Source organism: Schistocerca piceifrons, chromosome 8, assembly GCF_021461385.2.
Source record: "Schistocerca piceifrons isolate TAMUIC-IGC-003096 chromosome 8, iqSchPice1.1, whole genome shotgun sequence".
Classification (NCBI taxonomy): domain Eukaryota; kingdom Metazoa; phylum Arthropoda; class Insecta; order Orthoptera; family Acrididae; genus Schistocerca; species Schistocerca piceifrons.
In genome coordinates this window covers 253,009,905-253,542,724 of record NC_060145.1, presented here as the reverse complement: position 1 = coordinate 253,542,724, position 532,820 = coordinate 253,009,905, and the positions used below count along the sequence as shown (strand labels likewise).

Below are 532,820 nucleotides of genomic sequence, written 5' to 3'. Positions count from 1 at the left end.
ACTTTTTCCTACAGTAGACAAATGTTTAAAGAATACCGTATTTACTCGAATCTAAGCCGCACCTGAAAAATGAGACTCGAAATCAAGGAAAAAAAATTTTCCCGATTCTAAGCCGCACCTGAAATTTGAGACTCGAAATTCCAGGGGAGAGAAAAGTTTTAGGTCGCACATCCAAATCGAAACAAAGTTGGTCCACTGTAATATGAGACACAATTTAGGTCGAATGAATGACTATACAGCTACAGTAGTTTGGTTTGAGTCTTAAGCTTAGCAGTTAAGCTTCACCATGTAGCCATTGCTATGTGTCAGGTGCTCTGTACCTATTTATACGGGTACCATTCCTTTTTCACGTGCTTCGTCTGGTTTGAATTGATTGCTTATTTTTCTTTGATCTGGTAAGTGTCGTTCTCTTTGTTATAGATGTTTACGTCACTCTAAGCTGAAAATGCATTACTGTACTGTGTCATGCATTGTTTGTCGCATTCTGATACTGAGTGTTTACGACCTGTCGCCGCTCGCGGCATGGCTTGCTTTTGTGCGCGCTACCACCGCTTACAATTTAAAAAAAAAAAAAAAAAAGAATCGTCATTAGCGAAACAATGGCAAGAGACTGCTTGCTATTTGCTGTTACTTACACTGCTGCTTTCTTTGATAATGATCAACAAGAACCAAATAATAGACTGTGTATGATAGAAGATGTTCTGAACGAGAGTTTAGCGAAAATTTTTCTCCGGTTGAAAATCTTTGCAGACGCCTCTGTAGTACTTACATTCTGCACAGAAATTAGTCATCTTAGATTTAAAAATCTTGTCAATTGTCGTGCTTCAATTCTGACTGTATCACTATTAGGCATAAGAACAATACGAATATAAACATGGCATGATATGTATATTCTTCCGCGTTTGCTGTAGTCTTACCCTAGTTTCGTAGTTTATTAGGCAGACAGGATTTAAATGAGATAGCAGCAAACACGAAAGAATGCATAGCAACATGTTTATATTCGTACGGTATTATTCTTATGATGAAAAGAATACTGCTTGCGATTCACAATTCATAAAAGTTCTTATTAGCAACGATCTCTTGTCACAGGTAGGAAAAAATTCAGAACGTAGATTTGGCCATATCGACAAACATCCCAAACAATCTTGCCAGTCGGAGTTTCGTAGTACGTTGAAATGCTGCTACATTCGAAGATGAACAATACGGAATTAGTATTTACTTTGTTGGATAATGTATGAAAATGCAGTGGTCGAAACTCGGGGCGGTTTTGTCGCCAGTACCTTTGGGCCTGCAAAGCATGCCTGTGTGGCGCTACATAATTCGACGGCAGAAGTTAGTTGTGGCGGCACCTACCAACATTTTTCAGATCTTCCGCTTACTTTGCACTAGATTCTAAGCCGCAGGCGGGTTTTTGGATTACAAAAACCGGAAAAAAAGTGCGGCTTAGATTCGAGTAAATACGGTATGCTCTTTAAATTTTTTCTGTTCCAATAAGTGTGACTTGTATGATTTTCTAAATGCACGGTCCACTCCCGTTAATGTGACCATCACCTATGTTTGACATCAGCATGCAAGAACCACTTGCAGATGTTAGGTGGCAGCACTAGCACTGGAGAGTGTATAAAGCATGTTAGGGAGACGCGGGAAACAGTTGCAGTCTCTGTCATAATGCAGAAAGGCAGCAATTTATCTTTCAAGCCAACATTGGAAGCATTGCCGAAATGACTAAGTCTGTAAACTGTTCGTGCATTGCTGTGGTTAACGTGTACTGTGCATGGCTAAATGACGCTATCCAAAACTGGCAGTGAGGTAAATGAAATGCATTATGGGTCATAGATGACGGGTGAATGAAAGCTGTTGGAATGTGTGTGGGTGAACAGGCATACACTGTTGAGCAACTGACCACAATGATGAACCAATGGGGCACCAACAGCGTTTCCTCAAAGACTGTTCACCGAGTGTTGCAGTGTATGGGCCTCCGCAGCAGGCACCTGGTTTGTGCACCCATGCTGACTACTGTTCAGCAGTGAAAAAGGCTAGAATTTGCAAGCCAGTACTGAAACTGATCATCCGCTGGGTGGTGGCAGGCAGCTTCTTCAATTTTATGCTCCATCGGGCAGATGGCTGTTGGCATGTACTGCCCTGCAAGAATTGTTGGAAGTTTCCAGTCTGGAAGAGGGAGCATTATGGTTTGGGGAATGTTTTTGTAAGATTCCATGGGTGACATCATTATTGTGGAAGGGACATTAGATTAACGCATGTGTGCATTTATCCTTGGGGACCATGTCCACCCTACATTCAGTTTGTTTTTCTTAGGCATTACGACATTACCAGCAGGATGATGCAATGTGACACACAGCTCACAGTGTACGTGCATGTTTCAAAGAGCAACAAGATGAGATGTTTGTGAACAAATTTGTAACAAATTGCTTGATTTTAAATTATTGAAATGTTTGCTGTGTGTTGCACAATCATATCAAGGCAATCGCAGCCCAGCAATGTGTGTGCCTAGCTTACAAGAGCTAGGGTGGTGATGGGAGGGGAGGGGATAGGTCATCGGTCATATTGTCTTGTTCGATTCTCTGGTGCCAACTTACACATGTTGTTAATTATCCAGTTTGCTTGTTTCTTCACATCCTCAGTATCAGTGCTATGGGGTCACAATAAGCTTGCATGAGTGTGACACTTCATCAGCTTCAAAACAACATGATGACATTCAGATGAAGTAAGAGAGAAAATTAATCCAGAATTAAACATCTAAAAAATGAAACAAATCATATTAAACTGATTGTAATTGTTATTGTGAGAATAAATAACATGACAAAGACCAGTTCTGGAGATAGTACCAACAGTTGTCACTAGATTGCGAAAGATCAAAAGTTTGAGAATGTGATTGTGATCTTTTATTTATATATTGGTTGGTGCTGTTGCATGTGATCTGCACCCTAGAAGACATTGCAGTCTGCATTTCAGTTGCTCAAGCAAAGAATTGTGCAAGTGTTGGAGGGGGGAACAGTGACGACAGCTCAGATCAGAAAGGGAAGGGAAATGGTGAGTGGGCTGCAAATTTAGTTGTGCTGCCAACCAAGGGAATCTATACTGCATACAGTTTGCCCAAATCCATTTGAACTGACTTGAAAATTAGACAAATATCTAAGAATAGTATACGTTTCTGCAGGATATGGTAAAAGTCTAGATGGGAGCCAGTAGCATACTTAATGTGTTTCCTGCAGCAGTGTTTCAACGTTCACTGTGAGGTATGATGGGAAAGAAAGAGGGTGTATCACCTGCTGGTTTTATGCAGCCAATGGGGGAAAGGGGGGGGGGGGGGGGGGCAGACAGGATGTTTGCATTCTCACTTCAGTACAGAAGCAAAATCCGATATGTATTAGAGAGAAAAAAAAAAAAAACAGCTGTGTACTCAGATCCACCTTAACCACAACCTCAGAAATCACAATATATTTGGAGGGAACAGTCAAATATTTGTGACAACAAAGATATAAATTTAACAGCTGTTTTGTTAGGATGATGGTGGTGAGTAAAAATAGTGATATCCCAGACGACAGGCTTAAAGGTAGTGAAGATAAAAATTACTGTAAACCATTTATTTTTGTTTATTTTATTTCCCCTTGTATTATCAAATTGTAGGTGATCAATAAGTGGCGTAAGTTCAGAATATGTGTATGAGGGGCATTTGAAAAGTCCGTGTAAAAATAAAAACTACTTACGTGTTTGGGGTAAACCTTTTTTATTTTTCAACATAGTCTCCTTTTAGACTTATACACTTCGTCCAACACTGTTATAATTTGTTGATCCCTTCCAAATAACAGGAATTGTCGAAGTCTGCAAAATAGCTATTAGTTGCTGGAATCACCTTCTCATTTGAATATAACCTTTGTCCTGCCAGCCATTTCTTCGAATTGGGGATCAAATAGTTATCAGAGGGAGCCAAGTCTGGAGAATAGGGGGGATGTGAAATGAGTCTGAATCCTATTTCCATTAATTTTGCGACCACAACTGCTGAGGTGTGTGCTGGTGCATTGTCATGATGGAAAAGGATGTTTTTGCTGTTCAATCGTCGGCGTTTTTCTTGCAGCTCGGTTTTCAAACGGTCCAATAACGATGAATAATATGCACCTGTAATAGTTTTTCCCATTTCCAGATAGTCGATGAGGATTATCCCCTTGCGAATCCCAAAAGACAGTCGCCATAACCGTTCTGGCTGAAGGAATGATCTTCGCCTTTTTTTGGTGCAGATTCTCCCTTGGTAAACCATTGTTTAGATTGTTGTTGGGTCTCAGGAGTATAGTTATGTATCCATGTTTCATCCACAGTGCTGAAGCGACACTTAAAGTCCTGTGGATTCTTCCTGAATAGCTGGAAACCATCATTGTAGCACTTCACATGATTCTGTTTTTGTTCAAGCAGGAGCAGTCGCTGAACCCATCTTGTGGATAGCTTTCTCATGTCCAAATGTTTATGCAAAATATTATGTAACCATTCATTTGAGATGCCCATAGCACTAGCAATCTCACGCACCTTAACTCTTCTGTCATCCATCACCATTCATGGATTTTATCAATGTTTTCAGGAGTTATAACCTCCACAGGGCATCCAGAATGTTCAGCATCACTTGTGCCCCTATGGCCACTCCGAAAATTTTGAAACCTCTTATAAACTGTTCTAATCGAAGGTGCAGAGTCACCGTAATGTTTATCAAGCTTCTCTTTAGTCTCCTGAGGCGTTTTGCTTTTCATAAAGTAATGTTTAATTACCACACGAAATTCTTTTTTGTCCATTTTTTGACAATCACTCAACTTCCTTGATTCACGTGAATGACAAACACAAAAAAATAGACCAATATGGCTGAAACTTGATGTGCATTCTTTCCAAAGATGCTACTAACTAAACATGATTTCGATACGCATCGGTGGTGCCATCTCTCGGACTTTTCACAGACTTTTCAAATGCCCCTCATAGTGCTGTCATTTCAAGCAGGTGCTTTATGGCAGTAAAAAGTTTGGGATTTTGATTAGTCAGAATGTGTTAAAAATAAACCTCTCTCAAGGAGCCTTTGAAAAAAAAAAAAAAAAAAAAAAAAAAAAAAAAAAAAAAAAAAAAAAAAAAAAGAAGAAGAAGAAGAAGAAGAAGAAGAAGAAGAAGAAAGTGGATCATCTTATATTCGGAGTCATCTTATACTTGGGGAAATATGGTATGTATGGTATGTGTTTCATCAAACTATTTTGAGAATACATCTGTTAAATTACACTTAAGTGCAATACAAAGAAGAAAAACTTGAATTATTGGCAAAGAATAAATGGAAACATTAAAATTGTGTTGTTCTCACCCGTTGGTCTATTCTGCACACTTTTTGCATTATTTGCACATAACTTTCTGTTTCACATTAGTGATCAAAATCTTCTACACTGTCTATTTCTTCAAGCAATCTGTTTGTCATTCCTCTTGGATGATCCATCCTGGAAGAAGGCTGTTTATCTTTGTTCAGTATTTATAAATTGTTGTTTTAATTTTCATCAAAATCCTTTTTTAAATTACAGTAACATTCTGTGATTGTTTTGTGGACCCTGGGATTACAGGTGCTATGAGTTTTTTGGAGTGATTACATGGGGCACTAAAAACTAACTTTATGTTTTATTTATGTATTTTTGTTTTATACTTCATATATTCGTAACTGTGTGTATTCTTAAATTGTAAGGTTGGAGCAATGTATCCAATCGCGGGAGATCCACAATTAACCCTTTAACTGGTTGCAGCATATAGATTTGTGCCCAGTGTGTCTCCAGTGCTAACAATTTATCCAGAATGAGATTTTCACTCTGAAGCGGAGTGTGCGCTGATATGAAACTTCCTGGCAGATTAAAACTGTGTGTCCGACCGAGACTCGAACTCGAGACCTTTGCCTTTCGCGGGCAAGTGCTCTACCAACTGAGCTACCGAAGCACGACTCACGCCCGGTACTCACAGCTTTACTTCTGCCAGTACCTCGTCTCCTACCTTCTGGAGAGCTTCTGTAAAGTTTGGAAGGTAGGAGACAAGGTATTGGCAGAAGTAAAGCTGTGAGTACCGGGCGTGAGTCGTGCTTCGGTAGCTCAGTTGGTAGAGCACTTGCCCGTGAAAGGCAAAGGTCCCGAGTTCGAGTCTCGGTCGGGCACACAGTTTTAATCTGCCAGGAAGTTTCGCTAACAATTTATGTTTGTGACAGGAGCCAAGTGTGCCAAGAGTGCTAATATCAGATATGTATATGTTTTGATGTTTTCTTAGTAAGAGCTAGCATCGTAGTAACACAACACCATTTATAGAGCTCCAAGCCGTTTGTAGGATTACCAGTGGTTCCTTGATGCAACTCAGATGGTAGAAGCAGCAGTTCGTCAACCTTGTGGCTTGTTTTGTATTGTTTTATTGTATTTCAAAATGTGTAAACTCATGCTGTCTGCTGAGGAAATAGAACGTATTCTCTTGGAAAATGTTAATGGGAGTTAATTTTCTCTTTCTTCATCTGAAACAGAGGGCACTGTGGCTCTTGATTCTTGTCCTTCAATACATCAGGGACTAGAAAGTCATTTTTCTCATTGCACATCTTCTGGAAGGAAGTACGACTGACAACAATAATTAAGATGAAAATGATGTGCCCCAGTGAAGAAAGACAATTTTGTGGATAAATGTTAGTGGTACAGGAAGGAACTGAATACCATGGTTCATTATTTTGTTACCGTGTATATTCAAGTGTGACTCTTATACTTTTGGAAAACTCTAGTGCACTACAAGTCTTTCAGACATTGTTCACAGAGTAATTAGTCTCGGTTATTGTAGACAAGACTAATAGTTACTAATAGTGTTCAGAGTACTACTCTTTGTGAGAAAAGCTGTTTGAAGGCTTGGAAAGATAGGTGTATAGTAGAAACACATTGTTTCCTGTAAGTCTGCAGGCTTTCATAGCCGTTGTCACTAAAGTTCAAATCTTCTGGGTTATTGGGCTGCGTCATATTTCTTCTAAAATGATTGACGTTTTGATCCCTCTGCTGGAATCTTCCACAGGATCTTCTGGTGTACACTACTGCTTTTGTTTCCTGGCAGTAACTCTTCTCATGGCAAGAGCTAAAATACCAAAGTATTCTGAATATTGTTCAGATGATCCTTTTCTCAAAACTACAACAATTGGTGATGTAATTCAAATGGTTCAAGTGGCTCTAAGCACTACGGGACTTAACATCAGTCCTCTAGACTTAGAACTGCTTAAACCTAACAAACCTAAGGACGTCACACACATCCATGCACGAGGCAGGATTAGAACCTGTGACCGCAACAGCAGCACGGTTCCAGACTGAAGTGCCTAGAACCGCTCAGTGATGTAATGTCATATGACATACACACTGTTCAACAAAAGCTTGGAATGATATTGTAAAATGTAGTCTATGATGCTAGAGGTCTCACTGACCCAGGTGCTTCATACATATTCATTTGGAGCCCATATACTTTCTAGTGTTCACTACTGGCATGCTTTGTGGCTGTTTCCCAGTCATATAAACATACCCTGCCACAACAGCACACTGTGAGCAGTCTAGTATCAACAACAACTTCATTCGGTACCACATGTGTTCAGCACTGCAGTAATGTGCCACACAGAGGCAGACAACACTTTGATAGAGTCAGGATAGTGGCTTTACTTTCAGCAGGATGTTGCCAATGGGTTACCAGTCACTCAGAAAGTGCCATGTTGAAGGTGTGGAGAAAAGTACAGAGAGATGGGAAGTGTGAATGACAGACATCACAGCGGTTTTCCTCATATGACAACACCAATGCAGGATTGTTTGCTCCAGCTGTCGGCTCGAGGGTGCCCATCATCAGCTGCCAGAAATATTGGAACTGACTTCTCCCGGGCAGCAGGGATTCGTATCTCAGACCAAACAGTGTGTAGAAGATTGTATCAGAAGCGGTCTTCATTCTAAAAGAGGAATGAGAAGTTTTGTACTGAACCAATAGAACCAAAACAAGAGAAGACTTGGACTCTTGCACATCACCATTGGATGATTGCAAGACAGAGTAATGTCATGTTTGTTGATGAGACCAGGATTGGTTTGCGACCAGACACTAGGTGTATTAACATTTGGAAAAGCATGAGGCAACACCAGGAATGTTGATACATTCAGAAAGTCCATTTGTTTGCAGGTGGCAATGTAATGTTCTGGGTGGCAATAATGATGCGATGGTGGGACCCTCTAATTCACATATATAGCAATTTGACTATTCCCTAATACCTCTCAAGAGGTCCTACAAATGATTGTTATGCCCTACGTACGTGATGTCGGTGACAACTTCATCCTAGTTGATGACAATACAAGACCGCACTGTACTCTAGCAGTGTCTCGGTATCTTCAAAGATGCAACATCAGCCAAATTCATTGGCCAGCACAGCCCCTAGACATGAATGCAATTGAATTGAGCATGGATGGGACCTGTTGATAACTGCATAGGCTTCTGGGACCAGAGTAAGTTGACACGAAAGTTATCTTATTATGGTACTGTTTCAAGATGTAAAAAAAATGTGGCATTTCTCTGGGTCTTTTGGTGTATTTTACCTGTGCAGAGTCACTTATATTTTGTCATTACTGCTCAGTGAGCATCAAATTATGTTACAGTTCTAAAATATCATTGTTATAATTGGCCTCTTAAGGTGGGAGGAGTGAGAATGTTACCGTAATAGCTTATAACGGTGGCGGTATAGGGGATCAGCTGTTGTCTACTGCTCCTTGCATTGTGCATGATTGGTGTTCATCAGCGAATGAGGTGCATTGTTAACATTGTAAGCATTGTTAGCTGCAACAGGCAAGAGACGCACTTTGTGGGCATTGCACATTGTAGCGATTTTGACCGAGATAAACACGTGCTGCAGTGTTCTTATTCGGTATGCTAGTGTAGATGTGCAAAGAGAATCAGCTGAGTGAAAAATCTGTTCTACACACACATTTGTATATAGAAACCAACTTCAGAATTTTCCTTTTCTGTGAGACCGCATGTACAAGATTCGTGTGTACCAATTTGAAGTTATAGATTCGCATATTTTTCTGTTCACATCACTTCTGCATAATTTGTTATTTATTATATTAATACACATTTTTATTGTGATCTATTGTGAAATTTAGAACATTTGCGAGAACTGTGATAAACTTGTGCTGTTACTGTCAATTATAGGCTTAAACTAGCTCTTTTAAAATTTTTGAGAACAGTACTCCTGACCTCGTTCAAAACAATTGTTTTGTAATGGGAAATGAAGGTGGTATATTTGTCACAGTAGACAAGGAACTCAAATCCACTGAGATAGAAATTGAAGCTGCATGTGAGATTGATTGGACAAAAGTAAATGATAATGGGATCCTTCTATCACCCACCAGACTCATCTTCTGATGTAACCAAAAATATCAGAGAAAACGTCAGTTCACTTGTATGTAAGTTCTCCAATGATTCTGTAATCATTGATGGAGACTTTAATCATCCAACAATTAGTTGGGAAACTTACTGTTTTGTTAGTGGTGGGTGGGATAAGACATTATGTGAAAGAGTACCAAATGCCTTCTCTGAAAACTACATAGAACATAGTTAGGAACCCTACTCATGATGGAAATATATGGAATCTAATGGCAATAAACAGACCTGTCCTCTTTGAGGATGTCCACATCGAAACAGGTATCAGTGACCATGACGCAGTTGTGGCAACAATGGTTATCAAAGTCCAAAGGACAATTAAAACAAGCAGAAAGGTATATATGTTTAGTAAACTAGTTGAAAAATCAGTGGTGTCATATCTTAGTGAGGAACTTAAAACTTTCAACACAGGGCAGGAGCATGTAATGAAACTATGGCTCAAGCTTAAAAGAATAGTTGATTACACATTGGATAGATATGTACCCAGCAGAACAGTCTATAATGGGAGGGAACATCCATGGTATATAGTCACTGTAAAGGAACTTCTAAAGAAGCAGAGATTACTGCATAATATGAGTAAAACAAACATAGGGAAATAGATAGAGAGATGTTGAGTGAAATGTGTTTGGCTGTCAAGAGATTTATGCATGATGCCTTCAATGACTACCTTAGCAGAACACTGTCAAATGGTCTTTCACAGAACCCAAATAAATTTTGGTCACATGTAAAGTGGCACCAAAGATAGTGTGCAGTCCCCAGCGAATAAGTACCTGAAATTTATGGTAACAAAGCAAAAGCTGAAATGCTGAAATTGGTTTTCAAACCCAGGAGAAAAATTTAATCCTCATGCCACTGAAAAGATGAATGAAGTAAATATTAGTGTCAGTGGTACTGAGAAACAACTGAAATCGTTAAAACTGAGCAAAGCTCCAGGGCCTGATGGAATCCTTGTCAGATTCTACACTGAATTTTTTGCTGTGTTCGCCCCTCCTGTTGCTGTAATCCATCACAGTGTCAGTTAGACCTCCAGTGAGAGAACAATGTGAGTTCCTGCTGCTAATAAGGCGAGTACACCGTTCGATTATTACATATTTGTATGAGCTTCGAGCAGGAGCTTATTTTCAGTTACCTGTGTAGTTACTAGTATTTTTTTGTAATTTCTCGAGTGTTTGAATGCTTACTGGGAACAACCTGTATTTATTTTAAAAACAGTGTAGTGTACAGTTCTGCCATTGCTATCGACCCTCATACCGTACAGGCTTTTGTTTGTCTTGCTTAGAACAGCTCATTGTCAGTTAGACCATCAGTGACAAAGCCGCTCAAGTTCCTGCTGCTAATAAGGTGAGTACACCGTTCATTTATTACATATTTTTACGAGTTTCAAACAGGAGCGACTTCAGTAATGGATAGGCACCGTGATTGCTGTGTACAGATGCGAGCTGAGTTGGTGACCCTTCGTTCACAGCTCCAGGCAGTGTTGGCTTTCATCACACAGTTAGAGGCTGCTGCCGAGGGGCATCACTGTGGGGCTTTGGACGCGGGGATGCGAGGAACGTCGAGCATGACCCACATGTCCCCAGATTGGTCCACTGCTCTGACTGCCCCGGGTACTGCCTGCACCGAGGTTGACCCCTCACCCATGGTAGAGTGGGAGATCATTCCAAGGTCTGGCAGGCAGCGAAAGACTTTCTGAGGGGCTGATCGTTGGGCCTCCCTGGTTCATTTGATGATCAGGTTTGGGGCATTATCTGTGGCTGATGAAGTCTCTGAGCCGGATGCAATCGTCCACCCTGTTCTGGAGGAAGCTTCTCAGCTTGCGAGGTCTGGGCATTCACAGAGGGTGGGTTTGCTGTTAGTTGGGAGCTCCAATGTTAGGCGAATAATGGGGCCCCTTAGGAACATGGCTGCCAAGGAGGGGAAGGAAGCCAGTGTACACTCCGTGTGCATACCAGGGGGAGTCATTCCAGATGTGGAAAGGGTGCTTCTGGATGCGATGAAGAGTACGAGGTGCAGCCAACTACAGGTGGTGGCCCATGTCGGTACCAATGACGTGTGTCGCTTTGGATCAGAGGAGATTCTCTCTGGTTTCGGGCAGCTAGCGCAAATGGTAAAGACTGGCTTGTGAGATTAAAGCGGAGCTCACCATCTGCAACATCAACAACAGAACCCACTGTGGTCCTTTGGTGGAGAGCCGAGTGGAGGGTCTGAATCAGAGGCTCAGGCAGTTCTGTGACCATGTAGGCTGCAGATTCCTTGACTTGCACCATCGGATGGTGGGTTTCCAGGTTCCGCTTAATAGGTCAGGAGTACGTTACACACAGGAAGCAGGTACATGGGTAGTGGGGGCTGTGTAGAAGGGACTGGGCAGTTTTTATGTTAGAGACTCTCAGGAAACCTTTTTTAGGGGGCAGGTGAGGTAGTTGTAGAAATGATCAGTATTGTAGTTGTAAATTGTCGTAACTGTGTTGCGAAAGAACCAGTTTTTCAAGCCCTAGTAGAAAGCACTGAAGTTCAAATAGTTATAGGTATGGAAAGTTCATCCAAAATTTTTTCTAAGGACCTAACAGTGTTCAGAAAGGTTGGTGGTGGAAAATTTATTGCTGTCAGATGTAGTTTACCTTGTGGTGAAATTGAATTACATAATTCCTGCGAAATAGTATGGGGAGAGGTTATACTTGACAATCAGACTAAACTATTAATTGAATTGTTTTACCGACCCCCGGCTCAGAAGATTAGTTGCTGAACAGTTCAAAGAAAACTTGAGTCTCATTTCAAATAGGTATCCCACTCATAGAATTGTAGTCAATAGCAACTTCAATCTACCCTCAATATGCTGGAAAAATTAAATGTTTAAAGCTGGTCCCAGGCTTAAAAAGTCATCCAAAATTGTACTGAATGCTTTCTCAGAAAATTATTTTGATCAAGTAGTTCATGAGCCCACTCGAAGCATAAATGGTTGCAAAAGCATACTTGACCTCTTAATAACAAAAAATCATGGGCAAATAGGGAGGATCATGATGAACATAGGGATTAGCGACCACAAGGCAGTTATTGCTAAGCCGAATACCATAACACCCACAACTATCAAAAAGAAACGCGAAGTACATGTATTTATAAAAGCTGATAAAAATGCTCTTCATACCTTTTTAAGAAACAGTCTCCACTCCTTCCGATCTGATAATGTAAGTGTATAACAGATGTGGAATGATTTTAAAGAGATAGTATCGATGGAGATTGAGAGATATATACCACATAAATTAATAAGTGATGGTACTGATCCACCATGGTACACAAAATGGGTCAGAACACTGTTGCAGAAGCAATGAAAAAAGCATGCCAAATTTAAAAGAACACAAAATTCCCAAGATTATAAAAGTTTTGCAGAAGTTCGAAATAATGCACGTATTTCAACGTGAGCTGCTTTTAATAATTTCCACAACGAAAATCTGTCTCAGAATCTGGCAGAAAACCCAAAGAGATTCTGATCAAACACAAAGCACACCAGTGGGAAGACGCAATCAATACCTTCACTGCGTGATAACAATGGTGAGTCACTGATGACAGTGCCACTAAGCAGAGTTATTAAACGTGGTTTTCCGAAACTCCTTCACCAAAGAAGATGAATTCCAATCAAGAACTCCTGCGAAGATGAGAAACATAGAAGTAGATATCCTCGGTGTAGCAAAGCAGCTTAAATCACTTAATAAAGGCAAGACCTCTGGTCCAGATTATATAACAGTCAGGTTCCTTTCAGAGTATGCTGATGTGATAGCTCCATATTTAGCAATTATATACAACTGCTTGCTCACAGAAAGTTCTGTACCTAAAGACTGGAAAATTTCTCAAGTCACACCAATACCTAAAAAGGGAAATAGGAGTAATCCACTGAATTACAGGCCCATATCACTAACGACAATTTGCTGTAGGGTTTTGGAACATATACTGTATTCGAACATTATGAATCACCTCGAAGAAAACCATTTATTGACACATAGTCAGCACGGATTCAGGCAAAGTTGTTCTTGTGAAACACAACTAGCTCTTTATACTCATGACGTAATGAGTGCTATCGACAGGGGATGTCAAATTGATTCCATATGTATAGATTTCCAGAAGGCTTTCGACACGTTCCTCACAAGCATCTTCTAACCAAACTGCGTGCCTATGGAATATTGTCTCAGTTGTGTGACTGGATTAGTTATTTCCTGTCAGGAAGGTCACAGTTCATAGTAATAGATGTAAAGTCATCGAACAAAACAGAAATAACATCTAATGTTCCCCAGGGAATTGTTATAGGCCACCGGCCGGTGTGATCGTGAGGTTCTAGGCGCTTCAGTCGGGAACCGCATGACCACTACGGTCGCAGGTTCGAATCCTGCCTTGGGCATGGATGTGTGTGATGTCCTTAGGTTAGTTAGGTTTAAGTAGTTCTAAGTTCTAGGGGGCTGATGACCACAGATGTTAAGTCCCATAGTGCTCAGAGCCATTTGAACATTTGTTATAGGCCGTCTGTTGTTCCTGATCTATTCTAACGACATAGGAGACAATCTGAGTAGCCCTCTTAGATTATTTGCAGATGATTTACCATCTTGTAAAGTCATCAGATGATCAAAACGAAATGAAAAATGATTTACATAAGATATCTATATGGTGTGAAAAGTGGCAATTGAGCTTGAAAAAAGAAAACTGTGAAGTTATTCACATGAGTGCTAAAAGAAACTATAAAATAAATAAAATTAATAAAAAATGTTATTTTAAATATGTTAATTATTCTATCTGTATGATGGTGATTGTGATTGCAATTGTATTTGCTTATCTGGAACGTGGACGTTTAATTATTCGGTATCAGACGCTTGACAATGGCTTTTTCGTAAAGGCAATGTTACTCGTAGTTGACCGTGAAATAAAACTGAATAATCGGACTTCGTAATTAAATTGTTTCCAAAGACTGCTGCGGTAGGTGCGGACTCATAATCTAAATCTCAACATTACAATAATTTGCCAGCCATGCCAATACGTCGTACAGAGGTGATTGTCTACTAAACATAAAAAAGTTACACAGTTAGTTAAATCAGATATATTCAATGAATAAGCCTACAGTTCGTAATCCTACTTACTTTTATGAATATAAATTCTTTACAGAATCGAGTGCCTAGTGTGGTTGCAACTCGCAGTATTCTTCTATAACATGAAATATGGCGGTGTGCCAGACAATAAAATAAAATACGTGCTTCTTGCACCACTTCAACCAGAGCTCTCCCTTTCTTAATCAAACATAAGAGTAACGTAATTGTGCTTTTGTTTTATCAGCGACACAGCGCTGCAGTTGTGTGCCATAGGCTTTATTTATTTGTCACTGATTATTTATTTAATTAATATTTCGCGTTTCCGAGGAAACTCACGCTCGGCATGCAAATGTGCCTTTATATTGCCCCCTGAATTGCGAGGCGAAAGGACACACCTGCAGGCGAGCAATTCACCTAAAGGCACAAGAAAATCTAAGTTATCTACAACTATTTACATGACTTACATTACACATTATACACATTATATACAAAATTTGAATGACGGGGGTGCGCCGTAAAAGTTCTAATGTTGGCAGATAGAGTGTGCGCATGCGCAGAAGCGTCTGTGTAACTGCGGCACTGCCGTTATATCGTACAGTTAGATCACGCGGCACAGTATTGCAGATCATATTGTTCGTGTGCGCGCGTTTTTCAGTCGTTGCACAAAGAAAATATTCAACCAAGATTACATATGAAGACTACATTCTATGACAGGTAACTTAGTTTTAAATTTACAATATTTGTTATAACACAATACAACTTAGATTGTTGAATGTTCTTAGTTACATAGTATTGTTTTGAAATACTTCAAAGAAAAATGTCCGTATTTTTCAGGTGCGTTGACCTATACACATCGTGTCGTTATTACAGTTCATATTCATCCGCTGCACAATAATTTTCTACAGGTTAGTATCGTCGTGGTAAAGTTTTTTGATCACAGTAACATCGTTGTATAACAATGTGATTAATACATAAGCGTGTCCATTTCTCATTTCTATTATAGTCGTAGTGATGCAGTTCGTTGTGACTAAAAGCATTGCTTATTACAGATCAGACGTGACCCGTCGAGTAATTGGTCCACGTGCAGTTCGTTTTTTACATTCCGTGGAAGCTTGGCTGCAGAACCTCGGACGGCACATAGCTGGCGTCGATCCTTGGACAGTCCAGGTAAGAGTGTCCGTCACATTTCGAGAACATTTCATTCCCTGAAGTTCCAACCAAAATTCTTCCACCCATCGTGTTGTTTTCTGGACAGGCACTTTGTGTCCATTTAATCCAGTTAACATCTTGAAGTTGGGTACTGTAGTAATGTCACTAGACGATGCACGAATTATGCACTTCACATTTTCAGTTTTTTGCTGAATATAGCTCACCTAAATGTTCGTAGTTATTAATCAAGGAAATCGTTCATCGCGTTTACATAGATACGCTGCATAATGAATGGCATTAACAGTTTCTTTCACATAGGTTTCCGCGTAGTTGCAGAGTTAGTAATGTTCGTTAATGTCCGTGAACAGTGGTTCACTATGCAATGTCTTTTTGGCACTCGTTTTGTTCAAATTTTTACATAGTAACAGTTACACTATACATCAGTTAAAAAAATAAGTAATTATACATACACACGTCACATATTTTCTTAGCATAAACATAATATAGTTGCACATAAACATGTTTACATCATCATTACATCGCTATAGGTTATTACATTGTGTCACATTTGATTACATGAATTGCAGATATTTACATCCTCTTTAGCGGTTTTGCTGGGATATTATCGATGTTTTTTGTGATGTCATCTGAAATTAAGATAGGTTAGGCACAACATTCATTACATCAGTAGGCAAGACCAGGCGTTTTCACTACTCAATAAATATTCAAAATAGTAAGAGAGAGAAAATGTTCGATTCCTCGCGTTTTGTGCGTGTGTGTAGAGTGTCTGTGTGGCCTTGACTACTGATAGATGCTTTTCGTGTTGAGAGATGTGCGTCTAATCTATTTCTCAAAGTAAAAGATCGCTTCACAGATGACGTCTGTCAGTTCGTCAGGTGTCACACCAAGTCAGTGGTACCTTCAGTAACAAATGTTCCGTGAAAAATTAATATGTCATCCACTGCTACGTAATCATAATTTTTACTTTAATATTCCGTCTTTCAGGTGGAGGCGCGCGCTGAAAGAAGAGTTCTTCTGTCTTCAACTGCGTCACTGGAACCGCTGAAATGAAAATTTCTATACTACTTATTATCTGTGTTGTAACAACAGAGTTTTTCGAGTAGCTTAGCAATATTTTGATGGGTATGACTTTGACATTATTCAGCATGAAATGCTCTAAGATCTCGGTGTGCGTATAGCCCAATAATTTTGTTAGTTCTAGGATGTTGTAACAGATACGCACCAGGATGTGGTATGTTAACAATTATATAAGGTCCTTCATATAGCAGACGCCACTTAGCGTTGCGTCGTTTGAGTGCTACAGATTTATGATGAGTACGAAGTAGTACAAGCATTCCTACCTCGAATTTTTGTTTTCTTTTTATTATGTTTCTGTGATGTTTGTTTCGTATTTGTGCGTGATGTGTCAATGTAGTCAATACTTCTTTTATTTTCTGTTCAGGTGTGATTTCCTTGTCTGACAACTTAGGTAATGGTTCTATCCACTGATCGTTCTGTTTGCAATTGAACATGATCTCGTTAGGTGTGTAATTCGTATCGTAAATATTTAAGTTATTGTGTACGTCTTCGAAAAGACTTAGGTAGGACACCCAATTAGTATGTTTTGATGAAATATAGGTCCCCATGAATCGATTTAATTCTCGGAAAAGTCTCTCAGTCGCGTTACATTGTGGACTAAACCTCGAAATAAATATACTTTTAATGTTATTGTCCTTCAAGAAATTTCTCCCTTTGTACCCAGAGTAGTATGCTGCATTATCTGATAGAATTGCTTTAGGTTTTCCCACGTGCGTCAGGTAATCACTTGAGAATCTTCGTATTATAGCATTTGCAGTGGCGGATTTTAAAGCATAAAGTTTTACATGTTTAGAAAATATATCGTAAAAAGCTAAGATATATTTGACGCCTCCAGAGCTTGCTGGATGCGGTCCACTGATGTCAGTACACAGAATTTCCAGGGGTTTACTAGGTAAAATAGAATGTAAATCTGTTTTTGTGGATAAATTCTGAGGTTTTGATTTTTGACATATGACACATGTTTTCAGTTCCCTGTAAATTTTTCTTCTCATATTGCTAAAATAACAGTATGTGCTGAGCTTTGCCAAACACTTTTTCGTCCCATAATGACCCCAAACTAAGTGTGTGTGCCAAATTAGATTACGTTCAGACTTTTTGGTAATGCATACACACCAGTTAGTAGCATTTGGATGTCGGCGGTAAAATAACACATCATTGTGTAACTTGTAATACTTAGTCAAAGGATGATTGTGTTTTTCTACCAGTAATGTTATTATCTTATACCAGTGAGGATCAGATTTTTGTAATTCAGCCATGTTTCTGCACATATCAATATAATATTGGTGATACTGCTTGTCTTGCATTAAGAGAATCCTGTAGTCATTTATATTTTCTAAGTCACTGTTGGTATCATTCATACCTTGTGGAAGTCTAGACAAAGTGTCTGCAATGGTGTTGTCCTTACCTCTTATGTACTTAATTTCAAAAGAGTAGTTCTGAAGTGTAACTGCCCATCGTGATAGTCTAGGATGTACAAGTTTACAAGTTAACAAAAATGTCAGGGCCTGGTGATCGGTGTAAATTACCGTATGTTTTCCAAATAAATAATAATTGAATTTCTTGAATGCCCATACTATGGAAAGTGTTTCTAACTCAGTAGTGGAGTATGTACGCTCACATTCAGTTAGAGTGCGACTCGCAAACCCAATAATTCTTATCTGTTCCTCCTCTTTATTCTTTACAACTTGAAATAAGCAACAGCCCAAGCCAGTACGTGAAGCGTCACAAGTCATACAAAAATCTAAATTGAAATCTGGATGGCTCAATATGTTAGCATTCACTAAAGCATGTTTAATTGTATTAAAGTCATTCTGGCACTGTTCCGACCAGATCCAAACTTGATTCTTTCTGAGTAGATTTAGCAGATGTTTACTGTTCAAAAGTGGTTGTGGCAAAAAACGTCTGAAAAATGAACATAGCCCAAGGAATGATTTTAACTGCTTTTTAGTTCGAGGGCTAGGAAAGTTTCTGATAGCATCTAATTTACTGGGATCCGGACGTATGCCCTGTGAATTAATGATATGTCCTAAATACTTTATCTCACTGCAACCAAATTTTGATTTTCTTAGGTTGGCTGTGACTCCAGCTTGTGCAAATTTTTCTAAAATTCTTTGAAGAGTGTCAACGTGTTCATTCCAAGATTGTGTAGCTATCAGTATATCATCTACATAGTGTGTGACTGTCTCAACTAAATCGTCGCCAAGCACGGTATCCAGGGCTGTAATGAATACCCCAGAGCTGACATTCAGTCCGAAGGGTAGAACACAAAACTGATAGGTTCGCCCCCCGAACATAAATGCAGTATATTTCCGAGAATCAGGAGTGATACCCACCTGCCAAAACGAATTAGCGAGATCTATTGTGGAAAAATATTTTGCATCTAGAAATTTCTGTAATTGCTCTTCTAAATTTTCAGGTTTTGTGTGAACCGGTAAAATTATTTCATTAATAGCTCGTGCGTCTAACACTAACCTAATGCTTCCATTTGATTTTTTGACAACAAGTAGAGGACTACAATAAGGTGAGGTGGATGGTTCAATGACCTTCCAGTCTAACATTTGTTTTAATTCTTGCCACACAGCAGGTCGTTGAGATAACGGTACGTTATATGTCTTATGGTAGAAGATCTTGTGAGGCTTAACTTCAATCTTGTACACATACGTGTTGATAACACCTAATCGTTTGGTAAAAACTTGTAAATATTTGGATAACACTTCCTGTAGTTTTATACGTTCATGTACACTGAGAGCTGTAGCTTCACTTATCTTATGATCAAGCAATGTTTTCAAGTCCATTAGCTCTGTGTCAGATGAGTGTGTTTGCATGTCTTGAATGTCATTGTCAAGTACTAACTGAACCTTGTACCCTGTACCGTGTTTGTCATGCTTTAGAGTTCTCCTGTCCAAATCAATAATAATTACACTGCCTTTATCATTTAAAATACATTTACCTTTGGAGAAGTAATGCAGTCCTTCTCGCTCATAATATCTATTCCTAATATGCAATTTGTCACAAGGTTTTGTACAACCAGGAATGGCCATTGTACGGTTCCATTACCTATTTTAACGTTTACAAAAACTTGCTTCGTAACCCTACATGACTTATTACCTAGTGCAGTAGTTAGTTTACAGTTTTGGGCAGGAAACTCAGGCACAGGTTCCAATTCACACATCTTTTTATAGAAATTAAAAGACAAAACGCTCACAGCTGCACCTGTATCTAGGATAATAGTAGTTGGAATCCCACCTACTACACCAGTAGTAGATGCTAAAACAATTTCATTTGTGTTTAAACGACATTGTGTACTGTCTTGTAAAAGTTCATCTGATGTATTGTTATTGTGGTTGTATCTTATAAATAAAACAGGTAGTTTTTGTTTAGAATTACTCGGCATATCATTATTCTGTTGTTCAAGTGTGGTGTCAAATAACTGATTAACATTGAAGTCGCCCCCCAAGAATTCTTCAGCCACGACCTGGGGCAAAGTAGTGACTGTTTCTAGTTTGTTGGATTATCATTTGTACTAGGTACTGACACAGATTGAGGTTGTGCATCAGGTGTCATTTCTATTATATTCACATTCGGATATTGCCTATTATGATCTCTAAACTTTTGCGGTTGTTGTTGCTGTTGCGCATTATAACTTACCTGTCGGTCGTAAGGTATGCTCCAATTTTGTCCTGGTGGCTGCTGTGGTAAAGCAGAGTTTGAATGAAAGTACTGATCGTTAAGAGTCCAACCTTGATGCTGTCTTGGCTCGTAGTTATTATTATTTCTATTTCTGTTTGTGTTTTTGTTATTACCTTTGTATCTGTTGTTACCGTTGTAGTTATTACCGCGGTGCCTTTTGTATGGATTGCCGCATGAAATGTTATTACTGTTGTAACTATTGTTTGTATTGGAATACGCGTGTTGATTTTGATTTCCGTACTGAGACGGCATGTGAGTTTGCTGTTTTTGTTGTACCGCGTATCCAACTGTGGGCGTGCCAGAATTGTGTTGGCAAGCCTGCATGTTTTGCATACCACTAGTGTAAACATTGTGGCTGCTGTTTTGCCGCGCGAAGCGCTGATCTTCAAGTAACATGTCAACCGAATCTAAAGCTGTTAAAAAATAATCTGAATTGTCATCCGGGATATGTAGAAGTTTTTCCTTAATGTTGAAAGGCAATTTGGCCTTCAACGCTCGGAGTATATCACGCGTTGCGACTGGTTCGTCTAAAAAATGTCCCATGTTCAAGTATTTTTCAAAATATCTGCGTAAGTTACCATTTTTACTGTTAAAAGTTTCAGGTTCTAAAATTTGTCTTCTGAGTCGCTCCCGGACGGATTGCGACCAGAATTTGTTCAGAAAAGCACGCTCAAACTCACTGTACGTGGTACATACGTCAGCTTGACTGTATGCCCAGACAGCTGCATCGCCTTGGATGTAACCGACAATATATGAAATCTTTTTCCGGTCACTCCAAGTGCGTGGAAATGCGTTACTAAAAGATTTAAGAAAAATCACCGGATGAATGGTTCGTTTTTCTGGGATAAAAATCTGAAATTGCCTGTGTTTCATTAAGCTTTCATCTTCCTTCGCATTGTGATATGGATTTATTCCACTGTAATTACTGGTATGTTCAGCTGGCGAGTAATTACGATAATGTTGCTGTGGTTTACCATGATAATAGCTTGTGTTTGTGTTTCCACATCGTGGTATGTGTTGTAGTCGTGGTGTGTTTTGTTCTTGTGTATTTGTCGTGTGCGGAATGTGTGTATCACACTCGAATGTATATTGGTTTCTGAACTGTACATTTTGACTGATATTTTCGTTACATTCAGACTGTAGTTGATCGGTGAATTGTCTCATGGGTGCAGTGACGGATTGTACTGCGTCACTGATCAGCTGTTTGTTATTAGTAATGTATTGCGCTACGGAGTCGTGCACAATTGTTGGTAAATTTTCACGTAAGCATCTATCAAAATGTTTGTCTTTGTTCTCAACCCAATCATGAAATTCTTTATTAATATTTTGAAAATGAGCTGTGGCATCTGATTGTAAGATGTCAGTCAGGTGTTGTTCAACATTGTCAAATTTATTCTGTACGTCAGTAATTCGTTTTTCAAGATTGTCATGTACTGAAGGATATGTTTGAATTTGTTCAGTAAGAACTTCACACGTGACATTAAGGTTTTTTACTTGTGTCTGTAAAAGTGCTACGTCAGTTGTAGTCTTTTCTTGTCTCGTATTGAGCTGGGAAAATTTAGTACTGAGTTCGGTCATCTGTTTGGTCAGTGTGGCGTCTATAAGTTCCACACGCTTACATAAAGTGTCATTACCTATCTTGATTGCTATGAGATCAGATTTGATTTCGTCATTTTGTGTTTTTAACTGTTCATTTTGTGTCTCTAATTGTGCCTTTAAGGTTGCCATGTTTTCGGCGTTTTGTTTCATTAGCATTTGTAACATGTCGGCAATGTTTACCGTTTGCAAGGTCTCTGCCCCCGCCGCGTCATTAGACGTGACGTCATGCATTAACATGGGCTCTGATTGAGATTTTGAAATTTTTGTAGTGGACGGCCTATCGTCAAAATTTTCGTCAACACTTGCGTCAATGTTTGATGAATCGTCACTACCGGTTGCTGTCGTAAAGTCATTTTCTAACACTTGTCTCACGTCCGAGTCGGATTGCGTCTGAATAGTACGTCCTTGCTGTTCCATTTTTGCATATTGTTTTCTAGTTATTACCATGCCACACGTGATATATGTTTCAAGAAAATTTTTGACACTGATTTTAAAATAAAATGTAGTTGAGCATGAATCGCTCGTAGCAACAATGGCTGTCTGTTAATTTAAAAATATAAACTGAATTTGAGATTATTGGTAATGGCTGCTGGCCATGTTACATGATATCGTACAGAAGTCGGCCATATTGTACACTCGTGTATTGGTATTGTTGCATACGTTATTGTTTAGGGAAAAGTACTGAGAATGAAATTTATCACTGAAACTGTTATGCAGAAAAGAAACACTACAGAATTTACTGAAAAGCTAATACACTGAATTATACGTCTGGTCAAGCCTACCAATGCAAAGATGCTGCGTCTTACCTTATTTTGCTGGAAGTTTCATTGCGTCTTCCCGCAAAATTTCAGAATTGGAAAATATCTTCAGATTTTGTTATCTCTCATACATTGACGTCCAGGTCCAGAAAGTTGATTTTTTACATGAAACAAAGAGAACAATGTAACAAATGACAAAATAACAAGTCCGACACGCAGTCGCCAATATAAAATAAATAAAAAAATATATTGTTATTTAAATATTAATTATTCTATCTGTATGATGGTGATTGTGATTGCAATTGTATTTGCTTATCTGGAACGTGGACGTTTAATTATTCGGTATCAGACGCTTGACAATGGCTTTTTCGTAAAGGCAATGTTACTCGTAGTTGACCGTGAAATAAAACTGAATAATCGGGACTTCGTAATTAAATCGTTTCCAAAGACTGCTGCGGTAGGTGCGGACTCATAATCTAAATCTCAACATTACAATAATTTGCCAGCCATGCCAATACGTCGTACAGAGGTGATTGTCTACTAAACATAAAAAAGTTACACAGTTAGTTAAATCAGATATATTCAATGAATAAGCCTACAGTTCATAATCCTACTTACTTTTATGAATATAAATTCTTTACAGAATCGAGTGCCTAGTGTGGTTGCAACTCGCAGTATTCTTCTATAACATGAAATATGGCGGTGTGCCAGACAATAAAATAAAATACGTGCTTCTCGCATCACTTCAACCAGAGCTCTCCCTTTCTTAATCAAACATAAGAGTAACGTAATTGTGCTTTTGTTTTATCAGCGACACAGCGCTGCAGTTGTGTGCCATAGGCTTTATTTATTTGTCACTGATTATTTATTTAATTAATATTTCGCGTTTCCAAGGAAACTCACGCTCGGCATGCAAATGTGCCTTTATAAAACCCACTAAATTTCGATTACACGATAAGTCACACAAATCTGAAGGCTGTAAATTCAACTAAATACTTAGAGTTAACAATTACAAGTAACCTAAATTGGACCGATCACACAGATAATGTTATGGGTAGAGCAGATCAAAGACTGTGATTCATTGGCAGACCACTTAGAAGGTGTAACAGATCTACTAAAGGGACTGCTTACATCACGCTTGTCTGCTCTATTCTGGAGTATTGCTGTGCGGTGTGGGATCCACGTCAGGTGGGACTGACAGATGACATTGAAAAAGTTCAAAGAAGAGCAGCTTGTTTTGTATTATCGCAAAATAGGGGAGATAGTGCCACAGACATGATACGTGCATTGGAGTGGCAATCATTAAAACAAAGGCGTTTTTCATTGCGATGGGATCTTCTCATGAAATTTCAATCACCAGTTTTCTCCCTTGATTGCAAAAACATTCGGTTGGCACTCATCTACACAGGGAGAAATGATCATCATGATAAAATAAGAGAAATCAGGGCTCGCACAGAAAAATTTAAGGGCTCATTTTCCCCGCGCACCGTTTGAGAGTGGAATGCTAGAAATGGCTTGAAGGTGGCTCATTGAACCCTCTGCCAGATACTTAATTCTGAATAGCAGAGAAATTACTTAACTGTAGTTGTAGGAGTAGATCCCTCGAACAAAAAGCCATGCACACTTCTTGGGGGGGGGGGGGGGGGAAGTACAGTCACACTTGTCTTCAGGAAAGGTAATAAAAGTGATCCACAAAACTACTACTATCCAATATCTTTGATGTCAGTTTGTTGTAGAATCTTACAACACATTCTGAGCTGAAACATAATGAGGTATCTTGAAGAGAATAACCTCCTCAATGCCAACCAGCATGGATTCCAAAAACATTGATCATGTGGAACCCAACTTGCACTTTTATCACATGACATACAGAATGCTTTGGATCAAGGGAATCAGGAAGATGCATTTTTTCTTGATTTCTGAAATGCATTTGAGTCAGTACCACACCTACACTTTTGTCAAATGTATGATTATATAGGTTATCAAGTGAAATTTGTGACTGGATTGAGGACTTTTTGGTACAGAGGACACAGCAAGTTATCTTGGATGGAGAGTCATCATGAGATGTAGAAGTAACTTATCTTGGATGGAGAGTCATCATGAGATGTAGAAATATCTTCAGGTGTACCCCACAGAAGTGTGTTGTGTGCCTTGCTATTTATGTTGTATATTAATGACCTTGCAAACAATATTAATAGTAACATTAGGCTCTTTGCAGATGATGCCGTTATCTGTAATGAACTTTTACATCAAAGAAGCTGCATAAACATTCAGTCAGATCCTCATAAGTTTTCAAATTGGTGCAAAGGTTGGAAACTTGTTTTAAATGTCCAGAAATGTAAAATTATGTGCTTGACAAGAGGAAAAAATGTAGTATCATGTAACAATGACACCAATGAATTACTGTCGGAATCGGCCAACTCATGCAAATACATGGGTGTAACACGTTGTAGGGACATGAAATGGAATGATCACATAGGTTCAGTCATGGGTAAAGCAGGTGGTAGAATACTGGAAAAGTGTAATCAGACCACAAAGAAGATTGCTTACAAATCACTTGTGTGACCAGTTCTACAATATTGAGAAGTGTGTAGGACCTGTCTAAATAGGACTAACAGCGGATATTGAACGTACATAAGAGAAGTGCAGCAAGAATGGTCACAGGTTGTTTAAACCATGGGAGAATGTTACAGAGATACTGAAGGAACTGAACTGGAAGACTCTTGAAGATAGATGTAAACTACCCTGAGGAAGTCTGTTAACAAAGTTTCAAGAACCAGCATTAAATGATGTGTGTAGGAATATACTAAAATCCCCTATAAACTGCTCACATAGGGATTGTGAGGATAAGATTAAGCAGAGGCATTCACTTAATCATTTTTCTGACATTCCATATGTGAATGGAACACAAAGAAACCCTAATAACTAGTATGTACCCTCTGCCATGCACCTCATTGTGGTTTGCCTAGATGTAGATGTAGGTGTGGTTCCTGTTTCACTTGCCAGTAGCACTCGTGTCTCACGTTGTCGAAGCGGCCTGTTGGATTTTGAGGGCTGGCAGTCAGATGGGGCAGGCCTGAGCCCATCCTCTCTATTCATGTTGTTAGTGTGTTTTCGTATTTCAGTGACTACTCTGATTCTGCATTTTACCAAATCTGGCTGCTTTACAAGTATGAAGGTTTCATTAATTTGTTTTCCTTGCTGCAGTCTTTCTGGTGTTTGGCCACTGCAGATTTGCTGTGTTTGCATATGCACACTGCTATTGGCCTCACCAGTTGTTCATATCAGTGCATACTTTTCCACACTGACATTTCATCTTGTACGCACCTGCAGTGTGTAAAGCATTTATTTTGTCCTTGGTGGAGCCTAGCACACCCTGAATCTTGTGGCTGGACACTAGCCCAATGAAGATGTGTGCCAATTCGGTCAGTGACATTGTTCACATAATACATATTCTGCTCACTACAGTTTGTCCATTTCTTGCCTGTCTCGCTTTCTTTCATTTGTTGACAAGGCTGTGTGGACCAGTTTATGATTGTTACCATTTGTAGTGGTAGGAGCAGGGAGGAACTGGTAAGGTGGTGGTCCAAAATTATATTACACATCTTGCTTAAAATAATGTGTTACACAGAAATTTGAACTTCAACATTAAAAATAAAAACAATCTTTGTTTTTACTTTCACAGGGTAAATAACATATTCTATCTACTTCATATTATAATTTATGATGACGTCGTGGTGCAAGAAATAACAGTTTAAAAGTGTGATGGTGGTCCACATGAAAGTAAGCTGAAACAAATTTTACATGTAACTATAGCTTAGGAAAAGAAGGGTTCAAAACGGACATCAGTTTCATACAGTTTAGGTGATAGCTGTACAAGTTAAAGTCTGAGTTAGAAATCTGAGCTCTGCCTTCATGTAATTCAGTTCCAGAAGAATGAATTTGCAATTACCAAATAAATTTGTAAAACATGTAAAAGGGGTAATAGTACAGTTGACTGCAGTGAACAGATTTTAAAAGGAGCAACAATTATTACATAACATGAGCCAGTGAACACTTTAAAATTTAAAGATTAAATACACAAATACCAAATAATGTAAATCTCAATCATGCAGACATTTCAAACAGTATCTGTCTATAGGAGCTGATGCATCTCATTAGAAATTGTGTTAGTTCCAAGAAAATAGCTATGATAGGTTAGAATTAAATTGCAATTTTCTGTAACTAACTTACAGCATGACAAGTTAAAACTATGACTCACTTACAATGTGACAAATTAAAACCCTGGTTTCTGAACTTAAGAGCCTTAATGACACACAGATACAAGCCCCAATGCCGAATGGCTGCTTCCTGACAAGCAACCAACATAAAACATAAAGGATGACACTTATACATTTGTTACATGCACAGCTATTTATTAGAATGTTAACAAAATACAACCAATGTGAGGTCACAGCACTGTTCAAACACTGACATGAAAATGAACGCAACGCTGCTTTCAGATGTAACTAGGGCATGTGAACGGTGTAAGTAGTACCAAAATTCTCACTGCTTTCTGGAGGACTCGGTAGAAGGAAACCACTGGCACATAGCTTAGCTCTCTAGAACAGCTAGAATTAACATGGTGATGACAGGACACCAGAAAGAAGAACTGAGAAGATTCACACAAAATTTTCTTGCAGAAATAATAAATACCTGATCAATTGCAGAATGGAAGATTTACTCATGTTTAAATCCCTTTACCAGGTTTTCAATGTTATAAAGCATCTTCTTCTGAAGGAAATATTGACAAATGGGTTGTATGTCGTGACAGAGGTACCTACATTAAAATATAACTGAAAGGAGTCATTCAAATATAAAATTTTTCACCTCCATTATAATTACAACAAGCGCAATGTAATTGTTGTCATTTGGTATCCATCAATGTAGAGCTGGATACCAAAATGACAACAACCATGTTGTGCATGTTGTACTTATAATGGAGGAAAAAATTTTATACATGACTGACGCCTTTCGGCTGTATTTTAAAGTACCTCTGCCATGACAGGTAACCCAAGCTGTTAATATATCCTTCCAAAGATGCTTTTATAAATGTTGAAAGCATGGTAAAGAGATTTAAAACCTCCCATTGTGCAACTGATCAGCTGTATATTATTTCTACAAGAAGATTCCATCCTGTAGTTTTTTATATATATATATATATATATATATATATATATATATATATATATATATAATAGAAGGAAACATTCCACGTGGGAAAAATTATATATAAAAACAAAGATGAGGTGACTTACCGAACGAAAGTGCTGGCAGGTCGATAGACACACAAACAAACACAAACATACACACAAAATTCAAGCTTTCGCAACAAACTGTTGCCTCATCAGGAAAGAGGGAAGGAGAGGGGAAGACGAAAGGAAGTGGGTTTTAAGGGAGAGGGTAAGGAGTCATTCCAATCCCGGGAGCGGAAAGACTTACCTTAGGGGGAAAAAAGGACAGGTATACGCTCGCACACATGCACATATCCCATTGCGAGTGTATACCTGTCCTTTTTTCCCCCTAAGGTAAGTCTTTCCGCTCCCGGGATTGGAATGACTCCTTACCCTCTCCCTTAAAACCCACTTCCTTCCGTCTTCCCCTCCCCTTCCCTCTTTCCTGATGAGGCAACAGTTTGTTGCGAAAGCTTGAATTTTGTGTGTATGTTTGTGTTTGTTTGTGTGTCTATCGACCTGCCAGCGCTTTTGTTCGGTAAGTCACCTCATCTTTGTTTTTATATATAATTTTTCCCACATGAAATGTTTCCTTCTATTATACTATATATATATAAAAGAGGGAAACATTCCACGTGGGAAAAATATATTTAAAAACAAAGATGATGTGACTTACCATACGAAAGCACTGGCAGGTCGATAGAAACACAAACAGACACATACATACACACAAAATTCAAGCTTTCGCAACAAACTGTTGCCTCATCAGGAAAGAGGGAAGGAGAGGGAAAGACGAAAGGATGTGGGTTTTAAGGGAGAGGGTAAGGAGTCATTCCAATCCCGGGAGCGGAAAGACTTACCTTAGGGGGAAAAAAGGACGGGTATACACTCGCACACACACACATATCCATCCACACATATACAGACACAAGCAGTCTATCGACCTGCCAGCGCTTTCGTTCGGTAAGTCACATCATCTTTGTTTTTATATATATATATATATATATATATATATATCACAATAATCTGCCACAGTGCCACCAGTTCATTACAGATTCCACAAGACTCCACTCCACAGAATCCCAAAATAGCATATAGTCTCATGATCTGCTGTTCAGGATGCTAATAGAGTCCTGCAGTAAACACATGCCTCTAGCAATGGCAAGCCAGATGAAGGTACTACACAAGTAACAGACACCATAGACAAACTAAAGCTGAGTGTCATGGCGCTTGTCTCGTGATCTGCTCTTCAGGATGCTAATAGAGTCCTGCAATAGATACATGCCTCTAGCAGTGGCAAGCCAGACGAAGTTACTACACAAGTAACAGACACCATAGACAAACTACAGCTGAGTGCCATGGTGCCTGTCGTCACAGTCTGCATCACCAGCGACGCTTCGTGAATGGTGACCCCAAAACCCATGGCACTGCTCCCAAAAGGAGCCCCATGGCAACATGCAAAAGCCCAAGTAGCCTCACGCTCACTGCACAAGAAACCCTCCAAAGGGAAACTTTCTTTAAAACAAGCAAATTACCCCAAAAGTTAGAAGGTGCAGCAAAACCACCAAAAAAGAACTTGATAAAGCAAACTTGATGGGTCAGTTATCCCCCTCGTAAAGTGAAGCTCTGCTCTGTCTTGGAATTAGGATTAGGCTTACCTCTGAGACACTCCTGATGCTGACTGACCAACCAACCAACTAACATCCTCATTTAAGGTAGGCCACATTAAGCTCCCTTTAATTTTCATAACAGTTTTAAAGGTACCTAGGTGCAAAGAGTCTCATGAAAATACATACATGTAGCTAGAATTAAATCACGTGGTACACAAATCTTAGGTTTCCTGTCATACCTGCTTTTGTAACACACAAATCCCTTGGTCAGCGGATATCCTGGAATCACCTCTCCCAGCTCCAGTTGACTCTTAGTAACACCCAATTGAGGGCCGTTATCTTGCTTAGCACCCAGATTATCAAACAGTTGGGGAATTTCACCAGGACAGCTCCACCACAAAATTAATTGACTACATCGGATGGCAGTTCCTCAGGTTCCTGCTCAGGATGAGACAGGCAGCTTAGGGCATCGGCAACTTGGTTATCACTTCCCTTGATGTGCCAAACCTCAAAATGGAAAGCACATATTCGAACCTCCCACCTTGCCAGTCTCCATGTCTTCCGAGGACATGCCAATGCCCAGGATAATGCTTGGTTATCAGTTTTTAACAAAAATTGCCCATATTCCAAATAAAACTTGAACCTTTCAAGGCCGAAAACTGCCAAAACCTACAAATCATGGAATGAACATTTTTTTCTGTCTCATATAATGCCTGAGAGATGTAAGCTATATGTTTCCTTTCATTTCCATTCTCCTGAAGCTGAACTGCTGCAATACTGGCATTTGATACCTCAGTCTGCAGTAGGAATTGGTTGTCCAAATTCAGAATCCCTAAAACAGGCACACTAGCCTGGGCAATGTGTGCATCAAATGAAGCCTGTTGCAACACTTCCCAAACCAAGAGGTTCACCTTACCATTGCAACTGATTAAGGAGAGTGCCTAATTGTACAGAATTTGGAACAAATTTCTGAAAAAAATTCACCATGCCTAAGACTCTTGCAATAGCCGTTTTGTTTGTAGGGTTCATTACTAACCAATGTGCAATCCCTCAGCAGAAAAAAAAGCATGATCCAGTAATGAAATTTCTGTGCACATTAAGTTAACATTGGGGCTTAATGGTAAGACCGTCTTCACATAGCTGCTCAAGCACCTGAGCGATATGCAACAAATGATCTTCACAGTTACTACTGTAAATAACAATGTCATTGAGGTAGTTGTGCACACACTGGTCTCCCAATACTCAATCCAACAAATGGGATAACAGAGTTACTTTTGTGGCAACAACAAAGGGGACTTGGTTGTATTCGAACAAGTTGCAATCTGTTGTAAATGCAGTTACAGGTTTAGATTCTCTGCTGAAGGTATTTAATGATATGCTTAGTTTAAATCAAGGATGGAAAAATACTTCACCCCAGAAAACCAAGCAAAACAGCTGTGCATATAAGGAAGCAGAAAATACTTGAGAACAAACTTTTGGTTGAGTGCCCTATAGGCCACCAGCAGCCAGTAGCCCTGCCCTTGGGATTTCACCACCAAAAACATTGGCGAGGCATAGGGGGATACGGATCGTCTAATTACTCCTTCCACAGGCATCTTATCTATAAGCTTCTTCAGTTCCCTCATCTTAGGTGGAAATAAACAATAGGGAGAGTGACAGATTGACATCTTATCTAACAATGGTCCATCAGTACTTCGGGAAATTGCCCGAACGTCTTTATTTAACAAAGCCTCCCTCTGTTCCGGACCCAAGTCCGAGGTGTCAAATTTGGAATTGCTGGTTTAGATGATACATGTGTGGGTAATGGAGAAAGAAACACATTGATTACCATGTATACTTGATAACAGCTTACAGTTATACAAACTTGAATGCATGCACAATGTAAAGCATGGAATATCAAACAGAAAAGTCAACCGAAGGACAACTGCATCAATACAGCTTGAAACTGTCACTGCATGGAACATATGTACGCCACTGTACATTTGCCAGGACAAAACTCCAGAACAGGTCACTACACGTACTCAGGTTGGAACTGATGTTAGCACCAAATATATTTAACACTAGCTTGAAATTTAAGCCAAATGGCAGTGTCAACATAATCTAATAGACAACCCGTTTTTGTAAGAAAATCACACTCAAGAATGACACACAAAACCAACCCCCATATAATGGTAAATTGAACAGGCCAACATAACCATTTAATTTTAACATAAAGAGCAACACTTTCTACCACTAAAATAATCTCACCATTAACACTTCGACAACGTACATCCGACATCTGAAACTGAGGACCTAAAGAAGATGTACAATGTGTTGGTACCACTGTTTGTGAATGAGTGAAAGGTTACTGCCATAGTGTAGTAAGAGACAAACAGCCTCCCCCGCAGTCTCAAAATCAGGGAAATGATTTTTTATAATAATAAATCATTTGAAAGCCCGTCTGAAAGCAATGAATTCAGCAAAGACCCTGGATTATAATTATCACTTATTGAGCAGCATCAAAGTTCACACAGTATCTTGACACATCTTTGATGACTTTACAGTATTTTACACATATGCTTTCTGAGGCAATTCAAGAATTTATTCACTTTCATGCTGACTTGAGAATCTCTCACAGTGCACACATATTGCCCATCAGAATACTAACTGAACTAGTGTAGTGAACTAGTGTACCATTTCATGCCTGCTTGTTCAGTGCACACTTATGATTGGTCAGTTCAGTCAGCCAATGGTTAATAATGTTAATAGAAATATTGAATTAATAAGTTTTTGGTGTGAATTTAGAGTTATTGTATTCATAACTAGAAAGCTGTCAGTGTAGCCAATCTCACCAGCAGAGTTGGAACTCTCCAGAAACATTTGAACAGTAAATATAAGCAATCAAAGCTATCTGCTTGGCGCCAAGTGAAGTAGGTGAGTCATTACTCTTTCTGTTCTTTCCAGTATGGTATTGCTTGTTCTCACAGTACCTTCAGCATGCTTCATGACCATATTAAATATGATAAAATGTGGGCTGAAATATGTCATAAATGATACAACATCTTCAGAAGTGGGCAATTTGCTTATAATAAATTAGTGATCGTAGGATATGGCCCTCTTCTGTGCTCTGAAAAAGTCACACCGGAAAAGAAGGCATGACTGAATAAATGTGAAAGTTACCAGGTGAATGGTGTCAAGTGAAATAGGTGAGTCATTACTCTTTCTGTTCTTTCCAGTATGGTATTGCTTGTTCTCACAGCACCTTCACCACACTTCATGACCATCCGCTGCTTTGTGGGGTGCATAGGTCTACCAATCCTGAGTGCTTGCTAACTTACAGCAGGCTGAACTTTCATATATTGTATGATTAAATACGATAAAATATGGGCTGAAATATGTCGTAAATGCTACAACATCTTCAGAAGTGGGCAATATGCTTATAAGAAATTAGTGACCATAGGATATGGCCCTCTTCTATGTTCTGAAAAAGTCTCACTGGAAAAGAAGGCATGACTGAATAAATGTGAAAATTATCAGGTGATCAGTAAACAAAGTCAGGCTTTATAACTGCCAACCTGAATAATATTAGGAGGAAATGGTAACAAAACTGCAATGTAAGGAGCAAAGACCAGTTTGCTTAAAGGAGAGGACATACCAGAGGAGCTGTACTGATGTAATGCTTGGTACAAGGGTGCCCATGTGGTAGTTTGTAGGGGGTGGGGACGGACTCAGGACCTGGGAGTAAGGAGTATTTTTAATATTTTGAAATATGAATAGCAACTTGTAAGTAGCCATAAAAATTTTACAGTTCTGACCCTGTTGAAAAACTGCATACCAACTTTTCAATCATTTTCTTGAAATAAAAACACCTGACTACACCATGTTTTTCCCTTTCCCTGAGAGCTGTGGGGCAGGCTGCAACCACCCACCCCCTCTCCAAGTTTGGACACTCTTGGCTTGGTAATGAGGTGTAGTCGTAAAGTTCTGATTATCAAGTCGGAAAAAAATCAAGCTGCGAGGAGGAGGGCACAGCAAGTTGACAGACTCAGTGAGACTATCGACATACAGTTTTTCAGAGAAGAGCATTCTGTTGTCCAGAGAACATACTGGTTCTGAGAGTGGAACAGACATGGCTCAGCTCCTCATTTCAAGAACACACTAGCTCTGGGGTGGGTTAAGGAAGACACTACAAAGGAAACTGGAGAAAAATTGTCTGTATTTGGCATTACAGACAATGGTGTTCATTAAGCAAGTACCAAAAATCAAGAACATTTTTCTCGCCATCAGCAAACAACCACTTCACAGAGTTTGTCTTCGTTTGTGGGAAATATCCTGAGTCTGGAAAGAGGAGCAAGTGAGAGGGTATCTGACGAGATGTTTTGTGAATAATTAGGGCTAGCATCCACTGCACCAAGAATCAGACACCTGTCATCGATCCACACACCAGGTGATGTTCATCTGTGTCCAGAACATCACAGGCAACATAAAATGGGGTGTCTGCAAGTTGAATCCCTTGAAAGTATAACCAGCATACTTGCTTCCTGTTGACTGTAAGGTACCATGCAGATTGGATGTCAGTGGCAAAATAAGTAGCACTCACTGAGCACCAGACGGCATGCCAGCTGATGTGGGGATGCTTCCCTTCAACCACACCTGGTGAGCCATGTCACTGAAGAAAGCTATAGATTGTCTTCATGGATATCAAACCCGCCGGCAGTATCACAGTATGGATATAGCCTATTTTGTGGAAAAACTGGCAGAAGTAAAAGAAGGATGGCAGGTCATCTGAAAGCGGTATAGGGGCAGAGAGAGAGAGCATGGTGCAAGGGCCTCAAGCAACAGGCTGGTAAAGCATGTGGAACAATGGCACCACAGCATCATTTGAGAGCTGATAAAGAGGGTTATCGCTCTGTCAGGGACATGATAGAGATCTAAACCACCCCTGCACTGTGGGAGGGTGAGTGTCTTGTACCTTATCTTGAACAGCAAGCCATGGTAAACAAATGAACTCAGTGCTGCTAGCATGCAGCGAGCCATGGATGGCAGAATAGGAAGTGTCTGTGCTGCATGGGGGATACGAGACATTTAAATATTGTGTCCATTGTAGAAGATCGAGTGCTTGTAGACAGTGATCTAGTTGGGACAGTAGGCACTGGCAGTTGAGGGCAATCATGGACCACAGATCACTTACAAAATTGAGCCCTAAACAATCGATCGTAGCAGCTACATGCAATAGAGCAGCGCTGTCTGCAGGAAGCTCTGCACCTATAGCCATGGTGCTTGACCTACAGACGTTAAGGCAGCTACCAGAAGCTTCACTGCAGGTGGTAATCCATGCCAGTGAGTCCCTGACCTCAGCACTGCTACGAAGAACGATGTTGAGATCACTGCATAAGCAGTGCAGCTGAATACATGACCACTGAGAGATGTACCAGACAGGCTTGATGGTCACAACGGTGATTGTAGTGTCAGGGAAGCCCACACTGCAGAGCACCCCTTCCAGGTAGTCTTGATCAACCTGATCAAAGGCCTATCTGAAGTCAAGAGCTGCCAAAACTCCAGGCACATGATGACTGTGAGCAAGAGGTAGCAAGTCCCAATAGTGACAGAGGGCAGTGCAGATGTTATTGGCACCACCCAAAGAAGTTTGACCAGGGGAAACTGCATACTGGGACGTCTGCTTAAGCCCTGCGGCCAACAGCTGGGTCAATATCTTTGTGTTGCTGTTGAGTAATGTCAAGGAGTGGTAATCACGTATCCATGATGTATGTACTTCAAGGCTTGTGAATGGGAATGGTGAGACCATCAAGGAAACTGTCTGGGATCTGCACAAGAGGCAACATAAGATACCGACGAATTTCGGTCCACAGCAGTTCTAATAGGCAATGAAATGTCTGGTAAAACTCTAATGGAAGGTCGTCAGAGCCAGATGACTTGTTTGTAGAACCTGCCTGGATAGCATCATGGACTTCGTCCTCTGTTATGTCGGCAAGCAGATCTATTGTTGCATCAGCAGGGATCAAGCCAAATGAAAGTTGGGAGACTGCTATGATGTTGACAGGGTGGTGATGTTGCACAGAGTACAGCAGAATATGACGTTCATGGAGGGCAGATCCAATATTGCCTTGGGTATCTAATCACTGCCCATCATCAGTTGTAAGAAGATAAATCAAAGTCCTCCAACTGTGGCGCAGTTCCATTATCACATGGTATGTAGATGGATGCTCCTGTGCTAACCCATCACGTGTGTGTGTCCTGACCATAGCTCCATCAAGGTGACATTGAGAGCTGTGCCTTGGCCTGATTCACCATCGGCTGTTGTTCTGGCAAATACGCCATCACAGTACATTTCCAGAAACTGGATCGAGCGAGGTGGTGCAGTGGTAGCACACTGGACTTGCATTCAGGAGGATGACGGTTCAATCCTGTGTCCAGCCATCCTGATTTAGGTTTTTCGTGATTTCCCTAAATCGCTTCAGGCAAATGCCAGGATGGTTCCTTTGACAGGGTTGGCCATCTTCCTTCTCCATCCTTTCCTAATCCGATGAGACCGATGATCTCACAGTTTGGTCTCTTCCCCCAAATCAACCTAACCCAACTCAGAAACTGGTGAAGTAGAAATCCTGGGTTCATTGCCACCAACCCGCAACCTCCCTTCCATAACCAATCGAGACCTTGTGGCGGTCAGGCTTTATGCAGAGGACCCACCATTACAGGGTAGACTGATGTGCATTACAGTGTTGATGACAAGCTGTCCACGTGGTCTCGATGAACTGCTGGCAGTTGGGTGAAGTAAGATGAATCGTGTTCAGTTTCCATGGTACCCGGCATGCCACATCCTTTGGCGGCAGAGATTGATGGCAAATATATACGTGTCATGGTCAGAGAATGCAATGGAGTAGACTTCAGCAGCTTTCAGACCACTGAAAGTATCACAGGAGTTATAAACACAGCCGAGACGACTGGAAGAATGGCTAGTGAAATGTGTAAACCTGAATGATCACCATAAGCATGCTCCCAAGAGTCCACAAGGTTGAGGTGCTGGAGAATTGCTACTAGCGCCTGATACCTCACAACTAGGGTTGGGATAACTTTAAAGAAAAAACACATGGAAGGTGGACCCACATATTTCGTCATTTGTTTTTTCATGGAATACACATATTGCTTAACAACAAAATTATAATTACAATTTAAAAAACCTTGTTAAAAGAATAACACAATCATTTTAAAGACTTGAATACGCTGAGTTCATTAATAACAAACTTTAACAACTTTTACCATTAAGCACAGGGCTTGAAACCAGGTGTACACAGTTTCTAAGACAAGAAAGAAGTCATAGCAACTAGGCGTGGCTGAAAGCAGGTCAAACAAACAATTTTATCAGTAAAATGAACTACAATGACAGCCACTAAATGTACTAACAATTTCCAGGCATAGATAACAAGTTACGCAAGTGGGCAGCGCCCATCCATAATACTGTAGGGCTAACAAGTCACACTAGTAATTTGTGCCTCTTGGAAAGCCCTTAACATCATATAAGTGTTAGTAAGAATCGCTTAAGCAATAAAGTACACAATCCCTCAAACTACAGACATAGCCGGGAAGGCATAAAATTTAAATGTGACTCCCACCTGTTACACACCAGCAGAAACATTGATGACGATCCTTAATATTATCGCTCACCAGAGCTTTAGGAGGGCCAGACCAGGAGAAGATGTTGATCACGTGACCGAAGTAATAGTTGCAGTAAAACCTCGGCTAGGGACGAGCCAATCAAGTCGCGAAAGCTCGTAAATGACCACAAGGATATAAGTGTTTCCTGTCTTAGTATGGGGAAGGGGTACCACAAAATCAATAAAGCTAGCTTTTATCCATAGGGGACTGTTGGCGCTCGGATTACAATAACGCCTTCGGCGGGGTTTTAGTGAGTTTCCCCTTCTACAAGAGTCGCACTCACCCTGTACAATGATGGCTGGGTACAGTATAAATGCCCATCCACTAGCGCACCGTGGAAGTAACGAAAGATGTAGGGGACCAACTCAAGAGGCAAGCAAATCCTGAATTGCCTGGATTTGCCCAATTGTTTACACAATATATCATTCTTCAAAGAAAACCTTGGCACCTCCCTCCTGGACTGCAATTGTCTCCTTATCGGTCCCCACAACAGATCCTGGTTCTGCTTAATTTTAAGGTCAGCAAATAATTGGAGTACTTCATTCAGAACAGTACAAGCAAAATCATTGGAGCTGTGGGCTCGAACTCCCTCAGTGGTATCTTTCTATTCAGACATGTGGCTGAGAGCATTAGCCTGCTGATTTTTGGAGCGTTTAACGTGGCACACCTTAAAATGAAATGTCGACATCCAGACCAACCACCTTCTGATTCTACCAGTTTTCCTGGGCCTGGGCAGGACCCAACTTAACGCCTATTTACTGGTCTCTAAATCAAATTCCCTATGTTCGAGATAGAATTGGAATTTTTCTAAGGTGAACAGAATGACCCTTGCCTCACACTCAAACATAGAATAATTCACAGCCTTCCTGATGCAAAAACTAAAGGGTGTCTTTGACGGTGATCTTCTTAGAGGAACTCTGCAGTAATCCCTGCATTGGAAGCGGGGGTCTATACAACAAATCTCTTACCAATGTTGGGCACAGCCAACACTGGATGTTTGTGATGGCGGTCTTAATAGCTTCAAAGGCGCACTGTTGGCTTTCGCCCCCTACAAAATTTTCTCATTTCCTTTGCAGATCATTAAGAGAGCAACAAGCTGAGCAAAACTGGGAGTGAACCTGTGGAAACAGTTGGCCATTCCAAAAAACCTAGCTAGCTCCTTCCTAGTTCTCGGTTGGGGAAACCCCTTTGTTCGCCCTTGGTCGCCATCTCCAGAAACGAGATGCCCCAAGAATGGAACCTGACATCTGCCAGGAGTAATCTTAGACAGCTTAACAGTTAACCCAGGATTGCGAAGCTTCAACAGCATCTGCCTAAGATGGGAAATGTGTTCCTCAAATGAACCCTATAAATGACCACATCATCCAGATACTTAAATACACAGAAGAATATCAAATTACCCAGGGTATGATCGAACAAACGAGAGAGAACAGCGGTTCTGGTGGCCAACCCAAATTCAACCCAACTGAACTCCTAGAGATTCCAGTCAGTGCAAAAGGCTGTGACGTGCTTAGATTTTTCCGTGAGAGGGCTTTGATAATAATAGGCTTGATTCAAGTCAAGGACAGTGACCACTTACCCTCCGAGAACCACGTAAAACAGTTGTGAATATCAGGAAAGGGGATTGGCTCTAAAACAACCTTTTTATTCAGCGACCTATAATCCACGACTGGCGTATAGTCCTGACTCTGAGACTTGGCGACAAGGAAAATCGACGAGTCAGAACGAGAAGTAGAAGGCCTGATCACCCCATACTGTAACGTATTAGCCGGCTTATGCCTCAAGATTTTCATTTCAGGGGGCGAAAGTTGATAAGAAGACTGCCGAACAGAAACATCACCAATCAGACATGTATCATACTGGATCACACTAATCACTCCTAGCTTATTAGACAAAACACCAGGAAACTCCCACAACAGACCCAGAAGCAAAGATTTGTGCGAAGTTATTGACAAACAGACCTGAGAGGAAGTTAATCTAGAAGAAGGTATCATCGACCATAATGTCGTTGTGGCTTCGTGTAAAAAAAAAAAAAAAAACCGTAGAGGTTTTCTTGTTTGGGAAAGCAAATAAAAGTGCCATTAATGAATATCTTCATAGCTCCAAGATTTCACCGCAGGACACAAAGATATTGAGCATCTTTGGTCGGAATTTAAAGGTATTGTCCACCATGTGCTAGAGAAGTATGTGCCCAGCTAGAGTATAGGGGAGGGAAAGGATCCACCTTGGTACAACAAACATATTAGGAAGCTGCTGAGAAAGCAGAGAATTTTGCACAGTCGTTTTAAACGTAGTCACTGCCCCGCTGACAAACAGAAATTATACGAAATGAAAGCAGCTGTCAGAAGGACAATGTGAGACTGTTTTAACGAATTTGAAAGCAATATTTTATCTGCAGATTCTAAAAATAACCCCAAAAAATTTTGGTAGTACGTAAATATGAACGCTACAAATAATTCAATACCTTCTCTTGCTGACAGTATGAGTTATGTAACTGATGATGATAAACAGAAGGCCGAAATTCTAAACCTAGCTTTCAATAACTCGTTTACGATAGAGGACTACAGCACCATTCCCCGTTTCAATTACCGAACAAACGAAAGGATGGCTGACATAGTGTTTGGTGTGTCTGGGATTGTAAAACAGTTGACATCCTTAGACGCCAGAAAGGCATCTGGCCCAGACGGTAGCCCGGTAAGATTTTATGTTGACTATGCTACAAATATCGCACCATTCTTATCCGTCATCTATCAGAGTTCATTGGAAAGGCGGAAGTTTCACGGGACTGGAAGGAGCCCCAGGTCATAACAATCTATAAAAAGGGTAGAAAATAGGATGCACGTAACACCGGCCAATTTCACTGACATCGATTTGTTGTAGAATCATGGAACATATTTTGTGTTCAGACATAATGACCTTTCTAGACTCTGAGAAGCTCATCTGCAGGAAACAGCGATCATGCGAGACACAGCCGGCCCTCTTTGTGCATTATATACAACAGGCTCTAGATACCAGCTCCCAGGTTGATACCATATTTCTCGACTTTCGAAAGGCGTTCGACTCAGTTCCGCACTGTCACTTGCTACAAAAAGTGCGCGCTTACGGTCTATCCAATGACATATGCGGTTGGATAGAAAGTTTTCTAACATACAGGGAGCAGTATGTCGTCCTGAACGGGGTAACTTCAACAGAAACAAGAGTAACTTCTGATGTGCCTCAGGGCAGCGTGATAGGTCCTCTGCTTTTTACGATTTACGTAAACGATCTGGTTGATGGTATTGACAGCGGCCTTAGACTGTTTGCCGATGATGCTGTAGTCTACAAGAAAGTAGTATCACGCGAAAGTTGTGAACAAATCAATGAGGATTTGCAGAAAATAAATGCGTGGTGTAATGACTGGCAGTTATCTCTCAATATTAGTAAGTGTAATCTACTGCGTATAACAAGGCGAAAATCCCCATTAATGTATGTGTACAGAATAAATTGTCAATCTTTGGAAGCGGTAACATCAGTCAAGTATCTGGGTGTGACTATTCGAAATGATCTCAAATGGAAAGATCAGATTACACAAGTAACGGATAAGGCGAACTCTAGATTGCGGTTTATTGGCAGAATCCTGGAGGAAATAGCTTACAATACGTTAGTTCGTCCAGTCTTAGAGTTTTGTTCGTCTGTATGGAACCCTTACCAGTTGGGTCTGAGAGGTCCAAAGAAGAGCGGCAAGATTCGTGACTGGTACATTTAGCCATCGCGAGAGCGTTACAAATGTCATAGAAAGTTTGAAATGGGACGCATTTGCAGATAGACGACGGGCTAAATAGAAGGGGCTGCTCACTAAATCCCGAAATCCAATCTTCGTCGAGGATGTAGAACATATGTTATTACCACCAGCTTTCAAATCGCGTAATGATCATCATTCAAAGATAAGGGAAATAAGAGCGTCGTACTGAGGCGTTCAGACAGTCGTTTTTCCCTCGCGCGATCCGCGAATGGAAGACAGGAGGGAATATGACTTTGGCGCGAATTGTGCCCTCCGCCATAGACCGCTTGGTGGCTAGCGGAGTATGTATGTAGATGTAGATGTAGAACAAATGAGTGGACTGATTCGATTGAAGATGAGCAACATCAGATTCCCCAGTTTCGCAACTTTTAACATTAATCACGCTCAGACATGCGTGGTGACAAGAACAGAGGGGTTATTTGAATAAAACTGCAGCTGTGCAAAAAATTAACCGCTAGGTCCTTTAAAACCAGGAGAGTCACGGGCCAGGAAAAATTGCAAATGAACAAGCTACCACGCACCTCCACAACCATGGGCAACTCTTGCCCATTGGCCACACGACATCTCTGAGAGCAGAGGCACACAGGAGATAATTTACACAAATTTCCGAACTCGAAATACCACTTATACTCAAGTAACGAGGCATAACTGCTATAGTCCAATAATGTGCACAGAGGTTCCTGTTTGGCACGCACACAAACGTAAGGGGGGGTCGATCTTGTCTCAGCATGAATACATGCAAACCAAGGGGCTGACCTTCTCTTACACATACGAACCCTTCCCGTCCCCCAAAGCGCCAGCTGTCAGGCTTAGGGGCCCTCAAAACTGGACACTCGTGTACGAGATGATTGTGTGTGCCAGGACGAAAATATCGCCTGCAAGCGAGTGAATCAAATTTTAAGGGGGGGGGGGGTTGTCACTCCTAAAAACTGAAGGCATTGTTGCTGAACCTACATCTACCCTGTGCTACTCATTAGCAAAAATGAGAGCCTCAATAGAATCTACTAGTTCTTGCAATCCATCAAAGTTTATGGGAAGGCGAGCAAACACCAAATGTGATTGACCCTTGGCGCACATATCCTCAAAGATGTTATAGATCCTATCAAACTGCGCAACGGTCATATCAAAGACTAGCACGGCCGTGTGCATTCGCTCCATATATTGGCTCAACATCTCTGAGGATGCCTTTACCTGTCAATAATATTTCCACTCAACCTAACTGGGCATACACACTGACAACTTTCTGCAGATAGTAAGAGCCCTGAACTGCCCTATAGAGCCATGACGTTTCAAGGTTTCTGAGACCAGGGTACCCAGTGTCCCTTTTAATAGAGGATAAAGTGAGGATAGAATCACGTCTTACGGTATGCGTAAAGCATCTGCATGAAACTCAAACCGCACAAGCAGCCACAAGATTTGCTCCATTTGATTTAAACTGACAACAGAGAATTCTGAAATACCCGTCAGGAGACACATAATCGGATTGGGTAACTGACCAAGTGATCAGAGGGCAAACTACTTAGACTTCAGGCCTCAGTGTGCTTATCGTCACTGAGTTGATAATGACTTGAAATTACCTGCCCTGAGCCTACATCCTCGCTTTCTAAACAAAGGGATGCTGCCATAGCCCACAAATCTCTTGCCTGATCATACAACTGCTTAACATTCAGTCTCTCATGATCGTTAAGCTCACAAGGCACAAGTCCAAAGAGCGATTCTCTAAATGCACCAGATGCGCTTGAATCCTACCGACCTGCATAGTTGTGGGTTGGCTATCCTCCAGAAAGGAAAGATTTCGCTGTACCTCATCCAATGCAGCTGAATTGATATGAAGAGAGGCATCTACCCCTGGAATGATATCCACCGAAAGACTCAGTGGCCTGTCCAACGCCGCACACAACCTGGTCGCCAATTCCGGGACGCTACCTTCAGTTGTATGTTTACGGACTTTCTTATCATATTGTAAGAATTCCTTTTTCATACGCGAAATTCTGGGACACCCTGGAATCCGTGATAAGTAACGGTCCCCTGAAAACAATGACAACATATAAGTACAATACCTTGAAAAGGAGAAATATATTACTGTAGAAATCACAAGAAACAATAAATGATATCAAAGGGTAAAGAACTCTAACCCTCCCTGCCACACAGGAAGTAAAGATGCTCTGTGGATGCCATTTGATACTTCATAACTAGGGTTAGCGTAACTTTAACGAAAAAATTCATGGAAGGTAAACCCACATATCTCGTCATTTGCTGTTTCATGGAATACACTTTATTGCTTAATAACAATATTATAATTACAATTTAAAAACACCTTGTTAAAAGAATAACAACACTCGCAATCATTTTAAAAACTTGAACAGGCTAGTTCATTAGTAACAAACATTGACAATTTTTGCTATTAAGAGCAGCACTTGAAACCAGGGCTACGTACACTACTGGTCGTTAAAATTGATACACCAAGAAGAAATGCAGATGATAAACGGGTATTCATTGGACAAATATATTATACTAGAACTGACATGAGATTACATTTTCACGCAATTTGGGTGCATAGATCATGAGAAATCAGTACCCAGAACAACCACCTCTGGCCGTAATAACGGCACTGATACGTCTGGCCATTGAGTCAAACAGAGCCTGGATGGCGTGTACAGGTACAGCTGCCCATGCAGCTTCAAAACGATACCACAGTTCATCAAGAGTAATGACTGGCGTATTGTGACGAGCCAGTTGCTCGGCCACCATTGACCAGTCGTTTTCAGTTGGTGAGAGATCTGGAGAATGTGCTGGCCGGTGCAGCAGTCGAACATTTTCTGTATCCAGAAAGGCCCGTACAGGACCTGCAACATGCGGTCGTGCATTACCCTGCTGAAATGTAGGGTTTCGCAGGGATCGAATGGAGAGTAGAGCCACGGGTCGTAACACATCTGAAATCTAACGTCCACTGTTCAAAGTGCCGTCAATGCGACAAGAGGTGACCGAGACGTGTAACCAATGGCACCCCATACCATCACGCCGGGTGATACGCCAGTATGGCGATGACGAATACACGCTTCCAACGTGCGTTCACCGCGATGTGCCAAAACGGATGCGACCATCATGATGCTGTAAACAGAACCTGGATTCATCCGAAAAAATGACGTTGTGCCATTTGTGCACCCAGGTTCGTCGGTGAGTACACCATCACAGGCGCTCCTGTCTGTGATGCAGCGTCAAGGGTAACGGCAGCCATGGTCTCCGAGCTGATAGTCCATGCTGCTGCAAACGTCGTCGAACTGTTCGTGCAGATGGTTGTTGTCTTGCAAACGTCCCCATCTATTGACTCAGGGACCGAGACGTAGCTGCACGATCCGTTACAGCCATGCGGATAAGATGGCTGTCATCTCGACTGCTAGTGATACGAGGCCGTTGGGATCCAGCACGGCGTTCCGTATTACCCTCCTGAACCCACCGATTCCATATTCTGCTAACAGTCATGGGATCTCGACCAACGCGAGCAGCAATGTCGCGATACGATAAACCGCCATCGCGATAGGCTACAACTCGACCTTTATCAAAGTCGGAAACATGATGGTACACATTTCTCCTCCTTACACGAGATATCACAACAACGTTTCACCAGGCAACGCCGGTCAACTGCTGTTTGTGTATGAGAAATCGGTTGGAAACTTTTCTCATGTCAGCACGTTGTAGGTGCCGCCACCGGCGCCAACCTTGTGTGAATGCTCTGAAAAGCTAATTATTTGCATATCACAGAATCTTCTTCCTGTCGGTTAAAATTCGCGTATGTAGCACGTCATCTTCGTGGTACAGCAATTTTAATGGCCAGTAGTGTAGTTCCCAAGTACAAAAAAGAAGTCACACCAACTAGGCGTGGCTGCAAGCGGGTTCGACAAACAATTTTGTCAGTAAAATGAATTACAATGGCAGCCACTAAATGTACTAACAATTTCCAGGCGTCGATAACATGTTACGCAAGAGGACAGCACCCTTCCAAAATACAGAAAGGCTAACAAGACACGCCACTGATTGTGCCTCTCGGAAAACCCTTAACAATGTATGAGCATTAAAAAAACTCGTTTAAGCAATAAAATACACAACTCCCAAACTACAGGGACGGCTGGGAAAGCACACAATTTAAATGTGATGCCAATTGGTACACACCAGCAGAAATGTTAACTATGACCTTTCATAAATATACAATTGCCCAAAATACAAGGTAAGATGAAAACTGCAGCAGACGGTTATCGCAGCCAACAAGAAATTAGCAGTCAAGTTTCACAATGAGTGGAGTTAGTTAATGACTGCAGATCAAAGAAAAGGTTCAACAGTTTACACTGAAAAGTAAAAGGCCTTAAAATTTAATGCACTCCACAAGTAGCAATTAAGATGCAAGGTTTAACAAGTATTTAAAGATCAGGTTCAGTGAGGAGGAACTTTGGGCTTGCAGAAAACGCTTTAAACTTCAGGAGCTTACTGAATTCACCATTCAGGACGGACTAGTGGTTCCCGGTTAAATAGCTACACTCCTCCATGGCAGGCATCAAACCATCAACTGTACTTAACTTGAGCAACTGTGCTATGGCCGGTAGAATCCAACCCAGACGTCCTGCGACGACAAAAGTGCCACCACAGCGGAAAGCAAACTCGTCTCTGCTCTCGGCCCAAAGAACAGGAATGCATCGTCCGCTGCCAAAGCCACCGTGCCAACACTCATCAGAAGGGAATAGTAATCTGTCCCTAATAAGCCTACAGACGAGAATACCTAAGACGTAGGAAATCTCAACGTATTGCGAAAGTGACTACACATACGACTTACAAGCCTAACACTCCTTAAAAGACGAAATATCGGCGCCTGCTGACGCAATGACTAAGATCATCTACGAAGGGTGCTTTGCCTCCGACACAGATTATGTTACAAATTTTATTTCGTTTATTCAGTTTATAACAGATAATACTTGTACATTCGTACCGAATATGGCATGAAACAAAAAATTACAATCAGTTCCGCTGACTGATGATGGTACAATCACTCCCACTGACTGATGATGGTACAATCACTCGGAGGCACGTTAAAATAACAGGTCCAATTCGACTTTAACACAGATGTGGCCTTGCAATATCGAGTACCCAAAAAATAAGGAAACAACACTTAACTCCCTCAGATGTGAAGGAGCCATGGTTTGAATGATTTCGGGCCGGGGTGTTATTGCCTCCAATCCCTACAGGTGATCTTCGAGGTGCCATAAAATTTAAGCTTGCAGAGTAGGTCTGACACTTGCCGACCGGGTTGCACGTGACGTCAGCTACTCTTCTCGCAACGCCACTACCAATCCCTAAGCGAGCCGGCAAGGCTTGTCTCGACCAATTTAACGACTTGCGGCTTCTTGAGGTCTGTACTTGACAGGTGGAGGCCCCTCCAAAAGCAACAACATGCTGGCCATGTGCCCTCCAGCCAAGTCCTATACCAGGCCCTGCCAAACCAACAATACACATCTCGACCAAAGATCCTCCCTGACGACATCCATACATTTTAAAATGTCCACGGATGGTTAAATAAAAAATAAAATAAATAAAATAAGTAAATAAACCTCGTGACATAGGATCAGATCGATATCGGCAACCCAAGTAGTTAGTGGCGCCAGCGGAGTTGTTGTTGTTGTTTTGGGGGAAGAGACCAGACAGCGAGGTCATCTGTCTCATCGGATTAGGGAAGGACGGGGAAGGAAGTCGGCCGTGCCCTTTCAAAGGAGCCATCCTGGCATTTGCCTGGAGTGATTTAGGGAAATCACGGAAAACCTAAATCAGGATGGCCGGACGCGGGATTGAACCGTCGTCCTCCCGAATGGCCAGCGGAGTGTCCTGCTGCCAAGATTACTGTGCGGTGCGTGGAGAGTGACGTGGCAGTTGGTCTTTGGGCACCGAAGTGGAGTTGACGTCGCCTCCCATGGCCAATACATACTGCTGGCCCAGGAAGAGCGGTGTAACGGCCTCGTAGAAGGAAGTGGAATGTTCATGGTGGCGACCAGAATCAGATGGCGCACAGTTGTTGATGATTCTAAAAAAATGGTTCAAATGGCTCTGAGCACTATGGGACTCAACATCTTAGGTCATAAGTCCCCTAGAACTTAGAACTACTTAAACCTAACTAACCTAAGAACATCACACACACCCATGCCCGAGGCAGGATTCGAACCTGCGACCGTAGCAGTCCCGCGGTTCCGGACTGCAGCGCCAGAACCGCTAGACCACCGCGGCCGGCGTTGATGATTCTGACACCAATAAACATGAGAGCCTTATCTATGGTGTCAGGGAGATAGGTAACTGCATAAGCATGGATACCATCATGGAGGAGATTGCCATTCGACTACCAGTAGCGACAGACACCTTGAGGATACGGTAGGTTTCGAACGTCTTCCACGTTTCAGCACCGTGACTGACGACATTGCCATAAGGTTTACAGGCGGCCACCACAACATTGGACGATACCTCAAATGGGAGTTCGAATAGACTCAACGTTCACAGGCCAATACCAGCGTGATCAACCATGACACTACCTATATGTTCGTCAGAGTATCGGAACTTGAGATCGTTAACATTGCACTGCACAACATCGGCGCACAGCTCTTCATTCTCAATCTTATGTACACATTAGTACTGAGGATCGAAAAATGAACTCCGAGAAGCATTTTGTTCCGTCTAAACTGTTCTGCTTCATACACCTTCGGTCGTGCATGATCTAAAGGAAAAGTAAATTTAATTGTGGTGTGGCGGAATGAAAAGGCCATGCTGGTCGGTGAAGTCAGACTTTAAGACAAGATGCCTCGCGGAAGTATACAAACGCGCGATCGTTCGCAAGCAACACAACAGGCGAGACACAAGCAAGACATGCTCGCTTCATTACTGCCGAAGGCAGATTGAAGAATGCAAACCACAAGACCACCAACAGCTGATAAGTGAATAGCTGCTGCCGGAGGAACATAAAGACGGGTAATAGTAATATTGGAACAGCTACCCACTGTCCCATAATTAAGGGTAAGTATCTATTATTATGACTATGCTAATACCAGACTACTCAGTTATGGCGCTATAATGCCAACTGCTTTCCAAGGATCCCTAATACTCTTGCACTGGTTTCTAGTAATCGCAGATTGAGTGCTCCAAAACATGTTTTCGTCCGTTTTATTTGCGTAATTTTAGTGCGATTTTAGGCTCGCTTTCGAAGAGAAATGGCTTAATTTTGGTACAATATTTACAGTGTGCTGTAGCACATTAATATGGCCGCCACTGTGTGCAGACCACATCAGTGGTGATTAGGTGGCTAAAAAACCCATCTGAATCGTCATGACTGATCTAGAACCTTTCTGCTGCTGCCTCAGTTAGGTGAGCTCTTTGAATACTTGCAAGCAGTTGCGGAACCCAGCAAGCGGCGAATTTTGTCGAATTCAAAACGCCGTGTTAGATGTTGAAAACTGAAGCATGACTGATTTTATTTCACTGTTGCCTCGATTGTGATACGTCGGCCTCCTCTTCAAGAGTCCCGATTCTTCACAGTGAGATGGTCCGTCACTTTGCTCTTCGTCATTCAGACTTATTGGACCACACCAAAAGCCTCTGCGAGGCTCAATCACTGTTATTATAAGATGGTGCATTACTGCCGTACACTCTCACCAACTCAGTATGGACTGTAGCAGCGTTTTTCCCTTCAAATACACAAAAATAATTACCACACGATATCACACTTTATCGATTGTCAGTGCCATCTTTTTTTGGCTCTCTAACGGCGTGCTTTGGTACTGCTGCGCATAAATTTCGACTGCAGATATGTACCTGCAAGCAAACAAAAAAATATTAGGCTACTGCCTAAGCTTGTAGCGTTTTTCCGCAAGTTTAATAAACGCAACAGACACACATAACAGGAGCTTTAGTCACGAATAATATATTTTCCTTCACTATTTATAACAGTCTGCCACCGCTGTGGTAACTTCTCAATCCCGCAACTAAAGAAATCACGTGGTTTTGAGCGAAGAACTCGTCGAGCCATGTTGGGAGCACATTTGCATGCAGAAGGCCCCTGAAGGCTGTTCGATAGAGAGCGGTGAAGGTGAAAATCTGAGAGCGCAAGATCAAGTCAATAAGGTGCATGCGGAATGACTTCTCAACCCAACTCGGGTATAGCGTTTCTTGTCAGTCTAGCAGAACGGGAGTGAGCTTTACCGTGGAGTAGCATTGTTTCAGGCAGTCTTCCTGGACGTACACTCTTTGACATAAAACTTGACCGGCGGCCGGCCGCTTCAGAGGCTAAGTCCGCGCCGATCGCGACGTGGGACAAAAAAACTGGCCAACTCGCTAATTCTCTAAGTCCGGTTATCTGCACAATCTGGCAACACTGTAGACTGCGGCACTTCCTGGAGGAAAACTTGTCCCATGATAGAGAAACTCTAGGCTGATTGCGCCTGTGGTCTAGCGGTAGCGTGCGTTGTTTTTGTTCATAATGTCAGTGGATCGAGAGCAGCTGGTATAAAATATTTTTATAGCCTCTTCTGTCTGAATGCTGAAGACGTGAATGTAATGGTAGCGCAGATTCAATCTATTTCGCTTTGTGACACACCGATATCAAAATTTTATCCAGTAACGATTTTGCGGCAGATTTCCTGCAGACTGTCCTCCTCTGGACGCCGTATGCGGCAAAGCTCCGGGATCCATTTGCTGGCTACTGGCAGCGGCCGTGGCGACAGCAGCGGCGCTGCACTCCCCCGTTCTTTATCGAAAGCGCCTGCTACCGCTCATCGCTTTTGATGATTTAAAACGCTTTATTATTAAATGTTGCTCCACAGAAAATTTCTACAATTTCCATTCACGCTCAAAAGCAACGGAGACAGACGCCCTGATTAGTAGGCGGGTATTATATTACATTAATCGGCAAGATCTGAGTATGGCCCGAAATTAATTTTATAGACTGGGACGAAATGAAACCACCTCACTACATTCGATGAATTTATAAATGCTTCATACCTCGTTTCTTTTCCTTTCAAACTCAATTATTTGTGCAACTTTTGGTCAATGTTTGGATGTTTTCGTCAAGCCAGAGTGAGCGTCTGTGGTGTAAAGTGTATTACAGTTCTTGTTTCATTCCTTATGGTAAGTCTATGCGATAAACTGTGTGAATACCTTGCAATGCATGCTCTGTAGCAGTGCAGGAACACTGCACATTTGGAGTTCATGAAGTATTTATTGTTGATCGGAAGTGATAGTTAAGGTCATCAGATTTAAACCAGAAAAATTTGTCGTTTTCAAGGTTTCAGAGAACGGAAAGGAATTGCTAACGCCGGTGTTAGAAAACGTCTACAGTTAAATGCTATTGCAAAAATTTAGAAGAAGGGAACTATATTAATGAACATGTGCACTTCATAAACAACCTTCTGACATGTTAGACCTATATGACGAACAATGCTCAAATTTATATCGTTGACAGTCGGTTTGAATCTTTTCAGGGTCTATTTTACAGTGAAGCACCTTGGAATTTGCAAAGCAGAAATCCATGATATTAACTTAATTTACTAAGTCGAAACCGGACGAAGATTGATGTTTAAAGGCATTCTTCAGATTTCGCATAAGAAATTTTTACTAGCAGTTTGCAACTCCATTAATTAAAATGGAAAATAAAAGGTTGTAGTCAGCGGCTTCTACCGTGATTCGAACTGCTATGTCTTATAGTACAAGCACTGCAACGCACAAGGGAACCTCTGAGCTAACGACACACTGGCTGCCAGAGGCGGAATATAGTCACTGCGATGTTGCCTGAGCCTCAAAACGCAGCCTTAAACACACGAACAGAGGAGGTGGAGATTACTGTTTTAACGTCCCGTCGACAACGATGTCATTAGAGACGGAGCACAAGCTCGGATTAGGGAAGGATGGGGAAGGAAATCGGCCGTGCCCTTCCTAAGGAACCATCCCGGCATTTGCCTGAAGCGATTTAGGGAAATCATTGAAAACCTAAATCAGGATGGCCGGGCGCGGGATCGCACCGTCGTCCTCCCGAATGCACACACGAACAGGTGTTACTTATGTGAAGAACGCCGTTCTTGGAGTCCAGAAATTAAATATGCTTTCTAATTGTGTCATCTTGCAGTGGATTATATCGTACGAGTCTTCGATGTGGAAAACGAATGTCAAGTGAATTTAGCGAGGTAACGCCGACCTACACCCGGAAGTAAATGCACTATCAGAGTGTTGACAAATACTTGCTACGACGCTGCCATTTCTAGGCTCTCTGACGAGGCAGCTCTTCAGCGAAATGCTTGCCGTGATTCTCCGATACGGTTCTTCAGAGTGGAGACGCGCGCGCACGTTTGGTTTTTATGCGGCGTTCCCCCTGATGGTTTCTGACGTCGCCTTGTGGGCTATGTATGCATATGAGACATTCAATTATCATTAATCCAGAATCATACAAGTTTCAGCTTCCGGCGTGGAAGAAGGCTGTTGACGGCGACATTATATCATTTCAACGTAGGGAAAGCAAAACGGATCATTCAATGTTTCTCATTCAACATAAAGCATGTGAGATAATTTTCCGTAACGTTCATAATCATCTAAAAATACAAACGAAGTAAAAATACACCGGAAGCTTATTCGAATTGAATATAACGCTTTGCACCTCGATGTCGAATTTGTCCACTTGCAATCTTTTGCAGCATACACATAGAATGTCATGATTACCACGAGAATGAAGAAATATGTTGGTAAGGATGGAAGCAAGAAGAGACGCAGTCAGCAAATATTCTATTCCTCATGGCATTCATTTCATTTGACACGTAAGAAGAGGTAAAGCGGGAATTTACTTTCGTTAACACGAAAGATATGGCGCACATATTGATAACGAGGAAGTCTGCGTCTTCATACGTTTCCTCCTTGAAATCTGTATGCTCTATTATATACTAAGTAGCCCGATCATTGTTTCAGTAATGTTACCCTCTTCTTTGACCCCGTAACGATGAACAGATTCCAAATGCATGTCTCCCTTCCTGGGTTGTTTTTTGTGTTTTATTGCTTGGAATTCCTGAAGCAGACCACTGTGCCTTCCCCCCTCGTGGGTTAGGTCTCAAAACTAAACCGCTTTGTATCCAATGGCATAATTTATTCAGACAGCATCAGCATAAGACTATCAAACAAAGCCTTCCATTTACAGTTGCAGCACTCTAACCAGCACTGACCAAAGTGTAATCCACGGTCATGGTCCTAAATTACCAGCTGTCTGCTACTGTGGCAAAGTCCGTACTACACTTTCGATTCCGCAGGACCATTTTATCTGGTAACACTGCGTAGTTGCACAGTTGTGCTACCATGTCTGTCCTCACACTGTCAACTTTATGTATCTCACTTCTCCTGTAGCGTAGATCACGAGGAGCCGAAGTAAATGAGTGTATTCTGCATGACGTAACATTCAGTATTCCCTTCTTTCATAGCCACTCTTCATGTGCATCGATACCAAATAGGAATGCGAAAACTCTTGCGAGTGAGAGAATGACAATAACAATCGTAACAAGAACAATCAAATAATGAATGATGTTTATTCCAACGCAGAACGAGAATGGCTTTAAATATAAAAATCTGTATCTATATCTATATCCATATCTATTGATCTTTGAGTTGGCACAATGCAAATATATTCTTAGCATTTAGTTACTGAATTTAGTTCTGGATGTTTGCAGAGAAAAGGAAAAGTCGGTACTTCTCGCTAGTGTAATATAATGTGAACCAGCAACTACCCTTTCCTTAGAACACGACTCAAGCAGGTCCTCAAGTAGGTAGCAAAGCACTGCTGCATTCTGTTCCCTGACATTGCTCTGATGACGGTTAATGCAGATAGTTCCGATTATGAAATACAAAACGTATTGCAGGTTAGTTCCTAGGATAATAACATTAAATTTGCGTTGTAGACGGCACATGAACGTGACGACTATCCATATTACTCATCAATATAAAAAGACAATATTTTGGGAATTTAGCAGGATTACTCAAAATGAATTCTGAAATTGGGTGACTGACTGCACAGGTGCTAAACGTCGTCAAGAGTATACGATGTCCTAATCGCATTAGGAATATGAAGATCGTCTTCGACAGCTCGCAACTTTCACATTGCTATCTCCACCCTACTCCAGACAGCCCTCGGTGGAGTTGCACTACGTTGCCGATGTTATGGAAGGCCTTCAAACCGACAACAGACCGCATATTGAAAAATACAAGCGAATTCTCTTGCAGCGTAAGCTTATTGTAACTAATCTAAAAATTATTGGAGAGGAACATTGTCCTATTCAAAAAAAGTAAAATGTTACACACTGTTGACGTCAAACGGACATTATCTATGTCCTGTCTTGTGTCCTACTCATCTATAATATCAAGTGTACTATGAAAATGATTATATATAATGGATGATAGGGTAATGCATTGATACCAGATGGTGGGGGCCGGCCGGTGTGGCCGTGCGGTTCTAGGCGCTTCAGTCTGGAACCGCGTGACCGCTACGGTCGCAGGTTCGAATCCTGCCTCGGGCATGGATGTGAGTGATGTCCTTAGTTTAGTTAGGTTTAAGTAGTTCTAAGTTCTAGGGGACTGATGACCTTAGAAGTTAAGTCCCATAGTGTTCAGAGCCATTTGAACCATTTGAACTATTTAACACAAAATGACATTAAAAATTAAAGTTATTCACGAGCAGCTAGTTGAGAATATGTACGAACATTAAATGACACGACGAACTGAAATAATATGACGAAGAGTTCAGCGCTCACTGGGAATAGAGCCCCACACATATCGTTGTTGACTACACACAAAGAGACGTCAGCTACCGAATTTTTCTCCACCAGCTGCTCAGAATAGCATCTTGAACTTACAGTCATCTCGCAAATAGTTCTGTGTCTCACTGGGAGTTAAAAACGTCAGATATCGTTAGTGTTGACAACGAATGAAAATACATTAAAAATCAAAATTATTATCCACCAGCAGATAGGTGTTCTCCTGATAGAGCTTGATAATACATAATTAAATCTTTAGTGCCGGGCCAGGATTCGATCCCATTCACGCGTAATATGTGAAGGTGTTGAGGAATCTGCAGTTTTGAACAAACAACAAATTGTAGCCGAGCTGTATTGCCACGAAGGGATCAAATTCCGCGTTAAGGGCGATCTGAGTTGCATTCCCAGTTTAGAACCAATTTTATCGACATACAGAAGCTCAAATAAAAGATGGAATAAGTGTCCTGTGACCATACATAGCGTTTGTGTCGTCACTTGAAATAAATAACTAGTATAAGAAAGGTTACTGGTGATAGAGTTTCTACGTGTCGCCACTCCAGACTTTATTGTGGTTCAACCTACCGTCTACGTGGTAAAGAAGGAATATCATCTTTAATGTGAATTTTCAGACCACGCAGCCATTATATCTCCTTCACTTGGTGTAGCCAGGAGAGAATGGAATCTGTCTCTCCCTATCTAAAATCATTGACGGAAGTGGGAATCGAACCCAGACCATAGGTATAACAACCTACCATCCGTCCAACAGACCACGAAATCCTCTACTCTGCGAGTCATTTTTCTATCGTAACGCAGTTGCGCCACACTGGATGAGAATTCTGACACACAGGCTCCCTGTAGTAATTTGCAGCTTGTTCAGTAAATTCATTTACTTGATTGACCGAATCACCATGAACAAGCTGTTTCGGCTACCCAGTGCATACATTCGACTATTTTGTAATCACAGAAATAAAATCACGTAACTGTCACCTACACACAACTGCCAACAGTGTAGGATGCAGAAGTTTAAATAGAAAGTGTTCCTTTCCACTTGAGCTATTCTATTGCGCTATCTGTTACTAGAAAACGTCCTTCAGACCAAAAGAAAAGCTGTAACTGTTTGTCTCTCAAAAGTCAAGACCTGGTCATATGCATAATCTCACAGTGCTGTGGAATCCAAAAGTTCTGGAGGAATAGTTGCCGAGCTCTGGAGCTTATGTAGCTACGTGTCAGCTTGTAGCATAGATAAGATGTCGCGAGTTCGAATACATTCAGTGCTACATTTTTTAAAACGCAATTCTGCTCTCTGCTGAAGGTATCAATCTAATGGAACTTTGAACATAATTCCCTTCACTTCTCAACCCAAAGTAGTCGCATGTGGAAAAAGGGCTAACTACTGTGACATTTTGTTCTATTCAGGTTTAATAGACAGCAGGCAGCAGATGCATCTCGAGGATGTGCAGGGAGAGCGCATCGTGCCATAATATGTCAGAAAAGTATTTTCTACATTAGCCGTCGTGTGGTAGTGATATTTTATTCTTCTTCAAACTTTGTTTGACAGCTTTAACTCAGAACAAGTTTTCTACATGCATGTAATCAATAAACTGCATGTGCATTGTCAGACTGTCATAGGTAACATCAGAGAATTCGCATATATCGTTGATGATTAATTTCTCTCTCATGTTTACTATTGTTTTAACAACACTAAAGGAAACCTTACGAAAATTGTGCACTGTATTATAAGAAATGAAATAAAACTAACCATGATAACCTTACGACGAAAGTATCTGTACACAAGCATGCCTCTATCGACACGAATTAGTAAAATACTACTCACTTAGATTTTGATTGGGTCTGTGTTTAATTGGTATGCTGTGTCATACTCAAGAGGTATGCAAATGTGGCAATTCATAAATATAGTTACGTATTCCTAGAAACCCAAAATTCGCTTGGCAGCAGCGGAAAGAGGCCTTACCTGTTGTGCAGCATTGTAAGTTTTTCAACATTGCACTATGAGCTGAAAGCATTTTCTTGCGATTTCCTTACTGATGTTTGATCTGACTGCTTGTAGCTCTTTCACAGAAGGGATAAAAACGTTACAGTCAGTGAGACTGGAACTGCGAACCGTAACAGACGCTTTTTCACAGGTCAGCACGTTACCACAGAGCTGGCGAGGAGGTATGTGTCTGAGCTTCATATTACGACAGCAATAGGAACTCGAACTCGTAAACCGCTATTTGAAGGTCGAGATTAGTTGCGGTTTCCACCTGCGACGACTTTCCTGGGCTGAAAACCGTAAATTTTCAATCTTTTGTTACCCTTCAAGCGATAATAACTCAGATTATTCAATGGAAATGACAGGTAAAATCAAGTGAACTTTGAGGCTTAATTCCGTGCACACCAGGAAGTAACTCGTCGATCACAGAGTTGCCAAACATACGTTGCCTTGTTGCCAAATCTCAGTTACAGTACCAGCAGGAAGAAGACGAACCGATGTGATCCTACAGCGGTCTGGGAAGTGACCATAGCTGGTGTCTCCAAGTCGCGGCTGCTACGGCCTGGAATACGTAATGCGTCTGATTCGCTTTCTGTAACTAGGTTTAGGGACTGGAGCGTAGTTACTAATAATACTCAGAACTGACTGCAAACTGAGCATCATAAATCAGTAACTCTCATTGTTGTTTTTATATTTCTTTCGTAAGTGTACTCAAAACTAAGAAAGTCATTCACAGGCGTTTTCGTGCCTCGCCGATAGTCAAGCACAACATACAAATAAAAAAAAAAAGAATGTGTGTATGTGTGTGTTTGTGTGTGTGAGAGAGAGAGAGAGAGATAAATAAAAAGCAATGAGAGAGAGTGTAAAAAATTGTTGTAATGAAATTTAATCATGGTATTTAAAGAAATCTTTCATTAAAATGACACGTTCCACATCATTACGAAATGTTGTATTCATGATCTATGGAACAAGAGTTAATCTAATGTAATCTAATCTAATCTAATCACATCATATTGATGATTAGCCATGAAGAGTCATGAATTACCGAAATTTTGGCCCATACCAATAACCAAATCTAAACTTGAAAATAAAAGACGACAATTTTTGTAATAAACCGTGACTCCTATGAAGACCCTTTCGTCCCTGTTATCTAACCACGAAAGATGTCTGATATACCTCCATTCTGAAGTAACAAAGTGTGCATGCATTTAAAGATGAAGTGCATGATGTGAAGTTCTGTGACGGAGATACGAACCCAACACGTAATCCGGTTGTTAACTAAGAAAAATCAAATGTTACGTATCGGTTTTTCTTACGAGCCGCTAGGTGTCTGAATCTAAAATAAGGATACAAACTTTTGTGCCTAAGCGACAATCGAACTGCACACCTACCGTGCATCCACGAATATAGCTTAAGTATCAGTTGCTTACTCATGAACAGTAAGATGTGCGCGTGTTTGACCAGAAATAACGACACGTGTTGCGATTGTTGGAAACACATGAACAGACATTGAAATTGCGCTTTAATTTTCACTAGCAGGTGGGTGTGCACTTGATAAAGCTAGAAATGAAATTATGAATATTTTTGTACTGGATCAGGTTTCAGACCCACATACGTACCTTTGGAGGAGACCTAGAGAAGATTGCAGTCTTGGGAAAAGGAACGAAATGACTGAACTATACTGTTCCGAGAGATTCAGATCCTCGAAAGAGGAGATACGAATTCGAATCACAGTCCAGCACCAAATTTTTAAACGTCTCTAGTTCAATCAAGTACAAGTGAAATAAGAGCCCTGTCCCTTTAAATGGCTATCGGTTTATCAAATAAAATAAAATTTTCTAATGTAAGTAAGCTTACTGGCGACTGTATTTCTGTTTACAATGACTTCCGCTGTGTCATTTCCCAACGTTAACCGGCTCTGCCCAGTTGGTAATGAAGGAACATAATGTTTAATGCGGATTCTGGATTATAACGTCTTTCTCTTGAGGTTACCACAGGTAAAATAAATCTGTTTGTGCCTCTTAAAAGTAAATGCCTGAATCCACGCATTGCACCTGTGATAGCTCGTTCCACCATACCATTGTGGCCACATTACCCAGCCCCAAGAGTGTGCTGTAACGGATGATGTGCTTAGCTTACAAAATTACTCACGGTGGAAAAAATGCGAGTCTATTAAATGGTCAAGTAGAAGATAGCTTCTGACGCAGAGATTATGCTATTCTCATGTCAGCAGGATGTAAAGACTCTTCTAGGCATCATAGGCTGGATGTGAAGCCATTTTGATTTTTCACAAATTCAGCAAATTTCTTAGTTCGAGAAAATCCACTGTGAAGTGTGAAGTTGCCGGATAATTCGATTATTACTGTTATTATTAATATCATTTTATTCATACCGCTGCTGTAACACAAGTGCTTGAACATCATTTAATGCCTTTTGGTCACTATAGATGTAGTTTCCCAAGAACAGGTTCTTTCCCTGTCTACGGAATCCTTTTCATGTTAATATCAAACACCAGAAATTACTCGTAGATTACTTTAAAACTAAAGTAATTGACGAAGACGTTACTTGGTAACAAAAACGCACTGCCTTTCTTCATTTACTTTCGCCTAGAAATGGCTATCGAGTACTGACAAACCAAAAGGCAAGAGATCTTACTGCCTTCCGATATACGTTGCTGTTAGTTCTTCCACAGGATTTGGTCGACATGACCTGTTTCAAGTTGTGTATGACAGACAGTGTTTTAGAAAATCTATTGTTTCCCTTTGAAATAAACAGAAGTATTTTCATTCTAAGCTGTCCAAGTACAAAATTTTCGCAATATTAGTTCAAATTTTATATTCGCTTCTATAATGTAGGAAAGTGTTTCACAGTCGCAAAACTCGCATCCGAAACGTTGACCTTACACTTAGTCGCTGCCCATAAATTCTAGCTCAGAGTGACACCAGTTTAAATAACCTAATGTAGCGAAGACTGTTTGCCAGTGCTCTTTCTCACCGGAAAATACGCAATTCACTCATTTGGCTCCATAAGTACACTGTAACAGTAATTTCTGTGTGAAATTTGTCAGTAAGCTTTTGCCTTCCAACCGGCAAAATACGGCAGAGTACGGCTGGTAAACAATTCACAAACCACGATTTAGTGCCAATAAGACGATTTCTTTAAACATTGTCGAAGCTCAGGGAATTTAGTTTCTGCTTAAAACGTCTTAAGCAGCAACGTTCACAGATATCTCAAATAGGAAAAAGCTGAATATCCAGGTACGAAGGTTGTAAAACAAACTTCCCACAGTTTGTGTCAGGTTGATCTTTTCGTCTGATAACACTGCTTAAGTATTTTGTCTAAGAGGTATCACAAGTAGTATCCCTGTAGCTGTGGGAATCATTGGTTGAAAACGAGTTTAACACCAATGGGTGCAGTGCTGCTAAATTTTCACAATCATTATCAACCTAACTCTGAGTTCATCCACAAACTGAGGCGTATTTATAATATTGGAGCTAGACTGTGTATCCTTGTCTTTCTTGAGTGGTCATTGGAAGGCGTATACACACACGTATACAATACTATGAATACTTCGAACGCTATGGTTAACGTTGCTCTCATAAACTACTTTTTTTTTAAATTCTTCTGGGTCTTCAGCGTGCAATATGTGTTGTAGATACAGTCTCAGACCAAAAAATTGACCGCCGAGTCGTTCACGTAAGGTGGACAACACAATCGTGCTCCTCTCAGAATTCTATGTCTGGCAATCTGCTCGATCTAGCAACATGTAGACTGCGGCACTTCCCAGAGGAAGTCTTGACTCCAGTCTTAGTACATTACTCTTGACTACGACCGTAGTCTTGAGGTAAAACGCGAGACCAGCTAATATGATATTGTAGATTCGCTTGAATTACACTCATAACTTCAGCACCGAGAGGAAAGGGGCGATAAAAATTTTGTCGATATGTGCTTTCGGTCGCCAGACGTCATATTAGCTGGTCTCGCGTTTTACCTGAAAACTACGGTCGTGTTCCAGCAGCGGTATGAATAAAATGATAGTAATAATAACAGTAATAATCGAATTATCCGGCAACTTCACACTTCACAGTGGATTTTCTCGAACTAAGAAATTTGCTGAATTTGTGAAAAATCAAAATGGCTTCACATCCAGCCTATGATGCCTAGAAGAGTCTTTACATCCTGCTGACATGAGAATAGCATAATCTCTGCGTCAGAAGCTATCTTCTACTTGACCATTTAATAGACTCGCATTTTTTCCACCGTGAGTAATTTTGTAAGCTAAGCACATCATCCGTTACAGCACACTCTTGGGGCTGGGTAATGTGGCCACAATGGTATGGTGGAACGAGCTATCACAGGTGCAATGCGTGGATTCAGGCATTTACTTTTAAGAGGCACAAACAGATTTATTTTACCTGTGGTAACCTCAAGAGAAAGACGTTATAATCCAGAATCCGCATTAAACATCATGTTCCTTCATTACCAACTGGGCAGAGCCGGTTAACGTTGGGAAATGACACAGCGGAAGTCATTGTAAACAGAAATACAGTCGCCAGTAAGCTTACTTACATTAGAAAATTTTATTTTATTTGATAAACCGATAGCCATTTAAAGGGACAGGGCTCTTATTTCACTTGTACTTGATTGAACTAGAGACGTTTAAAAATTTGGTGCTGGACTGTGATTCGAATTCGTATCTCCTCTTTCGAGGATCTGAATCTCTCGGAACAGTATAGTTCAGTCATTTCGTTCCTTTTCCCAAGACTGCAATCTTCTCTAGGTCTCCTCCAAAGGTACGTATGTGGGTCTGAAACCTGATCCAGTACAAAAATATTCATAATTTCATTTCTAGCTTTATCAAGTGCACACCCACCTGCTAGTGAAAATTAAAGCGCAATTTCAATGTCTGTTCATGTGTTTCCAACAATCGCAACACGTGTCGTTATTTCTGGTCAAACACGCGCACATCTTACTGTTCATGAGTAAGCAACTGATACTTAAGCTATATTCGTGGATGCACGGTAGGTGTGCAGTTCGATTGTCGCTTAGGCACAAAAGTTTGTATCCTTATTTTAGATTCAGACACCTAGCGGCTCGTAAGAAAAACCGATACGTAACATTTGATTTTTCTTAGTTAACAACCGGATTACGTGTTGGGTTCGTATCTCCGTCACAGAACTTCACATCATGCACTTCATCTTTAAATGCATGCACACTTTGTTACTTCAGAATGGAGGTATATCAGACATCTTTCGTGGTTAGATAACAGGGACGAAAGGGTCTTCATAGGAGTCACGGTTTATTACAAAAATTGTCGTCTTTTATTTTCAAGTTTAGATTTGGTTATTGGTATGGGCCAAAATTTCGGTAATTCATGACTCTTCATGGCTAATCATCAATATGATGTGATTAGATTAGATTAGATTACATTAGATTAACTCTTGTTCCATAGATCATGAATACAACATTTCGTAATGATGTGGAACGTGTCATTTTAATGAAAGATTTCTTTAAATACCATGATTAAATTTCATTACAACAATTTTTTACACTCTCTCTCATTGCTTTTTATTTATCTCTCTCTCTCTCTCACACACACACAAACACACACATACACACATTCTTTTTTATTTTTATTTGTATGTTGTGCTCGACTATCGGCGAGGCACGAAAACGCCTGTGAATGACTTTCTTAGTTTTGAGTACACTTACGAAAGAAATATAAAAACAACAATGAGAGTTACTGATTTATGATGCTCAGTTTGCAGTCAGTTCTGAGTATTATTAGTAACTACGCTCCAGTCCCTAAACCTAGTTACAGAAAGCGAATCAGACGCATTACGTATTCCAGGCCGTAGCAGCCGCGACTTGGAGACACCAGCTATGGTCACTTCCCAGACCGCTGTAGGATCACATCGGTTCGTCTTCTTCCTGCTGGTACTGTAACTGAGATTTGGCAACAAGGCAACGTATGTTTGGCAACTCTGTGATCGACGAGTTACTTCCTGGTGTGCACGGAATTAAGCCTCAAAGTTCACTTGATTTTACCTGTCATTTCCATTGAATAATCTGAGTTATTATCGCTTGAAGGGTAACAAAAGATTGAAAATTTACGGTTTTCAGCCCAGGAAAGTCGTCGCAGGTGGAAACCGCAACTAATCTCGACCTTCAAATAGCGGTTTACGAGTTCGAGTTCCTATTGCTGTCGTAATATGAAGCTCAGACACATACCTCCTCGCCAGCTCTGTGGTAACGTGCTGACCTGTGAAAAAGCGTCTGTTACGGTTCACAGTTCCAGTCTCACTGACTGTAACGTTTTTATCCCTTCTGTGAAAGAGCTACAAGCAGTCAGATCAAACATCAGTAAGGAAATCGCAAGAAAATGCTTTCAGCTCATAGTGCAATGTTGAAAAACTTACAATGCTGCACAACAGGTAAGGCCTCTTTCCGCTGCTGCCAAGCGAATTTTGGGTTTCTAGGAATACGTAACTATATTTATGAATTGCCACATTTGCATACCTCTTGAGTATGACACAGCATACCAATTAAACACAGACCCAATCAAAATCTAAGTGAGTAGTATTTTACTAATTCGTGTCGATAGAGGCATGCTTGTGTACAGATACTTTCGTCGTAAGGTTATCATGGTTAGTTTTATTTCATTTCTTATAATACAGTGCACAATTTTCGTAAGGTTTCCTTTAGTGTTGTTAAAACAATAGTAAACATGAGAGAGAAATTAATCATCAACGATATATGCGAATTCTCTGATGTTACCTATGACAGTCTGACAATGCACATGCAGTTTATTGATTACATGCATGTAGAAAACTTGTTCTGAGTTAAAGCTGTCAAACAAAGTTTGAAGAAGAATAAAATATCACTACCACACGACGGCTAATGTAGAAAATACTTTTCTGACATATTATGGCACGATGCGCTCTCCCTGCACATCTTCGAGATGCATCTGCTGCCTGCTGTCTATTAAACCTGAATAGAACAAAATGTCACAGTAGTTAGCCCTTTTTCCACATGCGACTACTTTGGGTTGAGAAGTGAAGGGAATTATGTTCAAAGTTCCATTAGATTGATACCTTCAGCAGAGAGCAGAATTGCGTTTTAAAAAATGTAGCACTGAATGTATTCGAACTCGCGACATCTTATCTATGCTACAAGCTGACACGTAGCTACATAAGCTCCAGAGCTCGGCAACTATTCCTCCAGAACTTTTGGATTCCACAGCACTGTGAGATTATGCATATGACCAGGTCTTGACTTTTGAGAGACAAACAGTTACAGCTTTTCTTTTGGTCTGAAGGACGTTTTCTAGTAACAGATAGCGCAATAGAATAGCTCAAGTGGAAAGGAACACTTTCTATTTAAACTTCTGCATCCTACACTGTTGGCAGTTGTGTGTAGGTGACAGTTACGTGATTTTATTTCTGTGATTACAAAATAGTCGAATGTATGCACTGGGTAGCCGAAACAGCTAGTTCATGGTGATTCGGTCAATCAAGTAAATGAATTTACTGAACAAGCTGCAAATTACTACAGGGAGCCTGTGTGTCAGAATTCTCATCCAGTGTGGCGCAACTGCGTTACGATAGAAAAATGACTCGCAGAGTAGAGGATTTCGTGGTCTGTTGGACGGATGGTAGGTTGTTATACCTATGGTCTGGGTTCGATTCCCACTTCCGTCAATGATTTTAGATAGGGAGAGACAGATTCCATTCTCTCCTGGCTACACCAAGTGAAGGAGATATAATGGCTGCGTGGTCTGAAAATTCACATTAAAGATGATATTCCTTCTTTACCACGTAGACGGTAGGTTGAACCACAATAAAGTCTGGAGTGGCGACACGTAGAAACTCTATCACCAGTAACCTTTCTTATACTAGTTATTTATTTCAAGTGACGACACAAACGCTATGTATGGTCACAGGACACTTATTCCATCTTTTATTTGAGCTTCTGTATGTCGATAAAATTGGTTCTAAACTGGGAATGCAACTCAGATCGCCCTTAACGCGGAATTTGATCCCTTCGTGGCAATACAGCTCGGCTACAATTTGTTGTTTGTTCAAAACTGCAGATTCCTCAACACCTTCACATATTACGCGTGAATGGGATCGAATCCTGGCCCGGCACTAAAGATTTAATTATGTATTATCAAGCTCTATCAGGAGAACACCTATCTGCTGGTGGATAATAATTTTGATTTTTAATGTATTTTCATTCGTTGTCAACACTAACGATATCTGACGTTTTTAACTCCCAGTGAGACACAGAACTATTTGCGAGATGACTGTAAGTTCAAGATGCTATTCTGAGCAGCTGGTGGAGAAAAATTCGGTAGCTGACGTCTCTTTGTGTGTAGTCAACAACGATATGTGTGGGGCTCTATTCCCAGTGAGCGCTGAACTCTTCGTCATATTATTTCAGTTCGTCGTGTCATTTAATGTTCGTACATATTCTCAACTAGCTGCTCGTGAATAACTTTAATTTTTAATGTCATTTTGTGTTAAATAGTTCAAATGGTTCAAATGGCTCTGAACACTATGGGACTTAACTTCTAAGGTCATCAGTCCCCTAGAACTTAGAACTACTTAAACCTAACTAAACTAAGGACATCACTCACATCCATGCCCGAGGCAGGATTCGAACCTGCGACCGTAGCGGTCACGCGGTTCCAGACTGAAGCGCCTAGAACCGCACGGCCACACCGGCCGGCCCCCACCATCTGGTATCAATGCATTACCCTATCATCCATTATATATAATCATTTTCATAGTACACTTGATATTATAGATGAGTAGGACACAAGACAGGACATAGATAATGTCCGTTTGACGTCAACAGTGTGTAACATTTTACTTTTTTTGAATAGGACAATGTTCCTCTCCAATAATTTTTAGATTAGTTACAATAAGCTTACGCTGCAAGAGAATTCGCTTGTATTTTTCAATATGCGGTCTGTTGTCGGTTTGAAGGCCTTCCATAACATCGGCAACGTAGTGCAACTCCACCGAGGGCTGTCTGGAGTAGGGTGGAGATAGCAATGTGAAAGTTGCGAGCTGTCGAAGACGATCTTCATATTCCTAATGCGATTAGGACATCGTATACTCTTGACGACGTTTAGCACCTGTGCAGTCAGTCACCCAATTTCAGAATTCATTTTGAGTAATCCTGCTAAATTCCCAAAATATTGTCTTTTTATATTGATGAGTAATATGGATAGTCGTCACGTTCATGTGCCGTCTACAACGCAAATTTAATGTTATTATCCTAGGAACTAACCTGCAATACGTTTTGTATTTCATAATCGGAACTATCTGCATTAACCGTCATCAGAGCAATGTCAGGGAACAGAATGCAGCAGTGCTTTGCTACCTACTTGAGGACCTGCTTGAGTCGTGTTCTAAGGAAAGGGTAGTTGCTGGTTCACATTATATTACACTAGCGAGAAGTACCGACTTTTCCTTTTCTCTGCAAACATCCAGAACTAAATTCAGTAACTAAATGCTAAGAATATATTTGCATTGTGCCAACTCAAAGATCAATAGATATGGATATAGATATAGATACAGATTTTTATATTTAAAGCCATTCTCGTTCTGCGTTGGAATAAACATCATTCATTATTTGATTGTTCTTGTTACGATTGTTATTGTCATTCTCTCACTCGCAAGAGTTTTCGCATTCCTATTTGGTATCGATGCACATGAAGAGTGGCTATGAAAGAAGGGAATACTGAATGTTACGTCATGCAGAATACACTCATTTACTTCGGCTCCTCGTGATCTACGCTACAGGAGAAGTGAGATACATAAAGTTGACAGTGTGAGGACAGACGTGGTAGCACAACTGTGCAACTACGCAGTGTTACCAGATAAAATGGTCCTGCGGAATCGAAAGTGTAGTACGGACTTTGCCACAGTAGCAGACAGCTGGTAATTTAGGACCATGACCGTGGATTACACTTTGGTCAGTGCTGGTTAGAGTGCTGCAACTGTAAATGGAAGGCTTTGTTTGATAGTCTTATGCTGATGCTGTCTGAATAAATTATGCCATTGGATACAAAGCGGTTTAGTTTTGAGACCTAACCCACGAGGGGGGAAGGCACAGTGGTCTGCTTCAGGAATTCCAAGCAATAAAACACAAAAAACAACCCAGGAAGGGAGACATGCATTTGGAATCTGTTCATCGTTACGGGGTCAAAGAAGAGGGTAACATTACTGAAACAATGATCGGGCTACTTAGTATATAATAGAGCATACAGATTTCAAGGAGGAAACGTATGAAGACGCAGACTTCCTCGTTATCAATATGTGCGCCATATCTTTCGTGTTAACGAAAGTAAATTCCCGCTTTACCTCTTCTTACGTGTCAAATGAAATGAATGCCATGAGGAATAGAATATTTGCTGACTGCGTCTCTTCTTGCTTCCATCCTTACCAACATATTTCTTCATTCTCGTGGTAATCATGACATTCTATGTGTATGCTGCAAAAGATTGCAAGTGGACAAATTCGACATCGAGGTGCAAAGCGTTATATTCAATTCGAATAAGCTTCCGGTGTATTTTTACTTCGTTTGTATTTTTAGATGATTATGAACGTTACGGAAAATTATCTCACATGCTTTATGTTGAATGAGAAACATTGAATGATCCGTTTTGCTTTCCCTACGTTGAAATGATATAATGTCGCCGTCAACAGCCTTCTTCCACGCCGGAAGCTGAAACTTGTATGATTCTGGATTAATGATAATTGAATGTCTCATATGCATACATAGCCCACAAGGCGACGTCAGAAACCATCAGGGGGAACGCCGCATAAAAACCAAACGTGCGCGCGCGTCTCCACTCTGAAGAACCGTATCGGAGAATCACGGCAAGCATTTCGCTGAAGAGCTGCCTCGTCAGAGAGCCTAGAAATGGCAGCGTCGTAGCAAGTATTTGTCAACACTCTGATAGTGCATTTACTTCCGGGTGTAGGTCGGCGTTACCTCGCTAAATTCACTTGACATTCGTTTTCCACATCGAAGACTCGTACGATATAATCCACTGCAAGATGACACAATTAGAAAGCATATTTAATTTCTGGACTCCAAGAACGGCGTTCTTCACATAAGTAACACCTGTTCGTGTGTGCATTCGGGAGGACGACGGTGCGATCCCGCGCCCGGCCATCCTGATTTAGGTTTTCAATGATTTCCCTAAATCGCTTCAGGCAAATGCCGGGATGGTTCCTTAGGAAGGGCACGGCCGATTTCCTTCCCCATCCTTCCCTAATCCGAGCTTGTGCTCCGTCTCTAATGACATCGTTGTCGACGGGACGTTAAAACAGTAATCTCCACCTCCTCTGTTCGTGTGTTTAAGGTTGCGTTTTGAGGCTCAGGCAACATCGCAGTGACTATATTCCGCCTCTGGCAGCCAGTGTGTCGTTAGCTCAGAGGTTCCCTTGTGCGTTGCAGTGCTTGTACTATAAGACATAGCAGTTCGAATCACGGTAGAAGCCGCTGACTACAACCTTTTATTTTCCATTTTAATTAATGGAGTTGCAAACTGCTAGTAAAAATTTCTTATGCGAGATCTGAAGAATGCCTTTAAACATCAATCTTCGTCCGGTTTCGACTTAGTAAATTAAGTTAATATCATGGATTTCTGCTTTGCAAATTCCAAGGTGCTTCACTGTAAAATAGACCCTGAAAAGATTCAAACCGACTGTCAACGATATAAATTTGAGCATTGTTCGTCATATAGGTCTAACATGTCAGAAGGTTGTTTATGAAGTGCACATGTTCATTAATATAGTTCCCTTCTTCTAAATTTTTGCAATAGCATTTAACTGTAGACGTTTTCTAACACCGGCGTTAGCAATTCCTTTCCGTTCTCTGAAACCTTGAAAACGACAAATTTTTCTGGTTTAAATCTGATGACCTTAACTATCACTTCCGATCAACAATAAATACTTCATGAACTCCAAATGTGCAGTGTTCCTGCACTGCTACAGAGCATGCATTGCAAGGTATTCACACAGTTTATCGCATAGACTTACCATAAGGAATGAAACAAGAACTGTAATACACTTTACACCACAGACGCTCACTCTGGCTTGACGAAAACATCCAAACATTGACCAAAAGTTGCACAAATAATTGAGTTTGAAAGGAAAAGAAACGAGGTATGAAGCATTTATAAATTCATCGAATGTAGTGAGGTGGTTTCATTTCGTCCCAGTCTATAAAATTAATTTCGGGCCATACTCAGATCTTGCCGATTAATGTAATATAATACCCGCCTACTAATCAGGGCGTCTGTCTCCGTTGCTTTTGAGCGTGAATGGAAATTGTAGAAATTTTCTGTGGAGCAACATTTAATAATAAAGCGTTTTAAATCATCAAAAGCGATGAGCGGTAGCAGGCGCTTTCGATAAAGAACGGGGGAGTGCAGCGCCGCTGCTGTCGCCACGGCCGCTGCCAGTAGCCAGCAAATGGATCCCGGAGCTTTGCCGCATACGGCGTCCAGAGGAGGACAGTCTGCAGGAAATCTGCCGCAAAATCGTTACTGGATAAAATTTTGATATCGGTGTGTCACAAAGCGAAATAGATTGAATCTGCGCTACCATTACATTCACGTCTTCAGCATTCAGACAGAAGAGGCTATAAAAATATTTTATACCAGCTGCTCTCGATCCACTGACATTATGAACAAAAACAACGCACGCTACCGCTAGACCACAGGCGCAATCAGCCTAGAGTTTCTCTATCATGGGACAAGTTTTCCTCCAGGAAGTGCCGCAGTCTACAGTGTTGCCAGATTGTGCAGATAACCGGACTTAGAGAATTAGCGAGTTGGCCAGTTTTTTTGTCCCACGTCACGATCGGCGCGGACTTAGCCTCTGAAGCGGCCGGCCGCCGGTCAAGTTTTATGTCAAAGGGTGTACTTCTTGGACTACGTCTGCAAGACGCCTCAGTTGTTGACAATAAATGTCCGCAACGATGGTTACACCTTAGGAAAGCAATTTGTAGTACACGACACCGTCGCTATTCCACCAGATGCATAACATTATCTTTTGTGGATGCACGCAGGTCTTTGTATGGTGAGTTACCGCTTTGTTTGGGCTCATCCAATCCTTCTTTCTCCTTATGTTAGCATAAAGACACCATTTATCGCCACCAGTAACGATACGGGATAGGAATGGTCAGTGTTGTTCACGAGCCAATTGACGGCGTGCAACTAGAGATACACAAACAGCCACCTGCTGATTTTTGTGATTTTGTCATAGAGCAGGCGGTACCCACACACCCTATTTTTGAACCTTCCCCATTGCAAGCAAATGTCGCACCACTGTAGAACGATCACAGTTCATCACATCTGCAAATTCTTGAGCACACTGATATGTATCAATGCGTTTAAACAGTCTGCATCAAACCGTGAAGGTCTTTCTGAATGTGGAGAGTGACTAATGTCAAAACGATCCTCCTTAAAACCAGAAAACCATTTTCTTGCCGTACTATGTGCAATGACATTATCTCGGTAAACGGTGCAAATGTTTCTGCCTCCGTTGCTGAACTGAACTGAACTCAAACAGAAGAATATGTAGGAAATATTCCGATTTATCCTCTTGGTATCTCATTTTCTAGCGTCCATAGCTCAACTCACTATCTACAAATAACCAGATGATAATATGTAAACTCAAACATCCATAGTGAACTACAGACATTAACTGACAAACGATAATTTTTATTTCATTAGCTTCCTTTATTAAACTGTCCCAGAAGCCGTTAGTGCGAGCCACGACTGAGGTATCGTCAAATTTTATGTGGTGACCGTTTTGTAACGCATGCTCAGCTAACGCAGATTTCTCTGGATGGCGTAGGCGATAATACCTCTCATGTTCTTTCCTGCGTTGTTCCACAGTGCGCACTGTTTGTCCGATGTGCTTCTGGCCACACTCGCAAGGTATTTCGTAGACTCCAGGTCAGGAAGCTATTGAAATAAAAATTACCGCAAACACCCTGAATAGAGACGGTGGCTTGCAGCTCAGCGCTGCATGGGATCCAGCGATCGCGCAGTTGAAGAGTGCACATCGAACGCCGACTCAAAACATGCCCATTTATGGCAATGTCACGGGCACCAGTGACGTCACAGCCGGCAGCTAGCGTATATAAGGGCGCACCAACAGCCCACTGGCAGTCATATCACTTGACAATGGCCTAGGAGTGCTTGGCCGAAAGCTCGTGTAGGTTTAAGCAATTGACGCGGTTGGAAACCCGAGAACATTTTGTTCACCCCATGTAATTAATTCCCAATCAGAAGTGGTCAAGCTAAGTCAAATCACGTCTGTAAAACCTAAGAATGATGATCTTTGGTGTGGACAGCCTTCAGCCAATGGAAAAGCAGACAGTAGCAGAACAGTACGGGAGTCAAGTGGAGACTCGGACTTTTTGAATTAAGAGCTCAAGGGGCGATTCGGTGCACTTTTACACGAGTTCTGGAAGGAGGCAGACCTGTCTCTAGTAAGGAGTGGTATTCAATTGTGGATGTGTTTGAGTCTGGGCGGTGAACAGCTGCTACTTTACTTTAAATTCTGAAGGGTCTCTATGTTTCGAGATATCTGAATGTGCCCAGGATAGGACTCTTAACATTTTCCGCATGTATTACGGAACTGAAGATACACTTGGTATGAGTTATTGTCTTTTGTGTCATGTGTGTTAATTTGTTAATCATCGTCTTGAACTCTGAACTGTTTTGAGCTGGTGAATATTTCGTGTATTGTGATTATGAAATGGAATTAGTTTTTGCGTATCTTTGGTTTTAATTTAGTTTCAGGATTTTGCTACCATTCTGACAATGCTCTCAACGTAACTTTACTGAATTTGATAAGGGTATTTCCTGTCTGTGTTTTAACTGAATATCGTGGGACAACTTCCCCTTTACCTGAGGTGTCCTCTCTTGAATAAACATTATTCAACATAATTCTCTGTCGTCTGCATCAATTATAGACATTAGAATAGAACCGATGTTATTAAATTATTAATTTAACTTTTATTTTGTATTTCTGTGTATTTTATTAACTAGCAGTTCTAGGCAATGCACAGACTATTTGACTGAAGGATCACAGCTACAGGTTATTATTTGCAGCAAATTAGCTGCAGGGCTTGTATACTTTTTAAACAGAGCTGTGCAGAGCCCAGGAACCTAAAGTACGAGTAATCACAGGTATAGACGCAACAGGTTTGCTCGTATGGGGTGCTGTTCGGAAGAGCCACTACCCTAGCAGAAAACTATTAGATACGGTCGCAACTTTACTCCTATTTTTCTCAGAATTTCGAACATCTTGCACCATTTTATATTGTCGAACGCTATTTCCAGACTGACAAATTCTATGAACGTGTTCTGATTTTTCTTCAGTCCTGCTTCCATTATCAACTGCAATGTCGGAACTGCCTCACTGATCGTCATCTAACAGATTCTCAGTTTTCTTTTCCATTCTCCTGTATATTATTGTTATGAGAAACTTGGATGTATGAACTGTTAAACTGATTGAGCGATAATTCTCGCACTTGTTCGCTCTTGCTATCTTCGGAGTTGTATGGATGATGTTTCTTCGAAAGTCTGACGGTATATCGGAAATCTCATACATTCTATACGCCAACGTGAATAGTCGTTTTGCTGCCACTTCTCCAAATGATTTTAGAAATTTCGATGAAATATCATCTATCCACTCAGCCTTATTTGATCTTAAGTTGTCTAAAGGACTTTTAAATTCTGATTCTAATATCAGATCTACTTTCTCTTCCCTCTCGACTCCCGTCTCTCCTTCTATCACATCAACAGACTAGTGTTGCTCCTCGCAGAGGCCTTCAATGTACTCTTGCTACCTATCTGTTCTTTCACTGCATTTAACAGTGGAATTCCCATTACACTCTTAATGTTGCCGCCCTTCCTTTTAATTCGAATTTTCTATAGGCTTAGTCAGTCCTTTCGACAAACATTTCTTTCTCGATTTCTTCACATTTTACATGCAGTCATTTTTCCTTAGCTTCCACGCGCTTCCTATATATTTCTTTCCTAAGTGATGTGTATTTCTGTATTCCTGAATTTCCCTCCACATTTTTGTACTTCCTTCTGTCGTCCAGCAACTGAAGTATTTATTCTCTTATCCATGGTTTCTTTGCAGTTACCTTCCATATATCCACAGCTTTCTTTCTTACTTCTGTTATTGTCCTTTTTAGAGGTGTCCATTCCTCTCCAAGTGAACTGCTTTCTGAGCTATTCATTAATGCAGTATCTATAGCCTCAGAGAACTTTAAACGTGTCTCTTCATTCCTTAATACTTCTGTATCCCTCTTCCTTATGCATTAATTCTTCTTGACTAATGTCTTAAACTTCAGCTTACTCCTGATCATTGTTAAATTGTGATCTGAGTCTATCTCTGCTCCTGGGTATGCCTTGCAAACCAGTATCTTATTTCGGAATGTCTGCCTGACCATGACGTAATCAAACTGAAATCTACACGTACCTCCCGGCCTTTTCCAAGTATTCCTTCTCCTCTTGTGATTCTTGAACAGAGTATTCGTTATTATTAATTGATCGTTAAAAGACGCAGACGCACTTGACCGAGGGCTGAACCCTCTGCTGGGGGCGAAGTACTAGCGCTTTGTGCGCTTCACCTTCTTAAATGACGTGGTGAAAATGTGGTATGGCATGGCGGGTGTTTTTGTTACTTGACTTTTGTGCTGGTGGAATTTTTTTTAATAATAAAAGAAAGATTAAAGGATAGTCAGAGGAACAGTAAGAGACGCTGAAAACGAACGGCCTAATTGGCTGGCCGGTAGGCTCTAATAACTCACGCCTAGTTGTTATGTTACTCTCTCCAGTCTTTGCTACGTAGGTTCCAGACATAGGAAGGTACCTGGCCCGTCACGTGTGTTTCTGCTATCCCTGCGAATAATTGCCATTCGTCTGGCGTAAAGATGGGGTATTTGTCAATTAGGGTTAACTCCTCCTTGGTCATGAAATTTAGCCACTTGAGCTCATACTTGCTAAAGCGGTGGGGGCGATGGGAGAGGGGGGGGGGCGGGCTAGCACCTGGTGTGGAGAGGGGGTACGTTTGCTCGAATGGGTATCACCCGTCCTGTATCGACGCCGCAATGTTCTTAAGGAACGGCTGCAGCTCGTGCGGATCTGGTATTTTCATTTTCCTTTTCCGTAGCTGTGACTTCTTGGCGGTAGACTTCTCGACATGGGAGGAGCCGGTCGCTGCCACAGCACCCTTGCTTGCAGCTGCCTTGGCGGAGTGTGACGACTGTGGCGTCACATCGTCGGTTTCCGTAGGGGCCGCGTCCTGCATTGCTGCAGGGAGCGGAGCGGCGGTTGTTTGCGAGGCCGCATCGACCCCTACCGGTCGACTCACGGTTGGGGCCTGCGGCGGGAGCTGGCGGCTTCTTCTCGATAACCCGCAGCTCATCGCGCAGCTGTTGGAGCTGGCGATGGACCGCTGCGAGCTCCTCCTTCAGTGCGGCCCTTTCGGCCGCAAAGGCGGCTTGGAAGCCGGCCAGAGCTTCATCGGTGGCGGCCTCACGTCGGCGCGGCTCGCACCCCTCGGCGGAGCGGGGGGGGGGGGGGGGGGAGGGGGGGGGGCGGGGCGGCCGTCGAGGCGCTTGGCGTCACCGCAGGGCGTGGTGCGGCGAACAGACGGCGTGACTCACGGAGGTAGCCGCAGCTACGCGAGTTGGCGGCGTGTGGTCCGCCGCAGTTCGCGCAGCTGCAGGCCACCCCACGAGGTTTCGTGCAGCTGCGGGTGTCGTGAGCCGCCGCGCACTTCAAGCACGCGACGGCGTTCTTACACCCGCGCGCGGTGTGCCCCAGCTGCTGACAGTTGTAGCACTGGAGCATCGTCCCGTTCCGCTGCGTTCGCTTGCGCCTTGGCTGCCGTTGGCGGCCGCCGGTGAAACCCATCGCGTTGATGAGGACTTTCAATGCGGCGGCAATCTGCTTCCCAGCCATGGCGTTGCGTGCGCGGAGACGATGTGAGTCGCAGCGGGTCGAGCAGCGGAATGGCTATATTTAAATGCTTGCGCTCTACCAAAACTACAGTTCGATAGTCTTGGTACAGTACATAAACGACGTAGTATAAAGTAAGATTACCGGCAATCGTTAAAAGTCAACGCCACTCAGAACATTTAGTGTCAACTGTTCTCTTATTTCAAGTTGCTGCCACCCTGTGATGCAAGAGTTGTGAGACTGTAATTGCCCGATGAGGTGTTGTTGTTTTGTGTACATGAGCGGATGATTGATTGATTAATAACAGTAATCATAGCTATATTTAAATGCTTGCGCTCTACCAAAACTACAGTTCGATAGTCTTGGTACAGTACATAAACGACGTAGTAAAAAGAAAGATTACCGGCACTCTTGGTAGGATTTGTAGGGAAAGAAACATAAATAAGTGTGTGAGAGAGAAACTGGACGCTGACTTTTTCTCTGTTTTTGTTTGTTTGGTTGTTTGTTTGTTCTGCACATAATTCAGGTTTCGTCCGTTGTGTATCTTTACAGACTACAAATTGCACTTTGTAAGCAATAAAAATCGTGTAACTTCTGCGCTTTTATGCAAGCAAAGCAATAACTTTTGATGCAAGTACAGTTTATATGCGCAAACATAAAAATATATATAATTAATATTGTTGCGTTCTACTGAATAGAACGTTCTTCATCATGATCAAAGGAAAGGATTTTCTACTATTATTGATAAATGCGAAAGTTGTTTATGAATTACAGAAACATGTTTTCCATACGTTTGAGGAAGTACTGAAGCGGTGTTTAATGTATTTTTGCTTTCCGGTTTTTCTTATTTTAGCTTTTTGTTGAGTAAGTTGCATTTTCTAGAGCTATGTGATAAATCTGTAATGTTTTCTTTATTTTTGCTACAGCATCCCTCTGTTTCACATTACCAAAAATTAAACATTTGCAAATTCACTTTTGCAATGAATACTCTTTATTTTTGAGTAACAGACATGAGGATAACCGTCCAGAACAAAAATGTTCTGTAGATTATACAGGCCTTTATACATCCTCATTCAGGTCACTGATCGCATACATAAAGAAAACTATCATTATGAGGTAACATCAGATAGGTATGCAACACACTTAATGTAAGGATAATGTGGGCCCACCCTTAACTGACGAAAGCTACTAGGTAACTACCATGGGCAACGTTTACTTGTGAGAGTTTTACAACTCTAAATGTGAGACATGATCTCAAATGTTTACAAAATGTTGTTGTACAACTTTTACAGCAAAGAAGCAATAAACAAAGTGAAAGAAGTTTTCAGAAGAGGAATCAAAGTGAAAGGAGAAGGTAGATGGTCTAGTCCTTCTGGCTCGATGTGAGACTTACGGTATGTTTATAAGGATGTGGTGTCTGTTCTTTCGGACATGTCCGAAAGAACAGACACCATATCCATATAAGTATATAGTTCTGGCAATACCAGCCATGACCTTCTTCTTCTGTGCGGATGCACACATATTCCCCGAACTCTTGCGGGACTTGGTAAGAATGTCTTCCACAAGTAATGGGTGTGTTGGGGTGGGGCACTACGGATGTAGTGTGTGGACATACAAGGTGAGAATGTGGGTCTGGCGGGAGGCGTTCGCGAGGTAGTCCCTGCAGTCACACTATCCTCTGTGCCCTCGGTGGCTCAGATGGATGGAGCGTCTGTCATGTAAGCAGGAGATCCCGGGTTCGAGTCCCGGTCGGGGCACACATATTCACCTGTCCCCGTTGATATATATCAACACCCGTCAGCAGCTGAAGGTATTAATATATGATTCTAATTGCGGTATGTTTATACCGCAGCTCGTTGCTGTCACCTCACTCCTCCGTGCGGGCACATTGCGCTTAGCTGCTCACCAGGAGCGTTATTACATTTGAGGCTTCCGTCTTGCTGCCAGCACATCGCACATCGCATCTCGCTGGTCATGGAAGGCATCTCGCTGCAGCTGTTCACATCGCCATTTGAATGGATTATGTGCAGTGCGTGAAGCTAAAAATATGTTCTGTGCATCGTCTGATGACGATAGTAGTGTTTCATCCGCACAAAGAAATGTGATTATTGATATCGAGAAAGAAGAAGAGGTATGGATGCATCCTTTGAATGTAGACTGCACACAGTTCAGTCACGTTCACCAGTTTTAACAACTATCACGACCACTTTTTGAGACAGTTATGAATATCACAACAAATTTTCCATTTCATTTTAAATGTTATCGAACCAGAATAGTTGAAAACATGAAGATTCGACGCAAAATTACACGCATCAATAAAAGTTTTACTTCACTTCGGTTCCGAGAGTTCCGGAACCTGTACAGAAAATTGGAAAACAGATCAACGTAAACATCATTTGCAGTCTTTTTATTGTTCATGAAAACCACACATTGCATGTTGTACCAACATACAGCGAGACCTTCACAGGTGGTGGTCCAGATTGCTGCACACACCGGCACCTGTAATACCCAGTAGCACGTCCTCTTGCATTGATGTATGCCTGTATTCGTCGTCGCATACTATCCCCAGTTTCATCAAGGCACTGTTGGTCCAGACTGTCCCACTTCTCAACAGCGATTTGGCATGGATTCCTCCGAGAGGTTGGTGGGTACGTCGTCAATAAACAGCTCTTTTTAATCTGTCCCAGGCCTGTTCGTTAGGGTTCATATCTGGAGAATATGCTGGCCACTCTAGTCGAGCAATGTCGTTAGCCTGAAGGAAGTCATTCAGAAGATGTTCACGATGGGGTCGCGGATTGTCGTCCATGAAGACGAATGCCTCGCCAATCTGCTGCCGATATGGTTTTACTATCGGTCGGAGGACGCACTCCTCTATCGTATAGCCGTTACGGCGCCTTCCATTACCAGTAACGGCGTACGTCGGCCACACATAATGCCACCTCAAAACAGCAGGGAACCTCCACCTTGCTGCATTCGCTGGTCAATGTGTGTAAGCCTGACCGGGTTGCCTCCAAACACGTCTGTGACGATTGTCTGGTGGAAGGCATATGAGACACTAATCGGTGAAGAGAACGTAATGCCAATCCTAAGCAGTCCATTCGGCGTGTTGTTGGGCCCATCTGTACCGTGCTGCATGGTGTCGTGGTTGCAAAGACGGACCTCGCCATGGACATCTGGAGTGAAGCGGTCTGAGCGAGGCATGTCATCGACAGTTCCTGTCGCTCTTTATCTCCTCCACGTCCGAACAACATCGCTTTGGCTCAATCCGAGACGTCTGGATACTTCTCTTGTTGACAGCCCTTCCTGGCACAAAGTAACAATGCGGACGCGATCGAAGCGCGGTATTGACCGACTAGGCATGGTTGAACTACAGACAACACGAGCCGTGTACCTCCTTCCTGGTAAATAAAATGCCGTGTGACTAGGATCTCCAGTCGTGTAGACCGTTCGCCGCTGCAAGTCTTTCGATTTGACGCCACTTTGGTGACTTGCGAGTCGATAGGGATGAAATGATGATGATTAGGGCAACACAACACCCAGTCCCTGGGCGGAGAAAATCTGCGACCCAGCCGGGAATCGATCTCGGGCCCTTAGGATTGACATTCTGTCACGCTGACCACTTTTTTTTTTTTTTACCCCCCCTTTTTTTTTTTTTTTTTTTTTAGAGGCTATAAAAACATTTTATGCCAGCTGCTCTCGATCCACTGACATTACAAACAGAAACAGCGCACGCTACCGCTTTTTTTTTTTTTTTGAAAATAAAAAAATAAAAATCCGTATTCCAAGCGGATGGTTTTATCTTTTTTTTTTTTTTTTTTGAGAGCAGGAAGGCAGGGTAAACAAACAATCTTTATTCGTACAATTGTACTATCTTAGGGATAAGAAAAGGATCGAGACAGCAAAAACAAAGCAAAAACAATTTGGAAACCAGAAAATCAACGTAAAGGCCGCCCTTTTTTGTTTGTGTAACATGAAGAAAGTAAATGACAATCCTAGTCACGGGCGGGAGTGAAAATGAAGTTATCATCTGCATCACAATCCCTGCAGCACGCGGTGTCGCATCATAAATCTGGCAGACAGCCATATAATCTTGACCATTTCTGCCTTTGTGGGCGGCATATATTCATGTATTTCTCCTGCGTCGACCATGTAGGGGCCCGTTGTCTTCTCAGTGTGCTGTATGCCAATATAACTGAACCGCGCAGTATTGTTTCTAGTCATTCTGCTGCAGGAGTCTTCTCAGTTCTGGGACACCCCAGCTGTCGGGCGGATTGTGAAAAACACTTCCTAAAAAATTGGAAAAGTAAGTCCTGTATTTCGTATGACTCCGTATGAGCTCGTGTTGTTCTTGTAAATACATCCAATAATCCATCACGGACTTAATATCGTACGAATACAAATATTTCGTCGCATGTCCAGCGATCCAATTGACCGCATACGTCTTTTGTTTGGGAAAAAAGGTCTTGTCCGGTAGAAAAAGTACATCCGATGTGATTTCTGTGTAGTTAGTGCGCCGAAGGAAGGCCAATATTCGACGCGTCAGCATCCAGACGTCCCTCGCTGCGCCACACACTAAACCATGTTCTTCCGTTGCTAACAGGCCGCAGTTTGTGCAAAGAGGAGAATCGACCATATGAATTGTATGTAATCGACTCCTGGTCACAAGTTTACGGTTTATAAGAATGTACCACATCGATCTCGCTGCTGTTGACAGTAATGGAGTATGCACTGCACACCAAATGTGGTTCCACGTTCTCGACGGGTATTTGAATTCCACTACGTTGCGGGCGTGGTGATCCATCAAGCACCTATAGATCTCCCGAGTCGTGGGTAATCTCGTCGAAGGTACTTTCAGACGAACATAACTGTAATCAACCAGAAATGAGGCAATGTGTGCAAGAGAAGGCGAAATATTGCCCACCGCAATAGGGGGTTCGTACGAAGGCGGAACAAGTACTTCTATCAGAGCTGACGTAATGGTGTGCTTTCGTTGTTGCCAATTTCGTATCATCGCTCGCATGTAAAGCGCCAGAGCTTTGTTTCGCACGTTTGTGAGGTTGAGGCCACCGTTCCGGAAGTGCAGCGTTAACGTGTCATACGTGATCTTCAACAACATCCCAGTACTAACATAGTAACCAAAGGCAGCCATGAGGCGGTCTGCAATACCCTTCGGTATTGGTAGGACCTGCGCTAAATGGGGCAGACGTGACGCTATGTGAACGTTAGTGTATGCCACACGCTGGATCATGTCAAAGGCTCTCAGTGAGTTGTTCCGTATCGCCAGCCGAACATTTTGCAGAAGCCGCCGAGAACTCGCCGCCGCTGACCGCCGTAGTGAGCGGGTAAATGTGATCCCCAGACATCTCAGCGATTCCACCGTCTGAAACGGTCCCGGTATGTCTTCCAGACCCCGTCCAATGTGCATAATTTTGGATTTCGTCATGTTAATGATACTGCCTGCTGCCGTCCCGTAAGAGTCTAGATATTCAACAGCCTGATGCACTTCATGACCTGATCTGACAAGAAGGATCAGGTCGTCCGCATATGCGCGACAAACGAAAGAGTTCTCATTAAGCGCTATCCCAGTAAGTGAGCGCCTCATAACACACATCAGCGGCTCAAGCGCTATCGCAAACAGCATCATGGAGAGTGGGCACCCTTGTCGGACGGAGCTGTTAATAGGAACCGAGCCCGCTTCCCGACCGTTTACAATCACCTTCGATGTAGCCCCTCGTATTAGCCTCATAATGATGGAGATGAAAACAGGTGGAATCTCCATTCGGCTCATGACTGACGCCAAGAAGTCATGGTTTATCCTGTCGAACGCACGGTCGAAGTCCACAGATATCATCGCTGCTCGCATTTTACAAGTTTCCGCAAGGGCGATAACGTCACGGTATTCACTTAACGCCGAGGAGATGTTGCTTCGCACCCCTAGGCAAGCCTGATCAGGGGATATTGTCCTGGATATCGCCAGCTTGAGACGAGACGCTAGTAGCCGTGCAAAAATTTTATAATCGGTGTTTAGCATAGTGAGAGGCCGATATTGAGTAACACTGCGACTCCTCTCCATCTTCGGGATGGGAAGAAGAAAGCCCGTCACAAAATCCGACGGTAGGCGCATGTTCGGACTCATCGCCTCATTGTACATCGACACCAACTGTGGCATCATCATGTCCTCGAATTCTCGATAAAACTCTAGCGTAATCCCATCTGGCCCCGGTGATTTATGGGCCGCTCCTTTTGTGAGTGCCACCTTTATATCGTCTTCTGTGAGTGGCTCCATAAGCGCTGCCTTATCCGTCTCTGTCAGTGTCGTTTGCAGATGTTGCAGTATCTCGTCCCCTACCTGACGGTCCGTCGGTGTACCGGCATAGAGATGGCGGAAATGCTCTAAAAATTCATTTGCAATGTCCTGTTGTGTTGTCAGTTGACGGCCATCTAAACCGTGGAGCACTGTTACCAATGCCCGGCGGTAACGCTTATGTTCCCGCGACACATGGTGCATCGAGGTACGTTCCCCAGTGATGGTGTCGAGACATCTTGCCCGTATTGGGATGCCACCCAGTCGTCGTCGCGTGATCGATAGGATTTGTGCCTTGACACGATGAACTTCCGCATGATGTTCTGCAGACGGCACCTGGAAGGACAGCTCACGAAGCATGGTGTAATAATAATCAAGAGTGTCTCTCTGCCATCTCGCCTTATCCCGACCATACTGTATTAGAGCTCTTCTTATTGCCGGCTTAGTGCACTCGAGCCACCATTGAAGCACGGAGGTATACGTTGGTAGACGGCGTTGACATGTGCTCCATACCTCCTCGACTCTCTGACGACATTCGGGGTCCGCCAAAAGGGACGAATTGAGCTTCCATGTCCCGCGGCTTCTCCACACACTTTGCCTAGGGAGTGACATGGTACAAATGTAAGCCAGATGATCAGTAAATGCCGCAGGCCATCGTTCCGCGTCGACCACCTTATCCTGTAGGCCAACCGAAACATATATTCGATCGAGTCTGCTCGCCGAGTGACTGGTAAAAAAAGTATATCCCTCACGGTTCCTATGAATCATGTCCCAGGTGTCGCTTAACTCCAGATCCCGGCATAGCACATGCAATTCACGACAAGTATTGTAATGTGGTGTCTGGTCTTTTTGGGCTAAAACACAATTGAAGTCACCACCTATAATGAAATGATCGAATCGGCCGGTAAATAAGGGCACAATCTCTTCCGAATAATATCTCGCACGTGCCCGTCTGTTGTCTGTGCCGGAAGGGGCATAAACATTGAGAATGCGAATTCCATTAACAGTTATCGCCAGTCCTCGTGCCGAAGGTAGATAAGCCAGGTCTCGGACCGGAATCCCGTCCCGGACCAATATCGCCGTTCCACTGTCGTTGTTCGAGTGCGGCGAGGTGTAGGAGATGTATCCATGTACGTCCTGGAACTCAGGAATGTAAATTTCCTGCACCATCAGTATATCCACATCCGACGCGTATATCATGTCCCTAAACAACTGCTGTTTCACGGGCGATCTAATGGTATTTACATTCACTGTCCCTATTCTGTATGCCTGGGGTCGAGTAGCTGTCATCTCCACATGATGTTAAAATGACAAAGTTTCAGCGTGTCGATAGTCCCGTTGCACATCCGCCGAGGGTCGCCCGAGGAACGTGTTCCTGCGGCATTAGGTTTCTTGAGATGCGGACGGATGCAAGGCCCCACCAATAGAATGGTCCGCATCGGTGATGTCGTCGTCCTGCTCATACCAGCTGATACTATTGGTGTGCTCCAAATTTTCCTGTGCGGCATTGTTGTGTGACATCTGTTGTTCTTTCGCAGCTGTAGACTCCACCGCCGAAGGGGTAGCAGGCCCCTGAGCGGATGCTATGTCCGAACGATATGACATCATTTCACTGTCCGAATTCATATGATCTGCGACATCCGAAGCTTGTGGTTCCATGTCAGACAGGTCCATAGTGTTAGACTCGTCTGGGCTCCCTAGAAGAGAAGGGAGCGTCTCCGCAGAGTTTAGTCGGCGCTTCTTGCGGCGCTTTGGCGAGCGTTGTTTGCGGGCCCTAACCTCGGCCTCTGGTGTCGGCGCATCTTGCATCTCCTGCGTTCCCGCCGCCGCCACAATCCCCTGGGGCCGTTCCACTTCAGCTTCCATGCCTATTGGGATGCTCTCATCCTCTTTCTGCGCCACCTGTAGTGTCTGAGATTGGAGGTTGGTCGGAGCCATTCTTTCTTCAGTGGCGTCCGATGGCGCCTCAACCAACTGCGGCGTCGGTTCGATGGTGCGCTCCGACCTCGGCGTCACCTCCCCGCGAAGTGCCGTCACGTAAGTCATCGGCAGTGACGTTGGTGTGGTCGGATTCTGGAAGTCTCCGCTGGGGAGTTGCACGAGTCTCCTCTGCATACACGCTGATCGAAGATGTCCTTCACCACCACACCCGGAGCATGTCCTGGGCTGTCCATCATAGATGACAATAGCTCTACAGCCGCCGATGTTTATGTACGATGGCACATGTTTTGTAAGGGCAATTCGCACCTGTCGGACACCATTGAGCACTGGATACGTGCTAAAACTTGCCCAGCGTTCGGCCGTATGACTAATAACTCTGCCATATGGCTGGAGTGATTCAGTGACCAATGATTCGGGTACCTCGAAAGGCAGCTCGAAGATTCGAATCGTACGCACGCCCAGGCCCGAATGAGCGACTAAAACTTCGCCAATATGACCATCGGAGTGTCGGAACTGGAATCCTCGTTTGGCGTCTTCAATGATCCTGTCACATGCTGCGTCGTCAATCATCTTCACGTAAAGAGTGCTGCTCACGATTGATAAATGAATTCCAATAATCTCCGTGTAATTAAGATGCACTTCGTCCCTCAAGAAACGTTCGATTTCGAAAGCCTTCGGTCTTGCATACTCGTTACAGAACGTGAACTGTATCGTGGTTTTTCGGAAATTGTGTGCCATTGCGTTCGATTTAAACAGTAACACACGCGAGTGACGACGGTGTAAACACCGCTTCTTCCGCGACCGTTCGCAGCCGAGACGTAAACAAGTCCGAGCTGCTCCGCGGTTAAAGGCGGACTGTGCCCACTCAGCTACCGGGGGCGGACTCCTTCTTGGTGGAATGACTGGAACTAATCGGCTGTCGGACCCCCTCCGTCTAACAGGCGCTACTCATACATGGTTGTTTACATCCTTAGGCGGGTTTAGTGAATTTGTGAAGAGTCAAAGGAATTGTGTCTGTGATACATTATCCACAGTTAACGTCTATCTTCAGGAGTTCTAGGAACCGGGGTGATGCAAAATGTTTTTTGATGTGTGTATTAACATAATTTCAGGTGAAGAGTGTTTTGTAAGCATACTCATTCTGAGGTAACATTTCGTGAACTTTTGTCGTCATGTAGTCCATGTACTGCATGTCCCACTTGTAGGTTTTTCTTAATGATATTTTTTTTTTAAAAAAAGGGTGGTGCATATTGTTTTATTTGACGCCACTTTAGCGACTTGTGCGTTGATTATGATGATATGATGACGAGGACAACACGCACACCCAGTCCCGAGCAGAGAAAGTCCCCAATGTAGTCGGGAATCGAACCTGGAGCCACGTGCTCGAAAGTTCTCAGTACTAATCAAAAGGCCATGAGCTGGCGAGGATAAATTAAGTGGAACAGGGGAACTAATATCCAAAATTTATTACACCTAATACTATCCCATCTTGAAGCATTTATGATCTGTATGCCTGCGCCCCAGATAGCTTTGTGTCCAAAAACATCTGAAAGAAGTACGTTTTTAAAATCATCACTTCTAGTTCTCAAAACATGAATGTCTGTGTATGGGGGTTTCATCCGTAGGATACTGGGAATTGGGAAAATGAAGTTAGTCAACACTCACGCGACCATCCTAGAATATCACTCAAGTATGTGGGATCCATACCAAATGAGACCATCAGCAGATATTTAAAGCATATGAAGAAGGATAGCATCAACGGTTACATATTTGTTTGATCCATAAGACTGCATAATGGAGATGCAGAGCAACAAGTAGGTGCAAACTATCTCTCCAAAGACTATTTACAAAATTTCAAGTACCAGTATTAAGTTAGAGATCTAGGAATACACGATGTCTCCCTATGTATCACTATTGCAGTGATCGTGAATATAAGACTGATCTAATTACAGCTTGGACAGAGGCATTTAAGATGCAATTTATCCCATGCTCCATATGTGAATGGAAAGGGATGAAATCTTAGAATGCGGTGCAATTGAAAGCGCACTGTGCATGCATGTAACTAGTTTACAGAGTATGAATGTGGATGGAAATGTAGAAGTAGATGTATGGCATGCGAGAAACTGTTCAAGGAGGAACAGTCAGACATGTCATTGCTACAGTAACCAAGAAGCAGCTAATCACAGCTCAAGTGAAAGGGCGGACAGCGATAGTAGTTGTGTAGCGGGTTGGGATTTTGTGACACTAGACACTGAGCTCAATGACAGAAAGGAGCAAAGGTCATTCTTTTGTCAGCGATGGCGGGAGAGAATGCGAAACTTTGTGGGCAGTGGAATGGGTTCCTCATGGGTTTCTTCCCTTAGATCAGTGGGTGAGGCGTGAGTGTAAAACTGGAGGTTCCACGATCAGTCATTTGTTGACATGTAAGACCCTTTAAACAAACAGAGCAATACATTATGTTTAACTCGGTTACTTCCTCGTGGCAGTGGTGCGGCGCAGAGTCATAACAGGTAGATTGCAGTGACCGCTGATACGGCGATGGCTCGTGTTGCAGCGGTTGTCTTCTCCTAGTGAATTGTGTTAGAAAGAAGCGGCTATGGCGTGGCGCCGAGTGCTTCGTCCCGTAATCGAACCAGCGACCCTCAGGTTGATCTATGCTTCTCACGTTGGATAGAAACGCGACCAATGTCGACACATGTGGCGGCTTTCCTTGTTTTACCTCTATGCTGGAGTGGTCGGGCATTGCCCTGTCGTCTTCCACCGCATCGCCAGCTTCATCACGCACGTTAATTCAGTATGCTGACAGTTCCTGGAGCATTGACAGCTGATGTGCGAAATACGCTGGTCGTTGTTCGCCTTGGAAGCATTGCCCATCTGCTCGGTAATTGATCTATGGAAGTGTTGAGTGCTGCTGCACAAACTCCGCTGGTCACTGGACTCCTTGTTCGACTGCTGCCACTTCCGAATATTGTGGCTTAACATGTCAAAGTCTCTAAAATGTTCACTTATTCTATAATAAGTCTTTACGTGACTTCTGAAGAAGTCTTTACGTATTTTTCTATTGGCCCTCTGCTTTAAACAACCAAAATAAGATATAATTATTATACACAACCATAAGTAACACATAATTATTATACATCCTACATTCCTCTGCCCTCCAGAAAAATTTTTCTTCTATTTTTTGTCTGTGTCCATCTATAAATGACAAACAAACAAGAAACAAAAACAAAGTGGAAGCCTTAGTCTGTCAGGAAAATTATATAATACATCGATTCCGTAATAGCTTGAAATACATCAGCATTAAGAAAACTTCTGGAAGTAATGTTAGAAATGTGGTAGAACGACGATTACTAACAATACAATTAAGTACCAAGCAACAATTATCTCTATGTACATTTTAGCAGTACACATGTATGCTCAGGAATTTTGTAGCTATTTACCTGTAATTTGATGTAGTGACGTTATTGTATGTCTTGGGTTTTCGTCTGATACATAGAAAAGCAATACAAAGTGTATTTATGAACGAAAAGGTTCCAGAAATACCAGTAACCAAAATCATAATTCGTGTTTTACGTTCCTCTTACAACCGTACAATATGCTGCATCAAAGCGTTAAAATCAATCTTGCCTTGTTGTGCAGTGATAAGAACAGCTAATGACTGCAGGATGGAGGAAACAAGGGAGTAGTTTAGGTAACACAAAGTTTGAGGAGGCAGTAGTTGCATACGTGTTTCTGGCCAGTAAATTAGTGGGTACAATGAGGTGACAATGGTCGAACAGGTTACGGTAGCGGATAAGTAAAATTTCATGCCTGAGAGAGAACAAAATGGACCATTAAATATCAGTACACTACCGTGGAGTTCAACATTTTCAATTGTAACAGCGGCACCGTGGTCGAAACAGAGTGCAAAGATATCGGTCGGTTCGGTAACTATACAGGGTGGTCCGTTGATAGTGACCGGACCAAATATCCCACGAAATAGGCATCAAACGAAAAAACTACAAAGAACGAAACTCGTCTAGCTTGAAGAGCGTAACCAGATGGCGCTATGGTTGGCCCGCTAGATGGCGCTGCCATAGGTCAAACGGATATCAACTGCGTTTTTTAAAATAGGAACCCCCATTTTTATTACATATTCGTGTAGTACGCAAAGAAATATGAATGTTTTAGATGGACCACTTTTTTCGCTTTGTGATAGACGGCGCTGTAATAGTCACAAACGTATAAGTACGTGGTATCACGTATCATTCCGCCAGTGCGGACGGTATTTACTTCGTGATACATTACCCGCGTTAAAATGGACAGTTTACCAATTGCGGAAAAGGTCGATATCGTATTAATGTATGGCTATTGTGATCAAAATGCCCAACGGGCGTGTGCTATGTGTACTGTTCGGTATCCTGGACGACATCATCCAAGTGTCCGGGCCGTTCACCGAATAGTTACGTTATTTAAGGAAAAAGTAAGTGCTCAGCCACATGTGAAACGTCAAACACGATCTGCAGCAAATGATGACGTCCAAGTAGGGATTTAGCTGCTGTCGCGGCTAATCCGCACATCAGTAGCAGATAAATTGCGCGAGAATCGGGAATCTCAAAAACGTCGTTGTTGAGAATGTTATATCAACATCGATTGCACCCGTACCATATTTATATGCAATAGGAATTGCATGGCGACGACTTTGAACGTCGTGTACAGTTCTGCCACTGGGCACAAGAGAAATTACGGGACGATGACAGATTTTTTGCACGCGTTCTATTTAGCGACGAAGCGTCATTCACCAACAGCGGTAAAGTAAACCGGCATAATATGCACTATTGGGCAACGGAAAATCCACGATGGCTGCGACAAGTGGAACATTAGCGATCTTGGCGGGTTAATGTGTGGTGCGGCATTATGGGAGGAAGGATAATTGGCTCCCATTTTATCGATGGTAATCTAAATGGTGCAATGTATGCTGATTTCCTACGTAATGTTCTACCGATGTTACTAAAAGATGTTTCACTGCATGACAGAATGGCGATGTACTTCCAACATGATGGGTGTCCGGCACATAGCTCGAGTGCGGTTGAAGCGGTATTGAATAGCATATTTCATGACAGGTGGATTGGTCGTCGAAGCACCATACCATGGCCCGCATGTTCACTGGATCTGACGTCCCCGGATTTCTTTCCGTGGGGAAAGTTGAAAGATATTTGCTATCGTGATCCACCGACAACGCCTGACAACATGCGTCAGCGCATTGTCAATGCATGTGTGAACAGCACGGAAGGCGAACTACTCGCTGTTGAGAGGAATGTCGTTACACGTATTGCCAAATGCATTGAGGTTGATGGACATCATTTTGAGCATTTATCCCATTAATGTGGTATTTACAGGTAATCACGCTGTAACAGCATGCGTTCTCAGAAATGATAAGTTCGCAAAGTTACATGTATCACATTGGAACAACCGAAATAAAATGTTCAAACGTACTTACGTTTTGTATTTTATTTTAAAAAACATACCTGTTACCAACTGTTCGTCTAAAATTGTGAGCCATATGTTTATGACTATTACAGCGCCATCTATCACAAAGCGAAAAAAGTGGTCCAACTAAAACATTCATATTTCTTTACGTACTACACGAATATGTAATAAAAAATGGGGGCTCCTATTTAAAAAAAAAAAAACGCTGTTGATATCCGTTTGACCTATGGCAGCGCCATCTAGCGGGCCGACCATAGCGCCATCTGGTTTCCCCCTTCAAGCTAGACGAGTTTCGTTCTTTGTAGTTTTTTCGTCTGATGCTTATTTCGTGAGATATTTGGCCCGGTCACCATCAATGGACCACCCTGTATAAAGCCAGTGTTCTCCTACTTGCTAGAAAAAGTATGGTATAGCAGGTAGAATGTCTCGCAGGACGTTTCAGGCTTTGTTTTGCTCAAAAAATAGCTGGGATTCTCAAATATCGGTGTTCACTTCAGTGACACATGTTGGGCATACGGTAAACAGCTCATGTATGCAATTACTTAATTGCGCAGCTGTCATTATTGCAGTAGCATTCGAAGTTTTGGAGATTGGGAATACTTGACTTGTTTGAAATTGTACAAATTTGTGAAGTTGGACCCATTTCACTGGGAAGGAATGCATTGTATAACAGTCATAGACATCTGTTTTGCCAGTCACCGGGAAGGAAATATGAATTGATAATCTTAAATCATCTGTGTCCATAAGTGCCTTAGGTAAGTAGTAGTACAGCGGCAAGTGTTGCTTATCCAGAGGGAAGTTTAACTGTAGTGACTCCGGTAACTGTTTATGGATCTAAGTCAGTACGAATATAAAGTTTGTCAGCGACAGTAAAATTGGCAACAAACATCCCTATGCTGCGTGGTGGATGGCTACCTTGAGATCCTCTCCTGTTAACCATGCATCCACTAACTGATCTGTGAGTAATCAAAGTAACATCGCTACTGAGATCTTATCCTTTATATCTAGTCTGGTTTGTATTATCTTTAAACTGGTATTCGATGCCGCGGTGGTAGCTTGGAGATACTTGTTCAATTCTTGTGTGATATTCCTAATGGCCTTAGTGTTATTGAGTACTGCTTGTTCTAAGTCATTCAAATTCGTGGTGTGCCAGGCAATAGTGGCCTTGTTGAGACCTGTTCTAACTGTAACATCCTGTAATGTATTATTTAACTGCTTTATATCGTCGTCGTCTGCCGTGCTGAAAAATGTTTTAAATGATTTACCACGTGCATTGGTCCACCCTCGTTTAATCGTTTGACTGTATCTGGCACTAATTTGACGCAATTGACCTCGTAACTGGCCATATGAGTACTGCAGAGTTTTATATTCCCTTGCTACCTCATCATTATTTCCAATTTTTTTGCTGCTGAGTTTAAGGTACTAAATTCTAGCTGTAAACTCTAAGTTCATTACATATCTGCCACAGATTATATTCCAATACAATTGTCTACTGACGATAAGTTAGTACTACCATGTCCTGTCTAACAATAATGACGCCACTCCTCAACTGGTGCTCCTGTAATCCACAGCTCATGTTATTCATACCTGCAAACGAGAAAAGCAATGCTGCAATGATGTAGGACCCCACTGTGATAGAAGGTGATACCTGTAATATGGAAATTAATATTGCTAAGCGCATATTACATAATTGTGATTTTATGGCAAAAGAAAAATTATTGAGCACTTTGTACGTAGGTTGGAACTTAAATAGTGGCAACACTGCTGTGGAGACACTATGCAATGGAATCTACTATTGTCTCTGATAGCACACGTTGTTGACTTACCTACCTTACCTCCGAGCAAATGGACTCGCCTGTCCCAAGTCACAGGCGTGCGCACAATCGAGGGAAACACAATCACTTGTGAGCGAGCGGTCTAACGTAACGGTGTCACTATGGTTTCGAAACAGGAACAACGGAGTTGAATCAAATTGAATGCGCCAGTGATCGTACCGCACGACAGTGTCATCAAGGTCTTCAAGAGGCGTCCGGGGAATCGGCATTGCCGTACAGAACAGTAGCACGTTGGGTAAAAGCCTTTAACGACGGTCGGCAAACTGTGGCAGACATGGATCGGGCAGGTCGTCCTAGCGTCTCTGAAGAAGAAGTTCAAATGGTTCAAATGGCTCTGAGCACTATGGGACTCAACACACACCCCCATGCCCGAGGAAGGATTCGAACCTGCGACCGTAGCGGTCGCACGGTTCCAGACTGAAGGGCTTAGAACCGCTTGGCCACACCGGCCGGCGAAGAGGAAGTGCATGCTGTTGCCGCGTTAGTGGACAGTGATCGACGCCATACGATTCGTGAGCTCGCCCACAAAACCAGATTAGCGCATACGACTGTGCTTCGTATCCTGAAAGAAAAATTGCATCACGATGGGTTCCGCATGACTTGACGGAAATGCAGTAATGGATGCATTACGACGCTGCTCATTCACACTTGGAGCGCTGTGAGGCTTTCTTAGCTGTATCGTAACACTGGATGAGACATGGGCCACATCGTACGACCCAAAACAGGAACGTCAATCCAACGAATGGCGTCATTATGGGTCGCCGCGAAAGTCGAAAGTGTGTCAGAGCCCCAGTATGGTGAAAGTTATGATGATTCTCTTGTACGACTGTGATGGTGTTATCCTAACGCATTACATTCCTCCACGGCAGACCGTCAATGCACACTATTACTGTTCAGTTTTGGAGCATCACCTGCGGCCAGCTTTGCGAAAGAAGCGGCGACACTTTCTGCGCAGCCCTTCCATCATTTTGCACGACAATGGGCGGGCACATACAGCGCAAGCTGTGGCTGCTCTGTTCGGGCGATGGGACTGGGAAGTACTGCACCATCCACCATACTCCCCGGACTTAAGTCCTTGTGACTTTGATTTGATTCCGAAGCTGAAGGAACCACTTCGTAGCATTCGCTTCAGAACTGTTCCAGAGATTCGACAGGCAGTAGACCGCTCGTTTCGCACCATCAACAGAACGGGCTGTGCTAACGGTATACTACGCCTTCCATATCGCTGGCAACGGGTTCTACACAACGCTGGTGACTACTTTGAAGGACAGTAACAGGTGCAAACATGTAACTCTTATGTATCGGTTGTGAATAAATAGTTGCCACTATTTAAGTTCCAACCCTCGTATGACCTAAATAACCTTATCAATATATTCCGCTGAACGACTTATATTTATTTTAGCACGCGGGGTCTAATAATATGTCGATACTTCCTATTACTTAAAACCCAGAATTCCCCTTTTTGTATTTTGCTAATTCCCTTTTCTGTACCTGATTACCCGTTAGTACATTATCGCTAGAATCTGTAGTATATAAAGCTTATTTGCATTTACGTTAGAATGGTAAATTTCGTATTGTGGATGCGTAATTGACTTCTCGTGGCCAAAGGTTATATGGGGCCGAGTACGTGTTCTGTGTTGGTGGATCAGCAGTCTTCCGTTTCCGCGGTCTCTTGATCAGGGAGACTTACCATGGTTAGACATCTTGAGAAATGAACTATAATCGTTAGTATGTACCTATTACCAAATAATGCTGTATCTAACTCATCATTTCCCTATAACGGTTCCACTATGCATAGTGTGTTTCGGGTAAAGCAGCATTAATGTCTACCCAAAGTAACTTTCCTGTACCGAATAATACACAGAAGATCCAAAGAAACTGGTACGCCTGCCTAATATCGTACAGGGCCCAAGTGAGCACACAGAAGTGCCACAATACGACGTGGCATGAACTCGACTAATGTCTGAAGTAATGCTGCATGGGATTGACACGATGAATCCTGCAAGGCTGTCCATAAATCCGAAAGAGTACAAGGGGTGGAGATCTCTTCTGAACAGCACGTTACAAGGCATTCCAGATATGCTCAATGGACATGAATGGATGCAGGTGATCAGATAGGATGCTTACGTACATGTCACCTGTCAGAGTTGCATCTAAACGTATCAGCAGTACTATTCCAACTGCACATGCCCCACGCTACTACAGAGCCTCCACCAGCCACCAGCTTGAACAGTCCCCTGCTGACATGCAAGGTCCATGCATTCATGAAGCTGTCTCCATACCCGCACACGTCCACCCACTCGATACATTCTGAAACGAGACTCGTCCGACCAAGCAACATTTTTCCAGTCATCAACAGTCCAATGTCGGTATTGATGGGCCCAGGCGAGGCGTAAAGCATTGAGTCGTGCAGTCGTCAAAGGTATACGAGTGGTCCTTCGGCTCCGAAAGCCCATATTGATGATATTTCGTTGAATGGTTCGCTCGCTGACACTTCTTGATAGCCCAGCATTGAACTCTGCTGCAATTTGCGGAGGGGTTGCACTTCTGCCACGTTGAACGATTCTCTTCAGTCGTCGTTGGTTCCGTTCTTGCAGGATCTTTTTCCGGCCGCAGCGATGTGGGAGATTTGATGTTTTACCGGATTGGTGATATTCATGGTACATTCGTGAAATGAAAATTTTGCAAATTTGTGGTAAGGACTATGGGACCAAACTGCTGAGGTCATCGGTCCCTAGGCTTACACACTACTTAATCTAACTTAAACTAACTTGCGTTAAGGACAACACATACACCCATGCCCGAGGCAGGATTCGAACCTCCAACGGGGGGTGCCGAGCGAACCGTGACGAGGCGAACTATACCGCACGGCTACCCCGCGCGGCTCGTGAAATGGTCGTACGGGAAAGTCCCCACTTCATCGCTACCTCGGAGATGCTGTGTCCCATCGCTCGTGCGTCGACTATAACACCATGTTCAAACTCACTTACATGTTAATAACCTGCGATTGTAGCAGCAGTAATCGATCTAACAACTGCGTCAAACACTTGTTGTGTTATATAGGTGTTACCGAGCGCAGCGCCGTGTTCTGTCTGTTTACCTGTCTCTGTATTTGAATACGCATGCCTGTACCAGTTTCTTTGGCGCTTCAGTGCATAAAATTAGGCATGTATTCTGAGTTTAAATCCCGTGATATTCCAGTATGAATGTGAGTATGCATCTCTATCTTGTATTTGAATCTGTATCTGTCGAACACGTTTCTGCTAGTGCCTCGTGCGATGCGCAGTGTGTGTGTGTTTGTGTGTGTGTGTGTGTGTGGGGGGGGGGGGGGATGTGGTGTTAGAGGAGGGCACTCCACAAGAACTGAACAATACGTTGCTCGGCCTAGTGACTGCGTGTAGTTTTTTGTGTACAGTCGTTCGTTTTCTTAATTATGAGTGATATAAGACTTTTCTGTGTAAAAAGCTCAAGATCAACATTGATAATGAAGGTACTTCCCCTATAACTTAGAACTACTTAAACCTAACTAACCTAAGGACATCACACACATCCATGCACGAGGCAGGATTCGAACCTGCGACCGTAGCGGTCGCGCGGTTCCAGACTGAAGCGCCTAGAAACGCTCGGCCACACCGGCCGGCGGTACTTCTCATATTACAGTACCAGTCCAAGTATGTTTGTATTTGTACCCAAACAAATTCCTGTGTGTTTTGTTGTTTCTACACGTCTTCTCTCCAAAAATTTATTAGTGAAATAGTTGGTAATGTGACGGGCGTCGTGTACGCGATGTATATCGCGCGTATTGACTGTTTGCCACTGTCATGTTTGGTTTCCTAGTATACTGGTTTTACTGTAAAAAGTGTGAACGGGCTATGGTGAGTCGTGACGCTTTGGCTTCTTCAAAAACATTTGAACAGGCCATGGACAAAAACGGACTGAGTGTTCACCAACGATTAAATACAGCATATCACAAGGACGTTGAAGAAAATCATGCGAAACTTCGGTCAGTCGTATCAACAATTTCATTCTACGCACAACATGATCTTCCACTTCGCGAGAAGGTCGATGACGGTTCTGTTTTCACAGATCTGCAACACTCTCGAGCTGATTCTGGCGACGAGATTTTGAATAATCATTCAGAGGTGGTGGTAAGAGCTCCTCGTACATACCTCATCAAACTCAAAATGAACTGATCGAAACTTGTAACGATGTTAGTGGTACACAACAGTTAGCGATTAGAGCGTGCTATATGCTTTGTCATCAAGGTAACAAAACGCTAATAATTTGTGAAGAAGTTTTCGGATATGAGCCGCTCCAAGGAATGAACGCGAAAGCTATTTTGAGGACTATTATTCAGTTCCTAGAAGATTGTAATTTGGATTTAAACGAACTTGATGAACAAGGATACGATGGCTGTGCTTCAGTAGTCGGTCATATGGGTGGTGTTCAAAACGTTATTAAAAATAAGTATCATACAGCCCTATTCTTCCACTGTGCAAGCCATACGTAAATGTTGCCATCAATGATTTTAACGATGTCAGTGAAGTGAGAAATGCTGCTGGTAGAACGAAGGCCATCTTTTTGTTTTTAGGTGTAGCACAATGGGGCAACATTAAGCCCCAAATATCTCTCTCTTCTGTGAAACACGTTGGACAGCAAAGTACAAGAGTATTAGAAAATTTTCTGAGTACTTTATTAATATTGTACGAGCTCTAGAAGAGATTTCGCATAATGCATCAAAACTCGAAAACGAAAATCAAAGCGTATCAGCCCTACACGACAGCAACAAGTCTAACATATATTGCATATATTGTGACGCTCTTAGTCACTGCTACCTGTTAAGCCAAACTCGAACCCGCGTGCAACCAGCAAAAACAAGTAAATATAAACACAAAAGCAGTTCACGACCACGTAAATAAATTAACGAATGTGCTTCAATCACACCGCGATAATGCCTTGTCTGTTTTCAGACACAGCTTCGAGACTGCAAAAAAAGAAGAAAGAAAACAAGAAAAAAGAAAAAAAATTACGAAGAACTGAATGTCGAATTTAAACGCCCGTGATTGGTGGAAAGGCACACTTACAGTCAAATCAATCATCTGAAAATGCAGAGGAATTGTTCAGAATTTCTGTCTTCATCCCATAATTACACTCTGTAATTTCCTCTTTGGGAGATCGATTTTCTTCTGCACACAGAAAAGTATTTTCGTTGAAGCAGTTCCACTCCGAAAATAGAACAAAATTTGACAAATATTCATTTTTTGTTCGTTGCGGAAGACACACAAAATTTTTATAAAGGCTTTTTACAGAATTTTATTCCCGAGACTACCACGTGCTAAGAAACGTTTAAGGCAAATAATGCGAGTGTTGTCTGTTTTGAGTACTCACTCTTCTGACTGGTTTGATGCGGCCCGCCACGAATTCCTCTCCTGTGCCAACCTCTTCATCTCGGAGTAGCACTTGCAACCTACGTCCTCAATTACTTGCTGGATGTATACCAATTTTTATCTTCCTCTACAGTTTTTAGCTTCTACAGATCCCTCTAATACCATGCGAGTGATGTGACCTTAAATAAATCCATGGTGTAGGCAGATTTGATCGACCAAGCTACTCCGTTTCACCCATCTGTGTGCGAGGCATTCGAGATCGGCCTCACTATTCCAGCGACAACATGTAGTACTGAACGTTCATTTAGTACGTTACGAAGTGTTAAGGTGTGGGATCGGTCTGCGATGAGAGAGGCAAGGCGCAGAGGCCCGGAGTGCTCAGTGTTCACAGGAAAACGGCGAAGGAGATGGAATTAATTGACAAAGTGATGAACAGTTTTGGACGACAGCCTTGGCGCCTGAAGTTTCTATTCGCACGATGACTGTCCCCAAAGCTTATACTGAAATAATTATTTCTTTGATTCACTCGTGTTCAGGAAAAACAGAACACCTTGGACGACTAGAGATAGGACGTTCACATTCAGAGAACGTGTACATGAGTATAATCTGCAGAAATGATCAGAATTTGAACTATATCGGCCCTCAAATTCAAGATCAACATCGATATCGCGGTGCAACACCATCTGCCGGTAAAATGTACCTCTGCCTCTCGTTGTTACTGTAAACCGAACGTAGTGGATCAGTGTGACTTGAGCAGACGTGCAGGATGCCTCGCAGACGTATGCGCGAACCGTACCGTCAGATCAGTGAGGCGAGTTTGAAAGAGGTCGTATTATTGGCTTGAGACAACATGAAGCTGTCATCCGGGAAATTGTCGCTCTTGTGGTACGAAGTGTTTCTGCACTGCAACGAGTGTGTGCGGAATGGTTCACGAAAGGCGGTAGAACACGACGAGACGAATCAGATCGCACCGCCCAGACAACCCCCGAGAAGCTCCATACCCCATTCGAATGGCATTGCTGTACAGATTTGCAACCTCCTTGGCTCTGGTGCAACGGTATAACACATCGTACATTATCAGGGGTGACAGTCCGTCGCTGTTTATTGCGGCATGGATTACGTGCTAGTCGTCCACTTCTTCGCCTACCTTTGACGAATGTACAGAAACATGCCATGCCAGTGTTTCCGTCAAATCTAGGTTCTGTTTGTTTGAAAATGATGCCCGCATTTTGGTTGGCCGCAGACACGGGGAGCAGCAGCACAGTGACTGCATTCGCGAAAGACATACAGTACCAACTCGAGGCCTTATGGTATGGGGTGCTATTGGGTACAGACACAAATCACAGTTAGCGCGTGTCCAGGGCACTTTGACAATTTTGACCTGCGTGAATGACACCCTGCAACCCGTAGCCATATCCTTTTTGCACAACACCCCAGACGCAATTTTTCAGCAAGACAATGCACTACCACATACTGATGCACGATCACGTGCCTTCTTCGGGTCACTGGATGTCAGCCTTCTGCCGTGGCCTACCAGATCACCAGACCTGTTGCCAATTGAAAATGTCCGGGATATGACGAAACGACAGGTGCAGCGCTGTTACCCAGTGCCAACCACCACAGATGAACTTTGGAACCGGTGAATGCAGCATGTATGGCTATGCCATAGGGTGCAATTCGCGCCTTATACGCGTCGATGCCATCACGCATGGAACAAGTTTCCAGAGCCCGTGACGGACCCTGTTTCTACCAGGCAACAGGACACAGTACATATTCTGTAAATATGAACGTTCTATATCTCGTCGTTCAATGTGTTCTGTTTTTTTTCTGAACACGACTGTCATATATATAATAAAAATTTTTATTTCCCCATTGTTTTATGTGTGTATTTTCTTCAAAGACTGGGCGCGATGCGGTACACCCCCCACCGGCACCCGCGCCCTGCACTCTCCCCCTTCAACAACAGACGATCGTTCCTAGGGCAAGTCCTAGTTTTAGTGACTGTGAAGTGCTTCTTTTTGAGATCAGTGTTCTACCTCGTGTTTTAAATATTTGAAATATGATCTTATTGTTTTAGTTTTACCTTTTATTCTGTTTCAAATTAAATAATGAAGATAGCTATTTTTCTGTATATAAAAATGTCAATTAATTTCACATTTAACTTTTTTTAAATTCACTTGCAAATATCTTACCCCACATGGGACGAGGAGGGATGAAATAGGAAGAAGAAGAAGATGGTGATGATTTTCATCCCCATGTACTGCAGAGACTTTGCATATAATTCGAAGAGGTGGGTGGGAATCATAAAATTGTCTACTTCCTGTGTTACAAGTATGGAAAAAATGATTTTTCTAAATTTTTGTCTATGTGTGCAAAAATTTTAATCTCGTAAATGTACGGGGAGGGAAAAGATAAAATTTTGTAGTTTCCGAAGTAATGGACGACAAGATTCTATTTGCTGTGTAATAAACATGTATCTAACAATTTCTTCTGGTAGCTTCAGTATTCGAGATACACTACTTGAAATTCCCCAGAAAGCTATATCGTTCCTAATGAGGGGTTCAAAATGGCTACGATTTTCTGTATTTCGTGTACTCATGCCTGCAATATTTGCTAGTAAGCCTGTTTGCACTGAAAACGCAATACTGTTTAATTTATTCGACTGGAAATCAATTTGAATATTTCAGCTCAATTTCTTGCCCGCATTTGATCCACGGAATTTTATCGTATCCGGTTCTTCCTTAAGTTCATTGTTATGTTATATTTTAATTTTCACATATTGCGAATGTTTGATTTTGAAATATACCACTTTAGTTTTTGTACCAACTCATTTAAACGGAACCGATTTTTTTGGTGCACTGAGTGCACTTACAGTAGAGCTCGGAATTTTTTCTACATTATCAGATGCAATTAAAACAGATGTCCCACCTGCGAACATAACTGACGGATAATTTATATTTTTGGGTAAGCCGTTTACAAAGAACATGAGAAGTATTTGCCCTAGAGTAGATCCTTTAGAAGTACCTTATTATTCTATACTCTATTTAGAATAATAATCCGCTGCATTTGAAGTGACAGTTATGCATTGTTTTGAGTTATGCAGAAATGATGTAAGCTATTTCAGAACATTGCTATTAATTTAATATTTTCTGATTTGTCGACAAGAAAGGCTTGGTTCACTGAATCAACGTATCCTACAATGTGGCAGAAGATATCTGCAACTTTTCTCTTATAGTATAATGCTTTGTTTTTCTTTTCAATAAATTTGTTCACTGTATCCAGCGTTTTTGCCTTGATGGAAAGCAAAACTGGTTATTTATAATAATCTAATTTTTTGAAAATAATATTTTGAATCTGGACGGCAGCTAGTTTTTCCAGAACTTTTGACAGGATTGGTAGAGTGGGAATGGGGCAATAGTTTTCCATATCCTCCCTCGACCTTCTCTTCAGCATGCAGGGTGATTCCTGATAATTTTGCAAACTTTCGGGGTTGAAAGAGATGGGCAAATATATCAAAGTGATATAAGGGACCCTGGTGCAGAAATGACCGGGTCGAAAGTTACGAGTGAAAATCGTTCTGACACCTCTGACAGGTGCCTTTGTTGCTAAGATTGTAGGGCAGGTAACTTTCAGAGATGGTAGTTTGGACAAAAACAAGAAAAATCTAGAAAAGTTTAGTATAGTCTAGTAAATATGGGCTCTAAAATGCATACGTTTACAGCTATGAACCCCTGTTTATCTTCGATACTGCGAAACACATCTCTTCTGCTGCAAAATCTTTGATTTCCATATTTTTGGAGAAGGTAGTACGTACCAAAACAAGTAAAAATGTCCAGTAAATATGGCCTCTAAAATGTATACTTTAAGACCTATGGACATTTGTCCAATAGAAGGAATGTGTTTCACCGTAGCGAAAGTGAATAATTGCTCGTACCTCCTAAGGTGTACATTTTAGAGCCCATAATTATTGGACATTGTTTTGTTGTTGTGGCCCATACTACCACCTCTGATGCAGGGGATAGGCAAAATAATGTGGACAGTGGTAGTAACGTGATGGTTGTGTCTGATGGTCAACAACGCAGGTAAGGCACGTGTCGTGCTGGACTGTGCATGTTCAGTACAGACTAGGCATCAGTGCAGATTGTTTTCGAGTAGTGCACATTCCGTATTTGGATTCAGAGCCCGAGGTAGACGTGCAATGAAAGACCTAACGGAGTTCCAGAGAGGGCAGACTGTGGGGCGCCCGATTAGCTGGAGTATCAGTAACCACGACAGTCAACTTATTGAATTTTTCAAGAGCAACTGTTTCAAAAGTCATGACAGCGTACACGAAAACATGGAAAGATATCGTCGTGTAAACGTAATACTGGGCAGAAATCAAAACTAAATGACAGAGATCATCGTAGGCTAACACGAACTGTGTCAAAACAACACAAAACTACGGCGGCTAAAGTGACTGCAGAGCTCAAGAGCCATCTTCGAGACCCCGTATCTGTCGACATTGCCGAGAACTTCATAAAGTGAATATTCATGGACGAGCTGCCATACCGAAACCACTAGTGACAACAACCAACGTAAAGAAGCGTAAAACATGTTGTCAGGAGAATAAATCCTGGACGGCTGATCAGTGGAAACACGTCATTTGGTCCGACGAGTCAACGTTTTCGTTGTTTCCAACATCGGGCAGGCTTTACGTCTGGAGAACGCCGAAAGAAGCCTAGACTCCTGATTGCTTGATTCCAACGGTTAAGCATGGAGGTTGAATTGTGATGGTATGAGCAGCCATATGGTATTCTGATGCTACCATCATTACTCTCAAAGGCCGTGCTACAGCCAAGGATTATGTGAACATTTTAAGTGATCGGGTGTACGCCATGATTAAAAAATTGTTCCAAACAATGATGCCATATTTCAGGAAGATAATGCACCCATTCACACGGCCAGGACAGCACAATCGTGATATGAGGACCACGCAACTGAATTGCGGCGCCTTCCCTGGCCAGCACAGTCCCAGGAATTGAACATTATCGATCCCTTGTGGGCGGTATTGGAGCGCAGACTCTGGAGCAGATTTTTATCTCCCTCGTCACTACAGTGATTAGAAGATATTCTGATAAAAGAGTAGCATAACATCCCACTGGAGACTATACAATGATTACATGCCAGTATTCCAAGAAGAATCGCAGCTGTATTACAGGCAAATGAGGATCCAACGCCTTATTAATAAACCATTCTCAAGTAAGTAGAGGTGTTCACATTATTTTGCGTATTCCCTGTAGTTGCCTATTCTACAATCTTGCAGTGACAGTACCAGTACATGTATACCACAGTCAGAGATATCTTGTCGTGTCCTGACATAGGTGGGGGAGGGAGAAAAGGGGTTACTGGTCAGTATGCGCTCCCGAGCGGTACAGAGCAGAATGCAGAAGGACAATTCACAGTGAAGGCATTTGATTGTTTTCTTCTATCTGAGCCAACACTTGTACAGGCATTTACTAGAAATGAAGGTGGTGAGACTTGGGGAACTCGTTGTGGAGACTCTTGGACAAACAGGGCTTTGAAATAGTTGTTTATTTCAGACAGGACTAACTAATACACTGGAGGCTAGTTCTAGGGTTAGAAAAAGATGAATAACACTGTTACAACAGAAGCCAGCGCAGAAGTTCCAGGAGTGGATGCTACCCACAGTAGCAAACACTAGCAGCATCTTAAGGCAACAACTTAGTTGCAAAACAAAACATACTGAATGTGACACTGTTCACTGAGTCACTCCAAGTGAGACAGCAGATTCACGAGGAGCTGGACCGAGGCTGGAGTCGACGGAAGCGGATTCGGCGCCCAGATCGTCTGACTGAGAACTCCACCAAAATGTGGAGTCTAGGGGTTTTAAAGAGTCGCGTGGGGGCACTGCTTTTCCCACTTAAAGCCACCCAGCCAATCCATCAGGTCTCTTGCAGGCGCCTGCCAATCACGGATTTGTTAGGTCCCCTCGAATGCTCCTAAGGCGGGGATGTTTTAATGCAGTTGCACTAAGTCCGTATTTGGTATCAACATTGTTCAGCTGAAAGTTAAACGTAACTGCTCTGCCAAATAAGGCTTGCAACATTATTGTTATACGTCATTTAGCCCCGCCCGTCGGGCTCCCCGGAGAAGGGACTGCTAGGTCAACAGTTTTTTCGAGTTTTCACTCTCTTCCTAAACCTTGTGAGCCTACTGACGTTGCTGTTCTCAGGGCTGGCATCAAGCTGGCTTTATATGCTAATACGTGCCTGTTGGTTACAAAGTTCTACGGTGGCAACCTACCACAGCGTCTAGACGGCATATGAAGTTATATGTCAATTCCTTGAAGAGTAATTAGCGCCCTGGGACCGCATCTGGGGGCGTCTGCATTTTCGCAAGGCTCTCCCCTTACGGTTTACTTGACGTAACAATATCTCTCCTAGTTTCGTCTGCTCTCAGCACCGTCTCTGCTTCCGCACCTTGGAGCGCCTGTCCTCCTTTCTCACAGCTTCAAGATAACACTACAGCAACAAGGAATAATCAATATATTACACCTCCCCTCGTGGAAGAAATTTGTTGACAATAACCTGTCAACAAATTTGTAAACTGGCTTCTGTTGTGCTTAAAACATCTTATCTCTAGAAATGATATTAATTATATTCACTTTTTTCTAAACACTTCAGTCTATGAACAGTCCTTTATTGTCTTGTCGCAACATAAAACACTTTTCACTGCTCACATAGATCTTCACTGTAAAATGGTTCTCTTTTGTCCAATATACTTTACATGAAAACATCATTGTCACATATTGTTTTACAAAATGTTCACTTTAAAAATACATCACATATACATACACATCCAAAATTTAATACATTTACTTACTTAATTGCTATTCTTGGTTAATTGTTTTTAGTCATTCCATAACATTTTTTTTCATCACAGATGCACAACAATACAGAAGTTGTATGTTACATTTAATATAAGCAATATCAAAAGAGTATACGTTTTTACATTATTCAGTTTATATAGAGTGACATGTATTAAAATATTGGTTTCTTGTGTACTAAGGGGGGTTTTCTGCAGTGTCGTGTTTTATCTTTGATCCCTACGCGGAACTGGCATCGGTAGCGGGATACTTTCCTCATTGCGTGCTGAAGTAGCAGAGTCCTCATTTCGCTCGTCACTACTTCGACTGCTGTTTCGGAGGGGTCGTCTACTCTGGATGCATGTCATTTCTGACCCTTCGCACATATGTACTATTGTTGTTCGCACACATATTCAACCACAAAAATCATCTCCAATGCCTTTCCACACGTATTTGAAACAATCTCGTAAACATTTGAAATATCGGTACAAACAACATATAAACAAAATAGTCAGTATTATAGCTCCTAGGTAAGACCAGAACGAGTAATGATACCAAGAGATTTCCGAGAAACTGTGCTGTTCTTGGAATGCTATCTCTTCCTCTATTTCGGCTATCTTATGACAATTGACCTTGAGGTCGTCTAGATGCTTTACTACATGCTCTAACGGCATGTCTGACTTCAGCTCCGATACGTTTCTTTGTTCTTTGTTAATTATACAACAATCAATCTTCATGTTTAGGGCGGGCACTATATACTCACTGGCCACGTTAGTTCTTATGATTTTTTCAGACTGTATGAACACTTATGTTCCGTATCCCTTGCACCTGCCATAAAAGGTCAGTTCTCCTGTACCTTTTACTAGTACATCTGTGGGCTTGTTATCGTTACACAAAACTGTCAACCCTTCCTCTTTCGGGGCAACGAACAACCATTATGGTTCAAATGGCTCTGAGGACTATGCGACTTATTTTCTGAGGTCATCAGTCGCCTAGAACTTAGAACTAATTATAACTAATTAACCTAAGGACATCACACACATCCATGCCCGAGGCAGGATTCGAACCTGCGATCGTAGCGGTCGCTCGGCTCCAGACTGTAGCGCCTAGAACCGCACGGCCACTCCGGCCGGCGAACAACCATTGATCCTGACTCAAGGAAGTCCAGATACTATCATTCAATTACACAAACTTTTTAATGCAGTTGCTAGGGATTTCCTTTATGGGTTGCAACATTCTAGCTTCACACGTTTCATGATCGTACGTGGACATTAAAACAAACTTTTGTTTACAAGTTTTTCGAACACGATCTATTTCCTTATACAATAGTTGTTCGCTACTCAGTTTGACATAGTGCCGCTTAGCTTCGTCAGTTGACAAATAATCTTTCTCGGGCTGTATGTATTTGAATAAATTCTGATTTCCATCAACTTTTGAAGGTAAAGGTAACGCTTTGCATAAATTGAACAACTCATTTTCCACTAATGGAACATTTAGCACATAACTTAGTATATTGCCTGACAAGAAAGCATCAACATCAATTGTGCGTAGCAGCTGGTTCCCACTCTGTTCTGTGAGCGCAGTTGGGAACTTCTTATCTTTAATGTCATCCCGAATTAATTGTAAGTATTTAACTATTTGAACTGGATTAATTATATGAGGTTCCAGTATTCCTTTTTATGCATTTACAATTGCAGCAATTAACAACTCGTATTCCCGTTCTGATTCCATAAATATTGATACCAACTGTATGAGTTGTTCATTAACGGTAGTAAGAACAACTAAGTGTTGTATTTTTTTGTCTGTGCTATTAGCATATTCATTCATGTGTCTATGAAGTTTCTCCACGTTCTTGACAATAATTTCTTCGTTACGTGCAAGGCTAGATACTATGTGATTGAAACTTGTCAAAGTGGCTTTGACTACGGTAACTTGCTCTTTTGTCAGCTTAAGAAGCTGCCTCTGTTCGCTTTCAGTTAAATCAATCTTAGATTTGAAAATCGAGGCATCCTGTTCGTCTAAGGTTCCAAACAGAATTTTACTGATTTCTTCCACAAAATTCAAGACACCTCTTTTTCTAAGTGTCTCATGCCTTGTTAACTGCCCAATTAGACCTTGTGCAATTCGTATCTTTCGAACATGCGATTGTAAAGCCTGTTCCACTGCTGTGCATTCCCGATCACCAATTCTCAGACTGGTCAATTTCCGTTTACAATAACTTATAGACAAATGTGCAAATCTCTCTGTTTCATCAGCTTTAGCTTGGAGTTCTCCTAAATGAATACAACTCACGAATTTCCACGTCACACTGTAGATCTGTACCTTGCCATTGCTGTCATAATACAAGGAATCTTTCCCACACTAAAATCGTTGTAGTGTAAGAGGGTGTACACGGCGGTCATACAGCTCACTAGCTACAACACTCCCGTCAGTTTCCTCACCTGTAATTTCAAGAAAATCCGGTTTTAGTAGAATTACTTTAATCTGTTGGCATATACTGTAAAAAATTTATTTCTTCTTAAACGGATAACTACATTCGGTCCTTTTGTCCAAACTACATCTACATCTACATCTACATCCATACTCCGCAAGCCACCTGACGGTGTGTGGCGGAGGGTACCCTGAGTACCTCTATCGGTTCTCCCTTCTATTCCAGTCTCGTATTGTTCGCGGAAAGAAGGATTGTCGGTATGCGTCTGTGTGGGCTCTAATCTCTCTGATTTTATCCTCATGGTCTCTTCGCGAGATATATGTAGGAGGGAGCAATATACTGCTTGACTCTTCGGTGAAGGTATGTTCTCGAAACTTTAACAAAAGCCCATACCGAGCTACTGAGCGTCTCTCCTGCAGAGTTTTCCACTGGAGTTTATCTATCATCTCCGTAACGCTTTCGCGATTACTAAATGATCCTGTAACGAAGCGCGCTGTTCTCCGTTGGATCTTCTCTATCTCTTCTATCAACCCTATCTGGTACGGATCCCACACTGCTGAGCAATATTCAAGCAGTTTGCGGACAAGCGTACTGTAACCTACTTCCTTTGTTTTCGGATTGCATTTCCATAGGATTCTTCCAATGAATCTGTCTGGCATCTTCTTTACCGGCGACCAACTTTATGTGATCAATCCATTTTAAACCACTCCTAATGCGTACTCCCAGATAATTTATGGAATTAACTGCTCCCAGTTGCTGACCTGCTATTTTGTAGCTAAATGATAAGGGATCTATCTTTCTATGTATTCGCAGCACATTACACTTGTCTACATTGAGATTGAATTGCCATTCCCTGCACCATGCGTCAATTCGTTGCAGATCCTCCTGCATTTCAGTACAATTTTCCATTGTTACAACCTCTCGATGCACCACAGCATCATCTGCAAAAAGCCTCAGTGAACTTCCGATGTCATCCACAAGGTCATTTATGTATATTGTGAATAGCAACGGTCCTATGACACTCCCCTGCGGCACACCTGAAATCACTCTTACTTCGGAAGACTTCTCTCCATTGAGAATAACATGTGTGTTCTGTTATCTAGGAACTCTTCAATCCAATCACACAATTGATCTGATAGCCCATATGCTCTTACTTTGTTCATTAAACGACTGTGGGGAACTGTATCGAACGCCTTGCGGAAGTCAAGAAACACGGCATCTACCTGGGAACCCGTGTCTATGGCCCTCTGAGTCTCTTGGACGAATAGCGCGAGCTGGGTTTCACACGACCGTCTTTTTCGAAACCCATGCTGATTCCTACAGAGTAGATTTCTAGTCATTATACCCGAACATAATATGTGTTCCAAAATTCTACAACTGATCGACGTTAGAGATATAGGCCTATAGTTCTGCACATCTGTTCGACGTCCCTTCTTGAAAACGGGGATGAACTGTGCCTTTTTCCAATCCTTTGGAACGGTACGCTCTTCTAGAGACCTACGGTACACCGCTGCAAGAAGGGGGGCAAGTTCCTTCGCGTACTCTGTGTAAAATCGAACTGGTGTCCCATCAGGTCCAGCGGCCTTTCCGCTTTTGAGCGATTTTAATTGTTTCTCTATCCCTCTGTCGTCTATTTCGATATCTACCATTTTGTCATCTGTACGACAATCTAGGGAAGGAACTACAGTGCAGTCTTCCTCTGTGAAACAGCTTTGAAAAAAGACATTTAGTATTTCGGCCTTTAGTCTGTCATCCTCTGTTTCAGTACCAATTTGGTCACAGAGTGTCTGGACATTTTGTTTTGATAGATGGCGGTGTAATAGCCACAAACGTATAAGTACGTGGTATCACGTAACATTCCGCCAGTGCGGACGGTATTTGCTTCGTGAATCATTACCCGTGTTAAAATGGACCGTTTACCAATCGCGAAAAGGTCGATACCGTGTTGATGTATGGCTATTGTGATCAAAATGCCCAACACCCGTGTGCTCTGGGTGCTGCTCGGTATCCTGGACGACATCATCCAAGTGCCCGGACTGTTCGCCGGATAGTTACCTTATTTAAGGAATCAGGAAGTGTTCAGCCACATGTAAAACGTCAACCACGACCTGCAACAAATGATGGTGTTTTAGATGCTGTCGCGGCTAATCCGCACATCAGTAGCAGACAAATTGCGCGAGAATCGGGAATCTCAAAAACGTCGATGTTGAGACTATTACATCAACATCGATTACACCCGTACCATATTTCTGTGCACCAGGAATTGCATGGCGACGACTTTGAATGTCGTGTACAGTTCTGCCACTGGGCAGAAGAGAAATTACGGGACGATGACAGATTTTTTGCACGCGTTCTATTTAGCTACGAAGCGTCATTCACCAAAAGCGGTAACGTAAACCGGCATAATATGCACTATTGGGCAACGGAAAATCCACGATGTCTGCGACAAGTGGAACATCAGCGACCTTGGTGGGTTAATGTATGGTGCGGCATTATGGGAGGAAGGATAATTGGCCCCCATTTTATGGATGGCAATCTAAATGGTGCAATGTATGCTGATTTCCTACGTAATGGTCTACCAATGTAACTACAAGATGTTTCACTGCATGACAGAATGGCGATGTACTTCCAACATGATGGGTGTCCGGCACAGAGCTCGCGTGCGGTTGAAGCGGTATTGAAAAAATGGTTCAAATGGCTCTGAGCACTATGGTACTTAACTTCTGAGGTCATCAGTCCCCTAGAACTTAGAACTAGTTAAACCTAACTAATCTAAGGACATCAGCGGTCGCACGGTTCCAGACTGTAGCGCCTAGAACCGCTCGGCCACCCCGGCCGGCGAAGTGGTATTGAATATCATATTTCATGACAGTGGATTGGTCGTCGAAGCACCATTCCATGGCCCGCACGTTCACCGCATCTGACGTTCCCGGATTTCTTTCTGTGTGGAAAGTTGAAGGATATTTGCTATCCTGATCCACCGACAACGCCTGACAACATGCATCAGCGCATTGTCAATGCATGTGCGAATATTACCGAAGGCCAACTACTCGCTGTTGAGAGGAATGTCGTTACACGTATTGCCAAATGCACTGAGGTTGACGGACATCATTTTGAGCATTTATTGCATTAATGTGGTATTTACAGTTAATCATGCAGTAGCAGCATGCCTTCTCAGAAATGATAAGTTCACAAAGGTACATGTTTCACATTGGAACAACCGAAATAAAATGTTCAAACGTACTTACGTTTTGTATTTTATTTTAAAAAACGTACCTGTTACCAACTGTTCGTCTAAAATTGTGAGCCATATGTTTATGACTATTACAGCGCCATCTATCACAAGGCGAAAAAAGTGGTCCAACTAAAACATTCATATTTCTTTACGTACTACACGAATATGTAATAAAAAATGGGGGCTCCTATTTAAAAAAAAGCAGTTGATATCCGTTTGACCTATGCACCATCTAGCGGGCCAACCATAGCCCATCTGATTTCCCCCTTCATGCTAGACAAGTTTCGTTCTTTGTAGTTTTTTCGTTTGACGCTTATTTCGTGAGATATTTGGCCCGGTCACGATCAATGGACCACCCTGTACACTCCCACCAGTACCATGCTGAGATTTTTATACCTTTGTGAAGAACATATTTACTCTTTTGTATCACGATCACCGTATATACAATTAATTTAATAAACGGTACGATTCTTGTTGAGAAGGCACATAAGTCAGAAAAATGTAGTGGCGTGTCATGGTCAGGATGCGCAGCTGACAAAATAAGGAGGATTGCACTGAAGTCACAATAGTCCTAAAACAGCGATAGGCATATGTCCAGATGGCGATATTATCGCGTATACAAGATATAAAACAGCAGTGCATTGGCGGAGTTGTCATTTTTACTCAAGTGGTTCATGTGAAAAGGTGGTCGACGTGTTTACGGCCGCATGATGGTAATTAATAGACTTTGAAAGCGGAAAGGTAGTTGCAGCTAGACGCATGGGACAGTCCATTTCGGAGTTCCTTAGGGAATTCAGTTATCCGAAATCCAGAGTGTCAAGAGTGTGCCGAGAACGCCAGATTTCAGGCTTTACCTCTCACTACGGACAATGCACTGGCCGTTGGCCTTCACTTAACCAACGCGAGCAACTGTGTTTGCGCGTAGTTGTCAGTGCTGACAGGCAAGCAACACTGCGTGAAATGACCGCAGAAATGAATGTGAGACGAATGACGATCTAATCCACAAGGACAGGGCGAAAGTTGACGTTAATGGGCTATGGCAGCAGACGACCGATGCGAGTGTCTCTGCTAACAGCACACATCGTCTGCGGCGTGTCTCCTGGCCTAGTGACCATGTCCCTGTACCCTAGATGACTGGAAAACCGTGGCCTGGTCAGATGAGCCCCAGTTTCAGTTGGTAAAAGCTCATAGTGGGGTTTGAGTACCCATAAGCCATGGACCCAAGTTATCAACGAGGCACTGTGCAAGCCTGTGGTGGCTCCATAATCGTATGGGCTGTATTTACTGGGTCCTCTGGTCAGACTGAACCGATCTTCAACTGTAAATGGTTATGTTGGGCTACCTCGGGCCCATCTGCAGCCATTCGTGGACTTCATGTTCCCAAACAACAATGGAATTTTTATGGATGTTTAGTTTAGTTTAGTTATGTCATGTTCCGTAGATCATTTTCACGATTATTTTATCGATATGATGTGGAACAAGTCAGATTACAAGATATATAGATACACACATGAATTTTGCTAATATTAATATTACTGAACTTTTTAGTTCTACACATGTAACTACGTTTAGAGGTACAATTTTTTTTCTCTTTTTTTTACCAGTTCTGAAACAGAAACTCGTCCATGGAATAGGAGGACTTGTCCAAAAGAAATTACTTTAAGCTAGATTTAAAACTTGATCTGCTACCTACCAAGCACTTTATGTTGTTGGGAAAATGATCAAAGATTTTTGTTGTTGAATAATCTACTAATTTTTGAGTAACTGGCAGCTTCAATAACGGATAGGAAAGGTCATTTTTCCCCTCAAGTGTTGTACGTATGGACATCACTGTTCTTTGCGAATTGAGATGGATTATTTATAACGAATTTCATTAGCGACTGTATGTACTCTGATGCTGTAGTTAAAATACCTAACTCCTTGAACAGGTGCTTACGTGACGTTCTTGGGTGAACACCACCAATTATTCTCACTGCTCTCTTTTGTGCAATCAATACTTTATGTCTAAGTGGTGAGTTACCCCAGAAAACTATTCTATAAGACATTATTGAGTGGAAATATGCAGAGTAAGTTAGGAGGCTGATCTGTTTATTACCAAGACTAGCGATTATACGAAGAGCGAAAGAAGGTGAACTTAACTGTTTGAGAAGCTCAGTAATATGCTTCTTACAATTCAAGTTGTCATCAATGTGAACACCCAAAAATTTGGAGAAATTTACCCTGTTAACTGAGCCCTGTTCATATGCTACATCAATTGTCAGTATGACTCCATTCGGTGTACAGAACTGGATATCCTGAGTTTTTTCTGAGAACCACTTAATAATTCTTTGAAAGACATCCTTAACAATATCTTCAGCTGCTTTTTCTGGAATGGGATTTATTATAACACTCGTGTCATCTGCAAAAAGTACTAGTTCTGCTTGCTGACCGTTAAGTGAGAGATCATTCACATGAATAAGGAACAGCAGAGGACCCAAAATTGAACCCTGTGGGACTCCCTTTGTGATAACTCCCCATTCACCAGAATTTACCACCCTCCCAACATTATTTGTGTTATTCAGCTCAACTTTTTGCTTTCTGTTCGTTAAGTATGATTCAAACTAGCTGTGTGTATAGCCTTCAATTCCATAAAACCTGAGTTTTTCTAAGAGTGTGACATGATCCACACAGTCAAATGCCTTGGAAAGATCACAAAAATACCAGCTGGCGATAATTTGTTGTCTAGGGATTGTACTATTTCATGGGTAAATGTGTAGATAACATTCTCAGTCGAGTAACCCTTCCAGAATCCGAACTGTGACATGCTGAGTAAATTATTTTCAGTTAAATGTGAGACTACTCTTGAATACATAACTTTTTCGAATATTTTAGAAAATGAAGTCAGCAATGAGATTGGTCTATAATTATTTAAGTCACTCTTGTCCCCTTTCTTATGAAGAGGTATGACAGTTCTGTATTTCAATCAGTCTGGAAAAAATTCTCTGTGCCAGCGACGCATATCACAATGTGGCATGTCACAGGGCACCTATTGTTCGCGATTCGTTTCAAGAATATTCTGGACAATTCGAGCGAATGATCTGACCATCCAGATGGTCCGAAATGATACAATATCGAGAGGTTAGTTCTTGCACAAAATTCTGTACCGGCAACACTTCTCAATTACAGACGGCTGTAGGGGCACCATGGCTAAATAACTCCGCAGAGGACTTCGAACGACTTCTGGAGACCATGCCACGTCGAATTGCTGCACTACGCCAGGCAAATCTTTTCCGACACAGTATTAGGAGATATCCCATGACTTTCTTCACCTCGGTGTAGAACCAGTACCTAGATATACGGCAATAAAAAAAATGGGTCCAAGCACTATGGGACTTAAGATCTGAGGTCATCAGTCCCCTAGAACTTAGTACTACTTAAACCTAACTAACCTAAGGACATCACACACATCCATGCCCGAGGCAGGATTCGAGCCTGCGACCGTAGTAGCAGCGCGGTTCCGGACTGACGCGCCTAGAACCATTCGACTACAGCGGCCGGCATATACGGCAATCGATGGTCCTTGGTTACATTTGCCAGTGGAATAGGAAAAGTAATGGCGAGCTGTGGTGCGAGGCACTCTCGACCGTGCAGTGTACAGTGGCTTGCGGAGTATACGTGTAGGAGCAGAACAGTAAAGTAGAACAAAGACTGGTACACGTGGAAGTGCTATTTCGTTTCGCTGTCGGTGTAAATCTTGTATTACGCGGATAGGAAGTATGTAATGGTCATTTTTACTCCACTCGCTGTATAAAATCCAGTTTGTAACAGTGTAATGGAGGTAACTCAAATATAGCCTCATAGCGCATCCATTAAAATGATCTTTATTACAACATATTCTTCTCAATCACGCCACCTATAAATTCTAGGTCTGTAATCCTTTAGTAGTTATAATTCAGACCCGCCGCTTAGCTTTCTCAGCAAACGTTCCATATAACCTCTGTGATTTACGTAAAACGTGGTTCACTTTCAATTACCTCTATCATTCCAGACCTTTATATACATTATACTGAAGACACTGAACGGTGGAATGTACCTCAGCAGAGGTGGCATTAATTTTACGACGTCAAATAAAACTGCGCATAGAGGCAGAATTTAATAAAACTCACAATTTCTGACTCTTATAATTTTGTACTTGGAAACGGGGCATTAGGATTTAAGGTCTAGTCTACATCGAGGTAACTAGAAACAGTTGGAAATATAGACACACCACGTTATGTCAGCAACTGAAAACCACATAAACTGCTTTTTGATTCAGAAGTGTGTACGTGTGACAAACGGTTTTTCGTTTTATTAGGTCAAGATTACGGCTTAAAGCGAAAATAGGTTTTTAGTGCACAAATACTAGTGAAACAATCACAGTTACCAGTAGTTTACGTCACGAATTATGAAATTATTCCATCACATAGCGACGAACGCTCCACTAACATTTTTTCGTTGATGTTAGTTCACTAAACCCCGCCGTGTGACCATTTTCTGCTCTGCATCTACAGCTACATATACACCGTGGAAGGTACTTCTCGTCCCAATCGCATATGGAGTCCGGGAAGAAAGCTTAAATACCTCTGAGCGTGCTGTAATTATGATAATCTTGTCGTCATGGAGCCCACGGGGGCCATATGTAAGGGGATGAAGAATATCTCTAAGTTCTTCACTTCACGCTCTTTCGTGAAACTTTGTAAGTATGTTTTCGCGGGCTAATTGTGCGACTATCTTCAAGTATCTGAAAATTCAAATTTTCAACATTCCTATCAGTCAAATAAATCTGCAACCATCAGCTTCGTCCTTCTTTGTCTACATGCGACATCCTCTGTAGGTCCTACCTGAGAAGCGTCCCATGAACTTGACCATTATTCAGAGATGGGAGCCAAATGATCTGTAAGCGGTCTACTTTGTAGCCCAATATAGTTTTCCAGTATCCTGCCAATGAACTGAAGTCTGGGAACAACCTTATCCGCTACTAAGCCTATATGATCGTTACTAGGACAGAAATAAGAATTCTGGACAATGGGGGGAGGAAAACAAGCATTCTAGATCAAATCTGACTTTCGAAAGTTGGATTGCCTACCTGCAGGGGTAGGTGTAAACGTTTGATGTCATCGTGCGCCATCCCTCTTAAACAACGTCGCCTTTCCTTAGCCACGCTCCTTTCTAGGAAACAGGCCAATCAGAGAGCTTCTAAGCCAGTTGAGTCGCACTAATTTAACTCAGTAATAGCTCATTATTTTACAACCACATCAGTTTACACAGTCACAATTTTCAACTCTTTCCTAAGTCATGCCCCCACTATTTTTGGGAAGAGGGTAGCCAGAGAGCTTCTTGTGCCATGGGTGGAAGCTTGAATATGATCGTTCTTGTGTAGCGGTTTTGACAATTGCATAATGTATGCACGTCTTCGGGTATATTCGCACGTTTGCCAATATTACTTCGTTTTTCATATCCATGGAGCCTAAACGGTGAAATATAATCCTGCGAAAATTTTGGGAGGGTGCAAGTGACTTATGTCGTTAGATTTTCTATTACGGGTACAGCAGTTATGAGCAGTATGTATCTAAACATATGTATATTGACTTTGTGGGCTTCACCATTGCCGAATTAGTTCGTTTTTCGTATCCAAGGAGGTCTAAAACGGTGAAAAATTATACTATGAGCGGTTTGAGAGGATATTATTGGCTCATTTTACTAGATTGTCTGTTTTAGATGTAATTATTTGAGCAATATGCGCCTAAACGTATGTGTTTTGACCACATAGGCGTCGCGTGCAGACGCTACCATAATCCTCGTGTTGGTTTTATTTCGTACTTTCACATGATTTGTCGATCTGGAAAAAGCATTCGACAATATCGAACGGTGCAATATCCTCGACACTGTGAAAAACACAGGCGTACGCCATATTGAAAGACGGGTAATATTTATATACAGGGTCGTACATTGATAGTGACCGGGCCAAATATCTCACGAAATAAGCATCAAACGAAATAACTACAAAGAACGAAACTCGTACAGCTTGAAGGGGGAAACGAGATGGCGCTATGGTTGGCCTGCTAGATGGCGCTGCCACAGCTCAAACGGATATCAACTGCGTTTCTTTAAAAACAGGAACCCCCATTTTTTATTACATATTCGTGTAGTACGTAAAGAAATATGAATGTTTTAGTTGGACCACTTTTTTCGCTTTGTGATAGATCGTACTGTAATAGTCACAAACGTATAAGTACGTGGTATCACGTAATATTCCGCCAGCGCGGACGGTATTTGCTTCGTGAATCATTACCCGTGTTAAAATGGACCGTTTACCGATTGCGGAAAAGGTCGATATCGTATTGATGTATGGCTATTGTCATCAAAATGCCCAACGGGCGTGTGCTATGTATGCTGCTCGGTATCCCGGACGACATCATCCAAGTGCCCGGACCGTTCGCCGGATTGTTACCTTATTTAAGGAATCAGGAAGTGTTCAGCCACATGTAAAACGTCAACTACGACCTACAACAAATGATGGTGTTTTAGATGCTGTCGCGGCTAATCCGCACATCAGTAGCAGACAAATTGCGCGAGAATCGGGAATCTCAAAAACGTCGGTGTTGAGACTGCTACATCAACATCGTTTGCACCTGTACCATATTTCTATGCACCAGGAATTGCATGACGACGACTTTGAATGTCGTGCACAGTTCTGCCACTAGGCAGAATAGAAATTACGGGACGATGACAGATTTTTTGCACGCGTTCTATTTAGCTACGACGCGTCATTCACCAAAAGCGGTAACGTAAACCGACATAATATGCGCTATTGGGCAACGGAAAATCCACGATGGCTGCGACAAGTGGAACATCAGCGACCTTGACGGATTAATGTATGGTGCGGCATTATGGATGGCAATCTAAATGGTGCAATGTATGCTGATTTCCTACGTAATGTTCTACCGATGTTACTACAAGATGTTTCACTGCATGACAGAATAGCGATGTACTTCCAACATGATGGATGTCCGGCACAAAGCTCGCGTGCGGTTGAAGCGGTATTGAACAGCATATTTCATATTTATTATCCAATTATCAGTCTGGAACCGCCTAGCGGTTCATCATCAGATGGTACATATTTATTGATTTTTTTGCTGCAGTGTGGGAGTCGTGTAGCTGTGTGAACGAAACTTGAAAACATTGAGTGTGGCGAGTATGCGTTAATCGCAGGCAATATGAAATGTAACTGATGGAAGGGGATAATATAAAAATTCAGTGAATAAAGCATCAGAAAAGTTTGACAATTATGACACTGTTTGTTCTAGTAATAATAGCAGAACTACGGGTCATACAGTAGGATTCACAAAAAAAGAAATTTCAGACACAACCGACAACACCACCCATATAACAAGAATATCTGGCGTCAAAACAGCTAGCAAAATCGTCAGAGACATGACCAGCAACATTTTAATGAAAACAGAAATCAGTACCGTAACATACTAGAACTCAGGTAGACAGAGAAAGTTATGTTGAAGAAAGAAGCAAAGCCAAATTGTAATTACAGCATCTAAGAAGGAATCTTGGGAGGACTTTGGAAACAGGTTGGAGACTTTGGGTCAAGCTGCTGGAAAACCATTCTGGAGTGTAATTAGCAGTCTTCGAAAGGGAAGCAAATGACAAGTATTTTGGACAGGTCAGGAAAACTGCTGGTGAATCCTGTTGATACCTTGGGCAGATGGAGGGAATATTTTGAAGAGTTGCTCAATGTAGGTGAAGAAACGATCAGTAATGTTTCAGATTTCGATGTACAATGGGATAGGAATGATGATGGAAATAGGATCACATTTGAGGAAGTGGAGAAAACGGTCAATAGATTACAGTGCAATAAAGCGGCTGGGGTGGATGAAATTAAGTCGGAACTCATCAAATACAGTGAAATGTCAGGTCTTAAATGGCTACACAGGATAATTGAAATGGCATGGGAGTCGGGACAGGTTCCATCAGACTGGACGAAAGCAGTAATCACACCAATCTTTAAACATGGAAACAGAAAAGATTGTAACAACTACAGAGGTATCTCTTTAATCAGCGTTGTGGGTAAAATCTTCTCAGGTATTGTTGAAAGGAAAGTGCGAGTATTAGTTGAGGACAAATTGGATGGAAATCAGTGTGGGTTTAGGCCTCTTAGAGGTTGTCAGGACTAGATCTTTAGCTTACTGCAAATAATGGAGAAGTGTTACGAGTGGAACAGGGAACTGTATCTATGCTTTATAGATCTAGAAAAGGCATATGACCGGGTTCCTAGGAGGAAGTTATTGTCTGTTCTACGAGATTATGGAATAGGAGGCAAACTTTTGCAAGCAATTAAAGGTCTTTACATAGATAGTCGGGCAGCAGTTAGAGTTGACGGTAAATTGAGTTCATGGTTCAGAGTAGTTTCAGGGGTAAGACAAGGCTGCAACCTGTCTCCACTGTTGTTCATATTATTTATGGATCATATGTTGAAAACACATAGACATATAGAAAACAATAGACTGGCTGGGTGAGATTAAGATATGTGAACACAAAATAAACAGTCTTGCATATGCGGATGACTTGGCAGATTCGATTGAAGGTTTGCAAAGAAATATTTCAGAGCTAGATCAGAAATGTAAGGACTATGGTATGAAGATTAGCATCTCCAAAACAAAAGTAATGTCAGTGGGAAAGAGATATAAACGGATTGAGTGCCAAATAGGAGGAACAAAGTTAGAACAGGTGGACGGGTTCAAGTACTTAGGATGCATATTCTCACAGGATGGCAACATAGTGAAAGAACTGGAAGCGAGGTGTAGCAAAGCTAATGCAGTGAGCGCTCAGCTACGATCTACTCTCTTCTGAAAGAAGGAAGTCAGTACCTAGATTAAGTTATCTGTGCACCGTTCAATCTTTCGACCAACTTTGTTGTATGGAAGTGAAAGCTGGGTGGATTCAGGTTACCTTCTCAATAAGGTTGAGGTTACGGATACGAAAGTAGCTAGGATGATTGCAGGTACTAGTAGATGGGAACAATGGCAGGAGGGTGTCCACAATGAGGAAATCAAAGAAAAACTAGGAATGAATTCTATAGATGTAGCAGTCAGGGCGAAAAGGCTTAGGTGGTGGGGTCATGCTACACGCATGGGAGAAGCAAGGTTACCCAAGAGACTCATGGCTTCAGCAGTAGAGGGTGGGAGGAGTCGGGGTTGATAAAGGAGAAGGTACCTGGATTCTGTTAAGAATGATTTTGAAGTAATAGGCTTAAAATCAGAAGAGGCACCAATGTTAGCACTGAATAGGGGATCATGGAGGAATTTTATAAGGGGGACTATGCTCCAGACTGAACGCTGAAAGGCATAATCAGTCTTAAATGATGATGATGATGAACGCTAATAAGTATAATGATAAACAATAAAACGTTAACAGACATGTATGCAATAGGCAATGTAATGATTCAAACAAAGGTAACTCCTGGCACAGCCAAAATCGTTCAAACTTTAATCAGAGATCAGGTCAATAGAACCAACACAATCAGCAACAGTTGCAAAATTCAGGACAGTTCAACCGCGAGAGACAAGTAGAGATCGTTCAAGTACGTAATTCCAGGCCAAACGACAACCAGAGCAACAAGAGAGGTTAACAGTGACTTGTAACTCCTGCAGCTGGCGAAAACAGTTATTCAAAAGAACTGTCCACTGCCATAACAATAAATTGCAGGAACTTTGAGGAAATTAGGGACATTATATTAGAAGAAAAGGAAACACACTAAACCACTTGCTCTTCCTGTTATTACAATCAAAATTGCCAATCAAAATGTTACTGCTTTGTTTGATTCCAGTAAAGACATCTGTTATCAGCGAGGCTGCGGGGAACAAGTTTGCTAAAAATATTATCTATCGCACATTACCGCTGAGAAAGAGTAAAATTCTAGATACATTCTCAGCAAAGTCTGTCGATGTTAAAAAAGAGACATACATTGAGTTTAGTTGTCAAGGTCATTGTTTTTCCACCAACTATTTAATTGTGCCACTTATTAATACGAAACTGATCCCTTAGCGTTAGTTTCCTTAATCAGCACAACGCTATTATGAATTTAAAAAATGCTTATCTTCTGGTAAACCTTGCGGGATGTAAGGTCGTGGTCCATGAAACTCTTCAGCTCCTAACGTTTCGTCCAGTGCTTCGCTGGACATCTTCAGAGGGGTGTTTCTCCTCCGGTGAGTCTTGCCGACTTAAAAAATGCTAATATTAATCGCACAGTCTCAGGTGAAAAAGTTAAGTTAAATTTTTAAGACTGGCTTGGTAGTCAAGATGAGGACTTTAATCGACTTTGTTTTTTGCATGATGACACTTCCAGAAATTTTAAAATGCAAGCACTTATCCTGATGATTCTTCTATCAATGTCTCACTCTATTATGTAGTATAAAAGAGATTGAGTGACGTTGAGCCTGGTGAATCATGTGTGAAAGAACAGTTAGATAACATCTTACGTACTTATTCTTCGGTATTCACCCATAAACTAGGTACTATTAGAGGTTTCCAGTATAAGTTCCAAGTCAAAGAGCATACAGAATTTTGTGTCAGACCATATGTTAGTCTTGCATATTATAGAGAAAAGGTAAAGAAAGAAACACAAACAACGCTAGAAAACAGTGTGATTGAGCCTACAATCAGTTCATACAACAGCACTTTGCAGGTAGTAGAAACACAAGATAAATGTATTAGATTAGTGCTTGATTCAAGACATGTTAGCGCTATGTCCGAAACAGACAGACCACAGACTTTAGATGAGCTTTTAGAAAACTTTTTCGGCATACAAGTTCTATCCTCTATTGATCTGAGATAAGCTTTTGGCAGATAGAGTTGCATCCTCACTATCAACAATACACTACTTTCCTCTGCTTCAGCACATGTTATCAGTTTAGAAAGTTGCCGTTTCGTCTCAGTATCTCTTCAGCTGTCTTCATTCGTGGGCCTAATAGCATACTCCCTGAGAATTTGAGGAACCGCATAACTACCAGTGTGCGATTTGCTGGGGGGGGGGGGGGGGGGGGGGATTCCCCCCCCCCCCTCTACATCAGACCATCGCCTCCTCTGGTTTTAGTTTACTATTAATGCTATTAATATGTTTGCTTATTAAATTTGAAAAAGTGTTATATAGTAGTTAAGCGTTTCAAAACATTTAGAACTAAATGACAAGACGACGCACGCCACATTTCCGTAGCATGCCACAATGTTGCGAGACGTTGCCCCAGCGTAAATGAGGCTTTAGAGCCAGGTCTGTATTGTATGGTGGATGTGATGTGTTGCGTACGAAACTAAAACCTGCACTCAGATCCAAAGGTCGTGGAGAACTGTGAAGAGGAGTCATCCTGCAGCAAGATAACGCTCGCCCACATTCTGCCAAACGGACAGCCGACGCAATAAAGGAGTTGAGATTCGAGGTGTTGGAACATCCACCATACAGTCCAGACCTGGCTCCAAGCGATTTTCACATGTTTGGACCCTTAACGGAAGCACTACAGGGAAGAAGATTTGAAAGTGATGAAGACGTCATTGCTGCGCTGCAAAATTGCTTACAGATGCAACCGATAAACGTATTTTCTGATGAAATAAAAAAACTCGTAAAACGTCGGGAAAACTGCATTGAAGTCCAGGGAGATTACGTAGAAAAATAGCGCATGTTTCAGTTTTCTATCATAAGAATAAGTACAGCTTTTCACAAATGTGCTTTTACTTTTTGAATTCCCCTCGTATGCCTGTGTGTAGATGATTTTGTAAATAAGATTTACCTATAATGTACTTTTAAAGATATGACAAGGGATGGCTTTTCTGATAGTGCATACGCGTGAATAGTGAGTTTCGGCATTAACATCTATTTGTAAGTAACTGTTTAACCATGGGTAACGCCACGGTCCAAGCTAGTAACATATATAATTCTACTAACCCCCTAAGACATCCCCCCCCCCACACTGGTTATAGCACAAATCGCACACTGATAACTACACATGTTGACGACATACTTACAGCAGAATCCGACTGCTCTTCACACAGTTAAGTTCTGGCAGATCTTTTGAACATCTCCCAAGAATACAGTCTCACCATTAACTTAGAGAAATCACATTTTGGTCAAAAGAATATCAAATTCCTGGGACACATCGTTTCGCCTGACGGTATACCTCCAGACTATGACGAGATAGAATCAATTAAAGAAATCCTTCCTCCTGCTACAAAAAAGCAAGTAAGAAGTTTTCTAGGAGTCGTAAATTTCTACCGCCGTTTTTTGAAATTAAAATAATTGGCAACACCTAATCTTTGTACTCTCACCAGTAATATACACCCTGGGTTTGGTCTGAGCAGGCAGAATTGGAATTTTAAAATTTAAAGGAAGCGCTTCTCTCTGCACCCATCTTAGCACACACTGACCTAACCAAAGACTTTTGCCTGTCGACAGACTCATCTAAAATTGGTCTCGGTGGTCACCTCTTCCAGGAAGTTGAAGAAAGCGGTACAACAGTGCAGAAATGTATTGCTTTTGCATCCTCAGCAAGACTGAACAATATTATTCTATCAGAGGACTAGAGGCTCTCGCTGTTGTAAGGGCATTTCATAAATTCCGTTTTTACCTTCTTGGCAAACATACAAAGGTTTTTCACATCACAAGGTATTACAGTTCTAAACTGAACTTAGCACAGAAACAAATGAAAGACAGTATTTCGAGCGGCATCATCGAAAAATGGCACAATAAGGAAAATGTTGCAATTCGTCAATACTATTTAGTCGAAAATGGCATTCTCTTTAACTGTAGCGCTGTAAATGGCACAAACTGGATTATCCATGCAGATTTTACCAACAAGTTGATCTGGTACACCCACCTCAGCCATGCCCATTTTGCGCCATGAAAATGATTTAACAAATTAAAGATGCCGTGCTATTTCAACAATATGGAGCGAATACACAAAGGTTTAGCAGCCTATAATCTAAGTCAAAAAGCCAAACCTGCCACCATATCTTACACCGCACCTTTATTCCCAGTTATATCGTCCAAGCTTAAAGATTTTGCAGCAATTGACCTCCTTGGGCCCCTGCTCAGCTCAACGGATGGATACACATACATCTTTGTAGCAGTGGAGCCTGCAGGCTTCAAAACTTTAATACCTTTACGCAAAGCCGAAGTGAGGACATGGCCACAAACTTTCACAAAGATTTTCTTGAAGCAGATAGGTCACATCAGTAAAGTCATCTCAGATAATGGAATACAGTTACGTTCCAAAATTCGGTTAAACACGTTAAAGGCTCACAGAATACAACCAATATTTATATCTGTATATTCGTCTCACTCAAACCCATCTGAAAGGATTATGAAAGAGATTAATAAGCTTTGTCGATTATACTGCCATAAACAACATAAGATCTGAAACAAATACATTTCCTCCTTTCAAACCATATTAAATGATTTACCTCATGACTCTAAATCGTTACCATCCATTCTAGTCTTAAAAAACAAGGAACCCTCTGACAAAATAAGAGAATTAGTATAGTTTCCTCATGTGAGAAAATTGAGATGCAAGGATGTTATTGGAATGGCTACCACTTACATTAAGGATGCAGCAGACAACTGTACAATGCTAAAACTAAATTAAGCAAGTTTGAAGTAGGACAAAAGGTACTCATTACAGCACATCACATCTCCACCAACGGTAAGTCATTAAGCAAAAAATTGTTCCTGTTGTACAAAGGACCATATTGGATTAAACGAATGCCACATGAAAATGCAATAGAAGTAGAAACTTTTCACACTAAAAAAATCGAGAGGTTTGCATCACATCTCAAATGTTAAGTGTATTTTTGATTTTTTTTTTACTTGTCATGACACATATTACACTTTTCTGATTATATTCCACTGGGAAAGTGAAACATGACACATACACCTTTCTGTTTCTGGGTTAACTTTAGTGACGTTTTGGTACATTTGTGAGACACGATAAATATTGCTGCAATTCAATCTCCACAGTGAAACATTCAATGACCTGTATTGAAAATATATTAAGGTAGCGTGGAATACAGAGTGAAACAATGATATTCTGTGGAACAGTTAGTTTTGTAGAGTCTGGTTAAAGGATACGCAGTCAATGAACAGCTATGATATTGCTAGTGATGTCTTGATATTGTCTACCTGTGTGTGAAACAGAACAGAGAAACTATAATTTATTGAGTGAGATGAGATGAAGTGTCGATATTTACAGGGTATATGTTATGGAGTTTAGGTGTTTAGTAGTAGCCTGTCGTGCTTTAAGAGTTTTATGAAACTATATGAGGTTATAATTCCACTTACGCTGTTAATGAGGAAAGGAGAAGTGGCACTCTGCTTGTGGCTTACATAAAAATGGGACAACATTACATTAGTCTATGTTTAATGAGATAATAGGAAACCAGTTTGTGAATGACGATTTCATTCGTTCGTTAGAGAGAGAACATGTTTTACTGTGCACACATTCCCACTTATGATCCTTAGAAATATTGCAAATACTGTTTATGATCCAACTGTGACTCTGTAGTATAATGTGGCGCATGCTATTAATCACCATTTCTCATCCTGCAGACCTTAAGACAGTTTTCTATGATAACAGCGTTTTATAACAGCGTTTTATGGAATAAAAAAAAGGGAGTAAAGAAAATACAGCATAATGATGATCACTAGAGCCATAGAGCACACAATAAAGAAATAAAAAGTAGTTTTATATGAAAATATGTACAGTTTTGGAAGGACAACATAGTCACCCAATTTTCTTACTTTTTTTCAACTTTTTCAGATTTCTTTGCTTGACAATGTGTGTTCTTGTTCATTACTATCTGTATGGTAAATACTTGTGCACAAGTTCTCTGGATATTTTATGTTTTATATGTAGTGGGAATACATCTTTGTGTGAGTCTTACAAACAGTACTTTGAGTTTTCTCTGCTTTATTTACTGGAGAGTCTGGCTTCAAGTAGAATTTATTTTCTTTTGTTGGTACGAATGAATGAGAGAATGTAGTTACCCCACCGACTAAATTAAGCATTAATTTTAATGTTTATCATAGAACAGCAACATAAATCTTAGCCTCAAGTGAGTGAGAAAGAGAATGTCAGAAATAAAGGTATACCTTGGTATGAAACGATGATAAAGTAAGAAAGTATAAAGGTATATGAGCTGGCAGATACTGCAGTATATTTTTTGGTATAGGAAGGGAAATGAATTTTGGTACAGGTAGAAGAAGTGAAGCTATGTCAAGAGAGAAAGGAAATGAGTATGTTATATTTTTGTGAAGAGGCTGAAGATGAGTTTTTCTAGGCAGATGAAAAGCAAACTTGGTAGTATGACAAACAGGTTTATGAACAGTAGGTGATGAAACAGAGATTTATGATTTATATATGAAGACACAGATATTTATGTATTATACATGATGAAAAAGTGGTCTATGAGTCTATAAAACAGGTATTTGAAAGTATGATGAAATTTTGTTTAATATATGAGTCCACAGACAATACATTTGGAGTAATGTTCATTGGAGAGCACATAAACAGAAATGTGAAGCTTCAAAGATTTACATACTTGCCACAAAATATTTCGACTTTTGCTGATGGATGACTGACATGCAATTTTTCCTTCCCCATTCACACATGTCTTATCACTAACAATTAAACTGTTAAGTTACCTTTTTTCTCTTGGATTTAACACTGAGTACTTGTATACACCTTTTATAATTAAATTTTGTAGTACTTAAAAGCACACTCTACTATTTGTATACACCTTGTGTTTTACTGTGAAAAATGTGCACTTACAATTCAACATACTAAGAAGATGATAATTTAGAACATTCTCATTTAAATGTTTGCTCATGTTTTGCCAGTAGATATGTACAGTTGTCTAGGTTAACAATTTCATGTTTCTATGATTTATGATGTATGGAAATTTTTGCACACATGTACTGGACTCCATTGTTTTGTTTCCTTTGCATTTATATGCAAATATTGATGTACAAATGTACTTGATTCCATTGGTTTTCTTCTTCATGTATGTGTAAATATTAGTGCAGTATGTATACATATGCAATTTTTATTCTGTTTATGGTCATTAGTTTGCACACCACTAACAATTTACCAAGATATGCTGATTATTGGACTATACGAAAGATCCGTACCTAAAGACTGGAAAATTGCTCAAGCCACATCAATACCCAAAAAGGGAAATAGGTGTAATCCGCTGAATTACAGGCCCATATCACTAACGTCGATTTGCAGTAGGGTTTTGGAACATATACTGTATTCCAACATTATGAATTACCTCGAAGAAAACGATTTATTGACACATTGCTAGCACGGATTCAGAAAATATCGTCCTTGTGAAACACAGCTAGCTCTTTACACTCATGAAGTAATGAGTGCTGTCAACAGGGGATGTCAAATTGATTCCGTATTTCTAGATTCCAGAAGGTTGCGGCACCGTTCCTCACAAACGTCTTGTAACCAAACTGCGTGCCTATGGAATATCGCCTCAGTTGTGCGACTGGATTCGTGATGTCCTGTCAGAAAGGTCACAGTTCGTAGTAATAGACGGAAAGTCATCGAGCAAAACAAAATTAATATCCGACGTTGCACAAGGAAGTGTTATAGGCCCTCTATTGTTCCTGATGTATATTAATGATATAGGAACAATCTGAATCGTCCTCTTAGATTGTTTGCAGATGGTGCTCTCATTTACCATCTTGTAAAGTTAGCAGATGACCAAAACAAATTGCAAAATGATTTAGATAAGATATCTGTATGGTGCGAAAAGTGGCAATTGACCCTGAATAAAGGGAAATGTGAAGTTATTCACATGAATACTAAAAGAAATCCGCTTAATTTCAGTTAAGCGATATGTCACAGAAATCTGAAGGTTGTAAATTCGTCTAAATACTTAGACATTAAAATTACAAATAACCTAAATTGGAACGAACACATAGAAAATGTTGTGGGTGAAGCAAACCAAAGACTGCGATTCGTTGGCAGAGCAAAGGTGCTACAGGTCTACTAAAGAGACTGCATACTCCACGCTTGTCCGCCCTATTCTGGAGTATTGCTGCTCGGTGTATGATCCACATCAGGTGGTACTGACGAATGACATCAAAAAAGTTCAAAGAATGGCAGCTCGTTTTGTATTATCGCGAAATTGGGGAGATAGTGCCACAGACATGATACGTGAAGTGGCATTCATTAAAACAAAAGCGTTTTTCGTTGGAACGGGATCTTCTCATGAAATTTCAATCAACGGTTTTCTCCTCCAATTGCGAAAACATTCTGTTGTCACCCACCTACATAGGGAAAAATGGTCATCACGATGAAATAAGAGAAACCAGAGCTCGTTTTTCCCGGGCGCCTTCCGAGAGTGGAACGGCAGAGACAGATTGAAGGTGTTTCATTGAACCTTCTGCCAGGCACTTTATTGCGAATAGCAGAGTACTCACGTAGATGTAGATGTTGTTACAAACTCTGCGTTACTGTGTGCTACCAACGGCACTGAATTTGACAATCGGTTGAGCAGACTTCTACAATTTGCTCTTTGTGATGAGTCTAGGAATGAGAACTATATTTTGCAATTTAGTAGCTGTCACGTAAAACTTGTGCCATAAACAGTGTACTGTGAAAGTGACTATGATCTAGGACACTGTGCTATTTCGAGTGCCTAGTTATGCCTTTGGTCAGTGAGGAGACTTATCCAGCCACATCACGCAGTACTCCATCTTCTGCACCTGTGGTATGCCTGCAGCTGCCTATATCAATAGATATAAAAGAGCTGGCACATCTTTGGTGCAAGTATGGTGGAATATCTAGCTGTGCTTATGGGTCTATAAGATGCAGATGCTTTCAGTAGATACTGCTTTACTGCCAATACTCAAATTATTCTACAGCTGGCATACTGCTGCATGTTCCTGTACGATGGATTGGAGTACTGTCTGCAGTGAAACTTTTTGCAGTGGCTTATTTTTTACATTGTAGATGATGCGTGTGGACTTCCTAGAAGAAGGTACTTGCAGTACACAATTATTCTTCAGACAATTTACTGGATTTAGATGATGTATGAAATAATGGACATGTTATGTTGTGAACATTGAGCAAGTAGGACTTTAGCGAAGTTTGGCCCATTGTTAATGGAATGTGTGATATAAACATTAATAAGGATCTGTGTTGAGAAATGATTTGTCAATATTGGACTGCTTACTAGTCAAGCTGTGAATTCTCAAATATTTTTCACAATGTGGCTGTGCATCCATACATAGAAATGTAGTATCCTGAGCACATAGTTATAGCAAATTTTATTTTTAAGAATTTCATTATCGCTTTCAAAAAAATTTTCTATTTTCCTACTTCCATGGCAAGTTATTAAAATACAAAATTTTTTCTTCACTCGGTGAGGGGTGTTATAAGATGGCTATTTTTTGATGATGTTATTGGATGTGTTAATATTTTTAAAGGAAAATGAAATACTTGCAGAATTGTGGTCAGAGAAACATTGGTTAGGCAACAGTATCTGTATATCCGATGGCAGCACCGTGGAGTCGTAGAATCTTTGACAAGCAGTAGTGGACAGCTGCGAAGTGCAGCAGCTGGATTTTTTCGTTGAACTTACAGTGTAATGCATGGACACAGTTTTGGAACTACGTGAGTTGCAGATTGATTATGAGGAGGAATGATGACTCAGGACAATGGTTAGATAGCATGCGGACATAAAAAAGGGCTTGAAATGAAGAACAAGGCATTATTTGATGAGGTAAAAAGTTTATTTTTGTTTTTGTAGACTTTTATTGTTGGTCGACTTCACCCTAGTCACAGTCGAGGTTTTGATAATTATTCTATTGAATGATCTTCTGGGTTAATTTACTGTACCATGGCAGTTATTAAATGAAATGAATTTTCATAATAAAGTGTATAATGGTTTTTTTAGAAGTTCCTTCCAAACTGAAATTTCATTACTTAAGGGTTGAGTCATGTTTCATTGGCATTCTGAGTCAAGATTATGAACTCAATTTCCCTGGTTCAACTGTAGTTAGTTTTCAGCAGTATTTTTTTTAGGTGTTGCGACGGTCTGCTGTGTTGCTGTTTCTGCCAGTTTTTCAGTTGCGAGATTCACAATACATGATTATTTAGTTTCCTTTGTGCAATATAAGTTCTGTCAGTTTCTTAATTTTACTAGGGCAATAAGTCAGTGCAGAAATTTTCGTGTGTTTCACGTTACATTCCTATACAGGTCGAAATTACAGTTTGGTCTTTCTTTTGTAAATACAGTTACGTTCTTCAAACAGTTCGCACTGACCAAGTCTACTGAGCGTGAAATTATTGGTTTGCTTCTTTATTTGCTTGTGAATGAGATTAGTTTTCACACATACAGGATTCTTTTCAATTTCATGTACGTAAGTTATGTGGCTTTGAGCTCAGTAGCAGATTTAGTTTGTCAGGTCACATTCCCAGGTTTGCATTTAAGATAACACACACTCAAGTAAAGGCTACTCACTTACACAGGGTTGTAGTCTAGCTCCGATGTTCTTTAATCTGTACATTGAGAAAGCAGGAAAGGAAATCAGAGAAAAACTTGGTAAACCAATTCAGTTTCAGGAGAAGAAATAAAAACCTTGAGGCTTGTCGATGACATTGTAATTATGTCAGATGCACAAAAGGACTTATAAGAGCGGCTGAACGGAATGTAAGAATCTTGAAAAGAGGATACAACATGAACATCAACAAAAGGAAAACAAGGATAATGGGATGTAGTCGAATTAAATCAGGAGATGCTGAGGGAAATAATTTAAGAAACGAACTACCTAAAGTAGCAGACGATTTGTGCTGTTTGGGCAGTAAAATAATTGATGATGACCGAAATAGAGAGGATATAAAATGTAGACTAGCAATGGCAAGAAAAGAGTTTCTGTAGATATGTATTTAAGTAAAGTATTATTCTTTTATTTTGGACACGATCACTCTTTACAATAGTCAGAATCAGTTTCGGTCTTCAACATATGAAGTCTATAACGTCTAAAGATGGTCTTTGAAGGTCGAAACCGGTTATAATTGTACCATAAAAAAGTGATTGTGTTCAGAAAATAACTTATAAATAAGTCAATAATTCCCTGCAAACGGAATGTCGTTTTTACCAAAACAGATTTAAGTGTTAGGAAGTCTTTGGTGAAGGTATTTGTCTGGAGTGCAGCCATGTAAGGAAGTGAAACATGGACAATAAACAGTTTAAACTAGAAGGTAATGGAGTCTTTTGAAATGTGGTGCTACAGAATGGTGCTGAAACTTAGATGCGTAGATTACGTTAGTAATGAGGAGTTAGTGACTGGAATTGAGGAGAAAGAGATTTGTGATATAACTTGACTAAAATAAGGGATCGGTTGATAGGACATATTCGGAGAAATCATGGGATCATCATTTCGGTATCTGAAGGAAGTATGGTGGCAGGAGGGGAGGGGGGAGGAATCGTAGAGGGAGACCAAGAGATGAATACAGTAAGCAGATTCAGAAGGGTGTAGGCTACAGCAGTTCTTAAGAGAAAAAGAGTTTTGCACAGAACAGAATAGTATGGAGATCTCTATCAAACCAGTCCTCGGACTGAAGACTACAACAGCAACTAGAACAACATGCTGCCACAGTTCTTAAGGAGAGGGAAGCGAGTGAGGGTGCTTAGTTTTAAGTCCAGAAGCCGAAGTAGCCTTTGAGTGTGTAGAACTTTCGGTCGGGAAAGAGATTATTGCAATGAAAACAAAAGAGGTATCACAAAGAAAAATGTTGCAAATGTGCTGTAAAGGATTGTCAACAACTGTATCTATGTAGAAAACATTATTCTCAATATAGAGACCGTAGATTAATTTAAAAGTGTTAACATAGACGAAGGGATACAATCCTGGCAATGGGAAGTCTTTCCTTTGGCTGACACGCAGTTCGCCAGTGAACATGCACCAGAGGAAAAAGAATGCAGGGAGACATTAGTGGAGACATTATGGAGAGGACAGAAGAAAAAAGGAAGCAAAGTCTCATACGTTCAGGCAAATTACAATTACTAAATGCTCTACCAAAGACATTAAAAGTGCAATTAACTACCTAAAATCAAAAATTCTCCAGGAGTACCTGTCAGTATCACAGAGGATATTCACAGAGAGACTGAAACAAATTATTGTCAGTGTGTGTGTGTGTTTGTTTGTGTGTGTGTGTGTGTGTGTGTGTGTGTGTGCGTGTGTGTGTGTGAGAGAGAGAGAGAGAGAGAGAGAGAGAGAGAGAGAGAGAGAGAGATAGTGTGTGTGAGAGTGTGTGTGTGTGAGAGCGTGTGTGAGAGTGTGTGAGAGTGTGTGGGAGTGCGTGAGAGTGTGTGTGAGTGTGTGTGTGAGTGTGAACACACTCAGAAGTATAATCTAATGTAATCCAAATCAGCAGTGGTGCATTTTTATCGAGCGTTCGTGAAAGTACTTTCTTAGTAATGAAAAATTTTATATCTGACGTACATCGAAGTGTGCATGATTGAGGATGTATACCGGTTTACTACGATGAATATTTGCTGCTGATATGCCCAGTAAAAACCCATGAAGTTTGAAAAGAACTTAGCCTTAGAGACGAAATATTTACCCTTCACGTGAAGTTTTGGAACTTTCTCGTTTTGTGGTAGGCTTGTATCGATAAGATTAAGCCTCATTACCCTAGATGATTTTCTTCAGGAGAGAACTGTCCACAGTTTGAGTTTCAGTCAAGTCGTGGCGGGTGGTCACACGTCGTTACTTTTATTGATGGATCAGAATGTGCGGGACTTTTCTCTTCTCAAAATTTTCTGGGGAATGGTGAACACTAGATTTAGAGATGTTGCTCCACTGTGACTTGTGACACAAAAACAATGACTCGCTACGGCCGCACGTTCAGTACTTAAACTGCCTGCTCATAACTGACTGGTCGAATACACAACTGTTGTTTACGTTTATTAGTTGAAGCTGCCACCGTAGTTACTACGCTGAAGTCGCTGACAAGCTGGGGATCAACTTAGTCTCGCAACTTTTTGGACAGACAGTGTATATGACAGCTCCTTGTTTTCCATATTTTTGTAGTTGGACACTTCATCAATGTTATAAATGTTAATCCAGTAATGAATGGCCTCTCTGATCCTGATGCACAACTAGCCATACTAAACAACTTGTATGATTACAATGTAGTGGTATCATGGAAAATAGAGTAATTACTGAACAAACAACAGGAAAGTCAAGGCGCTCTAACAGGAAGATCTCTGGAGATATGCGTATGATGTGTCAAATTTAATGTATTTTCAGGTGGGTCTCGATCTATCTTTAACATCTGATTTCTCAAGAAAACGATAAAGAATGACACAAGTAAGACATAAAAGACGTGGATTACAGAAGGAAGCAAAATAGCATGTGCAAGGAAAAATAAATTATTTGAAAATAGTTAAGACAAAGAGGAAAGTAGGACTGATTACACATTACAAGAAATATTATACAGTGTTAAATAAAGGGACTTTAAAAATCAAAAAATTCCATATAATGTCCAAAATGAATAATTAAGATAACAAAACTAAATCTATATGAGAAATAATTAAAAGACAAACTGAGAAATCACTTAAGGAATGCGAGGATTATGTTCTAGAAGAAAAGAGCCAAATAACAAACGACAGCTGTCAGATAGCCTTTGTATTTTGTAATCACTTCCTTGAAGTACCTCAGGCACACATGGACAGTTGAAGGGATACAACAATAAAATATGTGCAGGAAGCAAAGTCTCATACGTTCAGGCAAATTACAATTATTAAATGCTCTGTCAAAGACATTAAAAGTGCAATTAACTACCTAAAACCAAAAATTCTCCAGGAGTACCTGTCAATATCACAGAGGATACTCACTTTACGAGGAAGACAGTGAGGCAATTATAAATACCGATCTCACTAATACCTTCTTCTTGAAGGTAACAGAAAAATAACGTATGTAAGGACCGTAACACAACTCTCTCGAAACAAAATACTTAGTTTTAATTTGGATATCAGTCCGCAGAAAATGGCATCTTTCAATTCACAAACCGGAACATGCAGGATTTAAATGACAAAATATTCCAACTGTAATTTTCTGTGACTTGTCAAAAGCATTTAATTGTGCAGTTAATAGTATTTTGCTAGGTAAGCACAAACATAGTGTTGTTAGATATTCTGTTGGCAACTGATTTTCATCCTAAGTAAAGAATGCAAAACGTTGCGTTACGAAACTCAGGGACTTACACAATGAAACACCATCTTCAGAATGGCGATAATCGTCACAAGATTCGATAATGGATCCACTGTCGTTCTTGTTATGTATAAATGATCTTCCATCATATACCTAAGAACCAGAAAGGGTAAAGGAGAAGTAAAAGACTGAGTATCACTAAAGCCATGAAAATTTACATTCGTAATAAAAACACCAGATTTGTGACAGAAATAAAAACACGAAACTCTTCAACAAACTTAAACTAGTACTAATGCAACAGATTCAAGATCTCCTGGTATGAAACAAATGACTACCACACTGTCAAGATTACGAATATCGCTGGAAAGAAGCCATATTCGATACTGATCGACACGCTGCAAGACCGCCATATTGTATTTAAGGTATACTGTTTACATCTATGGAGAAACGTCTGTGCAGTGAAAGTACGCCAGATACAGTGTTTGATCAAGTGCAATAGTGTAATCTTCAACAACAGCTCCGCCAGTATACTAACGATGCAGATGAAGCTTTTGGACGTCAAAATTGCCATGATATCAATCAAAACAATGAGGCAGATTTCCACACAAGCCTAGGACAAAACTGAACATCAATTTTTTTCCACCCACTGCCCGCCCCACCTCCCAAATATCCCAAAAGACACTGCAGCATCGAAACAACTCTAGGTTAATTTAGAGTGAGAGAATTTACCTTTGGGGTGAAGTAACACATGTACACATAAACGCCTGATGATGAACAAAAGAAGCTAGAAACGCATTGCAGTGCGCTGAAATTAATATAAAATAAATAAATAAATAAATATGACTGATACCAAAGAGATGCAAATTATCAGAAATTGTTCTGCTTTGCTCTGAGGTGACAAAGTCATGGGATAGCGATACACCGTATACGGATGGTGCCCTAGTATCATGTACACAAGGTATAAAATGTCAGTACATAGGCGGAACTGTCATTTGTACTCATGTGATAATGTTCCCGATGTGTTTATCGCCGCACGACGGGAAGTAAAGCGAAATGGTAGCTGTACTAGACGCATTCCACTTTGGAAATCGTTAGGGAATTCAGAATCTCGAGATCCACAGTGTCAAGAATGTGCGGGGAAAACCAAATTTCAAGCATTACCTCTCACCACGGACAACGCAGAGGGCGTCAGCCTTCACTTAACGACCGCGAGCAGCCGAGGTTGCGTATAGTTGTCGGTGCTAACAGACAAGCAACAGAGCTTGAAATAACCACGGAAATCAATGTGATACGTACGAGGAATGTATTCGTCGAGACAGTACTGCGAAAGTTGGCGTTAATAGGCTATGGAAGCATACGACCGACGCGAGTGCCTTTGCTAACAGCACGACATCGCCTTCAGCGCCTCTCATGGGCTCCTGACCATATCGGTTGGTGCCTAGACGACTGAGAGGAACGACTGAGAGGACCATAGCCTGATCAGATGAGTCCCGATTTGAGTTGGTAAGAGCTCATGGTAGGGTTTGAGTGTGGCGCAGACACCCCCTCCCCCCCAACCCTCCCCTCCCCTCCCTCCCCCCCCCCCCCCCGCCCCGATGCCACTCACACTGGTTGCCAACAGGGAGGCTCCGTAATGGTGTGGGCTGTGTTAACATGGATCGGACTGGGTTTCTGGCCCGACTGAATCGATCATTGGCTGGAAATGGTTATGGTCGGCTACTTACAGACCATTTGCAGCCGTTCATGGACTTCATGTTCCCAAACAATGATAGAATTTTTATGGATGACAAAGCACCGTGTCACTGGCCTGCAGTTGTTCGCGATTGGTTTGAAGAACATTCTGAGCAATTCGAGCGAATGATTTGGCCATCCAGATAGACATGAATGCCTTCAATCATTTGTAGGACATAATAAAGAGGTCAATTCGTTTACGATATCCTTCATTGGCGACACTTTCTCACTTACAGACGGCTGTAGAGGCAGCATGGCTTAGTATTTCTGCAAAGGGCATACAAAGATTTATTGAGTCCATGCCACGTTGAGTTACCGCTCTATGCCGGACAAAAGGATATTCGACACGATATTAGGAGGTATCTCATGACTTTCATCACATCAGTGTATAATTAATTCTAATGGATTAATCTAAGTATTTGAAAGTGTAAATAATAGTTTCTTGCAAAATAGTAACTAGTCCACTGGGAGTAGACCGTCACTAAATTTAGATAAAACACAAGACTTGCAATTCAGTAGAGCACAAGGGCAGACTACGCCATTAGAAACATTGCTTGAGGGCAAACGTTTAAATGAAACGATCAATTCGAAATTATTAGCTGTTTATATTGATCAGAACTGGAACAGGAAGGCACACGTTACAGAGAGGCGGGACATATATTCAGAGTCCGTAGCTGCTTCGAATGCTCAAGTAGGCCCAGAATTTTAAACTCAGTGAAGCTGTATAGAGGCCACTACCATTAGTGTTGAATTGCGGAATGTTAGGTGAATTCTTGATGAAGGTCGACGTCACCGGGCAGGTATACACACATTAAAAAAGTTTAGCATCACCCCGGTTCCCAGAACTCCTGAAGATAGGCGTTGACTGTGGAAATTGTATCACTGACACTGACGGTTCAGAGATGTCACTAAACACACCCATAGGTGTAAACAACCATGTGTGAGCAGCGCCTATTAGCCGATCACTTCCAGTCATTCCACCAGGAAGGAGGTACACGGCTCGTGTCGTCTGTAGTTCAACCATGCCTAGACGGTCAATACCACGGTTCGATCGCGTCCGCATTGTGCAAGGAAGGCCAGTGAACCAAAGCGATGTTGTTCGGACATGGAGGAGATACAGAGAGACAGGAACTGTCGATGAAATTCCTCGCTCAGGCCGCCCAAGGGCTGCTACTGCAGTGGATGACCGCTACCTACGGATTATGGCTCGGAGGAACCCTGACAGCAACGCCACCATGTTGAATAATGCTTTTCGCGCAACCACAGGCTGCATGATGCGTAACTTCACTCCCGACGTCCATGGCGAGGTCCAGGTTTGCAACCACGATACCACGCAGCGCGGTACAGATGGGCCCAGCAACATGCCGAGTGGACCGCTCAGGATTGGCATCATGTTCTCTTCACCAATGAGTGTCGCATATGCCTTCAATCAGATAATCGTCGGAGACGTGTTTGGAGGCAACCCAGTCAGGCTGAACGCCTTAGACAAACTGTGCAGCGAGTGTAGCAAGGTGGAGGTTTCTCTGCTGTTTTGGAGTGGCATTATGTAGGTCCGACGTACGCCGCTGGTGGTCATGGAAGGCGCCGTAACGGCTGTACGATACGTGAATGTCATCCTCCGACCGATAGTGCAACCATTTCGGCAGCATATTGTCGAGGCATTCGTCTTCATGGATGACAATTCGCGCCCCCATCGTGCACATCTTTTGAATGACTTCCTTCAGGATAACGACATCGCTCGACTAGAGTGGCCAGCATGTTCTTCAGACATGAACCCTATCGTACATGCCTGGGATACATTGAAAAGGGCTGTTTATGGACGATGTGACCCACCAACCACTCTGAGGGATCTATGCCGGATCGCCGTTGAGGAGTGGGACAATTTGGACCCACAGTGCCTTGATGAACTTGTGGATGGTATGCCACGATGAATACAGTCATGCATCAATGCAAGAGGACGTGCTACTGGGTATTAGAGGTCCCGTTGTGTACAGCTGGACCACCACCTCTGAAGGTCTCGCTGTTTTGTGGTACAACATGCAATGTGTGGTTTTCTTGAGCAATAAAAAAGGGCAGAAATGATGTTTGTGTTGATCTATATTCCAATATTCTCTCTCGGAACCGAGGTGATGCAAAACTTTTGTTGTGTGTGATGTAAGCATAAATTCTCCCACAGAAATGGACGAAACGTCAGGGAATAGTTTAATGCTTCGGCCAAGGGCTCTCGGCCCGGAAGTTGTAGCTGAAGTAAACACCAGCCGTGAAAGTCTGTATTATAGCTTGTTAATGTAACTAGACACTTATCAACCTGTGTTGATATCTTGAGGGTGAAGTGTTACCAGCAGTAGCAGAAAATTTCAAGAATGTCCCATGGTCAAGACTTAATTAATCTGCCTGGTGGGGTCACAACACGGTATATCATTTCACGAATCGCCATATTGGGGCCGCGTGTTCCTAGTAGTACTGCTGGACCAGAGAAATGTACGGCGTCGCGCTTTGTGCGATATCAACCACATCCTGGTCGACATATCGCGTTCAGTTCCGGCTGGACTCGAAAGCGGAGCGGCTGCAGTCGCTTGCGGTCGAGCGCAAGGAACTGCTTATCTGCCGAGGCATTCTTTTCATCCGCTGGCCGGCCGCGTTGCGACAAGGTGTAGACGGCGCCACGGGGTCTGGATTCCGGATTCAGCAAGGTGTGCGGCCGGACTGACCACGCGCGCTTCTTGTGCGAGGAGTGAGAATCGTCGTCGATACTGGCGAGTGGATACAGGGTTACGTGGATGACAGCGCACGGCAGGGTGGACATTCTACTCTGCAGCCATGAACAGCATTACTAACGATGTGGCGGTCTTTCGGTCTATGCCCCAGTTCAGACAAGGTAAGCTCACCTGGAGTCGTATATGTGTAGCCCGTTTTCAGCTAATCTGCTTGGCTCACGTGATTTCTGTCCTAAATAAGTAAAAGCAATAGCAAAACTGCTGTAGGGAATCAAACTGGACTCGTTTTGTGCTTGGGACCACTGAAACAACACGTATTCAGAAAAAAACAACACTCGTGAGGGACAAAGCTTGCTGTATTCTATTATTTCTTAAGCCATAGAATCCAGTATGTTTATGAATTAACATGCACTGCAACAGTCACTTGTTACTAATGTTTTGTTGCATGACGCGTTTCGGCAGTATGCTGCCATCATCAGGTGCATTTACAGTTACTTTTACAGTGTAGTTAAAATGAAGTGAGGTTAATTTCCTTTGCTGTGTGTGCCAATGAGTTTATATGTCGAAAAAGTATATTCAGGAAGACAAATATCTTATGGTCTGTACATTAAGTGATAAGCACTAAGAAAATGAGCCGATCACGCCTGTTACTTAATGTACCCACCATAACATATATATCTTCCTGAACAGTCGTCTTTTTCGACACATAACCTCAGTGACACACACACAGCAAAGGAAACATACACACTTTATTTTATCCGTAACGTAAAAGTGACTGTAAATGCCCTTGATGATGGCTGCATGCCGCCGAAACGCGTCGTGCTAGTAAAATATTAATAACAAGGGATTGGCCAGCCGAAGTGGCCGTGCGGTTAACGGCGCTGCAGTCTGGAACCGCGAGACCGCTACGGTCGCAGGTTCGAATCCTGCCTCGGGCATGGATGTTTGTGATGTCCTTAGGTTAGTTAGGTTTAACTAGTTCTAAGTTCTAGGGGACTAATGACCTCAGCAGTTGAGTCCCATAGTGCTCAGAGCCATTTTAACAAGGGATTTTTGCAGTATATATTACTTCATAAAAACCTTACAGTACAGTCGCAGCCCTCAATTAACATCCATATAAAATGTATAAATTTAAGTTTAAGAATCCAGTATGTTCCTTTGGTGGCGAGTGTTTATGAGACATCGTCAGGAGTGCCCCAGGATAATGTGATAGGACCGCTATTATTTTCTATATATAGAGAACGGTCGGCGGACAGGATGGGTTGCAATCTCCAGTTGTTTGCTGATGATGCTGTGGTGTGCAGGATGATGTCGAAGTTGAATGACTGTAGGAGGAAACAAGATAGCTTAGAAAAAATTTGTGATTGATGTTCTGAATGGCAGCTAAATGTAAAAAAAAGTAAGTTAGTGCGGATGATTACGAACAACGAACCCTTAATGTTCAGATACAGCATTGATGTAGGAAGTGGAGCGAATGTGAGGTGAATGGTCGACTTCGGTTTATTGGGAGAAGTTTAAAAAAGTGTGGTTCGTCTGTAAAGAACACCTCATGTAGGACGCTAGAGCGACCTATTCTTGAGTACTGTTCGAGTGTTTGGGACTCGCACCGGGTCGGATGAAAGGAAGACTTCGAAACAATGTAGAGGTGGGCTGCTAGGTTTGTTACCGGTAAGCTCGAATAACTCGCGAGTATTACGGGATGCTTCGGGAACTCATATGGGAATCCTTGGAAGGAAGGCGACATTAATTTTGAGAAACACTACTGAGAAAATTTAGAGAACCGGCATTTGAAGTTGGCTGCTGAACGATTCTACTAACACCAATATACATTTTGCGTAAGGAGCACGAAGATCATGCTCAGGGATATTGGCAGTCGTTTTTCCCTCGCTCTATTTGCGAGTGGAACAAGGAAGGAAATGAGTGACAGTGATACAGGGCCCCTTCCGCTACGCACAATACTGTGGCTTTCGCAGTATGTTCACTACTGGCCATTAAAATTGCCATACCAAGAAGAAATGCAGATGATAAACGGGTATTCATTGGACAAATATATTATACTAGAACTGACATGTGACTATATTTTCACGCAATTTGGGTGCATAGATCCTGAGAAATCAGTACCTAGAACAACCACCTCTGGCCGTAATAATGGCCTTGGTACGCCTGGGCATTGAGTCAAACGGAGCTTGGATGGCGTGTACAGGTACAGCTGCCCATGCTTCAACACCATACCACAATTCATCAAGAGTAGTGACTGGCGTATTGTGACGAGCCAGTTGATCGGCCACCATTGACCAGACGTTTTCAGTTGGTGAGAGATCTGGATAATGTGCTAGCCAGGGCAGCAGTCGAACATTTTCTGTATGCAGAAAGGCCCGTACAGGACCTGCAACATGCATTTTCTGCTGAAACGTAGGGTTTCGCAGGGATCGAATGAAGGGTAGAGCCTCGGGTCGTAACTCATCTGAAATGTAACGTTCACTGTTCAAAGTGCCGTCAATGCGAACAAGAGGTGACCGAGACGTGTAACCAATGGCATCCCATACCATCACGCCGGGTGATACGCCAGAATGGCGATGACGAATACACGCTTCCAATGTGCGTTCACCGCGATGTCACCAAACACGGATGTGACCACCATGATGCTGTAAACAGAACCTGGATTCATCCGAAAAAATGACGTTTTGCCATTCGTGCACCCAGGTTCGTCGTTGAGTACAGCATCGCAGGCGCTCCTGTCTTTGACGCAGCGTCAAGGGTAATCGCAGCCATGGTCTATGAGCTGATAGTCCATGCTGCTGCAAACGTCGTCGAACTGTTCGTGCAGATGGTTGAAGTCTTGCAAACGTCCCCATCTGTTGACTCAGGGATTGAGACGTGGCTGCACGACCCGTTACAGCCATGCGGTTAAGATGCCTGTCATCTCGACTGCTAGTGATAGGAGGCCGTTGGGATCCAGCACGGCGTTCCGTATTACCCTCCTGAACCCATCGATTCCATATTCTGCTAACAGTCATTGGATCTCGACCAACGCGAGCAGCAATGTCGCGATACGATAAACCGCAATCGCGATAGGCTACAATCCGACGTTTATCAAAGTCGGAAACGTGATGGTACGCATTTCTCCTCCTTACACGAGGCATCACAACAACGTTTCACCAGGCAACGCCGGTAAACTGCTGTTTGTGTATGAGAAATCGTTTGGAAACAATCCTCATGTCAGCAAGTTGTAGGTGTCGTCACCGGCGCCAACCTTGTGTGAATGCTCTGAAAAGCTAATCATTTCCATATCACAGCATCTTCTTCCTGTCGGCTAAATTTTGCTTCTGTAGCACGTAATCTCCGTGGTGTAGCAATTTTAATGGCCAGTAGTGTACATAAAGTCTTGCAAACACTAGATGCAAGTAAACAGGTAGATTTCGTCGGCTTAGATTTGTGTACAGTAAGGTGTTCGATAATGCCATATGATCGACAAATAACCTATATATAATTATACGGAGCATCTCTACAACGTTTAGTATCCAAGACAACCGCAGCTGAGGATCATATTGATGAGCTTGAAAATCTGATTCAGCTGTGAATGACGTTCGTATATTGGACAACTTGTTTCGGAGACCCATAGCTGTTTCATCGGGTGCCACACAGTAGTTTGTTAAGTTATGGGTGTGGGACGGGCGGATCAGTTAACCCTACGTGAGGGGGTTGGACACAAATATGAAGACAGCGCGAGAAATGCTTCCTTGAAAGTAAGTGCAAACGCTAGCCAAACATGCCGTTGCGCTGTTGAATTTGGCCACGAGCGGCACCTGAACTGTTTACTCAATACGTTGCAAGTCTCAGTCGAGCAGTTTTGAGGTTATTATGTCAGAGCTAAATGAATTCGAACGTAGCCAAGTAGTGGAAGTGTGTGGTGTTTTCTATTTATGGATGCATTCTTTCAATGTAGGCTCTCACGGCCTGTGTTAAGACTGCGCGGTCGATATAGGAAACTATTCCCTGACGTTTCATCGCCGACTGCAGTAATCGAAAGTCAAGGAATAGTTTTATGTATTGATTGTGGGCTCTCAGTCCGAAAGCTTTAACTTAAATTGCTCCCATTGTCGATAAAAATCTAATTTTGGTATGCAGTTCTTCGATTGACGTGACGAAAATCGTCTTTTTGCCCTATAAATCGTAATTTCCCGCAGAGCTAATATAGCACTCCCGGTAGCTGAGTGTTTGCTGGCACGGTTGCTCAGCGTGTTCCTGAGTAAAGGAATCAACGATCAACGTGAACGGATGTCATGTGACGTCCGCCCAGACCAAGCGCAACGAACAATACCGAACAAAAATGCAGAGAATTAAAAAAAAGAAAAAGTGGTCAGCGCGACAGAAGGTCAATCCTAAGGGCCCGGGTTCGATTCCCGGCTGCGTCGGAGATTTTCTCCACTCAGGGACTGGGTGTTGTGTTGTCATCATCATCGTCATTTCATCCCCATCGACGCGCAAGTCGCCGAAGTGGCGTCAAATCGAAAGACTTGCACCTGGCGAACGGTCTACCCGGCGGGAGGCCCTAGTCACACGACATTTACATTTACTTTGTCTCACAGGTTTATTAACATCTGCAAATTGCAAAAGAATAGGATTAACCATTGTGTGAATGAGTGCAGTTTGTTACATTTATTTGATGCAGTTCCCGAACATATAAATTTTCTACCGCAAACGAAATGAAGAATTCATTGTATCTGCTACGAATGCTACTCTCCCACAAAAGTGAAAGACCACGTGGTCTCGATTTGGCCGTGAAAAAGAACGGCTCTGCTTTCTCTGACCCATCTAGTCAATCGTACAATGTGATCTGTGAAGTGGGAATGCTTTCAGTTCAGGAGCGAAAATAAATAACCTGGCTTTATTAGGTGATGAATGAACTTGTCATGCAAAAGTAGTATTTTATTTTGAGCAGTTTTAATAGAGGTTAGCAACTGCATCATTCAACACACAGTGCACTTATTTTTATTTTGACAAAATTCAAATAAGTACGTTTGTTTACGGCACGATGTAGTTTATAACCCAAAGTTACATATTACGACATCGATGGTTTTATTTCGTGACGCAAGAAACGGTGGGAGTGGTAAGTGACTAGAGGTTGTGTGTACATTAATCCTTAATAAGTCATATATATATATATATATATATATATATATATATATATATATATATATATATATACAGAAACCAGATGGCAGTTATAACAGTTATAAGAGTCGAGGGGCATGAAAGGGAAGCAGTGGTTGGGAAGGGAGTGAGGCAACAAAAGAAAAATTTGGAGTGGGAATTAAAATCCATGGAGAAGAAATAAAGACTTTGAGGTTTGCCGATGACATTGTAATTCTGTCAAAGACAGCAAAGGACCTGGAAGAGCAGCTGAACGGAATGGATAGTGTCTTGAAAGGAGGATATAAGATGAACATCAACAAAAGCAAAACGAGGATGATGGAATGTAGTCGAATTAAATCGGGTGATGCTGCGGGAATTAGATTAGGAAATGAGACGCTTAAAGTAGTAAAGGAGTTTTGCTATTTGGGGAGCAAAATAACTGATGATGGTCGAAATAAAGAGGATATAGAGTGTAGACTGGCAATGGAAAGGAAAGCGTTTCTGAAGAAGAGAAATTTGTTAACATCGAGTGTTGATTTAAGTGTCAGGAAGTCGTTTCTGAAAGTATTTGTATGGAGTGTAGCCATGTATGGAAGTGAAACGTGGACGATAAATAGTTTGGACAAGAAGAGAATAGAAGCTTTCGAAATGTGGTGCTACAGAAGAATGCTGAAGATTAGATGGGTAGATCACATAACTAATGAGGAGGTATTGAGTAGAATTGGGAAGAAGAGGAGTATGTGGCGCAGCTTGACTAGAAGAAGGGATCGGTTGGTAGGACATATTCTGAGGCATCAAGGGATCACCAGTTTAGTATTGGAGGGCAGCGTGGAGGGTAAAAATCGTGGAGGTAGAGCAAGAGACGAATACACTAAGCAGATTCAGAAGGATGTAGGTTGCAGTAGGTACTGGGAGATGTAAAAGCTTGCACAGGATAGAGTAGCATGGAGAGCTGCATCAAACCAGTCTCAGGACTGAAGACCTCAACAACAACAACAACATAAGGTAAACATAAGTAAGGCAGCCACCGCCCAAATTACAAAATGCAAACTTAGTATCTAGCATAACATAATAAATAGTAAAATCCTCTACCCCAAGATTGCCTTTCACTTCAGAATGAGGAATACACCAGACAATATACCATAAACAGTTGTGCTGGCTGTAAAAGAACATGGAGAAAGACCGAATGTTATAAAACACTATCCCTGGGTGCAGTATCCAAAAAGAACCACAGCAGTAGCACACATCTCATAACAATACCATTCTGGGTGATTCAGCTTTCCCCTACCTATGCGTTTTATGCAACCAACAACACCTTCAAAAACCAAGTGCGAGTTTTTCATTGTCTCTCACTTGCTACATTCAATCTGTTACTCCTACAGAAAAAGTGGACAGGATATTTCTGTAAGAAATGTAATGCAATTAAATTTGTATCAGGGTGTGTTTTCGGCTGGAGGCGCTGGTTATCGAGTTATTAAAGAAAAAAGCGTTTTAGGCCACTTTTGTATGTTTGTCTCGAATAATTCGAAAACAACGGCCTCTAGCGGAAAGGTATACCAGAACAAAATTGAACTACATTAAATTTTTTACGAAAAGATCCTGTTTGTATTGTCTGTAGGACTAATAGCGAGTGAGAGGGTATGAAAATTTTGCACTTGGCATTTGAAGATTGTGCAGTTTGCATAAAATCCACGTGCAGAGACAACTGAATCAGGGGCGATTCTAGAAGTCGGTCAAGGGGGAGGGGGGTTGGGGCAATGGAATATCGCTTATCGAAAGGTGTTGTTTAAAGTAGTTTTTGGTATCTGTTTTGGAGTTCAAGGTAAAAACCTATCTACAGAGTGTTTTTGTCGGGAAAGGGAAAATAATACGATTTGACACAGATGTTCGGCGATTTTGAAGTTTTTGTCTGGGGTCTGAAATTTAACTGTCTGTAGGCATACTCGGTATATTTAGCTTTCTTGATTATTGTAAGTGGTACTCGTACATTAATATATATCCAGTGTATATTAATGAATAATAAGACGTCCATTTTAAGTTAAATGATATTTATTGGTTTGGATAGTAAGCTATTTGCCGCTCTTATTCTTTTGTTAAAATGTGTTTGAAATACATTGCAGCCTATATTGCTACATGATTATATAAAAAAAGATTAATCTGTTGAAGTAATACATTCGCTGATTTATAAACTCATTTTATCCAGTGTAATATGATACTCCATTGAGGAGGAGGGAGTTATAGCCCCCATAGCCCCCCCCACCCCCGCGCCTTTGCCACAGCCCTTGAGATGAATCATCGTGTACAATCAGTTCACAACAAGGGATACATAGATAATAAAACCCGCAGACGCAAGTTGCCCACTACTGGCCTCAGGCCACAACATACGAGGTTAATGATTCAACCAACGCAACTAGTACAAAATTCTTTGAGCACAATTAACTATTAAATACCGATTCTTAGGATGTAACACAGGAAGCCCAACAGTGGCCTTGCCGTTATGGAAGAATAATCTCTTACACAATTTAACTGGAAGCCAACCAGACACAGTCGCTTGCAGAACGTAGGTTCGCATTAAACAGAGCTTCTTATAATCTTAGAGGGTCAACACATATCAGTACCAGTAATAGCTTGTACATTTGTACATGAGCAGCAACACCTTCCCTCGATCCACAAAGCAAAGCACCGCCCACTTGCCCAGACAGGAACTGACGCAAAGGTTTATAGCAAGCTGCCGCAAGCCTGGGCCCCAGACTCCATCGGGGTGCCTTCTGCTACGTCTCATTCAGTTGACTGCTCTCCTGGAGAGTCACCCACTGTGTTGTCTTTTTGCCGGCCATCTGCATACTGCCTGTCTCTGCTAAGGCTCAATACTCCGCCACGACAGCAGCTGCCCCATCCTCCATATAGACCAGTCTGCTGTTACCGGCAAGTTTTCCAAGCCAGCCACGCCTGGACATATCAAGACTGGGCAGCTCGCCAACCATGGCCTGGTGCCGCGCGGTGAGTCTTGTTCCGCTCTGTCCACGGTCTTCAGCGCTGGCTCCAAGTTGAAGCTGCTTCCTTCACTCAGCACTAGAGTTATAAAACTATCTTAGTCTTCCATATTTAATCGTAGACTACGGCAGTTTTCCTAGTATCTTTGGTCAGTTAAGGTCATTCCCACATTACCTGTGCACTGGGTGTGTTGCGTACCTATTGGGCATTACCTCATAGCGATCGCTTTCTTTACTTATGCGATCAGTCTTATTCGATTCTCCTAAAAGCTGGAAGCGGTGAACCATTTGAAAATAGTTAATGTGTAATGTGAAACAGAGAGATATTCTGGTAAAACTGAAGAAAACAATATAGGTTTATCATATAGCTTTAGAAAACGCAATTTCCTCAAGTAAAATGTAAAGTAAAAAAAGAAAAGCAAAAATATATCAAACATCGCTTCAGTACTTTGCAGAACTTATATAAAACATGTTTTTGTTGTTCATGAAGAACATTCACATTTATCAATAATAACAGGAAACTCTTTCCTTTGGTCATTGTGAAGAACAGTCTGTTACTAACAAAATAACAACATTAATCATATATATTTTTTATGTTTGTGCATGTAAACCCTACTTGTACCAAAAGTAATTGCTTTGGTTGCATAAGGGTACAGGAGTTTCGTGGTCAACTAATGCAATTTATATCCTGTACGGACATAAAAGACACACTGGACTAACACTGAATGATGTGCGGTTCGAATTAGGTGAAAATAACAAACAGACAACAAAGACAAGTCATGGGATTCCGATTTCTCTCTTACACATTCCTTTATGTTTGTTCCCCTACCAATTCTATCAATACTAGCTGTAATCCTACCATTTACTACCGCTCCTAACCTCAGCAAAATGGTGTGTTCTGATAATTAGCAGATACGCGCACATTCTGTCGCAGCATGAACACATGTCCTCTGCCGGTGCCAACTGCTAAGCAGGGCGGTGTATTACTAATTCGCGGCACACTGAAATCTGAATTCCACAATTTCGGACGTGCAAGGGCCACCCTTCTCGTCACCTTGTAACCTCCCAGAAGATAAAAAAAATAATTAAATGAATTTGAAATATTATGACCTCAGAACAAAATTAATTTTAATGTAATCTCTGAACAAAATTGGCTCCCATTTATTGTCTGTGTGCAGAAATGCATTCACATTTAATGTTACCACAAAAATTCTATTCTCATTTAATGTCAAGTTCGAAACAGAAAAATTCCTAAACACCAAAATAATAAAAAAGGTTTTGTAACCTGATGAATCTATAAGGACAGCGGCGCTGACCTTCGGCCCTGTATTCTGAATAAAAAAAAGCAAAAATTCTTACCTCAATAAAACCGCAATTATATCTGCTCTTAATTAGTCATGTTTCGACACAGCTTCGTGCAGTGCTGGCGTATATATATATATATATTTTTGATTCTTGGAAGCAATGATAATGCATTGGAAATATTCTTTAAATTGAAATGAATGCTTTTCTTTAAAAGAGTTGCTTTATATTATAAAATTATTATTGGGGCATTTTTGAACAAATTAAATTACAAATAACATACATTATTAAATATGCGCAAGGCTGCTTCTTTACCTTCTACAACAATACTCATCCTCCAGAATCCTGACCAGAGTCGCGAGCAGAGCACACAGCCGACACATGCCGACTCCACCGACTCGCTTCTACTACTGTCCACTCGATACTGTCGACTCGCGCAGTCAAGTGCAGACTAGCGACAAGCAACAACTAACGATAAACTACTCTCTGGTCAGAGATTCTGTCATGCCTCGCCCATCGCCGGCAAAGCATACGTTTTACATAACCCTCCACTGGGGGGCAAAAATTTGGCAGCGATTGTGAGTCAATTGGACTTGCCATGAGCAACAAATTTTTCATAATTAACTAAGTTTACAATCACAGAATATGTGCATATATATATATATATATATATATATATATATATATATATATATATATATATATAGGTGCAGAACATGAAATAAAGTATAGTGCACATGCACTGAGTACAGAACATATCAGGGAATCACAAAATGTATACGTAATGAGTACAAATGGCATATTAACAAATGGCATAAAGTGCACGCGCACTGTAGTACTGAACATATCAGGAAATCACAAATGTATAGGCAATGAGTGCAAATCATATTAACAAATGACAAAAATGACAAAAGTGCACACGCACTGTAGTTGAGAACATATCAGCAAATCATAAAATGTATATGCAATGAATACAAATCATGTTAACAAAATGACAAAAGTGCACACGTACTGTATATACTTTTTTTACTATTTTACAAGAACTAGGATAGGAAAGGGAAGGATTGCATCATGGTTGTAGCACTTTAGGTTGCACGCAGTTGCACTGAAAGTCCATATCTTTCTACAGAAGCACAACACCAAGTGAGACAATCTGAAGTTCTTTTCCTTGAAGTATTAATCAGTGTAGCCAAGACACTGAAATGTCGTAATAATATTCCATGCTATCATTTTGGTAGTACACTAGGTACACCAATTAGTGGGACCATAATAACATCTCCATCGCTCAAAGTGGTGGACAGCATGTCGTGTCAACACCACGTTCTTGTAAAGTACACCAACGTAGAATTAGTGCAAAAACCAAATATAGTGCCCCATGATCATGAGGATAGACAGGACAAACGGATATTGCAGTAATTTCTGGTAATTAGGTCAGAAGGTGAAGGACATTAAGTCACATAGTAGTCTTCATTGAGAATTACACTAGTCTAACAACTGATTTGAGTAATTGGTGGCACTCATTGCCCAGTTACTAAACAATTCTGTACCATGTATGTAGTATTACAGAATAATGTTCATAAATTATCTGAATATAGTAATTATTGGCACTCATTGCCCAGTTACAAACCATCAGAAGTCATCATTCAAAACAGGAGCTAATGAATGGCATAGTATTAACATAATTCACTTAATTATAATAATCATTGGCATCATAGGTCATCTTATTACAGTAATCAGTGGCATTCATTGCCCAGCTACAAAGCATTTTTTTATGCATTATTCAGAAGTGATCATTCCAAATGAGTTAATTATTGGTATAGCATTTATACATAATTAATCTAATTATAGTAATCATTGGCATCATAGGTCATCTTATTACAGTAATCAGTGGCATTCATTGGCCAGTTGCAAAGCATTTTTTTATGCATTATTCAGAAGTGATCATTCAAAATGAGTTAATTATTGGCATAGCATTTATAGAGTACAACAAAAATATTATTTACAGAAATTATGTGCATACTATTTATGCATTATTACAAAGCATCATTTAGTATTATTCAGAAGTCATTATTGAAGTGACATACTATTCAGAGCTGATCAGTATTACTCAGAATTCTCTTAAACTGGTAGCATTATTTGGGACTGGTAATACATTTTTTTGTGCTAGCAATGCATTGCGTTGGGATCGATAATTAATTACTGGGGGATAACAATATTTGCATTTGAGTTATTGCTGCAAATGAAGATGTGTAACGTCATTCGTCATGAGTCAGCTGTAGCAAGGTTATGAAACAAGTAGAGTATATGTGATCACATTCATAAATGACATAGCTTTAATGAACAACTGCTTATAGCGCATTAATTTCATGAATAATTTCTCCTGCAAAAATATAAAATGGATTATTCAACTGAAAGAAGAAACGCATATTATGCTGGAAAGTAGTGAACTTCGAATTAACAGGTAGTGAAATGTGTATAAAAAATTTGTATGTTCTCTAGCTGTCCTTTCCAAAACCTTCAGTCATCATACCATGCGATATAAGACATACTGTCAAAACGAACTGCAACAAATAATTAAATAACTACATAGCATCTCTTAACTAACACTAAATATATAAACTTCATCATTATTCTCATCTGTAAAGAAAAAACTTCATTATCCATATTATTATAACTTCATTATTATCATCACCTGTAAAGAAAAACTTCATTATCCATAGTAGCATATTCTTCATCATTATTCATCGCCATTCATTATCATCTGCAAAAAAGTCACTTCATTATTCATTATACAACTATTCCTTATTTCTAGCATATTTCATCACTAAAACTAAGATGTGTAATTCTGTCTGACAGCCTGCATCAATCGCCTCGTATTCTGAAAGAAAAAATCAGTTAAGACTGCTATTCTACGATGTGTATAGTATATTCTTGTTAATTCTGATCCATTTACTCTTAATCACGAGGTATTGCATCCTCTTTCGTTCATTCCGAAGGTGAAATTCCCATTACTGTTTAATTTATTTCGTTTACACGTTATTTCTTTCTGAAAATGATGAACAAAGATTAATGTCTTGCGTTTAATTCATATACCCATTAAATAAAAACTGGTTTATAGTAAAATAATGGAGCATACAGCATAGCATGACAGAAAACGTAATATGTCAAAAACATCGACAATGTTCAGAAGCAAAAATGTACACAGTGTATCACAATGTAGCAGCAAAAAAAAAAAACGTAAAATAGTCACGATGTTGAGGTATCATAAGGCAAAATGTCAAAGTCAACTGGTGTTTGTTATATCTTAAATATTTCATAATGCATACAAACAAAACAGGAAAACAATAGTACATACATGAAAAATGGAAAATATGCACGGTCTGATGTGTAACGACAAGAAAAGCGACCTGCTAACCTTACCTTGCCGGGCACTTGCCAAGAAAAAATACTACAATCATCAGTAGGTGTTCATGTGAATATAATTGCATAAGCGGTCATAAAAAAAATTAAGAAATGGCATTACAGTGTGATAAATCATAAAGTATGTTCATTCAATAAAAAGTTTGATGTTGGATATATGGTGGTTCCCTTTGGTTTTTCTGGTTCTCAAAGTTTCGACGTGTACTACATTGGGGTGAGGACCTGCGTATAGAAGCTCAAATTTACTGCACCTACCTTTTCCTCTGTTGGATAAATAGTGTGTACGTACTAATATCTTCTGTCCAATGTGAAAGTCATGGCGTATACAAACCTGTTTTTGCTGTCTTCTCCGGCGCTCTGCGGCACGTTTGATGTTGTTCAGCTCAATGTCAATTATTTCATGGTGTCGTAGTCGACGAGATGTAGGAAAAGTTACTAATTCTTTAATTTTGTTAGGTGGTTCAACATTTTTCAGTATAACAGACGGAGATATCATAGTAGATTCATTTGGTATGGAATTAATTACATCTTGGAATGAGAGTATGTGTGTGTCCCAATCAATATGTTTTTTATGGCAGTATATTCTACACAGTTTACCAATTTCTTTCGTTAATCGTTCACAAGGGTTCGAAGAAGCATGGTACCTGGATATATAGATCGGACAAATGTTTCTAGCTCGTAACATACGTGTCCATATAGCAGATCCATTGTCGGAAATTACTTTCAACACATGCCCTACATGAAATAGAAAATGTTTTACAAATGCTTTCGAAACAGTTTGAGCAGTAGCTTTGCGTAACGGAGTGAAGGTAACAAATTTTGAAGTGAGTTCGACAGCGACAAACATGTAGCAAAAACCTCTATTAGTTCTGGGAATCGGACCAAAAATGTCTACAGCGGCCATATGTCTCAATTTAACAGGTACAATGGGATGTAATGGAGGAATATGTGAAGTCGTGTCTGATTTAGCTTTCTGGCAGATTTTACATGACGCTAAAACTCGTCGTACACATTTCTCCATGTTGGTAAAATAACACTTCTGTCTCAGTATAAGAAAACATTTTCTGGCTCCATAATGTGCGTAACTTAAATGAGTATACCAGATTAATTTGTTAACAAGTTCGTCAGGAATGTATAATAACCAATTGTTGCTGTCAGGATGAGAGCGGCGAAACAGAATGTCATTGCGTACAGTGTAATGGTTTCTAATGGTAACATTATTCCTATCTTGCCAAAAGTGTTTAATTTCTTTCCACACGTTGTCTTTACTCTGCTCTTGTGCTATGTCTTGTAATGACGACGAAATGAAATTTTCAAATGCAACTTGTTGAATGTACATGACGCTGAAATTTGCTTTGCAGAAGTTGGTTGCGATGTCCTGCTGATTGTTGTTAAGAGAACGGGATAGTGCGTCTGCTACAATATTTTGTGTGCCGGGAATGTGAACAATTGTAAAATTAAATTCTTGCAAATAAAGTTTCCATCTACTTAATCTGTCGTGTGTAAATTTAGCCGAAAGTAAAAATTGTATCGCTCTATGATCTGTGTAAACGGTAGTGTGTCTTCCATAAAGAAAATGCCTAAATCTGGTAAAAGCCCATACGACACATAATGTTTCAAGTTCTGTAACAGAATAATTTCAGCGATGTTTTTAATTACTGTACAACCAGCTTCTTCAATTTCCTGAAAAATATGTACGCCTAATGCGGTGTTAGAACTGTCGGCGGCAATGGAAAAATTTCTTGTAAGATCTGGGTGCGATAAAAATGGTGCATTCAACAAAGCATGTTTCAAATAACATTCTCGTGAACAAGATTCTGCATGTCAAAATTATTGCTTGCGTTACTGGAATATGCAACCTGTACTGTATCTAGTCAAATTCTATCTGACGTGTCATTATTTTCGGGACGATGCCTTGGCATTTCCACTATTTGTACTGTTCTGTTATTTCTTCCTGACGTCTTACGTTCTGGATGATACCTACTGTCTGGTTCATTCATGATAATATGTTGTTGCTGATGTTCTTGCTGCTGATGAGGTCGACTGTTATTAAATGTGCACTGAAAATTGTGCTCATTATTTTTACGTCTGTCATGATAGTCATTTCTATACGGTGCATTGCGATAGGAATTGAAATAGTGTGTTTTCTGTACATACTGATTCCCTTGTTGCTGTGCGTTACTATTTGTTGGAGCTGAGACTATACGTGCACGCGGCGAAACATTAAAGCTTGGTTGACCTTGTACATTACATTGTTGGTTAGGTATGCTAACTGGCTGGTTTTGTTGCTATTGCGGTGAAAAACCTCTATTGTTACTAAAAATGTGGTTCCTATTGCTGATAATTTTGTCGATACTGATGATTACCATTTTATCTGTTATTAAAGTTACGGCGATAGTTGTCATTTCGGGAGTGTCTAAACAGAACTGTCACTTTCGGTAAAATTTGTCATATCGGGTTTTCTTTATACATTCTTAATCCTAGGTAGAGCAATAGTTGAAGAGCTGTTTTGATAGATATAAAGGATAGTAGAAGAGAAGGCAGCAGTGCAGAAAACTAAAGATGAAACAGCACTACTACGGCTCGGGGCCCTGTGCACGCTATGGCACATATTCATTAAAGCGTAATGAATCCCCTGAGGTTTATTACGCGCTGCAAATAAATCTTAGCTTTTGCGTTACAGGCAATGGCGGTAAAAATTCAGAAGCGAATTGCTGTATCCATGCTAATTCTAGTTTCTGCATTACAGGTAATGCTGATGAAAGTACAAAAATAAAGCGACGTATCCAGTTCAATGCGTGTACCTGTGCTCTGTCATTTTCAAATACCTTAGATTTTTTTACAGATACAAATTGCTCGTAATCAACGTTATCGTCACTGAATGTGTGAACAGGTTCACGATTACATAAGAATCTGTTTGTCTGTGTCTTTTCGGAATCTAAGTTATGTACTCTCTGTAAATTACATAAATTATACTGGCTGTGACGTATTATTGACTGAAATATTTTTTTATCTCAGTCACCTCTTGCTGTAAAGTCGACAATTTTCTACGTAATGTATTATTAGACGAATCTATCTCACTGATCGTCTGCTGTAAATTTTGGAATTCAGGTGTTTGATTATACGAAATCAGTGAAGTATCGTCTGATTTGCTGTCATTATTACTTTCAATAACGTCAATACGACTGGCCAATTCATCATATTTTTCAGTCAGTATTTTTACCTGATCATCGTTTTTATTGTCAGAAGCATTAATTTGTTTTTGTATTTTACGTGTGGTTTCGTTCAATTTTTTAACGTCAGCTTTGATGAGATCGGATTCCTGTGTTAGTTCTAATTGTTCGAGTCTGTCGGTCACTGTCTGAAAGTCTATTGTCTGTGTATCTGTTTTTGTTTTAAGATCGGAAATTTCATCACGCAATTCGGTGTTCAACTGTTTGATAGTATTAATTTCGTCTGATACTATAGCAATATTGTTGTCTACGTATGTTTTTGCTTTTGTAAACAATTTACGTTTATCTTCCTGTCTCTGTGCGGTAATTGTTTCCATGACTTGTCGCTTTACTTTATTCTGTTCCTGTATAAATTTACGGAAACGCGTTTCACTGTTTTGCAGGTGGTGAGTAAAACGTTCGTCAATTTGACTATTCTGTTGGTCGAATTTCGCGTCTACTTTTGCATCCAGTGTGCGCGAAAGTTCTACTGTCATTAATTTAAACTCGTCGCGTAACTGTGTTGCTTTTTCAGAAAATTGTTTACCGACTGCACTAATTTCGTCTCTAAGTGATTCTGTTACAGCTGTTTGCATATCCCTTAATTCTTGAGCAACAGATCTAATTTCTTCACTACTTTTCCTAGCACAAGCCTCAATTTCCTCACGTAATTGTTCTTTAGTATCATGACACTGCCCGGCAACGGCTGTAATCTGTTCACTAAGCTGTCTGGAATTGTTGTCTAATTTTTCATTAAGGTTGTCATGTTTTTCATTAAGTTGTTTGAAATTTTCATTATTTTGTTTGTTCTGTTCACTAGGTTGTTTGGAATTGTTGTCTAGTTTTTCACTATTTTCATTAATTTGTTGTTTGAGATTTTCATTAAGTTGCAGCATTAATGCTATAATTCGATCCATGTCAAAATTAGCTACTGTATTCTCTGTGCTGTGTGATGGTATATCTGCTTTTGTCGCGTTTTGTGTAACCAGTTGGTCATTCGCTGATTCTTGAAAATCTTCACCACTTGGATGCACACTGTTAGTCACTACCTCAGAAACAGATAAATCTGTCGTACTTTGAGTACACTGTCTATTTTCGATAGAAAAATTTATCTGTTCACAACGTAAATTTTGCAAATCGGGTGTGTTAAACTGGACAGCATTCATTGTAACAGAACGTCCCACATCTTCAATTGTTAAATTAACAGAGGACACAATTGAATTCGTCTGTTCATCACTAGGATCAAAATCGTTATTAATAATCCGCACACTCTGATTGTCTGTAAATAGGGGACTGTCATTAAGACACCGAGTGTCGCAACCACTATCGGTCAAATTACTAGAATCGGCTATTTCACTCATTACACATCGCGATGTACTGTTAACAGTTTTTCGCGGCATTTTTCACAAAACAAAATTAAGCACAAATAAAACAAAGACAATGCAAAATCCAACAAACACTATTACAACAAAGAGCAACAAATTGCCGATGATCTGTGAAAGACAGAGTGACAAAATTAGTAAATGCGTTGCGCCAGATGCAAACTATGTTTAAGTAAATAAGAGCAGATATATGACTACTTCTCAGAAGATGCACAAAGAAATACGATCCTGGCAGGGTCGCCAAGTGTAACCTCCCAGCAGATAAAAAAAAAAATAATTAAATGAATTTGAAATATAATGACCTCAGAACAAAATTAATTTTAATGTAATCTCTGAACAAAATTGGCTCCCATTTATTGTCTGTGTGCAGAAATGCATTCACATTTAATGTTACCACAAAAATTCTATTCTCATTTAATGTCAAGTTCGAAACAGAAAAATTCCTAAACACCAAAATAATAAAAAAGGTTTTGTAACCTGATGAATCTATAAGGACAGCGGCGCTGACCTTCGGCCCTGTATTCTGAATAAAAGAAGCAAAAATTCTTACCTCAATAAAACCATAAAACCGCAATTATATCTGCTCTTAATTAATCATCTTTCGACGCAGCTTCATGCAGTGCTGGCGTATATATATATATATATATATATATATATATATTTGATTCTTGGAAGCAATGATAATGCATTGGAAATATTCTTTAAATTGAAATGAATGCTTTTCTTTAAAAGAGTTGCTTTATATTATAAAATTATTATTGGGGCATTTTTGAACAAATTAAATTACAAATAACATACATTATTAAATATGCGCAAGGCTGCTTCTTTACCTTCTACAACAATACTCATCCTCCAGAATCCTGACCAGAGTCGCGAGCAGAGCACACAGCCGACACATGCCGACTCCACCAGACTACTACCGACTCGCTACTACTACTGTCCACTCGCTACTGTCGACTCGCGCAGTCAAGTGCAGACTAGCGACAAGCAACAACTAACGATAAACTACTCTCTGGTCGCCGGCAAAGCATACGTCTTACAACCTTACTGAGTTCAAATTTTAAACCGCTCATTATCACATGGAATAGGGGCAAACTGAGGAGTACCCCATAAAATTATAAAAAGTTTGAGAAAGCGTCATAAGTGAGCCATGGTTTATATTTACTTGAAATTGTTTGTCTTATATACCTGACGATGGGAATCTTTTACCCAAAGATCATATTATCATCACACCACAAATATAATGTACCACTGTCACGTCTTCTCGAGTCCCATTTTCCACAGTGTTCTACCCTGCCAGGTCCTTTCCTGTAAGGCTCTGGCATACAGTGCCTCAGACGCCTTCCATCTATATTCTAGGTTGGTGTCCTCTCCTCCTCCTTCCTTGTGTAGTCCATTTCTAATTATGTTTTGGCTACTTGTCAGCATCCATCTCATCCAGACGACAGAGCCACAACAACCGTTGTGATTCTTTTGTTTTGATTATTGCCTTGCTGACTCACATAATCTCTATAATGACAATGCATGTGGTTAGACCAGCCGGAGTCCGACCGCCGGGTGCAAGTTGTTTTGGTTGACGCCACTGCGGCGACTTTCATGTCAATGAGGATCAAGTGATTACGAAGACAGGAGAACATACAGTCCCCGAGCGGAGAAAGTCTCCGACCCAGCTGCGAATCGAACCTGGGGCCCTTGCCTGCCATTCCAACGCGCTGACCACTCAACTATGGAGGCGGATATATGATTCTGATATTGCATTATTCGTCATACGGCACATCCTCAAAATATCACAACTTCTTCCACGTAATTTCATTTCTGTTCCCACTGCCAAAAGCCTCTCTCTCTGCGGCCTATTCAACTCATGCACCTATGTGTCATATGTAGCAGTTCTCGCGACGATAGATTTATATGTGATTTGCTTCCTTATATTTGTTTTCCAAAGAGTAGACCTTAGTTTTCCCGTTTCTTCTTGCAGCCTCTTTTGTTCTTTATGTCAACTGTGTTTCTGTTATTGGATGACAACTACACTCCGAAGTATCTGAAAGCGCCACATCCAGTAATTGCAGTTGGTTCAATGTCTAGCTCTTCTACATTTTTAGCTCTTACTGCTTTTTTTTCTTCGTGTTAATTGTCAGTCCCCATTCTTCGTATTCGTCCTTCAGCGATCTTAGTTTCGTTCTTATGTTCAACTAGGAGGGGCGTTCAATAAGTTGGTTGGTTTATTGATGTGAAGGAGAGGATCAAACAGTGAGGTCAGCGGTCCCATCGAACTAGGGAAGGATAGGGAAGGAAGTAGGCCGTTCTTTTTCAGAGAAACCACCCTGGCATTTGCCTGAATGATTTACGGAAATCACGGAAAACCTAAATCGGTTTGGCCGGACGCGTGTTTCAACCGTCGTCCTCCCGAATGCGAGTCCAGTGCGCTAACCACTGCGCCACCTCGCTTGGTATTCAACAAGTAATGCAACATATTTTTTATGAAAGCAGGTTGGAGTTATTCAAGATTCCAATACACCACGTTATTCCCGTCTCTACTGGCTACAAAACCCTATTTGTCAGCATAATCTCCGTTCAGTGCAACGGCGTTACGCCACTTTACAGGGATGGCTTGTATGCCCGTATGGTGTCACTTTAGTAGTTGACGTCGGAGGCAACGTCTTGCTGTATCAGTAACCCACATCCCATCATCCATGTACTGCTTCTCTAGGAGCGCATCCTTCATTGGACCAAATACATGAAATCGGAAGGTGCGAGACCCGGTCTGTAGGATGGATGGATAAGAACAATCCAATCGAGTTTTACGAAATCCTCTTGAGTCTGCACGCTTGTGTGACGCCTTGCGTTGTCATGGAGAACGAGAATCTCGTCTGCATTTTTCTGGCGACGAACACGCTGCTCACACGATCCATCACTGCACGGGTCGCAGCTGTGTGCGGCCGGCCGGCATACGGGATATAGAAGAGGTTTGCGCCAATTGGATGCGATGATGACGGATACCTCGTTCAACAACTCACTGTGCTTTTATTCACTGCCAGCTCTCCATAGAGATTCAGCAAGCGCCTATGAATATCAGCTATGCCCTGGTTTTCCGCCAAAGGAAACTCAATGACAGCTCTCTGCTTGGAACATACTTCCGTTACAGACGTCATTTTGAAGGCCACTCATAGCACCGACACCTATAGGTACTGAAGCGGCGATATTCCACGTTGTCCCACAGCAAATTCCGAATTTTTTCAACCGAAATTGGCCTAGAAAAAAAAAAGTTTCATTACTTATTGAACGGCCCTCGTAGAAGTACTTTCCATAAATTTTGCGAATGGTGATGCCTATTAATTTTGAAGTTGGTAATTTTCGTCAGTTAGTCATTTTCCCTTGCGCCTAAGTCTGAACGGTTCTTCGTGCATTGAAACACTTCAGAGGTGCCAGAGAAGCGACCACACAGTAGTATATAAAACATTCAGACCCGATTTTCTCGAAAATGGTTGAGAGTTGTGCCTTCCTCTTTACCTAAGTTGGAGTGCTAGTCATGCTGTACACACCCTGCCAAATGAATTGTATCGGTGGGAGCAAGTTCGCACGGCCCCCATCGTCAGCACCAACGACTCGCTCTCCACTTTCGCATACAGCCGCTCCTAGTCTCGGCGTGGTGCTGTGTTCTGTCCACGCATGACCAACACTGGTGCTAACTGCTAAGAAAGGCAGAAATCGAACATCGCTGTTGTTGTTGTTGTTGTTGTGGTCTTCAGTCCTGAGACTGGTTTGATGCAGCTCTTCATGCTACTCTACCCTGTGCAAGCTTCTTCATCTCCCAGTACCTACTGCAGCCTACATCCTTCTCAATCTGCATAGTGTATTCATCTCTTGGTCTCCCTCTACGATTTTTACCCTCCACGCTGCCCTCCAATACCAAATTGGTGATACCTTGATGCCTCAGAACATGTCCTACCAACCGATCCCTTCTTCTAGTCAAGTTGTGCCACAAACTCCTCTTCTTCCCAATTCTACTCAATACCTCCTCATTAGTTATGTGATCTACCCATCTAATCTTCAGCATTCTTCTGTAGCACCACATTTCGAAAGCTTCTATTCTCTTCTTGTCTAAACTATTTATCGTCCATGTTTCATTTCCATACAAATACTTTCAGAAACGAATTCCTGACGCTTAAATGAACACTCGATGTTAACAAATTTCTCTTCTTCAGAAATGCTTTCCTTGCCATTGCCAGTCTACATTTTATATCGTCTCTACTTCGACCATCATCAACTATTTTGCTCCCCAAATAGCAAAACTCCTTTACTACTTTAAGCGTCTCATTTCCTAATCTAATTCCCTCAGCATCACTCGATTTAATTCGACTACATTCCATTATCCTTGTTTTGCTTTTGTTGGTGTTCATCTTATACTCTCCTTTCAAGACACTGTCCATTCCGTTCAACTGCTCTTCCAAGTCCTTTGCTGTCTCTGACAGAATTACAATGTCATCCGCAAACCTGAAAGTTTTTATTTCTACTCCATGGATTTTAATACCTATTCCGAACTTTTCTTTTGTTTCCTTTACTGCTTGCTCAATATACAGATTGAATAGCATCGGGGAGAGGCTGCAACCCTGTCTTACTCCCTTCCCAACCATTGCTTCCCTTTCATGTCCCTCGACTCTTATAACTGTCATCTAGTTTCTGTACAAATTGTAAATAGCCTTTTGCTCCCTGTATTTTACCCCTGCCACCTTCAGAATTTGAAAGAGAGTATTCCAGTCAACATTGTCAAAAGCTTTCTCTAAATCTACAAATGCTAGAAACGTAGGTTTGCCTTTCCTTAATCTTTCTTCTAAGATAAGTCGTAGGGTCAGTATTGCCTCATGTGTTCCAACATTTCTACGGAATCCAAACTGATCTTCCCCGAGGTCAGCTTCTACCAGTTTTTCCATTCGTCTGTAAGGAATTCGCGTTAGTATTTTGCAGCTGTGACTTATTAAACTGATAGTTCGGTAATTTTCACATCTGTCAACACCTGCTTTCTTTGGGATTGGAATTACTATACATTGCTATGAACTGCTAATTCAAGGCACACTTTAATCTGCGTTTTACAATTCTGAACACCCAAGGGCAACTCTTCTCATTAAGTTACTGAGTTCAAATTTCACACACATCATTTTCACATGGAATTGAAGCAAACTGAAGGATAGTCTATAAAAATTGTAACAAGTTCAAAAAAGCGTCATATATGAGCCACCTTAAAGGTCGTAGAGCTATATTTACTTAAAATCGTGTGTCTTACATACCTGATGAGCGGAAATGATTTGCCTGAAAGTATCGTATTTTGATCATAATATCACAGCATCATGAGTATTGTATGCGGCTGTTACATCTCTCCCTTTCCATTTTATACAGCTTTCCATTCTGCCAGTCCTCTTCCAATAAGCCTCTAGAAGCCATTGCTTCGTAGACATGCGTACACAGATATATTAATCCTTGGTCCATAGATCACGAATACGACATTTCGTAATTATGTGGAACGTGTCACTTTAACATAAGTTTTCTCAACACAAATTAATTAATTAATTACTTAATTTTTCTTTTTTCTTTTTTGTACAGTTACTACTTCATATCAAAGAATTCATCTATTGAGTAGAAGGCGTTGTCATTCAGAAATTCTTTTAATTTGCTTTTAAATGTTGGTTGGCTATCTGTCAGCCTTTTAAAACTACTTGGTAAATGACCAAAGATTTTTGTGGCAGCATAATTCATTCCTTTCTGTGCCAAAGTGTGATTTAATCCAGAATAGTGAATATCATCCTTTCTTCTAGTGTTGTAGCTATGCACTTGGCTGTTATTTTTGAATTGGGATGGGTTATTAATGACAAATTTCATAAGTGAATATATGTATTGCGAAGGTATTGTGAATACCCCGTGTTCCTTGTAATGTCTGCAAGGTGATCTTGCGTGGGCTCCAGCTATTATTCTGATTACACCCTTTTGTGCAGTGAATACTTTCTCTCTTAATGACTAATTTCCCCAAAATATGATGCCCTATGAAAGCAGTGAATAAAAATAGGCATAGTAGGCTAATTTACTGATATGTTTATCACCAAAATTTGCAATAACCCTAAAAGCATAAGTAGCTGAACCGGTTCAGCTGATCATCGATGTGTTTCTTCCAATTCAATTCAATTTCTCATAAATGCACACACCCAGAAATTTTGAGTATTCTACTTTAGCAACAGACTTCTGTTCATAGTCTATATTTATCAATGGTGTTATGCCATTTGCTGTACAGAATTGTATAAACTGCGTTCCCTCAATATTTAATGATAGTCCATTTGCAGAGAACCACTTAATAATTTTCTGAAAGAAATTATTTGCAAAATCCTCAGCTGATTCTTGCTTCTTGGGTGTGATTACTTTACTTGTATCATCAGCAAAAAAAACTAACTTCCTTCTGTGTTCTGCGTTGGTGATCTCTTCTCCTCCTGTTTTGTGGAGTTCATTTCTTAATTCGTTTTGGCTACTTATCGCCCTCCATCCTTTTGAACTGGTAGAGCCACAATAGTTGTTTTGTTTCAGCTGCCTTCCTTGTTGTCTTGCCGGCTAACATAATCTGTCACATTGTAATATTCGCCATATGATAAGATTACATCGTCGAAATGTCACAGCTTCTTCTCCGAAAGTCCATTTCTGTTTCCATTGTCAACAGCCGCCCCCCCCCCCCCCCCCCCCCCCCGCTCTATCTCTGCCTCCTATTTAACTCTCTCAGCTATGCGCCATATGTAGCAATTCTCTCGACGTTGGAGTTATGTATGGTTTGAACCGTTATCTTTGTTATATTGCTCTTCAAACAGTAGAATTGAGTTTTTTCCTTGCTGTTTTTCGTAGCCTCTCTTATTACTTTTATTAACTGTGTTGCTGTTACTGGATGACAACGATATTCCGAAATATCTGAAACGATCACATCCTGTGGTTTTCGCCAGTTCAGTGCCTAGTTCTTCTACATTTTTATCTGCTACTGCTAAATATTTAGTTTCAGTATGGTAATTGTCTGTACCGCTTCTTCATGTCCGCCTTTAGCTTTCGTAACTGGTACCTTCGTCCTTACCTCAAGCTACAAATACCTGATACTCAGCGCAGTGGTTTAGGAAATGTTATGTTTTGTGGATATTTCCATTCCTAATCAAGTTATGTTGTATTTTCTCATTTTAGCGGTGTTCTTTAAATTTATGTTGGAGCCTTTCCTCTGTGTAAACGGAAAGTATGTTTTGGATGTCAACAAGTACCGGCGATGATCTGATCCACATATTGGATTTTTTAGAACTGTCACACCTTTCACAAGGATTTTTGATTCCTATCGACTTACGGTATAATCTATTACTGGCCTAAAACTTCGTGTTGCTGTATTAATTATTTATCAATAACATGAAAAATCATTATTTATTGTTTATTAAATACCGATCGAGTTTCCGCAGTGGTTAGCACATTGGACTCCCATCCGTGACGAACATGGTTCACCCACCCATCCCACGATCTTTTTTTAACTTTTCCGTGGTTTCCCTAAGCTGACCGAAGCAACTGCTGGGTTGATTCGTTTGAAACAGGCAGATTTCATTTCTACCCTGTAATATCGACGCTTCTGTTGCATGTCCAATGGCCTTGTTGTAGAAGTAGTGTTTGAAGCATAACACTTCCACCTTCCTAGTTTCAAAAATTCAAACATTTCAAATTGCGCCTCCTTTTTTGTCTTCTTCTTCCTTTTTCTTCACCTTTTCTCGTGTCTCTACAGAGTCGGCTTTTTATACGGATTTTGGCAACGGTAGACAGTAGGTGCCCGGATGTCCTTCCTAACGCCAATCCCCCCCTCCCCCCCTCCATCGCCCCCTCCACCAAACACAGAACTCGTGCATCCCGTTTGTCTGCATCTAGAGTAAATAGCAAATCTCACGTTCAAAAGTGAGAACGTTTTCTAGATTTTTGTATCAGAGATGGGAAGTGAGTACCAGTCCGGTATTCACCCACATGGATGTTGAAAATCGCCCAAAACCCACATCCAGGCTGGCTGGCTCACCAGCACGGATGCGACCCTAGACAGCCTTGCCTTCCGGAAGCGACACTTCAACGCGCTGCTCTATACGGGCGGATAAAATTGCAACTCTTTATAATTCGTCTCAAATTTTTAATGCACAGACTTCTACTGCACTGTGTGAGTCAAAGCTACTTACAAGTGGATCGAGGCCCACGAGAAAGACAGGCCGCGGCGTGTACGTCACGAAGGTAGTCCTAAACTCGCTCGCTCGCTCAGCTCAGCAGACAAAATGCGTTTCTAAACCTGTTAACTCGCAGCTGGGCGTGTAAGTACTAACGAGAATTGCATCTTACACCGAGGTCTGCTATTATGAAGTCTTACTGATTAACAGTACTAAAACAAAATTTATTTTAAGATCAATACTCGATATAGCATTTAGTCCCTTCTGCTTAACAGTACTCATTACATGCAGGAAGTGGTGCCTTATGCTACTGGTAATCATTGTAGCATGATTTTATTTTATTGTACGCCAGTACAGCCGTAACAAATTATAAGTAGGCCCCTGGACTTCCCATCATTATAGGACTAATAACAGTAAGATTCCATAATAGCGGATTCCAGTAGAAGATTCAGTTTTCGTCTGTACGGACACGCCTAGTTACGAGTTAACAGCTGTAGAAACGCAGTTTGTCTGCTGGTTTGAGCGAGCGAGAGAGCGCAGGACTACCTTCGTGATTTACGCGCCGCGGCCTATCTTTCTCGTAGGCCTCGCATGGGGATAGTCTGACGTGTAGTCACCGTTTTGATCAAATTTTGCAAGGACATTCTATATCGAAAATAATTATAGACATCCAGAATGAAAATTTCAGTCTGCGGTGGAGTGTGCGCTGGTATGAAACTTCCTGGCAGATTAAAACTATGTGCCGGAACGAGCAACACTAACTTTGCGTGATTTATGGTCTCAGCAACTGTTGAAATTTTTGAAACCGTAATTCTTGATGGATATAATGTATGAGAAGTCACATCCCACATACTTGAAAGTATTTTATTACAACTGTTTATAATCAGTTATTATTTTTGCCTTTAAATGATTCTTATCATGGAATGACATTATCTTAGTTTCACCTTTAGATATTGCCATGTTATCATTTAAAGACAATAAAAGAGATTTAAAATTTAAAAAAATCAAATGTTGAGCAAGGCTTTACAGTAGTACATTGAATGAATAATATGCTACAGTGCAATACTCTTTGCTAAAGATCTCCCGCACCGAATAAAAGGAGCGACCCACAACAAAACCTTCCAGCTTTCATTGGAAAATCTGGGATTCAACATTCAATTTTGTTTTATTTCGGATGGAAGCGTATTGAAAACGAAACATGCAAAATACTGTACCCAGACGAAGCAACACGATGAGGGTGTCAAACTAATAAAAAGCGACCGTTCGTTGACCTTTCCTACCCACCGCTCGGTTCGCTCAACTCGGTGAGATATATATTTTGCCTGCAATATTCATATATTCCCATTGTGCAAATGTAATCGCCTTTATTTTCTGCATAACGTATTTTACGGTTGCAAATGCAAATATTAATCACAGTGCCAAATTTTTCCGTTTTATTGTCCAAAAATTAGTTTTCGAGGCCATTATCACCAGTATTTAATTTCTGGACACCTGTTTTTCGTTGAAGACTTACGTACCTCGGTGTCTAGGTTGCGAGAAAGGGACAAGATACAAAATTTTAGAACATTCTGAGTTCAAACGTAATGATCGACCTAGTTCTTAACTACCATCTGCGTAACAGTCAGTAAGAGTTCAGTAAATTCCTGTTGCTCTCAGATGATAGCTTAAGGATACAGGGTACGTTTCCCGCTCAATGTTATGTAAAAATCAACACCTATTTCTTCCAGGCACTGTTTAAAATGCACATGTTTTACAGATTTTTTGTTGATATCAGGTAATGCAGCACACTTTCTAAACAGTTTAGAAGTATTCTGAATATTTTTGAACTTGCTTAGGGCTATTAAAAATTACAAAGAAATTTATGCAATATTTTCCAAAATGCTTCCACAAATTGAGGTACCATTTAATCCAATGTCATAGATTTGAAGGAGACCAAATTTTTACCAGATATGCATGACATGATGGCTGAGGTACTACACCTGTTTAATTCCACCTATTATGTGTATTACAAGGATAAAAATATCACATCCTACATTTTAATTTTTATAAGTTTTTCCTAATAAAAATGTCATTTTTTCCACAATTTAGTTGATTCTGCAATAACGCTTATGTCTACTACATAAGTATGGACTACTACAAGTAAAAAAAAATAGAGCAATGCTTTATAAACTTTAGGAAATATTCGTACCTGAATTCTGAAAAATAGAACTGGTGGGAAATTGCGAATGAAGATGTGAGTCCAGTAAAACTGTGCCTCAGACCATTCCTGAAGCATAGTCTTCATCCTGCAGCATTTATTCTTCCTCAAGCTTCCGCTTGGCATTCCTTTTAGCACTTCTTGCTTCTTTGGTAACTTGAAGAGCGAATATTTCAGCTTCTTGCACCCGTTGTCCGTCACATGCAAGCAATTAATCTTTCATATTAGAGCCACATTTTATGCCTAAATTTCTCAGTACTTCCAACCTTCCTATTACTCCATCACTGAAACATATCACTGCATCTAGTACATCAACTTTTAATGTATGTAGTCATACAAAAACATTCTTGATAATCATTCCTATATACAACAGTTGCAACTTTCATTTGTATTCTGAGTACCCCCATGAAGGCATTTATTAAGCAAAACAGGGTCACTCAGCTATCTAAAAGTTGGTTTTATTTCATTCACAATAGGCTCAGGAAGAAAATGCTTATGATGATATAATTGAGCACTTTCTTTTGCTGTTTGGTAACCACACCAAGAATCTGCTCCTTTAGGGCAAAGTCCCTGAACAGGGTGGTCATCTGTGGACGACTTATTAATGTAGGTGTCCCATACAGCTTTTCTCATTGTTGTAACATCATTCAGGGATGGAGTTCGTCTAATGGGCAGTTCATAATAACTCTGAAGAAGGTCTATTTCAGTTTCTGTAAATCTGCCTCGACCAGACAGAGATTCTCCAACAGATAGCAACTTTTCTTTCATTTCTCTTCGCACCTTCCTCAATCTAGCACCCATCTTCTTTTGCACATGTCCACAACACTCCGATTTTGTTACCAAGGCATCACTTTAATCATTGCACTCATTAATTTTATTGAAAGCTTTAGCGCCCCCTTAGCCTAGGTACTTCGTATATCTAACGTTATAAACGGGCGCCGACATCTGAAATATTATTAGAACTCCATCACACTCCATACCTCCACTGTAACCATCATAATGCTTAGAACACTGATGTTGAATATGTCCTTCAGTGTTACCATGGCAGATGTGGCAGTACTTAGATAAGCATTCAACATCAACAACTTTTCCATTCTTCAGAGAAGTAGCACTTACAACACCATTCAAGGAACGATGTCCTCGACGTTGCCATGTCCCATCAAGCGCAACAGCAATGTCCCTGGTTCCATTAATATTTACAGTTTCTTCTACTGCACATTTCATAGATGCTTTAGACACAACCGTCAAGGCACCTAAAAGTATTTCTACGTCCTTGCTGAACCTACTGGGAGGAGGAGGAAGGTCCATCAAATGACAAAACGTTTGGGCAGCCTTTTTTCCTTTTCCTATTGCACGCACTGCATACGCTTACTTCAAATTAACATCATATGAATTATGCACAATGTTCGAAGTCTTTTTCGAGGTAGATTTATTTGCATGATCTACACAGAACTTTGACGCAAAACCCTTCCTGCTACTTCGCTGTTCAGTTATTTCCAGACAACCTACACCATCACATTGTTTACATTTCGTCACTTTCTTTATCAAAGAAGATAAGATGCCCACATCAACAACAAATCCACTACAAACAGCGTCATTGGGAAATACAGAAGCGTCCGATCTTACCCGTCGGCTTTGACCCATGACGTCACAAATACCGCGGAAACGACTATAAACAATTCCAATATGGCGGATATAAAAACATCGCATACGTATTGTAAACACTGAAATACACAAGTTTCACAAAAAGCCTAATGACTGTAGCGGGACAAGCGTGGGAAATTAGGGGTTTTTGGGTGCGGAGAAACTAAATATACAGAAATGTAGCCACCGACCGCCATTCAAAACCACGCAAAACAACGAAATAAATCAACATCACAAAACTGACCAAATACCAAAAAACACATTCCTATCCATAATCGGACACTTCCCTTAACCTATATAGCTCAACAGAACCTACCGATCACATCCCCCAATAGAAAACTAAGAAACGAAAGCTTCCCTTACACCTACATACATCGGCACTTATGCAGTTTAGCAGGTACGGAAAAAATTTTTCATTTTTTTTCAAAATTTGATCATCATGTGTCGTTATGCGGTGGGGGGAGTCTGCAGTGCCCCCCCATCCCCCCACAGGCTTCATTAGTGTCAAATCAATATTTTGGAATCATAGGCGGCCGCTGCCGCGGCCGCATTCCAAAAAAAAACTCCCAACCTAACCTCAAGTGGGCTACGCTACAGATCAATATGTTCATCAAATTGCTTCATATTACGTATACATGTTCATTAGTGTCAAATCAATATTTTGGAATCATAGGCGGCCGCTGCCGCGGCCGCATTCCAAAAAAAAAACTCCCAACCTAACCTCAAGTGGGCTACGCTACAGATCAATATGTTGATCAAATTGCTTCATATTACGTATACATGTTCATTAGTGTCAAATCAATATTTTCGAATCATAGGCGGCCGCTGCCGCGGCCGCATTCCAAAAAAAAAACTCCCAACCTAACCTCGTATTCAGGGCTACGCTACAGATCAATGTGTAGGTCCCTTACGTCACGGGTCAAAGCCGACGCGTGAGATCGGATACAGCAATGAGCATTAAATTAACCATTAACTCACTAATAGAAATTCCGCTTCAAATCCAACACCTGAGCAACAGAAAACTGACCCCACCACACGAAACAAACGAAACAAACGAAAACCATGAACACACCACCAGAGAGCACGACAAACAAAAACAAGACATCTACAAACACGCCACAATCGCAAATCAAACTCCGCGCCGTAATGACGTCACACACCACAACACGCTTACGTCACGGGTCAAAGCCGACGGGTAAGATCGGACGCTTCTGTTGACCCCGTCATTGTTAACACAAAAATTGGAATCACCAGGAGGTGTGCCATTTGGGAGTTTCTTCCCTGAAGAACTGATACATAAGTTACTTTCAACAGTGTGGCTTGCTTTGTTTGTGAACTGGTTACCACGGAATTTCATTTTATTGAATTTCTTGATACGTGGCATAGTTCGTATTTATTGAACATTGAAGGATATGTACTTCCGCAAATATATGTAGCAATTGGGCAACAAACATTCAGTAACAAGTAAACAAACTGCTTCAGCGAAACAAAAGTAAATACTATCAAAGATAATCATTTACAGACACTAGAACCCTGCACTGTTACCAACGTATACATTGGATTGTTTATTCCATTCGTTATGTTCTGCAATTATTTCTCGCTTTCTCTGGGAACAGCAATGTCATTAGCGAATCTTATCATCGATGTTATTTCACCATGACTTTTTCCGCACCTGAATTCTGTTATTTCCGACACTGTGAAGTGGTAGGGAGCTGAAAGGTGAGTGAAAAGGCACTGAGAATAGGAAGTTAGGTATGTTTTAACAAAATTATATTAAAAACAATCAAATTATTTTCAGATAGAAAAATACATCAATAACTGAATAGCAGGAAACGAAAAATTTTAAAATACTAGTACTAGTAATGATCAAAGCATAAAAAGTCAGAAAAACAGCTTAAGGCCAAATGACAAGTGTCTTCCACAGTTGCGGTACAACAGAGTTGGAAATCAAGGCCAAAAACCACAATTACTCAACAGTGGCATCTGCTAAATGGCTTAAGGTTCAATAAAAAGGCGCATTTCATCGGTAGTTCAAATAACGTAAGATTACTAGCCGGCACAATACTAGCCAAAACTTAGCAACTACAAAACTTAGTTAAGATCCAACTAAAGTTATGTTTCGTCAGTAGCTTTTTTCTTCTTTATTGTGATTTCATTCCCCTGCCCCATATGTGCGGGGGAGAGCTGTCGGCAGCACAATCCGCCGCCCTTCAGCCGAGTGACATGACAACTTGAAATGAAAATTAAATGTTACATACATAAGGCGAGAAAAAAGGAAAGTTAAAATAGAATAATGGGAGAAAATGGAGGTAAAAATAGACTGACATGGAGACGTTCATGGAGGACAGTTAAAAAGTCACCAGAAAGTTAAAAAACACAGTTGGCGATTCTTAAAACACAGAGAAGACACTGAATGGACATGCACAGGTTAAAAGTCGGCCACAGTATTAAAAACACTCCAGAACAATATCAGTAGCCATAAGCTTTAAGTTATAAGGAAGTGTAGTGGAATGCAGTACAGCACAGTTATCAAGATAATGGCGCAAGACAAATCGAAATTATTGTTAGCATCTGCAACAACAGCTTATCACAATGAAGTAAGTGGTAACAGTGAGAATACCAAGAACACTTACAAGCTAATAATGTACACTATGTGACTAAAAGTATCCGGACACCTGGCTGAAAATGACTTACAAGTTCGTGGCGCCCTCCATCGGTAATGCTGGAAATCAATAGGATGTTGGCCCACCCGTAACCTTCATGGCAACTTCCACTATCGCAGGCATACGTGGCGCGTGGTGGCGCTGATAACACCTCCAAAACGAGGCCGCCGCCTTCCGGTCAACGTGGAGCGCTCACACGTTCTCAATCAACGAGGACCTGCAGGTGTCACTACTGCGGGCGAATCTTCTCTGTAGAAAACCCACACTGTGTTGTTGTTGTTGTGGTCTTTAGTCCTGTGACTCGTTTGATGCGGCTCTCCATGCTACTCTATCCTGTGCAAGCTTCTTCATCTCCCAGTACCTACTGCAGCCTACATCCTTCTGAATCTGCTTAGTGTTTTCATGTCTTGGTCTCCCTCTACTGTTTGTAGATTAGATTAGTTTTTCGTTCCATAGATCCGTGTTGAGGAGATCCTCATGGATGTGGAACATGTCACCCTTTTCTTTTTTTTAAAAAAAAGGAGAAATAACAGTACTAACAGTATGAGTATATACAATACATCATTTGTTTCTATTAAAAAATTCGTCGATGGAGTAGAAGGAGTTGGCCACTAGTAAGTCTTTGAGGCTCCTTTTAAACTGATCTTTATTTGTAACTAAATTTTTTATGTTTGCTGGCAAATTATTGAAGATGAGAGTTCCTGAGTAGTGGACCCCTTTTTGAACTAAAGTAAGTGCTTTTAAGTCCTTGTGCAGATCATTTTTGTTCCTGGTATTGTATGTATGAACTGATCTGTTTGTTGGAAAAAGAGATATATTATTTAGGACAAATTTCATTAAGGAGTAAATATACTGAGAGGCAGTAGTTAGTATACCCAGTTCTTTGAAGAGGTTTCTACAGGACGTCCGTGAATTTACTCCACAAATAATACATATTACACGCTTTTGTTTGACTTGAAAAGTTTCCCCACAATATTATACCATATGACATTATGGCATGAAAGTAGGCAAAGTATGCAAGCTTTTTCATTTTTATGTCGCCTATGTCTGCTAACACTCGAATTGCAAATACAGTTTTGTTAAGGCGTTTCTGCAGTTCTGTGGTGTGCTGCTCCCAAGTGAATTTATTATCAAATTGTAATCCCAGGAATTTAAGACTGTCAACCTCTTCTATCTGCTCTTCTTCATACTTTATGCATATGCTGGGTGGAAACCTCTTACAGGTTCTAAATTGCATATAGTGAGTCTTTTCGAAGTTTAATGTCAGTGAGTTGGCTTTAAACCATTTATTAATATCCATGAAAATATCATTAGCAGATCTTTCTAGAACTACACTCGACATACTATTTATTGCAATACTTGTGTCATCTGCAAACAAAACGAACTCTGCTTCTGGCAGTGCAACTGATGAGAGATCATTAATCTACACAAGAAAAAGCAATGGCCCTAGGATGGATCCTTGTGGGACACCACATGTAATTTATTCCCATTCTGATGATGACTGATGACTTAATTCACTAGTCCCTTGCACTGACACCCTTTGTTTCCTGTTAGCTAGGTATGACTTGAACCATTTTGCAGCACTGCCTGTGACACCATAGAAATTCTAATTTATTTAAAAGGATGTTGTGGTTTACACAATCGAATGCCTTTGACAAATCACAGAAAATACCCGCTGCTTGTAACTTGTTATTTAATGAATTAAGTACATTTTCACTGTAGGTGTAAATAGCCTTTTCGATATCAGAACCCTTCAGAAATCCAAACTGTGTTCTTGATAATATGTTATTTGTGGTCAGACGGTTGAGAAGCTGCCTGTACATTACTTTTTCTAAAATTTTTGAGAATACTGGCAAAAGGGAAATCGGTCTGTGGTTTGATGGTATCTCTTTATTCCCTTTCTTGAATAGAGGCTTAATATCTGCATATTTTAGCGTCAGGAAACGTCCCAGTTATAATAGACTGGTTACACAAGTAACTTAGAATTGTACTAAACTCACAAGAACATGCCTTAATTAACTTTGTTGATATTTCATCATAACCACTAGAATGCTTTGTTTTTAAAGATTTTATTATGGAAGTTATTTCTTTTGTTGAAGTGAGTGACATATTCATGTGCCTGGAGCTACTTGTAAAGGCTAGTTTCAGATATTCAAGGGCATTATTTACTGATCCTGACAATCCCATCCTATCAGTAACGGGTATAAAGTACTTGCTAAATAGATTTGCCACAGTAAGCCCATCGGTTACTAATGTGTCATCTACCATTATTGCTATTTGCTCCTGTTCCTTTCTGGTTCTACAAGTCTCCTCTTTCACTATATCCCATGTTGTTTTTATTTTGTTCCCTGACATTGCTATTTTCTTTTCGTAGTGCATTTGTTTAGATGTCTGAATTACTTTTTTTTATATTTTACAGTATTCCTTGTATTTAGCTAAATCATCAACATTGGAGCTATTCTTGGTCGCCAAATACATTTTCCTTTTTGTCTTACAGGAAATCTTTATTCCTTGTGTGATCCATGGTTTTACTATAGACTTCTGTTTAATTTGAGTAACTTTTAGAGGAAAACAGTTTTCAAACATGGTACTGACATTGTTCATGAATGTGTTATATTTTTCATTCATGTCATTAGCACTATAAACATCTTTCCAGTTCATATCTTTGAGCAGTTTTCTAAAACACTCAATTTTTGGTTGATTGACTACTCTCCTGTACTCAGATTTAGCAGTCTTGATAATTGCTTAGAATTTACATCTAAAACAAGGAGCTGCATGTCATGATCTGATAGTCCATTTATTACAGGTTTTATGATATGATTTTGTTCCTTTGATTTGTCTATAAAAATGTTACCAATGGCTGTCCTTGAGGATTTATTGATTCCAGTTGGAAAGTTTACAGCGTGAGTTGGATTGAAAGACAACATTACTAACTGCAGTAAATGTTTACTGGAAGATTGCATTAGAAAATCTGTATTAAAGTCACCAGCAATCAAAATTTCTTTGTTTCTTCCTGTTCAATAACCCAAAAGAGCTTCTAGATGATTTATGAATAGATTATAGTTTCCTGCAGGTGCTCGGTAAATAGTTACTATTATATAGGATCCATTATGGAACTCTACTTCTGTTGCACATGCTTCTAGATGTTGCTCTAAACAGAATTTATTAATGTCAATGTTCTTGAATTTATGGCAGTTTTTAATAAATGTGGCAACTCCTCCTCCATCCATATCTACTCTGTAGAAGTAGGAAGCTAGCTTAAATCCTGAAATGTCTAACATATCTATACCAGTGGTCACTTGAGGTTCAGAGAGGCAGATTATGTCAATTTGGTTAGATGAATTCATTTCATCGATACAAATGAGTAGTTCATCAACTTTATTTCTGAGTCCCGGAATGTTCTGGTGTAATAAAGATAACTGATACTGCATACTATTGGGATTATAACTGCTTTGGTGAAGATGAACTGGCAGTTTCTGATTACTTTCTGTTAAACATTGTTTAAATGGAAGCTGTATGCTAGAACCTGACTCCTGTTCATCTGTTTTCTCAAACTGAGTGTGTCTGCCAATCTCTCTTAAAACTCGTTTTGTATCCCCCTTCCCTATCCTAAAAAAGGCATCCCTCTGTCACCTGTGACCACTGGTATTTTACCACTTGTGACATTGTCCCCCCTTAAGTATTCTGCAATCAACCCAGACAGTTTTCCCTCCCCTTTCCTATTGAGGTGGAGGCCATGCCTAGTGTAGTCCCACCTATCGATAGCATCCACAGGAATCAAACCAATATGGGACCCTACATCCGTCCTAAGCAGCCACTCCAACTCCAAGTTCACCCTCCTTACAGAAGAGTTCAAATGAGGCCGATCATTGCGTCTCAACACAGACACAAATCCCACACTCGTATGCTTCGTTGCTGATGCTATCTTCACCAGGTCACTCTCTATGGAATATTCAGAGTCTCTGTCAATGCTATTTCCCGGACCACCCACTATAACCACGGCATCCTCCTTCGTGAAATCCTTGCATAAAGAACCTACATCCTCTGTTACCTGACCCAGATCTGCACTAGGCTTGAAAAAGTTTGTGACCTGGTACTCTAGACCTAGATTTTCCTGCAGTAGTTGGCCAACACCTCTACCATGGGAACTACCTAACAACAGAACTTTCTTTCTCTTTACAAATTTCCCTACCTTTTTCAAGTCCTTGAAAGCTTGTTGTGCCCTTTCTACAGCTTCAGCTACTTGAGACTCATCGGATTCTGACTGAGGCAACAGATCAAATCTATTTTAAATATTTATCACAAAGCTGTCTGATGCTCTCCTTTGCCTGTTCCCCCTATTACTTGATGCCACTTCCCACCTCTGTTCACCCTTCTCCCTCTTTAACCTGTCCAGATCCTCCCTTGCCTTGTCTAGGTCAGCTTGAAGAGCTGCAATTTTCCCTTCCTGTTCCAGTATTTTCCTATCTCTGCTGCAGATCCTACAATACCACTGGTGAGCCTCATTTATGTCCCCATTTCCCACGCCACTACATTCGTCCCAATGAAAGAAACTACAGCACCCATCACACCATACCCCGGAACTAACGATCCTACGGCATGTCACACACTTCCCACTCATGTTAAAAACAGAAATCGTATAAACTGATTTAAGTACTAACTAATACGTAAACAAAGGTCCCTAGAAACTATTCAGGCAGATATAAATAAATTGAAAGAGTACTGAATAAAAAAATGGATGATTATATATAAGTTTAAGTCACTGTTTACTTACGACACGCGCGCGTAAAATTAAGCCTAAAATCCGTGCTATAGGCGCGAGAAGGAAAATAAACTTCCTTACCCCGTTTAATCTTATTTAACACTTCACTAACACTTCCACTAATGTAACAACACTTATATTACATTTATACCAACTGGAAACGTTTACCTATAAGTTTAATAGCAACAAATGGGCGTCTGTATTTGCTGGATGGGCGGAGATATGTTCCTACCGCCTGGAAGTGTGCCCTCCAATACTAAATTGGTGATCCCTCGATGTCTCAGAACATGTCCTACCAACCGATCCCTTCTTCTAGTCAAGTTGTGCCACAAGCTCCTCTTCTCCCCAATTCTATTGAATACCTCCTCAGTAGTTATGTGATCTACCCATCTAATCTTCAGCATTCTTCTGTAGCACCACATTTCGAAAGCTTCTATTCTCTTCTTGTCTAAACACTCCATAAAAATACTTTCAGAAACGACTTCCTGACATTTAAATCTATACTCGATGTTAACAAACTTTTCTTCTTCAGAAACGCTTTCCTTGTCATTGCCAGTCTACATTTTGTATCCTCTCTACTTCGACCATCATCAGTTATTTTGCTCCCCAAATAGCAAAACTCCTTTACTACTTTAAGTGTCTCATTTCCTAATCTAATTCTCTCAGCATCACTCGACTTAATTCGACCACATTCCATTATCCTCGTTTTGCTTTTGTTGATGTTCATCTTATACCCTCCTTTCAAGACACTGTCCATTCCGTTCAACTGCTCTTCCAATACCATTGCTGTCTCTGACAGAATTACAATGTCATCGGCGAACCTCAAAGTTTTTATTTCTTCTCCATGGATTTTAATACCTACTCCGAATTTTTCTTTTGTTTCCTTCACTGCTTGCTCAATATACAGATTGAATAGCATCGGGGAGACGCTACAACCCTGTCTCTCTCCCTCCCCAACCACTGCTTCCCTTTCATACCCCTCGTCTCTTATAACTGCCTTCTGCTTTCTGTACAAATTGTAAATAGCCTTTCAAAAATGGTTCAAATGGCTCTGAGCACTATGGGACTCAACTGCTGAGGTCATTAGTCCCCTAGAACTTAGAACTAGTTAAACCTAACTAACCTAAGGACATCACAAACATCCATGCCCGAGGCAGGATTTGAACCTGCGACCGTCGCGGTCTCGCGGTTCCAGACTGCAGCGCCTTTAACCGCACGGCCACGTAAATAGCCTTTCGCTCCCTATATTTTACCCCTGCCACCTTTAGAATTTGAAAGAGAGTATTCCGATCAACATTGTCAAAAGATTTCTCTAAGTCTACAAATGCTATAAACGTAGGTTTGCCTTTCCTTAATCTTTCTTCTAAGATAAGTCGTAGGGTCAGTATTGCCTCACGTGTTCCAATATTTCTACGGAATCCAAACTGATCCTCCCCGAGGTCGGCTTCTATCAGTTTTTCCATTCGTCTGTAAAGAATTCGCGTTAGTATTTTGCAGCTGTGACTTATTACACAGATAGTTCCGTAATTTTCACATCTGTCAACACCTGCTTTCTCTGGGATTGGAATTATTATATTCTTCTTGAAGTCTGAGGGTATTTCGCCTGTCTCATACATCTTGCTGAACAAATGGTAGAGTTTTGTCAGGACTGGCTCTCCCAAGGCTGTCAGTAGTTCTAATGGAATGTTGTCTACTCCGGGGTCCTTGTTTCGACTCAGGTGTTTCAGTGCTCTGTCAAACTCTTCACGCAGTATCATATCTCCCATTTCATCTTCATCTACATCCTCTTCCATTTCCATAATATTGTCCTCAAGTACATCGCCCTTGTACAGTCCCTCTATATACTCCTTCCACCTTTCTGCTTTCCCTCCTTTGCTTAGAACTGGGTTTCCATCAAAGCTCTTGATATTCATGCAAGTGGTTCTCCTTTCTCCAAAGGTCTCTTTAATTTTCCTGAAGGCAGTATCTATCTTACCCCTAGTGAGATAAGCCTCTACATCCTGACATTTGTCCTCTAGCCATCCCTGCTTAGCCATTTTGCACTTCCTGTCGATATCATTTTTGAGACGTTTGTATTCCATTTTGCCTGCTTCATTTACCGCATTTTTATATTTTCTCCTTCCATCAATTAAATTCAATATTTCTTCTGTTACCCAATAGTTTCTACTAGCCCTCGTATTTTTGCCTGTTTGATCCTCTGCTGCCTTCACTATTTCATCCCTCAAAACTACCCATTCTTCTTCTACTGTATTTTTTCCCCCATTCCTGTCAATTATTCCCTTAAGCTCTCCCTGAAACTCTGTACAACCTCTGGTTTAGTCAGTTTATCAAGGTCCCATCTCCTTAAATTCCCACCTTTTTGCAGTTTCTTCATTTTTAATCTACAGTTCATAACCAATAGATTGTGGTCAGAGTCCACATCTGCCCATGGAAATGTCTTACAATTTAAAAGCTGGTTCCTAAATCTCTGTCTTACCATTATATAATCTATCTGAAACCCGTCAGAATCTCCAGGCTCCTTCCATGTATACAACCTTCTTTCATGATTCTTAAACCAAGTGTTAGCTATGATTAAGTTATACTCTGCGCAAAATTCTACCAGCCGGCTTCCTCTTTCATTTCGTAGCCCCAATCCATATTCACCTATTTTGTTTTCTTCTCTCCCTTTTCCTACTCTTGAATTCCAATCACCCATGACTATTAAATTTTCGTCTCCCTTCACTACCTGAATAATTTCTTTTATCTCATCATACATTTCATCAATTTCTTCGTCATCTGCAGAGCTAGTTGGCATATAAACTTGTACTACTGTCGTAGGCGTGGGCTTCGTGTCTATCTTGGCCACAATAATGCGTTCACTATACTGTTTGTAATAGCTTACCCGCACTCCTATTTTTTATTCATTATTAAAGCTACTCCTGCATTACCCCTATTTGATTTTGTATTTATAACCCTGTATTCACCTGACCAAAAGTCTTATTCCTCCTGCCACCGAACTTCACTAATTCCCACTATATCCAACTTTAACTTATCCATTTCCCTTTTTAAATTTTCGGACCTACCTGCCCGATTAAGGGATCAGACATTCCACGCTCCGATCCGTAGAACGCCAGTTTTCTTTCTCCTGATAACGACGTCCTCTTGAGTAGTCCCCGCCCGGAGATCCGAATGGGGGACTATTTTACCTCCGGAATATTTTACCCAAGAGGACGCCATCATTATTTAACCATACAGTAAAGCTGCCCTCGGGAAAAATTACGGCCATAGTTTCCCCTTGCTTTCAGCCGTTCGCAGTACAAGAACAGCAAGGCCATTTTGGTTAGTGGCTCAAGGCCAGATGAGTCAATCATCCAGACTGTTGCCCATGCAACTACTGAAAAGGCTGCTGCCCCTCTTCAGGAACCACACGTTTGTCTGGCATCTCAACAGATACCCCTCCGTTGTGGTTGCACCTACGGTACGGCTATCTGTATCGTTGAGGCACGCAAGCCTCCCCACCAACGGCAAGGTCCATGGTTCATTGGTTCATGGGGGGGGGGGGGGGGGGGGGGGGGAGCCACACCGTAAGAGCGTGCATAAATGTCACAGGACAGAGATAATGCTCCGATGAACGATTTGAGGTAGGAAATTTGGGGTCGGAGAAGCCAGGTTATGGAGGTTTGGAAGTAAACTTGTCGACCACCGTGTCTAGCATTACTGTTTTCCTGCTTATTGACGACCAAGATGTACATTCTTTACTTCGTGCAAGGAAACAAGGAGGACAAGCGTGATTACTAGGAAGTCATGATGCAGGTTTCGTTTACTTTACTTGTCCATAAGGTGGCTCTGTTGTATCGTATTTACATTGTCCCATGGCAAAAAGTGCTATGAGTGAATCATAGACCCATTCACTACTCAGTGCTTTTCAGAGACGTACAATAAAATACGATGGAGCAGTATCGGTGCACTTTCGCAGAACTCACTGATATGCACCGTGTGTATGGGGAGGTACGTTGCGATGCTCCCGCTGCTGAAAGGCTGTACAGCGAACGATTTCCTAATAGATCTCATCAACCATGACGAGCGTTTATTTCTCTCGATCGACGAATGCATCAAACTGGTTCGTTGGAAAGAAAAGAAACGAGGGACGTGGCAACGTGAGGACCACTCGCACACCCGATTTTAAAGGGGAGGTGTGGAACATGTTGTAGCGGACCCCACTACAAGTCGTATGGCACCTGAAGCTGCTGCGCATACTAGCATGTGGCGAGTACTTCACAGACAACTGCATCCATACCACCCACAACGAGCCCACGAAATGCTTGTGACTGATTGCATTGTGTCAGTAGTTGCTCCAACAATGGATTGATCGACCAGATTTCTTCCAAATCATGCTGTTTACTGGCGAGGCTTCATTTGATCGTGATGGTATTTCGAACAGCAGGAATAGCTACGTGCGGGACGAGTAAAATCCAAATGTTGTAGTAGAATCACACCATCAAGTACGTTTTGCTGTGATCATCTGGACCGGCATTGTAGGTGACAATCTCACTGGGCCATATCTTCTACCTGGCCACCTGTAATTGACGTTCGTGCAAAGAGTTCTACCTGAGTTGTTGGAGAACGTACCCTTGGTTCGTGAAAGGAAGTGGATACAACATGACGGTGCACCGCCTCGCTTCATTGTGGATGTCCGAACCATCTCAGTGCTGTATTTCCTGTCGCTAGTTTGGAATGGGTGGTCCTATTTCAATGCCTGCGAGATCACCTGACCTGAATCCGATTATTTTTCTATGAGGATATCTAAAGTCACTTGTGTATGAGACCCCAGTGGATACGGAGATAAAATTTGTTGCCAGAATTGTAGCTTCCCGTGGTATGATTCGAAACACGCCAAGGTTATTTGTCAGGTTGCGTCAGAATCTTGTTCGCCGATGTCATGCTCGCATTGAGGTTGATGGCCGTAAGTTTCAACACATTTTGTAAGATACGGTACAAATGGCAGGTTCATTGTGTCAATGATGATATTTGCAGCTAACTGTAACTAATGTAAACAAAAAAGTACACAGTAATGTGATTTTATTTGTGTTATCTCCGTAAACAGGCGTCTTAGACTCCAGGTTCCCTACCTCAAATTGTTCAGTGGAGCATTCTCTGCCGGCCAGAGTGGCCGAGCGGTTCTAGGCGCTACAGTCTGGAAGCGCGCGACCGCTACGGGCGCAGGTTCGAATCCTGCATCGGGCATGGATGTATGTGATGTCCTTAGGTTAGTTAAGTTTAAGTAGTTCTAAGTTCTAGGGGACTGATGACATCAGAAGTTAAGTCCCATAGTGCTCAGAGCCATTTGAGCATTCTCTATGTCCTGTTAACTTTTTGCACGCTCTACGGAAACACGCTGTTATATCCCGTCCGCCGCTATTAACGAGTGTCCTTTAGTGAGGAAGCGCCGTCTGGTGTCGTGCCAAGGGGCCAGAGGTATACCTAGCATGGATACCACAGAGCAGAAATATCTCTGGAGCATGCTCTACGTTCTGCGCATGTTGTCAACATTAAGCCGTTATTGGCACGAGATCTCAGGACGACGTTGTTCATTTAAGGCCAGTTCACATTGAACGTCACGTCACGTCAAAACTTTCCGCAATGAATTACGAATGGCGGCTTTCACACAGGTCGTCAACGGACCGTCACGTCACGTTTCGTCTCGTGACGTCACGTCAGGGTTTCTCAGGAAGAAAGTTTTGACGGTATCGTCACCTGCTAGAATAGGAAGATTCTGTATTTTTGCCCCACTCACTCATAGTAGGGGACTTTGTGCTTTCGTTTATTCGTAATTTTCATTTTATTACTATGCTGCCGGCCGCTGTGACAGAGCGGTTCTAGGCGCTTCAGTCCGGAACCACGCGGCTGCTACTGTCGTAGGTTCGAATCCTGCCTCGGGCGTGGATGTGTGAGATGTCCTTAGGTTAGTTAGGTTTAAGTAGTTCTAAGTTCTAGGGGACTGGTGACCTCAGATGTTAGGTCTCATAGTGCAGAGAGCCATTTGAACCATTATTATGCTTTGTTTTGGTGGCAAATTGCAAATGTTCGATGCAACTTGGATATTTTTTCCATTGAGTGTTCTTACGCAAGAGAGGTCGAATTATGTAAAAGCCAAACGTTATTTAGGTTTTACAATAACAGAAAAGAGCTGACGCCCTCAATGGATACCAATAAGAACATAAGTTGATGAAGCAATTTCCATTACATAAAATTGTAAGTGAAAAGTTCAGCTTTAATGAAAAGAAAAATACAGTTTTTTATGACGTTATTGGTTACGTAAGGAAAAAAATAACGGATAAGTAAACGGGCTCCATTTATTCCTTTGAAGCTATTGTTTGACGTGTTTGTAGGTGTACATTTCCAGTAGCAAATAAATGTCGGTGTTCTGAAATGTTGTTTCGCTTCTCATCGTTTAATCAAACAAAACTGATCAAGCTTGCTTTGGTCATTAATATCCTTTGTCGTTGTTAGTTCCTCAGTTTCGACACTATACTCCGACTTTTTGTATCGCAGATGGTAGGCCATAACATCACTTTCATCTTTCGGTACTGTGCTAAGCGAATTGACGTGAATACTCACCCGACAAGACGATGCCAAAACACGGTGTCCGTTCCTTTTGCTCATCAAAGCTACGCGTCCAGTTTATTCCACTTATCAAAGTGCAAATTGTTGCAGTGTCTGCAAAACACCTATACCAAATATACAACACCTACGAAGGTACTAGCGATATGACGACTTTAGAAAGTTATAGGATGCACTACGGACAAACCTACGTCCTCCCAAGATCACTTGACCACGGTAGCAATGTACGTTGGCAACAGAAAATCAATTCTGCGCATTTGAATGCTCGCTCCGGAGATATTTCTACTCTACTGTAGTTGCTATCGATTCTAATTGCGAGCGCACGGCACACATTGCTTCTTCGATGTATAAACTGGTTGAACTGTGTGTGATTAGTAGGCTTTCCCGGCGTAATAAGTCTTGAAAGTCTCTTCGGGTTTACTACCGGATCCTAAAATCAACTTGACTCGATATTTCGGCGATCCAGCTGGTCGCCATCTTCAGGAAAATGCTGCTTCTGCTGATGAGTCCCGCTCAGAACTGACGCCAGGTTTTTTTTCCCTTTACTGTAATTTTTGTCACCTTACACAAGGCGGGCTGTCAGCAGCTGAGTACGCCGCTCTTCAGCCTTGAGATTTACAGTAAGTAATAAATAGAGGGTACACAGAGAATACAATCAAAAATGGCGGACGCCAGGTTGCAAATCGACGTCCTATATAGGCCACCGTTCAGTACACGGCGCATGCGCCGCCCAACACGGTTGCTGCCCTCCAAGACAGGGAGGTGGCGCCACTCTTAGTGGAACACAACTGGCAACGATATATCGCACTCAGAGCCGCACCGAAGACCGTTCAGTTTTGATGCAAGATAATACAGGATTCCACGTCTTGCTAATAGGAAACCCATTGTCTCTGTTGATTAAATTATCCGCCAACCTAATTTCAATCGCCTCTTTATAGACACTGTTCCAAAAACCGGAAATGTTGGCAACTAGCACAGTTTCATCAAATTTCATACTGCGTCCCTCATTTAAGCAGTGTTCTGCTACTGCCGATTTTTCCGGCTGTTGTAGCCTCGTATGAAGGCGATGTTCCACACACCTGTCCTGCACTGTGCGAATCGAACGGCCAACATAAGCTTTCCCACATTGACACGGAATTTTGTACACACCGGATTTCGGGCCATGGAGTTTGGACCATTTCCGGAGGTGTATGAAGAGAAACATAGATCGGTGGCGTTTCTTCATTATGCTGGAGGCTTATCGTTTAAGATTGGACGAATTTTAAGGAATTTTAACATTAAGAGTGTGTTCCGTCCACCTTCTAAGATTAGGGCACTGCTCGGCTCTGTGAAAGATGATTTGGGGCTTAGGAAACCCTGTGTGTACAAAATTCCGTGTCAATATGGGAAAGCTTACATTGGCCGTTCGATTCGCACAGTGCATGACAGGCGTGTGGAACATCGCCGTCATACGAGGCTACAACAGCTGGAAAAGTCGGCAGTAGCAGAACACTGCTTAAATCAGGGACACAGTACGAAATTTGATGAAACTGTGGTAGTTGCCAACATTTCCGGGTTTTGGAACAGTGTCTATAAAGAGGCGATTGAAATTAGGTTGGCGGATGATTTAATCAACAGAGACAATGGGTTTCCTATTAGCAAGACGTGCAATCCTGTATTATCTCGCATCAAAATTGAACGTTCTTCGGTGCGGCCCTGAGTGCGATATATCGTTGCTAGCAGTGTTTCACTAAGGGCGGCGCCACCTCGCTGTTTTGGAGGGCAGCAACCGTGATGGGCGGCGCATGCGCCGTGTACTGAACGGTGGCCTATACAGGGTGTTACAAAAAGGTACGGCCAAACTTTCAGGAAACATTCCTCACGCACAAAGAAAGAAAATATGTTATGTGGACATCTGTCCGGAAACGCTTAATTTCCATGTTAAAGATCATTTTATTACTTCTCTTCAAATCACATTAATCATGGAATGGAAACACACAGCAACAGAACGTACCAGCGTGACTTCAAACACTTTGTTACCGGAAATGTTCAAAATGCCCTCCGTTAGCGAGGATACATGGATCCACCCTCCGTCACATGGAATCCCTGATGCGCTGATGTAGACCTGGAGAATGGGGTATTGTATCACAGCCGTCCACAATACGAGCACGAAGAGTCTCTACATTTGGTACCGGGGTTGCGTAGACAAGAGCTTTCAAATGCCCCCATAAATGAAAGTCAAGAGGGTTGAGGTCAGGAGAGCGTGGAGGCCATGGAATTGGTCCGCCTCTGCCAATCCATCGGTCACCGAATCTGTTGTTGAGAAACGTACGAACACTTTGACTGAAATGTGCAGGAGCTCCATCGTGCATGAACCACATGTTTGTCGTACTTGTAAAGGCACATGTTCTAGCAGCACAGGTAGAGTATCCCGTATGAAATCCTGATAATGTGCTCCATTGAGCGTAGGTGGAAGAACATGGGGCCCAATCAAGACATCACCAACAATGCCTGCCCAAACGTTCACAGAAAATCTGTGTATATGACGTGACTGCACAATTGCGTGCGGATTCTCGTCAGCCCACACATGTTGATTGTGAAACTTTACAATTTGATCACGTTGGAATGAAGCCTCATCCGTAAAGAGAACACTTGCACTGAAATGAGGATTGACACATTGTTGGATGAACCATTCGCAGAAGTCTACCCGTGGAGGCCAATCAGCTGCTGGTAGTGCCTGCACACTCTGTACATGGTACGGAAACAACTGGTTCTCCCGTAGCACTCTCCATACAGTGACGTGGTCAACTTTACCTTGTACAGCAGGTCTTCCTGTCGGGACACCTTCGTTCTGGAAATCTGTCTCGATACACACGTACCGCGCCACGGCTATTGCCCTGTGCTAATCCAAACATCAAATGGGCATCTGCCAACTCCGCATTTGTAAACATTGCACCGACTGCAGAACCACGTTCGTGATGAATACTAACCTGTTGATGCTACGTACTGATGCGCTTGATGCTTGTACTGTAGAGCAATGAGTCGCATGTCAACACAAGGACCGAAGTCAACATTACCTTCCTTCAATTGGGCCAACTGGCGGTGAATCGAGGAAGTACAGTACATACTGACGAAACTAAAATGAGCTCTAACACGGAAATTAAGCGTTTCCGGACACATGTCCACATAACATCTTTTCTTTCTTTGTGTGTGAGGAATGTTTCCTGAATGTTTGGCCGTACCTTTTTGTAACACCCTGTATAGGACGTCGATTTGCAGCCTGGCGTCAGTTCTCAGCGGGACTCATCAGCAGAAGCAGCATTTTCCTGAAGATGGCGAACAGTTGGATCGCCGAAATATCGAGTCAAGTTGATTTTAGGATCCAGCAGCAAACCGGAAGGGACTTTCATGGTTAAACAGTATGCCTTTTTTTAATCCGAGCCTTCAAGTTTGGTCTCGTACATTGTAGAACGCTTTTTCTAGATCGACGAATCCTATCAACGTTTGTAAGTGAGTGGTCTTTACTTGAGTGTGCGTTATCTTAAATACAAAATTCGGAAGAAGCCTGACAATCTAAATGTGTTACTGTGCTCAAAACCACATCACTTACATGAAATTGAAACGAATTCCGTGTGTTTGAAAATCGATTTCATTCATAAGCAAATAAATAAGCAAACCAATAATTCACACTCAGCAGACTTGGTCAGTGCGAACTGTTTGAAAAAAAAAAAGTAAAACTGTAATGTCGACCTTTATAAGAATGTAGCCTGAATCACACGGAAATTTCCGCACTGACGTATTGTGAATCTCACCTGCAAAATGAAGTACTTACTGGCAGAAACAGCAACACAGCAAGACTCCATAACAGCTAAAAAAAATTACTGCTAAAAACTAACTACAGTTGGTCCAAGTAAACTGGGTTCAAAATCTTGGCACAGAATGTCAATGAAATACGTGACTGAACCTTTAAGTTCTGAAATTTCAATTAGGAGGGAACTTATCGAAGAAAATAATTCTAGCCTCTAATATAAAAATTCATTTAACCCAATAACTCAGAAGATCAATGAATAGAATAATTATGGAAAATTCGAGGGTGAAGTGGACCAACAATATAGTCAACAAAAATAAAAATAAACTGTTTACCTCATCAAACAGTACCTAGTTCTTCATTTCATGCATTGTACTGTACACTCAACAAAAAAAATTCGCTTGCTGCACAGCGCAGCTATCCACCACAGACTGTCAAAGATTCTACGACTCTACAGTGATGCTATCGCAGACACAGGTACTGTTGTCTAGCAACTGTTTCTGTGACCACAATTCTTCAAATATATCATTTTCCACTACAAATATTAACTCATCTAATAATATCATCAAAAAGTAGCCATCTTACACGTCTCTTGATTTCTCTTAAGTCTTGCTCCCAGTATCAAGCGCAATGCCAGAACTGCCTTTCTGGTTTCTTTACCTTTCCTAAGCAAACTGATTGCCGTCAAGCAGATCCTCAGCTTTGTTTCCCATTCTTCTGCATATTATTCTTGTCGGATATTTACATGCATCAGTTGTTAAGTTGATTGTGCGATATGTTTCGAGCTTATCTTCCCTTGCTACCTTCGGGACCGTATAACTGATATTATCCCTGAAGTCTGATGAATGTATGCAGTCTCACGAATAGTCGGTTGGTTTGATAGTTCCTGGCAGATTAAAATTGTCTTCCGGACCGAGACTCGAACTCGGGACCTTTGCCTTTCGCGGGCAAGTGCTCTACCAACTGAGCTACCCAAGCGCGACTCACGACCCGTTCTCACAGCTTCAATTCTGCCAGTATCTCGTCTCCTACTTTACAAACTTCACAGAAGCTCTTCTTAATGTTCACTTTAATTCGTTGCCCTAAAGTATGCATTCAGCACTGCTCAGTGCTGTCTAGGATTCTGTTAACTGTGAGATAACAGTGATACAGAGCATTACTATCCATAAGTTTACTGACGAAGAGTTGACCGACATGCACCTAGTGTAAGAGGTTCTCTGAATGCCTACGAGAAACCAAATGCTGTGTTTTGTGTTATATGTTTGGGGTTTACATGATACAGGATTTTTCATTGTTGCGAAAGTATTTACGAACAGAATAATTAAATTATTCATAATTACATTATTTCTGTGTAATGAGCCACCGGAGACCGTGAGTCCCTTATAGCAAAATACTCAGAAGGTATCCCTGAACAACACCTGAAAGTTAGTCATTGCAGTTCCGTTTGACCTGTATCTCTTGCAAATTGCCATGGTGGTAAAAACCAATGAAACTGGAGTTCATAAGCAGGCTTACAGTGAAGTGTTCCTTGCGTTCGGGATTCGTGTTTGATGTGAAGGTTGAAATTATTGAACTCAGCTGAGACTACGTTTAGAAATAAGCTGCAGTTTCTTTCGAAAATCGTGCAATTTAGTTTTATACCACACCTTTTTGATTCACCAGGTTTCTGACTAGTTTTATGAAGATGGCAGATGTTCTTTCGGACATGTCCGAAAGAACAGATACCATCTTCATATAGTTAAGGCTAACCGGCCAATGACCTTCTTCTGCACACGTACTGCCCGAACTATTACGGGACTCTTTAAGAATGTCTGCCGCGAGTAATGAGTGCCATGGGCAGGGGCACTACGAATGTAGTGTGTGGACTTTAAGTTGGGAATGTGCGTCTCACGGGGAGCGTGCAACGGATAAATACCTGCAGTCGCACTATCCTCTGTGCTCTCGGTGGCCCAGCTGGATAGAGCGTCTGCCATGTAAGCAGGAGATCCCGGGTTCCAGTCCCGGTCGGGGCACACCTTTTCAACTGTCCCCGTTGATGTCTATCAACGCCTGTCAGCAGCGTAGGGTCTTGATTTAATTATCATTTCATTCTGACTAGTTTGTCGCGGCCTGCCACAAATTCCACTCCTGTGTCAACCTCTTCGTCTGACAGTAGTACTTGCAACCTACGTCCTCAATTATTTACAGGACGTGTTCCAATTTCCGTCTTCCTCTACAGTTTTTACGCTCTACAGCTCCCTCTAGCTCCATGAAAGCTATCCCTGGTGTGTTAACACATGTCTTCTCAGGCTCTCTCTTCTTCTTGTCAGTGTTTTCCATGTGTTCCTTCTTCGCCTTCTTATCAAGCCCAATTCGTATACGACTCTAAAGAACAAGAAATGCTGTAGAATGTATATTCCATCTGTCCTTTCCACCCTTGGCTCTACTATTATCGTGAAAGAGACAGTCCATTTGTACAGAACTTTCTCTGTCAAAAGAGCGGTGTGAAAGCGTAGAAATGATAAGATTCGCGGATAATGCTAGCCTTCTCACTGAAATTAAAGAAGGCTTAGAAAAGTTCTGCCAGCTGCTGGGCTTCTTTGTGCTTTCTTTACGGTTACCGACCGCACCCCCGCCCCTCCCCATCACCCGCTTCTTTTCTTCTTCGCTCAGCCAATACGAAGCGCGGGCACAGCTAGGTGTTCGACTGCAAAGGGCGTATGGTCGTTCACCCACCCCAGACGTTGCGAACTCGAACTGGGCTGCAGTGGGATCACTTGATTGCGATGGTGATGACTTTTTAGCCATTTCCGTACTCCAGCTGTTTCCGAATATCAAATGATCACAAGCGCGGTCTTTGCGAGAATTCCGTTAGAAGTTTGAAACAGAGACCTGCCATCTCAAAAAATCTCTCGAATCGTGATACTGCAGTCTTATACTGTGCCAGCATCAGTTTTAAAGACCTTTTATGCAGTTACTTCTTGGGAGCTCTCCTAGCAGATCAGCGTCGTGGATGGAAACGACTGTCCTACAATGATAAAAACAGTTGTATTAATGGAAAATGAATTACAACGCAGATAAAACGGAATGAGACACGTTAATAAAGACAGCAGTGAATAGATAAACGAGTTTAAACGTACTCATTCTGTAGATCTAGAACGTTCTGGACGCCTGACTGAGATTTCCTTTGTATGGGTCTATAAAATTGATGGTAGCGCAATGCGAGACTGTCATATTAAGAATCGAGAGATTTTTGCTAAGGTAAACATCTCATATCAACGGTAAATAATGTCCTGAAAATCTACATCTACATCCATACTCCGCAAGCCACCTGACAGTGTGTGGCGGAGGGTACTTTGAGTACCTCTATCGGTCCTCCTATCTATTCCAGTCTCATATTGTTCGTGGAAAGAAAGATTGTCGGTATGCCTCTGTGTGGGCTCTAATCTCTCTGATTTTATTCTCATGGTCTCTTGACGAAACATAAGTAGGAGGGAGCAATATACTGCTTGACTCCTCGGTGAAGGTATGTTCTCGAAACTTCAACAAAAGCCCGTTCCGAGCTACTGAGCGTCTCTCTTGCAGAGTGTTCCACTGGAGTTTATCTATCATCTCCGTAACGCTTTCGCGATTACTAAATGATCCTGTAACGAAGCTCGCTGCTTTCCGTTGGATCTTCTCTAACTCATTTATCAACCCTATCTGGTACGGATCTTAGACCGGTGAGCAGTATTCATGCAGTGGGCGAGCAAGTGTACTGTAACCTACTTCCTTTGTTTTCGGATTGCATTTCCTTAGGATTCTCCCAATGAATCTCAGTCTGGCATCTGCTTTACCGACGATTAATTTTATATGGTCATTGCATTTTAAATCACTCGTAGTGCCTACTCCCAGATAATTTATGGAATTCACTGCTCCCAGTTGCTGACCTGCTATATTGTAGCTAAATGATAAGGGATCTATCTTTCTATGTATTCGCAGCACATTACACTTGTCTACATTGAGATTGAATTGTCATTCCCTGCACCATGCGTCAATTCGTTGCAGATCCTGCTGCATTTCAGTACAATTTTCCATTGTTACAACCTCTCGATATACTACAGCATCATCCGCAAAAGCCTCAGTGAACTTCCGATGTTATCCACAAGGTCATTTATGTATATTGTGAATAGCAACGGTCCTACGACACTCGCCTGCTGCACACCTGAAATCACTCTTACTTCGAAAGACTTCCCTCCGTTGAGAATGACATGCTGCGTTCTGTTATCTAGGAACTCTTCTTCAATCCAATCACGCAATTGGTCTGATAATCCACATGATCTTACTTTGTTTATTAAACGACTGTGGGGAACTGTATGAAACGCCTTGCGGAAGTCAAGGAACACGGCATCTACCTGGGAACCCATCTCTATGGCCCTCTGAGTCTCGTGGAAGAATAGTGCGAGCTGGGTTTCACACGATAGACTTTTTTGAAACCCATGCTAATTCCTACTGCTTGCTGGAGTGGCCGAGCGGTTCTAGGCGCTACAGTCTGGAACTGCTCGACGACTACGGTCGCAGGTTCGAATCCTGCATCGGGCATGGATGTTTGTGATGTCCTTAGGTTAGTTAGGTTTCAGTAGTTCTAAGTTCTAGGGGACTGATGACCTCAGAAGTTAGTGCTCAGAGCCATTTGAAATTTTGAATTCCTATAGAGTAGATTTCTAGTCTCCAGAATTCTTTTGTTACGCCCACTCTGGTAAGTAATTTATATCATTAAGGATTTATAATACACTAGTATGCAAAGCTTAAGGACGAAAGTGATTTTCGCATAATGTGTCAATGCGGAGTAATATAACTCGAGGAATTCTTGACCATAAAGAACTGCTAGGGTATAGCACTGAAGGTAACTGAAAGAAATACGAATACGCAGTGAGACGAAGAGACATAACACTTTTATTCAAAGATAAGAATTACACTCAAGCCACCGCTACTGGGTATTAAAAAGACGTGACATGGTGCTTAATAAGATGTGTGATTACCACGGGTGTCGGTGCACGCTCTGTAATGAGCTCCCATGCTGGCCGTAAGGTTGTTAAGGAGGTCACGAGATAGGTCGTGCCTTTCATCCACCAGCACAGCTGACGATTGCTACAAGGTTGTCTGTGCGTGTCGATGCGCTGCTATACGTCATCCCGAAGCATTCAACGCGTGCTCGATGGGATTTAGATCAGGGAAACGGGCACTGCCGTCCAGTCGCCGAATATCATCGCGTTCCGAGAGCTTCTTCACCAAAACGACCACGCTCGGCGTGATTACGGACGTACCCTCACATCACGAGAGGTGGGAACACGCAATGAACTCAGGAATCTTATCGAACATGATCGTTTTGGTGCCCCAAATGTTATGGTGTGGGAAGTCATATTGTTGCATGGACTTACTGACCTACAAATCTTTAAACACAGTTCAGTCAGAGGTCAACGTTATTGTCAGACTGTACTCCTTCCAAGTGCGTCTTTTCAGGGGTACATCGGCCCTGACTTCATTTTTATGGACGACAGTGCGCGAGCGCATCGAACCGCTCAGTTGAATAAACTCTTGGAACGAGAAGATATTCGGCGAATGGACTGGCCTGCCCACTTCCCCCCACTTAAACGCCATAGAGCCCGAATGGAATGGGTTTGGAGGACGTGTTTCAGCAGGTTCACATGCACCAACGACCGTCCACCAGGTGTCAACCGCTCTGGTGCGGAAATGGAACGCCCTACCACAAGAATTTGTTACCAACCTTGTGGCTAGTATTGAAGCATGTTGCAAAGCATGCATTGCTGTCCTTGGTGATAACACATCCTTTTAAGAACCATGTCCCACCTTTTTTAATGTCTAGGGCACCATCATAAATGCAGTGAGTTCAGTGTAATTCTTGTCTTTAAACAGGAGCATCATTTCTGTTTGCTTCACTACGTACTCGGATTCCCTTCAGTTACCTTCTGTGCAATATTGTAGCAATCCCTTGTATGTATGGTCCAAGTTTCATCGAGCTATGTTGCATGGCAGTTATACGTCGCACGAAAGTTAGCGTAGTCATTATGTTTTGTACGCCAGTGTATTTGGTCTTTCGAAAGCATTCCTCCTATTTCAAATGGCTGAATCTCCTTCATGAATGTAGAAACTTGGGTAAATTTTGTAAATTCATTCTGGAGTGGCGACGGAAGATAGCAGTTTCCTTCCAATTGCAGTGTTCAGTGAAGCAAAGTCCCGTTTGAATGGTAAAGTGTGCTGCCACTACATAAGAATTCGGGGAACACAGGGTCCACGTACCATAGTCGAACACAAGAGAGACTTTCAAAAGCCTTTTGTCTTTTGTGCTGTTTCCCGAGAAACAACTTACGGCCGGTCTTTCTCTCGCTTCTGTTTTATTTTTTTCAGGAAGACACGGATAGAAGAATCACGTACCTGCATTTTTTGGAGAACAACCTTCTCCACATTTTCGAGATCATGTTGAAAATTTAATTTTTAACAGGGTGGAGCACAGTCGCACTAGTGCCTGCGTGTAAGAGCATATCTTAATAATGAATTGCCGAATAGGTCATGGAGATCTCGTACTGCACCATCAGTCACTAAGATCGCCTTATCTCATGGTATGTGGCTGTTTTGGTGGGGGTTTGTGAACATTCCATCTATGTGACTTCCAGAAACTTTCGGTGAATATAGACGTGGCATAACAGTGCCAGTTAATGCAATAACTCTAAATATACTCACAGAAGTATGCGACGAGTTTGACTATCGTCTGGATGTTTGTCGTGCGTGGGGTGAGGGATCGTGGTTTCAATAGGGGGGTGGGACAAGTTAGACCGTTGTGAAAGGTAAATGAAAAATTTTTGATCGTCACTCCTAGATTGTATGTATAAGAGCATAAATGATATAATGTTTTAAAATCTGGTGGCTGTTACGAAAATAAAACTTGACATTTTTACGCCTTAAGTTAAATTTACGCCAATTTTCTGTTTTTTATTCATGTAGATGACACAGTCTTGTGAAATCGGATGAATCTTTTTGAAGAACCATGTATATTCGTGCTTCCCTGAAGAAAATTCACTGTCGTAAACGATAAGGAAATCGACGTAGATTTCGCACTCTGTGTAAAAATAACCTTTTAATACATTCTTGCGCACACGAGGGCATACTTTCTGGTACAGTATAATACTCTAGGTATATTTATGTAGATGTTCTGAAGTACATCTTTCTATGACTCATGCATTTAATTTACTGGTTCGTAGCACAGTGTACCGTGTCCACGATCAGCCAACATGGCTTCGTATGGATGTAATTATATCACTGATGAATCCCTGTGAGAATCCACTCCTCAGAAAGAGCAATCTGAAAATAGGGAAAAGTGATGGCAGGTACTGACAATGACCCTGCAAAGAGATTCATAGACACTTCTTTTTTTTTTTTTAGATCATCAGTCTTCTGACTGATTTGATACGGCCCGCCACGAATTCCTCTCCTGTGCCAACCTCTTCATCTCAGAGTAGCACTTACAACCTACGTCCTCAATTATTTGCTGGATGTATTCCTATCTCTGTCTTCCTCTACAGTTTTTGCCCTCTACAGCTCCCTCTAGTACCATGGAAGTCATTCCCTGATGTCTTAACTGATGTCCTATCACCCTGTCCCTTCTCCTTGTCAGTGTTTTCCACATATTTCTATCCTCTCCGATTCTGCGCAGAACCTCCTAATTCTTTACCTTATCAGTCCACCTAATTTTCAACATTCGCCTGTAGCACCACATTTCAAATGCTTTGATTCTCTTCTGTTCCCATTTCCCCATAGACCATATTTCTCTACCATACAATGCTGTGCTGCAGACGTACATTTTCAGAAATTTCTTCCGCGAATCAAGGCCTATGTTTGATACTAGTAGGCTTGCCTTGGCCAGGAATGCCCTTTTTGCCAGTGCTCGTCTGCTTTCATGTCCTCCTTGCTCCGTCCGTCATTTGTTATTTTGCTGCCTAGGTAGCAGAATTCCTTAACTTCATCTACTTCGTGACCATCAATCCTGATGTTAATTTTCTCGCTGTTTTCATTTCTGCTACTTCTCATTGCTGTCGTCTTTTATGATTTACTCTCCTGTGCTGATTAAATTGTTCATTCCATTCCAAAGATCATGAAATTTTTCTTCATTCTCACTTAGGATAGCAATGTCATCAGCAAATCGTATTATTGATATCCTTTCAACATGAATTTTAATTCCACTCCTCAACCTTTATTTTATTTCCATCATTGTTTCTTCGATGTACAGATTCAACAGTAGGGGCCAAAGACTACGTCCCTGTCTTACACCCTTTTTAATCCGAGCACTACGTTCTTGGCCATCCACTGTTATTATTCCCTCTTGGCTTTTATTGTATCTCCCTACAGTTTACCCATAATTTTCTCAGAATTTCGAACATTTTGCACCATTTTACATTGTCGAATGTTTTTTCTAGGTCGACGGATCCTATGAAAGTGTCTTGATTTTTCTTTAGTCTGGCTTCCGTTATCAACCGAAAAGTCAAAATTGCCTCACTGGTGCCTTTAGCTTTTTTAAAGCCGAACTGATCGTCATCTAGCACACCCTCAATTTTCTTCTCCATTATTCTATATATTGGATGCATGACCTGTTAAGCTGTTTGTGCGATAATTCTCGCACTTGTCAACTCTTGCAGTCTTCGGAATTGAGTGGATGATATTTTTCCGAAAGGCAGATGTTGTATCGACAGACTCGTACATTCTACACACCTGCGTGAATAGTCGTTTTGTTGTCACTTCCACAATAATTTTAGAAATTCTGATGGAATGTTATCCATTCCTGCTGCTTTATTTGTTCGTGAGCCCTCTAAAACACTCTGAAGTTCTGATTCAAATACTCGATCCCCTATATCTTCTAAATTGACTCCTATTTCCTCTCCCCCCTCACAGAGACCTTCAAAGTACTTTTTGCACCTATCCGCTTCGTCCTCTGTATTTAACAGTAGAATTCCCGTTCCACTCTTTATGTTACCCTCCTTGCTTTTAAAGCCACCGAAGGTTGCTTTGACTTTCCTGTACGCTGAGTCAGTCCTTCCAACAATCATTTCTTTTTCGATTTGTTCACACTTTTCATGCAGCCATTTCGTCTTAGCTTCCCCGCACTTCCTGTTTATTTCATTCCTCAGCGACTTGTATTTCTGTATTCCTGAATTTCCCTGATCATTTTTCTACTTCCTTCTTTGCGGTACTTACAGCAGGATTCAAGTCGCAGAAGTGCGATGAGCACAGCATTTGAGTGATACCTTCTACCCTTTGCACGTTGTCCAACGACCGATTTCTATGACTACTAACACTGCCACGTATAAAAGGGAATGAACCACCACTGACAGCCGTATAAGACAGAGAAAAGCGTCCCCGCATTTCACCACTTCACTTTCAAACGTCCACAGCACCGTTTTGAACAATATGGAACTCTGTACGTCGCCTATGCTCATTTCATCTCTTATCATCAGTTACCGATACAGCTCTCTCTTTCTCTTCTCTCTCTCTCTCTCTTTCTTCAGACGCAAGCTCTGCGGTTCTCAGGCTAAATGGTAGATCGTGATCCTCGAGCGATGTTGCGCAGTGCTCTAGACACTTGAGTTGAATTCAGTTCGAGTCCTGTACGGCTATTCTGATTTTGGTTTTCCGTGATCACCCTAAATTGTTTGAGGCAAATGGCAGGATGATTTGTTGAGAACGCCACGGTCGATTTCTTTTACAATCCCTCCCAAATCCTAGCCTGAGCTGCGCCTCTAATGACCTCGTCGTCGAAGGTATGTAAACCTCCGAACTTCTTTCTTCCTTTCTTTAAATCATGACTCTACCGAGGGCGACGAGTTACTTTTGATCGCTCCACTGTTCCTCCACCTTATGTCTTCTGGTAGTCAGATGATGCCATGCAGGTGGAAAATACTTCACGGGCCGACGTGGAACGACACCACATTCACAAACTCTGATTTACGTTATATAGTCTGGGTCGGCCGGAGTTTAGTTTGTTCTGCCCGTGACTGTTGGACCATTTTGTCTTGATCTTCGGCGAATATCTGCAGGTGTCTGAAGGTTTTAAATCATAGAGTTACAGTTCAGGTCTATTTATGTGCCATAGTCTGTATCTTATTAACATACTGTTATTGAATAATTCCTTCAAATATTTTATTGACATTATTTAATTCACGTGATCGATTTACAAATCGTACAATTTCATCTTCAAACAGACTTGAGGTAGTCCTGTTCAATCGAAACACTGCAATACATAAAGTGATACAAAACGTAGTTACATCGAAACTGAGTAGTGGTATAATAAGGCTAATATATGACTATTCTTGTGCGCAACTAGTATGAAACCGAAACATACGGTAACGGAAAATTCATACCTGCTCAACGAAAGCTAAGTAAACAAAGAGTTTAATGGAAGAAGGCAGTTTAGAGTTTAACGTCCCGTCTATAGCGAAATCAATAGACACTGAGCACAACCTCAGAGGGAAATCGGCCGTGCCTTTTTGAAGGGTTCCATTCCGGCACTTCTCCGGAGCGATTTAGGGAAATTACGGAAAACCTAATGTAGATGTCCGGACGGGGATTTGAACCGTCGTCCTCCCGAATGCAAGTGTAGTGTGCTAACCACTGCGCCAACTTGCTCGATAACTAAGAGGTTAGCTCTGTGTGTAACTGAATAAAAGCGATTTATGGTTTGTCTTGTGCGTTTCACCTCAAGTTATTGAGGTACCTTCAGTGCTTTGAAATAGTCACATATTTTCACTTGCGCCCTTAGTTTTCATTGGGCATGCTCGTCACTTCGGTTACTCTATTTTTCACATTCACGTTGATCGCACAGACGAACTGTCATATTTTGTGCTTACAGTATCACTACATGTTCTGGTTGTGATTTCGTTTTGGATCACTTTTTGTACTTCAGTGTTAGGCTGAAGTGGACTGTCAAAAGCACGTCTGGAGACGAAGTTGCAGAATTTCGTAATCGGCAATGTGAATTAAGCGTCTTCAATAAAACAGCTAGATGGATTATCCAATTGGAGACATTCAGGTCCTATAGCATGTACTATCTAACGCAGTGACTGAGCTATGTTTCCCTTACCAACAGCTCGCCGTACAGTGTTGCTGAAAGGCTGTACTACCTTTACCCGTTTTGATGAGAGTGTTAGCGCCGAACGCTGAAGCTTCCGGTGCACAACATCTTAAGCAATTCTGAACCGTCACGTGTCCAGGCGACGTGCACGCGTTAGCGAAACTTCCTCCTTCTTCTTCCTGTACAAACTGGTCTGTTTCACTCCGAGCTACTCACGACACAAAGTATTACACAGCATTTGCCACATTATCTTCATTAATCCTTTGTGTGGATATGACTGTAGAGACTATTTGAATGCCTCATCCACAAACTTTGGGAACGGTAGGTCACAGATATGGGTTCATTTATTTTTGTCAAGATACGAATTCCTTTTCGTACATCAACAGTTTTGAGGTGATGCCTGCGTTCAGCTGAAGAAATGAAATTTACGGTTTGCCATAAACATTTCACCTCAGATTATCGAAGCATCTTCAGCAGCTTGTAAGGGACATGCAATTTTATCTTACGTTCTGCGCCATCGTACTAATAACTTAGAATTTATTACTCAACATATGTTCATTACTGACAATGTGTGTCGGTGTTGCACCATTTGCATCTTTGACTTTTTGCTCAAGAAGCTGTTCTTCTGACCTAGTATTATGAGCAACTGTCAACAAAGCGCACACTTTTTTTCCACCGTGTTTTCTCATGAAGCTTTTTATAATGTTTCCAATTGTAGAATATACAGGATGTCCCAGGAGCAATCGTCAAAATTTAGGGATACGACAGGATCGATCATTCGAGGCAAAAAATCTAGTAAACGTGGGCTCTAAGATGCACACCTTCAGAGCTATGAGCACTTCATTTTCATTTCTGTGCAACAACTTTTCTACTGCAAGCTCAAAGCTTTCAAGGTATCCTCTTTAGAGCCCTTGGTTTTTCCTTGTTTTGGTCCCTACTTGTTTTTTTCCTTCTCCAGTGCCAACTTCTTCATCTCAGGGTAGCACTTGCAACCTACGTCCTCAATTATTTGCTAGAGGTATTCCAATGGCTGTATTCTTCTACAGCTTTTACCCTCTATTAGCGTATTCTCATCTGATCATAAATTCTTGTCTTCTTTTCACTTCAATTCACTGACTGCCACTATATATATGTTGAGCCTTTGCATATCCCTTTTCAGATTTTCTTGTTTGCCTACCAGGTTCAATCCTCTGACATTCCACACCCCACTCGTACAACGTTATCCTTTCTTCCGTCATTCAGTCTGGTCAGCTGCCCCTTATCAGCCCCTCCCGGGGATCCGATTGGGGAACTATTCCGGAATCTTTTCCAATGGAGATATCATTAGGACACATTTTTCAATTACAGTCCACATGTCATGTGGATACACATTGTTGTTGTCGTTGTGGTCTTCAACACTGAGACTGGTTTGATGCAGCTCTCCATGCTACTCTATCCTGTGCAAGCTTCTTCATCTCCCAGTACCTACTGCAACGTACGTCCTTCTGAACCTGCTTAGTGTATTCATCTCTTGGTCTCCCTCTACGATTTTTACCCTCCACGCTGCCCTCCAATACTAAATTGGTGATCCCTTGAAGCCTCAGGATTTCTACTAGCCCTCGTCTTTTTACCTACTTGATCCTCTCCTGCCTTCACTACTTCATCCCTCAAAGCTACCCATTCTTCTTCTACTGTATTTCTTCCCCCATTCCTGTCAATTTTTCCCTTATACTCTCCCTGAAACTCTGTACAACCTCTGGTTTAGTCAGTTTATCCAGGTCCCATCTCCTTAAATTCCCACCTTTTTGCAGTTTCTTCATTTTTAATCTACAGTTCATAACCAATAGATTGTGGTCAGAGTCCACATCTGCCCCTAAAAATGTCTTACAATTTAAAAGCTGGTTCTTTAATCTCTGTCTTACCATTATATAATCTATCTGAAACCTGTCAGTATCTCCAGGCTTCTTCCATGTATACAACTTTCTTTTATGAGTCTCGAACCAAGTGTTAGTTATGCTCAGTGCAAAATTCTACCAGGCGGCTTCCTCCTTCCTTTCTTCCCCCCAACCCAAATTCACCTACTACGTTTCCTTCTCTTCCTTTTCCTACTTTCGAATTCCAGTCACCCATGACTATTAAATTTTCGTCTCCCTTCACTATCTGAATAATTTCTTTTATCTCCTCATACATTTCTTCAATTTCTTCGTCTTCTGCAGAGCTAGTTGGCATATAAACTTGTACTATTGTAGTAGGTGTGGGCTTCGTGTCTATCTTGGCCACAATAATGCGTTCACTATGCTGCTTGTAGTAGCTTACCCGCACTCCTATTTTTTTATTCATTATTAAACCTACTCCTGCATTACCCCTATTCGATTTAGTATTTATAACCCTGTATTCACCTGACCAAAAGTCTTGTTCCTCCTGCCACCGAACTTCACTAATTCCCACTATATCTAACTTTAACCCACCCATTTCCCTTCTTAAATTTGCTAACCTACCTGCCCGATTAAGGGATCTGACATTCCACGCTCCGATTCGTAGAACGCCAGTTTTCTTTCTCCTGATAACGACGTCCTCTTGAGTAGTCCCCGCCCGGAGATCCGAATGGGGGACTATTTTACCTCCGGAATATTTTACCCAAGAGGACGCCATCGTCATTTAACCATACAGTAAAGCTGCATGCCCTCGGAAAAATTACGGCTGTAGTTTCCCCTTGCTTTCAGCCGTTCGCAGTACCAGCACGACAGGCCATTTTGGTTAGTGTTACAAGGCCAGATCAGTCAATCATCCAGACTGTTGGCCCTGCAACTACTGAAAAGGCTGCTGCCCCTCTTCAGGAACCACACTTTTGTCTGGCCTCTCAACAGATACCCCTCCACTGTGGTTGTACCTACGGTACGGCCATCTGCATCGCTGAGGCACGCAAGCCTCCCCACCAACGGCAAGGTCAATGGTTCATGGGGGGACGATACACATTATGTGTCTTTAATGCAGTGGCTTCTGCATCCTCATGCCGTTGATAATTGCTGATTCTTCCACTTTTAAGGGTAGTTTCCCACCCCAAGGGCAAGGGGGCCTTCTGAATCTCTGTTTACTTCGCTGGAAATCCTTGGAGCCAATGCTGATTATTACTCAAAAATTATGCGGCGGCTCTCGAACTCGTGACCTAGGCCTTTTTTGATTAGTAATCGAATACGCTACCTTTTTTTTCTTCTCATCTACTTGCGTTTAAGTCACAAAAGTAAAATAAACAAAAATCAGATCTACCCGTACTTGGCACCGCCGCCTTAACTCCACCATAAAAAAAAGAAATGAACTACTCCTCTTCAGACGCCGCCGCTAACTATTCACAAAAATTCTCTCAAGGGATAGGTTCCATGGGTTTTTGATTTGTTTTATGTATAGTTACATCATTATAATTAGTAAATGGGTATGAATGAAAATGCTTTAAGTAAAGTCTTAGAATCAAAATGTCATTAAAAGTACTAAGCTTTATATGTTGCTTGGTCTAGTTCAGCGAAAACAATCTTTCTTCAAGAAATGGTGCTACTGGTGTTTTCTTGTTCAGTTTTACTAGCGTTTTCTATGACCATCAATACTATCTAAAATATCTACAAGAAACCAATGCTGCGTTGCTAATGTGTCAATGAATGCAGCGTTTCTGGAATCAGCTAATCGCTTTCCTTGTCACTGTTTACAATTCAGGTCTTTCTGTCTTCAATGAGATGTTGCGCCTTACGTTACACTGAGCCTGACACTTCTCAACTAGCGGGGGGAGGGGAGTTATGAAAACGCTTCTTAAATCTTAAATAATTTGTGAGGATCGTACGTTATCTGGGTGTGCGTGCAAGAGTGGTGTGAGGGTTTGGCACGTACCACGAGTAATCAAGTGCCACTTTCTCCCCTTCACCGAATATATAATCGGTTGTCATTCCCTCGAACCAAGTAAGCGCACGATATTTGGCGAGGGGAAGATAACAGTCATCCGTGCACAGAAGGAACCGAGGCTCAATCACGTCTGGTCGAACACGTAGCTAACTAGCTAAGATGGTTTCTGTGTCACCGAACGCCGGGCGACGATACGCACGTGAAGCGAAGTTCACCGTTGTCCAGGAGGCGGCAGTCGGGGCAAAGTGGGGAGTTAGTTAATCCGATATCGTGGAGCCGGTGTCTCTTCCCATACTTTTTGTTGCTAAATTGATCCAACGTCGCACGCACTTTGGTTGGCAGAAAGTGATGGTGTATCGTTTTGCACACTAGTGGCCAATTGTCAGCTGGGTACTTGGTTTCTATCACGTTACACGGAACTGCTCGCAGAAGGGCAGTGTAAAAATCTTTAACCTTTGCTTGGCACGTTGTGGGGAGATCCGATGCCACATAGCTGTATTCCAGAATGAATGTCGACACATGGGAGAGCTGTGATGCGACATGCGCCACCGACACCAATGGAACTTGAGCGACCAGCATCATGACGTCCAATGGACGACTCATGAGGGAGGCGTATTGACTGGTCCATCTTTTCCACATACTGCTCGTATAAAGGACAGCTGCCCGTCCTCGGACATTAACCAGCCCCAGTCCTCCATTGCGTACGTGAATATGTGTACTTACGCCGACCTACATAGGGAGAAACGATGACCATAATAAAATAAGGAAAATCAGAGCTTGCACGGAAATATATAGGTGTTCGTCCTCCCGCGTGCTGTACGAAATTGGAACAATAGAGAATTATTGTGAAAGTGGTTCGATGAAACCTGTGTCATGCACTTAAATGTGATTTGCACCGTATCCGTGTGGATGTAGATGTAGATATTTGATGATCTTGCTGACCGCGGAAATATCCCAACATAATACACAGTTCGTAGAATACGTTCCATATGTGGGCGAGTAGAACCCCTTTGAAAAACGGCACCAAGATACAGTCGCAGAGAAGTACCCCAAGAATACGCAGGATGCCTGTGACGTACAGTTGTGCTGCCAGAGTTCCCTCAGTCGCTACCAGGAGTGATCCGAAGTCGCGCTCGATAGATCCCCATCCCATGACCCCAGGACGAATACCGCTCCGTCTCTCCAAGACACTGGAAGAATGGATCCACTTCTTGAGTCGCCGCCTTACTCGCTGACGGCTGTCACCTGGGGTAGTGTAGAAACGCGATTCATCACTGAATACAACGCGACGCCATTCATCAGAAGTCCATACTTTCCAGTCACCGCACTACTCCAAACGCAACGGTTTGTGTTGTGATGTTGATGGCAGTCTACACACCGCACCGTGATTCTCTGCTATAGTCCGATCGATGGCAGTTCGCGCATGCCGGCACGGGCAGAAATGGTATTGTTGACTAGTCCAAGCGACAGTTGCGGTATGTGCATGCGAGTGCTTTTCGCTTTAAGAAAGCGTATGCCCTGCAAATTATCTCTCCCGCTTGCTTGTGGAGAACTTATCACTTACCATCAGAATCAGCAATGACAATTCGTAACAAATGGAATATAAATTCACTAAACAACTCGCTATGATCACGTTTAATGCTCACGTTAGCTACGACAGTCAGAGCAGAGCGCTCAGAACGCTACTGAACGCTCACTGGTTTTTGGAGTATGCGTGACGTAGGTGTGCAGAACAAGCCTAAACTCGACCGCCATCGTTCGTGAATCCAGCTTTTGTCTCCGACCAAGGATGCTGGATGACAGAGAATCTTGCAGGGAGTCCATTACTTTTTTCTCGGATAGCAGGCGCAGTTGTGAAGGAGCTACTTTGTCACTGATGCACAATAAGACGATTGTCCCTTGTGGTGCTCACGGGTGGTCATTCGGAAACTTGACGACGAATACGTCTGTCTCATGTTCCCATACAATCCAACATCGGTCCACTGTCATATCCCAATGTCCCACAAACCTGTCAAGGGTAGCACAGGGAAATGGCAAATTTTGAAGTAGCATAATTTTCACGAATAAACATAGGAAAACATTTTTTATTCACAAAAGTGCTTGTCCACAATATGCAGTTTACGTTTTCATACAAAATGTTGTAAACTATTTACTTCTGACAGATTACATCGGAAAGAAGTGCACGCTTTTGACGTCCATATTTTAATAGCCCGTTATGGAAAGGTCTGCATCAAAAAGGAAACAGCAGGTCCACATGTTACCCAGACTGTTTCGATTACGCTACGGACTTTTCGGCATGAAGACCTTACATATCCCCCATATAGTCGCGACCTCTCCCCATGCGATGTCCATATGTTTGGAGACCTGAAGAAAGACATTTGTGGCTGTCAAAGGTTTCAAATGGCTCTGAGCACTATGGGACTTAACATCTGAGGTCATCAGTCCCGCAGAACTTAGAACTACTTAAACCTAACTAACCTAAGGACATCACACACATCCATGCCCGAGGCAGGATTCGAACTTGAGACCATAACAGTCGCGCGGTTCCGGACTGAAGCGCCTAGAACCGCTCAGCCACAACTGCCGGTCTTTGAGGCTGTCGATTTGCTTCGAACGAAGAAGAGCACGCCTTGGTAGACTTTTCCATGAAGGCATTGATCTTTTTGTCTCACAGTCGAGTAAATGTATTAACAGTTATTTTTCAAGTGATAAACAGTTTACTTAATTTTCCATCTGTCTCGTTTTCGTTTCACTGCCACTTGTACCTTACATATTTGGATTTAACACAACATAAACCACATCAATAAAGTGTTTGAATTAAAAAAGTTTTTCCATCGTTGGCCGTTTCTTTCATTATTTTTGAAGCAAGTTATACAAAAACTAGACTTTTTTTATTATGTCTTAGAGTAGCTATTTTATACGGTTCACCTCGCTACCTTCCAGCAGAAGACAGTTCGGGCAGTGTGCGATCCTCTACACTTAATTTCTCTAAAAACAAGCTATAACCTATTACTAATTTATGCATTTGTTAATTACCATTTCTACTAATTAATCGATCAAACCAAGCCGATTACCCGTCGTCTATGGGTAGCGAGTTTGAGTAATAATCAAAACGTCCTCGGTTCCTTGTTCGAATCCAACCACTCCTTACATTTTGAATAAAATCATCAGCAATGGCGACCGAAGACTTGCGACGTACGAATTCATCGTCGTCCCGCCAAAGGCCTTTTCAAAGAGGGCGGCGGAGGAGCGGACAGCGGTTCAGGGTACTATTTCGGGTGGAAAACTGGCCCTAAAATGCGGACAAAGCGGTAATAATCAAGGGCACGAGGATGCAGAAGGCAATGGAAAACACTGAATTACAAATATATAATATATATCTACAGGTCGTTTGAACTGTATCTGAAAAAGTGTCTTGATGATCTCCCGACTGGCAAAAGATTTCAGATTAGAGGCCATTCGGATATCATCGAGGGAACTGCCAAGGGGAGATGACCATGAGAAAAAGAGAAGCTAACTGCATAGAAATCATGGGTAACAGAAGTAGTACTTCAGTTGGTCGACGAAAGAAGGAAGCACCAGTGTTCAGGTAAATCAGAAACATAGAAATACTAGTCACTTAAGAACGATATAATAGGAAACGCAGGGAAGTCAAGGCGAAATGGCTGCATGAAAAATGTGAAAAAAACCGAAAACGAAATCATTATTGGAGGGACTGTCGTAGGCTGTAGAAAAGTCGAAACAACCATATGTGAAATTAAAACGAATATCATTAAAACGCAATGAGAATTCCACTGTTAAACGCAGAGGAGAGAGTACATTGAAGGCCTCTATGAGGGAGAGCACCTGTCTGATGATGTGATGGAAGTTGAAATAGGAGCCGAGAGGGAAGAGGTAGGGGAACCAGTAATAGAGTCAGGATTTAACAGAGGTTTGGACAACTGAAGATCACGTAAGGCAGAAGGGATCGATAACATTCGATCAGAATTTCTAAAATCATTGCGGGAAGTGGCAACAAAACGGCTACTCACGTTGGTGTGTAGAATGTATTAGACTCTCGACACACCATCTGATTTTCGGAAAACGTCATCCACACAGTTCTGAAGATAACAAGAGCCAACAAGTGCAAGAAGTATCGCATAATCAACTTAACTGTGTATGCAGCCAAGTTGTTGACAAGAAGAATATACAGAAGGATGGAAAACTATATCGGGGATCTATTAGATGGCTATCAGTTTTGCTTTAAGTATGGTAAAGGTACCAGAGAGGAATTTCTAGCGTTGCAGTTCATAATGGAAGAAAGACTGAAGAAAAATAAAAACACTGTTATAAAATTTGTCGACAGGGAAAAAAATATTTGGAAATGTAAAATGGAGAAGGCGTTCGAAATTCTGAGAAAAGCACTAGTAAGATTTAGAGACAGATGAATAATATACAATATGTACCAGAACCGAGAGGAACAATAAGACTGTGTGACCAAGAACGAAGTGCTCGGATTAAAAAGGATGGAAGCCAGGGGTGTAGCCTTTGGCCCCTACTGTCAGTGTGTACATCAAAGGAGTAACGAAGGAAATAAAAGAAAAATTCGAGAGTGGAATTGAAATTCTAGGTGGAAGGATATCAAGGGTAAGATTGGCCGATTTCAGTGCTATCCTCAGTGAAAGTGAAGAAGAATTACAAGATCTGTTGAATGGAATGAACTGTACAGAATATGGACTGTGGAATACTTGCAGCAAATAATTGAGGACGTAAGTTGTAGTTGCTACTCTGGTGTGAAAAGTTTGGCACAGGAAAAGAATTCGTAGCGGGCAGCGTCAGACCAGTCAGAAGATAGACGACTTAGAAAAACAAAGAAAAAAGAGAGATTAAAGAGCAATTTTCTACGAGATGAACTTTGGCACGCATGGTAGGGAAGCGAGGAAGGCTCAAAGGAAAGTCGGAAATGCAAAGGCATAGTCTATATACAGTCTGGGCCGGTAGCGTGAAATGAAGAAGATAAAGTTTTGTAGTCAGATGAATATATGGTAGTATCAACAGCAGTAGAAAATGATATAATTAAAGCAGAACGAGTTACGAATAGAAACGTAGGATAGAGAGTGAATTAATGTGAACACTTCACTGATGCGGTTGTTCGCATAAGATTCGATAGCGTCCACAAAAATAGTTCAGATGTACCCGCCGACGACAAAAGCAGAAGCTGAAGAGACAGAGAAAGTATGTAAGAATATTGAAACGTGTAATTAAGTATGTAAAGGACGATGAAAGTCTAATAATCGTGGGGGACTGGAAGCGGTAATAGGGGAAGAAATTCAGAGTTACTTGAGAATATGGGCTTGGTAGTCAAAATGAGAGTGGAGAGTCCCGCGATAAATTTTAGCTAGTAATAATGAATACAGTGTTCAAGAATCACCGGAAAAGATTCGGAGAAACAGGAAGATTCCAGCTGGCTTCATGCTGATGTAGTGATTCTTAAATCAGATATCTTTTCGTAAGATGCGGATATAGACTAATTTATTAATGGCGATGAGCAGACTGAAGTTTAAGAGAATCACTGGAAAGAATTAGCGCCCAAAGAATTGGGATACTGAAGCACTGAGGAATGGTGAACTCCTCAAATGCTATGGATACAGTGATAATGGATACCGCAGTAGTTGACGACAAATGGAAACCTCTAAAAGGGCAATCACAGATACTGGACAGATAAACACAGGTAGGTAGGTAACTGCGAAGAAATTTTGAGCAATAGAGGACATACAGGGTGTATCAAGAAAAATCATATGATTTAACACGTCTATTTTTCTGAAAATAGTTAACAAATACAATGAATTTTGTTTTTGATAAAAGCTTTTTTCTCATACCTTTTCATAGGTGTTCAATAAGCCCCCTCTTCAGATGCATGGCATATGTCAATGCGGTATTCAAATTGTTCCCCCACTGCAACGAGCATGTCTTGAGTTACAACTTCCACAGCCGCTGTTATGCGATGGCTCAGTTCATTCATTGTTGTTGGTAAATGGGGGCACATGAACAGAGGTTTTTATAAACCCCCACAAGAAATAATTACATACAGTCTGGTCCGGTGACCTTGGAGGCCAGTAATGTAAGGCTGAATCATTTGGTCCAGTGCGACGAATCCATCGTTCAGTAATCCTTTGATTTAAAAATTCCCGCACTTCCAGATGCCAGTGTAGCGGTGCCCCATCGTGTTGGTAAACGTTCGAATCAGTCTCCAACTGTGGGAAAAGAAAGTTCTCAAGCATATCGAGATACGTGCCTCCAGTAACAGTGTTCTAGGCAAAGAGAAATTGACCACACACTTTTTCCCGTGAAACTGTACAAAACACATTAAATTTTAGAGAGTCTCTCTCATGTTGCATAAATTCATGCGGTTGTTCCATACCCCATATTCTCATATTATGAAGGTTTACCTTTCCATTTACATGTAATGTTGTTTCGTCACTAAACGCTAAGCATGGAAGAAAACTGTCGACCTTCATCTTTCCAAGAACGAAATTACAGAACTCCACGTGTTGTTTGTCACATCCACGAAGAGCTTGAAGTGGCTGAATTTCGTATGGTTTCATGTGTAAATGTCGATGCAACACACGCCAGACGGACATCGGGGGCTGCATGGTGAACAGATTTCTGCGGGCTCCTTGCGAAACTAAGGCGGATGCGTTGGACGTCCGTGTCAGACAGTCGCGGACGGCCCAGCGATTTGCCTTTACACAGACAACCTGTTTATCGGAATTGTTCATGCCATCGTCTAATGCTCTGTGCTGTAGGAGGATCCACACTGTACCCAGTACGAAAGTCACGCTGAACAGTTATTACTGACCCGCACTGTGCAAAACGTAGAACACAAAACGCTTTCTGTTGTCCCGACACCATTTTTACTAGAACAGAAGCGGGCGCACACTGCTGCTACCTAGCTGGAAGCATGTAAAACTCGAGAGTGTGCTCTTTCCATCAGTGCATTTTTCACTCACAGATTTCAAATAACATAATAGTTTTGATTTTTTAAAATCGGATGATTCTTTTTGATACACCCTGACTGACGATAGAGGCAAGTACAAACATGTTCCGGAAATGACAGGATTATAGCAATGTAAGTCAGGACTGAAATAAAGAAGGAGTGCAGGGAAGCCAAGACGAGGTGACTGCAGGAGAAATGTAAAGAACGCCGAAAAGAAATTGTTGCCGCTACGGTCGCAGATTCGAATCCTGCCTCGGGCATGGATATGTGTGATGTCCTTAGGTTAGTTAGTGCTCAGAGCCATTTTAATTAAGAGCAAGGGCGTCAACATTAAGAGTGCAATGGGGATTCCATTGGCAAACGCAGAGGAGAGAGCAGATAGGTCGGAAGAGTACACTGAAAGCTCTGAGTAGGTGATGAATTGTCCGATGATGTGATAGAAGAAATTTGAATCGATATGGAAGGCATAGGGAATCCAGTGTTAATCAGAATCTAAGAGAGGTTTCAAGCACTAGAGATCATATGAGGCAGGAGCGATAGACAGCATCCCTTCAGAATTTGTAAAATTATTGGGGAAAGTGGCAACCAAAGGACTATACAAATTAGACATCTGTTAGGCTGGTGCCATACCAGCAGACTTTCGGAAAAATGTCATCCACAAAATTCCAAAAATTGGAGGAACAGATAATAGCGAGAAATGTCTCACAATTAGCCTAACAGTAATAATCAAAATGCATCCAAGCCGCTGACAAGAATAATATGCAGAAGAATGGAAAAAAATTGAAGATCTGCTAGACGACGATCAGTTTGGCTTTAGGAAAGGCAGAGCCACCAGAGTGGCAATTCTGACGTTGGAGCTGATAATGCAAGGCCTAAGAAACATCAAGACATATTCCTAGGATTCGTGGACCTAGAGAAGCGGTCGACAGTGTAAAATGGCGCAAGATGTTCGAAATTCTGAAAAGAAACAGGAAAGAAAGAAAGTAGTAATTATACTACACTCCTGGAAATTGGAATAAGAACACCGTGAATTCATTGTCCCAGGAAGAGGAAACTTTATTGACACATTCCTGGGGTCAGATACATCACATGATCACACTGACAGAACCACAGGCACATAGACACAGGCAACAGAGCATGCACAATGTCGGCACTAGTACAGTGTATATCCACCTTTCGCAGCAATGCAGGCTGCTATTCTCCCATGGAGACGATCGTAGAGATGCTGGATGTAGTCCTGTGGAACGGCTTGCCATGCCATTTCCACCTGGCGCCTCAGTTGGACCAGCGTTCGTGCTGGACGTGCAGACCGCGTGAGACGACGCTTCATCCAGTCCCAAACATGCTCAATGGGGGACAGATCCGGAGATCTTGCTGGCCAGGGTAGTTGACTTACACCTTCTAGAGCACGTTGGGTGGCACGGGATACATGCGGACGTGCATTGTCCTGTTGGAACAGCAAGTTCCCTTGCCGGTCTAGGAATGGTAGAACGATGGGTTCGATGACGGTTTGGATGTACCGTGCACTATTCAGTGTCCCCTCGACGATCACCAGTGGTGTACGGCCAGTGTAGGAGATCGCTCCCCACACCATGATGCCGGGTGTTGGCCCTGTGTGCCTCGGTCGTATGCAGTCCTGATTGTGGCGCTCACCTGCACGGCGCCAAACACGCATACGACCATCATTGGCACCAAGGCAGAAGCGACTCTCATCGCTGAAGACGACACGTCTCCATTCGTCCCTCCATTCACGCCTGTCGCGACACCACTGGAGGCGGGCTGCACGATGTTGGGGCGTGAGGGGAAGACGGCCTAACGGTGTGCGGGACCGTAGCCCAGCTTCATGGAGACGGTTGCGAATGGTCCTCGCCGATACCCCAGGAGCAACAGTGTCCCTAATTTGCTGGGAAGTGGCGGTGCGGTCCCCTACGGCACTGCGTAGGATCCTACGGTCTTGGCGTGCATCCGTGCGTCGCTGCGGTCCGGTCCCAGGTCGACGGGCACGTGCACCTTCCGCCGACCACTGGCGACAACATCGATGTACTGTGGAGACCTCACGCCCCACGTGTTGAGCAATTCGGCGGTACGTCCACCCGGCCTCCCGCATGCCCACTATACGCCCTCGCTCAAAGTCCGTCAACTGCACATACGGTTCACGTCCACGCTGTCGCGGCATGCTACCAGTGTTAAAGACTGCGATGGAGCTCCGTATGCCACGGCAAACTGGCTGACACTGACGGCGGCGGTGCACAAATGCTGCGCAGCTAGCGCCATTCGACGGCGGTTCCTGGTGTGTGCCGTGCGTGTGATCATTGCTTGTACAGCCCTCTCGCAGTGTCCGGAGCAAGTATGGTGGGTCTGACACACCGGTGTCAATGTGTTCTTTTTTCCATTTCCAGGAGTGTATATGTACAATAACTAAGAGAGAACAATAAGGCTGAATGGAAGACCAAGAGCGAAGTACTGGAACGGAAATGGTTTTAAGACAGCAAAGCAGGTTTTCACCCTTACTGTACGGTCTACACATCGAAGAAACAATGCGGGAAATAAAAGAACGGGTCAAAAGTTTTAATCCTAGAGGGGTAGGATGTCAATAATAAAATTCGTTGATGAGTTTGCTATCGTGAGTGAAACTAAAAAAAGAATTACAGTTTGTGTTGAATGGAATGAAGAATATCTAATGAGTACAGAATATAGACAGAGTATACCGAGGAGAGATGAAAGTACTGCGGAGTAGCAGAAATGAGAGTCAGAAGAAACATCATCAAAACTGGTGGCCACGAAGCAGGCGAAGTGGAGAAATTTTGCTACCGTGGAAACAGAATAACAAATGACCCACGAAGCTAGGAGGACACAAAAAGGGGTCTATCACAGGCAAATAGGGCATTCTTCGCCAAAAGAACGCTACTGTTATCAAACATGAGCGTTAATACAACGAAGAAATTTCTGAGAATGTGCGTTGGAACACAGCATTGCATGGTAGTGGATCATGGAATACGGGAAATTTGGAAAAGGAGAGATGAGATGTGGTGCTGCGGAACATTGTCGAAAATTGGGTGTACTGATAAGAAATGAGTAGGTTCTCTGGGGGATAACTCTCATGGTACTACAGGAATATGTTGAGGGTTAAAACAACTGGGAAAACAGAGATTGAAATACATAAGGCAAGTAATTGAGGATATAGGGTGCAAGGCTACTATCAAATGAAAAGGCTGGCAAGGAGAGTAATTTGTCGTGGACCCATCCAACCAGTCAGGAGAGAGAGAACACAAAAAGAGATTCTACCCTACACCTCAGATTGCAAAAATAACTAATAATACTGGAACTAATGAAAAGAGACAGAGGGAGGATGGCAAGAAGAATGGAAATGAGAAAGAAAGACAGAAATTTGCCATTATTACAAAAAAATGTCTAGGAGGCAAGTAATAGGATTTTTTTTAATTGGTTAGCTTCAAATACTTCCAGATGCTAATATGATCTACGTACTGTTTACGTTTCGCCCTTGCTTTAGAAACATCGTCAACACGAAAACAAGTCGACAGTGTACCGCATTATTTTTCATTTCTCCGCCTACGTGATAGTCTAGATAATGAAGACCCAGTCTCTGCTACAGACAAGAATTCAGATCACAACTTATGCTCTACTAGACCTATTTCCCTTTAGTCCTGAGCCTATCCACTCCATACACTCCACTCCATGTTACATATCTCTACACTGGACACTTATTATTCAGTTGCGTGCTCTCTGTCAATTGTCTATGAGAAGATGGAAGCTATATTTACTCAAGAAGGCGAATTTCAGCTCATTACCCACTGGTTCGTAGACGGTCGCGAAAGACCGCACTCGCACATTTCAGATTCATCCTTGATTAAATAAAGCACATTTTCTCGTAAACTGTGTATTGACTACGTCTGTTTCTACCCCAAAACTGTCAAACCACATCAATTCAGCCTCGCGACCCTATCACGACACTTAAATAACTGAAACGTCCTGGCAGATTAAAACTGTGTGCCGGACCGAGACTCGGACTCAGGACCTTCGCCTTTCGCGGGCAAGTGCTCTGCCGACTGAGCTACCCAAGCACGACTTACGACCCGGGACTCACAGATTCAGTTTAGCCAGTACCTCATCTCCTACATTCCAGAATTCAAAGAAGGTCTCCTGCGAACCTTGCAGAACTAGCATTCCTGGAAGGAAGGATATTGCGGAGACATGGCTCAGCCGCAGCCTGGGGGAAATTTTCACTCTGAAGCTGTGAAGATGGGTTTTGAGTCGTGCTTGGGTAATTCCGTTGTAAGGGCACTTTCCCGCGAAAGGTAAAGGTCCCGAATTCGAGTCTCGATCCAGAAGACAATTTTAATCTGCCAGGAAGTTTCATACTAGCAGACACACCGCTACAGTGCGAAAATTTCATTCTGGAGACTTAAATAACTATTGCATTCGCTTATAATCGCTGTGTCAATGAAGCGATTGATAAAAAATACGGTTACAGTGTGGATGTCCTCTTATACGCAACCGATGCTCGTAAATACGACGACCGTCTGATTCATCGCCCCCTGACTTCACCGTAACACATAATAACGTGAATGACCTCAAGCAATTCGCATTCCATTCTGGTTCCAGAGCGTCACTTGTAAACAACTGATACGGAACACTGAAGGCATAGAAGTAGAACAACAGCTAATTACGAGAGGTTTACGGTGAAGTGTGAACCATAATCAACACATGTTTCTCTTGCGCACAACTACTGAACGATGGGCTGTATCCCTGTTCGCTCCCTGGTAGTCATCTCTATCGCTAGGGGTGGGGGAGGGAGCGGGGGTGGGCTGTCAGAGGGAAGTTAGGCAAGGTTACGTTAGCGTAATCTAGCCTACATTCCTTGAAGAAAGAAAGACCATTCTTTATAAAAAAAAATCGTGCCAGTTCCTATACACCTCGTCTGTTTCAGTTGTCTTCTGTCGAGATACTATTGTTCGTACTTTTAGTGCTAGATCGCACGTTTCCTGTGCAACATGCTGACATGCCGCTGTGCATTCTGATTGCAGATCGGCGCAGCGCTGGGAAGTCCCTACAGGGCGATCTGAGGCTGAATGACGTCACCACACCAGGTAGGACACAACTCCACTCTGGCTTTTGTTCTAATTTATTACAGTAAGAATCGCTCGTTAGCATCTTCGTCTAGTATCCTTTCGGACAACTGTGGCATAAAGAAAACAGTTGCTTGATGCTCTGTACACCATGCTTAGTATTGAACGCCATCTGTTTCAGTTGCCTTCTACGGCAATATTGTTGCTCGCGTTTTTAGTGCTACATTGAAAATTTCCTGTGCAACATGCTTATATGCTGCTCTGCATTCCTGTTTACAGATCGGCGCAGTGCTGGGAAGTCCCTACAGGGCGACATGAGGAAGAGTGACGTTCCCTCACCAGGTATGACAAACTCAACTTGCCTTTTAAGATTTTAAAGTGGCAAGTCCCTATGCGTAGGTAATTTAGGATTTCTGGAGACCTTCTGAATTCCATCATAACAGCAGTGCATCTGCACAAATCAGGAGGCATAATATTTGTTGAAAGTGAAACTCAACGAGCTGGGGTAGATCTGATGGAGGCAGATATTATGTTCATGGTAGTATTCAATGGAATGTTGACAGGCTTTGTATGTTGAACTGTTCATCCAGGCACGTGTACAATACTCAGCACTTGAGTACACCAAACCTAAGGCAGAGAAACGCAGCATCCTCAGGTAGTTCCATACAGCTTATGGAGGATGTTGTTATGTGTCTTCAGTGTCTGTGCTATATTTAGCGGCAGCTTGCTTTAAAATTGATAAGTATAAATTATTGCAGTTTGTAAGGGGTCCGTAAGCCCTTACTATAAGTTTGCACTCGGCACAGGTAGATGGGGCAAACAATCGATAGTGTGTCGTGTTGCAAGAGCGAGTGTAGAGTTGAGTCAGTCTGTTCCAGGTTGCGGGCCGAGCCGTGTGGAGGCCTGTTGCTGTAATGCAAGGGTTTACCGACAAAGGGAGTGGCCATCGCCGCGGTTTAACCCCTTTGTGTTAGAATAATACGGGAAATTGAAGAAGTGTAATTACGATAGTGATCAGTGATATTTCTGTCCGATATTTGTGGTTTCGCGTCTACCGCGCCGGAATCATTTGGATTGCAGTGTTGGATTGCAGTGTTGGATTGCAGAGTTGGATTGCAGTGAATGAATTTGCGTGTGACAATAATGAATAGCGAGGAAGCTTGTGCTGAGATAAGCCGTAATTAAATATGTATGACGAAGGCAGTGGCTGTCTCCTTCCTTTTGTATTTTTGAGACGAATATAGGTCCTTGATTAGTGAAGCTGTGTTGGCGTTTCTTCTTGTCACCGGACATTTCATTATTACAGCATTTGAGAAGGACAAAATGGAATGTAACAACTCCGTAGCAGTCAAATCCGATTGCCAGCCCCATAAGGTACACGGTCACATTAATTAATATTTATTTGGGCTGCTATTCAGATCCGGATCGGGTCGAGATACATAAATCGGAGGTGTTACAAGTTGGGTAGGAGTCAGATCCTGTACTATTCAAATTTTAACGACTGTGTTGCTTGACTCAACCACTTCAATAAGTATTTATTTACACACATAAAAAAGTTTTGCATCATCCCAGTTCCCAGAACTCCTGAAGATAGACGTTGACTGCGAATGTTGTATCACAGAAACAGTCCCTTAGACTCTTCAGAGATGTCACTAAACCCGCCCAAAGACGTAAACAACCATGCATGAGCAGCGCCTATTAGACGGAGGGGGTCCTACAGCCGATCAGTTCCAGTCGTTTTACCAGGAAGGAGGTACACGGCTCGTGTCGTCTGTAGTTCAACCATGCCTAGACGGTCAATACCGCGGTTCGATCGTGTCCGCATTGAGACTTTGTGCCAGGAAGGGATCTCAGAGATACAGAGAGACAGGAACTGTCGATGACATGCCTCGCTCAGGCCGCGCAAAGGCTACTACTACAGTGGATGACCGCTACCTACGGATTATGAGTTGGAAGGACCCTGACAGCGACGCCACCATGTTGAATAACGCTTTTCGATCAGCCCCAAGACGTCGTGTTCGACTCAAACTGTGCGCAATAGGCTGCAAGATGCGCAACTTCACTCCCGACGTCCATGCCAAGGTCCATCATTGCCAGCATGCAGCGCGGCACAGATGGGCCCAACAACATGCCGAATAGACCGCTCAGGATTGGCATCATGTTCTTTTCACCGATGAGTGTCGCATATGCCTTCAACCAGACAATCATTGGAGACGTGTTTGGAGGCAACCCGGCTGCACGCCTTAGACGCACTGTCCAGCGAGTGTAGCAAGGTCGAGGTTTCCTATGAGGCCGAAGTACGCCGCTGATGGTCATGGAAGGCGCCGTAACGGATGTACGATACATAAATGCCATCCTCCGACCGATAGTGCAACCATATCGACAGCATATTGACGAGGTATTCGTCTTCATGGACGACAATGCGCGCTCCCATCGTCCACATCTTGTGAATGACTTCCTTCAGGATAACGACATCGGTCGACTAGAGTGGCCAGCATGTTCTCCAGAACGCTATCGAGCATGCCTGGGATAGATTGAAATGCGCTATTTATGTATGATGTGACCCACCAACCACTCTGAGGGATCTAAGCGGAATCGCCGTTGCGGACAGGGACAACCTGGACCAACAGTGTCTTGTTGAACTTGTGGATAGTATTGCACGACGAATACAGACATGGATCAATGCAAGAGGACGTGCTATTGGGTATTAGAGGTACTGGTGTGTACAGCAATCTGGACCATAAACCTCTGAAGATCTCGCTGTATGCTGGTACAACATGCAATGTGTAATTTTCACCAGCAATACAAGGGCGAAAACGATGTTTATGTTGATCTCTATTCCAATGTTCTGTACAGGTTACGGTTCAGATGGCTCTGAGCACTATGGGACTTAACATCTATGGTCATCAGGGCCCTAGAACTTAGAACTACTTAAACCTAACTAACCTAAGGACATCACGAGGCAGAGAAAATCCCTGACCCCGCCGGGAATCGAACCCGGGAGCCCGTGCGTGGGAAGCGAGAACGCTACCGCACGACCATGAGCTGCGGACACAGGTTACGGAACTCTCGGAACAGAGGTGATGCAAAACATTTTTTGATGTGTGTATGGTTTTTAAAGACAATATTAAATACAATAAAGCAATAACACGTGTAATTTACAGGGAGATATTTAAATATTTATTATAATGAGTTGTGTCATTCATTGCCATCAGTAAATCGTCGAAATTTCCAACATTTGCCCTGTTGGGAGATTCTGTAACAATGACGTATGGTTTGCCTGGCTGCACCACAATTACATTTTGGAGACGGAGTCTTACCCCATGTATGAAGAAAGTCCATGATTCTGCCTCCATTCGTGCATATTCTACTGATCGGTGTCCACGTTCTGCGAGATTGGTGGTAGGCAGGGAATTTCTTTCTGATGCAGGACAAGTTCTGGCAATGTGTGGGGCAAGCCTCTGTCCAGTGCCGCTTCCATGAGTCTGTTAAACTTAACTGAGATGTGTGCACTTCCATAGCTGTTATCATGGACGGTTTTCTTGATCGAAGACGGTTTCTTTCTAGGATAGCCACGTCTTTGTGTATAGGGAGTTGCGGGTTGCCTTGCATGCGTTTAAATGCACGGAGAAGAGCTTCTTTTGGTCGAAGACCGGGGGGCGGAATGTGGCTCAATATGGTCAGCCATTCGACGGTTGTTGATCTTAGTTTATCAGTGATAATTCTCATTGTGTTCTTCAGCTGTGGGTAGAGTGTTTGTATGTGTGCGCTCTTGAGTCATACAGGAGCACCATATTCGGCAGCAGAGTAAACTATTCCAAGCGCTGAAGTGCGCAGATTTTCAGCAGCGGAACCTCAGGTTGTTGCGCACTGCTTATGTAGGATATTGTTCCTAGTTCGTATCTTCACAGCGGTGTTTTCCCGATGCTTCTTGTAGGGCAGTGTCCAGTCCTAGATCTATTAGGTAATGAATGTGGTGAAGAAGTCACCAAAATACATCTGGAGCTGACTTTTCATGCTTTCCAGACGGATCTGTTGCAAATACACTTCTCGGGTTTGCCGCCAGATCGTATTGTGTAATTCGCACAATATTTCGTCGCTGCAACTTCTCGACATCATCAGGTGGTGGTAGCTACTGCTGTCACTGCTGCAAGGCGCGACTGATGGTAATCGCGTGACGGCGTCGAAATTTATCGCGCCGGGAGCAGGCAATACATGTGCGCGGGAAGGCGCTAGTAGGGGCGCCCTTTCAAAGGAACCATACCGGCATTTGCCTGAAGTGATTTAGGAAAACCACGGAAAACCTAAATCAGGATGGCCGGACGGGCTTTGAACCGTCGTCCTCCCGAATGCGAGCACACTGTGTTAATCACTGCGCCACCTCGCTCGGTTTCTTTTCCATAAGTCACCTATTATTTTAATCAACGACCAGTATTTGAACCCCTCCTGAACAGACCATGAAGGCCCAACGCTACTGACCGGCCGCCGTGTCATACTCAGCTCGTAGGCGTCACTGGATTCGGATATGGAGGGGCATGTGGTCAGTACACCGCTCTTCCGGACGTATGTCAGTTTCCGAGACCGGAGCCGCTACTTCTCAATCAAGTTGCTCCTTATAGTTTACCTCACAAGGGCTGAGTGCACTCCCCCCCCCCCCCCCCCCCCTCTTGCCAGCAGCACTCGGCAGACCGGATGGTCACCCATCCAAGTCCTAGCCCAGCCCGATAGCGCTTAACTTCGGTGACCTGACGGGAACCGGTGTTACCACAGCGGAAGGCCGTTGGCTCCCTACGTATTTCGTATACAAATATGATTGATGCATAAATAGAACAGTAAACTCACTGAATTTGCACTGTGCCCGAAAGTTGGTCTTACGAGTCCAGTGTCTTGAGAAAATGGGACAAAGGAAGAAAAGAGTTTTTGGGTGTTAGAAAACGCGGGATGTTTATCTGTTACAACAGTACAACAGTCAGAAGGAATTATGGAAAAGAACCGGTATGTAAAAAGAGCATTGTGTGTTGTTATCAACAATTTAGGGGCGGTGGTTGTCTGTATAAATAGAAAAATGCCGGTCGACCAAATGTGGCAGATGCAGCCGTGGAGACGGCGAGGGAAAGTTTCGTACGCAGTTGAAAAAATCAACTGTCCGCGTAAGCTACAAACTTGGAATACCGCAGCAAATTGTGTGGAAGATTATGCATGGCCGTTCGACGATTAAAACCGGAAGGTTAAGGCCTGTGACTTCAATTTTGTATCACAATGCGGAAGCGTTTGATATACGTCGTTTGATATACAGCGACGAGACAACCTTCCAGTTTCCAGAATGAAATTTTCACTCTGCAGAGGAGTGTACGCTTATATGAAACTTCCTGGAGGCTTAAAACTGTGCGCCGGACCGAGACCCGAACTCGGGACCTTGCCCGCAAAGGCAAAGGTCCCGAGTTCGAGTCTCGGTCTGGCCCACAGTTTTAATCTGCCAGGAAGTTTCATATAAGCGCACACTCAACTGCAGAGTGAAAATTTCATTCTGGAAACATCCCCCAGGCTGTGGCTAAGCCGTGTCTCCGCAGTATCCTTTCCTCCGGAGTGCTAGTTCAGCAACGTTCACAGAAGAGCTTCTGTGAAGTTTGGAAGGTAGGAGACGAGGTACTGGCAGAATTGACCCTGTGGGGACGATTCCTGAGTCGTGAATGGGTAGCTCTGATGACAGAGCACTTTCCCGCGAAAGGCAAGGATCAGGAAATTTTTATCGCCACAAAATGAGGCCGTGGAGCTCTGAAAATTTTTACGAAGTTTTGGCGCGTGGACGAGGTTCGCCGAAAGTTAATGTCTTCTGTGCAGTGCTACAGACGAAGCTGCATGGGCCGTTTGTCTTCTGTGAGAAGACTGTGATGGGTACCTCTTCCCTTGATATGTTACTATTGGGTTATTGCCACAACTGACTGCTGATTCTGAGAATGTCAGAAAATTTGTCCTCCCAGCAAGACGGAGCACCTTCTTAATGGAACATCGATGTTTGTCGATACCAAACCGGCAAAATTCCGCATAGCTTGATTGGGCGTACTGGTGATGATATGTGGCTCTGTTACGAAGATGCCCAGGCCTCCTGACCTAAAGCCTTATGAACTTTTCCTTTTGGGTGCACTAAGGACCGTGCATAAGTGCTCCCGTTACCATGAACACTGGGACAGCTCAAACAGCGCATCACTGCTGCTGCAATGACCATTGACAGGCTGCTGCTACATAAGGTACGGAAAGAAGATGACTAGCGCTTGTACGTGTGTCATGTGACCATAGGGGCACTCACAGAACATTAGTAGAGTGCAAAATGCAAACTTGGGTTGTTTACAGTTCTGTTCATCCATCAGTCACATGTAAACACGTAACAATTTCAAAAACATGGAGGTGTGGAAACAAATTAATCATTTATAGTAGCTCTGTATTACTGAAATAATGAAATGTATGCTGCACATAATGAATAACCATGACCACCAGTTGAAATGTATATATTCAGAATATTTTTATAGTTATTACTTTTCAGAAAATCGCGAAACGTTTTAAAGTGGATCGAAAAAGTGTAATGTGCATTAAAATTCCACAGTTGTTGTTCTTGTCTTAATATATTAATATTCTTCTCTCTTTTTTCCTTTGTAATTTCACCTCACGTGGCGTGGTGCATGTTTCGAGCTGCCGTGCGATAAGATGATGGCGTATTCGGAAATATTTATTTATTGTTTATTTATTGATTTATTTAACCTGGCAAGATTAGGGCCATAAGCCCCTCTCTTACATCTAACCAGGCATTCTACTTGTTTTACATTCATATGTTTTAGTAGGCATGTTAAACTACATCCAGAACAAAAAGTGAAATAAACAATTACAAAGGCACACCTGGAAAGATACATACATATAGAGTTTATATTCGTAGATCATAAGTACTGTTATAATTAGACATTATTGAAGAGACAGATTTTAGATAGGAGTGCTAGCAGCAGGGAGTATGAGGGAGACTCATGGTGAAGGGAGGAGAAGAATAGAGAGACATGATGAAACATAATTAAGGAAATATAAAGGAAAAGAAAATTGCGTGGCTAATAGAGATGGAGAGATAATGGAGAGGAAGGCGTCTCAGGAGCGAGATAGGAGACGCTAGCTTTGCTATTTGACAGATGAGAGGACTGGCCTTGTACATTAATTTTGTGGAGAACGTTATGAGGATGATAGTAGGAAATGCTTCAACTTCTCCTTAAAAGCAGCAGGAGATTGAATTTTGCGCAAGGTAAGGGGCAGTTTGTTCCAGAGGCGGACAGCGGCCACTGAGAAGGAGTTTGCAAACGTTTTTGTTTTGTGAGTGGGCACAGTTAGGATACCAAATAAGAGTGACCTCGCGTTGCGATTATGATGGTATGACAGGTTTTTAATCTCTGAAGCAAGGTACTGGGGTGCTTGCGCGACGAGGAGTCGGTGAAGTAGACATAGAGTGTGGTAGTCACGCAATCTGTCCGGCCGCAGCCACCCTACCTCGGAGTATGAAGCACTAACATGATCGTATCGGCGAATGTTGCAGGTAACGCACACAGGCATTCATGGTTAGTTCTAACCGTCTTTTGTTTTCACTACTCATGCCTTGTTGAATTACATCACAATAGTGGAGGTTCGGTAGAACGAGTGCTTGCACGAGCTGGCGTTTCAAGTCCTGTGGAAATATGTTCCGAAACTTTTTGAGAGCATAGAGACAAGCAGACGTCTTTCGGCACACTGCGAGTGTATTCTCCGCCCAGATGAGATGCTCATCCAAAGTTGCACCCAAGTTCTTAACTGTTTTCTGATATGGTATTGAAGTGCCGCCGAGCAGAATAGGAGGTAGCCGTTCGCGGAAATCTGAACTTATTAATTTCTGATGGGCTATTAAGATTACTTGCATCTTTTTTGCATTTAGTTTAAGCCCCAGGTTTTTCGCCCATGTCACTACTGAAGACAGATCATCATTCATCTGAGCGATTGCAGTGTTTACATCTTCAGGTCTGACGCTTAGGTAGAGCTGGAGGTCGTCGGCATAGAAATGATATTTACAGGAGGACAGAACCGACGAAATATCGTTGACATATAAAGAAAACAAAAGTGGTCCTAAGACCGATCCTTGTGGCACTCCTGAGGAAACATGTTTCCAGGAAGATTTTTCATTTACGCAGACAACACATTGCTGTCTGTCTTTTAAGTAGCTTTCAAACCATCTCATTGCACTATCTGAGAAATTAAGCTGTTGCATTTTTCTGAGCAATATGTCAAAATTAACAGTGTCAAAAGCTTTGCTGAAGTCAAGTAGCGTCAATATTGTTGCCTTTCGATTGTCGATGGCATATTTCAGGTCATCAGTTACTTCAATGAGAGCAGTGTTTGTGCTGTGATGTTTACGGTAACTGGATTGAAATTTGTCATATAGGCTGAATCCATGCAGGTGTTCAGTGATTTGGTCATGAACAATATATTAAAGTGCTTTGGAAACAGCAGGCAGTATGCTAATTGGTCGGTAATCACTGGGCAGTTGCGGGTTTTCGATCTTAGGGATGGGTCGAATTATGCTTCTTTTCCATGCAGTTGGGTATATTCCGTTCACGAGGGAATAATTAAATATGTCAATTAAGACAGGTACTAAGATATCGGCAACATTCTTAATCATGGTTATACCGATACTGTCGTTGCCTATTGCATCAGAAGAGACTCTCATTATTGCATTTCTTGCCGTATTTATTGTTACATATTTTAGATGGAAGGTATCGTTGTTAGTTATCCTGTTTGGGGATTCTTGTGGACGGTAATTATCAGCCGTGTGGGTATTCAGAGGTGCAGAGAAGAATTCATGTAATTCGTTAGCTGACACATGAAAAGTAGTTTCCAATTTTGCCTTTCCGACCCACAAGCTACGGAGATTCTTCCATAGTCGTGGGCGTCAGATCGCTGCATACAAGGGAGCGAGCGTGCCTGATTTTAGCATTGCGAATGCATTGTTTAACTCTTTTCCGTAGCTTTCTCTATTCTTCGAAACGCTCGGGTTTCGGATCTGCCTTGAAACGCCTGTGGGCAGCATCCCTATTAGTCATAATTTGACGTAATTCAGCTGCCAGCCATGGAGCAGGAGATTTTCTTACACGGATTGTGCGTACAGGTGCATGTTTGTCATAGAGGGCAGTGAGTTTATCACCAAGTTCATTAATTTTGCCGTCGATTGTAGGTTCTCTGATTATTTGATGCCACGAGATTTCTGAGCAATCGGCTGTTAGAGCGTCAAGGCCAATACGTTTCATGTTCCTACAAGTTATGTAACGCGATTTGATCCTTGGGGGCTGCACAGAGTAGGCCAGGAATATTACATCATGTGCTGAGAGGCCAGGGGCCGATGTTTGACCAACATCTCTTACTCTTTCAGTCTGTTTCGTTGCGATTACATCTATAAGAGTATGGCTGTGCGCCATATGGTATGTAGGTTGTAATGGAAGAATGTTCATGCTATTGCAACTAAACAGTCTTCTTAGGTTTATTGCGGAGGGAGTGTCTCTTAGTAGGTCTATGTTCAAGTCACCCATTACGATGACATGTTCGTATTGACACAGAAGTGAATGTAATTCCGACTGAAAGGAACTCATTGAGCTTATTTTTGGCGGCTTGTACACGACGCCAGTCAAGAACTTCCGACTTTGTACATTTATTTCAATGAACATGAATTCAGTCTCTTTTTCTTCAGCAGGGTTTGCCGTACATAAGACTTTCGCTTTGAGATCTATTCGTATATACGCGCCGACCCCGCCACCTCGCTTTTTTGATCTGTCTGCCCTAAGAAATGTGTTCCCTGGGAGATGAATAGATGCAGAGGATATGTGTGGTTTTAACCACGTTTCGGATAAGAAGATTACGCGGTAGATTAGTTGGTTGAAGAGGAGGCTAAGTTCTTCGTAATGTGCAGGTAAAGACTGGATGTTGCAGTGGGCTACTAAAAGCTCTGACGTGTTCCGCCGAGCAGCCTGGAGTAGGGTGGCAGACTGGTTTGTCCCTTTGTTAGGCACTACCTGCCGCGAGGGGCACTGGCCGTTGCTTCCGCCAAGTGACATAACACAGGGGTGTCCGAGATTTTGCGCGCCTTGTTTGTGACTCCGCGAGTGCCGAAAGAAAGGCGACTGCAAGAGATTTCCTGAGGTTGCAGTAGTATAGAAAATGGATTAGCGGTATTCGGTGCAAGGAGAATATGACCAAAATAGTGACGGCTGTGTGTCACTGTGTATCCTATGTCGTAAGAGGAGAAATGTAATTAGCGTATTTGAAACAGCTTAGGGTGGAAATAAGGGAAAGGGGGGTGATTTAAGAGGCTGATGCTGCCAGCAGAGAGAAGTAAGCTTAATAATTGATAGATTATCGTAGAAAGCTAGAATTAAATAGAAATTTACTAAAGTGATACTGGCAGTGATTATCGTAGGAAGCTACAATTAGACTGAAATTTGCTAAAGTGATACTGATAATGATTTTTGTTATGAACAATTTAAACCGAAGAGATGGGTGATTAATAAACTAAAGGAGAGACTAATAATTGCAATAGAACTATTACAGAATGGAAGAGAATAAACTGACAAAATGAAAAAAGTATTAGCAGTAACTAAAATTAAGTTAAGGTTAGAGCTGCAGGTACAAAAAATAGTAAAAAGTTAATGCAGTTACAAAAACAATTAGTTGAAGGTACAAATATGGGTATAATTAAAAAGTTAATACGATTATAAGACAATATATCTGAGTATAGGGCTGCTACAATTTGCAAATGGTATTAAGTTTGCACTTTTGGCTCGAGTAGCTACACTTAATATTATTCAGTTCTGTCATATGTGTGACTGTGTTCTTTCCAGCTGCTGTCTTAATGATTACTCTACCATCCTGAGTCCACACATTCTGAAGACCGAAATGGGATATGGCACTGTTTAAAATCTTTAGCCGTTCGTGTGTCAGATCTTCCCTTATTGTAAGCCCTGTCCTTGCTAACTTCTTCTTCTGGGTAAAGATCTCTGCCCTTTTTCGGTATGAGACAAATTTAATTATTATTGGACGAGGTTTGGTAGCACCTGGTAGTTTTCGTCCCACCCGATGGCTCCTGTCAATGTCTGCCTTAGTCACTTCAACGCCTAATTTTTCACGCGCAACCTGTATAAGCAGGTTGTCTGTGTCTTCTTCCTTATTTTCTGCTACTCCAAACAGTCGTAGACTATTTCGCCTTTGGTACTGTTCTAGTTCGTCTGTTGCGGCAGATAGTTTCACTTCCAACTCTCGTGCCTTTTTCTCGTATTCGGACACAGACTTTTTTAGTGCTGTAATATCGGCAGTATTGGCCTCAACAGTTTCACGCATTTTGGCCAATACTGCTGCCGTTACGGTATCTGATATAGTACCTGCTATCAGATTCAGATTGTTTTTATCGCGAAGCGCAGCGTTTACCTCAGAGCGGACCAGCTCCGCTATACCGGGAGCCGCGGCCACACCTTCCGCCAAGAGCAGATCCGCCGCACCTGCTGCTTCCCCGCTGCTGGACGCGCTGCTGTTGACTCTTCTGTTTACCATTTTCTCGAAGATACTGGCGGAGCACAGAAAAAAAGCACTAGTGCACAGAACACTGTTGTTTACACAATTTCCACTGGTACTAGACAACAACACCTGCGAGAACACCTTCGAATTCAACTAAATTTTGCGAGCCGAACTTAACACATCGACTTGGTTTAATAAGAAAAGTGCTCATCGTGTCTGTCGATACGTTTCCAATGATAAAAGATCCAGTCTCTATGCTCTCGTTTTAATTATTTATTTATTTATTATATGTCTACAAGTTCCGTGGGACCATGTGACCCAGATCTATTTGATTGTGAGATTTCACTAGTCTGGCACAGATATGATTTTATGTATATCAACTGAATCGCCTAGTGATTATTTATACCAAGGATGGGAACTGAACCCGGGTTTCCTGCTTATTAGGCAGTTGCATTAGACACTAGCCTACCCTGGCACAGCGGTTCACACAACTGCACCGATTACCCTGACACGCCTGCCTCCTAAGTCCATATTCTCACTGCCTAGTAAGCGGGGAAACCCTGGTTCAATTTCCGGTCTTAGTACTCTCAGCTTCAGTCTGTATACATAAAATCGTATCTGTATAAGAGCGGTAAAGTCTCTGAAATGGTGTAATTTCATTTGTAGACTTTTTGATCAAAAGTACCCGGACACTCCCCAAAACGTATGGTTTTCATTTAGGTGCACTGTGCAGCCATCTACTGCCAGGTACTGCGTATCAGCGACATCAGTAGTCATTAGACATCGTGGGAGAGCAGAATGGGGCGCTCCGCGGAACTCACGGACTTCGGACGTGGTCAAGTGATTGGGTGTCACTTGTGTCATACGTCTGTACGCAATATTTCCACACTCCTAAACATTCCGAGGCCCATTGCTTCCGATGTGATAGTGAAGTGGAAATTTGAAGGGACACATACAGCTCAAAAGCGTACAGGCCGACCTCGTCTGTTGACTGACAGAGACCACTGACAGTTGAGGAGGGTCGTAATGTGTAATAGGTAGAAATCTATCCAGACCATCAGAGAGGAATTACAAACTGTATCAGGATCCACTGCAAGTACTACGGCAGTTAGCTGGGAGGTAAGAAAACTTGGATTTCATGGTCGAGAGGCTGCTCATAAGCTATACATCACGCCAGTAAATGCCAAACGACGCCTCGCTTTTTTTTTATAAAGAGCGTAAAAACTGGACAATTGAACAGTGGGAAAACGTTGTGTGGAGTAACGAATCACGGTACATAATGTGGCGATCCGATGGCAGGATGTGGGTATGGCGAATGCCCGGTAAACGTCATCTACCACTGTGTGTAGTGGCAACAGTACAATTCGGAGGTGGTGATGTTATGGTGCGGTCGTGTTTTTCTTGGAGGGCACTTGCACCCCTTGTTGTTTTGCGTGGTACTCTCACAGCACTGGCCTACCTTCTTGCTTCCCACTGTTGAAGAGCAATTCGGGGATGGCGATTGCATCTTTCAACACGATGGAGCACATCATATTCATAATGCACGGCCTGTGGCTGAGGGCAGCACTCCGTGAAGAATGGGCTGCCATTTCCCAAGAAACCTGCCAGCACCTGCGAGAGTGGAATCTCTCATCAAGGCTAAGGGTGGGCCAATACCATACTGGATTCCAGTATTACCGATGGAGGGCGCCACCAACTTGTAAATCATTTTCAGCCAGGTGTTCGGTTACTTTTGATCACATAGTGTATAATTACTTGCACCTGGGTTTCAGGCTGGATCCCCCATTTACGTTCGATGCTGAGGTGGTATTCCAAAACAACGAGAGCATCGGCAATTTGTTCGTGCGTAAGGGACAGTTTAAAGTAAACTGGGGCGGCAGTCAGAATTTGGATCGAGGAGGAATGTTGTCAAGGGAATTCGTGTAGTTGTGTGAACCGCTGTGCGAGTATGGCTTAGTGGCTAACGCACCTGCCTAGTAGGCAGGAGAACCGCGTCTAGTACAAATTTTCACTCGCCACTCCAGTCTGTATACATAGAGTTGATACATTGTACGCGTATACCAAATGCTAATTAAAAATTAATAATAAGTAATACATAGAAGAGAAAAATTATCAGCTACTGCGGGGAACTCTTTCACAGAATGGAGGGAGTGGGTCACAAGAAAATCTTCCAACATTGATTTCAATATTTTTTTTTTCAGTCACTTTATTTCAGTTTTGCTGGAAGCTTATTGTAAATGAAACTCGCTAAATAGTGCACCTGTATATTCTTTTTCCATCTAGTTTCCACTGAATGAATTTGCAGTTTCTTCGCAGCGAGTAATTTTTGCCAATGAAAAAATCTAATGACAGAATATACACTGCCGAAAGAAATGTAACAAAGACAAGGCCTTTTTATTGTTAAGTGAAATGACACGTGGTTTATCATTGTAGGTGCATGTGATAAAAAATTCAGACCAAATGAAATACCCATGCCCATTAAAGGGTGCCCAAACAGTCGCATGAGCACACAGTTAACCCTTCTCTGGCGGCAAGGCAATCAAAAAGATGCGCAGTTGCTTCCTGTGACAGACTGTTCCATATATGTTGCACCTTTTCTTGCATATTCGGCAATGGTCATTGGAGGCCCTGGAGAACGAGTCAATTCCCGGTTCATCATATCCCATACGTGTTCAATTGGCGGGGTATTTGGTGACTTTGCTGGCCAGTGTAGCAGTTGAACACCGAGAACGTTGGTCGTGGGACGAGTCGATATATAGTTTCCAAAATCTTAATTAAAAATTTGTATATGTATATGCATTGTCCTGCCGAAGAAATGGCAGTAGCGCAATGATAGCAGCCTGTGTAATGTAGCGGGCACTGAGTACTTTACCACGCAGAAAAATCAACAGTGATCATGAGTTGTAATTGATGATCCTCCACGCTATGAATCCTGGGTGGCACCTGTGCGTCGCGGGCAAATGCACTCTGGAATAGACAGCTCATGAGGCCCATGCCATATGTGCGTACGTCAAATGGTTCAAATGGCTGAGCACTATGGGACTTAACTTCTGAGGCCATCTGTCCCCTAGAACTTAGAACTACTTAAACCTAACAAATCAAGGACATCACACACACCCATGCCCGAGGCAGGGTTCAAACCTGCGACCGTAGCGGTCGCGCCTATAACCGCTCGGCCACCCCGGCCGGCCGTGCTCACGTCCCTCAGTCGCATACAGACAGAAACTCTTCTCACCACTGAAGAAAACAGAGTGCCATCACACTCTCCAGTCAGTCCGTTCACTATACCAGAGTAGCCATGTCTGGTGGTGTCGTGGTGTATGTGGTTGCCTGACCAGAGACACACGTGATCTTAATCCTGCTCGATGATGACGCAGTAGCTGCAACATGTGTCCGGATTTCGCCCCGGATGATGTTCAGTTGGACAACGCTGCTCGCAGAACCTGTACCACGCTGACATCCAGAACCTGATCTACAGATGTGGGAATCTTCCACAGACCTCTGCTGAAAGCTGTGATACATAAACGGTAAATTTGTGCCCTATACGATGTGCGACAATGAAGTAATGAGACTGATGTGAAAAAAAAGTTGCTTACCGTTTTAGTCAAGTTTTGTGTTGTCTCCTTCAAAGTAGTTCCCTTCTGATTGCACACACTTTTTCCAGAGCTTCTGCCATTGATGGTAACATTTCTGGAACTCATCTTCTGTAATATCCTCCAAGACCCTCGTCACAGCTTTTTGGACATCTTGTGCTGTTTGAAAATTGTGTCCCTTGACCGCCGTTTTGACTCTTGGAAATCGAAAAAAGTCGCACGGAGCGATATCTGGTGAATAAGGTGGCTGTGGTAGTAATGAAATTTGTTTTGAGGTTAAAAATTGCTGTACTGACAGAGCAGTATGGGATGGCGCATTATCGTGATGCAGAATCACACCAATGTCTTCAGTTATTATTAGAAGAACCGTTTCTTGATTGATGTTCAGTTCTTCTGCAATCATTTTCACGGAAAATCTTCGATCAGATCGTACGAGTTCACGCATCCTGACCAAGTTGACATCCGTCCGTGAGGTTGGTGGTCGTCCACTGCGGTATTCGTCTTCAACATTCGTTCTGCCTTCACTAAACATTTTATTCCAATGAAAAACTTGAGCTCTTGACGTAACCTCCTCTCCAAAAGCCTTCTGAAGCTTACCGTTAGTTGTCGTAGCGTTTTCACCCAATTTAACGCAAAAAGAAATGGCATACCGTTGCGATATATTATGCGGTTCCATTTTCGTGACGAGAGACACAAACACATTCTAACTTATTACTGCACAACTCACGACTGAGCAGTTGCATCGATGTGCCGCTTGGACTAGAAGCAGCTTAAAGACCAACGTCAAAGATATTGTGCCTACGCAAGCCTTCAAGGTTGCCACATCTTGCAAAGAAAATCAGTCTCATTACTTTATTGTCGCACCTCGTGTGTGCAGCAATCCGTCGATATAGCTTCCTGCAGGCCTACAATGCCACGTTCAAATGGCTGAAGCTGCTCAGTAGGAGTGGGGAATGGTTGTACCCTATAGTGAACTTTGCAAACGTTATTCACCTCTAAACGCAGCACAATGACTGCGTGCATGGTCAAAGTAGAGGTTTCACAACTGATCGCCGATGACCGCGACAGATCAATCGCTAACACTAAAATCGCCCTTTATGTACAAGTTATACCCTAGTACCACTGAGAACAGTCATTGAGTATGTTGTATTTTTTCCAGTAGTCTATGAGCAAAGATGGCATATTTACAATCCCGAGACACCTGAACAACGGCCTACATGAAGTTCTAATCGAACAGACGATGTCGTTGTGTTAACATGGGAACACGGAAAGGTCGTCTTTGTGAAGCCCGTATTCAACAATGAGCGCTGATAGGCTGCTCCGAAACACTTGAGCCGGCACCAACGTTGTACTTTGTCGTCAGATCTGCCGCAGATCGTTCCTGTGTTGCCCTGCAGAGCGGACAAGTCACATTCTGTGAAGAAGCGTGGTCATCCAACACACTGTCGCCTTCCCGTGGTTTCACTGTCCAGCAATCACTTGTTGTAGATTTTCACGGGAATGGCTCGCGAACAGCCGACCAGTTACGCAGTTTCCGTGATACTCGAGCCCAGACGCCGGGCAATAACGATGTGCTCTGTGTTCAAGACGCTTATGCCAGTGGAATTCTCCATTGGCGATCAGTATTGTCACTAGAGTGATTCGCCACTAGTCTCTGCTCTGATTATATATATGGAGTAGTCAAATGAAAATGTGACAATGGTGAAAAAGCACGTAAACTTTCTATTATTCCAAAAGTAATCGTCATAACTGATAACACGTTTATCCCATTGTAAGACGAGATGGTCAATGCTTTGTGGGGCCACATGTTGCCAAGGTTGTTTCGACTACGCTGCAGCAACTTATTGCTAAGCCCTTACGTATCCTCCATACAATCTCGATCTCTCTTCATGCGATTTCCATATTTTTGGAGTCCTGAAGAAAGTCATTGGTGGGGGTCGATTTTCTTCGGAAGAAAAGGTGCACGCCTAGATACATTCATGGTACCGGAGTCAACCGCTAATACTTTTCCATGAAAGCGTTGACCGTCTTGTGTCACAATGGGAAAAATGCATTAATAGCTATGGCGATTACCTTTGGAATAGTAAACAGTTTACATACTTTTTAGCGTTCTGTATCAGAATCAGTGAAAACGGGACCCTTACAGGATAATTTAGTTGTGCCTCTGTCTGTTTGTCGACTGTTAGAAACCCTTTTTTTACCAGGAACGCGCAAATGCATCAAGTTCAAATTTATTTGACATACTTAGATTTACGGTCACTTGGCACTGTGAAACATCGAAGCTTTTAAGTAAATACAGTCAAAAGACACGAGAATTTACACTACATATTTTGATAGTTGCGAACTCACTCTCCAAAACCTACAGGGCAGTTGCTGATGACCTAGCTTTATGAAATTTAGCAGTACGGGAGGTTACAGCGCAAATAGAGGAAAAAAATCCGAAAATTGTTAATTTGTAGCTAAGAATTATTTAAGAGTAAAGGAGACGACTCATCGAAAGGCAAATGCACTCCGTCGTCGACAGGTAGGCAAGCAAAAGGTACAAAGCTTTTCTATAAGCTGTTTTTGATTTTGAAATAAACGCTTTATTTCAAGCTTTTGCTATCAGCTGATTTCGTTCCCTGGGGCAGTTTCAAGCTACCTCTGTCACAGTGAAACACTGTAGTCTCAGAACATCTTACTTTCCACTTCTTCGTGAGGAGGAAGCTCCATTTTATGGCGGCGTTATCGTAATGGTGGTAACGTGCACAACGAGAGAGATGTGAATATGAATTCCACATGCAAAATGAGAAAAACGCAACGCTTGTGTGGATTTTGTCACTGTGATGGCGTATGCCACATTAAAAACGTTAGTTTCACATTTCAAATAAAACTTCTCATGGCATGTCAACATCTTTCAGTCACGGCATTTTATTTGAAAAGACAACTTCTCAGTCAAGATTGCATTTGCAAATCCTTTTTTTTTTTTTACGATGACTGGATTCCCTAAGTAGAGATATCATCATCTGATAATTTTATATGGTAACTCTGTTTAGCGAAACCGGCCATTATGGATGAAGGTTTTACGAATGCGATATTGGCTGACGAGTTGTCTTTGTTCAGCTTGAATAGTTACAGATCACCCCTTACCACTAAGTATGAGCTACTTAACGAATGCATTTGATTGCTAGATGGTGACCACGGCATATGTAGTTTTATTTGAAATATGAAAGTAACCTTTTTTAATGTGGTGTACGTTAGCACAGTGACAAAACTCGACAGGGGTTGCATTTTTCTCATTACGCATACAGAATTCACGTCTGAGAGAGTTGTGCCCGTTACCACAATGATCATAACGTCACTATTAGATGGAACTTCCTCCACACAGATGTGTGGAAGGCAAGATGTTAAGTAACTACAGTTTCTCACTGTCTTAGAGGTAGCTCGAGAATGCCCAAGGGGTGAAATAAGCTGATAGTAGAACCTTAAAATAAGATGTTTATTTCAAAAACAAAAACATTCTCTGCACGAAAATGATTTCCCTCTAATAGTCGTAATGGTTTGGCGCTACAATGTATTTTCTGTAGGCCACTTATTTTGCAGTTTGAGATTATGTGCAGTCAGATTGGTATAAAAGTACCTCCCATTCAAGATTATACTCTCCGAACACAGGTTATTCCTGTATTTTCCTTACAAACTACTAGACCGTAAATATAAGTGATCCTAATGAGTGCCTGAGGACGACATGATGTATTAATTGCGTAACTGATAAGGAATTTTTAATTCTGATGATGCTACGTTAGAGTCCAGGGGGTTAAATGGAATATGTGGGACCTGAGTTTCTCCTGGCGTATACGATTTTCAAACACCTTACGGGAATTCAGCCAGGTAATATTTACAGCGACCGCTGAGTTCCTGGTATGATGTTCACACCAAACAATTTGTGGACTTAAAAGACAAGCAAGATGCTTGGCTACACGATATGTCGGAGCGCCGATATTGCTCACTATAGGACGGAAAGGAACCTCTTCCTTGTGTACCTTCGGGAGGCCATATAACCGAGGGAGATCTGCGCTATAGGTGTTAAGACTCTTGATAGTGTCCTGTGACAAACCACTTTTCTTCGGAAGGGTGTTGGTCTTTCTCTCAACACTTTTCGTGGGGTCAGCACCGATTCTGTGATACGCTGAGTCAGATAATAAACGATGCATCTTTTGTACGTAATCTTGTTAGTTTAAACTTTAAAACAACGGTGGCATTGCCCTTGTCCGCAGGTAAAATAACAATGTCAGGACCAACTTTGAGAGAGCGTAAGTCTTTTTACCTTACGTAGGAAACATTTCCAACAAGATCGGTCGTATTTTACAGAAATACGATGTAAAAACTGTTTTCCGACCTCCAACGAAAATGAGTGCTTTTGGGTTCTGTTAAGTATGATCTTGGTTTGTGTAAGGCGGGTGTATATCGCATTGCTTGTAGCTGGGGCATGGCATATATTGGTCAGACTATCAGGACCGTGGAGGAGCGATGTTCTGAGTATAAACGGCACACGTGTGATTACAGCAGCCACGTAGATCTGCTGTTGCCGAACATTGTTTGGATACTGCTCACCTTATGTTATATAACAATACCGAGATATTGGCATGCATGTCCAGCTATTGGGACAGTGTTATTAAGGAGGCTGTTGAGATTAAATTAGCGAGAAAACTTGTAAACGAGGATGGAGGTTTTTGTTTAAAATCTGCTTGGAATCCTGCTCTCTCTCTTGTCAAAACGCAGAGAGACAGAGTCAATGTTACCTCACTTGCTAGTTCGTCGGCTTTCACTATCGATACCTCTGACTCTGGTCATCTTTGGTAGCACTAGTATTTAGTGTGTGTGTGTGTGTGTGTGTGTGTGTTACCTTTCCTAAATTACTCCAAGAACCGAGGTTTTAAATTTGCCTGTACATCGCCTGTCTGTTGCAGTTTGTGCCTTGACAAGGACGAGGTGTACTCCCGATTAAATATCGGGGCTCCCTGTAAATATTACCCGGCTGAATTCCCCTAAGTTGTTTGATAAATGTAATATGTCTATCAAATACAATAAAACTTTTTTTTAAATAAGTGCATTCAAAATACATCGCGAGTTCCAATTTGACTGTGTGAAATATCATTGAACGTTATTGAACGTTGGTCCTAATAGTCCTACGAAAGTCGTGATATTTGGAGCAAGGACTACCGCCGATCTCTTAAACCGAAACTGAGACACTATTGGATTGTTGTCACAGACAGAAATATAAAGTTTGAAAACAATGTGACACAGTTTCTCCTTGGCGACTCTACAATTCTGTATATCATTTTTTTCTTTTTTGGAAAAAAACTTGGAGGAAATATTCAGAATTTAAACATATGTAAAAATTAATTTGCGATGTGAATGTAAAATGACTCGTTCCACATCATTACACTTTATCGGTCAAAATGATCCATAGACTATGAAACTAACTAATTAGCCTGTGGAACATATGCAGTATGTAGTAGATTTTGTAAACACTAAAGGTCCAATATGGAGGGAGGGAGAAGAGGAGAGCACCGGCGTGACAGGTAATGAGCAAGATAACATTTTTCATCTGTAAAGAGCCCAGAACCAGAGCGTAACCTTGATTTCTACAATGCAAAGCTGACGAAATTTGCCTGCAACGCCTGCAATCCCACTGACCGGCAACCTGCCAGACCGCACTCCTTTGCGCTTCACTTTCACGTTAAGCTAGCACTGCGGCGTTTAATAGGGCAGCGAAAATGCCATTTGGCGCCTTCTTCCGCGTTAGCTGGGATAAAATATGAGGAACGAGGAGCGAAAGGTTACTAGACTGCTGTTATTAGAGTTGAAAAACATAAAAATGAAGTAGTGGTTGAAAAGGAAGGCGGGCAGTGTTGCAGCCTCTCCCCAGTTTTCTTGAATCTATACATTGAGGTAACAATGAAGGTACCCAAGGAGACATCTGGAAATATAATTACAGATCGAAGAGAGTGGTGTAATTCTGTCAGAGAGAAAGGACACTTTATACTTATGGGTAGTTTCTTGAGGTCATTAGACGAACACCAAAGGTAAAACGGGGGTGATGGAATGTAGTCGAACTAAGTCAGGGGTTACTGAGGGAATTAGATCAGGTAAAAGTAGTAGTGACTTTCATTATTTAGGTTGCAAAGTAACAGATAATGGCCGAAGCAGAGGGGACATAAACTGCAGACTGACAATAAAAAAATTCTGGAAGAAAGAGCTGTGTTTTCATCGACTATAAAGTTAAGTTTTAGCATGTCTTTTCTGAAGTTATTTATGTGGGGTGTACGGAAATAAAACGTGGAAAATGAACAGTTCCGGTAAGAAGAGAATAGAAGCTTTTGAGACGTGGTGCTACAGAAGAATACTGAAGAGTAGATAGGTATGTTGAATAATTAATGACATACTGAGTTGAACTAGAAAAAAAAGAAAACAAATTTGTGGCAAAACCTAACTAAAAGTTCAGATCAGTTGATGGAACATACCCTGAAGCATCAGGGAATCGTCAATTTTGTAATGGAGTTAACTGCTATATATATATATATATATATATATATATATATATATATATATATATATAGAGAGAGAGAGAGAGAGAGAGACGAGAGCTTGAATACAGTTGACACGTTAAATGTGATTTTTCATTCCATTTAAAATTTGGACCTTAGCAAAACATTTTTTGGCCAACAAAATAAATACTGTTTCACTATAATTAATGAAAATTTTTGTTTACTTCAATTTTCATTTTTCTGCTTCAAAACATCCAGTAACTGTTGTTCATAATCAAAGATTGATTTTTTATGACTTCAGTAGGTGTCTAAAGGTTCTATTTCACTCTGGATTGCTTTCAATTTAGGCAGAACGGCTTCAGCGCCTGTGTGGAGAGCATCACAGCGAATGGGATGCTCGTAACGAGTAGAACGCAAAAAAGTGCTGAATAATTCAGAAAATATTGGAAAGAGATAGTATTTTAGTGAGTGGGGAGAAACGATTAAAGAAGTTGCACAGGGTTCAATTTTGGCTCCAGTCCCATTCCATACATATGTGAATGATCTGACAATTAACTTTTATCAGTCAGAATTGATACTTTCTTCAGAGGGTACTAGTGTTGTAACAAACCTCGTCAAAGAGAAAGCAATTGTTAAGTATATTTCTCAAAGGAGTATTAAGTGGTTCTCTGAAAATGGACTCTCCTTTAACTTTGAGAAAATACACTATATTTAATTCCGCACACAATAGCCATACCAACAATTGATGCAGCAGATGAACAGGAGTCAGTAAACAGGACAGTATGTTCCAAATTTTTGAGTGAACGTACTGAGGAAAGACTGAACTGGAAGAAACATATTTCTGAACTGGCCAAACAATTAACTTCAGATACTTTTGCTCCTCGCATGATTGCTAGTCTTTGAAACAAACGAATCAACCTTGTAACATACTCTGCAAATTTCTACTCAATAACACGGATTAATATCTGCTGTAACTCATCACTTAGATAGAAAATATTGATTGCACAAAGACGAACATTTAGAATAAAACGTGGCGTCCACCAGAGTGACCTTGTAGATACCTGCTCTCAGAGCTAGGTATTTTATCAGCACTGTCACAGTATTTATATTCGCTAGTGAAATTAATCATAAATAATTCATAACAATTTGAGTAGACTAATCTTCTTGTGGAGAACTCCTCCCATTCCATACACTAAGTTTTATTTAAAAGATGGTAACTTGTAAATACTGTGGTTGAGGAGGGAGTGAGACAGGGTTGCAGCCTATTCCCGACGTTATTCAGTTTGTAGATTGAGCAATAGGTAACGGAAATCAAAGAAAAATCTGGAATTGGAATTAAAGTTCAGGGAGAAGAATTACAGATCTTGAGGTTTGCCGATGACATTGTAATTCCGTCAGAGACAGTAAAGGGCTTTGAGAGTAGTTGAGCAGAGTGGACAGTGTCTTGAAAGAAACAAAACAAGGATAATGGAATGTAGTCAAATTGAGTCAGGTGACGCTGATGGAATTAGATTATGTAACGAGATACTAATGTAGTAGATGAGTTTTTCTGTTTTTGCAGCAAAATAACTGATAACGGCAAAAGTAAAGGATATAAAATGTAGACTAGGAATGGCAGGAAAACTGTTCCTGAATAAGAGAAATCTGTTAACATCAAATATAGATTTAATGATGATGATGTTTGGTTTGTGGGGCACTCAACTGCGCAGTCATCAGCGCCCATATAAAGTCCAGATTTTTACGTAGTCCAATTTTTTCACGGTCCAATCTAAAATATAGATTTAAGTTGATCCGATGGAGTCTCAATTTCCTTGAAACATATGTGTCTAAACTGATAGAAGTCTTCTCTGAAAGGATTTGTATGGAGTGTAGTCATGTATGGAAGTGAAACATGGACTAAGAGTGTACTGAACAGAATTGGGGAGCAAAGAAATATGTGGCCAAAACTGACTACAAGAAGGGCTCTTTTAATAGGACACATTCTGAGATATCAGGGGATCACCAGTTTTGTGTTAGAGGGAAGTGTGCGTGTGGGGGGGGGGGGGCGGTGAGGGCGAACGGAGGAGACGGAGCTGGAAAAAATCATATAGGGAGACAAAGAAATAAGTAGAAAAGCATATTTAGAATGATGTAAGTTGCAGTAGTTATTCGGAAATGAAGAAGCTTGCACAGCATGGAGTAGCACAGAGAGCTGCACCAAACTATTCCCCGGACTGAGGACCACAACAACAACAACAGCAAAAACAACTATAACGACAGCTTGTAAAGCTTGTCAATGGTCAGTATGTAGCCGTCCACTTTGACTAATATGTATACAGTCCTGTCGACTGACTCGTTCCACATCGTTATAATATAAAATATGGTACCCGTAGTGTAGGTGTATCGTCTTTCACTAATTATCAAAATGTCATTGGTCCTGGGCTCGAACCCAGTTACTGCTTGTCCCTCGCTTGATGCCTGGGGTTTTTTAGACCCCAAGACCCGTTTAACTACAAATAAACAGTTTTAATGTGGGTGTAGACTACTCATCCGCCAGATATGCTGTTCATGGACATTTTATTATAACTGGGTAAAATATTTACGATCATATCACAGTTTGTGGTACAACAATTTGAAATTTTTGCAGAGGGGTCAGAAAATACATCAGGTATCCAATATGTGATTTTCAGTGTTATATATAAGTTTGTTACGAAAATAAATCTTGGCAACAATGCACCTTATAAACCGACGTTCTTTTGTACATTTTTGGAAACAATGAATAGAAAACACATTCATGTGCATTGTTACAACAAATTCACAGTTTGGAATTGAGTTCTGTGGAAGACAGGTGTGCTGTTATAGTTTACTCGTCATGGATGGTGATATACGTTTTGCAAGGGACTAAAGTCTCGAGCAGGTTTTGGCAGATTAACAGAACAGTGATAGTGATAACGAATCAATTTTTGGAAACGAGGATGACAGTGATGCTGATGGAGATATGATAGAGGAAAATATACAGGTTGGAGATGAAGTGGATATGAGTGACTGTAAAGAACATGATAATGGTATTCAGGTAACGAGTGCATCTACTTTTGTGTCTAGAAGTGGACAGATGTGCGTAAGCAGGTTGCAAGGAATGTAATACGTGAAACTGCGCATATTCCACGTCACCTTACACCACAATTACAGTCAAGGGCTGGCAGTTTATTTCAGACATGTTATCACCAATCACATGCAGAGTGTATAGTAATGTATACCAATAAACATGCAAAAGATAGTAAAATTCTGTGCCAAGCTCTTGAATGCTGGATTGAAATCGATTCCACAGAGCTTCAGGCATTCTTAGGTCTACTAATAATTGCTGGTTTGCATAAGGCATGTGGGAAACCTGTGAGTGGATTTTGGCCAGAAGAGTATGGCTTACCTATTTTTCGAGCCAGTATGAGCTTAACAAGATTTCGTGATATTTTGATGCGCCTCCAGTTCGATGATAAAATTACAAGAGGAGAAAGAAAAGCTATTTCTGGATCAAAAGTTGAACCTATTAAGGGCTGCGTTTGAATTGTTCGTTGATACATGCATTTCGTCTCACGTCCCTAGACCTTATATTACAGTTGATGAGCATCTGTGTACTTTCAGGGGACGGTGTCCATTCAAGGTGCACATTCCTTCGAAACCAGAAAAGTATGGGATAAAAGTGTGGGCTGCTGTGTATAGTGAGACCAATTATGTCATAAATGCACAATTGTATACGGGGAAATCTGCTGAAGGAAGGGAAATAAATCAAGGGAAACGAATGGTACATGATTTAGTTGATCATCTGAAGGAATTGCTTTGGGACAAGAACTTCTTGCTAATAAATTGATACTAGTGGGAACTCTTTGGGCCAACCGAAAAGAGATACCGAAAGAAATGTTACCATCAAAACAGAGGCGTCCATTATCGACCACTAATGGGTATGTACAGAATACTGTTTTACATTCGTATGTTCCTACACAAAATAAACCAATCGTTTTGCTGTCTGCTCTACAACAAACATTTGATGTAAGTGAACGTGGACACAAAAAACCTGAAATAATAATGTTCTACAACTCAACAAGGTCAGGAGTTGATACAGTTGATAAGATGGCTAGACATTATTCAGTCAAACGTGGCCACTTGCTCTATTTTTTGATATACTAGATTTTGCTTGTCTCAACGCTTACGTTCTGAATTGTAAATTTTTACATGATATGAGAAGTAAACATGCAAGAAGAGAACGCCTCTCAGAACTAGGAAAGGAACTAGTCAAACATCACATTGAACGACGAATCCTGTCGCCCCACTGCAGAACATAACGCGTTCGTTCAGCAATAATATCTTCAGGCTTCAAGGATCTTCTAAAGGAAAAACAACACCATAACCAGGAAGCCGATGTTCCAATTCTGAAAAGAAAATGGTGTGATTCCTGCCCAACGTCAAAGGACAAGAAAGTGAATCAACAATGTGATGGGTGTCACAAGTTTGTTTGCAAATAACATGTTGGATAAGTGTGTTGTGTAATGATTGTTCATCATATGACATGGAGTGTATTTCTAATAAAATCCCATGTAAGTGATATTACACATAATGTTAATAAATTACAGTATTGTTACTTAGTGTGTGGGTTATAAATATTTTGTGTTAAAATAATTTTTGGAACCAAACAAACAAAATAAAATATGTTTTGATATTTCAAACAGACGTAGTAAATAATTACAATTTATATGTAACTTAATTATATTAAGAAACTATGGAGTTGTAATATCAACAACGTGCATGTGTTTCTCAATAAATTATAATTACTTTTGTGGACATAGTTCAAATTTTATCAGCATAAAGTCGCTTGAATTACTGTAGAGTCAAAAAAGATCCCGGGCACACAATATGTTTTTCCAGAGCTGATGCCATGTGAGGGTTGAATTCTGAATAAAAATCATCAGCAAAGACGGCCGACGACATCGGGGATAAGAGGGCACCCTCGTTCTGCTAACGGCCTAGTCAAAGATGGTGAAGGAGCGAGCAGATGTTGATTGCACTCTGTTACCCCTGGGATGGGAAACTGACCCTAAAAGGTGGAAGAATCAGCAATGATCAACCTCATGAGGATGCAGAAGGAAATGGAAACCACTGAATTAAAGACACACAGTGTGTAACCAAGACGATCTCTCCATTGGTAAAAGTTTCCGGATTAGTCCTCCATTCGGATCTGCGGCCAAGAGGGAGATGACCACGAGAAGATTGAATAACCAAGGAAAGCGTAACGTTCTACGAACTGGGCCGTCGAATGTCAGAAGGTTGAACGTGATAGGGAAGCTAGAAAATCTGCAGAGGGAAATAATAAGACAAAGATTTATGGTCGGATGAGTAAAGGGTGATATCAGTTGCAGCAGAAAATGGTATGAAGGGAGTAGGATTCGTTATGAATGGGAGAGTAGCGGAGAGAGTAGGTTGCTGTGAACAGTTCAGTGAAGGGGTTGTTCTCATCGGAATCGACAGCAATCCAACACCAACAGCGATAGTTCGGGTAAGCATGCCGACTAGTTCAGTGTGTAAAGGGAGATGAAAAACTAATAGTCACGCTGAACTGGAACGCAGTTGTAGGTGAAAGAATAGAAGAGTTCGTAATGGGATGATATATCGTCTAGGAAGTACGAATGATAGAGAAGTACGACTATCCGATTTCTGAAATAAATTTCAGATCGTAGTAAGAGCAAATATATTGAAAAAGACACGAAGACACGGGAAGCTTCCCGCTGGAACACATCATGGTCAGACAGTTCTTTGTAAATCTGACTCGATTTTGTTCTTCACTTTTTTTTGTGAGACAGTTTACTTGGATTTGCGTCCCTTGCAGTAACAATGAGTTACCATTGCTCTTAGGGTTGGAGTCAGGAGCGATGACAGTCGAGTTTATGGTTGTTCTTCGCATCTACGTCACACACTCTGCGACAACCAGTAAGGGTTCAGTAATGTCCTGAGGCATCTGCTGTGAATGTCATAGCCAATGGGAACATTAAACGTGATTGTAGTGAGTTATTTAATGAATTTTTGATCCACATATTACGAGTTGTCATCACTGATGGTAGTGGAAGTGACAAATTCTACATAAGCAGGCGAGAGACACAATTCGCAGGATACATTCTTTCTTTAAGCGCAAAGCACGTGTATGTGCTTACCGCAGCTGTCGCCTGGAACCGGCAACAATGCAATCCCCGTCTGGAGCTCGGCCTGCGCTACACGTCATCCTTCGTGGATAGGACTACAGTAAGAAAGAAATGTGTGAAACCAAGAAAAATAGTCTAATGTTAAAGTTTGAGGTCTAATTAAAGTGTTATTAAAATGTGGTGCCGTTATATCGAATTCACGTGACAGTCCTTGTGTGATGGCGGCTATGCTAACAACTCCCTATTGCAACGCCTTTAGATTTAGTGGTAAGATGGCGCAGTGGATATTCCGTCAAGAACTGTATACAGATGAAGCATAAAAACAGGAAGAAGCTGTAGTGAACTGTGAAAAAAGAACCCAAGATGTTCAACATCGAGCGAACGTGAATAGCGACATCGTCGTGGTTGTGTGGTCACGGTATTGGACCGTAAAGCTGGAGGACCGTGCTCGAATCTCCCTCGCGCCCAATTTTTTACATAAAATTATGAACTGTCCGTCAGGTCATTGACGTATCTGTTCGCTGTATTCAAATTTGTGCCTGTGTCGTGCTGCAACGTCCGTTTGCAACAGCGAAGTGAGAGGAAGGGGCTTACAAACGTATGTACCTCCTGTTTATTCTACACAAGTAGCATATTAAATTAGAGGAAAGGTCAGCGTTGGTCGTAATTTTGATGATTTATTGACAGCGAAAACGATTTTAGATCACATAATGATCATCTTCAGTGCTGGAAGTTAAAAATTTCACATAGCGATCAGTGAATAAGAAACAAAAGACCACAAATACACCCGAATATAAACCAGTTGTTGGCAAGAACATACCTTTAGCGTGCAAATTAAAGCTCGTAGGCACTGGTGTCTAGTTATTAGCACCAACAGACGCTATGAAACGATCACAATAACTGAAGCAGCTGTTTACATTCACCTGTACAGCAAATCTCGGTGTGAGAGGGGCTTGGAACGCCCTCTATGTGACGTGTCTCACGTGAACGCTTAACATTACTTTATTTGGCAAGAGATTACCACAAAATACCAAATGTGCACTTCCAAATCATTAACTGAATATTTCAAGTTTAAAATTGTACATTTTCAAAATAACTTAAAAAACTATGAAGAATAAAAATACACAGGTAAAATTATGAGGTGTCATATTAGAGGAATTGTAAAAAAGAAAAATATACAAATAACATGACATCAAATATAACATAATTTGTTGTAGCATAGTAACCGCCATCTGGCATGGGAAGTCAGAGGTACAAAGTTCTTAATTTACATAAAATATTACATTGAAACCAAGAAGTCAAATACATAAATAGTGGTAATTGTACAATATATGTCACGATTTAACAGGTCAAAACGTCATGTTTTTGTGAGTTATAAAATTTTTTTAGGGTGCAGACTAACAATTTTTTATCGTATTGAACAACATGATGATACACACATCGCACTCGTCTCATTGGGACATGTTAACACATTATAACAAATTTGAGGCTTAATTACAAAAATCATCGTAATTATGAAAATCAGAATGATTTAAAAGCACATTGTGGATGCAGATATCGTTTAGCGGACTCATGAGTAAGGATTACGGCTACAAATTGCAAAGAGTTAGTGATATGTTGGCTAGAGGCAGAAGTGTACGAAATACGCTAGCCTAATAGAAACCTCCACTACCGTACCTATTATTTATAGAAAAAATTTCCTCATATGATACAAACTGAACTTGGGTATAAGGAAACAGTGTTCTCATTAAAGTATAAAGGCTTGGACCCAAAAAAATATATCGCAGTCTGGTTATACACTTTTGCACAAGCACTGGGTCAGAACCCATCACACATACGTTTACAGTTGATACAACACCACTGTCAAGCAAACGGTTTTGGATACTCATATGAAGGAGATTTAAATGTCTTATAGCAGCAGTGGGACCCCTCATAACATAAAAGCTGATTTTGAAAATAGCCATATATCAAAAGTAGGCCATAACAATTAATGTAAAATGCAAGGTGTGGATAACTAGTAATATATATCGTACATCCAGAAAGAACTTCATAACTTAGGAAAGGTAACAGTACAAATTATTCCGAAAATATATATCGCATTGTAGACAAATTAGAACCTGATTACACACATTTTTCCGCAATTACTTACTAAAGCAATTAAAACATAGTGACATACTAGCAACATGAAATAATCACCTGAAAGTGACGAGGATTTAAATTTCTTGTCTATAGGGAAAACATATACATTATTATAACCGAACGCTTAATGCGTAGTGTACATGGATTTTGTTAAGGGTCTATTATGACTGTCAGTTATGTAACCTGACCACCAGTTGACAGAGGTTATTACAGAACCGGTGCTAAAAGTACAAGCCTCTGTCAACTAGTGTCAGACACATAATGTTTTTCATGACATTTTGACCTGTTAAATCGTGACATATATTGTACAATTACCACTATTAATGCATTTGACTTCTTGGTTTCAACGTAATATTTTACGTAAATTAAGCACTTTGTACCTCTGACTTCCCACGCCAGATGGCGGTTACTGTGTTACAACCAATTATGTTAAATTTTATGTCATGTTATTTGTATATTTTTCTTTTTTACAAGTCCTGTAATGTGACACCTTATAATTTTACCTGTAGATTTTTATTCTTTCTTTTTTTTTAGTTGTTTTGGAAATAACACGCCAGTGTATGTTGGCAAGATGTGCATTTCCCCCTTCCTTTTTGCTATGCGTTTTTAATGTTCAATTTTAAATTTGAAATATTCGGTTAATGATTTGCAAGTGCACATTTGGTATTTTGTGGTAATCTGTTGCCAAATAAAGTAATGTTAAGTCTTCACGTGACAAACGTCACATAGAGGGCGTTCCAAGCCCCTGCCACACCGAGGTCTGCCGTATAGGTGAATGTAAACAGCGGCTTCAGTTATTGTGATCGTTTCATAGCGTCTGTTAGTACTAATAACTAGACACCAGTGCCTACGGGCTTTAATTTGTACGCTAAAGGCATATTATTGCCAACAGTTGTCTTATACTCGGGTGTATTTGCGGTCTTTTGTTTCTTATACACTGATCGCTATGTGAAATTTTTAACTTCCAGCACTGAAGATGATCATTATGTGATCTAAAATCTATTTCGCTGTCAATAAATCATCAAAATTACGGCGAACGCTAACCTTCTTTGTACTTTTACTTATTATATGGTCATTGTGCATACAGCAGCTGGGCGGGATTAGCCGAGGGGTCTAAGGCCCTGCAGTCATGGACTGTGTGGCTGCTCCCGGCGGAGGTTCGAGTCCTCCCTCGGGCATGGGTGTGTGTGTTTGTCCTTAGGATAATTTAGGTTATGTAGTGTGTAAGCTTAGGGAGTGATGACCTTAGCAGTTAAGTCCCATAAGATTTCACACACACATTTGCACACAGCACTCTGTGGAGTCGCTGATCAACAAGTTCCGTTTTGGAACTTTTGACTCTTGAATTGCTTTCTTGTAACATAGTTCACATCCAAGTATTTGCTTTTTTAATTTCTGCGAGGGGTCTATACTCGCCTACTCTCACTTTTCATCACATTAACTTGTGACGGTTATATATTCGTATTCTTACCATATGACTCATATTTTATAACCAACATTGAGTATGACAATTTCCAAGAATACAGAGGGAGAACACGCACGTCAGTGGCCGAACGGAAGGTTAATAATTTTGTGAAAAAAAAAAATGAGACACCAAGGAGATTTGTACATGCGTCTCCCGCTTTGAAGTCCGATACCATGACCACACAACCACGACGACATGATTCCTACAATTCGCCGTTCACTGTTTCTACTTCGCTTCTTTTTTTTTCACAGTGCAGTACTCCTTCTCCCTGTTTTCATGCTTGATCTGTGTTCAGTTTTTGGTGGGCTGTCGACTGGGCCCTCTTACCACTAATCTGAGGGGGGTGCGATGGGGAGTTTCCCTTTTAAGTCCTAAGGTGTGTTAGCTGGCAGCACGTGCTTGGCCTGTGCGCAGACAGTCGACACGCGTACCCGCCGGACGTGACGGTGTCACGCCAGATGAGCGGCGACTTCTTCGAGGGCGCCGACGAGCTGCTGAAGGCGCTGGGGGCCGGCGACGCGGCCGCCGTGGGCGCCGTCTTGGACAGCCACCCACACCTCGCCACGGCCCGCATGGGGCCCGTCCGCATCACTGCGCTGCAGGTCAGTCTCCGTCTGCAGTGGTCTGGGAAGAACGAAGACCGCGTCGTGTGATCACTGTGGTGCGAGCGACGGTATGAGAAATAAAGGTCCAACTGACGAGCACAGCACACATTCTGCCTTCGTTACGCGTTGTTTAAGTGGCAAACCAGGGGTGAGATTGGACTGTATAAGCTTTCTAACTCTAATTTTTAAAATATTTCATTTGAAGGATTCTCAAATGCCTTTCAAAAAGTTCATAGTTAAAAAGAAAATATTTCTTGAGTAATAATTTGTGAGGATTTCTATGTAGATTTGTTAAAAGACAGTGACAGGAATAATAAATTAGAAATTTTATTTGGGTATTTCAGACTAATTAGACTAGTCAGTTTTCTAACTCGTGTGCAGCAGGATTGTAGGCTACTGACTGATAACGTTTTAACAGACAGTGCTCAGGCTGAAAGATTTAATGTGCACCCACTTCTTAATGAACTATCTGATTGTGATGAACAATTAATGGAAATAAACAAATATGGCAACTTACAGTCTGGAGACTGGTTCATACAAACCAGTGAGGTTTATTAATGAGAACAGGATTCAGTGTTTTAATAGTAAGTTAAAAGAGGTGGTATGGAGTGAGGTATACTTAGAAACAGACGTTAATGCCAGTTTCTATTTAATCCTTATTAAATTTGTGTCAGTCTTTGAAAGTTGCGAGTAGGGGGAAGAGTGTCATGGATATGATACACGAATTGAGATGGCAATCATGAAGACAAAGGCGTTTTTCTTGCGGCAGGCTCTTCTCATGAAGTTTCCGTCACCAACTTTGCCCTCAGAGTGTGAAAATATTTCATTGACGCCCACCTACATGATTATCATAATAAAAGAGGAGAAATCAGAGCTCGCTCAGAAAGATTTATGTGTTCGTTTTGAGGAACGGTAAAAAAAAATTGCTAGAAGATGACTTGATGAACCATCTGCAAGGCACTCAATCGTGAATTGCAGAGTAATCATGTAGCTGTAGAACTCTCCTTGCTCGTATACTGGAGGGTTAAGCATTTTTCTCACATTACTGTGGGCAACTACTCTCTTTCACCAATAAAATAACTAAAAACTACCTCTTACATGTAACATACAAATAATAAATAACAAACAGGTATCATTAAGCTGTTTACAAGAAGTCATAATCCTGTCGAAAGTCCTCAATATCAGTTTTGCTTTAGTCTCACTCGCTTCCAACTGTCAGTTAATTACTTCTATGAACAATTAGTCAGGCCTCTCTACACGAAAGCTCGCCCCCTGTCCCCATGAAGTCTTCCTCTTGCCCCTTTGGTCCTCTCCGGAAGTTGCTCTCATTTTCGAATTCTTACCAGAAATTACATACCGTACCAAGAATCGATACTGCTCCACCGGATCATTCCACCCTGCCACTGATAGCTGTGTTTCTGTTGAGTGGAAAGAAATCTTTGATATTTGTTACTACTAGTTCTCCACAACGAATTTTCAATGTCTCCTGATCTACCACATCAAGAACATGATCGGTTACCACAAACTGTTCCTCGTCGAATATATGCGAATTTTCTGGTTGTCTGGAAAGCTTCCTCGTATTGTAGCCGTTACTTGATGTGAAGCCATATTGTGTTTCTGACTACCACCATCAAAGATGTTGCCACAGAATTTATCAGCTAATGCCATTACAGCGTTCAATCCAACGTCCACCAATCTTCGATAGTACCTGCATCTACTCTGCGACAGAGTGAATTCTGAACACTGTCAGTGCCTAATGCCAAATCCTCTAACGAGTCGCTATGCTCTGTGTCAATTCTCCTACGATTTGCCTCGTCAAATGTAAGTAAGCACGAGCTTCTTCGGCACTGTTTACAGTTGTCTTATTGGAGGTTAAATTATACACACTGTCCGTAACTAAAAGTGCCACATCCTCCAACCTACTCATTCTCTGTGCATGGTTATAAATTTTTTGGTGTATGTTCTAAGGGTTGGAAGGTCCGATGTAAACAAAATCCTGACAGGTATCGCCAGTTATTTATGTGAGGATATGGCTTAGCCTTCAATATACCGCTGTGGATGTCAGGATGATCAGCATCGATTGGACTGGCTGATGGTCAGATTCCCCCAACCCCTTGGGTTCACATGCACTGAATGAAAAATGTTTCGCACAATAGGTAACTAACCGGAAAGGGTGGCTATAGTAAACGTGAGTCATAACAAATTACACTACTGGCCATTAAAATTGCTACACCAAGAAGAAATTCAGATGATAAACGGGTATTCATTGGACAAATATATTATTTTAGAACTGACATGTGATTACATTTTCACGCAATTTTGGTGCATAGATCTCGAGAAATCAGTACCTAGAACAACCACCTCTGGCCGTAATAACGGCCTTGATACACCTGGGCATTGAGTCAAACAGAGCTTGGATGGCGTGTACATGTAGCTTCAACACTATACCACAGTTCATGAAGAGTAGTGACTGTCGTATTGTGACGAGCCAGTTGCTCGGCCACCATTGACCAGACTTCTTCAGTTGGTGAAAGATCTGGAGAATGTGCTTGCCAGGGCAGCAGTCGAACATTTTCTGTATCCAGAAAGGCCCATACAGGACCTGCAACATGCCGTCGTGCATTATGCTGCAGAAATGTAGAGTTTCACAGGGATCGAATGAAGGGTAGAGCCACGGGTCGTAACACATCTGAAATGTAACGTCCACTGTTCAAAGTGCCATCAATGCGAACAAGAGGTGTCCGGAGACGTGTAACCAATGGTACCCCATACCACCACGCAGGTGATACGCCAGTATGGCGATGACGATCGTAACACATCTGAAATGTAACGTCCGCTGCTCAAAGTGCCATCAATGCGAACAAGAGGTGTCCGGAGACGTGTAACCAATGGTACCCCATACCACCACGCAGGTGATACGCCAGTATGGCGATGACGAATACACGCTTCCAATGTGCGTTCACCGCGATGTCGCCAAACACGGATGCGACCATCATGATGATGTAAACAGAACCTGGATTCATCCGAAAAAATTACGTTTTGCCATTCATGCACCCAGGTTCATCGTTGAGTACACCATCGCAGGCACTCCTGTCTGTGATGCAGCGTCAAGGGTAACCGCAGCCACGGTCTCCGAGCTGATAGTCCATGCTGCTGCAAACGGTGTCGAACTGTTGGTGCAGATGGTTGTTGTCTTGCAAACTTCCCCGCCTGTTGACTCAGGGATCGAGACGTGGCTGCACGATCCGTTACAGCCATGCGGATAAGATGCCTGTCATCTCGACTGCTACTGATACGTGTCCGTTGGGATCCAGCACAGCATTCCGTATTATTCCTCCTGAACCCACTGATTCCATATTCTGCTAACAGTCATTGGATCTCGATCAACGCAAGCAGCAATGTCACGATACGATAAACCGCAATCGCGATAGGCTGCAATCCGACGTTTATCAAAGTCGGAAACGTGATGGTACGCATTTCTCCTCCTTACACGAGGCATCACAACAACGTTTCACCAGACAACGCCGGTCAACCGCTGTTTGTGTATGAGAAATCGGTTGGAAACTTTCCCTATGTCAGCACGTTGTAGGTGTCGCCACCGGCGCCAACCTTTTGTGAACGCTCTGAAAAGCTAATCATTTGCATATCACAGCATCTTCTTCCTGTCGGTTAAATTTCACGTCTGTAGCACGTCATATTCGTAGTGTAGAAATTTTAATGGCCAGTAGTGTATTACAGGTTTATCTGACCCCAAGCAATGTAGAGATAATCATAACTAGGAATTGTTGACATTGATTAATATAAATCTAATACGTGAATACCTCCGCAAGGACTGGATAACTCAGACTAATGGGACAGTGATTGCTTGCGTCTGCCAGAAGAATGAATGAACTACACATGGAACTAACATTTCCATTTGATTCGAAATGAACCAGTAGACGCTTATGACAATGTTGTATTCTGAAATGCGGCTTGTTCTAACTGCGTGCCCTTAAACGCACTTGAATTTTTGCACACTGCTTGTTGATTGCTCGCCATTGCTGTGATCTCTCGCCATACTCAGTTCTGAGATATATGATGTGAAGTGGGTGCCATGCTCTGCAGCTGAAGTCTTTTGTCAAGTGTTCTCTTCTGTCTTCCAAATCCAAGTGTCCTCTGTATTTTGCACTGAAGTCTTCTCAGCTGCATCTTCAAGAGAAGTGTCTCTCTATCAAGAAATGAGCTTGTTCTACTTCCAGGAAGCCCGCACAGTTCTAGTGCACCAACAAAAACAGCGATGCAAAGTACTAGCCAATGATATATTTGTTAGCATGTCAACAACCACCCATCCACGCAAAATGTTTGCGACATTAATCAGTTATTACATCCTGGGCTTGCAGTTCTTACCAATTCACAGTTTCTCTTCCAACCTTCAGTCACTTTGATATTTCAGCATCTGTCTGTGTTCCACAGACACACTGCTCGAAAACTGACGTCTTGAGTTCCTATACTCTATTTGTTTAAGCTAGTCAATATAGAGACGTCTTACAGCCTTTTTGGCCAGAGGTCTCCCACCTCACACAAAGTTGTGACAGAGAGTTGGCTAAAATAGAAAAGAATACTTGTTCACAAAGCAGACCAGCTGCTTCTCAAGACACACCAAGATGTTTATCTATCACTGACTGCCCCTCACATAGCATTAGTGAAGGCTAATTTGAACGCCCTTATTTCGAAGTTTGTTTATCTTGGTTGGCCCTGTTTATAAAAACTACTACTCTCTCCCGAGTGCAGTTTTTCATCACATCACAATAACTATTGCACCGTGCCGTTCAGTGTGCAAAGCATTACGCGAAAACAGTATGAGGCCCGTACCTGCTTCTAACGGTCACTGTGGCTTTTGCTGTCTTCCAGAAAGACATTTCGCTGCCATCAGGAGGACGTTTTGTAACACTGGGTCACTGACTTGGCCCATCGGGCCCTGTTGATCATGCATTCAAACTTCCTCCAGTAAAGAGGAGGAATTAATATAGAGGCAAACAGCTAACTTTGGTAGTCTCTGATGTCATTCATTAAAATAGTTAACTATTTTACTAACTCACAGGAATTAAGCTCAGATAGTAATTATTATAAATCACATTGTGATTAGAACAGGAGATCCGCCAGTCTGGCAGTAGACTGCTGCGTATCAGTGCACAACATGAACATGCGTCACATAAGTAATTACGAAGGACAGATGCATGCACACTATGTCATCAAAAGTATCCGGACAACTTGACTTATAAGTTCGTGGCGCCCTCCATCGATAATACTGGAATTCGATACGGTGTTGGCCCACCCTTTGCCTTGATGACAGCTTCCACTCTCGCAGACAAACGTTCAACCAGTTGCTGGAAGGTTTCTTGGAGAATGGCAGCCCATTCTTCACAGAGTGCTGCACTGAGGAGAGGTATCGATGTCAGTCGGTGAGGCCTGGCACGAAGTCAGCGTTTCGAAACATCCCAAAGGTGTTCTGTGGGATTCAGGTCAGGACTCTGTGCATCACTGGGATGTTACTGTCGTGTAACCACTCCACCACAGGCCGTGCAATACGAACAGGTGCTCGATCGTGTTGAAAGAGGCAATCGCCAACCCCTAATTACTCTTCAACAGTTGGAAGCAAGAATGTGCTTTAAACATCAATGTATTCCTGTGCTGTAATACTGCCAAGCAAAACAAGTGGTGCAAACCCCCTCCATGACACTACACACGCTGGCAGATGACGTTCACTGGGCATTCGCCATACCCACACCCTGCCATCGGATCGCCACATTGTGTTCCGTGATTCGCCACTCCACAAAACGTTTTTCCACTATTCAGTCGTCCAATGTTAACGCTTCTTACACCAAGCGAAGCGTGGTTTGGCATTTACTGCCGTGATTTGTGGCTTATGAGCAGCCGCTCAACCATGATATCCATGTTTTCCCGCCTCCCACCTAACTTTCACAGTACTTGCAGTGGATCCTGATGCAGTTGAAGGGTAATTAGGGGTACCCATGAAACCAGTCTTGTCTATTCAGTTGAACATAACGATTCACTGTTATTCTATGTTAATGATTGTCCTCCTGTCCGCCATACAAACGAAGTTCACAAGTAATTTTCGGAATTTTAATAGCAGTGTCATACACTAAAAGCGACCAGCATCCAGTAATGCCCTCACCAACCCGCGCCCAACTGTTCCTGTCGACAGGTCATTCTCGACTCTCACAAGAAAGATCCACCGCCACTACATTGAAACTATATGGTCTAGCACATAGTGTAGGAGTGTCTGTGGAGTCAGCATTCCGACGTGGAGAACTGTATCTTTGTCGCCAGCGACGTAAAATTTCTCCATAAGTGCTCTGCAGATTTTGAACGTTATTGTGTAAGTAGTACTGGAAGATACCTTTTAAACTTACAATGGATTTTATACACGCGCTTCTTAGCAGTGTCAAGAATATGAATTCAATATTTGGTATGAACGTAGATTAAAGCTTTGAAGGGATAAATGCAAAGTCATTTATCTTGTTTGAGACAAGTGTGAAAGCTCAGTAGTCACCTATTTTTGGATGGGAAAACAAGGGTAGCCACTGCAAATTTTTAGGTTTTCCCATTACCTGACGTAGTTAGTCCTGTAAAAGGTGACCTGTAATCGAAAAATTTATTTGCCAAATCGAATTGTTGTTCAGTGATGCCTACTTTCAGCAAATTCGTATTGCCATTTTCAAATCACATTAGTACAACCTGTAGCGTCCGCAACGACCACTATAGGTAGTCCCTTTGCCTTAATCAATTATGACAAATTGCTTACCTGTAATAGTCATCATAGACGCTACAAGTTGTACTAATGTGGTTTGAAAATGGCATTTCAAATTTGCCGTAACTAGGCATGGCTGCACAAACAATTGCGATTTTGGCAAACTAAGTATTTGCATAAGAAGACTTCACCATCTATTTTTAGGTTTTGTACTGCACTTTATCTTGTTGCTGAGTATCTGTTTTAATTAATTATGCTGCAATGGCACTGCTTCCTAGTAGACAAAAGCCTATGTCTCCTGAAAAACATTTGGCACCACATCATACAGCAAACTACTGATTTATTATACTCTGAGATAATTTTAGGGATGACTTTTGTTACAGATAAAATCAATTTAATCTGTGTTCTTGCTCCCATAGATGTTCAGTCGTCACAGGTCCTGCAGTCCATGTGCTGCTTCCACAAACTGCTTCCATTCCTGTTTTGCGCTTGATTACTCCAGGAGTCTTCAGTCCACAGGGCTGCCAGGCCCTTGTCCCCACCCAGCACTGCTTTGATCGTCCTATGGGGAGTCTCGTGTTCAGTTACGCCTCAGGTGCTTTTTTCACCCACCTTTCTTCTGGTGTATGGGCTACATAGCCTGCTCATGAGATTCTTCTCTTCAGCTTCTGTAGAATTGTCGGCTCGTGAATGAAGCGGTATATCGCCTCAGTCTTCCTCCTTCAAAATTCTCCTTTATCTAAGACAGGTCCCCATATCCTCCTCATTACTCATTTTTCAAATGTTAACCGTTTCTCCTTTTCTTGTTTAGTCATGCTCCAGGTTTCTAAGCCGCACGTGATTGATGGGCATATCATTGTGTTATATATTCTCATCTTAGATTTTGAACTAAGCTTCTCTCTGAGGGAATACGTACATTTCATTCCCAACGCTAGTCGCTCCTTGACTTCGATTTCTATCTCTTGTTGCTACTAAAGCGAGACCCCAAATATTTTAAGTGGTGAAATCTCTTGAGCCTATGCCATATATCTAAAGACATTAGTGCTGCTCTGGTCTTCATCCTAATTGCATGAATTCCGTTTTGTCTTGATTAACGTTATACCATTTCTTGTACATTTCATTCAACTCATAATTTGATTCATTTAGCAGTCCTGTATTATCTGAATATGCATGACAATTAAAACTACCACCCATCTGTTCTACAGCCCATTCCTGTTACCTGCGTTCCCTTAATACTTTCTGTAAGATGACGTTGAACAGACCACATGAGAGCATCCTCTTGTCTGGGACCTGTCTCAGTCTTGACAGATTTTGGGGTGATTCCTCGGAAACGCATTGCTGTGCTTGACCCATCCATACAGGTTTGCACCAGTCTCACTAACTTCTCAGGCGTTCTGAAGTTCCTCTGTGTATTGTATAGGCTATTGCTATGGATGATGTAAGCATATTCAAAAGCCACTAACAGACTATAATGTCTTCATCATATTCTCAGTGGTTTCCAAGCAATTGTTTTAGCGTGAAAATGTGATCTATTGTTGATCGATTTGGTCTAAACCAGCTTGGTATTCCTGTATACTGTTCTCTGTGAACAGCTGTAATTTCCTGAAGATAATGATAGACACTTCCTTGTAGATTACATTCAGCAAAGAAGCTGATGCGTTTTGCTTCTCTGCTTACATATCGGGCATATTATGGCCAATTTACATTCTTCTGTCAATGTATCATCCATCTGTATCAACTTGACCAGCTTATGTAGCTGTAACTGGAAGCTCTTACCGCCTTCAGTGATTAATTCTCCTGTTATTCTGTCCTTCCATGAGCCTTGTTGTTTCTGAATCTTTTGATTGCCATCTTCATATCTTCTTTAGTCGCTTCCCATTCTTTTTCATTTTTCCTTCTCTCCTTGGTTTGTGCAAGTAGCATCTTATCTGGGGCTGGGGGATTCAAGAGTTCTGAGGAGCATTCCCTCCAGTTCTCTGCAATTCTTTCCTTGCTGTTTTTATCTCGAATGAAAATCCAGATTTCTGGTTTTTGATGCACTGTAAAAATTGTCTTGCGTTCTTGTGGTGGCTTCCTGCTCAGCTTGTCCTAAGCATCTGGTTACATGTATCCTGTTCTCAGGATTGGCTTCATCTCCTTTCTGATGTAGTGAAAATGTTTTCTTTTCTGCTCATTCTCCCTTGCAGCCAGTCACTTCTCCCTTACCTTCCTTCTCCTTCCAGCAGCCTTCTGGCATGTCTCGTGGATCCATTTTCTCTTCTTCATTCTCTTCTTTTTCTCAAGGTATCCTCCGCTATACTTTGTACTGTGGCCCTTATTTCTTCCCACTTGGGAAATTAAAACATCCTGGTGCACAAAACTTAAGGGTGGAAGTAACCTTTGCATGATGTACTAATGCCAAGTAACGAAGCTCAGTGCAACTTGACCATGTACAGAGGGTAACTGAAAGAAATACCCAATGAGAAAATGTTACTTTTATTCAAGTAATTATACTGAAGTCAACATCATTCATCATGGTCCCATACAGAGCGCAAAAGGCGGAACTTGGTTCTCGATAGGGCGTGTAAATACCATAGAGAGGAATGCATGCTCTGCAGCATACTCCCATGCTGACTACAAGGTTGATGAGGAGCTTGTTAAAGAGTTCTTTCGGTAGGATGTTCCATTCTTCCACTAGCGCAGTTGACAACTCCTTGCTTGCCGTTGGTGCATGTGAACTTGCTGAAACACGACTCCAGAACATAGTTCACATGTGATCTACATCTACATCTACATCCATACTCCGCAAGCCACCTGACGGTGCATGGCGGAGGGTCCTTGAGTACCTCTATCGGTTCTCCCTTCTATTCCAGTCTCGTATTGTTCGTGGAAAGAAAGATTGTCAGTATGCCTCTGTGTGGGCTCTAATCTCTTTGATTTTATCCTCATGGTCTCTTCGTAAGATATACATAGGAGGGAGCAATATATTGCTTGACTCCTCGGTGAAGGTATGTTCTCGAAACTTCAACAAAATCCCTTACCGAGCTACTGAGCGTCTCTCTTGCAGAGTCTTTCACTGGAGTTTATCTATCATCTCTGTAACGCTTTCGCGATTACTAAATGATCCTGCAACGAAGCGCGCTGCTCTCTGTTGGATCTTCTCTACCTCTTCTATCAACCCTATCTAATTCAAGCAGTGGGCGAACAAGTTTACTGTAACCTACTTCCTCTGTTTTCGGACTGCATTTTCTTAGGATTCTTCAAATGAATCTCACTCTGGCATCTGCTTTACCGACGATTAATGTCATATGGTCATTCCATTTTAAATCACCCCTAATGCCTACTCCCAGATAATTTATGGAATTAACTGCTTCCAGTTGCTGACCAGCTATTTTTAGCTAAATGATACAGGATATTTCTTTCTGTGTATTCGCAGTACATTACACTTGCTTACATTGAGATTCAATCGATCGATGGGAGTTAAATCAGAGGAAAGGGGAGCCCACTCTATTCGCTGAATATCCTCTTGTTCCAAGTGCTCCTATGACTGCACAGTTCGTTTCAGTCGCACATTATCATCCACATAAATGATGTCATGGCCAAATGCACCATGAAAGGACACAAGATTTGGAGCTCAGTTTGTCCATACAACATTATATGATGTTCCATATACAACACCTTGACCCCAAAACGATCATGCCTGGCAGTGCTGGATGCAGATCTTGTCTGACAGGAAAAGATGGGAGCACATAATGCACCTAGAAGCATTGTATAATGTGACTGTTTTGGTAGTCGAGGAGTTTTTGTGATGGGAGGCGTAATTTTGAGTTGGTATACTGACCTATAAATCTTTGAACAAGTACACTCACCGGCCAATGTTATTGTTTCACTGTATGCCTTCCCCACATGCGTCTTTTCAGGGATGCCTTCAGCTCCAACCTCATTCTTATGAATGAAAGTATGCGACTGCATCCAAATGAACAGATGGAGCACCTTATGGACTGATACTAGGTGAATAGAATGGCCTGCCTGTTCCCCCTACTAAAGTCCCATCGAGCACAGGTGGGATGCATTGCATAATGTCCATATGCACCAACGGTCTCCAGCAGCTGTTAATCATGCTGGTGGAGGAATGGAGGAAGGGAACGCTTAAGCACAGCAACTCCTTAGCAACCATGTGGACAGCATAGGAGCAGATTGCAGAGCTTGCACTACCATCTGTGGTAATACACACCCTATTAAGAACCATGTCACGCCTTATGTAATGTCCAGGGGACCATCACGATTTGTGGTGACTTCTGTGCACTTATTTTCTTGAACAAAAGTGTCATTTTTGGTCGTCTCACTTCATGTTTCTTCCAGCTACCTTCTGTACTATACTGTAGCAGTTCTTTGTATGTACAATCCAAGTTTCATCGAGTTATGTTGCCTAGCGGTGATACATCAAGTGAAAGTTACTTCCATTCTTAAGTTTTGTAGACCAGTGTATTATGATTAGTGGCAGTAATAGTAATAGTATTACTGCTAGTATTAAAGCAGTTAGGACTCTGTTGTTATTCACGGCGTCGTTACGTGCAGGGTGGAGAAAAACTGTGTCAGGAAATTTTAACCCTGGGTGGCTGATGCTAGTAGGAACTAAAATGACTAATGTTGTGTAGGTCGACAATGCACAATTTTTAAACTACGGAAACTTGGCACCACGCTCTCTAATTGACCACGGGATTGACCTGCTGTTGGATGCTCTGGACAATGCATGACCGCGACTGATTTGCCTGCCAGAGATCGCGATGTATCCAAGGTGGCCGGCATGCTCAGTGGTAGTGCGCCAGCCTTCCATTCTGGGGGCTAATCCGCTAGGGTCCCGACACATCCATTGTAGTTTCGTGATGAGATGTACCAGGAACAAACCCATCAACAGCTATTAGTTTGCTAACAGATAGTCTTTTACAAATTGTGTTGACCCTGAAAACGGACTTTTTTGTAGCTAGGACATTATTTACTTAAGGCGTGTGCTCAAAATGGTGACTCACTGCTGCGACACAAGCTTGGGAACGTCGAACGGTGTTCTGACGAACTCTTTCAAAGATTCCTGGCATTGCCCTGATGTGAATGGTGGCATGCTGAATGCGATCCATTAATTCCTCTTCGTTTCTAGGTGGTTCGCGTCTGGGTGGGTGAAATGGAACATTGAAGAATCCCCACAGGAAAAAGTCTGGTGGCATGAGGTCTGGTGATCACGGGACCATGTCCTATGAGCACATCTGCCACTACCTGGCTGTTGAAGAGTTCATTTAAATATCTGCACACAGCATGACTATTGTGTATGGGCGCCTCATCATACTGCAAGCACATGCATACCCGTATGTCCAGTGGAACATCTTCCAGCAGGCTGGGTAGAGTTTCTTGCGAAAGTTAAAGTAATTTGCCCCAATAAGTCGAGGAGGTAGATGGACTGGCCCAATCAGATGGTCGCCCTCAATGCCTGCCCAAATGTTGAGCGAAAATCGTTCCTGGTGTCCGTAGACATACGTGGCCTGAGGATGCCCAGTAATGAACGTTTCGAGTGTTGTAAAGGCCATCCCAATGGAAGGTGTACTCGTCAGTAAACAACACAATGGTAGGGAAGTAGGGATCTCGTTCAACACGTCGCAGAAACCACCGGCAAAACCCTAGCCTGTGTTCATAGTCCGCTGCAGGATTTAGATCTTGGACAAGGTAGAAACTAAATGGATGTGGGCTGTCATCCCTCAAAACCTCCCAGACTACCCGATGAGTAACCGCCATGTTGTGTCCAACCGCTCGAGTACTTGTCATAGGTATTTCGTTGAAGTGCTCGAGAACAGTCTCTTCAAATGCAGTATCCCGTTAGAGGTCTTCCAGTATTACCACGATATCCCCCTAACGAGCCTGTTTCGCCAAGTCACTGGTGGAATGCTGTAAACGTTTGTGGGTGTGGGTGGCATCTTGCTGGGTACCGCTCCTCATACAACCGACGAGCTTCATGCGCATTACCGCCTGCTAGTCCATAAACAAAAATCATATCTCGTTGTTCTTCAAACGAATACTATGCCACCATGCTTACCGTATGACTAAATCGCAGGTCACATGTGTGTGCTCCGAAGTGAAGCTTATGTGTGAATGCCTCTGACGTGAGGTGTAGACAAACAGCAAGACCTATTCGACACTGGCGCGTATCATGTTGGGGCGGTGACGAGGCGAGGGTCATTTGTATGTGTGAACCGACAGCCATAGCTCTGCCCATCAATCGAGGAACGGCAACAGGATAACCCCACGGCCAATCGGAGCATGTAGCGCCAAGTTTCTGTACTTTAAATATGGTGCATTGTCGAGCTACACATCAGTAATTCTGGTTCCTACGGGCATCAGCTATCCAGGGTTAAAATTTCGTGTCACAGTTTTTCCCCACACTGTACATTCAAAATATTTTTAATTCTATTGATACCATTTTGTTTCTATATATACTAAAATTATTGTCATTTCTTAAGAAACTAATATACTGCACGTGTAACACGCAGATTCAGTGTAAGAGTGTGCCTAAAGGCCCTAATCTGACTAGGTCAAATAAAGTGAATAAATAAAAATATAAAATTCCATCTCTACGGGAAGCAATCAATCAGATATCGATCGAGTGCTTGCTGCCAGTGTTGTAGTGAACTGAGCAGAGTCCCGTGTGACGGCGGCAGGTGGCGGCGTCGCTGCCGGATGCGGGTCAGTCCCTGGCTGTGACGCAGTCGGTGCTTCGGCGCTGCCCTCTGGTGTCCGGGGAGGACCGGCTGGGGCGCGGCGCGCTCTACCACGCGGCGGCACGCGGCCACCTGGAGGTGGTACGGCTGCTGCTGACGGCGGGCGCCAGCCCCAACGCCGCTGCTGGCATGCACGGCTCCACCACCGACCTGCTCGATGGCATCTCCACCCTCGACACCAACATGCAGCTCGTCAACGAGAAGGTCGCTATCTACTGTCTATTGCCGTTTACACTTGCAACCTTACAACAACACTGTGCACAACAATGAAAAGATCAATTTTTATAAACCCAATAATTTTCTCCCACTGCGACGCAGAAGTGTGAAATTTAGCTTAAACGTGCTTACAAATGTCCTCTGGAATGTTGCAAAAATTTAGCGAAGTCATTCTCTGGCTCGGCGATGTTTCAAACAGCAATGGAACGACGCACGCAAGAAAGAGGTCAGAGCTCAGGAGTTCACTTGAGGTGTAAGGTAAGTTAATGATGCCAGGTCGTCACCAAGTTTCACCACAATTCTGTCCAAGGTCACCGTGGGGTAATCCTCTCGACGCTAGCACCTGCTGATTGCATGCAAATTGGGAGGGTTCTCAGAAGGATTGCCTATCCCACCAGCAGGTATGTATTGGTGTATGGGTGTCTCTGTATAGAGACATCTGTAAGGTGAACAAGAATGATGGGTGATTGTCACCGAGGGTGTTGCCAAACTAGAGTATCTTGCAGGCACTCTTTGCCGTTTTATTCATGCAAGTGTAAATGTGCACCCCTCCTGATCATGTCACAAGAGGATACAAAACAACAGGACAGAATAAACATAAACACTCTTTGCTGCTTCAGATCATATTCAAATTTCGTCCAACGATTTTGAACGATTCCCAGTCGTTCCCCCTGTATACAAGAGCAAAAATTGTTGTCAGATCAAGTTCGATAGGGTTACAGTTCAAAAATATCCTTAGAGAAGGGTTGAATTGTTTCTTTTTGGGGGGGGGGGGGGAGGGAGGAGGCTGTCAGGAGTGTCAAAGACCGTCAAGAATGGCTTTCTGTCGCACACTACACTGCAGACTGTCGTTTTTGTCCGCGAAAAATGTTCAAATAAACTTCCTAAGTAATGGGTTGTTTCATTGACGCCGTGTATGCCAACTCCTGAGGCCTTTTTGTGTCGATTCTGAGTGGTGACGTGTCTTAAATACTTTCCTCGGCCACCTGTGACAAAACTGTGTGGTTTCAACTCTGGACGTTGCGTTTCTGACCTCAAGAGAAGGTGCGAGATGTGGGTAGGGGGTGGTGGGGAGTGTAATGATATTCAATCGTGAGAAACAAGATGGCTCCACCTTAACCGCTACTAAAATCATAGTTTCACTGGTAACAAACAAGGTAAACGCAAGAGAGCCCAGACATCACGACAGGAAACATAAAAAGAAACTCAAACCAGTCTGAAAACACAGCTACCAAGGCTTGAACTATACTGAAAACTAGGTAATATGAGAAAACTCGTAATTACTGCACCATGCTTGTTTGTGGAAGTAAATCCTCTTCAGGCCGTCACCTTAAGTAGGTCATCGCCATCTACGACAAAACACTGTCTCCTGAATGACGCTGCTGCTGGAGTACGACATCGCTCTGCTCCATTGAACTCTTACGAATTCGTCATCTCTCTCTGCTGTAAAGCCGGAGATCTTTGACTCTGTCAGCACTGCTCCTTTACAACTGACAGACTCAAAAGTATTTTCTCTGGATATATGTGCTGCTGTGATCTATGTCCTGTGGAATGCTAATGATATTAGCTTATATAATTATCAAGTGTCACTGTTTGCATCCTGTGATAGATGCTGAACTTCTCGACTTCTGAAACAAATGTCCATTCCCTGTACTTTTTTTTTATTGAGGAGTAAATTTTTTCTGTGTACAAGGATCGAGAGATTTAAGTTGTATTACTGTTTGATGGCCAGTAAATATTGCAATTTTAAAAGTGTTTAATTATGCTGTTATAAAACTAATAAATATAAAAAGTCATAACTGGGTATCGTTATCTCCTCTTGCGCTGTACAATATGTTTCAAAGTCTTTGCATCAAACGTCTGTGGGTGATAGCTCACGTCACGATGAACAACTTTTGTTGGAGACAAAATGTTCGCTGATGCTTCCTAGGACACTAGGTGTCCTTTCGTACCGGTTATGCCTTGAAAGGCGGCAGGATGGAGGCAACTACAGCGCATGTATGCCTTGTGTATTGTCTATAATCCAGTCTTCTGCTCCATATGAAGGGGGTAAGTGCACGAATTTTAAGTTCCTGATTCGCTTGAAAACTATCTTTTTTCGCTCAGAGACATGCATTCTTATGGTTTTCTTGTTAAAAGTCGCTTTATGTAAAGGGGTAGTATGCAGCACACCTGGTAGTAGACCCTGCTAGTTCAGTGAATTCTCGTCATTCCACGACTAGTGAAAGCTAAAGCGGAGAGAGCGGGAAGCGTCAGCAAATATTTTCTCTCCTATAAAAGTTATTCTCTATGATGCGATCTGTCACACCTAGACTTTGATAACAGGAGTTATTCTCCAGTAAAAGTTACTCCTCATGACGTGGTCTACCATCTCTACACATATGATGCGAAGACATCGAAAAACTCTATACAGGTAAACTTTATATTACTATACTACCTTCAATTATCATAGAGTGAATTCTTTCCCCTTTGGAACCTACTCTGTATAATAGTCCCCATTCCGTTGTAAAGCTTGTTTCACGAGACTCGATCCGTTTTCTTTCTGGTAAATTTCTAAATTTATTTATTAGTCTGTGACTGACAAGGGGGGCGTACGAACTTCGCCTCACCGATTTGTTTCATATTAATAGGCACGACCAGAACTTCGACATATGTAAACGAAAAGATGCAACTCTCAACCGTTTTCGAGAAAATCGAGATTGAAAATTGGAGGCATACTTATATACTCTGTAGGTCGCTACCATTCAAAGAGCCTGCAGCCGAAGGAGTAAGGGCATAGATTCATCAGTGCGAGGGCTCTCGGCCGAATCTCGCTGATGGTACTTTTCTTCATTCCCATGTACTTCTAACAACAAATTCAGTATGAGTGTGCAGTATTTAATGAATCGTTTGTTATTTTCATAATCTTTATCCCATAAAAAAGGAGAAATTTTTTCGGAAGCAGTTTGGAAAATAAGAAAAGGTTACACGAGAAATTTGAGAGGAATTAATATAGTCACTTTATTTACATTACTGTATCTATATTTGTGACACATATAATGCGTAACACTGCACGAATCAGGATGGTAATGATCGTAGAAACGTGAAGAACAATAATTATTGCGTCATACTGCACATGTAACGAATGCAGAATTTTTGCATGTGTTTGATGTTTCCAGTGTGTGTCTTGCAAAACAAACTTGGTTTACATTCATAAAAGGTTCTTGGCCATCACACAATTTCGTGGCGTACCACGCATATCGAATACTGATGCAGACGAATGATGCTGTACGATTGATTGTATTTTTTTGTAGTCGTCCTAGAGGCTTATGTTCGATGATGTACACGAAATTTTGTAGTCGTTTTAGAAACGTTCTTCACCTGTCTCTAAAAATAAACGCCGCAAGTCTGCACCAACGGAGTTCATGTTGAAGGAATTATTTTAATACTGCGCGATGGTGGACCCTCTCCATATCGAAATGTTTCTGTGGAAAAAAAAAACAGTACCTGCAGCGAGATTCAGTCCAGACATCCCGTATCTACGGAACTAACAAGAGGGAGGGGGGGGGGGGGAGGCCTAAGACACGGCAACCCCATTCAGCTTATATTTGGTAGGTCCCTCGTGTACAGCATAAAGCGAAAGACTGAGATATTTTGGCTCAACATCCTTCGGTTCTTAAGAAAACCATACTTCAATGAAACCTCTGCCAGGCACTTCAATGTGATTTGCAGAGTATCCATGTAGATGTAGATGTAGATGTGACGTTCATGACGCGCAAATAACTCAAAAAGCGATGAAAGTGAGGATTTTCTCGTGTGACCATTTTATTAGTGTACCATGAATATCAGGAATCCGGTAAAACATCAAATCTACGACATCGCTGCGACCGGAAAAAGACTCTGCCAGAACGAGACTAACGACGACTGAAGAGAATCGTCCAACGTGACAGAAGCGCAACATTTCCGCAAATTGCTGCAGATTTCACTGCTGGGACATCAACAAGCGTCAGCATGCGAACCATTCAATGAAACATCATCCATATGGGCTTTCAGAGCCGAAGGCCCATTCGTGTACCCTTGACGACTGTACGACAAATGGTCGGCTGGTGTGGCTGAGCAATTCTAGGCACTTCAGTCTGGAACCACGCAACCGCTGCGGTCGCAGGTTCGAATCCTGCCTCGGGTATGGATGTGTGTGATGTCCTTAGGTTAGTTAGGATTAAGTAGTTCTAAGTTCTAGGGGACTGATGGCCTCAGCTGTTAAGTCCCATAGTGCTCAGAGCCATTTGAACCATTTTGTACGACACAAAGCCTTAAGCCTCACCTGGGCTCGTCAACACTGACTGTTGATGACTGGAAACATGTAGTCTGGTCAGACGAGTCTCACTTCAAATTGTATCGAGCAGATGGACTTGTATGGGTATGGAGCCTGCATGTCACCAGGGGACTGTTCTAGCTGGTGGAGGCCCTGTAATGGTGTGGGGTGTGTGCACTTGGAGTGATGTGGGACTCCTGGTACATCTAGATACGACTCTGACAGGTGATCACCTGCGTCCATTCATGTCCATTGAGCATTCCAACAGACTTAGGCAATTCCTGCAGGACAATGCGCCACCCCACACATCCAGAACTGCTTCCAGGTGGCTCCAGGACCACTCTCCTGAACTGAAACACTTCCGCTGGCCACCAGACTTCCCGACATAAACATGTATCTGGAATGCCTTACAACGTGCTGTTCAAAGGAGATCTCCATCTCATAGCACTCTTACGGATTTATTGCCAATTCTGCAGGATCACCGGCCGAAGCGGCCGAGCGGTTCTAGGCGCTATGGTCTGGAACCGCGCGACCGCTACGGTCGCAGGTTCGAATCCTGCCTCAGGCTTGGATGTGTGTGATGTCCTTAGGTTAGTTAGGTTTAAGTACTTCTAAGTTCTAGGGGACTGATGACCTCAGATGTTAAGTCCCATAGTGCTCAGAGCCATTTGAACCATCTGCAGGATCGTGGTGTCAGTTCCATCCAGCACTATTTCAGACATTAGTCAAGTCCATGCCATGTCATGTTGCCGCACTTCTGCATGCTTGCGGGGACTCTACACGATATTAGGCAGATGCACCAGTTTCTTGTTGAGCCAAAATATCTTACTCTTTCATTTTAGGTTGTCCACAAGCGACTTGCCAAATATGAGCCGAGTCGGTGGGTCGTAAGCACTTACTCACTCGGCTATGGACTCCTTGAATACTAGCGACCATACAAAGTACAGGCTTGTTTTAATTAAATTTTTGCTCCTTGAGCCAGCATAGGCAGATAACTATTAACTGTATGGGTATGCAACTTTATAGGAGTGATTTTCAGACTGTGCGCTACAGGAATTGCGTTGTTAGTAGTATTAGTGTCATGACTTACCATTAGGCGCCGGCTATGGTACGCCAAAATAAGGTTGAAACACAAGCATCAGTGTACATTACAGATGCAGGCAGTCAACATGAGTATGGGCAAGGTAAGCAGGGCTTTCTTTACTTGTAAAGCTGTCAAATGAAAACAACACATTAGTGCTGCTGCTCTTCGCGAATATCGACAGATTGACGAAATACGGATAAGCCCTCTTTCCTCACCAGGGTCGGAATTAACTACCGAGTTTGGAACTGCTACTGGAAGAGGCTGACGGCCAATTGCGCCACAAATTGTTGAAAAATTTACTGTTGCCGTGGCTGAGAATGCTGGACACAGTGTGCGACCTTCAAGCAGTGCACGAAGTGTATATGACAATTGAACATTCCATGGTGCACCGTTCGGAATGCGCTGGACAGAATGTTGTGCCGTTCCAGGCTGTTGTGGTCGCAGATCGTCGTCGCATTGAGAAAAGGTTGTAAACTGGAACGTAAACATGATACGCAAATAACAAATGCGGGAATTAAAACATATTTCTTTCAATGTTTTATTCGTTTTTTTTCAGATGTATTTCTAAAATGTTTCCACAACGATTTACTGTCCCACATTTATTCCTTTTTCATAAGGCTCTCTAAAGTAGTGACAGTATAATTTAACCACTGTGCATACATATAAGCGCGCCTAAAATGTTCGAACTAGATTTTCTCGGAAACTGTTGAGAGTTGCGTCTTCCTGTTTACATGTGTTAAGTCCTAGACGTGCCGTACATATGATTCAAATCGGTGAGACGAATTTGGCACCTGATCCTTATGAGCACAGTCGTCAGAACTCATGTTACTGGCTTCCTTTAATCGGATGAAACTATATAGCTCCAGAGACCTTTTCGAGCCCCAAAGATCTGTGCTATATACATGCAGACTGAAGTGAAGAATAAAGTTTATATCAAGGCTGGGATTCGAACCCGGATCTCCTGCTCATTAGGCAGATGTGCTAACCACTACGCCACCTTGTCACATTGGCTTTGCACCGCCGAAGTGACCACCCTAGCGTGCTTCCCTTCCCAATCCAAATTCCAATTCACGCCTCGGCCTACACTAGAACACCATTGCGAAGGCTCCCCAGCTCTACTGAAATAGCACCTCAGCATTGAATGAAATGGGGGATCCCACCTGAAACCCAGGGATAGATGCTTTAATCAGATGAAACTACCAGGTGTAGAAGTATGAAACCGGAATTTCTCAATAGGTGGTGCTAGCCGTCAGTGTAGGGCCGGTGAGACCGTGTCTGCAGCGCCATCGACATCCTGTAACGGCTGATGACGAATGTCAACACACAGTAACGCAAGTTCCATACATCGGTATCTTTTTCAAACCTGTAAACATGTCGAGTTTTGTGCATACGAACTACGATTTGCGGACAGCATTGGTTTTCTGTTATCATTTGAAGAAAACTGCTGCAGAATCGTATCTAATGCTTGTTGAAGCTTTCGACGAACATGTTCTTGGAAAAACAGGGTGTTTGAGTGGTTCAAAAAATTCAAAAGTGGTGATTTTGGCGTGAGAAACGACGAGCTCGGGAAACCACAGGAAAGTTCGAAGAGTACGAAATGCAGGCTTTATTGGATGAATATGATACTCAAACTCAACAGGAACTCGCGGAACAATTGACTGTGACACAGAAAGCTGTTTCTCTTTTGTTGAAAGCTATGGGAGAGGTGCAGAAAGTGGGAATATGGGTTCCGAATGTACTGAATGATAGACAGCAAGCAAATGACTTTGGAAATCCTGCTCGCCAGATACAAAAGAAAGTTCTTTCTCCATCGAATAGTGAAAGGTGAATAAAAATAGATCCTATGCGTCGTAAATCATGGGTGAATCCAGACAGACCATCCACTGCAAGACCAAATCGCTTTGGAAAGAAGACAATACTCTGTGTTTCGTGGGATCAGAAGGGTGTCATCTATTATGAGCTGGTAAAACCTGATGAGACCGTTAAAACTGTTCGCTACAAACAATAAATCATCGATTTAATTCGAGCATTACACAAAAAACGACCGGAATATGGAAAAAGGCAACAAAAAATCATATTGCTCCATGATGACACCCCAAAACACACAGCAAAACGGGTCAGGGAAACGATCGAGGCGTTCAGTTGCGAAATACTAGTGCATGCGGCTTAGTCTCCAGACTTGGCTACGTCCGATTATCATCCATTTGCATCACTGGGACACGCTCTTGCTGAACAACGCTCCAATTCGTATGGAAACGTACGAAAATGGATCGCTGATTGGTTCGCTTCAAAAGAAGAACTGCTTTTTGGTATGGCACTCCTAGCCTGCCGGAGAGGTGGGAGAAATGTATAAATAGCAATGGTGATTATTTTGAATAAAATATTATTTATCAGTTTCAAACGACAAACGGGAAATTATTGCAACCAAATTCCGGTTTCATACTTCTACACCTGGTATATGCTTCCAGAGACCTTTTCAAGACTCAGACATCTGTGATGCATATATGCAGACTGTAGCAACAAATGAATATTTGTAACAAGGCCTAGATTCGAGCCCGGGTCTCCTTCTCACTGGGCAATGAACCAACCACTACGTCATACTGCACGGTGTCTCTGCACAATACCATGGATTACTCTAACATGCCTCCTTCCTCAATCGAAATTCACGCTCACGCCTCAGTCCACTTGGTATTCCGCCTAAATTCAGCCTTGGTTGAAATTTTCATTCGTGGCTTCAGTCTGCATATATACATCAAGGATGTTTCTAACTTATAGTATTCCAATGTTCGAAATTCTCGTAATGAAAACTTTTCAAAACGCTATAGTCGACATGTTGATTACCTAGTCTGATGCAAGAGACTACAGGTCGAACGAGAGTAGTGGTGTCGGACTTTATCGGACACGTCCTCCTCATCTCGGACATAACCGGCGGCTACCTGGTATCTTGGTGTGTTGTGTGCAGCTGTGCGACGTGGAGTGCCTGGGCCGGACGCCGCTGCACCAGGCGGCCAAGGCGGGCCACGACGCCGTGGTGGCGCTCCTGCTGCAGGCGGGGGCACAGCCGGACGCCAGCGACGTGGCGGGCGTGACCCCGTTGCTGCTCGCGGGCGCCGGCGTCGCCGCCAAAGACCGCGCCGCCGTCGCCAGGTCAGCCTCCTCCTTCCCAGCCATTCCCTTAACTGCCCCCGGCGGGTCAGGGATTTTCTCTGCCTCGTCATGACTGGGTGTTGTGTGATGTCCTTAGGTTAGTTAGGTTTAAGTAGTTCTAAGTTCTAGGGGACTGATAACCATAGCTGTTAAGTCCCATAGTTCTCAGAGCCATTTGAACCTTAACTGCCCTCGTCCACATACAGGGTGCAATGGGTTTAAGTGCAGATGTTTCTACTGGTGACTGAGGACAGTGGACTGAACAACATCACATCAGTAATTACGTCATTTGCCGACTAATAATTTTAGGTGGTGCAAGTCGTATGTTTTTAAGTTGGTTAGTGCCACCAAGTAAATGTGGTAAGAGCAAGAGATTAGTACTTACTAGGCAGCAGGTCAGATGTTGAAGTGTTGATGATGATGATATTTGGATTTTGGGGCACTCAACTATGCGGTCGTCAGTGCCCATAAAAAGTCCCATTTTTTCCACAGTCCAATTTTTTTCCACAGTCCATTCGAGCCACTGTCACGAATGATGATGATGATGATGATGAAATGATGAAAGCAACACAAACACCCAGTTCCTGGGCAGGGAAAATCCCGAACCCGGGAATCGAACTTGGGACCCCATAATCCAGAGGCAGCAACACTAGCCACTAGACCACAAGCTGTGGACATTTTGAAGTGTGGATACAAAATGTCTATACTGACAGGCATAATCCATATAGTGGTGCAGTTACCACTTTGCATAAAACATCAGGTCGTAAAGTCTGTTATACATTTGTGGAAAGCTTGTTTGACGCAGAGGGAAAAAAAACCATACACACAGAAGATGTGTGTACATATTGAAGTACCACATATAAAAATATCTGCACTTACACCAATTACACCCCATGTACAGGATGTCTCAGGAGAAATGGTCAATATTTAGGGATATGACATGAACGATCATTTGAAGTAGGACGCTTCATATGGGCTTATGCCCCATTCCAAATGATTTCAGAAATAGAACACACTTAATGCACATTGTTATTTATTTTCTATAGTATCCAGTAGAGTGACAGGTTTACAAATTTGTGCATATACAACAATTATTAAACATTACTACATCTGATTTACAAAATATCTATGGAAAAATATGTATTTTTAACACATTCAGCTCTAAGGTGTTACAGGAACTGTCACAGCACTCAACAGCCTGTTATGTGCACTTCAGACTTCATCCAACCCACAAGCTACAGTGTAATGGCGTAATGTCTTACAATCTGGTGGTCAGTTAGTTGCACTATCACAAACAATCCACCGATTAGGGTAAGTGTGGTTGAGATGTTCCCTCACACGCCTGGTAAAATGTCGAGGCCTCCGTCATGCTGAGTGTGAGTAAGGTACAACTCGTATAAGAACCAAGAGGGGACAATAAGAATCGAGATCAAGAATGAAGTGCTCGAATTAAAAATGGTGTAAGACAGGGATGTTGTTTTTAGCCCCTACTGTTCAGTCTATACACCGAAGAAGAAATGACAGAAATGAAAGAAAGGTTAAAGAGTGGGATTAAAATTCAACGTGAAAGAATATCAATGATAAGATTCGCTAATGACATTACTATCCTCAGTGAAAGTGAAGAAGAATAACAGGATTTACTGACTGGCATGAATTAGTACAGATTGAGAGAAAACAGAAGAAATGCGAAAGTAAAGAGAAGCACCAGAAAAGAGAACAGTGACGAACTTAACATCAGAATTGGTGATCACGAATTAAGCGAAGCTGCCTATGCAGCAAAATAACCCATGATGGACGAAGCAAGGGTGACATAAAAAGCGGACTAGGACTAGCAAAAAGGGCATTCCTGGCCAAGAGAAGTCTACTAGCATCAAACATAAGCCTTAATTTGAGGAAGAACTTTTTGAGAGTGCACGTTTGGTGCACAGAATTATATGGTATTGAAACATGGTCTATGGTATAGCCGGAACAGAAGATTCGAATCATTTGACATGTGATGCTACAGAAGAATGTTGAACTAGGTGAATTAATAAGGTAAGGAATGAGGAGGTTCTCCGCAGAATAGGCGAGGAAAGGAATGTTTAGAAAGCAATGATATGTGTTTAAGGTCGCCGTTTGCTGCTAGCAGGATTATATTGCACCAGTTTGATAATATGTTACTGTTCGTGCACAGGCTGTTATACTGCACGTTCAGATGAAAAAATGGGAAGTTGGAAGAATACCTGTTTCATCCAATGCTCTTAAAACTCTGAAAAACTCTCTAGGATCACTATTTCATCGTATCGGAAAGTGGCGACTGTTTTCTTCGACTGCAGCAGGAGCACCACCATTGCAGGAGTCGTAAACATACACCTTACCTACATATTCTTCGTTAGTGCAGATATGCGGCATTTTGGCTAGCGCATATACACACATCAAAAAAGGTTTTGCATCACCCCGGTTCCCAGTACTCCTGAAGATAGACTTTGACTGTGTATATTGTATCATAGACACAGTCCCTTTGACTGTTCAGAGATGTCACTAAAGCCACCCAAAGATGTAAGCAAGCATGCACGTGCAGCGCCTATTAGACAGAGGGGGTCTGACAGCCGATCAGTTCCAGTCATTCCACCACACTCGTGTTGTGTGTAGTTCAACCATGCCTAGACGGTCAATACCGCGGTTCGCTTCCGGATTGTTACTTTGTGCCAGGAATGGCTCTCAGCAAGCAGGCGTCTCGGAGTGAACAAAAGCGATGTTGTTCGGACATGGAGGAAATACAGAGAGACAGGAACTGTCGATGACATGCCTCGTTCAGGCCACCCAAGGGTACTACTGCAGTGAATGACCGTTACCTACGTATTATGGCTCGGAGGAATCCTGACAACAACGCCACCATGTTGAATAATACTTTTCGTGCAGCTACACGACTTTGTGTCACGACTCAAACTGTGCAGAGTAGGCTACATGATGCGCAACTCCAAACCCGACGTCCATGATGAGGAACATCTTTGCAACCACGACACCATGCAGCGTGGCACAGATGGGCCCAACAACATGCCGAATGGAACGCTCAAGATTGGTATCACGTTCTCTTCACCGATGAGTGTCGCATATGCCTTTAACCAGACAATCGTCGGAGACGTGTTTGGAGGCAACCTGGTCAGGCTGAACGCCTTAGACACACTGTCCAGCGAGTGCAGCAAGGTGGCGGTTCCCTGCTGGTATGGGGTGGAATTATGTGGGGCCTACACCACTGGTGGTCATGGAAGGCGCCATAACAGCTGTACGATATGTGAGTGCCATCTTCTGACCGATAGTGCAACCATATCGGCAGTGTATTGGCGAGGCATTCGTCTTCATGGACAATTCGCGCCCCCATCGTGAACGTCTTGTGAATGACTTCCTTCAGGATAACGACATTGCTCGACTGAAGTGGCCAGCATGTTCTCCAGACACAAATCCTATTGAACATGCCTGGGCAGATTGAAAAGGGCTATTTACGGACGAAGTGACCTACCAACCGCTTTGAGGGATCTACGCCGAATCGCTGTTGAGGAGTGGGACCATCTGGACGAACAGTGCCATGATGAACTTGTGGATAGTGGATAGTATGCCATGTGTCAATGCAAGAGGACTTCCTACTGGTTATTAGCGTTAACGGTGCGTACAGCAGTCTGGACCACCACCTCCGAAGGTCTCTCTGTATGATGGTACAAGATGCAATGAGTGGCTTTCATGAGCAATAAAAACGGCAAAAATGACGATTATGTTGTTCTCTGTTCCAATTTTCTGTACAGGTTCCGAAACTCTCGTAACTGAGGCGATGCAATACATTTTTTGATGTGTGTACAAACACTGTCAATCCATGCTTCTCTTTGATATGGTTCAAATGGCTCTAAGCACTATGAGACTTAACATCCGAGGTCATTAGTCCCCTAGACTTAGAACTACGTAAACCTAACTACATCACACACATCCATGACGGAGGCAGGATTAGAACCTGGGACCGTAGCAGCCGCCACAGCGGCTGGACTCTCTGATATACTTTCAGTCTCTCACACTATGTCACTCGCAACGTACTTGGACAGCTGTGGGTTCAATGTGTTAGTTTAATGGCAGAAAAACACCGCGAGCAAAGAGGTTGAAAGCAATGTGGTAGGTTGAGCTAGAAGAAAAAGTCAAAGTGGTTAGGCGGGTAGGATACATACGTGCACGCCACCAGACCAAAGACAAATGTTTTCTGTCTCGAAAAGTATTCGAAATAGGGCATTTGTCCATGGAAAACTTTTGCTTCAAACGGGCGTTTCTGTCATATCGATGAATGTTCAGCATTCTCCTGGGATGCCCTGTAAAAATTCAATGCCTAAACTATGGCGAAGAAAAAAGCAAACATACAGGGTGATTGATAGTTGTTGACTTCAAAGGTTACTAGTGGAATCTCGACTATGGCGAGTTATTAAAATACACTATCTGACAAAAAATGATGCATGAACCCAGAAGCCGTCCGGAGTGGCCGAGCGGTTCTGGGCGCTACAGTCTGGAACCGCGCGACCGCTACGGTCGCAGGTTCGGATCCTGCCTCGGGCATGGATGTGTGTGATGTCCTTAGGTTAGTTAGGTTTAAGTAGTTCTACGTTCTAGGGGACTGATGACCTCAGAAGTTGAGTCCCATAGTGCTCACAGCCATTTTTGAACCATGAACCCAGAAGACATGCTCCGATGTCAATCTCACTTCGCACACGTGGGTCAGAGCAAAGTAATTCAGGTGTGGAGCACTGGATTTTTATATCAGAGCAGGTTGTGCTAAAGAAATTTATTTAAGCTTTCAATTCCTAATTGTCAAATAAATAATCTGGCGTGAATTTGTAACACTCGACGTCTTCAGAGTGAACCCGGGGCCAGACGTCAGAGCTTGACCTAACTAAACAGCACAGCGTCGGTAGCGACGGCGGAAACCCCGCTTTTGCTGAGTATGGTAGACAGACGGAAGGCGCAAGCGATCTCCTGAAAGAGAAACAACACAATGACCTACTGGCGTCAACAAACACACGGGCTACTGTAGCAAATAGGATCCATAGCAGAGTGGTTACCTACATAACTCAGACAAAAGCCATGTTCCTGCTTAGTAATAAGAAATTAGTGGACCCACTAGTGGCCATTCACTTAGCTACACCCAAGTTAACTCATAACCTAGAACGCTTATTTGCTATTCATTAATTTTAATGACAGTAGCAACACTTACAACTAAGGTAGTAGACGTTTGTCGTAAAGCATCACTTACAATGTCTTAAGACGATATTATCCTTAGCTTATCCAAGCTTTAATTAGACAGCCGGGCATAGCCCCTTTATAACGACACAGGCTTTAGCCTGCCTAATACTAACAACAGAGTACAAGCATAAGGCTGTAACATAGCTAGTAGTCAGCGCATCAACGCAGAACTACTCCAGGCATAGGATTTTACGCTTAGCGGCCCACGACAGCCATTGAGCAAATGAATGAACCGAGATATCTATCGTACATTGCTGCCTTGAACACATCTTCAACACTTGATAGTTATCGACATGTAATTTCAAACACACAACGACAGTAGTCAAACGAGAGACTGATCAACGTAAGGGAAGCACTTATAACAGATACGCATACGTGCGTTCAATAAACACAACCAAAAAGATTAAGAAAAGCTAAAAATTGTTCGATTCCATTGTGGCAGAATGGTACAGCTATCAGTTTGGAATGTATTTCAAATTAAAAACAATCTTGGTTTTTATTATGAAGTAGATTAAGAAAAGTTCATGTAAAACAGCCAAACGAAACTCAAGGTTCGCACAAACACGGGTTTCACAACCACATTTCCTCGAACAACCCAAACAGGGGCACACCCGACCGCGTTACAATCCAAACAAAAGTGGTACAGTCGATGTTACTTATGATAACCACATTCACTTGGTTGCTTAACACACTACACAATACAAAAAGTGCGACTCGACTTGTCGATTTCATTCCATATCATTAAACTAACTACGTGAAAAGTTCAATCACTGGTAAAGGAAATTAGAACAAGAATTCAGTAAATTCCACAACTCAAAGACCTCACTACACAGTTAATAGTACAAAGCAACAGACAAACTATTGGCCACTTATCCTCTATACATTTTGCACACAAGAAAAATATAAATGTCCCAGATTAGCAACAACAACACACCGTGCAAACGCTCGCAAAGTGAGTAAGAACGAATGTCTGCAGACATGGTGCCTAAATGAACCAAGAACACTCTAGCTCATTCGTGCAAAAAATCAGGCCGACAACTGTTAACAACTAATTTTTCATGTGGTTCGTATTCAAACCAAAATGCAAATGTACCTGATCACCAACCACACATCATTACAGAACACTCACAAAAGAGCCAAAACCAATTTCCGAAGACGTGATGACAAACGTATTAGGAACATAAACATACACAATAAACCCACAGTGAAACTACACAGACGTCAGCTTGTTGCTCCATACAACAAGAAACAATCTGTACACTCCATCTGGTAGAATGTAACAACTCTAGCCGATGCTTTCACAATTCACAAGTGAGTGACCACAACCTTCAGACAGCCGAGCAAAATTTTCGAAGCTCTTCCACATGTTAGGAGAGTATGGAATAGTATGCAACTCTTCTCTGCTACACACGGCAGTGCTATGGAAAGCTGTTATGACATCTACATACGTGACTTCACGTCTCATCGAATCAAGGAGGAAAACAAATCTCTTGATGAGGTCTGTGCTGCTGGCTAGTTACGCTCTAATGTGCGGCCTGAAAGAGATGACCAACTCTAACGTCGTTGAAAGTCACAGGTCTTGGAATGAGCTGCTAGACAGTGCCACTTCGAGACGGCGGGATTTTAAAATTCTCGAAAGACAGGATCAGTTGGCTCACACGTACACACCGTTGTATGGTATGTAAATGACTAGAGTTGAAAACAGGTAGAATGGCCACCAGAGCGCAATAGTGCTGTTTGTGTTTAGTGCTATTACCAGGCCTAATAGGCTATAAAGGGTCGTGCAAAGGATCGCATGTCAATTTCCCATGTCCAGCTGTTCCATAAACTCAAGAAACCCTTCTCTGACACCTCTTCCTATCGTCCCATCTGCCTCACCTCCGTGTTCAGTAAGGTCTTTGAATCCATCCTGTCCCGCCAAATTCAAGAGCACCTTAACCAGCACGACCTCCTGCCCCTTACCCAGTATCCTTTCCAGCCCTCCTTTACAGCCGGCGATCAGCTCCTTAACCTTACCAATCTTTTTTACCTCCAACTTAACTCCTGTCGCTCCACTATCTTTGTTTCCATCGACCTCCAGAACTCCTACGACCGTGTCTGGAATCCTGGCTCCTCTTTAAACTCCAGACCTACGCTCTCGCCATCAGTTTCGTCCTTTTAGTCGCTACCTTCCTCTCCCGTCGTCCCTCCTATGTCACTACCCACAATGTCAGTTCCCATACTTTCCATCCCACCGTCGTAATGCTCCAAAGCTCTGTCCTTTCCCCTCTCCTCTATCTCCTGTATGCTACAGATATGCCCAAACCTCCACTGCCTATTCACCTCCTCCAATTTCCTGATGACACCGCCTCTCTGGCCCTATATCCTACCCTTCAACAGTCCCAACGCGCCCTACAAACCCACTTCGACCAGTTCACCGCCTGGTGCAACCAATGGCTCCTTCACAACAACACCCAGGCAATCATCATAGGTCGTACCACCTGTTCCTTCCGGCTCCACGATATTTACCGTACCATTTATGGTCGTCCTATCCACCTCACTCCCACTATGAAATAACTTGCCCTCACCCTCGACTGTGACCACACCTGAGTTCTCCTTACGATCCAACACAAAAAGGCCACAACAGACTCTGTCTCCTGAAACTCCTGTCCAGCTGGACATGGAGACTACATCCTTCCACCATCCTTCACACCTACAAATTCTTCATCTTCCCCATCCTTTGTTATGCCTGTGTCACCTGGATTTCCACCCTCCAAGATTCTATAAAGGCCTCCATATCCTTGAATGAAATTCACTCTACCTCACCTTCCATATTCGCTTCCCATATCCCATGCGAATCTTCTACAACCTCATCCTCTTCTCACATCTTCTCCTTTTCCTCTAACGCATCCGCACCCTGTGCATCGCCCAGAGACTCGATTCTCCCTGGTGTCTTCTATCCTCTCTAGCCTCAGCCTGTTGCTGCACCTTTACCGTTGTGTCCTGCCCTATTTTCACATTGCAACTTCCAGCACCTAACACTCCCGGATGATGAGCTTTTCCCTCATTTCTACCCCTCCTACCAACTCTAACCCTACATTCCCCCCTCCTACTCCTCAGGGCTCCCTCTCTCCTCCTTTCCCTGAGTGGTTGTCCTCCTTCTTCCACCCCCCCTCCGTTTCCCACGCACGGCTTCTGTGTCTCTGCACTCCCGCCTGACTTGCCTTCCCTCTCATCTCCCATCCCGCTCGTCTCCTGCTCCTTGGTGCGCGCCCTGATCCCATTTTCCTTTTGATCCCACCACCTCCAGCGGCCTCCGCCGCTACACATTTCTCTATCCTCTTTCTCCCTCCTCTCAGGTTCCTCTCCCTCAGCAGGTCCCTCCTGGCAGTTTTTATTCTTCGTCATGTGCTCCATCTCTTACAATGGTTTTTGTGTCTTCTTTCTAGTGTTTTTATATTGTGGCCAGCTTTTAACTTGTGTATATGACATCAGTGTATTGTATGTACTCCACAAGCTGCTAATGGTGTTTTTTATCTTTATGTCAACTGTTTTCAACTGTCCCATGATGAATTACTCTGTGGCAGTGCATATTTCAATCCCTATTGTCTCCACTTATTATGTTTTTATGTTCCCCTTTATTTCGCATTTTTATGTATAGTTTCCTCTTTTTTAACTGTAATGTCACTTGACTGAAGAGTAGCCAGACCTACCCTGCCCATATGGGACAGCGAAATGAAATCACACACAAAAAAAAAGAAGATCACATGGCGAGTAACCACTGCAAAGTACACAGAGGTGCCACGTACTAGTGTGAGAGAACATTATCAGCAAGTGACAGGGTTTGAAGGGGACTATCGTTGGACACTACTTGGCCAGCTGGACCAATCGTGCAAGTCCCAGATTTGTGGGGCATTCAAATGTGACAGAAAGGAAGCTCGCCATATTGTGCGCCAAGCATATCTTAATCCCTTCACATCTTAGCCTACCACCAGACAATAAATAATGGACTTTCTGCAACATTCTGTATCATCCCCCACCATTCGTTGCAGATTAGCATTAGCTGCCTTGGGAATTGCCATCCCATGCGTAGGCTTCCGTTACCACCAGAATACTCACAGCCATGTCTGGGGTGATGCTGTGACCTGGAAGCATGAACTGCAGATGAATAGCGTTGTACTGCGCTCAGAGACGAACCATGGTTCTTCTCCACTCCTAATGTCCACCTCCAGCGAGTGTGGCGGCGTGGAGAGAGGTCCTAGTTCACCAATGATTTGGAGGGACATTACAGTGTTCCTCCTGGTGCTGTGGTGTGGGGAGCCATAGGTCATGGCTGGTAGTGATGGCGCAGCGGAACGTCACAGACATCCAGCGTCTTAGTGATACCTCCCATGCAATAGTATCAATGAGCTGTTTCTCAGTGGAGTCAGTGTTCACCCGCATTTGGCACATCTCTCTGTGAACCGTCTACTTGATGTTGAGGTATTCCTGTGGCCAGCGAAATCCGCAGATCTGTTTCCGATAGAAGGTCTACAGGACCAGCTATTATCTCAACTCAATCCCAGGGCCAGTATACAAGATATCAAGGACCAGTTTTCGGGCCAGCTTGCCTCGGGAGAGGATGCAACAGTCTTACAATACCCTTCCTAACCGAATTAGTGTACAGAATCCAGGCAACAGGAGGTGGAACATCACATTGATAAATTGGCTCATGCTGCCAAGTTTTTTGTAAATATGACTCGATTTTGTAATCAGTGAGGTAATATCACATACTGTCTCAACATGTGGAGATTTATTTCGTGTCTCCTCCCCTGCTGGGTACTTCCCTTTTTGTCAGGCAGTGTATAAAGAGGGTGTTCAAAACCTCAGTGTCCATAGTGACAGATACGGTGAAGGAGACTACAAAACTTATTTCATCAAACAACCATCTGTTGGAAACGCATTCTGAGTGCATTCAAAGTATCTAGGCCATTGGATGTGATTGAGAATAAGTGGTGTCGACGTAGCAGCGTGTTTAGTATTCAAGAAAAAATATGTGCTCTACATGTGAGCATCCTACATGGGCAAAATACATTCTGGTTATCATGTAGTCCCAGAGAAATAAATAGAGTGGGATGAGGTTTGGGAATCTTGTAGGCCAATGTACAGATCGTCTCCAGCTGATCTACCGATTGGCGAAAATAGAGTTCTGGGGTTCTGCTGAGCACTCTGAACCCCACCGTGCTGTAACCACATCCTTCCTCTGAAAAGTACAGGTGCCTCCTCCAATAAGGTCAGCAGGTGGTCTTGAACGAACAGTCTGTGCGCTGGCCACCTGATTTGAGGAAGAAACATAAGGAGCCAAACAAATAGTAGTCCATGGTACTGGCCCACTGTCTGCTGACCTCGCAGAACAGTTGTACGTGCGTTTCTTCCGCCCATATATGCGACTTATGACGACTGCACATGCCTTTCCTGGTAAATAGAGCCACATCCTTATGTAGAATCAGATTTACATGCCATGCTTAAAGCTCACTTAATATGTGTTGCTTAACGAACTACCCCTAGACTTAGAACTACTTAAACCTAACTAACCTAAAGACATCACACACATCCATGCCCGAGGCAGGATTCGAACCTGCGACCATAGCAGCCGCGTGGTTCCGGACTGAAGCGCCTACAACCGCTCCTTAGCGAACTATATTCGTTGTTGACTCCATCGTTATATCATTCTGTCAGTTTGGGTAGAGAATTTTGAAAATCCTGTATAGAGGCTAGTCAAACTATGTTGGACAGTGGACTGGAAATGTGTTCGCAGTTCCACGGTCATCTGACATGGCGTTACATGGTCTTGCCAACTTGTGCCATTATTTAACTGACCAGGTCTGTATCTAATTGCCAGTCTCGGTAGCCGTAGTGGATATCGTTGGCAATGCCAAGGCAGTGATATAAAATCCGTCTACTGTTTCCTTATAGCGTTTCTTACTATGATAATGTAGTACGTTTCGAGGTCACAGCTTCATCATCAGGACACAGATTTTACATAACTATTGCGAGATCAGCACACCACAAACCTGTTCCTGTGAATTTTATTGATTCCCTCTGCATATGACATCACTGTAGAATAAGTTCTAAAATTTATTACAGGTGAATACTGCCCGAATTGATTGACCAGACATTACAACTTTATGTCTCTCTCTCGGTTTTGCCAAGAATAGTCACTATGGCTAACATGGAATTTACGTACCTGCTTTTCAGCCTAATACAACATATGAGTAGATTTTTTAAATTTAAAATGGGTAAAATAGTATTAAAACAATAAAGGATGATTGCTATTAAAGGCAATTCTACTAGCAGTTAAGGTGAGAATAATGTGGCTGATTGTGTGATATCGATGAGATGATGCAAGTGAGGGTTGAGATGATTGTTATGCAAGTATTAAGATGGGCCTAGAAGGAGTGGGTGATCGTTTTCACTAGTGGAGTCTGGGTGGGATATTGGAGTTTCGAGATAGTGAGATAGGTGGGGAGGGAGTGGTGAAACTAAGAATAAATTTGGGAGAATGAGTAGATGCTGGCACAGATATCTGAGCAAGGAATTATCAGTTCATGATAATTGTGGTAGAGAGAGCCAGAGAGAATGAGTATACATGAAGGTCTTATTTCAATAGTGGTAGAAGTCCATTGTTGTTCATTTTCAGATCATCATCATCAGTTATCTGCTATATTAGCAGGTCCTTTGCCTCTCCATTTTCTGCGATCCATTGCTTCCTTCTTAAGGCTGCTGTATGTTGTACCGTCCATCATGTCATCCAGTATCTGGAATCTCTTCCTTCCTCGCTTCCTTTTCCCTTCTACATAACCTTCTAAAACTGTTTTTATCAGTCCGTCATTCTTTCTTAATATATGCCCAATCCAATTTCTTTTTCTCCTCTTTATTACATCTAGTAACTGCCTTTTCTCTCCCACTCTTCTCAGTACCTCTTCATTTTTTACTCTGTCCATCCAACTTATTCCTTCCATCTTCCGCCATGTCCAGATCTCAAAAGCCTCCAGCCTTTCTCTGTCTTTTTTCCTCATAGTCCATAGTCCATGTTTCAGATACAGAGTCCTAAAGTTAAATGAGTGCTGAAAAATCTGCAGTTGAGATACTAGAAATATTCAAGCATATGGCTTCTTGCTAGAGATGAACCGTTCTTTCTGTTTGTTTGGATCATTAATTTCAGCAGCATTATAGGCAGAAAAGTGGAGGTAATGGACTTGTACCACTATTGAGAAAAGCCCTTCATATGTGTGTCTAGGTGTGTGTAGAGCGGTGTTAAGTAAATGACATGTATGAGTGGGAGGTGGGGAGGGGGATGGAGAGGGAGTTTGGATTTTATAATAGGAGGCTGAGACACTGGAGCCTTGATTTAGTGAGAAGGTGTGGGGGCTAGAAGTACAATTAGTAGGTTACATAGCTGCCAGGAAAGAGTTCTCATCCAGGAAATGGGAGTCTGTTTAGGTACTAACGTTTCGTGCAAAACTGCGCTGGACATCTTCAGAGGTACTCCACGTTCTGTCGAGTTTTATTGATTCAGCTGAATCTGGCATACCTCTGAAGACGTTCAGCGCAGCTCTGGACGAAACGTTACGAACCGAAACGTTTCACGGATCATGACCATACAACCCAAAAGCCTAACCACCAGCCAAAACATGCGGTCATGAAAGCCTTAACTGTGTGTTAAGGTTTTCTTGGTATAGGGTGAGGAGGGTGTAGACATGGCTGGAAGAGGGTATGTTGTATAACGGTGGCAGTGACCCGGAATTGCACTGAGGAGGTAATTGGGGCTTAGTCTCCAATTTCCATTTACAGAAAGACAGAAGGGACTTTAATTAATTGGTGGAAGATTACCCCTTGGGGGAAATTCTCAGCAAGACTGTTGCTATTCACCCTAGTGACACTGAAGACTCCTTTCTGTTTCATCCATAAGAAAATATTTTAATATCAGAGGAAACCACAGGCTGGGAATCACTGCTCGTCTGGGATAGCCCTTAAGGCATCAGTAACTTGCAGAGTACATATAGGCTGCAAGGTCGCCCCAACGGAGTCGATGTGCCATTATATTGGCTGCAATGTTAGTGGTTGGTGAGTGGTTTGTCTAGCCCTCCCCTAGTGGCATAGTGCGGACCACTTCTTGCATTGCCGGCGACAGGTACGAGAAGGTGGTGGAGCACCTGGTGCGCGGCGGCGCTAACGTGAACCAGCGTAACCCAGCGACGGGCATGACGGCGCTGCACCACGCAACGCTGCTGTGCTCGGAGCGCGCCACCGCCGAGCTGCTGCAGGCGGGGGCCGTGGCCGGCGCCGGGGGCGGCTGCGGGGGCGAGACGGCGCTCCACACGGCCGCCAGCGCTGGCTGCCTCCGCATCGTCCGCCTGCTCCTCGACAAGGGCGGTGCACCGCTCGTCAACTCTCCGGACCAGGTCAGCATGCACCACGCTTTCGTCCGGTCCAAATACTGACAGTACTCTCGATCCAGCTTTCCCAGGGTAGGTCAGCTAGGTCCCCATTTATAGGGAGTCGACGTGCCATTCAATCAAGAGAAAATTAATTGCACACCCATATAACACGTATGTTGTGTCATATACTCCATATGACAGTGATGATATTGGGGAGCCACACTTATCCATGATAGTTCAAACATCGCCCACTATTGGCGGAATTTCAAGGCACCACATCTCACTTGATGGTATCGTAGATGTGCACAATTGTGATTATGCACTCTAAAACATCTTCATGTACTTTGAGTGACCCTCAATCAATTCTAACTGAATTCTGGAGAGATGAGATGATAATTTGTCTTGGCAAAGGTACAGATCACCTTTGGGAAAAGCGTGGGGGCTGGGGGGAGCAAACAGATGTACATGTTCGGATATTAGATTACTTTATCGCCAGCTGATGAGTGAGGCTGATGAATGTATCGGAGGTCTTATTTCATACCACGTACACACTCTTAGCATGCCAATACAGATGCTGACCATCTGAACGGTGCTGTATAGGCAAGTTTCATGTGTTTTTCAATAAACGCACACTTCCATTATCGCTTAGAAGCACGTATCAGGTCTCATCAGTGACAGTAACTTTTTCCATGCTTCGAGCCTCCAATGACAGTGTTCTGGCTCCCATGCCAATCTTCGTGCACTGTGACATGCAGTGACCGGCAGTACTCAACTGTTGTGAATGGCAGAATTGGAGTCTGATTCCTGCTGCAGCATGTCCATCATCATTTACAAAGTAATGGCAATCGACTGTGACTCCAATCACCAACACGTTGTTGCTTACTGTAGTTGACTCTGGCGTCAGCATTAACCTCTCTCTGTGGCACTCACGTTGATACAGTGGCATGTGACAACCTCAGTAATCTTACGACCTCCGAGTGGCTTATGCAGTCGACAACCAAACCTGATCGCGTCCAAATGCGCTAAAATTGCACTTTTTCCCACCTTGCGTTCGAGTGTCAAATCGACGACCAGTGCAACTTCTTAGGTAATAATCCTGTAACGTGCCAGACGCTTCTACAGTTAACTTCGTATACTTCATAGCGATTAGCATGGCGTTTGAGGCGTCAGAGAATTTTGGAAGGCTGGACATGTAAGAAGGACCGAGTAGTACTTTCTTAATATCGAATTAAGGTTCGGAGTGAGTATGCAAAATAATGAGGCGTGATTGTAGAGTTATAAATTTCTAGGGGTAGCATCTTCGAATTGTAACCAATCGTGCTGAGTCCAGGGTTCACGCCTAGCCAGTGTTTAAACTTTGAATAAAAATCATCAGCAATGGTGGCCGAAGACTCACAGCGTAAGAATTTACCCTCGTTGTGCAACGACCTTGTCAAGGAGGACGGAGGAACGGACACGGCGCTTTCTTGCCTGTGGGGGTGGGAATCTGCTCCTAAAGGCAGAAGAATCAGCAATGACCAATGGCACGATGATGCAAAAAGCAATGGTAACCACTGAATTAAAGACACATAATGTGTATCCACAGAACATGTGGCCTCCAATCGAATAAGTTTCATGATGATCTCTCCATTGGAAATGATTTCAGACCAGTCCCCCTTTCTGATCCCCATGAGGGGACTGCCAAGGGGGAGACCACCAAGAGAAAAATTTGAAACACCAATGAAAGATTAACGTTCTACAAGTCAAGGCGTGGAATGTTAGGAGTTTAAACTTGACAGCAAGCTAGAAATCTGAAAAGGGAAACGTAAAGGCTCGATCTAGATGTAATGAGCGTCATTGAAGTCAAATGGAAAGAAGACAAGGATATCTTGTCAGACGAGTATGGGGTAATAGCAATAGCAAATAGAACAAGGTATAACAGGAGTAGAGGAGTAGGATTCGTTATGAATAGGAAGGCAGGATAGAGAGCGAGTTACTGTGAACAGTTCAGTGACATGGTTGTTCTCATCAGAATCGACAGCAAACCAACACCGATAACACTAGGACAGGTATACATGCCGACGTTACAATGAGAAAACGAAGAGATAAAGTATGTGAGGATAGTGAACGGGAAATTCAACATGTAGAGCCGGATGAAGATCTGATAGTCATAGGGGACTGGAATGCGGTTTCAGGGGAAGGAGTAGAAGAACGGATTACGCAAGAATATGAGGTTGGTAGTAGGAATGAGAGAGGAGAAAGACTAACTGAGTTTTCCAATAAATTTCAGCTAGTGATAACGAATACTCTGTTCAAGAATCACAAGGGAAGGAGATATGCTTGGAAAAGGAGGAGATTCAGAAATCAGACGTTGGATTGTAAGGCTTACCCAGGAGCAGATACAGACTCAGACCACAATTTAGTAATGATGGAGATTAGGTTGAGTTGAGAGACTAGTCAAGAATAATCAAACCACAAATAAATGGGGTATGGGAGTACTAAGGAATGAAGAAAGATGTTTGATGTTCTCTGAGGCTATACATACTGCAATAATGAACAGCGCAGTAGGCAGTTCAGTTGAAGAGGAATGGACATCTGTAAAAACTATTCAAAAGACTGATGACTGAAAAAAATATTATGGGCTCTCTCCTTCTATCTCTCTCTCTCTCTCTCTCTCCCTCTCTCTCTCTCTCTCTCTCTCTCTCTCTCACACACACACACACACACACACAACCACACATATGCACACACAAAAACTCACAGATATGTGTGCGTGCGTGCGTGTGTGTGTGTGTGTGTGTGTGTGTGTGTGTGTGTGTGTGTGTGTGTGTGTGTGTGTGTGTGTGTGCGTGTGTGGGGCGTGGGGCGTGGGGGGGAGGGAGGGAGAGCAAAAATGCCTAATAAGTCATGTCACGCTCTCCACTTTTATTATAAGGGAGATGTATATGAGACCAGACTAAGGTATGGTACTAATTCAGAGTCCTCATGTATCTTTAAGTTTATTCATTTGGCATCCACGGAATAAGTGTAGGCGTCAGATCTGTCTAGATTGCTGCTTCGTATGTTAGAATGCTTCTGTTTAATGATTAACGAATGGACAGCCACATGATGAGAGCTCGAAATGAGTTGCTGTGTGTTTTTGTTTTAACGTGGTTGCATGCTAATAAATATAACGATTGATTTACCAAATTCTACATTTAATCCATACGTTGCTTGATATTAACGTACGGTATAAAGGCTATTTCAGTTGCAAGTATACTTCTCAATGCTACAGTTTTCACAAACGTTAGCCTAGGTTGGCTCCCAGTTGAAGTATGAGCCACACTTACGCCTGCCTCCCTGTAACTATTATCAGATCTTGATAGCAGTACGTGCACAGAAAGCAGACTATACTAAAGATGTTTTAGTTTATCAGAAATTCGAAATTATTATCACTTTTTCCGCTCCTTGTCGTGTTTAAAGAAAGCACAATTCTTGCGAAAAACCAATAACTTCAGATCGATTTATAAAAATATAGCAGTGAGGTTTTTGGAATTCTTATATTAAGCGTCTCTTGAACCATAAAGGTCAAAAAAATTAATCCTTTACTACAACAAATAAAGTCAAGTACTGCACAGTGCTACGGTTTCATCAGTCTAAAGTCAGTATAAGAGTGTACCGATATCGTTCGCGTATTTTATAAATACTACGAAAATCAAGATTTTTGCTTCACCCAGGCATATATGTATCATCTACAGATGTCTTATACTCGTTATTAGATTCAGGTTTCTCCTTCAATATTAATTACTTAATATTTTATCTACCTGTCAGTTAAGAAGAAAGATCCTTTTCCGCTTATCACTCTTTTGTTGTCAGTCAAAGGTTACCCTCAGTTTTAGACAGACTGTGCTGGGAATTTGATTTAGCAACAATCCAGCGGTGATATTTCGGTGAGAAATAACGCTCTACATCTTGTTTCTGCCGGATTATTTTCTTTAGTAATCAGCGAGGAAATTTTTTTCTTACAATAAAATACTTCACTTTTACATAATGGTTTGCAGCATGCATCTGACTGGTTAATTATGTTTGCCATATTACCGTAATTACTCTGACCAACACATTCAGTATAGATTCTGCGTTCGGTTAAATAATTACTGTGTTTTTCCATAAAGACGTTACAGAGAGCAGCAAAATATGATTTCAGTTTATTCTCTGGGATAATGAAATTTCCAATATACTTTGGGATAAATGGAAAAAGAATTTATTCAACAGAAGGTGCGACATGGTCACAAATTGAACAGTGACCCGAAGATAGAATAAATTTCCTTTACTGCAGGTCTGTGGTCATAAATTTTTTGTCGTCAGACTACCAGTTTCGGTCTATAATGACCGTTTTCAGATCTGTTTTATAAAAACATTTACTAGAGCCAAAGTGGCATCAGCAAATGGTAAACACAAAATCAGTCCCAGCATCGTCAAATATATATAAATAATATCATATATAAGAGTCGACTTGCTGCTGACAAGAGCGTTATCCTTCATAGAATGCTGTTCATGAATGGCAACGCAACAGGTCGAACCACCAGACTGACATACTAATTTACAGTCAGGGTGTAATGGATAACCACGATAGCTGTCAAACGAAATCGCATCTCAGACCACAGCTTCAGGTGTAATTACAGTACGTCTAGCACGCAGACAGGTTGGTTCCAGGCCCTCAAGTGGCCTCCTTCTAACCATCACTGGCACCGAGGCAGAACCAGCTTTCACCAGAAAACACAACAAGCCTCCACTCTGTCCTCCAATGAGCTCTCGCTAGACACGACTGAAGTTGCAAAAGGTGGTGGTTTGGGGTCAGTGGAATGTACACTACAGGGCATCTGGCTCGGAGTTGTCATTGAAGTAAACTACATGTAACAGATATTTATGTCAATGGGATGTCAACTGCTACTCAGATTGCTGCAGCAGATGCAGTACAATGCGTCAGAGCCATACTACAACACAATGGTCTGCCCTGTCGGTAGTGCCACGTGGCAGTCCGGAGCCTGCTCTTCTTGCGATGTTACATTCCTGTGACCACTGCCGCCAACAATAATGGATAATGGCTACATAACAGACAAGTCTTTCTGCAGTATCGTAGAAAGCATGCCCAGCTTCTCGTAGCCCTTTTACACGACCTCATTCAAAGTAACTGAGGTGGTGATAACAGCGTTTTTGTCTCCTTAAAGGGATTCTTGATTTACATCAACTCACCATGTCCAATCTCAAAGGTAATAAAGCATCCACATAGTGCCGCTACTAGCACCACTCGCAGACAACTTGTCCGAAATCGGAATAGATATCATCTTTCATATGTAGAAACGCGCCTACCATCTTTCGTTTATGTAACGCAACTCCTTTTTGGTGTTGCTCTTTTTTCCGTTCAGAATTAATGGAGTATTCATATTTACTGACCAATAGCCCAAGCGGTATAAGGCGTGGACGTATACAGAAACACCCATATTAGTATACAGTGCAGCTCCATGGGCGGAAATGCAGGCACTGACTGTGGCATGCAATTCGGTTGCAAAGTCGGCATAGCTATGCAAGATTTCTGGGTAGACGACTCGCACCAACACTTATCGTCTCATCATGTCTCACACGTGCTCCATTGGGGACTAGTCCGACACTCTTTGTGGCCATGGAAGCTACTGCTCATTGAGTTTCATGGGAAGTGTGGGGACGAGCATTATCCTGTTGGAACAGCTTATCACTTCCACGTTGCAAGTACGTCAGTAGAACCAGTCGAACAACATACTGCACGCGTCGAGTGCTGGTCACCGCTTCCTGCATAAATATCAAAGGTGAAGGAGATTTGTAGCTTATCGCACTCTAGACTATAACACCTCGTTGGGACCAGTACGTCAGGGACCAGTGCACTATTTGAGACAGTGTTCACCAGATCTTCGTGGTACGGGCGACGGACTATCAGTTGCACGTAGACAAAATTTTCTTTCATCGCTGAAGGCCACCGTGTGCACCAATCGAGCCTTGCATGTCACTGATGTGCCTGTAGTCTCAAGACTAGTAACTGGTTCGCAATAGTTCGTGAGGACGCTTGTAGGATCACATTTGCTCTTCTCTGTGCTGACACTGCTGTCCTGTTAATAAGACGGTCTTTGCGGGCGTCTATGATGCGTGAACATTGAAAACCTCGTCTTCGAGAGAGGATGGACACATGTTGTATTATTGCCTGCATCGTTGCAGAATTGACGTAGCACATCCTACTTGTGTGGTAATTCTCCAAAACGACCATCCCGCCATTCAAGGGGCCACAGTGTGATCCCTCTCAAACTCGCTAAGTTGGCTGTAGGCAGCATGAGTGAATTTCCGTGGCATGGTGCCTGCTTGCTCTATATGTCTGTAATCTGCATCACATTGACCTTTGTGACCATGGGTATTCTCTCTTAAAGGGTAGACATAGATCGCGCTCTGGTAGCTATGCCACTACGCCATCAGCTCCCAGATGATGCTGAAAGCATCATCAATGCATCCTCCAGGTGGCGTATTCTGCCAGTGGGTCGAAACTGACATTGTCTTTCAGAGGGTTATAATTTTTTTCCAACAGTGATATAAAGGATCACTGTTCTCACAATTTAAACAATAAAATTTTCAGTGATATGCGAACAACAATTAATCAGTACATAAAGTAGTGTGACACTATTCCAACAGCGTTCCTTAGAGAGCTGTCTGTGTGTGTGTCCACAGGTGGGGTGCACGCCCCTGCACAAGGCGGCCTACACGGGCTCCCGCTGCTGCCTCTCGCTGCTGCTGCAGAGAGGCGGCAACCTGGCGGCGCAGACGGCGGCCGGCTTCACGGTCGTCGACCTCATCTTCTCCTACGTGCCGCGGCCGCTCAACTTCCTCACGAGGGTCCTCGATTCTGGGGTCAGCTCCAACTCAGCCTCCGTCAACGACAGAGACTTCAGGGTGAGAACGTAAATACACTCCTGGAAATTGAAATAAGAACACCGTGAATTCATTGTCCCAGGAAGGGGAAACTTTATTGACACATTCCTGGGGTCAGATACATCACATGATCACACTGACAGAACCACAGGCACATAGACACAGGCAACAGAGCATGCACAATGTCGGCACTAGTACAGTGTATATCCACCTTTCGCAGCAATGCAGGCTGCTATTCTCCCATGGAGACGATCGTAGAGATGCTGGATGTAGTCCTGTGGAACGGCTTGCCATGCCATTTCCACCTGGCGCCTCAGTTGGACCAGCGTTCGTGCTGGACGTGCAGACCGCGTGAGACGACGATTCATCCAGTCCCAAACATGCTCAATGGGGGACAGATCCGGAGATCTTGCTGGCCAGGGTAGTTGACTTACACCTTCTAGAGCACGTTGGGTGGCACGGGATACATGCGGACGTGCATTGTCCTGTTGGAACAGCAAGTTCCCTTGCCGGTCTAGGAATGGTAGAACGATGGGTTCGATGACGGTTTGGATGTACCGTGCACTATTCAGTGTCCCCTCGACGATCACCAGTGGTGTACGACCAGTGTAGGAGATCGCTCCCCACACCATGATGCCGGGTGTTGGCCCTGTGTGCCTCGGTCGTATGCAGTCCTGATTGTGGCGCTCACCTGCACGGCGCCAAACACGCATACGACCATCATTGGCACCAAGGCAGAAGCGACTCTCATCGCTGAAGACGACACGTCTCCATTCGTCCCTCCATTCACGCCTGTCGCGACACCACTGGAGGCGGGCTGCACGATGTTGGGGCGTGAGCGGAAGACGGCCTAACGGTGTGCGGGACCGTAGCCCAGCTTCATGGAGACGGTTGCGAATGGTCCTCGCCGATACCCCAGGAGCAACATGTCCCTAATTTGCTGGGAAGTGGCGGTGTGGTCCCCTACGGCACTGCGTAGGATCCTACGGTCTTGGCGTGCATCCGTGCGTCGCTGCGGTCCGGTCCCAGGTCGACGGGCACGTGCACCTCCCGCCGACCACTGGCGACAACATCGATGTACTGTGGAGACCTCACGCCCCACGTGTTGAGCAATTCGGCGGTACGTCCACCCGGCCTCCCGCATGCCCACTATACGCCCTCGCTCAAAGTCCGTCAACTGCACATACGGTTCACGTCCACGCTGTCGCGGCATGCTACCAGTGTTAAAGACTGCGATGGAGCTCCGTATGCCACGGCAAACTGGCTGACACTGACGGCGGCGGTGCACAAATGCTGCACAGCTAGCGCCATTAGACGGCCAACACCGCGGTTCCTGGTGTGTCCGCTGTGCCGTGCGTGTGATCATTGCTTGTACAGCCCTCTCGCAGTGTCCGGAGCAAGTATGGTGGGTCTGACACACCGGTGTCAATGTGTTCTTTTTTCCATTTCCAGGAGTGTACGTGTCCTTCCATAACTGGTGGAAATTTCACTAAAATCTTGTGAACGAGATGAGGGAAAATGAAAATGAAATTAAGAAAGTGTTAAAAGAAGTGGACACTAGCTGTGAGGAATATGGAATGAAGAAAAATCTGAAGAGGTCCAAGGCAATGGTGTTTACAAGGGAATAGAGGAAGACAAAATGTAAAAATATGATGAATTAGTGAAAGAACGTGATTACTTCAGGCACCAGAAATACACACTTCAAAAAAAGCTTTGAATCACCCCGGTTCCCAGAACATATGAAGATAAACGTTGACTGTGCATATTGTATCACAGACACCGTCTCTTTCACTAAAACCGCACAAATATGTAGACAACCATGCATAAGCAACGCCAATTAGACGGAGGGGATCCGACAGCCGATCAGTTCCAGTCATTCCACCAGGGAGGAGGTACATGTCTCGTGTTGTCTGTAGCTCAACCATGCCTACAGGGTCAATACCGCGGTTAGGTCGCGTCCGCATTGTTACTTAGTGCAATAAGGGCTCTCAACAAGGGAAGTGTCCAGGCCTCTCGGAGTGAAACAAAGTACCAAAGCGATGTTGTTCGGTCATGGAGGAGATACAGAGAGACAGGAACTGTCGATGACATGCCTCGATCAGACCGCCGAAGGCTACTGCGGCAGTGGATAACGGCTATCTATGGATTATGGCTCGGAGGAACCCTGACAGCAACGTCAGCATGTTGAATAATGCCTTTCGTGCAGCCACAGGACGTCGTGTTACGACTCAAACTGTGCGGAATAGGCTGCATGATGCGCAACTTCACTCACGATGTCCATGGCGAGGTCCATCTTTGCAACCATGACACCACGCAGCACGGTACATATGGGCCCAACACTCTCTTCGTCGATGAGTGTTGCATATGCCTTCAACCAGACAATTGTCGGAGACGCGTTTGGAGGCAACCCTGTCAGGCTGAACGCCTTAGATAGACACACTGTCCAGCGAGTGCAGCAAGGTGGAGGTTCCCTGCTGTTTTGAGGTGGCATTATGGAGGGCCGACGTACGTCGCTGGTGGTCATGGAATGCGCCGTAATGGTTGTACGATACGTGAATGCCATCCTCCGACCGATAGTGCAACCATATCGGCAGCACAATGGCGAGGCATTCGTCTTCATGGACTACAATTCACGCCCCCATCGTGCACACCTTGTGAATGACTTCCTTCAGGATAACGACAAGGCTCGACTAGAGTAACCAGCATGTTCTCCAGACATGAGCCCTATCGAACATGGCTGGGATAGATTGAAAAGCCCTGGTTATGAACGACGTGACCCACCAACCACTCGGAGGGATCTACGTCGAATCGCCGTTGAGGAGTGAGGCAATCTGGACCAACAGTGCTTTGATGAAGTTGTGGATAGTATGTCACGACGAATACAGGCATGCATCAATGCAGGAGGAAGTGCTACTGGGTATTACAGATAACGCTGTGTACAAAAATCTTGACCACCACCTCTGAAGGTCTCTTTGTGTGGTGGTACAACATGCAATGTGTGATTTTCATGAACAATAAAAAGGGCGGAAATGATGTTTACGTTGATCTCTATTCTAATTTTCTGTACAGGTACCGCAACTCTCGGAACCGAGGCGATGAAAACTTTTTTTTTTTAATGTGGGCATACGATGAATTAGTAAAACAAGGTGATTACTTCAGGTACCACTAATATAAAACGTAATCTAGAAACAAAACTTAGGATAGCAACGGCAAAAGAAATGTTTTAAGGAAGAGGAGTGTTTTTCTGTGTCCATTAAATAAATAATTAAGGAAAAGATTAGTGGAGTGCTTTGTATGAAGTATTATCCTGTTTGGTGCTGAAACTTGGACATTGCGACGTTTTAGATATGAATTTTGATAAGAATGGAAGGTGTAAAGTCGGCAGACAGAATAAGGAATGAAGATGTGTTACACAGGTTGAATGAGAAAAGGTAAATACTAGAAACAGTTAAGAGAAGGAAATGAAATTGCCTAGTATACTGGAGGAGAAGAGACTGCATGATAGAGGGTCACGAAAAGGAATTGTTCCTGGGAACAGGACCAGAAGAAGAGAAGATACCAGGTAACTGACGACATTAAGACAAATGTATATGCAGCTACGAAAATAATCGACAGAACATGACATCAGATACCCACTGTGCTTACTGAGCCCAAATTTTTATTGTATGTTTCCTTTAATGTGTTTTTATGTATTTAACTAGCAGAGTATTTCCTACCGTTACGGTTGTGATATAAAGTATGAACGTGAAGAATGAGAGCAATATTTTAATGACAATTGGTACAAGAACTAATGTAAAAATAAATTTTTGTTGCCAGTCGGTAATTACGTTGAATAAAGATGTAAAAGAAAGTTAATATATAACATCGCTGAAGAAGTCAAAGGACCCTTAATTAAAACTGAACATTTTCCATCTTTTTAATATTCTGTCATCTGTTTTGTGTTCTCGTACGAGCTGCGCGTAACTAGCGCTAGTCCGAGTAATTCACAATAAAATTTTTACATTTTACTTAAATATATACCTCGAGAAAGTTGAAACATTGTCTGAGAGTTAATTAAAACCATTATGCTGTTATCAATCAGCGACGGAAGAAGAGAAAGCGCAACTAAAAGGTCCGATCTCCTTCCACCAGGATTGCGCACGGCATAAAATCATTATTTAGATATCAGTTAAAGCTAAATTCTCCCGAGAAAAGAAAAAATTTAAAAAGATAATCTTAGTTGGACGCCAGTTAGAATAGCAGCTACGCAAGTGTGAAAGTACAGTAAGGAGTGTTAAATCCAACTACAAAGACTCTTATAAAGTATACATTTTTATTTCCTTATAATATCAATATTCCCTCTGAGAAAAGCCGTTTCTTTCGTTCTACACATATTATTTCAACACATAAAATCGTTGAGTGTGCTATGTTGTATTTACTATGCTATATAGTGTTGGCTCCATGTTGATTTCTGTTGTATTTATTCTGTTAGCTACATGTTGCAGAATATTGATTTCTGTTGTATTTTTACAGATGGTTATATAGTCTTTTTATACCTAACATATCCTCTCTTCCCTACTTTCGGAACATAATTCTGTTTGTTACATATTTTATCCTAGGTAATGAATTTAGTTACTCAGATCACCTTGCTACGCTGTTTCCAAAGCCTGGACATCGAGATATGTTGGTCTTTCCATGTGTTGTGTATATTCATATGGATCTGAAACGTAGATTTGGCTGCAATTTCGTTGAGTTTTTCAAGGGAGTGCATCACTTTCTGTCTGTTGGAAAAACAACTCTCGATGAGTTTATGATTGCCAAACAATGCAAATGAATTTTGATGTCACATAGTCTCCCAACATTTCTTGGTTTGGCTTCTTTAACATAGTCCTAGTTCCTAATTATCTTTCCCATCCGTTTCATTATTAGTATCATAATAACATCTTTAACATAGTTCCTAATTATTTTACCCATTCATATGTTTATTAGTATCATGTTGTTTTTGCGATCGTCAGTCGTAAGACTGGTTTGATGCATCTCTTCATGCTACTCTATTCTGTGCAAGCTTCTTCATCTCTTTATAACTGCTGCAACCTACATCCTCCTGAATCTGTTTAGTGTATTCATCTCTTGGTCTCCCTCTACGATTTTTACCCTCCATGCGTCCCTCCAGCACTAAATAGGTGATTCATTAATGCACCAGAACGTGCCTTACCAACCGATCTGTTCTTCTAGTCAAGTTGTGCCACAAATTCCTTTTCTCCCTAATTCTATTCAGTACCTCCTAATTGGTTACGTGATATACCCATACAATCTTCAGCATTCTTTGTAGCACCACATTTCAAAAGCTTCTATTCTCTCCTTGTCTATACTGTTTATCGTCCACGTTTCACTTCCATTCATGGCTACACTCCATACATACTGTTACAAATACCACTTTTATTTGGCTACTTCACGATGCCATCAGCAGAAAGTAAAGCGAAAACCTACACAACACAAAGATGGTACCTCGTAAAGTGCCGGTACTCTATTTTGTGGCGAAATCGATTTCCACAATCGAACTGTTTCCTATTAGTACCGAGGTTTGTAAAGTGAACTGTAGGCAAGACGCTCATCCTGTTCCTCCAGTCAATTTGTATAATGAATAATGGGAAAAGTATGTATTTACTGAGCTAATCAGCTAGAGGGAAGGTAGTGTCATTTACCCATTGCTCTAGTCAATTCTTACCGCGGATTCTGGACCAATACATTTACCTTCTGTGTTAGTGAGCCGGTAGGAAGGCATGTGAGATTGTGTATCGATGTACTACCCCAGTCACTTCGTAGAGTGGCTGGTGAGAGAGCAGATCTACCTGCTGCCTAAATCAGTTTGTTGATGGATAGTCAGGAAATGAGTTTATATACTGCTTGAATCTGCCTGTCTGCCTATATGTCTGTATATGGACAGTAAGAGGATAAATGTATTTTATCCATAACGGATGTTGGTGAACTCCGTGACGGTTCCGTTATATGGTGTAGAATAATAATCCTTGCCAGTCACTAGTAGTAGCGGTTATTATTTCACACCCTACTAAGAGAATACTTCTACCTGCTGCATCAATCAGTACAGTAGTGAATTTAGCCACTTTATTAGTCACTTTCAACGGTGAATACTAAGAATGCTGACTGTTCTGAACATAGCGTGGATTTTGGGGTAATGTGCCTACCCACCGCAATGGCCAGTTTATTGGATGGATAGCTACAGAGTGTAAGTAGTTTTTTGGTGGATAATGTGAGAATGTGCCTGTTTTATGCATTAATCAGTTTTTAGTGCAGGTTATGGGATAATCATAAATGTTTCCTCTACATCAGTCAGCATAGTTGGGTGTAGTATACCTACTATGTTATCTCTCTCTTTATCTAAATACGAGTGGATGTATGTGTTTATTTGTTAGTCTTATTTGGCAGCTGAGCTGTTTGTATCTATAACAAAGTACATGTGATGCGTTAGGGCAAGTAATCTGGATAGTTAGGGGTATAATTTAATGGGTTCTGACTGCACAGAAAACACACACACACACACACACACACACACACACACACTCATACAAACCATACCATTTAGTGCTGAGAAAATTATAAAGTTCGAAGTAACTTGTTATGTCAACTCTTGAATTTATAGTTCACTAACCGGTAACGCCAGTCAAAAGATTTGACCTTTAAGTAGCTTTTGAGTATGAACTTGACTTTTAAGTGATAGTAGTCACTGCTATGAATGACAGATAATTACACTGAATGTAAGATAAAATTCTAAACTGATAGAAAGATGCAGCCGAATTATATGCAGTTTATAGAGTAGCGGTCACTCATAATGAGCTATAATTCTGAGAGTAGCATGTAATAGAGTAGCGGTCACTCATAATGAGCTTTAATTCTGAGTAAAAGAATTATTCAACTGCATACTTCGTCGATATAGCTTTAACTCTCGGTTAATGAATCGCAGGTTCGAATCCTGCCTCGGGCATGGATGTGTGTGATGTCCTTAGGTTAGTTAGGTTTAAGTAGTTCTAAGTTCTAGGGTACTGATGACCTCATAAGTTAAGTCCCATAATGCTCAGAGCCATTTGAACCAATTAAAGGCAGAGGCGCTCCTGCTTTAGTCTTATTACACCCAGCAGTTACGTAAAAACTAAGAATAATGGAAAAGTCAGAGACAGTATTGCACCGATCGGTGTCTGCATAAGTATGTCGTTTCTGGAGCTTGCGGTTACACTTTCTTTCAACTGTTCTGGTGCGCGTTAGATAAAGACTGCGAAATTCGCTACCAAGCGCCGGAAGATCGCACCTCAGTATAGCGTTATTTGCGCTCGTTATGAGTTTACACATGAAAGAAAAGTAGATCCCACACAACTACTTTCACCAGTTTAGATTGAATTAGATTAGATTAGTACTTGTTCCATAGATCATGAATACGACACTTCGTAATGATGTGGAACGTGTCAGGTTAATGAAAGGTGTCTACACAAGGTATTACATTACACAAAATATTACATGATATTTAATTATTTTTTTGAGGGGGGGGGGGGGGGAGAGGTGTTGGGGAAATTACCCACTTACTATAACCAAAAATTCATCTAATGAGTAGAAGGAGTTGCCATTAAGAAATTCTTTTAATTTCCTTTTAATTGCTATACGGCTATCTATCAGATTTTTGATGCTATTAGGTCAGTCAGTTAACAGTCTGGTTAGTAGGAGAATACGAGAATATGTACTCTTCCCTGCTGCACTAATAAGATTCTCATTTAATAGTGGTAACATGCGTCTGATTGCGACATTAATCATTCATATCGTGAAATAGTGTATTTACCCACTGAATAAGTCATTTTTCAAGGTGAATATTGAAGATATGTGTATGCTTAACACTCACACAATGGCTGGTGGAATAGTACCCGACCCACCGAACCAGTCACTCTGAGCAAGCTAGTGGTCTTAAGTTCTCGCAACACACACACACACACACACACACACACACACACACACACACACACACATTCGAGACAGAAAGTGCGGCAGAGAGAGTGATGTATGTATATATATTAGCTGTCCTGCTTCTCCCATACAACACAAAACACCTGCATCCTGGTGGTGTGCCTAGATCCGCGTGGACTTCTCGGTGCTGATGCCGGAGGCTGCGGAGCTGCAGATGGACGTAACGAGCGCGGTCATGTCCGGCTCCAGCGACCTACACCAGATGACGCTGTTCCAGCACCCGCTGCTGGAGCTGTTCGTGCGCTCCAAGTGGCGCCGTCTGCGCCTCTTCTTCGTCGCCATCGTCGCCCTGCAGGTGTGCCTCGTCGTCTCGCTCTCCTGGTTCATCGTCCTCCGCAGGGAGACATTTGCCTCTCGGGTGAGTCGTCGCAGCTCCCAGATTCCCTGGATCATACAGAAAGTTGGGTCGAAATTCTGCTGACCTTAAACTTACAAGAATGGACATGGTTTCAAAATGAAATTTTCACCCTACAGCGGTATGTGCGCTCATATGAAACTTCTTGCCAGATTAATACTGTGTGCCAGATCGAAACTCGAGCTCGGGACCTTTGCCTTTAGCGGGCAATTGCTCTTCTGAATGAGTTACCCAAGTACGACTCACGACCAGTCTTCGCAGCTTTACTTCCACCAGTACCTCGTCTGCTACCTTCCAAACTTTCCAGGAGTTCTCCTGTGAAACTTTCAGGACTAGCACAGTTGTCTTCCAGGATAGCTCAGCGGGTATAACACTCGCTCACGTAAGGCAAAGGTCCTGAGTTCGATTCTAAAACTGTACCCTACACGATGATTTTTTACTTTATTGTGGTCTACAGTAATCCAACAGTGTCTAAATTATAACTTTTTCAGCATTTGACTTTAATTTTGCTAATTATGTCCACTATTTCAGTTTCGGACTGGGAGTCATTTTCAAGTGCCATACATCATCCCTCAGCATATGTCAAACATGTTTCGCATAAATCTGCATGTCCGACGTCCAGCAGTAAGTTCAGTTCGTATTTCTTTCCGTAGCAGCGCTACAGCGGGAGTTCGGTGCATGTGCAGCAGTTTCTTTGAGCCGAAGAGAAGACGATGACACCATTTTGAATTTTTCTGGGTGTTTTATATGTTGTACAGTGCTAGCTTCGGGTGGTAAACTTGACTAAAAGTCACTTAGCTTGTGAGATTAGAGCTGTAATTCGTTTTCTGAATGCGAAGACCACCAAATTCGACATTCGTCGACAGACTTGCGAAGTTTACGGAGAAAATGCGATAAGTGTTTCAATGGCAAGATGATAGACTCTACATTTCAGTAAGGTCTTGAAGTGCACGATAATGAACCAAATGGGCGTACAATCTTGATTAATGAAGAACTGATTTTTGCAGTCGAAGGACTCATAAAGGAAACCCGTAAGTTTACAGTATCAGATTTTTCTAAGAACTTCCCGGCAAATTTCAAAACCACTTCTCCATGGAATTTTCACTGAAAAGCTGAATTTTCAAAAATTATGCGCTCGTTGAGTGCCATAAACTCTTACACAGCAACACAAAAAATAGCGTTTGTATAGGGCTCTTCACTTTTGACACTTTACAAAAAAGATGATGATGATTGTCGCAGGAAGGTACTGATATGGTGTCCTATGAAACCCCCCAATCGGAATGATATTCAACGGAATGAACCACCAGCATCTGAAAAGGAGGCTGCAGGGATCTTTGTGTGACACCACAGAGCGGGCCAGGTGCGGCTAGTTGCTGTGCTGACAGAACCGAAGCCCACACATTGCTATCTTTCTCAAACGATTTTGCACAATCTGTTTGGTAAAACAACTTGATTTCTACGTTACTTGTAGCTTTATATTTCAGCTTCATATTGAAGTGCCCATAATGTCGTTAATGGTCATAGTTATTGTGATATTTCACGTAAATGTAATAAATTTGAAAACTTGGAATGAACAATATAAATTACTATGAATTTGCGTTTGATGAATAGTAGACCAAATGTTGTGTATGAAATGTGGCTAACATTTTGAATTTTTCTTCAGTCTTGGCTAGGATCAATACCTGTCTCGTTTCCAGAAAATGGACTTTATGTATCTCCTTCACATCCTATCGGATCTACGCCTGATCCTCATATTTTTTAAGACATCTGAGGCATCGAAACGAGATTTTGAAACATCGCAGGACGCAAAGAGGAGAACACACCACGGTAGCCGAGAGCGCTAACGCGCTGTCTCCTGGACTCGGGTAGGCGCGCCTGCCCCGGATCGAATCCGCCTGGCGGATTAGCAACGGGGACCGGTAAGCCAGCCAGCCTGGATGTGGTTTTTAGGCGGTTTTCCACATCCCGCTAGGTGAATACCGGGCTGGTCCCCACGTTCCGCCTCAGTTACATGGCTCGCAGACATCTGAACACATTCGTGCCATTCCATGGATTACGCTAGACACAGATAGTTGGGGTACACTGATTCCTTCCCGCAGGGTACGGGGTGGGGACAGGAAGGGCATCCGGCCACCCCTTAACATTAAAATGACACATCTGATTAACCAGCAGACCCCACAAGTCGGGATACGTACTTAGGAAAGAGAGAAACAGAGATAGTAGGACGCAAAGAAGAGAGTATTTTCGTATATGGTTAACATACAAAACTTTATCTGTGGCAATGCAATAGAAGCTACAGTTTTTATTTATTTTTTTTAATACCAGTACTGTAAATTATTATGAGTCATCGACAGTTAGTGAAAAGAGAATTTACTAGAATGATAAACATGAAGTTTCTTCTCATACGTTACTGTAAACTGACACAATGAAACTTACCAAAGGATTTCTTTCAACACTTCAGTTCTCTTTGACAGATAGCGTGCCATCTTTCTGTTCCTATCCTTGTACAAAGGGAGGGAGTGGTTCTGCAAGCCGTCAAGTGTGTTCACTGCTCCTGAGTTACGAAAGAGTTTTATTGGGTCAGTTCTAGTCTGTAGCAGAGATGTAGAAGGATTCTATTAGAAATAATAAATTATATGCCTGTTTACCTGTGATTAACAATGTTACGAAAACATGGTAGTCATTACTTTATGAAATGTGTTAAACAGCTCATTAAAACTTAGATATGAGGGACATTCAATAAGTAAAGCAACACTTTTTTTCTGAAAACTCATTCGATTCATTCAGAATTCCAATACATCATGTTACTCTCCTCTCTTTTGGCTAAAAAACCGTGTTTTTCAACCCATTCTCCATTCAGTGCGATGGCCTTATACCACCTCACTGGAAAGGCCTGTATGCCGCTATGATACCACTCTAATGCTCGACATCGGACCAAACGTCTTGTTGCCTGAATAATCTCCCCATCATCCACGTACTGCTTCATGCAGGGTACACCCTTCATTTTGCCAAACAGATGGAAGCTCTTTATGGTCTTCTGTTAGCCAGTGAGAAACCCAGTGAGTGCACCAACTGGTGGATGAGTGTATCAACGCTACCGACAGAGATGTCCAGATGAGCAGTGAGGTACCTGTCTGTGATCTGACCATCACCACGAATGAGAGTGTCTGAACGTTACAACACAGCAGGAGACACAGCTCTTTGCGGCCGGCTGGAATGCGGGAGACTGGACTGGTTCGTGTGACGTTGTTGCAATGATGACAGACGCCTCGCCCAATGGCTCACTATGCTTTTATTAAGTGCCAGGTCTCTATAGACATTCTGCGAGCACCTACGAATCTCTACGATGCTCTGGTTTTCCACCAAAAGACAGCTCACTGCCTGGAATGTACCTCCGTTACAGATGCCATTTTGGAGTCTATGCATTGGGGTACAACCTGTCGGAACCTCATGAAACTATAGGGTCTAAGCAGGAGTATTCCGTGATGTCCTACAACTAAGTCCGCATTTTTTCAACCGATATTGAATTAGTAAAACTGTGATAGATTACTTACTAAACGCCCCTCGTAGATTATAAGTACACATAATTTATCTTTAACACATCAAAAGATAATTAACGTGAAGTTATTCACCACTTCACTTTGAATGGGGATACGAACGAGAAGATGGTACACTACTTGCTGCGAATTATTTTTATACTTCTCAGATGAAGAACAAGAAGAAAATCATTTGGTAAATTTAATCCTCTGCTGTTCGCTATCAAATATACTATCAGTTATGCGATTCCGCAAAAACTGCAACAGAACTGGTAATTTATTTTTGTCTGAAACGTTAACCTTTTCTCGTTTGAAGAAGCATCATCAATTATTTGTCATGACAGTATTTCTATTGTTAATAAGTTTAGTTTTACCTCTCTTGCCAAACACAGTATATTTTTTACAAAATCATCTTGCAATAGCTGTTGCAACGGAATCCTGAAACAGTATGTTTAATGAAACAAGCCGCTTCTGACCAGAGAGATGAATAGCTTATCAGAAATTCTCATTGTGTCAGTCTAGAGTAACATAAGAGAGGAAATTTGATGTTTTCCATACTAGTAAATTCTCTTTACACTTGCTGTCGATGACTCTGTACTGGTTTGAAAAAAAAGTAAATAAATAAAATAAATAAAGACTGTGGCATCTTCTATATCTCCGCAGATAAACTTCTGTAAGTTAAGCATATGGAAAAACACTCTCATCTTTGCGTACTATCATTTGCCAAAATCTTGTTACGATACCTCGAACAATATACGAGATATCAAGGATGTTATGAATATTTCATTCCAACATGTGTGCGATCGGAAGTAAATTTGCTACATAAAATCCATTTTCTCAAGGCTGGAAGCAGATGTTGATCTCCTCCCAAGTAAAAATAAAAATGTTAGTTACGTTTCATACAGAGCAGCGTGTGGTCTAACATGCGCAAAATGCAAATTCATACCGACCAACGTTATCGAATTTATTACATGTGAAATATCACAAAAGTACGATCATTAACAAAATCGTTTGAGAAATATTTCAGGGTGTGCGCCTGTCAGCGCATTGCCTCTCCAGACGCAACCCGCTTTGCATGACGTCACACCGAGCCCGGCGTGGCCTTCTTTTTAGGGGGTGATAAATCGAGGGACCATTAAAAGCTAGACCCAAGCAGATCTTGAGATCTCAAAAAGTCATGTGCACAGTCGGTCGGGATACACAGGTCGTTCTACCGTGAGGTGTAGCAGTCAGTGCAAATATTTACCGTGCGATGCTTATGAAACTGCGCTGCGCAATACAGAATATACACCACGGGAAGTTCACAAATGGTATTGTTTCGATTCATGATTTTGCCCGACCTGCCACTGTGAACAAGACATGGTAATTCTTACAGTGGCTGTGGGCAGTTTATACAGACATCGGTTTTAGTGACTTCCATTTTTTTTTTTTTTTTTTTTTTTTTGCAGCTGGTGGTCAAAAAGTCAATGAAGATGACGAGATCAATGATGATGCCACCATGTGGTTGACATCACGAGCAGCAACATTGTAGAAAAAGGCACATATAAACTTGGGCTACTCTCTGACAAGTGCCTACAAAATGGCGGGAGCTATGATGGAATAATAGTTTAAGATTTGTATTTTCTTCCAGTAAATAGTGTTTCTGTAATACACTCGTTTTGTTTTTATTAGCGATCGGAGCTTATTTTTTCGACGCATCTGGTGCATGTTGTCAAATGCATTCCAATTGATATTATTTCGTCACATCCTGTATTATTGTCAACAGACTATATTCCTGTAGTATGCTCGAACATCATTGACATTAACATAGGATACTACGGAAAAATATCATATTGAGTGCGTTTGGCAACGACATGTATTAGTGGATTCCTGCGTAAAATGCTTAACATATGTTGAAGGATTATGTATTGCACTTGAAAATTGCTACAAAATCGAAATGGCAGTAATGGAGGTAAAAACGTAATTGCATTCAAATGGCGAAAATGTTATCATTTAGAAAAAGTACACGCTACTCATTTCATAACCACTGCGAAATGAAAACAATCTTACTGAACCTTGCTGAAATATCTTTTGTACTCCAGTATTATTGGTTCTGGTACACACAAGCTGTCACTTTCATTGTTCCAGTGTATTTTTCTCCAAACAATTTTTTCAATAGTGATAAGCATCCATAACACTTGGTCACTCAAATTGGAGGTTGTAACAGCACTCTTCTATGCACTACTAAAGTGTCATATTAAATTACGTGCAACGAACTCTTTTTCTTAATGCAAATTAGTAAGCGTTTCCCCTTATAAAGAATGAAGTCACCTTGATCGTGTGGCTAAAATGCCTGTGCAACATGACTGTTAACTTCGTTTCATAATATAGCATTGTGTTAAAAAGAGAGAGTGAAACAGTCGCAGGGATTCGAACCTAGATATCTTAAGTACTATATGACCTGATAAACAAAAATGATCACCAATCCAATTTGGACAGTTAATTTCAGAGTAATTAACAAAATCTTTCAAAATTCAGAAATTAAATTTAAGTTCTTAACTAAGGAATTAAAGCGAACAATGTAGCACCATCAATTAGTCCCTATATAGTTCCTAACCATTGAGCATGAGCAAAGTAATGAAACTTTGCACACAACAACATTTACTAGCTGACTAACTTAATCTGTAAAGAAAATTAATTAATTACTGACCAACATAATCCCTAGAATATGGGGACTCTAGAACTCTTATGACATTCGGCAACACTTCTGCAAGCGCCACTTATATGCAGAAATATCGGTATATGAAACTTTCTTGCAGATTAAAGCTGTGTGCCACACCGAGACTCGAACTCGGGACCTTTGCCTTTCGCGGACAAGTGCTCTACCATCTGAGCTACCCAAGCACGACTCACGCCCCCTCCTCACAGCTTCTCGTTCTGGATATATGGATATGAAATGAAATTTGTCTTAGTAATTTCAAACTAACAAAAAAGTTAAACTAATACTTTATGCAGCAATTTGATTTTCATATCAAGTGGAGTAATTTCAGTGCTGTAGTATGTTTTAGACTATTTGAACAATTTTATCCAAGTTTTTGAAGACCTTAGTTATTAATGGTATCAAAAATTAAAGTAATAAATTTCACTTTCTGGGACACTCACAAGTAAACCTGTCCGGAGGATATCTTCCGACTTTGATCGGCTTTGGATATGTTGAGGTATAGAGAAAAATAAGACACATATTTTTTTATACGTGCCCGTACAACCGTTAAGAGGATGAATCACTCCCTTGAATGAAACTGAATTTAATATTTCTGAATCAATACCGTTGAAAAGGTAACAGGAACAAAAAATTCAATTAGGAGTTGTATGCTTTTAAAGTATTTTACAATGGTGCAACCACATTTTTCGATTCAGGAAACATTCCTCACATACAAATAAAGAAAAGATGTTATGTGGACATGTGTCCGGAAACGCTTAATTTCCACGTTAGAGCTCATTTAGTTTCGTCAGTATGTACTGTACTTTCTCGATTCACCGCCAGTTGGCCCAATTGAAGGAAGGTAATGTTGACTTCGGTGCTTGTGTTGACATGCGACTCTTTGCTCTACAGTACTAGCATCAAGCACGTCAGTACGTAACATCAACAGGTTAGTGTTCATCACGAACGTGGTTTTGCAGTCAGTGCAATGTTTACAAATGCGGAGTTGGCAGATGCCCATTTGCTGTATGGATTAGCACGGGGCAATAGCCGTGGTGCGGTACGTTTGTATCGAGACAGATTTCCAGAACGAAGGTGTTCAGACAGGAAGACGTTCGAAGCAATTGATCGGCGTCTTAGGGAGCACGGAACATTCCAACCTTTGACTCGCGACTGGGGAAGACCTAGAACGACGAGGACATCTGCAGTGGACGAGGCAATTCTTCGTGCACTTGACGATAATCCTAATGTCAGCGTCAGAGAAGTTGCTGCTGTACAAGGTAACGTTGACCACTTCACTGTATGGAGAGAGCTACGGGAGAACCAGTTGTTTACATACCATGTACAGCGTGTGCACGCACTATCAGCAGCTGATTGGCCTCCACGGGTACAGTTCTGCGAATGGTTCATCCAACAATGTGTCAATCCTCATTTCAGTGCAAAAGTTCTCTTTACGGATGAGGCTTCATTCCAACGTGATCAAATTGTAAATTTTCACAATCAACATGTGTGGGCTGACGAGAATCCGCACACAATTGTGCAATCACGTCATCAACACAGATTTTCTGTGAACGTTTGGGCAGGCATTGTTGGTGATGTCTTGATTGGGCTCCATGTTCTTCCACCTACGCTCAGTGGAGCACGTTATCATGATTTCATATGGGTTGCTCTACCTGTGCTGTAGAACATGTGCCTTTACAAGTACGACACAACATGTGGTTCATGCACGATGGAGCTCCTGCACATTTCAGTCGAAATGTTCGTATGCTTCTCAACAACAGATTCGGTGACCGATGGATTGGTAGAGGTGGACCAATTCCATGGCCTCCACGCTTTCCTGACCTCGACCCTCTTGACTTTCATTTATGGGGGCATTTGAAAGCTCTTGTCTACGCAACCCCGGTACCAAATGTAGAGATTCTTCGTGCTCGTATTGTGGACGGCTGTGATACAATACGCCATTCTCCAGGGCTGCATCAGCGCATCAGGGATTCCATGCGACGGAGGGTGGATGCATGTATCCTCGCTAACGGAGGACATTTGGGACATTTCCTGTAACAAAGTGTTTGAAGTCACGCTGTTACGTTCTGTTGCTGAGTGTTTCCATTCCATGATTAATATGATTTGAAGAGAAGTAATGAAATGAGCTCTAACATGGAAAGTAAGTGTTTCCGGACACATGTCCACATAACATATTTTCTTTATATATATATATATATATGGGAAAGATTTATTATACAATCTAAAGTGTTGAAAATTGTCACTGAAACGGGTGGCCGGCCGGAGTGGCCGAGCGGTTCTAGGCGATACAGTCCGGAACCGTGCGACCGCTACGGTCGCAGGTTCGAATCCTGCCTCGGGCATGGATGTGTGTGATGTCCTTAGGTTAGTTAGGTTTAAGTCGTTCTAAGTTCTAGGGGACTGATGACCACAGCAGTTAAGTCCCATAGTGCTCGGAGCCATTTGAACCTTTTTTTTGGAACGGGCTGATAAAGGGCGCGCTACAGCGATACAGACAGGTTTTTAGGTTATTCCTGAGAAATGCATCATTGCAATACCACTTCATCATATGTGATTAAATTTGGCGTTAAAGATGCTATATGTTTTGCTATTAGTCAAATTTCGAAATGAAAAACAAATAGTAGGGGATGTGGGGTGTGGGAGGGAATTTCGAAAAAAAATGACTTTTTCTGGCAATTTGGGTGCACCGTTGTAACGTACATTAAAAACGACAGAACTTTTACTTCAAGTTTTTTAAACATATGTTACGGTTTCAACAGTATTCATTCAGCAATATTAAACTCGATTTTTTTCAACAACGAATAAAAAATATGTATCTCTTATTTTTCTCTACTCTACAACATATTCAAAACCAATCAAATTCTAACTGTATCCCTTCGATATGCTTACATGTCAGAAAGATTCAAGATCCGGAATAAGACACTAATATTGACCATGTGACTTAGAACAATGACGTTGTCTTAACACATTGCATTAAAATTCAAACATTAAAATGAGTTGTTTATGCACTGATGCAGTTCTACAACTCTGAACATTCTGTACTTCACCTTCGACGTGATAATTCACTGTGGCGCTTGTGGTGGAAGGTATTATTTAGTAGTGGCTCTTCACACAGTTTATTCCATTAAATTTCTTCTTGGCGCTCTGAGAAATGTTAAAGCATACCACATTATTGGACGTTGAATTATGCCTATAATACTTCCATTTGGAACTCGCTTATAATAATTTGACGATAATTTAGCCTCGCTTTCCGTTCCAGAATGTTGATACTTCGATGGCTGGCTAAAGACTGATTCAAGTGCTGTTGGTCTGCTGACTTGTGCCTTCCACCTTTTCCTTTGGCACGTTAACACCTATCAGACATAGACTGACTTTCTTCCACCTATTCTTATCATTACAATTCTAACCACATGAGTAATTTAAAAGAACTGTATTTTACATATGAATTATAAAAGAATTATATCTCGTAATAACATTCAATAAAAGGACTACATACATCTGAGAACATACAATAATAATAATAAATTAGTGTTTCCATAGGTGGCACAAACGCGTTAGTGTTATAAAATCACCGATATGAACTATTTATGTTAAAAGGCAGCCAGTTAAAATTCTCATCATGGAAAAAATTTCCGTCTGTGCCGGCAGTCGGAAGAGAGACCACCAAACTACGGGTCCTATGTTACAACTCAGGCTCATACATGATGTATCAGAGAGCGGAGGAAATGTGCCATAGATGTTGGCTGTCTGACCGCCGAATGGGAACGTTACGTTCTGCGGTCTTGCGTGGTCTGCTGGAGAGTGTCAACACGGGATTTCACCTTTCCTCTCATTATTGTTATCTTTATTATATGAACTTTTATACGTCGTAGCAAGCCTGGACGACAGCTCTAAGGTTTAACTTCCGGAGGAGGTCGAGTAGCTGCTGCAACAGTTAAATCAGTTTCAGTAAAGCACTTTAATAATACATACTTAACTTTGGAAGAGATCTATTTCCGTATGAGGGTCGATATACGTTTGATACAATCTCAGAACACAATTCTAACTGTTTATCACATGGAGAAGTAGTACCGTAACGTCGCAACTATTTTAGTTCTTGTGCCGAATGACAGTTAAATAACGCTTTACATTTAACAGTGGATTTTGGTACGCTATTGTGATTAAAGACACTAGCTCGCGTCTGAATTTGAACTACGATGACTCTGCTCTGTGAGTCGGCTATCAGGGTGGGGAGAGCGGCGCTGCGCTCTGACGTTAGTAGGAGTTCCAACAACGTCGGCGTACTGAACTTTTTGACGGCGTGACTTCATCAACTTTTCTCATTCGTGGCTGCGTCTAGCATCGACTGTCTTTAACTTTTGGTTCAGTCGTGCGGTACCAACTTCAAAATGGGACCTTACTCTTCGGGCGATGCCACATAAACGCCAACAGAGACACGGTACTACATACTGCCACAAACTACATGTTTCGCGAAAGTGGAAATGTACCCAGAGAGTCCAAGTAAGGAGAACACGTCGCCCTTAAGCGAGTGAAACACTAGGCGACGTCCCAGTCAACAGTTCTATGCCAGAATCTAGCTTCATTTAATACAAACTTCCTGAACCTTATTAAACTATCATTATACACTGTCTAGTCCAGTGGTTCCCAACCTGGGGTAATTACTCACTGAGGGGTAAAATCAAATTTTCTAAGGGCTACAAAACTAAATTATTTTTTGAAGATCATTATTATTATCACTATTTGTGGGTAAGACTGTAATGCTGATTATTAAGTTACCAATCCATATATTTTGTTTCAGACAAGAGTATTAAACCACGACACAATCTGGGTGAGATTAAAGCTTATGAAACGAATGTATCAACATCTACTCACATAGTCCACTTTTCACACAGGAAAGACATGTGTCTATAACAGTAAAATTGAAATGTAAATATCACATAATAATCTCATTGAAACGTCTTCTCTGAGTTGTAGGTAGTTCCCCCAGTTGACCACAGATTGTTTCATTATACATTTGGCTACATATAATCCATCCAATTGACGGCACGACAAACACTAACTACGTAATGGATACTTAATTGCTGCAGGGACTTTACAGCGTTATTATTATTAGTAGTAGTTGGCAGACATAAAGCTTTGGCAGCCTAAGGTCTTCCAGTCTCTGCTAGTTCAAAAGTAAGGACTCCAGCAGTGAAGTAATTTACAAACAATAAGTATATTCCACGGATTTTAATTCGGCTGAATGTGGATGAGGCAAGACTCGCTAGGGAAAGGGGTGGTGCAGAGGAAGTGTATATTGTAACAAGTGTCTATCCTCAATGTGATTAGTTAGCTATCTTTTCTGTAGAGGTGTTATACGTAGCACTCGCGGTCTACTCCTAAGTGTTTCATCATTATATAAAAAAAGATTGTTAGAAATAAGTAGGATCATTAGTTCACTACATAATAAAACACCTACAGAAACTATCTTTCGTCATTTTAAAAATGAAAGTGTTCCAAAAGACTTTTTTTTCATTATAAAATTTAGTTATGCACTGATATTGACGACGTTAGTGGTGGTGGTGGTGGGGGACTAGGTAATATCTGATTGGACTTGGGGGTAATGGCCTCAGAAAAGTTGGGAAACTCTGGTCTAGCCACACTAATGTGACCACATGTCAAAAGCCGAATAGAGTCCACAGGGATAGAGGCATACTTACGTTGATCATTGTGCCTTCCAGAACGACAGATGACCCAGGGAATGTCACGTAAACATTTCCCGGACTATAATGTTCCCTCCTCTGGTTCAAATGGCTCTGAGTACTATGGGAATTAACTTCTGAGGTCATTAGTCCCCTAGAACTTAGAACTATGTAAACCTAACTAATCTAAGGACGTCACACACATCCATGCCCGAGGCAGGATTCGAACCTGCGACCGTAACAGTCGTGCGGCTCCAGAATGTAGCGGCTAGAACCGCTCGGGCATCCCGGCCGGATCCCCCCTCTGGCCTGGACCCTTTATGCACTGATGTTTATGACGTTAGCGGTGGTGGGGGGACTTGGTAATACCTGATTGGACTTAGGGGTAATGGCCTCAGAAAGGTTGGGAAACACTGGTCTAGTCACATTAATGTGACCACCTTTCAAAAGCGTGAACAGAGTCCGCAGGGATAGAGGCATACTTATGTTGATCATTGTGTCTTCCAGAACGACAGATGACTCAGTGAATGTCACATAAACATTTTGCAGACCATAATGTTCCCTCCTCTGGCCTGGACCCTGCCAAAGACTCGTGCAGGGTCGCGCTTCACGTCGTACACGCCATGACCATCTGTCCGATGGAGCATAATACGCGATTAATCTGGAAAGGCCACCTGTCACTACTGTGTGGACGTCCAGGTGCGGTATTGGCATGAAAATTGCAGCTAGCTCGAGTACGTGAACCAGGTGCTCGCTGCGGAGGCCCACTGTTGGTAGCCCCTTGATGCATGTGGGCGATCAGTTTTTGAACAATTGCACCTCTATTCGTCCGCATACATTTCCCAGTCCTCGTTCACCACTATCATTTATGACCTGTGGTGCAACGTAGTTGCTTCGGCGCCGATTTTGGATAGCGCCATTTTGCCATGCACGGTATACTTTAACCAAGGCGGCAAGCGAACAGTTTACAAACTTAACTGTTTCGGAAATGATTCCACCCTCGGCGCGAAAGCGAATGATCACGTCCTTCTGGAGGTCACATAAATCGCTCCGTTTCCGCATGACAACAACGACTGCAGTGTTTATCCGCGCCCCCCTGACACGCTTTCTATATCCCCCACTGCTAGTGCTGTCCCCTGGCGGCTGTAAGAAGTTACTGGACGTGGATGTCGGTCAAAGGTGGAGGTCACATTTTTGTGGATGGACCTTGTACATGCGCAACGGAATTAGGGGAGAGTGTTGTAACCTAAAGGATAGTGTATGTAGGAACGCACGACGTTTTTTGATCTGTACTTCAGTATAATGACCGACTATAGAATCGCAGAAGAATGTGCACTAGAGAGCGCCATAAGCAGTTCCCACAATTTTCTACAGTTCTTATTGTTGTTAGACATGAGGTTGTATTTTGCGCAGTATTTGTAAATATTTCGTGTCCTACACATTGGAGTGTTGTGTAATATATTATAGCTATGTATACGAAATATACTGTTAATTCTTCAGATGCAAAATTTTGTGATGACCAAAACGCTGTATGTTTTACATGGATTGTTATCGGAATATTCCAACATGGCATAATGTGGTATGCTCTGACATATCTGCAGTGCTAAGAAGAAATTTTACCCTTTGAGTCCCAACGACATGAAAATATATATATATATATATATATATATATATATATATATATATATATATATATATATAATTTTATCACATAATTAACCTTTATTATATAGTAAGCAGCGAACTATTTATAAAAGATGTGGACAGTTATGCCATATTTCGTCGGACCTACACTATCTTTTACCTTGAAATAGATGATACTTACAAATGAACTGACCTTCTTTGATATCTTAACAATTCTACCCGTCTTGAAAACGGAAATTTGTGTTAGTTTCCAATAGCTTCCTTTCCAAAATGTATTTAACTTGCAACTGGTTTTTTTGTAACAGTTCTGCTTAATTTGATTTCACTTTCTAATTATTGGTGTGTAAAAGAATAATAATCTAACAGACAGACTATTAAATATGGTACTGACAAGATTTTCTCGTTGCAGCGCTTTTAAATTTTAATCGAAAATTGTTCCTACGTATATTATAAAGCTGTACAGCGAAACATGTTTTCAAATTTGGAAAATAAACTAAATTTTCTGGAGCAATTTTTTGAAATTCAGAAAAATACCACAGCACATGAAGAGTGAATGCCATCACTTAGAAAAAAAGCACTCCGTCTGCAGGGCACAAGTGGCCTACCGCGACCATCCGACTGCCAAGTCATCCTCAGCTGAGGATGCAGATGGGAGGGGCGTGTGGTCAGCAAACCGCTCTCCCGGTTGTTATGATGGTTTTCTTTGACCGGGGCCGCTACTATTCGGTCGATTAGCTCCTCAATTGGCATCACGAGGCTGAGTGCACCCCGAAAAATGCCAACAGCGCATGGCGGACCGGATGGTCACCCATCCAAGTGCCGGCCACGCCCGACAGCGCTTAACTTCGATGATCTGACGGGAACCGGTGTAGCCATTGCGGCAAGGCCGTTGCCATCATTTAAAAAAGGAATAAGAAAATATATAAAACTTATATTACAGGGCTGACTAGAGGCGAAAGTCTGGAAAATGTACCAAGGCACAACACTCTTCCCTACTGGAAATAAGTTCAAAACGGAGAAATTGTAATCTGGCATGAAAATTCTGCAGTACCATTCTGATGGAGTACGCTCAAACTGTTAATGGTGTAATACTTTCCCCTTATGTCAGCATACAATGAGGTGACAAAAGTCATTGGGGTACCTCCTAATATCGCTTCGGACCTCATTCTCCAGCAACACGACGTGGTCGAGACTCATCACATCGTTGGAAGTCCCCAGCAGAAGTTCTGCGACATACTGCTTCTATAGCGGTCCATAAGTGCGAAGAGTATTGCCAATTCAGGAGTTTGTTCACGAACTGACCTCTCGATTACATCCCTTCAGTATTCGATGGGATTCACGTCAGGCGATCTGGGTCGCACACTCATTCGCTCGAAGTGTCCAGAATGTTCTTCAAACCAATCGCCAACAATTGTGGCCTGCTGACATGGCACATTGTCATACAAAACGTTCCATCGTTGTTTGGGAACATGAAGTCCATGATGGCTCCAAATGGTCTTCAGGTGCCAAGCATAACCATTCACAGTCAATGATCGGTTTTGTTGGAACAGAGGACATAGTCCATTCCATGCAAACACAGCCCACAATTTTATGGAGCCACCAACAGGTTGCACAGTGCCTTGTTGCCAACTTGTGCGCACGCCTTCGTGGGCCCTGCGCCATACGCGAACCTTGTCATCAGCTTCACCAACTGAAATCGGGACTCATGTGACCAGGCCACGGTTTTACAGACGTCTAGCATCCGATCAATATGGTCACGAGCTCAGGGGAGGCGCTGCAGGCTATGTCATTCATGCTGTTAACAAAGTCACTCTCGTTGGTCGTCTGCTGCCACCGCTCATGTACGCCAAATTTCACCGCACTACCATAACGGATACGTTTGTTGCACGTGCCATGTTGATTTCACGCAGTGTTACTTGTCAGTTAGCACTGACAACTCTGTGTATGTGCATATCGCTATCCTATGACTTCTGTCACCTCATTGTAAACATAAATTGAAGCATAAACATCCCCATCTGTAACCCGTAAGTTACCTTGGTGTGAGGCGGAGGGTACTTCGTGTAACTTTGTCATTCCCTCTCTTTCCAGCTGTGGTCGCCAGTGGTGGGAGAGAGGAATAGCTGTTACTGACGCTCCGTGTGAGCTTCATGGTCTTTTCGCGAGGTATGTGCACCAGGGGTGGTTGACTCCTAGGGACTTACCGACAATTTGTTCGCAATACGTTACATTTGTATGATTTGAGGTTTAGGTGTTCTGCCACTCTTCCCTCATTTCACTACCGTTTTCTAACGTTGCGACTACTCTGTGTGCGGGAGTATTAGCAGCTACGAGTTTCTTGGAGCCGTGGACGTTTTTCACAGCGAAATTTACAGATGAGGATATAAAATAAAGAGAATCTAAACTAATGCCACTGCGCTAGTGTCGAACAGTGCTAAACTCAAGTTGACAGACACACAGACCGAGGAGATTACTGTACAATACCAGGAATAATTATCGCCATTCTGTTATTTATTCTTAAACGAAAGAAACGGAGTAAGCAAACTACTTGTAGATGTAATTTTATTCATTAATTATTCATGCGTCACTGTCTGGTTGAATATTCCTCCACAACTGCTCTAACGTGCTAATTGTCGACAGTAACAACGTTTTATGTAGGTATAATATGCAACCAGTCGCTTTTTTAATTTGATACAATTTATACCATTAACTAGTTTTCGAGGCACTGCAGGCTCATCGTCAAGTGGAATTCTTAGGAACGTTATTGTCTGGACCGCGCGCAGTTTTACGCTGAAGTCATCGTGTAAGCAGAAATAATGGAAATTTATATATGTTACGTTTTATGGTGATTTCATTCCACTGTTTCGTGGTATCCATGACAAACTTTGCAACGTAAATATCCTAAACATAACAAACTTTTCACTTCGTAACGATTACCAGTTTTGTTCGTCTGGTGAACTGCTTAGTAAGGAACCTTACTACTGTTTGGTGGTAACTAACAAAGCAGAAACTGTTTGGGTCGAATTAGGATATTGTGTATTTTAATCTGAGAACAGTGGAATGACTGCTGTCTGGGTAAACGCACTGGAAAATATTGGCCCTAAGATGGAACCTTGCAGCACTCTGCAATTAATTACAAACCTTTCTTCCGATGTTCAGTAGTGGTGACTACACAGCGGTGCACTTTTTGGATAGAAATAGTAAATTATATATTTTAGCCGAAGAGCAGTAGTACCACTGCTCTCTGGGTAATGGCCCAAGAGAATACTGGCCATAAGTTGGAACTTTGTGGGACCCCACAATTAAATACGACCTTCTTATTGCTGTTCAGCAATGGTGACTAAACAGCAGAGCACTTTTTAGTTAGAATTAGTACATTGTATATTTTAGTTGAAGAGCAGTAAACTAAGTGCTCTCAGTGTAAAGATGCTAGGAAATATGGGGCCCAACATAGAATGTTGTGCGACCCCAAATTTAATTACAAATCTTCCTGTTCAGCAGCAGTAACTACACGTCAGAGCAACTTTTCGGTAGCTTTAGTAAATCCTACGTTTGAGTGAAATAGTGATAGAATGGCACCCCTGAGGGTAGTGGCGCCGGAATTCTCAGGCTATCGACGCCACACATTCGTGTGTATGTGTGCAGCAACCGGAGAACAGCGTGGAGCGCGCGCTGCGGCGCGTGGCGCTGGTCTCGTCGGTGACGCTGCTGCTGCACGGGCTGGCGCAGGTGGGCATGTACCCGAAGCACTACCTGCGCGAGAGCGAGACCTGGCTCAACCTGGGCTGCAGCTCGCTGGTGCTGCTGGTGGCGGCGGCCGGCGAGGTCGGCCAGCCGGCGGACATGGCCGTCTCCACACGCCACCAGCTCATCGTGCACGCCGCCGCGCTCGCCGTGCTCGCCGCCTGGGCCGACCTCATGATGCTCGTCAGCCGCTTCTCCGTCTGGGGCTACTACGCGCTCATGTTCAACGCCGTGCTCCTCAACGTCACCAAGGTAACTGGCTGGCTGACCCCCTCAGGCGCTAGCACCTCGAGGAATCTCGCATCGTTACAATATCAGATTGTCAAGTGACATTCCTTCTTCTCTTTTCATTCAACACCCTTCCTTCAACATTCCCTTTCCTTCTGGACCACTGATGGCAGCATCATAACTCACAAATGCATCCCAGAGAATTCTTCAGTGGTGACCCTTCCAGCGGATGTCACTCCAAAGGCTCCTCAATGTTATCAAAATTTGCGCTTTTACTTGGTAACCTCCTCTGAGACATGCATTTCAAATATTTTTGCACGCTGTGACTTCTAGTTGCTTACCATATTAGAATATCTGGTGATACTCACTGAACCATCCTCGAGACCCTCAACATTTCTTCAGCATCCTACAGTCTGGTTTTTCTAAACTACTGAAGTAAAAGTCTCTCTAGCATCATCATCTCGTAACTATGTACGTGTTCACTGTATCCAGGACCCATTAGACACTGAGGTGACAGAAGTCATGGGATAGCGATACACACATATACAGATAGCGATAGTATCACGTACCTCAAGGAATCTCGCATCGTTACAATATCATTCCTTCTTCCCAGGCTCTTCTCTTTTCATTCAACACCCTTCCTTCAACATTCCCTTTCCTTCTGGACCACTGATGGCAGCGTCATAACTCACAAATGCATCCCAGAGAATTCTTCAGTGGTGACCCTTCCAGCGGATGTCACTCCAGAGGCTCCTCAGTGCTGTCAAAATACGCATTGTTACTTGGTAATCTCCTCTGTGACAAGCATTTCAAATATTTTTGCATGCATTGCCTTCTAGTTGCTTACCATATTAGAATATCTGGTGATACTCTTTGAAACCATCCCTGAAACCCTCAAAATTTCTTCAGCATCCTATAGTCTGGTTTTCCTAGACTACTAAGGTAAACTCTAACATCACCATCTCGTATGTACTGTACGTACGTGTTAACTGTGTCCAGGATCCATTATACACTGAGATGACAGAAGTCATGGGTTAGCGATACGCACATATACAGATAGCGATAGTATCACGTACACGAGGTATAAAAGCGCAGCGCATTGACGGAGCGGTCATTAGTACTCAGGTGGTTCGTGCAAAACAGTTTCTCACGTGATTATGGCCGGACGACAGGAATTAATAGATATTGAAAGCGGGTTAGTTGTTGGAGCTAGTCACGTGGGACATTCTAATTCGGAAATCGTAACAAAATTCAACGTACTGAGATCCACACCCTCAGGAGTGTGCGAGAATACCAAATTAGCCCTCACCATGGACAAAGCAGTGGTTCACAGCCTTTACTTAACAACCGAGGGAAGCGGCGTTTGCGTAGAGTTGTTGATGCTAACAGACAAGCAGCACAGCGTAACGTAACGAGAGAAATCAATAATGGACGTACGACGAACATATCCGTTATGACAGTGCGGCGAAATTTGGAGTTAATAGGCTGTGGCAGCAGAGGATCGACAGAAGTGCCTTTGCTAACACTACGACATCGCCTGCAGTGCCTCTCCTGGGCTCGTCACCATATCAGTTGGAAACTAGACGACTGGAAAACCGGGCCTTAGTCTGATGAACTACGATTTCAGTTTGTAGGAGCTTATGATAGAGTTCGAGTGTGTCACAGACCCTACAAAGCCATGGACCCAAGTTAGCAGTAAGGCACTGTGGAAGCTGGTGGTGGCTCCATAATGGTGTGGGCTGTGTTTACATGAAATGAATTGTGTCCTCTGATCCAACTGAACCGATATTTACAGGAAATAATTATGTACTGCTATTTGGAAACAATTTGCATCCATTCATGTTCCCAAGCAACGATGCCTCATGTCACTGAACCACAAATTTTCGCGATTGCTTTGAAGAACATTCTTGACAGTTCGAGTATATTATTTGGCCTCTCATATCATCTGACATGAATTCCATCGAACATGAATGGAATACAGTCGAGAGATCAGTTCGTGCGAAAACTCCTGCTCTGACAACACTTTCACAGTTCCAGGTGGCTGTAGAGACAGAACGCCTCAATATTTCTGCAGGGGACTTCCAACGACTTATTGAGTCCTTGCCACAACGACTTTTTGAGTCCATGCCACATTGAGCTACTACACTACTAGGTCAGACATGATATTAGGAGGCATTCCATGACTTTCGCCACCTCAGTGTACTCCCATTGACGAGTAAGCCAGAACTTTTAGTGATGACGCTGTCAGCTTGCACAACGCTTTTGGATAACCTATGCAAGGTCCAGCTTCTCAAGATCTTTTATATAAATTTGCTCTCATCATTTACCAACTCAGAATGCGCAATCGTTACCTATGAAGTTATAATTCCAGACCCTCTTATTGTACTTAAATATTCTTCCCTATCCTTTTTTACCTACCTTTGTAACGAAATCTTCTCGTATACCGTCGTATCACATATACACCCATGGGAACTGTGTTGAACACCAACGCTACTCCATTTGATGACAGAATTGTATTCTTCCTTGAACACTTCCCATATGCAGCTCATTACAGATCCTCCTCAATGACATCAAATGGCATGGTATTAATGAGTAAGATCCTCTTCCTCTGGAACTTCTTGTTTTCTGAAATAAGTTGCCTTCTCATTGGTTACCAAATTAGAATGTCCTTCAAAACCATCCAGCAGGCCCTCAGCTTTCCTTCAAAATTCCACTGTCACCTGCTTTCTGGACCGTTGCAGGAAAACGTTCTCTGGGATCATTGTCTCAAAAGTATGTCCATAGAAACTGTACACAGCTTTCATTGGACTCCCATCTATCACTGAGTCGCGTTCTCCAGTGATGATCTTTAGCGTGGACATCACTCAAGAACCTCATCAATATTGCCAACGTGCTCACAACTCTGCTGCGTGACCTCCTCAGGTACCAGAACTTTAAAGTTTCTTAAGCAAATTGGTCTCTTACACTTACGAAACCAGACTGGATAATGACACTCTTTGAAGCCGTCCTCTCTGTACCCTAATCTTTTCCTTCAACATCCTTCCCTATCTATCTTTCAGAAATGCTGTAGGAAAAATTCTGGTAACGTCATGTGATAGCTACACCAAGGAAAGTCTATCAGATACACATTGGAGTCTCACTGAAAACGAAGTTAGATAATCCTGCGATGACCCTTGGAATGCATGTCACCCCAGAATCTCTTAATGGGGCCAAGGTGTGAAACACTGCTGTGTAACTTTTTGTAGCACCAGCATCTCATGTTATCTCTCATAAATTGACGTTTCATCGCTTACCAATTTAGAATGTCCAGTGTTACCCTTTCAAACTATCCTCTCCAGTTCCGCAACCTTTTCTTCAAGATCCTACGCATCCCTATATTCAAGAACATGAGAAGAAAATCTTCTCTGATATCATCATCTTACAGCTACATTCACAGTTAATGTATCTAGGAAGTTAGATTCCCCTGTGACGGTCATTTCAATGTACGTCACTCAAAAGTGTTATCTTTTCCTCTTAACATGCTGCCCTCTCTCGCTGCTATTTGCTCTCTTACTTTCACGTCGTAGGCACACAGTGTGTCTATAATCTCTATCCGAATAACAACTGCTCAGAATAACTCTTTTCAAATGACTTTGTAACCGGGAAGCTCTGACTTCCGTAAGGCTCAGGGGACTACATTTTATCATGACTGGCCTCATTATCATGATCGCCCTCTCTATACATCTTTCCTAATTGTGCTAAACATTCTGCTGTTACTATTTAAGAAAACATATGTGTTTGCCTAGATTTGATAATTTTTTTTGTTTTACACGACCTAGTTTACGGCTTAGGTGCCTACTTTCTAGTGTTACGGAGTCTAATGTGCTCTTAAACAAACAGTAGACAACTGCCGAAGAAATTAACTGGTAATTCAAAATATACTGATAACTTAGAAATACAAGAACTACACCGAAGAGCCAAAGAAACTGGCACACCTGTCTTATATCGTGTAGGGCCCCCGCGATCACGTGGAAGTGCCTCAATACGACGTGGCATGGACTCGATTAATGCCTGAAGTAGTGTTGCAGGGAATTGACACCATGAATCTTGCGGGGCTGTCCACAAATCCGTAAGACTACGAGTGGGTGCTGAACACCACGTTGCAAATCATCCCAAATATGCTTAATAATGTCCGTGTCTGGGAAGTTTGGTGGCCAGCGGGAGTGTTTAAACTCAGAGTGTTCCTGGAGACACTCTGTAGCAACTCTAGATGTGTGAGGTGTCGCATTTCCAGCTGGAATTGCCCAAGCCTGTCAGAATGCACAGTGGACATGAATGGATGCAGGTGATCAGACAGGATGCTTACGTACATGTCACTTGTCAGAGTCGTATCTAGACGCATCAGGCGTCCCATGTCACTCCAGATGCATACACCCCAGACCATTACAGAACCTCCACCAGCTTAAATAGTCCCCTTCTGACACGCAAGGTCCATGGATTCATGAGTCTGTCTCCTTACCCGTACACGTCCATCCGCTCGATACAATTTGAAACGAGAATCTTCCGACCAGGCAACATGTTTCCAATCATCAACAGTCCAATGTCGGTGTTGACGGACCTAGGCGGGGCGTAAAGCTTTATGTCGTGCAGTCATCGAGGGTACACGAGTAGGACCTCGACTCCGAAAGCCCATATCGATGATGGTTCGTTGAATGGTTCGCTCGCTGACACTTGTTGATGGCCCAGCATTGAAATCTCCAGCAATTTGCGGAAATGTTGAGCTTCTGTCACGTTGAACGATTCTCCTCAGTCGTCGTCGGTCCCGTTCTTTCTGGGTCTTTTTCCATCCGCAGCGATGTCGGAGATTTGATGTTTTACCAGATTCCTGATATTCACGGTACACTCGTGAAATGGTCGTACGAGAAAATCCCCACTTCATCGCTACCTCGCAGATGCTGTGTCCCATCGCTCGTGTGCCGGCTATAACACCACGTTGAAACTCACTTAAATCTTGATAACCTGCTATTGTAGCAGCAGTAACCGAACTAACAACTGCGTCAGACACTTGTCTTACACAGGCGTTGCTGACTCCAGCGCCGTATTTTGCCTGTTTGGATATATCTGTATTTGAATACGCATGTCTATATACCAGTTTCTTTGGCGCTTCAGTTTAAATAAAATGCTGATATGAAACAATTTTGGTGTAATATTATCTAAATCACCTTATAGTAGTTTCTCACTACTCCATATTAAAACTAGGTACTATTAATATACAAAAGGGGGATCAAAGTTGCTTCGGTAATTTTGTCACTATTAAAGGCTGGATATTTTAGAATAAATTATATATCTTTTATGAGTGTTTATGAATGTAATCTTTTGGAAGAGTTTTGTAACTTTTCTCTGTAATTAAGAATGAAGATTTTGGAACAACTTATACCAGAGAAAAAATGCTCCTTTCGGGTTACAAAAAAGGCAAATATGTTCCTCCTTAAAAGACTCTGACAGAAAAGTGGGGAAGCAGCTACCTCATTCCTCATTCCTCAGCAAAAATTTTGGCATGTGAACGTAGTTCTATTCTTTTAAAACACAATATTTTAACTTCTTTTATGCAGTCTCTCTTCGTTGTTATGCCTTCGTACTCACTACCACTGTCTCTACATGTCTCTGTCCAGCTGTCTCCTTTTCTCCCTTTGATTTGCAGTACATCACACTGCCACTGTCTTCTTTCTCACTAACATCGTCTATTTCTGTCTGCTACCTCTTTCTCTTCCATTGGCATTGTCTCCTCTCTCTTCCACCACCACTGCCTCTCTGGTGCTCTGCTTCAGTACCAAAGACCGCGAATACGTTCACAAGCCAAAAATTTTGACGAGAAAGGCTGAATGGCGAGTGAGGCAGCTGATTCCCCGCTTTTCTGTCATAGTCTTTTCAAATGTTCAAATGTGTGTGAATTCCTAAGGGACCAAACTGCTGAGGTCATCGGTCCCTAGACTTACACACTACTTAAACTAGCTTATGCTAAGGACAACACACACACCCATACCCGAGGGAGGACTCGAACCTCCGGCGGGAGGCGCAGCGCAGTTCATGACATTTCGCCTCTAACCGCGCGGCCATAATCTTTTAAAGAGGAACATATTTGCCTTTTTTGTGCTCTGAAAGGAGCATTTTCCCGCTGATTCCCTTCTTTTCCGTAATACAGCAAGATGTGCGGCTTATATAAAACCAATTTTGTAGGCCAGTAAATTTCTTGTAGTTTATTTATATACTTCGACACAATTATATGCTTTGACACATATAAATTACTTTACATAAAAATGCACAACAGTTTTGGGCCACACTTTCAGTATAACTGAAGATGCTATGTTTGATTTGCAAGTACAAAGAATTTTGTGTGATAAAATAATTTTTCTACGACAGTTAAGGCTACATTTATCCCTCGAACCGGATATTAGGTGCGTATTTTGCATGCGTAAGTATGGTAAATTTGAACCTCTGGACCTCAGTACTGGATAATGTTACCGAAAAAAGTTTCAAAGTTTCCCGAGAACATTATCTTAAGTACATCTGATAAAAATTTCGGCAATTTGTGGTGAATAGAAATTATAGAAGTGGCTATCCCCACAACTGGTACTTTTGGTGAGACGTTTGCTGTGGTTAGCTATTTAGATAACTGCATCCCACGGAACAAAAACGACTAAAAACAGTATTTTACGGTTTTCTCAGGAAGCACCCAGGAACAAATGATGCTTTTATAAGCCGCCTAAGGCCCCTACCGATTTGTTCAATTTGCCTGGGCTGTACGCAGTGTACAATGTTAATAAAATTCGACTCTGTACTGCAGGATAGCAACAGTATGTCCGTTCTTCCTCTAGGTGAACAAATTTTCGCTAGGCTATCCAAAGCATTTGATCCCTTATCTATGTGAACAATAGAACTGTAGAGACGGCCCACTGAAAAATTGTATTCCTGCGAGCGGCTTTTTGAAACGTACTGGTGCCTTTCGCTGTCATGCAGAGACACATAACTCGTACAACACAGGTTTGATGGAGGAAGGACAATAAACAAGCTTTCCCTTCTTGTATTTCAATGGTATCCAGAAAGATGAGAAAGAACCGTTTGGTCGTTCTCTTAGAGCCTTGTGTGTGCTTCCAGATGTTTTTAATTTTCAGTATTTGAAACCTTGATTGTATCTGTCCTCTCTCTTCAGAATTGTGTTACGTCTCATTCGGTGTTACTGCTGGCCGATCCTTCTGTATTTTGTTAGCCTTTCTCTGCAGATGCCAACCTGACCGTATTTTCGAGAGACAGATTTAAGAAACTAAGCGTCGATATACTGCAAGTTAAATGTTTCTGAAACTCTTGTATTTGGGCGCAATAATGTAAGTGAGTTCATAATTTTCCGTTAACTCATTTTTACTAACCTCTGTGGAATTATGTGAAGCTTTCCGTTGGTTCTGTTTTATCTTTCACATTGCCAGCTCCTTTAGGCCTTCTAGGTTAGTACCTCTACTTCTTCTCCACATTGTATCCTTGCTTGCTAACTTATTGATTAAATAAGGCACTACTGCAAGCCAATTGGTTCTCTGTAATATGATACAAGCGAATTAAATAGTACATAACAGGGTCACCACTAGGTTTTATGCTGAGAAAAGAAAGAGAATGTCCTGCTGCTGTTAGTGTTAGAGAAGCGAATCCATCATCACAACAGCGTCTATTATCAACTGGAAGAAATTCAGCAGGCTTACTAACAATTTATGGTATTTCTTTTGTACCATGCAACACAGTAAATATTCATAGACATTTAATTTAAAGAAATTTATGCTCAAATGCTGATATAAATATCTTCGAAATATTAGGTAAATAAGTATTGGCGTACTATCTACAGTGCTACTACTCTTCCACAGAATTTTCACTCATCCCGGTTATACTCAGCCAGTCTCGTAGAGCACCAAGGGCACGTCTTCTCTCTATCACAAGGATGTGCAGACTTAGTAGTACTGTGGGCGGCAAGTCCTTCACTGTGACTACGTAAGGGCACAGAAAAATAAAAGTTGGTCCACATAATTTTTTTCATAAATATCCATTTTATTTAAATTTTGTACTTTCTTGTATTATGAGGGCTATTTGGAAACTTCGTTCCAGTTGGGTGCGAAATGGAAACCACAGTGAAAATCTGATGAAACTTTGCACAGATGTGTTGGCTCGTGTCTCTGGTATGCCCGTCGATAGCGTCGTGTGCTCGTTTCAGTACTGAGCGCACGGTGAACACGTAAAGATGTCTAGAAAATAGTGTCTCCGCCAGGTTTGAGGGCCTGGAGAGAGATTTCGCCTGATCTCATGCAGCCCGCATAACATAAATGACTTGCGTTTCTTTCTTCATGACAATGCTCGGCTGCACTCTACAAGGGCACGAAGATGCTCTGCAGATTTTCGGTTGGAAGTATTTCATCGACCCCAATACAGCCCGTAATTGGCTCTCCCTGAGTTTCATCTCTGCTCACAAGAACCGCTGGCTATGAAGACAACATTTTGGCATGAACAATGAGCTGTAGCCCAGCGTAGAAAATTGGCGGAAAGCACTGGTGGCTACTTTCCATGGCGAGGGTGTTCTAAAGTTGATACAATGATATGTAAAATGTCTAAGTCGTAGCGGCGACTATGTAGTGAAATCGCTGGAAGGTGAAGCTATCCCTTGCAAATCAAACATTTTTCATTTTCACAGTGGTTTCCATTTCTCGACCGATTTGACTTTATTTTCCGATTAGAGCTGGTATTATTGACCGACGATCCTGAAGTAAATGCACACAGGTACACAGAAATAAATGTTGTTGCTTACATTAATCCCAAAAAGTTCAGTGCATTAATGAGTGGGCTGATGAAGCTCATATTTACTGTAGAATACACAGACCACTGACGAATAAGCAACGTCGTTCCGTGCAGTCTCGCGTTGAGCTCTTGTTGTCACGACTGCACTGTTGCGGAAGCACGCAAATTGAAAAATAACAGGCCGAGAGACAAGTTATTATCCCGAATCGGCATCCACCTGGCCCAACTCCAAACAGACTGGCGTGGCTGAAAAGACCCAAGTTAGACAAGCAGCCGCCCCCTCCTTTCTGGGAGCAAATAAAAGATGAGTAACAAAAATTTACGCTTCTTGACAATTTATAAGGAGCAGAGACATTATTGGACAAGAATAATGACAGGCTACGATCGACGACATGAAAGACAGAACATACGTAATATACATCGATGAACCAAAACATTATGACAACCTTTTAGACAGCGTATTGGTCCACTTTCAAACACAGTACAGCAGCGATTCTTCTTGTCATGGATTCTATAAGTCCTTTATAGGTTTCCAGGTGTGTGTGGTACCACATGCCTATTCATAGCTCAGTAAATTCCCCCAAATTACGGGACGGTGGTTTGTGGGCATGCACTGGCGCCCAATACGCGTGTCAGTAGGTACAGATCAGGGACATTTTATGGCTAAGACGTCAATGAGAGATCACTGTCATACTCCTCAAACCACTGCAGTACGATTCTGGCCTTGTGTGTTATCTTGCTGGAAGATGTCATCGCCATCAGATAAGGCATCAAACATGAAGGGATGAGGGTAGCCCGCTATAATTTTCACGTGGTTCACCTCTGTCATGGTATCTTCGAGTACTACCATAGGTTTCAGAAGCCAAATTCAATGTACTCCATAGCGCAATTCTGCTCTCACCGTCCTGCATTTGTGGCGCGGTGCTCGTTTCAAGCAACCATTCGCCTGGATGACGGTGTATAAGGACCCAGTTATCGACGTGATGTAACAAGAAATACGATCATTCGACAGGCGACACTTTTCTATTAATCCACGGTGAAAACTCAGTATGCTATGCCCATTACAATCGTAACTGACGATGTCATTGGGTCAACACTGCAACGCGTAGGGGTCGTGTGATGTGGAGCTTCATGTTCAACAGTGGACTTTGACGGTAAACTTCGAAACACTTGTGCCTACTCCAGCATTGTACTCTGACGACACATCTGCCACAGATCACTGCCTATCCTGGTTTACACAATGGGGGATCCTCCGGCGTCTAAGTTTTGTGATGAGACGTGGACGCGTGGACGTTCACTCCTGTTACTGGCATAACTACGATGCCAGGTCTGTCTTTCAGTAACTAAAATATTTTCCCAGATACAGCACTCAGTTCTGCGCCGGTGTCAATCAACACGTTTAGTTGTATGCCGTGCATATTAACAGACACTACTATCTGCCTACACTTATCCTCGACTGTTTCTTTATTTTCCCACAATAAATCCTCGTCTATATCCAGGTCATTCCAAAAGAAACCATCCGACTTTGATCGTAAATCTGGCTTATCTGGCGGCTGTTTCAGCCTCTGTTCACATACAGTTTTAATTTCAACACGTTTGTCCTGAGGCTTAGTCTGTAGCTTCGCCTCCAATACCGAAACCTCTTCCTGTAACTCGTCAACTAGTGAGTGTTGCTTTGCTATCAATTCATTAATTGTCCCCTTCGTTGATTCCCCTTTGGTCAGATTGATCTCATCTGCCAATCTACCTGGAGGAATGTGCCCAGTAGTATCTGCAATTACTTCCTCTAGATCTGCGCAACCCACACTGCTATCGTCTGACCGTATAATGTCAGCTCTAACCTCATACACGCTGTAATCTATGTGCTTTTCTACCAATCGTGTCCGGCTATCACAAAAATTTTCGTAATCTCTCTCCTTAATACTCTCGCAATGTTTAAACTGGAGGTTTGCGTCGGATGGGTCGGCCACTTCTAACACTATAACTTTCGGTAAAGTCTGCCGGTCAGGGCCAGAACTTTCCGTTACTACTTCAACATCCAACTCTTGCGGTATGAAGCACGACGAATCTTGCTCGTGCTCCCCATTAACATCAACTATTTCTGGTAAAGTCTGCCGGCTAGGGCGAGAACTTTCTGTCATTTCACAAACACTATCTTCCTGCGGGACGAGACGCGGAAAATCCTGCACGCGCTCCCCATAAACACTTCTCCCATACAGGCCTCTATAATCTCTTAGTTCGTCGTATAAGCGACCGAACTGCCTTAACCAGACCTCATCCCTCTCTGCATCCCCTCGCTCGATGACGGACGTTTTATCCGACATCTGATCTTCTCTCAACACTTGCGAATCATTCTTAAACTCAGTGGGTGTTACAGCTGCCACTTTATAATCGATTTCCGGAACACTACTTAAATTGTTCTCAATAACAGTGAATGTATTTTCTACTGCCGTGTCTACAGCTGATCTACTACTCGTGGGCGCACTCCTTCCTCCTAACACTGGCACACTCTCCCGCCTTTGATTATTCCATACGGAATTTTCATAACGACGACACCTCGGTTTCCTACTGTTATTGGGCCGCCAAAATTTCTCCACGACCGGTCGGCCCCTCACCGGCGTGGCTAATGGTTTCCCTGTCTCGTCCCAGCAGATACGCTCCCCGGATGTTGCTGAGGCGGCTGATCACACCCTCTGGCGTTATTACTATTCTGCGAAGCCCGTATCACGCTAGTATGATACTGGTTTCCGTCATTCTTGTTATTACTTGCATTGTACCGATTTTTCATTACGGCCCGAACCACTATCGTTATTGCTGCCAAGATTGCGGTATGCATTATTCCCATAGTTATCATTGTTGTGGTTGCTGTGGTACCCGTTGTTGTTACCACGGCCTCTACCACTATCGCGATTATTGCGCCAATTGTCCTCGTCCTCAACTCTTTCCAGGAAATCATTGATTGTCCTGTAATTGCTTCCTATGTAGCGTTTTGTATCATCTGGAAGCTTCTTGTAGAGTTCCCAGACTATTTCGGATTCTGTGCGGCGATCACGCAAATATTCCAACTTGCGGATCCAGCCCTCACAAAACTCCTTCATCGAGCCGCGCGAATTCGCATCGAAAGGCCTCGATACGACAAATTCGCGCCAGACTCTTTGTTGTTTTTGCTCTGACCAGTATTCAGCCAGAAACAAATTTTTAAACTCGTCAAAAGTCAGGTTCGTAATGTCGAGGTTTAAACCCCAACGCTTGGCATCACCAGCCAACACGTCAATAACCGCATTAATTTTTCTCTCATTAGTCCATGATCTGGGTAAAACCCTTTCACAATTTTTAATGAAATCCGTCGGGTGTATACCGCCTTTTTTCAAGGGGTCGTACCGCTCCTCTTTCGTCAACAATTCTGAACTATGTGCACAGATTGGCACATAGCTCTGTTTTTCGTCAAGTTTCTTTTCTAATTCCGACACTCTCGTAATTACTTGGCAAGTGGTTGTCGCAAGCGTTTCCACTTCCTTCTTTTTCTCTTCGCAGGTATTAGCCTGCTTCCTCACTTTAATATCTACTTCGGACACTAAAGCCTTTAAAGTTTCCACCTTCTGTTGATCCTCTTTTTTCACTAATTGAATTTGTTCCGTCACCTTATTCTCGATGATCGGAGCTACTGCTTCTCCTACACTTTTCTCGATTCTGCTAATTTCGGAATTAAAACGAGTATTTATGCTCGCAATTTCCGCTTGAACGCCTATCATTTCCTGTTTGAGATTACCGATTTCCGTATTAATTACAACAATATCTTCTTTGATTTTATCAACTTTTGTGTTAACAACTCGAACATTGTTGTTAACAACATCAATAGCTTTGTTCTGATTGTCTAGCTTCCGTTCAATTTTTTCAGACTGAGCTTCTTGCTTGGCAGACTGAACTTCTTGCTTGGCAGCCTGAGCTTCTTGCTTGGCAGCCTGAGCTTTAATTTCTGCCGATTGACTCTTGATTTCGTTAATCAAAACATTCAATAAATCAGTTAATTTCCTGGAAACTACCGGTTTTACTTCCGTAGCAGCTTCCTCTTTAATTGTTCCCCCGTATTCGTCATCAAGGGGTTCAGATTTGGTTTTCACTTCCGATTCCGAAACATTTTCTAAAGTTTGGAATTCCATTTCTGCTCTTTGTTGCGTTTCGGCGGTCGCGTCTTTCATGCTAGCCGCCTGCCCCAGAACAATGGGTTCCACGGTGCGCGTTTCCCACTGTTCGACCGATTGTTCCGTACCCAAGTCTACCAAATTCTGGTAATTGTTGCCTTCACTCAGTTTACCAATTTTCAATATAAATGCCAAATCTTAAATATAATTAGGATTACTCCCAATACTTATTCTCGCTGACGTAACGGCCTGTTCGTAACCAGTACTTTGTTACGAGATTTGCACAATGCAAAATTCGTGTCCAGAACAACCTCAGATTTGAAGATTGTCCTGTCACCAGATCGCCAAGTGTAACCTCCCCCTCACTTATCGACCTTAATGACAGTGAAAAATTAAACCGCATGTACCTAATGGAAATTTGGGAAAAGCAATCGTCACCGAAGTTAATTTGTCGGTAAAGATGGAGGAAAGGGTTACATCAAAATGAAAGGGAAAATGCAAATGAAACTGGTGGAAATTAATTTTGAAAAGGGCTAAAGTTAATAAAGAAAGTAAATGTACGGCCGTTACGTTAACAATTAACTAGCGGTAATTAGATATTTGAGATTTGGGGGAAATTACGGTCGCCAGTCCTAAGGACAATTACTATAGTAACTGAAAAAGAATTAGCACTAGAAGCGTGGCAACTGAAGGTTGACATGTGTAGTGTGAAAACTGAAAGTTTGTGAGAAGTAATAAATTTCGCTACACTCTGACTTAATTTAGCAAAAGAGTTAATAAAACCGGAAAATCGAAAGTTAATTTAGTGACTGAAGTTAATAGTGAGATTTGTTTCTGAAGCACTACGAAATTCAGTAAAATAAGGTTAGTCTTGGGCTACCTCAACAATCATTTCAAAAGCTACTTGATTATTGGAGTGAGATAAGATCCTTAGCTAGTTTTTTATGGTTCCAATGAGGTCCTCACATCAAAAGCAATGCACTCACGATCTACGTGCAATGTCTATGCTTGGACGACAACAGCGCATGAAGACGCCAGGTTGGTAAAATATTGGGTATAAACGTTCCAGATCTTGCGTCTTGCAGCTCTCAAATTCTGATGAAAAGGCATTTTTACATGGTGGACACCAAAGCTGCTATTTATTTACTATCTGGCTAGTTTCGGGCTTTGCCCATTTTCTCACGCCACCTATAACGGACAGCAAAATTTGTTACGAGTGCATACGTCCACTGTGGATAATTTACGAATAGCACTCTACTTTGCATTAAACACCAAACACGTGACTACAAACGATTCATAGAAACTTTCAATAAGATCTTAATCAGCATATGAGTTGTACTCCAACCCGTATTAATCACTCGCCAAATATGAGATTGAAAATTATACAGCGAAAACTGTAACTGCATAATGATACTGTTGTGTGTGGATTTCTTTCAAATACAAATGAACTAATTTGTTTCCTCTAAAATAGTGCTTAAAAGGAAATGAAAATTTACTGTACAACTTGGATGTGGTGGAAAACTCTGTCTCCCAGTAATGCAGTTAATGATGTTAATATAACTGCGGATTAAATTGAATATCCCAGAGATTATATAAGACGTTATGAGTACAATGAAATTCTTTGCATCAATATCTATTAAAATTACGGTACCACCTACGACAACTAAACCAGCGTGATACACAGTATAATCCAGTGAGAACAAATTCTCCATTGCATGTAAATTATCGTTGTCGCATGGATACGTAATGCTGGATAATGAAGGTATTACAGTTAAGAAAAATGTATATAGTATGCACCTACATTAACATAATATACTACGGTATATGTGACTTCTTTTATGAAGATCTTTGACACATTTAAGTATGATGAGGCAAACAAGATTGTTCTCATCAAACATTTCCCATATACAAAGTACGAAAGAAGTTACCATATGAACCACCATACCACTGTTACCTTTATTAATCACATTCGACGCATCCATTTGTGACAAATTTTCCTCTGCAATACGTGGCTTGTGAAATTGGGCAAAGTCCGAAACTAATCAGCCAGTAAATAAATAGCAGCTTGCAGTGCTTCGAGAATTTCAGAAGAAATTCTAGAATCACTAGGCCTTACAACGTTTCGAACATCCGATATTTTAGATATGAGTAGGAAAAACGAATCAGCCGACTGCGCATAGTTTATTTGTATGAGTAGGTGAAAAAAGAACCGCCGCGAGGAAAAAGATGGGCACGGGGTCTGAACGGCTGCAGACAAGTACTTGCTGTACGGTACACTGAGTTTCGTGTACGGGCAAAGAAGAACAAGTAAAGTTTATATAGTATTCTGTGTTCTTTAATGTCTGTGATGATTGTAAAAAGACTGGTGGACAGTTGAAAGTAGTTTCTTAAGGACACTCATGTGTTGGACTCGAATGAGAATAGAGACTTTTAAATTTTTTCATGTCTCGGTTATTATCGAAGCGAGATACAATAAGCTATTTTGGAGACGTGTAAATGATTCTAACGTTCGAAGAATGAGTTAGCTTGCCGAACGTTTATGAACGTTGAAAATATATTGTGATTGAATTGAAAAATATTATACGAGAACACAAATTATTTCAAGTATAGAAAAGTAGTTAGTAAATTCCCTTAACCAGCAACATATCTTCGGAGACGAAGCTCTCGGGAGATCGACGTAGCGGATTAACCAGAGAAAAGGCTCTGATACACATAAGCGGCAAGTTAACTGAATTTAGAGAAGTGTGAGTCTTGCACCCCAGCACCACACTGTCTCTTGATGTCGTCCAGAGAACGTTGGAAGCTTTGGTGTTCAACATTAAGACATGTATCTTCTTGAGATATTAGGAATTCATTGCGCTGTTCGGATGTGAAAAGGTACAACTAGGCGCTTACATGTCGTGCTGCTCCAGTGCCAATAGAGGCAGTGAACTGGCAACTGCGGTAACACACCGTAGGGAATTAGACACTGATTTTTGACCACTTGCCGCGTATCTGATTGCTGGTGAAAAGGCATGGTGGAATGAGGTGAATAATCTTGATCATTTTGCTCTTCACAGCTGTTTTATGTTAATGCTAATAAGAATCACCACAGATGTAGTCAGGTTTCGGTAAGAGAACGTCATCAGGTGGCAATGAAATTCGCCAACAGTCTTCTTGCAGAGACCACAACATTTGTGGACTCTTTACTGTCCAGAGGTGAATTTATGTATTGCAGTGTAGCTATAAAGGACGTGTCGTTCTGTTGCAGGTGCTGTTCGTGTTTATGTTTCTAATCTTCGGCTTCGCGCTGAGCTTCTCGATCATATTCTACCGGAGCCCGTACTTCGGCAACCCGTGGAAGGCGCTGCTGAAGACGACGGTGATGATGACGGGGGAGTTCGAGTACGACGACATGTTCGACGACAAGCAGAAGAAGGAGGGCGACGAGTGGTCGCGGCTGGAGGTGACGGGCCGCGTCGTCTTCCTGCTCTTCATCCTGCTCGCCTCCATCGTCCTCATGAACCTCATGGTGGGCCTCGCAGTCAGCGACATACAGGTTCGTACACCTCACGGAATTCCGTTGTAGGTTTGCCGCACAGAATGATCACACCACGTGTTTCTCACCCCTGGTGGTACTTGCTCTATCGATGGCTGTGAAGGCAGATGCAAGAGCCGCACATATTCACATTTAGCCATCTTCTCGCTTGCCACGTTGTGGTGAAGCCATTGAGGATCGTGATGAATGTTTCACCGTACCTGTATTGTATTTAAGTTTTCTATTGAGTCACTGTCCGCTGGTAGTGATCTGATGGGTGCGGTCGCTGCCACTAGATCGCGGGGTCCTTGGTTCGATTCCCAGTGGGGTCAGACGTTTTCGTTCTTTGGGGACTGCATGTTGGTATTATCTGAATTATTTCCTCTCATCTTCACTGCAAAACATAAATCGCTGAAGAGACATCAAATAGAAAGACTTGCACCTGGTGAACAACACGAGACCTTCCGGTCAGTAATACCGTAACATCATTTCATCGAGCCATTGACACTTTTCCTCAGTTGTTCTAATCCATTTGCTGTTGCACATTTTTCGGTACTGAACTACAACTGCATACATTTCTATGGTTTACATGTAGCCTGTTGTGTAGATGCTAGAAAACTATACATTTACGTAAAACAATTTTTTTACGTCTTGGGATTTGCCTGTTTCAACAAAACGCTATTAAACAAAATATAAAGAGGTACATAGACAGAGACTGGAGAGAGATAAGGGGGCATAAAGAGTGAGAGAGGTTGGTGGGAGAGAGAAGCGAGAGAAAAGTGACAGAGGAGTTTGGGGAGAGAGGTAAAGGGTGGTTAAGGGAGAGAGACCAGAGAGATAAGTGGGACGGAGAAATGAGAGAGAAAGAGAGAGAGAGAGAGAGAGAGAGAGAGAGAGAGAGAGAGAGAGAGAGAGATTGAGAGGGGGGGGGGGGAGTAGGAAAATGAGAAATACCGAGAAAGATATATATGTACAGTCACATTAAAAGCCTGATAAATCAACTTCTGCAGCGAGAGACATGTGGAAACAAATAAATGACTTTCTGGAAGGTACCGATAACGACGTGGAGTCAAGTCGACCGCAGTGTCGTTGCCAGATGCGTTAAGTTTCTCGGTTGAGGATCAATGTCGCGAAAAGCCCGACAGAAGTGGTTCCTTCGATTCTCAATGGCTTAACTAAACGCTAGCCTTCGTACTGCACACTGTCGAGTCTTAGCAGGGTGCTGTCTGACGCTGATCCATAGCACATGTGTCCATAATCAAAGTGTGTCCTTAGTACGGACGGTAAAAAGTCATCGCTGTCCGCCGATCAGAGCCCCACATTAGTCCAGTCGTAGTTCTGGTGAGATTGCGTGCTTTTTCACATCTAACAACGATAACGTCAAATATGATGAGTCCATCTTCGTTGCGCGCGCAGTTGATCAGAAGCTATGCCATAAAGTACGACACGGAAGAAACAAGATTTCGTGAAAGTACATTATACGGACGTACGTGTTCAAACACTCCTTACGTTATTTATTACGCATTGATGCGCATATCACGAGACATCACCATGCTTCCGAAAGAAGATCAACGTATGCTGATTATACTGTAGATATCTGAAATTACTGACAGTCGCAAACAAAAGACAAACGATCGATATGTAACGACCACAACTTCGGACGGCAAATTATAATTACGTTCCGACATAATACACGTGTGCTATTTTAAATCTCCTGTGTGGTCTTGTTCCAGTCAGTTTGTGACCTCCCCCTTCCTAATCGGCGTACTGGATTGCGATATGATTGACCATCATCCCGTATGCCTATTGAAATTTTGCAGTGAGTGAGGGACTCGTTGCCGAAGGAAAATAAACCGATTAGTAGGAGGAAAGTGTAGAACATACCATTAGGTAGGAATAATCTATTCTAAACCTAATCTAAATACTGATGATAATTGTGAAATGGGTGGAATATGGTACAATCGCTCACGACACACAAAATGATGCCAAATACTATATTTAACACTAAAAATACTGATAACACAAAAAACTGATTAGCAAAAACAGGGTAATTAAACGGTCACCAGCACACTACGACAATGAATCTCCCGAATCCTAAGAAAGGTAATGGGAAAGAAAAGTAAGTAAATAACCACTAGCGTGTCAACAGAAGGTTGTCACCCTTTTCCACAACACAACGCTGGAAAATAAATGAAAATCCTAAGAAAGGTAATGAGAAAGAAAAGTAAGCAAATAATCGCTAGCGTGGCAACAGAAGCTTGTCACCCTTTTCCGCAACATAACGCTGGAAAATAAATGAATCAGGAAGCACTGAGTTTGCCGTTGCTTATTCTGAAATACTAAATTTTGAAAGTGAAATTAAATGAAATTGCTTGTTAAATAAATAACTGACTGTAACCAAAACTTTGTTATGTAAAAAAAATTACTTTCAGTAACTTGAGTCTAACGTAACGCTAAATTTACGAAAAGGGAAGCAATTTACTTTTGGCTATTGAAAGACGCAAATAAGCAACTGATTTTACTTTTGATATAACAACAACAAAATGCATACGAAGCCAGCAGACGGCTAACGCTATACTAAGCGCAAGAGAAATGAAATTGCGCAATGTTAATTCGTGCTGTATATTTAGTTATTAGTTTTGTCACCGTAAGAGATTGAAGATAATAATGGTAATTGTAAATTAGTTAAGCCTCTGTTATGGAATACAAGAATGGACAGTTACCGAGGCCGTAAAATTTAGACTGGAACTTGTCATTAGCAAACACATTAAACTGGCAGTAAATAGCTAATCAATTTTCATATTTTTATGACACTCGGCTATTGCGTGGAAAGGAAAGCGACTCTGCTAGGTAATAATGTCTAAGGACAATGATAACGCAGGTGCCCTACAAGTTTTATCAGTTGCAGGTTATTTTTGCATAAAATTATTTAAAAGTTTGTGAAATAAATGCCACTGGGTAATACCTCTGCAATATTAGTTAACTGTCTTACGATTTTGAGCTGTGCGGACGACGAAGGATGTAGCCGATGACTGTGCCGAGCTGCCGCTGTTGCTGCTGGTTGAGAACCAGAGTCGTCCCCAGAGCCATTGATAATTATGGGACAGGCTATAGTTTGAATTGCAGCTTCCTCCCCTTGTTCACTCCTACTGTGCTCTCAATAATCGCGGGTTAATGAATTAGGTGAGCCTGCACTGGCGTGATCATAGCTGCACACGGCGTCTGCGGGAGCGCCCAACAAACACTTCAGCACTCTTTAATGACTCAGGCTGCTCTGCCTCCTCTCTGCTTTCAGTACCCTACGGCTTTTACTGCAGCCCCTGAAAAACGAGTAAGTTCCCACTTCATCATGTTCCACGTTGTTGTTGTTGTTGCTGTTGTGGTCTTCAGTCCGACGAATGGTTTCATGCAGCTGTCCATGGTACTGTATCCTGTGCAAGCTTTTCCATCTCCGAATAACTACCGTAACTAACATCCTTCTTAATATGCTTACTGTATTTATCTGATGATCTCGCTCTACAATTTGTATCCTCCTCACTTCCGTCCAATACTACACTACTGGCCATTAAAATTGCTACACCAAGAAGAAATGCAGATGATAAACGGGTATTCATTGGACAAATATATTATACTAGAACTGACACGTGATTACATTTTCACGCAATTTGGATGCATAGATCCTGAGAAATCAGTACCCAGAACCACTACCTCTGGCCGTAATAACGGCCTTAATAGGCCTGGGCATTGAGTCAAACAGAGCTCGGATGGCGTTTACAGGTACAGCTGCCCATGGAGCTTCAACACGATACCATAGTTCATCAAGAGTAGTGACTGACGTATTGTGACGAGCCAGTTGCTCGGCCACCATTGACCAGACGTTTTCAATTGGTGATAGATCTGGAGAAAGTGTTGGCAGGGGAGCAGTCGAACATTTTCTGTATCCAGAAAGACCCATAAAGGACCTACAAGATGCGGTCGTGCATTATCCTGCTGAAATGTAGGATTTCGCAGGGATAGAATGAAGGGTGGAGCCATGGGTCGTAGCACATCTTAAATGTAACGTCCACTGTTCAAAGTGCCGTCAATGCGTGCAAGAGATGGCCGAGACATGTAACCAATGGCAACCCATATCATCACGCCGGGTGATACACCAGTATGGCGATGACGAATACATGTTTCCAAAGTGCGTTCACCGCGATGTCGCCCAACACGGATGCGACCATCATGATGCTGTAAACAGAACCTGGATTCATCCGAAAAATAGACGTTCTGCCATTCGTGCACCCAGGTTCGTCGTTGAGTACACCATCGCAGGCGCTCCTGTCTGTGATGCAGCGTCAAGGGTAACCGCAGCCATGGTCTCCGAGCTGATAGTCCGTGCTGCTGCAGACGTCGCCGAACTGTTCGTGCAGATGGTTGATGTCTTGCAAACGTCCCCATTGTTGACTCAGGGATCGAGACGTAGCTGCACGATCCGTTGCAGTCATGCGGATAAGATGCCCGTCATTTCGACTGCTAGTGATACCCTCCTGAACCCACCGATTGCATATTCTGCTAAGAGTCACTGGATCTCGACCAACGCGAGCAGCAATGTCGCGATACGATAAACCGCAATCGCGATAGGCTACAATCCGACCATTATCAAAGTCGGAAACGTGAGGGTACGCGTTTCTCCTCCTTACACGAGGCATCACAACAACGTTTCACCAGACAACGTCGGTCAACTGCTGTTTGTGTATGAGAAATCGGTTGGAAACTTATCTCATGTCAGCACGTTGTAGGTTTCGCCACCGGCGCAAACCTTGTGTGAATGTTCTGAAAAGCTAATCATTTGCATATCACAGCATTTTCTTCCTGTCGGTTAAATTTCGCGTCTGTAGCACGTCATCTTCGTGGTGTAGCAATTTTCATGGCCATTAGTGTAAATTGGTGATCCCTTGATACCTCAGAATGTGTCGTTCTAACCAGAACTTATTACCACACACCCGATAAGTTGTGCACTTCCTGAACTGCCCATCCCGAGCCTCCGCGTCAAACGCAGATAGATCGCGCGCCTTCCCCATTCTACACACGGACAGCACGTTCACTGATATTACATGCACCGTGCGTGTGTCTGACTAACAGTCATTCCTCGCCAGGGGACGCTGTTACTGCCTGGACGGTTTTATATTGGTAGTAGGTCGGTGGTCATAAACTTCTGGCTGATCAGTGTATACCGGCGTGTACGTAGTCCTCTCGACGGTCCTATTATCATTTTCAATAGCTGCTCACATAACAGTTCGAGGAGTTGGAGATGCGTGTGTCTCTAGAACCACTGCTTCTGGTAACATTCCACCAGCTTTTCTACAGACACGCTGTTGTCAATATGACCGCCACAGCGAGAAGCTAGATTCGTTTATGAACATCAGAGAATACCACTTAATATTCCAGATGAGTATAGCTTTACAACATTCTGTTGTGTGTGGCATGGCGCCGGCGGTAATTCGAAAACTCAACCCAGCTTCCACTAGTCTGATCCACAATGTTTGTATTGAATCCCCTCTTGTATTTAAGTTGTTCTCATCTGTCTATTCGCCAGAAGTAGTCGAATAATCAAAAGATTTTCTCGCCTGAGCTTTTTGGCACATCATTGTGCTGAATCCAGCTCGCCACGACTCGTTCTGCAGTCGTTGCATTACAAACAATTGTCTCAGCGATCCTTCGGTAAGATATTACCATGTCCCGTACGTCAGTGATAAACTTTATCATCAAGGATGGCGATAAGCTGCACATGCACATGGCTAGACATGCTGCATTGTGATTTCCACCAGAAATGTCCTAGTACCATTAGATAGGCACAATAGCGGTCATCATTCTCCATCTGTGGGAGAGATATTTTTCTGTACTGAAAATAAACTCATTTAACGATGAAATGTTAGTCAACGCATTCTACAGACATGGGAGCACTGGAGTGTCAGTTTCGTAATAGTGTTCACAATGCAACAGTTATTATTTTCGTTAGTACATGCACTCTAAGGAAAAAAAAGTATTCCGTAAAGGCAGTTCTTTCCTCCCTGGCGACCGCTACGGTCGCAGGTTCGAATCCTGCCTCGGGCATGGATGTGTGTGCTGTCCTTAGGTTAGTTCGGTTTAATTAGTTCTAAGTTCTAGGCGACTGATGACCTCAGCAGTTAAGTCGCATAGTGCTCAGAGCCATTTGAACCTCCCTGCTCCCTTTAGATTAAAACAGGTAGGGAATGGCTACCAAGTATAAAGTACTCTACGCTATGCACTATACAGTTCCTTGCAGGTTATATGTAATGTAGTGCGGCCACCATGGAGTCGGTTCCGACCATTATGATCCCATCACGTTGTTATCGGCTTCAGCCTAAGGCCTGGGTTGTTGCAGCTACCCACGGTAGTCTTTCTTGCGCAAGTCTCTCCATCTCTCCTTACCTACTGACCTACTGAAACTTACGTCCATTTAAACGAGCTTACTCTAGTTGTGGCTTTGGTTTCACGTACGGCTTTACCCCCTCCCGCCACGCTTACCCCACAACCTAACTGACTACTCTTCGACACCTTAGGATGTGTCTTGTCAATTAATTCCTTATTTTGGTCTAGTTGTCCCACAAATTTATTTATTTCCCGTTTCAGTTCAATGCCTCTTCATTAGCTATTCTATCTACCCACCTATTTTTCACCATTCTTCTTTAAACTAAATTTCAAAGGTTTCTACTCTCCTCTTCTCACAGCTGCTTGTCGTCCACGTTCCACTTGCGTATAAGCAAGACAAACACAAGTGTGTTCTGAAAATTAACATCTCAGAATTTTTCATCTGAAAACCCTTAAAGCTTTTTAAATAAAACAAACATTATTAACATTTCAAAGTAAACATTCTTCATATCTACATATCTGCAGCCCTCTGCCGTTAGAAGGATCCGCATTGCAGCGTGTAACTGTGCAGTGTGTACCTTAACTACAATGAGGTGACAAAAGTCATGGGATACCTCCTAATATCGTGTCGGACCTCCTTTTGCCCGCCATAATGCAGCAGCTGGACGTGGCACGGACTCAACAAGTCGTCAGAAATAATGAGACATGCCGCCTCTATAGCTGTCCGTAATTACGAAAGTGTTTCCGATGCAGGATTTTGTGCACGAACTGACTCCGGATTATGTGCCATAAATGTTCGATTGGATTCATGTCGAGCGATCTGGCTGACCAAATAATTTGCTCGAATTGATGTCCTTCAAACCAATCGCGAACAACTTTGGCCCGGAGACATCACTGTTTGGGAGCATTAAGTCCATGAATACAAATGGTCTCGAAGGAGCCAAACATAAGAGTTTCTAATCAGTGGTCGGTTCAGTTGGATCAGAGGATCCAGTCCATTCCATGTAAACACAGCCTACCCCATTACGAAGCTACCACCAAATTTCAGAGTGCATTGTTGGCAACTTGCGTCCATGGATTCGTGGGGTCTGCACCACACACGATCCCTACTGTCAGCTGTTATCAATTGAAATCGGGTTTCAGCTGACCGGGACACGTTTTTTCAGTTGTCTAGAGTCCAACTGGTATGGTCACGAGCCCAGGAGAGGCACTGCAGGCGATGTGGTGCCGTTAGCAAAGGCACTTGTGTCGGCCGTCTGCTGCCGTAGCGAATTATCGCCAAATTTCGCGGCTATTTCACGCAGTGTTGCTTGTCTGTTGGCACAGACAACTCTACGCAAACGCATCTGGTCTCGGTCGTTAAGTGAAGGCCGTCGACCACTATGGCCTCGATGGTGAGAGATAATGACCGAGACTTGGTGTTCTCGGCACACTCTTGACGCTGTGGATCTCAGAATACTGAATTCCATAACGATTTCCAAAATGGAATGTCCCATACGTCTAGCTCCAACTACCACTCCGCGTTCAAAGTCTGCTAATTCCCTCGTGCGGCCGCGCGGGGTAGCCGTGCGGTCTTGGGCGCCTTGCCACGCTACGCGCGGCTCCCCTCGTCGGAGGTTCGAGTTCTCCCTCGGGTATCGGTGTATATGTTGTTCTTAGAGTAAGTTAGTTTCCGTTAGACTAAGTAATGTGCAAGCCTAGGGATGGATGATCTCAGCAGTTTGGTCCCATAGGAACTTACCACAAATGTCCAAAATGTTTCCCTCGTGCGGCTCTAATCACGTCTTAAACCACTTCACGCGACCCACCTAAGTGATAGCTTCGCCAAATGCACTGCCCTTTTATATCTTGTGCACGTGATACTGCCGCCGTCTGTATATATGCATATCGTTAGCCCATCACTTTCCTCACCTTAGTGTATGTCGGTGCGTGAGAAACAGCGTGCTGTAATCGAGTTTCGAATTCGAAGAGTTCGTCCACACATGGGGCACCTTCTCCTGACAATCCCAGACCACACACAAGCGCTGCGACGTCTGCAATAGTCCGACGCCTTGCGTTCAATGTCGTCGATTTTTCTCCATATAGTACCGACATGGCCCCATCTGATTTTCATCTGTTTCCAGAACTTGAAGAACGCCTTCGACGACTTCACTTTGGTAGAGGCGTTGCCAACAGAGGTGAGACTACGATTCCGTCAACAAAGCCAAACATTCTACAGTGACAGTATGAACATACTGGCCTCTCCTTGGGAGGAATGCGTTTCTCGCCAGGGTAATTATGTTGAGAGATAAATATGTACACATTAAGATTAAAGGTGTACAATGTTAATAACGATCGTTTTGCTTAAAACGCCTTAAGAGTTCTCACACCGAAAATTCAGAGGAATTAATTTTCAGCACGTTTTGGTACTTTCAGAAAAATCTACTTTATATTTGTATTCGAGGTCAGAACCTTCCCTGTTACAGAAACGCTATTAATCCTGTTGGCAATGAGGTTTTATAGCCTCTTTGCTTCACACACCGTCAATTACTCTGCTGCCTAAGTGGCAAAAAATATCTTCCACTTTCAGTGTCCTGTTTCATACTCTAACAGTCTCAACATTGCCTAATTTAATATTTAATGAGAATACACCACATTACCTCTAATTTAATTCATTGGTTTTCACCTTACAGGCTCTTTTAATATACTATCCTTTAAGTTAAAATCATCTTCCGTCCGCCCCTGGTAGCTGCGTGGTCAGCGCGACAGAATGTCAATTCTAAGGGCCCGGGTTCCATTCCCGGCTGGGTCGGAGATTTTCTCCGATCAGAGGCTGGGTGTTGTGCTGTCCTAAGCATCACCATTTCATCTCCATCGACGCGCAAGTCGCCGAAGTCGTGTCAAATCGAAAGACTTGTACCCAGCGAATGGTCTACCGGACGGGAGGCCATCGTCAAACGAAATTATTTTCATTCATCTTCCAAATCATTTGCCATTTCTAACAGAATTAAGACGTTATCGGCAAACCTTAACGTGTCGTGTTCCCTCCGTGAACTTTAACTTATTTACAACCTTCTTTATATGCAGGGTGAATAACATGGGTAACACACTATAGCTGTGTCTCATTACGTTCTAAAATACTGGATCCCTTGAGGATCATTCGGCTCTTATGACAACAGTGTGGATACTGCACATATTCGCTTGGTAGAGTGCATAGACATTTACGGATGAGATGAGTGTAGATGGTTCGTTCATCTGCTAGACAGATATATAAACTGAAGTACCAAAGAAACTGATATAGGCATGCATATTCAAATACAGAGATATGCAAACATGCGAAATACGGCGCTGCGGTCGGCAACGCCTAAATAAGACAACAAGTGTCTGACGCAGTTGTTAGATCGGTTACCGCTGCTACAATGGCAGGTTATCAACATTTAAGAGAGTTTGAACGTGTTGTTATAGTCGGCGCACGAGGGATGGGACACAGCATCTCCGAGGTAGCGATGAAGTGGGGATTTTCCCCCTATGACCATTTCCCGAGTGTACCCTGAAAATCAGGAGTCCGGTAAAACATCAACTCTCCGACATCGCTGTGACGAGAAAAAGATCCTGCAAGAACGGGACCGACGACGAATGAAGAGAATCTATCGACGTAACAGAAGTGCAACTTTTCCGCAGATTGCTACAGATTTCAATTCTGGGCCATCAACAAGCCTCAGTGTGCGAACCATTGAACGAAACATCGCCGATATTGGCTTTCGGAGCCGAAGGCCACTCGTGTACCCTTGATGACTGCACGACACAAAGTTTACGCCTCGCTTGGCCCGGTCAACACCGACATTGGACTGTTGACTAGAAACATGTTGCCAGGCCGGACGAGTCTTGTTTCAGGTTGTATCGAGTGGATGGACGGGTGCGGGTATGGAGGAAACCTCATAAATCCTTGGACCCTGCATGTCAGCAGGGGACTGTTCAAGCTGGTGGAGGCTTTGTAATGGAGTGAGAAGTGTGCAATTGGAGTGATATGGGACTCCTGACACGACTATGACAGCTGACACGTACGTGAGCATCGAGTTTGATCTCCTGCATCCATTCATGTCCAGTGTCCATTCCAGCGGACTTCGGCAATACCAGCAGGACAATGCAACACCCCACAGGTCCACAACTGCTGAAGAGTGGCTCCGGGGACCCTACACGATTTTAAGCAGGTGTACCACCAGTTTTTCTGGCTCTTCAGTGTGCATACATTGCAAAGAACTATCAAGTGTATAGCGAAGGATACGCTGTACGGTAACATATGTTACGGTTTTTTCCCGTTCCTATTGCATATGGAGCGCATGAAGAGTAACTGCTTAAATGCCTCTCTACACGTGAGGTAAGTAGGGGCTGAAACATAATTGACACTGGTCTTTGTAATTTTGTAAGAACGATTTTAAAGAATATTTTCCCTATGTCTACAAGAGTCTGCCAATTCAGTTTTTTCAGTACTTCCATGACGCTCTCCTTCATCTACATCTATATACAGATGCAACAAGCTTCCGTACGGTGCATTCCACTCGCAGATAGAGCGAGGAAAAACGACTGTCTCCATGCCTACGTATGAGCCCTAATTTCTCGTATCTTATCTTCGTTTTCCCTACGCGAAATGTATGTTGACTGCGGTAGAATTATTAGAGTAAGCTTCAAATGCCTGTTCTCTTGACTTTCTCAGTAGTGTTCTTGGAAATGAATGTCTTCTTTCCTTCAGGTATTCTCACTTGAGCTCCCGAAGCATATCAGTAACACTCATACGCTGATCGAACCTACCAGTAAGAAATGTAGTAGCTCACATCTGGATCGCTTCCATGTCTTCATTCAATCCGACCTGGTGCGGATCTCAGACACTTGAGCGATACTCAAGAATAAGTCACACTAGCGTCGTATCTGCGATCTCCTTTACAGATTAACCACACTCTCCTAAAATCCTTCCAGTAAACCGTAGTCGTCCATTCGCCTTCCCTACGACAATCCTCAAATGTTCGTTCCATTTCATATCGCTTCGCAACGTTACGACCAGATACTTAAACGACCTGACTGCGTCAAGCAGCGCACGACTAATGCTGCATGCGAGCATTATGGGTTTATTTTTCTTACTCATCCACATTAACTTACATTTTTTTAAAGCTAAGAGCCAGCTGCCACTCATCACACCAACTAGAAATTGTCTCTAGGTGATCCTTATCAATCTACAGTCACTTACCTTCCTATGCACCGCAGCATCATTAGCGAACAACCGCAGATTACTGCGCACCCTGTCTGTCAGATCATTTACTTGTATATAAAACAGCAACCATCCTATCGCAGTACGCTGGGTCACTCCTGATGATACTGCAGTCTGCTATGAACTCTCGCCGTCGTGGTCGTGGAAGTAATAGTCTCCGAGCCAGTCACATACCTCGGAGATTATTCCGTACGCACGTTCCTTCATTCACAGTCTGCAGTGGGGCATCGTGTCGAATGCTTTTCGGAAATCTAGAAATATGGAATCTGCCTGTTGCCCTTCATCCATAGTTCGCAGTATATCATGTGAGAAAAGAGCAAGCTGGGTTTCGCACGAGCGATGATTTCTAAAGCCGTACTGATTCGTGAAAATGAGCTTTTCGGTCTCTAGGACATTAAATTATTTTCGAACTTAGAATATGCTCTAGAATTCTGCAACAAAACTATGTTAAGGATATTTGTCTGTAATTTTGCGGGCTCGTTCCTTTACCCTTTTTATACACAGGAGTCACCTGCGCTTTTTTCCAGTCGTATGTCACTTTGCGCTGGTCGAGAGATTCGCCATAAATGGAAAGTAAGTAAGGGGCCAGTGATGTAGAATACTCTTCGTAAAACCAAATTTTGATTCCATCCGGACCTTTGCTTTCAACTCTTTCATTTGTTTCTCTACGTCAGGGATGCTTATTACTATGTCATCCATACGGGACTGTGCGATTGTCAAATGACGATACGTTTGTTCGATCCCCTGAGTGAATGATTTCTTAAGCGTAGAATGTAAACCTCGGGCCTTCCTTTCGTTATCTTCTGTTACCAAACCAGAGTGGTCAACGAGTGACTGGATGGAAGCCTTAGCCCGCTTAGCGAGTTTACATGGCTCAAAAAAATATGTACTCATTCTCGCCGACCTTTTCCATGCTGAAGGAAGTGTAATCTTCAAACATCTGAAGAAGACCAGTTCTGCTGTTCCTCAAGGCCTGCAAATAAACTGATACACATTTTGTGTGTGGTGTGCGCTGTATGAAAGTTAGAGATGGGTCTATCTGGAATGACTCCAGAATAATGTCAAACTGACTGTGTCCCAAACAGAGCTAGTGCAAAATGAGATTGATGATGATTTTGTCTCTTCTTTCATTTCGGTTTTATCTTATTCCTTCTCAAGCTGTAGGTTGTATGACTCTGTTTTTCTGCAGATAATTGTATTACTTTACAGTGTTGTGAGTTTTTTATTAGATCGAACTATGTTGTGTATAATGAATACTGTAAATTAGAAATCAGTTCAGGGTAAAAAAATGGTATTTATTGTTTCGTTAGTTACGTGAATGCCAGTAACCGGACTACATAATATCTGATAAACTGATAAACCTGTTCCGCCACCAATTTCGGGAAATTCGTTCACATTGAAACTTCAGCTCAGCCAAAATTCCTCAGACGAATAGTCAATTTAATGTCGAATACTCTGTATGAAACAATAACAATAATTTTGAGTGGCTCAGTAGTCTATTGCAAATCTTTCAAATGGACTCCACTTTGGGGATTTGCGTGTCCTTGCTGCTTGAGCTGTAGATTTTGGTGCATCTGCTGCAATTCCAGAAGAAAGTCCAGTCTACAGTGCTCCAGGAAGGTCTGGTGCAGGTTAAGAAAGTCCAGTCTACAGTGCTCCAGGAAGGTCTGGTGCAGGTTGAAAGCGGTGAGAGTCTGGTGGTTGTTGCAGTAGATCTAGATTCCGGCCCAGGTGCAGGATTCGACAGTATTCCACGAGGAGCTGACGCTGAGTGAGAGTGGTGAAGATCTGGTCCTTGTCGCAGGAGCTGCAGACTGTGGGCCACGTCCGGAAGCTGCTGAAGCAGGCCGAGTTCGTGGTGCACCTGGAGAAGCTGACCCAGCGGATCACCGTGTGCCGGGAGCGGCTGCGCATGTCGAGCTTCGTGCGCATCGACCCAACTTTCACGACACAACCCGTCCTGGGCAGCACGTCATCGCTCTCCACCAGGGTGCTCGAGTCACTGGTCGGCCTGGCCCTCAGGAATCGCCGTCGTGCCTCAGGGTAAACCAAAAATCCCATTCTATCCTTTATTTACTTTTAGAGCATCAAGAATCCTAAAGTGTGTCCGATATCTAATACTCGAAACGAGTAATGGATGAACAGTGTATGTGTGGATGATCCTCTGTGTTACTCAGTATTCACGGTTTCCTGACCTGGCGAACATAGCACACTCATAAAGTTTTCAAAAATTTTTCAAATGGCTCGAAAGACTATGGGACTTAACATCTGAGGTCATCAGTCCCCTAGACTTAGAACTACTTAAACCGAACCAACCTAAGGACATCAAACACATCCATGCCCGAGGCAGGATTCGAACCTGCGACCGTAGCAGCAGCATGGTTCTTGACTGAAGCGCCTAGAACAGCTCGACCACAGCGGCCGGCAAAAGTTTTCATTGTCACATCGAACACCTAAAAACAAGAGATGTAATAAATTTTGTGTATGTGCAGGTACATGTCTGCAGCATTGCAAATCCTGCACCACAGTATCTAGCTAGAGGAGACAGAAAAAAAAAGAAATAGCGCAGCTCTTTTTTAGAGTTAAGTGCCGTAACGTAATACCTTTTCTGCATTTGAAGGGGCACAACTCTACATCAGTACTTTGTGAGTTGGTAGAAGTATAGGGCAACAGTACACCATTATTTGACACAACAGGTACATGGAGCAAACGCTCCCAATTTGGAAGAACGAAAAGGAAAGGGGGTCCTGGTGCTCAAAGACGGGTGTGCCACAATCAAAGAGATAGTGGAAAAAGTGAAAATCGGTCTTGAAGCAATTTTCAAAATTTCGCATGAAATTTCGCACATGCTACAGATCGCCAACCACTGGGTCCCGCCACTGCTCACATCCATTTAGAAAGCTAATCGAACTGAGACAGCAACGCCGGCCGCGGTGACCGAGCGGCTATAGCCGCTTCAGTCCGAAACCGCGCTGCTGCTGCGGTCGCAGGTTCGAATCCTGCCTCGGGCATAGATGTGTGTGATGTCCTTATGTTAGTGAGGTTTTAGTAGTTCTACGTCTAGGGGACTGGTGACCTCAGATGTTAAGTCCCACAGTGCTTAGAGCCGTCTGAGCAATTTTTGAGGCAGCAATGTAAACGTCGGCTGGTGTGTCACGCTAATCCAGATGACTTTTTTAGTCGCCTAATTACAATCGACGAGTGCTGGTGTACTCACTATGATACCGAGACAAGAATGAGAAGAGCAGCACAGTGGAAACATTTGGATGGAACACCACAGAAAATGATGAATGCTGAAAAACCACTGGGTGCTGTGTTGCTGATTATTTTTGGACTGACATCACATGGCGTCTACAGATTATGTTCGTAACAGTCATAGCGAGATTACAGGAGGCTATCAAATAGAAAGGAGTGGGAAACTGCATATGGGAGAAGTTTTTACTACACAACAATGCCTCAACGCACTCTCCGCGGGGATGCAGTCACTCTCTCTACTTTTTTGGGCTATCAAATGTTGACTTTTATTTTATTTCACCTTACATTATCCATTCTCAAATGGAAATGGAAATGCCGTGTGGCTAGCTAGGGTCTCCCGTCGGGTAGCCTGGTCGCCTGGTGCAAGTCTTTCGAGTTGACGCCACTTCGGCGACTTGCGTGTCGATGGGGATGAAATGACGGTGATAAGGACAACAAAAAACCCAGTCCCTGAGCGAACAAAAAATCCGACCCAGCCGGAAATCGAACCCGGGCCGTTAGGTATGACATTCTGTCGCGCTGACCACTCAGCTACCAGGGGCGGACATTCTCAAATTGTGGATCGCAAGACTGTTTTTCGCACTGCTTTAATACACGGTTCGTTGACATTAAGTGATAACAGCCTTCGTTTGACGTAAAACTGAACAATAACCACCCTCAGACGGTAGATGGCAGCGCTGGCAGAGGAAGGTGTATTACGCTCACCGGTGAAGGAGGTAGGGAGGCGGGGAGGGAGGGAGGGGACACAGTGCAGTCGTCTTGTAGACCACTGTGGTCTTGTAGACCACTGTCTTGTAGACTTCCAGTCTACAAGACAGTGGATACTTTTAGTTTTGTTCCGAATCTTGTTGCTCAAGAGGAACTACTGACTGGTCCAATCACATTTGTTGGATGCAAGATTAATTTTTCATGTACGATCTTTGGCTTTTGGGTCAAGGGTGGAAGCATTTCCGAAACAACTAGGTTGTGCCGCTGTGGTTAAGTATACCGTGCATGGCAAAACAACACTATCCAAAATCGGTGCCGAGGCAAGTGTGGGCCACAGATGACACGGGTGAACGATGGCTGCTGAAGTGTGTACGTCAGAATACACGTGCAACTGTTGAGGAGCTGACCTCCCAGATGAACCAAGGGGTACCAAAAGTGTCTCTTCAACGACCGTTCACCAAACGTTGCTGAGTATGGGCCTCCGCTTTAGGCACCTGGTTCATCCACCCATGCAGCGACGAATGCTCAAATTTTCACTCCAGTACGGCAACTGGATGCCCACTGAGTGGCAACAAATGGCCTCCTCAGATAAATCAAGTTTTATGCTCCATCGGACACATGGCCATTGTCATGCACGGCATGAAATGTCTGAAAGGAAACGGGTCCACGCCAGAAGAGGGTCTGGGGAACGTTTTCCTGGATTTCTCTGCGTGATCTCGTCATTCTGAAAGACACAGAAGGCAACACAAGTATGCCTCTATCCTTGGGGACCATATCCTTCTCGACATACAGTTTGGCACGATGGCATTTACCAGTACAACGTTACAACGTGTCGCACAGCTCGTAGAGTACATGCGTGGTTCGAAGAAAACTAGGATGAGTTAACCGTAAACTGAATCGATAATCTGTGGGACCACATCATTCGCGCTGTTCACGCTATGGATCCCCAAACAAGAAACCTGGCGCAGCTGGCGACGGCACTGGAGTCAGTATGACGTCATGCCTGTCGGCACTTGCCAGAACCTCACTGGCCTTCTTCTTGCACGTCTGACGCTGCAAAAGTTGGGTTCAAATGGCTCTAAGCACTATGGGACTTAACATCTGAGGTCATCAGTCCCCTAGAACTTAGAACTACTTAAACCCAAATAACATAAGGACATCACACATATCGATGCCCGAGGTAGGATTCGAACCTTGTAACCTCCCCACCGTAATTTAAAAGAAATGACAATACTTAATACAAATGGGAGCCGTGTGTAACCTCCCCACAATGAAATTTAAAGATGAATGACAATATTATTTAGAATTACTTATGGACATTGCGCTAAGCGTAACCTGCCCACAATGAAATGTACTGACAATGGCAACAAAAATGTGAAATTCGCAATCTGACTCAAATATAAATTCTTCACCAAAAAATTAAAGTCCATTCAGTGATAAGAAAATTCAATTAAACCGAAATATCGGTCTTTGGCCCTGTGCAAAACAATCGGAATTAAAGTCTTACCTCAGAATAACTGGATGTCAAATTTCTGCTCTTATCTTTGCGCACGGCTTGGAGGATCTGCATTGCAAATAATAATATTCCTTTTTTCTGTAATTTTACTGAAAATTTTCTTTAAAAGAAGTGGAATGAAATGGGAAGTGCAACGAAATCTTTAGTTCAATAAAAAATAAAATTTTTGAAAAAATGCTTTTAAAATAAAAATTATTATTGGGGCATTTGTTGGAAATTAATTACAATAAATAAATTTTTACATTATCTAATGATTATATTAATTAACAGTATACCTCATTCAGCATCTTGACCAGTGTTGCCGACCGCCTACATCACACAACCGCACTGGGCTGCTACTACTGACCGACCGCTCTGCATGACGACTATTAGCGTACTGCACTGCACGACTACTACTGACCGACTGCACGACTACTACTAGCGAACTGCCCGCAACTAAATCGAGCTACAGACTGCCACGACTACAGACAGAGTACTGCTCTGCATAGCGACAACTAGCGAACGGCTCGCAACACTCGCGCGGTCAAGCGCATACTCTCTGGTCAGAGACGCTGCAATGCCTCGCCATCGCTGCTACGTTACATACGTGTTTCAACCTGCGGCAGTAGCTGTCGCGCGGTTCCAGACTGAAGCGCCTAGAACCACTCGGCCACACAGGCCGGCTGACAGGTGGTCACTTTAATGTTACTGGACAGTGCAGTTATTTGCAGACATGCGCCTGATGCATCATTCAGTGTATTGCAGCATCCAGGATGCCTAAAGCAATGTGATACACAATCCCTTAGGATTTTATCTGCATGATAAGCTCTGGCTCATAATATTTCACGAATTTGGAATAGTCTCACTTGTGGTGAACAGGAGCCATCGATATAACCAAATTCTCCGCTATCGGTGATCTGATGTCGGCGATGTAACCAATTCTTTAGTTAGGACACTTTTGGAGAAATTTTCGTATGTTGGTGTTCAATGATGCGACCTCGTGGGCAATAGAGGGTCCTGTTATGAAGTTTTTCTCATCCTATCGCTTCCAAGATGACCATATGTGAACATTGGAGATCGCTGCTTAAGTAGGTAACACAGCTGCATTGCTCCGCTGACTGCTGGCTTCGTTCGCACATACCTTGAGTTTTAATTTCCGGGGCTCCGAGACGTTTTATTGAACTGAAGTTTTAGACAACATAGTTGTGTGGAGATAACTGCGATTAAATTACTTATAATCAATTATTCAAAATGGCAGTCACAATCGCATTCTTTATTTTGCCGCCAACCGGTTTCAACCCGCGATGGGATCATCTTCAGGGCAATTTACACCATTTGGTCGCTTGCTGGAGTCGTCACCCTGCCTGTGCACGTTGGTAACTATGCCTAACTAGGTACCAACTGTGCACTGGCAGGGTGACGACTCCAGCGAGCGACCAAATGGTGTAAATTGCCCTGAAGATGACCCCATCGCGGGTTGAAACCAATTGGTGGCAAAATAAATAATGCGATTGTGACTGTCATTTTGAATAATTGATTATTGAACGGAACTGACGATTTTGATAGTTAACATACCACATGTTCCATGGACTCACTTTATAGTGAGTCAGCCGGCCGATGTGGCCAAGCGGTTCTAGGCGCGTCAGTCTGGAACAGCGAGACGGCTACGGTCGCAGGTTCGAATTCTGCCTCGGGCATGGATGTGTGTGATGTCCTTAGGTTATTTAGGTTTAAGTAGTTCTAAGTTCTAGGGGACTGATGACCTCAGATGTTAAGTCCCATAGTGCTCAGAGCCATTTGAACCATTTTTTTTATAGTGAGTCAGTTCTACACCGTGTGTGCCAGTTCCGTTAGGACAGCTTGTGTGACATTTCAAGTGACATTTCAAACTGCAGTGTTATCTTGTGGCGAGTTGGGGCGTTACGATTCGTGAATTTTGAGCAAAAGCTGCGTAAAGATAAAAGCACAAGCTTCGTTGCAGCAGGCATCCTGGCTGCGAATGTAACAGTATGTGTCTGACACTCGTCGGAAAATGGCGGTGATGCGATGAGGCAATATCAAGTTCTGTGTTAGGTGAAGCTCATCAGCCAGTCGATTCGTCGAAATCGACCCGAAAACCGATAGGTAGGTTCCTGGTCGCACTTCTGCGACAACGCCCCTGACGGAAAAACGACGATCGGGCGCGAGTGTTTGGCCAGCAAACGCTTCTCTGTCTTGGATCACCTGCCGTATTCATCGGATTTTTCCGCAGCCGATTTTTGCTTGTCCCACAAGCTGAACCTGGCAGTGAAAGAACACTGTTAAGATGCATCTAAGAAAACTGTAATGTGGTTCTAAATGCAAACTCCAAAAAAGGGCCACAGAGACTGTTTCAAAACATTTTTAAAACGGTTTCAGCTGTGTTTGATTCAGAGGGAGGCTATTTTGAATAAATACATTGATTTTATGAACGTAATCCACGGCTTATTTTTCATAGACTCAGTCCTAACCTAGCTCTGACACAGTGTGTTGCTATATCCCACTTATTTCTCTCTCTCTATATATGATATGATTTTTCTAAGTTGTTTTCCTACTTAATTAACTTTCCGTTAGCTGCAGTAGGCCATTTGAGACCCTTCGTGATCAGTATTTCATTTGTTTCCCCGGACATCATGTAAGTCGATTCCTTAACATTTAATCTTGTTAACTTGCGATGAGAATATGTGTCATTTTAGGTAGGATCAAGGATTGAACGAAATTATTTTTAATAAGTTTGAGCGATAAATATGTTCTTAAAATGATTCAAGGAAATAAATCAACAAATTCAAAACAGCAATTAGACTTTCCGCATAACTCATAAATATGCGACGTTCATTGGGAGGGTGAGAACCCATTGGTGTCCGTGTAAGTTAGGAAGAGGATTGTCTTTGGATTTTGGAACAACAGAGTGATTAAATCTGTTGCAATGATAATACAAGTTGTTTCACGATAACGGAACCACTGGTATAGGTCAAACAATAGTTCATTGAATCCGCATTCCATTATCCGTTCGTACAGTATAGACGGAATAAATATTCAGAATGCATAAATGATTAAATAGTCAGATTGTGTAAATAATGAAAATAGAGAATAATGAATTGTGAGAAAATGTGAAAACGGACTTCACATTAATGTTACATAAATAGTCGGACTGCATAAATGATGTTATAATAGTATAGAGATTGGCTGTGCTTAAACAGTATAGAAGTTACCGTAAAATGAGGCAAATAGAAACAGTTTTCAACTTTAAAAGGAAATAAAATGATAATTTTGAAGGGAAATATGGAAATCAAAGTAGTATGAGATTATAGGTATTGTGCCCAACTTTAAACTGCATTTGGAACCCAGTTCATGCTTTTATAACTTAAAAAATAAAAAATTGGTGCTTCTATTCATACTACAGAGAGAGGTGAGTAGATACAGCAGTGTTATCCGTATTATTTTTTCTACTTATTAGTTTTTATGGTGAATAGGGATATGTCAGAACCAGTTTTGGATCTAGCAGAATACTAAACAAAGTTTATCTTGTTCAAAATTGTTTTCTTTAATACAAAAAGTAAGAGTATTCCATGAATTGTGGCTTTTTATTCCGTTTTCCAATAATTGTTATATCTCTAATTGCTTTATTGTAACATTAAATTTATGATCTGCATTTGTTTATTTGTTAATGTGTGAAGTCACTGAGATGATGTTTAAAAATGATGTACCTCCACAACTAACGAAGGACTTTTGAACAACATGTCCATATCTATTAAAGTAAACGCGTTTAATGAGCTTTGTTTTCCAGAAAATATCAACTGAAGCTACGCTTTCTAAATAAAAATTTTACTAGCATACATTTTGAGATAATGCTTAGTTTTTCCATGTACTTTAATCACAGCATAATTTCCTGGGTCGAGAACAGTGCCAGACTTCTTCATTTTCATCAAATTCTTAGTCTCTCTCAGCAGAAACACTGGCGGTTACTGCTTCCATTCACCCTAGAAATTCTGAAAACAGACCCTAACTTCCTATTAAACAAAATACAAGAGATTACAGTAGACTTTAAAGCTGAACTATTGGATAATAAAACGGGACCGCAAATTTGCTTACCATGTACCTAAATTAAAACAACACAGTTTACACTGATACAAAGAAAGTTCGAAGAAAGGAAAATGAGCGTCACATCCGATATTTGTTGCAGAGTGAAACTAACATCAACTGACAGTGTCGCCAAAATTGAATTTCATAATTTCGTTTTTAAATTGGTTCCATACCAACCTAGACAAATTTTTGAAGGATATTCTCCTTTGTCTTCCAACACGATAGCACAGAACATTTTTGGACGTTTCGTTTCTATTCATCCCATTGTTTCTATTCGCCCCATTTTACGGTACATATGTACAGAAAAAAGTTTCACAGCAAGTGTCGTCGTAACTGAAAGAAATTTATCGTCTTGGATGGAAACTTCAATCAAGCTCAGATCATTAGCTTAGCCCCTGGCTGGATGGCAGAGGTCATCCGGAAAGCCCCAACACATGGCGAGCTTCTCACCCTGAGTCTCTCGCCTGCTAGTAATATTACTCTGCTATTCAATTGTCTTCAGCAGTCTTTTACCTCTTCTGTCCATCCCACCTTCCACCACGCCTACCATACTCGACAAGTGACGGTCAAAAGTGAACATTAACTTACAAAGCTACAACCATTCCTGAGGATTGTTGCTGCCCCAAATTTTAAGTTGTCAGTGTGACCACAACGTTCTTTACTTTGTACATCAGTGCTTCCCATCTTTCCTGAAACATGAAATTAAACTCACATGATTATGTAGGTATTTCATTAATCTAAAAAGTCAGTGAGGCGATTGGTGTCGCTTATTTCTTTTTTGGGGTTTGTGGTTTGATATAGGCTAATATTCATTGTGAGTGGTACGACGAATTTAGTCGGATTCTCGCCTTTTTTTCCGTCGCCCCAGTTTCATTCACCTACCTTTACACCTACGGATCGGACTGACATTCTCGTGGCTTTTTCCCATAATAATGGGTGCTTGCCACCAACCTTTCGCCAAAATGTTTCCATTTCTGTTTTATTAAGATCTATTATCAGTGTGTTGTCACGAAAACGACAGGGTGTGCACCTGTTGAAGTATCGGCGGTTGTGATGACGTCACCCGGCTGCATGCCCGTAAGTTATTTGTTGTTCTTAATCTGTACCTATTCAGCTTTTCCTTTCTTCAACGCTTTTATCATATGTTATGTCACAGGCTAGATACTTACAATGACATGTTTGCTCTGTTATTTTTCCGTCAGTGACAGTCTTACTTCTTATAGGATGATTTTCCCGAATGCCAATACTTTGGTTTTGCTTATGGAAATCTTAAAATTATGTTTGTTGGCAATTCTGGCAAGTCTTTGTACTAGGATCTACAATTCATATTTTTTTTCCAAAGATTAGTTGGTCGTCCGCAAATAAAAGAGTGCTTAGTCTTTTCTCACGTCCTGTTTTAAAACAGTTGCGTCCATCCACCCATTCCCATAGGATGGTATCGGTATAAATATTCAACAGTAAGTGTGAAAGACGGCAGACCTTTGTTGACATTTATTGGTTTACTCAGTTCTTCATTTGTTTCTCTAACTGTCTTTATATGATGCTACGACTTCTAAGAAAATTAATTAACTGTCTGGAGTAGCTCCTCTTATCCAGAATCTCCGACAAATCCGTCCTTCCTACATGGTCGAAGGCCTCCTCACAGCCTATAAATGCTAGATGCGCTTATTTGTCGAATTCCGTTGTGTTTCTCAATAATTTTGTCCACTATGAATACATTACCAACGCCCGAGCGGCCCAGCCTGAAGATACGTTGTTCCTCAAGCAGCTAGACCTCCGTAATTGCATTCATTCTTTGTTTTTTTTTAATGTTGCATAGATTTTATAGCTGGATGTCATAATATTGATTCACCTCCAATTATTGCAAACTGTGCTGTCTTCATTCTTAAAAGAAAAAAAACTGAAATTACTGTCGTTATTGTCTAGTCTTGTGTTATTTGTTGTTGTGCCCAACATATTGAAGTGAAACGTCCTTAATTCAAGGCACGTTCAATCATACTTAAGAATTTATGCTTTAATGTTATCTATTCCTGCTGCTTTCCTGTTTCTGCTGGTTCTCAGAGATTCTTTAAATTCTTCCCTTCATTTTAAGTCAACACTTAAATTCCCCCCGTCCCCCCCCCCCCCCCCCCCCCCTGTACAAAATCTCCCTCTTGCTCCATTTCTCCACACCAGCAGCGGAAAAATTCTCCTCTCTCAGCACAAAAAAGGCGAATATGCTACTGGTTAAAAGATTCTGTTTGAGAAGCTACGCCGCGCGGGATTAGCCGAGCGGTCTATGGCGCTGTAGTCATGGGCTGTGCGGCTGGTCCCGGCGGAGGTTCGAGTCGTCCCTCGGGCATGGGTGTGTGTGTTTGTCCTTGGGATAATTTAGGTTAAGTAGTGTGTAAGCTTAGGGACTGATGACCTTAGCAGTTACGTCCCATAAGATTTCACACACATTTGAACATTTTTTGAGAAGCTACTTTCTTCAGCAACTGTAAACATTTTCCCAAAAACATTTCGCTTGCCAGCATATTCGCACTCTTTTCAACATGCAACTCACTTCCCATTCCCACAAGCTCGCCTAACTGTAACTCGCCCACACCCCCATCACTGTAAGTCGATCATACCCATCCACTCCCCCTTCTCACTCACTCATTCAGCCCAACTCACTGCCATTATCTCTTTGTGCTTCTCTGTCCCTGTCTCCCGTCTCAAAGCCACAGTCTCCTTCGTTCTGTCGTACTACTACTGTCTCCTCTCACTATAGCTGTTTCCCTCTTGCTCTCTCTTAATGCTACTATATTATTTCATTCCATCCCACTACTGCTGTCTCTTCTCACTGTCACTATTTCCCTCCCTCTTGTTGTCATTGTCATAGACTCTGTCTATAATTATCACTGGCTCTCACCAACTTCCACATTCTCCTTCTCTTCATTTCTGTCCCACTGGCACCATCTCCTTCATTCTTTTCCTGGCACTGTTCTGTCACTGTCAACTAAGTTCCATTGGCACCGTGTCCCTCTCTTTCCCTCAAACTGCCATTGACTCCTTTGCTCTTTCTATAACATACCACTCTCTACTATCTTCAGTTGGTTATTATCTTTCCGCCTTTTTCACACCGCTACTGTCTCCTTATCTGTCAGCACAAAAAAGTGCGAATATATGCGCGTGGCAAAGTTTTGGGAAAATTTATAAAGCTGTTGAGGAAAATAGAAGGAGGCACCTGGTATCCCATCTTTCAGTCATCCTTTCAAGCAGGAGCGTGTCCATCTTTTTTGTGCTCCGCTAGGAACATTTCCCCACTGGTTACATTCTTTTCCCTGCTACAGCAGAGCATGGCACTCATTGAAATGAACATTATGGGTCAGTAAAATTTTGATAGTTTCAAAAAATGGTTCAAATGGCTCTAAGCACTATGGGACTTAACATCTGAGGTCATCAGTCTTCTAGACTTAGAACTACTTAAACCTAACTAACGAACGGACATCACACACATCCATGCCAGAGGCAGGATTCGAACCTGCGACCGTAGCAGCAGCGCGGTTCCGAACTGAAGAGCCTAGAACCGCTCGGCCACCGCGGCCGGCTTTGATAGTTTACTTCTGTGAAACTGAAATAACGGAAAACTAATATTGCACTTGAGAACTGATTTTATGTGCACCAAAGTTTTGTATGAGTTCCCCAGGACCCTTCCGATGATAACGAAGACAGTTTATATCATATTTCTCCGTGCTACGTCACTTTATAAACGACGTATTTGCCTCACACCAGATTTTACCTGCTTATTTAAAGTATACAAGCAGGGTAAGTTTGAACCTCACTGTCGTAAAGATATCAAGAAAATTTTCGAGGTTGTTCGAGAATGGGATCTTAGGAGTTAGAAATAAATTGTAAAAATTACAGGCATTTGCTGTGCATAGCAGTCTCGGAATTCGCGGCTCGGTTTTGGTACCCAAAATCAAGCTTTGGTTTTTTTCTCGATGACGGATAAAGTTTTATGAAAACTGGGTGGTGGTGCTTCTACATAATGCCTATAAAATACACCGTTAAAATTTGAGAAATTTTCTGCTATTGGTTGGTTGGTTGTTTTGGGGGAAGAGACCAAACTACGAGGTCATCCGTCTCATCAGATTAGGGAAGGACGGGGAAGGAATTCGGCCGTGCCCTTTCAAAGGACCATCCCGGCATTTGCCTGGAGCGATTTAGGGAAATCACGGAAAACCTAAATCAGGATGGCCGGACGCGGGATTGAACCGTCGTCCTTCCGAATGCGAGTCCAGTGTTTCTGCGGTTAGTTATTTAGATGTCCGTGAAAAACGTTTCTTCCAGTTTTCTCAATAACCGCCCATCAACTAAATGGTGCCTCCAAGCGCACCGTAAACCACACTTAATGCAAAAAGAACCACCGATGTTGTCTATCATCCTAAGCCGGAGGAAGTGCGTAATATTCAAATTTTGATCGTATACTGCAGGATAGTTCCAGTAAGACTATCCTTCTGTTATACAGGGTGCGGGAGCGTTCATAGTAGGATATTAAAAACACACCATCAGGCAGTAACTGTAATTTATTTATTACCTCTTATGTCAATTAATAGTTAAAGGTATGCCATTTACTAATGTGTAAGTCATTGTCCATTGCGTGGATTACTCTTTGAATACGACTCCTGTCAAGTGATGCCCCCTCAGTGAACGCTATCTAAAGATGGTGCAAGACTTCGTTCTTCCCCAGTTACGTATGGTCGATGTGGATGTGGAAAAATTATAGTTTCAACAAGAATGAGCGACCTCGCATGCAGCCAAATTTGCATGGATTTCTTGCGACAGACATTTCCCGGTAGAGTAACTTCCCGTTTTGGTGACATTTCCTGGCCGCATCGCTCACCTGACCTTTCATGTGCAGACTTTTTCCTTTGGGGCTACGTGAAGCAATAAGCGTTCCGAACATGTTGTGCCACCATTCCTGAGTTACAGGATCTCATCAGAACTGCCGTTGGCAATGTCCCAGGGAATACGTTACGCCGAGTTATGGAAAGCTTCTAACGCTGCCTAGATGAATGTATTGTGCAGAGGGGGCATCATTTGACAGAAGTCATATTCTAAAAGTAATCCACGCAATGGACATAGACTTACACATTAGTAAATGGCACATCTCTAACTATTAATTGACGTAAGACGTAATAAATAAATTACAAAAAATGACTCTGAGCACTATGGGACTTAACATCTGAGGTCATCAGTCCCCTAGAACTTAGAACTACTTAAACCTAACTAACCTAAGAACATCACACACATCCATGCCCGAGGCAGGATTCGAATCTGCGACCGTAGCGGTCACGCGGTTCCAGACTGAAGCGCCTAGAACCGCACGGCCACACCGGCCGGCAAATAAATTACAGTTACTGCCTGATAATGTGTTTTTAATATCCTATTATGAACGCTGCTGCACGCTGTACAACGGGTCCCTAACCCAAGGACCATACGTAACAATTCGCACTACCTTTCCACCATCAATAGGATCCGAGGTACGAGCCCTGGAAAAATCATGTTTTTAAAAAAATGGTTCAAATGGCTCTGAGCACTTTGGGACTCAACTGCTGTGGTCATAAGTCCCCTAGAACTTAGAACTACTTAAACCTAACTAACCTAAGGACATCACACACATCCATGCCCGAGGCAGGATTCGAACCTGCGATCCTAGCAGTCGTGCGGTTCCAGACTGTAGCGCCTTTTACTGCTCGGCCACTCCGGCCGGCTCATGTTTTTACGCACTTTGTTTTGAAACATTGATAGCTGTTGCTGTCACATGCGTAGCGATAACTCTTTATACAAGGTTATTGTAAATGATGGACCCATTTTCAAAAATTCGTATGTATTCAAGTACAAATCCAAATCGAGCAAGCTTTATGCCCAAGAAAATAGGAAGTTTCAAAGTTTCTGGCAGGCGGTGATGGTTTCAGAAGCGGCCGGTAGAGTTCGCGCGGTAAAAGGTCTGTCGTTCCGTTTGACTGTCAATTGTGAGTGTGATGGTGACTGTGGAGCACAAGGTTTTGTGCATTCTTGAGTTCGCGAAAAGTAAGTAAAAAATTGCAGTGCAGCGGGCATTTCGTACCAATTCAGTATTCAACCAACCACTAGCAAACGATTAGCCGTTGGTTTAAGGAATCTGAACAGACTGGGGTGTATGCAAAGAAAAAGCACGCGCCGACCACCTGTGTCAGAGGATGATGGCCGACGGATTCAAGAAAGTTTTGTGGGCAGTCCCAGCAAGTCTACCAACAGAGCGAGTCGAGAACTTGGAATGCCCCAACCAACTGTGTGGAAAGTTCTGAGACAGCGTTTGCTCGCCGAAGATCAATTCGTTCTGTGCCGTGTCCCATACAAAGATTTATGCACCATTTTTCTTTGCGGAGAGAACTCTAACGGGAATCACGTACCTGAACATGTTGGAACAATGGCTGTTCCCTCAAGTTATGGAAGATTCCCAGGACTTCATTTTCCAACAGGATGGAGCTCCGCCCCCTTGGCGCCGTGATGTACGAGGCTTTTTGAATGACTCCCTCCCACAGTGCTCGATCGGTCGCAGGGGACTTGAGGATCTGGCTCTGCACTTCTGGCCACCGAGATCTCCTGATGTCACACCCTGCGATTATTTCTTATGGGGTTATGAGAAGGAAGCTTTTTATGCCCCGTCTGTCCCACCACTCTGAATCTGCGGAACGGGATCACTGCTGCCGTGCTCTCAGCAACAGCAGACACGCATTCGCGTGTGTGCGACGAGTTTGGCTACTGCGTCGATATCTGCCGTGCAGCCAGCGGTGGGCACATTGAACATTTATAGCATTTATCACATTTCTATTTATTAAATAATTATTAAAACTAATTAATTTCAAATTATTACAAATTATTAAATTTATTAATTTGATATTGAACATTATGAAAAATAACTCTGAAACTTCCTCTTTTCATTGATATAAAGCTTGTTAATTTTCGATTTGTACTCTAATAAATACGAAGTTTTGAAAATGAGTCATTTATAATAACCCTTAGTATTTAATCCTGCCTTCAAAGCAACATTCATGACTTATTTACACTACTGGCCATTAAAATTGCTACACCAAGAAGATAAGCGGATGATAAACGGGTATTCATTGGACAAATATATTATACTAGGACTCACATGTGATTACATTTTCACGCAATTTGGGTGCATAGATCCTGAGAAATCAGTACCCAGAACAACCACCTCTGGCCGTAATAACGACCTTGATACGCCTGGGCATTGTCAAACAGAACTCGGATGCGCATGCAGCTTCAACACGATACCACAGTTCATCAAGAGTAATGACTGGCATGTTGTGACAAGCCAGTTGCTCGACCACCATTGACCCGACCTTTTCAATTGGTGAGAGATCTGGAGAATGTGCTGGCCAGGGCAGCAGTCGAACATTTTCTGTATCCCGAAAGCCCCTACAGGACCTGCAACATGCTGTCGTGCATTATCCCGCTGAAATGTAGGGTTTCGCAGGGATCGAATGAAGGGTAGAGCCACGGGTCGTAACACATCTGAAATGTAACGTCCACTGTTCAAAGTGCCGTAAATGCGAACAAGAGGTGACCGAGACGTGTAACGAATGGCACCCCATACCACCACGCCATGTGATACGCCAGTATGGCGAAGACGAATACACGCTTCCAATGTGCGTTCACCGCGATGTCGCCAAACACGGATGCGACCGTCACGATGCTGTAAACAGAACCTGGATTCATCCGAAAAAATGACGTTTTGCCGTTAGTGCACGCAGGTTCTTCGTTGAATACACCACAGCAGGCGCTTGTGTCTGTGTTGCAGCGTCATGGGTAACCGCAGCCATGGTCTCTGAGCTGATAGTCCATGCTGCTGCAAACGTCGTCGAACTGTCCGTGCAGATGGTTGTTGTCTTGCAAACGTATCCATCAGCTGACTCAGGGATCGAGACGTGGCTGCACGATCCATTACAGCCATGCGGATAAGATGCCTGTCATCTCGACTGCTAGTGATACGAGGCCGTTGCGATCCAGCACGGCGTTCCGTATTACCCTCTTGAACCCACCGATTCCATATTCTGCTAACAGTCATTGGATCTCGACCAACGCGAGCAGCAATGTCGCGATACGATAAACCACAATCGCGATAGGCTACAATCCGACTTTCATCAAAGTCGGAAACGTGATGGTACGCATATTTCCTCCTTAGACGAGGCATGACAACAACGTTTCACCAGGCAACGCCGGTCAACTGCTGTTTGTGTATGAGAAATCGGTTGGAAACTTCCCTCATGTCAGCACGTTGTAGGTGTCGCCACCGGCACCAACCTTGTGTGAATGCTCTGAAAAGCTAATCATTTGCGTATCACAGCATCTTCTTCCTGCCGGTTAAATTTCGCATCTGTAGCACATCTTGGTGGTGTAGAAATTTTAATGGCCAGTAGTGTACATTTACCGTCTCAGAAGTAATCTTTCCAGGTAAAAGAGCCAGTGTTGCAGATGGCCTACGTATTCCAGCGAAATAGGGAAAGTTTGCTCGTCGTGGCGTTGCAGGTACCACCGGGGAGTGACGCAGCAGCGGACCGAGGACAGTGAGGACGAGATCACCGATGCAGAGGAGGAGGCGCTGCCCGCGCCTGCGGCCAGTGCCGCTGTGGCGGCGGCGGCGCCAGCCTGCGGGGACGGCGGGGGCGGAGAGCAGCAGCAGGTGATGGCGCTGCTGGTGGCGCTGCGGCGCGACGTCGCCGAGCTGCGGGCGCGCCTCGAGGGCGACGCGGAGTGCCTGGAGGCGGCGGAGGACATGGCGCTGGGCCACGGCCCTCTGAGCCACCTGGCGTCGGCGCCGGCGGACGCGCGCCGCTCCGTGCAGAGGGCCTCGACCGTGCCTGTGCTGGACCCGGGCCGCTTCAGCGAGCCCAACGTCCTGCTGGCGCCGCCCGTCCGACACCGCTACTCCGACGGCCAGGACGCGCAGGGCATCCTCAGGAGGTGAGCCACCGTCCAGGCCTACGTCCAGATACGCAGCTGGGAAAACAAACGCGAAGACAAGCAATGGCGCCAAGTAACTCGAATTCTCACGTGCTATACAGTCTGTTCACTTTTCTTTTATTTTTTTCCTCTTTTTTTTCCCTCCGCAATCCAACTGACGGTGCGTTGCGGAGGGTACCTCGAACCAGAACTAGCATCTTCTCTCCCTGTTCCACTACCAAACAGAACGAGGTAAAAATGACTGCCTATGTGCCTCTGTTCGACCCCTGATCTCTCTTACCCTATCTTTGTGGTCTTTCCGCGAAATATAAGTTGGCGGCAGTAGAATTGTACTGCAGTCAGCCTCAAATGCTGGTTCTCTAAATTTCCTCACAAGGGAACCTCCCCATCGCACCCCCCTCAGATTTAGTTATAAGTTGGCACAGTGGATAGCCCTTGAAAAACTGAACACAGATCAATCAAGAAAACAGGAAGAATTTGTGTGGAACTATGAAAAAAGAAGCAAAATATACAAAATGATTAGTCCATGCGCAACATAGGCAACATCAAGGATGGTGTGAGCTCAGGAGCGCCGTGGTCCCGTGGTTAGAGTGAGCAGCTGCGGAACGAGAAATCTTGGTTCAAGTCTTCCCTCGAGCGAAAAGTCAAATTTTTTGTTTTCTCAAAGTTACGTTTAGTCCCTTCGTTCATTGACGTCTCTGTTCACTGTTCACTGTAATAAGTTTAGTGTCTGTGTTTTGCGACCGCACCATAAAACCGTGCGACTAGTAGACGAAAGGACGTGCCTCTCCAATGGGAACCGAAAACATTTGATCGCAAGGTCATAGGTCAACCTATTCCTCCACAGGAAAACACGTCTGATATATTCTATACGACAATGGTGACAGCATGTGATCGTGTGTCAATTGTCAAAGTTCAGGCACTCCCACATAATCAACTTCGCTCTCCAAAATTCCAGGACATGTTCAGATTTGCTTGGACATATGCAGGATTTGACGGTCTACACATGGGAAAATTTGAAAACGTTACAAACATATGTTTTGACAGAGCACAGGGAAAACTGTGCGACTGTGAAACTGTTGCATTCATTTGTTGCAGTTTATGTGACAAACTCTTATATTTTCATCACTTTTTTGGGAGTGATTATCACAGCCACAAGAAAACCTAAATCGAGCAAGGTAGAAGAATCTTTTTACCCATTCGCCAAGTGTACAAGTTAGGTGGGTTGACAACATATTCCTGTCACGTAACGCACATTCCGTCAACAGTGTCGTATAGAATATATCAGACGTGTTTTCCTGTGGAGGAATAGGTTGACCTATGACCTTACGATCAAATGTTTTCGGTTCCCATTGGAGAGGCACGTCCTTTCGTCTACTAATCGCACGGTTTTGCACTGCGGTCGCAAAACACAGACACTAAACTTATCACAGTGAACAGACACGTCAGTGAACGAACGGACTAATCATAACTTTGCGAAAACAAAAAATTTGAATTTTCACTCGAGGGAAGGCTTGAACCAAGGATTTCTCGTTCTGCAGCTGCTCACGCTAACCACGGGACCACGGCACTCCTGAGCTCACACCCTCCTTGATGTTGCCTATGTTGCGCATGGACTACTCAGTTTGTATATTTTGCTTATTTTTTTACATAGTTCCACACAACTTCTTCTTGTTTTCTCGATTGATCTGTGTTCAGTTTTTCAAGGCCTATCCACTGTGCCAACTTATAACTAAATCTGGGGTGGGTGCGATGGGGATGTTCCCTTGTCAGTAGCGATTCACGAAAAGAACGCCTCCTTTCCTCTAGAGGCTCCCACCCGAGTTCCTGAAGCATTTCCGTAACACTCGCGTGATGATCAAACCTACCAGTAACAAATCTAGCAGCCCGCCTCTGAATTGCTTCTATGTTCTCCCTCAATCCGACCTGATAGGGATCCCAAACGCTCGAGCAGTACTCAAGAATAGATCGTATTAGTGTTTTATAAGCGGTCTCCTTTACAGATGAACCACATTTTCCCAAAACTCTACCAATGAACCGAAGACGACTATCCGCCTTCCCCACAACTGCCATTACATGCTTGTCCCACTTCATATCGTTCTGCAATGTTGTTGTTGTTGTGGTCTTCAGTCCTGAGACTGGTTTGATGCAGCTCTCCATGCTGCTCTATCCTGTGCAAGCTTCTTCATCTCCCAGTACCTACTGCAACCTACATCCGTCTGAATCTGCTTAGTATATTCATCTCTTGGTCTCCCTCTACGATTTTTATCCTCCACGCTGCCCTCCAATGCTAAATTGGTGATCCCTTGATGCCTCAAAACATGTCCTACCAACCGATCCCTTCTTCTAGTCAAGTTGTGCCACAAACTTCTCTTCTCCCCAATCCTATTCAATACCTCCTCATTAGTTATGTGGTCTACCCATCGAATCTTCAGCATTCTTCTGTAGCACCACATTTCGAAAGCTTCTATTCTCTTCTTGTCCAAACTAGGTATCGTCCATGTTTCACTTCCATACATGGCTACACTCCATACAAATACTTTCAGAAACGACTTCCTGACACTTAAATCTATACTCGACGTTAACAAATTTCTCTTCTTCAGAAACGATTTCCTTGCCATTGCCAGTCTACATTTTATATCCTCTTTACTTCGACCATCATCAGTTATTTTACTCCCTAAATAGCAGAACTCCTTTACTACTTTAAGTGTCTCATTTCCTAATCTAATTCCCTCAGCATCACCCGATTTAATTCGACTACATTCCATTATCCTCGTTTTGCTTTTGTTGATGTTCATCTTATATCCTCCTTTCAAGACACTGTCCATTCCGTTCAACTGCTCTTCCAAGTCCTTTGCTGTCTCTGACAGAATTACAATGTCATCGGCGAACCTCAAAGTTTTTACTTCTTCTCCATGAATTTTAATACCTACTCCGAATTTTTCTTTTGTTTCCTTTACTGTTTGCTCAATATACAGATTGAATAACATCGGGGAGAGGCTACAACCCTGTCTTACTCCCTTCCCAACCACTGCTTCCCTTTCATGCCCCTCGATTCTTATAACTGCCATCTGGTTTCTGCACAAATTGTAAATAGCCTTTCGCTCCTTGTATTTTACCCCTGCCACCTTTAGAATTTGAAAGAGAGTATTCCAGTTAACATTGTCAAAAGCTTTCTCTAAGTCTACAAATGCTAGAAACGTAGGTTTGCCTTTTCTTAATCTTTCTTCTAAGATAAGTCGTAAGGTTAGTATTGCCTCACGTGTTCCAACATTTCTACGGAATCCAAACTGATCTTCTCCGAGGTCCGCTTCTACCAGTTTTTCCATTCGTTTGTAAAGAATTCGCGTTAGTATTTTGCAGCTGTGACTTATTAAACTGATAGTTCGGTAATTTTCACATCTGTCAACACCTGCTTTCTTTGGGATTGGAATTATTATATTCCTCTTGAAGTCTGAGGGTATTTCGCCTGTCTCATACATCTTGCTCACCAGATGGTAGAGTTTTGTCATGACTGGCTCTCCCAAGGCCATCAGTAGTTCTAATGGAATGTTGTCTACTCCCGGGGCCTTGTTTCGACTCAGGTCTTTCAGTGCTCTGTCAAACTCTTCACGCAGTGTCTTATCTCCCATTTCGTCTTCATCTACATCCTCTTCCATTTCCATAGTATTGTCCTCAAGCACATTGCCCTTGTGTAAACCCTCTACATACTCCTTCCACCTTTCTGCCTTCCCTTCTTTGCTTAGAACTGGGTTGCCATCTGAGTTCTTGATATTCATACAAGTGGTTCTCTTCTCTCCAAAGGTCTCTTTAGTTTTCCTATAGGCGGTATCTATCTTACCCCTAGTGAGACAAAGCTCTACATCCTTACATTTGTCCTCTAGCCATCCCTGCTTAGCCATTTTGCACTTCCTGTCGATCTCATTTTTGAGACGTTTGTATTCCTTTTTGCCTGCTTCATTTACTGCATTTTTATATTTTCTCCTTTCATCAACTAAATTCAATATTTCTTCTGTTACCCAAGGATTTCTATTAGCCCTCGTCTTTTTACCTACTTGATCGTCTGCTGCCTTCACTACTTCATCCCTCAGAGCTACCCATTCTTCTTCTGCTGTATTTCTTTCCCCCATTCCTGTCAATTGTTCCCTTATGCTCTCCCTGAAACTCTCTAGAACCTCTGGTTCTTTCAGTTTATCTAGGTCCCATCTCCTTAAATTCCCACCTTTTTGCAGTTTCTTCAGTTTCAATCTGCAGTTCATAACCAATAGATTGTGGTCAGAATCCACATCTGCCCCTGGAGATGTCTTACAATTTAAAACCTGGTTCCTAAATCTCTGTCTTACCATTATATAATCTATCTGATACCTTTTAGTATCTCCAGGATTCTTCCAGGTATACAACCTTCTTTTATGATTCTTGAACCAAGTGTTAGCTATGATTAAGTCATGCTCTGTGCAAAATTCTACCAGGCGGCTTCCACTTTCATTTCTTCCCCCCAAATCCATATTCACCTACTATGTTTCCTTCTCTCCCTTTTCCTACTGACGAATTCCAGTCACCCATGACTATTAAATTTTCATCTCCCTTCACTACCTGAATAATTTCTTTTATCTCGTCATACATTTCATCTATTTCTTTATCATCTGCAGAGCTAGTTGGCGTATAAACTTGTACTACTGTAGTAGGCATGGGCTTTGTGTCTATCTTGGCCACAATAATGCGTTCACTATGCTGTTTGTAGTAGCTAACCCGCACTCCTATTTTTTTATTCATTATTAAAGCTACTCCTGCATTACCCCTATTTGATTTTGTATTTATAACCCTGTAATCACCTGACCAAAGTCCGCCCCGGTAGCTGAGTGGTCACAGTTCGCCGGCGGACGGCGTGGAGGTAGGACGTAGTGTGGTGTGCGCTGCGCCGTCTGTGCTTCCGCGTGGTAAGTCTCGCGCTTGCTGCAGCTTAAAGCTCTGTTTATCGAAAACTTCGAGAGGTAATGAGTAGTATACAGTGATGGCTCAACCAAGTCGAAAAGATACGTTGAAACTGACCTTTGATTCTCGATATGCCAGACCTAAGTCTTTTGAAGTAGAGAATTGGTTAGAAGAAGATGTGAAGCTCTCCTTTAATGATATAATCGGGATCCATCTGTCGATTGTAGCTTGTGTCGTGTTTGTTAAAATGCGTAGTTCCGAGTTGTGCGAGAAAATAGTTGAGTCTTCCGGAGGTGTCATGAAATTTAAGCACTCAGATGGAAACGTTGGTGAAGTCACCGTTGCACATGCTGGTTTTGGCATTCGCACAGTTCGAATATTCGAGTTGCCTTTTGAGATTTCATATGACCAAATTAATGCCGTAATTTCACCCTTCGGCAAAGTGCTCAGCAACTTTGCCGAGAAATGGTCAAGCGCGCATAAATTCCCAGTACTAAATGGAGTACGGCAGCTTCGAGTAGAGTTACAAAAGCACATCCCGTCGTACATAAATGTTTGCGGATATAGAGGGATTGTAATTTATGACGATCAACCGCGAACCTGTGCCGCCTGTAACAAGCCTGGGCACGTTCGCGCAGATTGTATACAGCGGCGCGTTGCACAGCTGCCGGCCGGCGAGGCCGCCAGGCCACCGGCGATGACAACACTGCCTGGAACTTACGCCGCCGTGGCACGCGAACGGCCAACTGCTTCCTCAGCCCCTGAACCGTGTGCAAATAGAAATTCTCCAGACACTGAAATTCCGATGGATGTCAGTGCCGTCATAGCTGACGACCTACAAGAGTCCCACCAACCTACGAAAACAGTTGAAGTTCCACCGAAACAGGCACCTGCAACTGTTAAGGCAGCAGATCCACCGGAAGTTGACGACCGACACACCTTGCAGGAAAGCGAAACTAACTTGGATACTGAAGAAAGTCCGTCGAGAGGCAATTCTCCCAAAAAAAATAAGAAACGCCGGCTGGCGCGCAAAGGTGCAGAGGAGACGGCTCCTACACTCCGACAAAAAGCAAAGGAAATAGGTAGTAGCTTAAGCCAACAGATGGCTGGCAACACGAAAGCGACACCAGTTTCTGAGGAGCGTTCCCCTTCTGCACTGGAAAAACGGGACGTCCAAGGAAAGCTAACAAAGAAAGCACCCACCCAACCTCAAGAAGCGAGTCACTCTCCTGAAGATTCACTCGTCCAACCCACGATGACAACGTCAACCAGCTGGGCAGACGAAAGCGATCATAACAATGCGGATGAAGAAATGACAGAAGCTTCAGAAACTAAAACAGACTGTACTCCAGCCACGAAGGTGGCTGATTTCTTCAACGAAGACGTCTCCGTGAACGAACTTTCTAAAGACCAAGGACACACCACTGAACCATTTGCTACCGGTGAATATTATTAAAATGAGTTTTAAAGCTGACGCTTGCGAGACAAACCGGAAGAATGTTGTTTAAAGTTTGATCAAGTAGAACGGCCAATGTCTGACATACAAGCGTACAAGATCGCTACAGTAAACCTTAATAAGATTCGTAGTTCCTTTAAATTACAGAACTTAAAAGATTTTATATTTGCTTCTGACAGTGACATTATCCTTTTACAAGAAGTGACAGACATTGAGCTTGGTAACGTACCTGGCTTCAACGCCATTATAAACCCAGGGCATGGAACGGAAATGGGCACAGCTCTGCTCGCAAAGGAGGGCATAGTAGTCCAAGATGTGGTAAAACTATCAAACAGTAAAGGCATAGCGGCCACAATAAACAAAATACGAGTCATTAACGTATATGCCCCTTCAGGATCCAGCAACAGGCACCGCAGAGCGGAGTTCTTTAAAGAAGAAGTTGTCCCACTATTTGGAACTCGATATGAACACCTTATCCTGGGAGGAGATTTTAACTGTGTTTTGCATGCCAAAGACCAAACTCCCAATTTCAACAAGTGTACTGAACTGGAACGTATAGTTAATGACTTAAGACTAATAGACTCATGGGAGCATATGCACGGTGCAGCCCCTGGCTTCACCCACACCACAAGTCACTCGGGGAGCCGTCTAGACAGGATATATGTAACTCATAATTTGAAACACCACATTTTGCAGTCCGAAATCTGGCCTACCGTTTTCTCGGATCACGCTGCGTACATATGCACAATCAATCTGACAAAACAAGAGACCTATCGAGGTAGAGGCACATGGAAGCTTAACGTGTCACATCTGGAAGACCAAGCTTGTCAGGAGGCATTTTACACGTTATGGAGAGAGTGCGAAAGCAAATTTAGCTCGTACAACTCTGGCACTGACTGGTGGCTGAAACATGCCAAACCTAAAATACGGAGGTTTTTCATGAATTACTCAAAAGACAAAAACTTTTGGTACAAATCAACTATAGACTTCTACTTTCAGTGTCTAAGGGATTTGTACAAGTCCGATGCAACAGTTGTGGATAACTACGAAAGAATTAACAAAATTAAAGCAAAAATTTTGGCTCTTCGGCGTAAACAACTGGAAGGCTACCAAATACGGTCGCGTGCCCAGAATATAGCACAGCACGAGGTCACTTCCATTTATCATGTCATTCGTGAAAGAAAAAGGGCGTCTCGCAAGATATTCTCTGAAATAACAACTGATGATGGAAGGAAGCTGACGAAGCAAAGAGAGATTAAAGAGGCAATCGTACAGCATTTTGAATCCTTAATGTCTAGTCAACCAGTTGACGAACAGCTTCAAGACGAGTTAACGATTAACCTCCAGGGCAAAGTATGCCACGCGGAAGCACAAACTCTCATCTCGGAAGTGACTGAAGAAGATGTCGAAGAAGCTATATATGGATGCATGAAAAATAAGGCTCCAGGGGCAGACGGAATTCCGGCAGAATTTTATCGCAAATTTAGTGACCTCGTAAAAGCTAAGTTAACTCTCATCTGCAACGAACTACTAAACCCTGAAAATGACATCCCGCAAGAATTTCGTGAGGGACTCGTAGTGTTAGTGCCAAAAACCACCAACATGAAAACTGTAAGCGCTCTGAGGCCAATCACGCTTTTAAACAGTGATTACAAAATCTTTGGCCGCATCCTCGCTCGCAGGCTGAAAACCACACTGACCAGCGTTACTGGCCCCTATCAAACAAGTGTGGGCAAAGATAGAAGAATTCTCCAGACCCTTTGTGATTACAGGGACCTAATCTCAACGGCCGACGTCTGCAAAGTAAAATGTGCACTCATCTCACTCGACTTTGATAAAGCATTCGACAGGGTAAATCATCGTTTTCTCCTTCGGACCATGGGCGCAATGGGCTTCCCTCCTAGATTCATAGCAGTAGTACGAAATACATTAACCAACAACTCAGCCAGATTTCTCATCAATGGGCACATTAGCCGCCCGATTGACGTCACCAGCTCCATTAGGCAAGGGTGTCCAATGTCAATGGCACTCTTCGCCATCGCCATCGAGCCCCTGCTTGCCTCCCTTATGAAACATCTACAAGGGCTACAAATACATGGAGAAAAGATCGTGTGCAAGGCGTACGCTGATGATGTTGGCTTCCTAGTCGTGAATGGCACTGAAGTAGAGAGCGCACTGCAAATAGTAACAAAATATGAACAGGCATCTGGTGCAAAACTAAATAGAACAAAGTCGGGGATCTTCAACATCGGCCGTGGAATTGGGACGCAAACGCAGGGTCTGTTACGCGAGCTTGAAACCATGAAATGTCTCGGCATAAATTTTAAAAGAAATATCAAGCACACTATTGCTGCGAATTATCGAAAATTACTTAACAGCATACGCGCCTCTGTACAAGCACATAGTATTAGGAAACTCGATGAACTTCAAAAAGTAATAGTGGCAAATGTATATATCACATCCAAAGTTAATTACGTAGCACAAGTTCTGCCACCACCTGCGCCTTTGTCGAAAAGTATCGCATCTGCACTAGGACATTTTGTCAGCCGCGGTCATATTTTCAAAGTCAAATATGACGTTCTGATGCTTCCTACGAAATGCGGTGGGTTAAATCTCACCGATATCAGCAAAAAAGCGCAAGCCTTATACCTTTCAACCACATACAAACAATGGAAGGAACCACGTGGCACCCTTGCTGCACATTTGTTAAATGAAATAGCTCCTGCTGACATCAGTGCACCTATAAATGTCCAACACATACCCAATGGACTATACCACTTGAAATACTTTTTAGTGGAATACAGCTACATACAGGCAAGGATCCCTGAAAAAGACATCATGAAAGTGAAAGAACTTTACAATAACTTGATGAAAGACAAACCCAGAAACGACGTAGAACAAAAGTATCCTTGTTATAACTGGGAAACAATATGGCAAAATATTCACTGCCGGAACCTGCCAACGTATGTTAGATCGACCTGGTACTATGCTGTAAACAGGAAAATTCCGACGAACTCTAAACTGCACTCTATTCGATTGGCCGAGTCACCGCTGTGTACATTATGTAATATACCAGATACCGAAGAGCATAGATTGTTGTGTGACAAGGTAAAAGACATATGGCTCTACATAAGACAAAAGATAGCGAGCGTCAGCAGAACTACGCCCAACGCCGTTACGCCTGCTGCATTTTTAAACCCTGACAGTATACCTTACCCTAAAACAAAACGAAACGCAATCAACTGGTTGAAAGGCCAAACGGTGCATTACATCCTAACAAAAGAGTCAAGCGATAGGGAGGACTTCTGGGTATACCTTACAACTGAGCACCAAAAGTTGATGTGTACTAAAAAATACAAGGAAAAATACGCAAATTTTTTAACTAAAACAATACTGTAACCAATAGAAGTGCGTAATTTACATTATCCACCGATACATTTCGTATATTAGACGACTACTTTGTGGTACAAGGTTGTACTTCACGTAGCAAGAGGAGGATATCTAACAGCAAGTAATCAGAGAAGATCATAAATATAAATCAGTTAGGTCTCTATGTATATATTACTTTCTTTTGAGGGAAGCATACGACACAGTGATGAAACTGGTATCTACCCTTTATTTAGTTTCTTTCTTTCACTCCTACTTTCACAGGAAGACATATTTATGTTATTTATGTGTAAAATCAAGCAGCAGTAGCCTACTTTAATTCATTACCTTTCTAAAGAAGAGAATTTTACTTATCAGCAATAATGAGTTTGCTTCTTTCTGTTTTTCCACACCCGGAGAACGAAATTTACAAATGCAGTCACATTTCCATAACAATTAGGTGACTGCCTTCTTAATGGAAATTACATTTATTTTTATCCAAGCCATGTTGCAAACAAAGGCAACAGAAGGGGCATACTTCGTTTGTCGTTCAGAAGAAGCGTGATTCCACACCATCAAGTTACATTCATTTTTTAAAGGCGGAGAAGCCAGGCCGAGAAGGCAACACTTGGCGAGCGTAAAGGACGGGTTGAAGGGGAGGAAGGAGACCAAAAAAAAAAAAAAAAAAAAAAAAAAAAAAAGTGGTCAGCGTGATAAACTGTCAATCCTAAGGGCCCGGGTTCGATTCCCGGCTGGGTCGGAAATTTTCTCCGCTCAGGGACTGGGTGTTGTGTTGTCCTAATCATCATCATTTCATCCTCATCGACGCGCAGGTCGCCGAAGTGGCGTCAAATCGAAAGACCTGCACCAGGCGAACGGTCTACCCGACGGGAGGCCCTAGCCACACGACATTTCCATTTTATTTATACCTGACCAAAAGTCTTGTTCCTCCTGCCACCGAACTTCACTAATTCCCACTATATCTAACGTTAACCTATCCATTTCCCTTTTTAAATTTTCTAACCTACCTGCCCGATTAAGGGATCTGACATTCCACGCTCCGATCCGTAGAACGCCAGTTTGCTTTCTCCTGATAACGACGTCCTCTTGAGTAGTCCCCGCCCGGAGATCCGAATGGGGGACTATTTTACCTCCGGAATATTTTACCCAAGAGGACGCCATCATCATTTAATCATACAGTAAAGCTGCATTTCCTCGGGAAAAATTACGGCTGTGGTTTCCCCTTGCTTTCAGCCGTTCGCAGTACCAGCACAGCAAGGCCGTTTTCGTTAATGTTACAAGGCCAGATCAGTCAATCATCCAGACTGTTGCCCCTGCAACTACTGAAAAGGCTGCTGCCCCTCTTCAGGAACCACATGTTTATCTGGCCTCTCAACAGATTCCTCTCCGTTGTGGTCGCACCTACGATACGGCCATCTGTATCGCTGAGGCACGCCTCCCCACCAACGGCAAGGTCCATGGTTCATGTTACGCCCAAATATTTAATCGACGTGACTGTGTCAAGCGCTACACTACTAATGGAGTATTCAAACATTACGGGATTCTTTTTCTATTCATCTGCATTAATGTACATTTATCTATATATAGAGTTAGCTACCATTCTTTACACCAATCATAAATCCTATCCAAGTCATCTAGTACCCTCCTACAGTCACTCAACGACGACATCTTCCCGTACACCACAGCATCATCATCAAACCGCCACATATCGGTATCCACCCTATCCAAAAGATCATTTTTGTAGATAGAAAACAACAGCGGACCTACCACACTTCCCTGGGGCACTCCAGATGATACCCTCACCTCTGATGAACACTCACCATCGAGGACAACGTACTGGTTTCTATTACATAAGTTTCTTTCTTTCTTTTGCTACTGCCTTTATCCTGCATTGTGTGTAGGGTTGGCAGGGTTAGGTACGGATTTGGCATGGTTAATTTTAGGGGGCGGCCGGATGCCCTTCCTGCCGCCACCCCATACCCCCCGGGACGGAATTAGTGTACCCCAGCTGTCTGCGGCTAGTGTAAATCGTGAAATAGTGTTAATGTGTTTCAAATGTCTGCGTGTCATGTAACTGAGGCGGGACGTGGGGACCAGCCCGGTATTTACCAAGTAGGATGTGGAAATCCGCCCGAAAACCACATCCAGGGTGGCTGGCACACCGGCCGTCGTCGTTAACCCTCCGCGCGGATTCGATCCGGGGCCGGCGCGCCTACCCGAGTCCAGGAAGCAGCGTGTTAGCGCTCTCGGCTATCCTGGCGGGTCTATATAGTCTGTTCACTAGATGTGCTCAAATTAGCTGGATCGTACTCCAAAAGAAAATAGTTCTGGCCGCACTGCGTCAAGTAGTCCGTAAAAGTGACGTGTGTGTCCACCGTATAAATCCTACACACAGACGAGAGGAGTAGTCATAAATTTTTAATTATCTACTAGAAAAAAATCAAACTGCGATCATGAAACTCGGAGGTGGTTGCGAGATCCCGACATGGTGCGAAACACACACAAATGTTTCTCATTTTATCTGCGAATCTGTAGAAAACCGTATAGACAACATAGTGTACAATCTTTTTATTAAAAATGAAACTTCTCCAGCTGCACTTAAGATTTTATATTTATTTGGCTACTAGTTTCGACGTGCGTCAACGCCGTCTTCAGGCCCGCACACTTGATGAAATCAATTGTGTGTGGCTTAGTACTAGAAGTACAGTAACTGCGCGCCATCCAAGTGGAGCACGTGTTAGTCTCACCGAGGACTTCTAGTACTGAGCCACACACAATTGATTTCATCAAGTGCACGGGCCTGAAGATGGCGTTGACGCAACGTCGAAACTAGTAGCCAAATAAATATAAAATATTAAGTAGAGCTGGAGGAGTTTCATTTTTAATAAAAATTATACCATCTGTGTCCCACATTCATCCAATTTAAATGTAGATGTACGAAGATAGTGTATAATTAGTCATAACTAGGACTGTTGATATTTTTAAAAATATCGGTGATCCGATATATCGATATTTAAAAAGAAATTACTGGTTCTCGATACAATAAAAATGGTATCCATATATCCCCAGAAGAAATATCGATGTGGTGGCAAAAGAAAAAAAAAGTCGGTTGCCCATTGTAAATATACTGCCAGTTATAGAGCTGTATATTTAAATATTGATGTATTATTAGATATTCTGTACATCAAGCTAGCAGCCTGCTTATTCCTCTTAGAACAAGAACTTAAAGGAAAACGACGCACGTTCATGCTTGGCGAAAACCGCTTTGCCAACAATGGTAACTGCGTCTAACTGGCATAGTAGGAGCTGCCCGATGGGTCCGTCGTTCGGTTTCGTCACATATCGGATATGTCTGCGACACTTCATGTCGACTTCCCTGTTTTTTTTTCATTTCTGCAAACGCCAGCGAAGTAGCAGTGGTAGTGTCAATTGCGTGGTGAAGTTAAACGTTGCAGTTTTCTGTTGGTAGCGCCGAGCGCCTATTACGTCATTTCCCTCACTCGTCTCCGACCACCGGAAAGAGACCAGTCTTTTCATTTAGGTTTTGATCATCATTTTCAGCAACTGTTTTTGAAGCATGCCAATGTGAAGAAATAGAGCGCTAGCTACCTTAAAAATTGTTTTTTTACGCAACTTGTGTGCTGTTTTTTCACATCGGATATCTCGTTATTCCATTCACACCGCCACCTCCAGTGCAATCGGACTTCTTTGGGCCATCTGTACTCGTTTTACACAGTCAAAGAGAAAGGCTGGACGTGATGAAAGCTCAAGAAGTAGTGAGAATCCTTCACAAAGCGACAGTAAAATGACTATTACAATTTGGTTGTGCTGAATCTTGTCGGCAAGACTCAGCACAACCAGGAGCATCTCCGAAGATGTCCAATGTAGCCTTGGACAGAACGTCAGGGATAGAAGAGTTCCATGGACCACAACCGTACAACCCAGAAAAATTTTCAGCAGCTGAAAAATCCGGTCGTGAAAGCCTTCATTGTATAAACCTTTCCGTTGTTACCTAGTGTGGAAAACTTTTCGAATGGGTGTAAACAATGGCGAAATCCAGTGGCTGGCGACCTCTATCGTGTCGTGCAAGAAGTTGAAAAGTGAACCATGAGTGATTTTCGCGATGTACATTATCACACCGATTGTGATACGCCGGGTATCCATCATTAGAAAGTCATTCGGACTTGTTTGGCTCTCGTGGCCGTGCGGTAGCGTTCTCGCTTCCCACGCCCGGGTTCACGGGTTCGATTCCCGGCGGGGTCAGGGATTTTCTCTGCCTCGTGATGGCTGGGTGTTCAGTGATGTCCTTAGGTTAGTTAGGTTTAAGTAGTTCTAAGTTCTAGGGGACTGATGACCATAGATGTTAAGTCCCATAGTGCTCAGAGCCATTTGAACCATTTTGAACTTGTTTGGCCACGCTGGAAGCGTCTGTGGCAACTATGTCGTATGAGGTTAACTTCCACCAAAGCAGCATGGATCGTTGCAATGCTATTCGCATTAAATGCGGGAAACGAACTGCCGCACAATATTTTACGCGCAATTTTTTTTTTTTTTTTGGTTGCTGTTCCTGGGGTGTGCTTACGATACGATACAGCGAGACGCAGTTTTTCAGTGTGTACCAGGACACCAAACAAGTTCTTGAAAACTGAATTGTTTGACTTTATTTTTTCGCGATCAAGAAACGTTATACCTACCCCCGTATAGATCCTTGAGGAAGCGAATTAGAAACACCTACATAGTACCAATTGACGCGTCATTTGCTGCGGACGATGGAGTGACGCACTGTATCATGGGCTCAACGAGACAACGATTGCGTTGAGGAGCCATATCGATCCAAGAGACACCTACAATTCACATAAACTGGTCGGACCCGATTCCATGGTGCTCAAGTCTTGCCTCGGTGGCTTGCCGGGTGTGCTCAGTAGTTCAAATAACCTCGGAAGTAGAAGGTGGCGCTGGCGCGGTGAAGACTGGGAGGGGGGGGGGGGGGAGGGGGGGGGGGGAGCGGGGAGAGAGAATCAGAGAAGCACTTTTATGTTACCATATTGTCCGATAAACCATTCTGACACATTTCTGGAGCGATGATGGAATGGTGCACTGTCTCGGTGAATCGATTAACATAACTGTACAGTACAGTAACGCATCGTTCACCGATGATAGATGATACACTTTGCCAAGCGTCAACCGAGCAAAAAAATGCACGTGCTCTGGCTGCTACAAGGATTTGCGTCAGCTGCAATCCTGAAACGCAGATCGCTCCCCAACGGACACAGATACAGAACTGCGAACTGTGAACAACGGATTTTACGATATCAAAGGGATCCTATCAAAAAAGTCCTGAACGCTAGGCTTCGCAAAAATCTATAGAAAATAGATGAACTAACTACTAAATTAAAGTCTTGATACAGGTGAATCTAAATTTATTATACTCATTCTGGGGGTGCGCAAGTCTAGCCACATACTAGAACATGCTTCGTGCGTTAAAAACCCAAGTCTTCCTCCGAACCACGTGTCGCGTTCGACTCTATTTGCCTCGCGTGATTCGGCTCTTCAAAGAGCATCTTATAAAGCTCCTATTGAGCCGACCAAAGACAGTTATGTAATCATCGATAGTTAGTTACAGAAAATATCTTTGCAGTGTGCTAGCAATTTAAGACACGCGAAAATAATTCAGTACTAAAATCTGTGAAAATACAGTCACCGTTCAAGGCTCATTGAGAGTAAATAACCTTTTGTGCAGTTTTTGTCGGTTCTTGAGGCACAAGGATCTTCCTCAGATTCTTCCACATTTGCGGAGCATCAGATATACAAAATATTTAGGATAGGACGATGACAAAATCTTCTCGGTCTTCCAACCGTGTGGCTGCCTTGAAATTCCTTGATGTATGACGAGAGTCACTTTCATCGTAGGACGATATTTACTGGAGATCAAACTATCAACGTTTGGCTCATACTATGTCGTCTTTGTGCAGTGTGATGTGTAGTTCCTTGAAAGTAAATCCGTGGGCCGTATTGTCTATGCTATATTTAAATGTTTTGTATTAAAGTTTTCCTGTTGAATAATTATTAAAAACAGGTAAAAAGTCATCAGTAACACACGCTCGTAATATAGCGTCCCACTTCGGCCTTAGCCGTTTCAACTCCTGATAAGCAAAACTGTTCGATGTCAATATTTTGTCAGGAAGGGGAAGAATAGTGATTTTGAAAATATTTGGTCACCAGACTTTACGCCAATGTCCTGCATTAAATTCCAACATTCGCCAAATTGTCTCTCTAAGTGGTAGTTTCATATGAAACTAATAATGATCCACTCTTTAAATAAAAGTTGTCAAGCCGGACATCTCGTAGCTGCTATTCGAGAGAAGTAATTGATGTGCCTTCAACGAATGTAACCGCCTTCCCTTCCTCCTCATCACCACCAACAACAAATACACAATGTGACACAATGTGACACTGAAGTATGCAAGCAAAAATTACAGTCAGGTAGACGAGTTAATTACACTTAAACACACCTGACACGAAACCACAAAGGAAGGCGATACCCACACAAGTAAATAACTAAAATGAAAGTAAAGCGGGATGTGCTGTATTTGATGACCTGTTTGTTCAAGAAACGATATTATATTACTTTACGATTGTAAAGTGATAAGCTACAAGTATGTTCTTGAAGAACGCATGACGTTATGTCGTTATTGGATTAGACGTGTAAATGATGGTGTCCTAACTCTGATACCCTTCCTTTTTTGTATCTTCCACAGGTTGAGGCGGTCTGCTCGGATCACGCATCATCCGTCCATGAGGGTATAGGCTGCACGAGAACGGCAGAACGACAGGTCATCTCAGCCTGTTGGGACTCAACCATGACGACTCAAACTTACATCGGCAAGGATGCACGCATCATGTCCTGGTGTTGTTGTTTGTCTAATTGTTGAGAATAGTCCTAAAATTATATGAGTCAACCAAGAGGAAAACTTTTGAATAAATGTGAAAGGCAGATAAAAGTGAATTAGGTTCTTAAAAGAGATAGCTATTAGTTATGATTTTGTTTGACGTTTGAAAGAGTTTGTGCGTCAGAAATGTTCCGATAGCAACTATGAACACTCGAAGCGTTATGCCAGAATATATTACTATGCATCTTTGTAAATAAACGTACAGGAATGTGTAGCCATGTTTACGCACAAGAGATTGTAATATATGGACTGCACCATCAATGCACTTTGTTTTGTGAAGCATTATTCTAGAAACTAACTCTTTTTTACCTATAAGACAATGTAAATAGTAAATGGTAGCACTGAGAATAGTGATGCGTTTCTTTGATTAAAATGAACGATGTACGTTGTACCAAGAATTCAAAATTTGCGCTATAACAAAAGTTCCTCGAAACTACATACATTGCTGCTGGCAACTTCGCAATAGCTTTTTGAAGTATAGACTGTGTTACTAAGTTGTACGTCCACATTTGCATAAAAAAGAGACCTGTAAACATTGTACTGCAAAATTTATACGAAAATTACATATGCATATCAATTGAATTTGGCTTCCACAGTTGCTGAAAATGAGTAACATCAGCTTTCGGACACTTTTGTCAAAGAGGTTCCTGCGACAGGTCCACATAGCTTTCAGTTTCTGCCCAAAACCTCACCAACTCTGCTGTGGGTTTCTGAGGCACAAAACACACTTTGGAGACGTAAGTCCATCAGTCGCGGAAGCTACAGTGCACTTCACGTCCCTATCCCTTGTCTCCGGAATCGAAGAGCTCTTCGTGTCGGTGATTCCACCCTGTTGAAAGTGTGATTCTTCATTCTCAGGTACAGCATGGACAAAATTAAATTGACGCGGACAGTATATATAATAACACTGGCGCGAAATCGATCCTCGTTAAGGAAATCACAGAAGATGATGGAAACGTTCACCGTTGACGCCGACACAACGCTATGTTCTATTTATCAAACTATGACACATGTGCAGCAACTCTGCCTGATGAATAACGGCAACACCATTTTCAATGTTCTTATGTAGCACTTCCAGTGGTTGAGGATTATAAAATACACTTGACCTTTCAATCTGACCCACAGGTAAAAATCACAGGCAGAGGAATCAGGCGATAAAGGTGGCGAGGGGATTGCACCGCCTCTGCCGATTGTCTTCTTCTCACAAAACGCAGCATGCTCTCGAGTCATGGCTGACAATGCGCACCAAACTTGAGATATGAAACGGCTGTTCAAAGATGGGGAATTGGTGATGTATAGTCGCATAAGTTCCGTGTGTTCACATGCCCTAGTAGACTGAACCAGGCCTCATCTGAAGAAATGAAAAACTGAGGATCCAAAAGTCCTGATTTCGCTTTACTCAGAAACCACCGGCAAAACTCAGCACGCGGTAGATCGAAAATGGTTCAAATGGCTCTGTGCACTATGGGACATAACATCTGAGGGCATCAGTCCCCTAGAACTTAGAACTACTTAAACCTAACTAACCTAAGGACATCACACACATCCATGCGTAAGGCAGGATTCGAACCTGCGACCGTAGCGGTCAAGTGGTTCCAGACTGAAGTGCCTAGAACCGCTCGGCCACAGCGGCCGGCACGCAGTAGATCGTTTGGATGCCCTAACTCAAGCATAAGAGTAAATCTGTAGGGACGGAGATGCTGGTCCTTTTCGGTAATACTTCGACACGACGATCTCTTTATTCCAATCTACACAATTAAATGGTGTTGAGATTTCGTCGGACTCTATTCCAGTCCTTCTTTCACTCGAGCAACCTTTTCTGGTCTTCGAAGTCATTTCGGATAGTTACGGCTTTTATCCGTTATAGAACCAATTACGAACTATTTTGTAGCTAAGATTTCATTGCTGACTTTGATGGAGATTTTGCGAAAGCAGTTCAGTCTTAAACTCTTGCGCAAACAGATCCGCACACCTTTTCCTCTGTTTGTGCTTCGCATAACACTCTACGATGAACGTGCGCTGTTTTGTCCTGAGTACCATTTTGTGTTGCATTCAAACTGTCACGAAACACGTCTGCTCCTCTCATTCACTCAAAGACAATGGCACAGCGAAGTACTCGAGGATCAGAGCATGCGCATACGCACAGCCGACTATTCTTCAGAATTATGGTTTCCAGCATTTCCTGTAATGAGAACTTCTCCCGTTCATTAACATAAGTTATTTCTGTGCCATCCTTATAAATATTTTACGTGTCAGTTCACTTAAAATTCCAGGCTGACAGGCCACGGTCTATATGTTCACGTCTGAGGATACCTTCTGCAGCCTAGACGAAATGTTAGGGGAAAGTTTTACATATCCACCACGGCCAGTCATCCTGGAAGTTTTAATTGAAGTTAATAACGGCCGTGAAACCATACGTTTTACGATTTTACCGGCAAGTTTTATTTTGACTCCCCTGTAGTGCACTAAAGACGGGAAAGATAGAAATAGATAACACGTTCAGTTGCGCTTGGATATTTAGAGACAGTTGAAATGAATGTAAAAGTGACTCATGTTCCTCTCTCATTGCGATAGTTAAAACGTAGGTTTAAATAATGCGATTTTCCAGAAACTTTGTTCTGTGGAACTCGTGTCTCGTCTTATACTTCACCGTTTTTGAGAAAACGACGTTTAAACTTTTCGAGGAACTTTGTGTGCCTTTCACCGAGTAATAGTTCGACCGAATAGGTGACACAGCAGCTAGCGTCGTGCATTTATTCTTCTGCACACCGTATTCGAAAACAGATTATAAGTTTTATTTTTGTTTTTCATTTATCTACCCATTTCCATAGAAAATTGCTACACCAATGTTTTCCAGTGTATATTGAAATATCGTTGTCCTTATCTGTCTACTGATTGTATGTTTTGGTGAATGAATTTAAAAAAATGAAAAGAAGAATGGAAAAATTATTTGAAATTGTGTTCGGCGAAATTCCTGTTGTGTGTCTCGAATCACAATCAGTTGGAAGTGCCAGTTTTCGGAAAAGTGATTCGTTATGCGAAGTTTGTTGTGAAATTATCGGCAACACCTGAAATCTTCAGCAGTGTTAACGACATTTCTTCCTCGAATGAGATTCGTACGAAGAAATGCCGCTGTGTCAAACATGCCTTCAAGCGATGCTCGTGCTTTTCGGAATTTCTATATTTCGAATGTTTCTACTATCGGAATCACCCAAAAGAATGCACCAAATCTTCCATAAAAGTAAACATAAGAATAAAATATGAGGACTAAGAATGAAATATAAGAACATGATAATTTAAAAACATTGTAACCCCTGAAAATATCAAACCCACAATTCATCAACATCATCATCATCATCAGCTGATTCAATCATTAAATGATGTGACCTCTTCGAGTCGTGGATTCAGGTAGGCTTGCAGCAGTCTTCTCCAAGTGGGACGGTCTTGGGCAGTTCTCTGCCAGGTGTTACCAGCGATCTCCTTGATCACTCCAGTACTAGCTTCGTCCATCTGTTGTCTTTTCTTCTTGCAACGTGGCCAGCCCACTGCCATTTCAAGGAACCTACTGTCTCTGAGATGTCATTAACCTTAGTCACAGACCGGATGTCATCTGCCCTTTTCCTATCCTTTCTTGTATAGCCCAGCATTGATCTCTCCATGGCTCTCTGTGCTGTTCTAAGTTTCCTTTTGTAAATGAGTTCAGTGTCCATGTCTCGCAGCCATACGTCATCACAGGAAGAATGCATTGATCAGATACTGCTTTCTTCAGATTTACTGGCATTTTTGACCTGAATACTGTTGAATTCTTCCCAAATGCTTGCCAGTCAAGCTTGATGCGTCGATAGATTTCTGGCCTTATGTCTCCCTTTATATTTATAATCTGGCCAAGGTAGACATATTCACTGACTCTTCTAATAGACTGTCCTTGACTTTCACATCTCCTTGTATCTCCTAACTTGATAGAAACTTTCTACGAACCTGGGTTGATAAATGAAAAAATAAAGTAAAATAAATTAAAAACAGTAATCGGGTTTCGGATATGGGACGCAAAACCGTATGGCCGCGGCACTAACTGCTGTGCCACCGGCTGGGCTGAACTAAGCGCCCGCTTATAAGTATCTAAATTACGTCGAAAACTTTGATGGTCTTTCTCAGAAATGTTCGAGTATCTGCAGAGAAGCCGAGTCAAGTGTTAGCTTAGTTTGGCTGCTCTTCCACTGAGGGAAGTTTCTGGGAAATCGGATTATGGCACTTGCCGTGTTCTCCCACCTTTCAACCTTTACAGAAGCTCTCGCATACGAGGTACTGGCAGAAGTAAATCTGTGAGGACGGGGCTTGAGTTGTGCTTGGGTAGCTCAGTTGGTAGAGCACTTGCCCGCGAAAGGCAAAGGTCCCGAGTTCGAGTCTCGGTCCGGCACACAGTTTTAATCTGCCTGGAAGTTTTATATTATTCCCACACTTTTGCCTAGAAAACCCCTTTTTTCGACATAATCTCCATTCATTGCGACAGCTTTAGGCCACTTTACTGGGAGGGCCTATATGCCACCATGTGACCACTCTACTGATCGACGTCGGGGCCAACATCTTGCTGCATCGTTAACATCCCCCTCCACCCCTCATCCACATACTGGTTCTCACGGAGCGCATCCTTCATTGGGCCAAATACATGGAATGACAGAAGATGCGAGATCCGTTCTGTAGGGTGGACGAGGAACAACAATCCAACGAAGTTTTGTAAGATCCTCTCAGGTGTGCAAACTTGTGCCGTAGCCTTGAGTTGTCATGGAGGAGAAGTTCGTTCGCATTTTTAGTAGTAGTAGTAGTAGTAGTAGTAGTAGCTTTATTCATCCGTAGAATTCTTTGTACAAGGATATAGGACATTTCAAAGTATTTACAAATTTAGATCAATTTAAAATAAGCTAATTTGTATACATATGTATTTACAGACTTCTACTTAGAGACAATCTTTAGATTTGCTCCTGGTATACAATACTTTTTTTACAAATAACTTATTAAATAATGCAATGCCACATTGTTCACTCATATCTCACTATCAGTCACTGCACACACTATACACACATTGTTTCATAACACTTCACTCACTACACACACACACACACACACACACACACACACACACTGGTGATCTCTGGGCCATTTTCTGTACTGTAACTTCCCATTTGCTACTCTCTAAAACTGAGTCAACATCCCTCCGTAATGAGTGAGATGTTGAGATCAGAATGAGGAAGAGGTGTTAGTATTGTGCTATGGATAGCTTGGGGATAAGTATTTCTGGAAAGGAAAAAATGAAGGAAAAAACATAAAGTGAAGGTGTTATGTGGAATGTTGGATATTTCATAACCATTATTATTATTGAAACTTCCTGGCAGATTAAAACTGTGTGCCCGACCGAGACTCGAACTCGGCACCTTTGCCTTTCGCGGGGAAGTGCTCTACCAACTGAGCTACCGAAGCACGACTCACGCCCGGTACTCACAGCTTTACTTCTGCCAGTACCTCGTCTCCTACCTTCCAAACTTTACAGAAGCTCTCCTGCGAACCTTGCAGAACTAGCACTCCTGAAAGAAAGGATATTGCGGAGACATGGCTTAGCCACAGCCTGGGGGATGTTTCCAGAATGCGATTTTCACTCTGCAGCGGAGTGTGCGCTGATATGAAACTTCCTGGCAGATTAAAACTGTGTGCCCGACCGAGACTCGAACTCGGCACCTTTGCCTTTCGCGGGCAAGTGCTCTACCAACTGAGCTACCGAAGCACAACTCACGCCCGGTACTCACAGCTTTACTTCTGCCAGTACCTCGTCTCCTACCTTTCAAACTTTACAGAAGCTCTCCTGCGAACCTTGCAGAACTAGCACTCCTGAAAGAAAGGATATTACGGAGATTGTATTTATTCAGGTAATTCATTAATCTGTCTTTCATAATTGCTTCTATTATTTTTGAGAATGCTGACAGCAGGGAAATGGGCCGGTATTTTTCTATGTCTTCTGCGCTACCTTTCTTCAACAAAGGTACAACTCTTGCCTGTTTTAACTGCTCTGGAAATGTCCCTGATGTGAAGGATTCATTTACTATATTTGTTAAGGGGCCTTGTATAACCCCTATGCATTGTTTCAGTACACACGTTGGTACTTCATATAAGCCTCCCGACTTTTAATTTTTTAGTTTTTGAATTTTTTTACTGACTTCATTCTCTGTGGTAGGAAGTAACATCATTGTAGCTGGCGAAGAGTTCTCGGGCTTCCAGCCGGGTGGCGGTGTCTTCAAACTGCGACGTTTCGACGAGTGACATACTCATCATCTTCTGGCGAAGTGCCGAGACTTTGCGGATGCCGGTCCCTTTATACCTGCGGTGTGCCCCCCACCACCTGGCCCCGCCACCCGGCTGGAAGCCCGAGAACTCTTCGCCAGCTGTATACGCCGGGAAAGCATTCACTCACATTTAACATCATTGTAGTTAGTGCAACATTATTTACAGGTATTATATTTGTTTGGGGGGAATTTTTGCTGTAACTTCTCTGCAATACTTGAAAAATGCTCGTTTACATAGTCGCTAAGTGCTGTGAATCATTTATTACTTTATTTTGTGACGACGAACACGCTGAAGTCGTGTCTCCAATTTCCTGAGGATAGCACATAGGAGTTGGTCGTTGCACCATGAAGGAGGACATCGAACAGAATAGCCCCTTCAGTGTCCCAGAAGATGGACGCCATTACTTTACCGGCTAAGGGTGCATCTTTGAACTTTTTCTTCAGAGGAGATGTGGTGCTGCGTCACTCCGTGGATTGCCGTTTTGCTTCAGATTCGAAGAGATGAACCCAAGTTTCTTCGCCTGTGACGATGTTTGACAAACAATTGTCACGATCAACCTCGTAACGCGCAAGCAGTTCCGCATCTGTCGTCCTTTGTTGCTCTGTCATGTTCTGTGAGATGGCGAGGAACCCAGTGGGAACACACATTTGAGAATCCCAAATGGTGAACGAGTGTGTCAGTACTACCGACAGGGACGTCCAGTTGCATAGCGTTGGGTTTAATTGTAACCCGTCTATCACCTCAAATGAGACTGTCCGCACGTTCCAGTACTGCAGGAGTCACAACTGCGTGCGGTAGGACGGCACGTGGGAAGTCGAACAGGTATGCGCGACCTTGTTACGATGATGACAGACGTCTCGTCAACGACTCGTCGTGCTTTAGTTCACTGCGAAGTGTGAAGTCTCCATAGAAATTCTACAAGCGCCTGTGAAAATCTGCGATGCTCCGGTTATCCGCCAAAAGGAACTCAATGACGGTTCTCTACTTGGAATGCATGTCTCTTACAGACGCCATTTTGAAGGCTACGTATAGTACCGCCATCCATCGTAACTTCAGGAAACTATATGTTCTGAAGCAGGAATGTTCCAAGACGTCCGACAACAAATTCCGCATTTTTTCAACCGAAATTGGCCGAGAAAAAAAATGTGTCGCCTACTTATTGAAAGCCCCTCGTCTTTGCTCCGCAGATACTATCAAATCTGTCCATCTTAATCTGTACAGCTTCTTCGTATTGTTACTCTAAGGCACATTAAAGATACTTGTATAATGCTTGTTCAATTGTTTTTCTTAAACTACTATATTAGTTCTCCATGAATAATTCCCACAAAACGCCATCACTTAGATTTACTTAGAGTTACTAGAAGATATTTCCATATTATATCCTTTAGATATTTGTTTTACTTCATAAATTCCTTCTTGTAAATCGTCTTCCTGAATGCAATTACATCAACATTCTAAATATAACTTATTTGAAGAGTTAGAGCGACTGAGTGCATTGATACTTCCTCAATAATATCTGTCAAACTATGTACGTGTGTGTTCATGGTTTCAGTAGCTGCTGTAGAAATAATTTACTAACACTCGTATTGTGTATGAGACTACTGAAATAAGATTTTTCATCACCATGCACGTTTTCATTTTTTCAAAGAAATTTACGCACTGGCTGTTTGAATGATTTTTATTAAATCTGCGACCGGTTTCGCACCATTTATCTGTGCATCTTCAGGCAATATTGGACGTGAATGGTGGCGGAGTGGCTACAGGGCAATGTTCAACGTTACTAAGTTATAAATAGCGTATATTGCCTGAGGATACACCATTAAGTGGTGCGAAACCGGTCGCAGATTTAACAAAAATCATTCAAACTGCCAGTGCGGAATTACTTTGAAAAAATGTCGAGGTTTGGCTGTGGTTGCCCGCCCTACAAAACAACGTTTTCATTTGTAGTATGGCCAAGTTACAAGGCTCTCTCGTCCGTCTCTTGGTCGCAGTGGGGAGGTGATGTGTGCATGCATATTTAACTAGACATCTTGTCTTTAGAGCTGGTGCCGTACGCAAAAAAAAAAAATGAAAGAAACTGGGAGACCATGAACGCGAACAGTTAAACGTAAGACTGACAATGGTGTCTGCTAGTAAGGTAATATTTTCCTACGGCCTTTATAACAGACAAATATCAGCTGCAGCGATGCAGGGATCGAGGGGGAAGAATGTTTTCCTACTCCCCATCTCACACACCACAGGCATATTTCTCAGATGCCAACTGTACTTTTACCTATCGGTACTTTCGCGAGAATGATCACGGAGGCAAGGGAAGAGTTTACTAGCAGTTTTATATTCTGCTGTGCAAAAGGTAAGGATGAAACTAACTTTCGCGTGCTGTGTTACTGCCAAGTAAAGCATTTGTCAGTCACAGATTTCAGCTTTGACCATACATAATTTTTATAAAGTGAAAATAGGAAGTCCCAATACTGGACTGCTAATTGTTATCTCTAATTTAAAAAAAGAAACTTAGTTAAAAAGAATTTGTATTAACGCACTACGTTTCTGCTAATGTATTACATCTACTTATTCTTCACACTTAAGACGTATATGTATTTGTGCTAAATGAAGGTAAGACGTATATGAATTACTTTCAATCGTATTATTTACCATATAATATGACAAGAATAATAATCTCTAACAAAATATCGAGTTGTAACTGGTTAAACAGGCAGAATTCATAAAATGGAGGACCAATAAGAATTACATAGCTGATATGTGACTCAAACGTTCCTAGTATGTTAATACGAACATAAAGTACTGCCGTAAAGCCTAAAGTTCGAAATATATTCGTCCTAATAGTTAGTATAGTAAGTTCTTCCACAATGGGTTAAGAAACACTATGAGAGTATGATTTTTTCTGAGGGAGTGACTGCAGCAAATTGTCACTATTAACGAATATTATACGTGCTACATTTTTATGTAACGTTCTAACTGAGCTTCTTCCGCAGATGTGTCTGAAGACATATGAAATCATTAACGGATAATAAAAAGTAGTGTTAACATAACCAGTGACTATGTTCCACAGTTCCATCCTTACAAGGGAACCTCCCCATCCCACACCCCTCAGATTTAATTACTAGTTGGCACAGTGGATAGGCCTTGAAAAACTGAACACAGCTCAATCGAGAAAACAGGAGGAAGTTGTGTGGAACTATGAAAAAAATAAGCAAAATATACAAACTGAGTAGTCCATGGGCAAGATAGGCAGCATCAAGGGCACTGTGAACTCTGAAGTGTCGTGGTCCCGTGGTTAGGGTGAGCAATTGCGAAACGGAAGGTCTTTGGTTCAAAACTCCCTCGAGTGAAAAATTTTTTATTTTCAGACTATTATCAAAGTTAAGGCACTCAAACATAATCAACTTCGCTCTCCAAAATTTCAGGACATGTTCAGATTTGCTTGGACACATGCAGGATTTGACGATCTACACACGGAAAAATTTGAAAACGTTAAAAACATATGTTTTGACAGAGCACAGGGAAAACTGTGCGACTGTGAAACTGTTGCAGTCATTTGTTGCAGTTCATGTGACAAACTCTTATGTTTTCATCACTTTTTTGGGAGTGATTATCACATCCACAAGAAAACCTAAATCGGCAAGGTAGAAGAATCTTTTTACCCATTCGCCAAGTGTACAAGTTAGATGGGTCGACAACATATTCCTGTCAGGTGACGCACATGCCGTCACCAGTGTTGTATAGAATATATCAGACGTGTTGTCCTGTGGAGGAATCGGTTGACCTATGACCTTGCGAGCAAATGTTTTCGGTTCCCATTGGAGAGGCACGTCCTTTCGTCTACTAATCGCACGGTTTTGCGGTGCGGTCGCAAAACACAGACACTAAACTTATCACAGTGAACAGAGACGTCAATGAACGAACGGACAGATCATAACTTTGCGAAAATAAAGAAAATAAATTTTTCACTCGAAGGGAAGACATGAACCAAGGACCTCTCACTCCGGAGCTGCTCACGCTAACCACGGGACCACGGCGCTCCTGAGCTCCCAATATCCTTAATGTTGCTTATGTTGCGCATGGACTACTCAGTTAGTATATTTTGCTTATTTTTTTCGTAGTTCCACACAACTTCTTCCTGTTTTCTCGATTGATCTGTGTCCAGTTTTTCAAGGCCTATCCACTGTGCCAACTTGTAACAAAATCTGAGGGGGGTGCGATGGGGAGGTTCCCTTGTTAGAAGTAAACATAATTCTATGGCTCCTGACGTAGACCTTAGGCTTCAGTTCAGAGTAATCTGAAATATCACAACCACCATACGTCGACTTTTTCCCAAATGACTACCTACTAAACTTTTCAGTAATGTGAATAAAATTCTTTTGGACATAATGGCAGCGTGCGTTCGGCATGCAGCGTATCTACAAGACACGAACACACCAACATAAGCAATCATAAGGGATTTGCCCTACTGCATCGATTGCTTGCTGCAAAAACACGCTGTCCCTGGTTATAAAGTCCCGATTGACACAGGCAACAGTCCACCCTACTACCACCCTGCCTCCAACGAGGTTCAAGCAAGTGAGGTAGGTTGCCACGTAACAACAGAAATAGGACGGTATGTAAGGAAGGCGACCTCCAGGAATTAGCAGTTAAGTCGCCCTGAAGAGTGCTGCTGCAAAGACGGTTGAAACATCGCATTCAACAGTTGTTTTAGTTTCAAAACGACGTGACCAAAACTATTTTGTACAGATTGATGCTGGCCGTGGAAGCATTCGCACTTATCTTCAGCAATTGTTGGCGACCTTTTCCCGTGACAGTAAGCTTCGTCTACTCACCTTACCAAGCAGACCGAGACCTCGGGCTACGCTAGAGATCACTATGTCACCAATACTTTTGTAGGCGGCGCGTAGGTCTGCTCCTGTAATCTGAAGGGTAGGCCGAATGTAGGAAGCTAGGAGGAGCAGGTGAGGTAGAACACCTGGTACTGAAATTAAAAGTGGTTTTATTATATCACCACACAATATCTGGAATACGTCAATTGTACTTAACTTTGGCTGAGATGAGCACGTAGGTGCGAAGCTGTACATCAATCAAAGCTGCTACTAGTAGTGAAGTAACGTAGTCTGCTGTAATGGCTATCCCCCTATGAAGTAGAAGCTAAGTTGCTTGGTCGCCGCCGGCCGGAGTGGCCGTGCGGTTCTAGGCGCTACAGTCTGGAGCCGAGCGACCGCTACGGCCGCAGGATCGAATCCTGCCTCGGGCATGGATGTGTGTGATGTCCTTAGGTTAGTTAGGTTTAAGTAGTTCTAAGTTCTAGGCGACTGATGACCTCAGAAGTTAAGTCGCATAGTGCTCAGAGCCATTTGAACCATTTTTTTGCTTGGTCGTCGGCTCGGAATCAAAATGGGCTGAATCCGGAGCGGCGCTCTTAGAGCTGCACAGCGCCGGCTAAAGTGCGCTGTCGTCGGTGTCGGTGTCGTAGTACCAACCTAGCGGAGCGCACCTACGTTGTGACATCGTAGCTATCGATACCACAAATAGCATCATTACAAAACTCATATCGAAGTAAAACAAACTTTGTCAGCGTTACATCGCTATTCGCTATCGAATGCCATCGCTCGTATACGTGGATTAAAGTAAACTTTATGACTGACGTTTGTGCGAGTCGAGTGGTTGTGCCCAGCCTCCAGCCAATCGTAGTTTATTTTTCCCGAGCGCCACATGCTCTCTGTGTTTTAATATATTGCAAGCGTATCAAAGAATTTTCAAACGTGGCTGATTGCACGCTAGCTACACTCCCACCGTCACTGAAGTCCGTCAATCAGAAAGTTATTTCACACTGACGGAAACGACAAGTGGTACACTATGAAGCAGTAGTCCCATATTTATAAAACTTTGTGCGAACGTTCGTCACTTTGCAGATACTAAATGATTAAACTTTCGTTCCATTCTAAACCTGAGTCCATCAAAAACATCATTGTGAAGTCTGACTCCCTTGGGCACGAATACACTTTGTACTTCTTGTGGCATTGAGGCAAACAGCTTCCGAATGTCGTCTTGAATATCTTACCACAACCTATGTCACTACATTCTATTCATGAGCACTGCTCGCTACAGATTGGTATAAAAGTACCCTTACGCGCAAAACATGCTAGTACAAATCGATTGTGCTGTCACAAGAGATTTGATTGTGGGTGACAAATGATCCTACCAGGCAGCCCACTCAAGCCGCCGTACATTCCTCAAGGTGCTTGTGATGGAGACTGTAGTGTGTAGTTTTCGTTATCATACTGGAATATGTCATTTGAGACCATAGCCATGAACGGTATGAGAACAGATGCACCATTTTTGCCGCATTCTGGTGAGCATTCAGCGTTCTTTCAATAATTATGGGAAAGAAGAGTAAAGTGTCCAGGTCTATGCCCTATCGGTATCACTCCTTGTCCTGGTGGCAGAGCTAGTGCTTCACTGTGTGAATCACCTCCTCATCGTCCACAAAATGTCTTCCACCAATGGCATCCTTTAATGGCGAATGACAACATCAGTTCGCTGCAACATGGAGCTCCCCGAACCACCTTACCCTCCGTGCCCAGTGACTAATTGTACTTCAGTCGACAGCAGATGCTCCATAGACTTTTCACAAGATTTTGTGAATATTTCGCACAGCTTTTTTCTCCGCACTGAAAAATTCTATGACGGCACGTTGTTTGTACCGTACATCACCTACATACGCCACTTTGAAACAGTCTTGCAGCTACGCTATCTGTCGAGAGTGACAAACTTTTCGCTCTCACTCAGGAGACTTCAAATAATACATATGCAACGCTTCCCATCCGTAGCATGGTTTTCGGCTGAGAAAAATATGCAGTGCATTACTTTCTGGGTAATCCTCGTGGATTGTATCTTGTACATATGTCAGTGGTTTCGCCTTTGCTAGTACTTGTATCAAATGAAGAATAGGATACGAGTACCAGCAAAGGGGGAAAAGCGACAAACGTAAAAATCAGTATCCTGTACTGCATCTGAGCTATATATATCAACTGAAGAACGGAATACAACATTCGTAGTTCAGTTGAGGTACACGATGCCAATGTTACGTACGTCGCTTTCTTTGCTATCGCTGTTACTAGTATCCTATTCTTCAGCTGATCTACGTAGTATAGGATACGAATCAACTGCAGAAGAAACAACACCCTGACATTAGCATTTACGAAATTCTGGTATTACGTAAACATAAAACACGAACGAACTCAAACACAACGAAGAACAGTATGGAACGACAGTGAAATAAACGAAAGAGGAGAGTCGGTTGTATTCACTCAATCTTCTGTTACCAATACCGCTTCAAGAACAAATTCAGTAACTCAAATTTTTTAATGGAACTCCTTTTGAATGCACATCCACTTTCAAATGATTAATGAGCAATGGGGTTCCACAAATGGATCAATAGATTTAGCAATAATATCCTCTTCTTTTACAATTTTCACCGAATTCTTCTGTAAAGATATTACATTAGCTTCATCTTTCATTTCCTGAAGATTGCTATATCAAATTCTTCACGAATCTTGATGCTTTACTGCAATACTGTTGCCTCCAAGGTACATTTCTTCTGGTCCTTTTCTGCAAAGTCGTGCAGCCGATGATAGGAAGTCTGGACAGATCGGAAAAGTGTCTGGCATGACATTTGAATCATGTTAGGTAGACGTTTTGAAAGTGAAGCAGCTATGGTTTTTCCTTTTGTGGCAAATACTTCCCAGATAATGTCGCTGACTTTGAAATGTTTGTGACGCACCTGAAAAGAGAGCAGTGGAGCTCATTAATCGTAATATATTCAAGATAAGTGATCCGGCAAACAATAATATACCGTAATCTAGAACATACATTACTAAATCACAATCAAAACAAAACTTACCACTGAATCATTAAGAACGGTGAAATCCTGCCTGTGAACAGAATGGAGACATTTCCGTGTCATTATATCCTTTTTAGGAAATGTGAATACACAAACATTGTTTTTTGTTGTATAATTTCCACTACTTTTGACAAGCAATACTCCATAACCCTAATGAAGATGAAAGTGCATAAACATGTATTAAGTACAATTTCGTAACGATCACATAGCACAACACAAGATAGTTGCTGACTTTCACGGCTTCTCGCTGACGTCACAACGTCGATTTCTCGAATTTGTGCGGTCTTTCCATCTAAGTGGTATTGGTTTTATCCCATTCTTCAGTATACTCGGATTTTTAACACTTCTCCGAACATCCAAGAACAATAATACGTGCGCTTTTCTTCTTGGAGCGACGATCATCTGCGCACAGGCAGCAAGAGTGTACGTATTCGTCAGTGGCATGAAAACAAACGCCATCTTTTTGTAATAACAAAAAAAAAAGGATGATATCCTTACTTTGAAACACGTTACATAGTGATACAACCCTTCGCACATAAGCTCAGCAGTAAAAAAAAAAAAAATAGTCAGAAAGCGTTGTTACCTTCTGTGTCATTTCCACCATAGCACCTCAACGTTACGAGTAGAAGTAAACAACAATCTTTTGTCGTGTGTGTATGTCTACTGCCTTTTACCTCTCTGAGCAGCTACGTCCACTCATGATTTTTTTTCGGGAGAACATCTGTGTCAAGTACCTTTCATTGGAATCCCTGTTCCATTAATATTAAAAATCGTACTTCAGTTTTCGATGTGAATGTATTAACATCAATATGTAATGATTGTATAGCGAGAGATGTGAAGAAGCCATTTCAAAAGTATACTTGGATAGGGAACTGCAGATTTATCTTAGTGTTTTACAGTTAATAAAATAAAACAAACCATTTCGTAAAGTCTGACCTCTTCCTTAGGATACTATAATTTACCATCACGAAAAACGTAAAATTCGACCAAAGAAATTAGGAAGTCGTTAGACCAGAGGACGGTCAAGCGATTTCTGTTGTCAAATGTGTGTGAATTCCTAAGGGGCTAAACTGCTAAGGGCATCGCTCCCTGTACGTATACACTACTTTAAACTAACTTATACTAAGAACAACACACACAGCCATGCCCGAGGGAGGACTCGAACCTCCGGCGCGAGGGGCCACGTAGTCCGTGATATGGCGCCTCAGACCGCCCGGCCACTCCGCGCGGCTTTCTGTTATTGTTCCCTGCTGCGAACGCCTTTTCTACGAAGGAAAGTGCGCAATAGTCAGACCCAGTTGACAGCGTCGAGATAAGGTGGTAGCTGTGCTTTGTCGTTTTCTGTTTTCTGAACTGCTTTTATGAGGGACGAAATTTCCCGCAGCCAGAAGTGTTACAGTGAGATCTTGTACTGGTGCACTTGGCAGGATGTTAAATACTCGTATTTGTGCTGAAATTTGCACAAATAATGGAAGTAAGCGATAATTAGGACTTCTGCATCAATAATTCGTCTCTTGCAAATTGTAGACATGGATGCAAAACTTTTCCGTGCTAAAATTAAACCATCTTAATTTAAGAATGTGTATCAGTCAGCCCGGTTAGCCATGCGGTCTAACGCACTGCTTTCCAGGCAGGAAAGCGTGGCGGTCCCCGGCTCGAATCCGCCAGGCGGTTTAATGTCGAGGTCCGGTGTGCCGGCCTGTCTGTGGATGGTTTTTAAGGCGGTTTTCCATCTGCCTAGGTGAATGCGGGCTGCGCGAACAAGTTCTCCACGTACGCGTACACCATAACTACTTTACCACCTTAACATAGGGGTTACACTCGTCTGGTGTGAGATGTTCCCGGAGGGATCCACTGGGGGCCGAACCGCACAATAACCCTGGATTCTGTGTGGGGCGGTGGTGGGGTGAGTGGACTGCTGTAGCCTGTTGTGGGGTTGTGAACCACTGAGGGCTACGGCGGGGACGAAGCCTCTCCGTTGTTTCCAGGTCCCCAGTTCAATACAATACAATACAATACAAGAATGTGTATCAGAGGTAGACATTACGCCACGTTTTGTCCCTCCAATTAATAAGAGACGTGAAAAATCTCCAAAAGAAGTTTTTGCACCACATTCTTCTACTGCACTCCTTCTGATAAGGCAAAATAATGACAGTTTATTTCTTTATTAATGTAACAGAATGTCAGGCTCAATTTAATTTAAACTGTGTGTAAAGTGCTTTTGCTTCAATATGCTGACAGTTAATGCCAATCATCTGATATAAAGCACTAATTATTACTTTTCTCAAATCTTATCTTAATATTGGTATTTAATGTGTGAAAAACTAACAAAAGCATAAGGCGTGGTTGTGTATAGACAGATAACTTTGAGTCGCTTTGTTTCATTGTTTGCTTAAACTCATTTCTTTAAATTCAGTTACTAAAACTCTCAAGGTAAAATTGACATCAATCTAATGAAATTAATAACTTCATTTGGTCTCTGCCAAGTTCGTAAAGTAATATTTGAAAAGGAAATAATAAAATCACTGTCTGTTCCAAGCTGAGTGAACACTACGTTCAAAATTCTTCCTCTTATGACGTGGCAACAGATATTAGCAAGTAGAATTATTGATTTTCAGGAGAAAAAAATTGTCGAGGTGAGCTATCATTTATTGCAGGCACATTGGTAGGCACTGTCACCTGCTTTAGTCGAAAACATTAATTACCAAAACGATAATTGCGGTTAAGTAGTGAGGTATGGGCTTTGTTTCTGGATCAACGAGCCCCCTAGTTCAAGGATGGCGAACAAATGGTATGCGTGCCATTAGTGGCAAGCGAACAAATGATTTGCGCACGGCATTAAATGAGAAACTGAGGTAGGCTTACACTTAATCAAAGCAATTCATTTGTTCGTCTACATTTCAAGCCGAAGCACCGAAGTCCATCATGAACGGGACATCGGTGTCCAGCTGTCAGGGAATTGTAGATGACACATCGCTCCTACTGTCTCATTGTGAGACAAGACGTACTGAAATGCATTAGTAATGCTACACCGTCGTCCACTGTTCGATCGTATAGGTTTCCAGCTGTTCCAACAACGACGAACACTAATCTCTACCGACAAGACCTATACTACCAAATTGTTGCGGCGAATCAGTGCTTGCCTATTTGTTTTTGTTTGTTGCGCGCTTACGTCGTGTCTTGCAACTACACACACTTAGTACAATTTTTAAACTTGTGAACATTATTCAACCTGTCTACTTTAGCAAAGAAACAAAAAGCGCAAGATAAATGTAATAGAGAATTGCAGTCATGGTGGACTGAGAAATTTGGCATAATTTGTAATAGCAATAAAGCGGTCTGTGTTTTATGTTCCGGAACAATGGTATGTAGAACAACGTCTGTAAAACGGTACTATGACACAAATCTCTTTGTCTAAAAGCGAATCAAAGCAAAAGGAATTCATTGCATGTGCTATTAAGGATAGGAATACACAGTAGACATCTATGATTAAGTACAGCGTGATTATAATTAAAGTTAAACTTTCAAAATGCTTTAGAAATAACACAACTGAACAGAATGACGTCAAATTGCAACGGCATATTATCGGAGAAGGGGGAAAACGTACGGCAGAAGAAAAAAAATAGTGTGAAAATTGATCAATAGATGGCACTGTTTGTGTCAGAATACGTAAATTAAAACACCTGTCATGCGCACGACCCACTGAAGTTAGTATAAACACGCCAGGTACACGATTTTTCCTCCTTTCGCGTCTGCTACGTTCACTATGACTGTCTCAACGCAGGATCGCGTTCTGCTTGTAAAGCTGTATTACAAGAATGATGACTGTGCACACGTCGCTCTGCAGAAGTTCCGGACACTGAAGGGTTTGAAAAAAGGCTTTGGTCCGATGACTGCCGTATGTCCGGAAAAAATGATTCGGAAATTCGAAAAGACGGGTTCTTTTGGTGTGCAACCTGGTAGAGGGAGGAAACGAAATGATTCGACGTCAGTGGAAGCAGTGGCCACAGCAATGCCGGAGGAGACGAGTGGTGGTGTGCAAACGTTTTTAATAACGATATTGTTTAAAAAAGTATATTCCGAACTTTAAAAACGTTCTCTGCGCTTTGGATTTACTCGAAATGCCAGACCAAGAAGAAATCACTGTGAATTTTCTTCGATAATACACTGTTAAATCGAAGAATTTTCGTCAGATTTTCTCAGTTCAAAGAATTGTCGGAAACACTGAAATGTATTGTGTATCCAAATTTAATTAAAAAGGATGAACTGGACTTGTCTAAATTTGAGTTGTTGGAAACTAAAGAAATTGATTTCCAGTCTAATTCAGTATGGACTCAAAAATTTATCCGAACAAGAAAAACGTTAGAAGTAAACGAATTAGAACATTGTCAGAGCATTATCCAAAGGGGGAATTATCGAAATGTGTCATTATCAAAACGAGGAATTCAATTCCAGACACATAGAGCTGTCTACAGAAACTGGAGTTTGCTATATCCATAATATTTACATATATCTCTGCCTGTGAGTATTTAGTCTGTAAACTGAATAACGTTAAAGACTCGCTAACAAACCGTTTGTCAGATGACGAGCTAAACTTGCATTCTGGTAAAAGGTACAAAGTATGAACCTAATAATATAAACTATATGGTATCGAATTTGCAACAGCAGAAAACACATAATTTTTTCTTTCGTTCAGATAAACTAAATCTGCTTATTTTATGATAGCTGTATAAAAGATCTGTTTCTGATTAGAAATAAAGAGTATTAGTATGGAAAGCCCAAATTTCTATGCATTCATGCATTATCATATGTCGAAACATGCACTAAACAAGAACATAAAAAAGGCTAATACACTGTGTCAAAATTTAGTTCTATGATTAGTTTGATGACACGCTTTGGCCATATTAAACATTTATTTGGAAAGAAAAGAGCACGTAGATGTACAAAGGTTTGTCGTCCTTGCACTTTACCCTAATTTATCCAATATACACTCCGGTAGAGGGACGATATCCTAATTAATATTCACTCAAATACAAACGCTGTGAACATTAGTCAATGTACTTTAAAACAGTGCTCATATTGTTAATGTTATTGTTTTTATTTGCTACGAAAGACAGACAAAGCCGTAGCGAAGTCAGGCAGCTTAACAGACGCGACCAGCCAAGCATAATAAAAGATGATCAGAGAACATTATATTTACGAACTGAGAGTCAGAAACGTCATGGAACAACCTGCTCATTTCTTATGCGTCAACTTCATTTGCAGCGTCCTTCTTTAAAACAATATCTCAAACCTTCTTCTCCAGTTTTCCCGTGATCCGTGATTTGCTAGCATACCACACTGTGCTCCAGGCGTATATTCTCAGAAATCACCCGCTAAAGAGTATGTACATTTTTTGCACCATCGCTTCATAGCGATCCCTGGCAATTCAAAGATTCTACTTCCATGTTCCAGCACGTCTCTATTTTCTTACTCCGCGCTGTTAAATGCTCATCTGCTGCAATTTAGTTATAGAGTGCACAAGGAGAGATTCCTGCCACTGGTAAATATGGATTAGTGACAGGGAATAGTCGTGTTAAATGAACAGCCATCTGATTGCAAGCAGTTGCTTCTGTTTATTATTTATCCCTCTTAAGAATGAAACTTGTAAACTTCGTGACAAAAAGACAATTCTCTGCTTATTTTGTGATACAAAACGGGTCAATAGGTCCGTCAGAATTCTATGTCGACAGTTATCGTAAAAGAATACATGTTTTGTGCATTTGTTTCCCACATTGTCGATCTGGTGTTATGTTATGGTCCATTCGTTGAAGTGTATTGGCCACGGACGGTTACGTTAAGTTTTTGTTGCATGAAGTTGAGGTTCAGACTGGGCCAGCCTTTTCTCTTAGAATTTGTGTGTGCAATGCTTAACTAAATATGATAAGTACGTGATAATAAGATAAACAAGATAAAAAAAACTCTTCTCTGAATGAAACGGTAAGTGCATTCAGTGTAGACATAAGCTTGCGTACAGTTTACGTGACACGTTCACAGTACCTACACTGAATCTTATTACAGTCATTACGACATTACAGCAGTGATTTTCGAACTCTTTCGAAGAACTTAGACTTATGCTGAGATTAGTTAAAGCATCAAATATTCACTAAGTCTGTTCCAAAGTTGTTAGCTGGGGTGGCGTAGACAAACCCCTTCATGTATCTCAACAGGACGTTGTTTAGGGGAGCCAAATTAGATCATCGCGATATTCGTTAGGGGTCCCTACTCCAAAGAGAGTCAGGTCAGATGCTGCAGATCAAAGTTATAATCACGAGAAAAAAGAATTCTGACTGTATAAAACATTCGACGCTTGTGTGTTGGTGATTAATGCGGTCTCTGGTGATTGGTACCATTTTGCCTTCATTTTATATCCTCTATATAGAATCAAAGAACGGCGGCAAAAAGAACTAAACATTAGTGCATAATCGTCAACCAAATATCTCCATAGACAGAATGTCTTCTTTCTAGTTGATAACATTGTGACACTTGCTGCAACGTAAATGTATATAGGGCGTTTCTGTGATGACTGTCCTCGGCTAAACGAAGTTCTGTGACTTTGTTAACTGAGCAACTACAAGGCATCGTGGCGAAACCAGAAGTGTAATTTATTCTGTTAAAGGAACGGGTAGCGTTTTTTTTTTTTTTTTTTGCCATGTCATCTGACTGGTTTAATGCGGATCGCCACAAATTCCTCTCCTGTGTCAGCCTCTTCATCTCAGAGTAGCACTTGCAACCTACGTCCTCAGTTATTTGCTGGATGTATTCCAGTTTCTGTCTTCCTCTACACTTTTTACCCTCTACATCTTCCCCTCTAGTAAAGTGGAGGTCATTTCCTGGTGTCTTAACAGATGTCCTATCATCCTGAACCTTCTCTTCGTCAGTGTTTTACACATATTCCGTTCCTCTCCGATCTGTGTAGAACCTCCTCCTCATTCCTTACCTTATCAGTTCACCTCATTTTCGACATTCGTCTGTAGCACCACATCTTAAATACTTCCATTCTCTACTGTTCCGAATTCCCGCAGTCCATGTTTCACGACTTTACAATGCTGTACTCCAGACATACATTTTCAGAAATTTCTTCCTCAAGTTAAGGCCGATATTTGATATTAGTAGGCTTCTCTTGGCGAGGAATGCCCTTTTTGCCATTGTTAGTCTTCCTTTGATGTCCTGTTATTTTACTGCCTACACAGCAGAATTCCTTAACTACATCTACTTCGTGACCATCGATCCTGAGATTAAATTTCCCGCTTATCTCATTTCTACTACTTATCATTACCGTCGTCATTATTCGGTTTACTCTCTGTCCATACTCTGCACTCATTAGACTGTTCATTCCATTCAGCAAATCATGTAATTCTTCTTCACTTTCACTCAGGATAGCAATGTCATCAGCGAATAGTATCATTAATATCCTTTCACGTTAAATTTTAATTCCACTCCTGAACATTTCTTTCATTTCCATAATTGCTTCCTCGATGAACAGTAGGGGCGAAATACTACATCCTTGTCTTACATCCTTTTTAATACGAGCGCTTCGTTCTTGGTCTTTCATTCTTATTATTCCCTCTTAGTTGTTCTACATATTGCATATGACCCATCTCTCCCTATAGCTTATCCCTATTTTTGTCAGAATTTCGAACATCCTGCACCATTTTACAGTGTCGAACGCTTTTTCCATGTCGACAGATCCTATGAACGTGTCTTGATTTTTCTTTAGTCTTGCTTCAATTATTAACCACCATGTCAGAATTGCCTCTCTAGTGCCTTTACCTTTCCTAAAGCCAAACTGATCGTCATCTACCGCATCCTCAATTTTCTTTTCCATTCTTCTGTATACTATTCTTGTAAGAAACTTGGGTGGATGAGCTGTTAAGCTGATTGTGTGATAATTCTCGCACTTGTCAGCTCTTCCCGTCTTCGGAATTCTGTGGATGATATTTTTCCGAAAGTCTCATGGTATGTTACCATACTCATACATTCTACACACCAATGTGAATAGTAGTTTTGTTGCCACTTCCTCCAACGATTTTAGAAATTCTGATGGAATGTTATCTATCCCTTCTGCGTCATTTGACCTTAAGCCCTCCAAAGTTCTCTTAAATTCTGATTCTAATACTGGATCTTCTATCTCTTCTAAACCGACTCCTGTTTCTTCTTCTATCACATTAGACAGATCTTCCCCTCATAGATGCTTTCAATGTATTCTTTCCACCTATCCGCTCTCTCGTCTGCATTTAACAGTGGAATTCCCATTGCACTCTTAATGTTATCACCCTTGCTTTCAATGTCAACGAAGGTTGTTTTGACTTTCCTGTATGAGGAGTCAGTCCTACCGACAATCATTTCTTTTTAGAATTCTTCACATTTTTCATGCAGCCATTTCGTCTTAGCTTCCCTTTATTTCATTCTTCAGCGACTTGTATTCATGAGTCTCCCGGAACATTTTTATACTTCCTCCTTTCCTCGATCAGTTGAAGTATTTCTTCTGTTACCCATGATTTCTTCACAGTTACCTTCTTTGAATGTATGTTTTCCTTCCCCATTTCTGTTATCGCCCTGCTTAGGGATGTCCATTCGTCTTCAACTGTACTGCCTACTGAGCTATTCCTTATTGCTACGAGGGTGAGTCAAATGAAAACCTTAAATATTTTTTTAAATATTATTTATTGTGCAGAAGTGGTACAAAGCTGTACCAGTTTTCTACATAATCTCCCCCATGCTCAATGCAAGTCCTCCAGAGCTTACAAAGAGCATATACTCCTTTAGAAAAATATTCTTTTGGTAGTCCGCGCAATCACACATGCACCGCTTGGCGTACCTCTTCATCAGGACGGAACTTCTTTCCACCCATGGCGTCTTTGAGTGGTACAAAAGTATGGAAATCACTTGGGGCAAAGTCTGGAGAGTATGGTGGATGAGGAAGACACTCAAAATGAAGGTCTGTGGTTGTTGCAACCGTTGTACGGGCAGCGCGGGGCCTTGCATTGTCATGTTGCAACAGGACACCTGCTGACAGCAATCCACGTCGCTTTGATTTGATTGCAGGCGGGAGTTTTTTTTTAGGAGATATGTGTATCGTAAAGGGAGACCAAGAGATGAATACACTAAGCAGATTCAGAAGGATGTAGGTTGCAGTAGGTACTGGGAGATGAAAAAGCTTGCACAGGATAGAGTAGCATGGAGAGCTGCATCAAACCAGTCTCAGGACTGAAGACCACAACAACAACAACATGTGTATGATGGACTGGTGACAGTGGTCGCTCTAGGCATGTAATGCTCCAAAATAACGCCTTTTTTGTCCCAAAAGAGAGTCAGCATAACCTACGCTGCTGATGGTTCTGTTCAAAACTTCTTTGGTTTTGGTGATGAGGAATGGCGCCATTTCTTGCTCGCTCTTCCGGTTGGTGGAAGTGAACCCAGGTTTCTTCCCCAGTAACGATTCTTGCAAGGAAGCCATCACCTCGTTCAAAGCACCGAAGAAGTTCTTCACAAGCATCAACACGTCGTTGTCTCATTTAAGGAGTCAGCTTCCGTGGCACCCACCTTGCAGACACTTTGTGAAACTGGAGCACATCATGCACAATGTGGTGTGCTGACCCATGACTAACCTGTAAACATGCTGCAATGTCATTCAGTGTCACTCGGCGGTTTTCCTTCACTATGGCTTCAACTGCTGCAATGTTCTGTGGAGTCACAACTCGTTGTGCCTGACCTAAACGAGAAGCATCTTCCACTGAAGTCACATCATTTGCGAACTTCCTACTCCATTCGTAGACTTGCTGCTGTGACAAACATGCATCACCGTACTGAACCTTCATTCGTCGATGAATTTCAATAGCTTTCACACCTTCACTACGCAAAAACCGAATAACAGGATGCTGATCTTCCCTGGTGCAAGTCGCAAGTGGGGCTGCCATCTTTATACTGATACTGCGACAGTATGTGTGCGTCTGCACTATTCTGCCCCCTACAGGCCATTCTGTATGGTGTTTGTAGCACGCTTACCAACTTATTGGATAACGGCTCGAAATTTCGATTTGTTATTACAAATTTAAGGTTTCCATTTGACTCACCTCGTATATCTGTAGCCTCAGAGAACTTCAAGCGTATCTCGTCATTCCTTAGTACTTCCGTGTCCCACTTTTTTGCGCATAGATTTTTCCTGGCTAATGTCTTAAACTTCAGCCTACTCTTCATCACTACTATGTTGTGATCCGAGTCTATATCTTCTCCTCGGCACACCTTAAAATCCAGTATCTGATTTCGGAATCTCTGTCTGACCATGACGTAATTTAACTGATATATTCCCATATTACCCGGCCTTTTCCAAGTATACCTTCTCCTCTTGTGATTCTTGGAGAGAGTATTCACTATAGCCTGCTGAAGTTTATAACAGAACTCAATTAATCTTTTCCCTCTCTCATTCCTTGTCCCAAGCCCATATTCTCCTGTAACCTTTTCTTCTACTCCTTCCCCTACAACTGCATTCCAGTCCCCCATGACTGTTAGATTTTCATCTCCCTTTACATATTATACTGCCCTTTCAATATCCTCATACACTTTCTCTATCTTTCCGTCTTCAGCTTGCGACGCTGGCATGTATACCTGAACTATCGTTGTCGGTGTTGGTTTGCTGTCGATTCTGATAAGAACAACCCTATCACTGAACTGTTCACAGTACCACACGCTCTGCCCTACCTTCCTATTCATAACGAATTCTACTCCCGTTACACCAATTTCTGCTGCTGTTGATATTACCCTACACACATCTGACCAGAAATCCTTGTCTTCTTTCCACTTCACTTCACTGATCCTTACTATATCTAGTTTCCCTAAAACGTTCAAGCTTCTGACATTCCACGCCCGACTCGTAGAATATTATTATTTCGTCGATTACTCAGCGTTTTTCTCATGGTAACCTCCCCCTTGGCAGTAGTGGTATCAGGTTGAAATTTACACTGAAGCGCCAAAGAAACTGTATAGGCATGCGTATTCAAATACAGAGGTGTGTAAACAGGCAGATTACGGCACTGTGGTCGGTGACGCCGATACAAGACAACAAGTGTCTGGCGCAGTTGTTAGATAGATTAAAGCTGCTACAATGGCAGATTACCAAGGTTTACGTGAGTCTGAACGTGGTATTACAGTTGGCATACGAGCGATGGGTCACAGCAGCTCCGAGGTAGCGATGAAGTGGGGATTTTCCCGTACGACCATTTCACGAGTGTAACGTGAATATCAGGAATCCGGTAAAACATCAAATGTCCGACATCACTGCGCCTGGAAAAAGATCTTGCAAGAACGGGACCAATGACGACTGAAGAGAATCGTTCAAGGTTGCAAAAGTGCAACTCTTCCGCAGATTGATGGAGATTTTAATGCTGGACCTTCAACAAGTGCCAGCGTGCGAACCATTCAACGAAACATCATGGATATGAGCTTTCGCAGCCGAAGGCCCACTTGTGGACCCTTGATGAATATATGACACAAAGCTTTTCGCCTCACCCGAGCCTGTCAACACCGACATAGGACTGTTGATAACACGAAACACGTTGCCTGGTCGGACGGGTATCGTTTCAAATTGTATCGAGCGGATGGGTGTATGCGGGTATGGAAGCAACCTCATGACTCCATTGACCCTGCATGCCAGCAAGGGACTGTTCAAGCTGGTGGAGGCTCTGTGATGGTATGGGGCGTGTGCAGTTTGAGTGATAAGGGACACCTCATACGTCTGGATATGAATCAGATAGGTGACACGTACGTACGTATCCTATCTCATAACCTACATTCATTCTTGTCCATTGTGTATTTCGGTGGACTTGGGCAATTCCAGCAGGACAATGCGACACCCCACACGTTCAGAAATGATATAGAGTGGCACCAGGAACACTCTTCTGCGTTTAAACGCCTCCACTGGCCAACAAACTCCCCAGACATGAACATTATTGAGCATATCTGGGATGAAACTTTCCTGGCACATTAAAACTTAGCCACAGACTGGGTGATGTTTCCAGAATGAGAGTTTCACTCTGCAGTGGAGTGTGCGCTGATGTGAAACTTTCCTGGCGAGGGCATATTGAAAACTCTTTAGCCTTTAGGCAAGCCAATCTTTCACCCCTTGTAGATTACGCAGTCCCTGCAGAGGCACTGCAGCCATCTCATCTACATAGCGACCCTTCAGGACAAGCAATCATAGATATGACAGGAAATGCCAGAGTTTGTTTGCCGCTAGCAATAATAGTTGAGGCACTAGATTTCTTTCTATATCGATGAGGATGGCAGGGAGACGTGGCCAGGGTAGCAGAAGTAAAAGAAGCAGCCGTAAGCTCTTCCAGCAAAACATCCAGGCTTCTGCAAAATCGTGACCTCTTTGCTTGTGAGTGCAGGTGGTGGCATCTCGCCATAAAGTCGGCGCGCGAGGGCGACCCTGTCTTCAGCAGGACAATGGCCAGCAGCCTGCATTCCGGATTCGTATTGTCCACCTTGGGTATGTGACCGAAAGAGCTTTATGATTTCCTCTGGGAGAGAGAGCATAGTTCACTGCAGGTGTGGAATGAACGCTCGTTTCTCTGGCGCCGAGTTTTGTGAGGGAAAGGGGGGGGGGCGGAGGATACATTTTGGTAGCAGACTTTCTGATTGGAGGAATACCGCTATGCCGTGTCTAGGTGGAAATTCTGGCGCGGTGTTACAAGTTCGCAATCTGTGCGGGCAACTTGGCCATTGGAGGGGACAATTTTTGCGACTCCAAAAGGATTTGGTGTCGAGGACGGAAGAGAGGAGAGATTTTGATGGAATTCGGTAGATGTCCACCGTAGAGGACGGTGTAGGCAGTTCAGAAGAGGTATGCTGTATACTCGGCAAATTGATGGGGAGCCGCCACAGCCTTGGTTCTTTCGGCGCGACAGCCGTGGTTTTCTGCACATCTCGGTGCGAGGGTAGGCCGGCCGCAGCCTTTGCAGTCGTGTACCATTGGCCAGTTTCCACATCACCCATTGGGCAGCCCAGTGCTGAGCACATCGGCAACCTGGGCCTATTAGCAATCTTTGTCTGAGGACTGTAGCGAGTCCATCTGACCTGCAGCCCTGTACTTCAACCAGCCTATGTCGTATTGAATTTCAACTAGCGGTTCACAACCTCAGTCAGTGCACATATAGTCAGAAAAATTCATGCTGTTACCTCGAGGGAGGCATCGTTTTAATTTAACCCCCTTCCCCTTTAACAGCTGTGCCAGCAATCAATACCATCTGTCACCGTGAATTTTGTTTCATATTTGTGTGAGTTATTATTATTATTTGATTTGTATGCTAATTCTGGGAATGCACTTCTTGGATTGGTAATAAACTGAAAAGAACAATATTTCATTGAAGTACTCTATTCATCGTGGCCATTCGAATAGTAATAAATTTTTTGTGTGTTGAGGGTACTTAATAACGGTAACAAATCTTACAATTTCTTACAGACAATTTCAGGCAGAGAGTAATTGGAAGGGAATGCTGTAACTGAAGTTCCAAAACGCCTATTAATTAAAATATCGCCTATTTGGTTTCTAAGTAAAAATACCTTCCTACCTTTTTTTACATTCATTGTAACAGGCGTAGGCATAGTTGCTATCACACTCTTACGATCACTGATACCTTCCTTTACTTTTACTGACTGGACCAGTTCAGGTCTGTTTGTTGCTAGGAGATCTAAGACGCTACTCTCACGAGTTTGTTCTCTACCTACACATAGTCATTTTCGGATAAGACATTCAGAATAAAGTCACACGAATCCTTGTCTCTGACACCAGTTTTGGTCGCACGACTCTCGCAGTCTGTATCAGGCAAGTCTAAGTCACCCCCCGCTCCCATTACAACTGAACTTAGGATTTAGTTGCTGTTTACTTCCGTTTCCAACCAACTTTCTGCTCCTAATACTGTCTGGGCATTATATCCTTCAATAAGCGATACTAATTTTAGGACCTTTCCTTGGATACTCATATAGTTTACTAACATCAGATTAACCTTTTCTGTATCCGAACTGCGAGCACGAGCATCCTCTGAGAACAGTGTTGCTGACGTAACTTCAGTTTCCGCAGGCAATTCTTGTCGGATCCCAAGGGGGTTTTTCTACCTCGAAAAAAAAACCCTTGTGCACGGCCATGTTCTCCGCTACCCTAGTAGGCGCTTCCTGCTTGTAGTGCTCACCTGCCCTTTTAAGGCTCAATCCGTCCATGACAAACAACTATCCTCCAAGTCGGCTAGGCTAGCCAATCGACAGTGATGTGTCCATGATGTTGTCTATCACTGTCCACAGTCCATGACTCACTATCGAAGATGGAATGTTTCTCATTAAAGGAACTTGCAGAACTTCAATGTAGTGTCGAATGAATGTAAAGCGAAAAGTTCTGTAACATGTCTCATCCTGGACGAGAAACCATTTCAAGGTGTGGTAGGCAGCAGAAGACTTTCTGGGAAATTGATGAAAGACCTGCCCAGCTTGTCTGACAAAAAGGTTACAGGCGATTTGTGGCTAATATCCTGAGCCAGCTTCAGTGGTTGCTCTGTTCTGTAGGATGCTTCTTAGCCTGCAAGCACAGAGGGTAGGATTATTAACAAATCTGAGCTCAAGTGTAAGGTGCACGATGGAACCCCTTTGCAATATGGGCCTGAAGATAGTAAGAAGTCCAATGTGTGCTCGTTGTTCATATCAGGACATGGAGCAGGGGGATGCGGATAGTCATCCCAGATGTGAGATGGGTGCTTCCAGCTGCCAGAAAGAAACCACAGGGTGCAGCCAACTGCAGGTGTTGGTATGCACCTACAGATCAGAAGAGATTCTCCTTGGTTTCCAATGAAAGGCAGCCAGTCTTTCTTGCAGTATAGATGGCATAGCTCACAGTCTGCAGTGTAGTTGGCAGGACTGGTAATAGACCATTGGTATGGAGCCATGTGGAGGGTCTGAATCAGAGGGTCAAACGGTTCTGCGAACGGGTAGGCTGTAGATTCCGTGTCTTGCGTCGTAGGGTGGAAAGGTGTCGGGATTTGTCTAATAAATCAGGGATCCACTTCGAATTGGAGGCGGCTGCAAATGCAGTGAGGGGTGTGGGGAGTGGATAGGGCTTTTTTCTTAGGTTAATCTTAGGGGAAGTATAAACAAGGGTACCCAGTCTCAATACAGCTTTTGTGCAGGACAATGCTGACTTCCTTTTTTTTTTTTTTTTTTTTTAAGTACAAAGATACAGAGCTCCAGGGAAGGGTACATAGTGTTAATATTTTTATCTTTTTTCACTGCAGTCAACTTTTTCCGCACTTTCAACTTATGTTATTGTCCTGACAGCTTCCTTTCCGTGGCGATTTGAGCAGAAATCGCCGTCGGTGTTATTGAGCTGTACTCGATGGCAGGCCCCGTGGAGCTAAATTGCCAGAATTCGATTGGCCGTTTCTGGTCCGTGATGCCGTGACCAGCCCGCATGAAATCCCCTTTATGATTAATTGACAAGCCGAGCCGGGCGGCCGCACATTTCGACTCGGCTGGCACGGCGCAGCCGAGCGATGACTCAACGGCCTGCCGTTGGCGGCCCGGACCGTGACGTCACGAGCGCGGGCCGAGTCTTGACGAACGCTGGCGGGCGCGGCCGAAGGGCAGCGGGCCCCGGCGCTGCGCCAGTCAGCTGTCAGCTGCGGAACAGTCGAGCGTCGACTGCGGGGTGGTCGACTCTGCAGCAGCGAAAGCACAAGGGGCTGACGGCACGGTGAGTACCACGCAAGCTTCTGCCGCAGTCGTCGGTCACTGCTCAAATACTTTAAGCTGGAACGGACAAACTTCTCTCCCCTCACACGAGAATCGTCCACACAATTAGAAGCTGTTATATGGAAAGATCCCAATACTTTAATAAATCTGTATTTGGCGCATGGAATGTGATAAGTTCACATTGACTTACAAAATAAATAAGTGATTCACAAGCTGCGACTTGGACGCGAATAGAACAGTGATCCAGAAAGTACAAAATAAATTTATTTCCGCCAACGAACACAAAATTGTTAGGTCCTTCGGCTATCGGTTATGCTCAGATCTGTTTTAAGACATATCCTAATATAATTTGTTTGTCTTCTGACGATGCCACTATGGCTTCATTACATTAGGACATATTTTTAGACAGATCTGAAGGTGGTCACTGCTGACCGGAACCAGTAGTCTAAGAACCTAACAATTTTGGGCTCATAGACGTAAATAAAAAAAATTTATTCTACAAATAAAGAAAGGTGATACTGAACACCGCTATAAGAGATAACATGCAGTATTAAGTTGATTATTTCGTTTTAATATGTCAAATTACCACGTCCCTTCGAAGTTTCGAATTCGGTTTTATTAGCAAATTATTTTTACACAACACACTTTACGCTCCAAACATAGAATTTATAATTGTTTTCATTTCAATACGAGCGCGGAATTTTTCACTGTGCATGTGGCTCCTTTGGCCTGTTCCGCTGACGTGTTAGAGTGCAAGGATTTCAAAGGAGCAGAGATGTTTGCTGCAATTTAGCAAACGCAGGTAGGGCCTACCGGTGACATACTACTGCTGTAATTGATATAGAGGTAACAAAGCTGCAAGTGGCACACAGTTTTATAACAACCTGTTTCACTTGTCAGGTGAGAGCATCGTCAGATCTGAAAATTACAGTTCTTAGCAACAACGTTAGATGAAATTGATTGAAAGTCGGTTTACAAAGTATTAACTTACATTCATTGACCTGGCGACAACACGACAGTTCTTAACTATGGTACCTAGCGGTACTCTTTGACGTTTTACCATCAAGGGAATGTTTCGAAGTTTATATGCAGTAAGCCGACTTTAAGGCAATTTTACCTAATTTTGTTGCTAAATACCCTTATTTTCATAGATCTGACGGTTCTCACGGCCGACGAGTGAAACCGGTTATAGTAAATGAAGCTGTGTGCAGACGTATGGCTATTTTATCTCAATATTAGTTGCAATTTAGTTTCATAGTACTTTAGATCCCCCCCTTTTTTGTTTTTAGATACGACTTGCTAAGAAGTCAAAATCGGTCATGGTACTATTTACGATGACACGACGCTGAGAAACACAATAAAGGAATTTCGAAGCAAGTCTGTAGACACCGACTTCTCTTCCAGGTATGCCTGTTGAGCCATTAGCTGCTCAGATGCCTTTCACACTCAGCGAAGGGCATCCTTTTGCAATATTCTGCCTGTTTCCAAGAGTCCTTATAGCGACTTTGGGCCGATTGCTACGTAAATGGCAGAAAGACATCACAAAGTGTTTTCCCCAGTAAAGGGGTAATGAAGAAATACTATGGCCGTGTCTGCTGCACTGAACCAGGCCGTAAAATCTAATCCTTGGAGCTGCGGTATCCAATATGTGTTCTCCTAGAATAGCGATTCCATGTTTTTGCGAAATAAGTAATCAGCTGACACAGTCATTTTCGTAGCGTACAGCGTACGTAAAAATGAAAGTAGCAACCCATCCGGACGTCTCGTAATATACATTCTATTGTCAGAAGTTTTATTTATTGGTTTCAGGCAAAGCTCATTTCTCCAGATACAGTGGTCACGTAATAATACAAACCGAATATTTAGATGACTCCATTATAAAATATAAAACGCAACATACTGTGTAAAATCAAATTATATATTGATACGCGAAAAATTAGGCGAGAGCTCAAGTTTTACTGTTTCACAAGACGGATGCAACGGCAAATACATTTGGCAAGAATCGTATTTATGGAACTATGAGTTACTCTAACAAAAGTAATCCTTTCTTTTTAAAATATTGTAAAATCTAATTATCTTGGGTGCTTGTGTTTATCATATTCCATCAGTATAGGTACAAGTGTACTCTTCAATGAAGTAACATTCACAGTACGGAGAGGATATTAATTTTAACAAATTTCTCGTTTTATTAATACTCAGATGACCTGCCCCTAGTCGGTTAGTAGTTCGTGTGACTCAGTGGCCTGGTGGAAGTCTATTGGGAGCCACATCGGCGACTTGCGTGCCCCTAAGCTACCCCCGCAATCCAACCAGGGACAGTTTATTGGAATCCGTTTCTGAATCACGCAGTATCATATGATTTTGATGATAGTCTATGCCCACTAACACTGTGCATACCTTGTGCATTTTTTCTTGGTTGGCGAATCTATTATGAAAATTGCAATTGCGATTTGAAGTCGCGCATGAGTTATGCGACCACTGTGAGTAATCCAGTAACGTATACAATGCTGACTGGTCGCTAATAACACGTCTTAGGTGTTCCATAGAAATATTATATTGAAGCCATACTATATTACGCCCTTCGGGCGTGGGCCACCATCAGCAGGTCTGTTAAAAATATGCAAACATCATGAGTACAAAAATACTTCACAACCCACACATTAAGGCAAAACAAATGGCAGACAAATTTACAGAATATGTATCAGTGTACGGAACAAGAAAGCTGCATAGACACTGACATACAGTGCACGAGATAACACAGAGAAAACAGTCAAGCGCAGTGGCTGAACATGAAAACTAAAGTGAACAAATCATGCTGACCAGAGCGAAGTAAATTAAAAATCCGCCAGATGGTGTACCGAACACAGCGCTCTAAACGCGCTCAAATACAAGACAAATTACAGGAAGTAACAAAAAGGCTACAGTCGGCCCCATGTAAAAATAAATATCATAAAAAATCTGAATATTAATGGGAACAACCCATATAGTACAGCAGAATACATTGAAATACGAATGTATTAAATGGCAGTAACAAATTATATCATTAGCTTACACATACCATGTGATTCCAACTGCAGTGGGGGATACAAGATGTGGAGGGAAGAGGAGATTTTACGAAGATCTTATTTTTACACAAGCATAGGAATTCAAGATTTAAGTCCTATAGTTAAACTATAGGAATTAATCATAAAACCGTTCCAAAAAAGCTGCTGAAAGCTGTTACACTAGAGCATGTTGCACTCTGGACGGCATAGACGCAGTTCTCGCACTCCTTTTTAAGAATGAAAAACCAAACATATTTCACACAACAATCGAAAGTGATAAGAGCAAATAGTAATCTCAGTGGGTCGTCCTTGCATATAAAATCACTCAAAACACAAGTTACGAGGACAGGAATGAAAAATAATAAGCAAACAACAAAATCTCTATTAAAAACCACGAAGAAACTGTCCCAGGAGCAGCATGATGCGCTCAGGGCGATGCCAAATAGGCCATCACTTATATTTGCACATAACAACTTGAAACAAACTTCGGTGAATGAAATTCCAAGTGTTACGAAAACTGGGAAAGCCAGCCACACATTTTCACAAAGGGTCGAATGGGCACCCCAAAAACGAGTATCAATTCATACAGAAATAAACCAATAAAACGAACAGAAGGATGATAAACGAGCGTCGTGAAAGCAGGAGTCCTAAATGATATCACTAAAGCAATACGTCGTCAAAGATATTAAAAGACCAATTCCTGTTGGTTGCAATTTGCCCGTCATTCACAATGTTAGAATATAATTTGCGATGTACGTAAACTTCGTGTTTCTGCGGGATATCACGGTGAATTCCCTTATGCTCGATGGGAAGGATTTTTAAACCTTCATGCAACGAGGGTAAATCTTGGTCCTTCGTTTTTAAGTGGCAGCCTATTGCACTATTATTACTTCTGTATGTGTGTTCTCTAAACCTTGTTATGAAGTACTTCCCAGTCTGGAACTCGTAGATCTTGTCACAGGAACCAAACACAAGAGCCACGCCCTAAACGCATAATAAAGAGTTTGGAATCAATATAATGTTTCTTTGGAACACCCAAGATCTGTTGCTAGCGACCAGTCAGCATTACGTACACTTACTGGATTACTATGAAAATCACTATATGTAGAACTTCTCCTCTTAACCCCGCTGCAACCGAATGTATGAGCGACGTCTGTAATACCAACTCTGAGGGAAAGAAACAGCAACATCTCCATCCATACGCTAGTTTGATAAGCACCGCAGATTACGCTGTGTATTGTGTCAGTGTAAGCTGAGACAACCTTTTTCTTAGTTTCTCACATTCTATCCTATAAGGCACTGAATATGTTGATTCATGTATGGGAAATGTGGCGCGTCGTAAGTTTATCTATTAATTTCTTAATTTCTATCGCATAAAAAGGAAAGGATTTGTGATACCCCATCCCATTATCATACTTCTAATAATGGTTTACACTGTTCCACGGGATGTGTGTATTTTGAAGGGACTAACGAATTCCGTAATAAAATCTAATCTGTAATGTAGCACATATTGTTCTTGCGACATAGACCGAAAAATTACAAATATACGACGATGGAAAAGTAACAGTGAGAGCACAATTTAAAAATCCTTGTAGTGTAGTCATTAACGCAACGCCGTTCACACAGAAATTCAGCCGGCCAGAGTGTCCTTTGCGGTTCTAGGCGCTTCAGTCTGGAATCGCATGACCGCTACGGTCGCACGTTCGAATCCTGCCTCGGGCATGGATGTGTGTGATGTCCTAAGGTTAGTTAGGTTTAAGTAGTTCTAAGTTATAGGGGACTGATGACCACAGATGTTAAGTACCATAGTGCTCAGAGCCATTTGAACCACAGAAATTCATAGAAATAAATATGGATCTCTTCAGACTATTATTGTGGTCATGTAGTGTAAGTTGCAATCAAAAAGCTCCCTTTCCGAGGCCGCAATGCCAGTCAGGTAAAATCGCTGTGAGATACCCCCGTTCGGTAAAACACCGTCTCTTGCTGCGTGAAGAACTCCGTCCTGCCTGCTGCACATTTTCGTCCGACAGGAATTGTCGACCTTTCAAGGGCTTTTTGAAGGGACCAGAGGCTTGGTAATCGCATGGGAAGAGATCACGACTATTATGATTCTCGTCGTTAGTTGTTATGATGACAGGTGGCCAATGCTAAATACGATGGTGAGTCAAATGAAAGCCTGAAACATTTTTTAAAAATTTATTTACTGTGCAGACAGCAACCCACGTCGCTTTGATTTGATTGCAGGCCGCAGATGATTTTTTAGGAGATCTGTGTGTGATGCACTGGAGGCAGTGGTCCCTCTAGGCATGTAACGCTCCAAAATGACGCCTTTTTTGTCCCAAAAGAGAGTCAGCATAACCTACGCTGCTGATGGTTCTGTTCGAAGCTTCTTTGGTCTTGGTGATGAGGAATGGCGCCCTCTTCGTTTCCGGTTGGTGGAAGTGAACCCAGGTTTCGTCCACAGTAACGATTCTTGCAAGGAAGCCATCACCTTCTCGTTCAAAGCACCGAAGAAGTTCTTCACAAGCATCAACACGTCGTTGTCTCATTTCAGGAGTCAGCTTCCGTGGCACCCATCTTGCAGACACTTTGTGAAACTGGAGCACATCATGCACAATGTGGTGTGCTGACCCATGACTAATCTGTAAACATGCTGCAATGTCATTCAGTGTCACTCGGCGGTTTTCCTTCACTATGGCTTCAACTGCTGCAATGTTCTGTGGAGTTACAACTCGTTGTGCCTGACCTAAACGAGGAGCATCTTCCACTGAAGTCACACCATTTGCGAACTTCCTACTCCATTCGTAGACTTGCTGCTGTGACAAATATGCATCACCCTACTGAACCTTCATTTGTCGATGAATTTCAATAGGTTCCGCACCTTCACTACGCAAAAACCGAATTACAGAACGCTGTTCTTCCCTGGTGCAAGTCGCAAGTAGGGCGGCCATCTTTATACTGATACTGCGACGGTATGTGTGTATCTGCACTATGCTGCCCCCTACAGTCCATTCTGCGCGCTGTTTGTAGCTCGCTTATCAACTTACAGGATAACGGCGTGAAATTTCGATTTGTTATTACAAATTTAAGGTTTTCATTTGACTCACCCTCGTAGAAACATATATTGCAGATTTGGCAGTGAAGTCGGCTGCATAGTCGGTGTCTGCAACGACTGAAATAATTAGTAGTCGTTGGTAAAAAATAATATATATTGTACTTAAATTGTGTTACAGGCTTCTTCATAGGCTGCATAGATATAATTACAAACATATCTAGAGAGGCAGTACTTACGCCATACTTGACGAAGCGCCTTGCTAGAGGTTGCTTCCTATCAGCTGAAGGCTATGCTACATTCCTAGTTGAGATCCAGAGCAAGAGTGGCCGAGAGCTCGCTTGATACTTGTCACAAGCCGCGGAGCGACGCTAGTCGCGAAGCCAGCGATATCTATTACGGACCGCGGTCGATATCTGCAACCCCTAACAAGTGTATCGAACGTTGATACCACTACGACTATAGCGGGTGCTCGACTTTCTCCCACTTCAGTTGGCGTAACTTCTGTCTTACGATATGGGGACGTGCGTTATCATGAAACAGCAGCATCCCTTGTCGTGGCTGGTTTTCAACAGACATGCTGTCCTTTGCACATTCTTCATACTTCAGTGGATATCTACCGGTGTTTGTCCTTTGACAGCTAAGAAAAGCATAATATCAGGTTGGTCCTAATTGGAAGCATTTGGCAATAACATCCCCACAGTTCAGGTTTCTCCATTTACCCCACTAACTCCGGAAGGACACGAACACCGCACTAATCCATTGCCTACACGTCGGTGCTTAAATACCCGCATCGGAGTCGCAGTACATTGCATATACGCTGCAGCAACGCCCGCAAGCGGCAACGTTTCGATCGCCCTGTATAATACTCCCCTTACCCTGATCGATAAATTCACAAATAACTCCGTCCGAACAGACCGCGGTAGACCCAACGGTATCGACCGACAGCCATCTCATCCTCACCGAGACTCGAGACTGGATGTGGATATGGAGGGGCGCGTTGTCAGCACACCACTCTCCCGGCCGTTGTCAGTTTTCGTGAGCGGAGCCCCTACTTCTCTATCAAATAACTTCTCAATTGGCCTCACAAGGGCTGAGTGCATCTTGCTTGACAACTGCGCTCGGCAGACCATGACGTCGACCATATAAATGCTAGTCTAGCCCGACAGCGCTTAACTACGGTGGTCTGACGGGAACTGGTGTTAGCGCTGCGGCAAAGCCGTTGGCTGATAGTGTACGTAAGGGGTCTGGGAATAAAGATCAGTACCGAGGTAAACCTAATCGTCGCAAGGAGCGTACAAAAACTTACTGGCAGACGGACAGTTCTACTCCAGACTTAATGGATCAGAAAAATCATGTCACCTAGTGGTCTGTGTATTTTGCCAGATATAATTTAAAATTCATTTAATTTGTTATTTGCGTCCTTTTTATATTTATAGTTACACCACAACCTAACAACTGAGAGTGTGATACCTGTCCTATTGAGTTGAGTTGGGTTGTTTGGGGGAGGAGACCAGACAGCGAGGTCATCGGATTCATCGGCTTAGAGAAGGATGGGGATGGAAGTCGGCCGTGCCCTTTCAAAGGAACCATCCCGGCATTTGCCTGCAGCGATTTAGGGAAATCACAGAAAACCTAAATCAGGATGGCCGGACACGGGACTGAACCGTCGTCCTCCCGAATGCGAGTCCAATGTGCTAACCACTGCGCCACCTCGCTCGTTTGTTCTATTGAGTGTTCATCTAATACTATTTTGAAGGGGTCTGGAAATCAGCATTTCAAGGCCATTTCTTTAGTTGTTTCGCTATCATTTTTTCCCTGTATTTATTTTAATTTCTGTGTGCTCACACGAACTTTTTGTAACATGTTTTCGATGTCCCGGATAGCCTCGTCTTTTGCGTGATATTTCAAAGCTTGCTTCTGCTCACTCTGTCGAAAGCCTTTTCATAATCTATGAAAACAATGTCAGCGTCGAGGTTGTACTTTCGTGTTTTGACTGACGTGCCATAGAAACATTGTCAGAAAAGATCTTCCTTTTCTAAAACCAGTTTTTTCCTCACTTAGGAGGGCGTCAACTATCTCATTATACTGTGAGTAATTTTGACGTAGAGTTTGTAAGAAGCACTTACTAGGATAATTACCCCACAGTTCTCACTGACCTTCGTCTTCCTTTCTTGTAGAGAGGTATCACTACAGCTGTGTTCCACAGTTCGTGTGACACTCTCGTGCTCCACCACTCATTTAAGAGGCCTAAGAGCCTGAGTTGTGCTTAAATACTCCGTATTTATTTCATTTTATTGTTGTAGCAATAAAGTGCTTAATCTGGAGTCGTTCGCGTGTTACGACTGATTAATAACAACATGCGCATAATGTCTCAATTTCCTCGCCTGCTGCTAAATTAAAAGTTCACACTAAACCCGTTGTGTGGCAGTTTCAAAAAAATAAGCGAATGTTAACAACTCTCCGTATAATCCATTAAATTTCAGGCATGCAGCCGCGCAAATAAAATTTCTTCTGCTGATATTTCGGCCGCGTATCGTCCGGCCATCTTCAGAGCGAGTTCCAAGACTGACGACAAGGTGCCAAGCGCGGCCTTATATGCTCCACCGCGGCGGTACTGCGCATGCGGGTCACAGATGCTGCGCCGCCTGTGGCCAAGGCGTACGGACATTCGATATGCTTATCGATGTTTGATCGGCGGCGGTGACACGGTGACGACTTCTCTGCAATTTAATTACTCCAAGAGCCGGATTCCATGCTTTGTCCAGATTAAAACCATTGTCTCTGTTTATTAAATTGTTGGCTAATCGAATTTCTATGGCTTCCTTGAATACAGATTCCCAAAAAGAAGAGGTGGATGTTAAAATCTTCACATCACTGTAATTCATGGAATGACCCGTATCAATATAATGTTCGGCCACAGCTGACTTGTCTGGTTGTAATAAGCGTGTGTATCTTCGATGCTCCACACACCTCTCATGAACGGTGCGTGTTGTTTGACCTATGTATGACTGCTCACAATTTCCGCAAGGAATCTGGTACACACCCGCCTTACGAAGCAGTAAATCGTCCTTCACAGAGCCGAGTAAAGCCGCAATCTTCATGGGGGGCCGGAAGATCACCTTAACACAGTGTTTCTCAAGAATACGGCCTATCTTTGAAGAAAGAGCACCCACATAAGGCAGAAACGCCCTAGATCTGAAGAAATTACTATCTTCTTCCCCATCGCATACCTTCTTTTTAGGTTTTACATCGAATGCTCTACGAATTTGTTGCAGAGAATATCCATTCGATTTAAAAATACTCTTGAGGTATGTTAGCTCTCCTTGTAAATTGTCTTCATCGGATATGCAGTGCGCCCGATGCACTAAGGTCTTAAGGACACCCATGCTCTGAGAAGGGTGATGGCAGCTACTGGCATGAAGGTATAGATTTGTGTGCGTTGGTTTCCGATGTACGGCATGTCCTAATGTGCCATCACTTTTATGGCGAACGACAACATCCAGAAAGGGGAGGTAGAGCATTCGATGTAAAACCTAAAAAGAAGGTATGTGATGGGGAAGAAGATGGTAATTTCTTCAGATCTAGGGTGTTTCTGCCTTATGTGGGTGCTCTTTCTTCAAAGATAGGCCGTATTCTTGAGAAACACTGTGTTAAGGTGATCTTCCGGCCCCCCATGAAGATTGCGGCTTTACTCGGCTCTGTGAAGGACGATTTACTGCTTCGTAAGGCGGGTGTGTACCAGATTCCTTGCGGAAATTGTGAGCAGTCATACATAGGTCAAACAACACGCACCGTTCATGAGAGGTGTGTGGAGCATCGAAGATACACACGCTTATTACAACCAGACAAGTCAGCTGTGGCCGAACATTATATTGATACGGGTCATTCCATGAATTACAGTGATGTGAAGATTTTAACATCCACCTCTTCTTTTTGGGAATCTGTATTCAAGGAAGCCATAGAAATTCGATTAGCCAACAATTTAATAAACAGAGACAATGGTTTTAATCTGGACAAAGCATGGAATCCGGCTCTTGGAGTAATTAAATTGCAGAGAAGTCGTCACCGTGTCACCGCCGCCGATCAAACATCGATAAGCATATCGAATGTCCGTACGCCTTGGCCACAGGCGGCGCAGCATCTGTGACCTGCATGCGCAGTACCGCCGCGGTGGAGCATATAAGGCCGCGCGTCGCACCTTGTCGTCAGTCTTGGAACTCGCTCTGAAGATGGCCGGACGATACGCGGCCGAAATATCAGCAGAAGAAATTTTATTTGCGCGGCTGCATGCCCGAAATTTAATGGATTATTCATTACGCCGCGAGAAATTGAAAATGCACAACTCTCCGTATACTTAAAATACTCACGCATTAGTACTTAGTCGCTTCACAACACGTTAATGTGTACCTATAAAGATTAAATGGTTCTCAAGTTATTAAAACTGATTTACATGCCTTTTGTGTCAATATTCATATATAAAAAATATCCAAAATATGAGACGACGTCGGAATACCGTACGCCAAACCAAATCAGATAAATACAGTACACATTACAAGTTATACAGCAACAGTTTTTTTAAATATGACAGAAATGATTAATTAGCAGTTACGTTTTTGTTGAAATGGCAGAAATCAATTTTACTTTAAACTTAATGCTTTTGCTTTTACTGCAACAAGTCATCCCATGAGGATTACTTCACATGACTGAAGAAAACTGCAAGCAATAAATGCTTGGTTAATGAATTAATTATTTTAAATATAATATTTCAATAAAAACTTTGAGCAGAATCAGGAAATAGGAATATGATCTGATTTCATGCTATTATGAATTAGGAAATCTACAAGGTTACAATGAACTCCAACTCTAAAACAAACTGTACTGATATCAAAGAAATCACTCATTGGTCTGTCAGTTAATTCTACAGTCGTCATACTTACAAAGCCAAAGCAGATGATCCAACAGTAATATTGAATGGCTGAAGAAGACCGAAAATCAAGTCGGTTCACGTGCTCTTCCTTGTTCGGCGCAGCAGCGTATAATGAATGATGTGCTAGGAGCTTTTCCATAATATCTGGCTCTACTCGTATGTAGCCCACTGAGTCTCAAGAAAAGCGAATATGTCCGAATTTGCCAAATAACTGCTCACATTCACTTAGGAATGCAACGTCACAATCAACAGCAGAGAGGGCGGCGGGGCAGGAATGATGAAAACCACCAGCGGTTAGTTAAAAAGCGTGATTTGAGCAGCTATGTGACGTGGATATAGTGAAAAAACCGTGTTAATTAGAGGAAGAGGAGAAAGACTAGGCGATAGAGGAACACATTATCGCGGTCATCGAGACACTGAAGTAGGCTGATGTGTAATTAGGGCACGTTGGACAGAATTTCATTGGCTAAAGCATTGTTTAGACTTCAGAACTGTCTGTAGGAAAAAGTGACCGAATTCCAGAACAAGAAAAACTGAGCAATTATTCCGCAAAATTGGTCTCCAAGCAAGTGATAAGAAATGCAATGTGTTTTAAGAGTACCTTTGTAAATACGTTGTTGGTTTCCGCAGAGTAACTCGTAAATAATGCAGTGGGCATTCGAATGTGGCATGTGGGATGTTTTTTTTAATTACAGCAAAAAGCACTTTCTCTTAAAAACATGTACTTTGGATTGTCCACGTTTTTTCTGATATCCCAGAGCTTGCAGCAATTTACACACAACTAAAATACGAATTGTAAGTCGCAAAGATGAAAAAAAATTTTAGTAAGACATTAGCGAGCTGAAGTTTGATGAGGAAGTCTCGTGTCATCAGCGGATTGACGGTGTCGTTTTGAGGCAAAGTTTAGCATAATTCCTTACTCATCTTCGCCTGAGAACAACGAACTTGTTGAAGCACTACTTAAGCCGAGGGCCTTATTCCTCTAATAACCTGGGATCTTCTCGTTAAAATTTGACGAAAACACCTGTTTTCTTATGCAGCTACATTTCTCTGTCGTGACACTTCAGTCTAGTCCAAAGTTCTGTGTCGTAGTGTATTGTAGTTCACAAGTGTGTGCATTTTCACTTCCGTTAAGTTAAGAGAGTACCTTTTTTGTGCACAAAATATTTGTCAGACACATTTTCTTTTTTTTTTAACTGTTCAAGCTCTTGGTCGACGGGTAAGAGATACATAACTGCTTCAGCATCATTAGCATACTATGACAATAATATTGTTATTAAAAAGACATAGATAATTTTTTGGATTTAGGGAAAATCGCTGCCTTCTGACAATTTTCAACTGGATTTCATTTTTTACTGTGACTTCTCGGTCGGCCGGTGGTTTTCTGAAATGCTACACAGACGTAAGATTACTGACACAGTATTGCATAAGTATCAATATGAAGCGCGTAATTTACTTATTTATTTTTATAATTTCAGAGTTCAGAGTTTCCCTGTTTCAAATGGTTGCTCGACGGATGCCACTTCCCGTTTTCGTCTTTCTTAAATTTTGTGCTTTGAGAGACAGTTTACCCACGTGACTTAAAAATTGCCGTTTTCTGTTCGTATGTAGGATTCTATCCGAAACTTTATAGATTTAATGTGATTTCTTTTTCGGCTAAATTCTCGGACTTCGCGTTTCGGACGTAAAATTTTTGTATTGGTTTCCGTGATTTTTAGGATCTGCCGCCAATTATCGTAGTTTCAGGTGCGTAAAGTGTCTAAAGTAGTTTCATTAGCTGTTTAAGAAATTACATTATTTTTTTCCGTTGTAATGTTGAGTTTATACGGTTAAGTGTTCTAATAATTTTTTTGTAAATCTCACGAAGGAAAACCCTTACGAGCAATTGCGTTACTGTACACAATGGTTTTAATTTAGAAGTGTCAGAAGCAGCAGTTAGGTGTAAATCGGACCAGAGCAGTGTCTGGTCTATGTTTGGATTCGGCCCGCAGTGTGCACGTCTGACATTTGCTGGCCCAGTTCGTTAACCCAGACGCTGCGACACGCGACCCGCGAAGCTCAGCTCGCCTGCCAGCTTCGCCGTGACTTGCTAATACCTTGAGACGGCTTCAGATTGCCGGTTCGCCTCTATAATAACTGCTCTTATTTCTGGACGCTTGGCATAATGTCACGCAGGGTAAGGCAAATTCTGGAGTCCGATATCACCAGGGAGCGACTGTTCGTGGTAGAATTTGTCCGACTAGCGTCCATTGAGGATCAAAATGAAGCGTGGAAAGATAGTTGCTTGGCGCTTTAAATATCTATCTATTCAGCGTTGCTCTACGTTAGCGCGACTGTTCCCTTAATGACGGTTTTATCTGTTCAAATGTATTTATATTAAACACTTTACTTCACCGGACGAGCTGTATTTTATACGGAGTGAGCCGGCCGCTGTGGCCGAGCGGTTCTAGGCGCTTCAGTCCGGAAACGCGTTGCTGCTACGGTCGCAGGTTCGAATCATGCCTCGGGCGTATGTGATGTCCTTAGATAGGTTTACGTAGTTCTAAGTCTGATGTTAAGTCCCGTGGTGCTTAGAGCCATTTGAACCGTTTAATACAGAGTGAATTTTTCAAATGGGGAGATACTGCTGGGCAGTGTAGGTTTCCCTGAATAAAAGCACACATGAAAACACACCAGACCTCAAGAGGGAATTTTCTGTCTCCACTAGAGTTTCTGCTTGACACTCAAGAGAATAGGAATGTTGTCCATGACGGCGGCGCTTTCATACATTGATACTAGGGGTATCCACATCACTCTTGTTGTCGACTGGCTCTGGGGTGGATGTATGTCGTTCAGTGCAGCGTTGAAAGACGGCAGCCCCATCTACCAAACAAGAACAAGTTGACATGCCCTTCACATACGGAAAAGCAAGAGGAAATGGGCGGGCAGCAGTGCGACGGTACTAGGAAAAGCTTCGTCGCCGACGGCAACAGCACCATAAAATCTTCGCAACAGTGATTCGCCATTTGCGTGAGACAGGCTCGTTTACAGAACTGGGTAACTGTAAAGGCGAGTGCTCCCGGTAAGTATACAGGTCTTTCAGGAACAGATGTGGAATACTGCAGAATATGACCCCAGTATCAGCAACAAGGCAGCTGGCCCGCCAGCATGCGTTACGACAGACGAATGTTTGGAACTTTCTCCACAACTACTGCCACTATCGATGTCATAACGAGTGTTGTAGAGCTACCGTAGTCTACCGTAGATTATCATAAGTAAGCGTAGACTACGGTAGTTTGCCTAGTAATTTTGGCCACTTAAGGTCGTGCCTGCGTTATATGTACGTTAGGGATGTCGCATACCTCATAACGACCTCTTTCCGTATGTACGTGATCAGTGTATTATTAGAGACTGCTAAAAAACAGAACCAGTGAACCTTCTAGAAACTGAATGGCGATATACAAAGGGCAACGTAACATATTGAACATTTTTCTTCGACACGGTTATCCTCCTTAAAAACAAATAGTATTTTTAGCAAAACTAAAATTGTCAATGTTAATTCGGATTTTATTCTTTGTAACGTGAAACAAAGATGTTAATAAAATAAAGAAAACAATATAGGTTTTTTATATAGCCATAGAAAATACAATTTCATCGACAAAAAGGTAAAATGAAAAAATGAATTACAAAACAAAAATATATCAAACATCGCTTCAATACTTCGTCGAACCTAATTAAAATATTTTTCTATTATTCATAAAAACTTTCGCAGTTACCAATAGCAACTGGAAATTGTTGCCTTTGATCATACCGATGAACTTTCTGCTGAGTACAAAATAACAACAATAATTAGACATATGTTTTTATGTTTGTGGATTTGAAGTGTACTTGCATCGAAAGTAATTGCTTTCATTACATAAAAGCGCAGAAGTTATTCGATCAACTAATTTTTGTTAGTTATGAAAAGCAATGTATATTGTGTAAGGATGTAAAATACGCAGTGGACTAAAAACGAATTATATGTAGTTCTAATTATGTGCAAAACGAAAAAGAGACAAAAACAAAGGAATCGTCGGTTCCCAGTTTCTCTTCGACACATTCATTTATGTTTCTTTCAATACCGAAGCTACCAATACTACCGGTGAAGCTACAGTTTACTATGTCGTTTATGCAGTGTACCAAAGCTACTAAACTGCAGTTTACGAAGAATGTAACTCTTCGTACAACGAGTGCAGACCTCATTATCTACGGACTTGTTTTCGCGGCGACGATTTGGTCTCGGGTTTGCTGTGCAGGCCACCATGGTTCTGGGATATCTGTCATCCATCCCGTTCACAGATGTGGCTGCTTTTAAGGGGTTGGCATCACCAATCTTGACGACTTCCACCTGTGGACTACGGAGAATCCTCGTGATGTGGCGGCAGCGAAACCCATCGGCACTGGTTTAGCCTCAATGAGTGGCGAGTGACCAACTGGTGGGACCACCCATCCTGCCACAAGACCACACAGGCGAGGCCTATCTGCACTTCCGGCCGACGACGCTGCTCCCCCTGCTGGAAGACGTGCGTTTGGTGATACGGCGGGTAATGTGACCGTTACATGACGGTGCTCAAGTCTACTGCTCCATTTCCATGTAGAGGCAGTTCGACATCCACCCCGCCTGATGGATCGGAAGACATGGTCCAGTATCATGGCATGCCCGGTCGCCGGAGGTCAACTCTTTAGATTTGTAACTTCGAGGACAAGTGAAAGAAATCGTCTATGCATAGCTCATCTCGGACCTGGAGAGACTGGAACATTCGAAACTGTGCGTCAGTCATTGATGCATCACGTTCACACATGCTAAGAGACCTTGTCTAACGGTGGTCTCGTCACATCATGTCGTACACTGCATTTTACTATACAGGTATGATGAACTAATAAATAGCCTGTACCAGAGACACTATGCTTATGATCTTTTTGCTCCATATGATTCAGGCATCACTTCCTGCACATTGTTCATATTTAGCAAAATCACGCTCTATAAATGGTAGTTATCAGCACCGGATGACCGATTTGCAAAAACATAGCGTTTATTACAAAAAATGACCAATTTCAAGTAGAAATTGCGCATTGACGGTTCCGTACAAACTTAATTACGTATTTAGACAGTTCATCTATTCTGGAAATCGCGAATCTCGACGATTTTTTACTGTTATCGACGTTTATTTTAGCAATATATCGGTCCCAAGGAGTCAGATTTCGCGAATGTCTTAATTCCAACAGTCAATAACATTTTTCTGAGCTTGTAACCGCATTGTCAATATGTAAAACTACCGACGTTTCGGTGAGTGTTGCAAGCGACCTTTTTCAGGGTGTTTGTGTACACAAACAAAAAATACCCCGAAAAAGGTCACTTGCAGCAGTGACCGAAACGTCGATAATTGCATATATTGACAATGCGGTCATAAACCCAGAAAAATTTTGACTGTGACAATAGCCGCGAAAACCAACGTTTATATTTTTAAATTCTAGTTTGACGTTGGGTGGTAAATGACAAAAGGAAAATTTTTTCTTGTGATATAATTATGAATTAACAATTCAGGGATTTTTTCCTTTCGTTGTAATGCGAAACCTTGCTTCTCGCTAAATTTCATTATTACATGTCAAGGAGAGTTACCCTACAGGTTTTGATGAATGAGATGTTGAATATCAAAATATGTAACATACAGAGTGAAAATTTTAGAACTATATGAAATAAAATCGTCGTAGCTTCTATACGGTTTGCATTTGGACGTTCAAACTGCACTGATGGCCGCGGGGCTTAATGGGAATTTTATGGTTTGGTTTAGTGACGAAGCCCACTTTCATTTGGACGGGTTCGTCAATAAGCAAAATTGGCGCATTTTGAGGGAGTGAGGATTCGAATTTTGCGATCGAGAAGTCTCTTCCGCCTCAACGTGTGACTGTGTGGTGTGCAAGGTCCTGTCACGGAATAATCGGTGCGATATTTCTTGATGGCACGGTGACTACCGAGCGGTGCGTGAAGGTTTTGGAAGATGATTTCACCCCCATCATCCAAAGTGACCCAGACTTCGACAAGATGTGATTCATGCAAGTCGGAGCTCGATCTCATCGAAGCAAGAGAGTGATGTCCTGGAGGAGTACTTTGGGGACCGCATTCTGACTCTGGTGTATCCAGAGGCCTCTGGCATGGGCCTCGATTAGCCGACATATTCTACGGATCTGAATAAATGCGACTGCTTTTTATGGGCTATATTAAAGACAGGGTGTGCAGCAATAAAGCCCCAAAGCCATTGCTGAGCTGAAAACAGCCATGAGGTCAACGACAGCATCGATGTTCCGTCGCTTCAGCGGGTCATGCACAGTTTCGCTATTCGTCTGCGCCACATCATCGCAAATGATGGCAAGCATATCGAACGTGTCATAACCTAAATCCGAAATTCTGTAGTGACGTTTACATGTTGGAAAAAAGTGTGTGCATGCCGTAGTTTGAAACTAATTTACGTTTTTTTCATGTAGTTCAGTAATTGTCATTCTGTATATGGCTGTATCTTTTGATTGCATTTTCTTAGAAGCTTCAATTTTGATATCACCAAGGAACTGTAGACATTAGTATGTGACATAAATTTCAACTCGATGTGCCTGCTCGTTGCTTAGAAAGCGGGTTCTTCAAAATTGGAGAGGCAGACAGACGGACAACAAAGCCATCGTATATGAGTGAGACACACAACCCTAAAAAGTGTTATTTATACCACTGTATAAGGCGTGGTGGAAAACAACTGATAAATAAGTCAAATTAGCGTAGGGTACATCGAATGAAGCAAAGTTTTCTCTTAATCAAAGGTCGCAGATTCATCTTTACGGAACTACGGTCCTAAAAAGACAGACTATCGGCGTCGAGCGATCGGAAGTTCCTCCAATTATGGAACGTGTTTTGGCGTGTCTAGCTGTGTGGTTTTGTTGGTTAAGCTGCTGTTCCATTCGGCCGTTAACAATGCCGACTTTGTAGCTGCTGAAGCTAAGAAGATTGCGAACATCTGCTGTAAAAATATGATTTGATTAGAAATGTGTTCAAAACTTTACTTGTGTTTTATCTTTCACCACTGTACACATTAGCATGGACGTTAATTTATGCCGTCTGTACAGTGAAAAATATTAAAACATGTGGACTTCAGATTTCATTATTAATAGCATTACACCTCACAGCGCTGTGTGTAGAAAATCTTACTACAGCGCTACTTTTGCAGTCAAACTTATTCTCTTAAATTAAAAGCATTTTAGAATATTTAGTTTAGCTAATTTCATAGTCAAACGTTAATCAATAAGCATTGTAGAAAAGTCGTTTCCAATTTAACTAGATGTGAATATTAACTTAAAGGTTGTCTAGCTTTGATTGTTTCGTTGTTTCTGCAACAACCGTTTTGTGTACCAAGGGGGATGAGCGCTGCCGTTTTGTTAATTTATTTAGTATAAAACTCTCGATCGCTGTCGATACTATTTCTTGAATCCAAGCCACATCTGGTATACACATACATTGTTAATTTGGAAAGCGCGGATATTGTCTCTCAGGAAGGCGTCAAGGTAACCGTGAAGAAACTTTCGGTAACAGAAGTACTACTTCAACTGAATGGAAAAAGAAGGAAGTAAAAAAAAGGCTCAGGGAAAGACAGTAATACAGCAATATGTCACTTACGAATGAAATAAATAGGAAGTGAAGCCAAGGTCAAATGGCTGCAGCAAAAATATGAAGAAATCGAAAAGGAAATTATTTTCGGAAGGACAGATTCACCTTTATGAAATTTAAAAAAATGGTTCAAATGGCTCTGAGCACTATGGGACTTAACATCTATGGTCATCAGTCCCCTAGAACTTAGAACAACTTAAACCTAACTAACCTAAGAACAGCACACAACACCCAGTCATCACGAGGCAGAGAAAATCTCTGACCCCGCCAGGAATCGAACCCGGGAACCCGGGCGTGGGAAGCGAGAACGCTACCGCACGACCACGAGCTGCAGACTATGAAATTAAAAGTAAATTCGTCAATTTTTAGAGTACAATGGGAATTTCACTCTCATACGCAGAGGAGAGAGTGGTTGGGTGGGAAGAGTACAATAAGGCCTGTATGATGACGTGACGGAAGCAGAAACAGGAGTCGATACTGAAGATACAGGTGATACTGTATGTCAGTTTAACAGAGCTTTGGAAGATCTGCACTCTATTAAGGCGAAGGGAGTAGATAACATTTCTCCACAATTACTGAAATCGTTGGGGGAAGTGGCAACCAAACAGCAATTGAGGTTGATGTGTAGAATCTATGAGACTGGCCTCATACCATCAGACTTTCAGAAAAATATCATTCGTACACTCACGCAGATAACAGGGACAGTTAAGCCCGAGAGCGTTGACCATGGCTGTGGCCATCAATACGCTGGTTCGAATCTTACAGCTGTCAATACATGTAGGCAAAATTAAAGCAACAAGCGTAAATTTTTGCAAGGTTGTTTATTTTACCATCAAACAGTACAAACAGGCGATAGTAAAGTAGAAATAATGCAAAGAATACAGAACGTAAACAACTGCAATATGCATAACTGTAGACAAAAATATTTTTCGTTTTTTTCCAACAACGGATTTACACACACAGTCCTATAACTGGTTAATGTGTTCACGATGTGGTGTTACCACCTCTGGCTCCAGTTCGACCTGACAACGACGGGGCGTGATATCATCAATGACGCAATAACGCCTATTCGTCCTGGAGAGTTGCTGGCATGTCTTGGAGAGTATCTGGTGGATGCTGACATGGTGCAGCTAGTCTCCCTAGTGCACCCCACACATGCTCTATGAGATTCAAACCGGGAGAGACAGCAGGCCTTTCCATGCCTGCAATATCTTCCAAGAAAACATCAACCGCTCTTGCTCTATTAGGTCGATCATTATCGTCCATCAATATGAAGTCTGGGGCCGCACCAAATCGCAACAACAGCAAATGAGGACCCAAAATGTCCTCACTATACTTGCCAGCAGTTAAACATTGCCGATTCACCAACAAAATTTAATGAGGAGGCTCAAATGGTTCAAATGGCTCTGAGCACCGTGGGACTTAACATCTATGGTCATCAGTCACTTAGGACTATTTAAACCAAACTAACCTAAGGACACCACACACATCCATGCCCGAGGCAGGATTCGAACCTGCGACCGTAGTGGTCGCGCGGTTCCAGACTGAAGCGCCTAGAGCCGCTCGGCCACACCGGCCGGCTCATGAGGTGTTCATGTGGTCAACATAATCCTTATATACAACATTAAGGATCCTCCTCGACATCGGTGTCTTTGCATAATGTTTGGGTTCCAAAATCGTGTCCTACGTTTCCTCCAAATGCGAATGAAATGAGAATGACTCTCCAGGCCAAATCGGGACTCATCTGTGACAAGAACATTGGCCCACTGTTTGACTGCCCACGTGGGATGTTGACGACTCCTCTCTAGATGTTCCCTTCTGTGAAGACGCATCAGAGGTACACATGCAGCAGGTTCAAACGTACCTACGTTCTGTAATTTAATTAAAAAAAAAACTACCTGTTACCAAATGTACGAATATGTAATAAAACATTTGGGTTCCTATTTAAAAAAACGCATTTGATATCCGTTTGAACTATGGCAGCGCCATCTAGTGGGCCAACCATAGCGGCATCTGGTTTTCCCCTTCAAGCTAGACGAGTTTCGTTCTTTGTAGTTTTTTCGTTTGACGCTTATTTCGTGAGATATTTTGCCCAGTCACTGTCAATGGACCACCCTGTATAGTAGCAATCCTCTGGTGTGACTTAATCTGCAATAGCCACTTATAGCAAATAGCAGGAAAAGCAGATTTCAGGCTGACATTCATTGGAAGAATCTGAAGGACATGTACATATTTCATCAAGATGTGTAGCTTAAGTCAATTCGTGTTCGACAGACAGATACGATCCAACTAATGGCAGTTAAATGCGAGAGGTTATAGAGACGCTCAACAAACTCCAGTGGTAGTCGTTACGAGAGGGGCATTTTGCATCACGGATATGGTTTCTGCTGAAATTCCAAGAGCGTACGTTGGAAGAAGAGGTGGGTAATATAATATTACTTCTTCCCACACACGTCTCGTGAGACGACTACGACCAAAAAAATCAAGCAAATTACGCACCATACTGAGTTTTATCGTGCTTGTCATGCATCATTCGCGAATAGGTCAGGGAAGAAGAAAAATGATTGTGGTGTCGAGGATACCCTCCGCAACACGTCGCAAGGTGGCTTGTGAAGTACAGATGTGGATGTAGAGATGTCTCCGTGGTGCTCTTCCCCTCGACGCTTATCACAGTGACGGGCAGTGCGCCTCCAGCTGTGGAGGAACATCCAGCGGACGCGGGAGCTGCATCGCTGGGGGCCAGACCTCTAGCCAGCCAGCCAGGACCCGGCAGCCGAGTCGCCAATCGATGCAAGCGGCAGACTACCCGCACAGCTGCGTCGCGGGTTGCCGCCACCTCAGGTGGTCCACACTTCGAGTCGCTTACCGAGCAGATAACTTTTGTAACGGACAGCCGAGTGGTCTGGGGCGCTGCAGTCATGGACAGTGCGGCTGGTCCCGGCGGAGGTTCGAGTCCTCCCTTCGGTACGGGTGTGTGTGTTTGTCCTTACGATAATTTAGGTTAAGCAGTGTGTAAGCTTAGGGACTGATGACTTAGCAGTTAAGTCCCGTAAGATTTCACATACATTTGAACATTTTTTTGTCGCGGATATTTGGATAAGCTTGCTGTTAAGATCCGAGATTCACGATGGGCCATGGACGATTCGACGTAACAGTATGACACCTCAGACACATTACAGATACACTGTGCAGTAACATTAATGTGACTACCTGTCGAAAGCCTGAATACCCACCTTTTGCAGCGAGAGACCTGTCGGAAGAGTGTCAGTGAGGTTCTAGAAGTACCGAAATGGATGTGGAGCCATGCAGACTCCAGTGCTGTGGCCAGCTGCACTAGGTTACACGCTTGAGGATCCATGGAGCAGCCGGCCGCGGTGGTCGAGCGGTTCTAGGCGCTTCAGTGTAGAACCGCGCGACCGCTACGGTCGCAGGTTCGAATCCTGCCTCGAGCATGGATGTGTGTGATGTCCTCAGTTTAGTTAGGTTTAAGTAGTTCTAGGTTCTAGGGGACTGATGATCTCAGATGTCAAGTCCCATAGTGCTCAGAGGCACTTGAACTATGGAGCAATCAGTCCGATCGAAATGGTCCCATAGATTTTCAATTGGGCTCAAATCCGGGGACATTGGCGCCCAGAGGAGTACGGTAAACTATCCGCGTGGCCTTAGAACCACGCGGGCACACAGAGAGCTGTGAGACGCGTTGCGTTGTCCTGCTGGTAGACGGTATCGTGTGAGGGGAAACAATCTGAATGTAGGGGTGGACATAGTCCCTAAGGATAGAAGCAGATACGTGTTAGTCCATCTTGTCTTCCACAATGACGAGATCATGCAGAAAATGTCACGAAAACATTCCGCAGGCCATAAAGCTCCCTCTAGTTTGCAACCCCTCCGCCTCATCTGGGCGGTCAGTTGCTCAACAAGTGGACGCCTATTTGCCCGTACGCATCTCCATAGCCGTCATTCATTCCTGTCATCTATAGCCCGTGGTTCACCACAGCTGCCTCGGCGCCATTTTTGGTTAGGCGTTTTGCTATGCGTGTTGTGCTGTAACCACGGCGCCAGGAGAACACTTTACAAACTTAGCAGTTTCGGCAATGCTTCCACTCTTGGCGCGAATTCCAAAGATCATGCTAATTTGGGCGCCAGGTAAATCGCTCCGTTTCCACATTACGACAACGATTAAACTGTTTCGGCGTCCGCCGACACGCCCTATACTCCCTCCCTGCAACTGCTCCTACTTGCTGTCTGTGAGAGCTTGTTACACATTGACGTCGAACAAAGGCAGTGATGACATTTTGACTGCGCCGTGTAATATACAGGGTGCAAAAGTATTTAAACCGACAAATAATGGGAGGTTGTAAGGAACATCAAAACAAATATTATTCCCTAATGTCATTTTTTCCTATGAGGATTATTTAAACCTCTGGAGGCCGTATTACGATCTTCAACAGTTAGAGGGCGTATTACGCTCTTCAGTTGTAGGCAACTGCTATCCACCAGTGTAGTAGTGCATGGTCTCTGTTTACTAATGGAGCGATACTCCTGGAGTGAGTACACTGATATGGTTGGTGCGTACTACATAGCGCACCACAGCGTACGAGCTGCACAGCGGGTTTATCAACAACAATATCCTAAACGCCGTATCCCGCATCATACGGCCTTTGATGCTGTGTACCAACGTCTGCTTGAGACCAGGTCATTTAGCAGATTACCTGGACAGGGATGCCGTCGCACGGTATGAACGCTGCAATTTGAGGAAGCTGTCTTGCAGCATGTGGAGCGGTATCCTTCAAACACCACTCATGCAATTGCACGTCACATGGGGACGAATCAGACGAATGTCAGAACAGTCCTTCGAGAGCAGTTGTTACGTCCATTTCACTTACAGAGTGTCCACAACCTGGAACCAGTTGATTATCCACCCAGATCACAGTTTTCGCAGTAGTACCTGGAACAGTGTGAAATACCTCCTACATTTCCATCCTCTGTGCTGTTTACCGATGAATCAACGTTCGGGCTTGATGGAGTCTTCAACATGCACAATCGGGATGTTTGGAGTGAGGATAATCCACATGCCACAGTAACTAGCGCTCATCAAGTGCGGTTCTTCGTTAATGTGTGGGTCGGTGTTGTTGGAGACCGTTTAATTGGGCCGTATCTGCTACTGAGTTGTCTCTTGGTCATAAAAAAATGGAAAAGTGTTTGTTGGTTTAATTAATTTGCCGCCAGAGAAATCGTCGTCTACCGGTTTAAATTCTCCTCATAGGAAAAAATGACATTAGGGAAAAATATTTGTTACATCCTCTGATCGGATTACGCAAATGTGGGGCACGTTGTAGACCATGGCAGTTTCAGTGCAGCCATTCACCTAAGCTGATTGGGGAAACGAGAGAAAATTTGTGAGGGTGGGCTGGCACAACAATATCTGAATGCGAGTCTTTCCGATTTAAGTATTGATCAACATACATTCGTAATAATTTTGTACATCATACTCTAGCTCATTATTATCCCGTACCAATTGGAGATCTCGGTTTTGATTGATTTCACAAACTAAATATATTTCTTTTTCTTCACACTAAGGGTAAGCCTGTTGGAGTTCAGGATTTTATTAACTGTTATAGACAGAGATTCCTTAACAACGCTTACTATTACACTGTCAGACGACTTAGTTACAGCATCTGAGATCGGAATGTCATTTATTTAAATAAGCAAAAGAAGGTGGCCTGCCATATTATCTTGTGGGTCACCTCTTTCGACTTTCATTGTATTAGAAACTAATCTGATTTTACCATTAAAATTATCCGAAATGAGTTCTGCTACCTGTGTCGTGTGTAGCAGATACGCTGCCGGAAAAACGTTAATACACCAAGAAAAACGACGGCGATTTTGATTCGATGACAGCATACGCCACCTGGGAGATAGAAGATGTACTGATAGTATTTATGTAACGATGCTGGTATCAGTGGTAACATGCATTGATGGTGCACCAGGAGACAAGGTTCTGAGCCGGCCGGGGTGGCCGAGCGGTTCTAGGCGCTTCAGTCTGGAACCGCGCGACCGCTACGGTCTTAGATTCGAATCCTGCCTCGGGCATGGATGTGTGTGATGTCCTTAGGTTAGTTAGGTTTAAATAGTTCTACGTTCTAGGGGTCTGATGACCTCAGAAGTTAAGTCACATAGTGCTCAGTGTCATTTGAATCATTTGAACAAGGTTCTGGACGACCACGCAACACAGATGCCTGCCAGGATCGCCGTGTTGTAAAGGGAGCAGTGGCAGATCGTACAGCTACCGCAGCGCAGATATGAGTGCTTGTGCGCCCAGATACGTCAACACGAACTGTTGCGAACTGGTTATTAGTAGTAGGACTACAGACACGCACACCTCTAGCCCATCTTTCACTCACGTCGGAATGCCGACGCGCACGACTCGACTGGTGTCGTGGAAGCTACGTCTTGTACCAATACGGGTGTTGCAGCATGCGTCAATACCTGGTTCCTCATAACCGCATGGGCTATTGATCGGTAAATGTAATCATTCATGTGCTCCACACGCGCTCTGAGTGAACTGGAACCCTCTGAAAGCGTGTACTAATTTCTTTTCCTGGCTGTGTACAATTTAAACCACTTTCTGTTTAGCTCTAATTGCAACCACTTCGGAGAGGAGACATGAACCCAGTAGCTAAATCTATATCAGAATCCATAACTTCAATAATTTTACGTGCATACAGCGTTAAGATGTTTTGTTGTTTTCATAGCGCTGGAAACTGGGAACTTAAGCTGCGAAAGACCTTTCTGTATTGAGAAAAAGGCTTAATTCTTTACTTACTCTCAAGAGTGTTTACCGTTTTAATATAGGCACTATTGGTTTTGAAGCATCTAGGCCCTAGAACATCAATGTGACCAAATTGATATAAATACACATACTGGGTGTCCAACTATCTGTATAAACAAAAGGGTCTAACACAGAGCAATGAAACAAGCAAATAATCCTAACAAACACATATACGTGGTTTCTATTCTTCCAGATATGTCCAAACACCACACACACACACACACACACACACACACACACACACACACACACACACACACACACGCAAATATTATTTATGTATATATCAATACGGTGTGACGACCAACAATGCATTCTTTGTGCTAATGCACACCAAGCCTGATCTCTCACTGGGGTCCGAAATGGCGAGTAAAGGACTCATGGGCAGGCTGGGAATATGAATGGGATGAGAAGTGTCCTCGAATGGCCGAGGTGGTTAAAAAGGCAACTGCTCGCGTCAAGCAGGAGATCCTGGTTCGATTACCAATCATGCACAGATTTTCACTTGTTACGATTAATTCATTTCTATGTCGAAATGTGGCTAATGTCATTGAAAACCTTTGGATGTACTCTAATAAAAATAAGTCTGCAAACCAATGGCTTCCCTGATGTTACGTATTTCGGCTAAGTACATGAACATCTTATATCAGACTATTTGGGTGAAGTTCCTTTTGACGAAGGGATGTGTATGTGGTACATGCATGATGGTGCACCGGCACTCTTTTATGTGGTTATTGGGATACATAACGTATCACGAATGTTTAACAAGTGTATTGATCGTGTCACGCTAATATCATGGCCTTGCAGGTCCTCCGATTCCGCCCCGTTGGATGGTTTTGTATGCGGATGTTTAAAACCTACGGTGTCTTCCACCCGTTCTGATAATGTCGCTGAACTTTAGGGATGTAAATTGCATTAGGAACATATCTTTCAACATGTAGAGCCACCGATGAGGAGACGTGCCGAAGGCTGCCTTCATATGAACGGCAACCATCTGGGACACTTGTTGTAATGTTTTGCCCTGAAGTGCATATTTACAGTTTGACTCCTCGGGGCTCTGTTGAAAGGTGAACACATACTTGGTCATTGTCAATCGTATCATGGAAACCGTCAGTTTTTGGAAATATGTTTATTAAGATTATTTGCTTGTTTCATTTTTGTCTTCGTGACCTTTCCGTTTGTACATAGTCAAGCAACTTTTAATCAGCGTGTTTAAAAATGGCGTCACATATTACTGCAGAAGGTAGGATCGGTCAAAATCAGAAGAAAAGTTCTTGCGTGTCTGTAAGCAATTCCTATTCCGATATAAGCTGTTTTGTTTGTTAGTATGGTGTAGTATTCGGTGGTGCAGGCCGTCTCACTGTTGAATGAAGCTACACGATGAATTACCAGCGTTACTGAAGAATGTTACTGTTCCAAGAAGGCAACGACTATGGTTTACGCACCACAGAACACCACCTAATTTTCTGCTTGTCGTGTGGTAGTATCCCGCAACAACATTGTATGTGCGACGGATGCTCCAGGAGATTCGGTAAGACGATCTCCCAGTTCACCGACTTGAATCCGTTGGATTTCTGACTACGGGGACAGGTAAAGGCACAGGTGTATACTCAACCCATCAAGACAATGTGCAGTCATTCCAGAAGTGTGTAACCAACGCTTGTGACGGAATCCATAACCGGCCGTTGTGGCCGTGCGGTTCTAGGCGCTTCAGTCTGGAACAGCGTGACCGCTACGGTCGCAGGTTCGAATCCTGCCTCGGGCATGGATGTGTGTGATGTCCTTAGGTTGGTTAGGTTTAAGTAGTTCGAAGTTCTAGGGGACTGATGACCACAGATGTTAAGTCCCATAGTGCTCAGAGCTACTTGAATCATTTTTTTAACGGAATCCATGTATGTGAAAGAGTGCGTTATTCACTGTGACGAAGGGTTGAAGGCTGTCAAAACGCATAATAATGGATTACGTAATTCAAAGACAAATATTCCGAAATCATATTTTAAAGTATAAAACATTCCCTCAGGCGTCTGTGGACATTCTTACAGAATCAAAGGCAACTTCAACATTCAAAGTGCAGTCGAGTATACGTCATGCTCAAGAAGATACAACTGTATTAGATCAGCTGAAATGGGTGAAAAAATGAAACGCGTGTTGGCATAAATAATGCATTGTAAAAGTATGTGTTTGCTGTAATTATTCAAGTAATGGTAAATATCGCTTGTATGTGTTTCACGTCTTGATGTGGAAATTCAGGATCTGTGCAAACTACTGCGTTACTTTTTACTGTGTAAATGAAACAACCACCCTATTGCTACCAACGTCAAATAAAATTTTTCAGTTTGACGTCACTTCTGTGCCTTGACGTATTTAATGTTGCTTAAAAACCACATGCTACATTATAAAATCAAATGGCTCTGAGCACTATGGGACTTAACATCTATGGTCATCAGTCCCCTAGAACTGAGAACTACTTAAACCTAACTAACCAAAGGACAGCACACAACACCCAGCCATCACGAGGCAGAGAAAATCCCTGACCCCGCCGGGAATCGAACCCGGGAACCCGGGCGTGGGAAGCGAGAACGCTCCCGCACGACCACGAGATGGGGGCTGCTACATTATAAATTAGGAGTTTATGAAAAACAGTTGTATGACTTTTTTCGCATGGTTTCCATTCTTGGAACTGCCTGGTGCACAGCCCTGAATACTATCACTGCACTCTCTTGACATTCACTTTCCCCTGGCTAGCGAGGCGAGCGCTGAATTGCAGATTGAAAGCAATTATAAGATAATTAAACATTCATGGAGAAATTCAAATGATCTATAATGCATATTATAGTTTTTATTATACTAATTAATATTATAATTAAATATTTATTGTATTATAAATTATATATTAAATCATTATAATTAATTGATCTTTTGAATTAAACCGTCTTATTAGCAAACATTTCTTTTTCAAAATTGGACTGATCTGCGCTGCAAACGTAAGGTTTATTAAAAGAAGCTATCTTAGGCTACCCGTCTATAATAAAAATTACGATTTATTTTCAGATCCTTTTCTGCACTCAAGTTTTATTTTTCTTGACACAGTTTTAAGCATTTCCTTAAACGAGTTATTCAACTGACCCATGGTCTAGGCCTGGGGTTCTCAAACTTTTTTCGTTGCGCAACTCTTCTGAAGGACATTTTACTTTGTATACCAGTCAGGTTCCTCTCTGTGTATGCTGATACAATAGCTCCATATTTAGCAATTATATACAACCGCTCGCTCACAGAAAGATCCATACCTAGAGACTGGAAAGTTGCTCAAGTCACACCAATACGCAAAAATGGAAGTAGGAGTAATCCGCTGAATTACAAGCCCATATCACTAACATCGTTTTGCAGTAGGGTTTTGGAGCGTATACTGTATTCGAACATTATGAAGTACCTCGAAGAAAACGATTTACTAACACATAGTCAGCACGGAAAATATGGTTCTGGTGAAACACAACTAGCTCTTTACACTCATGAAGTAATAAGTGCTATTGACAGGGGATGTCAAATTGATTCGATATTTTTAGATTTCCGGACGGCTTTCGACACCGTTCCTCAGAAGCGTCTTCTAACCAAACTGCGTGCCTACGGAGTATCGCCTCAGTTGTGCGACTGGATTCGTGGTTTCGTGTCAGAAAGGTCACAGTTCATAGTAATAGAAGAAAGTCATCGACTAACACAGAAGTAATATCCAGCGTTCTTCAAGGAAGTGTTCCTGATCTATATTAACGACATTGGAGACAATCTGAGTAGCCGTCATAGATTGATTGCAGATGATGCTGTCATTTACCGTCTTATAAAGTCATCAGATGACCAAAAGTAATTGCAAAATGATTTAGATGAGATATGTGTATGTTGCGAAAAGTGGCAATTGAACCTGAATAAAGAGAAGTGTACAGTTATCCACTAAATTTCGATTCCGCGATAAGTCACAGAAAGCTGAAGGCTGTAAATTTACATATACACTCAGGGATTACAATTACAAATAACCTAAATTGGAACGATGACACAGATAATGTTGTGGGTAGAGCAAATCAAAGATTGCGATTTATTGGCAGAACACTTAGAAATGCAACAGATCTACTAAAGAGATTGCTTACACCACGCTTGTTCACCCTATTCTGGAGTATCGCTGTGCAGTGTGGGATTCGCATCAGGTGGCGTTGACGGATGACATCGAAAAAGTACCAAGAAGGCAGCTCGTTTTGTATTGTCGCGAAATAGGGGAGATAGTGCCACACACATGATACGGGAATTGGAATGGCAATACTTAAAACAAAGGCGTTTTTCGTTGCGACGGGATCTTCTCATGAAATTTCAATCACCAGTTTTCTCCTCCGATTGCGAAAACATTTTGTTGACACCCACCTACATAGGGAGAAAAGATCATCACGATAAAATAAGAGAAATCAGGCCTCGCACAGAAAAATTTAAGTGCTCGTTTTTCCCGCATGCCGTTCGAGAGTGCAACAGTACAGAGACAGCTTGAAGGTGGTTCACTGAAACCTCTGCCGGGCACTTTATTGTGAATAACAGAGTAATCACGTTGATGTAGATGTTTAAAACTAACGTTGCTGATAGGAACGGAGAAAGATGAGAAAGAAGATAGCACTTGTATTAAATTCGAATCTTTTTCATCATTAGAACTGCATGCTTTCGAAGGAGAACAGACACTTTGTGGATCACTTTCATTGAATCTATTGTTACCACTGAGCATTAACTATCTACCCATGGGAATGGTGAAACTTATAGCTCTGCTTAACTACTTCCACTGAACGAACATAGGATTGCGAGGTGTCCGGCTTAATCCGGACATGTCAGGCTTCTTTTACGGTCGTATCTACTCAAATAAATAAGAGTCCGGCCTATAGGGCTTTTGTTAGGCTTTTAGCAATAAATTAGAGAAATTGCAATAACGACCCATTTCAAGCTAACGAGAAAAGCGCGAGGAATAAGTATAATGGGAATAATGAGAAATACTATGAAGCTACAACTAGTGCTGTTCGTATGTTGTGTCCTGTGTTTACTTCGTACGAATCTGACACACCTCACAGCCACGCTACGTGTAGAGCGAGCGAGGCAATGTCGAATGTGCAGATCAGTCGATGCCAACCCAACCTGCCACTCCACGTTCGCAGTCCGCTCCTAAACATGTTCAGACTCACGTGCACAATGAAGAGTTTTACTCGTATTCGGAATTACTGAATTCACAGAATATTACCTTGCGATTATAGATCATAATGCCAACTTCGAAATGACAAAGGAACGCAATAAATTCTAAACCACACAATCTAAAAGATAACGTTGTTGTTGTTGTGTAATATAAAACTATACGCTCAAGAGTACCACGAAATCATTTCCAAGAAAAACAACGTTTTGTTTTGGTGAAGTGGGTTCAAGTGAGAAATATCCACACATAACTACAAATTACTGTTGCTTCTTTGTAAGTCTAATTGAGATGACCATAGTTATTAAATATTCTTTCGTTTTACGTCCCTTAACAATAATTGTTTATCGTAATTAATGAAAAACTTCTGGTTTATTTAGACATAGGAAAAATTAGGAAGAAGACTTCAGATAAGAACACTAGCAATTTACTTGCTATCATAACTGCCAAATTATAAGGTTACTTACTGATTTTCTTTGGTTTAAGCACTTTTAAGGTTGGTCTCGCAAAAAACAGACTGCAACTGATTATTTGTAAACTACTGAAAACACCCTACTGAATCTCTCTCCATTTAATACAGGTAGTTCGGGTTTTAGGGCAAAATGTCCGGTTTTTCTATTTTTCGACCTGGAAACAGTAACTGAAAACGGACTAGATTCCATCTGCTAGTTAACAGTCCGCAGTTCGTGGTCTCGCGGTTGCGTTCTCACTTCCTGAGCACGGGGTCCCGTGTTCGATTCCCGACGGGGTTAAGGATTTTCACCTATTTCGGGATGACAGGGTGTTTATGTTGTCCCCAGTCGAATTGAGTTCTCCAATAAACTTCAGCAAGTAATGGTAAATACTCTGCTTAAGAATTACTAGATGAGGTATACTTGGGAAAGGCCGAAAGTCTGGGTCAGGGTCCAGCTGGATTACATTATGATGAGACAGATTCCGAAATTAGATATAACACTGTAAGACCTAGCCAGGGGTATTTATAGATCACAGTTTACGAATAGTGGTGATAAAGAGTAGGTTGAAGTTTAAGTGAATGGTACGGAAGAATCGGTATGGAAGGAAGTGGAATACTGAAGTACTGAGGAAGGATGGCAGGCGTCTGAGGTTCGGTAAAGATGTGGATACTGCGATAAGGCATAACACGGTACGCAGTTTAGTTGAAGAGGATTCGACGTGCCTAAAAAGAGCAATCACAGGTATTGGACAGACAAACATAAGTACATGGAAGGCAACTGCGAACAAACTTTGGATAACAGAAGAAATACTTGAATTGATCTATGAAAGAAGGAAGTACAAAAATGTTCAGGGTAAGATAGAAATACAGCAATATAAATCTCTTAGGAATAAAATAAATAATAGTGCAGAGCAGCCAAGGTGAAATGGCTGCAGGAACAATGTGAAGTAGTCGAAAAAGAAATGATCATCATGAGTATTAGCATATAGAAAAGTCAAAACAACCTCCGGTGAAATTAAAAGCAAGTTAGTAAGATTAAGAGTGCAGTGGGACTCCCACTGTAAAATGAAGTGAGCGGATGGTTGGAAAGAGTATAACGAACGCGTATATGAGGGGAAGGAAACGTCTGATTACATGATAGAAGAAGTTGGAGTCGGTGGAAGACATTGGTGTTCTAGTATCAGAGTCAGAAGAGCGTTGGAAGCTTGAGATTAAATGAGGTAGAAGTGACTGATAACATTTCATCAGAATTTCTAAAATCATTGGGAGAATTGGTAGCCAAACGACTATTGAAGGCGCTGTGTAGAATTTATGAGACTGGTCACACACTATCAGAACTTCGGAAAAGATCATCCACACGCCCGCAGTCAGCTACTATGCAGTTTCTAAGTTAAAGTGCAGCTTTACGTACCTGACCCCAAATGTCCACTGCGTGCAGTTCACTTCGCAGGTTTCACTGCGAAAGAGTTTGAGATGGATGTGCTTCTCTGACAGCAGTAGTTGCTGTTGGAGTGAAACCAAATGTCGCTGACTAGGTGTGACACCTGTTTTCGGTTCCTGTCGGTTAGGATATTTTTTTGCAATCACTGTTCTTATGCCTGTTATACAGCTGCCATTGGGGCACTATTTCTTATAGACACTTCGGAACAACGCATGTTGATACAAAAACGGCGTAATTGTATTCACAGTGTTGCCATGGCCGCACTCAGGGACGGTAGCTGCTTTCTGCCATTCTGACACGTCTCCGCAAAGACCCATCTAACTGTGTTAATTCCACAGAACCGACTGGCACATACAGCGTCATTGCCATGATTTATGTCTGCGGTGTAGGTCACGTGGTTGTCTGGTTACTACTGCTAAACCATTTAGATTCATCAGAATTGACGAATGTGATCTTTCAAGGGAAAATTAATTCTATGTCATGTCAGCTTATTTTAATACCTATTTGAGTCCCGGGGCGAATGAATTTTACAAAAATTCCGATAGTGGGAGCTTACAGAAAATAACAAATAATACCACCAAATTTCATGTTTCTGAGGCCAGTGTCTTAGGCCGCTTGTCGTTGCGTTAGTCTCCGCTTATGTATGCAGCTGCTGCCTTTACTTTCTTTGGATATAAGGAGTAACGTGATTTAGGTATAGGACTCTTACTCTAGACGAACCTTGCATGAATCTCGTCTGATTTTATGCAGCTTCTCTCTGATTTCGCTACACCATTTCGAATGACTCGATGGTTCCGCCGTAAACCGTCGATTTCTACTAAATAATCCTCAAAAGGTACCCTGAACACTGCTAATGATTTTATCGATGCCTGGAAATTCTCGTCGTTCGTCGTTCTTCATTCTTCTAAGTGTAACCAAAGCTCTCGCTATAAAAGTTCTATCAGCATTTAGAACATTTGAGAACACCAAGGCGATGTTTTCACCGACATCTAGCAAAGTTTATGAAGCAAAATGTGCTTCACGCATGTTGTGAACAATATTGGTTGCCGGTTGTGATTAACGAGACTGCGTTCTCTGTGGTAAACTACATTATGATAACTAGTTTCCTTTTTTAGAATTTTACGTTTTTACTTTTTTAGAGACTTGCACTTACAGGTGAATCTCCCTCCACTTATTAGCCCTGCTGTAAAATAATATTTTACAGAAATTATTTATTGATCGCATCAACAGGCAATGGGGCAAGTAACTGTAAACAATTTAAAACTGTTCAAGCTTGTCTTAGAGCATAAAAATGTTGTATCTTTTGAGCGATAGTTGCAGAGGGTGTATAATTTCGGCAACGGGTTTTTTACTTCAAGGGCGTGCTGAAAAGTAATACCTATGAATTTTTTAAGTGAAACCTCTCAAAGTTTTTTAAATAAAACGAATGTTATTAACATTCTACATCATTATTATTAATGTATACATACTTTTTATGTGAAAACTCTTAGCTCTTTAAATAAAACGTACGTTATTAGCATTCTATTTTTATTCTTTAACATCTACATATTTATTTTTCGGCATAGTCACCTTGGCGAGGAACAAAGTCTCTCAACGAGAGACCAGTTTGTTTATACTGTCACTTTACATTGTTTGACTTGGTTGACAGTGCCACTACGTTACCTTTGCTTGCACCGCTTCATGACTATCAAATTGAAATCCTCGAAGGTGTTCTTTTTAGTTTTGGAAACAGATGAAAATCGGATGGCGTCAAGTCGAGACTGTATGAAGGATGATCAATGACAATGAATCCAAGGCGCTGAATTGTTGCAGATGTCTCTGTACTTGTGCGTCGACTGACGTTTTAATAGTGAAGGATAGGATGCTTCACGTGAAGATGAACTCTTAGAATTTGAAACTATTGCAACATCCTGTTTCTCAAGCACCGACCTAGTTATGTTACGCACCGCCGTATTACACGCTACAATTCAGAGCCTTCTAGCGGCAGAAGGCTGCAAATACATAGACATGAAGAATATAGATGTAGAAAGTTAATAACGTTTCTTTTATTTAAAGAGCTTTGTTTCCAAGCAAAAATTTCGGAGTCACTACTTTTCAGCGCGCCGTCTTATTATTACATTTAGTGATCTAGGTACTTACGAGAAACTGTCATTTCCACAGAGCCTCAGTTCGTGACAGTGTCCTATTATAACTAGTTCCGTAGCCAAGATACTCCGTCTGCTGGATACTACGATCTAAGCGTATGAGAGACTATTGTTATTTACATTTAAGTCTTCAGTGAGCCGTTAAGTTCTTAACTCAGAAAACATTTTTTCCTTGTGTGTCACCCCTTCAGGCTAGCGCTTTCAGTGTCTTGTCTTTCTTCTGGCCACATCACTTTCACTGCAAGACAGAATGTTCCACTCGTTGATTGTTAAAAGGATGTCCTGATAAAAGATTCGCAGTTCTAGTCTTTGCTGACAACACTTTTAAAGGTTTTAAATCGTTCAATCTATTTTTGTCCTTAAAACGTTGCGATGTATACAGCACAGCGTAGCCTACATATAATCTCCAGAAGTCAGTCTACACTGCAAAGAGTACTTCGTGCCAGTTTCAACAATTTTCCGTGGTCTTCCATTTTCGTTTGACTGAGGGTTAATTAACTGTCCGTATGCTTCTGTGCGCGACTTCGTCATTCTCACGACGCTGTGCGAGCTATACGGTAGTGACAGCAAAACTATCACACGGTTTTCTTCGAATAGGTCACTAAATTTACCCAACAGGATTCCAGAGGACTAGGTCGTCTTTCTACTAAGGATTCTCGTTTTAAGTTTTCCGAGAATTTCTGATATGACAAAGGAGAATTACTATAGTAGCAACTGCATGGAGCAGGGGAGCGGGAGGTAGTGAGCCCCAGTAGAGAGAGGTTTTGATACAACAATTGCTTCTATTTGCCAGCGTTTCCGCAAACGAAATTTTGCACATTCTTATAAACAACATACACCATTTAATTGAATATTTTAAACCAAACACACTGAACCAACTATCAATTGAAATTAAATAAAAAATTACTGTAAAGTTTTGATCATTAAGAATACATCTTGAATTATCCAATTACAATTAGCAAAGCAGTTTCAAAACCACAAAAGAAGAAAATGCTTGGTTACTAACAAGTATGATGGACGCGTTTCAAAAGAAATGACAATACATAATCAGGTACTCTGTAACAAGGACACCCAGTCCACACAAGAAATAAACTCGAGCTCGAACAGGTACCAAATACCACTAACACCAATAAGTTACTCGACTACAACACACAGAAGAGAAAGTTACACACGTGTCATACAGTCCATACATAAGAAATATAACCACTCAATAGATCTGAAAATGCGTGCCAAGAATAATTATTACTCCGTTCACGAATTACAAGAGGAGGAGGTATACTAGGAAAAGACCGGGAGCTAAAGGAAGATTGCACCTAGCTCATGGTCGGGTAGAGAACAGATAGTGGATTGTAAGGCGTACCCAGCAGCATATTAGACTCGCATCACAATTTAGTAATGATGAAGAGTAAGCTGTAGTTTCGAGGACTAGTCGGGAAGAATCAATGCGCAAAGAAGTGGGATACGGAAGAATGAAGAGATCTACTTGAAATTCTTTGAGGCTACAGACACTGCGACACTGAATAGCTCATTAGGCGTTTCAGTTGAAGAGCTATGGAAATCTCTAAAAAGGGCTAACACACAAGGTGGAAAGAAAAAAATCTAGGTACGAAAGGCTAATTCCGAAGAAACCATGGGTAACAGAAGAAATACCTCAGTTGGTCGAGGAAAGGAGCTCAAATTCAAAAATGGTTCAAATGGCTCTAAGCACTATGGGACTTAACATCTGAGGTCATCTATCCCCTAGACTTAGAACTACTTAAACCTAACTAACCTAAGGAGGTCACACACATCCATGACCGAGGCAGTATTCGAACCTGCGACCGTAGCAGCAGCGCGGTTCCAGACTGAAGCGACTAGAAACGCTTGGCCACAGCGGCCGTCGACGAAATAAGCAGCTACAAAAACGTTCGGGAAAATTCAGAATTACAAAAAATGGAAGTCACTTACGGAAAGAAAGGAATTGCAGGGAAGCTCAGGCGAAATGGCTACATGAAAAATGTGACGGAATAGAAAAAGAAATGTTCATCGAAAGGACTGACTCCGCATGTAGAAAAGTCAAAACAGCCTTCGTTGAAATGAAAAACAAGGGCGGTAATATTAACAGTGCAATGGGTACTCCACTGTTAAATGCAGAGGAGAGAGCGAATAGATGGAAAGAGTACACTGAAGGCCTCTATAAGGTGGAGGACTTGTCTAAGATAGAAGATGAAACAGGAGTCGACAGGGACGAGATGGGGGATCCAGTGTTAGAATCAGAATTTAAGAGAGCTCTGGAAGACTTAATATCAAATAAGTCAGAAGGGATAGACAACATTCCATCGAAATTTCTAAAATTGATTGGGGCTATCCACGATGGTGTCTAGAATGTATGAGAGGAGTGATACATCATCATACTTTTGGAAAAACATCATCCACACAATTTCCGATATAGCAAGAGCCGACATGTACAGGAATTAGCTCACAGTCAGCTTAACAGGTCATGATTCCAAATTGGTGACAACAATAAGTTACAGAAAAACGGGAAAGAGAATTCTGTTAGATAACGATTATTTTAGCTTTATGAAAGCTAAACCCAGCAGAGAGGCAGTTCTGACGTTGCAGCTGACAATGGCAACAAGAATGAATAAACAGAACACGCGTTCATAGGATCTGTCTACCTGGAAAAAGTGTTAGAAAATATAAAGTGTTCGAAATTCTAAGAAAAATATGGGTACACTATAGGGAATGGTGGGTAATATACGACAGTGCAGGAAGGCCAGGAACGAAGTGCTATGGGTCAGATTAGCAAATGAAAGCTTAGGAGATTCAATTCAATAATGCTGCGCAAGTGAACTGACCGTGAATCACCACTGTGCATGCCCCAGCAACCTGCAGCTGAATTTAAGCCCAGGAACTGGCGCACGACTCAAAATCTGTTACACTTCAGTATTGGACATACTGATTTATTATGATCTTCACATCACGGCTCGGAATTTTTTCTATTTCTGTTGGAATGCCTACTTGATAATAACTACAAGCAATGGTAGAATACTCTGGTAGAATACTAGCGTCCTGTAAGCAATTTCCTTTATCTCAATTTCCAGGAATCCTTCAAACAAATCTGTCTTCCATTCACTTACCTAACGTTGAAATTGCGCTATCGTCCAGGTTCATATCGCTTCTTTCTATCTCGCCTAAAAGCTTGGATGATGTGACACGCTCAGGCGTCGACTAATAACCGGTGATCAGGTATTGTCTTGTTTTTTCGCTCCGTTGCAGACAGAATCTTGACTTCATCCACATTTAAAGGCTATCGCTTCTGGATCCATCTAACATCAGTCTCTTTCGCTTAGCTGTTGCGATGCGTATTTCATTCCACTATTGTCTGTTGTGCGCAATCTTGACCCAATCTCTTACCTTAATGGGATTTAAGACTTGAATCAGAGTCTTTTGATCTTTTTAGTCTATTTTTATTGTTAGTAGTTCAGTCAAGAACGTTCACCACTGATCATGAGATATCCAAAACTCTCCAGTCTCGAAAGAATAGTATGTATCGCACCTCATACTGCTGTGGAGGCTCCTAATGGATTATACCTTTGTTTTCAGCAGAGCTTAAAGTATAATTACAGCCAAACTCTATTTCTATTGTTAATAATGCGGTCAAATACGTTCGTCGAGGTATGTTCATTAGATATCCAAAACTCTGTAATCTTGAAAGAATAGTTCGTATCGTATCTCACACTGCAGTGGAGGCTCCTAATGGATTAAAACTTTGTGTTCAGCAGAGCATAAAATCTGATTACAGCGCAAACTCCACAGCAAAAGCATAGAATCGCTTTGGAAACAAGCCATAATCTATATTACCAACCGACTGTCCCGATCCCGGAGCACGAAACCCAAAATTAGTTGCAAGTTGCCTATCGAACGGCTTGCAGGAGCAACAAAAATTTGATTTTCAATATCTCGCGTAATTATTGGCCGAATTTCAAAACTTAAATGCGCACTGTAAGTGATGGCATGGAAATACCCGGACTTTATTTATCCAGTATTTAAGAATGAGAGCAGTTAGTGGCCTGCGAGTTCACACTCAACTTCAAACTTCGCGAAAGTTTTTCTCAATGACACTCAGCCCAAAATGATGAAAGGAAAGAAGTTTATCGCTTACTATATTTTCACTGTTCATGCAGACATGACATTACCCAAAGTATATTCACCCAGTGTTTGGCAATGAGAGACCTTGGCGACTTCCAAGAAACTTTAAGCAATATTACTAAATTTTTTTCTCGCTGTCATGCTTAACGTGAAATATTGAACACCTTAACTCATTTTTAAAGTAATCAGTCGTTTGAAGTATTTTTAGCAGTGGAATTCTTTAAAGAATCGGCGCTTTACTGGTTTGTTACGGAAGTGTGAAATGCACAACATTGTTCCTACCAGCGTTACTAGCTCGGAAAAGAATGCAGGGAGAATGTCTGTGGCATGTTGGAGCTTTGAAGCTGGCAGTAAGGCACGTCTGGATGCTGTGTGGAATCAATATCCTGTACGGAATGCATGCCCTCGGTAGCCGCAGGGATAGGCATTGCACGCTACGCAACCCCGGCTGTACTTCCTCGTAGCGACGAAAGCTAAACATACAACGTGGTACGACGGTACTGGGCACTACACAATATATATGTTACAGTCAACACTCAGGTTGATTGAGCGGCCCACAGATGTGGCTGGTCTCAGTATTTGGCTACGTTTTTCGCCATAGGGTGCCAGCTCACACCTGTCGTAAACTCGATTTTTAATCTGAAATAAAATATAAGAAAACAATGCAGGCAGGTACTGCGGTGAAATTTAAAATATTGAGTCACTCACGTTGATTTGTAATTTGAAAGAGTTGTTTATTTTCTTCAATATATTAACTTAACAAAATGCAGTCTGATGGTCTCTTACGTAAGGGCGGCCGTTAATAACTGATGCCACAACACTTCACTGTAAAATTCGTATATCGCGATCACGGCACACGACAGTCTGTTCACAATTCATAAAATACGCTCTAGTCTGCTGCCTTAAACCTCTATATTGCGGTCAACTTGATCGTTTCCGAACGTCGCTACATACATACTTGTCTCCGAACGTGGCTACCAACCCACTACTACCCTGAGATGTGCGGCACGTCCGGCCCTTAGCGTCGCTCAAAACCAACCCCCCTTTCATCAAAGATGGCCGCCCTATGCACCCTCGAAACGACTGCCTAACTCAAAACAATGTTTGTCAAAAAGAATTAAGAATATTCTAAAACTGAAAACAAAAACACCTACGATACATTGAGAAATATGGAAACTTTCGGAGCAATAACAATTTAATGCCCAATTTTCTGTACCTGCCACCGTTTTTTTCCGCAAATAATGTTCTTGTAGCGTGATATTGCTTTTCCCGGATTTTTTTTATACTAAACGTAAACAAATAAATATAAATACATACGTACTCATCTACCTCTTTAAACTTTAGAATGCTGCCGCTAGTTTCGTCTCTTTAAATTTATTTATTACCAAAAACACAGATTCTCTCAGTCGAATACCATATTCCGACCTCCCATTCAAAAATGGTACATATTCAGCTAAATCGGCTATGACTGCTCGATGCAGCTCTCCTAGCCGCATCCGTAAACACTTTGTTCATATTAATCGGTCAAAGCATCGCCGAGATATTAGTTTTTGAACTTCCATAAATTTACAATTTTTAAGACAAGACTAACTTGTAAACTATTATATATTTTTGTGACGCATCTAGGTAATTTGGTTTTACATATTTTTCTGTCCATGATTGCCAACTCGCACCTCCGTGTCACTCTTAATCCTGTTTTTATCAATTTTTCTCTGGCATATACGTTTCTCCAAGCGCGCAAACACGGCCATACGCGCCCCTGCCAAGCTTCCGCGCGGGTTTTTTCAATGTCGCGTAAACGCTAGTCACTCGCCCTGGCCCGGTAGCAACCAGCAGCTACGTACTCTGCGCAGAAACTGCCGCTATAAACTCCCGCCACAGCTTGTATGCTTACAGTGGTCCACTCAGATACTGTGCTCTGTACATCTATAGGGTGTTACAAAAAGGTACGGCCAAACTTTCAGGAAACATTCCTCACACACAAATAAAGAAAAGATGTTATGTGAACATGTGTCTGGAAACGCTTAATTTCCATGTTAGAGCTCATTTTAGTTTCGTCGGTATGTACTGTACTTCCTCGATTCACCGCCAGTTGGCCCAATTGAAGGAAGGTAATGTTGACTTCGGTGCTTGTGTTGACATGCCACTCATTGCTCTACAGTACTAGCATCAAGCACATCAGTACGTAGCATCAACAGGGTAGTGTTCATCACGAACGTGGTTTTGCAGTCAGTGCAATGTTTACAAATGCGGAGTTGGCGGACGCCCATTTGATGTATGGATTGACACGGGGCAATAGCCGTGGCGCGGTACGTTTGTATCGAGACAGATTTCCAGAACGAAGGTGTCCCGACAGGAAGACGTTCGAAGCAATTGATCAGCGTCTTAGGGAGCACGGAAAAATTCCAGCCTATGACTCGCGACTGGGGAAGACCTAGAACGACGAGGACACCTGCAATGGACGAGGCAATTCTTCGTGTAGTTGACGATAACCCTAATGTCAGCGTCAGAGAAGTTGCTGCTGTACAAGGTAACGTAGACCACGTCACTGTATGGAGAGTGCTACGGGAGAACCAGTTGTTTCCGTACCATGTACAGCGTGTGCAGGCACTGTCAGCAGCTGATTTGGCCTCCACGGGTACAGTTCTGCGAATGGTTCATCCAACAATGTGTCAATCCTCATTTCAGTGCAAATGTTCTCTTTACGGATGAGGCTTCATTCCAACTTGATCAAATTGTAAATTTTCACAATCAACATATGTGGGCTGACGAGAATCCGCACGCAATTGTGCAATCACGTCATCAACACAGATTTTCTGTGAACGTTTGGGCAGGCATTGTTGGTGATGTCTTGATTGGGCCCCATGTTCTTCCACCTACACTCAATGGAGCACGTTATCATGATTTCATACGGGATACTCTACCTGTGCTGCTAGAACATGTGCCTTTACAAGTACGACACAACATGTGGTTCATGCACGATGGAGCTCCTGCACATTTCAGTCGAAGTGTTCGTACGCTTCTCAACAACAGATTCGGTGACCGATGGATTGGTAGAGGCGGACCAATTCCATGGCCTCCACGCTCTCCTGACCTCAACCCTCTTGGCTTTCACTTATGGGGGCATTTGAAAGCTCTTGTCTACGCAACCCCGGTACCAAATGTAGAGACTCTTCGTACTCGTATTGTGGACCGCTGTGATACAATACGCCATTCTCCAGGGCTGCATCAGCGCATCAGGGATTCCATACGACGGAGGGGGGATGCATGTATCCTCGCTAACGGAGGACATTTCCTGTAACAAAGTGTTTGAAGTCACGCTGGTACGTTCTGTTGCTGTGTGTTTCCATTCCATGATTAATGTGATTTGAAGAGAAGTAATAAAATGAGCTCTAACATGGAAAGTAAGCGTTTCCGGACACATGTCCATATAACATATTTTCTTTCTTTGTGTGTGAGGAATGTTTCCTGAAAGTTCGGCCGTACCTTTTTGTAACACCCTGTGTATCTGCAAATCACAGTGAAGTGCATCGCAGAGTGTGTACCTACTGCTCTAGCACTTAATAAGTTTTATTACCATTAGATCTGCATACGGATTACGGGAAGAATGACTGCTTAAATGCCTCCACGCGTGCTGTAAATGTCTCGGCAGTTCTAGCGGAAGAGTTAAGTAGGGGCCTGTAGTGTGTTCCTAGGTTTCCCATTTAGTAATGTTTCTTGAAACATCAAGTATGCATTCACTGTTTAGTTAATATGTAACTTAGAGCCCTCCATTTCAGGTTTTCATTGTCTCAGTGACGCCCCACGAGATGTAAACATTCGTGCTTGTAACTCTCTGTATACTTTCAACATCACCTCTACGTCCTATGTGACATGGATCCTACACATTTGAGCAATATTCTGGGATGGATCGCACGACTATTTTGTAAGCGATATCCTTTGTATATTAAGTGCGTTTTTCCCAGTATCCTATCAAAGAACTGAACTCTCCAACCTGCTTTACCTACACTGTTGTGCAAAACTTAATGACCTCGCTGAACATTCAAAGAACACCTACGTATAGCAGAGAACGTAACTGACAGAGGTACACAATGAGACGAACATAAATGACGCTTTCATTTAAAGACAATAATTACACTGAAGTCACTGCTATTTATGATAATATGGTGGACAGTACAAAACATGGGACATGGTTCATACACTGAAGCACAAAGACACTGGTATACGCAGGTGTATTCAAATACAGATATAAGTAAACAGGCAGAATACGGCGCTGCGGTCAGCAACGCCTATATAAGAAAGGTGTTTCACGAAGTAGTTAGATCGGTTACTGCTGCTACAATGACAGGTTATCAAGATTTAAGTGAGTTTGAACGTGGTGTTATAGTTGATGCACGACCGGTGGGACACAGCTTCTCCGAGGCAGCAATGTAGTGGCGATTTTCCCGTACGATCACTTCACTAGTGTACCATGACTATCAAGAATCCGGTAAACATCAAATCTCCGACATCGCTGCGGCCGGAAAAGGATCTTACTAGAACAGGACCAACGATGTCTGATGAGAATCGTTCAACGTGATAGAAATGCAGCCCATCCGCACATTGCTGTAGATTTCACTTCTGGTCCATCAAAGAAACATCATGGATATGGACTTTCGGAGCCGATGGCACACTCGTGTACCCTTGATAACTGCACGACACAAAGCTTTAAGCCTCGCCTGGGCCCGTGAACACCGACATTTGACTGACCGAACGAGAAGGCCAGGCCAGGCCTGCCCGTTCCCTCGATTTAAATCACGTGAAGCACATATATTTTCATTAGTAATCAAATGTGGGGTCAAATGACTTTTCAGAAGTCACGTAGTACTGCATTTACCGGTGTCCCTTGATTCATAGCATTTAGGTAAGCACGGGAGAAAAGATCGACGGGGTTTCGCTTGGGCGATATTTACGGATTTAATGCTGCTTGATATGGAGGAGATCATTTCGTTTGATGAGACGTTATGTTTGGGTTCAAAATACGTTCTAAGATTCTGCGATAGACGGATGTCACATATGTTGGACGATTAGCCTTCTTCCCTCTTGCGCGACGTGAATCTGGAATATCATTCACTGGAGTACATCTACACGGATATTCCTCAAATCACACTCAAATGCCTGGCAGAGGGATTATCGAATCACTTTCACAAAAAAGAACACCTATATCTTTCAGCTATTTTATTATGATGATCGTTCCTCCCTATGTAGGTCTGCATGAATAAAATATGTTCGCATTCGGAGGAGAAAGTTGGTGGTAGAAATTTCGTGAGAAGATTTCTCCGCAACGAAAAACGCCTTTGTTTTAAGGATGTCCACCCCAAATCCTGTATCATATCAGTGACTCTCTCCCCTGTTTCGCGATTGTACAAAACGTGTTGCTCTTCTTCGTACCTTCTCGATGCACTCCGTTAATCCTATACGGTAAAGGTCCCAGGTCGCGCAGCAGTACTCCAAAAGAGGAGGGACAAGCGTAGTCTGTTTAGTGGATCTGTTACATTTTATAAATGTTCTGCTAACGAAACGCAGTCTTTGGGTTGCCTTCCCCATAACATTTTCTGTGTTCTTTCCAATTTAAGTTGTTCGTAGTTGTAATTCCTAGGTATTTATTTGAATTTAGGGCCTTTAGATTTGACTGATTAATCGTGCAACCGCAGTTTAACGGATTCCTTTTAGCACTCATGTGGATGACCTCAAACGTTTCATTATTTAGGGTCAATCGCTAATTTTCGCACCATACAGACATCTTTTCTAAATAGTTTTGCCCTTTTTTCTGACCTTCTGATGACTTTAGTAGAGGTAAACGACAGCGTCATCGGCAAACAACTTAAGACTGCTGCTCAGGTTGTCTCCTGAATCCTTTATATAGATAAGGAACAGCAGAGGGTCTGTAACACTATTGTGTGGAACACCAGAAATCACTTCTGTTTTACAAAGCGAGGTGTCGCAGTGGTTATCACACTGGACTCGCATTCGGGAGGACGATGGTTCAAACACGCGTCAGGCCATCCCGATTTAGGTTTTCTGTGATTTCCCTAAAGTTTCAGGCAAATTCTGGGATGGTTCCTTTGAAAGGGCATGGCCGATTTTCTTCTCCATCCTTCTCTAATCCGATAGGACCGGTGACCTCGCTGTTAGGTCCCCTCCCCCAAATCAACCAACCAACCAAACCACTTTTGTTTTACTCGTTGACATTCTGTCAATTACCAGGAACTGTGGCCTCTCTGATAGGAAACCACGAATCTAGTCTCATAACTGGGACGATATTCCATAAGCACCTAGTCTGCGTGGCGCAGTGTGAAAAACGTTCTGGAAATCCACAAACACGGAATCAATTTGAAATCCCTAGTTAATAGCACTCAACACTTCGTGTGAGTAAAGATCTAGTTTTGTTTCACAAGAACGATTTTTTCTAAGTCCGTGTTGACTGGGTCAAAAGACCGTTCTCTTTGCGGTAAATCATAATGTTCGAACACAGTATATGTTCCAAAATCCTGCTGCATATCGACGTTGATGATATTGGCCTGTAATTTAGTGGATTACTCCTACTACGTTTCTTGAATATTGGTGCGACATGTGCAACTTTCCAGTCTTTGATACAGATCTTTCGGTGAGTGAGCGGCTTTATATGACTTAAGTACCGAACTATTACATTAGCATACTCTGAAAGGAATGTAACTGGTGTACAATCTGGACGGGTGACATGTGTTTATGAAGTGATTTAAGTTGCCTTGCTACACCGAGGATATCTACTTCAAAGCTACTCACACTGGCAGCAGTTCTTGATTTAACATTGGACTCGCATTCGAAAGGAAAAAAAAGGTTCAAATGGCTCTGAGCACTGGGACCAAACGTCTGAGGTCATCAGTCTCCTAGAACTTAGAACTACCTAAACCTAACTAACCTAAGGACATCACAAACATCCATGCCCGAGACAGGATTCGAACCTGCGACCGTGTCGGTCGCGCGGTTCCAGACTGAAGCGCATAGAACCGCTCGGCCACTCTGGCCGGCGCATTCGAAAGGACAACGGTTTAAACTCGCATCCGGCCATTCTGATTTAGGTATTCCATGATTTCCCTCAATCGCTTCAGGCAAATGTTGGGATGGTTCCTTTTAAAGGGCATGGCCGACTTCCTTCCCTTATTCGATGACCGTGCTGTTTGATCTCTTCCATCAAATCAACCAACCAACCAACCAACACGTGTAGACGTACTATGGCATGTGTAACAACAGTGAAATACTGGTACGAAATTTTATGTGCATGAGATATAGATATGTCATGAGCTGTAATTCTTTTTATACTGTGCTCTGTGTGTTTCTTGTAGTTTTAGCATTGATAATGGCTAGTTACTTGCCTAAATCAGGAGCTTCTTTTATAAAAGTAGAGCTGAAACGACGACTGATTGCCGCTCTATCATTCTGAACGTGTTTTCTTCATTCACACATGGCAAGCACTGTTGCTGTTGTTGTTGTGGTCTTCAGTCCTGAGACTGGTTTGATGCAGCTCTCCATGCTACTCTATCCTGTGCAAGCTTCTTCATCTCCCAGTACCTACTGCAACCTACATCCTTCTGAATCTGCTTAGTGTATTCATCTCTTGGTCTCCCTCTACGATTTTTACCCTCCACGCTGCCCTTCAATGCTAAATTTGTGATCCCTTGATGCCTCAAAACATGTCCTACCAACCGATCCCTTCTTCTAGTCAAGTTGTGCCACAAACTTCTCTTCTCCCCAATCCTATTCAATACCTCCTCATTAGTTACGTGATCTACCCACCTTATCTTCAGCATTCTTCTGTAGCACCACATTTCGAAAGCTTCTATTCTCTTCTTGTCCAGACTGGTTATCGTCCATGTTTCACTTCCATACATGGCTACACTCCATACAAATACTTTCAGAAACGACTTCCCGACACTTAAATCTATACTCGATGTTAACAAATTTCTCTTCTTCAGAAACGATTTCCTTGCCATTGCCAGTCTGCATTTTATATCCTCTCTACTTCGACCATCATCAGTTATTTTACTCCCTAAATAGCAAAACTCCTTTACTACTTTAAGTGTCTCATTTCCCAATCTAATCCCCTCAGCATCACCCGATTTAATTTGACTACATTCCATTATCCTCGTTTTGCTTTTGTTGATGTTCATCTTATATCCTCCTTTCAAGACACTGTCCATTCCGTTCAACTGCTCTTCCAAGCACTAAGGAATCAAAATATTCGTTGTAATACACAGTATAAAGTCCGGCTTCGTAGCTGAGAGATCAGCGTGACTGAATGCCGTGCAAACCCGGGTTTTGCCAGCGATTTTTCCTTGGTGGGAGGACTGGTACAAGGTGCACTCAGCCTAGTCAGGCAAATTGAGGGGCTACTCGGCAGATTAGCAGCGGCTCCCAAGGTCAATAAACCCGACAACGACCGTGACAGCAGTGTGCTGACCACGTGCCCCTCCATAAAGCGCCCAATGACGTCAATGTCAGAGGATGACACGGCGGTCGGTCGGACGCGATTAGTCCATCTCGAGCCAGAAAGCGGAACTTTACCTTTGCCTTACTCAATAGAAAACGGTTTTGCACTTCTTATACAATATATCATACTTGAGTATTCTTCAGTGTTCATGGATTTGGGCCTTCCATTAAAATCTGCAGCTTTCTTGGTGTCATACTGAAATGGGAAGCTCTAAGACTCCAGACAAGTTTGTTCAGTCTGTGCAGTTGAAAAGTTCGCTAGTCCTGCGGCAAGTTTCATCTCGTTGTGGTCGACTGTTAGCGGTGTTTTCGAGCTGTGGCCGGGATTGCGCGCCGGCTGCGGCGTAATCGCTCAAGCTGCCGTACGTCCCCGCCTCCTCACCGCTCGTTACTTTTAATGAAGACGCCGAGCGGACAAAAGCCGCAACTGCACAATGCGCTCGCGGACAAAAGGTGTTGCAGTTCTACGCGCATCGGAGTTACAATGCGCCACGACGTCGCCTATTTATTATTCGCGTCTATACGCAGATAATTGCTTACCAACCACCTGAGGGATATACCTGGCACCTATTTAGAGACGAACCGCCAACACTATTATTCTATGCCTCCGTTTGTTCCTTGTTGCTGAAATTTCGCATTATTTCTGTGAAGCAACTGCTCGGCATCTCCACTGGCGTAAGACGTCAGAATGGCCGTAGCTGCAAGAGCGAAACGTCACTAGGCAGGTGCCAGGCTACGGTCTGTATGTAAATACCTTGCAAAGACTCCACCTTACTAACAATTGTTCGATAAAATTTGAGGACATCTTGGGGAGAATCATGAAGGTTTTCTTACCTTTTAGATAAATCACTTCCTTATGACGCAATCATAAGAGCTGTATTTCGTCAACAAATGTTCTTGCGCTGTTGCAGTTTGACAACGCAGGAATATTTGTTCACCAGATGTCGCCCTTAGAATCTGAAGATGCCACTGTGCCGAAACAAGCAGCATAATGAAGTGACTGTCTCAAAAAATTAACAAAATTTTGTAATAAATCAGTCTCTCTCTCACTAAAAGGATTTCCCGTTTCCTCCAAAATGGGGATAATCAGTTTGAATTTATGAAGGGGAAAGGAGAACTAGATGCTATGAGATGTTTGAGGATGACAAGGCTAAAAGTGCTACAAGTTAACGAGGATGTATTCATTTATTCAGATTATTAGAAAAAAGCGTTTGAAAGAGCTGACTGGAGTAGCCTCTTGAAGACCTCGGAAGTTGTTAGTGTAGGCTGGAATGACAAGACTGATTGCGGAGTTATGCACAAGACAAAAAAAGTAGATAGGATTGGTGATGAAGATACACTACTGGCCATTAAAATTGCTACACCAAGAAGAAATACAGATGATAAACGGGTATTCATTGGACAAATATAGTATACTAGAACTGGAATGTGATTACATGTTCACGTAATTTGGGTGCATAGATCCTGAGAAATCACTACCCAAACAGACCTTGGATGGCGTGTACAGGTACAGCTGCCCATGCAGCTTCAACACGATACCACTGTTCATCAAGAGTAGTGACTGGCGTATTGTGACGAGCCAGTTGCTCGGCCACCATTGACCAAACGTTTTCAGTTGGTGAAAGATCTGGAGAAAGTCTGGCCAGGGCAGCAGTCGAACATTTTCTGTATCCAGAACGGCCCGTACAGGACCTTCAACATGCGGTCGAGCATTATCCTGCTGAAATATAGGGTTTCGCAGGGATCGAGTGAAGAGTAGAGCCACGGGTCGTAACACATCTGAAATGTAACGTCCACTGTTCAAAGTGCCGTCAATGCGAACAAGAGGTGACCGAGACGTGTAACCAATGGCACCCCTTACTATCACTCCGGGTGATACGCCAGTATGGCGATGACGAATACACGCTTCCAACGTGCGTTCACCGCGATGTCGCCAGACACGGATGAAACCATCATGATGCTGTAAACAAATCCTGGACCCATCCGGAAAAATGACGTTTAGCCATTCGTACACGCAGGTTCGTCGTTGCGTACACCATCGCAGGCGGTCCTGTCTGTGATGCAGCGTCAAGGGTAACCCCAGCCATGGTCTCCGAGCTGATAGTCCGTGCTGCTGCAAACGTCGTCGAACTGTTCGTGCAGATGTTTGTTGTCTTGCAAACGTCCCCATCTGTTGACTCAGTGATCGAGACGTGGCTGCACGATCCGATACAGCCATGCGGATAAGATGCCTGTCATCTCAACTGCTAGTGATACGAGGCCGTTGGGATCCAGCACGGCGTTCCGTATTACCCTCCTGAACCCACCGATTCCATATTCTGCTAACAGTCATTGGATCTCGACCAACGCGAGTAGCAATGTCGCGATACGATAAACCGCAATCGCGATAGGCTACAATCCGACCTTTATGAAAGTCGGAAACGTGATGGTAAGCATTTCTCCTCCTTACACGAAGCATCACAACAACGTTTCACGAGGCAACGTAGGTCAACTGCTGTTTGTGTATGAGAAATCGGTTGGAAACTTTCCTCATGTCAGCACGTTGTAGGTGTCGCCACCGGCGCCACCCTTGTTTGATTGCTCCAAAAAGCTAATCATTTGCATATCACAGAATCTTTTTCCTGTCGGTTAAATTTCGCGTCTGTAGCGCGTCATCTTCGTGGTGTAGCAATTTTAATGGCCAGTAGTGTTCATGAGAGACGCATATTGGAAGAGATATGTGACAAGGCTATTCAGAAACACTTGGTGGCGGATAAACGTAAATATGCTAGATGTTCGAGAAGCAATTTTGGCTGAATGAGACGAAGAAATCTGATTTGTGATCGATTGGTTCGTAAACATCTGAAAAATAACGACTGAAGTGATGAGACTCAGCACACACAGAGATCGTCGAAATGTCATTGCAAGGAAATACTTTAGAACAAGGATATACTTAAGAAATTAGCTGACAGAATAATGAAGTTGTATCTTGGTTGAAATAAAAAAATAATTTCACTTAAGTTACGCAGTGTTCACAGCACGCAAGATCCCCCTCCTCCCCCCCCCCCCACCACCACCACCACCACTCCTACTAAACTTCCAACAGAAATGTCTCACTTTAGCCGGCGTGTCGGTAGATGGTATAAGGAGCTCACAGTATAACTGGCCTCTCTTTCCCACCCGAGTTTTGTGATAATTAACCCAGTCCATCTTCGAACTGACTTAGTGAGGCACCGCATAGGAAGTCTTCCTACCTGTTATGTGGAGATGCTCTCGTAGCTTAATGTCCCCTTGCAGAGCTGTAGCAGCAGCATCAGATGCTGAAAGGGCAGTACAACTATGTTTTATGTAGTGAAGTGGGAAGTAGTTCTTTTGTGCAAATAATTTTTACGTGGGATGCCATTATGATGCGCTTATTTATGACACATCCTAAAATGAATTTGGTAACACTGATTATAAGCTAACTACTCACGGTAGGAGAGCATCGTCTACTGCATGACTACATCGAAAGGTATCCTACGGCCGACTATGGCGCACAGTCGGTAACTCGAGCTTACAGTCGGTGTAATTCGTATAATATCGTACACCTTCGGTTATGCCAAATTTATTCATTTCTTTATTAATGTCAAAGTTTCCTGGAATTGTAAAATTACTGAAAGATAGCATTTGTGACCTGTAGACTCCTCCTAATGTCTGAGCGGGAAAAAGACAACTTTTGTTAGCAAATATTTCTTAATAACAATTATTTGACTCGCGCCAGAGTAGATGTAGTTTCCCGAAGTATCTCTTTGATTAAGTCACCATAGATTTCTGCATCGAGACCTCATCCCATTGCGACGTGGGAACCTACCGATCGCTCCTTACTTCGCATGTGCTGCAGTGCTGATACATCCACTTCATGTATACGAAATAGCAAAACTAGAAATAAAGTAAAATGTGCTGTTATCTGGAAGTAAGGGGTAACCTACAAACAGTAATGCTCACATTACTCTCCACCTTCAAGCTTCTAGACAGTACTATACAGTCTTGTCCCAGATATTTTCCCCGACAATGATAGTTGTTCTTAAAGAGCGATTCACTGCAGTATAAATAGGTGTACTGGCAAATTCCTCACCTATGTATAAATGGAAAGGTACTGCGATTTGGCTGCTGTCGATATGGGACAGCTCAGCATACAGCCGTTCTGCAACTCTCCCGTCCACAATCTCTGAACCCATACACAAGGTGCAACTCTTCATCAGTTAACCTATCCATATGAGCTGTTTCAGGATACGAGTGGGACAAAATAGGATACGGAAAGTAAGACGGAGTGCAAGTCGATCTGGAATTTGAAGGGAGCGAAAAAATTTGCGAGGAGCGTAAGTACCCATTGTTGACTTCTTCTGGAGTGGTCGCTAGTAGAAGGTCCAACTGATTGTTAGTCCAAGATGTTCAAAGTGCTTTAGTTAGAGGGATTGGACGGTAATGGACAGGTAGGTAAAAGTCCTTAGGGAGGATGTTTATGTGATTTTGTCTAGAATTATTGCTTGTATTTTTCCAGTAGTGTTCAAAAACTACGACTGGTTACACCAGAAGTTAATATTAGAGGGATAGATAGGACGAATAGAGGTTAGCATGGACTGCAACAAGGAAGTTGGGGTCAACATACTGGAAAAGGTGCAGAGGACAGGATGTTTTAGCGTCGTTGGCTTTTGATAGGAGACAAACGATCTTAGATAGAACATATCCATCGGGCAGTTGGATGGAAAGTGCAGGAGTAGATGTTGATGATTGTTTTGTAGGATGAACAGTTAAGCAAAAAAAAAGTTCAAATATGTGTGAAATCTTATGGGACTTAACTGCTAAGGTCATCAGTCCCCAAGCTTACACACTACTTAACCTAAATTATCCTAAGGACAAACACACACACCCATGCACGAGGGAGGACTCGAACCTCCGCCGGGACAAGCCACACAGTCCATGACTGCAGCGCCTAAGACCGTTCGGCTAATCCCGCGTGGCTACAGTTAAGCAGAAATATTGAAATGGGCAGATGTAACTGATTAGGAAGAACATATCAGTGGAGACCAGAACGCCGGCCACGGTGGTAGGCTTTTTGATGTGTATAGAGAGAAAGAGGATGAGTCAGTGTTTGTTGTGTTGATAGTATAGAAGGTGAAGAACGTAATTTGCAGCCGAGAAGTAAGGACAGAAGCCAAACTAGCTGACAGGAAATAGGTGGTGGTGCTAAAGGTATTTTCAGATGCGTTTGTAGAGGTAGGGCTAATGGGCACATAGAGATTTCACTGTTTTTTTTGTGTGTTACAAAAGGAAGAATATTTGAGGTCTCCTACAGCTAATGATAAAAACTGGTATAAAGAACACTGTTAACTAGGTTCTACAGGTTTCTACGAAGAGTAAGGATGTTCTTTGCGTTCATGGATATGTGGGACGATGTAGTGATCAAAATTTAGGGTTTTCAAGCATGATGAACGTTTTATTTTTGCTGTGTGCTGCATCCGACTTCTGAGTGGGTGTATTTACCTATTTTGGGAAGCTGAATATGTAAGTGCAACTACAGATTCTATATTACATCACATTTCTGACCTACAAAATAACAATAAAAGGCTTCTATTTTATTTCTAAAATGTGGTAAACATTGAAAAAACCTAGTATGATAGCCTTAATCCTAAAGTTATTCTAACATTTTTGTAAGATATCAAAAATACCATCGTACGAGGGTTGGAATTTAAATAGTGGCAATTATTTAATCACAACCGATACAAAAGAGTTACATGTTTGCACCTGTTCCTGTCTTTCATAGTAGTCACCAGCGTTGTCTAGAACCTATTGCCAGCGATGTCGAAGGCGTGGTACACCGTTAGCTGTGCCCGTTCTGTTGATGGTGCGAATGGAGCTGTCTACTGCCTGTCGAATCTCTGGAACATTTCTGAAGCGAATGCCACGAAGTGGTTCCTTCACCTTCGGAATCAAATCAAAGTCACAAGGACTTATGTCCGGGAGTATGGTGGATAGTACAGTACTTACCAGTCCTATCGACGGAACAGAACAGAACAGCCACAGCTTGCGCTGTATGCGCCCGCGCATTGTCGTGCAAAATGATGGGTGGGTTGCGCAGAAAGCGGGGCAATATAACTTCACTTGGCACAACAGATCGATCGTCCTTAACATTTTTCTTTCTTGGACTAGAGATTTGTCCTTAAGGTCAGTCGTTATGATCTCTCAGTCGTACCACAAGCACAGAAAAGTAGTGTTTTGTGAAAACAGTATATAAATCTCCAAGTAGCGCACTAACTTATAAATCACAAAAGATCGTCCGTCTATGGTATTTATATCTGATCCAGGACCATGCAGGTAACCTTATCGGAATCAGCGATATACAGGGAAGGTGTTTTAATTAGATACACTTCTCGGACGTTCGTCAGTAGGTAGCCCACTACCAGAAATTCAGTATACTTTCCCATTCCATTTTTAAACACCATTTACAAATTGAATACATTTTCAATGAATTTTTAAGACTTTAAAGAACCTTAGTTAACTGCCAAGTATCAGATGCTCCATGATAAAGGAAACCTTCTTTTTCAAAGTATACGATAGTGCACGACCGACAAAGAATTGCGGAAACAGCTTATGTCGGTCTTTAGTGTGCATTTCTTCGTGTAAGTCTAAAATTAGTCACTAGGCTGAAGTACCAGCAAAGAACTTCATGTGTTCCCGAGTGCTTTACTTTCTTGGTACAATACTCCCCCCCCCCCCCACCCCCGATGGCATCTTATTGCCATTAAGCACTTTTCACTACAAACTGCTGTCATCACCCCAAATAGTTTTGGCAAATGAATGTCACTTGCCAGCTAGAGACTGTTATTAACACTGACACTAAACGCAAATAAAATAATTTCATAATGTCATTTGAATACAGAAAGAAAATAAATGACACAATCGACTTAAAATATAGTACTACTGTATATTACTTAACGTACTTTGAGAAGCTCATACATTTCTAATGTCACACTTGATTCTGCAACCAAACATACAGAGAATTGATGTATCACACCTTATATGCAAAATGATCGTTGACCAGTGCTATCTAGGGGGGGGGGGGGGGGGGGTCTGGTTGTTGTGAAGGAGTAGTCAGTGGCGGATAGGAGTGTGGCCAGTAAGAAGGTGAAAAACGTACTTGAGAATTTGTAGAAACTAAGCCGTGAGTCGCAAATTTCTTTATTTGATTTAATTATTTTGTATAATTACTATCATCATCAGATTCATGTTAGAACTGTTCTTCGAATAGTATATATTCAGCTATCGTAATAGAAGTGTGGGCGCAATATAAAAAGTTTTATCGCTGGGCGATGAAAGAAAAGAGTATTGATAGCCACTTATGTTTGAGATAGCGTGAGATCTACCTTGCCCATACCTTTATTCACATATCAGAAGGTATATGATTCAAAAAATAGGCGTGATATGAATCAGATGATCGCAATGACAGAAACCGGTAATTAAATTAAGAAATTTTTATCAACGATTGTACTACAAATTCTTAAACTTTTCAACACTTACTTCCGTTTTCGAGACGTTAGTTAGTTTAAAGTTCCACAGATCAACTGAACGATTCTTTCATGGAAATGGTGAGGAACGAGTGATTTTACAGGATCTGTGTACATGGCTAGTGTTGATATAAATAAATACATTATTTTTGTAATTATAACCAGACAACTACACTAAAAAACAAGATTATTTTTCAGGCTACCAGATTTCAGTTGAAATATTTCCACAGAAACAAGATGCTGTCCAGGAGAAAAAATATTAGGTTAGATTTAAAATTTGGTTTCATATTTGTTAGACATTTTATGTTATTCCGCAAACGATCAAAGATTTTTGTTGCTGACCCGCTGGCAGCTATAATAATGGGTAATGAGGATCAGTTCACGGTCTAGCGTTGTACGTATGGACCTCACTGTTCTTTTCATACTGTGATGGATTAATTATGACGAATTTAACTAGCGACAGCGCACGGAGTTGACAAAAATCATGGGATAGCGACATGTACATACACAGATGGCGTTAGTATCGCGCAAAAAAGTTATAAAAGGACAGGACATTGGCGGAGATAGCATTTCTACTCTGGTGATTCACGTGGAAAGGTTTCCGACATGATTGTGGATGCCCGACGGGAATTACCATACTTCGACGCGGAATGATAGGTGGAACTAGACGTATCGGACGTTCCATTTCGGAAATCGTTAGGAAATTCAGCATTCCGAGATCAGAAGTGTCAAGAGTGTGTCGAGAATAGCAAATTTCTGGTATTACTTCTCACAACAACAACAACTTAGTGACCAAACGTCTTCACTTAACGCCCGAGAACAGCAGCGTTTGCGTAGAGTTGTCACTGCTAAGAAACAAGCAACAGTGCTTGAAATATGCGCAGAAATCAATGTGGGTCGTACGACGAACGTATCCGTTGGAACAGAGAAGCGAAATTGGGAGTTACGGCAGCAGACGACCGACGCGAGTGCCTTTGCTAGTACCCACGTCGTCGCCTGCAGTACATCTCCTGGGCTCGTGATCGTATCAGTTTGACCCTAGACGACCAGAAAACCGTGGCCTGGTCAGGTAAGGCCCTGTAACGTTGGTAAGAGCGGACGGTAGGGTTCGTTTGTGGCGCAGACCCTTCGAAGCCATGTACACTATTTGTCAATAAGACGCTGAGCGAGATGATAGTAATTCCGTAATAGTGTGGGCTTCGTTTACATGGAACGGACTGGGTCATCTGACCAACTGAATCGATCATTGGCTGTAAATGGCTAGATGGAGACCATTTGCAACTACTCAGACTTCATTGATACGTGGTACTTAGGGAAAGCAGGATTTGGTGTGGACGGGGCCTAAGCAATTACCGTTGGCTGCACAGTAAACACGTACACTTTATTTAAGGAAATAATTTTTTAAAAACAATGACACAAGCTACACTGACGGCTGAAGGCCATATTAAGAAGAATTGAAATTATTTGTCGGCTGAAGGCCACAAGCAATAGGAATAATTTAAACAAAATATTATTTTTAAACAATTGACACAATCAGACCAAATAAAGAAGGGAGTGATCCACAGACAGTGCTCCAAGGATCGACCTGAGAGAAGTCCCTACAGCTGCGTAAGCGGTGAGACAGGCAGCCAAGCGTGATGTACACGTAACAGGATGGCAACTCAAACTAGGGACAGTTTAAACGCCGGCTAACCCCCTTACCAAATCCACCTAACATCTGATAACCAGTACAACGATGGCATAATTCAGGCGAGGGCGAAGTGACAGATAGCACTGCGTCTGCCGAATCCGGCTTGTAAAACACCAAAAGGCAGAAGGAACCACTCCACAAATGCAGTACGCAGACAGCGTTAAAATAACTGCTCATTCAAACACACTAGATGTGCGCGGACCCGCGTAAACAATTCCACCAACAACTCAAACAATGCTAAAACCAGTCACTGCGGAACAAAAAGCACGAACCACAAATCGATACAGACACCGAGGGCCGAGAAGCGATCGAAGACCAAATACACGTCGTCCGATGAGACGACCGACCGACCGAACGACCAACCAACGGTCGTCCCCGCTCAAGTAGGGAAAGGTGCCAGTATGAATCGTCGACTGACAGCTTATTGCCATGAGGTCACTTCAACGGACACACACACACACACACACACACACACACACACACACACACACACAGGTGAAGCTTGCACTACTCGAATATAACGATCGATTCAACTTAAACTCGCTGAATCCAGACCGCGACGTGGTCGTGCAGTCTAGCGACCACATCCTTCCATCGGGCAGTTCACGTATCGCCAGCTGTCCCGGCGAGTACTGGCGCTGTGCGGACCTCACTGCTGCTCCGTCCTAAGCGAACTGCCTGACACACGGCGTGCCGGAAACACTAGAGCTCGCTCCAAAGATAGTACCGCAGTACTTGCTATCGATAAGCGCTGCTGCTGCCACTGACGGACAGGCAAAGCGAGCAAACATAGTGGCGCCAGTGAACAGACTGAGAAAACGAGAGGTGATAATCCCAATACACGACGCCAACCTGTCGATGGCACCAGGGCGAGCCGGAGCACGGCTCATTCATGTTTCCAAACACCGATGGAATATTTATGTATGACTGCCCCATGTCACTGAGTAACAATTGTTCGCGATTGATTTGAAGAACATTCTGGACATTTTGAGCGAATGATCTGGCCACCCAGATCGCCCATGGGACGAAAGCGAGAGGTCATTCCGTGCACAAAACCCTGCACCGGCAACACTTCCGCAGCTATGGACGACTATCGAGGCAGCATGGCTTAGTATTTCTGCTGGTACTTCCACAGACTTGTTGAATCCGTGCCATGTAGAGTTGCTGTACTACGCTGAGCAAAAGGCGGGCCGACGTGACATGAGGAGTTATTGCATGACTTTTGTCACCTCAACGTATCTATTGCGATGAAGCAGTTAAAATGCCTATCTCCATTAAGAGCTACTTACACAATTCCGTGGGTAAGCACCGAATATTATTCTTACTGCTCCCTTTTGTGCATTCAATACCTTCTTTCTAAGTGGTGAGTTACCCCCGAAAATTACTCCATAAGACATTAATGAGTGAAAATATGCAAACGACATCAGAGGGCTAAGTCGTTTGTTTCTAAGATTAGTAACTATATGGAGCGCAAAAGTAGCTTAATTGTTTTAGATGCTCAGTAATATGCTTCCTCCAGGTTTTTCATCAGTATGTACACCAAAATATTTGCAGCATTCTGCACTGTTTCTGTTCATACGCTACATCAATAATTGTTGGTATGACTATTTGTTCTATACAATCGAATTAATGGAGCGTCTGTTTTCTAACAATCATTTAATTATTCTTTGAAAAAGATCATTAACAATCTCTTCTACTGCTTTCTCTCTAAAGGGATTTGTTATAACACTATCATGGTCTACAAAAAGTGCCAATTCTCCTTTTTTAATGTTAAGTAGAAAGTCATTCACATATATAAGAAGTAGGAGTGGACCTAAAATTGAACTCTGTGGGACACACTTTGTGATTTCTCCCTAGTTACTAGAATTTTCTGCCTTTCCGATATTGTCTCAATTATTGAGCACAACGTTTTGCGATCTCTCGGTTACGTATGGTTTAAACAAGCTGTGTATAAATCCACCAATTTCATAAAACTCGAGTTTTTCTTAGTAGCGTCTATGTAATCGGACGGTTCGGCAGGTAGAGTATTGTGTTTATGTTTGTCACCAATTCAAGGCGTATTATTGCATTAAATTAATTATAGGCATTTCTGTGACTGCTAGTGGGTTGTGGGTGTACCCCTGTCTCGGTTTCGTCCCATCTCGAGGCCTTCTTACAACAGACGATGAGATCGAAAGTGCCTAGCGGGAAGCGTCTCTGTGACGTCAGGCACTGCTATCGACTTACCGCCGGCCCGTCCTGTGCCGCGAGGAACGCATTGCTATCCACCCACACTCCTCCCCCGCAACCACCTCGCTAATTCTATTTCCTGCGGCTCACCGTGGCCCCGTCTTGCAGCGCTTCTGGCACATTGGGTCGAGAGCTCAGCTAGGGTGAACAACCTCCCTCTCACCACTGGCGCGTAGACTTCATTACGTTCACCAGCTGCAAGCCGCACATGCCGCGGATCTTTCAGATTATTAGACGGGTTTCTGGATGATATCGGAAGCCTCCCACATAGTACAAGCGTATCGGATGATGGAGAAGTCATTCAGGAGAATGTCTGCCACTATACCTGTTTGAAATGAGCTATTCTAACTATTTATTAGTGATGGACGGAAATTACCAGTATGAGTCAGTGATCATTACTGAAATGGCAGAGAGCATGAATCTGGGAGTGCTAAGGTGCTAAACACACTAAAGACAAAAGTTTTACACGTTTACCTCAGTGGCTTGATAGTAATGTAGATACTAATAAATAATTAAGTTCCAGAGAAAGATAATGTTTGAATAGACACAGAACTGTTGAAACAGAAAAACACTTCAAATTGTTACTTCTAAATACTTCAAGAAAAAATTTGTATTTTTTCTTTTTCTCTTTTTCACAGATCTAATTTAACTCCCACAGGCAGTTTAAAGAAAAAAAAGGCCTCTAAACTGAATTAACTAGGTTCACACAGTACAGTGCCCAACTCATACAGAATTAAATCAGAATTAAAGAGCTGAAAATGAATACATTTGTTGAGAGAAGGTGATTAGCTAGAACTTAGCCCGAACATCACACGATTCCTCGAATCATAATAGATTCTAGAAAACGCTGGATACAAATCAGAACCACTTAACAGAAATAACTTATAGACTACTTAAGGAAGGATAATGAGAAGTTTTCAATACAGTCCACTAAATTAAAAAACTGCGGCCATTGATGTGATTTAACAATTGGAAAAATTAGTTTCTAAAAACAGTTTTAACATGCATGCCTTCAAAAACACACACACTTTTAAAATGATAAAACTTTTTTATGCCCAGGGATTACACTAAATACCAAGAGAAGTACAGTTTGGCAGAACGTCGACTTTGCAAATGGAAGAATTAAGCAGACATTTTCAGGTAACTCTAAATGGTGATAGAGGGCTAAGACAAAATATAACTGCCACTGATCAATGCTAGGTAGCAATATACGGGAGAACCTAAACTGAATTTCGCTCAGCGAACAGGGTACTTGGCGGATGACAACCAGCCCTTTTTTTCACGTAACATATGGTGTTCACAGTTTTCCTGGTTCATCTATCTTTGGCTGTAAGTAAATATCGACAGCACAGCATTCACAAACAAGGTAGCCGGAAAGAGAAATATACCGACTCCGAAGACGCAAACTCCCCCCCCCCCCCACCACGAAGGCAGAGGGAGGCAGTAATTCTTCAGGTATGATAGGCACAATATTCCACAGCCAACCAGAACACGATGAACAGGACCCTCGTCCTCGATGAGCGACCCCAGTTATTATGCAGACAGCAGGCAAACATGCACTTAAATGAGCGCGACGAGCGACTACGCTCGCTCTAGCGAGATGCCGACCAACCCGTTGCTAGGATACGACAAGCAGACAGGTTTCACAAGTGGCAGAAATCGATTTTCATTGATGCTTGCCTCAGTTATGTATATTAAAAAGTACAGGGCTGTTCAGAAAGAAGGCCGGCCGGGATAGCCGAGCGGTTCTAGGCGCTACAGTCTGGAACCACGCGACCACTACGGTCGCATGTTCGAATCCTGCCTCGAGCATGGATGTGTGTGATGTCCTTAGGTTAGTTAGCTTTAAGTAGTTCTAAGTTCTAGGGGCTGATGACCATAGATGATAAGTCCCATAGTGCTCAGAGCCATTTTTTTTTATACCAGTGTGACGTCACCTGTAGGTGTAACTGGTGAAAGGACGCAGCATCTAATATAAAACAGTCCCAAACCGATGGACCGCTGTAATTTACTCTGTGACATTAACTAGCTCCTTTGTCAAAGACTGATTCAGATATGAATGAACTGAGAGTTCATTTGTTTTTAGCGCGATTTAACATTCGTTGCTGAATCGTGCTAGCAGCGAACAGCCATTTCACCATGCATGTTGTCTTAGATGCTTTCATGGGCACCAAAGGAAGAGATGGCAATCTTCTAAGCCACACTCAGGGTGTGTGGAGCCAACTGCATTAATCACATAATGGTATTTACGGAATCATGCGTGGGTAAGTCTAGGCGACCTAGGTCTATATGAAACACATACGTTTACGTTTTCATCCCACGGTATTACTAGAAGCGATTATACAATTTCAGCGGATCTTCTCCCCTTGGTTTCATTAGGAAATTGTAACCCTTTGTTCCACTGCTACCTCATTTGTGATTTGCTGCTATGACCGTACACATCGGACGGTATTTTTGTGTACATTTTTCTTCCGTATGTCACTGCTTCGTTTGATATCGTCTTCTGATCTCCCTGTAGTAATTAGTCCCTCATTTTGTTGGAAATCTGAGTTCGTGTTTGTATCATGTTCAGATTAATGAAACGCTGCTTTTGGTTTTTCTCTTCGCTTTATTCACGAAACTGAGGCAAGTTAATCACCATGCGTGTAAACTTGCCAACCAAAATAAAAGGTTGTTTTTTCCTGTCACTACCCATCATGTGACCAACAAACACTAGACTATTCAAATTTGCACCCATGCTCCATTTCCTAGTTTCCAGTATCTTCCAGAAGCCTAGTGAACCGAATAATAAACATATTTTGTTTAAAAGGTAATAACAAACTTCTGAAAAACATGTAATACACTGAGATGCATATGAAAATGCTTTTAGCCACGAGTCATGAAAGAGAAAACCAGTTTACGACACTTATCTCCATTTAGCACTTTCCTGCACTGAAGATGTAGTTGGTTCTCCTAAGTAATTCGTCAGTGGAAAAGATGGACACTAATAAATTCTTTAGTATTGTTTTAAGCTGTAGTTTATTCGTAGTTAAATTTTTGGTGCGTACTGGCAACTTACTGAAAATGCGTCTTCCAAGGTAATGGGCACCTTTCTGAACCAAAGTGACTTTCAATCTTTGTGAATATTATACTTATTTCTAGTATTGGTTCCATGATCTGAGGCGCTGATTTAGAAAAAGTGATTTACAGCAAATTTAAATAATAAAGAAACGTTTTGGCAAGCAGTAGTTAGTATCTCGAGTTCCTTGTACGTACATCTACAGGAAGTAGATTTACAAGCCACTGGACTTAAGAAACTTAACGCTGGCTTTATGTATTACCCCAGAGAATGAACTGATACAACAATATGAAATGAAACTAAGCGAAGTATACAAGCCTTTTTATTTTTATATCACCTATGTTTGACATATCCGAATTGCCAATATACACCGTCCAATGACATTGATGTGACCATCGCCAGCGTAGGACGTCAACATGCAACAATCACTCGCAGATGGATCGTACTGCCGCGGTTGAAATACTTACACCGTGCACTGCAAAATGTCGCTATCCAAAACTGGTGCTGAGGCAACTGTTGCCCACAACGGGCCATAGACGAAAGGGGATAACGACGACTGCGGGGATGTATACGGGTAATACACGTGCAATTACTGAGCAACTGATCGCCCAGATGAACGAAAGGGCTTCCAACAATGTCTCCTGAACAACTGTCCAGCGAACGTTGCTGCGTATGGGCCTTTTCAGAAAGCACCTGGTTCATGGACCCATGCTGACTGTTGTTCATCGGCGACTTAGGTTGGAATTTGCATGTCAGTACCGCATCTGGGCATCCACTGAATGGCTACTGGAGGATCTTTCCGATGAGTCATGTTTAATGCTCCATCAGACGAATGGCAGTTGCCGTGTACGGCCGAAACGTCCGATTTCAAACACCTAGGCCAGAGTGTAACACGTCCGGGGGTGCAAATGGCGGGGGCTCCTTTAACTGGTTGTCGCTTCTCGTTTCGCGATCGCGCGCCCTGTCCACATCACGTACCTGATAATCCCGCGGTGGTGTTACTGTTCTGCTCCACACTGCTGCTGGCTTGCCTGAAATTATGTATCTAAATATGCAAGCGGTTTTAGGGGAGCCACTCAACGTTAAGCACAATGTCCTACGTCTGGTATGAACATCTACACTACTGGCCATTAAAATTGCTACACCACGAAGATGACGTGCTACAGACTCGAAATTTAACGGACAGGAAGAAGATGCTGTGACATGCAAATGATTAGCTTTTCAGAGCATTCACACGAGGTTGGCGCCTGTGGCGACACCTACAACGTGCTGACATGAGGGAAGTTTCCAACCGATTTCTTATACACAAGCAGCAGTTGACCGGACCGACGTTGTCTGGTGAAACGTTGTTGTGATGACTCGTGCAAGGAGGAGAAATGCGTACCATCACGTTTCCGACTTTCATAATGGTCGGATTGTAGCCTATCGCGATTGCGGTTTATCGTATCGCGACATTGCTGCTCGCGTTGGTCGAGATCCAATGACTGTTAGCAGAATATGGAATCGGTGGGTTCAGCAGGGTAATACGGAACGCCGTGCTGGATCCCAAAGACCTCGTATCACTAGCAGTCGAGATTACAGCCATCTTATCCGCATGGCTGTAACGGATCGTGCAACCACGTCTCGATCCCTTAGTCAACAGATGGGGACGTTTGCAAGACAACAACCATCTGCACGAACAGTTCGCCGACGTTTACAGCAGCATGGACTATCTGCTCGGAGACCATGGCTGGAGTTACCCTTGACGCTGCATCACAGACAGGAGCGCCTGCGATGGTGTACTCAGCGATGAACCTGGGTGCACGAATGGCAAAACGTCATTTTTTCAGATGAATCCAGGTTCTGTTTACAGCATCATGATGGTCGCATCCGTGTTTGGCGACATCGCGGTGAACGCACATTGGAAGCGTGTATTCGTCATTGCCATACTGGCGTATCACCCGGCATGATGGTATGGGGTGCCATTGGTTACACGTCTCGGCCACCTCTTGTACGCATTGACGGCACTTTGAACAGTGGACGTTACATTTCAGATGTGTTACGACCCGTGGCTCTAACCTTCATTCGATCCCTGCGAAACCTTACATTTCAGCAGGATAATGCACGACCGCATGTTGCAGGTCCTGTACGGGCCTTTCTGGATACAAAAATGTTCGACTGTTGCCCTGGCCAGCACATTCTCGAGATGTCTCACCAATTGAAAAGTCCGGTCAATGGTGGCCGGGCAACTGGCTCGTCACAATATGCCAGTCACTACTCTTGAACTGTGGTATCGTGTTGAAGCTGCATGTGCAGCTGTACCTGTACACGCCATCGAAGCTCTGTTTCACTCAATGCCCAGGCGTATAAAGGCCGTTATTACGGCCAGAGGTGGTTGTTCTGGGTACTGATTTCTTACGATCTATGCACCCAAATTGCGTCAAAACGTTATCACATGTCAGTTCTAGTATAATATATTTGTCCAATGAATACCCGTTTATCATCTACATTTCTTCTTGGTGTAGCAATTTTAATGGCCAGTAGTGTAAATATGCAAAAGGGTTTAGGGGCGCCACTCAACGTTAAGCACAACACTGTCCTACGTCTGGTATGAACATCTATATTCTGAGACGATATAAATTCACAGGTTACACTGTTTATATCCTAATTCATAAAGGATTATCCCCATTAACATTCTTGATGATAATCTGTCCACAATATCATTTGGACGAGCGTACGCGTAACCGACGCGACGCGGGTGATGGTTAATGATGCGGAAGCCGACTGATCGAACGAAAGTTCTTACACTCGTCACGCATACACAGATATTTGGTACCAGCCCTCCTTGACATTAGTAATGATATAACACTGTTCATAGAGTTAATTTTTCAGTTCTCAGTTCTCACTTGTACGAGCGTGCGCGCAACCGTCGCGGCGCGGCTGATTGTTGATGACGCGGAAGCGCGATGACTGAACGCACGTTCTTACGCTCACTATAAGACACTGGCACTTGAATGCTCTCTTTCGTGGTAAACTATATTGCTGATCGACATTAGTTCTTTCTGACAGGCCGAACACAGCGCGGATGATTGATGTGCGTTGCGACACGCCACGAGAGGATACAGAAATACGTTAGCGGCGGCACTGCTTGTTTTTCATTACATCATTAAGCACTTTCCTCTGAATCACTTTTATATTTCATCAGTTTACTGTAATAGCACTTGTAGCAACACTTGAACTTTCATAATAATAATGCCTCTCACATGCATAGCTACCCACAACGCGACAACGGTTCCGTGTCCCAAGCCCCACTCTGTAAACGCCGTGCCCGCAAAAATACTCCGCAACTAATCCAGCGATATAATACGCTTACAAGAGGAGTGAGCGTTGTGTTCTGGGGAAAGTTTTGGTGCCATTCCCTGGGTGACCTCGTTATTCTGGAAGGCACAGTTGATCAAAACGAGTATGCATCTATTCTTGGGGGCCATATCCACCCCTACATACAGTTTGTTTTTCCTCGGCACTACCAGCAGGATAGTGCAACGCGTCACGCAGCTCGAAGTGTAGGCGCGTTATTGGAAGAGCACCATGGTGAGATTACCGTATTCTCCTGGCCACCAAACGTCCCGGATGTAAATCCAATCGAGACTCTGTGGAACCACCTCGATCGAGTTGTTCGCTGCATGTATCCTCAACGGAGAAACATCGCAACTGGCAGCATGGCTCCACATGACTGTCGGTACCTTCCAGAACCTCGATGACACGCTATTCGTACGCTTCGCAGTGGTCCGCTCTGAAAAAGGTGGTTATTCAGGCTTTTGGCAAGTCACATTAATGTAACTGGACAGTGTAGATTTGTTATGTCGCTTCTGTAGTTGTATGCTCCTACCAGTTAAATTTATCATCAAGTTGTAATACCAAGAATTTGAGGTTCAAATGGCTCTGAGCACTATGGGACTTAACATCTGAGGTCATCTGTCCCCTAGAACTTAAACTACTTAAACCTAACTAACCTAAGGGCATCACACACATTCATGCCCGAGGCAGGATACGAACCTGTGACCGTAGCGGTCGCGCGGTTCCAGATTGAAGCGCCTAGAACCGCTCGGCCATGTATTATCCCGATCAGATCCAAGGGAGGGTCTTAAGCCCATAATCCAGTCATGTTAAATAAGTAATAAATAAATAAATAATTTTCAGTCTCATAACATTAGGACGGTACTTACTTCGAGCCATCTGAGTAACTGAGGAGCACCGAGACACCACAAACTGCAGCATTAAGAATTGTCGTGATTATGTCGAGCCGGCCGAAGTGGCCGAGCGGTTCTGGGCACTACAGTATGGAGCCGCGCGACCGCTACGGTCGCAGGTTCGAAACCTGCCTCGGGCATGGATGTGTGGGATATCCTTAGGTTAGTTACGTTTAAGTAGTTCTAAGTTCTAGAGGACTGATGACCTCAGCAGTTAAGTCCCATAGTGCTCAGAGCCATTTGAACCAATTATGTCGACATTTATACTCTGAAAACCACTGTTAAGTGCATGGCTTCCCATTGTATCAGTTATTAGGGCTTCTTCGCGCTTGACGTTTGAGGCGAAGGAAGAATTATTGTTTAAACACCCTCTGTGGAACTCTGTAACCTGATACTCGCGCTCAATCGTAGGGGATGTAGCGTATTCCTAGAGCCGTCACTTAAAGCTGGTTCTTGAAATTTTGTACTTAGGCTTTCCCAGGACAGCAGGCGTATATTTTCAAGCGTTTCTCCGGATCCCCGTGACTCTCTCCTGGGTCAAAACAACTTGTGACTACTCCAAATGCTCTCCCTTACATTCGTTCAACATTGCCGTTACTTCAACAGACTTGTGCAATAGCCTAAGCTGGCTCAGCACGAGTATTTTTAAAGACATTTCTTGCGTTTGGACACCTTATAAAGTGTCCGTCTCGGTAGCTGAGTGGTCGGCGCGAAGGAATGCCATGCTAAGGCGACCAGGTTCGATTCCCGGCTGGGTTGGAGATTTTCTCCTCTCAGGGACTGGGTGTTGTGTTGTCTTCATCATCCATCATGCGACGTTTGTTTGCACGAGACGTTCTTGGGTGAACTTAAACAAGTCGTATTCTAAAGAGACTGTGCCCGGTATTACCTACATCATATATCCCGAACGAGTAAATTGAGAACGAGAGAGATTTCGGCGCAAATTTTTTTCATCGCTACATATGAGGATGAAACTGGACAAAACATTGGAAGGAGCCGTCATCTTCTATGCACTGATCAGTGTGCAGCACAGTATGAAGTTGAATTGCAGTTTAAATTTATCGGCCTGCTTCTTAGTGTTCTCCGAGAAAGCGCCATCTGTTTTACTGGGACCTATTGATTCATCGTAATAGACCACCAGTTTCGGCATAAAAAATGGTTCAAATGGCTCTGAGCACTATGGGACGTAACATCAGAGGTCATCAGTCCCCTAGAACTTAGAACTACTTAAACCTAACTAACCTAAGGACATCACACACATCCATGCCCGAGGCAGGATTCAAACCTGCGACCGTAGCGGTGGCGCGGTTCCGGACTGAAGTGCCTAGAACCGCTCGGCCACAACGGCTGGCTTTTCTTAGGTATCGGAATCTTCATTTATTCTTGCAGTGTAATACCAAAAAATCCATTTTGTTATTGTCGTCAGGTGTGCTTTAGTCTGATCGTTTTAGTAGTCTTGAAGCAATGTTTGTGGACAAAACGATTCTGCGTGTTTCTGCTTCATCCAAATCAGCTATGATACAATAAAGTAAGTACTTTGTGTCATAGTGTAAAGTAGTAATGATATAACTAATAGTAACCTTTTAGTGGAAAGGAAATATGCAAATAGCCGGCCGAAGTGGCCGTCCGGTTAAAGGCGCTGCAGTCTGGAACCGCAAGACTGCTACGGTCGCAGGTTCGAATCCTGCCTCGGGCATGGATGTTTGTGATGTCCTTTGGTTAGTTAGGTTTAAGTAGTTCTAAGTTCTAGGGGACTAATGACCTCAGCAGTTGAGTCCCATAGTGCTCAGAGCCATTTTTTTGAAATATGCAAATAATTTAAAAATAGAGAAGGTAATAAATTGTGCCTAAATTACGACATCTACGTGATGTATCCCAAATTTCAGAAGCCTTCAGAACGACTGTAAAAACTATGGATCACCTAGTTTCAGTGAAGCTTCGAAACCTGAAAAAAGCCACCGCACAAGCAACAAAAAGTAAAGGGGACTGATGACCTCAGATGTTATGTTCCATAGTGCTCAGAGCCATTTGAACCATTTGAACCAACCCAAGAAAAACACAATATCCACAATGATGTGGTTTCTCTATGTCGATTAAAACGGACACCAGGATGTTTACGTAGGAAAGGACGCTGCCAATTCCTTCAGCATCTTTCCAGTCCGAGCTTGTACTATATCCTTCCTGGCGACGTCCTTATTTCCTCCTGGGCTCGTTTTCACTGTTGACTGAAGACCAGCTCTATCTGTAAGTAACGCAGCTCTGCGAGGCAGCACGGAGGCTAACACACATGAGCCACCTTCCGACCACGTGCTTAGTCTTACAGATTTAATCGTTGACTGAACGTTAAACCTCGACGTTCCTCCTCCTCTGCGCCAGGTATCCGACCACAGCGGCTCACCCATCTTTCACATCGTAACTCTACCATTATGGAACATTTGTATGTTCTCCCTCTGTATGATACTTATTTTCGTCTATAATATAGGAAAGTCTTCACAAATGCAGCTGCGCAGTGACCATGCAACTGCAATTTCCGAATTTTTGCAAGCGCGAGGTTTTTATGAATTATCTTTACAAAAACAATTTCTTGGAATGTAAACTTCAAGCCGATTGCAGCTCTTGATAGGTCAGATGCACACCATGGTTCGTGCAAAACGTGTTCCTCTTCTACAGTTCCCTCATGTCTTTAACCGTTTTCCATTGATCCAGTGTCAGTTTTTCCTTTTAATTTAAAGTGACCAATTTCTGCATGAAATGTTATGATGGTTTTTTCTTTTGCTTTTCGATGTTATCTTATGTCCACCCATACATTGTTTAATGGCTTATAGCCTCTGATTATTCAACCTCAGTACTAGCCAGGCAGTGTAATTACTTGAATGTGAGGGTAAAGGGATTTGATAAGGGTTAATTTGGAAGCAATAATCCATACAGTCGAACTGTTTTCTGCTATCACTTGATGACACTAATGCACGTAAATACTATATATTATACAGCAAAAACGATTAATTACTAGCTAAATTACTTATCTCGTAACACAGCAAGCGAAAAGCGCTCGTAGCCGGCGTCAAGGAACCGTGACAAACGCTTTCCGGAAATACGGAATCTACATGTTGATCTTCATCCGTAGTTCGCAGTATATCATGTGAGAAAAGGGCAAGCTGAGTTACCCACCAGCGAAACTAAACCATGCTGATTCGTGGGAATAAGATTCTCAGCCTCAATAAAATTTGTTACATTTGTTGGTTGGTTGATTTAGGGGAGGGGACCAAACAGCGAGGTCATCGGTCCCATCGGATTAGGGAAGGATGGAGAAGGAAGTCGGCCGCGCCCTTTCAAAGGGACCACCCGGCATTTGCCTGAAGCGATTTAGGGAAATCATGGAAAACCTAAATCAGGATGAGCGGATGCAGGTTTGAACCGTCGTCCTCCCGAATGCGTGTCCAGTATGCTAACCACTCAGCCACCTCGCTCGGCTTTTTTACATTCGAACTGATAATGTGTTCAAAGATTCTGCAGCAAACCGATGTAAGGGATACTGGTCTGTAATCTTGCGGGTCTATTCTGTTGCTCTTCTTCTAAACAGGAGTCACCTGCGCTTTTCTCCACTCGCTTGGGCGAGAGGGTCACGAGAAATGCTAGCTAGATAAGGGGCCAAAGCTACATTGCGCTGTTTGAAAACCCGAATTGGGAATTCATCCGGACCTCTTGACTTATTTAACTCTTTCAGTTGTTACTTGTCCTTCAGGATGTTGCATAAAGATGTAACAAGAATCCAACGTTTCGTCTCCACCTGCAGAGGGCAGGGAGTTTCTCCAAGAAAATCGTTCCACCTCGACATAGTAGCCCGTGCATTTTAGTAAGTGTGACAAAGCTATTCCGCAATTCGTGTTGACATCTGACTTAAGGGGGGTAGGACGTCAAACGGGCCGACTTGGAACAGGAGAGGCACCACAGGACATTTTAATTTCCAGTATCTATACTTTTACAAGTAAATTCATAAAACCTTGTCAGTATGACCAGGAAGGATTCAGGATTCACAGTCGTAGCAGCGGAAGTTCAAAAACATAATAAAATAATTTTTTTTATATGTGAAATTTCATCATTTTTTCACTTACTATTGGCTGCATTTGTTGCTATAGGTACACTTTTCTTCATAAGTAAGAGAGACCGTTCGATGAATTTTGCACAGCATACAAACCAAACTTACAGGTGTCTGAAACTCTAGAATATATTTAATTGCCGGCCGCGGTGGCCGTGCGGTTCTGGCGCTGCAGTCCGGAACCGCGGGACTGTCGCAGGTTCGAATCCTGCCTCGGTCATGGGTGTGTGTGATGTCCTTAGGTTGGTTAGGTTTAAGTAGTTCTAAGTTCTAGGGGACTTATGATCTAAGAAGTTGAGTCCCATAGTGCTCAGAGCCATTTTTTTTATTTAATTTATGAAAAAATGAATGAGCTGTTACGTTTTAAACTACATGTTTAGAAAAAAATCAATTTTAGTAGTTAATTATCTCAACTTTTACCACAGTTTTTAATAGATTTGGAAAATTCTAGAGTTTCATACATCTGTAAGTATGGTTTGTATGCTATGCAAAATTCATCAAAGAATCTCTCTTACTTGTGAAGAAAAATGTACCTATAGCAACAAATGCAGCCAACAGTAAGTGAAAAAATGATGAAATTTCATATCTAAAAAAAATTTATTTTGTTATGTTTCCGCTCTTCCACTGCTATGAGGGTGAATCCTGAATCCTTCCTGGTCATGCTGACAAAGTTTTATGAATTTATTTATAAAAGTATAGACAGTAGAAAATAAAATGTCCTGTGGTGCCTCTCCTGCTCCAAGTCGGCCCGTTTGACGTCCTAACCCCCTTAAATTACTAAGCAGCTTTAGCAACATAATAGAAGCAAAATTTAACTGATAGTAAAGCGATCTGTGCGTTTGGCCAGAGACACGTCTCCTTGACCTCGTGGCACGTTGCCCGGCTCAGAGAGCCGCTGCACGACAGATAACGCCACCGCTGCAGCCAGCGAGTCGTCCGCAAGTGGGGGCTATTTGCTCGTTCCGCTTGTTGAGCGCAGCGACTCGCAGCCACGGTCCCCAGCTGGTGGGCGGAATCAGCCGGCCCTGTTACTCTGCTGCCCTGCTGCACTTGGCGGGACAGCTGCCCTTGCTCAAGCGCGCGCGCGCGCGCACACACACACACACACACACACACACACACACACACACACACACACGCCTCGACAGCACACACTCGTTCACTCTGTTGCCGCATTACAGGCTGACATTTACATCTGTGAGGTGCCACCGTGGAGATTCCATATAGGGTACAGTTATTACGTGGGACACATGTTTGTTCCAAAAACGATTAACACACCTCCTATGTTTTAAAAGGTTTTCAGAAATTACTGCAACCAGTCGCCTTTTATGTAGATGTATTTTATTTAACCATGACCGGTTTCGAGCTGCCTAGCAACTCATCATCAGATGGTATATACATTTAGTGCTTTTTTGTACCCATTGTGTGGGTGGTTGAGTATCTGTGGCTAGACAGAAACGAGAACAAATAATCGCTACATGTGGTACAGTAACACGAAATATTTACAGCATAATTTATGTTTAACGTATAAGAGCAAATAATCACTACATGTGGTACAGTTACACGAAATATTTACAGTTTAATTTACGTTTTGAGGTGTTACTTACAGATAAATCTTTCTGCAGGTATATATATCTCTTTTAGGACGTATTTTTGAAACCATTGTGTCTTGTTTTTCACAATTTCACAAGTTAAAACTTTCACTAGATGTATATTACTTTTATGAGGCACTGTTGGAAACATATATCTTGTTTTTCGTAAACATCGCTGAACACACTTAGCCACAGATACGAATACAGGATTTACACATTATAAACAAGCCAAAGATTGCAATATAACTACAGTATCAAAGATTTCAAGTTGACCAGAGGCATTATTAGTCATCACACACACTGACAAGAGATTTGTCTTTATTACATAGAAAATAAATGTAAATTAGCTTAAACTAGTAAAATGTTTATTTATAAATTAACTGTGCAATTTTAACAGGTATATAAAAAACTAGATTTTTTACATTATATTTCAGTTACATTTAAGATTATTGGTATTGAGAGTATTATGACAGCTAATTTCTTGCTCCTTCCGTTGGCTGATCTTGGCATATGATGTCTGGGATGAGAGGTTGATGGTTAACTTGAAATAATAAGTAATGCTGGTACTTGAAAGGGTGTGGAAAAGGAGTTGGCGGTGGGGGGGGGTGGGGGGTGGGGGGGGGGTGGGGGGGTGTATAGGAAAAAGGAGAGGGGGGGTTGAGAGGGTGATGTGGAGAGAGAAGAGAGCTGAAGGGGGGGGGGGGCAGAAGTGGTACAAGCTTTTATGTGTGTGTGTGGGGGGGGCATTTTGTTTCTGAATGACTGTTTAGTTTTTTAAGTTCAAAGAATCCTTAAAATTCTGAAAGAAGGAGTTATTCGCCAATTCTGTCTGCTCATTTAAAATGGTATGTGGGGAATTATGTTTGTGGGTAAAAATCTCTAATTGTTCGAGAAGATCCATCTTGAATCCCTTGTCTACAGTGTGTAGGATTTGAAGGTTAGTTTTAATGTCTGTTATGGAATGTTTATTATCTGCTAGATGGGTAGCAAAAGTGGATCTATTTAAGTTGTTTAGGCGAAGTGCATCAGTGTGCTCTTTGTATCGGATCTCAAAATTTCTACCTGTTTGCCCTATGTAGTAGCAGGAGCAGCTGTCACATCTTAATTTATATATACCAGATTTTTGGTAGGGTGTGCTGGCTCTTTTGGTGTTGTGGACTATTTTGTTCTGTATTTTGTTGTTAGTGTGAAAACTTATTTTGACATTATGTGGTTTGAATAGCTTAGCAAGTTTGTATGAGATATTGCCGAGAAACGGCATACAAACGAATTTGGTTTCTTCTGCTACTGAGGTCTGGCTTGCTGGTTTTGCTTTGTTAGATATAATGTTTTTATCTAATTTTTCAATTATGCTTGGGTCATAAGCATTGTTTGATGCTATTGTTTTTAATATATTGATTTCATTAATTTTTGCAGTAGGATCAGCTTGAATCTTGTTGATACGGTTAAGTGCTGATTTGAAAAAAGCTAGTTTATGCTGATTTGGGTGGCATGATGTATTGTTTATTATGACATCTGAAGTGGTGGGTTTCCTATATATCTGAAATTTATGTTTGTTGTTGTGATGTGTTATGTTTAGGTCAAGAAAATAGATACCTTTTTGGGTTTGGTGTTCTACTGTGAACTGTATTTTGGGGTGAACATTATTAAGTTTACCAGCTAAGGCCTCAATTTCAGTGGCTGTCCCATCATATAACAACAGGGTGTCATCAACATATCGTTTATAATAAATGATTTTGTCTGTTTCTATTGGGTTTGCTTTAAAGAATTTAATTTCGAGATCATTAATGTAGATGTCAGCAAGAAGGCCAGCTAGACTACTGCCCATTGCTAGACCATCATGTTGAATATATATTTTGTTGTTGAAGGTGAAGTAATTGTGGGACAGCACTAATTCAAGTAAATCCATCAGCTCACAGATTTCCATGTCACTTAACTTTTTATGTTGTAATAAGTTATTTTTTATTATTCGAAGTGTGTCTATTATAGGTATGTTTGTGTACAGGTTGACAATATCAAGGGATGCAAAGTTAGCTGCATTGGGAATGGAAATTTCTCTGATACTGTCAATCAAATCATAGGTGTTTTTTATGGAATAATTGGTTGGGAATGTATAATATTTCTTGAGTATTTCATGCAGTTTTTTAGTCACTTTGTACCCTGGGCTATTTATGGAATTCACAATCGGGCGTATCGGGTGTCCATCTTTATGAATTTTAGGTTGTGATCTAAGCTTTGGTGCTGTAGGGTTCATTATAACACATTGTTTGGCTTCAATGGATGTCAGCAGAAAGTTACAATTTTTTAACATGTCTTTTATTTTAGCTTGGTATTTGGGAGTGGGGTCAGATTTCAACTCAGTTATGTTATTATTCTTGAAAAATTCTAGGGTTTTCTTAATGTAATCAGACTCGTACATTATCACGGCTGTGCTGCCTTTGTCAGATTTAACAACAAGGGCACTACTGTTTGTTAGCTTTTTGTTAATTTGTTTCAGTGTTGCAGATTCATCATGTTTATTACTATGGAGCCTTTGTGCATCTATGGTTTTCTTTATTATTTTGTTTGCATCATGGGCTAGAGCATTTTGATCATTCTGATCTAGTTTTGATGCTATACATGCTATTTTGGTGTTAGTTATTAGGTCTTTAACACTGTTGTAATCAAGTTTTGTGGCAATATTATGTTTAAGTCCCTTATTTAACAAATTTAATTCTGTGCTATTGAAATTAATGCTTGTTGTGTTAACTACTCTCTCAAAGAATTTATGTTGCACGGGAGGGCATTCATTTGGTGGAATGGGGGATTTTTTGGCAATCAGGAGTGAGAGCTTTTCTTTTTGTTTATGTGCAATTTTCAACATCTCTTTATCCACATTTAGTTGGGTTAGATCTAAGAAATTCGTGATTTGGCTTAGAGTGAGATAGTTGCTTAACTCTAAGTGCAGCATGTAGATGTCCCTGTTTAACAAGTCTTTTCGTTTGTAATGTGATCTAATTTCATTTTTGATCCATACAATTTCACATTTTCTCTTGGCTGCTTGTGCAGATTCACTCTGGTCTTTAACTACAACTCTTATGTAATTAGGAGTTACATTCTCTAAGATACATTGCTTATTAAATTTGATGGCAAGAATAGTTTTCATTAGTTTCACTTTGCACTTCCTGTATTTGTTCATTGTTCCTTTTACCTGGCTAGGTAGCAAAATAAGACTTTTATCCATTTTGCTACCCATCTAGCAGATAATAAACATTCCATAACAGACATTAAAACTAACCTTCAAATCCTACACACTGTAGACGAGGGATTCAAGATGGATCTTCTCGAACAATTAGAGATTTTTACCCACAAACATAATTCCCCACATACCATTTTAAATGAGCAGACAGAATTGGCGAATAACTCTTTCTTTCAGAATTTTAAGGATTCTTTGAACTTAAAAAACTAAACAGTCATTCAGAAACAAAATGCCCCCCCCCCACACACACACATAAAAGCTTGTACCACTTCTGCCCCCCCCTTCAGCTCTCTTCTCTCTCCACATCACCCTCTCAACCCCCCCCCCTCTCCTTTTTCCTATACACCCCCCACCCCCCCCCCACCCCCCACCCCCCCCACCGCCAACTCCTTTTCCACACCCTTTCAAGTACCAGCATTACTTATTATTTCAAGTTAACCATCAACCTCTCATCCCAGACATCATATGCCAAGATCAGCCAATGGAAGGAGCAAGAAATTAGCTGTCATAATACTCTCAATACCAATAATCTTAAATGTAACTGAAATATAATGTAAAAAATCTAGTTTTTTATATACCTGTTAAAATTGCACAGTTAATTTATAAATAAACATTTTACTAGTTTAAGCTAATTTACATTTATTTTCTATGTAATAAAGACAAATCTCTTGTCAGTGTGTGTGATGACTTATAATGCCTCTGGTCAACTTGAAATCTTTGATACTGTAGTTATATTGCAATCTTTGGCTTGTTTATAATGTGTAAATCCTGTATTCGTATCTGTGGCTAAGTGTGTTCAGCGATGTTTACGAAAAACAAGATATATGTTTCCAACAGTGCCTCATAAAAGTAATATACATCTAGTGAAAGTTTTAACTTGTGAAATTGTGAAAAACAAGACACAATGGTTTCAAAAATACGTCCTAAAAGAGATATATATACCTGCAGAAAGATTTATCTGTAAGTAACACCTCAAAACGTAAATTAAACTGTAAATATTTCGTGTAACTGTACCACATGTAGTGATTATTTGCTCTTATACGTTAAACATAAATTATGCTGTAAATATTTCGTGTTACTGTACCACATGTAGCGATTATTTGTTCTCGTTTCTGTCTAGCCACAGATACTCAACCACCCACACAATGGGTACAAAAAAGCACTAAATGTATATACCATCTGATGATGAGTTGCTAGGCAGCTCAAAACCGGTCATGGTTAAATAAAATACATCTACATAAAAGGCGACTGGTTGCAGTAATTTCTGAAAACCTTTTCACACCACAGTCGCAGTGTTCCACATCCACAATGGATAAAAGTCTTATTTTGCTACCTAGCCAGGTAAAAGGAACAATGAACAAATACAGGAAGTGCAAAGTGAAACTAATGAAAACTATTCTTGCCATCAAATTTAATAAGCAATGTATCTTAGAGAATGTAACTCCTAATTACATAAGAGTTGTAGTTAAAGACCAGAGTGAATCTGCACAAGCAGCCAAGAGAAAATGTGAAATTGTATGGATCAAAAATGAAATTAGATCACATTACAAACGAAAAGACTTGTTAAACAGGGACATCTACATGCTGCACTTAGAGTTAAGCAACTATCTCACTCTAAGCCAAATCACGAATTTCTTAGATCTAACCCAACTAAATGTGGATAAAGAGATGTTGAAAATTGCACATAAACAAAAAGAAAAGCTCTCACTCCTGATTGCCAAAAAATCCCCCATTCCACCAAATGAATGCCCTCCCGTGCAACATAAATTCTTTGAGAGAGTAGTTAACACAACAAGCATTAATTTCAATAGCACAGAATTAAATTTGTTAAATAAGGGACTTAAACATAATATTGCCACAAAACTTGATTACAACAGTGTTAAAGACCTAATAACTAACACCAAAATAGCATGTATAGCATCAAAACTAGATCAGAATGATCAAAATGCTCTAGCCCATGATGCAAACAAAATAATAAAGAAAACCATAGATGCACAAAGGCTCCATAGTAATAAACATGATGAATCTGCAACACTGAAACAAATTAACAAAAAGCTAACAAACAGTAGTGCCCTTGTTGTTAAATCTGACAAAGGCAGCACAGCCGTGATAATGTACGAGTCTGATTACATTAAGAAAACCCTAGAATTTTTCAAGAATAATAACATAACTGAGTTGAAATCTGACCCCACTCCCAAATACCAAGCTAAAATAAAAGACATGTTAAAAAATTGTAACTTTCTGCTGACATCCATTGAAGCCAAACAATGTGTTATAATGAACCCTACAGCACCAAAGCTTAGATCACAACCTAAAATTCATAAAGATGGACACCCGATACGCCCGATTGTGAATTCCATAAATAGCCCAGGGTACAAAGTGACTAAAAAACTGCATGAAATACTCAAGAAATATTATACATTCCCAACCAATTATTCCATAAAAAACACCTATGATTTGATTGACAGTATCAGAGAAATTTCCATTCCCAATGCAGCTAACTTTGCATCCCTTGATATTGTCAACCTGTACACAAACATACCTATAATAGACACACTTCGAATAATAAAAAATAACTTATTACAACATAAAAAGTTAAGTGACATGGAAATCTGTGAGCTGATGGATTTACTTGAATTAGTGCTGTCCCACAATTACTTCACCTTCAACAACAAAATATATATTCAACATGATGGTCTAGCAATGGGCAGTAGTCTAGCTGGCCTTCTTGCTGACATCTACATTAATGATCTCGAAATTAAATTCTTTAAAGCAAACCCAATAGAAACAGACAAAATCATTTATTATAAACGATATGTTGATGACACCCTGTTGTTATATGATGGGACAGCCACTGAAATTGAGGCCTTAGCTGGTAAACTTAATAATGTTCACCCCAAAATACAGTTCACAGTAGAACACCAAACCCAAAAAGGTATCTATTTTCTTGACCTAAACATAACACATCACAACAACAAACATAAATTTCAGATATATAGGAAACCCACCACTTCAGATGTCATAATAAACAATACATCATGCCACCCAAATCAGCATAAACTAGCTTTTTTCAAATCAGCACTTAACCGTATCAACAAGATTCAAGCTGATCCTACTGCAAAAATTAATGAAATCAATATATTAAAAACAATAGCATCAAACAATGCTTATGACCCAAGCATAATTGAAAAATTAGATAAAAACATTATATCTAACAAAGCAAAACCAGCAAGCCAGACCTCAGTAGCAGAAGAAACCAAATTCGTTTGTATGCCGTTTCTCGGCAATATCTCATACAAACTTGCTAAGCTATTCAAACCACATAATGTCAAAATAAGTTTTCACACTAACAACAAAATACAGAACAAAATAGTCCACAACACCAAAAGAGCCAGCACACCCTACCAAAAATCTGGTATATATAAATTAAGATGTGACAGCTGCTCCTGCTACTACATAGGGCAAACAGGTAGAAATTTTGAGATCCGATACAAAGAGCACACTGATGCACTTCGCCTAAACAACTTAAATAGATCCACTTTTGCTACCCATCTAGCAGATAATAAACATTCCATAACAGACATTAAAACTAACCTTCAAATCCTACACACTGTAGACAAGGGATTCAAGATGGATCTTCTCGAACAATTAGAGATTTTTACCCACAAACATAATTCCCCACATACCATTTTAAATGAGCAGACAGAATTGGCGAATAACTCCTTCTTTCAGAATTTTAAGGATTCTTTGAACTTAAAAAACTAAACAGTCATTCAGAAACAAAATGCCCCCCCCACACACACACATAAAAGCTTGTACCACTTCTGCCCCCCCCTTCAGCTCTCTTCTCTCTCCACATCACCCTCTCAACCCCCCCCCTCTCCTTTTTCCTATACACCCCCCCCCCCACCCCCCCCCCCGCCCCCCCCACCGCCAACTCCTTTTCCACACCCTTTCAAGTACCAGCATTACTTATTATTTCAAGTTAACCATCAACCTCTCATCCCAGACATCATATGCCAAGATCAGCCAATGGAAGGAGCAAGAAATTAGCTGTCATAATACTCTCAATACCAATAATCTTAAATGTAACTGAAATATAATGTAAAAAATCTAGTTTTTTATATACCTGTTAAAATTGCACAGTTAATTTATAAATAAACATTTTACTAGTTTAAGCTAATTTACATTTATTTTCTATGTAATAAAGACAAATCTCTTGTCAGTGTGTGTGATGACTAATAATGCCTCTGGTCAACTTGAAATCTTTGATACTGTAGTTGTATTGCAATCTTTGGCTTGTTTATAATGTGTAAATCCTGTATTCGTATCTGTGGCTAAGTGTGTTCAGCGATGTTTACGAAAAACAAGATATATGTTTCCAACAGTGCCTCATAAAAGTAATATACATCTAGTGAAAGTTTTAACTTGTGAAATTGTGAAAAACAAGACACAATGGTTTCAAAAATACGTCCTAAAAGAGATATATATACCTGCAGAAAGATTTATCTGTAAGTAACACCTCAAAACGTAAATTAAACTGTAAATATTTCGTGTAACTGTACCACATGTAGTGATTATTTGCTCTTATACGTTAAACATAAATTATGCTGTAAATATTTCGTGTTACTGTACCACATGTAGCGATTATTTGTTCTCGTTTCTGTCTAGCCACAGATACTCAACCACCCACACAATGGGTACAAAAAAGCACTAAATGTATATACCATCTGATGATGAGTTGCTAGGCAGCTCGAAACCGGTCATGGTTAAATAAAATACTTCTACATAAAAGGCGACTGGTTGCAGTAATTTCTGAAAACCTTTTCACACCACAGTCGCAGTGTTCCACATCCACAATGGATAAAAGTCTCACCTCCTATGTTGTTTTGACGAAACCGGCAATTTCTTACGGGTGGCAGCACTGCATCAGCAAATTCAAACTCAGACTTTTTTTTTGTCCATGTGAACGCGCCAAGTCGATAGTATGTCATTGTGCTGAAATGAAACGAATTCTTTGGGAGAATTTGGGCATCGAAATGAATTCAATGGCGACAAGCGAAAATTTGTGCTGCACCGAGACTCGAACCCGGATTTCCCACTTTATGCTAGCGATCGCCTTAGCAAATTCGGCTATCCGAGCACGCTCCGACCCAAATTCCCGTCTTGTCGCACACTACTTACGTAGCGGTCTCCGATCCACCGTACTCAGTGCTCAGTGCTCACCGCATCACGTAGGATTCCCGCAGGAGTTCACGAGAAAGAAATGATCTTATGATAGTCAAGCCGTATAGATTGATATATGTGGTGTCTGTTCTTTCGGACATGTCCAGCGTGATAAAGCGCCTTCAGAAGGAAATTAGCCTGAGTGGATTAACCCGTTACTCCTGGGTGAAGGGAATATTATCCGGTAAGACCTTTGTGAGATGACTACTTTCTGATGATGTTATTGGATGTGTTAATATTTGTATAGGAAAATGATATATTTCAAGAATTGTGGTCAGAGAAACTGCTGTTAGGCAACAGTATCTGTGTCTGCGATGGCAGCACTGTGGAGTCGTAGAATCTTTGACAGCTAATGTTGGATGGACGCATTTTTGGAACTGTGTGAGGTATAGATGTATTACGAGGAGGTATGATGATTCAGAACAATGGCTGGATAGCATACGGACATAAAAAAGGTTTTGAAATGAAGAACAAAGTATTACACAACTGGCCATTAAAATTGCTACACCACGAAGATGACGTGCTACAGACGCGACCTGCAACAAATGATGATGCCAAGTAGGTGTTGTAGATGATGTCGCGGCTAATCCACAAATCAGTGGCAGACAAATTGCGCGAGAATCGGGAATCTCAAAAACGTCGGTGTTGAGAATGCTACATCCACATCGATTGCACCCGTACCATATTTCTATGCACCAGGAATTGCATGGCGACGACTTTGAACGTCGTGTACAGTTCTGCCACTGGGTACAAGAGAAATTACGAGACGATGACAGATTTTTTGCACGTGTTCTTTTTAGCGACGAAGCGTTATTCACCAACAGCGGTAACGTAAACTGGCATAATATGCACTACTGGGCAACGGAAAATCCACGATGGCTGGGACAAGTGGAACATCAGCGCCCTTGGCGGGTTAATGTATGGTGCGGCATTATGGGAGGAAGGATATTTGGCCCCCATTTTATCGATGGCAATCTAAATGGTGCAATGTATGCTGATTTCCTACGTAATATTCTACCGATGTTACTACAAGATGTTTGACTGCATGACAGAATGGCGATGTACTTCCAACATGATGGATGTCCGGCACATACCTCGCGTGCGGTTGAAGCGGTATTAAATAGCATATTTCATGACAGGTGGATTGGTCGTCGAAACACCATACCATGGCCGACACGTTCACCGGATCTGACATCCCTGGATTTCTTTCTGGGGGGAAAGTTGAAAGATATTTGCTATCGTGATCCACCGACAACGCCTGACAACATGCGTCAGCGCATTGTCAACGCATGTGCGAACATTACGGAAGGCGAACTACTCGATATTGAGAGGAATGTCGTTACACGTATTGCCAAATGCATTGAGGTTGACTGACATCATTTTGAGCATTTATTGCATTAATGTGGTATTTACAGGTAATGACGCTGTAACAGCATGCATTCTTAGAAATGATAGGTTCACAAAGGTACATGTTTCACATTGGAACAACCGAAATAAAATGTTCAAACGTACGTACGTTCTGTATTTTAATTTAAAAAGCCTACCTGTTACCAACTGTTCGTCTAAAATTGTGAGCTATATGCTTGTGACTATTACAGCGCCATCTATCACAAAGCGAAAAATGTGGTCCAATCAAAACAATCATATTTCTTTACGTACTACACGAATATGTAATAAAAATGGGGGTTCCCATTTTAAAAAACGCAGATGATATGCGCTTGACCTATGGCAGCGCCATCTAGCGGGCCAACCATAGCGTCATCTGGTTTCCCCCTTCAAGCTAGACAACTTTCGTTCTTTGTAGGTTTTTCGTTTTGTCCTTATTTCGTGAGATATTTGGCCCGGTCACGATCAATGGACCACCCTGTATACTCCGGTGCCAGTGAACACTGTCCTTGAGGTGGTTATCTTTTTTCCAGCAGTATAGACAGAACATAAGTATCGACATTAACACGTCGGAAACAACCGCCACCGATATGGATGAGAACATTAGTCAAATACCTGTCACCTTAAAATATGATGCCGTCGCGAGACGTCAAACGTCCGCGGCGATTTAAAATGCCGCGAAGTTACATGATGACGCCAAGGCCACCGCAGTTCTTTCGCTGCGCGAGAGAGGGCACTATAGCTGTCTAGCGCCTGCGCCATCTGGAGGCAACGAGGAAGAGCCGGTGTGGCTGCAAGACAGGATGTAGCCTTACAGGACGGACTTGTAGAGGCACCTGAAATTATAATGAAATTCAGACTTTCAGCTGCTAACAGGCGTTGATAAATATCAACGGAGACAGTTGAAAAATGCGTGCCCCGAACGAGACTCAAACCCCGGACCTCCTGTTTACATGGCACCTGGTTGCTGGCAGGTTGGCGGCCGACAGCACAACTGTGCTGTCCGAAGACTGGAAGTACGGGATGTCCAGTGCTGTTTTGGTGTCCAGCAGTCTGTTCCTTGCGAATCCTGAGGTTCCTGGAGGGCAAGAACTGCGACAGCGTCTTGCGTTATGTGTGTTTGTGTTTTACACACAGTGCCTCCATTGCTCAAGCGCAAGTTGTTGTTAAGACTGCCCTCCATACGGTCGGTGTTGTATTTACAGGAAAGAACAGACATTAATACTTGTATATTTCCCACTATTCTTAATACCTTTGCATCGCTATTTCGCTAGAAAGAAGTAATAAAAAATAGTAACTAGTCGAAGGCAACATTTTGTGCCTGCCTCTGCAGGTGCGAAGTTTGAACTAACTCTCTGCACTATCTCTAATCATATCAATTACAAATGCAAATGCTAGGTAGCTACCCACACAACGCAGAGCAGAACAAGCCCACCTCTTCTCCTGTGCTTTACAGCAGCACCGAAATACGCAGTTACAAACACGTCCGATCAGAACGGCAGACGCTAAGCTTTCCCTAATTCGTTTAGCTGGCCAAATAAAAAGCGCATGTTCACCTTTCCCATTAGTGCCAGTATTGCTGAGCAGTACATTTAATGATTGGAAATCATACCACAGTGTGTCCATAAATTATTTTGTACGACTTAAGACTTCAATACTTTTAAAACTACAGTTGATATTGAAATATGGCTTTCGATGTGTGATAAGAGAACTCATAAGTTTTTGTTTCCTCGTTCATACACATCACTGTGTGCACCATTGTTGGAATTGTATTTCCTCCCAAGTACGATTTAACATCTTTACGGTTACATGTTAAGATGCGTTGCCAGTGCGTGCGTCAAGTCCTGTAGACCTCTCTGACTGCAGCTCTTGGTCTACGGGCTAGCGCTGCTGCCTCTGGATCACGGGCTCCCAGGTTCGATTCCCGTCCACGTCGGGGATTTTCTCTGCCTGGGGACTGGGTGTTTGTGTTGTCATCATCACCATCATCATCATCATTTGTTAGAGTGACTAGATTGGATTGTGAAAAGAAAATGGACTGCGTAAAAAAATTAAAAAAAAGGCTCTGAGCACTATGGGACTTAACTTCCGAGGTCATCAGTCCCCTAGAACTTGGAACTACTTAAACCTAACTAACCGCCGGTCGCGGTAGCCGTGCGGGTCTGGCGCTGCAGTCCGGAACCGCGGGACTGCTACGGTCGCAGGTTCGAATCCTGCCTCAGGCATGGGTGTGTGTGTTGTCCTTAGGTTAGTTAGGTTTAAGTAGTTCTATGTTCTAGGGGACTTATGACATAAGATGTTGAGTCCCATAGTGCTCAGAGCCATTTGAACCATTTTTGAACCTAACTAACCTAAGGACATCACACACACCCATTCCCGAGGCTGGATTCGAACCTGCGACCGTAGCGGTCGCGCGGTTCCAGACTGTAGCGCCTAGAACCGTTTGGTCACTCCGGCCGGCCACAAACCAAACATCATCATTATATTGTAGACCTTTAACCTTGGTTGGGTACGAACAGAAATAAGTCTAGGTTAGGGGATCATTGCGGCCATCACATTGAACGTCCTCGTCCAATCCACATATCTGGAAACTGTTCATCTAGAAATTCACGGTCATTTATGGACAAGTGGGGTGGTGCCCCATCATGCTAGAACATAACAGCTTGCAGTATCGGCCATCGTCTTTATGAACCAGGCCTCAGTGAGCTTTCTCCTGTTGCGTTTACATTTTATCAGTTTTCCAAGCTCAGTTTTGTGTCAATTAGTCACCTGGAAGGTAAAAAAAAAAAACTTGAGTTATCACATGTTGAAAATCATTTGTTAATATTACGGCAAGAAAGGAAGAATGAATTGATTGTTGGTGTTAATAACGATCATCCTCCTTTACCTCCTCTGCATTACTGCAGATGACGTGTCACTGAGCACATTTGTTTCCACTGCACTGTGTGGAATACGAAGGTTCTGTTATAGTTCACTAACTTGCTGTCTTCAAGCTGATGTCCCCAGCGCAGAAAACAGCACGCAGGTCGTAGGTTCTGTATCTTGAGGCTGAAACTGACTTTTAGCGAGGCTCTGTTCTGAAATAATGTATCACTTCTATGGGATGCCACTCACATATTTTAGTATAGCCACACGAGAAGACTATATTATCTTAATACAACACCTTCTGATACACCAAAGTACATGATCAAACACAATGTTTGCGAAAATGTATCTTTACACTATTTGTGGCACATGTCTGTGCCTCATGACTACCGGAGTGAATCTTTTAATACTGAATACTAGCAAACACGTCCTGCCACAGACAACATGATTGTACATCTCGACTGTCTTAATCCAGAGTGACGAACAGGAACTTAAATAAAAATTGGAAACACATCCTACGACAGACATGTCTGTTCTTCTCGACTGCCTAGTCCAGAGTGACGAACAGGAACTTAAATAAAAATTGGAAACACATCCTACGACAGACAACAGGTCTGTTGTTCTCGACTGCCTAAATCAGAGTGACGAACAGCCCGAAACACTTCGCGTGCCATACCAGAAAAGGCGTGACCCAAACGCTTCCGAAGTGCTTCGTCTGCAATTTCGTCAGTCTTTTGTTTTCGAATTAAATTGTTTTTAATAATTCTAAAATGACTCACTGATAGACAGCTGTTGGGAGATATTTATATTAAAAAGTGAATATATTCCAATGAGTAGTTTAACTAATAATAACAACTATACTTTAACGTTTTGGCGCCCTTGCTCCGAACACAGAAGCCAATCACAGACCAGTAGCATTATGCAAGCGGTCTTTCTCACGGGAACGGTACCGAATCTAACATCTGTCACAGGTATCTCACACTACATTTCGTCATCTATATACTTCTTGCATCTCCACTGCTCTGGGAATAGCATCTTGGAGCCAAATATGATGGCTGACTAAGCCAGAAATATTACAATATCTAGTGCAGTTGTAAAGTTACCAAAGTTTTTAATTGTAAAGATAATTTATGGATAGCCTGTCTTTTTTTTTCTTTTTTTGCAAGCCTCCGGCTCAGCTGATTCGTGAATTTCCCTGTAAGTGACACGCCCTGAACTTTCATTGCTGGTGGCGGTGCATTGCTGCTTTTGCTTTGGACGGCGCGTCTTTAATTAACGCGTGACTAGTAAAACGCAAATAATTTGTCGAAACGACAATCAAGTCCATATCTGAAGGTAGGGTGGTCAATTCATACGTCACTTAGCTACTTCTCATTACCTTTGTCTTCCAGGTTTACTCTGAATCCATATTCTAAATCATTAGACTTCATTCCATTTAACGCGTCCTGTAATTCTTCAGTTTCACAGAGGATAGCAGTGTATGGTCATTACTGACACGTAAGAAGTCCAGAACGGAATTAAACTCGCATATAAACATTGAAGATTTCAGGATGGTGTTATTTACACAGATATCGAATACTCCCGAATATATCCTGGAATATATCCTGCGCCAGCTTCGTCTCAAAGTAGTACTTGCACCCTACGTTCGCACTTATTTGGTGAATCATCAGCCTGAACGTATTCAAATCTATGTCATCCATTACAGCTTTACCCTCTACAGTTCCCTATAGTACCACGGAGGTTACTCCCTGATGCCTTGACACATGTCCTATTATCCTGTTCCTTCTTCTTGTCAGTGTTTTCGATATGCTCCTTTCGTGGCCGACTGTTTACAGAACTTCATTTCTTATCAGTCCGCCTGATTTTCGACATTCTTCTGCAACAGCATAATTGAACCGCTTCGATTCACTACCTTACGATGTTGTACGCCAAACGTACATTCTCAAAAAGTTGTTCCCCAAATTGAGGCCTACGTTTGACACCAGTAGACTTCTCTTGGCCTGTACAGCCCTCTTTGGCTATGATAGTAGTCTTTCATGTTGTAACCTCCCCACAAAATTAAATAAATATTATAGATAATGATTCTGATTTAGTGTAACCTCAAAACAAAATTCTTTCACAGTGTAACCTTTCCACAAAATTCATTTACATTTAATCTACCCACAAAATTCTTTCTGATTTAATCTAAGCTCAAAATTCATTCACATTTAGCGTAACCTCAAAACAGAAAAATTCCTAAACCTCTCAACAGTAAAAAATTATAATTATGTCGTTCACATTCAGTGTAACGTCCCAATAAAAAAGTAAATTCAGTAACCTGGTAATAAAACAATGTAACTAACCTCTCAATTAAATTGTCGCTCACTTATGATTTTTCAATAATTATCTGTGAATTTAACATGGTAAATTTTGGACGACAGTAGTGCTGCGTCTCCAATGAAGTCTCCGGATATATCTGCTCTTATTATAATTATTTTTTTTTTGGCACAGCTCTGTGCAATGCTGGCCGATATATCTGTCATTTATGAAAGGAAGCAACTGATTTTTTTTTCTTTTGTAAATAATTGGGATGATCATGGATGGGAGAAATTAGTAAATTCTTTAAATCGAAATGAATGGTTGTTACAAGCGACTTTTTATGAGAAAGATTATTATTACGAGATTTTTAAAACATTTACATGGGACTTGAGATAACATTACTACATATGCGCGAGGCTGCTTTTTACCTTATACAATAATACTCAGGCTCCGGCATCGCTGCACCACGACCGGGCCACCCAACACGATACACCAGACCAGACCAGAGCAGACTCCAGACTAGCAACAACTTACTGCTACAGCTACACAGTTCCTACTGCAGTCAATACTGCTCTCTGGTCAGAGATTCTGTTATACCTTGCATATCGCAGGCAGCGCATGAGCAATACATCGAAATTACATCTGCTCGGACCTCTTACATTTGAGCAATACATAGAAATTACATCTGCTCGGACCTCTTGAGCAATCATCGAAATTACATCTGCTCGGACCTCTTACAATGTACTCCTTATTTCGTCCGCCATGGATCATTTTCCTTCCCGGGTAGCAGAATTCAGTAACTTTGTCTACTTCTTGACCACCAGTTTTGATAAGTTGCTCACTATCCTCATTTTTGCTGCTTCTCATTACTTTTGTCTTTTCAGGTTTACTCCGAACCCGTATTCTATTCTCATTAGACTGGTCATTCCATTAAACACATCGTGTGATTTCTCAGTTTCACAGAGGATAGCAATGCCATCAACGAATCGCATTATTGATATCCTTTCACTCTGAATTTTAATCCCAATCCGTCGTTCCCTACAGCTTACTGCTATTTTTCTCAGAATTTCGAACATGTTGCTCAACTTTCTGTTGTCAGACTTTTCCCAGGTCGACAAATCATGTGATATGTGACAGTTTCTTGATTCTTCTTCATTCTTGCTTCCATTATCAAGCTCAACATCAGAATGGCCTCTCTGGTGTCGTTACCGTTCGTAAATCTAACGATAAATACCACACACCAAATAACAAATAAGTGCAGCTGATCGGGCTAGAAGTGGGAACGCACAGCACTCCACTCAGCAATGCTAATAGATACACCACAACGTGCACGCTGCAGTTCGCGGCAGTATGTAAAAACAGCTGAAGACATTACCACGTTTCTTAACATCATCTATCGATGCTTATCATACGTAGCGCAAACAACAACTACTGGTGCTTCTCTAATGAAAATGAAAATGGGACGTTACGTCCGAGGCCTAAGAGACTTAATTTTTATGTATCAAAATATTTATTTTCTTCAGACTACAATACTGTCCCCTTCAAAGTTGTTCCCTTCGGCAGCTATACACCGGCGATATTCTCAGTTTTCGTAGTAGCGCCGAAAGGTTTCAACTGATAGGGCCTTTAACATATCGGTCACATTCTTTTAAATGGTCTCCAGAGACCCAAAACAACGCACTTTTTAGACATTTTTCAATTTCGGGAAAAGAAAAAAAATCGTAAGGACTCACATCAGATAAATAGGGGGGGGGGGGGGGGGGTTCTGCAGACAGGAGAAAGCCTTTTGAAGTCAAAAACTACAAGGTGGAAGTGGCTGTGTGACATTGGTCGTTGTCGTGATGCAGCATCCATTTTTCTGCAATGTACGGTCTTGCTACATGCACCCTTTTCCTGAGCCTTTCAAGGACAACAGCTGATTGACAGTGTATCCTGGGGGAACAAAGTCTTTATGCTCGAGACCCCTATTTTCAAAACAGCATATCAGCATGGTTTTGATCTTTGATTTTCCCATTCGACTTTTTTTCGGTCGAGGAGATAGCGTGCTGCTCCTAAATTTGCCACGTTCCTCAGAATTGTACTCAAAGATTCAGAATTCATCACCTGTGATTACTCATCCATTCGTGACCATTGTCAATTTTCTCAAGATCATCGCACACGTTTCTTTCGTTGTCCATCTGCTCAATTGTGACGTTTTTCGGCACCATTCTGGCACAAGCTTTTTACATATGCAAAACTTCGGTCTACGTTTGAAGTACGATGAAAGTATTTAGCAGATAACAGTATTTATTTATCTTGTTAAACGTCGGTCGGATCTCAGAAGAGCATGCACATGTACGCCGTTTTCGCCGGTTTTCGAAGTTGAAGGTCTCCCTGAGCGAGGTTTATTTTGAACACGTTCTCGGCCTTCCAAAAATGATTTGTGCCAGCAAAAAACTTGTGTTCTTGATTCGGAATGGCCCCCGTAGGCCTGTTTCAACAATTCAAAGGTCCCATTCGTGGATTCCCCAATTTTAACACGAAACCTGATGGCATAACGTTGTTCTAATTCCGCTGTTCCATTTCCGTAACATACAACTTCACTGATGGCGCTCTCACAACAGCCCGGGATCTACATTATTCCGAACCGGGGCAAAAGCTTAAAGCTTCGTATGGTCATAGGATGTCAAAAATTTAAAAAAAATCGATTTTTCAAAAATATGTTCATTTTATAGCACACACATTTCCGAAGAGCATGATATATAAAACGTATGTTTGAGGAAATGTAAGACATGTTATTCGGTCTTAAAAGTGCCAAAGTGCAGTGCCACACCTCTTCACAGGGCATTCTTCTATCGCACGTCACAGTATTTCGCTCTGTGGAATTCAAACATGTATATTTTGTAATGGAAGCCATAATACCCATATTCAGCTCAGATGAAATTGAAATGTTCTGTGGTGCCTCTCCTTCTCAAAGTCGCCCAGTTTGACATCCTACCCCACTTAAGAAAAAGCTCACAATTAATACTGGATGGACTTATTTGTGACCGGGAGAATTTATTGCCTATTAGTTAATAACTTTCTCTTTTGTGTGACATAAAATTAAAGATAATAAACATAAAACCAGCAAAGACATCAGACAGGCAAGACAATACACATTTTTTCAATCGTTAGGCCCCAGCATTTTTTTCTCTTTAATCTTGCCCCAACTTTACACGCCGTGCTTTCATTTCTGCGGAAGAATTGATTACCTCGTCAAAGTTCGTCTAACCTTTTGCTACATGAAAAATAAAACGGTTGTTGCCTAACAATGAAGAAGCTGTTAATACGAATAGTACCAAAGACTTGCGTGGTTTCTCGATTTGATTACGTCTATTTTGTCACTGTCTGCTCTATAAAACGAAATAGATCTTTCTAATATTGCAGCAATTGTAGCACACGCCAAATAAGCGCGACCGTTTTGCCACAAATGATCATTTTTATGTACCTCATTTACATAAATAACACGACAGAACATAATTCACGAAATACCGATATCAAATGTCTATTAGCCCTACTACAAGCAAAAAGTTTTATGTTAGGAAATAGTTTCATACTCACTTTATATGCTCAAGCATGATATCTAAAAGTAGTAGCACGAAATTTTTATATAAGTTTGGAACTGTCTTATTCTTCCATATAATTTGTATGATGTCCCAGTTTCTTCTCCTTCCTCGTTTTATAAACATTCCTGTGCAGTGTTACGTGGCTTTATGCTTAATTGTAGACTTACTGCTTCATACGTTGGTTTGCTTTTACCACGTAACGCCCGCGGTTTACGTCCTCCTTCGTTGCTGAGCGATGTATCACTTTTCGTTCTGACGCCGCAACTCTTCCTTTCCTATATCTTTACTACTTTTTATCTATATAAATGATGAACTATTTGTTTTGCCGTTTAACACCTTTTTAATAAGTGTGGAAGTATTACAGGCATAGGGTCCCACCTAATGTGTCACCCGCCTACACGTTTTACATGAACCTTTTTAGACTCGATCGATCTGTTTACAGAAAGAAAGCAGAGTATCTCTTCCTTTGACGTTGTCCAACAACGACCTTGGAAGCTCGACGCCCTCGCGGCCCAGGCTCTTCCATGGCTCGCGGCAGTTTGCAGCATTCGTTTTATTCCTTGCCCACTTGCCGCTACGTCGAATTTTCGTGGTGATCGTTGGGCAACGTCCTCCACGTTATCTGCAACATAAATAAACTTTCTTCCCACAGTATTTCTGAAAACCGAAAAACAAACATAAAGAACATAATAATAATAACTGTTCTTACAATTATTCGTATAAGTATTGGTCGATTTAATGAGGGGTGGGACAGGCCTAAGCCTTGTGACACCACACCTGTCATCACTAATTCTGTAACTATTCCTGCTATTGTCAAAACTGATCCTCCTTTTAACTTCAATAACCCTGCCAGAATCGCAGGTATAGTTGTCCAGCCTTTATTATCCAATTAGGCGTTATTAAGTGTTCGTACATCGTATTTTCCGCGCTATTCCGAGAATAGAACTTACGGCGGGTGCTAACCGCGGACTGTACAACTGGTAATATAGCGATCTGGCAAAAAATATTCTGCCAAAATTTCATTTACTTGGATACACCGAGAAGATAATATGTATCTGTTATTCCTGTTAGTCGTTTATTTCCACTCTCGTAATCTGAATCTATGGGTTTCGCTAATATTTATAACAACGCTGATCACACGCGCATCCAATCAACGACATAAGCAAACAGCGATTGGCATTCACCCATTTGGGTTTATTCGATCCTGCTCATTCAGCCCCGATCCCTTTCGTCTGCGGGAAATTTTATTTCTAGATGCAACTGGGATTCCCTTGGCAGAGACATCACGTACACTACGACCACATTTAAAAATCAACTTGTGATTCGTTCGGAAATCGACTTAGAATATGTTCAAAAATGTTCAAAAACCAAATGGGATGCATTTCAAAATAATCTGAAATTTGTGGTAAGGTGCTATGGGACGAACCTTCGACGGAGGGAGCCACGCGAACTGTGACAAGGCACCTCTGACCACACGGGTAAAATCACATGAATAATCGATAGACAAACGTGACCTGGATGCTAGGCACTTTCCGAAACAAGCTTGCCTTTTTTTTTTTTTTTTTGAAGAATATGAATTTAGCGCCCCCCTGAAATTGCCACACAGGGCAGATACCCCAGTTTGCGTCCCCCTATATCCGAGCCTGCTCGAAAATGACGTGACGCCTGTGTGGGGCTGAAATGAGAAAGTGGAAGGGATGAAAGCACCGGTCTGCACAAGTAGAATAATACAACGCTGCCAGATCGCTCACAGTCTTCTCAGACTCATTACTTTTCTCATACAATTCGTACTGCATAAGGAGCCAATAGCTGAGATGATCGGGTGTGACCCGACTTCTTTGCAAGAGCAACGCCGTGAGCTTTCAGCTGGGTCAGACAGTGTCAGTGCAGGAGCGAGCTGGACAATAATTAGGCGTGGGCAGTGGCCGCTGTAATTCCCACGCCAGCCGCTCTGTGAGTCACGAGCCACGGTTGGCATAGCGTGCGCCAGCAGGGAGGTTTCTGCTGCGAGCACTGAGATCGCTTTCAGCTTCGCTGTATCGTTCGCTGCGAGCACTCCGTAACTCTAGCGATATTGCCTTCCTACTGTACGTTAACGGAGCGTACTTCCACTAACACGCCAGGACCGACAAGGCGACGGTGCCAGGTGACTTATGTGTGGCGGAGAATGGTCTGAAGGGTTATGTTGTTTCAGGTACCAGTATATCAGGAAGACTTGAGAGCAAATGAAGCAGAATGGATCGATAATATTCCACTAGAATTTCTACAGTCATTGGGAAGAAATGGCAGCCGAACGCCTATTCAAGTTAGTGTGTAGAATCTATGACACTGGCGACGTACCATTAAACTTTCATAAAAATATCATCCACCCATTTCCGCTGATAGCAAAAGCTGATAGGTGTGACAACAATGGCACAAGCAGCTAGCTCCCCTCTGTAATAAAAAAAAACTGAGTTAATGGATCAACAACGAACTGAAATGGGCGTCTTTCGACGTTCGCCCCGAGCGGATACAACGAACAAAATGAGATTAAAAGAAAAAAAAATTGGTCAGCGCGACAGAATGTCAATCCTAAGGGCCCGGGTTCGATTCCAGGCTGGGTTGGAGATTTTCTCTCAGGGACTGGTTGCTGTGTTGTCCTAATCATCGTCATTTCATCCCCATCGACGCGTAAGTCGCCGAAGTGGCGTCAAATCGAAAGACTTGCACCAGGCGAGCGGTCTACCAGACGGGAGTCCCTCGTCACACGCCATTAATTAATCAGCTTAACATGTCATGCATCAAAGCTGCTGACAAGAATAATATACGGAACAATCGATAAGAAAATAGAGAATTTGTAAGATGGTCAGTTTGGCTTCAAGAAAGGTAAACGCACGAGAGGCAGATGTGACATCATTACTGACAATTAATGGAAGCAAAGTTGAGAAAAATCAGAATTCGCTTAGAGGATTTGTCGATTCAGAAAAGCATTTGTTAATGCGAAATGGTGCAAGATGTTCGAAATTGCAGTAAACTCTATGGAAAGATAGATAACATACAAATGCAAAAGAACCGCGAGGGAGCAATGAGATTGGAAGACCAAGATCGAAGTGCTCGGATTAAAGGAACGAAGATTGGGTTTAACGTCCGATCGACATCGAGGTCATTAAAGACAGAGCACAAGCTCGGACTGAGTCAAAGATGCAGAAGGAAATCGACCGTGGCCTTTCAAAGGAACCATCCCGGCATTTGCGTGGAGTGATTTAGGGAAAACATGGAAAACCTAAATTTGGATGACCGGATGCGGGTTTGAAGCGTCGTGCTTTGATTAAAAATGGTGTAAGACAGGATGTAATCTTTTACCCCTACTATTCAGTCTATAAATCGTAGAAGAAGTGGGGGAAATAAAAGAAATTTCCAGGAGTAGGATTAAAATCCAGGTGAAAGGGTATCAATGATAAGGTTCGATGATGACATTGCTGTCCTTAGTGAAAGTGAGAAATGAATTACAGGATGAATTTGTTGAATAGATTGAACGAATGAACTGTCTAGCAAGAACAGTGTGTGGATTGTTGAGAGTGCATCGAAGAAAGACAGAAATAATGAAAAGTAGCAGAAATGAGAACAACGAGAAACTTATCAGAATTGGTGAGCACAAAATACACTCCTGGATATTGAAATAAGAACACCGTGAATTCATTGTCCCAGGAAGGGGAAACTTTATTGACATATTCCTGGGGTCAGATACATCACATGATCACACTGACAGAACCACAGGCACATAGACACAGGCAACAGAGCATGCACAATATCGGCACTAGTACAGTGTATATCCACCTTTCGCAGCAATGCAGGCTGCTATTCTCCCATGGAGACGATCGTAGAGATGCTGGATGTAGTCCTGTGGAACGGCTTGCCATGCCATTTCCACCTGGCGCCTCAGTTGGACCAGCGTTCGTGCTGGACGTGCAGACCGCGTGAGACGACACTTCATCCAGTCCCAAACATGCTCAATGGGGGACAGATCCGGAGATCTTGCTGGCCAGGGTAGTTGACTTACACCTTCTAGAGCACGTTGGGTGGCACGGGATACATGTGGACGTGCATTGTCCTGTTGGAACAGCAAGTTCCCTTGCCGGTCTAGGAATGGTAGAACGATGGGTTCGATGACGGTTTGGATGTACCGTGCACTATTCAGTGTCCCCTCGACGATCACCAGTGGTGTACGGCCAGTGTAGGAGATCGCTCCCCACACCATGATGCCGGGTGTTGGCCCTGTGTGCCTCGGTCGTATGCAGTCCTGATTGTGGCGCTCACCTGCACGGCGCCAAACACGCATACGACCATTATTGGCACCAAGGCAGAAGCGACTCGTCTCCATTCGTCCCTCCATTCACGCCTGTCGCGACACCACTGGAGGCGGGCTGCACGATGTTGGGGCGTGAGCGGAAGACGGCCTAACGGTGTGCGGGACCGTAGCCCAGCTTCATGGAGACGGTTGCGAATGGTCCTCGCCGATACCCCAGGAGCAACAGTGTCCCTAATTTGCTGGGAAGTGGCGGTGCGGTCCCCTACGGCACTGCGTAGGATCCTACGGTCTTGGCGTGCATCCGCGCGTCGCTGCGGTCCGGTCCCAGGTCGACGGGCACGTGCACCTTCCGCCGACCACTGGCGACAACATCGATGTACTGTGGAGACCTCACGCCCCACGTGTTGAGCAATTCGGCGGTACGTCCACCCGGCCTCCCGCATGCCCACTATACGCCCTCGCTCAAAGTCCGTCAACTGCACATACGGTTCACGTCCACGCTGTCGCGGCATGCTACCAGTGTTAAAGACTGCGATGGAGCTCCGTATGCCACGGCAAACTGGCTGACACTGACGGCGGCGGTGCACAAATGCTGCGCAGCTAGCGCCATTCGACGGCCAACACCGCGGTTCCTGGTGTGTCCGCTGTGCCGTGCGTGTGATCATTGCTTGTACAGCCCTCTCGCAGTGTCCGGAGCAAGTATGGTGGGTCTGACACACCGGTGTCAATGTGTTCTTTTTTCCATTTCCAGGAGTGTAGATGAATTTAAGGGCATCTGTTACCTAGGCAGCAAAACAATTAGCGGTGGAGAAAGCAAGGAGGACGTTAGAAGCAGACTAGCACATGCAAATAGGGCATTCCTGACAAACAAAAGGATTATGATGTCAAACATAGGCATCAGTTCGAGGAAGAAATTTCTGTGATTGTATGTTTTGAGTACAGCACAAAAACTGTAACAGAGGAAAACTGAAGCGTTTGATATGTGGTTACAAAGACTATTGCAAATTAGATGGATTGATAAGATAAGGAATGAGGACGTGCTTCACAGAATAGGTGAAGAAAGGGAAATAAGGGAAACACATACAAGAAGAGAGACAAAATGATATCACGTGTCATAAGGTATCACGGAATATCGTCCGTGGTACTATAGGGAAGTATAGAGGGTAAGAACTGTAGCGAGGGGCAGAAATTTGAATATATCAAGCTAATAATTGTGGACGTAATGTGCAAGCGATATTCTGATGTGAAGAGGTAGTCACAGGAATGTAATTCGAGCCGGGCCGCGTCAAACTAGTCAGAGACAGATGACTCAAAAACATTAGGAAGAGAGATTACACTCCCCAGGACATGATTGATTGTAGCTGCACGGAGAAACATTAGGTTTATGAAGATTCCAACTGAGAACTCGTCGTTGTTTTTGTGATTCTCAGTCCAAAAACGTATCTGAAGCAGCTCTCAAAGCTTGTTTATCCTATGCAAGCCTCTTCATCTCCGCATAACTGTTGCAACACACACCCACTTGAACCTGCCTACTGTATACAGCCCTCGGTCTCCCTCTGTAGTTTTTGTCCTTCCCTCCCCCCCCCCTTCCCTCCCCCTCACACATACAGAAATACACGTCTCTCGATTGCCAAACTGACGATTTCTTCATGGCTAAAGATGTGTCCTATGAACGAATACCCGGTCCTTTAAGAATTATGGCACAAGAATTGTGCCCAGTTGGTTTCAGTACTATTGTATCATTTACCCAGTCAAGCCACCCAGTTTTCTTCGCATCTGATTTCAAAATCTTCTACAACATTGTTGCCCAAACTATTTATAGTTAAAGTTTCCCTTCTGTATCATACAAGGCTACGTGTTGGACAATAGCATAACTGCTGTAACAGCGTATTAGCACTTAAATTTACATTCCATGTTCACAAGTCTCTTGCAGTATTGCCAGTTTATACTTTGTAGTTTTATTACTTTGGACATTATCAGCTATTTAGATAGAAAAATACCGGTATCTTCTATATTAGGTGTGTCTTTTCCTAATATAATATCCCCCAGTATTACCTGAACTAATTACACTACATCTCATTACCATCATTTTTTTCATCATCTCATAAGCTCTTCTTTTCTTCTTTAGGTGATGCATTGCCCCGCGGGGTCGGCATGGTTAGGATCGAATTTGGAAAGGTCAGTTTTAAGGGTGGCCAGATGCCCTTCCTGCCGCCACCCCGTACCCTCCTGGAAAGGAATTAGTGTACTCCAGCTCTCTGTGGCTAGTGTAATCCCTGGAATAGTGCGAATGTGTTCAGATGTTTGCGAGTCGTGTAACTGAGGTGGAATGTGGGGACCAGCCCGGCATTCACCTAGCGGGATGTGGAAAACCGCCTAAAAACCACATCCAGTATGGCCGGCACACCGGCCGACGTCGGTAATCTGCCAGGCGGATTCGATCCGGGGCCAGCGCGCCTACCCGAGTCCAGGAGGCAGCGCATTAGCGCTCTCGGCTAACCTGGCAGGTATCATTTTACTCGTATAATCTCACTGAAGACAATATCCACTCCGTTTGACTGGTCTAAGTCATTTGTCATCAGTAATTGAATTACAACGCCACCTGCAAACCTTAATGTTCTTGTTTCTTTTCTCTGATGTTTACTACATTTTCCAAATTTCTCCTTGTTTTCCTTCACTTCTTGCCCCACTGCTTTCGCAACTACTGCCTATTTTTCATATCCTGCTTCTCTTTTAACTGCAGTCTGATTTCTGTAAAAGTAGTAGAGGACCTACCGCTCCTTGTGTTTTTGCCCAGCTACGATTAAAATTTGAGTGTGTATTGAAGTCAACATCTTCGAAAGCCTTTTGTAAATCTTTTTGTTTCTCGTGTGCTAAAATACTAAAACAAAAGAAACGGAACACATGGAACAGTGAAAGTGACGGCTTTACACTTGTGTAATTGTGCTTCGTGTTTATTAATTTTGCAGTGTGGAAACACTATACATTTTTGTTTCAAACGAATACTACATATTACATTTCTTAGTATGCTAGCCGATCTTGAATAATGGGTCAAGGGTGAGCTGGAATGTTCTAACAAAAATTCGAAAATTATCTGTTTAAGTCCAAAAAATGGACTATCCTGCTACTGACTTAATTTCTTATTCTTAAAATTAGAAATCATAGCGGCATATTTGTCTACATCTGTGCTCCACTAGTCACTGTTTATAATAAATTTTTACTATTATCTTACGAACTTGCATAGTTACCTCAAATTGTGAATAGGAAATGATGTGACACTTGATACTGTTCGCTGCGGCTGGAGTTAGTGGGAGATCGATTCCATGTAGAGGGATGGTGCTGTGTTACTGCTTCTTGATGTTCATTGGAGCCCGTCTGTTTGTTGTTAAGGTTCAACGGTTTGTTGACCGCGACGTTCACCATAGTTCTTTAAAGGCTGCATAATGCAGTGATTAAAATTCATAAACTTTTTTTCATATTTTAGTATTCTCATTTTTTCATGTTGTTCTCACAGATAAGTTAGAAACTATAAATTCTCAGTGAATCGCTGGTGACGGGTGACGTGCGCTTTGTGGGCGACTATCCATGGAGTGGGAAATGTTTTGCAGCCAGGGAATGGCTTTAAGTCTGGTGCCGTGACTATTGTTGCTGCGAAATCGTTCGGCGTTGTTCTGCTTATCGCCAAATTATCATCGTCTTCAGTTATTAGACTATTGTCAGAATTGTCCACTACGTCTCTTTGAGGGACGTCCATCGTTCTTCTTTCTAGTTGGGTTGTATTGTATTGCATCCTTAGTCGTCCTATCGTTAGATGTATGTTGGAAATGGTCTTTAAAAATGGTTCAAATGGCTCTAAGCACTATGGGACTTAACATCTGAGGTCATCAGTCCCCTAGACTTAGAACTACTTAAACCTAACTAACCTAAGGACATCATACACATCCATGCCCGAGGCAGGATTCGAACCTGCGACCGTAGCAACAGCGCGGTTGCGGGCTGAAGCGCCTAGAACCGCTCTTCCACAGCGGCCGGCTGGTCTTTCCAGTTCAGTCGATAATTTTTCAATGATTTTAACGGGTTCAACATCTAGTTTTTATCCAAAATTGATGTTTCTTTTATGGTCCAACAATGAATATCTCGCTACAAAGCGGAGGAACTTCATCCCTGATGATTAAATTCGTCGTAGTTGTTCAGATGATAGTCAAACATTCGCTACCACATAGGAGCAAAGGAAACACTGTTACTTACAAGGGAACCTCCCCATCGCACCCCCCGCAGATTTAGTTATAAGTTGTCACAGTGGATAGGCCTTGAATAACTGAACACAGATCATTCGAGAAAACAGGAAGAAGCTGTGTGGAACTATGAAAAAAGAAGCAAAATATACAAACTGTGTAGTCCATGCGCAAGATAGGCAACATCAATGATACAATAGTCAGGAGTGCCGTGGTCTCGTGGTCAGCGTGAGCAACTGCGGAATGAGAGGTCCTTGGTTCAAGTCTTCACTCGAGTGAAAAGTTTCATTTTTTTTTCAGTTTATGTGACAAACTCATGTTTTCATCACTTTTTTGGGAGTGATTATCACATCCACAAGAAAACCTAAATCGGGCAAGGTAGAAGAATCTTTTTACCCATTCGCCAAGAGTACAAGTTAGGTGGGTCGACAACATATTCATGTCATGTGACGCACGTGCCGTCACCAGTGTCGTATAGAATATATCAGACGTGTTTTCCTGTGGAGGAATCGGTTGACCTATGACCTTGCGATCAAATGTTTTCGGTTCCCATTGGAGAGGCACGTCCTTTCGTCTACTAATCGCACGGTCTTGCGGTGCGCTCGCAAAACACAGGCACTAAACTTATTACAGTGAACAGAGACGTCAATGAACGAACGGACAGATCATAACTTTGCGAAAATAAAGAAAGTAAACTTTTTTCTCGAGGGAAGACTTGAACCAAGGACCTCTCGCTCCGCAGCTGCTCACGCTAACCACGGGACCACGGCGCTTCTGAGCTGACTGTATCTCTGATGTTGCCTATGCTGCACATGGACTACTCAGTTTGTATATTTTGCTTATTTTTTCATAGTTCCACACAACTTCTTCCTGTTTTCTCGATTGATCTGTGTTCAATTTTTCAAGGCCTATCCACTGTGCCAACTTATAACTAAATCTGAGGGCGGTGCGATGGGGAGGTTCCCTTGTTAGTAGAGTTTAATTAATGTGCATTCCTGTACATTATATTCTAATCGAGAGGGTGTCCATAATTAAAACCCCCAGTTTCAAAACTCTGTAGAAAGACAACCACTGCTCAGAATGAAGACCGATTTGATCAGCATGTATCGATGCAGGGAGAAACGCCATGGAACAAAAAAAATAAAATAAATAAAATAAATGGCGAAAACTTTACCAATAGGCGGCGCTGTAAGCGCCTTAACATAAGTGAGTCGGCTACAAATGACAACCGCAATACGACGGCCACGGTTTGAGTTGCACATTACTCTATCTGTACCGTTCAATGTGAATGAATGCACAAGTTAGGCAGTCAGCAGTAACGCACTATTAGTGAGCTAAACCAGTCCACCACGGCAAGATCGTACCACATCGGATGGGAAAAATGGGTTTTTAATTGACCTGAGGCCAAAAACCGCATAAAAAATTAAATGACGCGGGTTTTTAATTGTCCAGGGGCAAAACGGCATAAAAAGCAAGTTTTTAATTGACGTGAGACATGAGCAAAACATGTCCATTATACTGTCCACCGTTATGTTATAGGTTGAAATCAAGAAACAGCATGTTCCTCCATTACCCGTCGGAGTGTCTTGGGGGTCATATTCAGAAGCTTTGCGCAATGCTTGCCGTCAATTCAGCTACGTTCGTAATCGGGGCACTGAATACATCATCTTTCAGATAACAACACAGCCAGAGGTCACTTGAATTTAGATCAAGTGATCTGAAAAGACGGTTGATATTTCTGTCCATCCTCCCTGTTCATGTTGTTAGGGTGTTTAAGTATTTCGATGGCCTCTCTGATTTTGTGTTGCGTCATAATTGGCTGCTTGGCCAACACATAGGCTTCGCTGAATTTTATTTCTTTTCCGCAGTCTTGCTGGTGTTCTGCCACTGCGGATTTGTTGTGTTGCCCTAGACGAATATGACGCTCGTGTTCCCGAATGCGCGTTGCTATTGGCCTACCAGTCTCGCCGATGTATGCCTCTCCACATTCGCATTCCACCTTGTAAACGCTTGCAGTGTGTAATGCATCCACCTTGTCCTTAGTGAAGCCTAGCACGTCCTGGATCCTACGACCACTATAGAAGACAGGCTGCAACCCAACGCGGCGAAGGTGTATTCGGTTCAAAATGGCTCTGAGCACTATGGGACTTAACATCTGAGGTCATCAGTCCCCTAGAACTTAGAACTTAAACCTAACTAACCTAAGGACATCACACACATCCATGCCCGAGGCAGGATTCGAACCCGCGACCGTAGCAGTAGCGCGGTTCCGGACTAAAGCGCCTAGAACCGCACGGCCACCGCGGCCGGCTGCCTATTCGGTCAGTAACGTTTTTTATATAAGGTAAGCGCACTGTTGGCTGCAATTTGTCTATTTCTTGATTATCTTTCTTGCTTGTGTTCGTCGACAAGGCTGTGTTTATTGACTTATGGCTGTAGCCATTGGCTAGAAACTTTGTGCTTAACCTTTTAAGCTCAGGTGTGATGTTTTGAGCCTCACTTAGGCGCTGCGCACGGATTGCCAAAGAACGGATGACAGGATAGTTCTGCGCTGGGTGGTAGTAGGATTGGGCGTTCAGATACCTTTCTGTATGTGTAGGCTTGCGATATACTCTGTTCCCCAGTGTGCCCTCCGTTCTCCTGCACACTTCGACGTCTAGAAACGGGATAGCACAATTCTTTTCTACTTCCAGCGTGAACTGTATATGGCTCTGAGCACTATGGGACTCAACTGCTGTGGTCATAAGTCCCCTAGAACTTAGAACTACTTAAACCTAACAAACCTAAGGACATCACACACATCCATGCCCGAGGCAGGATTCGAACCTGCGACCGTAGCTGTTGTGCGGTTCCAGACTGTAGCGCCTTTAACCGCTCGGCCACTTCGGCCGGCGTGAACTGTATATTCCCGTGCATATTGTTCAAATATTAGTGGAACTTGTGTAGCTCCGTTTCACCATGAGGCCATATAGCGAACGTGTCGTCCACGTATCTGAACCAGCAACGTGGGCGTAAAGGAGCTGAACCGAGGGCCGTTGCTTCAAAGGCTTCCATGAGTATGTCGGCTGCCAGCGGAGATAGGGGAGACCCCATTGCTACGCCGTCTGTCTGCTCGTAGTGAACAGGGAGGATGGACTCAGGCTTGCCCCATCTTGGCTGCCAGCAATCAGAGCCCAGTAGACCACACTGTCAACACGAGGCACGAGCACTACCGGCGAGTAACTGCCTCCGCGCGGCCGACGTCCAGCAGTTGGTAAACAGCAGCAAACTTCTCATCGTGGCACATAAAACTAGAGCCAATAGACGACAGAGGTCACGTTCTCCCTCCACCGCAATAACCTATTAAAATAAAGTTCCCTCTCCTTCTTCCTTAAGTGACCAATGAAACTAACTACCTTTTTAAAATTATGACGTAATGACATGCGCAGTGAACACTAACAACAAAATATAAAGGACTCTGCACCACTAGACCCAGAAGAAGGCCGCTGCAATCGTGGCCGAAACGTTCGTTTTTCTCCAGCAGCAGTAGTTTTTACATTATGACGCTGTACTATACCCAGAAAACTTTTATGTCGGGAGGAATATTGATTACAGTAGCTCAAATATTGTCTGCGGTTCCTTTGAGCGAGGAATTGTCCAGTGAAGTAGCAGAGAGAAGCAACGCACGAGTCTCAACGCTTCTGAAGGAGGGCGCAGGTGCTGCGGTTGAAGCACAGCTGCTCGGCAGACACCAGGGAAATCTCGAGGCGTGTTGCAGACCTCCTGGCGCCTGGGTTGTTTCCTTCTGCGAACAGCCAACAGCAGTGTGTTGCTTAGTCTGCCAGGAGGAGTAAACTCTCTGCTGCAGCATTCTCCTGTGTGCGTCAAAGCTTCGTTTCTCGAAGTGGACTTTAACGTACACTGACGGAAAAAAATCGCAGCACAGAGAAGGAATTGTTTGAGGGAAATAGAAGTTGGTAGGCGTGTTTATACATCTCACGGCTGATGCCTATTCTAATTTGGCGCCAGTCGCCTAAGAGCGACGCTAGCAGCGCCACTCTGAGGATGGTTGGTTGGTTGATTTCGGGGAGCGGACCAAACAGCGAGGTCAACCGTCCTATCGGGTTAGGGAAGGACGGGGAAGGAAACATCCCGGCATTTGCCTGAAGCGATTTAGGGAAATTAGGGAAAACCTAAATCAGGATGACTGCACGCAGGTTTTGAACCACCGTCCTCTCGAATCTCTGAGGATGCAAATCAGGTTTGCCTCAAATACCCATTGTCATCAGCGTTGAGTTGTTGTTAGTCAAGAATGTATTTAAGGTGACAAAGGCGCCATTATCAATACCCCACTGAATTTGAACGAGATCTTGTAATAGGACTACGAGAAGTGGATCTTCCTTCCGCGATACTGCGGAGAGACTTGGCAGGATTGTAGCTATTGTACGCGATCACTGGCGGCGATCATGAGAATGTACGGTCGATAGAAAACCAGGCTATGGGCGGTCTCGTGGCATTGCCGAGAAGAAAGACAATCGTGTTCATAGTAAGGCTGTGGCACATGGAACTGCAACAGCAATTTGAGTAGCAGTTGACACCACAGCGACACAACGAGCTGTGCCAGACGCCCTGTAGCGTGCAATCCACTGATACCAAACCACTACTATTTGCGACTGCAGCGTTGTCAAGCGAGAGCTCATTGGAGGGCAGGGTGGAAGTCTCTGGTGTTTTGTGATGAAACCTTTCTCTGCCTTAGTGCCAGTGATAGGCGTGTGTTGGTAAGGAGGAGAGGACCTGCACCCAACCTGTCTCTCTGCTGAACACACTGGATGTAAACCTGGAGTTGTAATCAGGGGTGCGATTTCGTATGACAGTAGGAGTACTTTCCTGGGTATCCCAAGCATCCTGACTGCAAAACGCCTGTTGTGTTACCATTCATGAAAAAGTATCAGCGGGTGTTTTCCAACAGCGTAACGCTTGCCAACATACCGCTGTTCTAACTCAAGATGCTCTACGAAATGTCGTCGCATTGCCTTGACCTGCTCAGTCACCAGGTATGTCTCCAATCGAGGGACTACGGACGACACTCCAGCGTTATCAACAAATAGCATTAACCGACAAGGTGAAACATGCATGGAATTCCACCCCACAAACTGTCATCCAACACCTGTACAGCACAATGCATGCACGTTTGAATGCTTGCACTCAAAATTCTGGCGGTTATAATGTATCAGCATTTTACATTTGCAATGGCTTATCTCCCGCTTACATTGACCTGTAATTTTGCAATGTTAATCACTTAAATATGTTACCTACACAAACGTGTTCCCGAAATTTCATTACTGTACGTCAATTACTTGTTGGTGTTGTGATTTTTATTTTTTTCGTCGGTGTACATACTCTGCAGATCTTCAACTGTGAGTGTAAGGCAATGCTCAATCATAACCACTTTGGGCGACATCAAAAAGGAATATGACTCACTCGACCGACTGTCTCATTTTGATATCCTAGAAGGTCAGGGACTAGGCTCAAAGGCAGTAAGCCGCGCTAAGCAAACACTCCGACATAAAATCCAAAGCAAAATTTTTGAGGGTAACGTGAGAGCCCTCTGCAAATCGCTTTTCGGCAAGAGGATGAACTGTCACCACTGCTCTTCAGTCTCGTCCTAGATAAAATCACTAAGGGATTGGGAAAATAACTAAAAAACCAAATTCTCCGGAATGCTATTCAACTTGGACGAACATACCTTAACACTCTCTTGATTAGCTTTTACAGATGATTTAGCGACACTACCGGACCTTGAAATCACAGCAACAGGAAACAGAAATCCTCAAAGAATGTCCTGTAAAAGCTGACACACAAATTGAGAAAACTGAATTTTTATACACTGCATTTAACTTTCAGAAACTAAACAAAGTAGAGGTAAATCAAACGAATGAGACATTTCAATCTCTCTGTGAGATCATGGAACCAAAGTACCTAGAAAAGGAAATACAGTAAGTTTGATCCCCAAAACTCAAGAAAGTTTAATGGAGAACGCATGAACCCGAGTCCAAATTTGTCGGCCGGCCGGAGTGACCGTGCGATTCTAGGCGCTATAGTCTGGAACCGAGCTACCGCTACGGTCGCGGGTTCGAATCCTGCCTCGGGCATCGATGTGTGTGATGTCCTTGGGTTAGTTAAGTTCAATTAGTTCTATGTTCTAGGCGACTGATGACCTCAGAAGTTAAGTCGCATAGTGCTCAGAGCCATTTGAACCATTTGAACCAAATTTTTCAACATCAAAGGGGATCTGGAAAACACTCTGAAACGAAGAACGAAATACTGAGGACGGATACAGAGTGGAATCCCGAAAACCTACAGAAAGATGATCGGACCCGGCAGACAAAAAAACAGCAAGGTCCATGCTCACAATACGCTGTGTCTGATCTTGTGCTTCGCTTATAGTCATGGCGCAATACTCACCGGGAAATGTATGCGAGAAAGTGAAGTGATAAATTATTAGGAATGACCGAGATTCGGGGTATAAAAACTAGCTCGTCTACACCACTTCTCGGCAAAATTTCTCCTTCTATGGTGCTATGTTGGAGAGAAGTAGCTTTAAGCCTCTGTGAGCGAAGGTTTCGAAGGAGGGGGATAATGCATGACGCTCTCGATCAGAGTTACGTCGCACTTCGCTTTAAGAAAAGTTTCCAAAGAGCGAGTTAAAGCCTGACGTACTTGAGCTGCATCAAGTCTCGCCTCATCACCTTCATTGGATCCTTGAGACCACACAGTCCTCAGTCTTTTAGCTGTTCTGAAGTTTTCAAAAAGACTCTACAGTTCACTAGGCATTTTTATTCATCAACGAAGTGAAATCAAAATATAATTAGTGGGCAGACAAACTTCATAAATTAGTTTTTTTCCTATCAAAGAATAAAAACAAAAACTGTCGAAAGAAGCAAAGCAATGTTGTTAAGCTTTTAATACACTAAACGAAATTAGTAAATATCTCTGTCCTAGCGAAGTAAATTTTCTTTTAGTTTATATTTGTACAGGTAAGATTGTAGCACTTCATTTTTCTTTTTCTTTCTTTTTTTGTGTTCCGATTTTGATGAAACAAAGCGTTTATCTTACCCCAAGCTCCGCTAAAGTTAATGTGGGAACCCCATGAAAATTGTGTATTGAGGCAGACAGACATGATGGTTTTATTATGAGTATAGCTGTAGTGAAATTAAAGAATATACAATGGATCCAACAAGTTAAAAAAGGACTTCCAGAGATGTGAGATAGAAGCAGTGAAAATAGTAGACTGGAATGTGTTCAGTCCCCACGGAGAGTGAAGGAGAACCATATAAAAGATGATGAAAACGAATCTAAAAACACTATGTGACCCAACAGGATTCATATGCAATAGAGATAATAATAATAATAATAATAATACCAACAGTACTCTTCAAACCCTCACTTGTCGAAATATGTGTCGGTACATGTGAACCAGGAAATGTTCCGCAACTGCTAAATGTACACTATGTGATCAAAAGTATCCGGACACCTGGCTGAAAATTACTTATAAGTTTGTGGCGCCTTCCATCAATAATTCTGGAATTCAATATGGTGTTGGCCCACCCTTAGCCTTGACAGCTTCCACTCTCCCAGCCATATGTTCAATCACAGTGCTGGAAGGTTTCTTGGGGAATGGCAGCCCATTCTTCACGGAGTGCTGCACTGAGAAGAGGTATCGATGTCGGTCGGTGAGGCCTGGCACGAAGTCGGCATTCCAAAACATCTCAGAAGTGTTCTGTAGGATTCAGGTCAGGACTCTGTGCAGGCCAGTCCATTACAGGGATGTTATTGTCATGTAACCACTCCGTCACAGGCTGTGCACTATGAACAGGTGATCGATCGTATTGAAAGACGCAACCGCCATCCCCGAATTGCTGTTCAACAGTGGAAAGCAGGAAGGTAGGCCTGTGCAGTGAAAGTGCCGCGCAAAATAACAAGGGGTGCAAGCCCCCTCCATGAAAAACACGACCACACCATAACACCACTGCCTCCAAATTTTACTGTTGGCACTACACATGTTGGCAGATGACGTTCACCGGGCATTCGCCATACCCACCCCCTACCATCGGATCGCCGCATTGTGTACGTGATTCGTCACTCCACACAACGTTTTCCCATTGTTCAATCGTCCAATGTTTACGCTCCTTACACCAAGCGAGACGTCGTTTGGCATTCACCAGCGTGATGTGTGGCTTATGAGCAACCGCTTCACCATGAAATGCAAGTTTTCTCACCTCCCGCCTAACTGTCATAGAACTTGCAGTGGATCCTGATGAAGTTTGGAATGCCGGCGTGGTGGCCTGTTACACATTACGACCCTCTTCAACTGACGGTGGTCCTGTCAATCAACAGACGAGGTCGGCATGTACGCTTTTATGCTGTACGTGTCCCTTCACGTTTCTATTTCACTATCATATCGGAAACAGTGGAGTTAGGGATGTTTAGGAGTATGGAAATCACGAGTACCGATGTATGACACAAGTGACACACAATTACCTGACCATGTTCGAAGTCCGTGAGTTCCGCGTAGTGCCCCATTCTGCTTTCTCAGGATGTCTAATGACAACTGAGGTCACTGAAATGGATACCTGGTTGTAGGTGGCAGCACAATGCGCCTAATATGACAAACGTTTGTTTTTGGGGATGTCAGGCTACTTTCGATCACATAGTGTACGTGGAAACTGGAAATACGCTGGTGGTTTGATAAGTCTGGTGAATTTCCATGAAAGAATGCAATATTTTTTTTTTTTGCACCTGCATGAATGAAATTCAAGTAGACTTTGCATCATCATTGAAGACCAATCACTTCTGTATTAATGAATTTAAACTGGTCGGACAAGCACCAAAGACGAAGTGTGCTATGGCCGTCCAGTTGAGGTCATCAGAAAGGAAACCATAGTTAAAATACATGATATGGTAATGCAAGAACGCCGAATAAAACCTGATATTGCTGAGACTCTAGACATCTCAACTGAGCGAGTGCATAACATTCTGTGGGGAGAACTGTCTATAAAGAAACTGTGTGTGAGGTGAATGCCGCGATTACTCACAGTCGACCACAACAGTATCCTGCGCAACTTTCCAACACAACGCCTGGCGCTGTTTAATGGCAATCCGCAAAATTTTTTGAACTGATACGTGATTATTGATGAAACCTGCATCTATCATTAGTCACCAGCGTCAAAAGAAGGGATAAGGGATGGTGAAAGTACGCCGAAGAAGGCAAAGACCATTTTATCGGCTGGTAAGGTGATAGCCCTGTGTTTCTGCGATTCCCAAGGACTAATCCTCACAGATTATTTGGAAGAAAGGAGAACCATAACCATCCTGTATTATGCTTCATTATTGGATCGTTTGAAACTTGCGTTGGCCGAAAAAGAGACCAAGGTATTCTCGCAAAAAAGAGCTCTTTCACCTGGATAATGAACCGTCCCGCACGTCAGCAATAACAATGGCGAAAGTGTATTAATGGAATTTTGAATTCGTTTCTGATCCACCCTATTATCCAGACTTAGCCCCAGGTGACTTCTTCCTGTTCTCTAACTTGAAACTTTGTTTACTGGGAAGAAAGCGATACTAGCATTCAACGTGTATTTCGCATAACTTGACAGAACCTATTTTTCCGATTGGATGAAAAAGCTGGGGCATAGCTGGACCAAGTATATATATCCGTCAAAGGAGACTATCGAGAAGTAAAGTGAGTGGTTTACGAAACAAACATTCTTTCTTGCTTTTTTATCAGACTTATTAAACCACCCTCGTACAGCCCAAACTCTTTCCACCCCCTCACTGTCCATCTCCTCCCCTCCTCTGCCTGCCTGTGTTGTTCTTCTTCTTCTCCATCTCTATGTCCGTTTCCTCCTCTTCTCACATTCTGCTCATGCCCTCTTCTTCCTTGTCACTGAGCTTGAAACTTGTTTATTGTTTTTGCAAACGAAATCTTTATTACGAATTGAAGTTGGATAAAATTAACGGGGAATTTGGTTGGAATCCTTGATATAAGGGATATGAGAGAGACCTCTTTAGCTGCTGGATCCGTGAAGACAGTAGCTTCAATGACACTATTTCGCACTGATTAATCAGCGAACAGGCAGTATTACACAGTTTCTGACGAATCACTTCCCGCAGTAGTATTTATCATAAGTCGATAATTCATAAATGCAACTTCCCTGACCGAGCGAGGTGGCGCAGTCGTTAGCACACTGGACTCGCATTTGGGAGGACGACGGTTCAATCCCGTCTCCAGCCATTCTGATATAGGTTTTCCGTGATTTCCCTAAATCGTTTCAGGCAAATGCCGGGATGGTTCCTTTGAAAGAGCACGGCCGATTTCCTTCCCAATCCTTCCCTAACCCGAGCATGCGCTCCGTCTCTAATGACCTCGTTGTCGACGGGACGTTAAACACTAACCACCACCACCACCAACTTCCCTGTTTTCTGTAAAGCCAACGGCGGGGAAGACAACAAACATCAGGTGCAGAATCAGTGCCGCAATGTTTGAGTACAGCATTAGCAAAGTGCAGCGTGACACAGTCAGGGTCCTGATAGGAAGAATTTTAGGAAAGTGTGGGCGGTATACGCAAGAGGTCGCTGTGCCACCCATTCTGGAGTACTGTTCGAGTATTTGGGATCCCGACTAGCTAAGATTAAAGGAAGACTTCGAAGCGATTCAAAGGCGGACTGTTAGATTAGTTACCGATGAGTATCAGCACGAAAATATTACGGAGATGCTTGAGGCAACACCACAGTTTTTCCGCGAAACAGTAGTGAGGGAATTTAGAGAACCGACATTTGGGGCTGACTGCAGAGCGGTTCTACTGCAGCCAACGTGGAGAAAATTGGGTGCCGTTGGGGCCATATGGACCACCGTCTTTCCTCGATCTGTTTCAGAGTGGGGCTATCAAGGAAATGATTGGTGGTGGCTCAGGATGCCTGGTTACTACAAATCATCAACCGGCTTGTAAATTTCAGCCAACAGACATGATTGTGGGCAATGTGTCATTCGCAACACAAATCTCTAATGAACATACCAAAACGCAACCATCCCTTGAGTAATCCAGGATCACAACGGTGTGCTATCGCTTACACTCTCACCCGTGTATACCATTTGTGAGCTTAAATGGAAAAAATCAGGCTAGATTAACCGCGAGAGAAACTTTACAACAGAGTGGCGAAACACAAGAAAATGCACTGGGCAGAACCAAATTGGGGATTGAAATCATTGACTGGATGGTACCGGTAGGTCAGATCGAACCTGTTAACCGTTTACCATTGGCAGAGCACAGAAAAAATAATCGTATCAAGAGAATGTGGCGCATGTGGGCAAGGACACGCGAAAACGTAAAACTGATACAAGAAAGCTATATATCTTAGTGCTCTTAATGGTATTAAGTGAAAAGTAAAATCGTGAATTTCTTTGCTTCTATCGAATAAGCTCCACATACTGCCCCTGCTGCAACATTACTGCAGCCTGGAGTTCAGATTTTAGAAAAAAGATACCATCTCCAAGAAATTTCAATTGTAGAAATAAATATTGCCGCCCGTTTCGCAAATGCTGTCATATTGTAACCTAAAGCTCTGGCCAGTGAGCACACAGAATCGTGCTCCTCGGCTAACCGATATAAAGTTCTGGCCCACCATCTAGCGAGAATAGGACGTCGTGCGATGGCAGATACATTTGTTGTGGTGTCTCTGGTGAGGTGTATACCGCTCGCACCTTTTTGCTAATTCGACCGAATGTAAAACCAAAAGCACAGGAAGCAGACATCTGAAACTTATTTCCAGAGTTTATGCTTTCGCTCTTCAGCTCTGGAGGACTCTAAATAGCAGTAATGTCTTTTCTGCACAGTGGATGACAGCGTACGTTACACCACTGCTTTAGTACAAATAAATGAGAAAACTGCAACACTCAGAGTGTTTGAATGAGGCCCAACCAGGTGGCAAGGTTTGTGAATACGTATCTACTACTTTGGATAACAGGCTAACGTCAATGGCCTTCACTAGACGTGTGTCTGATTCCGTTAGATGACGTCAGAAAGTTGCAAAATACGTACTTTTTTCTTTTAGTAGATATTATGATAGCACCTGAATTGAGAATCAATGTCCAGAACACTAGAAGTCTCCAGCTTTAAAGCAAAATTTTCTTCGATGCGTTATGAAAAAGTCAAATAGAACAACTTTTTACACGCAAAATCTTAGAGAAGGTTTATGAAGACTTTTGCGAGTCACACTGTCGCTGCAGTTCCTTTCACCACGTAATCTGAAGATTATTCCAATATACGGAATTGAAAACTGAAAATCGGCGGTTTCCAGCTACAATGTATCTTCGCCCTGTGAAATTAGCTATATGTTTGACGGTGTGGGTTCATGGAGATTTTCACGAATAGATATTTGATTCAACCGGGCGGTGATACAGAACACGGAATCCCAAAAGCTATGACACTATTCTACGTATGCCAACGGACATAAGAAATAGCTTTAGAAGACTGTGGTTGCTGTTCAGTACTCTGGTTTCTGGCTATTGCACTGAGGTGACAAAAGCCATAGGATAGCTTTATGGCGGTGGTGCTCACTATCTGTAAGAATTGTGCGTATGTACTAAGAGGTTATTTTATCACCATACATATTAATGGTGGATATACTTTTTAATAAAAAGAAAATTTTTAAAAGAAATAACATTTATATAATGTACTTATGCACAATTCTTACAGATAGAGAGCACTTTTTACTTTTAGCAGTCAGGTTTCTCCAAACGGTGATATAAGGTTTTAACAGATTAAAAATTACTCTAGTTATGACAACGGACCAACAGTTCTGTACTGACAGGTTACTCTGTAACTGCAATATACGGTATGTTTGCATTTGAATTCATTCCGAATTTTTTTTTGTAAACTAAGATAGTTCTATCAGTAATTCTATAATCTCTCTTGTTAATTATGTATCTTTAACTCTATCTAACAGATCTGAAGATGGGCAGCTAGCCTGAAACTGGTTATGGAAAATAAAAAATAGCGATCAAAGACTGAAATGTCACATATTTATTCAAAGAACGATCGCGGCTAGTCCGCAGCTCGTGGTCGTGCGGTAGCGTTCACACGCCCGGGTTCCCGGGTTCGATTCCCGGCGGGGTCAGGGATTTTCTCTGCCTCGTGATGACTGGGTGTTGTGTGCTGTCCTTAGGTTAGTTAGGGTTAAGTAGTTCTAAGTTCTAGGGGAATGATGACCATAGATGTTAAGTCCCATAGTGCTCAGAGCCATTTGAACCATTTTGATCGCGGCTATCCCAGTAAGACAATCATGCCTTGTTTTGATAAAAGATGAAATAGCCTTAATGATGCCAGGGAATTCACTTAGTAACTTTTTTCATAAAATCTAGAGTGTCGGACGTATTATCAGTGGTTGCCGATACCCAAAAGGGACTTAAACGTCGTTAATATAGTGTCTTTTTCGATTTTTATTTTATCAGATGGCTCTCAGCTACGTTGCATCGAAGCGTAACAATTGTCAATAGGGTAATGAAGTCAGCCCGCATTACGCAATTGGTAAATAAATAAAAGAACTTTTTGCGCACGCTGTTAAATACAGGGTCGAGTGTAAACAGTAGGACGAGTTTCCGGTATGGACACAGCGTAACAGTACATCGGCTTGCGCTACTCACTGCTGTTTACGGAACTCTTTAGCTGAAACCAGCGTTTGGTGAATGCCTGTTACAAATACCCGGAATACGTCGAGAAATGGCAGCTGAATATGAGCTCAACACTGGCTGAGTAAAAAATGTCACCAGTAGTGCCGTAAGTTCTGTAAACAGAGACAGACGCTCTTTGGTTGAATCGACGGCTTGATAGATGAAGTGAATGGCAGAGAAGTGGGTTTCTAGTAGGCTCTTGGTTCAAACGACTAATTGTAAGGCCATTCTGTAACAATATCTGGATGATACTAACAGGGACTCAAGATACACGGCCGTTTTCGCAAAAATATGCGAATAACTCAGCATCTCCTTCTTCCAAGACAAATCTTACGTTGGCTGTTCGTAAACATGTTTGAATAGTTCAATCTTCAGTGGATATTTCCTATGTTATGAAAGTTGTATTCAGGCGACAAATGTACTGCCTTAAGATAACTGTAGAAGAATCAGTTTTTTTACCTAACACATTATTTTCATAACCCGATGAACAACTCTGTAAAATTTTGCCCTAGTTTACATTGTATATTATCTTCACCGTGATGAATCCGTGACTGTCTAATATTTTCAATGTGTAGTACTTGAATTATAGATCACCAGTCACTTATTTAGAACAAAAAAGAACAGGATGTGTGTGTTGTGATTTTATTAACATTCCTTCACAATATATTTTATAATAATTTTGTAGCCTTAGTTCCTGTGGTAAAATGTTTGAATAAAAACTTTACGACTGTACACTTATTTGTTGTGATACAAACGACATCCCGCCGTTGTGGCCGAGCGGTTCTATGTGCTTCAGTCTGGAACCACGCTGCTGCTACGGTCGCAGGTTCGAATTCTGCCTCGAGCAAGGATGTGCGTGATGTCCTTAGATTAGTAAGGTCTAAGTACTTTCTAGGTCTAGGGGACTGATGACCTCAGAAGTCCCATAGTGCTCAGAACCATTTGAACATTTTTGATACAGACGACACAGAATGTCTTATCGATACACAGTGAACGTCTTATAGTTTTTTATTATTTATTTCAGCCTCAAGTCGTACAAATGTTAATGTAAGTTTCAACTTATTATCAAGTCGTTGTAAGTGAATATGTTTGCAAAAAAAAAATAAAGGGGTAATAAAATATTAGGAAAGCGAATTACAAAGGTAATTGATTCCTATACACATATATGTACGCACAAGAATGTGTTACACAGTAACTCATCATTAACAACAATGGGATTTTCTGGATGGAATAATACGTAAAATGCCTTTGTCTTACTCATGTGTGGCGCATAGTAACAATCAAAAGGAAGCAGTATTTACACTACCTTTCGAACTCATCCCCTTCCGCTAGTACATACATTCATTCATTCATATAACCTCACAGACACCCAAACGTACACACCCACTACCGCGGCGAGACTCCTATAAGCTTAAGAACATTCACGATGTTCTGAAGCTACATCTACATATCTACTCTGGCAGAAGCTACTTCTCTACCTTTCCACTCTCGAACAGCTCACGGGAAGAAAGAACACTTAAATCTTTCCATGTGAGCTCTGACTTCTCTTATTTTATTATGATGATCATTTCTCCCTATGTAGATGGGCGCCAACAACAAATTTTCATACTCTGAGGAGAAAGTTGATGACTGAAATTTCATGAGAAGAACCTACCGCAGCGACTACCTCCCCAATTCGTGTGTCATATCCGTGGCACTCTCATCCCTATTTCGAGATAGTACAAAACGAGCTGCCCTTCTTTGAACATTTTCCATGTCCTCCATCAATCGTATCTGATGCGTATCCCACACCGCACAGCAGTACCCCAGAAGAGGGCGAACAAGCGTAGTGTAAACAGTATGTTTAGTGGACGTGAAATATTATGTAAGTATTGTGCCAATAAATCACAGTCTTTGGTTTGTTGCTCCCACGTTATCTACGTGATCGTTCCAGTTTAAATTATTCGTAACTGTAATCCCCAAGTATTTAGTTCAGTTTAAAGACTTTGAGAGAAAGCGTTATAAAATAACCAGTAAAAGTTAATTAATTACTGGTGCAGCTAAACGACAGGTGCACTAGAAGTAGGACAGACGACGCCTTCCTGTAGACGCGATCCATGGAAAGTAACCTAGAGCCAAGCTGTCGCAAGTGTGTGCCTAACAGCAGATATGGAAGAACTAATAAATCAAATTAATAATAGACAAGTACAAGCCTGAAGAATAACTATCGCAGCGAAAGAGAACGACGAAAAACAAGGAGAAAATTTGTTGCAAGTTTGTGGTAGTTCCTACGGAACCAAACTGCTGAGGTCATCGGTCCCTAGGCTTACACACTACTAAATCTAACTTAAACTAACTTACGCTAAGAACAACACACACACCCATGCCCTAGGGACGACTCAAACCTGCGCCGGGGGAGCCGCGTGAACCGTTGCAAGGCACCCCTGACCGCACGGCAAAGCATTCAGGGGAAACGACATAATAGATCGGAAAAATCTGAGAAACGCTTTGTTGCGGAGCTTGATTTGTTTACTTAACAAGTGACGCCGATATTTTTTTAAATTTTTAGTAATTTCAAGCAGTTCAAGTAAGCAACTTAAATCTTTTAGGAACATGATAGAGGTTAAGATACTGATCTGTTTGTCCTACGTCATGTCTGCCCTTTGTAAAAAGACAGGCAGATGCTGTTGTATTACTGCCTACATTACAATGTTATTTAAATTTAAAGTGCTCATCAAAAGATCCTCTTTCTTTATGCCGCATTTTGTGTCAAAATTCATTATCAGACCAGAAGACTGTTCTTGTTGTATTTTAGGCGAAGAACAGACAATCTGTTTACTTTTGCTCTGTAGGTCAATGCAACGAGAGAGAGAGAGAGAGAGAGAGAGAGAGAGAGAGAGAGAGAGAGAAACCGACCGCTTCTTGTGAGTTGGTTCTGGTGACATTCATCATAAAGTTCTGACTGACGTAGTGCCACAATGTTGAATTATTATTTATTTATCGTATGACACAATTTAAAGGTTTTTGAATACCTACACATGGAATGCTAAGCTACTGTACATCAATATCACAAGACAGCTTTCCAGCATAACACTAGACAAATGCAGTAGGACTTGTATACTGTTTATCACACGACTCATCACTGTCAGGAAATATTCGAAAGGAGCCTTGTAGACACGTGCGAGATATGTCGATACAACATGAGCAACGGAAACCTCCTGTCAGATTGAAACTGTGTGCCGGACCAGGCCTCGAAACAGGAACCTCTGCAAAGGCTCCGGGTTCTATTCCACAAAGGTCCCGGTTCGATTCCTAGTCCGGCACACAGTTTTAATCTACTAGAAAGCTCCGTATCAGCGCACACTTCGCTGCAGAGTAAGAAATTCATTCTGGAAACATAAGTCATTGTCTGTCGTCCCGCACCACAGTAACAAATGTTGACGATTTGACTCACTTGTGGAAAGTGTCTGCAAATCTTTCATGGCCTAGTCTGATGTGGTTCAGGTGAGTGGAAACTGACCGAGGCGCACCAAGTCCTTGGGGTTTCTCCTGGTTACATGGCACTTTCTGACATTGTGGAGGGCAATTTTGTTGGCAACAACGTTTCCATTCATCGATGGCATTGAATTCATTTTCGGCAAGAATCCTGGTTGTGATAAGATAGGGATCTCTTGACCTTAATCTTCTTCGCTCCGCAGGGAATAGGTTGTGTTCTACTGGAACCCGTGGTCTAGGGGTAGCGTCTTTGATTCATAATCAAAACATCTTCGGTCCCGGGTTCGATCCCCGCCACTGCCTATAAATAATCAGCATTGGCGGCCGAAGACTTCCGGCATAAGAAGTCAGCCTCATTCTGCCAACGGCCTTGTCAAAGAGCGCGGAGGAGCGGATAGAGGTTCAGTGCACTCTCTTGTCCTAGGGGTGGGAAATTGCCCCTAAAGGCGGAAGAATCAGAAATGATCAACGACATGAGGATGCAGAAGGCAATGGAAACCACTACTTTAAAGACACGTAACGTGTATCCACAGGACATGTGGCCTGTAATTGAAGAAGTGTCATGATGATCTCTCCATTGGCAAAAGATTCCGGAATAGTCCCCCATTCGGATCTCCGGGAGGGGACTGCCAAGGGGGAGGTTACCATGACAAAAATATTGAATAATCAACGAAAGAATAACGTTCTACGAGTCGGGGCGTGGAATGTCAGAAGCTTGAACGTGGTAGGGAAACTAGAAAATCTGAAAAGGGAAATGCAAAGGCTCAATCTAGATGTAGTAGGGGTCAGTGAAGTGAAAGGAAGACAAGGATTTCTGGTCAGATGAGTATCGGGTAATATCAACAGCAGCAGAAAATGGTATAACAGGTGTAGGATTTGTTATGAATAGGAAGGTAGGGCAGAGGGTGTGTTACTGTGAAAGAGGAAGTGTATGAGGATATTGAAAGGGTAATGCAGTATGAAAAGGGGAACGAAAATCTAATAGTCATGGGCGACTGGAATGCAGTTGTAGGGGAAGGAGTAGAAGAAAAGGTTACAGGAGAATTTGGGCTTGGGACAAGGAATGAAAGAGGAGAAAGACTAATTGAGTTCTGTAACAAGTTTCAGCTAGTAATAGCGAATACCCTGTTCAAGAATCACAAGAGGAGGTGGTATACTTGGAAAAGGCCGGGAGATGCGGGAAGATTTCAATTGGATTACATCATGGTCAGACAGAGATTCCGAAATCAGATACTGGATTGTAAGGCGTACCCAGGAGCAGATATAGACTCAGATCACAATATAGTAGTGATGAAGAGTAGGCTGAAGTTCAAGACATTAGTCAGGAAGAATCAATACGCAAAGAAGTGGGATACGGAAGTACTAAGGAATGACGAGATACGTTTGAAGTTCTCTAACGCTATAGATACAGCAATAAGGAATAGCGCAGGAGACAGTACAGTTGAAGAGGAATGGACATCTCTAAAAAGGGCCGTCACAGAAGTTGGGAAGGAAAACATAGGTACAAAGACGGTAGCTGCGAAGAAACCATGGGTAACAGAAGAAATACTTCAGTTGATTGATGAAAAGAGGAAGTACAAACATGTTCCGGGAAAATCAGGAATACAGAAATACAAGTCGCTGAGGAATGAAATAAATAGGAAGTGCAGGGAAGTTAAGACGAAATGGCTGCAGGAAAAATGTGAAGACATCGAAAAAGATATGATTGTCGGAAGGACAGACTCAGCATACAGGAAAGTCAAAACAAACTTTGGTGACATTAAAAGCAACGGTGGTAACATTAAGAGTGCAACGGGAATTCCACTGTTAAATGCAGAGGAGAGAGCAGATAGGTGGAAAGAATACATTGAAAGCCTCTATGAGGATGAAGATTTGTCTGATGTGATAGAAGAAGCGATGTGATTTAGAAGCGATAGGGGATCCAGTATTAGAATCGGAATTTAAAAGAGCTTTGGAGGACTTACGGTCAAATAAGGCAGAAGGAATAGATAACATTCCATCAGAATTTATAAAATCATTGGGGGAAGTGGCAACAATACGACTATTCACGTTGGTGTGTAGAATATATGAGTCTGGCGATATACCATCTGACTTTCGGAAAAGCATCATCCACACAATTCCGAAGACTGCAAGAGCTGACAAGTGCGAGAATTATCGCACAATCAGCTTAACAGCTCATGCATCGAAGCTGCTTACAAGAATAATACACAGAAGAGTGGAAAAGAAAATTGAGAATGCGCTAGGTGGCGATCAGTTTGGCTTTAGGAAAAGTAAAGGGACGAGAGAGGCAATTCTGACGTTACGGCTAATAATGGAAGCAAGGCTAAAGAAAAATCTAGACACTTTCATAGGATTTGTCGACTTGGAAAAAGCGTTCGACAATATAAAATGGTGCAAGCTGTTCGAGATTCTGATAAAAGTAGGGGTAAGCTATAGGGAGAGACGGGTAATGTACAATATGTACAACAACCAAGAGGGAATAGTAAGAGTGGACGATCAAGAACGAAGTGCTCGTATTAAGAAGGGTGTAAGACAAAGCTGTAGCCTTTCGCCCCTAATCTTCAATCTGTACATCGAGGAAGCAATGATGGAAATAAAAGAAAGGTTCAGGAGTGGAATTAAAATACAAGGTGAAAGGATATCAATGATACGATTCGCTGATGACATTGCTATCCTGAGTGAAAGTGAAGAAGAATTAAATGATCTGCTGAACGGAATGAACAGTCTAATGAGTACACAGTATGGTTTGAGAGTAAATCGGAGAAAGACGAAGGTAATGAGAAGTAGTAGAAATGAGAACAGCGAGAAACTTAACATCAGGATTGATGGTCACGAAGTCAATGAAGTTAACGAATTCTGCTACCTAGGCAGTAAAATAACCAATGACGGACGGAGCAAGGACATCAAAAGCAGACTCGCTATGGCAAAAAAGGCATTTCTGGCCAAGAGAAGTCTACTAATATCAAATACCGGCCTTAATTTGAGGAAGAAATTTCTGAGGATGTACGTCTGGAATACAGCACTGTATGGTAGTGAAACATGGACTGTGGGAAAACTGGAACAGAAGAGAATCGAAGCATTTGAGATGCGGTGCGATAGACAAATGTTGAAAATTAGGTGGACTGGTATGGTAAGGAATGAGTAGGTTCTACGCAGAATCGGAGAGGAATATGTGGAAAACACTGATAAGGAGAAGGGACAGGATGATAGGACATCTGCTAAGACATGAGGGAATGACTTCCATGGTACTAGAGGGAGCTGTAGAGGGCAAAAACTGTAGAGAAAGACAGAGATTGGAATACGTCAAGCAAATAATTGAGGACGTAGGTTGCAAGTGCTACTCTGAGATGAAGAGGTTAGCACAGGAAAGGAACTCGTGGCAGGCCGCATCAAACCAGTCAGTAGACTGATGACCAAAAAAAAAATACTACTGGAAGGATGCCGCTCGGAGTGGCTGCGTGGTTTGAGGCGCTATGTCACGGATTGCGCGGTCTCTCCCGTCGGAGGTTCGATTCCTCCCTCAGGCATAGGTGTGTGTGTTGTTCTTAGCATAATTTAGTTTAACTAGTGTGTAAGTCTAGGGACCGCTGTCCTCAGCTGTTTGGTCCCTTAGGAATTCACACACATTTGAACATACTGGAAGTTCAGGGTTATCAACAATCTATTGGTATCCATGTATTAGCGCGTTCTTCCGTCTGATATCAGGAGGTGGAATTTCACTCAGCATAGGTAACCAATATGTGGGGGCAGATCGTATTGATCTACTAACAATGTGCATGGATTCGTTAAGTTCTACTGCACATCTACCTTTTCACATATGGGCTATAACAGACATAAACTACTCTGGTGTTGACTACACCAATCCGCGTGCTGACACAAAGAGTGTCTGCTAACGATCCCAAATTAGTGCCACAGAGCTTGTCAAGAATGGTTTAGTTTAGCAGATGTTCGTGTCAAGTGCTCCATAAAAGAGAGTGTTGTGTCTAACGTGGTCCCAAGGTATTTTGAACGCATGTCATAACTCTCCGATCAGGATCTTGAGTACACGTCCAGTTGACCGGCCTCCAAGTCGTGCTCTAGCAACAATGTCACCATGTTTGTTCGGCTCAGTGCTCTCCCAGCCGTTGTCAGTTTCTCAATATTCAGAACCGCTGTTGGCCTAATAAGACTGAATGAATGAACCTTGCTGCAATCCTACCGCCAATTTAACATGTTCTGATACTGAAGCTCTGGCCTTCAGCTACAGACGTCGACAACTGTTGTTTATAGGCCGACAACTGCTGATTATAGATCAACAACTACTGTTTACAGCAAATAACAGTGGATTTTTCTGAATGTCAGATGAAATCGTAATACAAGTATAACACAATTGCACTATTAATGTTTACGTCTGCTATTTGGCAATTTCACTGTGCGTTTTCGCAACAGTTTTATTTTTTTCTACAGGATGGTTCAGTCGACACAACCGATGTCGTTTTGTGCAACCCCCAAAGCTATATCTGGCCTTCAAATACCACGCACGAGATATTGATATTCTCTTGTTTGCTGCAATCAAACTATAGAAAAAAAGAAAATGAACAGAACCTTTCTGTAAGAAATTTAATGTAGTTAAGTATTGAAGTGGAATACGTTTTCTCTAGAGAAGGTAGTTTTATAGTTATTCAAGAAAAACGTACAGAAGTGACCCTCAAGCGTTCCCCGACTCAGACACACAGCCCCAACCGGCCAGGATTTGTAGTATGTTGTTCATGGCGCTTGCTACCACTTTACAAAAATTTACGACTGCTAGCAGTATTTCCCACATTCGGCCTTCTCGGTCTTCATTGACTGGTCTTATTCCGCCACCGGCTTAGTCGAGCACTTACAAATAGTAAAGTTGGCGTGTGCGTACCTAACAGTTTTGTGATTTTAACAGCGTAAAACAAACAATTATATCGTCGTATTCTTCAGGCCTCCTGACTACAAAAGTAATGTGCTTGTAAGAATTAAGTTTGGATCGAACTGTCAACGTAATTAGTGTAACGTTTATGAAAGTCGATCTTTTATCATTACCCTCACTGACACTTTTAAATTAATAATGTTAACGAAATAGCCGACTATGATGGGGCATAATACCCCAACCAACAGAGACCAAAAAGGTCTGATATCGGGAATAGTTCGTGTAGTCGGAAATTTTTGTATACTGCTAGGAAGGTACTAGAAATTCCAACTGTTGACTGATGAGTGAGGAGGTGGAGTTGCGATTTTTTGAAGATCACTTTTGAACGTTTTTCTTGAATAACTAAAAAACCGTGGTCTCCAGCGAAAAAGTATCCCGGTACAAAATGTAAGTACATTAAATTTTCTTGCAAAAAGGTCGTGTTCGCTTTCTCTGTAGGACTAACAGTTTCCGCGTAGCGAGCGAATGTGTATGAAAATTTCGCGCGTCGTTTTTGAAGACCATATCTAACATTACGGGTTGCACAAAACGACATCGGTAGGGGCAGCTGAATCACTCCGACTGTTGTAATCAGACTGCAAAACAAAACGTTAATGAGTGAGTCTGCGGCGTGCGATATTTACTCTTCAGCACTGGATTCCATAGCTTTTATATTCAAAGAGCGCCGCAGTATGTCTTCTAATTTGATGAAGTGTTCTCAAGAACATTCGAATAATGCACCCTGTTTCACCTGTAACATGGTGATGATCTGTGTTATCAGTTGTGGGGTAAAAATTATATTTAAAAGGAGAGCTACAATTATTCATTGTATCACTTTATTAATCGGCACGAACTGTTAATATTCAAAATTATTGCCGATTGCACAACACTGATTATTCGTATTCGACACTCTGTCGAACCAGACTTAATTCCATTAATTATTCTTTCAATACCCAAGTCTTTCTTGCATTATTGGTACTCTACCCCACATCTTAATTTCATCGATATTTTTTCACACAGTTCCACGTCATCCGCCCTCGTCTCTTTCCCAGCTATCGTCTCCACCACAGCTCTGTCGAGCGCGGTCACGTGTTTACGTAAACAGCCCGCAGGTGTTGACAGCACGCAAACATGCGCGTTTCACATGACACCAATAGCAGGCCATACATTTTTGCAGAACTCCAGTCCATCAAAAGGGGCTGTCGAATCCTGAGGCCAATGTAAATGTTGTAAATATTCATTTACACATAAGGAAAGTGTACTGTGATCTCTGAGATCTGCAACGATATGATCACCTGACACAAGTGAGACAATTTAGTTAACGGTTATACTAAAGTGAGCCGGTGTGTGTGTGTGTGTGTGTGTGTGTGTGTGTGTGTGTGTGTCTTGAAGTGGGCGTTTTACGCGTGGCTCTTTCTTACGCGCTGAGGTAGCGTTCGCATTTTTAGCGACGGAGGCTTTTAGGGGCAGACATTGTTTTCGCGAGATACAGCAACTGATAATGAGTTAAAATTGATTATTTCAGTCTTACAGTCTATGTAAAATCTTAATTGAGCTTGCTGGAAAGTAGACCTCATTTATGACAAGTGCAGAAATAATGTATAAATAATATATCGAAAAGGGACTCCTGCATATTAACAACAAAGAGGTAGAACCAACCACTGGCGGATAATATGGGGGGAGCGGGGAGCGCGGGGCGCCCCCCCTCCCCCCCCCCCCCCCCCGCCATCCTTCCTACTAGCGGGGCCGCCCGCATTGCCCCCCCCCCCCCCCCCCCCGCCACCTCCACCAGCCAGCCTGCACGCTATTCGTTCATTTCTTTTGTCAGTCGACTCGACTGAATCGAGTTATCGAGCAGTTGCACTTTCCTATATAGCACGAGCGTCCGCGTCAACGTATTGCAAGGATTGTCTGTCTGTCCTAGATCTGACTGTCCTACTTTGCACACGCTGTACAAAATATTTGCTTGTCTACCTGCATCTGTTGCTACAGTTGAAAGAAGTTTTTCAACATTACGGCGTACAATGACATCGCTGAGGTCGACAATGAAGGAGTATCGACTTAATGGCTTGGCACTGTTGAACATTCACCGTGACACTGATTGTCCTATTGACGATGTAATTAACCAATTTGCTAGGAAGAATTGGCGCATACAATTCATCACTTAGGGAAGAGAACCACAATTTTAACTTTTTTATATCATAAGATGGCATTGTCTTGTATTCTTGTATAATCAGTTTAAATAAAACTTTCTTAAACTTTGCACGTGACTTGATTGTCTTTTATTGAAGTAAAAGTAGCTCAAGATATCTTTAGCGCCCCCTCTTTGAGGTTTTTATGTATCCACCACTGCAACCAACCGACTCGATTTGGTAGTTAGGAAAAGAAATAGTGTAATCAAGTTTGACTTGAACGTTTTTAGTGAACTAAACAGAGTTACTGAACATAAGTATCCGAAGCATATGAAGTTTACGGTCAGAATCTCTTACAGATATTGAGTTATGGCAGTGAGACAAAACCTTTTAACGCATTAACCATTCAAAAAATTAAGGTCCTTCATCCAGAAATGTAGAAATACGTGTTGGGAAATACTAGGAAAATAGAAAGTTGACCGGATAATGGGCTGATGAGAAGGCGTAATTTTATGACTAATGAAAATGAAATGTAGGTGAACAGCACATGTAGCCAGAAGAATAAATAGAAAATGAACCAAGAAATTTCTCTGCAGGATTACAGGAGATGAGAATAGACAAAGATGTAGAGCTAATGATAAGCGGGTAGATAATATGAAACATACAGGAGAAACAGACGCGAATAACTGATGTCTGAAGGAGGCCTCACGCAGCCGCTTTTGAGGCTTACGTTATAGGTGGTGAGGCCCATGAACTGCCACAGCTGCGAAACGATTCAAGTGATAATGACTGGTTTACGCTGTTAAGGATCTGTTAGATGACGATCAGTGCTGATTTCGGATAGGTAAGGTCACCAGACAGGCAACGCTGATATTGAGATTCGTAATGGAGGCAAGACTTAAGAAAAATCAAGACGCTTTCAAGGATTTGATGATGATGTTTGGTTTGTGGGGCGCTCAACTGCATGGTTATCAGCGTCCGCACAAATTCCCAACCTTTGCTCAGTCCAGTCTCGCCTCTTTCATGAATGGTGATTAAATGATGAGGACTACACAAACACCCAGTCGTCTCGAGGCAGGTGAAAATCCCTGACCCAGCCGGGAATCGACCCAAGAAGCGGGAAGCTTAAAAATTGCTCCAATGGCTCTAAGCACTATGGGACTTAACATCTGAGGTCATCAGTCCCCTAGACTTAGAACTACTTAAGCATAACCTAAGAACATCACACACATCCATGCCGGGGCAGGATTCGAACCTGCGACCGCAGCAGCAGCGCGGTTCCGGACTGAAGCGCCTAGAACCGCTCGGCCACAGCCGCTGGCTGCGGAAAGCGAGAACGCGACCGCGAGACCAGGAGTTGCGGACTTTCATAGGATTTGTAGACATGGTAAAAACGTTCGAGAGTAGCGAGAGCACATTGTGGATTGATTGTAAGCCGAAGAGAGACAAAATTAATGAGGAGTACCAGAAATGAGATTTACGACAACCACGAAGTGGACGAACCGAAGGCATTTAGCTACATTGGAAACAATATAAAATAAGACAAACCAAACAAGGAGGACATAAGCAGACTAGCACAGATAAAGAGGGCACTTCTGACCAAGATAAGTCTACTGGTATCAAATATAGCCATTCATTTAACGAAGAAATTTCTGAGAACGTGCGACTTGAGGACAGCATTCTACATCAGTGAATTATTGGCAATGGAAAGTCCGGAACAGCAGAGAATCGAAGCAATTGAGATGTGATGGTACAGAAGACTGTTGGAAATTAAGAGGACTCATAAGGTACGGAATGAAGAGGTTGTCCGCAGAATCGGCGAAGAAAGGAATATATGGAAAACTCTGAAAGGAAGAAGGGACAGGATAATAGGACATGTGGGGAGACATCAGGCAGTAACCTCCTTGGCATCAGAGGGAGCTACAGAGGGTCAAAACTGTAGGGGAAGACAGAGACTGGAACAGATCCAACATGTAATTGACGTAAGCTGCAAGTGCTACTCTGATGGTTCAAAAGGCTCTGAGCACTATGGGACTTAACTGCTGTGGTCATCAGTCTCCTAGAACGTAGAACTACTTAAACCTAACTAACCTAAGGACATCACACACATCCATGCCCGAGGCAGGATTCGAACCTGCGACCGTAGCGGTCACACGGTTTCAGACTGGAGCGCCTAGAACCGCACGGCCACTCCGGCCGGCATGCTACTCTGAGATGAAGACGTTGGTACAAGAAAGAAATTTGTGGCGAGCCGCTTTAAACAATTTCGAAGATTGGTGGCAAAAGTGACTCAGAATGCAGTATGACTTCGACAGAGTTTTTAATGTAGTGTCGTGTGTGGTTCTTGGTTAAGACGATTGCTGCGATGGTTACTTTGAATGGTAAGCAGAACTGCCTTCCCGAATCCGAAATTATGCCCCGTCTCCAATGACTTTGTCGTCGACGGAATACATATCTTCCTTCCTTCCTTCTTTATATCTTACTGATAATGGAGAGGGGGACAGTCCGGAGCCGCGCGACCGCTACGGTCGCAGGTTCGAATCCTGCCTCGGGCATAGATGTGTGTGATGTCCTTAGGTTAATTAGGTTTAAGTAGTTTTAAGTTCTAGGAACTGATGCCCTCAGAAGTTAAGTCCCATAGTGGTGAGAGCCATTTGATCCATTTTTTGACAGAGGGACATATTTTTCCTTAACTTAAATATTGTGCGAACAGTCACATGTAGATATTACTGTGAGCCAAACAGTTACAGTTCAGTGCGTTCGCTTAGTAATGAAAAATCGAAAGAGATGCCGCCAAGGTTTGCAGGGGTCGTGCACCCCGCCCGTGCCAATAAAACACGAGAAAGCTATACCAGTCACGTCAAACAAAGTAACTAAAGACTGTGAACCCGTTTTTGTGGTTGCTCATAAGACGCACACCCGTTTTATATAGCACTAACACAGAGAACTGCTATTGGATCGCCGATCTAAGACCTTGCGGTAGAGAAGAAAGCATATGTCCATTTGACAACTAAATTATAGTGCTACCAGGAGTACTTGCATTTTTGAATGGTCACTGAAGGCTCAAAACTTTTAGAATGTTAGTATTAAGTTCCTGAAACTGAAGGTGGGTATTTTTAAGTTTGGCCTTGAAGAGACTGACAAGAAGAAACCATAGCTGGTACAATCAGATCATTCAGACAGACGACGGCAAAAAACGTTAATGCTACACTACGGGACATTAAAGTTGCTACACCAAGAAGAAATGCAGATGATAAACGGATATTATACTAGAACTGACATGTGATTACATTTTCACGCAATTTGGGTGCATAGATCCTGGGAAATCAGTACCCAGAACAACCACCTCTAGCCGTAATAACGGCCTTGATACGCCTGGGCATTGAGTCAAACAGAGCTTCGATAGCATGTACAGGTACAGCTGCCAATGCAGCTTCAACACGATACCATAGTTCATCAAGAGTAGGGACTGGCGTATTGTGACGAGCCAGTTGCTCGGCCACCATTGAACAGACGTTTTCACTTGGTTAGAGATCTACATCTACATCTACATTTATACTCCGCAAGCCACCCAACGGTGTGTGGCGGAGGGCACTTTACGTGCCACTGTCATTACCTCCCTTTCCTGTTCCAGTCGCGTATGGTTCGCGGGAAGAACGACTGTCTGAAAGCCTCCGTGCGCGCTCTAATCTCTCTAATTTTACATTCGTGATCTCCTCTGGAGGTATAAGTAGGGAGAAGCAATATATTCGATACCTCATCCAGAATCGCATCCTCTCGAAACCTGGCGAGCAAGCTACACCGCGATGCCGAGCGCCTCTCTTGCAGTCTGCCACTTGAGTTTGTTAAACATCTCCGTAACGCTATCACGGTTACCAAATAACCCTGTGACGAAACGCGCCCCTCTTCTTTGGATCTTCTCTATCTCCTCCGTCAACTCGATCTGGTACGGATCCCACACTGATGAGCAACACTCAAGTATAGATCGAACGAGTGTTTTGTGAGCCACCTCCTTTGTTGATGGACTACACTTTCTAAGGACTCTCCCAATGAATCTCAGCCTGGTACCCGCCTTACCAACAATTAATTTTATATGATCATTCCACTTCAAATCATTCCGCACGCATACTCCCAGATATTTTACAGAAGTAACTGCTACCAGTGTTTGTTCCGCTATCATATAATCATACAATAAAGGATCCTTCTTTCTATGTATTCGCAATACATTACATTTGTATATGTTAAGGGTCAGTTGCCACTCCCTGCACCAAGTGTGTATCCGCTGCAGATCTTCCTGCATTTCGCTACAATTTTCTAATGCTGCAACTTCTCTGTATACTACAGCATCATTCGCGAAAAGCCGCATGGAACTTCCGACACCATCTACTAGGCCATTTTTATACATTGTGAAAAGCAATGGTCCCATAACACTCCCCTGTAGCACGCCAGAGGTTACTTTGTCTGTAGACGTCTCTCCATTGAGAACAACATGCTGTGTTCTGTTTGCTAAAAACTCTTCAATCCAGCCACACAGCTAGTCTGATATTACGTAGGCTCTTACTTTGTTTATCAGGCGACAGTGCGGAACTGTATCGAAAGCCTTCCGGATGTCAAGAAAAATAGCATCTACCTGGGAGCCTGTATCTAATATTTTCTGGGTCTCATGAACAAATAAAGTGAGTTGGGTCTCACACGATCGCTGTTTCCGGAATCCATGTTGATTCCTACATAGTAGATTCTGGGTTTCCAAAAACGACATGATACTCGAGCAAAAAACATGTTCTAAAATTCTACAACAGATCGACGTCAGAGATGTAGGTCTATAGTTTTGCACAACTGCTCGACGACCCTTCTTGAAGACTGGGACTACCTGTGCTCTTTTCCTCTAGAGACTTGCGGTACACGGCTGTTAGAAGGGGGGCAAGTTCTTTCGCGTAATCTGTGTAGAATCGAATTGGTATCCCGTCAGGTCCAGTGAACTTTCCTCTGTTGAGTGATTCCAGTTGCTTTTCTATTTCTTGGACACTTATTTCGATGTCAGCCATTTTTTTCGTTTGTGCGAGGATTTAGAGAAGGAACTGCAGTACGGTCTTCCTCTGTGGAACAGCTTTGGAAATAGGTGTTTAGTATTTCAGCTTTACGTGTGTCATCCTCTGTTTCAATGCCATCATCATCCTGGAGTGTCTGGATATGCTGTTTCGAGCCACTTACTGATTTAACGTAAGACCAGAACTTCCTAGGATTTTCTGTCAAGTCGGTACATAGAATTTTACTTTCGAATTCACTGAACGCTTCACGCATAGCCCTCCTTAAGCTAACTTTGACAGCGTTTAGCTTCTGTTTGTCTGAGAGGTTTTGGCTGCGTTTAAACTTGGAGTGAAGCTCTCTTTGCTTTCGCAGTATTTTCCTAACTTCGTTGTTGTACCACGGTGGGTTTTTCCCGTCTCTCACAGTTTTACTCGGCACGTACCTGTCTAAAACACATTTTACGATTGCCTTGAACTTTTTCCATAAACACTCAACATTGTCAGTGTCGGAACAGAAATTTTCGTTTTGATCTGTTAGGTAGTCTGAAATCTGCCTTCTATTACTCTTGCTAAACAGATAAACCTTTCTCCCTTTTTTTTATATTCCTATTAATTTCCATATTCAGGGATGCTGCAACGGCCTTATGATCACTGATTCCCTGTTCTGCACATACAGAGTCGAAAAGTTCGTGTCTGTTTGTTATCAGTAGGTCCAAGATGTTATCTCCACGAGTCGGTTCACTGTTTAATTGCTCGAGGTAATTTTCGGATAGTGCACTCAGTATAATGTCACTCGATGCTCTGTCCCTACCACCCGTCCTAAACGTCTGAGTGTCCCAGTCTATATCTGGTAAATTGAAATCTCCACCTAAGATTATAACATGCTGAGAAAGTTTATGTGAAATGTATTCCAAATTTTCTCTCAGTTGTTCTGCCACTAATGCTGCTGAGTCGGGAGGTCGGTAAAAGGAGCCAATTATTAACCTAGCTCGATTGTTGAGTGTAACCTCCATCCATAATAATTCACAGGAACTAACCACTTCTACTTCACTACAGGATAAACTACTACTAACAGCGACAAAGACGCCACCACCGGTTGCATGCAATCTATCGTTTCTAAACACCGTCTGTGTCTTTGTAAAAATTTCGGCA

The 532,820-nt window shown here is 42.4% G+C and overlaps 2 protein-coding genes and 1 non-coding gene across 3 annotated transcripts in view; all 3 read left to right on the top strand.

The window, feature by feature from the left end:
- Positions 1-6,098: 6,098 nt before the first annotated feature.
- On the top strand, positions 6,099-6,173 carry Trnas-uga. Its single transcript has one exon. It is a non-coding gene; the product is annotated as a tRNA-Ser (tRNA).
- A 128,724-nt stretch (positions 6,174-134,897) lies between these two features.
- Positions 134,898-374,011, top strand: LOC124711522 (transient receptor potential channel pyrexia-like). The gene is made up of 14 exons (XM_047241644.1): positions 134,898-135,188; positions 209,307-209,369; positions 209,628-209,690; positions 241,210-241,397; positions 254,835-255,098; positions 263,451-263,635; positions 277,041-277,311; positions 283,993-284,214; positions 292,307-292,558; positions 309,760-310,110; positions 326,287-326,574; positions 339,975-340,213; positions 356,292-356,726; positions 373,260-374,011. Exons 1-14 carry the CDS (start codon positions 135,170-135,172, stop codon positions 373,306-373,308), a joined length of 2,889 nt encoding a protein of 962 aa, XP_047097600.1. The 5' UTR covers positions 134,898-135,169; the 3' UTR covers positions 373,309-374,011.
- A 29,257-nt stretch (positions 374,012-403,268) lies between these two features.
- The window catches only part of LOC124712249 (uncharacterized protein CG3556-like), a 614,255-nt gene continuing 484,703 nt past the window's right edge, over positions 403,269-532,820 (top strand). The window contains exons 1-2 of the mRNA XM_047242544.1: positions 403,269-403,286; positions 403,358-403,468. Coding sequence (XP_047098500.1) covers positions 403,269-403,286; positions 403,358-403,468 — 129 coding nt within the window. The remainder of the gene's footprint in view (positions 403,287-403,357; positions 403,469-532,820) is intronic.

Bases quoted from the DNA above. Each gene is read 5' to 3' on its own strand.
- LOC124711522 (XM_047241644.1), top strand. The intron at 209,691-241,209 runs GTATGACAAACT...GCCTGTGCGCAG, and splicing joins GAGTGACGTTCCCTCACCAG to ACAGTCGACACGCGTACCCG. The intron at 284,215-292,306 runs GTGAGAACGTAA...TGGTGTGCCTAG, and splicing joins TCAACGACAGAGACTTCAGG to ATCCGCGTGGACTTCTCGGT.